This window comes from Arctopsyche grandis, chromosome 7 (assembly GCF_051622035.1).
Source record: "Arctopsyche grandis isolate Sample6627 chromosome 7, ASM5162203v2, whole genome shotgun sequence".
In the NCBI taxonomy this organism is placed as follows: Eukaryota; Metazoa; Arthropoda; class Insecta; order Trichoptera; family Hydropsychidae; genus Arctopsyche; species Arctopsyche grandis.
Window position 1 is genome coordinate 16,479,669 of NC_135361.1, and position 562,575 is coordinate 17,042,243.

The 562,575-nt window shown below is 34.2% G+C and overlaps 28 protein-coding genes and 1 non-coding gene across 35 annotated transcripts; 13 read left to right on the plus strand and 16 right to left on the minus strand.

Annotated features, from left to right (window-relative positions):
* Positions 1-299: 299 nt before the first annotated feature.
* Positions 300-18,325, plus strand: LOC143914073 (ecdysteroid-regulated 16 kDa protein-like). The gene is made up of 5 exons (XM_077434164.1): positions 300-360; positions 11,829-11,958; positions 12,142-12,251; positions 17,309-17,422; positions 17,494-18,325. The coding sequence occupies exons 1-5, from the start codon at positions 300-302 to the stop codon at positions 17,751-17,753; spliced, it is 675 nt and encodes a 224-aa protein (XP_077290290.1). The 3' UTR covers positions 17,754-18,325.
* A 1,679-nt stretch (positions 18,326-20,004) lies between these two features.
* On the plus strand, positions 20,005-21,018 carry LOC143914405 (uncharacterized). The gene is made up of 2 exons (XM_077434618.1): positions 20,005-20,180; positions 20,258-21,018. The coding sequence occupies exons 1-2, from the start codon at positions 20,070-20,072 to the stop codon at positions 20,771-20,773; spliced, it is 627 nt and encodes a 208-aa protein (XP_077290744.1). The 5' UTR covers positions 20,005-20,069; the 3' UTR covers positions 20,774-21,018.
* Positions 21,019-35,403: 14,385 nt separating this feature from the next.
* LOC143914708 (uncharacterized) lies at positions 35,404-36,086 on the minus strand. The gene is made up of 2 exons (XM_077435008.1): positions 35,996-36,086; positions 35,404-35,868 (listed from the first exon to the last, which is right to left on the minus strand). Exons 1-2 carry the CDS (start codon positions 36,047-36,049, stop codon positions 35,404-35,406), a joined length of 519 nt encoding a protein of 172 aa, XP_077291134.1. The 5' UTR covers positions 36,050-36,086.
* A 4,902-nt stretch (positions 36,087-40,988) lies between these two features.
* Positions 40,989-41,732, plus strand: LOC143914406 (uncharacterized). Its single transcript, XM_077434619.1, has 2 exons — positions 40,989-41,069; positions 41,161-41,732. The coding sequence occupies exons 1-2, from the start codon at positions 41,016-41,018 to the stop codon at positions 41,656-41,658; spliced, it is 552 nt and encodes a 183-aa protein (XP_077290745.1). The 5' UTR covers positions 40,989-41,015; the 3' UTR covers positions 41,659-41,732.
* A 2,140-nt stretch (positions 41,733-43,872) lies between these two features.
* LOC143914408 (uncharacterized) lies at positions 43,873-44,607 on the minus strand. Its single transcript, XM_077434621.1, has 2 exons — positions 44,524-44,607; positions 43,873-44,443 (listed from the first exon to the last, which is right to left on the minus strand). The coding sequence occupies exons 1-2, from the start codon at positions 44,575-44,577 to the stop codon at positions 43,946-43,948; spliced, it is 552 nt and encodes a 183-aa protein (XP_077290747.1). The 5' UTR covers positions 44,578-44,607; the 3' UTR covers positions 43,873-43,945.
* A 1,164-nt stretch (positions 44,608-45,771) lies between these two features.
* On the minus strand, positions 45,772-48,338 carry Gnmt (Glycine N-methyltransferase). Its single transcript, XM_077434875.1, has 5 exons — positions 47,233-48,338; positions 47,031-47,158; positions 46,362-46,618; positions 46,140-46,273; positions 45,772-46,025 (listed from the first exon to the last, which is right to left on the minus strand). Exons 1-5 carry the CDS (start codon positions 47,436-47,438, stop codon positions 45,860-45,862), a joined length of 891 nt encoding a protein of 296 aa, XP_077291001.1. The 5' UTR covers positions 47,439-48,338; the 3' UTR covers positions 45,772-45,859.
* A 2,859-nt stretch (positions 48,339-51,197) lies between these two features.
* Positions 51,198-52,994, plus strand: LOC143914601 (uncharacterized). Its single transcript, XM_077434874.1, has 3 exons — positions 51,198-51,384; positions 51,449-51,581; positions 51,667-52,994. Exons 2-3 carry the CDS (start codon positions 51,537-51,539, stop codon positions 52,711-52,713), a joined length of 1,092 nt encoding a protein of 363 aa, XP_077291000.1. The 5' UTR covers positions 51,198-51,384; positions 51,449-51,536; the 3' UTR covers positions 52,714-52,994.
* Positions 52,995-53,052: 58 nt separating this feature from the next.
* LOC143914599 (SUN domain-containing ossification factor) lies at positions 53,053-92,149 on the minus strand. 2 transcript variants are annotated; one of them, XM_077434871.1, is made up of 4 exons: positions 91,900-92,149; positions 91,576-91,821; positions 55,676-57,878; positions 53,053-55,592 (listed from the first exon to the last, which is right to left on the minus strand). In XM_077434871.1, the coding sequence occupies exons 1-4, from the start codon at positions 91,992-91,994 to the stop codon at positions 54,432-54,434; spliced, it is 3,705 nt and encodes a 1,234-aa protein (XP_077290997.1). In that variant the 5' UTR covers positions 91,995-92,149; the 3' UTR covers positions 53,053-54,431. The 2 variants fall into 2 exon arrangements, with proteins under 2 accessions (XP_077290997.1, XP_077290998.1); XM_077434872.1 differs by lacking the exons at positions 91,576-91,821; positions 91,900-92,149 and adding exons at positions 58,418-58,626; positions 86,719-87,027.
* Positions 92,150-95,345: 3,196 nt separating this feature from the next.
* On the plus strand, positions 95,346-98,075 carry LOC143914421 (uncharacterized). Of its 2 annotated transcripts, XM_077434637.1 has the most exons (3): positions 95,366-95,658; positions 95,752-95,921; positions 96,022-98,075. In XM_077434637.1, exons 2-3 carry the CDS (start codon positions 95,919-95,921, stop codon positions 97,858-97,860), a joined length of 1,842 nt encoding a protein of 613 aa, XP_077290763.1. In that variant the 5' UTR covers positions 95,366-95,658; positions 95,752-95,918; the 3' UTR covers positions 97,861-98,075. The 2 variants fall into 2 exon arrangements, with proteins under 2 accessions (XP_077290762.1, XP_077290763.1); XM_077434636.1 differs by lacking the exon at positions 95,752-95,921 and having other exon boundaries at positions 95,346-95,520.
* A 6,210-nt stretch (positions 98,076-104,285) lies between these two features.
* LOC143914423 (oligosaccharyltransferase complex subunit OSTC) lies at positions 104,286-105,802 on the plus strand. The gene is made up of 2 exons (XM_077434639.1): positions 104,286-104,521; positions 105,376-105,802. Exons 1-2 carry the CDS (start codon positions 104,383-104,385, stop codon positions 105,684-105,686), a joined length of 450 nt encoding a protein of 149 aa, XP_077290765.1. The 5' UTR covers positions 104,286-104,382; the 3' UTR covers positions 105,687-105,802.
* Positions 105,803-106,304: 502 nt separating this feature from the next.
* On the minus strand, positions 106,305-107,189 carry LOC143914569 (calcium and integrin-binding protein 1-like). Its single transcript, XM_077434833.1, has 5 exons — positions 107,138-107,189; positions 107,029-107,063; positions 106,706-106,953; positions 106,439-106,640; positions 106,305-106,361 (listed from the first exon to the last, which is right to left on the minus strand). Exons 1-5 carry the CDS (start codon positions 107,186-107,188, stop codon positions 106,340-106,342), a joined length of 558 nt encoding a protein of 185 aa, XP_077290959.1. The 5' UTR covers position 107,189; the 3' UTR covers positions 106,305-106,339.
* Positions 107,190-108,384: 1,195 nt separating this feature from the next.
* On the minus strand, positions 108,385-109,809 carry LOC143914074 (uncharacterized). Its single transcript, XM_077434165.1, has 4 exons — positions 109,804-109,809; positions 109,610-109,724; positions 108,932-109,255; positions 108,385-108,860 (listed from the first exon to the last, which is right to left on the minus strand). Exons 1-4 carry the CDS (start codon positions 109,807-109,809, stop codon positions 108,385-108,387), a joined length of 921 nt encoding a protein of 306 aa, XP_077290291.1.
* Positions 109,810-110,179: 370 nt separating this feature from the next.
* Positions 110,180-111,078, minus strand: LOC143914075 (adenylate kinase isoenzyme 1-like). Its single transcript, XM_077434166.1, has 4 exons — positions 111,052-111,078; positions 110,749-110,970; positions 110,365-110,658; positions 110,180-110,317 (listed from the first exon to the last, which is right to left on the minus strand). The coding sequence occupies exons 1-4, from the start codon at positions 111,076-111,078 to the stop codon at positions 110,180-110,182; spliced, it is 681 nt and encodes a 226-aa protein (XP_077290292.1).
* A 73-nt stretch (positions 111,079-111,151) lies between these two features.
* Positions 111,152-113,784, minus strand: LOC143914422 (adenylate kinase isoenzyme 1-like). The gene is made up of 3 exons (XM_077434638.1): positions 113,619-113,784; positions 112,006-112,530; positions 111,152-111,380 (listed from the first exon to the last, which is right to left on the minus strand). Exons 1-3 carry the CDS (start codon positions 113,619-113,621, stop codon positions 111,309-111,311), a joined length of 600 nt encoding a protein of 199 aa, XP_077290764.1. The 5' UTR covers positions 113,622-113,784; the 3' UTR covers positions 111,152-111,308.
* Positions 113,785-121,869: 8,085 nt separating this feature from the next.
* LOC143914077 (adenylate kinase isoenzyme 5) lies at positions 121,870-158,661 on the minus strand. The gene is made up of 12 exons (XM_077434167.1): positions 158,640-158,661; positions 153,180-153,362; positions 152,983-153,093; positions 149,124-149,266; positions 140,315-140,497; positions 124,527-124,742; positions 124,274-124,452; positions 123,982-124,198; positions 122,620-122,784; positions 122,365-122,544; positions 122,213-122,309; positions 121,870-122,120 (listed from the first exon to the last, which is right to left on the minus strand). Exons 1-12 carry the CDS (start codon positions 158,659-158,661, stop codon positions 121,870-121,872), a joined length of 1,947 nt encoding a protein of 648 aa, XP_077290293.1.
* A 6,215-nt stretch (positions 158,662-164,876) lies between these two features.
* Positions 164,877-170,743, minus strand: Hs2st (Heparan sulfate 2-O-sulfotransferase). Its single transcript, XM_077434884.1, has 5 exons — positions 169,418-170,743; positions 165,973-166,288; positions 165,760-165,898; positions 165,583-165,680; positions 164,877-165,480 (listed from the first exon to the last, which is right to left on the minus strand). The coding sequence occupies exons 1-5, from the start codon at positions 169,746-169,748 to the stop codon at positions 165,108-165,110; spliced, it is 1,257 nt and encodes a 418-aa protein (XP_077291010.1). The 5' UTR covers positions 169,749-170,743; the 3' UTR covers positions 164,877-165,107.
* LOC143914610 (uncharacterized) lies at positions 169,350-172,935 on the plus strand. 3 transcript variants are annotated; one of them, XM_077434885.1, is made up of 2 exons: positions 169,350-169,558; positions 171,788-172,935. In XM_077434885.1, exon 2 carries the CDS (start codon positions 171,844-171,846, stop codon positions 172,846-172,848), a length of 1,005 nt encoding a protein of 334 aa, XP_077291011.1. In that variant the 5' UTR covers positions 169,350-169,558; positions 171,788-171,843; the 3' UTR covers positions 172,849-172,935. The 3 variants fall into 3 exon arrangements, with proteins under 3 accessions (XP_077291011.1, XP_077291013.1, XP_077291012.1); XM_077434887.1 differs by having other exon boundaries at positions 169,369-169,558; positions 171,797-172,934; XM_077434886.1 differs by lacking the exon at positions 169,350-169,558 and adding an exon at positions 169,570-169,993.
* A 6,463-nt stretch (positions 172,936-179,398) lies between these two features.
* LOC143914608 (E3 ubiquitin-protein ligase TRIM45-like) lies at positions 179,399-188,150 on the plus strand. The gene is made up of 8 exons (XM_077434883.1): positions 179,399-179,672; positions 183,372-183,547; positions 183,630-183,809; positions 186,217-186,408; positions 186,490-186,666; positions 186,735-187,161; positions 187,258-187,496; positions 187,570-188,150. The coding sequence occupies exons 1-8, from the start codon at positions 179,399-179,401 to the stop codon at positions 187,822-187,824; spliced, it is 1,920 nt and encodes a 639-aa protein (XP_077291009.1). The 3' UTR covers positions 187,825-188,150.
* Positions 188,151-188,845: 695 nt separating this feature from the next.
* Positions 188,846-201,882, minus strand: MED15 (mediator complex subunit 15). The gene is made up of 11 exons (XM_077434882.1): positions 201,695-201,882; positions 195,106-195,245; positions 194,878-195,030; positions 191,691-192,155; positions 191,168-191,374; positions 190,919-191,093; positions 190,018-190,208; positions 189,757-189,935; positions 189,562-189,686; positions 189,382-189,484; positions 188,846-189,299 (listed from the first exon to the last, which is right to left on the minus strand). The coding sequence occupies exons 1-11, from the start codon at positions 201,778-201,780 to the stop codon at positions 188,961-188,963; spliced, it is 2,163 nt and encodes a 720-aa protein (XP_077291008.1). The 5' UTR covers positions 201,781-201,882; the 3' UTR covers positions 188,846-188,960.
* Positions 201,883-203,472: 1,590 nt separating this feature from the next.
* On the plus strand, positions 203,473-205,388 carry fs(2)ltoPP43 (female sterile (2) ltoPP43). The gene is made up of 5 exons (XM_077434888.1): positions 203,473-203,561; positions 203,636-203,841; positions 203,916-204,247; positions 204,378-204,559; positions 204,692-205,388. Exons 2-5 carry the CDS (start codon positions 203,698-203,700, stop codon positions 205,024-205,026), a joined length of 993 nt encoding a protein of 330 aa, XP_077291014.1. The 5' UTR covers positions 203,473-203,561; positions 203,636-203,697; the 3' UTR covers positions 205,027-205,388.
* Positions 205,389-211,938: 6,550 nt separating this feature from the next.
* On the minus strand, positions 211,939-470,588 carry ush (Zinc finger protein ush). Its single transcript, XM_077434879.1, has 3 exons — positions 470,517-470,588; positions 213,356-215,589; positions 211,939-213,277 (listed from the first exon to the last, which is right to left on the minus strand). Exons 2-3 carry the CDS (start codon positions 215,552-215,554, stop codon positions 212,615-212,617), a joined length of 2,862 nt encoding a protein of 953 aa, XP_077291005.1. The 5' UTR covers positions 215,555-215,589; positions 470,517-470,588; the 3' UTR covers positions 211,939-212,614.
* A 5,270-nt stretch (positions 470,589-475,858) lies between these two features.
* cbt (Kruppel like transcription factor cabut) lies at positions 475,859-477,547 on the plus strand. The gene is made up of 2 exons (XM_077434479.1): positions 475,859-476,087; positions 476,213-477,547. The coding sequence occupies exons 1-2, from the start codon at positions 476,001-476,003 to the stop codon at positions 477,125-477,127; spliced, it is 1,002 nt and encodes a 333-aa protein (XP_077290605.1). The 5' UTR covers positions 475,859-476,000; the 3' UTR covers positions 477,128-477,547.
* Positions 477,548-510,480: 32,933 nt separating this feature from the next.
* TRNAI-AAU (transfer RNA isoleucine (anticodon AAU)) lies at positions 510,481-510,554 on the plus strand. The gene has a single exon. It is a non-coding gene; the product is annotated as a tRNA-Ile (tRNA).
* Positions 510,555-514,635: 4,081 nt separating this feature from the next.
* Positions 514,636-518,841, minus strand: l(2)gd1 (lethal (2) giant discs 1). 2 transcript variants are annotated; one of them, XM_077434881.1, is made up of 14 exons: positions 518,739-518,841; positions 517,769-517,979; positions 517,461-517,689; positions 517,150-517,388; positions 516,857-517,075; positions 516,666-516,775; positions 516,358-516,594; positions 516,109-516,292; positions 515,905-516,043; positions 515,610-515,825; positions 515,358-515,535; positions 515,138-515,289; positions 514,881-514,971; positions 514,636-514,805 (listed from the first exon to the last, which is right to left on the minus strand). In XM_077434881.1, exons 1-14 carry the CDS (start codon positions 518,790-518,792, stop codon positions 514,686-514,688), a joined length of 2,379 nt encoding a protein of 792 aa, XP_077291007.1. In that variant the 5' UTR covers positions 518,793-518,841; the 3' UTR covers positions 514,636-514,685. The 2 variants fall into 2 exon arrangements, with proteins under 2 accessions (XP_077291007.1, XP_077291006.1); XM_077434880.1 differs by having other exon boundaries at positions 514,881-515,013.
* A 1,325-nt stretch (positions 518,842-520,166) lies between these two features.
* Dlic (dynein light intermediate chain) lies at positions 520,167-527,492 on the minus strand. Its single transcript, XM_077435453.1, has 8 exons — positions 527,226-527,492; positions 524,841-525,031; positions 524,353-524,556; positions 524,052-524,269; positions 523,744-523,973; positions 523,495-523,606; positions 523,217-523,423; positions 520,167-522,808 (listed from the first exon to the last, which is right to left on the minus strand). The coding sequence occupies exons 1-8, from the start codon at positions 527,465-527,467 to the stop codon at positions 522,530-522,532; spliced, it is 1,683 nt and encodes a 560-aa protein (XP_077291579.1). The 5' UTR covers positions 527,468-527,492; the 3' UTR covers positions 520,167-522,529.
* A 2,174-nt stretch (positions 527,493-529,666) lies between these two features.
* Positions 529,667-531,912, plus strand: LOC143914233 (eukaryotic translation initiation factor 2-alpha kinase 1-like). The gene is made up of 4 exons (XM_077434366.1): positions 529,667-529,863; positions 529,975-530,093; positions 530,219-531,438; positions 531,510-531,912. The coding sequence occupies exons 2-4, from the start codon at positions 530,042-530,044 to the stop codon at positions 531,840-531,842; spliced, it is 1,605 nt and encodes a 534-aa protein (XP_077290492.1). The 5' UTR covers positions 529,667-529,863; positions 529,975-530,041; the 3' UTR covers positions 531,843-531,912.
* Positions 531,913-533,836: 1,924 nt separating this feature from the next.
* Positions 533,837-543,418, minus strand: Ahcy (adenosylhomocysteinase). Of its 2 annotated transcripts, none has more exons than XM_077434889.1 (4): positions 538,539-538,695; positions 537,860-538,050; positions 535,407-535,559; positions 533,837-535,325 (listed from the first exon to the last, which is right to left on the minus strand). In XM_077434889.1, the coding sequence occupies exons 1-4, from the start codon at positions 538,561-538,563 to the stop codon at positions 534,399-534,401; spliced, it is 1,296 nt and encodes a 431-aa protein (XP_077291015.1). In that variant the 5' UTR covers positions 538,564-538,695; the 3' UTR covers positions 533,837-534,398. The 2 variants fall into 2 exon arrangements, with proteins under 2 accessions (XP_077291015.1, XP_077291017.1); XM_077434891.1 differs by lacking the exon at positions 538,539-538,695 and adding an exon at positions 543,391-543,418 and having other exon boundaries at positions 533,844-535,325.
* Positions 540,095-545,055, plus strand: VhaAC39-1 (V-type proton ATPase subunit VhaAC39-1). Its single transcript, XM_077434892.1, has 4 exons — positions 540,095-540,376; positions 542,178-542,686; positions 543,550-543,804; positions 543,885-545,055. Exons 1-4 carry the CDS (start codon positions 540,256-540,258, stop codon positions 544,044-544,046), a joined length of 1,047 nt encoding a protein of 348 aa, XP_077291018.1. The 5' UTR covers positions 540,095-540,255; the 3' UTR covers positions 544,047-545,055.
* Positions 544,460-546,609, minus strand: THG (tRNA-histidine guanylyltransferase). The gene is made up of 2 exons (XM_077434893.1): positions 545,989-546,609; positions 544,460-545,542 (listed from the first exon to the last, which is right to left on the minus strand). Exons 1-2 carry the CDS (start codon positions 546,568-546,570, stop codon positions 545,195-545,197), a joined length of 930 nt encoding a protein of 309 aa, XP_077291019.1. The 5' UTR covers positions 546,571-546,609; the 3' UTR covers positions 544,460-545,194.
* Between the last annotated feature and the right edge of the window lie 15,966 nt (positions 546,610-562,575).

Consider the following 562,575-nt stretch of genomic DNA (forward strand, 5'->3'; position numbering starts at 1 on the left):
AATACAAGTCGCTGAATTACGAGACACTGAAAAACTCGCAAATTAACGAGACATCTATGAATTGTACATTTATCATACTCAAATAGTGGTGACATAGTAGGTAAGAAGGATTTTTAGTAAATTATAAACAGGAACCGTTTCAACAATGAAATCAGAGAAAATTGGCGAACTCTGATAGGAAACGATTGACCTGGAGTCACAAATATCCAAGTCTGACCAGCAGCACTACAGATGTACTCAGAAAAATTCTTTTCAATCGAGGTCAGCTCATGGGATCGAACCCGGCGCCTCTCGGTGTTATGCATAAACTTAACGACCGAGCTATGCTGCTGGCTAATCATGTGAGAAATATTGTTATGGGTATATAATATTAATAATTAGCTTTTTAATTTGCGGAATTCTTGTGAATTTAATTTTTTCTGTCAGTGAACACTGAACAAACCAGTAATATATTTTTATATTGCTCGTGGATTAGCTTCACATTTTTGGAATGGGATGAAACCCCCCCCCCCCTCCCCTCGTTCTTATATATATTTTTTTATAAATTACATAATCTTTGAAGCTAATTTCAATTTTTTTCAATAACCGATAGTCTTGTTTAAGTACATCGTGAGGCTTATCATTTAACCTTAATTTTTTTTATTAAAATCCAGTAATTTTGTGAAAGAAAAAAAACAACTACTTATTTAATAGTAAGGCTCGCCTTCACATTCAAAAACCAATTATTACGCTTCGCTGCGACAACGCGTTTTGCACTAGCTGTATCATTGCTTCGACGTATTGTTTACAGATGGCGTGGCGTAGTAACGTATAATTTATAAATATATATTTCTACCTTACAGCGGAAACGTAGATATGTATGTTTTGAAGAATAATATCAGAGTGATCGCTTTTATCCAGCTTCATTCGCCAGATAAACTCGGCCGAATATGAATCCATAAAGTCTCGGTTCGTTCCTCGTCTCCCACCTCGAAACCCACATTTGTTCTATTTCTTGGGTTTTTTTTGGGATGCCATTATTATTAAATAAATAAAAATAAGTATTGAGTCGTATGTATGTATGTCGTATGTACGTATGTCGTATGTAATTCCAGGAATGCGAATGAATACTGATTTGAAAACTAGAGACATCAGTTGACATATGTAATTTTTGAGCGTAAAGCGAGCCTCTCCATTAAACATGCACATACCATAAATTAGATAAAGGAAAATGAAACACGTAGTTTGGCCACCCAGCGAAAAGTTTCAAGATTTTCTACACTTTTTAGTCAGTCCAAGAAAATAAATTGTATCAGAACATTGCACTATACCAGTGGTGTCAACCCAATGGTTTCCGGAAACCCGTTGTTAAAAATCAAAAGTTTTCGGAAACCCGTTCTTAGAAATCTAAAACTTCATATAATTTTTGTCAAAAATTATAGAAATCTTTAAATTTTAATGATCTCGTAAATTTCTCAATTTGGATTAACGATTTTTGGGATTATGTCGACGATCGCGATTTATCAATAAATCGATTTCGAAAAGTATCCAAGAAGGTAAGACAATAGATAACTTTTGCTGTGAGCTCTGCAGAAGCTGAAAGGGCATTTAGTTTAATGAATAATATTCCTAACGATCAAAGAAATAGTTTAACTGTAGATAACATATCCCACTCAATGACTATTAAACTTCTTGGAAATCGACTTTCTGAATTCGATGCAAAGCCATTTGTTGAATACTGGTTACATCACACTGCTGATGATACTACATAGAATAAGAAAAAAAACCCACTGTCTGTGCATTAAAATTAGCAACATAAAAAAATCAAATTACACTATTAAATTCAAATTTAACATCTAATGGATTTATACAATCATTTAAAATATGTATTATAACATTCAAGTAATATCATCATTTACAGCCATTCGCCATCCACTGCTGGATGAAGGCCTCTCCAACACGCTTCCACTCGTCTCTGTTTTGCGCAACACTCATCCATCTCATTCCGCACATTTTCCTTATTTCGTTCACCCATCTTCCTTGCGGTCTTCCTTTTACTCTTTTGCCTTCTCTCGGGTACCATTCAAGCACTTCTTTTGTCCACCTTTCGTCCATCCTCCTAGCTACGTGACCCGCCCATTGCCATTTCAATCTCTTCACTCTATCCACTATGTCCACTACCCTTGTCATATTTCTCACCCACGTGTTCCGCTTCCTGTCTTTCCTCGTTATGCCAAGCATACAGCGTTCCATACTTCTTTGAGTGCATTGGATTTTATTTTGCATCTTGGCGTTCAGTGTCCAAGTTTCACATCCATACGTCATCACTGGCAAAACGCATTGATCAAAGATCCTTTTCTTCAGGCAGAGTGGCATTTTTGATTTAAAAACAGCATTCATCCGTCCAAATGCACTCCACCCTAATTTCATACGTCTCTTTATCTCTTCATTTTTACTACCAGACATGTCAATTATTTGACCTAAATATAAATAATTATTTACTACTTCTACTGGTTTATCATCTAAGGGGATGCTATCAGGCATGCAATAACTATTGAACATTAGTTTAGTCTTATCTACGTTAATTTTTAATCCTACTTTTCTACTTTCCCTGTCCAGCTGTGTTAGTCTGATAAGTAGGTCAGCTGAATCACGAGCTACTAAAACTATATCGTCTGCGAACCGAAGGTGACTCAAAAAGCGACCATTGATGCTTACTCCGGCTGTATCCCAATCCAATTTCCTGAAAACTCCCTCAAGCACCGCATTGAATAACTTGGGCGAGATTGTATCTCCTTGTCTTACTCCTTTTCCTATGCTAAATCTATCTGTACCTGAAAAAATTTTAACCGAAGCTGTGGCATTCTTATATATTGCAGCTAACAGTCCCACATAGGGTTCCGGCACTCCCTGTGTTTTTAGAGCGTTAAGTACTGCATTATGACTAACTGTATCGAAGGCTTTCTCATAATCGACGAAACCTAGGCACAATGGCCGTTGATATTCGTTGGCGCGCTCGATTAGTTCGCCAACTACTTGGAGGTGGTCCATTGTGCTGAAATTTGCCCTAAACCCTGCCTGCTCTATAGGTTGGTTCTCGTCGAGGATATTTTTCAGCCTTTCTGTAATAACCTTCGTGAAGAGCTTGTAGACCGCTGAAAGTAGACTAATGGGTCGGTAGTTCTTGATATCGCTTTTGTCGCCTTTTTTGTGTATTAAAATGATAGTTGCGTTATTCCATCCTTCTGGTATAGCTTGGTTCTGGATGCATTTGCTGAAAAGCCTAGCTAAGATATTAATTAGGGGGGGGCCGCCACATTTTAGTAAGTCAATGGGAATATTATCTTCCCTTGGGGTTTTACCGTTCTTTGCAGTTTTTAGCGCGGCCTCTACTTCGCTAGGCAATACTGCAGGAACCCTTTGGCCGTGTGTCGATTCCAGAGCGGGGAATTGGCCGTTGTCGTTCTCGTATAGTTTTGCATAGAACGTGTAAACTCTGTCTATGATTTCTTCTCTATTCCTAATTATTACTCCGCTCTCTGATCTGATTGCGATCATTTGGTTTTTGCCTAAGAAAAGATCCTGTTTGCACTTTTTCAGGCTACGGTTATTCTTAATGGTATTTTCTATTAGCTTGCTGTTAAAATCCCTGACATCCCTGACTATTCTCTTTTTAATTTCCTTATTTACTAGATTGTATTCTTGCTTATTATTATCCCTATCTAAATTCCTTTTATGCTTAATTAGGTTTTTTGTTTCCGCTGAAATTTTGCTTAATTTAATCTGTTTCCTGAATCCACCTAATTTCTTACCTGTTGAGGTTAGAACCGAACTAATTACAGTGTTCAATTCCTCGATGTCTGCTTCTGGGTTTAATTTCCCGTATCGATTTCCAAGTTCGAGTTCGAATTCCTTTTTCCTAGACCTTAGTTGAGCGAAATCTGGAGAGTTACTGCATCCTTTTATTAATTTCCTACGTTCGCAATTTATATTAATGGCCATCTTGGCACGGACTAATCTGTGATCGCTACCTATATCTACTTTACTTAAAACACTAACGTCTTTAACGGAGTGCAGGGCATTTGTTAGGATGAAATCGATCTCGTTTCTGTCTCCTTTAGGACTCTCCCAAGTCCACTTATTGTTGGTGTTTTTCCTGAAAAATGAAGTAGTGATAAAGAGCCTGTTGTGTTCTGCGAATTCTATGAGGCGATCGCCTCTGTCGTTTCTTTGGCCGGTAGCAAAATTGCCTACTGCTCTTTCTGTATTTGCCTTTTGTCCTATTTTTGCGTTAAAGTCGCCCATGATTATTTTAAAGTGGTGACGGCTATTATCGTATGCGTCCTGTATTTTTTCGTAGAAGTCTTCTATTTCCTCGTCTGGGTGGCTAGATGTGGGGGCGTACACTTGGAAGATTTGACAAGTGTACCTGCTCGAGATTCTTAATACTATATAGCATATACGTTCCGATATGTCGCTTATTTCTATAATATTTCTTTCTATTCTCTTATTGATAAGAAACCCTACTCCTCCTATTCTACCATTTGGTAGCCCTCTCCAGTAGAGACAGTTACCACTTTTTAGGATTATTTGGTTTTGCTGTTTTCGTCTTACTTCACTAAGTCCTACTATATCCCATTTGATATTTTCTAATTCATTCTCTAATGCAAGCACACTTCCTTCACTCGATAACGTTCTTACATTGTACGTGGCTAAATACAGGTTTCTATTAGCTAAGCTATCATCCATCGTCACTCTTACCTTGTTGGAGGTTTGGATATTATTTTTCTCGCATTTATCCAAGATGTGTTGAGAAAAAGGCGGTACTTGAGAGAGATTTCCATTCAAGGAGTGAGTTCTTACCGCCATAGACTCTTCTCTGTGGTCAGCTTTGACAGATAGTCATCCTAGGTATCACTTGGATCACTTATGAGTTATTACATGCCATTTAACAGGGTTACTTTGTAAGTGAAAGTAGTTAGTTATGATAATAATAGATTAGCAATTGTTATACTACTTTTTTATAGATCTTTATCGTGAGACGCCTCTTTGGAGACAACGGATTTATATATGTGAGTGCGGTTTGCAATTTAATATTTTAATAATAACTTTAGTAAAGAATATAAAATTACACGAATTACTTTAATATAATTTAAATATGAAAAAGAACTGATAGACAGTTGGGAAACACCGTTTCTGTTTGCTATTATTCTATTAAGTAAAGTTCGTTAAAGATTTTTGGCTGGAAGCAATTATGTGGAAGATTTATTGCTTCTGTGGGACCGACTGAAGGACCCTTTTTTTGTATTCAGGTAAGGAGATGTATCTCGTTCGTATATTCTTTTGCTCAGATTTGACACAAAAATTAGCACAAAATTTTTCGAAATAACTGATATAAAACCGCTTTTTACGACCGATTTGCTGTTTATTTTTACACTTAAATTATACTAGGATGCAATTAGTAAAATAAGTGATTAGATGGTTAAGTTTTTAGATTAAATTTCGTGCAATAGCCGGGTTTAAGCGAGTAATAGCGGGAAGAACGCAGAAGCACGTCTTCCCCGCATGACACGAAAGACCGAACTCCTCAAGTAATATATAAGAAAAAAAATCATCCAAGTCACTATTACGTAAAAATTGAAATTTGTATTTATTTTAATTTAAATTAAAATTTTCAGTGCCTTGGACGAAAAAAAATGTATATACATATTATTATTATTTTTTTTATTATTTTTACATATATACCAGGAAGGCCTTACAGGTAAATCCCAATGCGCCTTCCTGGCCAATTACAAATTACAATTACAATTACAAATGCAGCATTTTTATCACAAGTCGTTGAATTACGAGACACTAAAAAACTCGCAAATTAACGAGACATCTATGAATTGTACATACATTTTATTGTACACCAATCATACTTCAAATAGTGGTGACATAGTAGGTAGGAAGGATTTTTAGCCAATTTTTTTTACCGGGAACCGTTTCAACAATGAAATCAGAGAAAATTGCCAAACTCTGATAGGAAACGATCAATCTGGAGTCACAAATCCAGGTCTGACCAACAGCATACTCTGAAAAATTCATTTTCGTTCGAGGCTCGGGCCCAGGGATCGAACTCGGCGCCTTTCGACGCTAAGCAGAAGCTTAACGACCGAGCTATGCTGCTGGCTACATATATTTAAATTGAAAAAAATTGGAAACCCGATGTTCCAAAATTGGGGTGACACCACTGAGTATACGGATTTTATAATCATTTTAGTACGTTCTGTTAAATTTGTAACATAATTATTGATGACTTTGCACAAAGATGCTATGTATGTCGTATTCCTTACCTTCTATTGTAAATAGTAACAGCCAAATAATTATGAAACACGTCATTATACAATTATTTGAAACACGAATTACCCATGTGGATTTGAGAACTATGGTATCGTTGTAATTTTTAATTTGGTTTTTATTTGAGTTTTGCTATCTACGTTTTTGACCGTGAACTGACTATCGCCAGCTCACAGACCAGGGTTTGATAGCACTGGCTTGGAGAACTACATATTTGCACATATAATAGCATTTTTATTAATTGGAACTCCAAATAATAAATGTAATCGTGAATTATATTTTTATGCGCAATATTTTGTAGGCGATTGAACGTAAGTATGTACGTGATAACGTTGCAATATGAAATTGTATATTTTTAGACACATAAATATGTTTGTATGTATTCGGATATTCCAATTGTTTATTTTTTACAGTACATTTTTTTTAATTTATCGCAAAACAAAATACGCGATTGCAAATTCATTCTAATTACAAATACATTTATAAATACTGCTAGCAAAACTTCAGAAAGAGAAGGTCAAGTACGGTCATTTAAAATTCAGAAATACACGTAACGACATATTTCCTTCATACGATTCCCTTGTTTGTAAATATATATAATGAAATATTTATCTTTTGGATTATTCATTCAGGGCTATGCATAAATGGATAAAAACTGCAAGAAAAAAACCAAATTACATTCTGTAATTTAATTATAATGCAGTAGATTTTCCAGGATGTTAATAAGTGGTTAAGTACATAAATAAAAATATATGGTATTTTTGATTTGATCTTTTAAACATAGTCATTAAAAATCGTTTATAATTTACAATTGTATATCTGTATGAAATCTATATAATAAAAAAATATATAAATATATTTTTACAATTTTTTGAATCGTATGTACATACATATTTTTTATATTAACGATTGTATCTATGAATTGAACAAAAATTTTTACAATTATGGCATAATATCGAAGATATTAGTGAACATTTTCTGGTAAATAGCATTATTTTATACACTGATGAATTAAAAACGCATTATTATAATTATTTTATAACATGTCGGTACTTATACAAATGTATGTATGTACATACATAGTTCAATAGTCAATTAGTTAATTGTTCTCCTTTGTATTTTTTCCTTCGGCTAAAAATTGACACTAATTGATCAATTATCCTATTGATGTACGAATTGGAAGAGTACTATAAGAATTGTAACAAAATTGGTTCCAATAAAACGAAGAAAATGTCATCACGCATACATTATCCACATCAATCAATTTCTTTATAAAAAAACTATGTATATGTCGTTATAGTTATAGTTTTAATTATATTTAATTTCAAAAAATGCTGTATATGGACGTATAAAATACCACAAACATTTCTGCGGTTGTAGATAATTATAAAAGTAATACTACAAAGAGGTGTAAATGACACATTAATTTATTATAACACACAAAGAGATTGAATTTTCATGGCATTACATACTTTGCACTAATAGTGTGTAAATCATAGCGTTTCGTTTAACATTTTTAATGAATTGCATAAATATGTACTACGTACATATATTGTAGAATAATAAAACGATATTACATACATATATGCAGGGCTTTTTTCCCATGTAACGCAGTGGAACGGCGTTCCGGCTCCTTTTTTCTCGGCAGTTTTTATGCTTCAAACGAATATTATAATTTTTTCTTAGAAAAAACTTGACAAGAAGTGAGTTCCGGCAACAAAAAAACTCCTGAATATACATATGTATTACTAGGATATATATATATATATATATATATATATATATATATATATATATATATATATATATATATATATATATATATATATATATATATATATATATATATATAAATATATATATATATATATATATATATATATATATATATATATATATATATATATATATATATATATATATATATATATATATATATATATATATATATATATATATATATATATATATATATATATATATATATATATATATATATATATATATATATATATATATATCCTAGTAATACATATGTATATTCAGGAGTTTTATATACACATATATATATATATATATATATATATATATATATATATATATATGTGTATGTATAAATATGTATGTATGTATGTACTCAGCATCACTTGAGCCAAAATTGCTAGTTGCTAAGGTCAAATAAACAAAATAGTTTTATAAATTACTTATTTTAGATTGGGTGACGCTGGGTATATCTAATAAACAACTATTATATGTATCGGTGGTTGTCACTGCGTCGAAAGTGACTTGAACGAAAGTCGAAAGATCGAAATATTTTCGCGATTTTTTGTGATGATGTGTGAAAAAGTCGTTTATCATGCATACATATATACATATGTATAGTATTGTATACCATGCATACATTCTTTTCGATCTTTCGACTTACGTTCAAGTCACTTTCGATGCAGTGACCCAGACGCCAAAAGCAAATTATGTAAAATTTGATTCAAATTGGTTTGAATAATTTAGAATTATTCTGATTATTGTTGAAAATCTGTTCATTTGTTCCTGATACTAAAATTGTAAAACATAAGGAATATACAGCTTTAGTTACTGTTTATTTAGTTTTATTTTAAAATATATATATAATATATGAAAAACCTCGCTATACAGCGATAAATCGGAAAAAAAGGAAGGAAAATATATTTTTTTGTTGTTTCATACATTTCCTACGCTTTTTTATTAAACCGATTCACCGCCTTATAAGAGGTATGAATATTATATTATACTAGGGTTTTACTAGGTATTTGTAATATAAACCGCTTAAACATGGCCAATATAATAGTAAATATTTTATTAAATTTATTTGAATAGTTGTATTTTATTTTAAATTTATTTAAAAATTCATTTGTTTTTATACGAACCAACAATATTTACAAAGTCTCTTTTGAAATTATATATTAGATATACCTACATATGTATGTGTATTATTTTTACCTATTGACATATAGATATTATTCTGTAATAATTAGCGTTAAAATAAGATAATATTATAAATACTAACAAAAAAAAAATCAATTTGTAAAATAAAAAATGTCTATACCCTTTAAATATAATCACAGAGTATCTATGTTAACATATGTAACTTGCTTTAAATCATCGAACTCAAGAGTATTTAGTTTAAATATTACATTTACATATGTACATATGTATATGTACAAAATGTATTATAAACAATTAAAAAAAAAATATTATATAAATATATGTTTCCTATTATTCTGTAATATTATAATTAGCATTAAAATAAGATAATATTATAAATACTAACAAAAAAAAATCAATTTGTAAAATAAAAAATGTCTATACCCTTTAAATATAATCACAGAGTATCTATGTTATATATATGTAACTTGCTTTAAATCATCGAACTCAAGAGTATTTAGTTTAAATATTACATTTACATATGTATATGTACAAAATGTATTATGAACAATTTAAAAAAATGTAAATAGATGTTTTCCTATTATTCTGTAATAATTAGCATTAAAATAAGATAATATTATAAATACTAACAAAAAAAAAAATCTATTTGTAAAATAAAAAATTCGGGTGTGACCAACCCATGACTTTATCTATGTATTTGAGGAATATAAGAAGGTTACAAAACAAAATATATATAAAAATTGATATTGAACTGAAGACTATGATAGCGATACAAATTGAGCGCAAATGTATGGAAACTTGCATAAAACAAAAGTTCTACTTCCGGTTGTCTGATTGTGTTCAAATTTTTTTTATTACTAAAAATCACTATCAGTATCATACTCATTAAATATCAAGAAAATAAAAATAATTTTAAAGGTCAAAATAAAATATTGAAATATTGTTTTAAAAAAAATACTACTTCCGGTTTACGAATTCTGACCAAAACCCTACCAGCTCTAAGTTAGTACATAAAGGATAGAAATATAAATTTTCAGCTTAATACGTTCAGGGGTGCGGACAGAGTAGTGGGCACAACATTTTTGACCTTTCTACGAGGAAAAAAATCCCGCTTCCGGTTTATAAAATATAATAATATTTTTTTTTTTCATCAAATTGATACAAGAATTATACTTGAATTTTTTTGTGACGAACACACATGTTTAAGGGGTCGAAAAAAATAGTGGAAGAAAAATTGAACAAGAGTAAACTGCTACTTCCGGTTTACGGATGCTAACTAAATTTTATAATTAACTTGGTATTAAACTTAAACTTCTAGATATGAAATTTCAGTTCAATAAACCAAAAGGTTTCTGAAAAAAACATAAAAAACTTCGATTCTCTAGAGTAAAAGTACTACTTCCGGTTCAGATAGAAATATTTAAAAAATATGAGGCTATAAAAATTATTATTTTTATCATATTTAAAAAAAATTCAGTCCGATTCAGTTAGTGGTTTGGGAGATAATTGAATTCAAAAACTTAAAAAAAGAGGACACCTATAAGGCGAGGTACCATTTCCGGTCAACTTAAAAATTTGAAAAAAATTTACGTCGTGTCGATAAGAATTTCAGTAAGCGATACTAAGTTTCAGTTCGATAGGACTAACGGTGCTAAAAATATCCCCAAAATATACACCCACACAGACACACACACACACACACACACATTTTTTCTAGATCATGAAAACGTGATCAGTGATCGATTCTGAGTTCGAATCAGTCAAAATCTCGAGTTCGAATTTTCGCATGATCACAAAACTTCATCTATTGTTACTACGTACATAGATAAAGTAAAAATGATCACTAGATCAGTAACTACCTACACATATAAGAATAGACTTACGTTGTATTGTGAACAAAATTTCTGATTATTAAAAGGGCTGAACACCAGCGCCTTGTCCATACAAACGTATTACACTTCTCCCTTCCTCAATTACGGCAATAGAAAAATTATTTTTTAATAAGCTATGGATATCCACCATTGAGATGCATCTATCGTTTTATTTTTTTGATTAGTTATTTTTTATAGGAGCTAGGAGCCGCCAAACATCTATAAAATCGCCTCTTTTTTACACCCACGAAAAGAGTCCAGCGTGCTTATATAACGGTCGATTTAAAAAAAAAAATACGCGCATAGTTGCACAGAAAATATCTTTCTCATACCGATGATGATTTTTTTTTAAAAATTGGTCCAGTTTCAGAGGAGAAAATTGGAGAATACGAAACCTCGATCTTGTCGATTTAAAATACGTATTATCTGGTCGAAGCAAAACTGTCGCATTCACTCAATATATATATTGATATATATTGTCGCAATCACTCAATATATACATTCAATCAATATATATATATATATATATATATATATATATATATATATATATATATATATATATATATATATATATATCAAAGAAAGGAACGGCAACAAAATTAAGGTTTCGGGTGTACAGCCCTCTTAAAGAGCATTTAAAATAATTAAAAAATATAGATAAAAGTTATGACGGAATTATTCAACGAAAGTTGACCTACGACCGATTTTGATTAGAACTCCAAAACATCCAAAAAGGAGATAAATCAAAATTAGATATCGACCCATTCGTGACAAGTGCTCTGACACAGCAAGATTTTTCCGAGATTTTTCCGAGATTTTCTTTGAGCCGGCAGCAGGCCATTAAGTGAGTCACCGCCCAGTTATTTTATCTGTCTTTTAGCCACTCCGACATGGCATTTTCCTGGCCAATAAACTGTCCCGAGTTGCGTTGTATATAAGCGTGTGAGTGGTGGTTGGCCGCCGTTAGTTTATTGTTGATTTCCGGCGGCGAGTCGTCGTCCCAATACCATTTGCTTTTGTCCACTAGTGTTTTGACGCCGAACTCGACCAGCAGGATGAACTCGACCAGCTCCTGTCTACTCCTGCTACTGGTAGCCTGCATATCATTCGCAACAGCCAGCGTCTGGAGTGATTGTGGCAAGTTTTCCTACCTTCAATTTCATACATGTGCAACGGTGCAAAACGTTTTTTAGAATTTTGTCACCAATTGAAATCATACCTACGTATTTTATCGCTTTGTTTCAATTTGAACTAAAACGGAACTTAGCATTTTCATCAATTTTTTAGACGCAAAAACAAAAGAAGCTATAAGCTACATTTAAAATGAAAATTTTCCAGATTAGAAATACATATAATAATTATTAGAAAAAAATCACAGATTTTGGTTACAGAATGTTTTTTTTGCAATTAATTATATTTTTGATTTTTAAATGCTTTTTAATATTACTAAATTATATTCACAATGCATCTTATATATATTTTAATAGATACTGATCATTTTCTATTTTACAATTTTATTTTATTTTTGCTAGTCATCATTAGAGTCATCATTAGAGGTAGGATAGCCAAGGTGCCGCTCATTGTTCCATTGTTGTAAATCCTTTGTAAAAAAAGTTCGGCAAACCTTTAACAATGCATTTACAACATTTGAAAAATACGCGGCACATTCTGGGTCCAGGCTTTAGTCATCATTGTATTATACTATTCTAATGTTAATGTACAGCATAATAGGAAAAAAATTCAAAAACCTATTTACATTTCTTTAATTATATTTTGATATTAATGTTTTGACACAAAAGCAACTTATTTTTTAACTTACAGTCAAAAATATCAATTGGAATTTCTTACAATTGAATTGCAATCATTGTAAATTATCTATAAATGGAATCATTCAAAGTTCAACATGTTATTTACCTATACAATAAATGTTTGTATGAGTACATATATCGATATATGTATACATTTCTTTCTTCTATTATATATATATAATGTAAATATTTATGAAATTTCAGTTTGGCAGTAGTATTCAATTCTAGTTTAATTTATTATGATAAACGATTTATGTATTTAAAAAAAAATGGAACAGTATTTTCAATATATAAAATTCCGCACTCCATTAATTTTGAATGTTATAAAATATCTACATGTGTATGACATAACGGATGATATCAATTATTTATTAACATCTGCATTGAAAACCAGTCAGATCATTTTCTAAATTACCCATTCGATTGTTGAATTTTCAATGCGAATTTTATTTGCTACATATGTACAAATGGAGTACATTTTCATTAGTTCCAGTCAAATCCAATTATGTACTTGGTTTTGTGTCATCATTTTGATTACTACATATCTTCTAATCAATATACTTCTATGCTTGATACAACATAGTAAAGTAAATATTGTATGTAAGTGCACTTTAATCTATTATATATTTTCGCCAAGCCTATTATAAATACTTTCTTTGTTATAGAATGTTATATTATCTTTGAAAGTTCATTGCTCTAAATTTAGACATATGTTGATATTATGCTTTTTACGTACTAGAATAAACAATATAACATGAAAAATATTTTTGAAATCAATATAACAAATTAAATATATACATACATACATACATACAATACTAAAATTATTCATAAATATGTACTTACACAACTTGAATCTTGTTTTGTCATTTGGTGACTTATAATGAGTCAAAAGTTTCATACGTGTAATTGAGAGTGCTTTAAATGGAAAAAATGTGTTCGCATTAAATGTCATTTGTAATTTTATATCCTACCAAGCATCATCAACTGCGCAAATTTTCCAAGCGCTTGTCAATCTGTAGTATACAATGTGTGTATGTATGATACATGAGTACTGTGAATGCCAACGGCCATGTGGTACAGTGAAGCTTGGTTAATGGTACAGTACCATATTTAATTCGTGTAATAATATTACTAGTCGTTGACTGACGCGTCACGCCACCTCGTGTCCCACACACAATCGTACATATGTATGAACATATGTACATATAGTTTCTCAAATTGTAGTAAATTGAGGTATTTTTCTGAAATAAATACTGATTTTTAGCAATGCTAATTTTAACTAAACGGGGAAAAATTGAGTTACCTAAAAGTTTTTTGAAATTGATATAAAAATGTCGATTTGTTTTATGTACATACGAGTGTATTATATATATATTTTTTAAATGCTTTTTATTATTACGAAATTATGTTCACAATACATCGTATATCTATTTCAATAGCTACTGATCTACTGATCATTTTCTATTTTACAATTTTATTTAATTTGGTTAGTAATCATAGTATTATATTATTCTAATGTTAATCTACAGCATAATAGGAAAAAGAGCTCAAAAACCTATTTACAATCCTAATAAATGCTCATAATACATCTAATACATAATATTAATTAAAGACTCACTAAAGTCGATGACCTAAAGCAGATTGTGTTTAGGTAATCTGTGTGTTATACCTGAAGGGTATAGACATTTTGTTGTAATCACCGAGACTCTTCACAAGTGTGTTAGTATGGTTATTAGTGATTCTGTCATAGAATCTACTGGTTAGTTTGTTAGTAATGCCTGTAACAAACGGGATATAATAATATATGGCATGCAGTTTTTTCAAGTTAGTATATATGGGTGTATTATAAATTATTTTTAGGGATTTATTTTGTATTACTTGCAGCTTGGAAAGGTTAGTATTCGAGGCGTTATTCCATACAGGTGAAGCATAGGTTAATAATGGTAATATGAGCGTGCGATATAATTTTATTTTATTTTGAGTTGATGAAGAACTATGGCGATTAAATATTGAATATATTGAGGATATACCCCGCATCGCCTTGCATTTCGCTCCCTCAATGTGAGGTGCCCATCTCATTCTTTTATCGAACGTTACTCCTAAATATTTTATTACTGACTGCCATTTCAGACTTTTTCCAGAGGGGATTTTCAGATCTGAACTTGGCTTATGCTTTCTAACACTAAAGAGTATGGCGTCTGTTTTGGTTTGATTAATTTGAAGAGTGTATTATATGTATCGTATTGTATATCTTAAAATTTGACAAATTCAAACTAAGTATTGGAAAGAACTTGAAAATTATCATATTTTATAACTAAATTTATAACTATTTCATTCAATGTAAAAAATGAGACATATGTACGTACGTAAGTTAGTTACATGTCTATGTCAATATATGTACAATAATGCAACATATTTTTCATCAATTTATGATATTAACAATATATGACAATGTGTTACATAATATTAACAATATATGTACGACAATGTGTGACTTAATTGGCACTTCTTACGTTAAGATTTCAGATATATGATAGCGGAAAACAATCACCGTCACTACTCAATCACATATGAATAAAACTTGTTTAGTTATATATTAAATTTGAATAAAAATCTAGTGTTTTTCAATATCAGATTGATAAAACTGCTGAGTGGTTAAGTTACCTCAAAAAACAGAAAAAAATATAAAGAAATTTGTAAAGTATGTGGTGTCTGTAACAAATAATCAAAACATTTATTTTTCTTCCTTCATAAAACTTTATGATAATTGTATGAAGATAACATAAATTTTAATTTTTAAAAATAATAGAACTACCATAATAATAAAACTGATTTTTCTTCAGCTGTTAAGACATGCTTATATTTTTATATTATAAGTTTCATTATTTTGATGTTTTTTTATCCTAACTCGCGATCTTTAAGCTTGGGGCTGTATGCCATTGATGCTACATACATATGTATACCATTTTTTAATATATGTACGTATATACTAAATAACAATGCCGATTGTATTGAAATAATTAAAAGCTATTATTTTTTTTCAGGTCAGTTCAGTTTCAATGGAATTGATTTTCCTAAAATTATAAAAATATTTTTCAATTCAAGTTACAGTCCAAGTGTGTTCACTCTGGTTTGTTCACAAACGTACTAGTTTGTTCATACACGAACCATTAGTTTTAATTTAAGTGCTAACAGTCAAAAATTTGCCTCAAATATAGTACTCACCAGAGTTTCCAAACACTCGACTTTATCAACAATTTGAGTATCGAGTAGTAAAAATTGAAAATAACCGAGTATCCGGTTATATTAGACTAATTTTTATTTTTTGAAACTGTAATGAGTAAAATTATAAGTATAAAAAGAATAAAACTATTTCTATTTCAGGACATAACAAATATACAAAAAATTTAATCGTCCTACATTTAAATTTATTTCAATTAAAAAATAATATTTACTAAAAAATAATAATAAAAACGCCATATAATAAAAATTTATTTAAATAGAAAATACGTCGAATACGACGATTCACAATATGACTGTATTATACTGAATATCGGAGTGAAACGACTTTTTTTTGCGGATGAAGAAATGCCAAAGCTGAAAAAAGATATATAAGAAAAGTAACGCGAATTAGAAAAAAGCTGCAAAATACCCAAATTTCAACGTATATTAATTACACCGTGCGGCATAGAAAAGTAAAAACGAAATTATCCCCTATTCGTTCATCCAAGTCGAAGATAATTATAATAAATCTAGGTAAACATCGACTGTACCAGCATCAACATACATATGTAGTTTCGTAAAATAATTTCAAAGTTTGAAATTTTTATATTTTATATTCGAGTATTATCCGAGTGTTTGGCTGAAATATACGGTTATCGAGTAGCCTAAAAAAGGCCGAGTAGGTACTCGAGTACTCAGATATGAGTGTCAAAACTTTTGAGCTGGCTAAACACTAAAGTACCTATTTAAAGAGGAAATCTTATGGAAACCGTATTACAGCGTTGCAATATAATTCCCTTTTCCGTTAATGTTAAAAACTTTGCAATCTAGGGTAAGCTTACATTAGTACGTACATACATAGAGGATAGGACAAACGACTGAGAATATTTAAACTGATGCTTAGTAGTTTGTTATTTTGTGTACACTATAACTGGCTAGACTGGTTCGTTTATGAATAAACTAGTATTTTTATGAACGAAAGAAATGTACACTTGGACTGTAACATGTGTATACAATATGCATATGTATACATAAATATAAATTTAATGTCTCGCTACGCATGACGGTGCCTTTTGTCGTACACGCAAAGGGCCATGACTAGTCGTGTTTCCGTTCAATCCAATTTGATTATTAAACCAAATAATGATCTCGGATTTACAGGTTCCAAATTGGCCAAAATAGACGCTGTTAAAATATCCGGATGCGATGACAGTGCTAAGGAATGCGTCCTGAAAAGGAACACGAACGTATCCATCCACGTTGAATTCACGACAAGTAAGAATTGATCACATTAAAATTTATTATTAGTAGATGCAGATGACATGTAATTGTTTTTTTTTTAACAGACACCGCTGTGTCAAAATTGAACACGGTGGTTCATGGTGTGATGATGGGTATGCCAGTGCCGTTCCCTCTAGCTCATCCAAATGCCTGTGAGGACACTGGATTGGCATGTCCTCTGAAAGGCAACGAGAAGTACAGCTACACAGCAATCATGCCCGTCCTCAAGTCTTATCCAAAGGTCAATGTCGATGTCAAATGGGAGTTGCAGAATCCGAAGACTGAAGATCTTATCTGCCTGTTGATACCGGCCAAAATCCAATAAGAACAGCATTATGTAAATTCAAACGCACGTTTCTATCTCAATGCAAACATAGTTTCCTGAGTGAAGAAAACTGTATTTGATATTTTTGTTCGTAGGAGTAATGTTATCAAAAAGTTTGCATAGTATTTTTTTAATCCGCACATTGTACATAAATGAAATAAGTTTTGTATTTTGTATTACTTAATAAAATAATAATTGTCGTGTGTTTTTATGTGGCACTTTGGGTAAAATGTATACATTACATATATAATATTATAATACAATTGATGAAAAATAAAACAATAAAAATTATTTGAAGCAAAATATCATATTTATTAATATTGAAGAAACCGATTGAAGAAAAAAATGAAATTAACTGAATTCAAATTAAAATAACAAATTTTTGAAATTTAAAAACAATTGAAATAATTTAATATCAATAAGATATGTAAATATCGAACTTACCATGGGACTAGAATATAGGTATAGAATTATTAAGATGCCAGATATATTTGTTTTAATGTAAGTAAGATTGTGATACAAATTCAGCGGTGTCACCCTAATGGTTTCCATGGGTTTCCGGAAACCCATTGTTAAAAAACTAAAAATTCATATAATTTTGTCAAAAATTATACAAATCTTGAAAAACTTCGAAAAGGTCGCAGTCCATTACATTAGCAGGTAAAGAGAAAGACCTTTTCTTATTTCGTTATGCACAAGCAAAATGAACTATGTATTAGCCGTTCAATGTGTCTGCAGTCTGCACTCAGAATCATCCTTCCTAGTAAAAGTCAAAGAGAAGTTTCATAAAAAATAGGTGTAGATTTACACCAAATTGTAATTAATATAATTCACATAATGTACATATTATCTAAATATTTGAAATTAATCAATTCATTAATTAATTAAAAATATTAATATTTTCGAGTATTTTATAGAAGTATGTATATTTGCATGTTTTTATGCTTAATTCATTTTACTTTAGTTTCGAGAATTTAAAATTTTAAGCTCTATGGAAGACTGCGAACACTTACTTGAAGAGTGTCAAAAATTTAAATTAGCAACGTAAAAAAATCAAATTACACTATTGAATTCAAATTTAGCAGCTAGATTTATACAAATAATCATATGAAATAATATATGTATGATTCAAGTAATATATGTATGTATATGTATAAGAAAAAAATTCATCCAAGTCACTATTACGTAAAAATTGATATTTATATTTATTTAAATTTAAATTCGAATTTTCACGTAATAGTGTCTTGGAAGAAAAAATATATATGAGTACAATATATATATATAAATTGAAAAAAAAAAGGGAAACCCGTTGTTAGAAAATTGGGGTGGCACCACTGGATACAATACGTTTCGACACTGGGCTGGAATTTAAGAAGTTTGAACTCATCAACATGAATGGATATACAATTGGTATTTCAACCAATTAATGTCCCGAATGAGGCTGACTGTTTAAATAAGATTCATATTGAGTTGCAGATGAGCAAGATGGTGGTGAAAGGGGTGCAGATCTGCATGCAGGTGGTGGAGGTACAGCACAGCATGGGGCTGGTGCTGAATTGCACGGGGGTGGTGAAGGTATAACATAGCATGGGGCTGGTGCTGGATTGCATTGGGGTGGCGGAGGTGCAGCACAGCACGCGACTGGTGCTGGATTGCATGGGGCTGTTGGAGGTGGAGGTGGGGCACAGCACGGGGTCGGTGATGGATTGCATGAGGGTGGCGGAGGTAGTGCACAGCATACAGTTAGTGTTGGATTGCATGAGGGTAGTGCAGATGGAGCGCAACATAGTTGAAGAGCTGGATTACAAGGAGGTGGAGAAGGTGGAGCACATGATGGTGGTGATGGGTGAGCTGGGCATTCACATGGAACTCCATAAGAATTCTGAAAGTCAAACAATTTCAGATTATAAAAATACTCGTAATGCTATCAAGAGTTAAGTTGCTATGCTACTGTTTTGGTATGTTATACCTGAACAAAACAAAGAGCTATGAATCCGAAAATGAGAGACAATTTGTTTGCCATGGTGGTGGATTTCAAATGCTTTCGATGAAATAAAATTCATTGAATGGTTTTTCAGCGGGCTAATCCTCTTTTATACAAAATTAAGATTTGTGTGCGTGCCACTATTTCCGTATCAGCATAAATCACAATTATCTACATACATACCAAAGAAGCACGTACTACTTCCAAGTACATGGTTAATCTCTCATATTTTTGGGGCATATTAAAAATGAAATTTGACAAATTTGCAGATTTTCACTTGACAAATAGTCACGCACTAACCAAAAACGGTCGTATAAAAAGGTACCAGTTTAATGGGAAATCATTCAATTCATCTGATTCATTCACATCGGTGTTTGGAGCTCAGTAAAATGGCAGCCAAATTGAACTTAGCTTTTGGGTTCCTCGCCCTCCTGTTGGTTCAGGTATACTTTTAGAATAATTTTGCTCTTTTCATATCATTCCATAACTCAATTACATAAATATTGCTTTGAAAATTCAGGCCACCCACGCAGTTCCATGTGGCTGTGCAGCACCACCGCCACCACCACCACGCTCTTGTGGATCACCACCACCACCACCACCCCCATGTGCTCGACCACCACCCCCATCGTGTGCCCCACCTCCACCACCACCGCCACCACCCTCATGTGCTCCACCTCCACCTCCACCATCTCCGTGTAAACCAGCACCACAGCCATGCTGCGCTCCTCCACCACCACCCCCATGTGCTGCACCAGCACCACCATCATGCGCCCCACCTCCACCTCCACCCCCACCTCCACCATCATGTGCTCCACCTCCACCACCCCCATGCAGACCAGCACCATCCCCGTGCTGCGCTTCACCTCCACCACCTCCTCCACCTCCTCCATCCCCTTGCAGATCAGTTCCTCCTCCACCCCCATCCTGCTCGTCTTGTGGCCAATCTTACCAGTCTTATCAATCTTCCCAATCTCACCTAACTAGTCAATCCCAAACTAGTCAAACCCAACCCCAGTCCCATTACGGTCATTGATTTTGAGAAATGTCAGTCTTGACTGAGTGACCATGTGTCTTCTTCCCCTATCATTCCCACCTCCTCAGCAACCCCAGTCCCATCAAAGACGTCGTAGATTTCAAATCGATTTACAAATGTTTGCATGTGTGTAAACCCAGAATTGTCTTCACTTATATTCATCGAAACCCAATTCTTCTCAAAATTAGGAGCTGTGCTTGTAATCCAAATACGACGTGTAAATTTGAATAAAACTTCTTAATACCATTACATTTTTTTTATTTATTCTCAATATGATTTGCATATGTAGAAAACTTCCAAAGAAACTATACATCATAATAAAAATAGCAACATTATTTGGGTATGCTTCGTATAAGGTAATTGTTGTACGAGTACAAGCCTGACTGAGTATGGAGAAAATCTTGACTCTCGCCGACAATTCTTCGAACTTTCCAACCACATGATATTCGGTAGATCAAATTTGCAATCCAACTTTGAAAACTATGGATTTTCATAGCTCAATTCTTGTTCAATGCTTTTTCTTCCAATAGCTCAACGCTTCTTATTTCACATCTAAACTCGAATTGCCCAATATGGTTTTGTGAATGGATGAATTCGAAAAAATTGCCCACCTCCACCATCTCCGTTTAAACCAGCACCACAGCCATGTAGTGCTCCTCCACCAAAACCCCCATGTGCTCCATCAGCACCACCATCTTGTGACGCACCTCCACCACCACCCCCACAACCATCATGTGCTCCACCTCCACCACCTCCACCACCTCCACCACCTCCACCTCCTCCATCCCCTTGCCGATCCGTTCCTCCACCACCCCCATCCTGCTCGTTTTGTGGTCAATCTTCCCAATCCCATTACGGACATTGATTCGAACATTTTAACTATTAAAATGAGATGTATGTAGTTTCTTCATCAATCAAAGAATTACATTTTTAATCATCAATAGGCCTACACTGAACAATTACAATACATAAAAATTTTACTTTTCTTTTTTTTGTGAACTTCGTGTATCAAATTTATTAACATAAATACAGAAAAAATAAATGATATCCGTATACATAAAAATATTATTTAATTTATTGAGTATTATGAACATGTTAGATTTATACATATAACTAGTCACCGGACCCAGAAGGTGCCGCGTATTGTTCAAAGGTTGTAAATGCATTGTTAAAGGTTTGCCGAACCTTTTTTACAAAAGATTTACAACAATGGAACAATGGATAGCACTGTGACTATCTTACCTGTAGAGGTAGATAGTGTACATGTTAGAATATAATAATAATTGTTATTCTTTATATACATAGGATGGGACATAAATTGTTGCCCTTTTGAAATAACCATGAAAAAAATACAGATAGTATTCAAATAAATGTTTATTTATATAAACAAAAATATCTTAAAAATAATTAATTTCTTAAAAATAATAATCTTGCCGCTGGCATTCTTCAAATCTGGCCCTTAGATTTTCGAAAACTCATAGTAAAATAAAATATAATAATACTTCAAATAAAACTGTGAATGTCTTAAATAATTACACTGAGCAACAAAAAATCACGTTTTTGAGTTACCAGGGCGGAGACTAACCAATCTTTACTAACTATGACCCACTGAATTCTAATATCATAATGATTTTTGTTCGTTTACGAGATATGAGCGCTTAAAAATATGCGCGATTTCTACAGATTTTTGGCTTTTGCAATCTTTAACTCAAAATCTAGTATTGTTGTGCTCAAAATGAGTATTGAAATCAATAGTCATATGTTTTTCCTATTGATTGTGATATTTTATTGATTTAAAATACTTATAATTAATTGTCTAGCGAATTTTAAAAGTCAAAAATATATATATTTTTTTATAGATATTTTCTCCGTGCTATTTTACATTTATTTGGCATATTTTTTAATTCAACTCGTTTATAAGGATTAATTTTCTATCTCAATATTTTTTTTTATCTAAACGTACTAACTCGAGCGGTAATTGCAATTTATATGCTTTCGTTGTGTTTACCCACTGCCCACTTAGTAAAGATTAGTTAGTCTCCGCTCTGGTAATTTTTTTTGTTGCTCAGTGTTATTAATATTTATGGACTCTTCAAAAACTACATTGGAAGAAGAAATGAAAATTAATATATTTACCACGTGAATAGAATTAAAATAAAAATGATTATATATTTAACAAAGCAGTCATTATTAACGAGTACTGTTCCGTTTTGTATTTGATCACTTCGACTGATCTATTCGATTTATATATGTGACAGTTAAAATGTTGCCAGTCATTAAATATCGCGATATGATATTTTTTTATGTGGTCACACTTTGGCAATTGGTATTTCTGGCAAAGCGACAAGTAGTTATGTAGTTGGCCTTGAAGCGCGGCTGCCGACGGACGGTTCACACCTCCAACGCACTATGGCTTCTTTGCCTTTAACACGTGTAACATTATTTTCGTAAATAAATGTTCTTGCATCTTAATGCATCTTTTTTATCGACCTAACACAACCTGACCTAACCTGACCAGACTTTACCTAACCTAACCATCACCGGAATCAAAAGTAGTAGTAATCTAACTTAACCTAACCTAACCCAAACATCACCGGAATCAAAGTAATCAGCTATGCAAGACTTACACCTAATCGATTCACAATCACAATAGGTTCTTGCGCGAATACTTTTTCAAGGTTGGAGTTATGTCCCCACTGCTTATTTGAAGATATGTATATGAAGTTCCAGTTGAGTTTTTTAATAAAAATAATATTAAATATAAGTAGTAAAATTTATTTTATTGAATTACAATATCTATAAATCATATATGCACTAAGAAAAAGATGAAAAATGAAAATGAAAAAAAAACTAATGAGACATGAGCTTGTTTGTTATTAGATAAATACGAGTGTAAATACAAGTAAATACTAGTACGAGCTTTTAGCTCGCAATTTTACCGATTTAAAATTCAACACACTTCCAATTAACCCTTTAAAACGAAAAAAAAAATATTGTGGTCAGAGGGATATCTCAATAAAAATGTTTCAATATAAAATAGTATTAACATTGGAATAAATTCCCAAGTGAAAATACGTACTTTTGACTTTTGATTTCAACTGAACGACTATTTAGAGAGATTTAAAAGCTGAAAAGTACTACAAATAAAAGATAAAATAACCGACTATAGAATCCAATATTCATTTTGAACAGGAAATTGACAGATTTTGAGACATCGACCGAACAACACCAAGATATAGAAAAATCGCGCGATATAAAAAACACAAATATCTCCGAATCTCGAGCCAATCAACATTTTTTATTACCAGATTCGTGTTCACTGGGCATATATCTATAAGAAAAGTCATATATCATATTCTCTGAACCAAAAAAAAAGTCATCATTTGTCAAACAGTGTAGTCGTTTATAATCCACGCCTATATCTTGGCATAGTATCCCGAATAATCTCGAGTTTGTAGGGCTTGTCTTGAGATGATGCAACGTTATCATAAGATTATGTTTTAATTTTTTATTTACTTCTTTGTGCACGGACCGGCTACCGCCAGTACACGGACCAGTACTGGGCCGCGGACCATAGTTTGAGTAGCACTGTTCTACATACATATGTATGTACATGTATAAAAAGGTTATTTTGTCACACACACTGATAGTACAACGATTGTTGTCACGCACATTGACAGTTAATGCACATGTGCTGACGTATTGTTTTATTTTATTTTATTTGTTCTTTTGTTTTTGTAATTCTCTTCAAAGTCTTAATATTCGGTTTAATTAATATTCTCTTCAACGTTTTAAGTTTTTCGAGTAAATATGCGAAATAAGAAAAGACAACAGCACAATTGAATTATGAAAATCCATAGCTTTCAAATCTGGACTGCCAAATTTGACATAATTTCTTATTTTACCAAACTTGGTTCGCAGATGAGTTTTGATTTTCCAAATAACATGTGGTTATATAATATAATTTCGAGGAATTGTCGGCGAAGATCAAGATTTTCTCCACAATCAGTGAGGCTTGTACTGTAAATGTATAATTTCTTTGAAAGCTTTCTACATATGCACATCACGTTAAGAATAAATAAAAAAATATGTAATGGGATCAAGAATTTTTATTCAAATTTACACGTCGTATTTGGATTACAAGCACAGCTCCTAATTTTGAGAAGAATTGGGTTTCGATGAGTATAAGTGAAGACAATTATGGGTTTACACATATGGCATACATTTTTAAATCGATTTGAAATCTACGACGTCTTTGACGGGACTGGGGATGGTGAGGAGGTGGGGATGATAGGGATAAAGACACTTGGTCACTCAGTCAAGACTGACATTTCTCAAAATCAATGACCGTAATGGGACTGGGGTTGGGATTGACTAGTTTGGTGAGATTGGGAAGATTGATAAGCCTGGTAAGATTGGCCACAAGACGAGCAGGATGGGGGTGGAGGAGGAACGGATCTGCAAGGGGATGGGGGAGGTGGAGGAGGTGGTGGAGGTGGAGCGCAGCACGGGGATGGTGCTGGTCTGCATGGGGGTGGTGGAGGTGAAGCACACGACGGTGGTGGTGGTGGTGGTGGTGGGGGTGGTGGAGGTGGGGCGCATGATGGTGGAGCTGGTGCAGCACATGGGGGTGGTGGTGGAGGAGCGCAGCATGGCTGTGGTGCTGGTTTACACGGAGATGGTGGAGGTGAAGGTGGAGCACATGAGGGTGGTGGCGGCGGTGGTGGTGGTGGGGCACACGATGGAGGTGGTGGTCGAGCACATGGGGTTGGTGATCCACAAGAGCGTGGTGGTGGTGGCGGTGGTGCTGCACAGCCACATGGAACTGCGTTGGTGGCCTGAATTTTCGAAACAATATTTATGTAATTGGGTTTACAAAGGTTTTATTTCGTTTGGTATGGAAAGAGCTAAATTATTCTAAAAGTATACCTGAACCAACAGGAGGGCGAGGAACCCAAAAGCCAAGTTCAATTTGGCTGCCATTTTACTGAGCTCCAAACACTGATGTGAATGAATTCGATGGATTGAATGATTTCCCAATAAACTGGTATCTTTTTATATGACCGTTTTTAGTTAGTGCGTGACTATAAATCGTTTGAAAATCAGCACATTTTTCGAATCACTTAATGTGCTTTAAAACAGATCAACCTAGTTCTTTCTAGTCGCACGTGATTCTTTAATTGCTGATTTGCGCGATTTATGCTGATACTGAAATACATACATACATATGTATGTTTATAGGTATGTATGTATGTATATTTATTACGATCGTTGAAAATCAATGTCCTTAATGTGATTGGGATTGACTTTGGGTAGTAGAAGCAGATAAGCAGGCAGGGGGTGGTTGAGGTGCAGCATAAGACGGTGCTGGAGGAGCAGAGATGCAGATATGTACTGGTGGTGGCATCAATCAATTTATCTTGGATCGATAATTTTCTCACACTGAGAATGATTTATCACACATAGACGCGGAATTGACACCATCAGAACGGAAAGAATAAAAGATTTCTGTGATTTTGCTAATATTGAATATAAAAATCTACTCTCACATCCAAAAACTAGGTGGGTATAACTATAACCTGCAATAGAACGTACTCTAAAGCTATTTAAAGCATTAAAAGCTTTTTTTCTAGCTGAAGAAAAAGCACAACAAACCTTATTAGATTTTTTTCACTAATCCTCTTAGTCAAGTCTATCTTTGGTTTCTTCATTTTAATTGTAGCACTTTTCATTTACATATATTAAAAATAGAATTGAAAAAAATCAATTATAGATATTCTAAATATTATCACTAGACTGCGGATAGAGACCGTGCTTTTTCCAGGAATCGGTTTTTCAGTTTCGCTCTATTTACAAAGCTAGAGTACAAAAAAAAGGTTGGGCGAAACTTTTACAACAATTGAACAATAGCATTTACAACAATTAAACAATAAACGGCGCGCTGTGAATCCGGCCACTAATTATCACTTCGATTGAAAATATAGCTATAGAAAAGTCAAATATCTGATTTTTGGGGGGGGGGGGAGGTGTCCCAGTTTGACTTGCATGAAATCTGACAACCCCATAAATAGGTCCACCCTGAATAATCACAATACATAAAAAAAATACTTTTCTTTTTTTTGTAAACTACATGTATCAAATATACATAAAAAAATATATATATATATATATATATATTTCTTTAATTTATTGAGTACTAGTTGTTTTAGCCAGCTGCGCTCAGTATTTGTAATATAAACAGCTTTAACATGGCGAATCTAATAGTAAATATTTATTTGTTTTTTTATTAAATTTATTTGAATCGAAAAAAAATATCACATCGTCATAGAAACTTGATTTGTTTTCAATGTTACCTATGAACATACATATTAACTTACTTACAAAGTCTCTTTCGAAATTATATATTAGATTATGAATGGTAAACCATAGATGTATAATACATAGATCCGCCCTCACGGTTTATACTGGTCTCCCCTTTGGCGCATGCAAAATACATGGCGCATGCACACTTTTCTCTCAGTAGGTTAGTAGCTTATAAGTAGGAAAGGTCGATTGCGGAGATCTTTTCATATTTTCGTCACTAACTGAGGGGTGCGGGGGGTTTAACTAGCGGGGGGGGGAAGTGAAAAAAACGCCGACCGCTGCGTCGTAGGGAAAAACCTTTTTTTTTCCAACTTCGTCCCACTAGTTAAACCCCCCGCACCCCTCAGTTAGTGGCGACAAGATTTCCAACGAAATTTGTATGTAATGTCATATCTAGTCTATTCTAGATCTATGCGGTAAACGGATTATTCCGCAAAACACGATCTCACGCTAGTCACTAAAATCTCGAACACGGAACATCTGGCACTCAAGTTCTCGTTAGTATAATATTTCCCGTGGATAGCTTTCGATTGATAGAATTTTTGGGTGCCAGATGTTCCGTGATCGAGATTTTAGTGACTTGCGCGAGATCGCTTCTTGCGGAATAATCAACGAACCATCATGAACATGTTAGATTTATACAAATAATTGAAATAATGGTTATTCTTTATATAAGAAATATAATACTCCAAGAAAAACTATGAAGGTCATAATTAATTGTTGATATTTATGGAATCTATAAAAACTACATTGGAAGAAGATTTTGGATTTTTAATAGATATCATACATGAAATTTCTATACTTATAATAAGACTTAAGTCCAACTGACTATGGAGAAAATCATGATTCTCGCCGAAAATTCTTTGAACTTTGAACTTTCCAACCACATGTTATTCGAAAAGTTAAATTTGCAGTCCAATTTTGAAAACTAAGGATTTTCAAAGCTCAATTCTTCTTCAATGCTTCTTATTTCACGTCTAAATTCGAATTTGAACAAATTTCCTAATATGGTTATGTGAATATATGAATTCGAAGAAATTTCCCACTTTCGCCACCACCCCTATGTGCTTCACTAGCCCCTCCATCTTACGCCACACCTCCACCACCCCCACCGTCGTGTGCTCCATGAATCATATAGTTTATATGTAAATAAACATTCTTAAAATTATAATAAAATCAGTTTAAAATATTTTTTTTATATTTTTATTATAATATTATTAACCAGTAGTAATATATTTAGACCCATGTAGTTATTTCAAATCGGGTTTGCTACAAATGGCTGCATGCTCATTTCGATTGAATTTTAACTGTTTGAATTTCAGCATGTACGAAAGACGAGATGTTCATGGGGTTGCGCAGATGACATTTCGATGTATGTACATTGATGATTGGCAATTCTTAAAATGGAGTTGGATCTTTCTAGCAAGTTTAAAATGGCATGAGCCGAGACAAAAGTATGAAATTAGCATGCAGCGAAATAAGCATGCGCCCGCTTGGTTTGCAATCGTTTGTAGCGCAGGGTTCATATGATATAGTCAATATTTATTTTTATTTTATTTTATTCTAAACAGACCATAGTGGCATAACAGGAATTCCTAAAGGCCACAATGGTCAAAAAATATAACACAAAAAAAAACAAAATAATAATTAAACATAAATTAATACATAACGAAAATTATATACTCATCAATTATACATAAAAAAAATACATTTGAACATAAAAATAAATACATCCATGCATTAACATAAAAAATAGCATTTAATAATAACAGATAAAGTAAAAATATCAAATAAAAAAATATAGCATAAGGAATGCCTTGCACCTACAGCCAGTTTCAATAAATATGTAAGAAACAACTACAAATACAAAACATCCCTGTAAGGCCCAAATGGAAGAGAGTTAATCAAAATTTCACTCATAAATCACAATCGATCATGAAAACAATGATGAGCGCAGACTACTAGATAAATGGGTTAGAGTAATTTCCGACAATTTACGCTCCCTAAGGTGGAAAATATCACATTCAGTCTCGGCAGCAACGATTTCATTAAGAAGTCGAATAGCTCTTGGAATAGGAGCCATTCGAAAAAGAAAAAGAATATGTATGTAAGTATTCACTAACTGAAGATCCGCTACACATATGTCGGTAAAAGTCGGAATTCTCGACAGGGCAGACCCTATAGGCTCGGAAGCGAGGCTCGGTCGACCAGCTCCTTCCTGTCATTGGTTGCTCTTAGCGAGTACTCTAGTATTTCCGTGCCCTGAATTAACTCGACTTTTACCTGATGAAATACTCCGACATATACTGCCTGGTTCGCATATAGTTTCGGACGGTTGGGCAGCGTACGGAAATATCCCGAATACCGGTAAAAATGGTTATAATTTCGTGGATCCAAATGATAGTGAAATACATACATTGCGATTTTTTCGCAATTTTTCTAGGGGTGCTGTAGAACCCGCAGCGCCGCAGGCGCGAGCCGTCACTGTTCTTTGGTGCGTACGTATGTAAGTTAGTGACGCAAAACTTAAAGGTTCCATAGTATGCAAATAAGAGGCTGTAACTTTAGTAAGCTTTAGTAATCTTAGGAAACTAAAGTATCTTATAAACCAAAGACTTCCACTCCAAACTTTTCAGAACGAGTTTCAAATAGGAACTTAAGAAGAGATATTATATTAAGGAAGAATTATTTTGAACTATATTCTACATATATGTAAACATGTATAAAAGGGTTATTTTGTTACAAGCACTGATTGTTGTTACGCACATTGATAGTCAATGCAAATGTGCTGCCGTATTGTTTTATTTTATTTCATTTGTTTTTTTGTTTTTGTAATTTTCTTCAACGTCTTTATATTCGGCAATTTGTTTTTCCAATACGCAGATATGGTTTAATTTTCCGAATAACATTTTATTGCATAAGTTCGAGGCCTAACATCTGCACATCACACTCACAGCCAAACAATGTTGCTATTTTTACTAAGATGTATAATTTTTTTGGAAGCCTTCTACATATGTACATCACATTGAGAATAAATAAAAATATGTAATGGGATTAAGAATTTTTATTCAAATTTACATGTCGTGTTTAGATTACAAGCAAAGCTCCTAATTTTGAAAAGAATTGGGTTTCGATGAGTATAAGTGAAGACAATTATGGGTTTATACATATGGTATACATTTTTAAATCGATTTGAAATCTACGACGTCTTTGACGGGACTGGGGATGGTGAGGAGGTGGGGATGATAGGGAAAGAAGACACTTGGTCACTCAGTCAAGACTGACATTTCTCAAAATCAATGACCGTAATGGGACTGGGGTTGGGATTGACTAGTTTGGTGAGATTGGGAAGATTGATAAGCCTGGTAAGATTGGCCACAAGACGAGCAGGACGGGGTTGGAGGAGGAACGGATCTGCAAGGGGATGGGGGAGGTGGAGGAGGTGGTGGAGGTGAAGCGCAGCACGGGGATGGTGCTGGTCTGCATGGGGGTGGTGGAGGTGGAGCACAGGACGGTGGTGGTGGGGGTGGTGGAGGTGGGGCGCATGATGGTGGTGCTGGTGCCGCACATGGGGGTGGTGGAGGAGCGCAGCATGGCTGTGGTGCTGGTTTACACGGAGATGGTGGAGGTGGAGGTGGAGCACATGAGGGTGGTGGCGGCGGTGGTGGTGGTGGGGCACACGATGGAGGTGGTGGTCGAGCACATGGGGTTGGTGATCCACAAGAGCGTGGTGGTGGTGGCGGTGGTGCTGCACAGCCACATGGAACTGCGTGGGTGGCCTGAATTTTCGAAACAATATTTATGTAATTGGGTTTACAAAGGTTTTATTTCGTTTGGTATGGAAAGAGCTAAATTATTCTAAAAGTATACCTGAACCAACAGGAGGGCGAGGAACCCAAAAGCTAAGTGCAATTTGGCTGCCATTTTACTGAGCTCCAAACGCTGATGTGAATGAATCCGATGGATTGAATGATTTCCCAATAAACTGGTACCTTTTTATATGACCGTTTTTAGTTAGTGCGTGACTATTAATCATTTGAAAATCAGCACATTTTTCGAATCACTTAATGTGCTTTAAAACAGATTAACCGAGTACTTTGTAATCGTACGTGATTCTTTATTTGATAATATGCGCCATTTATGCTGAGACTGAAATACATACATATGTATAATATGTATGTATACATATATGAATGTATGTAGGTGTCACGCACGTAAAATTAAAAATTTGTATAAAAGGAGAATTTATTTTGTGAAACAGCATTCAATCCAATTGATTCAATCAATAGGCATTAGAAATCTAACACCATGGCAATTAAACTGTCTTTCGTTTTTGGATTCCTAGCCCTCTTCTTCGTCCAGGTACTTAAATTACATATGTATATTGAAAGTCTAATTTATTCAATTTAAAATTAAAATTTCGACGTACGCATTGTTAGTAAATTACTTACATACACATTAATAATTTGTATTTTTGCTTCATTTGCAGGATGTTTATGGAGTTCCGTGTGGATGCGCAGCACCACGACCACTCTCACCATCATGTGCTCCACCACCTCCACCTCCTCCACCACCACCATCATGCGCTCCAGCCCCATCGTGTGCCCCACCTCCTCCACCACCACCCCCATGCAAACCAGCACCACAACCTTGCTGCGTTCCACCTCCTCCACCACCACCTCCATGCAAACCAGCTCCACAACCCTGCTGCGCTCCACCCCCACCACCATGCAAACCAGCTCCTCAACCGTGCTGTGCCCCACCTCCTCCACCACCACCTCCATGCAAACCAGCACCACAGCCTTGCTGCGCCCCACCTCCACCACCAGCACCATGCTGCGCCTCTGCTCCTCCAGCACCGTCTTGTGCTGCACCTCAACCACCCCCTGCCTGCTCATCTGCCTCTACTTCCCAAAGTCGATCCCAATCACACGAAGGACATTGATTTTCAACGATCGTAATAAATATAAATATGTATAATTTATGAAAATATGTATTGTTTTATTAACATTTACAATCTTCAAAAGTCATTGAATTTATTTAAATAAATGCTATAAATTTTAATATAATACGAGTGTTTTTAAAAATACATATAGCTTCTACTAAGGTATTGACTTTGTACAATTCAAATAGTTAAAAAATCTAATGACGTCAGCACAAAGGCCTAAGAAATATGTCATATAACGTTTCCTCTAATTTTTTTAAGCAGTAAATCTTCAGATAAACAAGTTGGCACAAAAACAAGTGCTTTGGAATGGACCACTTATTTTTGAAGTGAAACTAATAAAAACCTTATATAAATAATAAAAATAAAACTTACATAAACAATTAAAAAAAATTCGATGTGACAAACCCACGACTTTACCTATGTATTTGAGGAATATAAGAATGATAAAATACAAAATTCGATAATGAAACATAAGGTACATATGTACATACATAAACCACTACACTATTAAACATTCTAAATATCAAGAAGATAGAAAATAAAAAATGCAAATATAAATTTTCTGCTTGATGCGTTCCGGGGTGTCATTAAGTGTCGATTTCGATTAAGAAAATTACATCTCAAAATAAGAGAAGTTTTTTCATTAGCCTCAAATTTTCTTTCAAAAAAATAAGTGAGCATAGCTGATCCCACTATAGACTTTAGACTTGTACATATATGTAAAAATTTATGTACAAGTCTAAATCCATACATGTCGCTATGAATGTATTAATAGCATTCGGGTTTACCTGCTAGGCTTCCGTGTATATTACTGGTAAACGGGTTACATCCCAAATGTGAATCGCTACCAGGATAACCACCCGTACGAAAATCGCTTGCGCGGATTTCCTATCGCACGAAAATTCGTCACACAAATGCTTTTTTATACAAAATTTTTGGCAGTTTTGAGCAATATTTGGGCAGTTTTCTATACGGCAATTTTCCGGTGCAACGAATATTTTTGCGATAGGAGACCGCGCGAGCGATTTTCGTAGGTATGTGTATGTCTATATGCATATATCTATTTTCATTTATGCATATGGATATTTATATTTATATCACTACGTGCTCTATCTACTTCCTTTTTTACAATGTCTTCTAATCGTCTTGTCATTCATTATCAAAATGTCAGAGGTCTCCGAACTAAATCTGACTCTTTTCTTCAAAATGTATTTGTTAATAATTATGATATTATCTGTCTATCAGAAACTTGGTTTAATAACTCATTCAATAATAGTGAGTTTTTTGATGCCAGATATCAGGTGTTTCGACGTGACAGAGATTATTCTCTTCATAATCAAATATTTGGTGGTGGTGTAATCATAGCTGTGAAAAATAATCTACCCTCTGTCATTCAAAATAATTGGTTAACTTCCACAGAAGACCTTTGGATTACTATTACCACTAAATTTTTTAAACTAAATATCTGTACTGTTTATATTCCTCCTGGTAATTCTCACCAAACTCTATTAGTTACCCATTTAAATAAAGTATCTGATCTAATAACCAATTATCCAGAGTATCGATTTATTTTACTCGGTGATTACAATCTTCCCACTATTGATTGGACAAAATACGACTCAAATCTGCATCTATTTCCTTCCAATTGTATTAATTTTTCTTCCCTTTCCTTTACTCAATTCTTATCTTATAATAAACTTTATCAATATAATTATTTATCAAATACTAATAATCGTATTCTTGACCTAGCTATTAGTAGTTTCCCCTTATATATTTCTCGTGCTGACTCTACGCTAATCCATGAAGATTCTCATCATTTATCCTTTTGCACCTCAATAATTTACAACAAATCTTCACCCTTGAATTATAATTATAATAAAACTTTCCTCTTTAGAAAAGCTGACTATGCTACAATTATTCCAATTTTAGGCGATATCAATTGGAATTCACTTTTGTCCAATTTAAATATTGATTTAGCTTGTAAAAAATTTTACGATACCTTACAAAATATTATTGAATGTCACGTCCCTTTCACTCTTAAATCTAAACGTACCAAATATCCCCCTTGGTTTACATCGTCTCTTATTAAAATAATAAAAGAAAAAAACAAATTCCATAAAAAATTTAAAATTTATTCAAATCCCTTAGATTATCAAAGTTTTTCACTATTAAGAGCTCGAATTAAAAAATATTCTTTAATCTGCTTTAGAAATTATATTTCTCTTATTCAAAATAATAATAAAACTAATCCCAAATCATTTTGGTCATATATAAATTCAAAAAAAAATACCTCCTCTTCATATCCTTCCGTAATGTATTATGGAAATAAGTCGGCTTCCCATGGTTCTGAAATCTGTACCATTTTTGCTGACTATTTTGACTCCACTTTCAATAGTAATTCTATCATTAACCTTTCTATCTCTAATGCAGATACTTCTTCATGTAACTTGCCTACTTTTCATTTTGACATATCTACTGTACTCAGTCACATCAACTCTCTCAATGTTAATCTTGGTGCGGGTTGTGATGGTTTGCCTTCTTTTTTCCTTGTTAAATGTGCTGTCCCATTATCTCTTCCCATAACAATCCTTTTCAATCTTTCTATGTCTAACGGTAAATTTCCTGACTATTGGAAATTATCTTACATCACCCCTATTTTTATAAAAAGGTGATAAGAATCTTATTGAGAATTACCGTCCTATTTCCAAACTTTCTGTCATTAGTAAAATCTTTGAAAAAATGATCTATAAGTTCCTTTTCTCCAATTTCAAAAACTACATTATACCTGAACAACATGGTTTTTTAAGGGGAGATCGGTAGAGACTAACCTGCTTAATTTCACTAGTACTCTCACATCTTATATGGACAAACGAATCCAAATAGACGTCGTTTATACGGATTTCTCTAAAGCTTTTTTGGTATCCAATTTTTTTTAATTGTTTATGTAAGTTTTATTTTTATTATTTATATAAGGTTTTTATAAGTTTCACTTCAAAAATAAGTGGTCCATTCCAAAGCACTTGTTTTTGTGCCAACTTGTTTTTCTGAAGATTTACTGCTTAAAAAAATTAGAGGGAACGTTATATGACATATTTCTTAGGCCTTTGTGCTGACGTCATTAGATTTTTTAACTATTTGACTTGTACAAAGTCAATACCTTAGTAGAAGCTATATGTATTTTTAAAAACACTCGTATTATATTAAAATTTATAGCATTTATTTAAATAAATTCAATGACTTTTGAAAATTGTAAATGTTAATAAAACAATACATATTTTCATAAATTATACATATTTATATTTATTACGATCGTTGAAAATCAATGTCCTTCATGTGATTGGGATCGACTTTGGGAAGTAGAGGCAGATGAGCAGGCAGGGGGTGGTTGAGGTGCAGCACAAGACGGTGCTGGAGGAGCAGAGGCGCAGCATGGTGCTGGTGGTGGAGGTGGGGCGCAGCAAGGCTGTGGTGCTGGTTTGCATGGGGGTGGTGGTGGAGGAGGTGGGGCACAGCACGGTTGAGGAGCTGGTTTGCATGGTGGTGGAGGTGGTGGGGGTGGAGCGCAGCAGGGTTGTGGAGCTGGTTTGCATGGAGGTGGTGGTGGAGGAGGTGGAACGCAGCAAGGTTGTGGTGCTGGTTTGCATGGGGGTGGTGGTGGAGGAGGTGGGGCACACGATGGGGCTGGAGCGCATGATGGTGGTGGTGGAGGAGGTGGAGGTGGTGGAGCACATGATGGTGAGAGTGGTCGTGGTGCTGCGCATCCACACGGAACTCCATAAACATCCTGCAAATGAAGCAAAAATACAAATTATTAATGTGTATGTAAGTAATTTACTAACAATGCGTACGTCGAAATTTTAATTTTAAATTGAATAAATTAGACTTTCAATATACATATGTAATTTAAGTACCTGGACGAAGAAGAGGGCTAGGAATCCAAAAACGAAAGACAGTTTAATTGCCATGGTGTTAGATTTCTAATGCCTATTGATTGAATCAATTGGATTGAATGCAGTTTCACAAAATGAATGCTCCTTTTATACAAATTTTTAATTTTACGTGCGTGACACCTACATACATTCATATATGTATACATACATATTATACATATGTATGTATTTCAGTCTCAGCATAAATCGCGCATATTATCAAATAAAGAATCACGTACGATTACAAAGTACTCGGTTGATCTGTTTTAAAGCACATTAAGTGATTCGAAAAATGTGCTGATTTTCAAATGATTAATAGTCACGCACTAACTAAAAACGGTCATATAAAAAGGTACCAGTTTATTGGGAAATCATTCAATCCATCGGATTCATTCACATCAGTGTTTGGAGCTCAGTAAAATGGCAGTCAAATTGAACTTAGCTTTTGGGTTCCTCGCCCTCCTGTTGGTTCAGGTATACTTTTAGAATAATTTAGCTCTTTCCATACCAAACGAAATAAAACCTTTGTAAACCCAATTACATAAATATTGTTTCGAAAATTCAGGCCACCCACGCAGTTCCATGTGGCTGTGCAGCACCACCGCCACCACCACCACGCTCTTGTGGATCACCAACCCCATGTGCTCGACCACCACCTCCATCGTGTGCCCCACCACCACCACCGCCGCCACCACCCTCATGTGCTCCACCTCCACCTCCACCATCTCCGTGTAAACCAGCACCACAGCCATGCTGCGCTCCTCCACCACCCCCATGTGCGGCACCAGCACCACCATCATGCGCCCCACCTCCACCACCCCCACCACCACCGTCCTGTGCTCCACCTCCACCACCCCCATGCAGACCAGCACCATCCCCGTGCTGCGCTTCACCTCCACCACCTCCTCCACCTCCCCCATCCCCTTGCAGATCAGTTCCTCCTCCAACCCCATCCTGCTCGTCTTGTGGCCAATCTTACCAGGCTTATCAATCTTCCCAATCTCACCAAACTAGTCAATCCCAACCCCAGTCCCATTACGGTCATTGATTTTGAGAAATGTCAGTCTTGACTGAGTGATCAAGTGTCTTCTTTCCCTATCATCCCCACCTCCTCACCATCCCCAGTCCCGTCAAAGACATCGTAGATTTCAAATCGATTTAAAAATGTATGCCATATGTGTAAACCCATAATTGTCTTCACTTATACTCATCGAAACCCAATTCTTCTCAAAATTAGGAGCTGTGCTTGTAATCTAAACACGACGTGTAAATTTGAATAAAAATTCTTAATCCCATTACATATTTTTATTTATTCTCAATGTGATGTGCATATGTAGAAGGCTTCCAAAAAATTATACATCTTAGTAAAAATAGCAACATTGTTTGGCTGTGAGTGTGATGTGCATATGTTAGGCCTCGAACTTATGCAATAAAATGTTATTCGGAAAATCAAACTACATCTGCGTATTGGAAAAACAAATTGCCGAATATTAAGACGTTGAAGAAAATTACAAAAACAAAAAAACAAATGAAATAAAATAAAACAATACGGCAGCACATGTGCATTGACTATCAATGTGCGTAACAACAATCAGTGTTTGTAACAAAATAACCCTTTTATACATGTTTACATATATGTAGAATATAGTTCAAAATATTTCTTCCTTAATATAATATATCTTCTATAAGTTCCTATTTGAAACTCGTTCTGAAAAGTTTGGAGTGGAAGTCTTTGGTTTATAAGATACTTTAGTTTCCTAAGATTACTAAAGCTTACTAAAGTTACAGCCTCTTATTTGCATACTATGGAACCTTTAAGTTTTGCGTCACTAACTTACATACGTACGCACCAAAGAACAGTGAAGGCTCGCGCCTGCGGCGCTGCGGGTTCTACAGCATCCCTAGAAAAATTGCGAAAAAATCGCAATGTATGAATTTCACTATCATTTGGATCCACGAAATTATAACCATTTTTACCGGTATTCGGGATATTTCCGTACGCTGCCCAACCGTCCGAAACTATATGCGAACCAGGCAGTATGTGTACTGTGTCGGAGTATTTCATCAGGTAAAAGTCGAGTTAATTCAGGGCACGGAAATACTATAGTAGCACGGAAATACACGGAGTACTCGCTAAGAGCAACCAATGAAAGGAAGGAGCGGGTCGACCGAGCCTATAGGGTCTGCCCTGTAGAGAATTTCGACTTTTACCGACATATGTGTAGCGGATCTTCAGTTAGTGAATACTTACATACATATTGACTATATCATATGAACCCTGCGCTACAAACGATTGCAAACCAAGCAAAAAAAGATCCAACTCCATTTTAAGAATTGCCAATCATCAATGTACATCGAAATGTCATCTGCGCAACCCCATGAACATCTCGTCTTTCGTACATGCTGAAATTCAAACAGTTCAAATTCAATCGAAATGAGCATGCAGCCAATAATTTGTAGCAAACCCGATTTGAAATAACTACATGGGTCAAAATATATTACAACTGGTTAATAATATTATAATAAAAATATAAAAAAAATATTTTAAACTGATTTTATTATAATTTTAAGAATGTTTATTTACATATAAACTATATGATTCATGGAGCACACGACGGTGGGGGTGGTGGAGGTGTGGCGTAAGATGGAGGGGCTAGTGAAGCACATAGGGGTGGTGGCGAAAGTGGGAAATTTCTTCGAATTCATATATTCACATAACCATATTAGGAAATTTGTTCAAATTCGAATTTAGACGTGAAATAAGAAGCATTGAAGAAGAATTGAGCTTTGAAAATCCTTAGTTTTAAAATCTATTAAATCGATATCTATTAAAAATCCAAAATCTTCTTCCAATGTAGTTTTTAAAGATTCCATAAATATCAACATTTAATTATGACCTTCATAGTTTTTCTTGGAGTATTATATTTCTTATATAAAGAATAACCATTATTTCAATTGTTTGTGACATACATATATATCTAACATGTTCATGATGGTTCGTTGATTATTCCGCAAAAAGCGATCTCGCGCAAGTCACTAAAATTTCGATCACGGAACATCTGGCAACCAAAAATTCTATCAATCGAAAGCTATCCACGGGAAATATTATACTAACGAGAACTTGAGTGCCAGATGTACCGTGTTCGAGATTTTAGTGACTAGCGTGAGATCGTGTTTTGCGGAATAATCCGTTTACCGCATAGATCTAGAATAGACTAGATATGACATTACATACAAATTTCGTTGGAAATCTTGTCGCCACTAACTGAGGGGTGCGGGGGGTTTAACTAGCGGGACGAAGTTGGAAAAAAAAAGGTTTTTCCCTACGACTCAGCGGTCGGCGTTTTTTTCACTTCCCCCCCCCCGCTAGTTAAACCCCCCGCACCCCTCAGTTAGTGACGAAAATATGAAAAGATCTCCGCAATCGACCTTTCCTACTTATAAGCTACTAACCTACTGAGAGAAAAGTGTGCATGCGCCATGTATTTTGCATGCGCCAAAAGGGAGACCAGTATAAACCGTGAGGGCGGATCTATGTATTATACATCTATGGTTTACCATTCATAATCTAATATATAATTTCGAAAGAGACTTTGTAAGTAAGTTAATATGTATGTTCATAGGTAACATTGAAAACAAATCAAGTTTCTATGACGATGTGATATTTTTTTTTCGATTCAAATAAATTTAATAAAAAAACAAATGAATATTTACTATTAGATTCGCCATGTTAAAGCTGTTTATATTACAAATACTGAGCGCAGCTGGCTAAAACAACTAGTACTCAATAAATTAAAGAAATATATATATATATATATATATATATATATTTTTTTTTTATTTTTTTTATGTATATTTGATACATGTAGTTTACAAAAAAAAGAAAAGTATTTTTTTTATGTATTGTGATTATTCAGGGTGGACCTATTTATGGGGTTGTCAGATTTCATGCAAGTCAAACTGGGACACCTCCCCCCCCCCCAAAAATCAGATATTTGACTTTTCTATAGCTATATTTTCAATCGAAGTGATAATTAGTGGCCGGATTCACAGCGTGCCGTTTATTGTTTAATTGTTGTAAATGCTATTGTTCAATTGTTGTAAAAGTTTCGCCCAACCTTTTTTTTGTACTCTAGCTTTGTAAATAGAGCGAAACTGAAAAACCGATTCCTGGAAAAATCGGTTTTTCAGTGATAATATTTAGAATATCTATGTATAATTGATTTTTTTCAATTCTATTTTTAATATATGTAAATGAAAAGTGCTACAATTACAATGAAGAAACCAAAGATAGACTTGACTAAGAGGATTAGTGAAAAAAATCTAATAAGGTTTGTTGTGCTTTTTCTTCAGCTAGAAAAAAAGCTTTTAAAGCTTCAAATAGCTTTAGAGTACGTTCTATTGCAGGTTATAGTATTACCCACTTAGTTTTTGGATGTGAGAGCAGATTTTTATATTTAATATTAGCAAAATCACAGAAATCTTTTAGTCTTTCCGTTCTGATGGTGTCAATTCCGCGTCTATGTGTGATAAATCATTCTCAGTGTGAGAAAATTATCGATCCAAGATAAATTGATTGATGCCACCACCAGTACCTATCTGCATTTCTGCTCCCCCAGCACCGTCTTATACTGCACCTCAACCACCCCCTGCCTGCTTTTCTGCTTCTACTACCCAAAGTCAATCCCAATCACATTAAGGACATTGATTTTCAACGATCGTAATAAATATACATACATACATACCTATAAACATACATATGTATGTATGTATTTCAGTATCAGCATAAATCGCGCAAATCAGCAATTAAAGAATCACGTACGACTAGAAAGTACTAGGTTGATCTGTTTTAAAGCACATTAAGTGAATGAAAAATGTGCTGATTTTCAAACGATTTATAGTCACGCACTAACTAAAAACGGTCATATAAAAAGATACCAGCTTATTGGGAAATCATTCAATCCATCGAATTCATTCACATCAGTGTTTGGAGCTCAGTAAAATGGCAGCCAAATTGAACTTGGCTTTTGGGTTCCTCGCCCTCCTGTTGGTTCAGGTATACTTTTAGAATAATTTAGCTCTTTCCATACCAAACGAAATAAAACCTTTGTAAACCCAATTACATAAATATTGTTTCGAAAATTCAGGTCACCCACGCAGTTCCATGTGGCTGTGCAGCACCACCGCCACCACCACCACGCCCTTGTGGATCACCAACCCCATGTGCTCGACCACCACCTCCATCGTGTGCCCCACCACCACCACCGCCACCACCACCCTCATGTGCTCCACCTCCACCTCCACCATCTCCGTGTAAACCAGCACCACAGCCATGCTGCGCTCCTCCACCACCACCCCCATGTGCTGCACCAGCACCACCATCATGCGCCCCACCTCCACCACCCCCACCACCACCACCACCACCACCGTCGTGTGCTCCACCTCCACCACCCCCATGCAGACCAGCACCATCCCCGTGCTGCGCTTCACCTCCACCACCTCCTCCACCTCCCCCATCCCCTTGCAGATCCGTTCCTCCTCCACCCCCATCCTGCTCGTCTTGTGGCCAATCTTACCAGGCATATCAATCTTCCCAATCTCACCAAACTAGTCAATCCCAACCCCAGTCCCATAACGGTCATTGATTTTGAGAAATGTCAGTCTTGACTGAGTGACCAAGTGTCTTCTTTCCCTATCATCCCCACCTCCTCACCATCCCCAGTCCCGTCAAAGACGTCGTAGATTTCAAATCGATTTAAAAATGTATGCCATATGTGTAAACCCATAATTGTCTTCACTTATACTCATCGAAACCCAATTCTTCTCAAAATTAGGAGCTGTGCTTGTAATCCAAATACGACGTGTAAATTTGAATAAAAATTCTTGATCCCATTACATATTTTTTTATTTATTCTCAACGTGATGTGCATATGTAGAAAGCTTTCAAAGAAATTATATAACATAATAAAATTAGCAACATTATTCGGGTATGCTTCGTATAAAGTAATTATTATACGAGTACAAGCCTGACTGATTATGGAGAAAATCTTGACTCTCGCCGACAATTCTCCCAACTTTCCAGCCGCATGATATTCGGAAAATTAAATTTGCAGTCCAACTTTGAAAACTATGGATTTTCATAGCTCAATTCTTCTTCGATTCGACTTTTTCTTTTAATATCTCAATAGTTATTATTTCACATCTAAACTCGAATTGCCCAATATGGTTTTGTGAATGGATGAATTCGAACAAATTGCCCACCTCCACCATCTCCGTGTAAACCAGCACCACAGCCATGTTGTGCTCCTCCGCCACCACCATCTTGCGCCGCACCTCCACCGGCTCCACCACCACCCCCACAACCATCGTGTGCTCCACATCCACCACCCCCACGCAGACCAGAACCATCCCCGTGCTGCGATCCACCTCCTCCATTCCTTTGTAGATCCGTTCCTCCTCCACCACCATCCTGCTTGTCTTGTAGCCATTTTCCCAATTCTATTTCGGACATAGATTCAAACATTTTAACTATGAATTTTCAGTATGCAAACAAATAAAAATTATATGTGTGTAGTTTCTTCATAAATCAAAGAATTGCATTCAAATCATGATTCTAGCCAGCACCCTGAACAATCACACATACAAATTTTACTCTAGCCTCGGTAGCGAGGCTCTGTCGACCCGCTCCTTCCTGTCATTGGTTGATCTTTGCGAGTACTCTAGTATTTCCATGCCCTGAATTAACTCGACTTTTACCTGATGAAATACTCCGACATATACTGCCTGGTTCGCATATAGTTTCGGACGGTTGGGCAGCGTACGGAAATATCCCGAATACCGGTAAAAATGGTTATAATTTGGTGGATCCAAATGATAGTGAAATACATACATTGCGATTTTTTCGCAATTTTTCTAGGGGTGCTGTAGAATCCGCAGCGTCGCAGGCGCGAGCCGTCACAGTTCTTTGGTGTGTACGTATGTATGTAAATTAGTGACGCAAAACTTAAAGGTTCCATAGTATGCAAATAAGAGGCTGTAACTTTAGTAAGCTTTAGTTATCTTAGGAAACTAAAGAATCTTATAAACCAAAAACTTCCACTCCAAACTTTTCAGAACGAGTTACAAATAGGAACTTAAGAAGAGATATTATATAATATTAAGGAAGAAATATTTTGTACTATATTCCACATACAAACATGTATAATAGGGTTATTTTGTCACAAACACTGATTGTTGTTACGCACATTGATAGTCAATGCACATGTACTGCCATATTGTTTTATTTTATTTCATTTGTTTTTTTTTTGTTTTTGTAATTTTCTTCAACGTCTTAATATTCGGCAATTTGTTTTTCCAATTCGAGTTTAGATGTGAAATAAGAAGAAACACCGGCAACAAATGAGTTATGAAAATACAAAGTTTTCATAGTTGGACAAACTTTTTTTTCAAATTTGACATACTTTTTTTATTCTGGACCGCATAAAATGGACCATAACATGGACCGCAGATGTGGTTTGATTTTCCGAATAACATTTTGTTGCATAAGTTCGAGGAATTGTCGCCGAGGATCAAGATTTTCTCCATACTCACAGCCAAACAATGTTGCTATTTTTAGTAAGATTTATAATTTTTTTGGAAGCCTTCTACATATGCACATCACATTGAGAATAAATAAAAATATGTAATGGGATTAAGAATTTTTATTCAAATTTACACGTCGTGTTTAGATTACAAGCAAAGCTCCTAATTTTGAGAAGAATTGGGTTTCGATGAGTATAAGTGAAGACAGTTATGGGTTTACACATATGGCATACATTTTTAAATCTATTTGAAATCTACGACGTCTTTGACGTGACTGGGGATGGTGAGGAGGTGGGGATGATAGGGAAAGAAGACACTTGGTCACTCAGTCAAGACTGACATTTCTCAAAATCAATGACCGTAATGGGACTGGGGTTGGGATTGACTAGTTTGGTGAGATTGGGAAGACTGATAAGCCTGGTAAGATTGGCCACAAGACGAGCAGGATGGGGGTGGAGGAGGAACGGATCTGCAAGGGGATGGGGGAGGTGGAGGAGGTGGTGGAGGTGAAGCGCAGCACGGGGATGGTGCTGGTCTGCATGGGGGTGGTGGAGGTGGAGCACACGACGGTGGTGGTGGTGGTGGTGGTGGGGGTGGTGGAGGTGGGGCGCATGATGGTGGTGCTGGTGCAGCACATGGGGGTGGTGGTGGAGGAGCGCAGCATGGCTGTGGTGCTGGTTTACACGGAGATGGTGGAGGTGGAGGTGGAGCACATGAGGGTGGTGGCGGCGGTGGTGGTGGTGGGGCACACGATGGAGGTGGTGGTCGAGCACATGGGGTTGGTGATCCACAAGAGCGTGGTGGTGGTGGCGGTGGTGCTGCACAGCCACATGGAACTGCGTGGGTGGCCTGAAATTTCGAAACAATATTTATGTAATTGAGTTTATTTCGTTTGGTACGGAAAGAGCTAAATTATTCTAAAAGTATACCTGAACCAACAGGAGGGCGAGGAACCCTAAAGCTAAGTTCAATTTGGCTGCCATTTTACTGAGCTTCCAACACTGATGTAGATGAATCAGATGAATTGAATGATTTCTTTTTAAACAGGTACCTATTTATACGACCGTTTTTAGTTAGTGCGTGAATATTAGTCACGTGCAATCTGCAAATTTTTCAAATTCCATATTTAATATGCCCCAAAAATATAAGAGATTAACCATGTACTTGGAAGTAGTACGTGCTTCTTTAGTTTTTAGATAATTGCGATTTATGCTGATACGGAAATAGCGACACGCACACAAATCTTAATTTTACATAAAAGAGGATTATTTCCTCGAAAAAGCATACAATTAATTTGATTCTATCGAAAGGCATTTGAAATCCAACACCATGGCAAACAAAATGGCTCTCGTCTTCGGATTCATAGCTCTTTGTTTCGTTCAGGTATATTAACACAACAGCAACGCGCCTCAACTCTTGATAGCATAACCAGTATTTCTATAATCTGCAATTGTTTGACTTTCAGATTGCTTATGGAGTTCCATGTGGATGTGCAGCTCCCCCATCACCACTAGCATGTGCTCCACCTTCTCCACCTCCTTGTAAACCAGCTCCTCAACCACGTTGTAGTCCACCTCCACCACCCCCATGTAAACCAGCACTAACTCCATGCTGTGCGCGGCCTCCACCACCTCCGCCACCCCCATGTAAACCAGCCCCAAAACCTTGCTGTGCTCCACCTCCTCCACCACCACCTCCATGCAAACCAGCTCCACAACCTTGCTGCGCTCCACCTCCACCACCATGCAAACCCGCTCCTCAACCATGCTGTGCCCCACCTCCACCCCCACCCTCCCCATGCAATGCAGCACCACCTCCACCTCCACCCCCATCCTGTTCATCAAACTATCAATCCAACAGATACGCTTCGATTAGTCAGCCAAGTGTATCCTACGAAGGACACAATCATTGATTATAACACTACATGTATATAAATGCAAATAGTGATGCATTGACAAGTTATTTTTTCTCCCATTAACTTTTACATCCTCTTACAAATGCTGCATCATCCTAGTTTGAATCTCCATAATCATATGCATATAATAATGCAGATTATTGATTGATATCAAGTTTTAAAAAATGTACATCAAATTTATATTTTAAACGTAATAAATGATTTTTTTGTGTACCCTAATATTCTATTTTATTTTATTTATTATATTATACATATATATTTTGTACTTAATTATTATTATTTTTTAAAGAAATTTTACACATTTGTAGGTTTATAGACTGTTTATTAAATGCTAGCACATATCATATAATTTATTTTGATTTTTCAACAACATGTATATAGAATGCTGGATTTTCTATTTCTTTCAAGTTTTTGAAATCACCATAGATGGTAAATTTTGCATTTTTGCCAAACGCTTGCTGTAACATCATCTTGAAGTCGTCAAACTTATGTGGATAATAAGACAATCGGAATTCACTAAAAAATTTTACGATAAAAAAATAATTAAAGTAATGTACATATATTATTTTACATATTTATACGAGTACATTGTGAATACATTTGTATGTTTTATTAAACGAATGTTCTCACCTAACACTTGACGTGCCGTTTCCTTTTCCACTAGTATCCAAACATGACGTATCAATGACATAATCCAATGTAACCAATTCTGATTTGCCCCTCACCATCAACACTGATGTTTTTATATCAAGTGTATGTTGGCTCTGAAACCAACAGAAATAAATTAAAACAAATCAAAAGAAAATTCCATATAAAATCATACATATTCTAATATTATGTTTGTATACATACATTATAATATATGCAATTTGTTGGCGTTGAGCCGGAGCTCGTGATGAAATCATAGTTTCTGTGATCAATCAACAGAAGACCACCAGGTTTGACGCATTTTTCGAAATTGGACAAAGCCTGTTTTATTTCCCTCTGATCCCCGAAAGAATCCAACAAGTGAGCGAAAGAATTTCCCAAACAGATCACAGCATCGAATCCACCATTGAGCAAATGCTTGCAATCTTCGTACAAAGTCAACCAGTTGGCCTCTTCGATTACTAAAATTTCACGACTTGATGTTATTTCATGAAACCAATATATACAATATTATACGATGAATGTACATATAAGCTAAGAGTTGTATCAAAGATAATTTTATATGAAAAGATTTGAGATATGCTTCAATATATTTTGCTACTTCCTTATTAATTTTCAACTGCAACACATATTCGCTGACATACATTTTAAGTAGGAAATGAAACGGTTTAAGATTTGAACTATGTACATAGTATGATATTTTGTTGCCAACGTCATAGCAACAATCGCGATGTGTTGAAAATTTATTAATAAGCATAATTATGTGCTACAATTGAATGTGGAGACCTGACGACCGCTCGAAAGGTTATCTAAAATAATGTCATTACCCCTGTACTGTATATACATATATAAAAAAGATAAGATTAAACTTACTCCATTTGTCATATTTAGTCTCTTTACGATGATTCCACCTGGACTTTAATGCATATTTCAACATTTTATCAGAAGCATCAACTGACGTCACATCGAATCCTTCTTCCAGTAAAAGCATAGAGTCCACTCTATACATAAAAAGAGAATTTTAATTAAGAAAAATAACTGATTAAAGTGATATATTCTTTAATTAATTACATACCCTGTTCCACAAGCGATATCCAAGATCCTGTGACATCCTCTCTCCTTCAAAAGTCCCACAAGGAAGTTCTTGTAATTTTGTGTTCTCGAGTTTCTGTCGCCAATGAATACTTCCCAAACTTTGGCTGCTTTACCGTCGGCATATTGGTCCTTGACTCCTTCAGCTGAAATGCCGTGAGATCTACTGTGGAATACCGTATCAGCCATGTTCTCTTGTAAAAGTTAAGACGTCGTTTGAAGGTAAAAAGTGGACTGAAAAATAAATGTTATCATTTAGACTTAAATACGTTGCTTTTTAGTTACATCACCCGTTAGGATGAACCCCAATATCACCAAAGACAGAACTATTATTCATTACAAAAGCAGTAACTGAAATGGTAAACGAATTATTCCGCAAAAAGCGAGCTCGAGCAAATCACTACAATCTCGATCACGGAACATCTGGCACTCGAGTTCTCGTTTGTACAATATTTGCGTGATTGATGGAGTTTTTGGGCGCCAGATGTTCCGTGATCGAGATTTTAGTGACTTGTGCGAGATGGCTTTTTGCAAAATAATCACCGAACCAACTGAAATAAATACAAACCATTTCTAAGACGAAGCAATAAAAACAAAAAGGCATAGGAAATAAATTTTAAAGATATTCAACTTATAAAAAGTAGCTTTGGAAGAAGTAAAATGAATTAATTGATACAATGAATTAGAAGATGCAAAGAAAATAGTCTATATATATAAAAATTAACGTCTGTGTGTGTGTCTCGAATAGGCTCCTAAGCCACTGAAGCGATTACGATGGAACTTTCAAGATTTGTTGTATGCATGTCCGGGAAGATTACTGTGAAAAAAAAAACGGGAAAAACGGGAACGGAAACGGGAAAAACGGGAATGAGTGTCATTGCAACGCAATAATTTCAAATGTGTTTTTCCGACAAATGGGAACGGGAACGAGAACGGGAACGGAAACGGGAATTGCATGCGTTATTATGGCATTGCAACGCATGCCGGGGTTCAGCTAGTATATATATAAAAATGAATGTCTCGAATAGGCTTCTAAACCACTGAACCGATTGCGATGGAAATTTCAGGATTTGTTGTATGCATATCCGGGAAGATTACTGTGAAAAAAAACGGGAATGAGTGTCATTGCAACGTTACAATTTCAAATGTTTTCACGTCGCGATCAACGTGTTCGCTGCCTGCATTTCCAACAAATGGGAACGGGAACGAGAATGGGAATGGGAACGGGAACGGGAATTTCATGCGTTATTGTGGCATTGCAACGCATGCCGGGTTCAGCTAGTTGCTTTATATAATACTACTAGTGGTTTTACGAGGCTTCGCTCGGTATTTGTAATATAAACAACTTAAACTTTGCAAAACAATCTAATAGTAAACATTTATTTGTTTTTTTTATTAAATTTATTTTAAACGAAAAAAAAAATAATTAACGATATCGATATCGTCGTCATAGAAACTTTGATTTGTATTCGATTCTCCCACCCAAACCTTTAAGCCTTACATACAAAGTCTCTTTCGAAATTATATATTAGATTATATCAAATCTATTCTGCAGATACTTTCATCTGTGGAACTGAACATCTTTATACTATTTAATTTAAATACTTTTTATTTAAAAAATATAATGGATGTGGGCTTTTAGTGGTTAATAATATGAATAATAGCTATCGTTAAAATGATAAGAAGTGTTTATTAATATATACATACACATGTACGAATAATATATCACATTAAATGTCAGAGACGAGTAATATTTTTCATATGTGAACTTTACTGATACCTTAATATGTAACAGAATGAAAATTTGTACATAATATACATATATTTTACTTTATCTACATATGTATTGTACGTAGTAACAATAGATGAAGTTTTGTGATCATGGGAAAATTCGAACTCGAGTTTTTTACTAATTCCAACTCAGAATTGATCACTAATCATGTTTTCATGGTCTAGAAATAAATGTGTTGTAATGTTAGTATGTGTTACTGTATATTTTGGAGACTTTTTGAACACTGTTGGTCATATCTAACTGAAACTTGGTATCAGTTACTGGAATCCTTATCGGCACAACGTCGTATTTTTTTTAAGTTGACACCTATAAGTGGAACCTCTCCTTATACATTATGTTCTCTGTTTTTAAATTTTTTGAATCCAATTATCGCCCAAGCCGCTTAACGGATCAGAATTAAACTGTTTTACGTGTAATAGGTATAATAAATTGCATAAGCTAGTATTTTTTTACATATTTTTCTTCCAAAGAAGATTTTTTCGATAACTTCACGGATTCTACGAACCAAAACTTACATTTACATATACATACCGGTCTCACGGGCCGGAATGTGAAATTACCGAAAACGCAAATATCGGAAGGCAAAGATCGAAAATCGAAAGATCTTAAGTCGAAAGATAAAAAAAGGGTGCATGGTAAACGGTACATACTCACTTAATTTGAAAAAGCCTGTTCCTCTTGTTCCTGTTGTATCCTGATCGCGCAAATGAAGTGAGTATGTACCGTTTACCATGCACCCTTTTTTTTTTGATCTTTCGACTTAAGATCTTTCGATTTTCGATCATTGCCTTCCGATATTTGTGTTTTCATTATTACATTAAAATTACTTAAATTAATGAAAATGCACATTAGAATACGCATAAAAGCTGTTTACGAATAAGCGATATATTAAAATTTAATGATCATGTAATTATTATTAAAAAAATATATGAACTGTTTTTGTCATAAATACCAATAATATTTTTTATGAATTATATATATATCAATTTGATAAATATTATTCAGATAGTGTTATTAAAAACAACAATTATTTTTCATTGTTAATCAGAAATAAAATGTTGATCTACCACTGTGTACTATAAATTCATACGGTCAACATGATAACATTAACAACGCAGTCGGATAAAATTGTTCCACCGGAATCCTAAAATGAATCTCATACCACATAATCAGTCACTGAATCATTCAATACTTTAATAGGGTCATTACAACACTCATTTATTATTTTACTAAAGTAACAATCTTTTAATTTATTACATTTTTTTATTACCAACTCACAGATGAATATACTTTTTTTATTTTAATATTCAAAAAGATATAATTATATTTTGTTGAGTATTTTAATAGATGATGTTCTTAAATTTTAGCCCTCACAGTATTCTCTCTCACATTTACACTCAGGGCTTTCGAAAAAAGTCCCTACTTCTAGACTTTATTTTAACAGCGCGACAAATATTTTCAGAACTCATAAAAATACCTATATTTATATTGATATTTTCCAATATAATTTATTTACGATATAAAAGAGAAAATTATAAAGCTTAAACTGTTCAATTCCATATTAATTCTGTACTTTTATACTAACGCATTTTTCTTAAATAAATCAACCAAACAGTCACACTCAACCAAAAATTTTTTTTATTTAAAAGTTCAATACTATTGTATAATTTCTTTAGTGTATAAGTTTGTGAAGATATCACAGGCGAATAATTTGTCGCAATAGCGTCAAATTCTTGAGTGAATTTTTAATTTTGAGTTTCAGGAATTTAGCGTCAAACTTTTGAGCAAATTCTTGAGTGAATTTTGAATTTTGAGTTTCAGTAATTTTTCAGTTAAAAGATGACGTATTTTTTAATATATTTTAGGCGTCTTTTACATATTGAATATTATATTTATTCAAAATGCCTTCAAGTATCACGGGCATGGAGTATTTTTCTCCTCACTCCTCCATCTCAACAACCCTGGTTACATTTATTCATATTGGAAAGCAAATAATAAGTACAAGTCATTTTCTGTATACACAATTTGAGACTAAGTGGCACCACGTCGTTTAAAATATGTATCACTAAAATATGTTTTGACTACAGAAAAATAATGCCTTATCATCACTACTATTGCGTCAAGTACATATCTTTCAATAACACATCACTTTGATTACATATGTATATCGAATTGAAAAGAAAACATCAACAATTTGCATAAAGGGTTTAAATAACGATAAATCAATAGATAATTATTAACTTCAACAAATTCATTGTATGTATATAATAATTAATTTGATATGGATGCATAAGAATTTTGAATATTTGCAAATTTGACAAATAACATTTCCTGCATGTGTGGGTATGTATATTTCGATGATAGCAATAGTCACGTTTGATTATAATCAAACGTGCTTTTTTTACAGCAGAAAAGTATCAAAATCATATAAATATTTTAAACTAATGCACCAAGTCAACACATCACATCAAGTGGTACTGTGAAACACATCAATCATGAAGGTATTTTTGGTTGGATTTTTGCTGATAGCAATATTTCAGGTATACCATTTGTTTAAGTATAAAAAAGTGCAAATTTGTTCAGTTTCTTATAGCTGTAATTAATCAAATTTTATTTAATTTTTAGAGCTCTTACTCTTCCTGCGTGGAAGATGATAGCAGTTCTGAATCTGAGAGTTCAGAAGAAGTTTACGAGGTTGAAGGCAGTCATTATGTGCCCGAAGCACCTCATCATGCCCCACAGCCATTAGAGAAAGCATGCTCCTGTTCAAAACCATCTTGTAAAACGCCATGTAACTGTGCACATCCAGTGGCACCAGTAATCCCGCCAGTTTCATCACCTCCTAGGTGCCAGAGTTGTGCTGCACCACCACCTCCTCCTCCACCACCACCTTCATCCTGTCAAAACTCGCAATCAGCTGCTCCAGTAGAATCACACAACAGCGAAGACGCACATCGTTCATCACCTCCGTCTTGCAAAAGCTGTGGTGCATCTTCACCACCTCCTTCCCCACATTCATCCCATCAAAACTCTCGACTCACATCATCTTGTCAAAGCTGTGGATCATCATCACCACCTTCTTCCCCACATGCATCCCATCAAAACTCTCGACCCACATCATCTTGTCAAAGCTGTGGATCATCATCGCCACCTTCTTCCCCACATGCATCCCATCAAAACTCTCGACCCACATCATCTTGTCAAAGCTGTGGATCATCATCATCTGCCCCATCATCATCGTGCAAAAGCTGTTCTTCATCCCAACCATCTTATCCCGGTTCCGGTTCCCGACAAAATTCAGTAGATCGAGTTCCAGCATCACCTTCATGTAGTAGCTGTGCATCATCACATCTGCCAGCACTTCCTCCACCACCACCTCCACCCCCTCCTCCACCACCACCACCCCCACCAAGTTGTTCTTCATCACCATCATACCGAAGCTACGGTTCATATAATTTACCACCGACCCTAAGAAACTATGCTCCATCACAAGTGCAGTATAAAAACCATGTTGCATCATCACCCGGACGCAAAAGTTGTGGCGCATCACCTTCACCTCATAGCTATTATCCATTAGTATCACCGAGCCAAGAGCCAAGCTACGAAGTCCCATACTCACCACCACAGGCTTCGTCCTGCGATCGTTGGGCCCAACGTTATAAATCTAATTAAAATGAATTATTTTTATGGCTGACTTACAAACAATACTTAAACATTTTAACAGAAATTTTCGAAACCATGTAAAAGTCACCGATACCTTGCCTCTGTTTTATGCCACAATAAGTATTAAATACTGCTTTTTTGTGGAATATTCTCATCACATCTCTTTGTAAAGCTTAGTTAAATGAAATGTTTGTAATTTTTTTTCTGAAAAAGGCACTGTACACTCATTTTAAAAAATTTAATTGTAATAAATAATTTGAATTGTGAGTAAATTTTCAGTTTTCAATAGCAAAAAAAAAAAGAAAATATAAATGTTTACAGAAATGGTATTAAAAAAAAAGAATTTTAATTTCATGACTATATTTATACATAAGAATGCAATAATCTACAACTATTGCTATACTACTATGGTCAAGCTTATGATATACATCACAATGTATTTATAAATTGTAGGAACGATAACAATATACACGCAGTTCAAAGCTTATCGATACATTTTGGCATACACCGATTTAATAATACAACCTCTAAATAAAAATGCAATTGTAACTTATACATACATAGTACACAAATATGCTAAAATAAAAATTGATTACAATACGTAAAATAAATTAATGTAAGGCATGAGTCAACGGTAGCTCATAATTGAGATTAAAACGTAACGGGTTCACTGGTGATTAGCGACTAAGGACTTAGAAAAATTTAACGCTAACTATTTACACATGAAAAAATAATACTTAATTTTTATACATTTACAACATGTACACACACATTAACTTGCACGCTTACGTTTAATTAATACATACGCTCGTTTTTAAAAATAACTATATATATACATAATACATAATGCTAAAAAAAATTATTCGACAAATTAAGTAAAATAATCGCTACAGAACTCAATGAAAAATGACTAAAAAATTAATATGAAAATAAGAAAGTCTTTCTTTGGTATGATTCATATTACTTATAAATTACTTCAATACAAATAGGTTACTGGAGCAAATTGTAAAATTTAAGCCACATCACAGCTCAAACTGTAACATTTCTCAAAACTTTCTTTTACTTATCATATATTTTTCCAGTCAAATCTTACAATTTACTTCACTAGCCATCACTGCTTTTATGTTTAAAATATGTTATATTAGATATCCCTATACATTGATATATTATAATAAATTACATTAAAAAATATATTAATTGTTTTTAAATTCTACATGTAATAATTACGTTACAATAAATACAAAATAACATTAGAGTTTATGATATGCAAACAATGAAATTTCAAAACTAATAAAATGATCCTTACAATGATTTGACTGATTCATATTAATTTACATATATACCTATACAATGTATATATTAAATAAGTGAATTTTTTTAACAATTGCGTACGAAATTACAGTATGCATGTATTATATTTCAAAAATATTTTCTCATAGTATATGTATACAAATGCAACACTTAATATAAGATAAGTATATTTTCTAAATTGAAAAAAGTATAAAGTTTTTGTTTACTTAAATCATAAACAGTTCCATTGTTTGCATTTTACATTTTAAAATAATCAAGTCGATTTAAAATCATTGTCTATGAAGTTTCGAATCCTTCATATAATTTTAAATAACTCTATAACAAAATATTTAATTACAAGTCTTTTAATGAATTAAAAATAAAAATATTTAATGAATTTTTCAATATCGAAATCAAACTAACAACGATTTACAATTTTAAAAAACTTTTTTCAACATATTCTTAAAAGATTGTTTTTTCGACTTTTTATTCTTCGTACTAGAATTTGTTGTCGCCGAACTGCTTGCTTGTGACAATTCTCCAGCGCTTGACCACTCGTGCAAACTTGAAGATTGTAAATCAGTCCTTATATCTCGTTCCTCCGACCGAACTTCTCTCGCAACATTAACACTTTTCGGAATGTAAGCATTTTCAGACAAAGAAGACACATCTCTTTCTACTGTAAAGTCATCACTTCGCGAGCTCTGCCTTCCAAGAGCCGATTTCAAAAATGCTGGAGAACTCAATCTTCTGATTTTCACAGGTTTTTTGTTATTTATTGGAGTCTTCAATCCAAAAATCGATCCATTGGTTTTAGGAAATTCTTTTTTTGGCGTTAAATCGGCAAACTTAGGTTTCTGAATTTCACCTATTTTACTGAAGTCTATAGGATCAACTTCTGGAATTATAAATTCCGCCTCTTCAAGGGCAATAGGTGTTTCAATTGCACTCTTATTGAAATCAGATCTCATCCATTCTCTGTCATCGGATGACTTTGCTTGCATATTAGAAAATTCATTTCCCGCAGGAGTTGCAATCGATAAACTCCTTTGAACAGCTGAAGTCTTCTTTTTCTTTTTTCTTTTCTCAGATTTATGAGAACCGTTACTGCTATCATTGAAATTTAGACACGTTATATTCAATGCCTCTTCTGATGGACGTCTTTTGGTGTTCAATGATCGTAACATTAAAATTTCATCAGATTTTCTCCTAGTTTTATCTATTGAACTTCTATGATTCTCATTAACTAAACCAACCGAAGAATTGTTCCTACGGCGACTTCTTCTAAATAAGTAGATTATAATAATTGTAATAATAATTTGAAAAATGAACACTTTCAATAGTGATACATTTCCTAACCAACTTTCCCTTTCGGAAAGTAAAATTGCGACAGAATTAGAAAGATGAGCGATTTGTTGCTGGAGAACAAGCAATTCTTCTGTATTTTTATGATCCCTTTCTTCTGAACGTTTACTTTCTTCGTTAACAGTTAGCAGAGTTTTTTCAAAGGTTTTTTGCATTTCTTCAACCTGCTTTTTATAACGACGGCTCAACTCTTCCAAATATTGTCCAGAGAGTGACATATTTTTCTCCAATGCCTGAAATGAAAACATAAAAATTAAATTAAATTTCACTAATAAAATATAGCATAAAATATCTATGCAACATAAAAATAAATTACCTTAATCCTATTGGAGAGTCTAAGGAATACCGATTCTTTTTGTCCTTGTGGCAATGAAGACAGTGTATTTGGAGGTGGAGCTGGTGTGGAAAGATCATTAGTTCCTTGCTCTAATTCATTTATTAAATGATCCAAAGATAACTGTTCTTGGTTAGAATTACTTTCTTCTACGATACTATCGGACACATTAGATGGTTCGTTGACATTATTTGTATCGGTTCCACTTATAGTTTCAATTTTATCTTTTTCAACAGTAAGATTATTCATAGTAGGAGTATCAGTGTCAATAGAGTTGTTGTCATTGCTTTGTTCAGAACTTTTAAGTGATATTTCATTTGGCGCATTTTTTGATTCACTATTTTCATAACTGTTCTCAACTGTCCTTTCATTTTGGGAAAGGTTTAAATTGTTTTCGGCAGGTACCGTTATAACACTGGGTTCAGTTGCATCATTGTCTTTCTGTAGCGTTTTTGTCGGTTTTATATCTGAAAGTGAACCACTAGCTGCATCAGAAAGTATAGGATTAGCGTCAGTTTTTAAATTCGGTTTGAAGTCATCGCTGATTTCATCTTTACAATATTCATCATCATCGTTACAAGTGAACGGACCTTGTATAAGTTCATTTAATACCCCCTCATTGGATATGGTATGTGTCTTCTTATCGATAGTCAAATTCGACGTGACATTCAAATCTGTTTCATAGCTTGTATTGAGGACAACCTTCTTCTCGACGATCGCAAGCATGTTACACAAAGCAGCCACATAGCTCGGCATCAAAAATGCAGATATATAACTAGCAAACTCAGTCTTATGAGGTGAAGTCTTTTTACTCTTAAAATCTAAGCCAAAGTGCTGGCAAATATCGGTGTTGCATAAAGTATCATAGATAAATGGAGATTCAACGAATGTCTTCAGAAAGTTATTGTGACAACTCATCAGCTCATAAACGTCCGAGAATACAGTATTACTACAGTTGTCACAAACAATGATGTGACTTGGCGTTTGGCAGCGTTTAGATTCGGCTGTGTTGATTTCAAGATGAGTAGATGAACGGTTGGAATTGCTCCCTTTGACCAAAACTTCAGCAGCCTTTTTCATGATCGACATAACAGCATCTCTAGCAGACCCAAATAAATTCCTAGACGCATCACTACCCTTTTCAGGATCAGTTATAACTTCAAGCACATCGTCGTCTTCATCTTCATCTGCAGTTTGTTGGGTGTGAAGAGGTAGATTTTCAGTTTCGAAAACTTCGAATTCAGATGTGCCATATACTCGAAATAAAGAAATAGGACAATAGTGCTCTGATCCATAGTGAGAATGCAGTTCGACTTTGATAAACTTTCCGAACAAATGAGGGTACAGATTGAATGTCTGAATATCTCTTTCGTCTTTTGCAACAAATTGACCAACTCCGGCCCACTCTCGAGTAGGAAATCTATCACTTACTGATACGGAAAAGTTTTTTGGAGTGGATGAAAATAATTCAAAATTGGCTAGTTCCACTTTCTTCGCTTGTATTGCTTCGCAAAGTTCAACTATAAACCAAATACGACTGTTGCACGTATTTAACATGTATTCGTCCCGACTAGGCGATAATATAAAACTGGATGAGCCCGCTTCGGGATTTGCAGCAACGATTTTGGCACCGCAATCTGGTGATGCATAATTTTTCGATCTGACATTAAAATTATTCGACGAGGTGACAGTATTTTGGTTTGAATGCAGCGAATCGTTCACAACAACTTCTTTGTTTTTTTCAGCCTCTTCCAATTGTTTTTGAGCCCATTCTGAAAACGACGGTATTTCTTCCTGCTTTTCTTGAGATTCGGGCTCCTTCACCTCTATTTTAACAGACGGCTCCACTTCTGTCCTATTTTCCACTACGAATTCTGTGGAAATGTTCGAAGAGCTTTCTTCAGTATGACTCAACGTGCCCACCGAGTTGTCTTCTGAATCTTTTTGAGTCGCGTTTTCAACTTGTTCTTTTTCCGGAATGTCTTGTGGTACGTCTTTAGAGTCATTTTTCGCATCGTCGACGGATAGTTTGAGTGCGACATGATTGTACTCAGAGCTTGTGTCTGAAAAATTTGGAGATATTCTCGCAGAGTCGACGGCATCTACATTTCGTGCAGCATTTGCCAACTCAGCAGCAACCGTATCCACTAACGTTACTAAGACTGGCGGTGCAGAGTCTACGATTCTGAAAATGATAATAAAAGAACATTAGTTTCTAAAAGTTGGAATGTATTGAAAAATATAACTATGTATATACAAAACTTAAATTAAAATTAAACCAAACTGTGATACAATTATTATCAGGTGTAAAATTTTTGATACATAGAAAATTTTCATACTAAAATAAAATATGTAGCATTAAAAATAATCGAAAGAAAGGAAGCAGTTTAAATACAAATTGATCAATTTATAATTTTATGTGCTCAGGCTCAATTTAGAAAACATAGATTGCCGGTTGCTACATATATTATTTATTGAGAAATTTATGCATGTTGACACAATACTTGTCACCTTACATATGCTTTAATTTTAGAGGGAAAAGACCGCAGAAATTGACCGAGTTTAGAATACGTAGTTGACTATTTGGATTTAAAAACTTAAAATAGTGGTTTCTTTAGCTATAAAATCCAAACGGTTAACTGTTACATACCAAATAGGTCAATTACATTACTGTCTTAAGCCTCACATACACTTTCGACTAAATCTAAACACTCAAAATCTTACCTATAGTACAAGTCGGTCGAAAGACTTTTCGACGGCGGTTGCATCGTAAGCAAAAAGCACAACAATATTTGAAAAAGCCTTCCCAACATTGTAATGCCGAAATTCGAACACTGACATACTTATAAACATTAAATAGATAATCTTAACAAGTCAACGAACTACCGCTTAAAATTTTCATCCCATAAATTCAACTACCGTCAGCAGATAAACTGAAAATAAAATCAAGAAATAAGTGAAACTGTAAGTATATGATAAAATCAAACAATTTCAATATCAAACGAGCGATTTAGAGCAATCGAGAGCAAAATACGTGCAAGTGAACATCCGGATCGGATAGCGAAATCCAAACACGCCAATTTCGATATCGTCAGTTACACACATGTTTAGCAAGAGACCTTGTACGACTTATACGATTCGTTCGAAGCAAACATTAATTTTAATTTCCACGTGTGATTTGTGGCATTGATCAGTGACGTGGAGGTCACCGATGGCGCCTATGGCAAAGTTCAGAAATGAGCGCAAATAAATTTCTCGATAATAGCCGATTTGTGTTCTACGCAAAAGTGCATACGCATGTATACATAATATCTTAATGTTTTTGAGCAGCGGGGGGACTTATATATCATCGGTCAAAAGGCTATTGCTATATGAATATATGTACATGCACGTGAAAGCAACAGCACGCACTTTATACCATGATAAATGTCATATTAATATTACATCATATTTGATCAATTTGCAAAATACAAAATCAACACATAAATAGTAAACTCAAAGTGAAAAAAAATAGCAGAACTTTGACTTAATATGCAATTATAAAAAATGATAACTCTTAAAGAGAACGTTAGAGAAAGGTACAGTTCAAATGTATTAAAAAATTTTTAAACATTCACTGTCAAATTTTTGACAAGCTATCATATTGTATGTTATGATACTAGTACACGGTGTAAAAACGATACCTAATGTATGAATTGTAAATAGGTTTTTGAGCTTTTTTTCCTATTATGCTGTAAATTAACATTATAATAATATAATACTATGATTACTAACCAAATTAAATTAAATTGTAAAATAGAAAATGATCAGTAGATCGGTAGCTATTAAAATAGATATAAGATGTATTGTGAACATAATTTCGTAATAATAAAAAGCATTTGAAAATCAAAAAAAAAAAAAAAACCTAATGTATGAAAGTGAATTTTTTTAAAGTCAACACAGTTATAATAAAAAAAAAAATTCATGATGAACAAATTGCACATCAAAATTTTCAATATAACCGTTTGAATTCCGACCAACGCCATGGGCCTGAAAAACGCCGATAGGCGTTGTATTTTGAGCATGTACAAAGTAAACAAGAATACTACCCGCTAAGCCTTTTCAGGTAGCATTGAAAAAAAAATGCATTGAATCCGTGTCATTCGTTTGTCAACGATTATAAAGACTGGTTTACACCGGAATTACTGAATTTATAACCATAGCAGAACTTCCCGATGGAAATCCCTTACTGCTGAGTATTTTAGATTGTGGCTTGGCATTTAGATTGTGAGCATTACATTTTAACAACAATGAAGAAGATGGAACTATGCAGTTTTGGAAAAATACATTACACTAGTAGACTTCTTTTGTTTATTTTATATTGTTGCAAGATATATTAGAGAGTCTCAACACACCTGTACAAACCTCGAAATTCTCGGCGGTAGTTATCTAGGGTTTGTTTGGATTAGCTACAATTTTTATAGCTGCTTTTTATTGGATTTCTAAATAATTCTAGTTGGAAATGTTGGCGAAATTTTCGGAGTGGCGGGCTTTCAACAGAAAAGACGTCAGCACTCAGAGGGTTAAGAAAATGTAATTAAAAAATTATTATCAGTAGAGGTAGGATAGTCACAGTGCTATCCATTGTTCGGCAAACCTTTAATAATGCATTTACAACCTTTGAACAATACACGGCCCCCTCAGGCTCCGGTGACTAATTATCAGTCAAAATATTCACAAAAGTTATTGTATGAACAAACAAGTTTATTCATACAAGAACTATTGGTTTTAGTTTGATTGTTAACAGTCAAAATACTAGGTTTCACATAAAACTTTAAGCTGTCAAAGCCTTTGAGATGTCAATACGCAAAGTACATATTTACAAAATCCTATGGAAACCGCATTGCAACATTTGTTATAGTTCCTGTTTCCGCTAATTTTTAGAATATTGCATATGTATGAATGTACATACATAAGAGGATGGCACAAACGACAGAGAACACTTAAACTTATGCTTAATAGTTTGTGCATGAACAAACTACATAGTTCGTTTGCCAATTTGTTATTTTTTGTACACTATAACTGTCCAGATTGGTTCGTATATGAACAAACTAGTACGTTCGTGAGCGAATATAATGTAAACTTGGATTGTAACATATATGTAGTACACATATAAAATGGAAAGGTTTAAAAATGTTTTTACATTAACTTATTCTATTAAATTGTATTGTTTACAAGAAATTTTTAGCCTTAGCAACGTTCATTCATATGAAATCCTCGGTCATATTTTATGATTATTACTAAAAGCAATATAAACACAGTTTATTACTCGAACTAAATGCTTTACAATACCACTTTCAGATTTGATATACTATTATAATAAATATTATCATTAAATGTCTTCAAATAACACTTACAAAATGAAAGACTACCATTAAATTCTGTATGTATTATGGGTTTAATAAATACTAGCGAATAACAATCTGTAATATAAAAGATACTTTTAAACCACAGGTTTTTCAGAAGTGCACGTATAATATTTAAGCATTTAATAAAAAGCGAGGTCTTTACCCAATATGGTAATTCGACTAACGTGGGTATCGAGATATAAATAAATTGAGCGTTGGTGGTTAACAACAGAACATGGTTTCCAACTATAAAAATAGAATGAGTAATAAACGATAATATTTAAGTAGGCTTTATTATATAACAATTGAAAATTGTTTCATGAAATCCACTTTAAAAGTGGAAAAAAATGTTTATCAAGCAAAAATAAAAAGTGCATACTCTTTGTGGGTCTACGTGACGAGACAGAATGTTAAATGACAGAAAACGCAAATATCGGAAGGCAAAGATCGAAAGATCTTAAGTCGAAAGATCAAAAAAAAATGGTGCATGGTAAACGGTACATACTCACGTACATACTCACTTAATTTGCGCGAGCAGGATACAACAGGAACAAGAGGAACATGCTTTTTCTCCCGTATTCTGCGCGCGCACATTAATACGGGAGGAAAAGCCTGTTCCTCTTGTTCCTGTTGTATCCTGCTCGCGCAAATTAAGTGAGTATGTACCGTTTACCATGCACCATTTTTTTTTGATCTTTCGACTTAAGATCTTTCGATTTTCGATCTTTGCCTTCCGATATTTGCGTTTTCTGTCATTTAACATTCTGTCTCGTCACGGAGACCGACTCTTTGTATAGGATATTAAAATGTATTCTACATATAATATGAAAAAAAATAGCTTTCAGCCATAACATATAAAATTTTCACAAGTGGGTTGTTTATGGATCAGTTCTACATAGATGTTTCGCAATACGAATATATCTCATGTCCTTCACAGTCCCGCTTAGCAAACAGTAATTTATTCAAATGTAAATGTTCAACGCCAAAAAGTCAAATGTTTGCAAATGTAATTAACGAAATTCAAAAAAACAACGTCAACTTGGACAAACAGACATTTCACGTCGAAACCGTAACGTTGGACATACGGAAACACGACGATATTTATTTAGCCCGTCGACGAGATACGACAAACCGATGAAGACCATTATCAGATTACGTATTATTAGTTATTAATACAATCTAAATATCCAAACAGGTCGTATCACTGATAAATATAATATACATTATACGACACGCGAACAGGTAATACTTTTTTTATAGCCCACATCCAAAAACGATAATGAAATCCGGTTATTTTTTATTATCAGCTCGTGTTGCATTGCTACGAGCGGCGACAATGTGTGGGACGCGAATGTACAGTTTCATAAACCGGCAGATAACATCTCGTATGTGCATGTGTTAAGCACGAGCGCAACCAGACGAAAACGCATATTTAACCCAGTTGCCCGGTGCATCTGGTGCAGGTTACAAAATCCACGTGAATTTTGCAACGAACGATGAATTATTTAATGCACTTTCAACGAACGTTCATACGGACACATATGTACGTCAATGTGGCACCGTTCCCTAAACTCGTTTTCTCTACATATACCTACTAGTATTCTTATATGCACATATGTATATAAAGTGGCATGATTAAAGAGTCTGACTCCATTTTGTTTGTAGATGCATTCGGTATGTTTAATGTGAGTTAGTAAACCTTTCCAGAGTGCCTTGTAGTAAGAACACACTCAAAAGTGCGGTACGGCACGTCTAAGTAGACTGGAGGTGTGATAGGCGTGTCCTCATGTCATTCTTAATTCGCACGATCTTTACTTCGAAAAGTTTCTTCTACATTTCTTCAAATATGGAAATCACTGTTAAACCTATGTTAATAAAAAAAAAAAATATAAGCGAAAACACTTCAGGGAGTGAATTTTGTAAAACTATCTAAAAAAAAAAAGCGTGCCGAGTATCACTCTGTGTGTCTGCAATTTAAAAGTGTAAATACACTGAACCGTACGGCACAGGCATGTTCTTGGCCTGCTGTGGTGAAAAAGTATATCTCAGACCGCAGGGGTTTACATTTTCGACAAGTTTCTCCTACATTTCTTCAAATATGGAAATCACTGTTAAACCAATGTTAATACAAGGATAAAATATCACCGAAAACACTTAAGGGAGTGGGTTTTGGAAAGGATCGCGACGGTACAGACTAGGCATGCCAACGTTTTGTAGGCATGTGCAAAACTATCTAATAAAAAAAAACGTGTGCCGAATATCACTCTGTGTCTGCAATTTAAAAGTGTAAATACATTGAACCGTACGGCACAGGCACGTTCTTGGCCTGCTGTGGTGAAAAATTATATCTCAGACCGCAGGGGTTTTCATTTTCGACAAGTTTCTCCTAAATTTCTTCAAATTTGGGAATCGCATTTATCGATCAATTTCAAACCTATGTAAATACAAGGATTTATGGTCTAGGTTCCATAGCATAGATCAGGCGTATTAGCGTTTTTTTATTGTGCAAATCTATCTAAAAAAAAACACGTGCCACGTACCTCTCTGTGAGTCTGATGATTCGAATCTAAAATAATTTTTAGTATTATATAAAATAAATTTTTGAATTTATAGTTCATTGCTTTAAAATTGAGAGTGCAGAGAAGGTTTCTCAGATATGCTTATATGACAACATATTCTTGGCTCTAGCCTACTGGGAGTACTATGCACATACATATGTACATAAGTTATAATTCTCCTGGGTCACAATGTATGTAGAACATATCTGGGAAGACATTTCTACAAATTGCTGGTAGGTTTGGTGAGCAATCTCAAATTCTTGCAGAATTGAACTTCAATTTTTCCAGCCACTCGGGTACATTGGATGCCGCAGTTTGTCTCCTCCTGTGCCACGTACCAACTAGATCGTTTGATCACTTGTCGCAAAGGGCTGGGAAGCGGCTCAACCAGATTAAAATCTTAAAATCCTTTTGACGAAAATTATGGGTTAATTCATTCTATCGTAGTGGAAAATTTTTCCAGTTTTATAAATAGACTTTTTAAGTTTGAACAACATTGGGGAAATTGTGAATTAATGACAAATTTACAAAGCAATGAAAAATCGATGCAGGGTTTTCGATATATGTACATATGTACGTATGATACAAGTGAAGAAGGAATTGTCAATTGCATTAGTAATACGACAATTACTGTAATTGACAATTTATTGGAGTAAATCGACCAATTGGAGTAATTCGAATATAATATGCAGTTACCACTTGAGAAAATTCGTATTGATATTAGAAAATCATCAACGAAAAGAATATCAAAAACACCTGTATGTTTATATGTATAAAAGTTTTTTTTTTAAATTAATAATAAGAAATATGAAATATTTTAAAATGAATAGTTAGGATTATTCGCGCTTCCATCTCCATCATTAGCCGGATGATCTTTAACAATTAACATGAAAATACGAAGAATAGATTTGATTATCTAGTGGTTATAATATTATAATCAAATAATTGAGGAAATTCTCTGTGCATTTCATAAATGTACATACATATATGTACATATGTATAGGAGTTTAAAATGCTTGAAATAGTTTTTAGAATTTTATTTCGGGAAATTAGTTAGGTTAAGTTAGGGTTGGTTTTATATATTTAAGATAAGGTTGTTAGGGTTGGCAGTACGTTTTAATTCGAACTATAAATTCACTGACATTAAGAACCGAATTTGTTATATCCGTATTATTCTTATATCCGTACTCACTCTTCGAGTCAGTGACAGTTTCACTGTAACATATACATACATTATAACTGACTAAACATTGACGCTATGTCGTGAATAAATAAACAAAATTTCAGAAGATAAAATTTCGATTTAAAATGTATGTATGAATGTATATAAATTCGCACATTATTACATACATAATTTGCGTGCACGGCAAGGTCAAGTGTGAATATTTTTCGCGTTGAGAAAAGCATACGTCGTCTCGTCAAACGACTTTTTTTTTAACTTTTTGAACTATCGACTACAAAAATAATCGCAGGTAAAAATAAAAATAAAATAAACAACGTCGAAGTGCGAATGCTATAAATAAAGTGAGTCGCCTCGGGGAAAAGTTCAGGAAAAGCTGAGAGCTAAACGTCAAACGAAGCGCTCGACTGTAAATATATATAATACTACGTACATACGTACTATTACCAGATAACGCAATATACATATGCATTTAAAATTTGGAAGATGTTGCGAGGGGAATGTTGCAAGCGATGCTTATTATCAAATGTGCATTTGCGATTTGTGCAATTTCTTAAATACACTTTTGGATGTATGCCGAGTTGCAAGAGGCGACAGTTAGCAACGGCTGCACGTGGAAAATTAATGATTTTTTCGTGCGTAAGCCAAATTTTACGACAAGTCTGTTTACACAGGTACGCCTTATCGTACACAGTAAATATTTAAATACAAAGTAAGACTACGGTGTTTCAGTCAGAAATGAAAAAAAATAGTATTCAATACTGGGAAAAAAGTACAGATCAAACTTTGAAACTTGTTTTTTACTATTTTGTTGGTCTTAATTATTATTATTATTTATTTAAGTTTAAGTTTGGACCAATGTGGCATTACAGGAGTTCCTAAGGGCGGTTTCAGACTAGCGTTTTATACGCGCGTATAATCTCGTTTTTTGAAGTGCATGTAGGCGCGTATAGGCGCGTCGTTTTCCATACGCGCAACTCGTACGAGCGTAGACGCGCTTATAAGCTCGTATTATCCATGTTGATACTAAATCACCACTACCGGTTGGAGCGAACACGCTGGAATAAGCCCGTGTACGCGAGTCCGGTTTTTTGAAGCGCAAAATGTAGCGCGCGTGTATGCCGAAACGTCGATATACGCGCAGAAAAATACGCTAGTCTGAAACCGCCCTAATGCGCCACAATGGTCGAAAAAATCCAGAGAGATGAGAATAATAAAAATATACACATGTACATACATGTTACAGTGAAAGCATATTTCAAGTGAAAATATATTTTCACCAATTCAAGCAGTGAAAATGTATCAAACAATGAATGTATAACGTTTAACTCTATAAATTTAACCCTACCAACCCAATCTTAAATGAATAGGGTCAACCCTTACTTAACCTAACCTATCCTAACCTTAAATAATACCCACCCTAACAATCTAATCTTAAATGAATAAAACCAACCCTGAAGATGTAACTGGTTATGATTTCACTGTGACATATACACAGACAAAAAATACATTTATACATAATCATAAAAAACAATATCATATAAAGTAAAAATATCAAATAATAAAATACAAAGTAGGGAATAAAGAAGATCAAAATTCCATTCATACATCACATTAAATTATGAAAATAATGATGAGCGCAGCCTACCATAAAAATAGGTTAACATAATCTTCGATAACCTACGCTCACTGAGGTGAAAAATATTACATCCAGGCTCAGCAGCAACGATTTCATTGAGAAGTCGGGTAGAATAGGAGCCATTCGTTAAATAACTGGTTGAACTTAAAATCGGGTTGACACAAAGCGAGTAGCTTGGACCAAGTAACTTGGGCTTTGGCCAAACTGGTAAGCGATGTAAACGAAGCTTGAGTGTACTAATACAGATACAATACGTTCAATACAATATAATTTGCAATAAAAATTGCAGTATTTTATAATAGAAATTGGCGAACATCAAGATGTTGAGTAACTTGAGATTTGCAAGAGAGTTGAGCTTAAATCTAGTGTAAAACCAGTAGTACCGAAGGGTACGTTTGTAAAAAAAAAACCGGAAGTATCGGCATTGGAATCTCTAATTTACTATGTATGAATATTCACAATTTACTTTGAAAATTTACGAAGAGATCGAAAAAGTTACGAAGAGATCGATGATAACATATGTATGTACATACATATATGTATACGAAATTTAATATTATAATAATTACATCATTCTATAAATATAAAGTCGACAAAACGTGTTTTAAAAGTCGTGGCTTTCGATAACCTCGGATGTAAACACAATCGTCATCTAAAAAAAAGCGCACATGTTTACTAAGCGTTTGGCTTTAAACTTATCGCCTATCGACAATTGCAATATTACACTTGCTCTATTGAATAATAGAAATTATTGTTTAAATCTTAAAAACAACATTGATAAGATTGTAGTTAAGGTGTGTGTGGCGTGATTATCGCACGGTTGTAATTACATAAAATTACTACTAAAGATCAAAATCAGCAATGCTTTTATCTGAATATGTGTACGTAAACTTAAAAATATGTGGACGGAATTACGATAATTTTATATATTAATACACAATGCTATTTCCGTTGTCCGATTTTTTTATGATGAAATTTTTGCAAAATATACAAATGATTTCGAAATTTGTTCGCAGTTGCAACAGACAACACTGAGCAAGAAAAAAATACCGGAGCGGAGACTGGTCAATCTTTACTAAGCTTGACCCACAGAATTCGAATATGACAATGATTTTTGTTGGCTTGCTCTCGCTTAAGAGATATGAGCGTTTAAAAAAATAAGCATTAAGTCTTTAATTCAAAATCTAGTATAACTGTGCGTTTTGAAATCAATAGTCAGATGTTTTTTTTTATTAATTCTGGTTTTTATTGCTTTGAAATACTTAAATTAATTATCTGGCGAATTTTAAAAGTCAAAGATATAAAGTATAAAAAATATGCCTATTTTTTAAAGGCAAGCCAACAAAAATCATTGTCATATTCAAATTCAGGGGGTGGAACTTGTATAGTGTTATTCACCTACTTATATAAAATGTACCTTTTTACCCGGCTTCGCTCGGTATTTGTGATATAAACCGCTTAAATATGATCAACCTAATAGTAAACATTCTATTAAATTTATTTGAATAGTTTTATTTTATTTAAATTTATTTGAATATTCATTTGTTCGATGACGTCACGGATTTACGAAGCAACAATAGTTACATAAAAAGTCTCTTTCGACTCATATAACATAAATATTTTTCCAATCATTATGATTAAACAATACTTTTTCGTGCAAACTTAATAAGTGATCAACAAAATTTTAAATTCCCACGACTATTTAGTCAAACATTTGAATCAATTGAGCGCAATTTACCATCGTCATTACAAAATTGGTCTGAAATGTCTGAAACCCGACTGGAAAGTTGCTGATCGAGACAGCTTCACACGATTTCTATGCCGAGGAGCAACTTTCGCTTTCAATAGTAGACTTTATCAGTTTTTACCAAAACGGTGAAACACGTGCAGATTAACAAGTGCCTTGCATCGTTAACTTCACATCTAAGCGAGTGTTCGTATTATATTTTGATACAGATCGAACGCACCTCTAGGCCATCATCGGATAGAAAGCGGACTGTCTGGGTGTTAAGGGCCAAATCGACTTTCATCTAAAAGTTAACGGTCAAAAGTGAAATCCATACAGACTCTCATTATTACACGTGTTTGAAAACGTTCACCATAACATCACAATATGCAAAAAAGTGCAATCGAGAAACTGTCGTTAGAAATCGATGAACTAATACGTAGAACGGTGCACGTTAACCGAATTAATTAACGAGCATATACATATGTACATATATATACGAGCATTATTTGTTTTGAATGTTTTCTAAAGAGATGCGTTGAGTTTCTTTATACAGTCGAAGAATGCAAGGAATATGCAACACTGTCTTATATGGAGTATAGCTAAAAATATGTGTACATATGTAGAACTGATAATTTTGAAGATCGTAATACGATACTAACGAGTAACACGAGACTTCGTAGTATAAAAATACATAATAAATTCGAACTTTAAGGTCAAATGTAAAATGATAGCGTTGAAAGTCAGCCATATCAAAATATAATGAAAGATTCGCGGAACATGTAAGATAATATTAGATTGAAAAAAAAATACATACATATATAGAAGTGCGCAAAAAAGTTAAATTTAGAATATAACTTCTTAAATTTCGGACCACTTTTTCATCATTGATCGAATTACTAATGTATTGACGCGAACATTCTATCCATTTTTGGATGTAGTCATATTAGTCTATTTATTATATTAAAGAGAGACATTCAAACTATTATTAGTTACCAAGATGCTGGAAAAACCTTAGATATACATATGTATTGTAATAATAAAATATATGTAAAATTATTCTAAATTTATGTAGGCAATAGACAAACTTTAGATCTCGATTTCTACTGGCTGACGAACTTGAACTTCTATGTAAAGGAGTAAAAACACTGAATCATACGGCATGCACGTGCTCGTGGTTTCCAGCCTGAAAGGGCGTTTCTTCGGGTCATTGTTAATTCGCACGATCTTATTATTTTGTCAAGCCTCTCCTACATTTATTCAAATCTGGGAATCACCGTTATCGATCCCTGTCAAATCTACATGTCATACATGGATAAAATATCACCGAAACACTTCAGGGGGGTGAGTTTTGCGGGAGGATCGCGACAGTATAGATTAGGCGTGCTAGTATTTTTTTTTGCATGTGTAAAACTATCTAAACTGCACTTTTAGTCTGTAAAATTTTAAAAGATTATAAAACTCCAATAGTACCTGGTTCTAGTTAGCAGCACAAAATTATTATATGCTACTGAAAGAATCTGATTATGAAATTGCGAGATTCCAATATACATATGGGTAAGAGAAATTATTAAAGCAGGTACTTCGTTCTCAAAAACAAATCAACTGATAAACAGAAAAAAAGAAAAGGATTGCGACGGTATAGATTAGGGGTGCTAAAATTTTTTGTTGAATGTGCAAAACTATAAATACTATAAAAATACACGTGCTGAGTACGATTGTGTGTTTGCACCTAACGGATAGGTCGCGATCCTTGTCAAAACTCACCCCCTGAAGTGTTTTTAATTGGCGAAACTCAAGACATTGAAAACTTGAGATTAGCAAGAGAGATAGGGAAAGAGATGCCAATTTTTACAGGAACCGTTTCAATGAAAATCAGAAAAATTGACAAACTCTGAAAAGAAACAATCGACCTGGAGTCACAAGCCAATGTCTGGCCAGCAGCGGGAGTCTAGTGGGACTCGAACCCGTGACCACTCGGCTCGAAAGCATAATATGCTCACCACTAGTCCACGCCGCTGGTTAAATATGTTATGCGACAATGTTATGCATAACGTTTAAACATGGTCTAAATTTCGATGAGATGCGACATAAAATGATTGATTTAAATTTGTTCACCTGTTTTCTTAATTGATTTTAATGTTAATAATATTGTTGCGTAGGGGTGGGTGGAGGATCCAAGTAAAAGGTCAACAGTCGTTTCACAGCGTTTATTGATGATTAAGGAGATACACGCACTGGCAGTGCTCAGTCTAGAATTACATGATATAGCCAACGTACCGCCTTATAAAGGGTAGATCTCTCAGGACGTCTAATCTGTTTACCTGTTGTATAGCCACGTATTCGGATATGTATTTCCACGACATTGGGTCTCCCCGTACCGATTCTGAGAAAGGACTAATAACGGTCATTGTTCAGCCTAAATGCACTTAGAGTCCAAATATAATCCTGGAAGTAAGTGCAAGCACTTAGTTAATCCGATAACAGATATCCGTTGGTCTAAGTGCAAGCACTTATTTAATCCGATAACAGATAACCCCTGAACGGTCACATAGTCTCTGGGATTCTATTCGCTTAAGTCTGAGGTTTCAATTCGGTATCCTAGATCTATGTACGTAGATATTAAACGCTTAGAGCACACAGTAGTCACATATGTTAAGTACTAAAATACATTATAATATGAACGAGAACACGTATAGTAAGTAGAATGATATATGTAGAATGATATGATATATGCCCAAATATACATACATATGCTCAAATATTACGATATAACGACGGGACGAGCGAGTGCTACATTTCTCCACGACTTTGAGAAGCACCGATCCCATTTCGGGAGATAAATTTTAGCGTCTAAAAATCCAGAATTATTTATGACACATACTCCCAGTAAGCGAAAGGGTAACGATCGGGTCGCGGGTGAAAAAAAATTCTCAGGACACCGTAGTAGTGTGGAGTTTTCTCGGGTCGATCGGACACTTTGGGTACAGTTTGTGCGAAATTTAAAATAGAGTAGGTACATGGGTACGTGTGCGGCGAATTTGAATTTTTCGCATGCAGAGTAAGTGCGATAAGTGTAAATTACAACAAGATCGTGACCCAAATGCGAAACGGCTCGATATCCGTCTACCGAATTTACCGTGTACTAGTTTTTCTAATGTATGTAGTACATACGTGTAATAGACATTTGAACAATTAGTAATGTTGTACAAATTAAAAACATAATAATTGCATATGTGAATGAATTTAATAATGGAACTAAAGAAAATTTTTTCCCTGCAGGCCTACCTCTATAAACTAGCAAATGGCGAGAATACAAAATAAAACTCTCTCAAAACCAAACATCAATGTACACGTGTATATATTATTGTGTTTATACAACCATTTTATTGGGTACTAACTGAAAGAAGTACCCATAAATTTTCACGCGGCAATTTAACAGAAATTTTACATAAAATTTCGCAACTCCACGACACGATCGACAAGTCGAAGAAATAGTCAATTATTTCCAATGAGTAGCACATTTTATTATAAAAGTACATAATAGCGTGTAGAATTAGTTTGGAGAAATTGAGGCTATTTTATCAGTAGGGGGTATAAGCATACGCTGCGTGTACATATTAAAAAAAAAAATACATAAAGTAAAGAATGACAAGGGTAGTTGATATAATAGAGAGAGTAAAGGCGCAGACACACAGAATCATACGGTACAGCATGCATGGTAGACTCCATCTGTTAATGAGGTTGGTAAATTCGTACCATTTTATTATTTCGACAAGTGTGTCCTACATTTCTTTAAATATAGGAATTGTTATAGATCACTGTTGAAACTACATATGTTAATACAGGGAACATACATCACCCAAAGCAATCCGGGGGGTGAGTTTTGGGATGCATCGCTACGGTACACACTAAAGTTTTGGCTAGATCAGGCGTGATAGCGTTTTTTTTACGTGTGCAAAATTATCTAGTCTGCGCCCTAAGGATCACCAATGAGCGAGTCGGATTGCCAGAAGAACGGACGATAGATGGACGAAGTGCTTAAATGGTACCCGAGGGAATGTAAAAGGTTGCAAAAAGGGCTACAGGGATATGTATGTATATATGTACATATATATTAAATTGTAAAAGCGAAGTCAAGAAAAGCCTTGTAAAAATATATAGGGTGAGAGGATTGAAAGTTGCCAAAAAATATGTGAATGGAAGGAGATGTGGCACATCCAGCAATGACTGTAAATGATGAAAATGATGTTTGTGTGAAAACAGTTTGATTTATGTATTTTAATTTAATTTATGTATCTGTTTGATTTATTCCTGTATATGTTACAGTTCAAGTGTACATTTCGTTCGTTCATTAAAATACTAGTTTGTTCATACACGAACCAATATGACCAGTTATAGTGTTCACAAAAGAATCAACTGACAAACTAACTATCAAGTTCACGCACAAACTATGAGTATTATCAATCGTTTGTCCCATCCTCTATGTACATTTACCATTTCAAATATTTGGCGTATTTACATCTCAAAAGTATTTTTTTCAGCTAGAAGATTCATACAACACCTGGTGGGTATGTCGGAAGATAGCTTTTGATTGTTAGCACTTAAATTAAAGCCAATAGTTCGTGTATGAACAAATAAGATTGAACACTGTAACATATGCATAAACATACGTATCCAATACTTTATTGTTTTCTTCCAATTGTATCGCCCAGGTGAAAATACAAAAGATATCATAAATTTTCTCGAACAAAGACAAAAATAATCAAAATCATTAAACAAAAAAATGGATACTCATCAGGAGCGATAAAAGTTAATTCTATGAATAATTCAAAAGAATAAACAAATTTAAGAAGGCAAATTCTACTCGCGCCATAATTGAACACCTAAGAATACACATAATTTTCATAAATAACATTCAACATGCGTATTGATATTATTCGAGCACAAATTTTGCATATACACTTCAAAAATTGTGCGCAGTAATAACAAGTGGAGCCCCGCATCAAATCAAATTATAAAACGATATTTGTACGCAATTGAAATCGATCATAAAAGCGATAGTAATGGTTGAATATTGTACATATGTAGATAAATTGATAGATTCAAAGTGCATTGCACTCACTTTCAATCTCGTATGCACAATCGGCAAAAACCAACCTAAATAGATTTTGATCGAAATGAAAGTGTCATTACTTTCTCTGGGTACAATTTCAGCAGATTCTTTAAAATTTAGATCGTCACGAAAACAGGTCTAGAACAGCAAGTCTTCTCATCCATTAATTAAGTGTAATAAATGGATTTAGGGTGACGCAACTGCAACAACAGCATTATAACAGGACGCGCTCTGTGGCGCAACTGGTTATCGTTCGACGCATCTGGCTCATGATTAGAAACTGTAGTGTAGACTCTCTCAAAAAGAGCATGCAAGAATTATTAGAAGTATTGTGAAATCAATATCTCAGATGTGGTATCAAAGAGTTAAGATCAACGGCTTGATTGGAAGTAGGGAAATTGAGGAAAAAACATGCTGTAAGAATACAGTTATCGATCATAGACACTGGATGCAATATATTTAATATGCACCAGGAGAATGCATAGAAGTATTCCAATTATGAGGAATCATACATGTGAAAAGTATGACGTAAGCAGCAAACATAATGGAGTAGGCGAAGAGATTGAAATGGCAATGAGCGAGATGTGTGGACGGAAATATTGGTACCCAAGAGAATGTAAGCAAGGATATAAGAGCATTGAACTGACGGAGTAAGAAAATATTTATATGCATAGGCTTTAATTTAATAAGTATGGTATGTACTCAGGGCCGACGAGAGGGGGGGGAGAACCGGGGTAAAGTTTCAGAGCCCTGAATATTCGAAGGGCGCCGTGTCGGAAATCATACCTGTTATATCATACTTTCTTATTCAATTATTAAAAAAAAATAGCAACCAACATATATGGTATATGTTGTAACATAGGTATTTTTCTAAAAGTTCTGATAGATTATTAGCATATTAAAAATATATCTAAATAATTGTTTTAGTTCGTCACAGGGATCCGGGAATTATTTTTCCCAGGACCCGGGATTCCTCTTGGCGGCCCTGTATGTAGTCATAGATATAATAAAAAAGTTAATAAAGTAGAATTAATGATCAATTTTTTTTTAATTTTCGAATATAATAAAGTATTTGAAAAATTCTGGTCGTGTGAACACAGTTTTAATTTTTTAATTGCTATTTTTTTAATATTCTTAATTGAAATTGAAGCCTTACAATTGAATTTTTATTGTGAATATTATTTAAATATGTAAATACAAATGTGCGACAAAATTCGAAACATGCAAGCCCCAATATAATAACTAGGGGGGGAAAAACACGCAAGTGCTATTAATAATTTAATCCAATTGAAGTGGAATAAATAATTCTCGTATTATATGTACATATATGAAATATAGAATATATAAATTTTGGACTTTATAAGTGCATAATTTATCAATTATAGAGGGGAAAAAACCTGAATAAAATTAAAAGACAATTTTCCTTGAAAACAATCAACCGATATTGCAGTAATCAACGATATCTAAATTCTAGATAATTCTAGTATACGAAAAACGCACCATATAATAAATGTCAATTTGAACATACAAATAATTGAGGAATTTGATATCGACATCGTAAATACATTGATAAAATCAAGATCAACATCTCAGTGCATTAGCTTTAGCTAAAATATATATTTATATATATTTTAAACACTACATATGTATGTATATTAATTGAAATATTCTTTGGAATGCTAACAAGGAAGAAAGACATTGTCAAACATTCAAAATGCACAAGGAACATTAGATATATGTACATACATACATACATTCAAGAACCGGAAAGTGGGTGATGATTACATTACACGTAGTGAATATAATGATTGTGCCTACACAATCTGTACGAACGACAATTTAAACCATACCAATTCAATACACTTCGTGAATTAATCCGTGGGAAGACTCCAAATGCAGCGATTCTCAAAATCGAACATACATATACATATATCTTAATTAATTTAAAATTGGCGGTGGCTTGTTTTTAAACCCCAACTCAACTCTCGTATGTGGAATACAAACATTTAAAATGTAATTGAATATGTATAAATTCAATACCATATTGAGATGAAACGAGAAACTTGCACGCGACCCGCATTCGAGCCAACCGAGGGCAAACGATTATAATAAAATAACACTCTACATCTACCTATCTTTGTATAGTAATCATAGCGATTGTCAAACTATAGGTCTAAAAAAATTGTATTATAAATATATAATATATTTTATTTGTCTATGGGGATTCTACATATGTATATAATGCGGATGGCACTAGATGGCTGGAATGATGGAGTTTTCATAGAGGAAAGAAACTCTAACCTAAAGAATATTAATGAGTAATGACATAACCAACAATGCCGAAGAGATGTTTGAACTTCTTCGTGGTCTCGAAATTGAGAGCCAAAGATTGGGCCTTAAATGGAATAAACCGAAGACAAAAGTCATGAATCATGATAGTAGATAGAAGTGATATTTTGAAGTATAACTTATATAAGAAATGAATAACAACTCTACGGACTAATAGGTTTTTGAGCTCTTTTTCCTATTGTGCTGTACATTAACATTTTAATAATATAATACTAAGATTACTAACAATAATAAAATAAAATTGTAAAATAGAAAATGATCAGAAGATCAGCAACTATTAAAAAATATATAAGATGCATTGTAAACATAATTTAGTAATAATAAAAAGCATTTAAAAATAAAAAAAATCTGTATGGACTAGAAGTGGTTAGTGAATTCGTATATTTGAGTTCTCGAATCGACAATTGTGGAGGATGGGATGGAGAAACTAGAAGAAGAATTGGGATGCCCATAACTTATCAAAATATGGAAGGACAGAAGCATTAAAATGCATTTAGAAAGAAGCCTTGTTTACTACATATGCCAAAAAGAAAGCTGGGACAATAAAATCAGCCGAACGTTAGAAAATTGAGGCTATTGAAATAAGGCGCTGGAGACGAATGCTGATGATCTTTTGAACCAATGTTTCAATATTGAAGGAGTTTTAGATCAATGATAGCCTGTCAACCGTATTTTTGGGACGAATTCTCCAAATTTCGGAGTCGAGAAGAGACGACAGCAGCCTAGAAAAGCTTGATGTGGTTGGAGCTGTAGAGGGGAAGAGACGAAGAGGGAGATCTATAAGTCAACTCTTGGCTATTCTGTGGTCGATGCACTTCGAAATGCCAATTCAAAGGAAGATTGGAAAATAATCGTGAGCCACACGCCAGATGTCAATAGTTCATGAAGGTTACAATCCTCAGTATTGAGGGATCAACTGAATAAGAAATAATGTATGTCAAATGTTCATATTCTTGCAATTTGACATTTGATATCTTCGTATATTCGCCATTCAAAGCAATCAGTATTTACTATTTCAAATCTTACTACTATTGCCATTTTACCACATAGCCAGCGGCATAGCTCAGTGGTTGGCGTTTATGTTAAGCACCGAAAGGTTGCCGTGTTTGACCCCGTCTTAATCTTTAATACTGCTGGTCAGATTTGAATATTCGTGACTCCAATTCGATCGTTTCTTATCATAGTTTGCCAACTTATCTGATTTCATTGTTTAAAGGTTCTTCTATCAAATTGACAAAAACCATCCTACCCACTATGTCACCACTATCTGAATTTGATTTACGTACAGTAAAAAATTATGTACAAGTCTAAATCCGTAGATGTCTCCGTAAATGGTTAATTTCGAGTTTTTCAGTACCACGAAAATCAGCGATTTATGTAATAAAAAATGCATTTGAATCTTGTCAAATGAAATGGACGTCTACATATGCACGTCTATTTCGTAATTTCTACAATAGCATACAGAAGCATTTTATTGATATACATATGTCCATATATTTGTAGTACCTATTTGGAACCAATTATACATATAATAGCGTAAATAGAGATATTAAATGTGTCCAGAAATTGTACAAATTAAAATCGATAATTTCATTGGTATCGTTTACGATTGACACGTGTGTTAATAATGAATCAATATTAGCTTACCGACACGAGTACACTACGTTTCAGAAAAATTAAACGACCTTGTGAACCAATAAAGTTTTACAATACATATGTATATGTAGTTGGACGCTCTTCGAATTAATAACACTCCCGACAATTGGATGCTATAAATATTTTTGTTGTTTTAAACAACATTTCGATGTATTCAGTCGGTGTTCAAATCATCTTCAAAATCCAGACACATACATTTTTTAAAACCGATTCTGAGTTTAAGCCAGCAGCATATCTCGGTGGTTGCGTTAATGCTAATCAACGAGAGGTTGCCGGGTTCGATCCCGTGCATTGAACTCGACTGAAAATAATGTATTCCGAGTATTTCCGTAGTGCTGCTGGTCAGACTTATGTAGATATTTGTGACTCCAAGTCGATCGTTTCTGTTCAGATTTTGCCAATTTATCAAATGTTAGGGAAAATTATTCTAGCGACTATGTCATCACTATTTTAATATGATTTAAAAATGTATAAACATGCATATGTACGATCTTTAACCATCCAAGTTTAATACCATCGTTCAGGGGCAACTTGAAAATAGCATCATGGGAAAATATACAATTGTATCCATCGGCTATCCTATGTACCTTTCCCAAGTATTAAATTTTAATTATAAAGAAAAAAAATAGTCAAATTTTCACAAATCACAATACTTCATCTACATATTCACCACTATAAATACATAAATAAAATAAAAATATTTATATTTCGCTTATTATACATACGTATGTGTAGATTATATTTGATTTTTGATATAATAAAAACTATTTCAGTGTATGTTTTATTATTTATTTCCATTAGCTATGTACATATGAGTACGAATGTTGTTTTCATAATATTCCATTCAACAATTCAAAGTTTACAACTACAGAAGTACATATGTAGATATGTATGGAAATGAAAAGTGTTGTTTACACAAGTGTGCACGATTGTTGAAACTTATCGTTTGAAATTACTATTTTAATTATTTACTCTGTCTATGAATAATTTTCAACAGTTTTCAATGTCGAACTATGCATCGTTAAAGTCTTCAAGAAAAAATAAAAAATCGATCCATATTCAATGGCAAAGGCCAGAGTTTGACCGACCCGACCGTACCCAAAATTGAAAGACGCCATTGCGTGCGTCATTCGCTCTACACGAATTAAATATTTCCACAACTTAAAGAAGACGAAAATTACGCCGTACGAACGAATCGCAACCGGTCTTTTCAAATATATAAACACATGTTTTTTTAAGCCTCGAGTAAATAAAGCATTCTTCGCTGACATCGATGTTTCACTATTTTTTTTTATTACATTTTGAATTTTGAACGTAGAATAACTTCGCATTTGCAATGTCAAAGAGATTGGCGCAGTTCCGCGTTTATACGTACGACTTTTCGTTCTGTGTATGTATAGTGAATGACATTTTGTATTTATATTATCCAATTCAATGAAAAAGTGGGCACTTAAAATTTCAAAATGTTTGAAAATTACGCATTGATACTCCAACGTAAATATGTTCATACGTATAATACATATGTAGTAGATGCTTATCGAATGTTTCGTGCGAATTATAAGAGCAAGGTCGATGTGATAAAGTGAAAATGCAATTCCGGATAGTAACTAATGGGAGGCTATCGTTTAATAGTTTGGGCTGGTTTTTAAGAGACTTGACCCCTAATTTCAAGTTGTTGAATTTATATTTCTAAAATTCAAATGCATCTCTTAAGTATCTCTTATATGCACATACATACTATTTTATACATATGCTTAAAGTGGTTATACGAATATAAAAAGTTTTCTTGGAAAATGTTGATTTTTCCGAACATTTAATTTAAATAGATTTTTTTCCAAATGCACAGAGACAGTTATGCATCATAAAAATAATATCATAGTCATCATTTACAGCCATTCACCACCCACTACTGCAGGGCATCGTAACCCGTGCACCGCGGTAATATGTGTTCCCCGAACAGCACTTCGGCCTAATGCGTGCGAGTGAGATCGCGTTTGAGGGAGAAAACCGATGTTAGTTAGTGTTTTGTCCCTATGCATATACGGAATTACTAGCGACTGCCGATGAAGTACATATGTATGTATGTATTTCGTAAACAATGTGTGCCACGAATAACCAGAGGTTACGATGCTCTGCACTACTGGATGTAGTCTTTTCCAACAGGTCTCCACTAGTTTATTTTGCGCAAATCTCATCCATCTCACCCCACACATTTTCCTAATTTCGTCCAACCATCTTCCTTGCGACCTTCCTTTCACTCATTTACACTCCCTTGGGTACCATCTCAGCACTTATTTTGTCCAATTTTCTGACTACGTGATACGCCCATTGCCATTTCAATCAATTCATCTTATTCACTACCCTTCATATCAATCTATTCATCATATCCACTACCCTTGTCATACTTTTCACTTAGCCGAATGAACATTAAGCCGATTGATTTTTGGGCGAACGGACATTCGACTGATTTTGAATCAAAATTACTCAAAACTCGCTGAAAGCATATACATTATTCAGAAATCACCTCGAATTATCGTTAAAATTTGATTTTTGAGCAATTAAAAAACATATACGGCCAAATTTCCGTAGGTGTAGTAACCGTAGGCTTAATATCCGTTCGGCCAAATGTCCGTCGGCCTAATGTCCGTTTGGCCAAGCATCCGTCGGCCAAGTGCCTGTCTTCATTGTGTTCATTCGGTCAATAGTTCGTCAACCTATTCGGTTTCCTATCTCTCCTCATTGTGCCGAGAATACAGCGTTCCATACTTCTTTGAGTGCATTGGATTTATTTGGTGTAACATTCAATGACCAAGTTATATAAAGAATATAGATACATACAAATTATAATTCCTTGGCTGATTATTGAGTTGTTTTTTAACAAACCTCTTTTTTTACAATCAACTAAATTATATAATTATGTGTTTTCTTTGTTTTTAATGGAAATTTATAAAAATATTTGCAATGAATTGGCTGAATCATCTTTATTTTTTTATTCACGGTCAAAACAAAATAAAAATTTTAAATTTTACATACGATTGAACTCGAGTACTTATGTAAATGCGTTTCTTTCAAAAGAAAACTGAAAGGTCACAACAATTACTGAACAAAACACTCCAAAGGCATTAAATTGCACATTAACCGATAAATATAGACATAAATCCGACAATGCACGTGTATCCAATCGATCGAAGTAAATGCTAGACAAAAGAGAAAACTTACAAAGCGTGTGTTGAGGTATTTTAAAGATTCTCTTAAATTTAATTAGCGTTGGTTTCGCGCCAACACAACAAAAATTATCACACACTATTGATGTTTGTATAAAAGCTTAGATGTGGCGACTTTCAAAACGACCTCTTTTTTCATATTGAATTTTTCTAATTTGAAGACGTATTTTTAAGACACTTGCTTGCGTATTATGTGATATTGGCAATAGGATAAGAGATACGTATAATTAACAAATAATTAATAACATGTTGACAGACCTAATTGGGTATGTCAAAAATACTCAATCGTCATATTTTGGCAGCGTACAAGACACGAAGTATTGGATGCAATACAGCCGAATACAAAATAATGCGGAAAACTTAACACACTTACATATGTACACATATTAGATATTATCGTATGTGTATTTAATATAAATAAACAAATATTAGTGTATGCTTTTCTACTTTATATCAGGGCTGATGAGTCGTTACGATAAAACACGACTTATGGTGAGAACATAAAGAACATACAAAAGTGTGGCACGGGACGCGTACATGGACTCCAGCGGCGAGAGGTGTATCTTCACACCGCAGGGGTTGTCCATATCAAATTCGGGTGCATATGAAACCGAGATTGCACGGGAATATGCATTCCGAACAATCTTATTATTTTGACAGGTTTCTCCTACATTTCTTCCACGTATATAAATCACCGTTCGATCGCTATCAAATCTATGTCTTTACAATGATAAAATATCACCGAAAACACCCATACAGCATCCTTTTGTATCCCTCTCGCGCACATTTAAGGCTGTGCTATAGAAACAGAGAAATTTCTGCGGCACGCCAATGATCAAATAGCAGATCTCTCCTCATTCTGTCCTAAACATGAAAAAAGACAAATACGCGTCGCCTCAGATCTGCAGAGGTTATTGATGAATCATTTTTAATTATTTAATAATCTATATATATATATAAAAATGAATGTCTGTGTGAGTGTGTGTGTGTGTGTGTATCTCGAATAGGCTCCTAAGCCACTGAAGCGAATACGATGGAACTTTCAGGATTTGTTGTATGCATGTCCGGGAAGATTACTGTGAAAAAAAAACAGGAACGGAAACGGGAAAAACGGGAATGAGTGTCATTGCAACGCAATAATTTCAAATGTGTTCGCTACCTGCGTTTTTCCGACAAATGGGAATGGGAACGAGAACGGGAACGGAAATGGGAACGGGAACGGGAACGGGAATGGGAACGGGAATTGCATGCGTTATTATGGCATTGCAACGCATGCCGGGGTTCAGCTAGTACTTATATAAATAAACAATTAAGTTAAAAAATAAATGCGATTTAATCGCGAAATCAGAGTCGAAGCCGCTCGAATTTTCGGCGACTCTTGATTCCAGCTAAAAGCTATGACTTAACCTTGCTTTATATGGTAATGTTTAGTACATATACATACATACGGGGCCGAGGAGAAGGGAAAGAGGGAACAAATTCCCGGGGTCCAGCTACTTTTATACCGAGCTGACACGATGCGAGTAACTTAGACGTATGTACATATGTAATTGCGAATAACGTCCAAGTTACCCGACCAAGTTACTTGGTCGAAGCTACTCACACCGTGTCAACCCAGTATTAAGGGCTTGACCCGAAATGGTAAGCGACGTAAGTGAAACCGGCAAATTCCCGTTCACCCAGCGGTGACGAATTCGTCGACAAAAGTCGTTAAGTACTTATATTTTTTTTATGTTAATCGAACATGTACACTAGGCATTACAGATCGTTCCAAAGTGACAAGTGTACTAATAAATACAGATGCAATACATGTACACTAGCCATTACGGGTCGTTCCAAAGTGACAAGTGTACTAATACAGATGCAATACGATCAATACAATTAATACAAGCATTTGTGCAATACAATTAATACAAGCATTTATGCAATGCGAATTCACACAAACATCATCCACAGTGACATCTATGGAGAAACTTTTGCAGCATGTTACTATACTAATTGACGAACCTCAAGACGCTGAATAACTTGAGATTTGTAAGAAAAATTGGAAAGGAGATGCCAATTTACAAGAACCGTTTCAATGAAAATCAGAAAAATTGACAAAAAAAACTCTAATAGGAAACGATCAACCTGGAGTCAAACCAAGGTCTGGCCAGCAGTTAGTGAGAATCGAACCGTGACCACTCTACTAGAAAGCATAATATGCTAACCACAAGTCCACTAGTACTTATAGGTATTAAGAGGGCTGGACAGCAGCGCCTTGTCCGTACAAACGTACTATACTTCTCCCTACCTCAATTATGGCACTAGAGAAATTATTTTTTTATATGCTATGGATATCCACCATTGGGGTGCATCTATCGTTTTATTTTTTTGATTGATTATTTTTTATAGGAGCTAGGAGCCGCCAAGCATCTATAAAATCGCCTCTTTTTTACACCCACGAAAAGAGTCTAGCGTGGTTATTTAACGGTCGATTTAAAAAAAAATACGCCGATAGATGCACAGAAAATATCTTTCTCATACCGATGATGAATTTTTTTTAAAAATTGGTCTAGTTTTGGAGGAGAAAATAGTAGAATACGAAACCTCGATTTTGTCAATTTAAAACGTTTTATCTGGTCGAAGCGCAACTGTCGCATTCACGCAATATATATATTGATATATATTGTCACATTCACTCAATATATACATACACTCAATATATATACCGAAGAAAGGAACGGTAACAAAATTAAGGTTTCGGGTGTACAGCCCTCTTTTGACACACAATTGATTATTTTTATTTTTAATTACTCTTTCTTTTGGTCATTAGATTAAATTTTCCCCTTTATTTTCTTTTCTCTCGCTTGCTCAATGCTGAGCGTCGTGGTCATTGGTGTCATTTTAAATATTTGAATTTTCCCCCAGAGCCATATATTTTGGCGCCTATGCAAATCAACTCAATTTGATCAATTTTATTTTATACAACTAAACAAAACAAGCAACTTTGTGCTACTTATTTTTATACTCGACTGATAGAAAAACTTGTTTTACGTAAGGTACGGTTTTCTGGGGCAATACGTAGATATAGCGTACGAACACTCCGTAAAGATTTTAGCTCCGTGCACATTTCTGGAAGTAAGCCAAGACAAGTATGTTTGACTATTGGGTATTCACGTGTGTTAAATAAGTAAGATAAATGCATTTGTTTACAAGCTCACTCCACGGGAGGCGTAAACGGAATCCAATTGTGCGCAAAACACAAGAACACTTTTAATTGGTGAATGCTTTACATACATATATTGTGTATATTGGACATTAAGACCCTGTCGGTTTGGTTGCTTTAGTTGCAGCTTACTTCAAAGATTGTCTGTTCGATTTTAAAACAGGTTCTATCAATGAATATGTCATACTAAGTATGCAAAGAATCCCCGGGGATATTGTTCCCGTTAAAATAGTCACAGAGTCCACTAAACTTTGAGGAGCATTGAAACAGCTCAACATATGCGTTCCGGTACATCGACCTTCCTCAAATAAACACCGTTGTTTGTTCGGTTTATTTTACACTTCCATACAATGAGATGCATCTGAATGCACACACGATGGACAGACTATGAACCCTCTAAGTCACAGATCAGATTTTCACACGGAAATTAAGATTAGGAAGATTCCAGCGAATTAAATGGCAATTCGTCATCCGAAACGCGATAGACAATATCTGTGTAGAAATCGTAATACATATTACATACATGGAACAATTCAAACAAGATATGCATACTTGAAGAAGTGACTTGATTGCCGGACGAGTTATACGAAAATAGCTTCGGTTTTATCGTTTTTGGTTTAATGATAGGTATTTAAAAAACAATCCACGGAACAAATAGTCCACTTATATATACAGCCAGAGAATGAGAACAATGGGCTAGCTCCCGTACTATTTTCAATTAAATGCGCGGTGAAAGAAGACACGTGGTACAGAGCGTTTCAGAAACGTGACCGACGAAAGGTGAATGCCAGGAAGCCTGCAGTTTATTTTTACCGAATCATTGTTAGAGCTGGGGATTAAGTTCACACGCGATGTTCAATGTTAGTAAGTCACAATAAATAGGGAAATACCATTAGTCACAGACTATTCCCAACTGACGGTGAAAGGGTGAAAAATTCCGGAAAATTATTGAATGTCATCACAACGTTCCTATACTTTTTTGATAATATTACAAATGCACATTGATTCATCATATATATAATAATATAATAAGACTCGTTAACATTTGATGTATTGAGTTCAGAGTCGATATCACGTTCAATGTACGAAGACTGCAGAATTGCACAATCGAATAAGTTTATGCACGTTTTCCAATTCGGAAAAGTCCCCGAATGGATAAACAAACGAAAATTACGTTATCAAATGTACATTAAAATATTCGTATTTAAATAACGAGCGTGTTAAAGTTACCAGTTATCGCTAGCGATCAAGGTTGGAATAATTATTTTTGTATACACATGTATGTAAGTGGTAAAAAATTGGTGCATATGTGTTCGAGTTGATTTTCGAAAATCTGGTATTGTTAATGTGCGAATTTATTCGCATAAAACAGCAGTATACATTTATATTCAAATTATGTGTTTAGTGAGTTTATTCACTTCGATTTAAAAAAAAAATTTGAACAATTTAATAGTAAAGGTTGAATGAACTTGAATTATCAGTTGAATTTTTTTAAAAATTGGAACAAAAATGTTGACAAACTTCATTTTTAAAAATACAATTTTATTTGACTAACGGTTTTTTTTCGTTTGTAATAAAGTTTACCAAATTTCTTGAAAAGGTTATTTCCTCTGTGATCATTAGTAAAGAGCGGACCAAGTTTGTGCCGTTCTTTGTTCATTGTTCGCCGTGCATTGTTCATTTTTATGAAGAACCTTTTTTTTTTGCACCCTAGCTTTGTAGTTTGCCGTTTCCTGGAAAATAGACCCAAAACGCCCTGTTTCCTGGAAAAAGCACGCTTCCGGTCCTACCTCTAATCATTAATGATCATTAGAGGTCAGCCAGTCATGATTGCAATGGTAACAAAAAAGGGGCCAAACTAGGCAACTGCTTTATATTTTTCAGGAAATTATTATAATTTAAAAAATTAAAATTGTATTTTAAACAAGAAAGTGTTGGTTGTAATTATTTTATTGGACTTCTAATCATTAACATTAGCGTTGAATATTTTCTATGAACCGCAAGGACCAAAATTCTCTCTGACTAATTAAAAAAATATATATGCATAAGCCAAACACTTGCTTAGATTGACAGTAGAAGAAAAAAACTTTGATTATTTTATTTCCGCTAGCCTTTAGATGCTATTAAACTTATAAAATGTGTTATCAATTCGGTCCATTAGCAAGTTGCCCCGTCCACAAAGGACATTCAAAAGCTCATCTATAGTATTCATAGTTGAATTTGAAATATTATGACGGAATAAATTAAATAACAATGACGTATCGTAGTGGGTAGGTAGGATATTTCAATAATGGTATTTTTCTATGGATTTAAATATAATATTTAAAAAAAAATCAAATATTATTAAAACCTTTTTTAATTCTACCGATACCAAAACGATTCAATCATAAGGCAAACAAATGAATTTAAATTGATATAATATCCATATTTTATGTTTTTAAACTAATCCAAATTCACCTCTGTTTAGGGCTTCTAAAACCACAGAATGTATGGTTAAAAAATCGCGTGAACTGATACAATATAAAGGTCGTAAAAGTGATCAATATAAAGGTCGATGAAATGGTTTAATTTAAAAAAAAATACGAGGTATACAAATTTATACCAAACTATACTTTAAAGTCACCCTTTTTGTACAATATTTATGCAAATCAGAAGTCAAACAAAATAGACACTTCACTATGGACATATGGTAAAAATATACATGAATATTTTTATATAAAAAGATAGCAAATAAACCAACATTAAACAGGAAAATCGGCGCCAAATTCAAAGATACACATCACGAAATCAAACAAAAAATAAAAACAAGTACATCACGAATGATACGCAAAGGCTGTAACCTTGTTTAGGTCGTCCTGCTATCGCACCCGTCACAAACGTATTTCACAAATCGATTGCTCAATAATTAGTTCTAAATATAAATTACATTAAAAAAAATCGCTCCAAAATATTGAAATTAAAAAAAAATAAATAAAATCAAACCTATACGACTATTCGATAAGTAAATCACAACACTACATAAATTCGTATCCAAGTTTGAATCCCACCAAACGGCGGAGAGAACTGTGTCGCACTTTCAAAACTGTATAAACAGAATCTAGAGAATATCTAGATTATATTACATATGTATATGTACTTTTCACGACACTCGACCAGCTGTCAGTACATTTACTGGCCACGCGACCGAACGCCGCAACGTACTGCGATAGTCTGACGTGTCTCAGCTGTCAAAACGCTCTGCAGATACTACGTGGTCAAATGTAGGGCTGCCACAAGAGACTTATATACACTGAGTTGTTCGACGTGTTTAAAACCTGACTCCAGATGTGTGTGTGTGTGTATGTGGCCTTAAGAGAATCTCTCGAGCTCGTCGTATCTAGGCTGCGAATAGTCGAAAGAATTCAATTCGTTTGGTTTTCAATCTGGGACAGCTGTTCCTATTGTTGATTTTTTTCTTCTGCTCAAAGTGGGGTGCATGAATCAAGGGTTGCTTCTTTATAGTACATATGATCGCGAGTGATGTGAAAAATACATAATAACGAATTCTCATTCCACATTTATGTAAGTATTACACTTCTGTTTTAGCTGTGTAGATAAAAATCATGTAAAAATAAAAGAAAGAGGACACCTATAAGGGGAGGTACCATTTCCGGTCAACTTAAAAATTTGAAAATAATTTACGTCGTGTCGATAAGAATTTCAGTAACCGATACTAAGTTTCGGTTCGATAGGACTAACGGTGTTAAAAAAATACACAAAATACACAGACACACACACACATTTTTTCTAGATCATGAAAAAGTGATCGATTCTGAGTTCGAATCAGTCAAAATCTCGAGTTCGAATTTTCGCATGATCACAAAACTTCATCTATTGTTACTACGTACATAGATAAAGTAAAAAAAATACGGGGTATGTGAAGTTGATAAAAACGACACGACTCCGATTTTAATTTTTTTTTTTTCATTGGGTTGATTTTTTAATATGTCTGTAGTGGTAAACGGATTGTTGCGCAAATTTGCACATTTGAGTTCTCGTTAGTGCAATATTTCACGTGATTGATGGGGTTTTTGGACGCCAGATGTTTCGTGATCGAGATTTTAGTGACGTGCGCGAGATCGCTTTTTGCGTAATAATCACCGAACTATCTGGAGTACTAATACAGGTGGGGCATTTATGTAGTGAGCTGATCCAAACCTTTGACTTTTAATTTATCTTTGAATGTCTTGTATTCAGTGCCGGTTTTAAGGGGGGGCTGGGTCGGGCGGGGCCCGAGGGCACCAAATAAGTTAGGGCGCCGCTCGATGCGCCGAAGGCGCTTTAAAATTTAAAATTAGAGCGCCAAAAGCCATACAACATTTTAGATTAGAGCGCTAAAGACGAATTTTTTTTCTAAGGGTGTTTAGAAAAAATTGCCCGAGGTTGCGCCATTGGGTGTAAGGCCGGCACTGCTTGCATTTTTACGATTTTTTATTTATTATTATTTATGAATACGTGAAACTATGGATGTTAAACTTGGATATTGAACGTCAAGATGTTACACAAAGTCCAATGCACCAATGCACGGCTCCTAACGTGCGTAAACGGTCATCATTTGAGTGATATAATTTTTAAACATAAACATTTCAAAATGGCATACTTTGATCTATATTTTTATGTCAATATTTTTTGATGGAGTACTGTTTCGTTTATAACCATCCGTTTCCTGTCGATCATCTTGTATGACGCTTCTATGATTAAACTGAATTTAACAATTTACACGATGTATGCACAATTAGCATACGCTCGGTCTATGTATTTTACACCATATATGTATTCCATACAGTGGATTGTAGAAGAAGAAATAAAAAGACTTAAGAAATGGGATGAAAAGCATTTGAACGAATGAATGCCGTTTTAAATAAAAAATGCCACTTTCCCTGAAGAAAAAGATCTTCGATCAATGGGTTTTGCCAGTGATCACGAATGGATGTGAAACATGGATAGAAAACGCCTTGATGCTACACAAAGTCCAATGCACTCAAAGAAGTATGGAACGCTGTATGCTCGCCAAACGGGGATAGATAGGAAACGGAATACACGGGAGAGAAGTACGACAAGGATATAGTGGACAGAGTGAAGAGATTGAATTGGAAATGAGCAGGTCACGTAACTAGAAGAATGGAAAAAAGTGGACAAAATAAGTGCTAGAATGGTACCCCGAAAAATATAAAAGGTGAAAAGAAGGCCGCAAGGAAGATGGGTAGAAGAAATTAGGAAAATACGTGTGGTGAGATGGATGAGAGTTGCGCAAAACAGAGACGAATGGAAGCGTATTGGAGAGGCTTCCATACAGCAGTGGATGATGAATGACTGTAAATGATGAAGATGACATGAAACCATAGGCGGATCCAAAAAGTGGTCAAGAAGGGTGCCATTTTGAAATTGAAAATAAAAAAAATAAAAACTTATGTGCTTTAACATTACGATATAAATAATAGTAGATATGATACTTAATTTGTAGTAATTTTTTTAAAGAAAACTATTATGGTGTAAAACCCCATTCAGGAAATATGAAAAATGTACAATATATATTAAATTAAATTCGTCCCCCTTGGGGGACGAATTTAATGGCATGGCACCCCCCTTGGGTCCCCCTATGCATGAAACTAATATGAATTTGGCGTAGCGAATTTGTAAAATATCAGGCCTCTCCTTAATTTGACCTAGACACGAGAAAAAGATAAGCACAGAAACATTGCATTTCAGATCTGTATAAATTGGATGTTGGCGAGTCACTCGTAGTTAGTTAGTGATTACATTCACATTCATATACATTAGTATCCAAAAATCGAAAATCGCGAAATCGGAATCGGATTCGCTCGAATTAAACGACTCTCAATCCACCTAAAATTCCACAACTCTACGACTCCGACTCCACAACCCTGATATTAGGAAGATTGTGGATTAGTTAACAAAACTATAACTTAATTTATTTATTATATTATAATTGACATTGGAACAGGCGTCAAAATTTTATTACAATGGACATTAACCAAATAATTTCGAAAATGGCTGTTTCAAAAGATTTCATTGGTTATTAAAATCTTATGTACAGCGCTGCTATATATTTAGATATTTATGTATGATCCGAAAATTTTATGAGTTTCGATCTTAGCGAGAAGAAAAAGCGTACATACGTATAAAATCGAAGCGAAACCCAACAAGCCCTGAATGATATATTTTTAGCTCAAATGAGTTTCGAATAAATAAATCATTATTCTGCCATTAAAAAGGGGCGTTATATTTAGCCACTGAAATTATATATTTCCGCCTACCATAATTCATGCTGACCCAAAACCAACAATTGTCGATTTTATTGTAAGGATTATCGGTAAATAAGCAGTCATAAAAATTATTGAAAATTACCAAAACTGTATTGTCAGCAAAATGTCATTTGCCAGATTTAAGTTTTTCAAGGTGTCGACGAAAAAAAATTGTTTTCAAATCGAATGCGTTACATTATATAAGTTTTTAAAATACATGAAAGCATTTTATCTTCCTGACGTGACAAAAATAATGAATAGTAAACGACGTTCGCTTATGATGACGTGACGACCCTGACAGTCTGACAGAAATAATTCAAAAATATTTCTATTCTCGTAAAAATTTTATAAATATAATTAATTAAAGAGTTCGACGTGCAGAATGAATGCGAGGACTCGGTTACACTTTTCGATTGATGGTGTCAAATATTGAAATTGCCCATTCAAAGTCCATATTGCAAATTGGTTCAGTTTATTTATGACGCACTTCTGAATTGTGCATATATTTAATAGAAGCCAATAAAAAGAAAAAGGCGTGTCCCATTTCATTTAATACTAGTGCAATAATCACATGTACATTGTTTCATATTATAATATTTATTCGTACTAAAAGTGCCGATATTTAGGTAGGGAAAACCTTACATTTCATTATTTGGTGAAATATTATACCAAGAAACTTGTATATATTTGTAAGGAATATTAATCATATTAGTCAGATCTTTTGGCACAATAATATCCAAATAATATGTATGTGTGAACTTTAAAAAATAGTGACACTTCAAAATGTTAGCAGGCGACAACAGACATGATGTCAAACTGAGTCATTATTAAATACATGCGTATTAAATATATACCTAAGTACATATGTATAATATGTAAATTATCAATAAATATATAAATGTAACTAATAGTGGAAAAGTGGAAAGAAATATATAAACTAACATGTAACTAAGGATTTCTTACAAACGAAAATCATCATAATAAAAGAAAATTATTATAAATCTGACGATGTAAAATACAATGGATGTACACAGTGCAATTTTCTATAATTCTTATTACATTATCTTTATTATAATCGAAGGGTTTAATATGAAATCTACTAAAATAATTAGATTGATTGATATATGCATAGAAAATTTGTTTTTTCATTGAAAGGCACATACATACATACATATGTAAAATATTGATTTACACTTTGACTTCGGTCAGAACAAATAGATGAAAGATTGTCAATTTGATACTTAACTAAAACATTTTTAAAAAAAGGCACACTTAAAGAGATGAGCAATGATTTCAGATAGAGTAATTTTAATTCATTATATCATACCGAGTGAATACGATTCAATGTATTGTATTGTATTTAATGGTTCGTGTTCGATTCATCCCATAAAACTTACCAAGTTTACAGCGCCGATATATAAATAGCCCAAATGGAGTTATACACAAAGCGTACGATTTGAATACAATGGAGACGTGCACATTGAACACAGAGGAAATGGGAAATTTTAATTTGCACAAATCAAATAATACATACCCATTAGAAATTCCGGAGTTCTGTGACAGAGCTTCGGCGAAGACAAACTCCTGTGTTACGGCGACAGGATCCGACTTAACATCCGGCGGTTTAGAATCGACTTGATCTTCGTCAATCCGTTCCACTTGTGCATTTACAGTTTCGTTGTTTGGAAACGGTTCAAATGTGTCGTCCCGTTCGGCGGCCGTTTGGTTGGACTGATCTTCTGGTGAGTTTTCAGCGGTCACCGAAGGCAGGTGAACAGAACTGGAAGTATGTATATAAACAACGGTCATATGAAAGTTGCTTTTGTGTGAAAGAGATGGGAAACATGAATGGGTTTACTTGAGCGTGTAGCAGAAAATGGCTATCAAGGTGAAGAGAGGCAGAAGGGGGCGCGGAGGGCGAAGTCTCGGCGTGCGCCACTTGATCCGCCTCATGTCCCGGCACGGCGTGTCAAACACCCCTCACCACACCGCACCACCACTGACACTACTGACACTACTGACGTGTGACTTACTTGGCCTTAACACTAGCTCGTACCCCCAATCAAATTTCACAAAACCCCTAACCGCAATGTTTATATTAATCGACTGATAACTGGAAACGAATCTGCGTTTGGAATTATCACTTTATGACACACTAGTGGCCTTGATGCATACACTCGTGTACTTGATAAAAAGGTTTTTTTTTTATTTATAAATTGAAAAGATCACTCACTCCAAGCTAATTATCGAACTCAATTATTGATGCTGCCTCTCCTTATTTCATCTCTAAAGACCCGTAAAGGTCTGTTCATACCTATCCAGCACGACCCGTATCCTGAAGGTGTCCTGCAAGTGCGGATAGTATTCTTTGGTAGATTATATGGACGTATTCATACGCATTCATGCGCTTTCATATAGAATGTACTAAAGAATACTGTCCGTACTTGCAGGATTCGGATCGTGCTGGATAGGTATGAAACGCAAACACAAGCACAAAAAATGATCTGCCCAATTTGATGGCATTGAAGAGAATTACATATAGAAAATATCAAATAAAATAATACTTCAGCGCATGTGCAACGACTGTCTGTACAAATAATCATCAAACAATAGTGTGTAACAAAATAAGCATTTTATATATCAAGATTTGAAAAATTGGATTCAAATAATTAGCTGATTTTTTAAAACATTACAGTCTTTAGTCGTTTGAATTAAAAATATGTGCATACATTGATTTTAAAATTAATACATTGATAGCAGTAGTGAATAATTAATCTGTAACAGCTCTACGACATGGTCAAGTTTCAGTCACCATCCTGCAAGTTGGAACCAACTCGGCCATGCTGGTTTGCCGCTACATATTTTACTTCCTTCCTGCCCGGCATAATATATATAAAAACGGACTGTCGCTAAATATATTTGTATATTTGTATATTTGTATGTATATTTGTATATTTGTATGTATATTTGTATATATGTGACGGACGATCAACCGTCAACCAGTACGGGGAACAAAATTTTTTTTTTTTTCATTTTTTTCATTTTTTTCATATTTTTCATATTTTTCATATTTTTCATATTTTTCATATTTTTCAGTTTTTTCATATTTTTCAGTTTTTTTCAGGTTTTTTCAGTTTTTTTAATTTTTTTCATAATTTTCATTTTTTTCATAATTTTCATTTTTTTCATTTTTTCAGTTTTTTAATTTTTTTCATTTTTTCAGTTTTTTCATTTTTTTCATTTTTTCAGTTTTTTCATTTTTTTCATTTTTTTCATTTTTTCAGTTTTTTCATTTTTTTCATTGCCGGGGGCGCTGGCGGCGCCGAAGGCGTTAGCGGCGCTGGGGGCGAAGCCCCCGGGGTGCCGAAGGCATCGGGGCGCTGGGGGCGCCGGAGGCGTCGGCGGCGCTGGGGGCGAAGCCCCCGGGATGCCGAAGGCATCGGGGACGCTGGGGGCGAAGCCCCCGGGGTGCCGAAGGCATCGGGGGGGCTGGGGGCGCCGGAGGCGTCGGCGGCGCTGGGGGCGAAGCCCCCGGGGTGCCGAAGGCATCGGGGGGGCTGGGGGCGCCGGAGGCGTTGGCGGCGCTGGGGGCGAAGCTCCCGGGGTGCCGAAGGCATCAGGGGTGCTGGGGGCGAAGCCCCCGGGGTGCCGAAGGCGTCGGGGGCGCCGGAGGCGTCGGCGGCGCTGGGGCCGAAGGCCCCGGAGCGACGGAGGCATCGGGGGCAAAGGCGGCAGGAGGTCGGCGATGCACAAAACGTAGTTCGTAATTCGTAATCACTTCGTAATTCGTGCATCAATTTCTTTCCGAAACCAGTCGATTCAATATCTTTAACTTTATTTTTATTCGAGTTTCAATTCCTTTTCGAAACCACCCGTTGAAATCAACGGGCCCAACACTAGTACTAAATAGTCGTGTCTTTAATAATTCCGTCGTTTCACTTCGTACGCCCCCCATAGAACCATTGAAGCTATGAAAAGTACTGTCATTTTACAGTGTATATTATGGTTGGTTTTCCTTCATTCCTCAATAAATTTTTGAATGTAACGTAAGTTTTGTTATATACATAAATGTGTTATTGATACTTTTACGTGAGCGTAAAAATATATTGGACAGTCAGTTTCGAATGAATCGACGAAACAATCGGCCGACATTTTATATTCATCTATTGGTCGATTGCAGTAGCGGCTCGTGAGATTTCACAGTGGGGGGGGGGGGGGGGGGGGGCTGCAGAGATTATTCAGGCTGTAGTAGCTCGTTAACCAAACCGTTGATCGAATGAAAACAAAAATAGCTTGAATATGTTCTATACTGAGAGGTCTGCAGCCCCGCAGCCCACGAGGACGACAAAAATAGCATGCATTTGTACTGTATTGGGAGGACACTGCAGCCCCGCAGCCCATATGCATGAGCCGCCACTGGTCGATTGGCCGTGACACTTAATTGGCTGTTGAACACAGCTCGCCCATATTATCTAGAACCCCGATCGTTGATTGGACGATGAGTGCTGCTCACTTATCGATCGACGAGCACTAATCAGCCAAGCTGCACGTTACAATACAAATCATAGTTTTCGCACAAGATTGGGTCTGTTATTGAAGATAAGTATAGAAGGTGATAGTAATTTAATTTAATATAATTTATTATAAATTATTAAGAAATTTAATTTAATATAATTTATTATTTAATATTATATACATATACTACAGTGGTTCAGTGATTACTAGTCAAATGTGAACCGAGCACAGGACAACTGGTCCCTCTAGATCGGTCACACGTGATCACCCGTCACACTAAAACTGGTCACGAGAAAACTGGTCACACCCTAAAATCGGTCAACCAGTTTTCTCGTGACCGATTTTAGGGTGTGACCAGTTTTAGTGTGACGGGTGATCACATGTGACCGATCTAGAGCGACCGGTTGTCCTGTGACTGGTTCACATATGACTAGTAGTCCGTTTACCACTACAGTATCTTTACACATTGGCTACGTCCACACTACCGATATCTACACCCGATATTTTCCATATCCAGTTCCCATATTGCAACCTGTGGTTGCTATTTAGGAACTGGTTATGGAAAAATTCGTAAATATCGGTAGTGTGGACGTAGCCATTGACTATCGCACAGTGTCACAGGGTAGTCACAAAATAATTATAGATATTAATTTTCGGCAATTGGCATCAATGTATTATTTTGATCGAAATAGCCGATGACTTTTGCATGGACAATGATTTTATTGTTTACCGGTTTCCCATTTTCCCGTTTACAAGCAAACAAAAAATATTTTTTTTTATTTTATCAACAGGTGGCAGCAATGTCTGTCATTGTCGCTATGAAGCGTCGGGCGAGAGCAGGTGCTCGGTAGGCATTATCGTCGCGATGGAGTGTAGACTATGTTTGTCTTCCACCCCATCTGTCTCCATTTGGGGCGTTGCAGAGACTTTGGCGACACAGATAAGAAATTGCTGCCACCTCAAGGTTAGTGAGCCAAAAATATCAATCATTTTTATTCTCCGCCTTTATAGCTAAAACTGAAGCGAATATATTGTCTGGATTTCGTACAATCGAGAATTTCATGGCTCCCGGCAAAACCAACAAATGGACTGTAATGTGATGGTAATCAAAATTTAAAATCTTTATGTTCAATTTATTATTATTCTGTGGATTTTACCACTGACTTCAGGTTTATTGCGTAATGCATTGTAACAGAAATGGAAGACACGTGACTTAGGATCCGATAATTCCTTGAATGGCTCCCGAACGTTTGCAAGGGAATCCACTTGTGTACTGGATCGACGAAAATAAGGGAATGTGTTGTGTCCAATGAATGAATGTAGCTCAAAACGGAGACGAATGAAGCCTTCGTCTAGCAATAGATGGTGCATGATTTATGTTTTATATATGTTTTTATTTGATGTATTCAGTTTAGTTTTAAATATTTTAATACCATTTGTAAACACTTGATATATTATTTTACAGCTGGAAAAAAATGATGGGCTGCCTGATAACATATGTTCATTGTGTGAATCACACTTGCGTCTTTTAGTCAAATTTAAAACGACTTCTATTCAAAATGATAGATTATCGAGACAGAGATTAAACAAAAATATCCCGGGTAAAATAGATGAAGATTTGAATTCATCTGATGCCACTCTCAATGCTGATTATACTCTATTGAAAATAGAGACTTCTATTAGCTATCCAAATGTAAGTGAAAGTTCAGAGCAAACTTTATCGAACGAAATTAATCATCTTTCCAATTTACCGAAAACAAATGTATCTTCGATTCATCCACAAGTTAAAGAAAACTTTTCCATTCTCAAGTCAATACTAAAACTAAGTACTGCAAATTTTATCAATGTATGTAACCTTTGCGGAAAGGGATTTTATAGTAAATCTAACTGGGAAGAGCATAAATTGATACATGTCGGAGAAAAATCAACCGACAAAGATTCTGATGCAGACATAAATGTCGGTTGTGAATATAAATGTGACCATTGTGGAAAAGAATTCCCATTTAAACATGATTTACGTAATCATATACTCATACATAATGGAGAAGGATCTTTTAAATGTGATATTTGTTCAAAAACATTTGTCTTCAAAGTGGCCCTTGAGACGCACATGAATGGGCATATTGAAGGATTACAAAATTGTAAAGTTTGCTCTAAAACATTTACTTGCAAAAAGCGTCTATCTAAACATATGCAAAGTCACAGCGGTAAAAGACTGCACAAATGTGAGATCTGCTCGAAAGAGTTTGCGAACAAAGGAAACATGCAGCAGCACCTGAAACTTCACACTGGCGAATGTGAGTTTCAATGCGGCATTTGTTCTAGAAAATTTTCTTTTAAAAGTGTCTTAATCAGACATTTAGAACAACACACTGATGCAAAACAACACAAATGTGACATCTGTTTAAAATCTTTCACTTCTGAATGTGATCAGCAGCAACATATTGCAGCTGTTCATGCACATTCAAATTTACAAATGCACAAACCTCTATTTAAATGTGATCTTTGTGTAAAAACGTTTCCATTTAAAAGCACTCTAGAGAGACACATGAAAGTACACACTAGTGTAAAACCATATAAATGTAACGTCTGCTCTGAAAGGTTTACTGAAAAACCAAGCTTACAACGACATACCCTCACCCACACTAAAGTAAAACCAAATGTATGCAAAATTTGCTCAAAGTCGTTTGTTTTTAAAGTTGACCTTTCGAAGCATTTGATTCTTCACAGTGAAGAAAAGCCATTCAAGTGTGAGATCTGTTTTGAAGTATTCGAATTAAAACACAACTTGAAATGTCACATGAAAATTCACGACACTACAGAATTGCATAAATGTGAAATTTGTTCAGAGATATTTCCATATAAAGCCATCCTAAAAAAACACATTGAAAGCCACAAAATGGTAAAACAATACAAATGTGATATTTGCTTAAAATCATTTATTTTCAAAAGGTATCTTATAGATCATATAGGTATACACGCTAGTGAAAGATCACACCAATCTGCCATTCGCTCAAAGGCATTTACAACAAAAAAAGAGTATAAACCACTTCATATCATGAAAAAATCACACGAATGTCAGATATGTTCGAGAGTGTTCACTTTTAAAAAAAATCTGACTAGGCACATGGAATTTCATATAGTAAAAACACTGTATAAGTGTGAAATATGCCCAAAAACATTTGAAATCAAAGAATATCTAATGGGACATATGAGAGTGCACGTAGGGGTAGAACTACCGGATTGTGGTGCATCTGCTTTACAAGAAACTCAGGATACTACTTTTGAATCTAATTCGAAATGAAATATTATTTATCAATAAATAAAATTTTGCTCATTAGTTAAGTGTAGGCCGTCACACTAATTAACATCAATGTATTAGATGTATAAAAAGTCATGACGAGCATAAAAAATATTTAGTAACAATGTATGTATGTACTACATAGATTTATAGAAAGTCATAATTAGCAAAAAAAAAAAAAGTTAATGTAATTTGATTCAATAAAAGTCTTCATTATTAATTGTCTTTCATTTCCTTGCACATATTTGTCTAATGGACATTATTCTACATACATATATTGTTTTGTGTTTTTGGACTTCGGTGCTATGTTCGTGCCAGTTGCTTTTGCAACCTTTGCAATGGCTCCACATTAGGCAAGTATCCTTTATTCATACCAATTTAGAATTTTAAATACTTGTCACTTACTGCATTCCCAATAAGTTGATAAATGAATAAAAAGAGGGGATACATTTTTTTTCTTCATAATTGCATATTCAATTTTGAGCCACTTATCTACATTACTATATAAATCAAACATTTTTACCGGGGACATCATTTGAACGGGACTACCCACATTATTTAATGTATTATTATGAATTTTAATTAAAATAATAAACCAACAAAAATTGAATATTGAAATTATTTAGAACACTGTCAGCTATAAACACGTCGATTATTCCCAGAAAATAAAAGTTAGCTCGCAAATATATTTTGTTTTGTTGTTTGTCTTGCTTTGAAAGATATTTGTAAAACTTGTTTATCCTTTAAAATTAATTTTATTGATATGGTTAAAAGAAATCGTTAAAATTCATATATACTCATTTTTTTTTTAATATAATATACCCCCCCTCTAGAGAGTCATTCCTTACTGGTCAAAAATTTTGCTCCCCCCCTTGGGAAAAGCTGAGATGACGCCCTTGATTTTTACTATTTATTTTTCTTCTCGCTGTATCGGTGTTCGGATGCTGGCGACTACTACGGGCAGATATTATTCATAATTCTATAAAAATATCATAATTCTCATTAGTAACGGACACATCCGGATTCATGTATTATATGTACGGTGTCCATATTTTTTTACAAACCTTGATTGGAGAAAATAAATAACAAAAAATCGTTTTGTAACTTAAAAAAATAAATTTATTATAAAATGTTAGCATACAAATTTAGAGTTTTAAACAATCATATATACATCCTTGAAATTAATTTTGATATTTTTCACAAGAATTAATAACGCGGGTTCATGCTTTAAAAAATCAACAAAAAAATGTATACAGCCATTTCAAAATTGCATTTGGTATAAATGCATGCTCCTATATAATTTGTCTATTTTGAATTGGGCTTTCTCATTGGTCCACATATTCTCAATTCACTAATGAAAATATTCGTTCAATGGGGGCATTAGATCCAGGGAGACAAGAAAAATTCGGCGATTTTTATAATGAACCCATGTTGGCAGAGCTTGTTACTTTGGTCGTCATTCTTCAATCTTTGACATTTTCTTTTGTCAATCTGACATTTCTACAGCAGAAAACAGAACCGATTTTTAAGGTTCGCCGGTAGGCCGTCCTAGTGTTAGTGAAACAGCGATAGTCGACTTTACAAAGAAAATGAAGGACAAAAGAGACAATTTTAGAAAACAAATAACTCTAAAGGACAGAGCAGTGAACTAAAGGACTGTCTTAAATAATGGACGTATGGTTAACGTAATTATATGTTACAAATAGGGTTTTAAAAACCCGACGGATCCGGGTCCAATATTTTGAAAACCCGACGGGTCCGGGTCCAAAATCAAAATCAAAAACTTTCAGATTTTAAATTATTTATTATGTAAAAGGCGATAAAAACATGTAATAAAGAAATACAAATACAATATGGTATACAAACATATAATAGAAAAAAATACAAATATATAATAAAAAAATACAAATATATAGAAAAAAAATACAAATTCAAATAAAAGTTTCATAGTTTAAAACGAATGAAATTCCAATAATTTAATGTATCATTATCCTAATAGAATTTATGATATGATGATATTTCATTGTTGGGTTCAAGGTAAGTGTATTGTTTAATTTCAAAACACGTGAAACTTAGTAGGATACCCAATATTAATTAATTTTAAGATTTCACCACATCAACATAAAAAATCACAAAATGATTAATTAAAAGAAAACTTATATACATACATTTATTTAATTACTGCACTCTCTAAGATGAATCCAAGGGCGGCCCATGTTATAGATGTGTAGCGGGAAGTCAAGTAGATAAGTTCAATAGTCGCGAATCAATAAAAAAACAGGCCGGATAAATGTAAAATGAAATGAAACAAATAACGGATGAATGTTTTAAACGAAAGTTGAACTAAGACTGAATGTACTTTACCTATTATATCCCGTAAAAAAGGAACCACTATCGCCAAAATGGTTTTTACTAATCCTTTTTGTCTTCCGGTGCATATGTAGATATGAAACTGGACAAAATTGTTATTTTGACATGGGTTTTATCACCAATTGTATTGTTTTTAAGATCATCTATTATATATAACTTACGTTTTATGTTTATTTTTATCACTGTTTATTGATGTATTATGTTTTACGTTTCATAACGATTTCATAATTAAAATTATCAATATGCTTTCGATTTTTAAATTTAAAATAACTTATTGCTACATTATTATTTAACCCGAGGATTTTTTAATCAATGAACCTTGTTTCACATTGTGACCTATTGAAATTAACTTAAAAATATGTACGCCGTATATGAGTGAAACTCTACATTTAGCAAAATTTCAGTACGTATCGTTTTCGGTTGCGCTCCATCATTCGAAGTTTTCTCAGAAGTCACAAGTCGTAAAATCAAGTTCTCGAACAAATAAGGTCATATATACATACTATGTATATGAATCGGGTCTACGTGACTTGACAGAATGTTAAATGACAGAAAACGCAAATATCGGAAGGCAAAGATCGAAAATCGAAAGATCTTAAGTCGAAAGATCAAAAAAAAAATGGTGCATGGTAAACGGTACATACTCACTTAATTTGCGCGAGCAGGATACAAGAGGAACATGCTTTTCCTCCCGTATTCTGCGCGCGCACATTAATACGGGAGGAAAAGCCTGTTCCTCTTGTTCCTGTTGTATCCTGCTCACGCAAATTAAGTGAGTATGTACCGTTTACCATGCACCATTTTTTTTATCTTTCGACTTAAGATCTTTCGATTTTCGATCTTTGCCTTCCGATATTTGTGTTTTCTGTCATTTAACATTCTGTCAAGTCACGGAGACCGATATGAATCATGTACACACAGAATCTATAAAAAACATACTTCTTCTTCTTCTTTTTTATTCCTCCTCGTAGGAGGTTGGATATCATGACATATATCTTCTCTCTATCCATGGTTGCCCTGAAAAGTGTTGTGGAGTCACATTGGTACCATCCACGGAGATTGCCCATCCATGAGATACGTCTTCTACCAACGCTTCTTTTCCCTTGTACTTTCCCCTGCAATATGAGCTGTATGATTTCATACTTCGGATTTCTCATCACATGACCCAGGTATTCGAGTTTTGTGCGCTTCACGACGCTTAATAACTCTCGTTTTCTTTTCATTCGTTTCAATACTTCTTCATTTCGGACTGTGTCCACCCAGGGGATCCTCAACATTCTCCTGGAACACCACATTTCAAATGCTGCCAGCTTTTTCTCTGTAGCTTGAGTCATGGTCCAGGATTCGACCCCATAAAGAAGTACTGATAGAACGTAGCAGTGTAGAATTCTCATCCTTAGGTCAAGATTGAAATCTCTATTGCAGAGGAGATCACGCATCTTGAAGAAAGCGTTTCGCGCCATCTCTATTCTGATTTTAATCTCTCGTGAATGGTCCCATTGGTCGTTCAACTAGCATCCTAAATATTTATATTGATGCACTAGTTCAATGTTTTTGTCATTTATTTTTAGTGGCGTGGGAGGCATTTCCAATTTTTATTTTTGGTAAAAAACACATATTTGGATATTTTCTATGTATCAACTGAAAATCATTTTGAATTTTTACGTTAATACTCGAAATTTTAAATACCCGGACCCGGCGGGTTTTGAAGGCCGGGTCCGGGTCCGCGTTTTAAGACATTATCCGGCTGGGTCGAGTCCAGAAACCCTAGTTACAAAGTGATAATGTCTGTGCACAAAAAGTTGATCTCACGAGCAACTTTTTGTGCACGAAATTTTTATCACAGAATGGAGCCAATATGAAGAGCGGGCATGAAATTCTGAATAGCCAATAGCCCCCTTTACACAGTTGTTCTATCGCGCGTTCTCAGGAGCGTACAGGATTGCGTGCGGGTAAGCCTGTGCGCGATACTGTTTTCGCAGTTGTGAACACTAACGTTCTTTCGCGCGCGATTACTCCTACCACTTTTTGTTAAAACGGAAAGAGCGAACGTGTAAAGGCTAATCGTGCGTGATAGACCGCGCGAAACTGGCGCGTGTTGGAGTGTGTGCGAAACGCACAGTTTTACTGAAATAACGCAGTTTTATAGTAGTGTTGCGGTGAAAAATGGATAGAAGAAATATCATGGCGCAAGTTATGATGTTCGTTGATGTTGATTTAATCAAAAATAAGAAGAAACGATCCATTAAATGAAAATTTTAATAAAATAAAATGAAAAATAAATCAAATACGAATAAAGGTCTGTTCATACCTAGTCAGCACGTAACGACTTCGGCAGGTATCCGGCCGTACGAAAAGTATTCTTTGATACATTTTGTATGGGTATATTCATACCAACCGTCACGTTTACGCGACGGCAGGCTTACAGCAGTACCCGACATTTCCTGTTCATACCTTACAGCAACATCCGTCAACGTATCGTATCCGTTTTTTTGGCCATCGTGGAAATATACACGCGAATTACGAGCCATGAGTCAGCCGCTGTGCCGTTTTGGACCAATTATCGATAGTGACAGTTGACAGCTGTTCAATTGGTTTTGGTGCAAATATTTAAAAAAAAATTAAATTTTTTACGGAAATATTTAAAAAAATTTTGTCCATTATCCACAAGCTCCTTATACAGTGTCCAAAACTCTCCTTCGGTTTTTCTATTTTTTAACATGGGATGCACATCAAAACGCCTCCGTGCTTTTTTATTGCCTTCTTGAGCTTCTTCTTCCAACAACAACGCGATTATACATAATTTTTCGTTCGATAAACGCCGAAACATTTTTGCTGACTTGTATTCTGACGCGTAGCTACGAATGCACGTGTATGCATTCATATTGTAAGTACTTGACAATACGACGTAAGCAATATTGCGCCGTATCGTCATGGCCTGTAATGTATAAGTAAGCAAATTTTGCCTTGCACTCCGCTAAAATGCTGTGAACGTGACGTGACCGCGACGTGTAGGTAGATATGAATAGAAATGTAATAAAATGACATATTTGAAACGGAGTCGTGCAGTGCTGTTAAGTATGAACAGACCTTACTTGACATCACTGATGCAGTGTATGTTCCAAAATCTAAAATCCATTGTATATCATATCTAAAAATAAATTAAATTCAGCACAATTATTATTGTATTATCAGGTGCTATTGTTGCAAATTATCAAAAGATAGATATAAAAAATAAAGCTTTTCTCTTAAGATTTGAAATTTTTTGACAACAAAATCTCGATTAGCATTAGAAAATCCTTTTTCTTTAACGAAGTCAACTATTTTTTTATAAGCTTCCTCTTTCATATTTTTGTTTTTATACTCCTCGGACTTAATTTTCCAGAGTCACGGAAAAGACTGGTACATTAAAAGTAATTCCACAACCAATTCTTTACTCCACGTGCGTAAGTCCGCCATCTTGTAACAAAAGCGTGCCCGAAAGAATTTTCTGTGTAAAGATAACGTCGAGCCACACGACTGCGCGCAGGACTTCTGAGTTTATCGCGCGGTTTATCCCTTCCCGGTTCAAGATCTTTACACGCGCACTCTTTCGCGCACGATAGAACGACTGTGTAAAGGGGGCTATTGACTAGCATGGTAACGACAATTATGTTAATCAATAGAAGACGTTTTTGATTTATGGTAAAGCGATATAAATTTGTTTAATACTAGAAGGGAAGTGAAGATATTTATTTATAAAACACAGCCCATTATGATGTTGAACTGTAAGCCATGTTAAGCGTTTTTTTAAATTACACGCTAAAGCAGAAACTCGAAATTGTGCAAATATCGAAAATCCGGTTCGGTGATTACTCGTCACAAAGTCACTAAAATCTCTATAACGGAACATCTGGCAGCCGAAAAGTCCATCATACTAACGATAACTATCATAGTAACGAGAACTTGAGTGCCAAATATTGTGTATTCGCGATTTTCATGACAAAAATTGTCTTTGTGACCACCCCAATGTGACGAATAGTCCAATTACCGAAAATCCACGCATAGATTATGGTCGTACATTGTGGTGTGTATCGTGACGTGTCGCTGTCAGTTGGCCGGGTCGAGCCGGCATACTTGGCGTGTGTGTAATTTAGTGTCACACGTCGTTCAATAATGGAGTATTTATATTCAGTCCCGTTCCTGCTGCTGGAGGCTCCTCCAATAAAACTGCGGAAGCCGGGCTGGGTGCGAATGCCCTCCGCTATGCTGGTCTTCTCAATGATACTTGCCTCATACTTCTTGGTTACCGGAGGTCAATACCTTATCTCTACCCTACCCTTCCATACAATTATTTAACATATAGCAGTGTTGCAAAGCACACCATCCTATACTTATCAAAGATATTTCAGTAATTGTTGGATACCATATATGTATGTACTTATAAAATGGAAGACCTCTCATTGCTCTGTAGAGATGTTGAGGTCATGAAAATTTGTATATATAACTCGGAATAGTAAAGCGACTTACGAAGCAGTAAAACCTGAGAATGAATCTATGTTTAATATAAATAACACTAAGTTTAACTCGCTTTCTCTAACCATGAGCACGACAAGGAAGTGTCTGGATTCTATTCAGATTCTAACCAGCAGAATAGACTATTGGTTAGCATATAATGCTTTGAACAGAGTGGTCACTGGTTTCTGCTGGTCAGAGCTTGGATTTGTGACTCCAGGTCGATCGTTTCCTATCAGAGTTTGCCAATTTATCTGATTTTCATTGAAAAAATTGGCGACCTTGCCTATTTTCTCGCAAAATCTCGAGTTTTCAGCAATGTTGAATTTCGCTGAATTGTATAAAATACTGCAAATTTACAAATTAGACCATAGATGTCTCTGTGTTTATTAATTGATATGTATTTATGTACTTTGAATAATATTAATAATACTTGTATCAAATGTACAATGTTTCTGACCAGGAATGGGGCACTGGGGTTATTAAAGATAAAATAAAAAAAAAATATTTGTAGAAATCATATTTAAATAGTCGAGAAATTATGTAATTAAATCGCTTTCTCATTCCCAAAGGGGTTGTTTCATACAATTTTGTTATGGAAGCATTACCCAAGTAGTATAGGATATGTATTAAATTTCATTTTCATTTGTTCAGGTATCATATTTGACGTTATTGTGGAGCCGCCAGGTGTTGGATCAACCACGGACGAGCATGGCCATTCGAGACCGGTAGCATTCATGCCCAACCGAGTCAACGGACAGTACATCATGGAGGGTCTCGCATCCAGCTTTCTCTTTTCCATGGGCGGGTTAGGGTTCATCATTTTGGACCAGACGCACAATCCATCTACGCCGAAACTGAACAGAATACTACTAATCTCCGTCGGATTCATATGCATCCTCGTTTCGTTCTTCACCACGTGGATTTTCATGCGTATGAAACTTCCAGGCTATTTACAAGGTTAATATGTATAAGTACAAATTTGAACTGGATTTTAAATGTCACAAAATCAATTCTAAAATGTTAAATGTTTTATATTTAGCATGTGTGTATATTTTAAATAAAGATTTTTTTTAATTCGAATATATTTATTTTATATCGTCATACATGTCTTATTCATAGGTACAAATTAGCTTTATGAACTATTTATCATAATATGGCATCTTTCCATTACAATGGAATAATTTGAGTATTGGAACTTCATAAAGGACTGTCAAGTCCAAAATTATTTGAAATAAATTATTCGTGGAAGATTAAACGGCTTAAACTTATACAATAAAAATAACCAAATCTCAATGATTGTAACTGCTCGAAAATATTTTGCAATTTGTTCTACAAGTCAGACCAAATTAATACATATGTGGTTAACGTTAGCAATATGTCTGTATTCAGACATAACATTTGAGACTCGAATCTAAGTGAGTGATAGTAATGTTAATTCCTATCACACCGAGATTAATTGCTTCAACTCTTCTCCATTTACATAGTTAAATAAAATGAGTATATTTAATATATGTTTATAAATCTAAAATATAATATAAATAAACATTTTAATTAAATAAATAATGTAAAAAATATCGTTTTGTGTGGTACGTAAATCAGTCTTGTGTGTTGAAAATTACAGTCGGATTCTAAAAGCACTGCAAAAAAGAAACAATTATTAAAACTATGCCATTATTATGTATGTATATGTATATAAAAATGTGTTTCAACTAACTGAGAAAAATCTGAGCTTTTATCGATTATATGTTCGAATTCAGCAAAGGATAAAGCTCCGTCGTCGTCCAGATCTGCTTCCATTAGTAAATTTTGTATAAGATGTTGCATTTCGGAATCGGACAGCCTTTGGGCGGTGCCGCAAAGTCTTTCGACGACTTGTCGTAAGTCTGACATACCCAACATGTCATCTCCGTCGAAATCTAAAATGGATCTACATTAGAACAAGCGCACAGTCAACATGTGACAAGAACCAAAAATAACCAACCAAATATGCGAAATGCATGTTCAGCTTTAACTGATTTTGGAGCACTCTCACTAAACACCGACATCATATCTAAGAAGTCTTCAAAAGTACAATCCCCGTCATGACTGGAGCTGAATATTTTGCATATTCTGTCGCCGAACGGATTAACCTTCAGTTCGGGGTATTGCAAAATCTTCGTTATCGGCAATTTGGCATTTTTATTATGTCCCACCTTCTCAGGGGCTAGAGCCTTAAATTTCTGATGGGCACTGCATAGAGAAAATATTTTATATAGAATATTTATTTGCAATTTAACAATGATACAAAATTCAGTTCTCGCTTACAATAATACTTCTTTCTTTGTGAAATAAGTCAGATCCTGAAAAGAGTACATATGTGTCAGGTTCATGAATAGTGTTTGAAATTATAGAAATGTCTAAGTCATTTATATACTTGATAATCCTGCAATTCTTCTTCAGTAAACTGACTGCGACCCTGCCCCATCTTGACGTTACAATACTTTTTATACACATCGCAGACCATAACACGATTTATTATGGCCTAGTATTCATTCTATTCATCGGCCGTTTTTATCGACTTAAGTCGTGAATAGACTTACATGCAAATAGCTACATATGTCCTAAAATAGTGCATCAAGAAAACACATCGTAATTTCTAGAAGTCCATTTTACAAACTCGTTGTTCAAGAGTTGTCAATATTGACGTCGCTCCCCAATGGCGCCGCCCACACACACGATATCTACTACCGATATTTCCATATCCAGTTCCTAAATAGCAGCCACAGGTTGCAATATGGGAACTGGATATGGAAATATCGGTTGTAGATATCGTATGTGTGCACGGCGCCAATGGGGGAGGAAGGGGAGAATATTCTAATATAATATGATTATTTGTAACAAAGGAGATAGAGGCGGCCAAAAAACTAATAGAATAATTCTTTATTTTTTCTAAAAGTTACTGCTTGCTATTACAAATGGGGTGTTGTCAATATGAAATATAATTTAACAGATTTTCTGAAAATAAGTAGGAGGGGGGAAATACTTATTGTCGTGTGACGTAATTTATGGACGACCCCAAGCCGAAAGCATGCAATTAAAGAGACAAAATAAAAAACGGCATCCTCAGGTTATTATAATTAATATCAAGATAGTGATTCTTAACTAGTACTCTACGGAGTTATGGTAAACGGACTACTAGTCATATGTAAACCAGTCACAGGACAACCGGTCGCTCTAGATCGGTCACACGTGATCACCCGTCACACTAAAACTGGTCACATCCTAAAACTGGTCACGATAAAACTGGTCACACCCAAAAATCGGTCACGAGAAAACTGGTTGACCGATTTTAGGGTGTGACCAGTTTTCTCGTGACCAGTTTTAGGGTATGAACAGTTTTCTCGTGACCAGCTTTAGTGTGACGGGTGATCACGTGTGACCGATCTAGAGCGACCGGTTGTCCTGTGACCGGTTCACATTTGACTAGTAATCACCGAACCGGGGTTATAGACTACTGAAGTTATGGACTACTGAAAAAATCAAAACACACATATATGTTCTATTGATTAATGTCAACGATGAAAATTATTTAATTTATTTTAAGAAAAAGTGCCAAATATATAAATTATATAAAAATATTAACTTAAGATTTTTATAATAAAATTTTAAAAAGGAAATTTTCTAATCATAAATAGTAATAAAATCAACGCATTCAAACATTTTATAATCATCATAATAATCATAGTAACCACCTGGAAATATTTCACAAATAAATGGCAATCGTTTATCGCAATCGACGACATGCCACATTTTGTTCCTATCTAAAGCAACGCAATCTTGAGTGGCTCGTCGATTTTTAGGATGTCCGGGAGCCCAAGCTCGATATATAGAACATTTCAATGACTCCCCATTCGATTTTAAAAATTCCCCTTCAATATTCAAATCGTCCATTCCCACGTAGAACATTTTAAATTTACTGCGATTGCCCGACAGTATGGATATATGTTTGGACAATTCCGTGGTCCTAGTTTCGGTCCCAATGTCGGCCAGGTCCGCTCCAAAACTTAAACAAGCTTGGCGGGAAGCAGTATAATTTAATTCCAAAGTGTGATAAACAAATATTCCGACACTGATGACACAAGTTGCATTAATCGGAGCTGAAAATAAGCCGACAAACATTTAAAATTGCCTTGGAAGTGGTATAAAATTAAGCTATTTTATTACTTACGAATCGGATTTGTAAAAATGCTGTAGTAATCATATTTGATATCTAACACGAGGGAAGTTGAGTTTTCAACTTCAGGACAAGACATAATTATGCACGATTTTAGATTCGTTTGATTTTTATCACTTGCGATTTTAAATCGTTCATTTGGACTAAAATTAAAAGCCATCGCTCTTTTTTTTATGGCCAAATTTTTACACTCTTCTAAACTTTTGTAATTATGCGAAGCTAATTCACTAAATTGAGAACGTTGACAAGGAGATATTAAATAGTATTCAGGTGTATTTTTTTCAACAGAATTTATGCAATTATTACCATTAATATTCACTACATTCATTAAAAATACAATTGTTATGGTTTTAAAATAAAACATTTCTTTTATTATTAAAAGTGAAAACTTTGGCAAACAGATTTATATTGGTTTGTAATAGTCAAAATTTCACAAGCAAAAAGGTTAATTTAATATTATATTTATATATTTTCACATATACAACTTTGATTTATAATATATTTGAGAATTTATTACAGAACGTATAGAAATTTAATGAAATGAGCCACTGTAGAAAAGCTAATGGTACAGATACAAAAGTTGTAATGCCGTGCTATTTTTGATATTGATTTGTAGAACTTCAGCCTTAACTATTGTTGTCATTATATCATCATTATCATGTCAATTTTCACTAGCATCCTTTTCATCTGACGAACACTGGCTGTCGTTTTCTTTGTCTACTATTGATTGCGATGCATATTCAATGGACTTGTTCCACTCGACTAAATTAGTACACGAACTGTCCACCTGAAAAAAGATTAATATACGTTTTTTTATTTTATACATGAAGAGTATATTACATTGAAAACTCATAGTAGAGTTGCGCATCCATTCTATTTCTGAATAACGGCACAATTATGCTATAAAATATAGTCGCATTTTAGTACGATTAAGAAATATATAAAATTTTCTGTACAAATTGACGGGCTGAAAACCAGACTGGTACAAGTGACATTTTAAAAAAAAGCTGGTTTAAGTGCTAAAATAATAGCATTTCATATATGCTATTATTTTAGCACTTAAACCAGATCTTTTTAAAAATGTCACTTGTACCAGTCTAGTTTTCAGCCCGCCAATTTATATATGTATATAAATTTGTTCAAGAAGTTCCTCTTTGGATTTGGAAATGTAATCACATCGAGAGTGGAAACTGCCCAGTTGTAAGTATAATGTTCTCTAACCAAGTTACTTATATAACACAATCAGTGGTGTGCCGTGGAACTCTCCCTGTTTTTATCGCACAGCTTCACTTGCGTGTGCGATAAAAAGGATACAAGGGGACTAGGTGACATCACACCGAGTCCCTGCTCGCGCACATGTAAGTAAGTCACGGCACGCCACTGAACAAAATACAATTTTCGAAAATGTGAAAACTTGCCGATATAACAGTATCTTCATCGAAATTCTTTTGAACTCTTTTCATTTCATAACTAGCCGTTTTTACGATCTGTTCGACTTGTTTGATTTCGTTAGCGGTTTTCCCAAGTTCACCAAACTTTTTCTCTAATCTTGATTTAGCCGTATCGTTGTCAACCTGGAGATTTATTACTTTTTCAGGTATTTTAACGAGTTGTTCGAACTTTTTCAAGGATTTCACATTCCGTGGGAAACCGCCTATTATGAAACCCTTGGCGTCTTCGTGCTTCAGCATTTCTTTTTTAATAAGTTCGACGGTTGCTTCCTATAAAATAATATTAGATTTTTTTATGAAAATAAAATTGAAGTAGAGTTGTATAATACATATGTATGATATATAACCACAATTGCCAACCTCTGGTAATATTTTATTTTCTTTCAACGCTTTCGCAACTGTGTCGTCATTTTCAATGTTTGGATCTAAATTTCTTTCCAAATCGCCGGGAAAAATTGATACAAAACCTGTCATAGACGATAGATATTCAGATGCGGTTTTATTTCCAGCACCTGGTACGCCTGATACGAACACTACGGGTACGTCTTTCAAAGTACCTAAATTACTCTTCGTGTATACGTCCTTCAATATTCAATTAATTATAATTTATTCACATTATTCGTATAATGAAATTTCAATTACACAATATATTAAATCACTTACGTATTCTTTTGCAAGTACGCATCCCATTTTTACGAGCGTGCGCAAACTTTTTATTGGGGTATCATTGAAAATTGTATTAAAACAAAGAAAAACAACTGAAGATTTTTCAAACATATAATTTCAAATTTAATTAGAATAAAACAACAATTTACTTAATACTTTTAAACTTATATTTAATCATATTGATAAGAATTAATAAATACACAATGACTTTAGATGAGGTAACAGTAATTTTTTTAATTAAAAATAAACTTAGATTAACTGACGATGGCATTCATCTCACTTTGAACTTGATTGAATATTTCATCCACAGATGCTTCAGCGTTAATCTGAAATTAAAATATAAAGTGTTTTTAGTACACGCAATATTAATAAAGACTATTTTTTACTTTTATTTTCTTTAGTAGGGTTCATATTGAGAAGAATATTAACTGAATAATGAGCAGATAAGCTGATTTGAAGGAATTTATCATTTAGTGGTTGGGATAAATAATTTATTCAAAATTTTGGGGTGGAATCATTTTCACACATAAAACGAAATTTGTGCGTTAACAGATAATAACTTATTTGGAATTATTATATCAGAATCTAAGCTGTTATAATCAATATTTTAATATAATGGGGGCGGAAAGAATGAAATGAAATGTGGTTTGATTCACGACTATTTAATGTGATGGCCGGGAAGGAAGTAAAGCGTTAGCCACCAACATGGTCGACTCAGTCCCAACTCACAGGATAGCGACCTAAACTCGACCACGTTGAAGAGCCCGTACAATATTCATGAGCAGAATTGACCAACTTATCTATTAAAATATCGCGATTTTGAAGATGAATAATGGAATCGAGATATTAAGGGTAACAAAACAGATTAAAATCTTACTGAACTATTTTTTTGTAGATAGGTAAGTTTTGTAGACATATACTATATTATTTTAAAAATTTCAAAATATTTACCCGTTTCAATTTCTCAGGATACAAAGCTAAAACAAGATCATTGTTCTTTAAGAAAGTCTGCAGTCTGAGTTTGATAGTTTCTTCATTATCATCAGCGCGACCTGAGCTCAAAGCTCTTCCCAATAATCTCTTGGTGAGGGTATCCTCCGAAGCGTCAAAGTACAAGATAATGGTACAAGGAAGAATCTCCTTTTCAAAGGCGATTCCTTGGTCCTTCTCTCGTGGGTAGCCATCAATGAGGAAACCTTTGGAAGTGGCTACTTTGGTGAGCATAGCTTCTTTGAGCAAGTCAAGAACCACATCGTTGGGCACCAGCTCCCCCCTTTCCATGATCGCGGTAAGGTTCTTGCCCCTATCGGAACCACTGGCGACTTCAGCTCTGAGCAGATCTCCAGTCGACAGATGAGTGAATCCATATTGAGCTATGATCTTGTCGCATTGAGTGCCTTTTCCCGATCCAGGACCACCCAACACCCACACAACGGGAAGTTTGGCCTCACGCAAAGCATTCAAATCTACAGGAGCCTGAAAGTACAGAATTATATGATGAATCAAATGAACGTGATTGGTCTCGTTTGACCCAATTCAACTGACAGGAAATACGTCACAGACCCATCATGACAGACAATGACTGCGTTATATAAAATGTATGGCGGTTACTACTGTTATTAACAATCAAGCACACTTGTAATTGAACCTACTCTGGAGAAGTTGGTTCGTGTGATGGTATACTGTCTTCTTAAAAATATGAATACTAATTGTTTTATCATTGTGTCTGCAACAAATTTGATCTATATTATAGTTAAGATCATATGATTTGGCATCGATTGATTTCCTATCCCCACTACTGTGACGTATTTGGTATCATTTCAAAATTGCAATGTGCATGTTTAATTTGTCATTAACAACTAAATCATTATAAAACTTGTGCAATATACATATTTAATACTACTATGCATGTGTTCTGTAATTTCTGACGGATATTTGCCATATTACGATACGATTCATGTTTAAGTTTTCAAACTGACCGTGAAAATTGCCCGTACAAAATGAAATGCGAATGCATTGTCACGAAAGCGAACGTTTTGAAATCGATTTTATACAGCAGTTTCACAGAACTATACAATAACTTGTAGTTTTTTAAATATATGTATGTACATACAAACATATGTAGTTTATTTAAAAACGTCATATCATATTGCAGATTCCAAAAATATTCTCATACTTAAAACATCGACGAGGACACTTTAAAAAGAAATGTGTCAAAGCTATTTTATAATAATTAATAATTTAATAAAGAATAGATCAATATACTAATAGAATAATTTAAATTGAAAAATGTTCATATGTTTTAATTTTACGTATAAACAAGTATGTGTTGTTATTATATCGATTTAATGTATGATGTGTATTATAGATAAGTTTGATAAAACTCTTCAGATCCCAATTATTCGAATTTTTTTTTAATAATGATAAAAAAGTTGCTCAACAAGTTATGACAGTGATAATAATGATGAACGCAACACACGTGACTCGATTTAGCATTGAAAATTCGTCGGAATTCTAACAATTTTATTACTATGTACCTATGATTAATTTTAAGGAAAACGTACCATATTTATTACGTAATAGGGGTGACCGAGCTGGACAGCTGTAGAACCCTTAAAGTCGAAGACCGAGTGGTTTCGCAGACCGTCAGGTTCACACTGAGCTATATCAGACAACAGGGAAATTGACCAGTCGTTCTGCAACTGTATTACCCCTACCACATACCGGTCACGACACTGACCCAGACACTGACTGAATTTGGGACTTGATTGACACTGGGAAAATGTTTGCCAGATATATAACTCAAACACACATTAGTGTCAGGGGTCACACACTAAGATTTCACTTTCATTTGAGTAATGAAAAATAATAAATATAGATATATTTTTATGTACCTTTATTATTTGAAGTAATCTGTAAATTTCCTAGAGCTGTATGAGTTTTTGTTTTATACAACGAAGGCGATAAAATTCATACTTTATTATATAATTCAAAATAAATAACTCTGGACTCTTGCATACTATAAATACATATATGTATGTATAATGGGCTCCTTGTCTTGAAACATTGATTTCTCAAAATAAAAATGCAGAGCTTCTGGTGATGTAGACATTTCGAATTCATTTAATTAAGAAAGAAAATTCATTTCATAAGAAAAAAATGATATTTAAATAACACTGTTCGACACGAAAAATGGTTCAGAGACGAGATATGACTTTTCTTAGAGATCTATGTCTATATATATAAATAGTAAACATAATAGTAAACATAATATCTATATATATAAATAGTAAACACGAATTTGGTAACAAGAAATGTTGATTAGCTCGAGATTTGGATATATGTATGTGTTTTTTAAATCGCGCGATTTTTCTATAGCTTGGTGTTGTTCGTTTGATGTCTCAAAATCTGTCGATTTCCTGTTCAAAATGAATATTGGAATCTATATTTGGGTATTTTATCTTTCATTTGAAGTACTTTTCAGCTTTCAAATTTCTCTAAGTAGTCGTCCAGTTCAAATCAAAAGTCAAAAGTACGTATTTTCACTTGGGATTTTTTCCCACTGTTAATACTATTTTATATTGAAACATGTTAATTAGGATAGTGTTCTGGCTACACTATTGTTTTCGTTTAAAAGTGTTAATTGGAAGTGTGCTGAATATTAAATTGGTGAAATTGCGAGCTAAAAACTCGTACTCGTACTGGATATATGTATGTCTGCGACTCCAGGTCAAACTCTTCCTATCAGAGTTTGCTAATTTTTATGATTTCATTGTTAAAACGGTTCCATAAATAGCAACCTATGTAAATATGCTCATTTGTCACCGTTGTTTGAATATGATTTCAAATTAATATTATTTAAGTTTATACTCTAAATATGTAAAAACTTGGACATAGATGTCGCCTTGGGGCAAAGCCCGTAATGGCACCATAGTATATATATATATATATATATATATATATATATATATATATATTTTGAAAAGAAAAACAAAATTAAACTGTAAATATGTAAGATTGATATTAAATATATAAATTGTGCTGGAATTTTAGCTCGATTTAACAATTTCGTCTACACGTGGATTAGGTTGAAACGTTTAGCATTATAAATGATCGATTGACTTACATACATATGTAGATTATTGTATTGCTGGCATATTATACATACATATGTACATATGTAATATAATATTTATTGTGACATTTATTTGACAGCTATTGTCATGGAGATCGATAGTATTAATCCAGGTAATGAAATTATAAAATTAATTTGATTTAAAATTATAAAACTTCAAATTTGATCCGTTTGAATACGTTAGACAAATACATAAAATTTGTATTGCCGTACTACGAGGATTTTATTACATCATAAAATATACGATTAATTTTATTAAAGAAGACAATGTAAACTAATTGAATATTTATAACAGAAGCGTTGACCACGAATTGTGTGACCTACGAAGACCTTGTGCCAATACCGAAATAAATAACCATGATGTGAAGTTCAGTCGAGAAATAGAAGCAAATAATGGCAGACGTTATACCAATTAATACCTGCCAGACATCCGATTGCGTTATTTTCATAAATTCACACATATTTGAGTTAATATGATACGGTTTATTTCCAATTATAATGCGGTGAACATTTCTTTGCGCTCAGTCAACCGTCAAGTGAAAGTTTATTCTCGTGCCAAGTTCAACGTCTTTATATTATGATGTATGCACATAGTTATGCAATATTTACATTATAATATTGATAATATTATATAATGAATATTATTTTAAATTTTTTGATCCTGGAACTACTACAAAAGCCAAATTTTACGCTTTAGATTTAAATATGTCACATTCCAAGTGTTTACTTCGGTTCGTTCATGAACATACCACTGTATTAATACAAGAACTATTTGTTTTAGATTAACCAGATGTCGCATTAAGCTTTTGATATGTTTGTTACAAAACCTTTGAGAGGTAAAACGCTAAGTATTTAAAAGAGAAATGCTATAAAAATCAAATTACAACGTTGCTATAATTCTCGTTTCCACTAATATTTAAAATACTACAACCCAGGGTAAGCATACACATGTATATAGATAATATTAGAAAATTAAACTTATGCCTATAAGTTTGTGCATGTAAAAAATAGTTCGTTTGTTAATTGGTTCTTTTGTGTACGCTGACACTGAACAGATTTCTTCGCGCTTAAACGCACTAGTATGTTCATGAATGAACGAAATATACCCGTGGACTGCAACATGTACAAAATTTAACAATCGATTAACATCGATATAAGCTTTCGATTGACTGAAATACGAATCGTGAATGTAAGAGATGCAAATTAGTAAATTACTAATATTAATGCAAATGTTACAGTAAAAGCGTCAAGTCTCGTAGATGTATACATTGTCTAAAAAGTGCATACACCAGCTTTGATTTTTAGCTAAAGCTTACAACGCTAGATTTCACAGATACTCTTACTAAACAAGATATACTCTGGCTAGCAAATTCATGCACTGTAAATTTTTTGATCAAAGACGGCTTATCAAAGTTTGACAGATAATCTAGTTTTGACGTTACCCTTTTAATGAATTTTATGCTCAAGAATGGAACCGAATGTATTCAAATAACCAGTTTATTTTTGAATTCATACGAAATAGATAGTAATTAACAAGATTCAATCTATTGTAAAAGTTTTAAAAGTATGTACATTCGTATTACCTATGCTTTTAGGTTAGGGTAAATTAAGTAGTTAAAGGTTACGTCTCTCATGTACACTGTTGCTAGATGATTTTGAAGTTGCATACACCTACTAGACAATGTATACATCAGCGGGCTTTATACTCTTACTTTAACACATACACCTATTCGAAAACAAAAATAGTGTAGTAATTATATAATTCTGTATAAAGAAAATATGTTTTTTTTGATGGAAGAATATGTATATTTTTGATCTGAACTCCAAAGCCTCAAGTTTGTATTGTACTATTGAAAGGATAAATCAACAGTTTTGATAAAATTCATTGAATATTTTGAAACATCATTTGTACAAAATAATATATATTAATGCAATACCCCTTGAAGTAAAAACCACTGACTACGATATGTGTTTATTTTTAATCTGAACAAAACAATTTGATAAACAAACCTCATTACGAATAGAAGCTCGCTTCAAGGATGACAGTTTGAAATTTTCGCGGGGTAAAAACGCTACAATGAACGACAAAATCACTAGTGGAAAAATTGAACCGATGCCAACAGATAACGTTTCAGATATTGCAAAATCCGGTCTGCGTTTGTTACGAAGCCTCCACATTAAAGTTTTCCTCGCGAGACACGGTTTTTCCGAGACGACGCGTCTCCAACACTACAGACTTCATCGCGCACTCGAATAAACATAATTTTTCCTATAACTAACTTCACTATAACACTATGGGCGCAAACCTGGAACGCTATTTCTGTCGTTGATTGTAGGTGATTTGATATATTTTCATATGTAAATGTTGTGTTTTGGAACGTCCGAAGCCACAAATGCGTAGGCGTTGACAACATTTGGTAGCCGGCCAATGTGCTATGCCAACGTAACCGTTTTCCTACAGCATGCTCCCTAAATCAGGGTACTTGCCATTCTATTTTAATTATTTAAACGTGTTACATAATATGCTCACCATCGCTTGTTGGAGCGGTGCTCGGGAAACGCCCCGTTGCAGATTTTATGTCTAGTGTTGCGGATTTTCTACCGAGCGTTGCGGAAAATTTATCGACGTATGTGGAAAATCCGGAAAAGTCACCGGTTTAAGGGACACCAAAAAGCTGTGAACTACACGGTGCCTGGTCGGGATCTGGGTGAATGTATTTCACTCTACTACAGGGTTCGTCTTACGCACCCCCCCCTGTTAACCCTGAAATAACCGAAATAAAATGTATCCACTTTGATTCTATATTTGATGGAAAAATACACAATAATCAAAACTTAAATGGCCCGATATGAATTAATGTAAATACAAACAAAGATAGCATTTTCTAAATGTCTTATAATTTTCAGATTTATTTTATAAAAACAGAAACATTAAGTATGTTAATATTTTATATACCTCAACCCCTATGGTCAAACTTTTGTACATAAGTTCCAAATACCACACATAATGATCATAAACAAAACATTAGTTGAAAACACTGTGCGACAACCACTGCCAATCAACTCTTCCACTGCGGAATCTCTTTTCTCAATTCATCGAGGAAAACTAAAGAATTGATTGCAGTATGCCTTAATGTTGTTGCTGTTGCACTCAATTGAACGAGGAAGGCTAACTGTCTTGACATTACTTGATAGTCATGGGCGCCCAATCTTGCAAATAATTCATTGATGACACTCAAACTGTACTCTCCAGTCCTGCTTGCAAAAATTTTGAGATTACTCATGCGAATTAACAATTACGAAAAGCCAAAGATTTTATTCAATCTGTTGAATTAATCTTTTGCTATCACTTATTTAAGTAAGATACTATTAAATTACTTAAAAATAAAAATCTTTCACTTTTTTTTTCATTTTATCTCACTTCTCACCTTAATTACATTCCCAATTATATATTAATACATAAATCTTATGCAAATATGGTGTTGAACAGCCTGCAGTCATTGACAAGTAAGATGCAGATTTTCGCCATTGTTCAACGTGCTGATCTGATCTATGTACTTAATCCAGAAACAATTGAGGAAAATCAGTTTGTTTCCATAGATATATACCAGGAAGGCCTAACAGGTAGACTAAATGCGCCTTCCTTGACAATTAATTACAAACATTGCAGCATTTTTATTACATAAATCGCTGTATTTCGAGAGGCTGAAGAACGCGAAATTAAAAATTAATTCATTAATTAACAATTATTACATTTAAGATATAAAATATGACAATTTTATTCACGTTGGTTACCCAGTATGACTCGGTGGTTGCGTTTATGTTTAGTACCGAGAGATTACCGGGTTCGATCCCGTGCTAATAGAGACATCTACGGATTTAGGCTTGTACATAAATTTTTATATATTTTACATTCAGATATTTGTGATAGTGGGTAGGATGAGTTTTGCCAATTTTATAGAGGAACCGTTTCAACATGGAAATCAGATAAATTGGCAAACTGTGATAAGAAACGATCGACTTGGAGTCACAAATATCCAAGTCTAACCAGCAGTATTAAATATTAGCACGGGATCGAACCCGGTTACCTTTCGGTGCGTAACATAAACGCAACCTCCGAGCCATACTGGCTAACCAACGTAAATAAAATTGTCATATTTTATATCTTAAACGTAATAATCGGTCATGACAGTGTTACAGATATTATGAATCGGGGTTTGCTCTCATTCCAACGACCCTGTGACCCACTTTCGTCCGGAGATGAACTTAACCTATTTCCGGTCGGGAAATTGTACAATTGGCATAGAAAGCATATCGATTATACTACGTATATATCTAAGTGTGAGAAAGCTTTCCATACAATGCAATTTTAACCAACGATTGAGTCATAATATTTTAGCATACCATTTAATGGACGATTGGTGTACAATTCAGAGCAATGTTTTGCAGAAGTAGCGTTGCCCGGGGTGAAAAGGTTTAACCGTGGCCTACATGCGCCTCACGATCGATATTTGAAGGACATGAACTTCCGCAAAAGCTCCCTACAACGACCTTCTCAATACGATTCTAAAAGCTTCCTTTTAGACATGTACCTACTACTTAATCACTACTTTCAAACGACACCCCTTCATTCCCATTCGATACTATTTTAACGTACATACATACATATATACATATATTTTATAATGTGAAATATGTGACTGAACATTTCAGTTTACAGTTTGTCATATTTGTATTTCAGATCAATCTCTTTTACATTCCATAAAGTTTTTCTTTCTATATCCTCCTGTTACTTCCTTCATAGTTCACCTATGCTCTACATTGAATTACAATAACTCACTGGATTCAATCAAATTATATGACATGGTATTTTGTGGCATATGTACATACATATGTATGTATACTATACTTCTATAAGGATATTACAAACACAATATATAATATATAGGTACATACAAAATAATAGAAAATGTTTTCAGTGCTGGTGAGCATTTATTTAACTATATTTTATGCACATAATATATAGATGTATCATAAATTGTATTACATGCATTTAAAAGTTTATATAATAATATGATGTAAAATTAAACCAATCCTATGAAATATGATTAGTACAAATTAAATATGTATTTGAAACAATAACAATTCAACAACATACATAAAACAATGAAACAATTATTACACTTTTTTTTAGTTTTTAATGTATATATTTAAATAGTATTATTTTTTTCTTTAGTGAATGGATAACAACAAAAACTATAAATATTCAAATTGTGAGATTATATTTTTATAACATTCATAATAAACTTTTTCTAAACTATATGTATGTATATGTTTTCGTTTGCAATATTTAATCACTTATTGTTATTGACTATAAATATTTTTTTTTCATTTTATGTTTAACTATACTGTGAAAAATGCAATAAAATTTGTATCGAAAAGTACATAGTATAATATTATTTCATATAATAATAAATACAATGAAAACAGTTGGCCCCGAGACAGATAAATTATCTATTTATTCTGTACTATAATATGTATTACAAACGTGTATCAAAACTATTTCTAATAAAGGTAATTTAATACTACATATTTAATTAAAATATACGATTAGAATTGCAGCTTTAAATTGTCTTAAATAGTACATATAGGGTATGTAATCATTTACAATACTTTGCTTAGTTGGTTATTATAATTTATGACATTTCACATGAAGGTGTAATTTTTATTATTAAATGTGATATGTATAAAACTAATGGTGCTTACAATATTGCCTGAAAATATATACTCCCAAATAATCATAAACATATTTTTTATTTATTTATCTACATACATATGTATGTACGTATATTAAACTTATATTTTTAATAACAGTGTCAATCAATTGAATCTCTTTGTAGTATAAAACTTATAAATTATATTATAGGATTATAATAGTGCTCAATTATTATAAGTTCATCATTTCAATTGGGCCTCATTGAATCCAGATATACATTTAAGAAGCAAATTCTAAACAGGATAGATGGTCTTTCAAGATATTGAAAATTATAAAGTCCAAATAAACAAGTGAATATTATCGAATTGTTCAATTGAAAGAGTGCTAAACGAAAAATTTAAAAGCCTTTGGCATACGTTGCCTTTAGAATTGGGTCCTTCAACCAGCTAAAATGTCTAGTGTTTTATTATTTATATAAATTAGTGCTGACCAATAGTTCTAATCATATACTTTGACACAAACCAGCCTTGCATAGTATTCAATAAGCTACAAATTAAAATTCGTAGCTTATTGAATACTATGCAAACAAACTTTCATCAAAATGAACATCCCGAGCGATCTTAAAGTTTCAATACTTTCAAAGTCAAAAATTTACATACAGTTGGCCAGCACTCAGTATTATAATTAATATATATATATATATATATATATATATATATATATATATATATATATATATATATATATATATATATACAACTAACATGCAAAACTTACCACATAAAACGAACACATTTACATAATATATAATGATATTATGACACAAATAACACACAAAAGGCACTTATTACAGACCGTAACCAGTACGGTCTTAGAATCCAATGTGTTTTTTTCAAAACTCAATTTCATTCAATTAATCTATTCAAATCGATTACAAAAAAATGAAACACGTGTATTATGTCTTTTATATATGAGCGTCGAGATGTTCAATACCACTTTGGTAAAAGTTCCTTGAATTGTTGGTAATATTGGCCTGCAGCGGGGCCACTTTTGAAGCTGCAAGAGCTGTAAATCCATTCACCATCCCTGGGATGGCACCGTTGACATGGCCATTAGCTATACCGTTTCTCATACCACCATTAGCCATCTGTTTCACTCCGTTTATCATGTTTCCGGAGTTTTGCACCTGTTGGCTTATCGTGTTGATTCCACCGCCTGTAAAGTTGTGAAATATAATATCAAATAAGTGTAGCATCAATTAAACGCGTCAAGGATGTTGCATATTTAATCAAAAATCAATACAGTACTTCGTGCAGTGTCGATAAATGGTGTGTCCCATACCACATTCTTTATTTCAATTAGCGTTGAAGCTTTATATAGTGTCACGTTTTTGACTCCACAATGCTACTGCACTTTTAAACACAGATATATTTCATCAAATATGACAGCCTACCTATACCATACCTTGGAAAGCAGAAGGCCGGCTCAAAGATGCCTCTTGGAGTCCAGGAGGTCCGGCTCTTCCAGCCGCTACCGATTGCCCTTCAGTTGATTTCTGCAATTCGGCAGCTTCCATGTGATTCATCATGACTTTGTTAAAGTCATCTTGGACGGGCACAGTATCTGTGTCACCGTCGACCTAAAACATAATCAATTGCTTCAAAAAAGTAACTCACACAATTCTTAGATTTATTTTAATTTGTTTTGATCTTACGATAGTGAGGCGTTGATCTGCATCCAAAGATTTAAGCATCGGAAGTGACAGCTCTCTGAAAAGCTCTAGACGTCGACGGAAAGCTGCAACGCTGTCATCGAGTCTTCCACGTCCGAGTTGTAGTTTAGAACAATCTAACAACACGACGTTGGGCTTTTGTTGGAACTGAAAACAAAAATAAGTTAAGAGCAAGCAAGAGATAGTCTTGTGTGTATACTATTAAAATCCAAATCAATCGTCTTCATACAACTGTTGAGATGATTTCTTGGCATCATCAAATATTCTTTGTTCATAATTTCTTTTAGAGAGGAAAATAAAACATATGTAATACAATCCAAGTGAACAAATTTCGTTTATTCACACACGAACCAATCTGGTATACTCAAAACAGCAAATTGACAAACGAATTAATTATTTTCAATCGTTTGATTTGATGTATGCTTATCCTTGGGTTTCAATATATTTTTTTATATTAGCGTAAACGAGAATCCTAGCAACGTAGTAAAGCGGTTTTCACAGGAATTTCCATTTCAAATACACGGCGTTTAACATCTCAAACGTTTTGACAGCTCAAAAGTTTTGACAGCTAAAAGCTTAATGCGACACCTGGTAGGAGTCTATTATGAAGGGGGACCTGAAAAATCCACTCGAGATAGTTGCACTCTCGAGACATCCAAACTTTCAAAGATGCTCAAGGAGAACTAACGCAATAGAATTCCACAAAAAAGCGTCAAGGTGTATTTTTATGCTATCCGATTTTATGCTAACCTTTTTGTGTGGGATTCTATTGCGTAAATTTTTTTTTGAGTGCCTTTGAAAATTAGGACTTCTCGAAACTGCGCCACTATTCAGTGCATTTGAATCTATTTGAAGATAGCTTTTGACTGTTAGCACCTTAACTAGCGCCAATAGTTCGTGTATAAACAAACTAGTATTTCCATGAACGAACTGAAGTCAACACATAGACTCTGTATATATGTACATATGCTAATGTTTTATAATGTAAATGTATAAATGTACTTATAAACATCGCAAATCCACTTTTGGTGGAAAATAATGTTTTTATGTTTCCTCCTCGAATCAATCCGAATGTATTATATTTTATTCCAAATCCGTATTTAAGTGAAACATTTAAAACCAAAATCAATAAAGCTCGAAAAAACCCTAATTATGGATTTATGACCATTTGCAAATTAGTGTTAATCTAGGAGTGTTACAGGGATTATGCCACGTTATCCAGAAGGAACAAATTATTTTGCTAAATGAAGTGCATCCACGTGGAACCTTCCAAACTTTTTATCAGTATGAACATATCAATTTTACTTTATATATTTGCATACAACAACAATGAGTCATCCTCACCGTAGTTTCGAACGACCGAACTTGCTCCATATCTCTAGGATAACCGTCTATCACGACTCCCTTGGCACCTGTCAACTTGGTCAATTTATCAGCAATGAGACGATTCACTACACTTTGGGGTACCATTTCACCCCCCGCTATAGATTGACGAGCAATCGCAGCATCACTTCCGGGTCTGGTGTCACCTTCAGCGAGTTGTCTTAAACTACGCCCCACACTAAAAAAATAAACAAAATGAAAGTTAGTTAATTGTCTGTCAATTTGGTAACACAATCTCAAAGCTGTATCATACCTGAAATGTGCCCATCCTGGAAGCTGAGTTACAGCTCTTTGACACAAGGCTGCCTTATTACTACCGGGTCCTCCTATGACCCAGAGAGTCGACGGAGGATCATTTTTAACTGGCGAATGATATCCTTGATCCATGTCTTGTGCCCTTACTGTTATCACATCAGCTTGTACTAACTGTTGCTAAAACACATACATACGTAATTAGAAATTAGAACTTGGAAGAATTTTACATGATTTTTAGACGTAATAAATACCTGTGGTTCTACTCTTGGCAATACGATTGGTTGAGTAGGCATCGTAGGCATGGTTGGAGCTGGTTCAACTCCGACGATTTCTCCCGGTATACCATCAGCTCCAGCTCCTGTCACTCCATTGGCAGCCGCTGATAAGTTCTCCTGAGATCCGAGCACTCTTAAAACGGCAGATCTGAAGTCTTTATATACCTCTCCCGGATTTCTTTCTCCATTCACCTGTAAAATATTAAGCGATATATGGAATTAGACATTACATTTTCTAAAATTTACCGATCAAATCGCAAACATATGGCATGTGCTTTTATGAATGCAGCATAACTGGGTATTGTTGTACCTTTCTATCATTTTATCGCGATGGAAATAGATTTAAGAAATACAAAACTGCTCAAATCGATTTTTAGCGTATATGATTCACTCGTACAATAACGAATTCAAAGTTGGAAAAGAAAATGCTCTAAATTTTAGATTACCTATAATTATTTACTGCTATGTACTACTATTACTATTACTCAAAAATTATTTAAACACTTATGTATGTATCTGCCGATACGGAAAATTATACCATTTTCACAAAATTACGTGGGACAATTACCAAGCACTTATATTGTAATTATTTTCCATTTAGTTTAGTTAAAGATAGATATTACCACTATTACTGTATAAGTGTTTACAGACGTACTTTCACATCGACCTTCAAAAACCTACTAGTCCGAAACTAGGGATCTTACACATTTCCCCAGAAAAATGTTATAATAATAAAATTGCACAATGCATTCAAAAACACACAATAAACAAAATGGGATACATTTTATTATTCAATTAACATCGTAGTTTGAAAGTTTTTAAAAGTGTCATGGTGATCGCCTGCATTCTACATAAAATTTCAGGGGTGGCACCAGAGAAATGTAAAAATATTTTTAAATAAATGTAAAAAAATTTCTCTTGGTTGCGCCGAATACTCAGTTATATTAATAACCAATTATTTGAGTTCAATTAATATAAGCATCGTTCATTTTATATTATACATATTTTTGTTGAAACTACATACATATATGTACATTACAGCCAGCAGCATAGCTCGGTCGTTAAGCTTCTGCTTAGCGTCGAGAGGCGCCCGGTTTGATCCCATGAGCTGACCTCGATTGAAAATAATTTATATTAAAAAGTATATCTGCAGTGCTACTAGTCAGACCTAGATATGTGTGACTCCAGGTCGATCGTTTCCTATCAGAGTTTGCCAATTTTCTCTGATTTCATTGTTGAAACGGTTCCCGATTAAAAATTGGCTAAAATCCTCCCTACCTATTATATCCCCACTATTTGAGTATGATTAATATACAATAAAATTTATGTACAATTCATAGATGTCTCGTTAATTTGCGAGTTTTAAGTGTCTCGTAATTCAGCGACTTGTATAATAAAAAAAAGCTGCAATGTTTGTAATTGGCCAGGAAGGCGCATTGGGGCTACCTGTAAGGCCTTCCTGGTATACATGTAAAAAATAAATAAATAAATAAATTACACGTTAATTTAAGAGTTCCCAAGGACAAACAAATACAAAAAAAGTGGATAAAAATCATCCGACAATTGAGAAAAGAAACGGATTAGCTACCAACGCCCAACACCACCATATACTTAAATTGTAAATAAAACTTGTATTTTTTTATTAAATATGTGATGACCCCTGATTATATTTCGTGCGTATGTGTAATTATGGAAACGGTACGCTTATTATTTTGAAACGGGCAATTTATTGGTAAAGGCACTTCTATTATTATAGCATTTCTCTGCATTTCCCTCGCTTTGTAAAGTTAATAATATTAACTACTCCAATTAACCATATATTTCTCAATTTAACCCTTTGTACACCAAAGACTCACACGTGAGTCGCGTATATAACATTCGTTGGGAACTTTGTAAACAAGTCAAAGTTTTCATAACGACATGAAGACGGGGGACATTGAAAATGTGCAACGCGACAAACGACTGGAAATACATATGTCCATAATTAACTGGATTAAACAACTACATGGGTATAAACATATGTACATACATAGGTACACCGAGTGTGTGTTTCCACAGCCCTAATTAATAATACGATACCCATCGTAAAATATCCAGAGCCGGCTATTTGATGACGACAAACCGACGCTGACTTCGTCCATCTTTAAACGACGCGTCGTCGACACCCTATAATTTTCCGCACATTAACTATTCATATTTATCGCTTTTGACCTCATACGAGATCTGAATATTGAATAGCGTTCGTTCTTCGTAAATACATATGTAGGTTAGTCAAGTTGGCGTACCACTTTCACAAATTTGTCTCAAAAAGTTTTGACTATTTGTATTCCAAAAAAATTATCCGAGGAATAATTCATAAGAAATATATTGTAATTAAGGTCATAGTTGACTTTCGGTTGACGGCGCAGTCAATTTAATAATAAGGTAGGATCGTTTAACGGACGACCTGAAATATTAATTCCCGTCTTACTATTTTATCCTCCTAGAGTTCTTATTACGATACTAGTGGTTTTACTCGGCTTCGCTCGGTATTTGTAATATAAACAGCTTAAACAAGGCAAAACAATATAATATTAAACATTCATTTGTTTTTTTATTAAATTTATTTGAATCGAAAAATAAATTTGTTGTTTTCGATGCTAACAACCAAATATGTGTATATTCATAGTTACATACAAAGTCTCTTTCGAAATTATATATTAGATACATATGTATGTAGTGAGATGAGAGTGACAAAAGTAAATATTGTAACTGTTCAACTGTTTAACCTGTGGGTTGCGTAGGGGCGGTAGAAAGTTGAGTTTGAATACCTATCTGTCATTACGTCGGCCTGACTGATTTATTTTGGTGTAATTTTTAATGTTTCCGTTAAAGTTAAATCAAAATCTAACTGTATTTCAAAGTGGAAGTGGTTCAAATTTCGTACGGTTAGGAATTTCTAACCAAGTGAAACTAAAAAAAGTTTGTAAAAAGATCTGTAGAAGCATCGCTGAATTTTTATTGCAAAAAGCATATTTTTGACGCATTCATGAAATGTACAAAGGAATAATCGCGTACAAATTAGTACATAAAAAATCAATGCAACCAATATATAAAATACTAGTTGTTTTACCCGGCTTCACTCAGTATTTATAATATAAACGGCTTAAAAATTTCTTTAAGCCATTTAAACGTCTTGTTTACGAAGTTCCCAACCAATGTTTATTCATAATCCGGCGGCCTTTTTATATTCCTCAAATACATAGATAAAGTCATGGGTTGGTCACGTCCGAATTTTTGTGTTTGAAATAGAGATATTTAGATACGCAAGGAAACTCTCAACAACTACAATAATTTAAAATAAAAAATAGCGCCTTAAGCACAAATACGAATTTAATGAAATATAAATAGGCCAAAAATACATGTTCCATTCATACGACGCAAGTTCTAAAACAGACATCAAACCTTGCATGTACATACTTACATACATAAGTACATATGTATTCTAGTAATTCTACGACGCATGCATATATGTATATTAAAAATTAATGCGTTTACAGTATACTTAAATTTAGATTCAAGGATTTTAGATTTTCAAATATACATAGATACTATTGTACTAAATGTGTGTCAGTTTAAATTTTTTATTATTTCAACAGGTTTAACTTCAATCAAAATAAAATATATATGTAAATATGTACATATTCACACACACACACACACACACACATATATATATATATATATATATATATATATATATATATATATACATATTTACATACATACATACACACATAATCACAAAATTCGTCTATTGTTACTACGTACTATATAAAGTAAAAATATTGGAAAACGCTACATAAGTGTGCTATAAATTCAATTGTATATTCATTTAAATATTCATATGTACATAGATATCATATTTTATATAATGTATGTTCTCTTCAATTTTCTATGAAAAGTCAGTTGATTATAAAGAGTGACCACATTGTCATTTTTAAAAATTTTAATTTTAATTTTAAATGTCAAAATAAAATATTGCTTAGGGCTCGATAGTATAATAGTGAGGATATAACGATAGTATGTATAACATCGTGTGGTCACAACATTTTTCACTTTTCTAAGAGATATTACTTGTTATCACGCTTGAACTTCTAGATATGAGATTTCAATTCAATAAACTGAAAGGTTTCGAAGAAAAACTCAACCTCAACCGCAGCGGTCACCAACCTACGGCACGCGGGCCAGATCCGGCAGGCGAGAGATTTTCATCAGACCCAAGGAAAATATAATATCAGTTATAAAATCCGTGTTTACAAATATTTTCAAATATGCAAAAAAAAAAACCTTTTTTAATAAATGTATGTATGTATGCATGTATATATGGATATATAAAATATGCAAATTTGCTTGAATTGAATTCCAATAAGATTTTTTTTTCAATCCGGCCCTCCATAAATTTTAAAATTCTGAACCGGCCCAAAAAGTTTAGGGACCCCTTCTATAGAGTAAAAGTACTACTTCGGTTAAGGAAATATTAACTTACGTTATTTATTATACCCATTACATATTTCAATCCAATTTTTTGAGTGGTTTAGAACAGTGCTTCCCAAATTGAGGGTCGCGACCCCCTGGGGGGTCGTAGGATTTCTCGCGGGGGCCGAGAAAATATTCAGTAGAAAGTACAAATATTCATTTATGAATATTTTTCCACATTACATATTTAGGGAATGTATATATTTAATTGCAACATTGATAACATAGTAGGTAAATATTCAGTAGAAAGTACAAATATTCATTTATGAATATTTTTCCACATTACATATTTAGGGAATGTATATATTTAATAGCAACATTGATAACATAGTAGGTAAATATGGATTGGGTATTCAAAATGAGAGAGGAGAGAAACTTATAAGTTTCTGCATTGAAAATAAAATGTCCATTATGAATACTTGGTTTCAACATCATCCTAGGCGATTGTACACTTGGATATCTCCTGGGGATCGTCACCGCAACCAAATCGATTATGTATTAATAAATTCTAGATGGAAATCATCGATACATAACGTCAAAACATATCCAGGTGCAGATTGCGGATCGGACCATAACTTACTTGTTGCTAAATTTCGACTGAAATTGAAAATGATTAAAAGACATCAAAATAAAGCAATTAAACTCACCAATGATGATGTAATTAATTTTGGCAATGTAATCAGAGAAAAAGATGCAGAATTCCAAATAAATCCTAATGTAGATGTAGAAGAGTCTTGGAAAATTTTTAAAGATCTCATAATTCGGTATGCCAGAAAACATCAAACACCGCAAAATGAACATCGTAAGTCTTTTATCTCTGATTCAACTTGGGTTAAGATAAAAGAACGTAAAAGACTTAAACAAACTGGCATAACATCGACAGAATATCTTGAAAGGTATGCAATATTACATAAAGATATTCAAAGGAGTTGTAGGCGGGATAAAGCTAAATATATAAATGACATATGTGAGGAGATAGAAAAACACGCATTAAAGAATCAGGCAAGGGATATTTTTCACAAAGTAAAAATCGTCACTCAAAAATTTTCACCCAAAACTTGGACAATAGATGATCAATTTGGAAACACGCTTACAGATATTGATGTGATACTCAACCGATGGAAAGAATACTGTTCGGAATTGTACAGTGGTAGTTCGTCGACCTCAATTGTTTCCCTAATTGATGATGTCAGGGAGCCTGACATCTTGACATCTGAAGTTGTAAATGCCATAAAGAAACTGAAATGTAAAAAGTCTCCTGGCAGCGATGGTATACAAGCTGAACTTCTGAAAGAGCTTGGTGAAACTGCGATAAAGGCGCTATGTAATATGTGCAACAAGATCTGGGTAAACGGAGTATGGCCGAAAGATTGGGTCAATTCAATATTCATTCCCTTACACAAGAAAGGATCTACAAAAAAATGCGAGAATTACAGGACCTTAGCCTTAATATCGCACTCTAGTAAAGTATTGCTGTATATAATTAAAGATCGTTTGAGCAGTTACCTTGGATGGCAAATACCGAACGAACAAGCAGGGTTTGTAAAAGGCAAAGGGACGAGGGAACAAATACTGAATATACGTCAACTCATTGAAAAATGTCGGGAGTTTCAAACTCCAGCCGTTCTTTGTTTTATAGACTATAAAAAAGCTTTTGACTTTGTGAACTGGGACTATCTGTGGAAAGTTCTACTGGACATGGGAGTCCCCATGCATCTTGTAAAGATAATACATAACTTGTATAATGATAACAATGCAGTAGTTCGAATCAATTCGCTAAACTCGACAAATTTTCGAGTACAACGTGGAGTAAGGCAAGGGTGTATATTATCTCCAGACCTATTTAACATATATGGAGAGTATATAATGCGTAGAGCACTGGATGGTTGGAAGGGTGGAGTGTCCATTGGTGGAAAAAAACTATCCAATCTTCGGTATGCGGATGACACAACGCTCATAGCTAATAATCATGAAGAAATGGCCGAACTGATCCGTCGTGTTGAGACAGAGAGTAATGTGCTTGGCCTCCAGATAAACCGCCCCAAAACAAAAATTATGATAATTGACCGTCACCAACAGCTGCAAAACAACAACTCAGCTTTAAACGGTATAGATGTGGTTGATAATTTTGTCTATCTGGGGTCACTCATATCTAACAACGGCGGCAGCGAATTGGAAATACGGCGCCGGATTACATTAGCAAAATCGGCAATGTCACAACTAACGAAGATTTGGAAGAATAGAGCCATTACAACTGCTGTCAAAATCCGTCTCGTGAAGAGTCTCGTTTTTTCTGTCTGCCTTTATGGTGTCGAGACGTGGACCATGAAGGCGGCGGATAGACGGAGAATCGATGCCTTCGAGATGTGGTCCTGGAGACGGCTACTGCGCGTGCCTTGGACCGACAAACGCACGAATGTGTCTATTCTTGAAGAATTGAAAATCAAGGATAGATTGTCAACAATATGCCTGAAACGTATATTGCAGTTCTTCGGCCACATTGCACGAAGAGGTGAGGAGAGCCTGGAGCGGTTGGTTGTGGTTGGTAGCGTCGAAGGCAGAAGAGCCAGAGGCAGATCCCCCGCACGCTGGACTGACCAAGTATCTGCAGCGACGGGCGCTTCCACGGTAGCAAGTCTTCGCCTGGCCGAATTTAGAACTGAATGGAGGCAGCTGGTTGACCGCACATCATAGTCACGATCCTCAGTGATGAGGGAACCGACAGCAATATATATATTTAATTCTGTTAAATAATAACACATTACATGAAAACTTTCCAACAAAAGCTTTCTTTTTGGTCAAAAGGTATTAGTCAAGGATACACGGAGATGTTTTCGTGTTTGAATGATTTTCTCACGAATAATGAAATATCACTGTCGACTTCAGTGAAAAATGTTATACTTGATCACATGGCCGAATGGATACTATTTTTCAAAAAATATTTCCCAAACTGAGGATGAAAGGAACAATTGGATAAGAACACCATTTTCCAAGTCCTTAAAATATGATCATATTACGTGGACAGCCCAAGAAGAGTTGATCGATATCAGATCAGAAAATTTGCTTGAAGTGGAATTTAATGAATAAAGTATTTCAGAATTTTGGTTAAGGCGACAGCAAGAATATCCTGCTATTGGAAAAGAAGACCTGGTAACTCTTATTCCTTTCGCGACTACGTACCTATGCGAAACTTTTCGCATAGGTACATTTTCATTTATAAGCATAGAAGCATTTTCGTCATTACTTATATTAAAAAATAAGCAAAGGTCATGCCTTTCCACGGAGACTTTGAAAGATGATTTGCGATTTAGAATTTCTGACATTGAACCCGATATCGATTTGTTATGTAAAAACATGCGACCTCATCTATCGCATTAAATTGTTTCATGTGTGTATAGTTTTTATTTAAAAAAATATGTTTTTAAGCAAGTTCCTATAATTTTGTGCTGAATATAAATATGTGTATTATAATTGTAATAATTACTGCCAAATAAACCTTTTAACTAGAAAAAAATTTTTTTAGGGGCCGGGAATTAATTCTTTCATATTTACGGGGGTCGTGACATGAAAGTAATTGAGAAGCACTGGTTTAGAAGACAAGCGAATCCACAAACTTAAAAAAGAAGACATCTTCTGGTCAACTTAAAAAAAATTACATCATATCGATAAGCAATTCAGAAAGTGATGCGTTGAAGGCGGTATAAGCTTTACTTTCGCATCAGTAAAATCGTAATTACGAATATTATTATTAAGAGGTTTTTTCACAGTAATCTTTCCAGACATGCATACAACAAATCCTGAAAGTTCCATCGTAATCGGTTCAGTGGTTTAGAAGCCTATTCGAGACACACACACCGACAATCAATTTTATATATGTATATAGATTTGCTACCAACGTTTCCTTATTGGCAGAGAATTCACCGCCATCTATATACATTTTATTTAATTAATTAATTAATTTTTCTATTTGTGTTTTATATTGTGTACATGTAGGTAGGTAGGCAGTTTTTACCTTTTGTTTTTCATATTATATAATAAAATATAAAAGTTAAATTAAATATATTTAAAAGGTATTTGAAAAAAATTCGACCTCGTGTGGATCGAAGTGGCACATTTTTTTTTAATTTAATCTAATCTATAATTTGGAAAGAGACTTTGTATGTATGTAAATATCCTTGGTCGTCTTCGTCGTCTTCGTCGTCGTCTTCGTCGTCGTCCGTAGATCGGTGACGTCATCGAACACGTGATTCGATTTTTTTTTTTTTCGATCCATGGGCGCCGATTTGTTTTTTTCGATTCAATGGATTCACCCCCGCGGGGGCGCAAAGCGAGTAGTTTCATGGGGCCCCGCCAGGGGCGCCACAAGGGGCGCAGCCCCGAAGGGGGCCCGGGGGGCGCAGCCCCGTGGGGCCCCAGCCTCATGGGGCGCAGCCCCATGGGGCTCAAAAGGGGGCGCCACAAGGGGCGCAGCCCCGTGGGGCCCCGAAGGGGGCCCGGGAGGCCCAGCCTCATGGGGCGCAGCCCCATGGGGCTCAAAAGGGGGCGCCACAAGGGGCACAGCCCCGTGGGGCCCCAGCCTCATGGGGCGCAGCCCCATGGGGCTCAAAAGGGGGCGCCAACAGGGGCACAGCCCCGTGGGGCCCCGAAGGGGGCCCGGGGGGCCGAGCCTCATGGGGCGCAGCCCCATGGGGCTCAAAAGGGGGCGCCACAAGGGGCGCAGCCCCGTGGGGCCCCGAAGGGGGCCCGGGGGGCCCAGCCTCATGGGGCGCAGCCCCATGAGGCTCAAAAGGGGGCGCCACAAGGGGCGCAGCCCCGTGGGGCCCCGAAGGGGGCCCGGGGGGCCCAGCCTCATGGGGCGCAGCCCCATGGGGCTCAAAAGGGGGCGCCACAAGGGGCGCAGCCCCGTGGGGCCCCGAAGGGGGCCCGGGGGGCCCAGCCTCATGGGGCGCAACCCCTTATAGGCATTAACTAAGGGGGGCGAAGCCCTAGACGGCAATTAATCATGGGGGCGCGGAGGGGCGAAGCCCTAAAAGGCAACTGATCATGGGGGCGAAGCCTTAGACGGCATTTAATCATGGGGGCGCGGAGGGGCGAAGCCCTTAAAGGCATTAGCTAAGGGGGGCGAAGCCCTAAACGGCAATTAATCTTGGGGGCGCGGGGGGCGAAGCCCTAAAAGGCATTAACTAAGGGGGGCGAAGCCCTAGACGGCATTTAATCATGGGGGCGCGGAGGGGCGAAGCCCTAAAAGGCATTAACTAAGGGGGGCGAAGCCCTAAACGGCAATTAATCTTTGGGGCGCGGGGGGCGAAGCCCTAAAAGGCATTAACTTAGGGGGGCGAAGCCCTAGACGGCTTTTAATCATGGGGGCGCGGAGGGGCGAAGCCCTAAAAGGCAACTGATCATGGGGGCGAAGCCCTAAACGGCAATTGCTCATGGGGCGTGGAGGGGCGAAGCCCTAGAAGGCAAAGGCTCAGGGGGGCGCCGAGGGCGAAGCCCTAGAAGGCAAAAAAAAAATTTGATTTTTTTTTTTGATTTTTTAAAAATTTTTTTTTTAATTTTTTTTTAATTTTTTTTTTATTTTTTTTTTAATTTTTTTTTTTGATTTTTTTTTTATTTTTTTTTTATTTTTTTTTTTAATTTTTAAATTTTTTTTTAATTTTTTTTTTTTTTTAATTAAATTAGCTTAGTCATGTTTAAGCGGTTTATATTATAAACACTGAGCGAAGCCGGGTAATACAGCTAGTATTTAATAACTTAATATGCCAACACCTATGCGATGATATTTCATCAGGTACAACACTAGTACATACATATTTATGTACCTACGTAGAACGTAGATAAGTTGATCAAAGCTTTTCAATTATGATTAAGCTTAGTAAAGCTTTTCAATATTTTAAAATTTTTAACACGTACATATATGTACTTCTTACTTATGTGAAATTTAAGTAATATATAAACTCTATATACAAGTAATACACATATGTATGCACATATATATAAATTGAAAGGTAATATACAATTCAATAAAGAACGTTTTGGAATATTTTAGAACCTAATGCATTAATGATAATCATTATCATCATCAAAAACAACAACAAGTCATATGGGGAGTTATTTTTTATATCGATAAAAATTTTCGTCATAACTCATTATTTATTGAAGACGATCCAATTTGTAATACCGCAAACTCTTCATTAGTCAGAAAATTTCCATAATAGGAGTGTAACTAGTTTTGGTCCAACTTCCACTTTTGTTAGATTCATGAATAAACTATGGGAAAATTGGGTACGCTCCGGGTAATTTTAGATATTTCGTCAAGTATTTATGGTTTCTGACATTGAGCGAATAAGAATCACCCTGAACAATGATAATATATTCAAAAACGACCAAGGTAAGTGATATAATTATAATATATTTACCGAAATTTTCTAGTCGTTTGGAAGTATAATAGAAATATGCACACGGAACTAATCGAATGTCTTGACGATTGACTGAAAAACAGCCTAACTTTAACAATATAATAATGACGATCTGTTGGATCGCAATAATAAATAAATTTTATATAGGAGTTGAGATTTTACAGTTACTGATATCTCTGCCGCAGTTCGAACATACATATGTACGATCGAAAAATTTCGTACAAAAAAATTGCGCTAGAATTGACTTTTTTCTTGATGGATGTACATACATATGTACGTAGAATAGTAGTAGTAGATGAAGTTTTGTGATCATGCGAAGTTTTGTGATCATGCGAACTCGAGATTTTGACTCATTCGAACTCAGAATCGACCACTGATCACGTTTTCATGATCTAGAAAAAATGTGTGTGTGTGTGCCTGTGTATTTTGGGCATATTTTTTAACACCGAAACTGAAACTTAGTATCGGTTACAGAAATTCTTTTCGATACAACGTAATTTTTTTAGTTGACCGGAAATGGTACCTTCCCTTTTCGTAGGTGACCTCTTTTTTTAAGTTTTTGAATTCAATTGTCTCCGAAACCACTAACCAAATCAGACTAAAATATTTTTACATGTAATTTTATTTTTATTTTTACTATACATCATCAATGAATCAAGCACACTCGTCTAACAGATTGCTCCAAAGTAACGAGTGTGCTAAAAAGATTAAGAAAGGATAAAAGGAAAAAAGTACATGAAATTTTACAATTAAAAATACTTAAATAAAGAAAAGATAACTAAATAAAACATGACATAGAAAAAAAGAATTCTTAATAAATTCATAATTAAATAAACTAACTCAACCTTTCTAAATGGTCGCGACTTCCGTAACTTAGGAAGTGGTGAAGAGAATGAAGAGAGATGTGACAAATGTCAATGGCACCATCCAGTGAATTTAAGAAACGGAGGCCACGAGGAATGGGAGAATAACTAAAAGCCACAGCTTTAGCCAGAGGAGTGTGAAAAAGGGGACGATGGCGGGTCCATATCACACTCTCCGGAGCATGAAGGCCCAACTCAGCCAGGATAGACGGACAGGAGATATAGCCTCTACATATGGAAAACAAGAACTTGATCAGGGCAACACTCCTTATGTGGTCAAGAGAAGTGTAGCCGACCATACCCATGACGAATTGTGAAGGAAATAAGTATGTGTAAATCCCATATTGCTACTTATAAAGCAGTCGGAGAAATCGTCTTTGGATAAGTTCAAGATAGAGATTTAGTGTAAGGATTCCAGAGCATAGAGGCGTATTCTAAGATACTCCTAACTAGAGCATTGTACAGCAATCTCAAAACAGCGAGATTATGGTCGTGTCAAGAATTAAGAAAGATAAACCCAAGCATTCGTGAGGCAGAGCAACACACAGAGTCTACATACATATATGATCAGAGAAATTTAGGTCACTCTGGAATGCAACCCCAAGATTAACAGTAGAATCGATCCAGTTCAATAAAGAGTTACCAACAAGATATGGAAAGGTACGATCGGGGGGTAATAATAGATATTATAAATTGTTTACCCTAATATTTTTACATCAACAGAAAGTATGTAGTACTTTTACTCTAGGGAATCAAGGTTTTTAATGTTTTTCACAGAAACCTTTTGGTTTATTGAACTGAAATTTCATATCTAGAAGTTTAAGCTTAATATCTAGTGATATTTAAAATTTGGTAAGCATCCGTAAACCGCAAGTGGCAGTTTACACACGTTCGATTTTTCTTCAACTATTTTTTTCGACATCTTAAACATGTGTGCAACAAACAAGAAAAAATTCAAGTATAATTATTGTATCAGTGTGATGACAACCCTGAACGTATCAAACTGAAAATTTATACATATTTGTATTTTTATGTACTAACTTCAAATTAATTAAATATTTTGATTTTCTAAAAAAACGTTTAGAAATCAAAGTAGAAAATTTATTGATTCAAATTGAAATTATTAAGTATAAAACAAATGAAGTGATTAAAATAACAGTAATTATTATTGAATCATGAAAAAATAGTAATTGTTCTATTAAAGGAGAGCTTCTATTTTGGAAGCTTAAGGTTGATTACGTAACTATTTCTAAAGAAATATAAATCTTAATAGATGGATTTTAAATTTATTACATAAATTCTAGAGTTGATAAGATTTTGGTCATAATTCGTAAGCCGAACTAATGTTTTTTTTTAAACAATATTTCATTATTTTATTTTGACCTTTTTAACTATTTTTATTTTCTTTATATTTAATGCGTATAATAAATACAGTGATTTTAAGTAATAAAAAAAAATTAACTAAATTCAACAGTTGGAAGTAGAACTTTTGTCTTGTGTAAGTTTCCCTACATTTCCGCTCAATTTGTATCGAAAATGCTCTCATAACCGATATGTGTGAACGTATATGTATATATGTACATATGTTTAATTATGGAATTTTGTTTTGTGACCTTATATTCCTCAAGTACATAGATAAAGTCATGGGTTGTCCACATCCGAATTTTTTTCGATACAAATTACATTCTTCGAATTGTTGACGGTCAAACGAAATCAATTGTGCTAACGTCTTAGTGTACATTTTCGAAATGATACGTACGCTGAATATTTGATGGGACATCGATTTTGTCAAGTCGCGGACGCCAGTGCCATTACGAGAAGTATACGGCGTGTTTTGCGGTAGGCGTAAAAACAAAGGTACCTGCTTTTGAATAATTAAAACTCGGCTTTAAAGCATTCCCCCCTCGCACTCGTTTTCAGCGAGAGTGGGTATAATTTTTAAACGGTGACGAGGAAACTTCTAGAAAATTTCAACCGTGTGATGATTGATTACGCGGAAATCGACGGAAAGTCATGTGAAATTATAGCTGCATATGTACATACTTATATCGGATATCTGTCACGATGATGACCACAACCAAATAAATTAGCTATGCATCTTTGAATATGTCTTACTTTTCATTGACGATCATTTTTCTTTGGCCTAAATTAAAAAAATGACCAGTTTAGTATCTCGGTATGGACCGAAAACCACTGTTTTACTCGGAGCCGGCTCGTGGCGTGTGCGAAGTGTTTGGCAAACACAGGCGCCGTAAAAGAAAAGGCGCTTAAAATCGGTCTCCGTGACGAGTCTCTTGTTCCTGTTGTACCCTGCTCGCGCAAATTAAGTGAGTATGTACCGTTTACCATGCACCCTTTTTTTGATCTTTCGACTTACGTCTTAAGATTTTCGATCTTTGCCTTCCGATATTTGTGTTTTCTGTAATTTAACATTCTGGCTCGTCACGTAGACCCATTCAAAATGGGTCTAACCTCACGGGACCGAAAGTGAAACGCCCGAAAACGCAAATATCGGAAGGCAAAGATCGAAAATAGAAAGATCTTAAGTCGAAAGATAAAAAAGGGTCACAAAAATTCTCATTAATCCTCACGTTTTCGCCTTATATGAAAATAGCGATCTTACATATATTAGTCGAATCTTTTTTACCAAAAGCTAAAATTTCAACTTTTTGAATTATTATAATTTTACTAATTCATTCAATTTTAAAATTTTGTTAGTTCTCTATTTCCCTTTGTGTACTCCATTTCTTTTTGTATTTTATTGCGAATTTGAATAATTTTTCTTGGTGCTCAAATCTTTTTAGAGGCCAACGGCACCTTGTTTTTTCGCACAAAGTTCCGGCAGTATATAGAAATATAGCGAAAATAAGGCTTATTACTAAATTTATTTTCAATTCCTCTGCCCTTCCATATTTTGGAAGCTGCTTCATTGCGCTTTCGCAATCCTTCTTCTGATCTCTCCATTGCAACCTCCATAGATTGTCGATTCGAGAACCCAAATACACGAAATCGGTCGAAAAATACTAACCTAACCTAACCTAACCACTTCCAGTTCATTTAAATTATATTTCAAAAACATAATTTCTATATATGTACCTATGTATATTATCATGTATTTAGTCTTCGGTTTATTTAATTTGAGGCCCAATTTTTAGTTCTCGGTTTCGACACGATCAAAGAAGATCAACCTTATGTATGTACATATATCTTCGGTATTGATAGCTACATATAAGCGTCATGTCATCAGCATAAATTAAATTGGACAATTTCTTTCCCCCCATATGTACATAGATAAACCACCATTCTAACCAGTCAGAGCTCTCCCGCAACTATTACTAATTATTTAAAATGAAACATTTATTTAGATCACAAAAATATTGACCATTTATGACATACCACTGACAACTTATTTAATTTACTGACCAAAAACTACAATTATTAACTATTTATTTACATACATAAATACAGGCCTTTTTCATTTACATGAACTCCAAACATAACACTGTACGTTAGGGGTGTATCTACACATCAATGAAGTTATGATGTATTAGATTGTTAACTGATTCGTTTTTACAGAATGTATATACTGAACAAAAAATTTTCCATTTCTTTTAATTTTTCTTTAATTTAATTATGATATCTAATGTGCTTCTTGCCGAAAATATATGTAAAGACAATCCCATAAGATATCACTGTATGCCTAATACTTCCATGCACATGTTTAGGTACATACATACATATGTATATCTTGTTATATTGTGATTTTGATTTTTATATTTCACATCTCTTTATATTGCACCTGTATAATACATTCAAGAAAAAATGGTTTTATAAATTTTTGTTCGGAAAAACTCACAATTTTCATTTCATCAATGCAAACTCGATAGTCTATCGTATATCAGGTCGAAAAGTAACAAACACTTAAAAATACTTTAAATATATAAATTATATTATATGTACTTACCACCATGAGCATATTGGTTTGGTCGAAATAGTCGGCAACTGGCATTACATTCTTGTAAAAATTATTCAATTCCATCTTGGCAAGGCTGAGCACCACGTGTCCCAATCTGGCGCCATACTCGATCTGTCTCTCCAAGACTTTCTGTCTCCAATTCACCAGGATAACGCCGTTGACCACTTGAATCTATATATAGAATAAAAACAAACAGGAACATTAATATTCTACATTTAACAAAATTGCGTACAAACACTCGGGAAAGAAATTCGTAAAGGAAGGACTCGCACGCAACTCGACAATTTACGAACATTAGCCACAATTCTCCGTACACATGTACGTATAATACAACGACATAAAACAAACGGTCAAAATGAGGACTATCAAATAATACTACTTACATATAGACACACACACACACATAATGTCCATGTATCTAGTCAAAGTGTTTAAATTTGAAAACGACACTACATGTGTACATATATGTAGGTACATATGTGCGCACTGTAAGACGATAAACGCTTTCCAAAATTTGTAATGACCACGTGAGATTCGTATTATCGATATAATTTTTACGTACATACCTACATATATAGGAATAGGTATGATGAGATCTAATTCAATCGATGAATTTATTATGATGCTTCCAAGGTTTCCAAAATTATATGTATCACCACGAGCGATGACGACTGTGACAATAGCCTAGTTAAATTAAAATTATGTACATATGTACACGATCGATTTTTATTTTTCCGTAAGACCGCATGAAGAAATATTGTATTATAAAAAAATAAACGTATGTTTATTTATTATTTTATATCTACCATGATGCCATTAAAGATATCCCCAAAGCGAAATTATATTTCAATTAGCCAGTTACATTTACAGGGTTGGTTTTATTCATTTAAGATTAGATTGTTAGGGTTGGTATTATTTAAGAGATAGGCTGAGTAAGGGTTGGCCATATTCATTTAAGATTGGGTTGGTATTTATAGAGTTAAACGTTGTACATAAATTCATTGTTTGATACATTTTCACTGCTTGAATTGGTGAAAATATGTGTTCACTTGAAATATGCTTTCACTGTAACATATACATATGTACTATAGAGGTGACAGATACATGGAGGGTAGATGGCCAATTTGGTGAGGAACCGTTTCACCAATGAAATCAGATAAATTGGCAAACTCTGAGAGTAAACCATCGACCTGGAGTCACATACATATGTACATACATATGTATATGTAACAGTCAAAGTCTATTTTCAGTTGTAGATGTAGATTCAGTTTAAATCGAGATTCTGAATAACTCGAATTTTAGCGTAAATGGGTGGGACAGGGTTGCCTATTTTGTTAAAACCGTTTTAATATATTTTAACTGCCGTTTTATGTCATTCATATTCAAATAATAGCCAGCAGCATAGCTCGGACGTTAAGCTTCTGCTTACCGTCAAGAAGGTGCCGGGTTCTATCCCTGAATGAAAATGAATTTTTCAGAGTATGCTGTTGGTCAGACCTGGATTTGTGACTCCAGGTTGATCGTTTCCTATCAGAGTTTGCCAATTTTCTCTGATTTCATTGTTGAAACGGTTCCCGGAAAAAAAAAATTGGCTAAAAATCCTTCCTACCTACTATGTCACCACTATTTGAAATTTGATGGATGTACAATAAAATTTATGTACAATTCATAGATGTCTCGTTAATTTGCGAGTTTTTTCAGTGTCTCGCAATTCAACGAATTATAATAAAAAAATGCTGCATTTGTATTTGTAATTGGCCAGGAAGGCGCATTGGGATTTACCTGTAAGGCCTTCCTGGTATATGTGTAAAAAAAAATAAAAAAAAAAATAAATAAAATAAAAATACAATTACTCTAGAAGAACATGGTATAGAGATGGAGGAATAGTATTAAGTGACTTATGTTTTTTGATTTTATTACACGTTAACTATTTATTTCATACTTACATTAAGTACAAAAAATTCCAAACATTTTACAGACACAATAATATATTTATAATAATGGAAAAATCAGAGATGCTAAAAACTCAAGAAAAACGAGGGTAGGTTCCCAATTTTTGGTGGCAGCGTTTCATCAATTAAATCAGATAAATTGGAAAACTCCAATACGAAACGACCGACGTGCGTTCGCATATATCCAAAATCTGGCCAGCAACACCGAGCCAAGAATCGAACCCATGATCCCTCAATTGAAAGCTTACACGTTAACCAGTGTGCTATGCTGCTGGTTCATGAGGAAATATGAAGAAGACCTTAATCACTATGAATCCATCAGATTCACTCCTCGAAAGACTGTATTTATGTACATATGTAATGTTTAAAGACTAATAGAGAATTCTCGTGACAAAGATGAATGGCTAAAAATCAAACTTTTGCAATAAACGGAGTTTCAAATATGTATCCTTTCAGAATTTTTCAAATAATTTAGTTGTCAGAAAGATTTAACACAACATTAACTATTACGAACATATAATACTTGTGTTTGACAATGATTATTTTCACAAGGCTTTTCTATGTTTCATTATATCTTTTGCAAGACAAATACATAACATTTTATTTATACAAATTAATATTTAAGCTTTGGGCGGGTCCTTTATTCCAAAAGTACAGTAAACCGATTAATCGAGAAATAATCGAACGTAGCAAACTTAACAAACATCCAAAATAAAATATTGACAGAGCATTGACCGGATTGCCCTGTAAATATTCCACACAAACAAAAACATCAAAGAATAATGTCATATCGTATGAACATGAATATCTTACATATGTACATACATTTAAAATCCTAATTTTATATGCTTTACTTATGTATATATACATACAGTGGCGGACTGGGATTGAAATCAGTGCATGCCAGGAGTTAATGGGAACCCACCCAGGGTAAAAAAAAATTTGTCCCTCCCCCCATATAAGAACATTTTCTTCTTTTCATCACGCTAAAAATCAAGGGTAAAAAATAAATAAAATTTTCAAAAATGGGAATAAACAAATTTAGGTACAAGAAAAATGGCAAAAGCAAAATAGATCCATAAATTACATTGTATATTTCGTTTTAACCCTTGTCCTAGGTAAATAGAATGCATCATAAAAAATGCGGCATAAAAGCGGCTTTTACTTTCAGTAGAAAACAATCAGGGACGTCATTTCAGCTTTTTCTTAGGGGGGGGGGGGGGCAGGCAAAGATTGGTCAATTTGAATTTTTTTTCAAAAAATCTTTTTTATATCGGAATAAAAATGGAAAATATTCTTTGTATACACCTTATTGAGTTATAAAATATGAAAAAAATCGACTTATTTTTGAAAAAATACTATACAAAAAGTGAAAAAAGCGCCACAGACGAAAATTTTTTTCCAAAAATCTTCACATGGTCAACAAAAATCGACCATCAAACCGAGTCACTAAAAAACTATCAATTAACTTAATTTATACTTTTCACTTTGCCTATCCTATATTTCTATATATGTATGTGTCTAGATTAGGAATAGATTTTATATTCTGAAACTGTTTAAATTTGTGTATTTAAATCTTACTATATCGTCGAAGTATAATCAAATGGTATTTTGAAAGTATGAAGTAAATTTAAATCGCTGGTTGATGATGAATCGTCCTATCAAAATTGTTCTAAGCAATTCAGTTTATATTATTCACGGAAATTTGTTTATTCCCATTTTTATTTCAGTAGGAATTGTTACATAGGTATTGGTATATTCATAATATTGAGGTTGGAAATGGGCCCGGCAAAAGGGCCCACGCAAATGTTGAAACTTACATTTCGAGCCTAATAAAAAAAGTTAACCGATCCTTGGGTTGTTAAAGCAGGTATTAGTTGTTTGTGTATATCGTAAGAAATTTCTTTTGTTGAAATACCTAAAGTGCAATATCCTTTAAATTTTTACACACGTGAAATAGTTAAAAAGTTATTTAATTTTACTGAGGGCCCATATTTTCTAATAGATAGTGGGGCCCACATGCCATCGGGCATGTTCGCTTGTATGGCCAGTCCGCCACTGTATACATACATGAAAACGTCTACTTTCAAGCTTCGTGACTCTATCGTCCATAAACACTAATTACTTCACATAATACTTAATTTGAAATAATAATTTATTGCTTCAGAAGATAACGATCAACTTTTAATTGAGTTATAGGCCATGTTTATATTTGAACGAAAAGCAAATAAAAAGCTTCCCACTGTCCTATCGTGCGAAAATTTAAATTCAGCATTGCATTGTGAGGGATGAAAAACACCACGCGATGGCGTGATCGTATTACAGAGTGTGTGGGGGTTGAAAAGTCTACTGTCCGACGTGTTGGTCATCAATGGAAAAACAAAATGGAGTGCGAAATCGATTTCCGCCAAAACATCATGTGTCAACATGGCGGGTGAGCCCTTCGCGTGTCTCAAATGTAATATTTACATTTTATTCCTCATCTGAAGATCAATAATACATATGTACGTGTCTCATTTATTGAAAACTACACCCGTATGATTCACACACAGGTATCTAAACAATGTCACCTTCGATCAACATTTTATATGTACATAAGTAGACAACTATGTATTTTGTCCTACTTATAATATTATATTATATCAAACCATGTATTTCGAACATATGGTAGAATTGCGTTTCATTTAAAATAAATAATTATTGATTCAAATACATATGTAAATGGTCGCTTAAAGAATACTTGCGAAGTAACATGTATGTTTTAAATGCTTTCCATTTAAAAAAAATGTGAAGAATAAAAGTGGTCCGCAATATTCTTTTTTTTTTAAAGATAATTTTGTACATGGAAAAACGCTGGTCTGCCAAATTTGTACCGTCGCGTCCCTTCCCAAACTTCGACCCCTTAAGTGTTTATAGTGATATTTTATACTCGGTTGGAATAACCTAAAGGCGAAAACACACTAAGTGGTATGTGGTACGTGTTTTTTTTTAAAGATACATACTTTTAAAGCACCCCTAGTCCATATACAGTCCCAAAATTCACCGCCTGGAGTGTTTTTGGTGATATTTTATTCTTGTATTTATCCTTGCTTGACAGTGATCGATAACGGTGAATCTCATATTTGAAGAAATGTAGGAGAAACTTTTCGGTCGCATATGGATATGCATACACGTGCGACCTCCCAAACACATACATTCTGCAAGTGCAACTGCACCCGAATTCGGTTTGGGGAACACCCACTGTTTATAAGCCAGGGACGTGACGTCCCATACCACATAGTGTGTTTCCGCCCTTACTTGGAACATTAATATTGCCATAAAAAAGTGACTTTATGAAGATGAGGACACTTGCTGCATGAAAATTTTAGGTTTGCTTGTTGTCGGGATCAAAACTACGAGAATTATTCTGTTCTATTTATCAATTGATCAGTTTTTGAGAACGAGGTAACTTCTCTAATCATTTCTCTTACCCAAAAGTGAGTCAGAATCAGGTTCTTTCAGTAGCATATATTAATTGTGTACTGTTAGCATAAACCAGCTCCTACTTAAGTTCCATCTTTTCATACTCTTTTACAATTTTACAGACTATCGGTGCAGACACAGAGTGGTACGCGGCATGTGTTTTTTTTAAATAGTTTTGCACATGCAAACTAAATGTTGGCATGTTTGATCTATGCTATGGTAATCCAAGCCAATATTAACATTGGTTTGACAGTGATCGATAACGGTGATTCCCATATTGGAAAAAAGTAGAAGTATGTCGAAATAATAATATCGTACGAATTAACAATATCCTGAAGAAACGCCCGTCCCAGCCAGAAACAATGAGCACGTCCTATTCCATATTCTTATGATTTCAAATTTTAAATAGAATTTAAATAGATTTAAATAGAGTATTTTCAAATTTTAAAATAGAATGGAATTGAAAGAAATTAACAATAATTGAGATGTGATACATGGGTTGACCCATCACAACTGGAGTGTACCCAGGCGAGCTGTGCCGTAGGATTCAGAGTATGTACATACATACATAGAGTGGTACACGTGTGTGTTTTAATAAATAGTTTTGTATGTATGTATGTATGCACAAAAAAAACGTTGGCACGCCCAATCTGTACCACTGCAACCCTTCATAAAACTCACCCCACGGAGTGTTTTCGGAGATATTTTATCCTTGTATTGACAATGATCGATAACAGCGATTCCCAGATTTGAAGAAGTGTAGGAGAATCTTACAAATAAAAAAGACACGAAGATAAAAAACAAGAGCACGTCCCATGCTGCCTTTTTGAGTGTGTTCTTACCATAGTAGTATTTTCACATTCCAAATTGAAAGAAGTCAACTACCATAGAAGTTAAATACAATAGGAGTATTTTCATATTCGGAATTGGAAGAAGTTAACAATAATTGAGATGTAATAGATGACTATATATGTATGTATGTAAGTCAAATAAAATTTTATAAGAGACGTTTATTTATGTACATATGTACATATGTATAAGCAAATTTTGCTTCCGTCTTATATTTTGTAAAATTTACCAATAATTTAAACATCAGAACTCTTGAATGTTATTGAAACGCACTAATAATAATGTTAAGGTCTTATTTTGTTTCACAACTATTTTGTTGATGCATCACATGGAAAAAATATGTACGTATTTTCAATAAAAATTTGAACTAGTCATATTGTTTATGTGTATTCGATTTTACCTCGGCATTGATAAAAGCGTCCATAAAAACATTCGTGTTTGCTCAATTTCAAAACACCCATTTCTACGAAAAAAAAAAGTTCTGTTTAATTGATGGAAAAACATTACAACGAATGCGCAGTAGGGTGGCGTCAAAACCGTTGCCTATAATTAATTATGTTTGCCATGTCGTTAGAGCAAATTATAACACTACGCAGATAGATTTATCAAATGAAAGTAGATGTACACGTGTACAAAACAAAAGTGAAAGAAAAAAACTTTATAAGTATATTGAAAAGGCATATATCGCAAGCGAACAACAAATAGATGTAAGAAATGGACTCTTTAGAACGATGAACAAACGATTCGTATTAAAGAATGTGACACTTCATGGACGTTCGACGAATTTTCTTGGCACGATAACAATACGTTTTTCAAATTTGAATTCGCGCAATTTAAAAATGGAGTCGACACAATAAGGGCTCAAGATTGGCTCTCGAACTTTCCCTTTAACAATTTTTAAACGGGAACGCAATTTAGCTAGAATCATTGTGCGCAGTAATGAAGTTTCACTACGGAATTTGTATGCGATTCGATCTAATATCTTATTAGTGAATACGATTTTTTAGGTGAACTAGGGCGAAAAATCGTTTTATCAAAGTCAACCATTGTACAACTTTTGGTACGGGGTGTTACCATTGAATGCGATTTCCTAAAATCGCATATTGTTCAATGGGAAAAAAATTGGACAAGGCTGTCACACCAAAAATCAGTTTTTTCTGTCTTTTATAATATAATACGTGTATTTTTTATTTATTAAATCAATCATGTACACTCGTCTAATAGATTGCTCCAGCGTGACGAGTGTGCTATACAGATTAAGTAGTATCTTTATTTATTATTTAAACTGGTATTTATTATACCCATTTATTAAACACGACATATATATGTATTTATGTACAAATTTTTGCGGCATTTTCTATTAAGCGAAAATCGAGATGTTGAAAAACTTGAATTTTCGCAAAAGGGATTTGAAAGGGAGGCCAATTTGTTGGAACCGTTTCAATAAAATCAAATCAATTGGCAAACTCTAATAGGAAACGATCGACTCTGGAGTCACATATCCATGGTCTGACCAGCGGCATACGGAATAGAACCCGTCACCACACAATTGAAAGCACTAAATGCTAAGCATTGATATATGCTGTTGGTTATATATAGACATATTATTATAATATAGCCAATTGCATGGATCGGTGGTTGCGTTAATGCTAACCAGTAAGAGGTCCTGAGTTGGAGCCCTGATTTTAACTCGAATGAAAATAGTTTATTTTGAGTATTTTTGCAGTGCTGCTGGTCAGACTTGGATATTTATTTTCAGAGTTTTTTTAACGATATGATTTAATTCTTGAAACTGATCCTCACCAAATTGGCACCCATCCTATGTATCTATGATTTGTCAACAAAATTTAAATACAATATCAAATTTATAATCTATATGCTTAAAACCAAAGATGTAGCTTTGAGGGAACCTGTAATGGCACCATGGTAAAAATATAAACAAAAAAAATTATATGTGTAATATTTAGTTATATCGTTAAAGATGTTGGCAACTAAATATGTACCTTATTTTACAGTCGTTATGATATGTATGTATAAGGAAAAATAATGGGTGGAAAAAGTTCAATTGAGCCTTTGAAATATGAGGAATATTTGTGGTTTTAATAAATCTAAAAGCTGTAGTGATAGCATTTAATAAAATATTGACTTTTACTACCACAATTGATCAATCAGAGAAACTAAGTTCAAATTGATATGTGTAATTCTTCATATTAATGTTAGCCTTAGGTCAAAAGAAAAAGTGACATTTCCAGACAATGGAAATTTGAATGAAGCAATCGATCATCAAAAATATCGAAAAAATAATTTCTATTGAAAAGAGTATCGCTTTTATCAGTTGAAATCTCGTGAATGAACTTTCAATATATAAAATTCAATATTAACTTAACCAGCAGGAAAATTCAACGAAAAACGTAAAATTTTCCGCCCATTTTAAACTCCATCAGACGAAGATGTTCCAAAATACCAAATTAAGCTCATTTCTTTCGTACTAACGTATTCGTCGAGTGTACAAAAAATATCATTGATATAAATACCTTATCTGAATACTCAGCAACGTCTCTCATAGACCTGGGATAGCCGGAAACCAGGTAAGTCTTGGCAGCGGGAGCCATCTTCATCTCGAGCATCAAAACTTCGGTCACAGTTTTGCTGGAGAGTGCACCGAAATCTTGCATATCTGTAAGCATGAACCCAGATGAAGCATCGAAAATGCAAATATAGTCCGGCGACAAACGGCCGATATCGATTCGGTTGACATTCGGTTGAAATTGGATGTACATGTGAAATGCATAAAAAATGAGCGATTATGATATTGACATTGGTTGTACGGTGTCCGTGTACCGTGTCGTGTCAACGGCACGACCGTTTGCGTGTCTATGTCCCGAGTCAAGCATCGGCAAACGCGGCCACGACTAGGATGGGTCAGTTTTTGTAACCGCATCAAACGTCACCGATACAATAATGATGTACATATATTAAATCTACATACATTTGTACTTATTTATTCGAACAAAAAAATTGAAAATCAAACTATATCATCATCATCATCGTCGTCATCATCTACAGCCATTCACCATCCACTGCTAGATGAACGTCTCTCCAACACGCTTCCACTCATCTCTGTTTTGTGCAACTCCCATCCATCTCACCCCACACGTTTTCCTAATTTCGTCTACCCATCTTCTCTGCGGTCTTCCTTTTACCTTTTTGCATTCTCTCGGGTACCATTATAGCACTTTTTGTGCCCACCTTTCGTCCATTCTTATAGCCACGTGGCGCGTTCATTGCCATTTCAATCTCCTTTACGTTTCACTTACGATTACAATTCAGGAAAAAGTTTGCCTCTTATCTGATCGTTTTCATACTTTGCCATATTGCTCATTTTGGTCATCAATATAAGTAAATGGATCCTCCGCCATTACGATGGTGCAAAAATATCGTGTAAGACGCGTTTGAAATCTGCCCGGCGAGATAGTCGTTGACGTTTATCCACCGTTTGTTTATTAGTTTTAAACATAGATGGCGGTGGTAAAATAAAATTATTGGTATTTTTATTCAAAATAATTCTATTGATATTGTTTTCTTTTATTGTTAATTTTTATATTATACGATTTATTTTATATGATTTACTTAATATAAACCTGTACAAAGTTTTTACCTGTACAAATAAATAAAAAAAATCCACTATCTTTGTCATACTTCTTACCCACGTATTCCGTTTTCTGTCTTTCCTCGTTATTCAAATTATACAGCATTCAATACTTCTTTAAGTGCATTGGATTTTGCGTAGCATCAGAGCGTTTTCTGTCCATTTCACATCCATACGTGATCACTGGCAAAACACATTGATCGAAGATCTCTTTCTTCGAGGAAAGTGACATTTTTTATTTAAAAACGGCATTAATTCGTCGAAATGTACTCAATTCTAATTTCATACGTCTTTTTCTTGTTTTCTTCTACGATCTACATATGTATTAAATGTATTAAATGGTGTAAAATACGCAAACCGAGCGTATGCTAATTTTGCATACGACGTATAAATTCAGTTTAATCATAGAAGGGTTATACAAGATGGTCCATAGTAAACGAATGGTTATAAATTAAACAGTACTCCGTCAATTTTGTATATATAAAATATTAATTGACATAATAATATAGATCAAAGTATGCCATTTTGAAATGTTTATGTTTAAAAATTATATCACTCAAATGATGACCGTTTTTACGAACACACGTTAGGAGCCGTTTTCGGAAATTTTCCTTCATTCTTCCCATTGTTTCCATTTTTTCATTTTGATGCTTCACAAATATGTAAAAGCCACACTTAAAAGGTCTGGTGAATGGGCAAGTCAGGAGACATCATCAAAGCGTGAAACAACGCTCGAAATGCAGCCAGTGAAGCTCTTGCTGTATGAGCAATAGTCTCGTTTTGCTGGAACTTTTTTTTTGCATTTTCTTTGTTGATTTCTCCTCTTCAAATTTATGTTCATGATTATTGACATAAAAAAATAATGGCATAGAATTAGAAGCCAAACAGTTATCACCACAGATTATTTCTCTCTCAAAACGCCGAGTACTACTAATTACAAAAACATTCGTTTTTTATGGACCGTTCTGTACTTACTATCTGTTAACCGGATTTCGAATTAAATATGCACGATTAACGATTTTTACTTTCGCGACATGACGTTTGGCATTGATTTACTGCAACATGTAATACAAATTTCGAAGTCATTCAGGCTATTTATTCCTGTTCAATTTTGCATAATGAAATGTTCCATATTCGTTTTCCTTTCAATTTATATTTTGAATATAATTCGTATTCAAAATATGTATGTCTTAAAAGGAATTTAGCATTTTTTTTACAATGTTCTTATTAGTTTGCTTTCACAAAAAATTGAGCTAAATTCCTACAGTCTTCAAATTGTTTCGAAACTTTGCCATTTTTTAAGCAAATTGAGAGAGATTGTAGAGATGATCCTTTTGCAATATGATATTGGTGATGGATATAGAAAAACTCCAACATGGGTAAGCAATCAAAGCATTCTTCTTTAATCAACTCACTTTTTATAAGCAACATACATCAGTGGTTAGCATGTAATGCTTTCGATTGTGTAGTCACGGGTTCCATCCCTGGATTTCTTGCTGGCCAGACCTTAGATGCGTGACTCCAAGGTTGATCGCTATTTATCTGATTTTATTGGAAACGGTTCCAACAAATTGGCAATCCTGTCCTATTTCTTCAAAACTTGAGTTTACAGAATCGCATAATTTGTTAATATTTTAAAATGCTACAAAAAATTGATTGTAATGTTTGATGTTTGTAATTGTCCTTGATAATACATCTGTACTATGTTGACAATATGTGTCGTGTTAATAAAAATGGGTGTAACCTATATGAATAAATAAATTTACAGTATCATAAAAGTGCAACGGCAATTTTTGCCATGCAAAATATTTTAACCGATTCTGTAGTTATGGCTACCTAATTTTCGGTAATTTGGTCAACTACATATGTATGTCGGGCTGAAAATTCACACCCATGTGAAAGACTAAGTTAGTAAAAGAGTGATTTTTTATGGAAAATGATATGCAGAGACAGAAACAAGTGAAAGAGGCAAGATGATTGAGCCATAGCGACTTGATGGCCCGTTTTTATTATCTAGCAATGCACATGAAAGCGCCGGCACAGTACTACGCAGAAAAGACTACTACTATGCATACTATACAGCACCGTCCTTTTTCGGCACGTTCATACTTGTGTTAGACGAGTACAAAGCAAAATCGACTTACATATACATACATACAATACAGAGCGCGACGCAATATTGCTTGCGTCGTATCGTTGCGCCAATATTGTCACAATTTGACTTTTCCGAAAATATTCATATGCACATGGCAACACATGCGTTAATATGGAAGCACTCGCCACCACGACGTTATGTCTTGCGTGAATATTCCTATAGCGGCCAAAGAAAGCCGTTTCTGCTTGAGAAATTTCGGTGACATGCACTGCTGTATAATATGAAGAGATCTTGTCGGGTACTGCTGTTACGTATACGTCACATGCAAATATGAATGTGTCCATATAGAATGGACTAAATAATATTTTTTATTATGTTGTTTACGTGCAGTTGAACCTTTATACGGCTATAAAATTTGTAATTATATTATCAATAGTCTAGCAAATAAAAAACCAGCACACAAACATTTTTTTCATCGTTATAACTTCAAACGATCAGAAGATGATAAAATAATAAGTGTTTTATCATTCTAAGTACGCTTATGAATAATTTAGAAGGTTCTAATACACGTGTGGGGCTTTCAACATAAAATTTATTAATTCTTAATCACTTAAATGGTGCACAAATACAATATGTATAAATTACTAACCATTTCCTATAGCGTACTGTTGTAAAAGATCCGTCATATTGATGTGGATGACTCCCCTCTTCTCCTGCATTAAATTGTCACAGTGTGTCACCTTACCGCTGCCAGGACCTCCTGAAAATCCAGAGGACATGAATACGCCGAATTCGGCACCGTCGAAAAATGTATTTATGTACATACGTATGTAGTATGTAGCTTACCGAGTACGAATATGACTGGCACTTTCGGCGTTTCAAACTTAACGTGACTAGTGTTCTGCATTGGAAACTTTCCAGCGGGTGGGGTGGCGGCCACCCTTGGCTCTCCAGCCGCCGTACGCGATCTCTCCCATCCGCTTCCATCCCTATCTTGATCCCTTTCATCCTGGGGGTCATTATGCTGCTCTGAAATAACAAATCAATCGGGTAATTTCGAGCAGTAAAATTGTAGTGGTAGAAAAAATAAATAACAGGGTTTCACATCATATATATAATAGCGCTATTCTGTGTGTCTGTTTAAGATAACGCTCGCCATACTATAACCGGTACACACTCGGCGCTTTCAATTGAGCGCTTTTGAAGTGCGCGCTTCGAGATACTGGCCGAGTGTGTACGCGTTCGGGCGCTTTCATACGAAATCCAGTATCTCGAAGCGCGCACTCCAAAAGCGCTCAATTGAAAGCGCCGAGTGTGTACCGGGGGTAATAGTCGTTTCGATTCAACATACATATAGCCAGCAGTTTGGCTTAGTGATAGCGTATATATTTAGCATCACTGAGGTCATAGGTTCGTGTCCTCGCCACTGCTGGTTAGATTTGGGGGTTTTGTGACTCCAAATCGATCGTTTCTCTATCAGAGTTTGCCAATTTTATCTGATCATTGCTGAAACGGTTCCTGAAAATTGGTATTAAAAAATCTAATCCTGTTGTCACAAAAATCTGCCTGTGTATAATTTGTATTAATTATACACAGTAATCTGAAATCCATAGATGTCACTATGATTATTATTTCTGATTAATTTGTTCTAATTCTATATATTCTGATTGTATATGTATGTATTACAGTATTTCTGATTTCTGATTGTTTATGTATTTCATTAACGTACACCCGTCGCATTGGAGCAAATCTGTAATGGCGAGTGTGTATTGATTTGTGACAATAAAATAAATAAATAAAATATGTACGTCACAGTTAAAACACAGCCAACAAAACGTACAAACATAATAACAGATCAACAAAAAACTTCTATATATATGCTGTTTGTTACCAATGTTTCCTCTAGGGAAATAAGTATCCGAGCATTTAGCGCCATCTATTGAAAATTTATTTAATTAATTATTTTTTCTATTGGTGTTTTATATTGTTTATATGTACATACATATGTACATAGGTAGGTGGATAGTTTTTACTTTTTTTCATATTAAACAATTAAATATAAATATATTTAAAAGGTATTTGAAAAAATATACGACCGCAGGCAAATCGAACACAGCACCGACACATTTATTTTATTTATTTTTATTATTTAATAACTTAATATGCCATAATCCATGCGATGATATTTCATCGGGCACAGCACTAGTATATAATATTCATGGTATGTAAATACAACTTGTTTGTCGTTTAATGTACCTACATATATGTATGTAGAATTCACTATATAAAAATGAGTAAAAATTTTCATGAATTTTGGATATTTAATTTACACAGGTACTCGACATTCAAGCACAAAATTCATCTTATAAGTTAGTTAACCAATGTGCACTATTTGGATCTTATTTTAAGGGTTTCATTTCAGATTTTTCCAGGGGGAGGCAAAAGTTGGCTGGTTCATGTTTGTATGTAAGACCATTTTTTTTTTGAAGAAGAAGCTTCTGATCGACATTTTTAAGCTTGTTGAAACTTCTGTTGCCCTAAACTTTTAGTAGCGAAAAATTGATTGGATTATGATTCATTAAATATAATTTCATTAAATTACATGAATTTTCCTGGCTTTGCCAGATCTGGAGGGGTGCAAATACTCCCCCTTGCTCCAAATGATGTCCCTGGTGTATTTTATATCTAGATTCTCGATTTTTATATGATGAGGCGTATATTCCTTGAAAAAAGTCTCCATAAATGAACTCAATATATAAGATATTTCCAATCATAAGCCAGTAATACGGTTTTAATGTAGGTACATGTATTTGTTTCTTATACATTTAAAACCTACTCAATAGAATTTTTTAAATATACTTTCTTGAGGAGAAAATACGTAATACTAACATATGGATGTGTTCTATTTTAGTATTATCAAGATATTATACAACAGAGATGCAAAGGTAATGAGGAATAATATATATACTAGAATATGAATTAAGCTTAGAAGGATTTTAAAGAAATAATTGGAAAAAATTAACAAAGTGAAAAATCTCATATGATGGAATGCTAGAAGTGGTAACATGTATGTACTTAATTTATGCAATCAAACTGATCATCCTAACATTTGCAAAAAAAACTTCTTTAAGTTTTCATACATATGTATGCACTATGTTATTATTATTATTTTTTCTTTATTATTTTATCTTAAATTTATACCAGGAAGGCCAACAGGTAAACCCAACGCCCATTCCTGGCCAGAAAGATTGTACAGTCGATACAAATATTATTAGTATTATACAAAGTACATAAATACATATCAATTAATATCAACAGAGACATCTACATATGTTCAAATCTGTAAATTTATAAAATTTTAAACATTTCAGCGAAATTTAGTACATCCACAGAGACATTTATGGTCAAATTTTTTAAATTTACAGCATTTTATACAATTCAGTGAAATTCGAAATTGCTGAAAACTCAAGATTTTGCGAGAAAATGGGTAAGGTTGCCAAGTTTTTGGAACCGTTTCAATAAAAATCAGATAAATTGGCAAACTCTCATAGGGAACAATCGAAGGTCTGGAGTCACAAATCCAAGGTCTGGCCAGCAGAAACAGTGGGATTTGAACCCGTGACCACTCTGTTCAAAGCATTATATGCTAACCACTAGTCTATTCTGCTGGTCAGTTTTTTTAAGCATTTAATATTATTTGTTTTATATGATCTCATATATATTTTTCATTTTGCGATCCATAAAATAAGATATTTCTTAGACAGATTAATCAAAAAAGGTTTTGAAATACAAATTTTTTCCAAAAATTGTCCACGTGTTAATTTTTTGACAGTTTCATTCAAGGCTTCTACATCAATGATTGAATAATCAAATCAACCTGAAAGGGTATTACCAAATTGAAATCGAATAGTTTCGTTACCATGCGCAATTATATGGCGATACGACACTTATATACATTGAAAATACGCGTATATTTTCACTAAACACGGACAGTGACGTCAAACATTCGCGTTTTAGTGGTGTTTTTCACCGGTGTTGTCATTTATCCTCGGTCAGTTTTGACGAACATGACCCCCAAAACCGTTAATACGTACTGACAGCACTACCATACGATGCGAGCATATTTTATCAGGTTTTTTGATCTTCGGTAATTATCTACACTTTCGATCACATACATATAGTCGTACTATGCGAACTGTTTACGCGTTCTCGCCTCCTATTTATTAATGATATTAACGAACCCTTCGACAAGGACAGTATGTAAGCGACGTTATTTGTCACAAAATCGATAGCCCTCAAATGTTCGGACCCCAAATAATAATGAATCGACGTATTGCTCATTTCGTACGCTCAGATCGATACCGTATACATATATATAATATGTATGTAGGTGTAATTCTACTAGAAAACAACAATTGATTCTTCGTATCTGCTACCTGTCTGATGTCGTTGGTGACTAATATCCTTTAGGAATTCATCTTTACAATTCAACTGCTGAAAAGTACTTTACAAGTTGTAAATAGTCTTCGTTACGATTAGGTGCTATTTTTTTAAAAATAGAACGATTAAATATTACATTTTTAATTATGATATGATGAAATACTATCTCGATTACTAAGACGAATCAATCCTGTAAAGCTTCAATCATCAATAGTTTTTTTAATTCGCAGTTGAATAAAAGGTTAACAAAAATAATTTTAATTTAAATATGTAGAATAAAACTATTTAAAATTAATACAGATACTTTTTTCATTTTTCAAAGATTCATTGGAGTTTTCAAAACAAATGCTTAATATTTTTCGCTCTGTATTTGTAATATAAACCGCTTAAACATGACCAATTTCTAATAGTAGACATTTTATTAAATTTATTTGAATAGTTTTATTTTATTTAAATTTACTTGAATATTCATTTGTTTTTCTACGAACCAACAATAGCTACATACATAGTTATACCTACATATACATATACAAAGGCTCTTTCGAAATTATATATATTAGATTATCTCTATTTTTTCATATATCGTACAAGATTGAAATGGTTGTTATTCTTAATTCATAACTGTAGTATCCTAGATTTATAACAATTAATCTTAAATATTGTACATCTAAAATTTGGATTCATATTGATGAAATTTAATATATAATTTCGAAAGACACTTTGTATGTATGTAAGTTTTGGTTCGTAGAAGCCGTGACGTTAAATTTAATAAAAAAAGAAATGAATATTCAAATAAATTTAAATAAAATAAAACTATTCATATAAATGTAACAAAATGTATACTATTAAATTATCCATGTTAAGCGCTTTATATTAAAAAATTACTAGTTCAAAATATATTAAAGATTTTTTAGAATATTTCTGAAACATCTACTTGTAGGGGTTGATATATAAATTAATAAAACAAATGAGGAAAAATTTTTATAAAAAAGTAAGAAAAAAAAACAACTATAAAAGCATAATGCTAGACAATATGCAGATATCTGATGTTTACCACAGATTATAGATTACCATATAAAAAATTATAATGTATATGTACATATATGTATATATATATATATATATATATATATATATATATATATATATATATATATATATATATATATATATATATATATATATATATATATATATATATATATATATATGTTGATTGAAATATAATTTAATGCTCATTTTCATGCCATATCATAAAATACATATGTATCTAAGAAAAACATGACTCAAATGAATGATCAAGCAAATACAAAATATTATATTATATAAGCACAAATTTTTAACGTGAAAATCTTAGTCAAAACATAAATAAAGAAGATAGGTGATAGCCTACTGATAAATAAAACACAGTATTATTCATAGTAACAGCTAATACATATGTATATATTTTTGAACAAAATATATACATACATATGTAGTAAAATTAAGTATTCAATAACTTACTAGTAGGGCTTGATTTAAAAATTCTATAATAACAAGATAAATGAATCTTTTTCTATATATATATATATATATATATGTACACACATGCTTTTTATATTTTCAAACGAAATAGAATAGTAAGTTTATCATATTTACCACATTTAAAGAATTTAATTGTCTACTAATAAACGGTTACCTATAGAATAGTTGAATGAAAACAAATATTATTGCTATGCAACGAAAACAAGACAGTATATATCTATGTATTCGAAGTTCCCAATTTGGTTTTGATTAAAATAAACAATTCTGTATAAAATTAACATATTAAAACCAATTTATATAACATTAAAATTAAATTGAAAAATATTTATGATTTTTTTTTACCTGTGTCCAAACAGATGCCCATATTCCATGAAGATCACATATAGCCGTCTTGAACGCTTTGATATGGTCCAAAATTGATGCTGGTGGGAGAGACGATGTTTTAAAGGTCCAAATTTCAAAAAACCTATTTTATATGTAAAGTTCTCATGAAAAAATATCCAAACGTAGCACTTCACATAATTTTAACGGAGTCCCGAAACGCGCGTGCTGTTTTTCCAATGGAAATCAAGAACAATTTTGATTTCCCAATCCCATTCCATAGCGATTTTGTCAATTTGCGTTATTGAATTAGACACACTAGTAAAATTTTCACTGATGAACTTAAAATTTCCCAAAGGGAATAGGATAAATCAGTATTGTAAGTCACTTATTGTCGAAGGAAATGTTTGGAGTTGGAGAAAATTTTCCGATTGTGTTTTCCACGTATCGGAAAACCGCGGACGTACATACGGTGGCACTGATAGCTACACGTCCAATGAACAGCCCTTAAACGTTACAATTGATATACGTTCGGTCAGATGGTCGAACGGTTCGATTCAGGGGCGCAAAACCGATGATCAATAGATAGAAATTTGCTATCGTCAACATTTATTCGTAACAAAATGATATTCTGTTAATGAAATATCGCTAAATTACAGTGATCTTTAGGATAGCCAAACATTTAACTTATTGGTAGTTTGATTCAACTGTTATTTTAAAGCATGTGTACTATTGATTTTTGAGATTTGTCACTACAATTTTAATCTTTGTAAATATATTTAAATAATCTTTCATAGATATACAAAGGTTCCCGAAAAAAAGTCCTAATTTTCGAAGGCGCTCAAATAGAACTTAAGTAATAGAATTCCACAAAAAAAGGTTAGTACCCTCGGATACTCCTCGCAAATACTCCTTGTCGCTTTTTTGTGGAATTCTATTGGGTTAGTTCTAGTTGAGCATCTTTGAAAGTTTGTAGGTCTCGAGAGTGCAACTATCTCGAGTGCATTTTTCCGGTCACCATATTCAAAATCGGTCTCCGTGACGAGACAGAATGTTAAATTACAGAAAACGTAAATATCGGAAGGCAAAGATCGAAAATCGAAAGATCTTAAGTCGAAAGATCTAATGTGCGCGCGCAGAATACGGGAGGAAAAGCATGTTCCTCTTGTTCCTGTTGTATCCTGCTCGCGCAAATTAAGTGAGTATGTACCGTTTACCATGCACCATTTTTTTTTTGATCTTTCGACTTAAGATCTTTCGATTTTCGATCTTTGCCTTCCGATAATTGTGTTTTCTGTAATTTAACATTCTGTCTCGTCACGTAGACCCATTCAAAATGGGTCTAACCTCACGGGACCGAAAGTGAAACGCCCGAAAACGCAAATATCGGAAGGCAAAGATCGAAAATCGAAAGATCTTAAGTCGAAAGATAAAAAAAGGGTCTCTCCCCCCGTCGTACATACTCACTTCATTTGCGCGAGCAGGATACAACAGGAACAAGAGAAACAGGCTTTTCCTCCCGTATTCTGCGCGCGCACATTAAACAAGGCTGTATGACAAAAAGAGAGATAATTTCACCGCATGCCACTCATATATATTATATATACATAGTACCGTTTACCATGCAGCCTTTTTTTTATCTTTCGACTTAAGATCTTTGGTCCTGTGGTCCACTAACAAGAGCTAGATGAATAGAGGCTCTAAGTATAGCTCTGAATATTTTCCATGTCTTTAATTTGATAAAGGTCTGTATGAGAGAGAGGTAAGGACATAAGTGATAGCAATGTAACTTTCTAAAATAGCTTCTGTGGCTTTTGCATGTGCTTCCCGCCTACATATGTGGTGTTCGACAAATATTTAAGAACTTTTGACTTGGATTCCAGATGTGATTTAAGAACTGCCCATCTTTGATTATATACTACAGCTGTTGACCTCTGGATTTTGAGGCGTTATGATTCAACCTAGCTTATATGTAGGTAAATCTGTCCCTGTTTCTCACTATACTATATTTTATTTTATTTTTTACAGGTATATATCAGGAAGGTCTTTAAAGGTAACCCCCAATGCACCTTCCTAGACAATTAATTACAAACATTGCACCATTTTTTATTACCTGTATTTCGAGAGGCTGAAGAACAGGAAATTAACTATTAATTAATTAATTAATCCATTGACATCTATGGATTTAGACTTGTACATAAATTTTTACATATTGTACATAAATCAAATTCAGATATTTGTGACATTGGGTAGGATGGTTTTTGCCAATTTGATGGAGGAACCGTTTTAACAATGAAATCAGATAAATTGGCTAACTCTGATAGGAAACGATCGACTTGGAGTCACAAATATCCAAGTCTGACCAGCAGCAGTAAAGATAGCACGGGATCAAACCCAGTAACCTTTCGGTGCTAAACATAAACGCAACCACCGAGCCATACTGCTGGCTCTGGCTAAGAAAGAAAGAAAATTCAAAGACATTTATTCTGTACGTCGGATGAATTTAATTATACAAATATGATAGCTATAATCAGGGCCGGATTTACATAAAAAGAGGCCCTAAGCTATTCCACTTACGAGGCCCCTCCAACCCCCATTTTCACTTTATTAAAACATATATAACGCTCATTACTTATGACTATACGTGTTAAAACCAATTATAGTTATGAAAATATAATACAAACATACGTACATATTTGTAACATAAATTTTAGAATTTAAAAAATACATAAAGAACTTACCTTTAATTCTTTGAAATGAAGATTTTAGCACAAACTAAAATTTTTAATGTGCACATATTTTTGAGCGAAAGTTTTATTATTAATATCCTGGATTCTGAGACCCTAGGCTGAAACCTAATCAGCCTATAGGGTAAATCCGGCACTGGCTATGATGCTTATGATAATGTTGATTTAAATCTATGAGAGATCCACCTTATCCAATGGGTAAAAATTTAAAAAATATAAATTGATTATTTTTCATGTCTTCATGGTTTAGTAACAAACTTGTCATGCAAACTACATATGAATACACTTTTGTATGTAAAAAAAGCCTTAAGAACATATGTAGATATGAATATGTTTTAATTTATCACATGATTATTCTGAATGAAAAAGATATTTTCTCTATCAGTTGAAATATTAAAACTAATCATGTTTATATGTCAAAAAAATCTTCAAAAAGCACTCATGGAACACATGAAATTTTGAACAAGATTACTTGATATTCAGTTATGTTGGATAAATATACAATTTTTGCCTGTAATATTTACCGAAATAACTATAACTCTCCCTCCCCTCATTTATAACCCAATTGTTTTTATAAAAATTGGAGGTATGTAAATTGGTAAAGTTTATGACTCTAAAGGAGTATGAACATTTTATAAGCTTGGAAAATATTGATCCAACAATATAAGAAAAATTGTTCAAATATATCTATAGTTACATCGATTACCCCGGAACTTTACTCGAATGTAACCTCTTTTTCAAGAAAATTTGTAAGATTAGTTAACTATTAATTTATGTATATATCAAATGGGTCATACTAAACATCATTGACATATAAATTAATTATTAAGTCTGAATACACAATGGAAAAGAATAAAAATTGCTAGTTTTATAATAGCCTGTACGGCTAATGATTAAATATCGAGTGTTTGCATTTAAATAAATTAAACTGAGCAAACGAAGAAAATGGTAATTTGACCTCCACATGCAAATCCCTGAAATTTCTAGCTCAATGCATTGGGGTAAAATTCTCAATTTCAACAAAGATTTCGTCATATCATCATAGCTGAAATTTACTTTGGGTGGGTAAACCATCAATCAATCGTATGCGACATTTTATATAATACGAATTAACAGCCTTGACTTCGATAGCTTTTTAATTCCTCGGCGGTCGGGTTGATTTATTACGACTTACAAGTTTCATTATAAAATCTACTTATACCCAGAATTGATGACTTGCCGACTAAGTACCGCCTGGTTCGTATTGATCGATGTAGCATCGACATATTTCACTATTACCAATTAATCCATCAATAATTTCACAGATCCTAGACTTCTCAAACAGAAAAGAAAAAAAAGGTTGACAATAAAAACATTTATTGGAAGCACATTTATACATTGTCTATCTATTGTATTTTACAATTCAATATGTACACAATATATAATAATGTAATACATACATTATAATATGATTCTTAAAAAATAACTTTTTGATATAATATACACCATTTGACATTTATACATATGTACATATGTACTTGATTATTATAAGAATTTATTATACAAATAATCTCACATTTATATTCAAAGAATTAATTTTGATTGAAAGTAAATATATTCATAAGACTTATTTGTTTTACATAATATAATAAAAAAAATATATCATGTGACTTCGATATTTAAAAAGTGGAGTATTGGAAATGATATCATTGAAACGTTTAAATATGCAAGACATAGTAAGAAACCTCGATGAAATGTAAACGTTTTCTAGAACAAAACTTCAATTAAGGTCTCCAAAAACAAATAGTATTCTATACAGGCAATAATATACACATACATATGTAAATAACAATCAATATTTCTTAATAAAAACTTAATGCGTATTAATATTGTAAAAAAATATTTAATAACCAACACTAGATGGAAATTAGCCATAATAATTAAAATTACTATAATAATAAAATCATTTGTAATGGATTTTTTAAAATACTTATTCCTAAATGATTTACAGATAATATTGCAAATTGTTCGAGATCATATTTTCAAGAAAACATGATTCTTAACCAACAGAAATATTTTAACAGTGTTTATGAATAGATTTTTTTATAAATTGAATGTCCAAATAACACAACACTAGAAATTAATTCATATAAAATGCTTGCAAGCACGAATATAAATTTGTAATGACACAATACTGATATGTTTGATACAATGGATATGTCACTATCAAAAAGCGTTATGTATGTACATACATACGTACATACATACTATATGTTACAGTCCCAATTTTCGTTCGCTCCGGTTCGTTCATGAACAGTTTAAGTGCTAAAGGTCAAAAGCTATCTTCAAATTACTACCTTGTCTTGCATAAGACTTTTAGTTGTCAGAGCACCAAATTTTTAAATTGGGAAATCCTGTGGAAACCACATTAAAACGTTGCTATAATTCCCACTTATGCTGATTTTTAAACCATTTCAACCCAATATACGCATACATAGAAGATATAATGGATAATGGAGCATACGGCGGAAAATACTTATGCCCGATGACATATCATTGCATGGGTGTTGGCATATTAAGTTATTAAATAAAGGAAAATTAAAAGAAATGTGTCGTCGGTCATGTGATCGATCCCCACACGGTCGAATTTTTTTCAAATACCTTTTAAATATATTTAATTTAATATTTATATTTAATTGTTTTATATGAAAAAAATGCTAAAAACTACCTACCTACCTACCTACAATATAAAAAATATAAAAAACTGATAGAAAAATTAATTAATTAAATAAATTTTCAATAGATGGCGGTAAATTCTCAGCCAAGCGGAAAGATTGGCATCGTTTAGTACATATATATACATAGAGATTTTTTTCTTTTGTTATTATATCTTACAGATGTATGTCAAATCGAAACGACTATTAAAGTACGGCGAGCGTTATCTCAGACAGACAGACACACAGATAAAATAGCGATATTATATATATATGATATGATAATTTGTGCATGAACAAACTATTTTGTTTGTCAATTTGTTCTGTACATTATAACTGACCAGATTGATACGAACAAACTAGTATGTTCATGAACAAACGAGATCTACACCTGGACTGTAACATACATATGTATACAATATATATGTACATATGACACACTTCACGAGTAATATTACTATAGAACTGATAACTTATTCAATTTTCGTGATCATTTTTTAAAAAATAATTTTATATATATAAATACACATGTTAAAAATGTTGAGTACCACTTTTCAAAACAATACACACGAAAATATATAATATTATAAATTAATTCGTATAATGTATGACTAAATGAGTAAAAAAATTCACAATTTAAGTAATTTAATAGTAAAATATATAAATTATATAAATTTGTATAAAAAATATTAATTAAAAAAATAGGCGATTTAATGGCTGGAATTGTTTTCACAAATGTACATACATATATGTATGTTTATTCTTACAATAATCTCAATCAACTCATTGGGTTTGACATTATTTATGATTTTTTTTTTAATATTACACCATTCATATATATACATACATACATACATATATTATATATAAGTTAAATACGAAAAAATTTTCATCTTCACTACATTCTCAATATATAATATGTAAATAATTACTTATAACAGCCAAACTTCAGGTTACGCTTTTCAGTCACAAAATATTGCACGTCATATCAATGGAGGACTTCAAAAGTCGATAAAATACCAGTCAACAGTAGTTGTCGTCATCATTCATCATTTTGGCCTTATTTTTTCATACATAACCGTCTGTACAATACTGTTGGGATCCTTGGTTAATAACGTTCTCTTCTTTATAAAGTTGAATTGCTCTAAAGCGAATTCGTACAGCTCATTTTCCATTTTCCAAATAACAGATTTTTGAATTTTATGAACGGTTTTCTCCGATGGGGGAATTTTCGAAGTGGTTTGTCGCAAATGCGATTTATTACTACTTAAGAAATGTTGTGTTGCTCCTCTAAACATCCTCGGCAATGTAATTTCAAGAATCGATATGAAATCCAACATTTCTTCGGTCACGCCAACGACTAAATAATTATTCAAGAGGTTTTTCTTTGCTTGTTCTAAAGCCCATTCGTTTCCAGGTTTCCTAAAATTCATCGTTTAAAAAACATTAATTTAATATAAAAAAAGTAAAAATGTATGTAACCAAAAACGTTTCAGTAATTTTTGCCAACATGTGTTTGCATACCAACAATCTGCAGCATGTCCGCAGAAAAAGGGAATCTGAAGCCACATGTTATTTGGATCACAGTCGGAACGATTTTTTTCTACACATTCATCAAAAGTCTGCAAAACCAAAAAAAAACTTAACATACATATTTGAATAATAAGAGTTTGCAATGAAAAATTGTTAGATTACTCTTACCATTTTATTTCCATGTTTTTTTCTAACTAGATGGGGACGAAAATTGTCACCGTGTCTTAAAAAGTAATAGTATGATACTAATCGGTCCAAAGGTTTACGTATCAAATTAATATAAAGAGGTTTTGATGATATTCCTAATCTGCAAATATAATCAACATGATTAGTAAATGGTTAATGAAAAAATAATTAAATCCTCATTTAAAATGTAAGCACCTATCAAAATTTAAAAATGCCATATGTCCGTGATAAAGAGCTGGTTTTACAGAATTCCAGTTGGTGATGTTTTGAGCGAACCTATATTGATTATTTAATGCCATCACATGCATATTGGCGGTGATGTTAACGTGCAATACTTTGAATGCATTCTTTTTACAGAGATCATATGCCACACCTACAAAACTTGTGGAGCCCGTCTTTGGTACTCTGTTGTAAATCACAACTAAATCGTCACTTTCTACATTAGTGACAGGATGCTGATTCGTTTCTTGATAAGACGAATCTCTCAAATCTCTTCGAGCTTGGATTTTTTCTGAAAACAAAATATTTGTTGCTACAATTGTACTAAAAATTCATACAAAAATAATAATTGAATGTCTAGTTAAGAAAAACTGGATTTGATATTTTTTATTTTTATTTTTTTATTTTTATTTTATTTAAATAGGCACACGAGACAAAAAATAATAATAAACATAAATAAAAATATATTATTCCATTTACAGTGAGCACCATATGGTGATATAAAAAAGTAAAATTACAAAAACATCAAGATTTAAAAAAAAATATGATAGCTACAGAAATAAATATGTTTGGAAACACATGTATAGAGATTTATTGTTAGTATCAAATTTGCAGAATTTTATATAATAAATTTTTTTCTCTAATCGAATATGGCATCTTAAAAGATTTACTAATTTTATAATCTGGGATGTGGAGTTACGCAGTAGTGGTTTTTTGGTCGGGACAGTTTAAATTTCGAGGGATTTTCGACTTCGATTTTGTACATACATATGTATAAATCGCATTTTTTAAATTTATATTAAGGTGACCATCCATACTGGTTCTTTCGGTATCTGTATTTGGTAAGTCGTGAGATAAAACCAGTACACTTTTTTATGTAATAGAATTTTTTTATCTAATAGATGGATATAAATATATAAATTCTTCAGCGAAAATGATGTCTCCTACAAAAATATTGGCAAATTAGTCAAATACTGTTTCCACAGTATCAGGAACAAATGCACCAGCTGAAGGATTTTTTACTTTGATGAACAATATATAGTCCAAATTGAATGTTGAAACTTTAAATTGTTTGCTAATCACTTAATATAATATAAAGGGAATTCAAGACAGTGAAAATGTGCGTCCACGATTATTTAATCTTCGTTATAAATAATTGAAGTATTTAGAAATATGCTTTTTTAAAAATAAAGTCCTGGTTTTGAATTTGGAAAAAATGATCACCTTAGTTTGTTCAAAGTCTCTGAACTTGAATTTGAAAACAATAAATAAAATAAAAGTCTCGGGAATCAGTGGCGTAACTAGGAATTTTGGGCCCGTAAGCAAAAAATCATTAAGGGCACCGCCCCCTCTTGAATTTTTAAATCGAAATACTAAATTTTTGGTTCGCAACGCAGAAATACAGGTACATAATATAATTCTCTTATTATTTGTGCTCAATTGTAAGCAAAGATAATTCATTGAGTCTGGTTTGACCGATCGAATTTATTTTGTAATCTTTTATTATTTTTAATTTATTGAATGTCCTTTCTACACTTGCCACAGTTACCGGAAGAGTAAAAAATAGCATGAATGTGGCATATAATTCTGAAAAACCACTCACCAAACAACTGTACTTGGCAATAAGTAATTCTGAAAATTGCCATATGGTTATTGTTTCAGAAAGATCTTTCTTTATTAATAAAAGTACATGTGTAAATTGAGATTCGAATTAATCTTAGAAAACTTCTGGATATTTTTCTCTGAGATGTACATACAGGTAGTGAAAACCGAAATAGTTTTTCACTACCTGCCCCCTATCTTCGTGGGCCCGTAAGCATTGCTTGGAACCACCACTGTCGGGAATATCAATCCAACATGGGCCCCCCCCCCTGGATTGATTGAAAATAGTCAAATAATGTTACTTTTATTTTAAATCACTTCGTGTTAGCATAAAGAAAGTGTGAAGAGACAGAACGTTAGCCAGCCAAGTTGGTAGCCAAGATTTGATCGATTTGTTACAAAGTTTTATCCGAGTATCAGGTATGCCTTACTAGTTTTGCTAACATTACCAGCAACAACATATACAGTGGAGCGATCGTTCAGCACACTACGTCGTGTAAAAACATGGCTTAGATCTACAATGTCAGATGAACGTCTGTCTGGATTGTGCATGTTAAGCGTACACAGAGACAAAGTGAATTGCAATAAAAAAGACTTTATGGACAAAATTGTAGATCTGTTTAAGTAGCGATAACAGACGACTTCAGTTCTTGTTTAAAGAATAAATTTTATTTTAAATCTATGTTGTAATATATGTATTGTGTTAATAAAAAAATTGTTCCTACAGTATGCCCTTCATTACTACAGTGTCCTGTCCATTCGTTCACCATACAAATCATCATCATCATCATCATTTACAGCCATTCGCCATCCACTGCTGGATGAAGGCCTCTCCAACACGCTTCCACTCGTCTCTGTTTTGCGCAACACTCATCCATCTCATTCCGCACATTTTCCTAATTTCGTTCACCCATCTTCCTTTTACTCTTTTGCCTTCTCTCGGGTACCATTCAAGAACTTCTTTTGTCCACCTTTCGTCCATCCTCCTAGCTACGTGACCCGCCCATTGCCATTTCAATCTCTTCACTCTATCCACTATGTCCACTACCCTTGTCATATTTCTCACCCACGTGTTCCGCTTTCTGTCTTTCCTCGTTATGCCAAGCATACAGCGTTCCATACTTCTTTGAGTGCATTGGATTTTATTTTGCATCTTGGCGTTCAGTGTCCAAGTTTCACATCCATACGTCATCACTGGCAAAACGCATTGATCAAAGATCCTTTTCTTCAGGCAGAGTGGCATTTTTGATTTAAAAACAGCATTCATCCGTCCAAATGCACTCCATCCTAATTTCATACGTCTCTTTATCTCTTCATTTTTACTACCAGACATGTCAATTATTTGACCTAAATATAAATAATTATTTACTACTTCTACTGGTTTATCATCTAAATACGCTACAGTAAATTAAAACTACATTAAAACATTACTAAAAATATTTTGCCCCCCCCCTTTGAAAATTGTCTGCGGCGCCCATGGAATCCAGTATATAATTTCAAAGGTATAGAAATCGATCGGCAATATATGTATGACATCGAAATGACCCTGAAAATAAATGTAAACATAACCAAAGGCATAAACGGCGCGGCGTACCTATACGGAACAACGGATACGGAAATGCCGAAAAACAATCGAACGCAATTAATTTTGAATATAAACATGGGGTCGTAAGAGTAATTTTCACGCGCATACTTCCCGGCGCCAACGTACAGCTGAGCGTCGAACGTAAATAAAGCAAACGTCAAGTGGCAGTAGCGAGGGGAGGGGAGGGGGGAGGAGGGGGGGGGGGGTTGGGTGGAGCAGATTGACAGTCGTCACCGATTTTGTCGAGCTGCCGTTGCTGGTGGGCGAGCTGCGCTTGGAAGAGCAGGGTGAGGAGTGAGAGCAGCAGCAGCAGGGCGCACAGCCAGCTCCAGCGAGAGCAGCAGCCCCTGGCGAGGCCGCACGGCGACCCAACAGGTGAGAGCGGCATCTCGATTTCGATCTCGATCCCGACAGCCGGTCGGCCGGTCCCGCCACCGCTCGGGCTTCTCCTTTCCGCCGCCAGGTCGCGCTTCGATCGCTTGCCTGTTCGGCGCATGCGCGTTGTCTCTTCTTCACCCAATCGTCGCATTCGTCGATCGCGGTTTCGCTCATCCGCGACCGCCATTTTTTCCAATCGCTGTGTTTAACTATCGCGATTGTCTGAAATTACATTGTTGATTTTCTATACATATTGGAATCCTCGTTCACGTTCTATGTTTAGAAATAGCAGATCTGATCAATTCGGCGATGTGCGCAAATTCGCTTTATCGCGGTTCAACATAACCTAAACAGTTGCGTCATGCTGTGACCAAAATAAACCACCCACCGATTCAAACTGAAAGTTTTTGGAAAATATTAACATACCTACAGGTAAATTTATTAATGTTTTATGCTTTTAGAATTTATCATGTCTTTTTGGCTATTGTGAAAGTATCAGTTCGATTGATAAATACATTTTTGGTGATATTTTCCATTTTTCAGAGGTATTTAATTAGGGCTGCCAGATTTATTGATATCCAAACCAGGACATTTTATACAAGAATGATAAAAAACTTTATAGAAAGCGTAAACTTAACAAATTACATTTAAGATCCTTCCTTTTATAAACTAATATTTCCTTTCTATTTTTTACTAGCCTCTTCTTACTACGCTTTCGATTTTTTCGTCTGACGAAATTTGTTCCAGTTTATTTAGTTATTTTGATATTTATTTATTTATTCTAAACAGACCATTGTGGCATAACAGGAATTCCTAAAGCGCCACAATGGTCAAAAATATAACACAAAAAAAAAACAAAATAACAATTAAACATAAACATAAATACATCCATACATAAAAATAAAAAATAGCATTTAATAATAACAGATAAAGTAAAAATATCAAATAAAATATAGCATAAGGAATGCCTTGCACCTACAGCCAGTTTCAATAAATATGTAAGAAACAACTACAAATACAAAACATCCCTGTAAGGCCCAAATGGAAGAGAGTTAATCAAAATTTCACTCATAAATCACAATCAATCATGAAAACAATGATGAGCGCAGACTACCAGATAAATGGGTTAGAGTAATTTCCGATAAATGGGTTAGAGTAATATTAAATGAAATTAATTACATCTTGCCGAAGAAGATTGAAAATAAAAATGATTTTCTGAATCTCGTTTTTCTTGCTTTTTAAACCATGAATGTGGATCTACTGTTTTATTTTTGTATTATTTAGTATTTTTGCAGCTTTATAACTGCAGGGGGTCGGTATTTCTGAACAATAAATGGTCAATAAGCAGCTATCGAAAACCGGGACATTTGGTAGTCCAGAAAGGTCCCTTCGGGACGCTGGGACGAGAGGCTTGAAACCGGGACAAACCCGGAATACCGGGACGCCTGGCAACCCTATATTTAATACGGGTCTACCTCACGGGCCTGAATGTGAAACGCCCGAAAACGCAAATATCGGAAGGCAAAGATCGAAAATCGAAAGATCTTAAGTCGAAAGATAAAAAAAGGGTGCATGGTAAACGGTACATACTCACTTAATTTGCGCGAGCAGGATACAACAGGAACAAGAGGAACAGTTTATTATATTCTGCGCGCGCACATTAATACGGGAGGAAAAGCCTGTTCCTCTTGTTCCTGTTGTATCCTGCTCGCGCAAATTAATTGAATATGTATCGTTTACCATGCACCCTTTTTTTATCTTTCGACTTAAGATCTTTCGATTTTCGATCTTCGTCTTCCGATATTTGCGTTTTCGGGCCTTTCACACTCGGGCCCGTGACGGAGACCAGCTTTGATACATATGTATAATTGCATTTTCACTCGAAATAGTACTCGTGAGAGACACAATTTACAACAAATCAAAATATCTCCATAATGATAAAAATTATCAACAAAAACAGCATAAACAATTCATCACTTGTATCGTATATTCCTTACTTTTTCATTTGTTGACTATTGCGTTTAATGTGTAGGTACATTTCTTTGTAAAGCCTCATTTAAAGACATGAGCCGCAATAAATATATAAATTAAATTACATCACCAACAAAAAAACTATTAAACCGAGCTTAAATTTTTACTGTGATCGTAAAAACTCCGCATATCATAATAAACTTAAATTGAATTGAATAAATTTATCGACTGACGTTAATATTGAACAAATTTTAGTATTTTTAGATTGATGCGAACCAAAAGGGATCCAGCTTGTGTACATATTTCTAAAGATGAACGTTCCTAGCTGCAGTCAAAATAATATGACAGATCACGAATATGTACGCCCTGTAAATATTCACATACGAAAAGATCTCAGAACTTCAAAGAGAGCCAGAAAAGTCATGTCGCTCAGCGAAAAAATGGATATATTGAACGAGCTAAATGGGGGTGTGAGTGTAGCCACCCTCTGCCACTATAGATGTTTGAGCGAATCCACCGTTCGTTATATCAAAAAATCAGAAGATAAGATTAAAGCTAGCATCAAAGCGGGTGCACCCCTCATCAGCAAGGTTACATACATATCCAGAGATCCGCTCATCGAAAAAATGGAAAAATCGCTGACGTTATGGATCGACGAACGAGGAGAGAAGGATGATTGTCCGACCGGTGCCACTAGAATTCGAAACAAAGCTCTTCAGATCTATAATCAGTTAAAAGTGGAGACGAAAGCCAACACCACTTTCTTAGCTAGTAGGGGATGGTTCAGTAGATATCAAAAACGAATAAGACTAGGGAGCGCTGGAATGCTCGACGATAATTTTAAAGAAAGATTTCATGAAGAACTTCAAAAAAAGTTCAAAAATGGTGAATGGAACTCTACACATTCATCCTTGGGAGATCTCGATGAACTCGAATTGGAAGAGACGGAAGAAAAAGAAGATAGCGACGTAGACGGCTGTGGTGAGCTCGCAATTGAAGCAAACAACGAATCAAAAAATTTATCTGACGGAAGTGAGCATGAAATGGAAGAATTAGATGACGATGAAAGTAAAACTTTGCAGTCCAAAAGTGAAGCTTTGATTGAAGTGATTGAGATAGCCAATCTGCTTCAACAAAAAGTAGACGAAGTTGACCATGTCCTTGAAAGACGCGATCTGTTCAAATGTATTTTAAAGTCAGCAATATTGCCCTATGTCAAAATGTACAATGACCTATCAGGAATGAAGCAAAATAATTCTGATTTTGTAGATTCTTCAGATGTGAGTAGCATTCTAATCAAAGAAGAAAATCTGTAAATCTAACTATCAATGGTTTATATTAAATATATAGATATGTTATTGTTGTTTTTATAATAAATAGTTAGTTAAACTAGTCCTTCTAGTACTTTTTATTTTCATTATTTATATACTATATTTTTCATCACGAAAACTTGGTTTCTTTGTTGTGTATATACATATGTTATTAACCCTTTCGGTGCAGACATCTTTTCTGTTGAAAGTCCGCGGCGCGGAAAATTTCACCAACATTTCCAACTAGAATTATTTAGAAATCCAATAGAAAGCAGGTATAGAAATTGTAGCTAATCCAAACAAACCCTAGATAACTACCGCCGAGGATTTCGAGTTTTGTAAAAGTGTGTTTAGACTCTCTAAACAAAAGAAATCTATTAATGAATTTATTTTTCCAAAACTAGTTGTATCTTCTTCATTGTTGTTAAAATGTAATGCTCACAATCTAAATGCCAAGCCACAATCAAAAAAACTCAGCAGTTAGGGATTCCCATAAAGAAATTCTGCTATGGTTATAAATTCAGAAATTATTCAGAATTCCGGTGTAAACCAGTTTTTATAAACATTGACACGGATTACACGACCCATGTTCAATTCATTTTTTTCAATGCTACCTGGAAAGGCTTAGTGGGTAGTATTCTTGTTTATTTTTACATACTCAAAATACAACGCTGATCGGCGTATTTCAGGTTCATGGACTTATTGGCAAAACACCGATCGGCGTTGGTCAGCATTCAAAGGGTTAAGAGGTACCTTGTTACGAATCAAAAATGTATCTGAAACATTAACAAACATTTTCAATCGTGCAGAGATAAGAAAGCTGGAGTTTTTCATGCTATATTTTGTAAAATAATATAGAAAAAAAATCATCGTTGTTGAAACGCGTATCAATTATCATTCTTAATATCATTCGATGAAATCCATTCTCCAGCGCAACTGTCACGTTGACAGCGTCAAGCATTATTGCACAAAAGCGACATCGACCGAGCAGCGAGAGACACCAATTTCAAAAATAACCAAGAAGCGCTAAATTTGCTAACAGGAACTCGCCAGTGTGTCGTGCTTTCCGCGTTGCGTAGCAGCTGATCGCCCTCTAATTGCCATCCTTCCGCGTAAACTTCACCTTCCCCTCCCATCCGCAAGGATTCAGTTAGAGACTCGGCAAATCCCAGAAGTGGTTAAGTGTTCAAGTCTCCACGTTGATGTGTTTTTGTGCGTCGGTGATGTAATCCTGTGTCCTATTTATAGGCGGATATTGTTGACACGTTGCTACCAGACGGGGATGAAACACCCGACGGAAATCGCATGCTGAAGAAATGCCTGCGATGGTAAGTGGAGGGTGAAATTACTAGAAGCCATACTCGTGTGCGATTCAACGGGAACTTTGGCGTCTGGCGTGTATTTACGAGTATCGAGGTTAAAGCGTTCACTTCACTGTGGTCCAACAAATAAATGTTTATTTATATTCGCGTCGCTTTTCCGCCGAGAATCGCTTTTTCCGGTTACTATCTGTTATTTTAGCAAATAATCAATGGGTGTTTTCATAAATTTAGATACATATGTTCATCTGGCGCATGAGAATAGACTACTAGGCATTTGTATCCACGTTAGTCACCCTATAATGTAACTTGTCTAATAAAGCACCAATTCTAAAAGGAATCCAAAGAATGCCTTGTAGAACGCAGTCAAGCTTATTATAGTGATTTGTTTTGAAATTGCATTTTAAATTGCAATCCAAAGATTCTGTGTAGCATACCCAATCAAATTTGTTTAAGGTCTATCCTATTTTGATGACCGATATAGTCGATGATACTTAAACGATTCTATAAATTGCTCTGGAGAGTCTTTAAGCTCTCATTAACGTTTGGAAGTAGAGAGATGCAGCCATTAAAACGTTATAAATCACCGCTCACAAGAAAACTACAAGGACCATGTTTACTCTGAATGAGGATTCGTATGTCATGAAAGCAATGAAAAAACCGCAGAAGCTAATTTCGGAACCTAAACAACTATCAATTATAATGGACTTAAGTTTTATTGACAAAAAGTATATGTATGTATATTGAGTCCAATGAAACCGACTGTAATTGATCTAAAGAAAATGTGTCGAGTGCGTTTCTTATATAGGGGTGTATTTTTAGTAATTTTGAGTAACAATCGATAATAGAACACACGCGTTGTTCTAAATCGAACGAACGATGGAGATTGAACACGTGTGCTTCTGAGATATTGCACGTTCAGCAAAATACCACACTTAATTTACTTTCTGAGGAGAGTCCTTGTGAAGACGTAAATTTTGAATATCTTCTCGTCGTAACGTTTCGCGTCAAGTATCATTTCAGTTTTAACCACTCGCCTGTTTTAATAGCACCAGAAACTCGTGTCTCGATTGCTGAGAGCTACTGAAAATAACGCTCGTCGAAACAACGCGAAGAAAAGTTTATGAATATTTAAGATTATCTACTTTTGACGTCTTCGTCGTGTTGGAAGTTTAGACTAAACGAGCAGACGAGACGTAGCATAATGCTTGTCACGAATGCCAGGCGGCAACCAAAGTCTTAGACTGACTTGCCGAAATTGGGTTAATGTGATTAGATGAGAACTGGTATGGAAGATTCCAGATGTTTGGAATAACCTAACTCAGAACGTGAATGTTGTCATAAAAAAGCGACTTTATGAAGATGAGGACACACTTGCTTCATGATAGTTTAAGAGGTATTCCATTTATTAGATTAGTTCAAGTTTGGTTGTTGTTTTTTCTTGTAATCACACACGACAATTCTTCTTTTCTGTGATCAATTGATCAATTTCTGAGAATGAAGTATCTTCTCTAATCATTCGTCTTACCCAAAAGTAAGTCACAGTCTCACAACTTCATAATCGGGTTCTTACAGTAGGATATATTAATTATGTGCTGCTAACTAGAACCAGCTCCAACTCAAGTTCCGTATTTTCATACTCCTTTATAATTTTATAGACTAAAGGTGCATATACACAGAGTGGTACGCGGCACTTGGTTTTTTTTTAGATAGTTTTGCATATGCAAAAAATGTTGGCACGTCTAATCTGTACCATATCACTCCCTGGAGTGTTTTCGTTGATCTTTTATCCTTGTATTGACTGTGATCTATTGCGGTGATTCAAATATTTGAAGAAATGTAGGAGAAATAATAATATCATACGAATTAATAATTACATGAAGACACGCCTATCACAGCTAGAGACCACGAGCGCATCCCGCGCAGCACTTGTGTGTGTTCTTACCATAACTATCATTTTCTTTCATATTTTTATACCGATTGCATTATACCCACTTACATATTCTTTTCGAATAATCTCTATATTTGTAATTTGGTCTTCATTGAATACTTTTCAGTTATGAATAATAAATCAATGATACTTTTAATTAAAAGCTTTTATTTAGCTTAACTTCCATATTTGGGGCGGATTGGTTCACTTCCGATCGTCAAATCGATCTAAAATTTCGGCTAACTATGTATTCTCTGCTTGATTATTTTTGAAGTTGATATTTTGTAGTTAATTTTACCTACCCATATACATACATATCTAATATATCTACTTTTACACTAAGAAATTATACTTTTCATTAAAAAATTATAATATAATATACTGCTTTAAAGATCAGCAAGTGTTATCTGAAGTTCAAATGTTTTCTAATCATTTTAAAAATATCACAAAATCGCTGAAAATATGTTCAAGAGGTGTCTTTATCCGTATACAATGACGTTAATAAACCCGCAGTGTGTCTGTAGGACTTCCCTTTAATCTCATGCAACAGACCAGAAAGCTATATAACGTAGCTGTTTTGCTTGGCGAACATTTTATAGATTATTTACCAGTCATGGTACATCACAGTAAAATTCAGTTAGTACACATTTAACACTGTTACGCGTAGCCATTAATTGTTTATTACAAAAATAACCAATGATGTCGGTACACGCATTTCAAATGCAATCTCAGATGCATCTGACGTATTTAGACGTATGCCCATATTGAAGACGTTTCTTTCTATTTCTGTCGCTTTTTTTTTTTGCTCTCGAATACTTTCTGTATGCTCTTGTAAGCGACTAATTAAGTTAGGTGAGTGCCGAACGACCCCAAACATGCCTAGCAATTCAAAGGAATGCATATTTTAAAACAAATCTAGCATCCCTCGCATTGAGGGCGTGGTTGAGTGCTACTGAAGATGGATCGTTTGAGTTTCCCTCTTTGAGACGAGAGGGGGACGATAAATAAATACACATTAGACGGTAAAATAATATTTTCTCGGATTTCATTTTGAGCAGTACTACTGTGCATTCGAGATTTATGGCTCGAGTCGAGTGATATATTGCACATTGAATGTTAAATACATGTATGTATGTGGGTACTTTTACATACTTCATTTAGATCAATTTACTTAGTAGTAGGGGAAGGGGAGGGGAGGGTCGTAACCTAAAAATTGAAGATAATTGAGTTTAACGCTTCAATTGGCGTATCAATTGGTCGTGAATCATATTGAGACGTCAAGAAATAAACGCAACCCAATTTATCTTATTAATTGTATGTAGTTGGATAGATCTTTGTGGTTGAAAACCTCACAACATTCAAAGCAATGCTCAATAATCCAAATAATAATTAACGTAATAAATCGACGATTCTGAAATATGTATGTACATATGTACATCTAAAAAATGGGCTTTCTCTTATTATATGACAATTAATATTAAAAAAATGCTGTCCAAATATCTATATTGCAAAAATAATGCTTTATATGCTTTTTTGCTTTGTTAACTAATGAACAGGTCTATTGTTATTTAAAGAGCACCAAGTCAACGCCGAAACCCACTCCTGTCATACCTAATAACGAGTTGACACGATGCGAGTAGCTTGGACCGAGTAAATTTGAACGCGGTCCAACTTACTTGGGTCGGATGTCAGCGTTCAAAAAATGTTGGATCAACTTTCGCCACGCTACTCGAATCATGTCAACCCGGTATAAATTACTTTTATAGCTTAGTATCATCAAACAGAACTATGTATATATTTTCATTTCAAGTCATATCGTAGTTCACTGGTAAGCCATTTTTTACCAGTAGAGAGGTCAAGGGCAAGACTCCAGTAATATTCGGTTTATATACTATATATACGCTGTGGCAAGATCTGAATGGTTATTAAATCCAGATCGACCGTTTCCTGTAGAGTTTGTCATTTTATCTAAATTAACTGAAAAGATCTTCAATCAATGTGTTTTATTAGTGATAACTAATGGATATGAAATTTGGATATTGAACGCCAAGTTTCTACACAAAGTCCAATGCATGCAAATAAGTATAAATCGCTGGCATAACGAGAAAAGACATGAAACGGAATACGAGGGTGAGAATTATGACAAGTATGTATAGTGGTTATAGTATTATATTATTCTAATTTTAATGTAAAGCATAATAGGAAAAAGAGCTCAAAAACCTATTTACAATTCTTATAAATGCTCATAATTAGAGGTAGGACCGGAAGCGTGCCGTTCTTTGTTTATTGTTCGTTGTGCATTGTTCATTTTTATGGTGAACCTTTGTTAAAGGTTCGCCGAACCTTTTTTTTGCACTCTAGCTTTGTGAATAGACCCAAAACGCCGTGATTCCTGGAAACAGCACGCTCTCTATCCGCCCTTTACTCATAATTAGAGGTAGGATAGTCACAGTGCTATCCATTGTTCGGCAAACCTTTAACAATGCATTTACAACCTTTGAACAATACACGGCCCCCTCAGGCTCCGATGACTACTCATAATACATCTAATAATACATAATATTAATTAAAGATTCTCTAAAGTCGACTATCTAAAGCAGATTGTGTTTAGGTCATTTGTGTTTATACCTGAAGGGTATAGTAGACATTTTTGTCGTAATCACCGAGACTCTTCACATGTCTGTTCGAATCGTTATTAGTGATTCTGTTCTAGAATCCACTGTTTACTTTGTTAGTAATGTCTGTGACTAACGGAATATTGTTTAATTTGAAGATTTAAAAGGTTTAATAAGCTATAAAAAGCTCACATTCTTGCAAACGAGCTCTATTTCTCACGCTACTAAAGTAACAATGTTTGAAATCGATGGACATGCATTATATAAATGAAATTGCCTTTTACACAGAAGCTTTAAAAGTGCTAATTGAATAATGCGTCAGCGATGTAAATTGTATAATAGAATGCATACACGTGGAATATAATAATTTGAAAGTAAAATTAAAATCTCTTTGAAACGTTTAATTAATCTAAAACGCGCATGTGTGAGATCGATTGTGTCGGAAACCCTTCAAGAAGTCCTACGAGGGTCTTCAGCACACTCAATGAAAAAGTTTTCAGTGTTTTTAATTAGCCGCTCTCTGATCAGAGGGACCACTGTTCTTCGCCCAGTATGCTGTGGATCGCGTTATGGTACGCACGTGCTGTTTACCATGGGAACGATTCCTTTCAAACGAGAGCTTTACATTCGTACTTCGACATAGCTATGGATGGGGTTGATGTGTTTTGGTTGTTTTGAAATCGTAATCGAAAATGGATGTGGATCATGTGTCGTACATCTTCGGCAGCTTCTCCCGGAGGCGGCAGGGTGAGGAAGGTGGCTCGGTCAAGAGGAAGTCGGTGGGGGCGCCAGGACCTGGAGATCCAGCTGCCGAAGGGCGGCTTCGCTGCGCCCTGTGCAGGCGCCACTTTGTCGAGCCCAGAGTACTGCCCTGTTTGCACACCTTCTGCACGCGCTGCCTTCTCAAGCTGCGACTCCCTGATGATGTCGTCGGAGCACCCTGGAATGTCGAAGATATCTCAGATGGTATGCCGTTTGTAATTTTTACCTCCATTTTCAATTTATTTTAAAACAAAATGGACGACTGTTGCAATTCTTATAGACTATAAGGCATTTACAATAATGGAACAATAGACGGCGCGCTTCCGGTCCTACCTCTACTCATAGTGCTTTTTATCAGCTACTAAGCGTTGCCATATTTGTTTTCATCTATAAACGTACATACATACATACCTGACTATTGCATAAGGGGGGGGGGGGGGTAGGAGATAGCATTTACCCTCCCGCCCCTTTATGTTCAGGTTTATTTGGCCAGTTCATGAATCTTAATCAAATCTATTGTTCGTTACTAAAACTTTGGGCTATCAGATATTGCAACAAGTTCAAACATTTCAATCAACAGCTTCTTCGAAAAAAAGGTTTTTAAAAAACAATCACAAGCTGGCCAACTTTTGCCCCCCCCCCCGTTCCTTGTAAAAGCTGAAATGAACTCTTGTATAATGCCAATATTCAGGAACAAATTTCATTACTAAAACTTGTCTCCTTACCCAGGGACGTATCGTGGGCATAATAAGCAAGTAAGGCAGCGCCTAGAGGCGTCAAACCATAATAATGAAATAATTGTAAATTTAAATTATTATCTTCCGTTTATATTTTACTAGTGGTTTTACCCGGATTCACTCGGTATTTTTAATATAAACCGCTTAAACATGACTAATCTAATAGTAAACATTACTTATATACAAAGTCTCTTTCGAAATTATATACATACATATTAGATTACAAATTAATTTTAATATTACAATAAATGGGTGACCGTGAAAAAGTCGAAAATATTCGTTTATCATGCAGACATATGAAAAACGGTTAGTTATACATATATCAGTGGCGTGCGGTGAAACTCTCTCTCCCCCCCGTCGTACATCCTCACTTAATTTGCGCGAGCAGGATACAAGAGGAACAGGCTTTTCCTCCCGTATTCTGCGCGCGCACATTAAACAAGGCTGTATGACAATAATCTACTGTTAATACGTACATAGTTAGAGTAAATACATAAAGAGAGAGATAATTTCACCGCACACCACTGATATATATATTATATATACATAGTACCGTTTACCATGCACCCTTTTTTTATCTTTCGACTTAAGATCTTTCGATTATCGGTCTTTGCCTTCCGATATTTGCTTTTTCGATCTTTTCACTTTCGGTGCCTTGAGGTAGACCCATAATAAATACATAAAAATGAATAAAGAAAAATAATAACAATAACAAATTAATGACCAATGTGACCTGACAGGTTGCCCCAATACATACGTCACACCAGTCTTACAAAAAAACAAGAACAGTAACAAACTAGCAATCATTCATCTCATTCAAATAATTCGTCATTCAAGAATGGACCACCAATCCTCAAATTGAGATCATATTGATTACTTTCATTTAAACATATGATATATATATTTAATTTAAAATATCTACTTTTAGTAGTATAAATATTATTATTTTTAGAAGAGGTGGCATTTCAAAGTTCGTCTAAGGGCGGCACATAGTCTAAGGACGTCAATGGCCTTACCCTAGGACCCAAAATGTCATATTTTCTGTGAAAATGCTGTGTGCCAAGGATCTGGGATATTTTTTGAGTGCTATCTAAAAATATATTTTTTCATACATACATTCAGCAATTTCACCCCTTCGATTTGAAGACAGAAATTTTTTAATAAATTTTACAGGTTCTAGACAATTTAAATTCATAATAGCTTGTTAAATTCATTTGCTTAAAGAATATAGCCATAAATATGAAAAGTATATATTATATATTGTACTATAGGTTTGAGCCTTCATCATTCATTTTTTCGTATTTCAGAATAATTTGCTTCGCGCGTTTATTTTGCTTTTAAAATATAGTATTAATTTGCTGGTTTAAATATTTATAAATTCCCTCTCGTTTTTCATACTGTCGACTTGGGGTTGCAACTTGCAAGCCATCCTTGACAAGTTTTAGCCAATTTAGACCTAAATAATTAAACTCAATTCGTCGTAAAACCGTTTGACTTCTCGTGTTATATTATACTACTACGGTTTCACTTTCAAAGAAGACTATCAGCTTTCGAGTTGTTTATTTTATGTGATTGTTTCGAGATGAATTTTATTTGCGGCCGGGCTGAAGTATCTTTCAGAAGCTGCTCTTGTATCTTTAAGTGGTTTTTCTCGAGAAAACACAAAATTAAATATCGGACTTAAGTTGAGTGACGTGTAGCGTTTTAACCGTTGAATCATCTACGAATTCTAAAGTCGTGTTTCACATCCGAAATAGACTGATAATAATGTATAATTAAATACGAGAAAAGTTAAGCGGTGGTTTATTCTGCGTTCAGCATCCATCTGAAGATATGTGTAGGAGCGAATAGGATAAATGGATAGTACTTTCTGTCCATCTTTAGCTTTATGTATGATTGACGGTCGTTGTGCGTCTTTCAAGCACTCAATGATTTGTGTTTTCGTTAATGTAGTAGAATTTCTTTCAGTTGTTTTTTCAAACTTATCAACAGCCATTATTCTTTCGAGTTACTTTAATTGTATTTTTTTAGTGGGAAATGGAACTGAGGAGATAGATAAACTTGTGACGAGAGGGTTGGTATAGAAGTTATTTTAAACATTTTAAAACTTGGTTTCAGGCTAAAATTACACATCACAATACATATACGCTTGTTATTAACATCAAAGGTCTGTTTATTTGTTGGGTAGCGCGTACAACATCTCTGCACATTACAAATAGAGACGATCATACATACATTCGTATGAAATTACCTTTAAATATCTATTTATTTGTATTATTCAGCACTGCTCGTCAACAGCTCGGCACAGCACAGCATGGAAAATACTACTTCTATTCATACTATACAGCACCGCCCGTTTTCGGCACACTCGTACTCGCAAGGCAAAATCGGCTTACATATACATTAAAGAGCGCGACGATACGGTGCAATATTGCTTGCAACATATCTTCGAGTCAATATTGTCACAATATGACGTTTCTGAAAATATTTATATATTCACATGCACGCTTTTGTTAGTACGCGTGCACTCGTCACTATGATGACGTCAGGTCATGTGTGAATTTCTACAGTGGCTAAAGAAAACCGGAACCGGTTTCGGTGATATGTACTGCTGTATAATATGAATAGATCGTGTCAATTACTGCTGTTACGGATACGCCACGTACATATTACGGAAGATATTGCTGCTATTTACATGCAGTTGTTGGTCTGTGCTGTGCTACATAGTTTAAATGAAGTTTCTGATGAAAACAAAAGCAATTATCAAGTTCTTTATCCCCAAGTACTCAAATATGCACATTTTAAGGATGATAAAATCTTCTGGTTTAGAGTCGCTGATGGAGAAGTACAGTGACCGTGAACAAACAGTCTGTCTGCTTTTTTATAATGTTCCGAGCATTGAAAGGTGATTGTTTTATTTGTCGGCTCAGGGGGCCATATGGTTCCTTTTTTAGATGCGAGTGTTTTTATCCCTGTTTATTTACAATGTCTGTGGATAAAACAACTTCCTCGGATGCTCCTGCATTTTGATATTTCACAGACGGACGTTTCCACAACTGGTTCGTAAGATTGTGGCAGCAACAACAATGCAACCTGTCTTCATTGGACATTACTTAACTTCGTAACACAGATGAGAGTAATCAAATATGACTTATCGGAATTTCAGTGTCCGTCAACGGAAAGGCTGAAGAGTTGGGCTCTCGTTCAGGATCTGGATCTGCCGGATCGGGTTACGAAAGTGAACCCAGGGAGACTTCATCGGATGGAAGTTGGAACATACAATACCATTCGGCGAAATCGCCGAAGAAAAACCCTCGACAATATGGCATTTATAGTGTTAAAGTTTGTGTTGAATTTGTGGTTGAAAGTGGTTTATATATACATAAGTTGAACAATGACACTGTGAGTATATTAATCCTTTTAGATATCCGGTAAAACGATTCAAATTTTGGTCTGCCCGACGTGTTCGTCAGAGAGCAAATTGCCATCTGGTGGAATATTAGCACTTCCGCCGAATTTCGTACTGCAGCACAGGATGTTTGTGGCTGCCCTCAACAAGGACACGTCGAGGATGCTGTGCGACGTGTGTACTGCTGATACTCCTGTAAGCATAAAATTAATTTACACAGATCATAAACGCAAACGGGTTACCCAAAATACACTTGGAGATTGGGAACTTTGCGGTTTGTCTTTGTAGTAATAATATATGTACATATGTATGTATAAACATATATTATTAATTTAACTTTGTTTATAACTAATTTCCATTTAATAATATTGATTATAGCATTTCATACCTGAAGACATAATATAATTGTATTTTGCTATTAAATTTAGATTCTGCGTCATAAGTTTCTGTTTTTATTATTTTTTGTATCTGCTCGCCAAAAAATAAACAGTGGGGTATTTTTCATTGACTTTTCAATTTGGCAAACGACAAAAGTGATTTTCGAAAAGCGAAAACATGAAAAAAAGCTCACTGCCTCAATTGTTTAGTCAAATTTATGGAACTCAAGCAGATGAACTACCAAATTTTTCGGTAAAATTCTAAAATTAAATGCTACTCAACTAAACGTCATGTGTTGTTTTTTTTTAGATAGTTTTGCACATTAGATTATTAGCTTGTTTTCGAGATCACTCCTGCTACAATTCTTCTGTTCTATTTATCAAGTTCAGTTTTATCAATCAGTTTCTGAGAACGGCATACCTACTGTAATCATTACTCTTACCCAAAAGTAGAACAAGCTTAAGTTTCATATTTTCATTCTCTTAAAATTTTGCAAGACTAAATGCGCAGACACACAGAGTGGTACGTGGCATGTGTTATTTTTTTAGATAGTTTTACACATGTCAAAAACGCTGATCTATGCTATGGTACCCAGGCCAAAATTCACCCCCTGGAGTGTTTTCGGTGATCTCATAGCCTTGTATCGACATGTTTGACAGTGATCGATATCGGTGATTCCCATATATCAAGAAATGTAGGAGAAATTTGTCGAAATAATAAAATCGTACGAATTAACACTAACCTGAATTAGCGCCCTTCCCAGTTGGAAACCACGAGCACGTACGATTCAATGTGTTTGCGCCTTAAATCTGTATTTGTATTCAAACTACATATTCAGATCTATAGATCCACCATTAAATCTATGTAGAAAAACAACAAACAGTGATTCTTAAGATATAATGATAATAATGACAATATATGTACGTATTATAGTTTATTCCTACTTGTATTTTTCTTACAAATATACAATGATATTCTTGGCACACTTCTTATAATTATTTGAAATAATAGGAAATCATAAATAATCAACCACATACATATTTAAGTCTCATATATACATATGTAAATAGTATTTAAAGATTCATGTATAAATTTCAAGTATGTATGTTCTTAGCAGGAAGAGTGAAAAAAGATACTTTTTTAGCATTGTGATCCGACACACGTGTTTTTAAAGAAGTTGAAAAAAAATAGTCCCAGAGGCGCAATAACGGAGTGTTGACGCGTGACTTTAATCGACCGTTAAACTGTTCTTAAAATGCACCTTCTGTCATGCACATTTTTAGGGTTGAAAATGGGCAAAGAGAAAATTTTAATATGATGATGGAAACGGATATGCAGTTGTGTGAAAAGCTGTTTTTAATTTAAGAAATGTACTACCCTTCAAAAAAATATACTGACATATTGACAGATTTAAGTACCATATGACAACAATTTATTAGTAGTATTTTCACTTAACGACGATATACATATTTTAAACACTGCATTCGGTAGATTTTTAATGCATAAGAAACAAATGCATGTATGTACATTGGAACTATATGAGTGATCATTAGTTGTAAATATCTTATGTTTTGTTGTTTCGAGTATTTGTAATTGTTTATATCAAATACGCTATCATGAGATAAAAATAGTGTATACAACACAAATTAAGTAGTCAAATAACCAGCAGTATAGCTCGGAGGTTGCGTTGATGTTAACCATCGAGAGGTTCCCGGGTTGCCTCAAGCCCTAGGTTTGAACTGAATTGAATAACATTTATTCGTAGTATTTCTGCAATGCTGCTGCTCAGACTTAGATATTCGTGACTTCAAGTCGATCGTTTCCTATCAGATTTTGCTAATTTATCTTATTTCATTGTTGAAATGGTTTCTCATCAAATTGGCAAACCATCCTAACTACCATTTGTCACCACTATTTGAATATGATTTCAAATTTATAATCTACTAGCTGAACCCGTCATGCGTTACAATGCCACAATAACGCAAGCAAATCCCGTTCCCGTTTCTCGATGTGTTTCGATAAGTGAATGCTTCAGTTTCAAATTAATACTTAATAATCAAATTAAATTACAGTAATGATAATTTGTCGGAAAAACGCCACCAGCGAACACATTTGAAATTATTGCGTTTCAATACCACTCATTTCATGTGTCGCTCAGGGGTAAAAAACCTGTAGTGACATCATTGTAAAATATAGATTTAAATATCACAATTTTGTATTACAGGCTTCTACAAGATGTAATACATGCTTGATATCATTGTGTGGCGGATGCAAGGATCAGCACGCTGTTCGTCGTCATGCTCTATTACCCCTGGCTGATGCTGCAAGAAAAGGTGCATTAACTCTTCGACGACAACCTCTTTGTCCTAGGCATCCAGAATTAGAATTGAAACTTTTCTGTACCACATGCTCTCAAGTAAAATATACATCATAGTGTAATACTTTAACATGTACATTCATGGATAGTCTTAAATTATGTTTTACTTTATTTATTCAGGTAATATGCAGGGATTGTTGTTTAGTTCAACACAGTGGTCATTCTTTCGATCCAGTATCCAGAGCAGCAGAATCGTACATTAGAAGTATAAGAGAAGCCGTTGAAAGAGTGAAGCCGGTAGCTAGACAGACGACAACTGCTTTAGAAAAATTACAAAGTGCTGGGAAACGCATACAAGTTAGTACACATTCGTTATAATGGAAACAAACAAAGTAAGCGTTGAATTATTTCGTTATTACTTTCAGATAAAGAGTGGTATGGTTCAAGACGAGGTCGAGCAATTTATAGAATCGTACATTAGAGCTGTTGAAGAGCACAGGCAAACTTTGCAATTGCAAGTAATGAAGGCACGTGACGTCAAATTGCAAGCAATTGCGTGCCAGCAATTGGAGTTGGAGAGGCGAGTTGAGAATGTCAATGACGCTGTCCAATTCGCCGAGGATATCTTGGCGGAAGGGACCGACGTTGAGGTGTTGAGCTTTGTAGGGCCATTACTTAAGCGCTTAGAGTGGTGTTCCAATACTGAAGACCTCTACGAAACGAGAACTTCAGAGAATTTGAAACTCCTCAAAGAAGAATTGTCTTTGCGGTGTGGAAGCGGAGATTATCAACTCTACGGTGTGATATCGACTCAATGTATAGAACCACAATTTTGTGTTGTCCACTTAGATGGTAAGTTAAGAATTATAAAATCCTTCCTGCTAATGATGAAGTATGCAAAATATTTTAATTACATATATACATAAAATGATTCATTAATATATGCAGGTTTAAGAGGTGCTCGAATAAACCGAACACAAGAAGTAGTAATAGAAACGCGAGATTCTTCAGATCAACCTCTATGTCGTGGAGGTGAAAGTGTAATTGGATTCTTGAAGAAACCTGGAATGAGACCTCGTCCCGTCTCCGTCCAGGATCAGCGTGATGGAACCTACATGGTAACATTTGTGCCGGAAGCACCTGGCAACGTACAATTAGCGATCCACATCAATGGAAAACCTATCAAGGTTCATCTCATATTCATACATACACACATATTAGTTGTGAAGTCATACTGAATTTGGGTTTCAATGTTTTTAGGGTAGTCCTTTTACGATTCCTGTGCGAAATTTGCGTCCACACACTGGAAAGTGGCACTGTTGCACGTTTTGTTCAAGCGGTGGTAGCAAAGATGCGGAATGCGCTTGCGGAGGGCATATGGTTGGTGGTTATCGTGGTTGCGGTCACGGTCATGATGGTCATCCCGGTACGCGACATTGGTCGTGCTGTGCTAGTACTCAACATAATTCAGACTGTGTTAGAAGCGTTTCGGCGATTTATCAATTCTCGCTCTAAGCTTTTATAATTATTATGCATGAAGTGTGTAAAATTATAGAAAAAATATAAAAGACATTTTACTTTTTTGACCATCAATAATTGGAAAAAATTTATTTTCTTTTTGTAAAAATTTTTAATTTGTACTAGTGAACACTATTATGAATGTAAAGTTAATAATGTCTGTAATGGCCCATTTATATGTTTACATGAATTTGAATTGATGTTTGCTATCGTAATTGGGTCTAAAGTTCCTTGAAAATATTTAATTTTTTTAATATTATTCCAATTTATGATTATGTGTACTAAATATGTATTATTTATTAAATCTTTAATTTGTTAAGTCGTATATTATGATTTCATACTTTAGTTAAGAAAAACCTTGATTAATCCTTTGAATTCTGACCAACGCCGATCGGCGTTTTGCTGATAAGTCCATAGGCTTGCAGAACGCCGATAGGCGTTGTAAATTTTGCATGTTGAAAGTAAACAAGAATACTATCTGCTAAGCCTTTAAAGGTAGTATTGAAAAAAAATGTATTGAACATGGGTCGTGTAATCCGTGTCGTTGATTTGTCAACGTTTATAAAGACTCGCTTACCCCGGGATTTCTGAATTTATAACCATAGTAGAATTACCCGTTGGAAGTCCCTAACTGCTGAGTATTTAAGATTATGACTTGGAATTTAGATTGTGAGCATTACATTTTAACAACAATGAAGAAGATGGAACTAGTTTTGGGAAAAAAACATTCATTAATAGACTTATTTTGTTTATTTTATATTGTTGCAAGATATATCAGAGAGTCTAAACACACCATTACAAAACTCGAAATCCTCGGCGGTAGTTATCTAGGGTTTGTTTGGATTAGCTACAATTTCTATACCTGCTTTCTATTGGATTTCTAAATAATTCTAGTTGGAAATATTGGTGAAATTTTCAATGTGGCGGACTTTCAACAGAAAAGACGTCAATCAGCACTCAAAGGGTTAATGAACTTTGCACAATACTAACAAATATCCAACTACAAATGAAAAAGGTTCGACTTATATTACAATATTTATTTAAGATTAATAATAATGATATCAAAACACATTTCAAGCATTATAAAAAATATAGTATTATAAAAAAAATCATACATAATAAAACAAAATAATTTATAAAGTGGCTATTAGAGTTGAAGTGTTTTCTATGACAGTTTGATGAGGATTGCAAGCTTGACGGACGCTCATTTCCCATGTATCGAGCAATTGGCTCAGTGAGAAACGACGCGGTAGAGCAATCAGACGAGCGTTCAATGCATCACCGACTCGCTTCAGGAAAGGAGTAGCACCGTAATGTCCCGGTGGCATGAAGCAGCAAGGCGGAGACGCTGGATAGTCACGAGGAACTGACAACGAAACTGGTGGGACGCAAGGAAGACGAGAATCTTCCAACTGTGCCACAAGACGAATCGCTCCCGTACTCGTACCAACTTGCAAACCTTCCAAAGACACCTAAAAACGAAATATACTATATACTAAGAACTACATATTGATTAATCTTTCAATACAACTATGTAAAAGCACAAATATAAACCTTGAATCTACTATCAAGCCTAGCGATTTCTCCTTGCAAGACATCTGGTATATCCGGCAACGGTTCTTCAATTCTTTGCTTTTTAAGCGGTGGAGGCATATGTCTGCAAAAATATCACCTTAAGTTATTTCATATCAAGAGTGTGTGTATATTTGATGCATTTATTTTGAATTTACATACCGAATCTCTGGTCCGCAAAGAGCTTCCACACAGGGACCGAATGTCCGCTCAAGTGTGTGGCTTGCTACTGGAGATTGAAGACAATTGTTAACAACCTCTAGCAGAGGACTGAAGATTTGATGCTCCTGCAAATATAATATAAATGAAAAAAACCTCAAAAGTACTATTATAAAATGTGAAAAATCTTATTCATACCTTTATTCCATGGATGTGGAGTGGATTTGATTGAGAGTGAAGAGACATGCGTTCGCTCCACTTGAAATCGAGTTTTTCCAACACAGCTTCACATTTTAACAATGTCTCAAGAGGCATCCGCTTAGATGGATGCGATAAAATATCCAACAATTTTTTCATCTTAGTCAACTTTTCGACGTCTGCAAATAAATTTTCGCAATCATAATCCATAAACATGCAAATAGTTTTATAGTAATACATACATACATATTTAATACTCACTTTCACCGTCATTTACCATACGCTCAATCATTCTACGTAATGGATCTATGTATTTGGAGAGCTGTCGAACTTTCTCACGGTAAGCGTGATCGTCGCCTCCACCTCCACCACCTCCAAGAGGCGATGGAGCAGCTCCAGCACCTAAAGGCGTATTCAAAGATGACGATGGACTCGGCGCCATACCGACCGACCTGAAATATTCCAATTAATACGATATAATTGTGATTAATATCAAATTATCAGGCGGAAAGTAAAATTATGATGGTGGATTGAAATGGTCAAATCATGAGGATGGATGCTTAATCTGATCTTGAAGTTGTGCCTACACGAATTCATTCGTTTCAGATCAAAATTATCAAACGACAGAGAGTGTGATACAGAAATAAAAAGACTGGACATCACCATGTCTACGAAAATTGCAGCTTTATAAGTCCAAGCTTTGGTTTTCCCCGTATTTTTATAAGGAGTGGAGACATGAACAGTGCAAGCTTAAGAAACGCAGAGAATAGACGCTTGAGATTGGTTGACGGATGCTTAAAATCCCTTGGACAGCAAGAAGAACCAATGCCTCCATCCTGCAAGAGCTGATGGTTGCCGATAGGCTATCATCAATTTGTCTTGGCGTATCCTCCAGTTCTTTGGGCACATAGCCAAGCGAGACCATGACAGCCTGGAAAAATTGATCATTCTAGGAAGAAGAAGATCTCCAACAAGACCAGGGCTGCCACTAAGAAAACTGTAGTTGAGTCACTGCAAGCTGGAGAATGTCGAGAAGGCTGGAGGACCATGACGAGTCATATTATGGAAGTCAGAAGAAGGGAAAATCACGACCCTCAGACATGAGGAAAACGATGGTTAAGAAGAAGATGAAATAATATTATTAACAGCATATGAATAAAACCTTGGATGCTGTTGAAGATGTTGTTGCTGTTGATGCTGCTGCTGATTTGGATGATGAGATGATGGAGAGGGGGCTAAAGACGGACTCCCAACACCGCCAATGGGTCCACCACTTCCGACACCTAAACCTCCACTACCCACCGACATAGGAGATGGCATCGGTCCCGCCATAACACCTTTAAATCAATTATATTATATTAAAAGTAAATACATACGACAATACAGTTAAATTATGTATGATTATATATACCTATAGAGGCAGGACTTGGTCCACCCATTGTAGCGGGCGACGGTGCAGACGGAGATGGACTCTGTCGGAGAAATTGTCCCGGAGCACTTCCACGAGCTCCTCCAGCTTGAAACGGTGCCCCAGTTCCCGCCATCATATTAGTCATGCATTCGTTAGGCTTGCGTTGTTGCATGTGAATCATGTTTAGCTGATTTCCTCCGATATTGCCTGCATTGATTTGTTGTAATATAATAAAACCGAACGTGTAATCATATGTAAACAAGAAAAAAATCACTTCGATTCAGCATTAATGATTGATGACACACTTTTGCATATATTTAGCACAGTGTTGTTTACTGATGGGACGAATGTTTAAATACATATATCTTAATCGACTCATGACGGAATGCTACGGAAAATATTCGCACATGAACTTAGGTCATGTATTATCATTCTGAATTATACAACTTTGAATATATATAGTAGTGCTTTTAAGATGAAAATCCTTATATTATAAACGTATTTTGAAAATAATGAAACTCACCCATTTGATTGGGACCGACCATCTGTCCGGGCATGTTGGGATTCATCGAATTCTGAACCATCTGACTTGCCATAGGATTGTTTCCCGGCATCTGATTTCCCATGGGATTCGGACCAGACATATTAGCGTTCGGCATTTGTCCAGGCATATTCGCCCCACTCATTTGATTGACGACCTGCCCTGCCAGTTGGTTCGATCCCATATTGTTTGCACCCATGGGGCCTTGATTCGGCATCATCCCCATGCCGGGACCCATTTTATTCTGCAACTGCTGCTGCATGTTCGCTAACTGAGGCCGCTGATTGAGAGTTTGAAGTAGATTGGTCGCAGTTATCGGCGAATTCTGCTGCGGTGGTCCCTGTTGGTTCATATTGCTCTGAGGCACCATCTGGTTTTGTATACCGCCAACTTGATTAGAAGGAGCGCCCATGTTAGTCTGCGACACCTGCATCTGACCTTGTGGACCTGTTTAATGACATGACTTAGTATGTCTATAGCAGTGGTTTTTAACCAGAATATTAAAGATCATAAGAATATTAATAGATCATAAGAATATTATAACAGAACAAATTATGAATTTTTGCTGTGTTTATTAAATTTTTTGATAAACCTTCTCACACAAGTTTCATTAAACCCCATTTGATGAGCAATATCCCGAAACGCGATTCCCTCCTTCCTGAGATTCAAAATCACCGTTTTTACGTCGACCGACACATGGTACGAAGACGACATATTTGCGATGCGATGTTATTGCCACGAAAGTTTACACGGTACTGAGGGATTAATTGACCAACAGCATTGTTTATCCTCAACCTAACGGTTCATAGAATAGTTTAAAAAAAAAAAGATTGCGATAACTTATTGTTTACGCCAGGTAGAGGTTTGTCGCTCGAAATTTGGGCGAAAGGGGTCTACAGACGCTCCGGAATTCCGAAGACGTCTACCATGAGGCGACCCAGTTAGGAAAACTTACACAAGACAAAAGTTCTACTTCCGGCTTATGAATTCCGACCAAAAACTTATCAACTCTATGTTAGTACAAAAAGAATACAAATATAAATTTTCAGCTAAATATGTTTTCAGGGCGTGGAAAGAATCATTGTCACAACATTTTTGATTTTTCTAAGAGGAAAAAATCCCGCTTCCGGATTATTATATTTAGTGATTTTTTTATTTATTTACATCACATTGACACATCAATTATATTTGAATTTTTACGTGAAGAGCACACATGTTAAAGCGGTCGAAAAAAATAGTGGAAGAAAAAATTGAACAAGAGTAAACTGCCACTTCCGGTTGACGGATGCTTACCAACTTTTATACATAACTTGGTATTAAACTTAAAACTCTAGATATAAAATTTTAGTTCAATAAATTAAAGGATTTCTTAGAAAAACATAAAAAAACCTTGATTCTCTAAATTAAAAGTACTACTTTCGGTTTAGGAAAATATATTTTAAAAATATTGAGGTATAATATTAATAATTTCTATTACAAGTGAGAAATTTCAGTCCGATTTGATTAGTGCTTTGGGAGATAATTTAATTCAAAAACTTATAAAGAAAGAGGACGCCTATAAGGGGAGGTACCATTTCCGGTCGGTCAACTTAAAAATTTGAAAAAAAATTACAGTGTATCGATACAAATTTCAGTTCGATAGGACGAACAGTGTTCAAAAAATCCCCAAAATACACTGATACACAATAAACATACAGACAGACACTCACACAGAAACACAGACAAAATTTTTGTAGATCATGAAAACGTGATCAATGGTCGATTCTGAGTTCGAATCAGTTAAAATATGCTTCAAATATCATTGCGGTTGAGCACAATATCTGCGACACAATACAGGCCGTTCATACCATTTCGTGGAAACGGCAAGCCGGCGTCGAAACGGGTGGCAAACAAATGGACTATGACTGTCATTACTCATCCCAACATTATTCATTATATAATATAATGTTTTTTCCATATTATTTTCCAGAAATTTCTGCCAGCACCGTAATCCCGATATTCAGACTAGTTTCAGGACCGGGATTCACAGTACCAGAAAACACCGGGATCCCAGGATTGGGAGCCTTAATCACTACTGAGAATTGACCTAAAGTCGTACCATCACGTCATACAGGAGAGGCTTACCGGAGCGTGTGTAGCCCCCTACAATTTCAGGTCTACCGCAAGGAATACCTCTCCGGAATTCCGGAGCGTCTGTAGCCTCCTGAAGTCTAAATGCAGCTTTTTTTTGTCGCTCACTGTACATACTTAATTATTCAGTGATTAAAACCCGAATAGGATATATTGATCACACAAACGTAAGAATTTTTCTCGTAAAATTTTGAATAATATATTATTATTATTTTATACATTATTTATATTATTATTTAATTGACCGTTGTAAACCCCGCCATGTCACAAAAACACCAGTGGAAAGACGATTAGGTTGGTTACGGATTCACTTGTACAAGAGAAAAAGATGGTACGCAACGACCTCAATGCATCTCATGTTCCAAGATATTTTCAAACAAATCTTAAACCATCAAAGTTGTTGGAACATTTCAACAATGTGCATGGTGGTGAAGGTGCAGGTCATAGTCTGAACATCTTGAAGTCAAAGAAGGCTCGATTTGATGCCAGTGGTACAATCACAAAAATTATGTGGCGCAACAATTCAAAAGCTCGTGTTAGAAGCGTCTTATCAAGTGGCATATCTGTGCGCTAAGAAAAAACAAAGGCTCACACGATTGCTGAGGAATTAATAAAGTCTTTTGCATTAATAATTGCTAAAACTTTATTAGATTCTAAAAGACAAAAAAAATCATTCATTTTTCGATAATGGAATCAATCAAATCGAACAGCGAATCCAGGATCTTAGTTAAGATAGACATAAAAGTCAGTCCTCTGAAAATAAGCATACAACTGGATGAGTCAACTGACGTGGATAATTGCTACCAGCTCTTGGTATTTGTGCGATATATAAAGGGAAAAGAAATAATAGAAGAATTTCTATTTTGTATGTAATATGTAAATGTACATATGTTTTTTAAATAAACAATATATCTTGCGAATAAATGTATTTTTCTAAATTAAAGATTCCAAAACTAATTGGTGCGGCCCACTGAAAAGGTTAAGAACCACTGGTCTATAGCATATTAGTTTGACAGTAGAACATTTATATTAGTATTACCTTGACCGACGACGTTATTAGCGGCACCAGGTTGATTTCCTCCCGGTACGCTTTGATTAGGATTAGGAGTGCCGACGTTGTTAGCTTGATTTGGACCCGGACCACCTGGTAATCCCGGAGTAGCTACACCTACAACTGCAGTTTTCTTCAAATCTAAAAATAAGTTTAAAATGTAATAAATCATACATGTACAAAAATACATATAACAAATAAAGAACAGAAACTCACTGATATCTCTGAAGTGTAAAATCAATCTTGCTACCATGCTCAAATATTCTTCCTTAGTTTTCGCTTTCTGAAATACATGATTTTCCATCTCAATGCTATTACGAGATGTAGACATTCCAGACTTCTGTATGAACTCGTATCTAAAATAAAAATTAAATTGTAAGAAAAGCAATATTATATCTTGATTGCTCGGTAATTACAGACGGAAGATACACTAGTATGCATTTTTTAAGGTCTGGTACAGAACAGACCGGCAACTGCACGTAGACAGCAGTAACTGACACGATCTATTCATATAAATCAGCAGAATAGACTAGTGTTTAGCATATTATGCTTTGAACGAAATGGTCACGGCTTGAAATCCCACTGGGTTCTACCGGCCAGACCATGGATTTGTGACTCCAGGTCGATCGTTTCCTATTAGAGGTTGCCAATTTATCTAATTTTCATTGAAACGGTTCCAACAAATTGGCAACCTTAACCATTTTCTCGCAAAATCTCGAGTTTTGAGCAATCTCGAATTTCGCTGAATTATATAAAATGCTGCAAATTTACAATTTGACCAAAGATGTCTCTGTGGATGATAATTGATATGTGTTAACTTTGAATAATACTAATAATACTTGTATAAAATGTACAATGTGTCTGGCCAGGAAGGCGCATTGGGGTTACCTGTTAGGCTTCCTGGTATAAATTAAAAAAATAAATAAAAATATTATACAGCAGTACATGTCACCGAAATGTATCAAACAAAACCGGTTTTCTTTGCCCACTATGAAAATATTTACGCATAACGTGACGTCATAGTGGCGAGTGCACACGTACTAACGAAAGTGCGCATGCGCACATGAATATTTTCGGAAGCATCATATTGTGACAATATTGACTCGAAAATACGACGCAAGCAATATTGCGCCGTATTGTTGCGCTCTGTAATGTATATGTAAGCCGATTTTGCCTTGCACTCGGCCAAAACAAGTCTGAACGTGCCGAAACGTGCGCTGCTGTATAGTATGAATAGAAGTGGTATTTTCCGTGTACTGCTGTGCGATACTGTTGCCGTACAGTGCTGGATAATATGAATAGACCTTTAAAAATGAATAAAAACGAAGTTAAACGCAGCTAGAGATCATATCACTGATGACGGTGTATGTAGAACGATACGTCAACAATGTAACTTAATATAACAAATTGCGATTGCAAAATAACAGCATGAAACACGAAGCGAAAGCTTATCTCGTTGATTTTTATTACTATTGAAACTTCAATGCATTTTATAACAGTATATACTTTAGTCAGGATTATATCTCTGCATTATATATGTATAACTTTGTGTATCAAGTATCAAAAAGTAAATTTCTGAATGGAGACTTGTTATGAGAATATATTTATATTCAGGTTCGCCAGACAGAGATTGATTGAAATATTTGGGAAAACAATCTTATTAAGAACAAGGTTTAGTAATTATGTATATAAGTAAAAATTTAAACGCGTGTATATGTTACAGTCCAAGTGCACATTTCGTTCGTTCACGAATATACTAGTTTGTTCATACACAAACCAAAATGGCCAGTTATAGTGTAGACAGAAGAACAAATCTACAAACGAACTAGTTTGTTAGTTCATACACAAACGATTAGGCATAAGTTTGAGTATTCTCAATCGTTTGTTCCATCCTTTATGTACTACATATATATGTTTACCCTTGGCTGTAATATTGTTAAATTAGCAGAAAAGAGAATTATAGAAACGTCGTAAAGTGGCTTCCATAAGATTTCCCTTTTAAATACTTGGTGTTTTGACTGCTAAAAGTTTCATGCGACACTTCCGAGTCTATTTGAAGATAGCTTTTGACTGTTAGCACTAAACTCAAACCAATATTTTGTGTATGAATGAACTAGTATGTTCATTAATGAACACTTGGACTGTAACCTCTTTGAATTATATACATATATATAATTCACCTGGAATTCGACTGGATCTCTTTGAATTATATACATATATTAAATATAATTCAAAGAGGATTTTGTTTCAAGGTGAATATTTTGTTAGTGAATAGCGAATTTGCCAATTAGCGTCAATTGTCGATTCAACTTTGCAATGAGTCAAAGTGGTCCATTAGCACAGATGTATGTATTTACATAAATTTCAAACTTTGGACTCGACTATACATACATATGTATTTAAAATATGGTTGTACTAAACAGACTATGAAAGGATAAAGTTGATATCAAATTGAAATAAGTATAAAAAATATATATATCAAGAAAAGAAATCGGATGATTTGCATTTTACTAATATTAAATACATATAAAACATTTATATGTATTTACTTACTGTATATGAGAATTCGCCCGTCTATTGAGTCGGTCGGTGAAGTTAAGACTTTATTTATGTACCTGGAAATCGTCTTACACATATGAGCAATCGATTGGACATATTTAAAATCAGAGTCTGATTGTGAGAAAAACTTCAGTTCGGAGTCATCGTTATTTAACGACTTCACAGCTCTGTTATTTTCTTTGGAATTTTCCTCATTGCAAATAATTTTGAAGATTTCTAGGCCTAAGACTAGAGCCGTAGCGATGTTTGTGGCGACCTTGACAAATATCAAATATGTCGCCCCTTTATTATTTATTCATTAGATTAAAAGAATTTATTTCATTTAAAATAATACATATTTTTTTTAAATATATTAAACAATTTAGAATAAAATTACAAAAAAAAACAAGATTATTTTTTATATAACAAATGTCCCACATTGACAATTTCGCAATAAATATCAAATTATATAAAAGGAATCAATTCAATTGAACACAATTAAAATTTCGTGGTTTTTATTTTTTTGTCGTTTATTTATCATTAATTTAATTTTTGTTTCAAATAAATTTTTCTTTATATAAAACCATATTTTTTTCTAAAACGGTAACCTATTACATTATTAACAACTTAACTATTAATTATTACAGATAGAAAAAACTGAAGACGAATTTTCCGTCAATTTGGCTGTAGCAAAGTCTGTTATTACATATATTATCAAAATTTATATTACTTGCTAATTCACTTTGTATTGATAATATACATACTTCGAATTGATAATCGCTATTGACTAAAGCCTTTAATCGATGTTAACTAAAGCTCTTATCTGCCGAAGCCACTATTGCAGGCAAGTGATAACTATACGTATCGCTAATTCGATATTGAGATAGGATTCTTGTAAATCCTATCTATCTACATAGTATATTTAAAATATCAATGTGATACATTCTAATTGGGGGTCTAGTTCATTTAGAAATCGATCACAATCTATTTCCAAGTACTTTTGAGAATGTTGTATCCCTTGGTTTTCTAAATTTTGTTCAGTGTAGTCAATAAGCCCTCACTAGTTAAAAATACCATATGTATATATATTACAAATGGATATTTCAAAAACACATCGAATTAACCTCAAATTTATTTTTATTTTATTTTATTTAAATAGGCACACATACAGAATAAAATATAAAAAGAAAGTTGTATAATGAGACAAAAAATAATAATAAACATAAATAAAAATATAATATTCCATTTACAGTGAGCACCACATGGTGATATAAAAAAGTAAAATTACAAAAACATCAAGATTTAAAAAAAAAAGAAAAGAAACAGATAAAGAAAAAGATACAGATAAAGTAAAAAAGAAAAAGAAAGACTATAAGGGTGAAGAAGCAAATCAACCACATATTATTTTCTTCACCTTTGTCCTAAAAATACTAAAAGAGTCTCTAAAGAGGTCAGGACAATCATCTAAGCTATCGTAAATACGGCATATACGAACGATTGCACTATTGAAAGAGGTGTTGCTTTGACAAATAGGTGGATAAAAAAGATTTGTGCATCTGGTGAATCGGGCATTAACGTTAAAATTAATCTCGCTTAAAACAGACGTGTCAAGAATACCATTAGCAATCTTATATAAAATTAACAAATCAGAAACCCTTCTACGCTGAGACAAACTTGCAATATGGAAAAAAGAAAGTCTGTCATTATAAGATGGTAACAGTTTTTTAAGACCAGTCTTATAGGATAAATGGCGCAGAAAACGCTTCTGGATTGTTTCTAAGTGCTCAATGTGAGTTTGGTAATAGGGAGACCATATGATTGAGGCATACTCCATATTACTACGAACTAGACTGTAATAGAGTAGAATCAGAGTATGGGGATTCTTAAAGGGCTTCGCAACTCGGCAAATAAATCCCAATAGTTTATAAGATTTAGTAACAATATGATTAATATGTTCATTAAATGATAGTTTGGAATCTATAAGTATACCTAAGTCTCTGGCACAATTTTTTGCTGTAAGATCTACGTTATTAATATTGTAAGTAAAGTCAATTAGGTTACGATTTCTGGAAAGTGTCATTGAGAAGCATTTAGAAATATTGAGATGCATAAGGTTTACATTACACCATTCAGATATTATATCAATGTCGGATTGTAATTTTAAGCAATCCGACTCACTATTGATAGGATGGAAAACCTTAAGATCATCGGCATAAAGTAAGCATTGACACTTCAGTAGGGGGATTAGGTCATTAATAAAAATAATAAACAGAAGTGGTCCAAGGTGAGAACCTTGAGGAACTCCTGAAAGGATTATTTTAGGGGCAGATGAGAAACCTTTAATTGTAACCAATTGACTTCTCAAATTAAGATAAGAAGTTAACCATCTAAGTAAATTTCCATGAATTCCAAATTTAGATAATTTACGAATTAGCAAACCGTGATTAACCTTGTCAAAAGCCTTTTGAAAGTCTGTATATATAACATCTACTTGTGTACGAGTATTAAGATATTTATAAATTGTGGTAGTGAATTCAATAAGATTAGAAACGGTTGATTTTTTTTTAACAAATCCATGTTGTTCCTGTGCAATTTTAGGCACTACATGAGAATAAATATGATTATAAGTTAAACATTCAAAAATTTTAGCAAAACAGGATAAGATACTTATTGGTCTATAGTTATTACAAAGTGATTTATCGCCAGACTTGAAAATAGGTACAATATTGGCTAGTTTCCATTTAGAAGGGAATACACCAGCAGATAAAGAATTGTTAAAAATTATAAATAAGGGTTCTACAAGTTCCAAATAACAAGTTTTAATAAAGTATGGAGGTATGCCGTCAGGTCCAGCACCCTTATTTACATCTAAATTTAATAGGACATAAGTAATCTCCTTTTTTTCAACATATATTTTATCAAGGCAGTACGAGCAATTGTCAATGTGAGCGTCCACATATGAAAGGGAGCAATCATCATTGTTATGCACAGATGAAAAATATTCAGAAAACAATTCACACATATGTAAGCAGGATGAGGCACAAATGTTATTAAATCTTAAAGTTTCGGGCAAAGAATTACCCTTGCATTTAGACTTGGTGTAAGAGCAAAAGCATTTAGGGTTCGATGAAATGCGGGATTCAATATATGACAAGTAGTCAGTATGGCATTTGGACAACAGTCTCTTGGAGCGAGTTCTTAATAATGCAAAGGTGTCGTAATCTCTGGGATTACCAAAGACTTTGTACCTTTTATGTACTTTGGCTTTTTCCTTGAGACATTTCACCAATGATTTACTGAACCAGATTGGATATCGGCCAGTGTCAGATACAATTTTCTTTGTAGGTGTATTGTTACCAATAATACTGTATAATGTGTTGTAAAATACACTGACCGATTCATCAATGCTCAAATTATTAAAAAGATCAGACCAATCTATTAATGATAAATTAGTTCTGCAATTACCAAAATTACATTTTCTGTAATTCAGTACAATGTTATTACATAAGGGCTTAAAATATTTTATCTTCTTAACAACTAAGAGCACATCGAATGCTGGATGGTGTTTATCCAACTTACTAACTGGACATGCTATAGATAAGCTAGATGGTTCAAAGCTACATAAGAATAAGTCCAAAATACGACCATTAAAATTTTTTATATAATTATATTGACATAAATTACCATAAGCCATAAGATTAAATAACAAGGACGATTTCGGATCAATGGGATTGTTTATTAACATTTTAGTGCTACTAGAGTCTTTTGACCAAACAATGTTAGGTATATTAAAATCACCAACAATAATGAATTCATGGTTGGTATCAGTATTAGAAAAAATTCCATGACATTTTTCATAGAAAGCCTGTAGAAGATTATTATTTAAGTTAGGGGGTAGGTAAACTAAACAAATGTTAATAATAAAATTACAATTTAGATATATCCTAACCCAAAGATCTTCAACAGTGCTTTCCCAAGATAATAGCCTAAATGAGGTAAACTGTTTTTTTATAGCTAGGAGGACACCTCCACCTTCCTTTTTGGAGCTATTCAAAACATCTCTGTCTCTACGGTAAACTATATATCTATTATCAAACAATTCTTCGCTAAATATGGAGTTATCAAATATTTTTGAGGTTACGAAATTTTTTTGACTTCCATAACGATGCTCATATATATGGGTGTTTAAAACCAATATAAATAGGGAAGTAAAGATATGTACGAGTGAAGGACCGAGATGAGAAAAAATGAAGAAATAGACATTTACATTTTAGCGACGACATTCTGCCTGAAAGAAGGAGTTCTCCACGAGGTCTCGTCAGCTCCTGCACTGAAAGGACGCAACTCCTCCATCCTGGAAAACCGTGGAATACAATCGACCGAACTGGTTGAACCAGAGCAAGCTCACGTCAAATGAAACACCGAAACTGATAGCGTTGACACTACTCGCATTGTGTTTCAGCCAGTATACGTTATTTGTAAATGTAGATTGTATCTCCATATTGGTTCGGTGATTACTGGTCACAAATTACTCGTCACAAAGTCACTAAAATCTCTATAACGGAACATCTGGCAGCCGAAAAGTCCATCATACTAACGATAACTATCATAGTAACGAGAACTTGAGTGCCAAATATTGTGTATTCGCGATTTTCGTGGCAAAAAATGTCTTTATGACCAACCCAATGTGACGAATAGTCCAATTACCCTCCATATTATATTCGGTTCGGTGATCACTGGTCACAAATTACTCGTCACAAAGATTAAAAAGTCACTAAAATCTCTATAACGGAACATCTGGCAGCCGAAAAGTCCATCATACTAAAGATAACTATCATAGTAACGAGAACTTGAGAGCCAAATATTGTGTATTCGCGATTTTCATGGCAAAAATTGTCTTTGTGACCACCCTAATGTGACGAATAGTCCAATTACCATTATATTCATTTAATATGTAAATAATTTAAAAGAAACCAGTCCAGTCACAATGTAGGTTTTGGCGCAAAGCTCAAAAATTGCAACCCCTTCAATTTTGTATTACATCATGTATAAAGTTTTAATTATTTAATTACGTAAAATAGTCGTAAGTGACTGATAGCTTGAAATTGTGAGGGTGTTGCAAGTGATTCAGTGATAGTTCCGTAAAAAGCGATCTAGCGCAAGTCACTAATATCTCGATCACGAAACATCTGGCACCCAAACTCCATCAATTGAAAAACTTGTGCGAATTATTGTACTAGATGTTCCGTGATCGAGATTTTAGTGACTCGCTTTTTGCAGAATAATCCGTTTAAGGTCTGACCGCACTTATGCGTCTGCGACACGAACGGCAGCGTGCGGCTAAATATTGTTTGTATGAAATTGTATGAGATATAACGCACTACGTCGCGTGACGCGTAGTGTGTTATATCTCATACAATTTCATACAAACAATATTTGGCCGCACGCTGCCGTTCGTGTCGCAGACGCATAGAGGTATGTTCATACCTATCCAGCACGACCCGAATCCTGCAAGTATCCTGAAAGTACGGACAGTATTCTTTAGTACATTCTATATGGACGCGCATGAATGCGTAAATGCGCATGCGCGAATGGAGTATGAATACGTCCATATAATGTACCAAAGAATACTATCCGCACTTGCAGGACACCTGCAGGATACGGGCCGTGCTGGATATGTATGAACAGACCTTTATTCGGAATACAATAATTTCAAAACGGTATAAAATAAGAAAATTCTCATTTCAAAAATAATTCAGTTTAATTCAATGAAATATCTAATTTTCAAACATTATGACAATAAAATAAATACATTAGTCTCGTCAATTTTTAAAAAATAAATTTGTATAATCAATTTTTAAAATCCCATTGCTTACTTGTAAGTGAAAAAAAGTACTTGACTTACTCAGCTATAAAAAAGTAGAGTTTTTTTATCGTCTAAATAGGCCTCCTAGGGGTTAAGGTCTTAGAATGATCGCACCATCCCATATCAAGGAGAATATGCCACTGAGATAGCTCTTATTTCCTAAGGCCAATTGTATGGACTAGTCATGGACGAATAATCTGGGCGTTGGGTCATATTCCTGTATTTGACGTTTGGTGGCGCGCGCGTTTGGACGTTTACAGTTTTTGCGGTGCATATATTATATTATTGTGATTTTTTTATTCATTGCGTATGTATTACATCACTTATTTATTTGTATTTCAGGCATATTCTATCAAATTTTTGTATTATATTAATTTAAAAGCAAAAATTCGAAATTCGGTGTGATGACTACCGTTCTAAGAGTAAAAAGGCGCCTGGAAGAGAGTCCTGCTGAAGCATTAGTTCTACATTGTAAACGTGCAAGAATCGATGACACCGTAGAACCGATTCCGTCTCTGTTTATGTTCTCAGGCACTGTTAATCAAGAGGTTATTTTCATTTAATTTCACATAGTATTATAATTTTTATATCTTGTAAAATAACTCTTGTTTTATTACTTCAGGATAATGAAAATGGTTGTATCAATCGATTGTTACTCAAAGATAAAAATAGGAATATAATTGATGCAACGAAGGAAGTTTCTAGAATAATAAAACAACTGAAAGATGATAGAAACTCAGCATATCGCAAGAATAGATTAAAAATCGTGAATTACAGTAGAGGACTGTCTATAAATCCCGAGAATAGAAACGCTACAGATATTGAAACGGATTCAAATTTTTCAATACTTGATTTGTATAACCATGAAAGTGAGAAGGAAGAACAAAAATTTGCCTATGATTTATATTTATCGCAATCGGATGATGTGTCAATCGATGTTATTGACATTGAAGGGTCAGTATTTATTTATTTTTCCTATAATGGATTCCTTATATTGCATATATGTGGCCAGTGATGTCTCGAAAATACATATATTGTTGTACTTCAAAAAAAGTAAATGCATAAAATTTTTTGGAATTTGTAGTATACATCCACTAAGCGGAGAACTAGTAAATAGTGCATTTCGTGATGGTAAAGACTCTTCGGATGAAGGTCAAGATGAAGACTCAAATGAGGAAAACAACTGGCGTAATGAATATCCAGACACTGAAGATGATAGCGTTGATGAAGATGATATTATACGTGCCGTACAAAATATGGATTTAGGTGTTCATATGTTAATTTTTATTTTATACATAAAATAATCAATTTTGCCATAGTGACATTTCAGAGTAGTTCCAAGTCGTCACTATGGCTAAATAAACAATATGTAACTTTATGTATTGCTATTTTTTTTAGAGAATGATTTGTCTAGTGAGGATGATGAAGAGGCAATTTATGGCTATGCAAAGAATGATACTGATGCAATTAAAATAAATAAAGATGACGTGGAAAGATATGGACTTGCATATGCCAAATACAAATCCAAAATTTTAAATCGAAACAATGAAGAAGGAGTAGCCTTACCTAAATTGATCGAATATGATGATTCCAAAGCAGTCAAAGATGATTCAGGAACTGTCGATGAAGAAAATGTATTTTTCTATCCCAAAAACGACGATAGTGATGATAATTGTTCGAAGAAATCAAAGGATAGTAACGATTATTCAGATATTGATGAAATTTTTGATTGAAGCTGCAATTTTTTTCCTTAATTGTGTTCACGATATCTTCACTCTCAATCTTACTATAACTCTTAAGATATTAGCATTTTAATTGAGTACTCAGCTTATATTTACATATTTACATACATATTCGTATATAATATTTTATCTTTATAAGTATGTGCTATTCAATTGTCTTATTTAAAAAAAAAACCCCACTCATGATATGAAATGCATTATGTAAATGTATTTATCATTTTTATTCATTTTCACATGAAAATAGCTGTATTTTGTGATTGAATATTATTCAATTATGTTCATGAGCCGATTAACATAGAACTAACAATTTGTAAAACAATTATAGAAAATTAAAGAGAAATACTACAAGTGTAAATATGTAGTTTTATTAATTTTTAAGTACACACATACATATGTAATTCGCTAAAAATTCGTCAAGGTAAATTTTTGATTAAAACTCGTGATTATGAAGTTAACAATAATTTAATTATTTGAACAACCAATACCGAGTTGACACGATACGAGTGCACTCAAACTGAATCTGCAAATTTGGTCACTCGAATGTTCCCACATTTCGAGTAATGCCTGAGTGATAACTCGGTAACAACCTGGTTTAAACAGTGTTTACAAATGGTATACAGTGGTATTAATCAGGGTTTCCCAAATTGAGGGTCGCGACCCCCTGGGGGGCCGTAGGATTTCTCGCGGGGGCCGCGAAAATATTCAATAGAAAGTACAAATATTCATTTATGAATATTTTTCCACATTACATATTTAGGGAATGTATATATTTAAGGAAATATTTATATATGTTATTATTATTATATAAATTATTATATAACTTGAATGAGGATGAAAGGAACAATTGGATAAGAACACCTTTTGCCAAGTCCTTAAAATATGATCATATTACGTGGACAGCCCAAGAAGAGTTGATCGATATCAGATCAGATAATTTGCTTGAAGTGGAATTTAATGAAAAAAGTATTTCAGAATTTTGGTTAAGGTGACAGCAGGAATATCCTGCTATTGGAAAAGAAGCCCTGGTAACTCTTATTCCTTTCACGACTACGTACCAATGCGAAACAGCATTTTCGTAATTACTTATTTAAAAAAATAAGCAAAGGTCATGCCTTTGTTTATTACCCGATATCGATTTGTTATGTAAAAACATGCGACCTCATCTATCGCATTAAATTGTTTCATGTGTGTATAGTTTTTATTTAAAAAAAATATGTTTTTAAGCAAGTTCCTATAATTTTGTGCTGAATATAAATATGTGTATTATTATTGTAATAATTACTGCCAAATAAACCTTTTAACCAGAAAAAAGGTTAAAAGGTTTATTTGGGCATATTTTTTATAGGGGCCGGGAATTAATTCTTTCAGATTTAGAGGGTCGTGACATGAAATTAATTGGAAAGCACTGGTATAAATGGCTCAAACAGTGTTTATAAAACCATCCAAAATTTGTTTCATGGAAGAGGTAACTGTCCACCATTCTTTACGCTTGGTTTTTACATTCGATATAGGCAAGTTTTATATCGTAGATAGGCGCTGCTCAAGATTCTATCCAATCAACAGCTCAACAAAATTTAATCGAACGTGATACTAAATTTAAAATTCAAAATAATGGCATACACTTTCATGTGAACTGCGAAGAATAATGCAGTGATTTACTGGGTAAGCTTGGTTTCAGGATCCCAGTTAGGTATTCTAGACACGTTGCACTCTTTTTACTTAATCCTTTCAAAACCAATTCCCTAAAATATTCCTAGATACAGTGTGTTTATCGTATGCTTAACGGAAAGACGAATGAGGCTGATCTGTTAGGTATTTCCTTAAATCAATTCAGGACTGCCATCAGAAGTCTTGACTGATTGATCCATTTCTATTATATATTCTTTGTACAATTATATTATATAACTATATGTTTAATTATGCATTGTCCTATTTAGTCATATTTTAGTTTTTATTCTTTTCTTTCTCATTTGTTTGTCTATATGTACTGGATATATTATGTATTTTGTAAAAATCTATAATTGGGCTCTGATGCTATTTTGTTATATTTATTCTTTGTTTTTCTGAATTTCTACATATGAGGCCGGTTGATTTTTCAATAAATAAATAACGCGGTGAAGATCAAAGATGAAATTTGTGATCAACCTATGAAATTCAAGGTGCTCACGACTTTGTGTGAAATTTGCAACGTCAGCATTTCCATACATAAGTGAGGTCACCATCGAGAGTATGATTTCTTTCATACCTTGTAAAACTGTTGAAAGAAGTGAAGCAATTTCTGCCGGAGCAAAATTTTGGCACAGTAGTCTTTATGTAAGGATTGTACATATATAAATAAGTATAGTGGACATATTCAATTTTTTATTTATACAGGTAAACCCCAATCCGCCTTCCGGGCCAATTATAAACATCGATAAACAATTTATAGAGTATTTTTTGCAGAGAATTATAGAGACGTAAAGATGGATAGATTTAACAATTTTGAATTTTTGCAGTATTTTTACAAATCAGCGACTTCAAGATGCTGAAAAGCTCGAAATTTGCGAGAAATAGGTCAAGGTTGCAAATTTGTTGGAACCATTTCGATGAAAATCAGATGAAATGGCAAACTCTGAAAGGCAACGATGGCTTTGGAGTCACATATTCAAGTTTTGGCCCATAGCACCGGGCAGGGATTGAACCCGTGACCATTTGGTTCGAAAGCATTACATGCTAACAACTTTAATATACTTATGATCAGTTTATTGGCATCTAACCGCACATTGTTTTTTATCTAAAATATAATGCTTCTATATTTACCATTATATTTTTTGTTTGATATTGATATAATTCGATGACATCTTCACGTTTATTTTATTAACAGTTGCCACCTCTTAGTCTGCCGCAAACCCGGAGATTTTATTTATTTATTTAATGGGAGAGGCGGCATTGCCGATGGACCAAGGGATTTGCCATTTATAACAAGAAGAATAACATGAAAATAAGATAAAAATAAGAGTCAAAATAAAATAAAAACATAAATCAAAATACAACCTAAAATAATAATAATAAAAGAAACAAAAGAAAATACAGTGAGAATTATCAAGTTTATTTTTTAAAGAGGTTTTGGTTAATTCATTTGGTAGATCATTCCAAATTTTAGCTCCTCCATTTGAAAAGAAGTATTCTCTAATTTTTTTTAAGGAAATATAATTTTGCAGTCTGAGAGTATGACCTCTCAGATGATTGTTTTTGTTAAACTTTAGAAGGTCAATCATAAGAAAGTTGTAGTAGTTACATATCATTTTTAAATAAGAAAAGACAAATATCATTTTTATGGTATATTAATTAATTTATACGTAATCGAAAAAATCGCCACGGTATTATTTAGCCCAGAGATTTTTCTTATATAACCGGAACCCGGAGACTTTTGTTAATATTCTTAATAGCCAAAACTTTTGTTAATATTCTTATATAATCCTTACTTTCATTATTGCTGATATATTAAAATGGGTTTACCTGTATTAAATTAATAAATTAATATTAAGATTTCTTGATACTGATAAATTAATTTCTTGATTTCTTGATAAATTAATATTATATTTCTACACTTTTTAATAAGATAAGATGGGTGTGTTGAAAAAGAAACTACATAGCTCTTTTGGGATAGTTTTATATATAGGATGAAATGTTTCCAATACTGCAAAATTTTTGATCGCCGTACTTTTATATAATTTTATTTTATTTTAATTTATTTTCGTTTTTAAGAATTATTTAAGACATATTCGTTGTATGACGATCCATGAGCGGCTACACGACTCATTGCAATTTCTGTATATATACAGCTTTCTGTATTTATACAGCTACTGCGAAATCCGTCGGCTGCAGCTACATATATAGCATCAAATATGAGCCATAATTGGCTTTTATTAGAATTCCTAAGAAATCAGTGTATGTACCTAATGGTAAGAAGGTTAGCTGATTCAGTCAACGTGTGAACTTAGTTTCTCTTTTGGCGCTTCGTTCTTCGGCACTTAGTCATAGAAATTAACAAATATTAATAATTAGGAAAAAATATCACTCCTTGCGACGCCACCAGTGGCGGCTCGTCCATATAGGCTGCGGGCTGCAGTCCTCCTAGTACAGTACAAATTCATGCTATTTTTGTCGTCCACATGGGCTGCGGGCTGCAGCCTCCCAGTATAGTACATATGTATGCTATTTTTATTTTCATTCGACCATCGGTTTGGTTAACGAGCTACTACAGCCTGATTAATCTCTGTAGTCCCCCCACTATGAATTCTCACGAGCCGCTACTGGACGCCACTGATGTGATATTTATATGAAATGAAATGTTTGAAGATTTTTTTAATAAAATATGTAGATCTGTCTCAAGGCATTCATTATATTATATTAATATTTGCCTTCAGTTTAAATCATCACTCACAACAATGTAAATGAATTGTATCATCACAATTACTTTTACCATACATATGTATATACATACGTATGTAGTATGGATGTATATTGATTACTCATTTGACAATTTTGTTTTCTTCTTATATTGTGTGAAAAAATGGTGCACATCCATTTCTATAGTGCATTGGCTCGCATTAAAAATATTGGAAGCTGGTTTCGCACGATAAGGATAAAATAAAGCGGGAAAAAAAAACACCCCAGCGCAGTTTTATCAGCAGAACTGCAAACAAACATTAGCTATCGTCTGAAAAATACACACGCCACCATGTGGGCTTGGCCCCGCTGCGAATTTCATGCAATAAAGGTGCATTATATGCCTTTTTTATCGGACCAAAACGGCACAAAATATTCGTTAGGCGCGCGGATAAATCGTGTTGCATATCTGCCGTAGCGTATTTCAGGAGATACACGCGGAGCCGTGCCAGATCTACAGACATGCCATTTTTTTAAATGTTGTTTTTATTTCAACTTGTTTTTATAATTTACAAATGTTTGTACTTACATATTTATTTTTGTAACCTTTAAATATATTCAAAAAATTTACATACTTGTTTACTAAAAACATACTTTTCAAATGAAAATTGTCGCAAATGTTTATCAAATCAGGATGATGGGACAGGATGATGGGAGGAGGAGTTACGTGATGGTTTTAATTTAAAGATGCATTCATGATTGATAAATAATTTATTGTCTCGGATACTTCTCATAAAATGAATATATATTACATATATTCATCATATATATAAGATATTTAACACAATCACTTAAAAAGAGGCACAAGTCTCTTTATATTTCAATGTTAAAGCCTATTGCTATATGACACTTTCAAAGTGGTTATAATATTTCTATCGGGAGAAAATGTGTATGTGTTTTATTTTTTATTTTTAATTAAATATGTATTTAAATAGTACTGAATGTGAACACAAAGTAATTTGAGATCTCGTGTTTGATAATGTGAATAATTAAGAGAAATGCTATTGTATATGTAATTTTATTTAATTATTATTTTTAAAATCAGTTTTCATGATTATAATAGGGAATTTGAAAAAAAAAAGCTTTTAATACTCACTTTATTGTATTGTATTGCTACGATTTTATTTCGTAATATTTCAAAGCGTAAATTTTGAAATAAACATTACTAGGATTATTCTAGCATAGTATGTAATACTTTGGTATATGATGCATATTATGTATGCATATTATTCTCATTGAAAAAGAATAATTTTCAAAATGTTTAAAGACCATAGGAGAATAAAAATTCAAAGTAGTATACATACATACTGTCAGAAAAGGCCTAGATAAATAATACGGTTTATGTGAGTATATAAAAACTTACAGTATCGAGGAATTATGAAATCTGTTTTTAAGTACTATTTTAATTTTAGAAAATTTATCTTTATGAATTCGAGACCAAACACTTTTTTAGCTCGCAATCAAAGAGCATACTTACTTTTTCTAATTTTGATACAGAGAACAATTATTTCTAATGAAATTCACGTTGATAAATGCATATTATCAGATAACTCTAGCAATGCTTTGGCATAGAGAATATATTATGGTATTTAATTGAATTAATCAATAAAAATGGATAAACAATATTTAAAGTAACTATTAAATTTTACAAATATTTACAATTTCAATGCATTATATCAATGATGGCCACGAAAGCCAATTGTAGATTTTATCTTGTCGTCCGTAGTATAATATATATATATATATATATATATACATATATATATCTATTATAATGTTTTGATGAAATTTCTTTACTAAACTTAATTTTAAAACATGCAAGATTTTCACCAGGATAATGATCATTTATCACAAGCTGCTTCCAATGATTAAAATTTGCTTTCATAACCAGCACTGTAATATATGAAATTTAATATATACACACATATATTGCATATATGTTTTATTTAAACGCCACGTATACAGATTTTCTATAATTACTGAATATTTTGATTATATTATATTCACATTTAAATAATGAAACAGTTTAATAATTGAAATTTACACTTTTATATGTATATATGTTTCAATCACTGGGTGTCTTTATTTGTGATTTATTTTTTTAAATCGTACGTTATTCGACATTGATAATTTTATACCATTTTTTAATGACATTAAGGTTGTATTAAATGCGATCATATATTTATTTTTTTAATATTTATATACATTTGATAAACTAACATATACATAACTTATAATGAAATATCACGAGATAAGAAATGACTTAGAAATTTGTGATATTTTAATATTTTTCCCGTCACTTAAACATACAATGTATACAATTAATATGTGGAGAAAAAGATAAGATTCAATTATAACATTAGAATTAAAACGTAACAATTCATTAATATGTATACTTATCAAGAATACATAATGTACGTATACAATGCCAAGTATTTGTAATATCATGAATATGTATAGGTATAACACGGTTTATTTTTAATAACATACAATAATTACAACTTAAATGCTACATTTATGTGTGTAGTATACATAGTTAATGATAATATAAAGGGAATAACATTTTTAAAACAATATCGGTGTTTAAAGAATCAGGCAGTTCTTGCGTCGAAAGTTCGTCGTTGAAACAAATCTCATAAATGCCTACTGTTTCAGAATAAAGTCAGCATATAATTTCTATTCTAATTTAATTGGATGTGTATATAAATATATTTTAATAAATGTAAGTCCTAAAACTGGCCCGAATTACATAGATTCATTTCAAGAGATTTCTCAGAATTGCAAGGAAGAGCTCAATTTCGTTTGTTCAACAACAAAAATGTTATGTACAATTAATTTTTCAACGATATGATTTTTTTATATATTATAATATACATATATTATATAAGATTAACATTGCACTTGCTATTATATATTATTGAAAATTATTCCTACGAATAAATTTCTATATTGTTCTAAATATATAAATTGGCAATAAGTATCTTACATCTAAACACATCTACATATGTACCTAAATGATTAGAATGCAGAGAGTTAACGTTAATGTAGCGGAGGAAAATGCTTTAGTTTTTCAGATGTGTCAAATTCCAAAACGCGTTTTAACACCGCTGAAAATCCATATTGCAATTTTAAAGCTGAGATGTGAGTTTTACAAGATGGTAGCTTCAGTAGGTCTTGCGGCCAAGTTGTTGTTTCCAGCATTTGCAACATTTTCACCAGCGTGACTGGAACAGTAGAACTTTTTGTGCGCCATAAACGTAGACATGTACTTAAACGGTATATCACAAGACGTGCAGTATTTGGGTCCTACTTTAGCCTCTATCAAATCGGGATCTCCTCCTGTTTCGGGAGTGTCCCTACTCTTGACTTCTTGTTTGATCTCCTTTACTTCAACGAACTCCTTCTTGATCTCATCGTCGGTGTTGGTGACGTCTATTTCACACTCTTGAATTTCTTGCTTGATGATAACGTTGGGTCTTGGCTCGTCGTCGTCGATGGGTGTTGTCGACTTCCTAATGGGCGTTTCATTGCCGTTTAAAACTAAAGATTCCTCTCCCTCGCCGATGAGCGATTGTCCTGGCGATTTTATACCGGAACCACTGTGTACAAGTCTCGTGTGACGAACCACGTTTCCTTTGTAACTCGAACTGTAATTGCAAGCGTCACAGTAGTGTAATCTATCTGGGCGTTGCTCGGGACTTGGAGATGGAACTGGTGGTGGGGCCAAGACTGGGGTCACGGGTGCGACGTTTGGTGCTTCACCGCTTCGCGCTGTCTCATCTTCCAGGATGCAAGTTATGAAGTTCTCCTCCTGTAACAAGAGCAATACAAAAATTAATATTTACATTTCATTGAAATTGCATATGCAGAAGAGGTAGTGATTGTTTACTTGTAAATCGGCAGCTCTTTTCGGGAAGTGCATCCTGATGTGAGTCCTCATGCCTCGTAAAGTATTGCCTTTGTATCTGCAGATGGTGCATCGGAAGGCTTTGACACCACCGTGGGAGTCCATGTGTCTCTGAGCAGCACTCGCTGTGGCGCTGACGACATTGCAGCAGGGACATCTCCAGCCACCACCTTCAGCTCCAACGGCACTTCCGCAAACGTGTCCTGCTTCCAAGACTCCTTTACACTTAGGACACTTTCTGAGGTCAGCTTCGACGTTGTTGACTTGTATTTCAGATCTTTTCAGGCAATAATAGGACTGGTGGGCTGTCAGGTTGTCCAAAGATGTGAATTTGATACCACAAGCGGCGCAAATCAACTGTTGATATTGAGCGACTGGGCTTGTTTTACCGGTGGAATTGTTGTTGGGACTTATCGGTGGACTTCCGGTCGACTTTGATCCGTCTCCATCCTCTGGGTTACCTCTGGCGGAACAGTAGTGCTTTTTATGTGCTAGGTAATTTTCGTATTTGCAGAATACAATGTTGCACTCTTTGCACTTGGACACGCCTTGTTTGACGAGAACTTGGGGTGTAGTTTGTAAGCCCGGAAGTTCTGCCAGCCTCATAGCGATATCTTGAGATAGGATCGATCCTCCCGAACGCAATAGTACGGGATGAATAGCTGCTGAAATAGGAAATGGCATCATCGGATTTCCCATTAGAATTGGAGTTTTGCATTTTGGACTTAGCTGGATGCTCTCGTCCGAATTTGATTTCGGCGTCAGTGTCGTCTGCTTTGGGCTGTTGCTTCGAGATTCTTGATACTTTCTTTTAGGAGATCCATTAGAATTGGGTGAACTACTTTGCTTTGGCGAGGGTGTTAGAGGTGGTGATCCAGGTAATGAAGGTGCACATACAATTTGTTCAGGCGTTATCGATTGCTGTAATCGATTTTCCTTTTCTTGTTCGTCTATTTCATTTGCTAAATTGTTCTTGGTTTCGGGCGTTCTTCGTACGCTCAGATCTAAAGGTGTTGAAGGATCTCTGTTTATTTGAGGCTCACGTGGTTTGTTTGCAGCTTTTAGAACTTCGGATGGAGTATTCGGATGAGACGATCTGGATATTTCGCTAAAAGCTTGTGTCATAGGTTGTATCGTCCCATTGGGCATTAAAAAGCAAGGCGTATCAGGATTGGGAAGTCCCGGCACAGTAGACCCAGCTAAGACACTAGCTCCTCTAAACAAAGAATATGGCACTATCAAAATAGGATTTGTCGGCAATGCTAGAAGTGGTTGAGAGTTGTTCGACACTATGCTAGGTGATGGTGGAGATTTGCAAGTGTCATTCGGAGACGGAGGTGCAGAGCCAGAAGTACAAGAAGAACCACTTTTAGCAGCCGCTGTTGACGTTACAGAAGCAGCAGAGTTGGGAGTTGACTTCATCACTTGCCTCGTATTACAGTAGTGCATTTTGTGCGCTCGGAAGGTTTTAGTTGAGCTGAATCTAATGTCACAGTCGGCACAGTATCTATCTTGGATCAGTTGAATAGGCGGAGAGGATAGATCTGGGTTCGTGTCCCCATTCGAAATCGTAGATCCCGGTAGCGAAGGTGGACTAGGCGATACAGAATGCATTCTCATATGCCTGTTGAGACTGACCTTCTTATCGGCACTGTATGAGCAGTGGGTGCATGTGTATTGTTTACCGGTCCTCTGCACTTTATTTGGATTGTCCGAGCTCGAGTCCTCTTGGTTGTTGGAGTTTGAAGCGTCGGTTGTCGATGTCGATTTTGGATCATCGCCATCTGCAGTCGGCTTGGTGACTCTGTGCGAGCAGTAGTAGGTTTGGTGGGCTTCTAGGGTACTGAGGGATGAGAATCTGATACTGCACGGGGTACACATGTATAATGGCACTGAGAGCTGCCTCTGAGGTACGTCGAGAGGTATGGACGGAGGGCGTGCTACTGCTGGTGGGGTTTGCGACTCGACTGGGAATGGTAAGGGGAATAGTCCGGCGGCAAGGGCTGACTGCAACGCTGCGGGGAGGGTCGCCATGTATTCTGGAGGGGCGACTGGGGTGGTTGGTGGGGGTGTCGGAGTAGGGGCTGCTGATGATGCTGGAGCACGTGCTGGGTCCGTCGCCAAGCTAGTGTTGAGGCGAAGGCGCGGCAACGGTGGACTTCCTGGAACTTCGGTGGCCATTGCTTCCCCCTCATTTACCCATTCCTCATCTTCACCTAGAGACAAACAAAAATAAATATCAATCAAAGCGATAAATACAATCGAACTAAAATCTACATTAAGTACATATGTTTTTGCATTTGCTTCTTTTAGTTAAGTCCCAATTAGTCAATTCGGCGTCTCGGTAATAAATACGCAAATAAATAAGCGATAGCCGATCGACGAATTAGGAATTAATAAGCTCGTAAGGGAGTTTTTCAGTTGTGACCGTCGATAGGGATCTTTAATTAGAGCGGAGAATGCGAGGCCGAGATTAGGATCTCTACTATCATCGTGTGGGTATTATAATATTATACCCTCGATGTACATAAAATAATTAATAAACGTAGTGGTCGGAGACCCCAGATATTTCTCTAGATACCATCTCGGCCCGTGGCACCATGAATCATGTATCTCGCAGCTCGGAATCTCATTACGTTGATAATCTTTACGCTGTTGTGCATTCGATGGCAACAATCGTTACGATTCTTAACACCTTCTGACAATGTTGATTGTTCGTAACAGACGTCTTGTCGTTAATAATACGAGGAAACAGTCAGTGCGACTTTTGCAACTCATGCACGTACAGACTGTATGGAAACTTACAAAGAATTTGTATCAACTTCGGAATATTTTATATGAAACTCGGATTTGCATAGAAACGGGATATTATTTTTTCAAGAGTGAAATATTTGAGTTTGATTTTTTGGTATTTGTATTATCGATCTACATCATTCATGAATTTTTTAATATTGAAAAAACGTTACCAATCTTATCAACTATAATTAAAAGTCTTCCACATTTATATATGTACATATAGTTTTTTCCAATGAATTTAATCCAAATGTGTATAATAATATATGTACATATGTACATACATATATTGCCGAATTACCAAGCGTTGCTCGGGCAGATGAAAGTTGTATGAATTTTGTATGAGGACCTTTTGACGCCATTTAAACCAAGTGTATAAATTAGAATACCACGAGATGGTGTATAAAATTTAGTAGGTTTTAATTGAAAACTGTAGATATGAATAACGGATATATCAAAAATATTCATATTGCTATTTTTTATCATTGAATTGTATAAGTTTTTTGACAGCAATTTAAATGGTCAGTTTTTTTCAATAAATGCTCAGCAACTTTTAAGAAAATTAAGCGATAACTAGACATCAGATGTTATCGTGTCAAACTGATATCAGCGCGTTATAGGAGGTATAAGAAAAAATCATAAAATCATACACGCTACCATTGAGCCATACTGCTGGCTAATATATATAAACATATATAGCATTTGTATTATTATTATATGTCTGGTCACAGTGACGCATTAGAGTATTCTGTGATGTCACTGTGGCAAAAATATGTGAATAAATAATTTAAAATTAAATTATTAGCAAAAATTAAATAAACTTAGTGTTTCTAAGGCAACTTTTCCACCTGCAATAATACATTAAAACTTTGATTTAAATTACATATGTAGGTACATACATGTGTATGCATAGTGCCGATAGCGATAATGAGCTACTGACAAAAACTAAGCGTTGAACACTCTACTTAATGCTTCCATATACAATAAATAGCCAAGCGTAACTTGTCTCTTTGCACACAGCCATATATATAGCAATGTGCAACAAATGAAGATGTAAAAGACTGTAAGTGAACTTTGCATGTTTTGATATCGCACTCAAGCATGCCTCATTCTGCATATCGCAAAGCTCGCGCACCGTGCGACCCCTCTCTTCTCAGCATTCAGACTAAAGCACCAGCTTCACAATCGTAATTTCACCACCGAACAACATATTTTGTCGCATATTGAAATACATTATTAACGTACATATGTACATAATAGCGGCATTAATGTAATAACACACCACCTTTGTGCCAGAAACGGAAAAAAAATCTATTACGGATAAAAATTAGCGCCCATACGACATGCAAATTAATGCGTGTTCGCTGCGTATAATGCTAAGTGTGGCGATTTATGAATTGTGCGTAGCAATTATTTTAATATTAGGCGTATGTAATGCATGTGGGTAAGTGTGGGGAATAATAGTTAGTAGGTGGTGTGTGCATTTGTGATTCGTGCTGTATCTGAGAAGCCCGCATGCACCAGACATGCAAGTTGCGCCACAAAGAAGTCGTCACGTTTGTCATTAAGAGTGCAGCAGCATCCAGATGCAGTTGCCATATTAACACATCTCTTCCCGGGCGGTGTCATCTCGTGCGCATGAGCCTTTTATCGCAATCGTTTGATGTCTTTCTTTTGTTGCATTCGTTCTATTTATGTACGTTAGAGTCAATGCATTATCTGCCGGCTATTGCACTCACTCAATAACGGTAAAATAGTCACATTTTTTTGTTGTTGGTAAATTTTTAACTAAAACTGCTGTCTAGTGTAATCATTTCCAGTTACATATGAATAATTCCACTCAATGAATATGCTATCATTTAATTTGATTGAAATAATTGATTTGAAGATTGTTATATCAAGAAAAAAGCATGCGTGTAAGTTCACGCACGATAGAAGTGAACTTTATGAGTTGAAAATGAAATAGTATTAGATTGGGGGACAAAACTCTACTCTAGAAGACACTTTGGTAAAACGTACATGCTGACCCTTTCACCCCATCGCCACCAATAGCATTTCGCACGTACATATGTACAATGTTCTATTGTCTGGACTACAGCCAAATACAAGTTGACTTGAATGAATTGAAACAAGACGAGAGACGCGGTATTGATTAAAAATGAGTATTAAATCATAAAATACAGAGCTAATGGTCATCTATATATAATAACGGGCAACTTAGTGGGAAACTTGGTGGGAACGTGGGTAAAAATTTTATAATCAAATTGGCGAAACTTGATAACGCTTGGAAGCTGAATAACTTCAGATTAGCAAGAGAGATAGGCAAAGGAGTTACTAATTTTAGAGGAACCGTTTCAATTAAAATTGGAAAAATTAGCAAACTCTGATAAGAAACGATCGACCTGGAGTTACAAACCTAGGTTTGGCCAGCAGCGGGACTTTAGTGGGACTCTAATTCGTGACCACTCTGTTTGAAAGCATAATATGCTAACAACTAGTCCACGTAGCTGGTTTGATGTTTCTTGTAATGTTTGATGATCTATGTTTTTAATTGGCCTTGAATAATACTTACAAATATTGACAATATATGTCGTGTTAGTAAAAATGGGTATATACTTGTATAAAATAAATATATAAAAAAACTATTTCTTTCCAAAACTATTGGGGTTATAAAAAATAAGCTTTTCGTTACTACTTCTGTAACACTTCCATTTCAATAATGAAATGGACTAAATTGAAATGATTCGTTTGCAGATGCATTGAGAAAATGTTTCTCATTTCTGACTCGATTCGATTTCAGAAGTTCCGTAACAATTTATCATTGGCACTCAATCCGAACTAAACATGAACGAATGGCTTTACATGAATAGCATTGCACGCCTATGCTTTCCAATTCCAGATCGAGCTAGAATTTAATTTAATTTATATAGCAATAGACGTATTGCGAAGAAACAAAACGTTGCGTTTCACAATAATTGTACGAAATAATAAAAATGATCGAATCCGACCGCGAGGTGGTGGGGTCCGTTAAACGTGAGATAGATACGCGAGATTTGGCGAGCTCGCGCGCAAAACGAGAAAAGGGATTACCGAATTTCGTAAACAAAAAGCGGAGCGAAGCGAAATAATAAAAAAAGGTCGGTCAAAAAAACGCGTAACCGATCACCATTAAACTGAAAAGTATTTTAATGAAGACGACGACGGAGGCGAAAATAAGAACCGGGAGAGGGGGAAGGAAAAATAAAAAGCCTCCACACCTTTATTCAATGGTAATCTTGTCGATCTGATTTACAGTCTGTCCATTTCCCTGATTTGTAGGTTGAACCTCACCGAGCCCATTGTGAATCAGATGGCATTTCCGATACCGCAGCGCAAATAAAATAGTGTTAAATTCACCATCCAACCGGTGACTGGACCTGGACCTCTCTCGCGCCGCCACGATTCCCCAACATCTCGACAGTCGATATTACGACACACCCCGTATCTGTTATATGTACCTAAGCCATAAATTCGCTCAATTTCATATTAATTTAAAATGTCAGATGCATTTATTGCCCGATTAAATATTAAGCATGGCATACAAGCAAGGCAGCAACAGGTGTTTCTAACGAATACATTGGATTTACCTGAATTGCTGATTATGTTTATCTATTGTTTTTTTTTCAGTTGAAAGCACCACATATACATATATCTATTGGCAACAACGTATATTAGTTGTAGAGGTTATACATAATTCCTATGATTGTTTTTGTTAAATTTATTTTATCTTGATAGTTAGTCTTAAGTTTATATTTTAGTATTAGATCCAGTACTCAGTATAATAATACAGAGCATCCATTCTTAAATTTCATAAAATTTATATTTTCCCATGATGCCATTACGGTTTGCTCCAGAATGACACCTATGGTATTAAACTCGTACATATATATTTTTTTGTTTTGCCGATTTGATGAGGAACCGTTTCAACAACGAAATCAGATAAATCGGCAAACTCTGGAAGAAAATGATCGGCTTGGAGTCACAAATATCCAAGACTACATAAATACTTCTGAATAAATTATCTTCACTCGAGGTCAATCCAGGACTTGAACCCGGGATCCCACGATGGTGAGCATTAATCCAACCACCGAACAATTCACCCAGATTCCACTACGTCATTTTTTACTTTTATCTACATCTGTATATGTACTTGGATACTTTTCGATCCTTAATTTTTCAGAAAACGTAATTTTAATTGTCTGACATTGTGTATCATCGCATTGACTTCAACAATATATAGAAATATTCCTTCTTCTTTTTAACATTATTCAAAATTGAATCACAGATTCAACAGCTTGATTACTTTAAATCAGATGAACTAATGCTATAACTGGAACATGTCCCAAATAAAAAAATCATTTCTGAATGTACATATATAAAGATTAGTCGATTGGTGCTTGTCGACCACTGGTTTACTAGCGCTGATCACCTGATCTCGCTTTCGCGCGAAAAAAGCTGTATACAACAACTAATAAGGTCTCTCGATCCATCGACCAATGATGTATCTGTGTTGAGATTACACGCCGAGTATAAATATTAGGCGGTTTTGTTCCGTGTTTCATTTGGAGCTGGCAGACCGACGGATCAAGGACAATAAACTATCTCTACCACTACTGTTGCATCTTTCACTCCGATCTAGGAAACCGCTCTACACGTCCACGCTTCAATATAAAGTTCATTTAATTTTCCTTACCATCAAAGTGTGATTCCATAAATTATTAACTGCTAATACTGCTGAGTACATTCTTATTAGTAATATTTTCTGAAACATTCTAAGTACATATGTACATACGTGCCCATGTCAGCTTAATTTAGATATCTCAACATTCATTGTTTAAAACGGAGCTTTAAGTTTATCAGACGTACATATATAGATTAGCCCAATTTGTTTTCAGCATCACGTTTAATGTTAGTGCCAATTTTATCTGACATAGGCAAAGTTGTTGATGACTTTGATCTATGTTTCCGTCACACATACAATGTAATTGAAAGGTAAATATTAAACGGGGTGAAGTATGAGAATCGTGGTGCTGAGCATTGTCCAGTCGAGATCGGTCGCATAATGAAAACATTGGCCGGTGTCCGCGCGAAAGGACACGAGCGTCTGCGGCCCCAACGATACCATCAAATTAGTACCAGAAGACAAAATAACAATTGGGAGTGTGAGGCGAGGGGCCGCCGCCCACCTCAGATGAATATCGGGGGCCCCCGACGCGGACGCCGCCCCCGGGACCCGCGTGGGGCCATTGCCATTGTCAACATGGGACACGACACCTCATCCAATAATTCGCATTGATAAATCACATCACCTATTTCTGAACAGGAAACGAACAATTGCTGATTTATCTCCACCATAAAAACTGCCCAAAAAGTTCCTATTGAAAATAAAAAGATAACGTTAAAACGAAAAAGGCATACCGACGACTACATACATATGTTTATTGAAATTTCAAGAATGATTATAATTGAACTTAAAGTCCAAATTTGTACATATATACGAGTATATAAACTCTGATTCGGATAATGCTCTTGTCTGGTCGACCCTTTGATACGCCCCTCACGGCTAAATGACACACACAGTGGTATTCGGCAAATGTATTTTTTATTTATTATTAGATACTATTTGTTTTACCCGGCTTCGCTCAGTATTTGTAATATAAACAGCGTAAACATGGCGAATCTAATAGTAAATATTCATTTGTTTTTTTTTATTAAATTTATTTGAATCAAAAAAAAAATTAACTCGTCGTCATAGAAATTTTGACTTGTTTACGAAATTCCCAACCAAAGATACATACATATATACTTACATATAAAGTCTCTTTCGAAATTATATATTAGATTTTTGCACATTTAAAAACGAAATCAGACGTAAAAATCGAAAGCGAAGTAAGAAGAGGCTAGTAAAAAGCACGCCCAATATATGCCTTGGAGTTTTTTCGGCGATATTTTATTCTTGTATTGATATATGTAGGTTTGGCAGTGGTCAATAACGTTGATTCCCATATTTGTAGAAATGCAGAAAAAACTTGTATCGTACGAATTAAAAATGACATGAGCATACTCCCATCAGAGCTGGAGTTGCCTAGACATATAGGTCTGTTACTGAGAGTTGGTGCGAACAAATGCGCTTGTGTAGTGTCTGTGAATAGGTGTATAGCATGCTGTCATACTGCATTCAATAATAATAAATACGCTATGTCTCTTTCGCGCACATGTGCGTGTGTCTGAGGACGCGCCAACTCTCGGTAACAGACATACCTACCGTACAATTCAGTGTGTTTTCGCCTTAAGTTTTGTGATGTATGAATTTTATTGAGTAAAATCTGGATCAAAAACAAGCTCGTTTCAGACAAGAGTCTGCATATAAGTATTGTTAGAAGAAAGTGATTAATGAATATTCAAGAAGGCGACTGACAAAGATGCTCGACAATGCTCTGGAAGAAGCATAGTACGGCTTGATCAAATCTTTCTAAAAATTTATACCGGAAGAACACATATGTAAGTAAGCAAGACAGATAGGTCAAATGTTTCAAAATAAATATGTATGTTGGTAAAACATGCACGAGATCAACAGCAAAGTTGATGATGATGTTTGTAATTTCAAACTTCAGTCAAAATGTCTAGAATTGAATATAACCTGAATTTATACCCAATCAATCTAATCAACACTTCGATCTACGAAAATATAAATACATATAAATACTTTAAGAATGAATAATGCATTTTGATTACTTAAAGAGAAAGGTATTCGATCAGTGCATTTAATCAACACTGACGTGTGAACTTGCATACCAATACGTTGCAGAATTAGCACGAAATCAAAAATGATCGACACAATGAAAAGAACACACATACTCAGAAACCACAGCGAAGAAGATCATGAAAAAACTTTCATTTCGAAATGAAATACACACACTACAGTAAATATGAATGTAGAAGTGTTTTCAAAAAAAAAACACATTTTAAATACACGAATCTTGAGGATGTATGTCATCTCATTCGCAACGTTAATAGCTTCTCTCAACTTCCACTTGTACGACTCGTTCCAATCATCGTCACGTCTCGTCTCATCCTCGGAACTATCGCACTCTCAAAGCGCACACGTCAGGATTTGAATGTGCATACTGAGGGGATGGATGCATTTTCGTTCGATGCACAATGGACCCGCACGTACTACCACGTCCCCGTTGATTGGCAAACGTGAATGTGGTATCTCCGACTTTATTTTTAAAACCTACATATATGTACGTTTACGTTTTAGTGTTGTCGTCGCAGTCACTTATCGGAAATGCAGAAAGAGATCTCAGTGCCGCTGAGAGGTCGAGGGATTCGCTTATGTTTTATTTCTTAGTTTATTCTCATTAAAATGTTATTCTGAGAATGGGCGCGAGTCGTGACAGATTACGGCATATTGAGAGAGAAACGTTCGCGCCCGATCCAATCGAAAAATCAAATTAAAACTCACCTCTTCTTCCCCTCGCCCTTCCCTACTCTCAGACCAGTCTTCCCTGCGGGAGCACACACGTTATATTGTTGGTTTTGTTTTTTTTTTTGCAGAATTTATCTCTGTGATCTGTTCAACACCAACCAGTTGACCCATTCACTTCGTGAGAGACGATTATTTTTTTATCCATCTTAAAGTTACGATTTTTTTTCATATACATATGTATGTATGCCATTTCAGGTCATCATAATTGCGTATATCCACGTATGTATGTACATCATAAAATTTAGGTGTACAGATATTAATTACAAACCGCAAGCATGTGTAGCAACATGCTAGCAACAATCAATAAATTGTAACTAGGTGAATTCGCGAGAGAAGGAGGGGGGTTCTGATTTTATTGAACCTGTCACAACAATTAAGTCAGATAAATTGGCACTCTACGGTCGATCTGAATTTAATTAACATCCAGATTTTGAGATAGACGTAAAAAACTAGATTTTTCTCACCAATCGACTAAATATCTATGTATGTACGTAGTAACAATATGTAGATGAAGTTTTGTGATCATGCGAAAATTCGAGCTCGAGATTTTTTTTAAATTCTGACTGGGATTTGAGTCCATAACCTTTATACTTGTAAATAATCGATGAGCCAGCTTTACGCTGTGGCTAGCTCATTGATCGGCTTCCTCAAATTTTGTATGAATTGAATCTTCGTTTCTGTGCTTCGCTATGTTACAGTCCAAGTGTTCACTGCAGTTCATTCATGAATATACTAGTTTGTTCATACACAAACTATTGATTTTAGTTGGTTAACAGTGTTAACAGTCAAAGGCTATATTCAAATAGACTCACTAACTGTCGTATGAGGCATTCAACAGTCAAAACTTTGAGCTCTCAAAAGCTTCGAGCTGAGAAAACGCCAAGTATTTAAAAGGAAAGTCATATAGAAACCACATTAAAACGTTGTTATAATTCCTGTTTTCGTTACTTTTTAAAATACTGCAACCTAGGATTATAGAGGACGAGACAAACAATTTAGAATACATTCTTATACATACGAATGCATAATAGTTTCTGCACGAAGAAACTAGTTCGTTTAGCAATTTATTTTTTGTGTACACTGTAACTCACCAGATTGGTTCGTGTATGAACAATCTAGTATGCTCATGAACGAACGAAATGTACACTTGGACTGTAACGGATACAAGCAAAAATGTAATATAATTTCATTTTAAACATTTATACAATGGTTTTACTGATACTGAACATAGAAACAGTAAAATCAAGAGAAAGTTCAGTTATAAAATGAAAATATAAATATGCTGTCAAGTTCAAATAAAAATTTGATTAAAAAGTGTCAAGGGGACAAGATCAGATATGCAAGGATTAGTAGTTGAATTTTTAGCACGCTATCTATCACGTTTAGTACGGAAAATATACGACTGAGGCGAGACAAAAAACGGAAAGGAATCTCGACAGCCTTGAAAAGAGTACCATCTTGATACGATTATGTATATGCACCCTAAAGTGTGGCGGGCATTGATATTTAATTAACAGTTCATTGCGATCGACTGTCAGATATGTGTTAATTACAGTGAGACGCCGTTCGCCAGGACCACACGCACGATTTCAACATTAATCATCGAAAATAATACACACATAAAACACTTTTCGTACGAATTGTCAACGTTGATTTTTATATTAATACGTATTAAATTTAATATTGTACTACGTCGTTTTGATGTACGCGCTGTTTGTATAATAGGGAATGTGTGTAATTAGTGTCGCCACCGGTTACTCGATAAATTTAATACGTCAAATGGCGCCCAAAGTGGTCGGCTTTAATTTTTTTTACTATTACATATTATTATTCACGTTTATTTATTCGATTCGAACGTATCGCTCATTATCGTACGGCGGAGATCGCTATCTGTCGAATTTCAAAAGTTCACCTGTGTGACACGGTAAAGTGTCACGAGTGTGTGATAATTGTGTGCGCAACGATCCGTATATGTATATGTATGAGGTGTGATAAAAAAATATAGTGAATGTAAATATGAATGGATCAAATATAATTTTAGTTAGATTATGTGATATAAATTTAAATTTAAGTTCAGGAAAGACAAAATAAATAGTCTAAGGTATGTATTATAGATATTTTGTATTCAGTCGTGTATTTTGAGATTTGCATATATTAGAAGTTCTAAACAGAATTTTTCAACAAATATGAATGGAGATTTAAGGTTTGCCTACTGCAAAGACTACTGAAATAAATCAATATATGTAAGTATTGGGTAAAAGTATATAGATAGATTCCTGGGTTCAAGCCCTGGGTTGAACTAGAGTGAAAAGAATTTATTCCGAAGTATTTCTGTAGTGCTGCTGGTCAGATTTGGATATTTGTGATTCAAATCAGAGTTTGTCAATTTATATGATTTCATTATTGAAACGGTTTCTTATCAAATTGGCAAAACCATCCTACTTACTATTTGTCACCACTCTTTGAATATGATTTCAAATTTATAATCTATAAATTTACATATGTATGTATATCAAATTAAGTGTCGCACAGGGATAAAACCCGTATTGGCATCATAGTAAAATATTGTAACGTAGAGATTAGGTAATTGGTGCTCATGGGCCGTTGGTTTACCATCACTAATAGCCTGATCGCGCGTTCGCGCCAAAAAGGCCTCGACGTATGAACAAGCTGTATACAGCAGCCAATAAGGTATCGCGACCCATCGATCAATGATCTCTCTGTGTTGAGAGTGCACGGTGGGTATAAATACTAGGCAGTTTTGTTCTGTGCTTCGGAGCTGGCAGGTTGACGGATCAAGAACAATAAATTACGCAACTCGCGGGCTAAACAGTTAAACAATTATGGCAGTTACTTAAACTCGGATAAACTTTGCTTTACAGGTTTTCACAATTTCTTTTGTTCTTTTTTAATTCACTGATTTGTTTTTGCAATATAAAAGTAAACTCATGAAACTGTCAAATAATGAACTGTGCGCTCGCCGTACTTTTTGATCAAATTCGTATACATTCATATACTATTATAAATACGTAAAGAAATATATACACGTTAAAAAAGCACATATAAATATATACATAGTAGGCTCGCGATTAAATTTACATGTAAAAGTACGTAATAACAGGCTCCTGCCCATATGTAAATTTACAGCCGATTTGATTGACAGCTCGACAATGGTTTATTTGGAAAATAGTACGCCAGCAGAGAAGCGATAAGCATCATAATTATATGCTTATCTCCGACAGAGATTGGTGCCGATGTGTGTGTGCCACCGGTTGCGCGTCCATGCTGCCAGAATCGAGAACGAAATATTAAAAATATATATTATATATTTACTATGAACGTATATATGTACATATATGTGTAGATATATGAAATTAACACGTTGCAGACCGTGTGCTTGCTAATGGTCGCTTTCGATATCGATCGTATGATTCGTCTATATAAAATGAAATAAATGTCGCGGGACGGACTATATTTACATAAGTATATTGTATTAAAATATGCAGCGTGTAATTTAATTTCCGTATCGTGAATGCAAATGTTCGATTGACGACTGGTGAATTTGTCGATTTTTATTTTGATATAAGTTCGTGTGCACGTTTGAGATATAAATCAAAAATTTTCGTTCGTAAATGTTAAACGCTCGAAATGGCCGATAGCCCACGAATTCATTTTTATTTTTTAATTGGAAACGAAAATCGTATTGTGTGCATAAATCATAACGCCATATATTTATTAATAAAGCAATACGATAATAATAAACACGTACGTATGCGCATTTTCTTTGTATCAATGTTCGTTGATGTTTTAATTAATTTTATGGGGGTATTAAATTACACGTTGGAAATAATTGAAATTCAACATGTATACTTTTTATTTATTCGTACTGGTTTTTTGATGTTTAGAGTTTTATAAATTTCGTACTTAAATTGGTTCAATGCAATGATATATTGTTTCAATTAAGTTGGCTGAGGTATACTCTATGGACGAAGCTTAAGTTAAGGTTGCAGAAAAAAATACTAGAAATATTTGAGAGAATCAGAGAGGAAAGAAGTTTCAATGGGTTTCAAAAGTTTCAAAAGGAAATTCTTCTGGAGAAGATACATGTATGTATGTAGACGTGAAGATCCATAGAATAATTTGGTGTAGAAATGTGTTAAGATTTTTTGATCAATATATCATAAACGCATTAATTAATATTAACAAGAATGATTCATGATAAATAATAACCAGCAATACAGTGTTTAGCGTATAATGCTAACAACTAAGGGCTCACGGGTTTGAGGCCTGGGCCGTTGTTGTTTGGCAGAACTTAGATATATAATACATATGTACATATACATATATGTACATATGTGACACCAGGTCGATCGCTCCGTGTTTGCCAATTTATTTTTTTGTTGAAACGGTTCATCATAAAATTGTCAAAACCATCCTATCTACTATTTGTCACCACTATTTGAATATGATTTCCAATTTATAATCTATAAATTTATACGTCTATGTACAATTTTAATACCATAGGTGTCACTCAGGGGCAGCCATTAATGGCATAATTGGAAAATATAATTAAAAAAAAATGTTCTATTGAAATATTCGTGACTTTTTATATCCCTTTAATTGATTCAAAATTTTATTTATGAACAAATTCTACCTATTTGAGTCTATAATTTATTTATTTATTTAATTTTAAGTTTAGACCACACGCACCACAATGGAGAATAATATCAAGAATCATTTATATTATAACTGTAGATTACATACTATAATATACATCGTATCTTGTAACAAAATTTATCTTAAAATTTACATCACCATACATTCTTTCACCATCCACTACTATGTAGATGAATGCATTTCAAACACGCTTCCATTCGTCTCTGTTTGGAGCAAATCTCATGCATCTCGTACCATACATTTTTCTTATTTCATTCACCCATCTCCTTTGTGGCCTTCCTTGCACCATTTTGCATTCTCTCGGGTAACACTTGAGCACTTCTTTCATCCATCTTTCGCCCGTTCTTCTAACTACGTGACCCGCCCATTGCCATTTCAGTCTTTTCACTCTCTCCATTTTATTATATATATATATATATATATATATATATATATATATATATATATATATATATATATATATATATATATATATATATGTATATATATATATATATATATATATATATATATATATATATATATATATATTTTTTTTACTTGAGTAAATTACATACAATTATAATTATCTACATATATACACAAATACATTATAATAAAATTGCAAATATATGACATTGGACTGAAAATTCAATAAATCAAATTACAATATACTGTTTGAATGGTTACAATTAATCTGCATCACAATCGTGCACTTTAAGAACAAACACGCCTTGGGCAGTCCTAACGAATACTATCCCAATCTAGATGTATCCGAAACTTGCATCCACACATTAGTATCATAAAGTGCACTTTACTGACACACAAAGCCCACAGCTATCGATTCTAAAGCGTTCGTCGTTCGTCGACCGTGCACAAGTTGGGCTTAAACAGTCCAAGCAGTGCTTATTAAGAGGTTATATGCGCCACCGTATGCATATGTATATACGTATGTACATCTACATACGACTTGCATACGTGCGCTGTATGGAGTGTATTTGTACATGCGGAGAGTTGGATAAATAGACCGGTGTGGAAAAAAAGCTGGCGATAAGCATCTACCGGTGGAATATATATTCGGTGCTGGCCATCATTCTGTCGGCGGAATCTGACACAATCACGCCTTCGGGAGTTGAAGTGTTAGATGCTAATGGACGATAGCTGTCAATCCAAAGGAGCGATGATTGTCCGTTGGAGCTGACCGACTGGTCGAACGATCGATTTGCCCAAAATGGCCGTGTCGGGCAAATATTGGATCAACTAATGGCCACCACGAAGATAAACAGGGGATTACCGGGAAAAATCGAGCCACAACGACCTATTTTTATTTGTTGGAAAAGTTCCAGTTTCTTAATATAATACTGCATTTTGATAAAATTCAAATTTGACTATGCATAGTACATATGAGGTTTGGAAAACATCTACATAGTTGGATCTGAGTATGTATGTATGTACACATGTGTGTATGCAAATCTCTATAATATGCACCAAGCTTAGCTAATCGAAAAAAGTTTTCTTGAAATTTGTATGGAAAACTTCTTAATTAGTTGTTTATACATATGTATTCAGAGTAATATTATTATAACCTCTGCCATCATCGTTGAAAGATATGTACATTGATTAGTGATCCACTTACTTATCAAGACTGGTCCGATTCATTAGAAAAATATTTAAAAATTCTAAAAGAGGGGGAGGGGGGGAAGTGAAATATTCTTTCAGCTTTTTTATTTTATGTACGTAGTAACAACAGATAAAGTTTTGTGATCATGTACAAATTCGACCTCGAGATTTTGACCGATTTTTCTAAATATGTACATATGTATGTATATCGAACATATACACTCGTCTTTACAGATCCCTCAAAACGCTGAATAACTTGAGATTTGCAAGAGAGATTGGAAAGGAGATGCCAGCTTACAGCAACCGTTTCATTGAAAATCAGAAAAATTGCCAACTCTAAAAGGAAACGATCGACCAAGGTCTTGCCAACAGCCACTAGTGGGAATCGAACCTTGATCACTCCGTTAGAAAGCATAATATGCTAACCAATAGTCCACGCTGCTGGTTGGATGTTGGATCTATTAGTATAGAGTTTTGAATTGTAAATAAATATATACATATATACATACATATATAGTATTTATTGCAACTAAAATTAATTAAAATGAACTCAAGCCATAAAATAAAGAAAATTATTATGAATACGTATCCATATATTTTTTTTCTATTATTTTCTTCAGGCAGCATTAAATAAATGTTTCTGAATTTTATTTTATTTCAATCAAAATTTTATAGTGGGTTCGGTATAAAATTAAATACATTTTATTACTTTGAACCAAGTTTTGTACATTAAATGTCTTATAAAAATTTGAAAGCTAAATTTTATTACTCATTTATTAAACTATTCGAATATAAAAAAAATAATACAAATACACATACTTTATAATACTCACGCCTTAGTTCAAAATTTAAATTCGCCCCATATACTCGCACAAAAATTAACTGAACCATAACAATTTTCATCGATACAACGAACCACAATCATCAACATTACATGCAATCGATATATTATTTTTAACACATTAATAATAATTAATAATAATTTTTAACATATTATTTTTAACACATTATTTTTAACATATTATTTTTAAATGCAATCGAACAAGTTGCATTTAAAAATAATAAAAACAAAAACACTTCCGCACAAATTTCAACCCCTAAATTTCAACGGCGTCAAAAAATCGGACATCGCACATTATAATTTCGCGTGTTTGTGCGATAAAATCAAAAACTTTTATTACACTTTACAGTCTACAAATGCGCACTTTTACCGCTAATTTTCGCCACAAAACTCAGGATTAATAAATAATAACAGTATTATGTACCACACGCGACACTTGCTACACCCGAGTTTCCGCGAATCGCAAAATTAAATGAATTCAAACGACTTTACCAACCTACATATCCATACAGTACGTACATATATAAAATAAAATAAAAAATTATCTGCACATCGACTCGACCTTCATAGCATCCGATCAGTGGACAGTTTGACAAGAGTCTGTCGTCTGATTGGCGTTGCTCTAAAACGGTGGTGCGCGTTGCCCTCTACAACTACCCGCCGCCACCCCCTCAGATCCCGTCACGAAATATATATAAAAAGAGGCAGGGGCTGTCAACCTGGCCCCCGAGATATGCAAATGCCCATCCTGATCGTGACGCACGACATCCATCTAACGGCGTGTGTTTAACTCTTTCTCGGCCAGTGCAGCCGGGCCACACCCACGGCGTGTTTGACATACATTTCATTTTTTATCACTCCGTATCATTATTATAATCCACACACGGACGGACATTCATAAAACGGGCATAATTCACTGACAGCGTGTGTGTGTGTGACCGACTATAAAATTACTGGAATATTCTTCACACTTTACATCACTTCCGTTCGACCGATGTGGTTATGTATGGTGGTCGAGTACACATTATTAATGGTAGGTGTGATTTACAATATAATAATTACATTAATGAAAATTATAGTTGTCGAATTAAATATACACATGTATCTATGCAGATATTACATCAAATATGTACATATACGAAGAAATAGATTGTTGCATAAGTTTGTGCCCGTCCACCGTTAAAACAAAGTAAAAAGTTTACCGCCATGTATTTACCGACATTGGGCATTATGTATTCATCCAATATTTACTTACACATTAATTAAATTTGCAAACAATAAAAAAACAATGTAAATTTAACGATCAATAAAAAGAAAGTGATGAATTTAATTTATGTATAACTACGAATGTATTCCATAGTAAATATATATGTATATCAAAATACATTATTTAAAATGGTATATAATAAATTGGCCAGATATTAAAATAAATGGTCAGTAGTTAAATTAAGCGGTCATTATGTACATATATATATGGATGTTAATGAAATGATTAGTTTATTATGATAGGTGGATCTTAGTTAGTCATGGTGAAGTTCTATTGTGCTATTGAGCATAATGGAATGAATTTTTCACCAAAAAAACACACGTGAGTGATTTCCGAATTATATACATACATATAATGGACATTTGATATTAAGAATTGTAGTTTCAATAAGAGAAAAACTACTGATCAAATTAACTGACCTATTTGTATATTAAGAATTGTAGTTACTGGCCATTTCATTTATACCAACTCTATTTAATAATCCTCAGAATTTAAAAACATTCACTGTTTACTGCTGGATGAAGGCTTTTCCTACAAGCTTCTATTCGTGTCATCTCACCACACACATTTTTCTAATTTCGTCTACCCCTCTTACTTGCAGCCTTCCTTCCACAATTTTACATTCTCTCGGGTACCATTCTAGCAATTCTTTTGTCTACCTTTCATCCATTCTTCTAGCTACGTGACCTACCCATTGCCATTTCAATCTCTTCACTATCTCCACTTTATACACTACCCTTGTCATACTTCTCACCTCTGCCTACCATGTTTTTTACCTCTCCTTTTTATGCATACAGTGATCCATACACCTTTGATTGCATTGGATTGTATTCAGCATTCTGGAATTCAATAAGTCATCACTGGTAAAACACATTGATTGAAGATCTTTTTCGTACTTCTTTAATTTATTTTTAAGACTTCTCAACCACGTCTTACGTTTCCTAAAAAAATTTAGTTGCAATTTCAAATCATAGCTAAACAATTGTTTCGTTCTCCAATTGGAAAATCCTTTCAGATCGTATTTGTAGGGAAACGAGAATATATGAAGCCTAAGGTTAAGGTTTAAGGTTTTTTTTAAATGTTCAATGAATCCATTTATTTCCATAAACTATTTCTTAATATTATATATTAAATTATTATTATTTATGTATTTTTTCAACCATTGTGGTGCATTCAGGATTCCTGTAATACCACAATGGTCCAAACTTAAACTTAAATAAAGAAATAACTTAAGTATTACTCATATTGACCACCTTGATATTTGAAGCGAAATAATCTACTAGCATAATTGAATAAATAAGCGCTTAGTACCAATATCGCTTACAATTATGCAGCATAAAAAAATCTCAAATATTCAAGCCCTAATAAAACATAACACATTCCAAAGGAGAAAGCGTCATAATTAAAACATTCTTGAATCCGTGCAATTAGTTAAAAAATCAGGAAATTTTATTACTGCCCGTCATATAACACACAGAATGACCTCGCACGTGACGAAAGTCGCACCCTTTTTTTATTACATTACACATAATTTATATTTCCAAAAAATTTATAGCAGTTTTGATACACAAACCTTATAAGATTTCCAAAAAGATATGAACATACAAAAGAAAAACACAACACGCCCATTAGATTAATACAAACCAATTAAATCACGCCAACTCAAAATCGGCCAATCGCATAATGTTTATTTTAAAAACCCTCCGCATTACAGAGACAAGCGCTCGCGAAAAGCGACCGCGACCCGACCGGATGCGGTCGAACGTAAGGGTGAAATTCGCTCGGCGCTTTTCTCATCCTAATTAAGTCAACAGTCTGCGTATTTATCGAGCACGTGTTGAATTTATATGCAGTCTCGGGACATACTCGGTACGTACACACGTATAATCTATGCAGATTCGAGCCGTGGGGGATGAAGCCGACGATGTGTTGATATCTCGGATAATGCACTCGCGGAGACAAACGTAATAATGCAACGCGATGCACTGCGTGACTTACGCTACCGCCTGTGCTATGCGACGATTTAATATGTATGCGAGTAGGAGGAGAAGGAGCGACTGAAAAGTTACTGCTGAACTAATATTTGGAGAGCGATCTATTCCAGTGCTACTGCTGAGAGCTATTTTGCAATAAGGATCTAACCTGTATGAATAACACAGTGATCGATACAATCTCATGAATATAAAACATTTTGTAGAATGGTAAAAGCTATCGATATTGTTAAAGGTTTCTATTGATACTGTTAAAAGTAGAAAAACGGCTCATAGTGATTAAGTATTTACCATCTTATTGTAGCCGGAAAACGTCATGGGGATTAATCTCTGTTTAATCTTTAATATTCAAAGAAGAATTTAATCACTTTCATATGATATATGATTGAAAATAATGAATCTCTCCACATTGGAGACAAGAATAATGAAAGTCGATCGAATTGAAATTTACAAAATTAAAAAAAAAATCACTACAATTTTTTCCTATGATTAACTTCTAATGTTTAGCAAAACACTCATCTACTCTCAGATACTCTCAACTCCAAAAAGATATTTCTTACAAAAAAATTACAGAATCCTTTTTTTCAAATAGAGTGGTATCAATTTGAAATAGTCTATTAAATGAATTAGTAACTTCAAGTAACCTAAACCTCTTTAATACTGGGTACGAGTAACCCAGGCCGGTAGCACGAACGTTTTTTTTTAATAATATATGTACATATACATATACCAAGAAGGCCTAACAGGTAAACCCCAATGCGCCTTCTTGACTAATTACAAACAATGCAGCATTTTTATTACATAAATCTCTGAATTCAAGATATTGAAAACGAGACATCTATGAACTTTGTGTACATAAATTTTATTGCACATTAATCATTACCCAAATAGTGGTGACATACGAGATAGGAAGGTATTTAGCCAATTTAATCGAGAAACTGTTTCAACAATGAAATCACAAAAATTGGAAAACTTTGAAACGACTACTCGTAAAACACGCTAAAAAATAAACTTAATGATTCCCTAAAAATGAATGGGTTTTTGGAGTTCTTCTTTTTGGTTTAATTCTAATTGTATTTTTATTTCATTTTCTGCAGTTTTAGTTTTTGTTTATATTTTGATTCTTGTTTTTATCTAATTTAATTATATATTTATAATTGTAACACCCTTTCGGACCATCGACTGTGTCACCTCTCCCAAGTGTTTTTGAATTTATATAAATATTATACAATAATGAAAAAAATATTGATAAATAAGACAAAAAAATTCACAATCAAATTTTATCTTATAAACATATGTATGTATGTATGTATGTACTTAAAGCATTTTGTAAATAAGTGTAAATATCCAATTTTAAATATTATAATTATCAATACGGAAAATTCCAAACGTCTATCACACGATGTTACCGCATGTGTTTAAACGAAAAAAAAATAGAATTACAAAATATCAGATTTCACATAGATAGTAGAGTGTGTGTTTGTGTAATTTATTAAAATGTAAAAATATGCATTTTTACACTTACATTTCGACTGGTAATTTATGATTTCGTCCAAAACGGGTAGATCGTCCGAATGATATAATTTATCGTGATTAATTTCTTAGTGTATAAAGAAACAACAACAGCAAGGGGGAGATCCGAACTAAACGTCAACGTCAACCGTCTCAAATAAACATTTTTTTTTAATTAGCGAAGACGTTATTGTGTTAATTTTTACCATTGATAAATTGCGTTTTCGAAAGATTAAAAACTCGGACGCGTTATTAAAAAAAATATTTTTACTTAACAATAGTTAAAATTTAAGGCTTATAAGCGCAAACGGCGAGTTTTCACGGCGTGTATGATATATCATCACGCCATATTTATTACTGTGTGATATGGTCGACACTCGCATTTAATTAGAGAAAATGAGTATGTTATAAAATGCGTGTTTTTTTAACGCACTCCCTGAGTAACATGCGTAAGTTTTTGTTTAAATGAGGAAAAATCCGTTTTTACCGAATAAAAGTAGTGTAAAATTATAGGTACGACAAGGTAAAAAAAAACATTTCCATTCAATAGTGAATAAATGTATATATGTATATAAAAATACACCAAACGTATATATGTATATAGGACCACCAAATTTGATATACTAATTCATGGTACTCTAACTTGGACCGTAGACGAATTGTTAAGTGTTAAATAGTTTGCAGTTCTAGGCAACGCCGGGTAATACCGGGCTGAAATGATAAGAGTGCATTCGGAAAGAGTGCGCTAATTTAGTCACCCAGACGTTACTCGTAACGTGGCATTGTCCGAGTAACGTATGTTAAACGACCGAGTGCACTCGTATCATAACAACCGGTAGAGCATAAGTAAATCGTTACTTTTTTTATTATATACAAAAATACGGGTGATATTAATATTTCATTTCACTTTTCTCTCCAAAATGAAAGGATGCGTTTAGATTAAGATTAAACAAACTTACCAAAGTTATCCAAAATGATTTTTACGAAACACTTGTTTATATACACACATACCTACATATTTTTACGAATTGATGTATTTTTAAATACGAAGTGTCAACGATGATTTCCACTTTAAGTGGATGTAATCAATATTTGATCTTAAAAAAAATGCAGTTATTCCAGTTCCAGATGCAACATGTCAAAAAGCAAATACGACCGAATCGAATAATGAAATAGATCCAATCGAATTTAATCAATTTGAGTCGCCGAAAAAACCACCTTAAAATATTATACGAGCGTTTGAAGAATTTTCGCAACTATTAAGCCTCGATTCCTGGCTTGCACGGGGTGAGTTCGAAGGAGGGGGCAAAAAAACGCGATCCCATCGTAAATCGTATTTTTGCATAGATTTTCCGTACCGATTGCTATGCAAATTTTTCTTTATTTTGCCTTAATACAAGTAGATTAAAACGAAAAAAAAGCACACGATAAGTATTTACCCTTATGGACGGCCGCCATTTTAGCCCCGACGTAAATAATAGCGACGCGCCGCCACTGCACTCGGCGAAATGCGAAAAAATGCAGTCAGCACCCCGCAACGCGCTCGGCTGACTTGCAAAAGCCATTGGCAGCGCGTGTGCATTATGTGTAATAAATATTATTTATTGTCGGCCCGCGCGATAAGCATCGACTTCTGCGTATCGAAAATTTATTTATCAGATTGGCGTGCGCGATAAGGTTTATCTTGTGTTTTTGCAACGATTGCAAAACACACCGGTTATCGTCGAGTTAATATATGCATAACAATCGCGATAATTTCAAAGGGCGCTTTGGTTTAATCGAAATATAAACTATTGCATAAAAAGGGGTCTAATTTCAGATATCGCAATATTATATATGAATAACATTTGCTTGAGTTGTACATATGTACTACATATGTATGTACATAAAAATGTTATATTGAATTAAATTGATTTTTTTATACACATACGAAATATTTCTATAGAAAACATCAAACAATATTTTAATGTATTTTTGCAACACATTTTTTTACAAAGACATAAAATTTTGAATGAATTTTGAGCAGATTTTGATGAGACCAGAGCCGTGCAAATGGGGGCAAAATTAGGCGCCAAAATCGTTAAAATTTAATGCATCGAATTAATTCTAAAGTAATGCAACGAATCCCCAAATTTTTCCGTGAAATAAATGCAAAGAAACAAAATAACAAAAAAAAAATCCGAATTAATTTTTCGTATAATGTACATATACATATTTTACAGTGGTAGTATACATACTTTCACTGGCGTTTTAGGGAATTCATATTCCGAATATTTTAGATTTACTTCTGATTACTACATACTATTAATGATTGTGTCTTCTTCCACCTACAGCAAAAGTGTTTCAATAACTTTTCTAGTGTATACATTGTTTAACTACATCATAAGTCAAATTTGAAGATGTTAGATCAACTTTTGCAGTTTGTCCAATTACAGCTTCGTATGGGGACCGTTTGATTCCAAAATGAAATGCTGTATTTTTAATAAATTAAACAGATCTAACATTCAAGCTTACAGCATTTTTCTAATGTCCTGACTTTTGTGATATGCTTTCACCGAATTAGCTGGCGAAAGTAAACTTCCACTAGTAAAGGTGTAATTTCACCGGAGAATACAGATTCACTGTAACATACATACATAAGCCAGAATAGCTCATGGTTGCGTTAATACTAACCACCGATAGGTTGCCGGGTTTGATCCCATGGGTCGACTTTGATTGAAATTTTATTCCGATTATAATATATATAAATATAGTGCTGCTGGTTAGACTCGGATATTTGTGATTCAGAGTTTACCAATTTATTTGATTTCATTGTTGAAAAGGTTCCTCCATCAAATTTGCAAAAACCATCCTATCCGATATGTCACAAATATCTGAATTTGATTCATGTACAATATGTAAAAAAATATGTACAAGGTTAAATCCATAGATGTCTCTATGGATTAATTCATGAATTAATTGATTGTTAATTGCTTTTCGAAAAACAGCGATTTATGTAATAAAAATGCTGCAATGTCTTTAATTAATTGTCCAGGAAGGCGCGTTGGGGTGTACCTGTTAGGCCTTCCGGGTATATATCTATGTAAAAAATAAAATAAAATAATATCGCAGATCCTAAAGTGATTCACATATTACCATGCATGTGTTGCTCACTGTAAATGGAATATTATATTTTTATTTGTGCTTATTATTATTTTTTGTCTCACTATACAACTTTCTTTTTATATTTTTTTCTGTATGTGTGCCTATTTAAATAAATAAAAATATGCATAGTTGGCCTACAAAGGATTTTAATCAACGCAAATTATGCATGTGAAGTAATCAAGGAAACTTACATACTTCAAAAGCATTTTATAAACGTCAGATACGGATTTTTTTCACAAAGCAGCAATGCACACGTGCGATTATCAAATTATATGAAAGCCGTACACTTACAGCAATTTTTCAGACGCCTTGCATATTCCACACGTGTTATAATGTATGCACAAGTACTAACAAACGTACGTACACAATGGCCAAACACAATTGCTTCATATTGTTATATACATTTCCACGTTGTTTTTCCTTTATAATCGACCTAATCAGAGTCGACTTTTAAAAACGTAAAATTAGAATTACAAAAAGCCGAGCGCTACACGTCGACGTTTAGTGCGCACACGTAAAACGTTGCAAAAATGCATATCAAATGCGCAATTTAACAATTATGCGCCAAAGGAGAGCGAAACATTAACCACCGTATGCAAATGAGGAAGAGTGTGGGTAGCGCCAGATCGGTTAATAATTTTCGCGCGAGAGCGAAAGGGTTGAAAAAGTGGCGATACGGGGCTGTAAATTCGGTTTTTAAAAGACCGAAATGACAAGTTAACAATTTTAAACTGTTAACAATCTTCAAACGTCAATCATCGGGCAACGCATGCGTGCATATTAGCATAATATAAATTTCACGAAAAAAAAAACACAAAAATAAAAATTGTAAGAAAAGATTAAAATAGAAAAATTCACCGTAGATTAGTAATGACGTGTTCGCGGAGAGATTAACATCGAATTTACCATTGTGTCGTGTCATCAAGTTACCGTGTTTGTTATATTATATTATAATATATAATACATAAATGAACGCATTACATTATAAATACACGTACGTATAATATGTACATATGTATGTATGTATAATATGTATATTACATACTTACGTTAGCGTTAATTAAATTATGCAGAGTGAATGCGGAGGTCGCATTCATTAATTAACATCAACACAACAATGTACATAATTCATAATTGTAATGCACATGATTTTACTCTTTTACAATGTTTTCGTTGCATTTTATATTATGCAATCACGACACGCGCTTTCATTCCCGTAAGTGGAAAATATCAAGCTTCAAGTGCGAAATTGAACAAGAAGTGCAAACTAATGTTACTAAATCAATACCTGGAAATAAGCCCACTTCAATAAGACCATTACTGAAAAACATTTATCATATACATACATATATTTTTTGTTTTTGGGTAACTATCATTCATCTCATCTAACAAATTTTTCTAATTTCATCCAACCATCTCACTTATATCCTTGCACTCTTTCATGTAAATACTCTCGGGCATGCGAAATTATATTTTAAGTGAAAATATATTTTCACTGACAATATATTTTCATCATAACCAGTTACATTTTCAGGGTTGGTTTTATTCATTTAGATTGTTAGGGTTAGGCATTAGATTGTTAGGGTTGGTATTATTTAAGGGTTAGGATAGGTTAGGTTAAGTAAGTGTTGGCCCTATTCATTTAAGATTGGTTTATTAGGGTTAAACGTTGTAAATTAATTGTTTGATACATTTTCACTGCTTGAATTGGTGAATATATGTATATTTTCAGTTGAAATATGCTTTCACTGTAACATATACATACAATAAACTTGCGATAGTTAAGGTATATACAACTTAGTGTAGAACAATCGAAAATGGTACACCAGTAATTTTCCAATGCCTTTTGAAAGTATGTATGTAGGTACATATATTCACACAGATTATTTTTAATATAGCCACACATATCTCATGAATTCGTGGATAGCGCATTAACTATTCACCGATTACAAGAAACATTACACACCGAGGAGTATTTTCTCAATCTTTCTTCGAAAGCGATATCTTCTCGAGGGCGAGCATCGAACGACACATGCACATAACACACGAACAAGTTGGAGAGTGCTTGCTTTATTTATTTTTATTTTTTTGAGTTATAAGTCCGATACGAAGGGAGAATTGGGCGTTGGACAAAATACAAACAAGCCGCTGAGGAGGCGGCCATCGCCAACATCACGCAAATTTATAGCGGCCACGACCGGCCGTATCGCCGCAAATCGCAAATAAATATTGCATATCGAAAACGTATCTAAACTTAATAAATAAAAACGTCGACAATTTCCATTGTTTTTTTATTATATATATATATATATATATATATATACATATATGTATATATATATTTTTTTATCGTATGTGTGTGTTCGTTGTTTGTGTCGCTGTTCTCTTTTGTCAGTAGATTTCCTCGCTCGAGCGATGATGATAAGGCGTCTCGAGTAAAGCGTACGATTTGCATGCCGAAAATTATGAAAAAAATAAATAAATAATAAAATCATATATTTATATATATATATATATATATATATATATATATATATATATATATACATATATATATATATATATATATATATATATATATATATATATATATATATATATACATACATGTATGAGAAGATATTTCGCGTCATATCGGGCGCTCTTGCGTAACGCTGATGCGAAAATTTTAGTTTGCTTTCCGTTTGCGAAATGAGTACGTCAATGTTATTTATTAGCGAAGGTCAGTTTGTTAGGAATAACTTCGTCTGTGATAATATCTTACATTTCTTTAGAAGTTTATCAATTTCTCCGAGTAAAGATATGATGACATATACATATATATACATATCAGCAATGCGCAAATTTATTATACATATGTAATATGGCACATATGCATGTTGGATGAATACAAAAATGTATCACGGAAAATTATGATTTTCGACTAAATTCGTTGTAAATTGCATACATACATACATATGATGCATTCTAAATTGAGCGACGAGCGTGTTTATTACAAATTTATTCATTTGTGGGAAATCGTATCCGAATTCCGTGTGAATTATTGCTAAACACGATGCATTCGTCGTAAATCGTCATCGCTCTACATCGAATCTGATATGTGTTGCAAATCAAAATGAACGCCATCATTAATTCGGAATTGTACATAAGAGAATAAATATTTATTATTATTAACTACTTTTTGAAGTTTTCATATTGTATATAATCTGCTTAATGCCTTTAAGACAAAAAATGCGTAGATTAATAATTTTCTAGTGAGAAAATGGGCTGTGATATATAAATAGGAAATACATACATAGCTTGGTAGTTGCGTTAATGCTAACCACCGAGAGGTTGCCGGGCTCGATCCCGTGGGTAGACCTAAATTGAAAAAAATCTATTCCAAGTATTATCTGTAGTGCTGCTGGTCAGACTTAGATATTTGTGACTACAAGTTGATTGTTTCCTACCAGAGTTTGCATTGAAACGGTTCCTCATCAAATTGGAACAAAACCACCTTACCCACTATGTCACCACTATTTGAATATAATTTCAAAATTTATATATGTATGTACATATGTACATATTTAATACCATAGATTTAACTCAGAGGCAACCCAATATCGGCATCTTGAGGATATATTAAATTGGGATTTTCCCAAGAATAAATTTAATATATAATATTGAGAGACTTTGTATGTATGTAAGTTTTTCGTAGAATCCGTGACGTTAAATTTAATAAAAAAACAAATGAATATTCAAATAAATTTAATAAAATGTTTACGATTAGATTAGCCGTGTTTAAGCGGTTTATATTACAAATACCGAGCAAAGCCGGGTGAAACGACTAATAAAGAAATAAAAAAATGCATATTTCGACTTGGATTTTTGAATTATTATTTTCATTCTTACCATAGTGCTATTACAGGTTTCTCCAAGGCGTTAACTATGGCCGAATATGTACAGACATATGTATGTATGTACTGTAGATGTGATGTAGGTGGCCAATTTTGGTGAAGAACCATTTCAACAATGAAATCAGATAATTTGGCAAACTCTGATAGGAAACGATTGAACTGGACTCACATACCTACATAATATGTACATTCATATATGTATACAAGTTCTGAGCAGCAAAACCGCTGGGTTAGGTCTCGAACTCATGACCCCTTAGTTGTAAGCATTATACGCTAATCTTGAGCTTTGTTGCTGGTTATTATTTTATATATTATACTTTGTTAGATTTAAATAGAAAATCTCACAAAGTATATGATAGTACCAAGCTTTAAAAATTGATTCGGATAAAATATGTACAACACTTTGGGGGAAGATCAATCTGAATTGCTTATTGCAATTGCAATTTGAAGCTTATGCAATGATTTTATTTCAATCAGCGTGTATCAATCGCTTACTCAACTACATCGCAATATGTACATACATACATAGTTACATGACTGATACATATTTACATATAGAACTATTTATTTAGCTGAAGTAGTAATTTTCAATATTTATAATGAAAACTTACTAGTGTGTCAACATATAATATACAATGTATAATGTTTGGAAATAAAATCAAACTTATTAATAACTATAATATATTCAAATTATGAAATGAAAAATATTAAACAATAAAATCCATCCTGTCGTTTAAATTGAAAAACAAATTAAAATCTTTATCGGAAGCCTAACCCCCACTTTGTTAATGAAATAAATTCCCTACCGACTTGCCCTATCATAGTGGCTCAGAAATGCAATCCATTACTACGGGCGATAAAATTCAACAAAATATTTCCGTTCGAAATGAAAAATAATCTCACCGTCGTAGATGTACATAATACATACACACGCGGGCAATATGTTGAGATTCGAATTTTGAGACGTCGCATCAGCGATCGCGGTGCAGTAAATCAAGCTGCAGCCCGGTCAGGGGCGCTCAACGGGTGGGCCGCGCGCGATAAATCTCTCCGGTCTGACCTCTTCCGAGATTCTGAAGACCGCACCACACCGGATCGATGAATTGTTGTCGTAAATAACGACGCCATCCGCGTCATCCGGTAAGGTTAAATTATCGACGATAATGTTGATTTATACGCGCCGATAACGAAAAGCTTTGTACCTACGCGTTCGTGAGCGCGGACCGCGGTTTGGGAACGCCTGCGCATCGCGTGAATGCGTCACCGTGAAAATTGAGGTCACACACATACATATGTACATACGTATGTACACATTACCTCTCTGACGGTGAGATGAAATTGTAAATCGAGTCGACTTTCTCGCCTGCAGATTTTATGGGATCGGTTGATTTTTCCGACGGGGAAAATCTTTGATGGTTTTTCCATTCTTCGAAGCGATTGAGTGTATGGGCGGAAAGGGTGTGAGGGAAATGTGTAGCGACAGGCGTCTGTCTGGTGAGAGCGTCGGATGCTCTGATGGCATCCGCTAGCGGCTGTCAAGGCGACGCCCCGGGGCGGCGGACACCTGTTGTTGCCGCTCACGCACCCCATCCCCCAACGGTCCACAATGTCACAGAATTTTACAATCATGTCATCATACCAACGCTAAGATTTAAAATAAACAAACTTCTCATAACGATCAGACGTATAATCCATAATTGTCATACATAATAAAAAAGCACATCACATTTAACTTTTCATTATATATGTATATATTTCCATATACAACGTATTGTAGCGTGGACGTGTAAAAGGATTTCAGAGATTGGTGTGACAGTAGCGAGTAGTGATAGTTTATTTTTGTTCTGTCAACGATCCAGCTCTGAATCAAGCACAGAGCAGATCAATATGTAGTATCAATACGATACATTTTGTCATCGAAAGACTGAATTTTGAAAAAGTGGAACAGCACATAAAGAATATATGTATTGAAGTGCCTTATTATATTATTAACTGCCAGCTGCTTAGTGTAATGAAACGAAAATTTCAATTGCTCAGCAGCAAAATAGTAGTTGTGAATCATGTTCAATGGAAAGCTCATTAATTTCATATATTATATACAATAAAAGTTCACATTTCATCCAAAACAGCTGATAAAATCGGAAAACTTTCAAGATACATAGATGCCGTACAATTTTCCTATAAGCTGACGTTGTAATATTTAAAATGATGGTTTCAAAATATAATCATCATACTGTTAAATGATAATTATTTATTCATATCTCCTCCATGTAAAGGTCAGCAGAAAAAATATGTGCAATGAGAAACAGCAAACATGTGAAGCATAATCACTGAACTGCACACTGTTTAAAATAAGTTATTAAGATGTTGATACTATTACTATTTTTGTATACATGAAATTAGCAGCATTTAGACATATGTATATGTACATATGTATTTATGCATTTATATAATTTCACCTTCATATTTAAAACAATCTTATTTTATATTTCTATTATTTTTAAGTAGATATCAACAATACAAATGATGTATAATGTGCGTCAAAATAAATGGTACAGTATAAATATCATTGAATACGAAGTGTAGACATTTCAAAATATAGATAACTATATAATATAAAGCAAAATCCATTAGTTCAGATAGTTTTAAAATTATGTACAGCAGTAGTGGCTACACGAGTAAAATTTCAAAAGGATCATATCTACCTACTCACCGAATTAAAGTCGCACAATTCAAACGTTAGAACGCTAAACACTATCACACCTCGATCAAAATGACCGTCATTAATATTGGTTTTGCGTTATATTCCAATTCTTAAGTGAAATCGTCCGTAAATACGAAGATCGACCGAAGATAAGCACACCTCACTATGTGGGAAATGCACAGGAGCGCACCGATAACGGAAATGGCAAGGCGAACACCGTAGGCGGCTTCTTAAAAGGAGCGCCAAAATATATAAAACAATTTCATATATTTATATACATACCTACGTACATCCGGAACTTTCATTCGTTTCCTGGAGATCAGCGATCGCAGATAAGCGAGATCGTCCGATACGGGCCCGAATTTGAATAAGATATAATTAAAATATCAGAAAGAAGAGATCGAGGGTGGGAGAGAGAGAGAGGAAGTCCTCCGTGTGAATAATGGTAAATCAATGTCTCGCGGAGTAAAATGGTGTGCGGGGCTGATCGATAGATGGTATCGCTCCAGCCGCTTGCTGCAGGAAGTTATAAATCCACTTGCCACTGCATGCCACCCCCAACACCACACCATCCGACCACCCCCTCAGAAATAACCTCATAAAGTCTCTAAAACCCTCCCCCCCCCCCGACTCCCGGGAACACCGGCGAGAGGAGCCCGTCGCGCTAATGTTATGATTTACAGCCGTATTACCGATATATTTTACAGATATTTTTACACCTACTATTTGTACGAGTTTCTTTCTTGCACACCCTTATTTCAGTGTTGTGATGCTGTGCAACGGCGCGGGGATAATCTCGGATTTCATTTGCGCCAAGAGAGTGTCGTTCGTTCAAAGGATATTACAGTATTGAACAATTTCTCGTTTGAGTTGTTAAAATTGTACGATAGAAATGATCCGAACGTTGTTAGTTCATATCGAGTTGAAAATACATATCTACGGGTATTACATAGAACGATAAAATGTTTATGTGAAAAAATTTATAACTCGAACAGTATTAGTATCGTATTTTAGGACTGATCATTATTCGAGATATTTAAGACAGGCGATTCAATTTTAACGTGCTAGGCTAGAATATGCTCATAAAATACACAATTTGAACTTTTTTAGTGAATATTGACTTTAAATATCTTCATCCTAAGATCAAACCGCAAATTTTATGAGCATATTGCAAAACATGACAATTATGGCACAGCACAGACCGGCAACTGCACGTAAACAGCAGTACAAAAAGTGTTCTTTGGTATATTCTATATGGTCACGTTCATATGTTCCGTAATGTGTACTCGGCGTAGACGTAACAACAGTAGCCGACAAAACCTATTAAAATTATGAAGCAGTACATATCATCGTAACTTGATAAACAAAACCAATTTTCTTTGGCCACTGGAAATATTCACGCACGACATGACATGAGTAGCGAGTGCACGCGAACTTACGAAAGTGCGCATGCGCATATACGATACGACGAAAGCAACATTGCGCCGTATCGTAGTGCTCCGTAATGTATATGTAAGCCGATTTTGCCTTGCACTGGGCCAAAACAATTCGGAACGTGCTGTATAGTATGAATATAAGTAGGTATTTTCAGTAAGTGTTGCAGTGTGATAAATTAGTGTATTTGATATAAACTAGTGTACATATATTCAGTTGTCTATTTTTTTTTAAGTTGTTTCATTTTATAAAGACTATAAGTGGTTATGATTCAGTCGTTAGGACAAATGTTTTGGTAATGAAATCACCAAGACGGGAAACGGATGTATTGAACTGATTTTTTTAGTTAATTTTTTTAGCTTTTATTTTTTTTCAACTTACTAATAGTGACATACATTTTTATATACAAATAAACACACTATACATGCTTTACTGATAAAATTGAAAAAAAAATTACAATTTAGCCGAAATTAGAACTTCTCAATTAGTATAAAAATGTGGATGTACATATTAAGGACTTTACATTTTAAGAAATGAAATAAAAAAGTCAACAAAAAATAATGTTGCAATAATAAATAAACTGCATATTCGCCTATCTTTCTGAACAAATGCCCGTATATTCAATTTGTCTTCTGCAGATGTTGCTACCTAATTGAACACCGGATCACGCGACTCTATTAATGTCGATTGAAATATGACGAATGCAAGTCTAAAGCGGTTGTGAGGTTTGAAAGGAGGCTAGAGCAGGGGGCATCTACCCACATCGTCAGAGGCGGGAAAATGTGAGGGAGATTTTCCACCCCCCCCCCCCCTCTTACCCGTCCTCCTACCACCTCCTTTCAGATATAATGGACCAATTCGGCTGTGGACTATCTGAAATTGATCTGAGGCGCCCGCTTTATGCACCCCCCTCCTGATATTTCATTTCGCTCATTCCGCTCGCTCAAGTGTGGCTTCCTGGATCACCGGCGAACATTAGAATATCAGATACGCCACATAATACGCTATATTGATTCGACACTGGTTTGGAAATTGTTGGCAAACAATCAAGCCAACGGACTATTGAGATTTATTTTTTACACACACACACACACATAAGCCCACGGAACTACTTTAAAACATTGGCGTACAACTCACATACATATGTAGAATATTTTAGTATTATCTGGTATAATTTAAGAACATTTAAAATAACATTTTGTAGTATCAAAACCTACAATATATGAGCCGTCATATTTGAAAGCGGCGGAAGTCCAATTTTTAGTTCCGAAACAACACTATTTCAGTTTTACTTAATTCACAAATTGCTCACTACATACTTTTAATTCGTTTTGTCCAGAATCTCGGCAAGGCAGCATAAAATTATTACAAGCCAATATTGTAAAATGCAAAACATTATATTACTTAGAATGAAATATTTCTCGAAATGAAAAAAAGCGGATTTACAGCAATTTCAAATATAATGACCAATATATATTTTCAACTTACTTCTATATTTAGAATCATTAAATAGTATTTTTTCCAATATGAATTAACCGCTTCAGTACAAAACTCAACTACTATATGTATGTATGTATGACCAAGGTTGTTCATATAATGGAAAGAGTAAAGAGATTCAAACGGAAAAGGACGGAGTAACATAGCTAAACGAACGGACTATGGTTGGACGAAATAAGTTACCCAATAAAATGTAAACGGGTGCAAGAACGGCCACAGGGTAGATAGGTGGATGAAATTATAAAAATGTGTGGGATGAGATGGAAGAGAGTTGCCCAAAAGTTGCTTTCATACAACAGTGGGTGGCGAAAGGCTGTAAATAATGGCATATGTATATATATATATATATATATATATATATATATATATATATATATATATATATATATATATATATAATATGACTTTATAGGTTTATGTATATAGTATGAAAATTTTCTAAATATTATTTTTTAACGTATTTTAACTCCCCTGTATATGTAATTTCGGTTTGTTTATATAAATGCTTTTTTGTTATTGTATTGTTCGGTCCGAGCCGGTTAATACCTGTTAATCGCGACTGGGATCTATCTGAAAGGACGCGATTATTAAAATTCGTAGTGCGCACAGCTAGTTATTATCATAAATATTTAAGAAGGCCTGGATGAAAATCCGTGGCTGGATAGTATCGTCTGTTGTCAGATTAACGTCAGTCAGTTGCAACAGCGGCCAAATGGACATAGTGAAACCGACCAATGAAAACGGCACACACTATCTCAACACGACTGATTTATTTACGTGTAACACTCGCACTTGTCTAACATTTTTCTTAGATTAGAATCGAACGTAGGCATCGTACGAAATTCACATGAGGAAAAAATAAGATGTATCAAAATACGCATACACTTAGACTCATCGAGTTATGACCTTTATAATTCAATACAGGAAAAAATATAATAGAATCGATATGAGATGACGACGATAAGAGTGAGCTTCAACGTGCCAGGAATTATTAACTAGGGGACAATTCTTAGAAATTTTATTTCCATTTAACATCAAATACTTGTATGAATATATGTATGTATGTAGATAAACATTAAGATATTTAAAATAATCAGAAACATATGAAAGTGTTGTAAGGCAGAAAGAAAATCATGGAAAATTTATTTTAAACAATGATTACAAAATTGCCAGCAGTATAGCTCGGTGGTTGCGTTAATGCTAGAATTTATTCATATTTCTACACTGCTGCTGGTCAGACTTGGATATTTATGACTGCAAATCAAGCGTTTCCTATCAGAGTTTGACAATTTATCTGATTTCATTGTACATAGAAACGGTTCCTTATAAAATTGGCAAAACCATCCTACTGTTTGTCACCACTATTTGAATATGATTTCAAATTTATAATATTTACATTTATATATGTACAGGTTTAATACCATGGGTATCGCACAGAGGAAAAGCCTGTAATGGCATCATGGAAAAATATAAATTTATTTATTTTCATTTATAAAATTAATTACACTGTTACCAATTAATTCTGTATATAAACAGATACAGGAAAAATAAATTTTATATCGATATACCTATACATATGTATGTGTATTTGTACGTTTTTGTATTTGGGAAGTGACACTTGTTGCGTTTGAAAGGACTTGAAGTTTCTTTAAGTAACCAAACAAGTAAGAATATCATGAGATTTTCCATAAATCTATATGAAAATGAACCAAAATTTTTTCACAGAAGTCATCGATTTAGATATTATTATATGGACATGTTTATTTATATTAATATAAAAAGTCGCACGTACTTTGAAATCGGTTAAATACAGAAGATAATTTCTGAAGAATATTGATGCTAATTACACTTAGCAACGAAAAAAGTAACGGAGCAGAGTCTATTCAATCTCATACTAAAATAGTTGGACAATCTTCGTATTGTTATAGCCACCCCCCACTTTAATGTATTATATTATATGTATAAATAGAGGGCTACGGTCAGTTAGCTTTAGCTTTGTATTAGCTGTTATTGACCAGTTGCACTGCGCCACACGACCCGGCAGTCCCTTTAAGGAAATAAAGGAAAGTAAATCAAAATGAAAGGAATATTATTAATCATTGCCACTTACACATTTCTCCAATAGTCTTATAATACTAAATTTGACCCACTGAATTCGAATATGACATTGATTATTTTTGCTTTATTCTCGTTTATGAAATATGAGCGTTTAAAAAAATGCCCAATTTTTACAGATTTTTGGCTTTCTGGCCTTTTGACTGTCAGTCTTTAACACAATAGTCTATATATTTAAGTATTGAAATCAATAGTCTATATATTTTTTCAATTGATATATACTGTTTTTTTTTTACACATTTTTCATTAGGTCAAACTTAATAAAGTTAGATTAGTTTGCGCTCCGGTAAGTAAAAAACGTGATATTTTTTTGCTCGGTGCTAATCAAAGAGATGCACACAGATATGTTTCAAATATTCAAATTTTTTTCGCAAAAATTCAACGCGAGAAGTGAATACAATATTGAATTGATTGATGTTAGAAATGTACAGTATTATGTAGTTTGCATCAATCTAAACGAGCACATTGCATACTGGACTATCGTCTCGTGTCGCCTCACTATGCCCTAGTCTTAAGAATCCAAAGTGGAACGAATAATACAAAAAAAAAACCTTTCCAGCATTAATTAATAAAATATAGAATTCAAGCATCAAAAGAACAATCATCGACGAAATCAGTCCATAAGTAAGAACACCAGTCCGATATCTTTTAGGTCTGCGGCACAATTTGTCTGTCAGTGTGTTTTTTGTATGTCACAGTCGCCTCTATGGCCAGTGTCTAGATCCGTTATCGATCTCCCCCACTTGGTATAAATCAATTAACGGTGTTGTTGGACACCATTAGCAGGGACGGCTCTATTTCTTACCGCTCGGATCGTTAATCTTACAGCCGTGTGATAATGCATACAAACCGCCTCCGACCCGAGAACAGCTGTGTTTGATCTACTCGACCATTGTAAACACCCCCCAACTTTGATCTAATTAAATCAACAAAGTAATCTTCATTGCAAGTCGTTCGTACCAGTTGCGTATAACGATGTGCAAGCGAGCGTACCTACACCTAGGGTGCGAATAAACTTTAAAGCACTATCATCATCGTACATATGTACATACATATACTGAATCTTAGAAATTAATCCCCCTCCCATGTTATTTTTTTGTTTTTTCTTATTTAATTTTCAATCGCGTCTAATTCTCATTCGGACGTCTAATAACAGATATGTAAATCGTTCTCGTTGCCAGAATTTCTTTCCGAGTAAAATTCGAACGTTGCGATGACTTCATTCCTAACCGCTTCATTACCATTCGCAATATAATTAATTTTATTAGATTATCAACGCGATATGCAAAAGTGGTCAGTTGCGAAAATTCGAATAAATTAAAACACTACGACGCGGCGCCGACGAAAGTCGTACAAATCGAAAAGTGTTCACATCAGAGGTATTTAACCAGTGATGCGCGAACTTCATGTGGACCATTAGAAAATCACTGATATAAAAATCGTCTTCTGGAACCCGAAATTACTCTGATGAATCGATTTTATACCAATATTAATATTTTATACCATATAAAAAATTCAATTTATTGCTGACGATACGATTATCTTATTTGGCACATGTTTTTGTAGTTAAGACAAAATTTATTGTGAAAATTCGATCTGTGGAATTCATTTATGGTTCTACCAAATGGAAAATACTTTTTCAATTAATAGCAGTAATTTTAATTGCATATTTTAGGCGCAGTATATTATCATTGCGCATTTACTTTATTGATAAAAATTGGTGAGTGAACATTTTTTTTAGTTCTGAATAGAATCAATGCTTTAACCGTTAACAATACTTCAATCAAGTACAAACATGTACAGTAAAACGATCAAAATTTATAATTATGTGTCAAATCTTTTCCTTGTCAATTAATTTTGAATAAAATACAATTGTTCAGAATCATTCAAATATAAATGTATGTATATTTATTATCATAAACTTTCAGATTCCAATCCGAAAACCCTTTTGTAACTTCGCTATCGACCCAGACGATTCAATCAATCTAAAAGCGATGTCTTTCATTAGTTTGAACTGATAGCGGATATATACATATAATACAATATATATATATATATATATATATATGTATATATTTTTCGAGAATATTTTCCCTTGGAAATAATTAATCACCCCCTGTCCCCCCTCGCCTACTTCAGATAAGATGCGTCTATTATCATAATGAAACAGCGGGTCAATTCATCAAGTAGCCGTTGATCTGATAAAAAAATCATTAACTGTTAATCTAGCAGATGCTTTATCCGGCTTCGTTTCGGCCAACAACGTTTCAACCTACCTCTCTCGCCAGTGTGTTTTGTGTAAATATTTTCGTCTGATCGTATCCGATTTTCGACAGCTCTTTTAAATAAGTATTAAAAACGCAGATTTATCTATTTCTATGTGTATGTACATACATACATACATACGTATATAGAACGCTCCGTCTGGATTCTATCGAACGCGTTATGAATTGTTCGAATGATAAATGCGCAAGGTGATCGTTCCAATTCGTGATAGAAAAATCAATACGAATAAATAACAAACAAACATCATGCACGGAGGCTAATCGTACGATTTGCTGAGAAAACGATGAACTTTCACACACTCGTTTCGCTTTTCGACCATCAATCATATTCTATCATAAGTTTAAACATCTATTGGAACAATTTACAGTAGCCGCATTACAATACAAAACAATTTCAGATACAAAAGTAATATAAATCGTTTGTATTCATAACTCATTGGTTACCAGTACTTAATTAAGTTTATCATATCAATCCAATATTTCACTGCACATATGTACGTTGAATACTTTTGATTGATGTAATTAACACCTCTCTGTATTAGTACATTCAACAAAAAAAATGTCAATATTTTGTGTCAAGACGTCAAAAAATACTTTCTATAAAGTAGACTTATTATACCCGTGTCAAATTTGTATAAACAAAATGTTATGACATTGTGTTTAATCTTCTTCTAATAGTGTACAAATGTAATATATTACATATGCCATTAAAGAGGAGTAGTCGTGTGTCATTACTATCAACATATGGGGCTTACGACCTTAATTATAACTCTATTATTTCAATTATAAGATGCTAAAGAGGTAGGGGAGGGGTTGAAACTAGAGCGGAATCCCAAACGATTCAAATTTTCCGAAATTGATACCAAAGTGTCCGATCAGGAGTGGTGCACTCACACCGAGCGCATACATATATTTTAGATATCGAAGCTCAGAAAGTGGTTGATCTTTTCAAGGGCTACAAACACGCAAGAGAGGGACTGTCTGTCTGTATAACACATACACATGTACATACGTACGTACGCGCCTTTTTTCCCTCTCCCATCTGCGCTCTATCTATTTCTTGTGAGAATAAAAGAAAAGAGGCAGATAACGGGGCAGACCGCTGGCACCGGACCCATCTCGGTATCTGCCGCCTCCGTAATTTATTGGAAGTGTCTTAATGTAAATGAATAAATTTAGATAATTAAAATTCAAAAATAAATGAAAGCTTATATTAATGCGAGATCTCCTCCACCTCTCTCTCTCCCTCTCTTCTCCGGCGTCCCCGAGATTTATTGCTTATTTATCCGATAATCGAACACTATTTATGGAAGACGATTCTGAAGTCGTGGGGGTGAAGGGCGAGCGTATAGTTCCTGCCACGGGGAACACGCTCCTATGAACGATAAAATGGTTCGATTTTTCCGTTCAACGACAACGGTTAATATTCATGCGAGTGGAAACGTAGAATGTGTCTAAATTTATCGCTCCTCTATCACTATCAATACTCACGTATGTTAAAATAAGCGATAAGCACGACTAAATATATGTATGTATACTTTGACGATAAACATATAATTTGACTAATCTATGTTGGAAAATGTTGAATAAATAGCTTTCTCTAGACATTTTTTTTTTAAAAAGGACAACTTAAGTTTAAAAAATTCGGTATAAATAACGATATTTGAATCACACAAATATGTACATACATATTTGTACCATAAAACTGGTAAGATTATGGTAAAAAGAACAACGGATATGACTTTTCATAAGTAAAAATTTTAATGAACTCATTGTAAGTACTATTACATATCAACAACAAATTTGGTATCATAGAAAGAATATTTTAAACTTTTTTTGGTGATTTTTTATCAATTTTAAATTTAATCAAAGTTATAGTATTGTAGTAACATGTCTTTGATTCCATTAGCTTCCGCTAGAAAATTCAGATTAATGCAATGATGCTATATGGAAATATCTCCACAGGTAAATGGATATGTAACTTCAAATAGACTCAAGTATTTCAGGAAAAATACTTGAGTCTTTTTAAATACTATGAAAAGGAAGTTTATAAGGTACAAAAATTACTTTTTTAAATCCTCCAAACTTAAATAGATTTAGTTTCAAACTTTCATTTATAGATATCATACCATAATATCATCCAAAATATCGATAAATAAATTTAAAAAAATATAAATATTTCTTGACTTTTTTTGAAAAGGCTTGACTTTTTTTTCCAAGGAATTTATCTATAATAGTGTTAGACCCGTTGATTTCAACGGGTGGTTTCGAAAAGGAATTGAAACTCGAATAAAAATAAAGTTAAAGATATTGAATCGACTGGTTTCGGAAAGAAATTGATGCACGAATTACGAATGACAAATTACGAAGTGATTACGAATTACGAATTACATTCTGTAATTCGCCCCCGGCGCTTCCGTCGCTCCGGGGCCTTCGGCCCCAGCGCCGCCGACGCCTTCGGCGCCCGCAGCGCACCCAGCGCCCCCGATGCCTTCGGCACCCCGGGGGCTTCGCCCCCAGCGCCGCCGATGCCTCCGGCGCCCCCAATGCTTTCGGCACCCCGGGGGCTTTGCCCCCAGCGCCCCCGATGCCTCTGGCACCCCGGGGGCTTCGCCCCCAGCGCCCCCGATGCCTTCTGCACCCCGGGGCCTGAAAAAACTGGGAAACTGAAAAACTGAAAAAATGAAAAAAATGAAAAAACTGAAAAAATGAAAAAACTGAAAAAATGAAAAAACTGAAAAAATGAAAAAACTGAAAAAATGAAAAAACTGAAAAAATGAAAAAAATGAAAAAACTGAAAAAATGAAAAAAATGAAAAAACTGAAAAAATGAAAAAAATGAAAAAACTGAAAAAATGAAAAAAATGAAAAAACTGATAGAATGAAAAAAATGAAAAAACTGAAAAAATGAAAAAAAATGAAAAAACTGAAAAAATGAAAAAAATGAAAAAAACTGAAAAACTGACAAAAATGAAAAAAACTGAAAAAATGAAAAAAATGAAAAAAAATGAAAAATGTGAAAAAAAATTTGTTCCCCATACTGGTTGATTCATCATGTTCGGCGAGAGTTAGGACACACACACACACCCACACACACACACACACAGATTACCGTCTTTATATATATGATATGTATTACTATATAATAATAATATTCAGAAAAGATTACAAATCCTAAAATATCAAAATTCACTGGTTTTTCTCGCGAAGCATATGTATGTACATACATATGAATATACTTCTCACATTTAATTTTTCATTCAAATGATATATGTATAAGATATGGATGTAGATATTGTTTATTACTTGAAAATATATGTGAATGTACATACATAGATATGTATATATGTGTATTTCACCACAGTTTGAGAAATACTGATCGGATAATCCATACAGTCGAAGACAATTGTAAAAAAGCTGTTTTCCAATTTTCAATTTAATTGATAGAATGATTTATGAGTGATGTTTTACAAATCCTATTATTTTATCGTTATATTGCGAAAAATTTAGGCTAGCCACAATGAGTTGATTGAATATCATTTGGCAATATGCGAAACATCACAAACTCAATTAGAATTTTCCATACAAATGTTTCGGAAAGGAACTTTTTTATAAACGTATAAAATCTGTCACGAAATCATGTTCATAATTAAATCAAATAAGTTGTATGGTCATCAAAGTCACTACAATACTTAAGATCACTCATTAAATTTCAGAACAATGTCAAATAAACACTACCATGACCGCAAGTCGGTCTTAATTTTCGGGGCTAGCACGGATTACTCGAGATCTTCGCACCGATTTCCCTTCTGTTAACATTAACTAATAAACTCATAATTGCAAGGGTTGTCAGATGCTGCGATACGAGTACGAATTTTCCGATTTTCGCGCCAAATTAGAGGACTCGTGCGCCACGCCTCGGTGCGCCGCGACGGCAATAAACGACCGCGCCGACTTTATCAAACAAAAATGTTAATTATTGCCGTTATGCTAATGCCAAAAATGTTGTACCGACCCCGCTGATAAGCCGGCATTTTTCTGTCGTTCAAATAAATATAAATAATGTGCGGTGGCAGTGCGCGGGTTAAAATTCAGGGGCGGCACGCGCCACCACGACATATTTTAATCACTCGCCTCGGATAAAGTTACATATATTCACTAACTGCCCGATTGAAATGTACGTATGTACGATTTAAATATTAATTCGCGTCGATTGCGATCTCGAGGTTTTGATTTGGAGCGAATCGCCATCGAAAGCGTTTCGTAACAATCAATTCTCGGATAACGAGTAACGCAATAACGAATTTGTTACGCTCGCTATCGCTCTCTTACCATCTTGTCGAGGCGTTTTATACGCTCCTCTGGTCGCATTTTAATTGAACTATTAAATAAACATGAACGTTTTTCAATATAGGATGCCTTTTATAGTATAAGTGGAATAAACAGGTAGACTCTTCCCAATACATTTTTATAAGCGTTTACTTACAGTCAATCAAATAATAAGATATACTCCTAAACAACTTATCTCAACGAAAAAAATATTATATTCGAATGGAATTTGTCCCGGAGAAAGTGTACAGGTCCCATGTGCCCAAGTGCCCATGTTAGATCTGAATTACAACTACGTATTTTTGTATATGTACGTACACTTTTCTTGGTATACATATATTGATATGCAAATTCGGGTGAATATACATCACGAATACGTCAAACATTAGAAATTTATACGTGTTCCATTGATTGTAAATCGGCTTAAAGTTTGCATATCGCCGGGTTGCGATCGAAGAAAAGCCACGGTTTCATTTCACACAAATATCAAAAATTGCCGCGGCCGAGAAACGAGCACGGAACTTAGCGTGATGATACCGCGACGAATAAATAAGTTTTTTTCAACATTTTACATACACAAATATATATGTATTCGAATATTTTATTTTCGTAACGCTAATGTAAACAGTTGCTAGTTGTAAAGGAGGGGGGGGGGGAGGTTGAAGGCGTTCCCGACATGCAAATAGAGGTACCTTTACAAAGTACGGCGTGAAATCGTATTACGGCACTCCGTCATACTATGCTTTAATGGCTTCAGATTTATTTTCAGACAAAAAGGAAAATTTCACGTACGATAAGACAGCTAGCTCGACTGTGTTTCAATTTGTATTAAATTTTATTATTTTCGGGTCGTGCCGTGCCGCCACTGCACACCGAACTGATCATCAGATTGGCACTACTACATAGTAGGATTCACTTTCGATATACGCTCATATTAATTTAACACTATTATATTTTACACATGCACCATTTGCATATAATTTGTCTATTACATTGAATAATACGACAGTCAGTTATGTACATAATACTGTTCTCATTACGAAACTAAATACGACATGCTATGGAAATGACCACAAAGTAAAAAGGTTTATTCATTAGAAGAAGGAACGATGTGACATGAATGACGAAATTAAATCAAAAGGTCTATTCATGAATTTATATAATACAAAATATTTTCATATATAGATAGAATTTAAAGCGAGCGTGCATACTTTTATATTATAATTTAATTTTTGATATTGAAAAATATTAATATAAAATACAGAAAACGGGTGAAAAATAAAGGCGGGAGGTATTTTATTAATTATAAACGTTGTAAAATTTGTATAATCACTTTGCGTTCGTATCGAAGCTAGAATGTGTGTTATCGTCGCGTGAGAACTACTTAATCTGAATTTTTTTTGTTTGGTTATTTACCTGGAACGAAACTCTTTTTTGTTTCAAAAAATAAATTTTAACCTAAATTAACAAACAACGAGTGTTTTTAAAGAAAATTCCATACAGAACAACATTGAATTAAATTACTACTAGCCCTGATATTGTAATTAAACGCTGATTTACGCAAATTATGCGACATATTCGTGGAAGAATTTCCAACTAAAATTTACCGCACTATCTTCATAAGGCTGGTTTTCAATAGAAAATAAGCAAATTTGAATAGACGAAGCCGATACACACGTAAAATATTAGAGTGAGGCTTTAGCGCGATAGCGTTCGCGTATAATAAATCAAAGGATTTCGCTTGCGCTCACCGAAACCCCTACCAAAACTAATTATGTTACACATATTCTTAAAAGTGTTGAAGAGATAAAATGTTAATGCGAAAGTGAGAGGGAGAGAAAGATAATACATATGTATATGCATATATGTGGGAGACGTTTTCCTATAATCAACGAGATGGGGTCTCTGGAACCCCGCTAATGACTCACTGAAATGTGCACCTTTACTGATAAAAGCATTCACTCCGAACACACAAACCCACACAGTATCAAAGTAAATATATGAATCAACTTAAATTTATATCTTACAATTAGTACATACATATATAGCTATTTCTTTAGATAATCACGCGTCATATTTTAACGTAATTTTTATAACTCAATCGCTGGCAACAAAAGCTGACAGAAAGGTCCCCCCTCGTTAAAATCGACAGTATGTTAAAATGCCGATAAGCATCATTAAAAATGTATGAAATTTTTGAAAGGAAAAAAGTCGATATTGAAATTTTGGACCGGTGTTGATTGACGACAGCGGCGTTATCTCGTCAAAGATGAAATTAAACGACAATATGCGTATGTTTAATGGACTTTGAAAGGGTTAACGGTCGTATGTACGTTAAATTAAAAAATAATGAAAATTAATTTCAACCATTTTAACATATCGATATATTAAAAGTTTGATTGAAATGCCGAGACATAATTTCGATTAATCAATTAAAGATAAAGCCTTGAACAGGCGAAAGCAAAAAAATTAAGCACATCGAAAAAAAAACCTATCGACTAGCTGTCACTTGTTATTATAGCTCTTTGCACGAGCTTTAAAATAAAATTTTAAATATTTCGATAAATAAAATAATAAAATAAAATTTTCACTTTATCTATCAATTATATACACATGCATGTGATACGTAATTGATAGATAATAAACTTGATATTTCAAGTTTCTGTATTATTGTGTAACACAAGACTTGAAAAAATAAATGCAACCGATAAAAGGTAACATCATCACCGAATTCGTTAATGGCAGCAGACAAATTTCAATAGTTTCTATGATATGATAGAATGCAAAGAATGTTACAGAATCACATAGTAACGAAGCGATAACGCTACGAACCGAACACACGTGGGAATGTAAAGTCAAGACGGGTAGTCCTCGTATCGGGCATGTCCACATCAAGATTAAAACGGGGATACCCCTAATGGAGTGGGCCACCGGATGATAACGACGTGGAGCCATTAAAAATAAAGTAAAAATATCATATATATATATATATATATATATATATATATATATATATATATATATATATATATATATATATATATATATATATATATATATATATATATATATATATATATATATATTGTATATATTTATTTATTCAATATTTCCGATCGCTCGGCCGTCTGACCGGCATTTATCTCTAGGACATCGATGGGGCACCGTGAACCAATATTTATTTACAATCTGGGGGTGCTTGTACGACCGACACACATTATATTATACCGAAGTCACTAATGAGAAAAATATGCGTGTATATTAAAATAATAATTCAAAGAAAATGGTGCGTTTCATAGATAGTGCGACGACAGATTAATTAACACGGGAGCTTGTTTCTTGTTTGTACGCGCGCTACTTTGACATTTAATTAACTCGTTCAAAAATTTATTCCCGTATGTACATATATATGTGTTTGTATTAAAGGAGTAAAAAAGTAAACGTTAAAAGTGTACCTAAAGGACGTGTCGATCGATCATCGAAGGATTGTGCCCTTTAAGAGAGGTATGTATGTAGTTAGTTAGTCGCACGCCATTGAGACACCTTTGTAATGCTATTAATGGTGATTACGCCGTTTTATTTTATTGTTATGATTATCTTTAGTCGACTTGAGCCAAACTTTTAGTTAAATATAGATTTAAAATTCAGATGATATCTGTAAATATTAATATTCTAAAGGATATGCCTATTAAATGTATCAATTTAATTGTTTGGAGTGTTGAAAAAATCATGTATTATACACGTATACGTTACAATCCAAATGTATATTTCGTTCGAACATAAACATGCTAGTTTGTTCATACAAAAACCAATCTAGTCAGTAATACATATATATATTGTACGGAAATGAACAAATTGAACTAGTTTTTTCATGCACAAACTATTAGGTATAAGTTCAGGTGTTGTTTATCGTTTGTCCTATCCTCCATTCTGCTTAGTCAGAGTTGCAATATTTAAAAAAAATCAGCGGAAAGAAGAATTATAGTAACATTGCATTTTACATAGGATTTCCCGTTTTAAATACATGGAGTTTTGACAGGAAAAAGTTTTATGCGAGACCTGGTGGAAGTATATTTGAATATTTTGAAGCTTTTGACTGTTAGCACCAAAATTAAGTTTAAAATTAGTTTGTCTATGAAAAAATTAGTATGTTCACGAGTGAACAGGAGTGAACACTATAATATTAGATGATTGCATAAGTTCGTATCGTTTTACTGTTGAATAACCGTCATGTATGAAAATCGGGCACGAACTTATGCAAACATTCAATATTTACTTTGCCGTTAAACAATACAAAGTATAAAATATTACTGTGAATATCGTAAATGTCAATTTAAAAATATATTAAAATATCAGTATTCCAATTATAAAGGAAAAAATTTCAACATAAAAAGTTATCTACATAATTATGTATGTATATGAAAAAAACCTGAGTATTTTGATGTCTTTCGATGAGGAAAAACATGAGTGATAATTCTTGAAAAACCGAGGTTCTTACCTGAAAACAAAAACAAATATTGACGATTAAAATAAATGCATACGAAATTATAAATCAATGTACACACGAATACACATACATACATATATTTAAATATAATTAATAACCAACATTCAAATAGTCATATCCAGATACGTATAATATAATATGTACATATGTATGTACATAGAGGTCAAATCAGCAATTGCATACAATGCCCTTACCGAAAAGTGCACCTGTGAGTGTGTGTATGTGTGGGATTTGTTGGCCGCTACCGGTGCATTCTATCGGAAGGCGATAAGGGGGTGCACTCGGCCGGCATGCATTTCAGAATGCAAATGCGCCGCGTCGTAATCTTCAGACGATCGCCAAGGCGAAAAAATGCGATATGCCCGCATAATTCGAAACCTAATTGCATAATTTGCGTTTCGGCGACGTATCGCCTCTATCGATCTCGACCGAGGGAAAAATGCACCCGCGCAGCGCCAATGCATCCACTTCGGATGCACGCTTTAATGGACACCGATCGCAATCCCGAAACTTAAACCGAAAACCCGACAAAATGTACATACAGGTACTTAAAAAGAGTACTTGTTTTATTTACAGTGGCTGAACTTTTATCCTCTGTAGGCGAACTGAAACTATAATATAAATCAATCATTTCAATCTATAAATATTATATTATATTTTTACATTGATTTATATTCGACAATTTTATATTAAAAACGAACTCAATAAATTTATTGAAATGGAAGCAGACTACCCGTTTTGGATTCAAATAGGGGATTAAACATTATTTAGAATTTTAGAAAGCTCATTGAGAGGATTGATTTCTAAAAACTAGTAATTAAAATAAATAGAAAATAAGTTCAAAAGAGACGAAACATTTACTTTAGCATAATCTGATATGCTAAGCGGAAGTTATTGAACTTTTTCAAACAACCGGAAGGCAGCGCGATAAGCGTTTCGTATTGTACAGGAGTTTCATTCCATGTCGCGACTTAATTCCTTTATGAATTTGCTCTACCAAAAATACAGAAGTTTCCACTTTAAACGTAGATTATAGATTCTAGAGAAAACTCTATAGTGATCTACGTAGACTCTAGAGAAAAGAAGAAGACGTATGAACTTAGGTAGTAAAATTGGGCGAATGAACGCCGATTTTAAATCTAACATCACCTTTGCCTGAAGAAAAAGATCATCGATCAATATGTTTTACCAGTGGCGATGTATGGATGTGGATGTTACACAAAATCCAATGCACCCAAAGAAGTATGGAATGCTGTTTGCTAGGCATAACGAGGAAAGACAAAGGTAGTTGACAACGCGGATAAAATAATTACTAAAAAGTGGGCGAGAAAAGTGTTGGGATGGTACCCGAGAGAACGTAGACGATTTACTGTTTAATTCCTGAGTTAGATTAACAAATAACATACTACAATACGATTTTCTGTTGATTTTAAACCGAGGAAGTTCTACCTTAAACTTTTGAGATTATGATTGAAACTTGATTGCAAATATATAAAAATAAAAACCATACATAAAAAAATATCAATACAATAAAATATAGGTTTTCGAGCTTTAGCGCGAACGAAAAATTCCACACGTATATAAATACATATATATGAATGAAAGATAAGAATGAATCAAAATATAATAAAAATAAATAAATAAAAGAATAAACACTTGAACTTATATATTCTAATATTAATTTTAAGCGTACAATGTTAAACACGTTGAGCTCAACACTTTCGCGCAAAGCTAAAAGACGAAGAAAAAGAGAGTCAAAGACGGAGACGGAGACGGACAAATATACATATGTACATACATCCATATGTATGTAGACCCATGCATACACATAATATAATATATGGTAACGTTATCAATTAGAGCTTCTGTCCGGTCCAAAGTGGTTTTACAAGTAAGCCCTCATTGAAGAGCCAGTCGCCGTCACCGGGTCGCTCCTCTTCTTCGGTGTTGCGGTTGATTGTTATGCAGTCGGTAATATGGCTACCGGACTACGCACCAGTGGCGGCTCGAGTAAATAAAAACAAACCAAAATAAAAATGTATCAAACAAGTTCCTTTTCGTCGGCGCGCGCAACAATAAAATAAAAAGGGGACACGCGAACGAGATTATCTTGGGACCTTTGAGCTGCCAAAAGAAGAGCGTTCTGCGTGAATCGGCTATTTGCCGGCGGTATCGAATCGAGCTCCTTCCTCTCCAAAAACACGAAACAATGTTTGATCAATAATTTCCATAAAAGATCCACCACCATATTTCAATCTGAAATATGCTCTGTTCAATATGCACAGTGTTTATGCGAGCGACGCACGCCTCTATCGATCTGCTTTCACAATTCAATATGCATATAATACACGTAAATAAATAAAAGTGACACTTGAACTATTGGAATATATAAAATACGCCTAAAATAATAATAAAAAAAAAAACAGTTTTTTAGCATGCAGATAAAAATGATTATAATTTCGACCGATGTCGAGATACAGACAATGGCCTAATAAACATCAATCAAAAATCTCATGATCGTATAGAAGCGAAATTGTAATAATTAATGTTAATAATTAGTATAATTAAAACAATACAGTGCAACAAAATGGCTATTATTATAATAAAATTTCTTTCATTATTTCATAATTACATACCATATAATAATTAATCGAAATCACTAACAATGGAATCCCTCCCCTTTCTTTTGTTTTTACTAGCTTATAGTGCCAAGCTCCGCCCAAACGACAAAAAAAATAGATTAAAATTTAAATAGCGCCCAAGGGCATTAAAATTATACCATACTTAAATCTAATTCAAAAATACAATTAATATAACGTAGATACACGCATGATATATGTACATACTTAGATCAAATTACATTCTTACTATTTATACACAAAAATGTGTTTGAAAAGCTATATTATATTACAAAGGCGGGTTTCATATTACAATTTGCATAAGTAAAAGGACGTAATTTCTTCCACGAAAAAGTCAGAATTTATAATATATTTACTGATCACTAATACATACAGATACTGATCAATAATACATACACATATACTGATCACTAATACATACACATCACCAATTCATACAGTTCCAATGTATATAAATTTGTTTGCTATACATTTTAAGCCTACTCAATACACCCTTCATGACATGATAACACAACAACCGAAATATACATACATATTCTTTATTACATCTTCATCTTCAAAGATTAATTATAATCAGCAGTATAGCTCGGTGGTTGCGTTAACGCTAACCACCGAGAGGCTCCCGGGTTCAAGCCCTCGATTGAAAATAATTTATTCGCAAATATTTCAGTAGTGCTTTTGGTCAGAATATTTGTGGCTCAATCGATCAAATCGATCGTTTTCAATCAGACTTTGCCAATTTATCTGATTTCACTGCTGAAACAGTTCCTGATCAAATTGGCAAAATCATCCTACCCACTATGTCACTACCATTTGAATATGATTTCAAATTTTATAATTTATAAATTTATATATGTACAAGTTTAATACCATATGTGCCGCTCGGGGGCAACACATATTGGCATAATGGGATAAATTTTTAAATATATTAATTTTAAAATAAATTTCGATTAAAAAAATTATAAAATTCACACCTTCGAAAGTCTATAAAATTTGGTAAATATAAATTTAGATTTTTTTTTAATACTTTTATGTAATTGCCTCGTTTCTTGTCCTTCAATGCACTTACTTTGCAAGTAATGTCACGGGTGTTGTAAATCGTGTCGCACGTCTGACACAAAAACAACAAAAATATACAAGAGAGAGTTTTAAAAATAATTAAATTTATTACATAAAGATATTTCCTACTTGTATTTTGCTTGCATTATCGATATAATATTTTTCCATCATTTAAAAATACAATTCTTGTTTTTCTCTCATTAAAGTAAAAAACATCAACTCGAACGCGTTTCTGCAGTTGCATTCTTGCATTCCAATACATTGTAAACTAATTTGAAAGGCGCGTTTAAAATGCATGTAATCTTCCAAAAACATCAAATCACCAAATAAACAAACCATCGATTTCATTGGTCGGAATACATAGTACAATAATTTATTTCGTCAACGGTAAACGGCGAACGCGCCATGTTTAAAAGATGACTTTTCCCAACGGGTCCCGAGAGCGTGACGCATTTTTTTGTACCATCGAACAAATTCGAAGATCGGTCTCGGCTCGCCGCGAAGTAGGCAGTGGGTAGTTATATTAAAAAGTGTTGTTTTTAACGACGCACATCGGCCAGATAAAGCGAGTATCGCGAGAGACCAGCATGCGAGCCGGCCGCTATCAGATCGAACATCTTCAGGTGGAGAGGCCTCTCAAGACAGTGGTAAGTTGCTAAACGGTTGCTAATATGGCTTTATGGGGGCCCAGGCCGCGGTGGAACTTAATCGCCGGAGGAATCTGACCACCAGGACCACTACCGATGGGGGTATAATTGGTATTTATGGCGCACGTGGGAATCCTGACCACTTTTTAGTTCGCCACTCTATACGCGTCCCACCCAATAAGTGCCACTGGATTGTGTGCGCTTCAAACCTCTTTTTTTTTAGTTTATTTTTTGACGTACTTTTTCGTTTTCCCTCGGTTTCGTAAATTGTTGTCGACTTTATCGCGGCGATCTTCTCATCTTTGCGTCGAAAAATTTTAATTGAGCGCAAAATCGACGCGAAAAATCTCCATTCATTTGAGCGGGATTTGCTCACGATAAGGGATGCGCTATTCAAGTTGCGGAATTCGTTTTGAATTAACTCATTATGTATTAATTAGATACAAAAATCCTTCTTTTTCCAGAATACGTCGCATTTTAAGACTTCATCAAATTAAAGAAGGAATTGACGTAAATAGTACCTAATATGAATGTACGTGTGTATGTAAATATATTCCATAACAGATATGCATATGTTCTGAGACTTTATCAATCTCAAAAATCAACTATGTACATATCTAGATTGAAAGAATGTCACCTGTCATAACAGTCGATTGACTTGTGAGTTTTCTATTTTAATTTATCAATTATCTTCATTATCTAATTTTTATAGAGCTGAAAAATATATACAACATTTAAAAAACTGCATTATTTAAAATTACAATTTGTTTATTTTATTTTATCGTTTTACCATAGGGCCAAATAGATATTAAAAAGTTACCATAGACAAATAGAAAATTGCACAAAATAGACGTATTTACACATTGTTAGTTTGATCCGGGGATTGTTAAAATTTGATTGTTCTAGGCAATTAAAAACTACCTTACAAAAATAATACACCCAACTAAAAGCTTGAACTGGCTAAAGCCGAGTACAAATAATGAAACAAACAAAGATAAGACGACACCACAAAGGATAAGAATATGCAATAATTTAATTTTAACGAATGCACGATTAAATTTAAAAAAAAAACAGACTTCAACTCGGATTACGATTTTAAATATTAATTTTTTTCTCTCTTTTAGCTATATTTTGAATAATTCTGCTGTACTAATACAAGGTACTGCATATAAAATGAGCCGATAAAAATCATTAAATTTAAATTCAACATTTTTTTTAAATATTTTATTCGTTCATTTATGAACACATGTGTACATACAAGAAAATAAAATAAAATGTACGTATTTAGCGTAGCGGACTTATTTCTCCTCAATTTGACCTAAGCACAAGAAAAAGACAAATAGGTCTCAGATCTGAGTGCATTGGGCGAATCACTTTTAATTAGCAACTAAATATTCATACAATAAATGAGATTGAAAAAAGTAACTTTTACCACTGTTTAATTGAGTTGCAAGGGGATGGTAGAAAGCCGGATATGAATTAGCCAGCTAGTTGTCATCGCTTTGATCTGACACATTCATTCGTATTGGAAACAAAAGCTTACCTCAATGCTAGCTAGCCCCCCCCTTAAGGGCGAAAACACGTTGAGTGGTATGGGACTTCACGTCCCTGGCTTGTAAACAGTGGGTGTTCCGTGACCGTAAACAGTGCGTGTTCCCCAAACCGACTTCGGGTGTACATAGTTGCACGTGCAGAATTCATATGTTTGTGAGGTCGCACGTGTATGCATATCCATATGCAACCGACAAGTTTCTTCTACATTTCTTCAAATATGAGATTCACCGTTATCGATCACTGTCAAGCAAGGATAAAATATCGCTGAAAACACTCTAGGGGGTGATTTTCAGGACTGTGTGCCATGTACATACATATGTACGTATATGTACATGGCACGTACGTTTTTTCGCAAGTTTAAAAGTATCTAAAAAAGAAAAACACGTACCACGCACCACTCATTGTATTTTCTCCCCAAATCGGTAAAATATCAAAGCCACCTGAAGAGTGGAAATGGTTCCAAATAAGATCACAAATATTTGACGAGCAAGTACATACATTCATATGTCGCGGGACTAACACTGTAAAGCTAATAAAAGGCTTGTGAAAATAAATGCGAATTAATCACGAAATCGGAATCCATAGCCATCCGACTCCACAGCCCTGTTGAATTTCGGTCATGCACTTGCATACGCATCGCTCGCGTGTATGTACCCAATATTTCGTTTGGGGGTTAACAGGTGTCGAGTGCAGTGTCGCGCGCGCGCTGAGCGTCCAGGAGAGGCGGCCGCATAAACAAGCCGGTCAGTGGCTGTGGCGGGCGGCAACACCAAACGGTCCAACCAGCAAATGGCCCGACAGCGAGCAAACTCTTACATATTGGCCGCCGTGTTGGATGTCACCGATCAACTACCAGATAAACCGCAAACACAAACCCTGTGGGAACTGCTACCGGAGCCTACCGACAACGACCCATTGTCAAAACACATTTATCTGCATACATACATACATACAAACACGTACCCTTCACTTATTGCGTATTCAAATTGTCTTGCGTCGATCCTTTCACTTCTGGATAATTTTCCGAATGCCTATGTGATTCAAATTAATTAGTTTGATCAATCCATTCAAACATTCAATGTATCATATTTTTTAAAGCTCATATCCGTTTTGATAGATTTTGTATGAAGAGTGAATTTTTCCGACAAAATTGCCGATGGAAACGAAAAGACAAATTTACGACTTCATTCAATGCTTTTCCAGGAAGTTAGAATGCAAATGCATTGTTCCATTGATTTGATCCAAACATCATTTTTTATACACATACAGGATGTAATAAATTTAAATATATAAACTTCAAGGACGGGCACAGAATTTTTGAGGAAAAAATTTACATAAAATACCTTGCGCATCTCGTAGTCTGTTATTTCAATTATGCAACTACATTTTTATTGACAGATTTAACAATAGAATGTCGTGAATTGTCGTTGTCGTTTATTAATTTGGAAAGTATAGACATATTTATCATAGTATTCCATTATTATTATGAGCAGTTGACGTTCGAACTTACGTATGAGCAAAATTGTATATAAATTATGTATGATGAGTATTAATTATTTGACAGCATTGTCAGTATTATCGGCAAAGGAAAATCTTACCAGATATTTGTACAAACATACATACATATTAATGTAATCATAATAACCAGTCAACCCCTCCTATAACGCTACTCAGCAAAAAGGCTTAAGATATTTAAGGAAAGATAAGAAATAAAATAAATAAATTAATTGCAACAGAGCGTTTACCTGTATATCATGTATCACGTTTTCTTACAATTTCATTAGTTTTCTATTCCCATTGTACTTTTTTTTCAATGTTTTTGCGGCACAGAGCAAAAGCGTTTTAAGAGCGTTCCCTGTATATTACATTAAATATATTATACTCGATTGTATTATAGATTGTAGATACATAGAAAGTAACAGAACAAAAACAAGCATACAGAAGAAATGATCATCGAACTGAAAATTACTTTCAGACCCATTGACACGACACCATATTCAAAAACACATACGACTTCAACAAATACTGTGTTAATGTAGATGCAGAAAATCAAATTGTATTTTTACGTAAGAGAGTATGGAAATTGTTTCACTTCACGTCATGTTGATCAATTTGTTAGCGCTATTTCATGGATAGTGCTCCCCACTCCAATTGAACTAATAACGTGTCGATTAAATTACACACTCCATACTCTTGAAAAAAGCTACAAACTACAAACACATATGCAGTAAATACTCGAATGTACATATGTATGTACTCACCAGCAACACACCGAACGATAATTCTCAACGCAAACCTTGAACCAAACATACACATACAGAGGTGTACATATTTTGCACAGCCGTCGAGATCGATATCGATCCTGAGCGTGATTTGTAGTAGATAGTCAGGAGTCTGCCGGGGTAAGAAGAGCCCACGACCCCGGTCCTCGTTATATAGTACACGGCCGGCCGGGGGACAGACGTTTCAATAACGATACGCGGACGTTGTAACATATCAGCGGCGCGCATTGTATGCTAAAACAGCCACTGGAATACGTTAAGGGCCCCACGGACCTTTTAGGGGGGGTCCCCTCGACGACGACATCAGAACAGACAGAGTGAGAGAGAGAGAACGCGCCCTTAGCCCTTAGCGCGTGACGTGTGGACGTCCGTCCCGAAGATCCGATCTCTCGCTCGTCAATCACAATCAGCGCTGCTCAAATGTGGGGGCGCACCCGCCACCGCGTCGGATCGTCCGATCGCATAAATAAATCCGCGACGCGAATAATTCGATTTATGCGGACGCGGATCGGGAGAGGCCGAGCGCCGTGTGTGCGAACGTGTGACTGAATTATGACTGCTGGACGCGAATTTGTACGGTCCAATTAGTATTGTATCGGAACGGAAGGGATGCTGGATGGGATGCGATAATTCAAGTGGAATACGATTTCCATAAACGGAACGGTCGGTTCGAGAAGTGCGTTCGGCTGAAAGGAATTCAAAACTAATCGGGAGAAACAAAAAAAAAAGATAATCAAAGAAAATTTCAGATGTTGGAAATATTTCCATAGCCCATCACATTTGTGAATATTTTTATTGATGTATAATATTTCAATACATATTACAATGTACGTTTAAAAATCCTTATGTTTATTAAACACTCATCTGAGAGGATATATGTATATACATACATACATACATGTGCTCAGACTCCAAAACCTTATCATAATTTTCAAAAATTTTAAAATCCTTACTTCCAAATAGAGTGGTTAATATTTGGAAGAGTCTATCTAATTGAATGGGTAACTTCTAGTAACCTAAACCTTTTTAAAAATATAAGTACTTGATGATTTATTTAAAATAAATGGGGTTTCTTCGATTTCTAATCCTTCCTTTTGAGTTATTTTATTATTTTTTTCATTAACCCTTTAGGTGCATCGACTAATCGACTATGCCACCTTTTGCAGATATTCATAAATAAATAAATAAAAAATATTTCATAATTTTCAATTGTTTTTATAATTTCATCTCGCAATGAGATGGTTATCAATATGGTTCACTTAAAATACAGTTCCAATATGTGCATGTTTAACAACAGCGACAATTATTCAATAAATTAATATATTGGTAGACCTATGATATATATATTTATATATTTTATCATTAATTTGTATTATATGGACTGGAATAAAAAGTTGTTATTATTATATAATAGTGTATAAGAATTATCAGTATGAAATATATCATATAACAAAAATGTACATATGATTTCTTTTAAATATTCATACAATTAAAGTTGTGGGTTTTGAAATAGCATAATTGTGTGACATTGGAAAAATAAAAAAAAACAGGAGACTTTCAAAAATTATCAATCATATTTTCATCAAATTTTAATACCCACACACACATACATATTATATGTCAATTATGTATAATTAGTAAAATGTATGCAAAATCGAAAATTCCCAACCCAAACGAATCCGGTTCGACTTTCCTCACCGAAGTCGATTTCAATAATACCACTTCCCAATCCGTAGCAAATTATCAACCTTGCAATTATTCAGATTGGCATCGCGCTATCACGATCTCGCGTAGAATGCAAAACTGCATAAAATTATCCGCACAAATTACACCGGCTCGTTTAACCGCAACAACAATAATCATCGACGATAACAATTTCATATTTAATTATTCGTCGGTGAGAAAAGCGGCGTGATAAATTACGCGGGAAAATGCACGGCGGGAAATCTTAAATAACGGATACGAGGGCGGGAGGGGTGGGTTTTTCAAAAGAGCTTTTGGAAAAAGCACATCCGCCTCGTGGAAAGTGATATGAGCCCGCGGGGGTGGGTGGATGGGCCAACGAAGGAACGGGGATCACGGGAGGCGCAAAGAGAGGGGGGGGAGGTGTGGAGCCGCCGACAGCCTGCGACCTGTTGCGATTTATGGGGCACTCGCACAACACCTCCCCCCCCATCAACCCCCATACGACCCACCAACAACATTAACTAATGTTAGCCGCGACCTTTTAAGCCCCGAACATACGTGTTGCTCGCTCATTCACGAATTTAGCCACCCATCGACAACCCCCTCAGACCACCCGCCCACCAAACGCAATTGATATGAGCTCGTTTGCATTGAAATCAACGCACAATACTTGAAATGTTTTCATATCGCAATGTCTACAGGGGAATTCATGATATTCATATGTATATGTGTGTATATACATAATACATGTGTTGTGAAGGAAATTTGCTGCATTTCTCTTTATTTTATCCAAATAAATATGTACATATATGTACATATATAAAATTTATTTCCATAATATTTAGTTTTTTCCCAAGATTAAATTTTACATTGAATTTCGTAACATATTGCAAAAACAAAATGTGTAAATTGATCCAAATATAGGATACTCTTAATGTATCTGGAAAATCATTTTTCAGATTAATTAAAATACAGCAATAATGACAATTATATAATAGACATTTAAATATACTGAAAAGTCGTGTACGCATTACATTTTGTAATTTGGATAGTCTAATTAATTAAAAATACGTATTATATTATTTTTTATTTACATTTTTCAGGAATTTTACGATACAACGGTAAAACATGAATTGAGATTGGGAGAAAGATATTCTGAAACTTTTTTGAATCCCGATCTATTAGAAAGATTTTGGATGTCGTCCAAATTTTCATTAAACATATATTTCTTTTATTGCCCAAAAAAATTATGGATAAAGTATCGATGAGTAGGATATTATTCTGTATTTATTTAGTTTTAATAGACTTTTTTACAAAATATATCACGCAACTGTATATAATCTATATATGTAAGTGTGAAATAATCAATCAAGAGAGGAAGAAAAGTTTGTATACATTTAGATATTTGTTAAGGTGTGCCTTATCAGGAAAAAGATCAAAAATTTAAATGTAGATAATTAAAAAATATATTTAAAACAAGTACGCATATCTAATTAGAATAATGCATACGAACAGTTTTGAAAACTTATATACATATATACATATATATTTTTTATATAAATACTTATATAATCTTGAGTAGCGTTTCAGTGTGAATTTCCGAATGACTATGCGAAACCATATTTTAATTTGAACGAGCCACGGGCGGACGAACGACAATCGAACAAGATGTTAAATGGCCATATTAAACTAACTACCTGCAACGTACAAAATGTAAATCGCATTGCGAGGGGTAAGGGTTTTTTTGCATCCCTTCACCTCCTCCTTCCACACCCTCCCCCCCATTTCCTCCCCTCGCGATTTATTCGCAGGGGTGAACATTGCGGGGACGGGGTAGCTATTTAGCGCAATGTATTCATTCATTGAGTTGCATTTGGCGATATTTAAAAATACATTTACCAAAGTGGGGGTGCGGTGGGGTGTGTCCCCTTCCTCATCCCCGCTGCGTCGACCACCCGCTCACATAAATTAGGAAACCCACGTTTTCACCGGTGTAAAGCAGGGCCGAATCGACGCCAACTTCACCCGAACGATAGACGAATTTATCATACTAAAAGAAACTAAAAATACAATCTTTTCAATATGAAAAAAAAAATTAAAACCATGCATACCTCCGATGGGTTTCTAATGGATACATAGTCGAGTGGTCGTTATCGAGCAATATCAATTCGACTCAAGTCGATACAGATGTGAACCTTGTATATGTAAATTGAATGAGTTAATCTTATTCTAGAACTGTGCGTTAAGTGGCGTCACATCTAATAGTAATTGGAAGTAAGTATATTATTATATTGATAAGAAAGGGTATTTATTCCCACAGAAACGATATACATATATTATACATAACACACAGTCAAATAATGAGTAAAAAATTAAACTAATGACATTTTAAAAAATTACATTGACATTTGATTTCTGAAGACGAAGCATCGTATTCATATGCCAGGGCTACTACGTACATACATACATACATATGTTCCGTGGAATGTGTACAAAATGTTCTGTAAAAAAACTATTCAAAATCAATATGCTCCTGAAATAGTTTGAAGCATATATTTTATTATATAAAAACTGAATATCCTATAAAATGACCAAGGTGTTCCGTGAAAATTTTTAGATCATCGAAGGGCTCCGTGAAAGATAAAGTCGGAAAAAATCTGCTTTTTGCAGTAGTGAATTTGAAATTTACAATACAATTTTATATAGATACACTAAAAGCAAATTGAAAGGATATTTAAATAAGTTCTTAACACAAAAAGTTTTTAATATTATATTAAAAACTACAGATAGATAGTTCACATCTAGGCAGGGACGTCCCATGGTCATAGGCAAGTAAATCAACGAACGCCTAAGGGGGCACAATTTGAGGGACGGAAAATTACATAAGATTTTTATGATTTACGAACATATATTAATTTATTATTAAGTTTAATTAGGCCCGTATACCTATGCTATTATAATTGACATATGATATCAAAATTATGAAAATTTTTTTTGATTGTATGTTGAGTATCATTTCTAGAAGGGATGGCATTTCGAACTTTGCCTAAGGGCGGCAAATAGTCTTAGGACGTCACTGCATCTAGGGTAATATTATGTGAGAAAATTAAACTTAATTTTATATGATAAACGAAATTGTAAATGTACAATATATATTTAGATCTATACATCATTTAGATACAAAAAACAACAGAAAAATCCATTAAAAATAAAATTAAATACATGTGAATCTAAGATATGATTCAGTCATATTGTCAAGACATATTTTGCGCATATTATACAGTTTTTTTTAAATTAACGGTAATAATTGTAAATAGATTTTTGAGCTTTTTTTTAGTCAAATTATGCTGTACACTAACATTAAAATGAGATAATATTATAAATACTAACAGAATATTTTTTTAAAATAGAAAATGACCATCAGATCAATAACAATTACCTATATACATAATATACCAAAGATTGTGAACATAATTTTTCTAACAATATAAAGCATATCAAAATCAAAATCAAATAACCGGCATTCCATTATAAGTGAGCAAGTATACATATGTACATACATTAAAAACCCCCGAAATTCGAACTTCCCGAAAAATGTAATAAAATAAATATTCAAAATAATACTGGCGAACAAACCATAGCTTACAAATAATAATGAAATGCACAACAACAACGTCGGTACATTCATACATAGACAGTATCGAAATACAAAATTCGCGAAAATTCGGGGGGGCCTCGGTCCGCTCCTGGTACCGGGCCATACATAACGATCGACGTAACGATTAACGATTGCGGTGGCCGTTAAAAAATGGCTGCCAAACGAATCGGCGGGCAGATAAGGCGCGGAAAAAGCCCGGCAGCAGCCCGGCGCGCCGCGACGCCTTTGTTCGACACACACAGGGAGAGAGAGAGACGCTTATCGCCCGGCTAAAAACCCACCAACCACTAACCCGCTAATGACTAAATAATTTTAATGTTCATATTTCACACGATCATACTCGCATAATTCACCCGGAGCTACACTCGCCGTCCGATAAATAATATTTATTCGAAAATGAGAAAAAAACCAAGACGGGAAAAAAATCCACGCGCGCGCGCGCGTGTAAAGTTGTGCGGAAAACTGCGCCGGAACTATTCATCATATACAGCGCCGGGGGAAAACGTTCGCGAATCAATAGAAATTCCTTTCCGCATAATTTTCCCGCTTACGTAAAGTACACACACACATGTCTACTAACGATATTTACATACTATATTCACACTGTCGCGCGCAATCGTACATACGATCATATGAATAATAAAATATTAAATTAATTCCCCCTACCCCCTTATTTTGAGCACTTGTACAATGCGTTTGAAAGTAATTGAGGATGAGTGATAACACGGTGATTATTAATCATAGAATTAATAGCCCGCAGTGCTTAAATTATATTATATAAACAATGTAATTAAATTAAAATTAAATATATTCACATGGTCTTACGGTTGCAAAGTAGATAAAATAGTTTGGCATCATTACCGTTACCGTTGTTAAAATCGGGAACTTACCTGTAAAGATAAAAAACAAACAACAAATTAGAACGTATTTCAAATTAACACAAAATTCAAACATTTACGGGTGTAATATATTTTATTGAGATAGTTTAATGCTTAATTATTTAATGCTTATAAAAACAAGAGAGGGGAAAATGTAAGAAAATCTGTTGGAATATGAAAGTATGTATAATAATATGTCAAATATTATTATGGATTTATTTGTCGTTCATTAATATAATCAATCAATAATAAATTAATCTTGGCTTTAAAATAATAAATTTATCGACACAATCTAGTGCTTTTCAAGACTTAAAAATATCTACCTCAAATTTTAATTTATAAAGTAACATTTTGAACCACGAAAAATTATCAAACCTATCAACACTCATTTATTATATTTCGTCGCACTTAAGTATATCATTATCAAACTAATTATCTTCATTGTAACATATTAGTATGCAAAATATACTAATTTAGAGGTGAACAGACGTGCACGCATTTATAATGAAGATGCACAAATTAATCTACGCGTGCAGATCTGGCAAACAGTATTAACCGTGTGTTACATATAAAACGTTCAAACCGCTAGATTTAATCATTGATTTAATTGTGAAAAGTCAAATGTTAATTCGTCATTTTTTTTCTCAATAGATAAACCAACGTACATATAATACATTGCAATAAATACGCGCATAATTTTCACACACTTCGTGACTTTAAATGATAAAAGAAATTTGAATAAATAAAAAGCGAGATATCGAAGTAAATACGAATGCATTACATATGCCACAAAAACTTAAAAACACGCAAAAGGCGTAACATATCCGCAAAGTCGACCGAAACGACAACGAGCCTAATAATAATTTGCCTCGACTGCGGCACTATGGCCTTTTTTTCGCGATTTACACAATCTTCGCAAACGGTGGGACGATTAAAAATAGCCACCCCACCACCCCCCTTCCCTCTGGGGAGTTCACAACTCGCAATATGAAGTATCACCGCAGATAAGAGCACCGAAAGAAAATCCCACCTCTCCGTGGCGTATCTGTGCCCGGGGCCCGGCGATAGTGGCCATCGGAGGTGGGGAGAGAGTGATGTGGAATGGGGTGGAATTTACCCCCTCCCCTCACTCGGTCGAAGGATGACATCTCCCCCATCCTCCCTTGGCCCGCAATAACGGTGTCACAAAAAACTAAATCATTGAGCTTAGCGGCCGCTAGCGGCGAGGACTGGAGTAATGTCCGTCATTAGTAAGTGTCCGTGTGTTATGCGATAAAATTATGCCTTAATGCGTGGGCGACTGGTGGGCGTTGGATGGGGGTGGCGGTGGGTGGTAGATGAGCTCAGGGTAGATAGATGCTTGACCGTTATTTTTTACTTTTTTCCACTCGTCTACCCCTCCTCATATGTATGTATGTATGTATAACAAAACCCCGTACGAAAGTTTGATATGAAAAAATGTAGCATAATTATTTATATTTCTAAAACGATTGAGATCTTTTACTATCAAATAAATATTCAAATAAATATTTATTGTGGCATTGCAACGCATGCCGGGTTCAGCTAGTTTGTAATAAAGACGCATACAGCATGCACGCTGCAAATACTTCACGATGCATTTGTTAAACCCAATTAATATCAAATTTACAATCTTAAAAAATTGATCAAAAAATTTTTTATCAATAATAAAAATTCTTGCTATCAATATTAATCTACAAATTTAACTTCTTAAAATAATTAAACTTAATCTAAGAAAATCAGCCCCAAAAATAAAACAAGCACACCGGGCAAAGCATTTGCTGCGCGGCGTAGTATGAAAAATAAATGCTTCCTGAAGCAATTGCAGCGTGCATGCTGCATGCGTCTTTGGTGTGCGGCCTGACTAAAGGTCGAATTCTTTGACCTTTAAAGCGGGTTTTAAATTGTACAGAAGTAATGTAAGTATCATAAAAGGCAAATACAAACATCGATCCATAGAGACATCTATGGACAAATTTGCAGCATTTATACAAATCAGTGAAATTCTGCGTAAAAATGGGTAAAGGTAACCAATTTGTTGGAACGGTTTCAATGAAAATCGGATAGATGGGCAAACTCTGGCCAGCAGCAACCTGTGGGATTGAACCCGTGATCACTTTGTTCGAAAGCAGTATATGCTAAACACTAGTCTATGCTGCTGGTATAAATTAGTATTTTTTATATTTTTGTTCTCCGACAAGAGGGTGTATTTTGTATTTGTAGGAATGTATTCGTTAGGGGGAGGCCTCATGTTGGGGGTTTTAGGTATTGACTTATTTGACACGCAAGTACTCAAACTAATCTTATTTAAAAAGTTCAATTGATACAATTTATATGAACGTCAGAAAAAAAACATGTATTTACATGTCATACTAAGAAACTACATATACATACATATATTATGGTTAGTCCGCAAAACGAGTGGAAACTTATCAAGGTGAAATTGGCTTTGATCGAATAGATGTTTTCGATGTTCTACATTTCGAGAATACCAATTTGTCCCCGAGTTGAAAATACACCATTCACACGAAAACATATGTACATATATAATGTGAGCTAGAACTTAAATTTACAAAATTTTAACATAGCGTGTATCTCAAGCGATCGACCAAAAAACGGTAACGTACTACAGATTGTCGGTATCCTGTTCCTTTGCGATACGCTCGAAATGTGCTCTTCTAATTAGCTGGAGAGCAAAATGGATGGGTGGGGTAAGGAGGATGGGATGCAAAGGGGGCAGTTCAAGTCCCGAAAGACTGATAACGCGCGCCACTCATGGAGAACCGCTATCACTTTGAATTACTGTGCCGTTTAAGTGTGTACACCGACCAAAAAATAATACATTCAATATACGTCTATCTATCGTTTTTTCTAATACTATATGTTAGATGCGAGATGCCCACTAATTGATCGAATTTAGGTCTACATACATATGAGTAAGATTCATGTTGATCAATTGAACATTAAGTAAGCTTGATATTAAAAAATCTTTGCTACCGTTTGTTATAGTATTGGCTACTTTTCATATTCCGTATAATAGTTATGATATACTGGTATGATTTATATTTTTGAATACCTTGTGAGACTTGTTCTATATATTGTACGAGCACAGTTTGTTGATATTTCGGCCATTTTAAAATAACGTTGCAAAGTAACTAATGAAACAAATGAAGTTTGCTTGAAAATTTCGAATAAAAAACAAATGCATTTCTTGAATTGTTTTCGTAAATACGAAGCCACTTAATTTTATTTTAAATATGTATGTAAAAAACGATTAATGAAAATGTCCAAAATACTTTTTAATTTACTTTGGATTGGTATAAATATATTTTATATTGCACATATATATTTTAAATTGCAAAAATATATCGACAGATATTACATAAATACTGTTTAGTTGAAAAAATCTTATATGCAGAGTTTTGTTGTTATTATTTTGTATTACTAAAAAGTGGACCAAAAACTTCATTATAAGCTTGATATTAATGTTATTATCTAACATAAAAAAATCATATCATATGTGCCATAATAGATTGCCCCAAAACGACACGTATGGTAAAATTTTGTTGCACATAAGTACTAACGATTCTAAACATTACAATACATTATATTATTATACAATATGTACAATAAAGTCATCTAAGGATAAATTGGTATAATCAACCATCAATAAATTTGATATACAGCGAGTTCGCAATAGCAAATTTTACAGAGTAAGTATATAGTTTGCATATTTAAAATAATTTCGAGATACTAAAAACTCGAATTTTTAAAAGGGGGAGTTGGATACCGAATTATTATATCCGTCATAAAAATTAATATAATATAATTAAATAATCAGAATTTTAGCAGGACACGGTCGATCTGTGTTTTAATAACCACCGAGATTTCGCCAGCAGCGTATATGTATCAAATTATTACTCGATTCCGGCTAGGACTTGAACCCACGACATTTCTACTGGTATACATTGGCTCTACCAGTGAGATACACTGGCTATGTATATGTATACCAATTGCAATTTTATGTGAATTTAATCTGACATAATCAGTTATTGTTATGCTACAAAGAAATCACATGTTAATTTATCATAATAAGTGATTGCAGAATTTGGCTTCAAACGTGTACAAGAGGGCTCACTAACTGATTGAAATTGACCTTTGAAATGTTTATATAAAAAAGAACAGATAAACATCATATAATGACTACATCATAAATTAAATTATAATATTATATAAGTATGTATGTAGGCAATATAATAATTATATAGTGTGGCGAAAAATCCGTGTATAGCGTTAATTTGGCCTCTCTGTGCCATCCCTCTAATTCATATTTCGAGGTGGGGCTGCGGCGTGCTGATAACAGATCTCTTTACCGACATTATTTTTTTTTTGGGTACAAAAGGGAGTGGAATGATATATACTTTATTATATCGGACATTAATGTAGTCAGGGTCGACTGATGTGGAGTGACGTCAAGATGACAAATGATTGTGTAAACGCGCTGCCCCGCGCTCGTTCGTTACGCTCGAATTTTCCACGTGTTTTTCCAGCGGTTTTCCTCCCCGTTCGTTTTTTACCGTTATTATTTTCGGCGGCTTATTCGCCGAATGGGTCGTATCGCGATCTAGGAGGATAGTAAGCCCCCCTGCTATCGTGGGAATTTTAATGGGCATTCGTATTAATTACCGCGTCACGTGTCATTATCAAAAAGCGGCCACATTAGCGCCGAAATAGAGCGGGCGTATTACGACGAACGTCACTTAAATTGATTAAATTAAAATGGCGACCGAAATTGAAAATTAAATTAAATTATCGATTCACAAAGTCGTCCACACAAACAATCTCACAGATCGAATATATGTACATACACGCAGAGGTAAAATGTAAAGAAACAAACAGTTATTAAAATACGATTCGAAATACTTACTCAAATACATACAATGTACATACATATATACGTATGTATATATTTCATAAAATATATAAACCTGTCAATATTATAATTAATCAGGTGGATTGCATCTTTTTGCTTAAAATTACATTTGTTCATCTTCATTTATGAATGCACATACACCTATGTACATACATACATATGAACATAATATGTAGGTCAAAATATTAAAATAAACAACATATATGATGTATGTGTAGATATATTGATATATATTGGGAACAAAATGTTTTGTAAGATGTTCATATGTAGTAATGACATCTATAAATAAATCAAGATTTGATTTTCAAAAGTTTTTAACTGTTCACAATACATTTTAAGTATTTTGTTATAACTACTGATCTAGTGAACATTGTCTATTTTAAATATTTTTTCTTGTTACTATTTTTAATAGATATACATGATGTTACAGTATTTAGGGCATAATACGAAAACTCAAAAACTTTTTTAAGGGTTACTTAAGATTACTTCAAATAGGACAGTACTTCCCAAAGTTCTTTTGCCTTCCTTTTCAATTGATTTGGATTTTTCTAGTATTGTTTGAAATCTATATTATTAATCTAGAACGAATTAAAAAAAATTCTATTCTTACCAGATTTATTCAAAATTATCGTTTTCTTTTGCCTTACAAACAAGGAAGAAAATTTCTGATTTATGTTTTTTGTTTTAGTTTATATAATTGATAATCCATTTTTATTAAGCAATATCATATTCCAATGGCCAATTAAATCCCTCCACAATTCTTCATTGTTTCACAATAAACCGTGTTCTTCAACTATTTCTGTAATTCCTTTTTATATGTATGTACATTTACATATGTAGATCTTGCTCTTCTCTTAACATTTTTTTTATTAATTTTCTTGCCTTAAATTATATTACTTGTCATTTTTCTTAGCATCAAATATATCCCCTATCAATCGCTATTCAATGATATTCTTCGTTGTTTTTATTTTATTTCATTGTTGTAATTTATTTAAAGATCTTTTTTTGGTATGAATGTTATGTTATTTACGTTGTAGTGCTGCTATTAATAAATAAATTTCAGTTCAAAAACTAGATTCAAATAGTTATGAATCAAATGATAAGATAGCATATGAATAAAATAAGATGAAGAAACAATTTCAAGATGCAGGTAAACTTTTACGTATAGTTAATCAAGTATATACATACGTACATTAATTTAATAGACAACAACTAGTAAAGATTTATACAACACGTATTAATCTATGTACATAGATATTTATTTATTTTTGACATATATACCAGGAAGGCCTTACAGGTAAACCCCAATGCGCCTTCCTGGCCAATTACAAACAATGCAGCATTTTTATTACACAGGTCGTTGAATTACGAGACACTGAAAACTCGCAAATTAACGAGACATATATGAATTGTACATAAATTTGATTGTACATTAATCATACTCAAATAGTGGTGACATAGTAGGTAGGAAGGTTTTTTAGTCAATTTTAATCGGGAACCGTTTCAACAATGAAATCAGAAAAATTGGCAAACTCTGATAGGAAACGATCGACCTGGAGTCACAAATATCCAAGTCTGACCAGCAGCACTACGGATATACTATCAATCGAGGTCAGCTCATGGGATCGAACCCGGTGCCTCTCGGTGATAGGCAGAAGCTTAACGACCGAGCTATGCTGCTGGCTAATATGTATGTACATATAGCATATTACAAACAAGAAAGTTAGTGAACGATAAATCGTTCAAATTAAGGTAATGATGGGTACATTAACCGTGCGTTCAAACCTGTTGCAACTTTCACATTTGAAGATTACCGCTCATATGAACGTTCCACAAATACGATCAAAAATATATTTGGCATAAAGGTCACGATTATATCTAGCAGGTATCCGTTTGAATCGATGATTCAATAGTGAGGTTTGGTCTTGTTTTGAAATCGTCATTTTGTAGATTTGTAACGCATTTATTTTGTGGTCTGGCTCCATCACCGTTATCTTTTCCCTAATGCGCCAGGTCGATTCTGTGTTGAGGAATTCGGGGTTATCGCATTGTGGCGCCCGGCGCCCGCCGATGTCTATCGGACAACACTTTGCTTCCACCCTGTACATACATATTCGGTATGGTGTGGTACAGCGACGTCGGACAACACTTTACGTTTCAATTAAGAGGTTTGATATCGAAACGCGCGTCGCGATCGCCTCGTTATGGCCGCTTTGAAAGGGTTAAAATCGGCCTCAAGACGATTACAAGTCGATGCTTGTGTTACACTTGGAATCGAATCCGAACTACGATACGAGCGGTTCTCTTTCTGAATGTCGCCATGAACTTTTTGCACAATGTTTGTTTAACACGGGTGAAATCTTCTCTGTAAAATTCAAGAGAGGCAACGATTGTTATCTGAAATGTGTGTAGATACAATACAATTCGACGTTTTTAACATTTTAAATAAATAATTTAGATGTGTGATTTTGATTATCGTATACATACATAACAGGCATAGTATAATTTTTTATTTATTTCGTTTTTACAATAGTGCCAACACAGGTTGCTCCAAATCGACACTTCTGGCCAAATTTATACGTATTATATTATATTATATATCATAAAATCAGTCATCATCATTCACCATTCACTGTTGAGTAGATACCTTACCACTACCCTTCCATTCGTCTCTGTTTTGAGCAACTCTCATATATGTATGTCATCCCACACATGTTCTAATTTCATCCACTCATCTCTGTATTGAGCAACTTGCATCCATCTCAGACAACTTATTATTGATTTATGATATGATTTCACCCATCCATCTTCCTTACACTTTTTTACATTCTATCGGGTACAATTCCAGCACTTCTTTTGTCCACCTTTCATCAATTCTTCTAGCTACGTGACCATACAATATCTTTACCATACAATATCGTCTCTCTCTCAACAATATCAACTACTCTTGTAATACTTCTAATTCACGTATTTGTTTTCTATCTCTTATTATGCCAAGCATACTGAGCTTTGAGTGCATTGGACTTTGTGTAGAATCTTGGCCTTTGTGTATTATATATATACATAGTATATGAGTCGTTATATTTGAAAGTGGTGGAAAGCCAATTTTCAGTTCCAAAAACATTTTTTCTGTTCTGTTAATTTACAAATTGATATCAATTATCTTAATTCGACATGACCAGAATCTTGGATAAAAAAATACGTATTACAGACCACCAGTATCTTTTTTAAATATTGTTAAACGCAAAACATTACATTTAATGTTTTGCAAAATATTTCTCGAAATGAAGAAAGGTGGACTTATGCCACTTACAATTATATACTCGTAAATACGTATATTTGAAATTATACTTAAATTAAATATTACGTGTCGAATGAATCATCTTTGTTAAAATTCTTTTTCGATGAAATATCGATATTTCAAAATCCAATATATCAGATTTTGGCACATTATGATAATATTCATAAAAAATAAGTGAAAAAGGATAGAATATCGTGAAATATATACATAATAAAAATAAATTCAAGAGGTAATTCCTATCTTGATATTGAACCTTTTTCTTTGAAAGGTTTTGTAGTGTTTTTTAAAAACTACAAAACCTAAAGTGTTTTTTAAAACCTTTGTAGTGTTTTTTAAAACTACAAGACTAAAGCTTGAATGGAAAAACTGAAGATACCAGGAAATGTAATGCATTAAAATCAGAAATTATGACGAACAGTCACAAGAGCGTAAATTTCACTACGATCGGTCAAGATTGGATCTTTATAAGAGTGTGAATCTATTTTAAAATTAATTGTATTAACATATTAGATTCACATTTTGCACAGTCATTGCCGCACTCTAATACATTACGTATGTATACAACAATGATAGGAAAATTTTCATAATATGGTATTTCGAAATGTAATGTGCACTTGCTATATGTATACTGGTATATAATATAATAAAAGTATGATCGTCGTACAAGATAAAATGGCTACGGTTCACTGTATAGATATACATAGTTGATTCATAATTCAATAAGTCGCGTTCAATCGGTCGAAAAGAAGTCGTCGTGTTCTCGCATTTGAGTAATAATATCAGAGTGGAACATGAGCAAACGGGGTGGGAGACCAGAGGTGGAGAGTTCACGTCGGGGGAGGCTCTTCGCTCATTTGAATATTCCCAAACAGTGGTATGGGGCCACGGGTGGGGCCATTAACACCTCTTAATGTAAATGCGGAGATCGAACCGGGGGCCTCCGTATCGCGGCCATTATCGCAGCCCCCGGCCGCTCTTAAAAAATGTTACTCCAGATAACTTTGTGGCAAGCACCACACAAAAAGAATACATATAATTCAACGGCACCGACTGAATGAAAAAAAATATCCAGAAATATGAGATTCTGCGGTGAAATTGTCCGTTTAAGCGAGGGGATGTGTGTGTATCCGTCTCCGGAGCGAAAGCCGGTAGTGGAAATCTCCAGAGCGTTTGTGGCTTTGGCTGATAAGGGTATAAACTTATAATTTAACTGAACGATAACCGCGAGCTTCAAGTAAAATACAGGCACCCTCTCTCCATCTCCAGAAAGCTCTCTCTCTCTCTCTCTCCATCGATAAAAGCTCGGTCGAAATCTGTGTGCGCGGGCGCGTCAGAGCGGTATCGCGCCCGTCCCGTATTTAGAATTAGATAAATAAGATATTAAAAGCTTTTAGTCCGGGTCTGGCGATGGTCCGTCTCGCAGATAAGGCGCCAGCACCAATTGAATCCCGTAGCCCTGTGTGCGGAGTCGCACTAATGCTACGATATATTCATTAGCTGTGTGACCCCTTTTAATGTCGAAAAAAGTGTGTATTTAAATTTTGTAGACTTTCAAATTTTATTTCATAGGGTTAAATCCAGTATTTTAAATACATACACTGTTGCTGAAATTCGGAAGTAGAACTTTTAAAAATATTTTGTATTAAAATTATATTATGAAATATTAAATGTGGTGCTGGAGGCGGTCGACCGCAGGACGCACGAACCCATCCTCAAAGAGCTTACAGTTTCAGAGAGACTCCGCAACTTATAGATAATGGATTATTTCCTATTTTGGCCATAGCCAGCAGCGTGGACTAATGGTTACCATATTATGCTTTCAAGCGGAGTGGTCACGGTTCGAATCCCACTAGTAGCTGTTGGCCAAACCTTGGTTTGTGACCCCTGATCGATTGTTTCATATCAGAGTTTGGCAATTTTACTGATTTTCATTGAAACGGTTCCTGTAAATTGTCATAATTTTTCCAATCTCTCTTCAAAATCTCAAGTTATTCAGCGTCTTGAGGTTCACCGATTTCTATAATAAATTTCTATAAAAATCTCTCCATAGATGTCACCGTGGATGATGTTTGTATGAATTCGCATTGTATTAATGCTTGTATTAATTGTATTGTTGTAGTGTATCTGTATTAGTACATTCGTCACTATGGAGCGATATGTGAAGGCGATTATACATGTTCGATTGAAATAAAATAAAAATCAAATATTGCCAGAAAGAATGTGGAGAGTCTCAAGAAGCTAATAGTCACCGAAGCAATAGAGGGAAGGTGAGGTCTTCCACAGATGGTCAGATTGAATCAAGTAACTGACGGGATCGTCCCTAAACACTTATTTGGTCCATTGGATCCCAGATGAGAGGAAATGACCACGACGCTCAGCATTGAGTAAAACGAGAGAGAAAAAATAATGGCCGAGTTGATCGGTATAATTTGGGCAGACGGAAGTTGAAAAAAAATGGAACTTTTAGAGAAAATTCTTAAGTTAAACTATCATGAGACTAAGTTTAGTGGTTCTAATTTGAATGGATAAACGATCAAAAATAACAAAAAGAAGAGATATAAGGGAACGTACCACTTAAAAAATTTAAGTGTAACGATGAACATCTCTGCAACTAAAAATTTTCAGTTATATTAAAGTCCGCTTTAAAAGTCAAAGAATTCGACCCTCAAAGCCCTCAACATGAGGCCACCCCCCCCCCCCAACGAATACAGTCTGAGGGACCCTTGCATCGAAGAACGAGACGGTTGTCCAGTTTTATAGTATTGACGGTATTTGGGTTATCTCCAAAATACCCAGACACATATGCATACTAGCAAACACATTATTTAAAAAAAAAAAACATGAAAATTTTACTGATTCTGCCTTCAAATCAGTCAAGATATCAAAATCAAATTTTTATATGAGCACAATGCATTGTTAACTATTGTTATTACGTACATATTTACATATTTTATTTACGTAGATATTTTGTTTTCTTCTCTTGTGACACGCACCAATGCTACAAGGGGCACCAAGCTCTTCAACCAGATTTCTGTTGAATTGGATTTGTTTAATCTAAAATATGCTGATCTGTTTGAGGGATTGTTTAATTTAATCGTAAACATTATTTCGTTAAGCGTTCTACTATTGTATTTGTTTTTGATTTAATTTTTCATATTGATGTTTATTTTGTTTTTTACCTTGTTTATTTTCATTCTTATTATTGTATCCTTTTTGCTTAGTAATGGTGACAACTTTGAAATACTCTGTAATGTCACTATGGGAAAATAATAAAATAAATAAATAGCAAAATTATTAAAAAAAATACAATTTACAGAAATATATGAAAGTAGTGTTGTGCCCGTTAATATTTTAACAGGTGGTTTTTTATAGAAATTTATGCATGATTACATCCGAGGCTATTGTCGCTGGTGGTTTCAGCATGCACAGCCCTTGCCGTCAATTCACATCGCATCCCTTACTCCATCCCCCACACTGCACCTTCATTCTACCTCCGCACGCTCACCCAGCCATCCACGTGAAAATGAAAATCAGCGTGATTTCATACATTCTGTCAAACTACTGATAATTTCAATATTTATATGTTGAAATCTCCATACTGTCCATGCAAAAATCCGTTTTTTGTGTATATTACACACAATGAACCAATAAAGTCAAGATATGAGCCGTTATATTTAAAAGTGGCATTAAGTCCACTTTCCTTCATTTCGAGAAATATCTCGTAAAACATTAACAATATTTAAAAACACTTATTATGCTTTTCCGAGATTCTGGACATATCGAATAAAAATAAGTGATAACGATTTGTGAATTAAGTCAAACAGAAATAGTGTTTTTGGAAATGAAAATTAGATTTCCGCTACTTTCAAATGTATGTATGTAGTAAAACGGCTCATATATGTATGTATTCTCACAGAAGAATTGCTATGTATGTATATAGTACAAATGTATGTTAGAACAACAAAATCAAAATAGCAATTGCAAAATCAAGTGTGTACGAACTTGCAGTATTAAATTTAATGTGATTTTATATATGTATGGATTATATATTAACTTGCACCTAGAGACGTTATTGAAATGTGCACACGTGTCGTCGAATAATAGCAATGGAGTGAATCGCCTCGTTATCAAGCTAGCGTGGGCCGTCGTAACGGCCGTTGCACACAACGGATCTACAATGGAAACGGCGCCGTTAGCGGCCTCCAGAGGTGACAAAACGCAGTCCGCGGTCCACGGTACTGACCGTTCAACATCCTGCGGCGGGTAATCTCTCGATAACGACGCCCGCTAGCGACGCCGTTAACGGCCGCCGTTAACCGACCGAGAGTTGCGCGCGCTCTACAGGTTGCCGTCTCTCTCCGCACGCCACAAAGATCCATTAAACTCCATTCAATACCAGTCGTATAAACGGTGACGCGATCGGGATAATCCCGATTTAAGGGTTGATTTTTTTATTTTCGCGCGATAAGTGGGGTTTGGGTCCGTATAGTGTAACAAAAACCCAATTAGTTTTGCGAGCGAAGACGGCGAGTTAATTAGTGTTTTCTGCGCAATATGTCAGTGTATCGGGAGGGCAACAATAAATAAAGAAGCAACTCGACCGGGGTGTTTTATTCGGGATCCAACCGGGGCCCCGTATCTGATCCCCAACGCTCAACTTCCCACCCCGCAGATTCAACACGCTGATATTGAGAGTCGTGCGTCGACAATAATCGACTCTATTATAATAAATTATTTATTTTTTACTAAAATATCATTTTAAAACCCATATCATAGACATCGATAGAAATTCTTAGTGCGTTAACTTTGGACTAAGTTGATGATAATTCATTATTTTAGACTTTCAACAACGGTTTTGAATAGATGCATAGAGTAGAAGAGAAGACTTAATGTAACTTATTTACATATACATATACTACAAACGAGTCCGAATTTTCGCATGATAACAAAACTTCATCTGTTGTTACTACGTACATATGTAGAAGTAAAAAGTGCAGTTTGTTCAAAACGACGAAGAGCCTACATACATATGTATGAAGGTATGTACATCTGTATATACGAGTTGATTTTTTAAGTAAATATTATAAATACATACATATATACGTGGTGTGTCGTGAAAATATCTATTATATTATAATTTACTATTATAATACTTTACTTTTATCCGAATGGAGATTTGGCCGACGGACACTTGGGCAGATTGTGTATGGAAACTACTCTAAACTCACTGAAAACACATACATTAATAAGAAATCACCTCGATCTCATTTTATATTTTTGATAAATTAAAAATTTCATTTGGCCTAGTTTTCGTTTGGCTAAGTATCCATTTGACCAGTAGTCCGTCAACTGGCAGGATAGAAGGGGATTCGGTATTTATTCTCACACACGTAAGTAAGGCTGTGTAATAATTTATTTATTTATTTTATTCTAAACAGACCATTGTGGCATAACAGGAATTCCTAAGGCGCCACAATGGTCAAAAAATATAGCACAAAAAAACAAAATAACAATTAAACATAAATTAATACATAACGAAAGTAATATACTCATCAATTATACATAAAAAAAATACATTTGAACATAAACATAAATACATCCATACATAAACATAAAAAAATAGCATTTAATAATAACAGATAAAGTAAAAATATCAAATAAAAAATATAGCATAAGGAATGCCTTGCACCTACAGCCAGTTCCAATAAATATGTAAGAAACAACTACAAATACAAAGCATCCCTGTAAGGCCCAAATGGAAGAGAGTTAATCAATATTTCACTCATAAATCACAATCAATCATGAAAAAAATGATGAGCGCAGATTACCAGATAAATGGGTTATAGTAATTTTCGACAATTTACGCTCACTAAGGTGGAAAATATCACATTCAGTCTCGGCAGCAACGATTTCATTAAGAAGTCGAATAGCTCTTGGAATAGGATCCATTCGAAAAAGGACTGTGCGGGCAGGAGGTACAGCCAGCAAATGATGATGTCTACCACGCACATAGTGATTAGGGACATGAAGTCCCAACTGCTCCAGCAACAACGGGCATGACATATTACCACGTAAGAGCAGGAGAATGAAACGAATTAATGAGAAGTTTCTCCGAAGTTGAAGGGAATTATACCCAAGCATGCCCAAAAGGAAAGGAGTGGGGTAGAGATATGGGTAATACCCATATTCTTTCCTATATAGGAAACGAAGAAATACTTTTTGCACTTTCTCAATCATCAGAGAGTAATTTGCTTCATGCGGATTCCACACAATCGCATTATACTCTAGCTTACTTCTCACAAGCGAATTGAAAAGCAAGCGAGAAGACAAAGATAAGAATACAATAATAAGAAGAGGTATGTAAAAACAGGTTTTCACGGCACGCCTCTGATGAATACATATTTTCTTTATTATTTAGGTGACCTTAAATCGATACATATGTACATATATTTGTAAGCTTGAAATTATATTAAATCAGACTGCGGTGACAAATAGAAAGTAGGTAGCCGAATTGAGAGGAACTATTAAATCAAATAAATAACTCTGATAAAAAGCAATCGACTTGGTATCATTAGGATCCAAATCTGACCAGCATGTATGATAACCGGATTCTCATCAGTGCTCTCAGTTTCTTAAGAAAAATTCGGGACTTTTAGTTGCTAGCAACATATGCAAACAACGAGCTATTCTGTTGACTTTTATTCAGATATTTGGTCTAGTTACAGCTCGAAATTCAGCAGAGCCTATTTTTGATAATTTAATACAGACCTACTACTACTATATTTTTTTCGATAATGAAATATTTAAAACCAATAAAAGTAATAATAATAATAGTGTGAAGTTTTTCTATTTATACTGAATTCAGTATGTACATGTATTATTTTATACTTTTAGTAAAAAATAAATGTTACAATATACGTAATGGTATACATAATTACAATTATCATTAGTGCTACGTACATATGTATGTGTGGTGGCGGCGCACGATTCCAGTCGTTCAGATAGCGCTACCAGTACTATCTCCTCTTTTTCCGCTCTTCCTCTTTTTTCTCTCTCAATTGGTTTTGTATCTCTCTGCTATTCCACACTATATACACTGTTTTATTTTGCTATTTTTTTTTCAACCACTGTACAATTCGTTCAGCGATCTGCGTTTTTAGATAGTCGCTTCGCGCCATTGCCCCCATGTCGAACAATTTGAGCTAATAAACCCCATACATACAACATTTAAAAGAGCAAAAAATTTTTTTTTTAAATCACAAAACTGAACAATTGGGGCATTTATTTATTTACAATGTTAGGACGTGTTTTTGTTATGATCCGTTTATTTTGTTGCATTAACGGGTCAGACCACCCCATTAGCCGGTGGCCAGAGGGCGATTTTGATTATGATAAAGCTCAAAATGGAAACGTTGGAGGGGAGGAGAACGGAAGAAAAAAGCTCTGTAAGCTCATAAAAACGATACTGATTACAAACTGGATACTGACCAGATAAAAAAGCCATTGCTGTTTCATCTCGATAAGGACCCCTGCATATCGGTATCGACCCGAAAGTTTCAGCTTGTTTTAAATGCATTGTATTGACATTAGGGCTGCCAATACGGATTTACGACACACGATTATTAGCTATATGATATTTTTTCTTAATCTAAAATAATACTGTTTTGATTATTGTACTATAATATTTAAAAGAACAATACATTCGGTAGGTGCATGCATCAAACAAAGAAATGAACGTCACATTTCACTATTGAGTACAGCTAGGAGTAGACGGAATGCATTTTGCTTATCGCGCTTTCATTTGTCATAAGGTCACAATGGCGAGACTAAGAAGAAAAACCCAAGTGGAGGTTTATTCGAGCTTAAAGTCGCCCCTTGAAAAAAGGATGCGAATGCAAAGCAGCTTCCATATCGCCGAGAGAAAACGATATGAGCGATGGGGCCACACCCTTATCAGCTGAACTTTTAACGTGAACTGAATATTCACCTCGAGTTTAATGCTCGCGTACTTCTCTCTCCTGTTCGCGATAAGCAGATTAAATCTTTCGAGCGCTTCAGATTTTTCCCCGAGTTCTGCCTTATCTAAACTGGAGATTGTGTACGAAACGAATATTGAAGCATTATTGATTCATTTGTCGGACATATGTATGTAATGTTCAATGCATGGACGTCGTGTGGTTTACGGCCCGAACAAGAATCGCATACGAATGCATTTCCTAATCGTAAATTGCATCGGCGCTGTGCAATTCATTAGGCGAACGCGCGCTATATTACTTACTGCTGCAATTAAGGTAGCATTGTTCGACAGATGCGGAATATGCAACTATTACAACTGCTTATATCAAGTCTTTGGCGATAAAGATATAGTATAAGTGCTTGAATTCATGTAAAACAAATCTATAGATTTATCTATGTGAAATTGTATACGTATTAGAACATTTCATAAAAGTAAAAGTACTCGGCTCTTTTTAGACTTATATTAAAATATATACATATATGCACATATGTGTATGTCATCATCATAATTTACAGCCATTCACCATTTACTGCTGGAACAAGTTTCCATTCGTGTCTGTTTTGCGTAACTTTCATCCATCTCACCCCATACATTTTTCTAATTTCGTCCACCCATCTTCCTTGTGGCCTTCCTTTCACCATTTTAAATTATCTCGGGTACCATTCCAGCACTTTCTTTGCCCACCTTTCGTCCATTCTTCCAGCTAAGTGAGCTGCCCATTTCAATTTCAATCACTTCACGCCATCCACTATATCGACTACCCTTGTCGTACATCTCCCCGAACATACATAAAATATATATTTCAATTAATTGGAACCCATTTTCATTTACATTGTTACCCTAGTTTTCACCCTTTTACATTCTCTCAGGTACCTTTTCTGTCTAGATTTCGTCCATTCTTCTACAAAGCTACATGACCCCCCATTGCAGTTTCAATCTATTCACTCTCTGCAAGTTATCCATTATAATATAATACATTCACTGTTCACAGTTGAAATTGAAATTGTAATTAAGATTTCATATACTGAACTGGGAATATTCATTGTGAGATGTTGTACACATTCAAAAACATGTACATAGTTAAAAACTTGCATTCAGAGGGTTTTTAGTTTCCAACCTATGATGTTATTTTCTATGATTTTGATGATAAATTCCTGTTTATTTATAAATATGTATGTATATACATATGTACCTATGAATACTATATGAAATAAGTGCTCCTTTATATAAAAATTAGTATTGAAATGTATCAAATGACTGAAAATTGAGTGTTTGGAAAAATTGGGCTTTTAATTTCGTAGTTACATATCTACACACATAATATATTGAGAAGTAAAATGTTAGAAGCGTTGGGGTAGGGAGAGTTTTGAATATTGGTATGGTCGATTGTGGTAAGAAGTTGAGGCAATAAAGCGAGCTATCTAGCGTCTCCAGAGTGCCCAACGGGGTGAAGTTCCCACCCCCACCCACCCCACATATAAATACGTGTACAGTATCGTAAGCCGATATCGGCAAAACCGAACTTTGTCACGTGAACGTAGAAGCCTCCTAGGAGACGTGCCAGACGTCTTGTACATGTTAATACAGAGCGAGAGTTGATTTCGTAGAGCGTTAACGGTCCATCAGGAGGAGGAGGGTGGGGAGGAGTTGTGACGGTAGCCAGAAGAGAGATGACATCTCTCGATGACAATGGAGCATGACTTACGTGGGCAAAACCGAAGTTTTGTCCGGCATGGGGCAGATGCGATGCTCGGGCTCTGACATTAACATAAACCGGAGGGAGCGCGTTGCGTTGGCTGTGTTCTCGTTCGTTTTTCTCGTTCGTCTCCGATAAAATTTAATTTATACGAAATGAGCGGGCGTCGCTTATTTATTCACCCGGCCGCTATCTGATCGGTGGCCATTGTCGAGATTTTTTGTGGGAACGGACCAGATAACGGCCGCGGAGCGGGTGAGTTATTGACTCAAAGTGCACGCCTCGCGCAGATACCCAGATATGACGATCTCCGAAATTCCACAAGGACCCGCGAGAGACGAAGGTCAACGTCAGATATGCGCCAAAAACCGCGATATCGATTACAGAAATTTAAAATCAAAAGTATCGGAAACGATCGTAAACTGCTATCGACTGCGCATGTATAAAAAACAAATATCAATAGTTCGAACATTCTTATATCGATATCCATATCTATCGTTGGTTGACAATACATTATTGTATACCTACAATATTTTAAATCAAACAGATTTTGATTAATGTATCCTATACATACTTTCGAACATATGTATGATATGTTTTGTGAGGGGTTGGTTTTGGTTTCATCCAAAACTTGGATTAGTATGATAATAAGTAGATGGAGTTAAGTCGCTTTGAAGTAATCCACAGAACCTAGTATTATATATTCCCTCAATTGATAGACAATCTTTCGATTTTAGTTCCACAACCACAATTAAACGAATCATCAGATGTTATCACTTATGTTTAAAGTCAATTTACTAAAAAACCGCCCCAAATGATGGCTTCAATCAAACGCATACGTGCATTCAACTAACTCCAAAAAAATGCAGTAGCATATTAACCACAACGTAGAGCTATTGCATATCAGCAGGTAGGTGGTGGGTTCAAGTTCCAGCCAAATACGCTGCTGGTGAAGCTTTGTGGTTATTAATAAAGCACAGATCGAGCGTCCCCTGTTAGAATTTTCTAAACTTTCTAGCTTGATTGTTGTGACAGATCTAATAAATCGGTATCCTCATTCTCAGATTCTCGCAAATTCAAATTATTAACATGGAATTATTAAGCTTGTTGCGTATCAAAAATTTGTTGATTGTCAGTAGATATCTCTATTTGTATTCTGTGTTCTTTTACATATGTTTGAAAAATTGCTAGTACTTATTTAAAAATATTTATCTATCCGTGTGTTGCCTTGGGGTAATTCCTGGCATTTTACACACATTATGTATGTAAAAATAAGAAAAAATATTAAATACTCCATAATTTCTGAGACAGTTTCAAATCCTAAATAATATATGTACATATATCAAATTGAATTGGTTCGATTTATAAAGCGAATCATTTACAACTATAAAAACGAGTTTATTTTTTACTTCTTTTAAGACACATTTAATTTTATGTTCCTTCTTTTACATTCCATAGATAATAGCAATTGTGCAAGAAAAATTGTCTCCACAAAAAATAATCTACAGTGATAATACGAACTAACGAATATGCAAGATACGGCTTATTTAAGGACATAGCAAGAAATGAGATCAGCCGATTAAATATAAAAATATATAAAGGTAAAAATAATATTTCGAACATAAGGAGGAAAGAGGTATGAAGAATGGAACAAGTAAGCGAGATAAGCCGAAGTAAGCGGGTGTGGGGGGTAGGTACCTAATAACTAAACTAAGAGATAAAAATTCCCAGTTGCTGTGGAGCTTTCGCGAAACTTTGCAGGGGCGCTTTGAACGGCCCGCGGTCTCCTTCCGCTTCCAGGACGCGATACGATTTCATGCATAACAAAACAAAAAAAAACAACTTTCCGATAAAAAAACAACAGATTCGAAGATTGCGATAAACACTTGAAAACAAAACGGCATAATCCCATCACAATTACGATACATGTATACAAACAATTGTAGATAAAAGGTTGCATGCAAATATACATATACATATAGATATACATATATAAGAGTGCATGCATTAAAAAAGTTTTATAAGATTTATTCCTTTGTTGTGCACGTATTGTTTATCTGGAACTGTTCGCAAACTACGTACAAAGATTGCTGCTTACTCGGTGCATGTTTAAGTTGCGCACTTAGTTTTATCACTTTAATTTGCGATGCATTTAAGATTTTCTTCGCCGCGCATTTGAAAACATCTTATACACACGTACGTGCATACCTACCCACCGTGCGGAAAACTCTCTAAATATCGCGACTAATATAAGCATTAATGCGAAAAACTGCATGATTCGTATGCAAGGATGCCTAGTATGCATACAAATGTATATATAGGTACATACATACATACGTACTGGGATACTTTCTTGCACAACTTTATCATCGACTCGCGTATCAAAGCTCCCGCACAGTACGAAAGTTTACAACTTATAAGCTCCCGACGCGGAGCTTTCCGATAAGGCTCTGGGAACTTTTGAAACATTGACAATCCGTGCATTGACCGTTGTATGCAGTTTACATATTGCACTTATAAAATATAGTATCAAATTTGAGAAATTTATAAGTGTTGAGCAATCTTGTTTAGGAATTGCGATTGCTGTACGGAGAGTGTTATATACGTCCATTGCTGTGGTTCGTTATCATTACTAATAGCTTGTTTATTGTTATTGGTAAATACCACCTAGTGACTAGTCTAATGGTAGCTTAAGCGGCTGCTTAAGACTTCAGATAAAGGTGCAAGTTGCCATAGAATGGAATTGTATTATACTCCTAGCTTTTGAGTAGTTGAAAACTCATAGCGATAGTAATAATACATTGTAAGACAAATTGGGCAAAATTATATTCGAAACATAAAAAGCAGATATTCATGTGTATACGTTACAATTAATTCTAAATCCAATTAAAATGATCATATATATTTTAAATTGTCTAAATATAATAGATACATGAGATTTCTAATTGTTTGATGATATTTATAATACGTAGTATGTAATATTTTACATAAATTGTAGTAATCATGATGATAAAAAATTGATAGTTATATTATCTTTTCTTTTAATTTACATTTTACCATGATGCCATTGCGGGTTGCGCTGAGCGACACCTATGGTATTAAAATTTTTAATATATAAATATAAAAATTATGAATTGGAAATCATATCCAAATAGTATTGACAAATAGAAGGTAGTAATGTTGTATGCGAATTTGATGAAGAAACGTTTCAAAAATGATTAGTTTCAATAGTCACAAATATTAGTCTGATAGTAGTACTGTAGAAATACTCGGAATAAATTATTTTTAAATCGGGGTTAACTCAGGGCTCAAACTAGGCAACCTTTAAGTGGTTAGCATTAACGCAACTACCAATCTATACATATGTAATTGCACAGGCTATTTAGATTCTTTTAAAAAAAAAGATTTTTTTGAGCATTAACCGTTAATGAATTTTTCAATTACAGTATAATTTTGTTCTAATCCAGGCAAGATGCTGTATAATATAGGTTTCCCGATGAATAGTATATTTTACAGTTAATTGAAATTATAAATTTGTATTTACATATATTGTGGTGTTTTCTGTTAAATAAATTTCGTTCGAATTGCCTCGACCAATCTTTGGGTTAATTAATCATTATCATTTCTATGATGTTCTATTAGTTTTGTTATATATGTATATGGTTTGTTCATGTTTTATGAATGTGTATATATGTATAATTTGTACATAAATAAATAATACATCGAGTCAATCTAGCGAGATAATAGGCGAGGAGCGCAAAAGTCGTTTTATCTCGGCGAAATATACATAGATTCGAGGCTGTTAAGCGAGCAAACGGGCGTAAGGAGAGCCAATCATCACTCCACTTTCGACAGTTTCCAAATTACGCAGACTGGCTTGCCAGATATGAAGAACGCACTCGGAAAGAATGATCGCCCTTAGCGATTCAATCGCGTGTTATGGTAGATAAGGGGCCGGGTGGGTAGCAATCCAGACAAAGGCTCGCTAGGAACTGGCAAGAGATAGCAGGAAGTCGTTTAGTGGTGATGGCGGTGGTTTGGGGGTGGTGCTGTATGGTGATGAGGAGACGAGGGATTTATTGCCCAGGCTCTAGGGGGTGGCACCCCACACCCACCCACTTGACGATTTTGCGAGTGATTGAGCATTTATCTTTGGCGTGCGCGCTTAGATAATCGGTTCGCTTCTCCACTATTGAACCACACACCATAGTCATATATAAAAAGTGCCGTTTTCCGCCCTTCGTCTTAAACGTAATAAGACGCCTTATTATATTTCGCGTTATAAAAACACTAATACGAACAAAGGAATAAAGTTTAAGTGAATCTCGGCGACAGTGTTTGTGCCAAGTCTCACATTTGATGGGTTCTCGTAAACTGTTGATTGTTCTCGTGTATTTTTTTAATAGTGGTAATATTGATAGTGTTGACGTTGTTAGGAATACCTACGGAGCTTCCTCAGCAGTTACGAGTACTTTCATTGCCGACGTCTTAACATCGAGCTATAATTTTTATGAGGATGAATAGTTTTGCATTTAGCTGAGGCCGTCCGCGTGCTCTATCGTCCCCAGAAGTTTATGTTCCAAGACGGAAAAATTAAATATTTGACGAGAGATTTATGTAAATATGCTGTGGTTTTGATGAGAAAATGGCGCACGCAAGTAAAAATATTGTAAGTTTCAATAAAACTCCAACAGCGGCACACAACAATGAATAGAAGCAATTGGATTAATTTTAGAACGACGCGACTTCTATGTATTTCCCTCGGAGATAAGTATTATATTTTGTTAGACTATCGTCCGTACTGCATATTAAAACTATTCTAGCAATGGGAAATTATATTGTTATTACTGCGACACTGGTGTACCAACGCCTTGCATTCAAATGCATCTAACACTTGCATTGAGAATAATGCTTATGTTTTGTACAATAGATTTGAGTTTTGTGTCGATTCATATCACATTAATTTTTTTTTAAATCACATATAAATAAGTGGATAAAAAATTGACGATTTTCAGCTTATACTAAGGTAAAATATCCTTATCGTGAGTGGCGCACTGGTGGTATTAGAAAACAGCAATTTATAAGGCGTGAGATGGAAAAACGAATGTTGCGGAATGATAAGCGTTGCGAACGCGGAAGATAGGTTTTCACTTTACACCGGGCAGTGGAGAGGGTTAAACACCTACATATATATATATATATATATATATATACATGAGTATATCTGTGGGTGGGTGGTTAGGGATGTGTACGTGTGAGTGTGTGTGGGAGCTGAAAGCTATCTGTTCCGATAAAACTAAGACGGGCTGGTAGGGGGTGGGTGGGTGGTTTGGAGGTGGTGGTGGTTGGCCGTATTTAGATATTCTAATAGCGGGGTGCTGATAAGGGGCGGCGGCGCGGGCTGCTCCACGGAGATAAGGGCGCCGCCGCCGACGAAGGCGCCCCCGTGCGCCCCCAGGGCCCCCATGCCGGCCGCGGGCCGTGCTTCCGCCCCCCTTGCCCGTCGCCCCATTCTCACCCATCCGCATGCGGCTATGGCCGCTGCAGTTTTTCAGCACTAAACTGCACTGTCAACGAGATATCATTTTAATCCTATATCTAGACATACATACATTATGCTATCCTTCCTAGGTTTAACAATATCCAATAAGCAATAGCATTACAAATGTATATACATATATACGTCAAAACATCACTATCCTATCATTCAAAGTTTGTAAATCTACTTTAATTCAAGCTGTTTTAAAATCATAACTGTTTTATGACAGTGATACAGTACAATGGTCCTGAAAAAAAAATTATTCGGGATCGATTTACAGAGGCTTTCAAACATTCAAAGAAAAATATGTGTCTTTTCCAGTGATGATGTTTAGTTGCGAAATTCGGGCATTGCACGCCAAAATACTGCATAAGATCCAGCGCACTCCAAAAAATATGTAACGCTGTATGTTGGGCATAACAGGGAGAGATAGAAAACGGTAATTTTAAATAAAGAGAAAATATTTTTAATGAATTTAAATTCATTGACTATTTCTTCATATTCAATGAATTTAATGAAAAATAATTTAATTTGAAAAAATATTTGCTTAATGAAATACACAGTATATGTACATATATGACCATACATATATAATCTTGACCGATTGATTCATTTCTTCTCCTATTCTATTTTTCCAATATTTTTATACTTTAGTTTAGTTATGTAATGTGCTATTTAATCATATTATAGCTTTTATTATTTTCCTTTTCATTTGTTTATTTTGTATTTACCTTTTTCATTTGTTTTATATTTGTAAATTTCAATTTCTTCTTATATTCTATTTTATAACCTTTTCCCAATATTTTAATACTATAGTTTAATTATGCAATATTCTACATATTTTGTCATGCCTTTATTCTTTACTTTTTAATTTGTTTAATTTATTTATCTTTTTCATTTTTGTAAAAATCTATTATTGGACTCGGATGTTACATATATTATTTATTTACTATTTGTTTTTTTATACATATCTATGAACATCCTGTCTGTTGATTTTTTAATTAATAAAATAAAATAAAATAAAAAAACAAAATATGTATGTATGTGAATATGTGGACGTAGTTTGTAAGACAAGTTCTTCGGAACTATTAGTACTCGATAAGATAAAATAAAATATGGGATAGTTATAGGGCGATGTTGTTCGACACGGTCATTTTTCATCCCCGCAATAACCGTTTAGTATATAATTCCTAGCCAATAGAATTCAACAAAACCTTCGACGTTGTACAACGTACAATAAATACAAACACACAGTACATTGCAATAATATCTGATAGGTTTTTTTACTATAAGAGGTACATTTATTTATGTCTGTACGCATATTTTTTGCAAATTCAAAATCTAACTGAATGATGCGATATATTAAGCGAATTTTCATTGAGCATCTCAATTTAGTATAGGAAGTCATCGTGCGGGAACTACTATGTACATACATACACATATGTACATATATGTACATATGTACGTACGAGAGGATATTCGAAATGAATTGGAACGACCTATTAGTTTTATAGTTTCCTGCTGATACATAAGATACGGTCCGCCGGACAACATCCTGTATACCGATTGAATCGAATCGTTTGATAAGTATTTTAACATTTACAACTCAATTATCTAATCGACTACTGGGTAGGTATGTAGGTTCTCGACTAAATTAACGACACTCCAATAGCCGAATTGACAGATCACTACATTCGATCTTCAAAGTTTTAATAGACGTGAAACTATTATTACATAACAAATACGATGTTTTACTTGTGTTTCGTACTCTGTATAATGCGTAGTTTTACAGAAATGACCCAAACCACACGAGCAATATTTTCACTGCAGCTATTTGATTTTTTTTGTCATGGTAGATAGCAAATTAAAATATAAAATTTAATTAATAAAGGGATTATTTTTTCCATTTATAGGGATTACATCAATTTAAAGATTATTACAATCATATCGATTTATCAAATCAATTCGATTTTTTATATAATTTCCAGGACGGGGTTGAAAACAGAACACTTTCTTAAAAGCTTCTCATGACGATGCGTCGATGCTTTTGTTGGAACTTTTATTAAATAAGTAAATCAAATCACTGTTTTATATAAAACATTCATCTCGAGAAGCACACATGCAAAATCCACATTTAGCGTACGCACACACATCGAGATGTTTTACGATAATCGTCGGACAGATTCGATGATCGATAAACGACCAGTGGGTCAACGTATCGAATGAATATATTGACGGAAACGGGGTAACGATGTGTGTGCGACACGGGCAAGGGTGGTTAGTTGTCCAGGGGCGTACGGAGTATGAGGCAGGGGGCGGCAGTGGCGGCTCGCGGCCCGGTATAAAACACGAGGGCGGCTGATAAGACGCGCGGCTGGCTGGCGGCGATAAGGCGGCCGCCGCGCGGGACACCAACGCCCTCTGCAAACACCGAGGGCGGGATGGGATGGGGTGAGAGCCTCACCACCCACCCGCCCACCCACCCCCAGCCTAATAAATACCGGGGCCGAACGTGCCGCCGGCCGCGGACGCCCTTATCTGCCGACCCGCATGCTTAGGCCGCCACCACCCCTACCGCCCACCCACCCGCCCAAAGCAAAAAATATACCGCCCACGTCACCGACGCCACCTGTCTCTTGCCACCCCCCCCCCCTGAGAAAAATCTCGATTGTAATACAAGCTGATCAATTTTTAACAGGGTCGTAGCTATCTGAAGGATTTTAGGTGGAGCCTACTTGGAGAAGGGGGATAGTATGAGTATTTTTTTAACTTTATTTTGATATTTAACTTCTTGCAGAGACTCTTCATCATTGTCCACCATTTTCCACTTAAGACTCAACAGTTTTAAGGAGGGCATATATGTATGTAGAAATTTATTTATAGGTAGACAAGTCTCTGACTACGACATTAACCGGTAACTAAAGACGCCGAGTTTCTGAAAATCTTTCATATAACAAAAAAATCCTTTTGAAATATGACTTTGGGATTGCATCGAGAAAAAGTTCAACTTATTATTTCATTTTAAGGCTAAATCTATGTAAAAAAAGTTTTTAAAAATTGTAAAGACCAATATAAAAAGAAAATAATTTTGATTATGAAGTACTATCAAGTATGTATGTTGGATTCTTGAATAAGTGATGAAAAAAACTAGGACCACCCGACTGATTATGTTGTGTTGCAAATAAAATATGTATCGGCTTTCAGACAGATTACTGGTTTCTGAGAAAATCGTATTGTAAATTTTTATAGGGAAAGAGTCTGTAGACATCTTTACGTGAATATAATTTTTTTTAGAGTGAGGAAAAATCCAAATTGAGTCTGTTGCAAACTGAATTTCAAATCCACAATTATTTCTACAATAAAGTAACTAACATTATTTCAACATACGTTGTATGTTCTCTTGTTGATTTGCTTTTATAAAAAAATGTATTTAAATAAAGCATTGCTCGAAATATGAAAAAGAAAAGAGAAAAAGATAATGATTTGCTCTTTATAAAATGATCTTTTTTTTTAAACAGAATTGAATAATATTTTATATGTATGTATGTACATATATAATCTTAATCATACGATAACAGATATATTTTACAAAAAAGCTATTATTTATTAGACTAATAAATATTTTTATATGTGTAATATAAATCAAGTCTACGTATAATGATAACCAAGCACATGAGCCGTTATATTTGAAAGTGGCGGGAGTCCAATTTTCAGTTCCAAAAATACTATTTCTGTTTGACTTAATTCACAAATTGTTACTTCTTTTAATACGACATGTGCAAAATCTCGGAAAAGCAGGATAAACGTATTACAGACCACCAATATTTTTAAATATTGTTAAATTCAAAGCATTATATTTAATATTTTAGCAGATATTTTTCGGAATGTAGAAAAGTGGACTTATGCCACTTTCAAATATAACCGCTCATATGTACATAGGTAATGAAACATTTTGTATTGTGTTACGGTAGGGCAGGATTCCGATAAGCGTTTTCACCTTTCTAAATTGTACCTGATATATATTAAAATGGTACACGGTAAGGTACAGCGTGTATGTATCGTTTAACTTTGAAGGCAGGCCCCGCGTGGGAGGGTCGGGTCTCCTCCTCGTACCTACACGTGGAAAATAAAGAGGGAAGAAGTGGTGGTGGAGGAAGAAAAGCGCGTTTTAAAAATACCTTAACAAAATATCCTTTGTTCGGAGTGTGGCGATAGGCATCGCCAAACGTCCAGCCTCCGGTGAGTAACGTGCTTTTAAGAGCTTATCGTTTTCGCGATACTCGTCTTACAATACAAAGCTTAGATTTGCAAAAGCCCACGCCGTCCGCGGGAAGCCGGGTTTCCCGTGGGCTTATCGCCTACCAATCCCGCCATCGAACATTCCGCCATGGAAGCTCGAGTAATGATCCCAGACCACAGAACGACCATCTCACCTCGATTCTCCTACTACGAAACATTCTGACTATTCCTGAAAATATATTCATACGTGTAATGAAAATATCAGCGTATCTACATACATTGTACATTCAACATAAACCTATAATTGATACTGCTAAAGTATCCACTGTGTTTTACGCATTAATATATACTACAATCTAATTTTAGTCGTTTTTAGTATGATCGAATAGAAACTCATAAAGAAACATAATTTATCGGAATCTTAGTTTCTAGAAAAAAACGAAACAAACAGGGATAAAAACCTTATTGAAAGCACAATAGAATATGTATGGAAGAAGTAATACTAATACAGCAACATGACAAGAATGTTCCATCAGTTTTTTGCAAATATTTACATACATATGTTTTTATTACTTTATCTATATACATATGTATCAAAACTATAGATAAAATGGATTAAAATAAACGTGAGAAATTTCGATTTCAATATTTTTCAGATTTTTGATGAATTGAGTTACATATAGTGTTCGTATCTTAAACTATAATTTGATCTGGTTTTAGTGATCAAACAGTCGAATAGTAGGCTATTTTTATGTTACAAATAGTCTTTTGAATAAAAAATGTTGCCACTACAAACGTATTTTTCAATCAATTAATCTCATAGTGACACAAATTTAATACTACGATATCTAATTGTAATAATGTATCATATATTTATTTATTTACTATGCCGCAGTGACATTACAGAGTGATCTTATTCGTTATTGTGGCCAAACATATAAGTTACATTTATTTTACAGGTATACTTATTTTTTACACATATACATATACTTCTTTTTTACATTTATACACAACATCTATGGTCAAATATTTTACAAAGTATTGTAAGTATTATACAAAGCAAATAAAATATCAATTAACATCTACAGAGACATCTATGGTTAAATTTGCAGCATGTTATAGAATTCAGCGAAATTCGAGATGCCGAAATTTGAAAATTGTGAGAAAATGGGCAAGGTTGCCAATGTGTTGGAACCTTTTCAATGAAAATCAGATAAATTGGCAAACTTTGATAGGAAACCATCGACCTGGAGTCACAAATCCATAGTCTGACCAGCAGCAACCGGTGGCATTTGAACCCGTGACAATTTTGTTCGAAAGCATTATACGCTAACCTATGTCTATGCTGCTGGTAATACGGAATACAAAAACACCAGATTTTCAACAGCATCAACCACGAGTTTTAAACAAATAAGGATACGATGAAAAGTAAGTTATAAGATTATTAATTTAAGAAGTAATTAAATACAATACATATATATAATATGTATTTATATATGGAATAAGAGATCCATTTTATCTATTGACGTTATGATGTTATTTTAAATGATTAGTTAGAGTGGTGATGTGATGCAATGAATATGATTTGACTGTGGGCTTGGTCCACTTTTGTTCGCGCATTCGATTAGTCGGGATCCGTGCACGTCGAGATCAAAGTTTATATTCTGAGAAGAGCTGAGGGAACATTGTTACGGTGTGGTTTTTCTCTCGAGTTAGTGTTCGCCGTTGTATCTCGGATGGAATCTCAAGTAGGTACATGACTATTGGTTACTGATACCAGGCCAAACGAAAGATATATTGGTGTACAAAACACTTGAAGTAAACAGTAACATATTGTTGATATAGGTCTCTCGAGAGATCGGCTTATCTGGTTGCCAACTACTTGTGTCGGTCGATTTATGGTCGAACGAGGAGGTCCGCCATTGATTACATTGGACGACGCTAAATGGGAATCGTACACTTATTTATCTCAAGATTTTTGAGTGATGCACTTAAAATTTCATTGAGATCGCTCGGCTTGATATTGCGCGACTACCGATGACTAATTGCGAAAGAAGTACATATTCACCAAACAGAAGTTCTTTGATGTGGTATGAAATTATTCATACATGTTGTAGACATAAATAACATTCAAAATAATCAATTCAATACCGGTGGTGTATTAGGAAATTAATGCTCTGTAAACAGAAGAGAAGGGCTACTTTCGACAATAAACGTGAACTATGTACGTACTACAGAATGTTACAGTCCAAGTTTAATTTCAATTGTAATATATACCAACTGTCGTTTTAGGTAATTTATATTCGAATACAAATTAACCTTTAAATTATAACTCTAAAAACGCAAATACACTGTCAATAATGTGCGCCAGTAGTAATATCATATCTTTGACGATTCTGATGTTTTTACGAATGCTTTAGAATTTCATAATGCGTTAATATTTGCTAGGTATTGCGAATTATGGTAATAAGTATTACGATAACTCTAAGAATGTGTTCAAAACAAAAATGTGATTTTCCAACTCAATTTACTAGTCAAGTGATGTTTTCACGAAAACTTAATCTCTCCATCTAACCTGGTACCAACTACCGTTATATTTGAACTGTATTTTCAACTGTAATATATTTTGACCAGTTGGATTGTAATTCGCCATATGAATTAACCTACGTGGGTTAGACGGAATACATTCCAAATAGTCAAAATATATTAAAACTGAAATTACACTTCAACTATAACGATAGTTGGTACCAGGTTGGATGGAATATATTCCAACTAGTCAAAATATATTACAACTGGAAGATTCATATGGATATTTAATTCTGGATATGTCAAAATGAGAAAAAGAGTAATAAAAATGACTTTTAGACTATTTGAGCTTAAATAATGGTAGTAAAAATGAAATAAATACAATATCAAAACTACATTAAAACATTGCGACATGGTTTTTCTCTTGGATTTAATTTAATTCGCAATATTGAAATTGAGAACACGTGAAAAATAAAATAAAAATAATCTCTCGTGTTGTAATCGCGTCACTTTGATGCGCTGAACACTCTTTTAAACATTCTCATGAAATAATTTAAAATTGTAATTAAAATACAATATTTGGTCGAATTTTCATGCCAATTGAAAAAAAACTCTACGATGAGAGCTTCATAAACGTACGTGGAATATCTCAAAATAAAAACACTAAAATGGATTAAAGCGAATACCTTCAAAAGTATAAATTCCGCCGCGAATCTCTGGCCTCAGTTCAGATCGCTTCTGATCAACTTAAAAAAAATTTCGCGCGCGTGCAATCGCACACGTATGTACTCTCGAGAGTCCCGAGATCTGATGGCTACCCACCCATGTGGGCGAAGAGGAGTCTGTTCGAGCCAAATGATCGGAACTTGATTAAACGGCCAGCGAGCCATTCGTGGCCTGATCGCAAAACTTTGATTTATCGAGGGTTTGTCCATAAGAAAACACGTGTCGAGAGAACGTCAATGCATATCAGATTTTGACACACTGCCAGACACATCGCCGAAACCGATGCGCCATTGTCATCCACCGATAGATAACCCTACATAAATAAACAGAATCATCAAACGCGGAAGCTTCAAACGTTTAATGAATACCCTACCATTCAGTCAGCAAACAATAATAAGTTCAAAACATATAAACACGGAATTTTAGACATACACATTGTTTTAAAATATCCGTCTCAAATTTTGCCCTATTAAGTAATTCGTGATCCAGTTGACTTACTTATGTAACAGAATAACACAGCTGGACAGGCAAAGTAGGAAAGTAGGACTAAAAATTATCGTAGATAAGACCAAACTATTGTTGAATAGTTATTACATGCCTGATAGCATTTCATTGGATGATAAAACAGTGAAATTAGTAAGAAATTTTATATAATTAGGGCAGATAAATAACATGTCCGGTAGCAAAAACAGGAAATAAAGAGACGTGTAAAATTAGGATGAATTGCATTTGGGCCAATGAATGCCGTTTTTAAATCAAAACTGCCACTTTGCCTGAAGAAAAAATTCTTCGATCAATTTGTTTTATCAGTGATAATATATGAATGTGTAACTTGGACATTGAATGCCAAGATGCTACACAAAGTTCAATTTACTCAAAAAAGTACGGAACGCTGCAAGTTCGTCATGACGAGGAGAGATAGGAAACGAAATACGCGGGTGAGAAGTATCACAAGGGTAGTTGATATAGTTGAGAAGGTGAAGATATTAAAATGACAATGGGCAGGTCACGTAGCTAGAAGAATGGAAAAAAGAAGTGCTAGAATGGTACCTGAGAGAATGCAAAAGAGTGATAGAAAGACCACAAGAAAGTGGACGGATGAAACCAGAAAAATGTGTGGAGTGAGATGAATGAGGGTTGCGCAAAACAAAGGCGAATAAAAGCGCGTTTGAGAAGCCTTCATCCAGAAGTGAATGGTGAATGGATGTAAATAATGATGCTGAGGATTTAAGAGCGAATCTATAACGTGTTGTTCTGGTTTTTAAATGTTAACCAATATATTTCGCTGTGTCAGTTAATTTTTAATATACAATAAAACAATTAAAAAAATAAACTAATAATTATAATAATATAATTTTGTATATATGTATGTGTGTAGTTATTGAACTACGCCAAATTAATGCAGAATAAAATTTAAAAAACAGAAAATTAATTATATGAGGAAAATGTCGACATGAATTTTCTTGTAAGGAAAACAAAAATTAGTAGGTAATAATGGTACTACATATACATAAATACAAGTGTCAATCCTCACTCTACTGCATCTATAGGGACATACAAATGTATATTATCGTAGTTTAGTACGTATTTTCACTGAATTTCGATGCGAGCTTTGTGGGACACGACAAAGCAATGGCGGATTCAGATTAATGATGCTGAGGGCGTTGAGTGAGTCCAACCAGTTGGCTGATGATTTAGATCAGTGGCGGCGGCCACGGGCCACCTTATCGCAGCATCGTCGCGCTCGCTTTACCTCACCCTAATGAACATAGATCAAACGATAATTTGACTGGCGAGCGAATCTGATGAGCCGCAGACTACTGGCATGACAAAAGGATTCCCAAAGCGTACCGTAAAAATGACAATTAACACTGCCAGAATATCCGGAAGCAGAGTGCCCGAGTACACAGAACCGCTAATGACTCATTCAATTTCAAAATCTGGCCGTATATTAAACTTGCGATCAATTTAAGCTCTAGGAAAGTTGTTGAAAGGTGTGAAATATTTACATTTAAACACACATCGTCAAAGATGTGCCGTGAAAAATCGTGAATTTAAAAATACATATGACTTTTCAGACGTGTGTATAGAAATTAGATGGAGATGAATGGTTTACATATGCAGTAACAGATTTAATGAGATTCCTTTTAATTGATCAAAAGGAATGCAGAAGAAGCAAAAATATATACATATGTAAGTCGACAGTACCATTGAATGAAAAATCTTGCAGTATCTCACAAATGTGGTTCCATCGATCTGGGACAAACCTGTCGGTTCCGATCCAAACACAACAGAATGGTCAAAAACTGTCGTCGTAAAAGTAAATCGATTCCATAAATCAAATGTATTTAGCAGATGCTATTTTTACCGGTCATCATCATCATCGTTTTATAATACTGAGAAGAATAAAAACATGACAAAATTGCGCATGTTGCATTAACGTTCATTATGACTTAATTTTGCTTCATAACCCTTAACAAGATACGGTGTGGGCAATAATTAAAAATTGTACATAAAGATAATTATTAATTTGGGGCAATTTCGACGAAGTGATGAAATTGGACGAAGGGTGAGCTCGTTATTTTTTTAAAGGTACATAAAGGATATGGTTGATTTTATCACACGTATCGATTTTTATTACTACTATTTGCAATATGCCGCAACATATGCTCCAACTTAATAATATTTTTTTATCTTATTTGAAATCGATTTCCTGTTGCCTTTAAATAATTATTTTTGAAATAAAAATATTAAGGACGAGGTAAAAGTGTATTTTATAATGGTATTGAATTTCTTTTGTATGTAATGTGCAAACATTTGAGGGTTTTAATCGACGCTTTGATCGCCGGTTGGGTCAATACTTTGATATTTTCGATTCACTAGGCAAAACGAAAGTTCCACGCTAATGTCTGTGAAAATAAACAGAAATAATATTATTTGTGTACGTTTTTGTTCTGTGCGAGTTTGTCGCGATTTCTTATCTCTATCGCGATGAGTGCGTGCTTACACGGCGACAGGGATCGTCAACGAAAATATGTATTTTCAAACAAAGACATACATTTGATATATAAAAAAGCAAACGATGTGTACATATCAACAGTAATTTCGAACTTTTCTTATGATTTATTTTTCAGGCTATAAAATTTAAGCAGTGAAATGCACGACTTGGAAATATAGGGTCGATTAAAAGTTACATTGCAAGTTTAAATCAAATGCGTTTCAAGCACGTCTCAGGCGTCACGATGTCTAGGAGAAATGCACGCATATTGTGCACGCGACCGCTCAGTTGACGATCACTGCACAATACGTCAAACGATCATATCTGCTCGAATGTTTCTGCGGCGCAATCGCAAGTCGCAATCGCACCGACCGGGTTTGATTCTAGCCCCCGATTGCGCACTTTAAATCGTGAACTTTTGAACAAAAAAAAAAAATGTTAAAAAATATCGTGTTTTTTCGTTGTCGTCGCACAAGAGTTGCGTTTTCAACAACGCGAAAGCACACAAAGAGAAAAATCATACTTAATTTACACGAAACCGTTCGTTATTTGTGCGAAAAACTCGTATCAATCGAATCGCGTTTACGTGGTGCGCGGTCGAATATCAAAAATCAATTTTTCGAAGGTCCTGCTTGTTTGTTTGTTTGCTTCTTTTTTTGTTTCCTCTCCTACGTGAGATTCGAACTTGGTCCATTATAAAAGTTTTTGTTTGCAAATATGCATTGTCGTGCCGCTAAAATGGTCAGATTGACTGTGACAGATAGCGCCGAAGCTATTATGTCTGAATAGCTTCCCTTGATCCTTTTTTTTAGTATTTCTAAATGGAAACTTTTGTTTATAATTACAGCTACAACATTTATTCAAAATATTTTTTATCAGAATTGTTTCAAATATTGGCATACCTACACAATTCAAATCAATACTGTATTCGACATGTGATTCGTGTGTACATAGGTGTGCATACATACATACATATATACTGGATATTTTTAATTTATTTATTGATGTACATATATACGAAATATCAATAAATAAGATAATCGTGAAAAAAATCGACATTTTGTAGGTGTGTATGCAGACTGATCGCTACGTATACGTATACACAAAGCGATCAGTCAGCCTGTACTTTATAGTCAGCATAATTTTCCATCAAAAGTTAACAAGGCGGACTAAAATTATTTGCAACATTGTAATGATTTTAAACCAAAAAAAAAAATTGACGAATGCAAGGGACGAATAAGGTAAAATGCTTTTGGGGCATTTTAGCTATTGTTAATTTCGTCCTTGTTTTTGATTTTTTTGCTTTCAGCACTGTTAGATCGTATATTGGTATTTGGGATTGCCCTAATGACTATCCATAGTCTAGTCATGAATAAAAGAAATTCTTTTAACATATTTTTTATTTTAAAAGTTTAGACCATTATGGCATTACGGATAATCCTACTGAAATATGTACATATGTATCTACAATGGTAAAAATAAAAAATATATATATGTATACATATATACCAAGAAACTAGAATAAGACGATGTCTGTAGACCTAGGCTCACTATAGTAAAATAATGGACTGCTTTGGAGTAGAAGCCATCCAATAATGCACGATGCATTTAATTACATGGGATATAAAACCACAACCGTTCCATTAATGGCATTGGAGCTGGAAAAAAAATCGAGAGATTTCTCCGATTCAGTATATTATTTTATATTTCACCAAATGAAGGCTACAATCGAGTTTGATTGACCAGTGGATTAACCTCGATTGAAAAGAATATATTCTGAATATTTCTGTAGTGCTGCTGGTCAGACATGGATATTTGTCACTCCAAGTCGATCTTTTTCTATCAGAGTTCGTCAAAATATTTGATTGGAAAAAACCATCCTACCCACCACCAATACTTGAATATGATTTATAGCCCATAAATTTATATATGTATAAGTTTAATATCATAGATGTCGCCTAGGAGTAAAACCCGTAATGCCATCATGGTAAAATATAAATTTAATTTTAAAAAGTACGTTGTCTATTCAGGTAATTTCTATTCGGAATTGTCAACGGTGTCTTCTTATTCCTAATTCAAACATATTAGAAATCTAATTCACAGACCAATACTGTTTTCTTATTTGCATACAGTTCACATTTAATATATAGAAAAACTAATTTGAACAAAATTCTCCTTTGTTTTATCAATCATTTCAAATGTATAATCTATAAATTTTAATATTTAGGTACAAGTTTAATATGTGGTGTCACCTAAGGCTGAATCCTGTAATGAAATCATGTGAAAATATCATTTTTTTAGAAGATTTTAAGAAAAAAATGTACATATAATACATAAATTCATATTTCAAATAAGTCTGTATAGATTATTTGAAATCAAATTCAACAATAGCTTTATGAAAATTTTAGTAGGTACCTAATTTCCAGATAATGAGCTTCCACTGTACACACAATCCAAATCAGATTATTGGATCCATTAAAATTTTTCTCGGCTAAGCCTTTATCAGCCGAGGGGGGTCGAAGGCTTGGCACCAAGATGCCATCCCCTCGCTGCCTCCCATCCCCGCGCGACGTCCCCGAGTTGATAAATAAGTCGGAGGGGTGACGTGCCCTCTAATATTTATTGCAGCTAATCATTCGCGTTAAACTTTTTAAAAACTCGAGCAATATTTCCATCCCCCGCGACGCCGTTATCAGCGCGGCCGGTCGGTCTGCCACTCCCTCGGGCGCCACATGAAAAATATATCCACTTTCTCCATCACAGAACAACTCACCTTTATTATTATTATGCGAACCGCTCTTTTTTTTTTTGTTAAAAATGTGTAGTATATACCGTTTTATAAAATGTGTCTGCATAGTCAGTAAGCGTCTCCCAGAGTTTGTATTATTTAGAATGGTTCGGGGCGATATCGTAAAAACGGGGAACGTTAATCATCCCCGGACGAGGATTATAAGAGCGCACTTTAAAAAAATGTGCAATCACTCTACAGATCTGCAATAAAGATTTTAACTTTAAATTTCAACTTTTTACAACTGTTCCCTATGTACAACTTATATTATGCTACACGATCAACAAACTCTATATATTAACTATAATACCCATGTATGTATGTATATACATACACATATACTCGTAAAAAGTTTTCACTCATTGGTCGTATACATATACATATATTGTATGTGTGTATATATTACAGTGAAATTGTTATTGTCAGTACGATTTCACTGACTTAAGTAGTGAGTACGAACATAACAATAGAATTTCAAATTCACTTCTCAATGTCAGTGAATTTGTAATTCTAACGCTAATACACTATGCGACAGTGCGCCTCGTACTACCAAACTTAACATAACCTAACCTAACCAAATGAACTTGGAAGATAATAGTTTAATCGAACAAGTCAAAGAGGCAAGAAAAATAAATACTTTAATAAATAAGTGTTGGCTGCTTAGACATTATGATTTGTTTGCTTTGCGTGGAAAAGAGCGTTTGGTTTTTACAATGGAAAACTCCCAATTGTTTTTACTAGGATGCTGGATCAACGCTGTAACAATTGGAGTAAAGGTCTAAAACAAGTTCGTAATATCAATTAATTATTGAATCATAAAGCATTTAAAAAAATCTTAAGTTGGTATTGTTCAACTGTCGTAAATTATAATTTCACTAATAGGGGCAAGTGAATATGCAATTTCCGTAGTGAAAATATAGCTATACCCAGTAAATGTGTAATTGGATTTGAATTCACTGAAGTGTCATTATAATTTCACCGCTGTTGTAATTTCGCTGTAACTGACAATATAATTTTCAGAATCCGCTCTCTTCATAGGAAATTATTCTCATGAGAAACGTTTTGACATCCGAATCTTTTACATACAAACATATTTACATATGTTATTACATAAGTACCCATATGATTCCTACTATTGTCTACTTAGTAGATAATATACCTATAGTAGACCATTATACTATATAAAAAATGCTTTTCAAAAATGAACTAATGTGTTAGTATGTCTTGGGCAGAACCTGTGCTTTTTTATTAAACGAAATTGTAAAATTGTATAAAGTAGATAGAAGACTGGGTTTAAAAACTTGGTCAATGATATATCCACAAGTACAGCAATTTTTTTGTTCCGAACGTGATCAATACAATTTCGAAAGGATAAATTATGTTACTAAGTAAGCTGAATGAAATTTTTAACATTTTGACATTTTTACTATCAAATTTCTTTGGTTGATCCGGTATTTATTAAAAAAAACCTTACTATTAATCAGGACGAATCTCATTACTTAAATCTAACTGTATATTATACAAAGATAATTTCAACCGCAATAAACCAGTCAAGGCTGAAATAGTAATACAATCGTTATAATGCAAGTTGTTCGAATCGCCGATTGAAAGTATTAGAAGTTGCTTATCGGTAAACAAATCGATTTGGAAGGCTGTGAGTAGAATGTCTGATCGCCTTAGGGCGCAGATAGGGCGCGTTATTAATGCATTCACTTCGATGATGCAGGAAGATGGGGAGTAAATCACGAGCTGGATGCAACGAATGCATCTTCATAATACAATCTCGAGAGTGACTGCGACCTCGCGATACCCACACCGAAACATTTATCAAAAACTGTATACAAACCGAGACGTTTGTATATTTTATACGTTTGAAATTTAATTTCACTCGAGCACTACTATGTAGGTAGTGGATCCATATTTCTGGGGTAAAGGTAATCCGGCGCAATTAATATCAGAGGTACTTAGACAAGAGCTTCCGGTTCGTCGAGGGGTGGCTGTGGGTGGCGGGTTCTCTCCCGTCGCGAAAAAAATAGATAAAACCGCAAAAAACACGGCTGGGTGGCCGAAGAGGTGGGAGGGGGGTGGTGTGGGTGAGTCCCCCGTAATCTGGCAAGGTAGCAGAGAGCTAATACGTAATCGCACACGGGACCGTCCCGCCAAAGCCACCCAGCTTCCACACAATGATTTATTATTTTTATCAGCACAACAGTTAGAGAAGAAAAAGTAGAGTATGAATAAAAAAGAGAGTCCCCCGTATCCAGAGCGGCGGTGTGTTTCGTCCTACACATACATACATACAACCAAACGGTGGGTCGGTGGTGTGGTGCTGATAATGCGGCTCTACTGTAATGTACAGTTGCGGATGTGAAGTGCAGATTACCTGAGGGCCTAATGATCCACCATTAGGAATGCAAGGTAGGAGAGAGTCCCCCGAAACCCGACTCTCTTCCCCTTCCTACGTCAGAGACAGGACGCGTGCTCCAAAAAATGGGACAAAAGCCTTCCCGTTCGCCATTGTTCCGCGATATCAGCTATAGAGAAGGGCGTTGGTTGGCCGTACATGCTTAGAATATGTTTCAATGAGCAATGTGCATGATACAGTCCAAGTGTCATTTTCCTTCGTTCTCGAAAATAGCAGTTTGTTCATACACGAACCATTTTGACCAGATATAGTGCATATGTTACAGTGAATCTGTAGCAGTAAGTAAACTGTCGTTAACTTAGGCGCTGAAAGCCTATCACACAAATCAGGACAATGAAAACATGCTATCAACTTGAATATTAGATCACAACAACACCGATTGGAAGAAAGATCTGAGGATTGCCCAATTTATGAAAAATAGGGCATTCCAGTCAGTAATCTAACGGTCGCCATATGAAGTTGTAGTTGGAAAAACTGTAAAACATCTTAAAATTTGCCTTCTGATGTAGTAAAACATTTATACACTGGAGATAACATCGAGAAACTTTTGTTGGAGGTTGAAGTAGAGGATCCATCATTAATAAAAGTATCATATGTAAATGTAATGTATTTGGAATATCAATTCCCTAAAACGTAAAAAGTAAGCACTGTAAACCATACAAAAGAAAAAAATATAAACAAATTAGTTTATTCATGCACAAGCTATTCAGCACGAGCTTGAGTATTCTCAATCGTTTGTCTCAACCTCTATATAGATGTATGCATTCCCTGGTTTGCAATATTTCAAAAATTGACGTAAACGGGAATTATATCAATGTTGTATCCATTGAATTTCCCCTTTAAATACTTGGCGTTTTAACAATTAAAAGTTTCATACAACACCTGGCGAGTCTATTTGAATATAACTTTTGACTATTACCACTTAAACTTAACCAATAGTTCGTGTATAAACAAACTAGTATTTTCATGAACGAATCGGAGTAAACACTTGGACTGTAACATACATACTAATATATACACATACATAAGTATGTAAAATATATAAAATATTAAACTTATATTACACCATGTTTGATTGCGGCTCTTAAAACTTTTGGACATATAAAATACAAGTCGCATATTGCAGCCGTCAAAAGTTTCGAAATGGCTCAAATACAAAAAAAAAGTTTACACCCCTGGATAAATCCATTCAGCTTAACGTTTTAAAAATTGTTCACAAATATTATCCCGTTCTCACCGAAACGAACCTTGTGGTGTTGTGGACGTTTTCAAGTGGATTTTGCTACTTGTGTGTGTACACATTTAACGTGACGCAAAACAGACAAGTGTCATAAGCGACCCGAGGAATCTAAAATAAAGACCTATATTTTAAATTTATCTGTCCATCTTTGTTCTACGAAAGCAATTCTTACTGAAAACAATGGCCGTACTCACGATTGTGAACCATTCTGGACCGGAACCGGTGGTGAATTTTAAAATATTTCGCTTACCTGAAACAAAAGTAAAAAGCATACATTAATACGCTATCAATTGACATAAAAACACAATCTTCTCATCATGCATTATCTGACGTGTGATTTCGACACGTGTTCGTGAATCACGAACTCAATAAAACGAAGAGTGCTGCAGCAGTAAGACTAAAACGTTATATCCAAATATTTATTTTGTTCCGTTTTATTTTACCATTATTTATTTACGACCAGATCTTTGAATTGTGATTTCGAATACCGCAGACGAATTTTATATTAAACCATTTTGTGTGCGATAGAATTTTTCATACAACATTCGAATGAAATGTGAGACGTCTATAGTAAAACTTCATTTCTTATTATCTGAAGCTTCTCTATCTACAGTCTAGCCTTTTCAATGAATCATTTTTATTAAAACCGATTGTGATCACACTTTATGGCCCGGCCTCAGTTTCATGCTATTGTGACCGTTGCTCAATGGAGGATCGGTAGAGGTACGAAACAAGCACTCTCCAACTATTTTTATATTTTCCTTAACATATAATATCGTCACTAAGAAAAGGCACTACAGAAATGTTCAACTAAACAAATCCAATTAGATTTTCGGAAAATCAATTTTCTTCCACCTCATTTCACTACATACATAGTATCTACATATGAGCCGTTATATTCGAAATTGGCGTAAATCTGCTTTTCTCCATTTCGAGAAATATCTCACAAAACATTAAATATAATGTTTCGTGTTTTACAATATTTAAAAAATCTGGTGGCCTGTAATAAGTTTATTCTGTTTTTCTCAGATTCTGGACATATCGAATTAAAAGTAGTGATAGCAATTTGCGAATTAAATCAAACTGAAATAGAGTTTGTGGAACTGAAAATAAGACTTCTGCCTGGACATATGTACATATGTACATGCTTTATTTTGGAGAAATAAAGATCTACATATGGAATCGTCTGAAGATATGTATTAAAAACGTTGGAATTCCAAAAGCCATATGTAAGTTGCTCATAATAGTTGCCTTTCAGCTTTAAGGATAAGAAATATTAACTTCCGGCATTTGCTTTTTTCAAGATGGTGGATCTATACAATAACTCCCTATTAATTATGAGAGAAAATCAAAGAAATTCAAGATTTCCAAAGTATGGGAAAACCATACAGTTTGGGAAGTAGTGAAGAGTTATAGCTATTAAAAAATATTTTGTTGGTAGTTGTATAACAATGGAAGACCACCAGCCGCGAGCGCGTGGCACCTCCCACACCAACAGCCACTCACGATGACCCGGCATCAACCTACACGGCCCGCGACCCACCGATTGTTACCACTGATCGTCGCGATGATCACACCGTGATCGCATTATCATACATATATATTTATATATCGAACAACAATGCGATCTCCACTTATTGAAATCACTGTCACGTCGATCGATAGGGAACGACGAGAACCTTTGATCAGATACAGATTATGCAAATCATTTCAATATTTTCATTGCAAATATTTAGTCGGGTATTGAAGAGACGTGGCAGTCTTGTCGCCGAACTTTTCCGACTTGCATTCATTCATCATCTTGCGGTAATGATGCAACTTGCAGACAACAAGATGCACACGGGAAGAAGCCGAGGCGGATGCTACAAGAAGGACAAGAGACTCGGAACAGATGCTGATAAACAAGCAACTCCAACGTAAAGTAAGTATGACAGGAGACAACGAGAGAAACTGCGATACACACATCAGATTGAAAGTTACGCTGAAAAAAAAAATCGGACGTGACCAACCCATAACTTTCATACGACAATAATAATAAAATTAATTCATAGCTAGGGGTGTGCGAGCAAAAATTTATTATTTACTTGAATATGATATTTTTTCGGGTATAATATATTCTATTCAAAAAGTCTAATAGATCCAATCCAAATAAATTATAAAAGGACTATTATAAAATCATAATTCATTTTATATGGACATTTATTTACAAAGCTTTCGAACGAACCAATTTTTCAAACAAACAGCCATATCGAAATTGCCATCGAAAAAATTTCTATTTTTAATCATTTATTGATAAAAAAAAACCAGAAACATACAGTATTATATTATTTCAAAAAATTGACTCCGAAAAAGTTTCTACTTATAGTATATGTTTTTATTTATTTATCCATTATATATTAACTCCGATCATAGGTATCACTACAGATTGCCCAAGGCGACACATAAGCAAACTTTTGCACATAAGTACCAAATACTATCGTTACATATAATGATTATTCACAAAATATTAGTTGAAAGCACTGTGCGAAAACCCCTACCACTCAACTCTTCCATTATACATAGAAGCCTCTATAACAGCTCCGTCAACACTAGAGGGAAGGCGAGGGAGAAGGCGGTCGCCCATAAGATGGCCAGATCAAATTAAAGAACTGACGGGATCATCCTTAAAAACGCCGATTTTAAATTGGATCAAGACTGGGAGGAGTGGAGCCGGATCTTCTACCGAATTCTAGATGAAAGAAATGATTTGGCATTGGGCAAACGAAAAAGAAGAGATATTTACATATGTAATATATATGTATATAAAATGTCAAAAGCTTATAGTAAACTAAACTAAAGTATATTGCTAGGATTTCTTAACACGTAGTGTGGCGGTAAAAAAATTAATTGATCAAAAGACAATCTTGGGTACATCTAAATACAAAAATCTATCGGTAGATCCCACGAGAAAAAAGAGTAGATATAACTGACTATAAAGCAGATACACCACATACGCCATTGTTACGCCTTCATCATTCAATCCAATCAAATAGCAAAAAAAAAGTGTAGAAATTTGAAAAGTTGAGTAATCATTCAGTTATGATTTATCGCCTATCAGTCGCGAGCAATATCTTAAAATCTGAACTACAGCTGTCGCTTTTAACATCACAAGAGTAGTTGTTTAAGTGGCGTAACAACTCGCTCGATGGCGGAGGGTCCTCACTCCCTCACGTGTACAAATGATGCATACATACATACATATGTAGGTACATATAATGGGCATATAATATGTACAGAACAGAATAAACATTTACATTGGCGATAAAGCGATATAGCGCCGTTACTTAACCGCGTGTGAGGAAATTCGACAGTCGATGTATAATTTGTGCGTGTTGAATTTAAATTGCGGACGATCGTGCTTGTGGCAGTTGAACCCGGCTACTTATCGCTCGAGACATCGCATCCCGCCGCGGCATCAACAAGTCTCTAAGTGCTTATCTTCGTGTTCGACTCTCTCTTCTCGTGTCCTCTCTTTAAAAACGAAAGACAGCCTACCAAGCAATGCATGAATTCAGGACTTTTTTTAACCCCAGTTGCGTGTGAGTACTCAAATCACGAGACGTTTATTTGTCGGTCAACTTCGATCGAAGTACATTAGTAGTAAGTAGGTTTGGATATACTTCTTGAGCTAAGTCTCACATTTATAAATCAAATTAATTCGTGAACTATTTCTATAGGTAAATAGCTGACTAAGACAGAGAAATTAGGACTAAAAATTTACTTAAAATAAATATTGCATGCCGATAGTATTACATTAGACAATAGAGCAGTAAAATTAGTTAAAACTTTGCTATATATACATACATATATCTAGGTCATATTATTGGAATATCTGCTAATAAAGAAGAGGAAATCAGGGAACACTATGCCTTAAAAAAAATGTTCGATCGTAGTGATGACGTATGGATACGAAATTTGGGCATTGAACGCCAGAATTATGCATACGGTCCATTGCACTCAAAGAAGTGTGGAAGGCTGTATGCTCACCATAACGAGCAGAGATACAAAACGGAATACGAAGGTTAAAAGTATGATATGGATAGTAAATATAGTGGAAAGAATGAGTAGATAGAAATACCAATGGGTGGGTCAGGCAGCTATAAGAACGGACGAAAGATGGACAAAAGACGAACTTAATTGGTACCTAAGATGATATAAAAGAGTGCAAGGAAGTTCACATGGAAGATGGGTGTGATGGGATGGGATGGGTCTCGAATATTTCAGGAGTGGTTAAACTATATGTATTGGTATTTAAAAGACCGGAAGAAACATTATAACAAAAAGATGCTTTACTTTGAAATAAAAACAATGAATTTTCCCGAGTAAAAAACTACTTAACATTTTGCAACTATTTTAAAGAGTCTTCAGATTTAAGAAAAATAGTTGATAGCATTTTAAGAAAGTTTTAATCTAACTGTAGGCGTTTGATAAATTGATGAATCAATAGTGACGATATATAATACATATTTAAAGGAATTTGTCATTTTAGAAAGCGTGTGTATTTCCATTTTAAGAAAATGTTTTATTTATTAAAATTTAATTGCGAAATAAATTTATGAAAGTTGCATCGACTGCCTTAAAATTTGTTAAGATATTTATTTGTAATGTAAGCAATTATAATCAATCGATTATTTTAATACTAGGGGACACTTGAAAATACCTGTAAGACATAATGTGTTTAACTGGCATAACATACGCCAATCAAACGATCTGATTCTCGATAAGGTAATACAAGTCCACGATTATAAATGAGCTTAATATAACTAACAGTTGCATAAATAGTAGTCCGTATCGGCAATCGATTCACAAGTAATCTCTTTTCTCCTTTTTGAGCACTGGCTCTTACGTTACGTGCTTCCACATGACAGATCAATCTTACATTAAGGAGAAATTTAATTTTAAATTGAATCAATACTGAAACTGCGTACGTATCGGGGTGAGAACACTTCACAGTCTGCCCCCAGCACGGACAGTAAAGATGTTAACTAGGTCGGTTTACATGATTTGAGCAGATACTTTGGCGGCCGTAAAGGCAGTGTAGTCAGTTTTATAGTTGGTCCTGTTTTTATGTGTAGAGGCGTCGCCGTATCAAGATCAGGAGGAGCGCCGAGCCGGAAATTTCGACTCTTCAGGCCATTCTGGCACCGAGCAGGATATATCGAGCATATCCCCTTCCTACCCCCCATCATCCCCACGTCTCAGCTAGGGGAAACATCCGTCAAGCCTTACGTATACGTATTATACATACATACGTAGACAGGTAGCGTACTTTAGCCCGCACGAAATCAAGGTGAAGAAGTGAAGAAAAAAAGAGTTGTAAAGACCTTTTATTGAGTCGATAAAAAAAGTTGCGAAATACCTATCGAGGCGAGAGCAGAACAAAACAACATCAACGGCAACAACCGGGTAGCGCCGTTTAACAAGGGTTCGATAGGGCGCCGAAAAGGAAAATCACTTCGCGTAGGTACGTGTCCGTTTGAGTCGAATCGACTACTAACGCGAATTCGCTCGTAAAATTCGAAATCAAATAGCCAACGGAAAAAAGAGCGTAGGTTGAATCAGTGTGTAGGTATGTGTGTGTGTGTACACAATATAGAATATTTATAAATGGATATAAAAAGTAAACTGTTCGGTGGGGCGTACCGATAAGATTATCGCGATCGAATCGGCCTTATCTGGACGATGCAATCGAGGCCAGGCGAACAACGATTTTTATTCCATAAAAGAAGCCATAAACCCAATCACCGTGTCGAAACGTCCGACGATTATTTGGTCCAAGTAGCAACTATTGTACAAGCGGAACAAGACCGGCTACAAGCCGCCACGCACTCGACCCTGCGACCTTAGTGCCTCTCTTCGTGTTTGTTTTACAAATTTATGGGTATATCTTTCCAAACGCCTTCCCAAAACACGGATTCCGATATGGTAGCATTTAACTAAATATATGTACAATCTACTAAACAATCAAAAGAAAAAAGTTGATAATTAAATGTTTCTGATAGAAAATGTGTACCTATACTTACACTGATACAATAATGTGCGATCTCATTTGCATAGTACTGCAATATGTGCTATATTAAAATTAAAGATAATATAATCAAGCGTAGAATACCTAATTTGATCAAAATAGAGGTGCTCATATTTGATTGACAGAAATGTCCATTCTACATATAAATGTCCATTCTACGTTAGAAAATCACTTGCGTGTTTTCTGCTTCAAAGAATCATTCCATTATGTGTACATTCCATTATGTGTATAATAGCACAATGGAACTTCATATGTCAGAGAATCAACTGTCAAAATAAATTAACCATCTGATTAAATTACTCAGCGCTAAATATGAAACACTGACCAATCAATATATAATTAAAAGTGACATAAGTCCACTTTTCTTCATTTCGAGAAATATCTCGCAAAACATTAAATAAAATGTTTTATGTTTAGAAATATTTAAAAACAGCGGTGTCCTGTAATACGCTTGTTCTGCCTTTCCGAGATTCTGGACACATCGAATTAAAATAAGTGATAACAATTTGTGAATTAAATCAAACAGAAATGGTGTTTTTGGAACTGACAATTGGACTTCCGCCACTTTCAAATATAACGGCTCATATGTACATATAACTGACAATTTATTATAATTACTGACCATCTCACTCGAATGTACTGATCAGTTATTTTATTTATAAAAGTTATTAACCATTTAACTGATCAAAATCATTTAAAGTAAATATAAATATAGGACTCCGTTAATTCACACTTAAAATTGTCAATAAGTGCAAGTTTTACTAAAATTAAATATCTATCAATGAAAATTATTGAAAAATGTTATAAAGTGTAGAAAAGTCACTTCATTTTTAGAAAAAAGACCATCACTGTTTTGAGCAACTCTCATCTATCTCATCCCACAGATTTTTTTCTGATTTCATCCACCCATCTACCGTGTGACCCTTCTTGCACCCTTTTACATCCTCTCAAGTAGCATTCAAGTACTTATTACCATCTACATATCTTCCACTCTTCTAGCTATCTGACACGCCCATTGGCATTTCAATTCATCCATTTTTTCGACTATATTCACTACCCTTGTCATACTTCTCATCCAAGTATTCCGATTTTTATATCTCCTCATTTTGCTGAGCATAAAGCGTTCTATACTTGTAAAACAATATTGAATGGCAAAAAAGGTTCATATTTTTTTTCTCAAATTAAAAACAAACAAATAACTAAATAAAAAAGAGTATACTCCAATTAATGACGAAATAAAAAAAGTAGCAGATCACACCATACAATCGTTGAGCTTACATACAACGTAGAAATATACACATAAAGGAACTGATACTGAAAAGTGATTATTCAAGTGACGAAGTCATAACTAGAGCCCGGAATCTGAAGGGCCTGTTTATTGTTCAAATATTGTAAATGCATTGTTAAAGGTTTGCCGAACCTTTTTTACAAAGCATTTACAACAATTGAACAATAGGCGGCACGATTCCGGCCCCTTCAGATTCCGGACTCTATTCATAACTAAAGCCCGGACCCAGAGGGTGCCGCGTATTGTTCAAATGTTGTAAATGCATTGTTAAAAGTTTGCCGAACCTTTTTTACAAAGGATTTACAACAATGGAACAATGAGCGGCACCTTGGCTATCCTACCTCTAGTCATAACATCGAACGCAACACATTGCTGTTTAATAGAATCAACTGTGGCAAAACGAAAACGACGAGAGGGGGGCATCCGAAACGTCTCGATAAAACATCGCAAACAAAACACACAAGAAATGGAACGACAACGACTGAACGTGTCATCGCCGGACACGAAGATGCAGACAACCCTAAAACTACCACAATCGAAATTCACGAGACGAAATCGTCCCACCCGCACCCCGGCCCTCGGTCAGATCGAAGATATGTATGTCGACGTTTGCACAACGTTGTCTTGTACACAGTAAATTGTAAACAAGGGTGTAAATTGCCGACGTCGTCATCAATGATATAGTAGGGGGTTTTGCAAAGTTATACGTACACTACTAGTGTTGTGCCCATTGAAATATCATCGCATGGGTGTTGGTATATTAAGTTATTAAATAAAAAAAAATTAAAAGAAATGTGTCGGGGCTCTTGTTTTTTTTTTCATTCACTTACGATTTTCAGAATATGTACCCGATATAATTGAACTATTAAATTTTAATTCATTTTTTCGACGCTATTTACATATATTGTAAATGTATACGAAAATCGTAAATGAATGAAAGAAATTGTTGACGCAAAAATAATTTGAAACCTACCTCCCACGCATCGCGGCCAGTGTGACGTGACGAAAAGAAATGTGTAGGTGCTGTGTTCGATCTGCACGCGGACGAATTTTTTTCAAATCCCTTTTAAATATATGTATATTTAATATGAAAAAAAAGGTAAGCACTACCTACCTACATATAAACAATAGAAAAATAAATAAATTTTCAATAGATGGCGCTAAATGCTCAAAGACTAGAGGAAACATTGGTAGTAAACAGTATATATATGTAGAAGTTTTTTTCTTCGATATAGATGTCGTTTTTTAACTAAATTTGTATTAAATAAATCTTATAAATGTAATAAAAGGGATGTATACGATGCAACTGTTTGCACTTGAAGAGTCAGCTTAGTACTCGTCCAATCTAAACACAAAGTATTAGGCCTAGTGTGCTAGTTACTCCTAGCACAAAAAGCACTACACTCGTTGACGTACTTGACACGTCTGAACAGGCGTCCGAGCGTCAATTGGCGAGTTAGTAGTCAACCTTGGAATGTCAGGAAATAACTGACTCGCTAAAAATCACCAAACGAATGTAGACGCCTACTCAGTCAATATTGAAGCATGGACGAATACTCGTCAAGTGTAAACAGGGCTTTAGATAACAAATCCGATATATAGTGGTAACATTTCTGACTTTCAGTATTAAAAGAGTGAACTAAAAGGTTAGGTTAGTACGTAGATATAGTCTTAATCCTATTCTGAATGGTGTGTCATCGTGACGGCATTAAATTGTATAGTTTTTGTATATGCATGTAGTGGATTAGTTAGATATATTAGATAAGTTATATAGCTTCTTCAAAAGTGATTTATTTGAATCTGAAACAATTATAACGATAAATGATGATAATCCGCATTGAACCATACGTATGAACCATGAGTATGATATAATCAACTAAATATTTTAAATCGTAATAAGTAAACTACCCAAGCTGAACGTTTTAACGGTTATTGAGTGGTGGAGGATATTGGTTTGTTTATATGACGAAATTGAAAATTGAAAGACTAAAATCAAAAATTCACCCCAATTGCCAAATATGGTAACTACGCTATTGGCGACGTGGTCATTGAAGTGTTGACAAACCGGGGCGCATTGTTCGTGCGCAATCTGCCCCCGGCCATCAGTGCCGTTTCGCCTTAACTTCTGAGAAATCAAAACTACAGAGCCGTCCTTCCAGGTGGGGCCGAAGGGGCACATTTGCCTAAAACGCTAATTAAAGCTCGATTAATTAAAAAGCCGCTCTCGTGCGCGAAAAAATCTATATAAAAATAAAAATAAATGGAATTAAACGAGGATTGCATGCGCCGCGCCGTCATACAGAAGCAATTATAAGTCGGTAAGACGAAGTCGCTGATTACTTTTTACCAAAAAAAAGCTCTTTTTTTTTAATGTGTCATTTCTTTTACGGTGGCAGGCTTAACACGTTGCGGACAGGTCACGAAGACCTCATCGTCTCCGGTGATGACTTATGAATTTTTCATTACTTAACCGAGACGGTACCGCGAGATTATCCAAACTTTCTTCAAGCGTGCAACTCTACTATGCAAGTCTCGAATTATTCAAAGACAGTTAAAAATCTGCTACAAGTACTATAAATTTCAAAACACACGAGCAGAACATTAATTGAATTTTTTAAAACAGGATTAGTCAACCTTCATGAACCTAAAAGCCGGCTTTTGGTTCAACAACTTTTGAACAGTGTTCCCCAAAATTTTTTGAACATATGATATTTAGTCCTTATATTTGGAGTCATACATATTATATGTATATGTATGTACATTATGTATGATGATACATAAGATAAAAATTCCTCAAAATATCGCATATTTCAATTTAAAGGAAAAATATTGTAAATACTATTTTTTAACTAATTTACATAAATTGCAACTGTTTTTCAGTGATTATGGAAAATTACAGTAAACATTTCTTGTTTGATAAAATTTAATATTCTTAGTGAAATTTTTTAAGACACTTTTTTTTAAAAACGTGCTTATAAAATACATATATATGTATGTATGTATGTTCATATATGTATATGACAGACAGTGATTTGATTGACGTATAGAATAAATAAAAAAAATATATGAGATAGTGTGAAAAAATTAATTGTAATAACTGTTAAAGTAGGGGTGGCAAGAAGGCGCATTTGATTGCCAGCTGTCATCACTAGAGGTAGGATAGCCAAGGTGCTGCTCATTGTTCCATTGTTGTAAATCCTTTGTAAAAAAGGTTCGGCAAACCTTTAACAATGCATTTACAACATTTGAACAATACGCGGCACCCTCTGGGTCCGGGCTTTAGTCATCATGTTGATCTAACAGAAGATTCCGATGTAATTTTTAATGATTTTGTTAATGATAACATTCCTCTAGCTTCACGTTGGAGACATTTTCTTCCTTTAAGAAAACTACAAGAGAGTTAACCACCGTATTTCGTTAAAATATCGAAGCGATCGTAAGAGGAAAGTGGTTCAAAAATCAGCTAACAAATTAATCAAATAAAACTAATAAAAGTCTTATAAAAAAGAAAATATGTAGAAAATAAAGTAAAATTTGTACGTTTCATTAATTATGATATCAATGTACATATCTCCATAATACTCCATAATTTATAACTATGTATGTATATAATTAAAGAAATATTAAAATAATAATAATCAACATACAAACGGACTGCATGCGTATTTTAACCAACCTTGTAATATAATCTAATCACTATTAAACATTTTCATCAAAATATTACACAAATTATAACATTATATATTTAAAAATAAAATTAATATGCAAGTTTCAGCCTGGTGCGTTTATTAGCTTCAGAAAAAAAATCCCCACGCATACGCGTACGTACTGCGAGCGATAATAATTTAATAAACGAGATATTTGAATAAATATAAAATTAATTTATTTCCGTAGGCAGACCCCCCACCCTTTGTAAACATGTAATGCGCTGCAGTGTCGTCGCGATAAAATCGACGTCAAATTTAACTTTGTCGACAGTTGCATGCTCGAAACGATCATTTTAAAATTTTATGCAGATTTTCAAAACAGGTTTTCCTATTATATTTATATCGTACTTTTTTTGCCTTCTGTTGAGTTCTGATAATGGACAGTGATGAGCGCGCCGAAACGCTAGACTTAACTCTGACATCACGGCAGATATATTTTACGGGCAAATATCACTCGAATCTATTCCGATTGTATCGCATTTCCTCGGTTTAATTGTTATTAAAAGTTTTACAGTTGCGAAATATGCAAATCGGTCCGAATTTCATACGTGAAAGATTAATGGGTTCAAATTTTGAATTGTGCGCGCATTTGTATACATCAGATATTTTTAAGTCGACCATTCATTACGACACGCATACGTTAATTATGCAATGTGTGTGTGAAAATCAGCACTATCAGTCCGAGTGTTAACAAGTAATTTCAAACGCGTCCAAAGAATCTGCCCGTTGAAAAAAATATACGTTTCAAAATTTCAATAATAACATTCAATCAACGTCGAAAAGTATTTGAAGTTGGCTACTGAAGTTTAATTTGATGTCATTCTATTTTGCGCATTTGCCGATTTGACGATTCAATTTTGCTTTCGGAAAGTTTCCCCCCCGAAAGAAAATAAAATAAAATAATAAAAAGATGCAAAATCTCATTAATAAAAATCACATTTCAATTTGAAAATGTCACATTTATTGAACTTAGGTGGAGGATGACGCAAAGAGATGAAAACTGTTTCAGAGGTGCTGCGAAAACAACTATGACCGGAAAGTATGTCCGTTATCCACACGATAATAATAATAAAATGAACGAAAAAACTTGTACAGTTATTACGCTTGTTGTTCAATACAAGCATGAAGAAATCATATCTAATTACATATAATACGAGGATGAGACAAATATTGACGCATTATATTACAAGATACAATATTTCTTGATTAATGATACAAACTAACAATAATAATAACTATCCATTTATCATTCTTCGAATAATATTCTATTCGTATACAAACATACATTCATATACAATTAATAAAAAAATATTCAAAATGTATAGTTCTTTTAAGGTTTAACATATTATCGTAGCTAAAACGAATGCACGAAATTTGGAAAACATAACTTGATAGAATGTAATAGAATGCAATAAAGGCCACAATGAAGATGGGAGGATGAAATTAGAAAAATAATATGAATAGTTGATAAAATATTAACATTAAAATAAGAAGATAAAAATTATTTAGTAATTATCAATATTTAAGACAGATTTTAAACGTCTGGTATCAAAGAAAAGGAAATATAGAGACGTTTAATATTCGGATGGAGTGCATTTGGACAAATGAGCACCGTTTTAAATAAAAAAAATCTCGAGTTCGAATTTTCGCATGATCACAAAACTTCATCTATTGTTACTACGTACATAGATTAAGTAAAAATATCACTTTACTTGAAGAAAAAAATCTTCAATCAATGTGTTTTATCGGTGATGACGTATCGATGTGAAACGTGGATACTGAATGCCAAGATGCTACACAAAGTTCAATTTACTCAAAGAAGTGCGGAACGCTGCATGTTCGGCATAACGAGGAGAGATTGGAAACGAAATACGTGGGTGAAAAGTATGACAAGGGTAGTAGAGTTTCACATATTATTAAACTTTAAAGTATATGTATATTCCAAAGTATCAAAAATCCTGACATTTAATTATCAAAAAAAACTTTTTTTCCAATAATTCGCTATTGAATTGTGTTGGATAACGTAATAATGGCGCAAAAGTGTCCCAGAGGCGGTCGGTCGAGATGCATGAGTGACATATCAGCCCGCACCAGGCGGCTGCTGCCTGCTCCTCCCCATCACTATTCCCGCCAACCACCCGCCCACCCACCCACTCACCCACCACCCACAGCCACACACGTCAAACATACACGTACACGAAAGAATGTTTCAAAATTATAAAAACAAAAATAAGTTAAAAAAATAGTTCGCATCGAAATCGAATCATTTCCAATATAATGAATTAGATTAAGCGACGGCCGTCAAACTTATTAGCGAAACGTGCCGATTCGTGCATTCGACTTGAGTTGCATTCGAGTTGCACTTTATCGAGCGTCTTCGTGACTTCTTCATTGCGCCCGCTCACGAATCACACGAACGGTTCACGCGGAAGTGCACATTAACTATTTAAATAATACAATATTTCTATATATTTAAGCATACTTCATTAGTCGATATTTATTGCCTTCGTGAATCTCCCTATTGAGTGTCCTGTACTTTTGATATTTCACTTCCAAAAGCGAAGTACCTATGTACTTAACGAACCTCACCATTTCACTTCCATATGTATGTACATACACACACATGTACATATCTGAACGAATGGATTGAAAAAGCTTCTAAATAGTATCTTATTGTCTTCTGAAAGATACAGCAAATATTTTTAATTAAAAGTTTACACAGTAAGTAGTAAGTAAGTTATATACATTTGTAACTGTCTCAATAGTTTTCTTATTTAATAGTAACTTTATACAATATTAATACCAATAGTTCAGAAATTTAACAAGATGGCAATTATTTCTGGACCTTACAATGTTCCTACAATGTCATATTGTCACTTGACACATATTTAGTCATGTACCTAGCATATATATTTATTTATTAAAAAAAAACAGAAACAAATAGCATTATAACGTATATAACATTAACACTAGAAATATTTAAAGCAATAAAAAGAACAACAAAAAACATAAATTTAAGGGGAATATTATTAAAAGAAGAGCAAGATCAATATAAAATGGAATTACAGGAATAATTGATATAACTGGGATTAATGTGAAATAATGAAAAGTTACGGAGGGATCTGATTGGACATTGGAATATGATCTTACTTAATAAATAAGAACTGTCAATTACATAATCAAAAAGCTTAAACAAAAAATATAAATCATTATTTTTCCTGTATGTACATACATATGTACATATATCTCAGTTATTTTATATTGCATAATCTAGACATTTCTAACACTAAAAATATGATAAATTTGAAGTTTTTTTATGTAGTTTTAATTCGTCAAATTTTAACGAAAATTAAGTCAATTTCAGCAAAAATGTAGTGATTTTTTTGTACGTGTCCCATCGAAATACCTTTGCTATTTTTTCAAATCTGCTTATATGTATTCATCCTTCAATTTACAAAAAGTAATCTATGTTTTAAAATGATAATTCATTGTATTCCCGTGCAGTTTGAGATTTCAATTAAATAGTTCGCGACATCTACTCTTCTATTCATGAACAGTCGAAGAAAATCTATGAGAACTTTAACAATGTACATATGTATTTGAAAATCTATCGACGACTTTGATTATTAATTGCTAGAATGCTATTTTATCTCCAGAATTCGTGGAATGTACATATGTATGTATACTTCAATTTTGATTTTCAGAGCAAATGAGACCAGTCTCATACATTCCGCGTCCTATACATCAACGAGGTGATAACAGCGCCGGATTTTTTCCATATTTTGCGTGGAATGTTCATTAAGAATAATCGAATTCGACAATCGAGTTTGAAACCTTTCTCGTTCACAGTCGAGCGAGCGAATGTCCGCAGGCCGGCGGTGCGGAACGGCGATAGCTTCTCATTCCGCTTTTTATTTTTCACCAACCGACCGGCACTCGGTGGCTTCGATTGAAAAGAGAGACGAATCGGGACAGACGATTTGGGCCTGCTCGTTGCTTGTCCCGGCAGGCCAACAACCACTTCGATAAGTAATCCCGGGACCGACGCCCGTGACAAACTGGTTGTACTTAGTCGCGTTTAACTCCCGGGCGATTTGTCATAATATTTCATATCTCCGTGATAAATACCGCCAGCCAGGAGCGTTGCCCGCCGTTGATAACGCCAACCGCCAATATAAGTCCGTCTGAGGCGCTGCTACTGCTGGGGGTGGTTGGGTGGGATGGGGTGGTAGGGTTGGGTGTCGCCAAACGACGCTTTTTTCAGCCCCCTACTCCTTTAATGCTGAAAAGCTCCTGTACTGCCTTACACACCCCTATAATATATGCGTTGACACTCTGCTTAATTGTCTACGAATTTCAACAGGGACGTTATACCCTTTTAATATGGATGGTTAAGCCCGCGAAATATTACATATCAGGACTTCCTTTAATAGAGTGGAAGTAAGACAACACCGGTTAACTTTGGTGATTAATCTTTGATGGGTTTTGATAAGAAAATTTCAGTGAAAAGATACGCCATGTCATACGTGTCTGTATTAAGTAAATAAAACCTAATACTGGGTCAAATCGTAGAACTATTGTACATATGTACATACATATGTTACATATATTAATTTGATATACATATAATATGTATATCAAATTAATTTTAATTGAGATGTGTTTTACTAATTATCTTATCAACGTTATTATCCATTCATTACTGGATCAAAAAATATAGTGCACTTTCTTGATAATTTTGAATATCTAAATACAGTCCAAGTGTATATTTCGTTCATTCATTAACATACTAGTTTTTTTATACACGAACAGATTAGACCAGCTATAGTGTACACAAAAGAACAAATTGGCAACCGAACTAGTTCATGCACAAACTATTAGGCATAAGTTTAAGTATTCTCAATCGTTTGTCCCGTCATCTAAATATGTATGCGTGCTTACCCTGGATTGCAATATTTTAAAAATCAGCGCATTCATGTATGTACATAATGTGGTTCCCTTAGGATTTCTCTTTTTAATACTTGGCGTTTTGTCATTTCAAAGATTATGAAAGGTCAAAAGTTTTATGCAACACCTGGTGAGTCTATTTAAAGGTAAGCTTTTTGCCTATTCTCATTTAAAGTAAAACTAATAGTTCGTGTATAACAAACTAATATATATGTGAATGAACAAGCCGGAATGTACACGTACTTTAACATATTATATACATATGTATGTACATATGTAATGGATACATATCCAGAAAACATTGTGATGTTCTCATAGAATATTCCTTGTTTATCAGAAGTTCAAATTATTCAAATAAAAATCATCAAATAGATATACATAATATAACATCACATTTTATTCACTTCCTATATTGGTTTTTAATCGTCTACACAACAGCAAGCAACCACTGGAAAAAACCCTTCTCAGAACATTGTTTTTGACTCAATCCATTTATATTTTCTGCAAAAGACAACATCTATGTTGTTTGATGATCGTAAAATATTTTCTGTAGTTCTAACTACAGAAAATATTTTACGATCATCAAATCATCAAATTTCAGTATTGAATCTTTATGAAAAGACTTTTCCAAGTATTTGCTGGATGGCGTAGAAAGAAATGAATGAAAATTAAACAATTGGATGGATATGATTTTAAATTTTGCACATAGCCAAGTTGTATAGTATACACATATGAAATAAAATTAAAATGACCACACGACGAGATATTGAAAATGTTAAAATTCCGCGAAGAGATCGCCGTTGCGGTGGGAGGAGGAGGAGGGCTCATTCTGATTTATCGGATTACGAGAGGAAATTAAAGGTGAAAGGTATCGAAGACAATGGAGGATTCGGGACGAGCGGGTGCAGGAAGGCACAAAACCGACTCTATCTCGGATCAAATTGAATTGCGAGACTGTGGAGAGGCCACTTCGGCGATCATTTGCCTTTTCGGCGGACGACCGCCCGATCACCCACAGTGAAAAAGACGATGAAGACGAAGAATACCGTGAAAGACTCGAACTAACACAGACCGTAGTAGACGATACGGCTGCGGCTCGAATCCAGAATGGCGAACAAGAAGTGGAGATAATAATGGCCATTGTGATCGGCAGGCGTCGCTTTGTTTCAATTTGTAATCTGCGCCAACAGCCGCGTCCGGACCCATTGTGCCCCACCCGCCCATCTCGTCCACCACACTTGTAAATAATTTAATTAAATAATGTATTTACGAACAACCCAGAGTGTGCTATTATTAAAGCGGTGGGGATCGGACCGGTATCGACAGATGCCGTAAAATATTTGTGTTTATACAGATTGTTCCATCAATAGGCTGGGCCATTTTTAGATAAGACGAATATATCTATGTGCCTACATAATATAATAGTCTAAGATATCTATTCTGATGATGTCATGAGTAACGAGCGTATGTATGTATGTAATGTTTTTTGAATTAACACCTAACGTAGATACAATCGGTTTTGATTACGTGAGAATGCATATATATGTATGTTTAGAATAAATCCGGTGTTCTTAGGCAAAGTAATTGACGGTCTTCGGATGTTATTAATCATTACAATAAAATTATTATAAAATACAATAACGTCACATATGGACAAATTGGTACTAAATAGTCATTTTAATGCGAATACGTCTGGATTATATCATCCTCAAGTCCTTCAGATTGTAAAAGTTCGGGGTAGTGTCTTCGTGTTGTTGAAAGCCTCATGCATAAAAGGCGATCGCTTTTGTTATATATTTTCAAGTTTAAAATTAATTCTACTTTAAACTTTTATAAGTAGTAGTTGCATAATTATTGCCGAAGTGCTGCTAAAAATTTATTTAATTTATAGATAAGCCTTCTCTATAAAAATATTCCTTTAGTAATATTACGGGGTGAGAAACAGCTGTAAAAATTGGGTCACGAAGCTCTTTTCCAGTTCCTTGACGTTTATATAAAAATAAACGTACTGTGAATCGTATATAAAATAGCCTGTATGTAAGTGTGTATTATAGAGATGCAAAGTTGCGATTGAAAGTTGCTAAATTCGATATTTCGAGTAACTCTCGAATCGGCGCAAGGGGTGAAACAAGCGCACAATGAAAAATGGAAGTGGTCGTAAAAGATGTCTGCGCCGCTATCACTCTCGCGAAATTGTGTGAGCAGAGGAAGAGGAAGGCAATGAAAAGAGCAAGACAAAAGCGGTACTAATCGTGGCATCTCAACAGCCTCATTCACGGCACCCGACCCTCCACTGATCTATTGAAAATGTTGTCGTTCCAATATGCGAGGGGGGTGTTTTCCACTCCACCCAACCTTGACTCCTCCCTGATCCCCATTTTCCTCCCACATTGCGGTTGTATAATTTTTCACACGAGGAAAATGCAATGCGAATGTGTCAGATTACACGTTTCGATTGGTATACGTCGACGAGTGCACTTCTGATGAGACACACAATCGGCCGAAGGGTCGAATAGTCGACGGAATGAGATTCAAGTCCTGAATATGCAATATAGCACTTCTGCCAGTTAACTGTATGAAAGAAAGCGTACATTTTAATAAGATCAATATAGGAAGCAATTCTAGTGCCAAATTTTAATACAATATATTTATATGTATACAGTAAAATGCCAACCTTTGCCAAATGTTATCAAAGAAAGAGGATGGGAGTATTCAGTATGCTTAAACTCGGACCACACAATAGCTACAATATGGTCAAACACATCGAAATACGATCAATAGAAAGCAACACCTGTATCATATATGTATGTAAATATGTACCAGGATATCATTCAAGATTTTTTTTTTTTTTTCGCCACAGTGACATTACGGAGTAGTTCCAAGTCCATCAAAAAAATAAATAAAAAAGGGATACAATAATAAGAATGAAAAGCAAACATGTTAAAAAAGCAAATACAATAATGAAACACGTTTACGATCTCAAATCAAACAATCCCTCAACCTGATCGGCATATTTTAGATTAAGCATAACAGAAATCAGGTTGGGAGCTTGATGCCTTTTGCAACAGGCGACAAAGCTATCAAATTGGTACGTGCCACTGGAGAAGAGAACAAACTACGGCACCTAATGTACCTAAATGGGAACATTGAAGCTCAATTCTGCAAGGATTTGAAAATAATATGAAATATTGCACGCTAATTATTCATATTATATTTTTATTTATAAATTTTAAAGACCATGATGCCATTACAGGTTGCTCCTGAGCGACATCTGTGGTATTAAACTTGTACATACACAAATTTATAGATTATAAGTTTTTGAAATCATATTCAAATACTGCTGACATAGTGGGTAGGATGGTTTTACCAATTGGATAAGGAACCAAATCAGAAATTAAATAGAAAAAATTGCCAAACTCTGATAAGAAGCGATCGACTTGGAGTCACAAATCTGACGAGCAGTACTACAGAAATAGCGAATAACTTCTTTTAAATTGAGTTCAACCCAGAACTCGAGCCCGGGAACTTCTCAGTAGTTATCATTAACGCATAGACTATTTCTGACTTTAAATTATATTATATAAATTTAATTAAATTATATAAATTAAACAAATCAGAAATAATATTCTAAATTTTTACATCCGATATGTAATGAATAAACGATCATTTATTTGCCTATGGATTATTTTGTACAAAGCCTTTGCCATACTTTTGAATAAAAATTAATCAAAATCCCTTTATTACATAAAAGTTGATTCACCATCGGTGGTGCGAGAATTAATTAAAATCGCGACGAAGTTGCGGTTCGAGCGAAATCCGTGGCTAATTCCTCGTTGACAACCGACACAGAAGCGAGGCGAAAGATTCATCTGCAGAGAGGGAGATAGAGGGGACGAGGATGAGAGGCTTCATTTCCTGTCAGCCGTTTGTGTAGCTGCCTTCTCAATAATAATCTACTTCTTTTATTGGCCGGAGTTGCAACAACGGCAGAAATTAGATTGAATTAACAGATTCGCGTCTTTGTATAAAAGACCAGCCTGCAGCGTCATCATTTTGAATATTAACGACCGCGTGAAAATTATGATTTATTATTGTGTAAAATTAGAAGTATCATACAAATGTACATACAATATATAGAATCTCAAATGCACTTCTGATACTTTGCATACAATTTCATGAATTGGTATTTGGAATTGCTAGTGTGAATTTACGTTACTGACGTAATCGATTGTTTTTCAAAAATAGTGCGTTTTATTGCAAACTGGCATAATAGCACTGGTGGTTATGGTATGCGTTTGATGCAGTTTTGAAATGTGCTAGATTTTTGTAGCTTGGCGTGTTTGACTGGGGTTTATCGAGTCTTCCAGTCTGCGGCGTGCAGAAATGAATTTGTTTCGCGATTGAGTGCACTGCACGAGACAACTTTCTTCACCGGGTGACAATATCGCAAATAGCCGCATTATGTGCACCCGTTTTCGTGCACTTTCGGTGTGTGTTTATGTGCACTTTTGGTGCAACGTCGTTTTCCCACCGTCAAAGCGCAACGGCGGCTGCGACAGCCCCATTAGCTCGCGACATGTTCGAATACTAATTAAATGTCTGAATCACGACTGATTTGACATTCTGAACATTCAAAGTATATATTGCATGTTTAAAGGATATTTAACGCGAACGTATGTATTTCCTTTTGAGTACGTACAAGAATTTTAACCCCACAATGTTCGACAGTATGTAAATACATATATTGAATCGTGAAAAATGTCACAATTTTATGTCAATTTAAAACACATTACGGAAATATAAACATATTCAAAGTAACACATAACCACATATATGTATGTATTTATTGTGTGCAATAAAAAATAGTAAAAAAAATCTTTATAAACACTTGAACAAAGGATTGACTAAATATTATATAAGAGATTATACTATCCAGAACTACACATCAGCAGCTCGTTACAATACTACACGGAAAAGACGACTTCTATTCATACTATCCGAAAATATTCATATGCACATGGGCAGCACTTTCATTAATACGGATGAACATTTCTACACTGGCCAAAGAAAAAAGGTTCTGTTTGATATGTTTCGGTGACATGTACTGTTGTATAGTATAAATAGATCATGTCATGTTCAGATCATGTTACTGGTGTTTCAGATACGCTACGGGAAATATGAACGTGTCCATATAGAATGTATTAAAGAATATTTTTTGTACTGCTGTTTACGTGCATTTGCCGGCTCGAGCTGTTCTGGTATAAACGAATCGTTAATTGACAATGTGAATGCGATATGCGAAAAAAATATACAAAACATTTCCACATTACTATGAAAATCAGTTTTTGTATTTTGTAAAAGATAATACTATTTTGTAAGAAAATATAAAAGTTGAAAATTCAACTTTCAATACTATTCAACTGTCTTTCCAACGCAATGTCTTAGAATTTAAATAAATACTCACAATTTTGGAGATGTGTAGGTTGGAAATGTGAATCAAATCGACAAAAGAACTTACCTGAAACAAATAAAAATACAATTAATTATCATAAAATAAATATAATATTGATTAGCTTAAAATCGTTTACCACTCGAATTAGTACGTTCAGAAAAAATCATGAGATTGAAAACCAACCCTTATGAATATGGCAAAGTGAAAAATTAGCTATTGATATTACGGGAAAAAAATGTGTAAGACAAAATTATACATACATACATATATTTCCAAGTTTTAAAATTTACTAGATAATTAAAAATACGTATTTTAAAGCAACAAAAATCAATAGAAAAACATTAAACTATTAATTCCAATATTCACCTTTGGCACAGCAATACTAGATTTTGAATTAACGACTGCAAAAGCCAAAAATCTGCATAAATTACAAATTTTTTAAAACACTCATATCTTTTAAACGAGAGCAAGCTTATAGAAATTATCGTCCTATTCGAATTTAGTAGGTCAAACTTACTAAAGATTGATTAGTCTCCGCTCCGATAAGTTAAAAACGTGATTTTTTGTTGCTCAGTGTAATTATAACTAACATTACCACAAAATATTGTCGAAAATTATTTACGATTTCGTATTTCAAGTATAATATTTATATACAAATACCGAAATTCAATATTACATCATGTATGTATGTATGTACGTATGTATGTATATAAATCCATAAATAGACAGATTGTCGAAAAACTCAATTTTCACCATCACACATACTATGTACATCACATAATATTACCCGGGCGATAAACGATGCAGCAGTCAACGTTGCGGCTGAAAAGGAAATAGTTTTGTAGGCGAGCCTGTCACCGGCTGAAATCGCTGATGCTGCTTCAGCGCGGCTTTGACGAAGGGATACGTCCCCGGGGACACATCTGAAGGCTCGTGAGTCGATAGGCATCGCCGTATCGGCATCTGGTTCAATTTCCTGGGACCATCCGCAACCAGACAGCTACCACTCGTAGCTCACGCCGAGCGAAAAATAACCGACTTTGAATACCTCTACGTATCCCACATGTCTACGCGTTTTCTATCGTCCGGTGATTAGCTCAAATCGGCCGTCGAAAGTTGCCGATGCTGGCTACCGGTTGGCACAGCTGCTGAATGCGAAACGCGTACTATCTCTGGGATCCGATGACGGCGGCCGCCATCACAAATCGACTCGATATGCAAATAATTGGCAATTCGAAGGCGTCTGTCGCTTCGGCTCGGTCTCAAAGTGAAATGGTCCTTCGTATTCCGTGCGTGGTGACGGTGTCGCGTATGACGGAGTCGGGACGGCCCGTTGAATGGCTAATGAAATATGGACACAATTTCGAAGAAAAAACACTACTAATGGATGTGTTTATGTTTTGCATATTGAATTTAATGCCCAAATACGACGAGGCTTCTACGAAAAACTCTGTGCTTTTTACTTAGGATCTGTTGCTTATTATGCGTACGATGCTACCGAATCTTGAGTGAGTGATTTATGAACAAGCATGGAATTTGATTGAACAAATAGATTGCAAACGAATTTCTTCAACGAATTTAGATATCAACAAGCATGTACCTTAATTTTTTTTTAATATTATTTTCAACAATCATTCTTAAATTACATGATGTAAATTCAAACTATCATTGTATTTAAATGCAAACAATCCTTCCCTTCTCACGTGAGATATACGGAATTACATACATTGAACGTCATTGAATCATAGTATATGTATATTGGGAAATATAAAATACATTTAAGTATGTAGGTATATAAAAAAATGATTTTTAATCCATCCACTGTAGGAAGACACTTAGGTAAAACGTACATGCGATTTCTTTCAGCGCCTCTCGCCCAATAGCATTTCGTATTGTCAATAGAACATTGTACGTACGAATTGCTATTGGTCGAGATTGGGTGAAAAGGACAGCATATGCTTTTTACCTAAGTGTCTACCTACAGCGGATGGATTATAACTGTCTATTAAAAAATTATATACCTACGTAGATTAAACTATATATTCGATATTATTATAATTTCAATACAATCGTCTAACACAGATTATTTAAGCATTGACTTTTAGCATTGACTTTTAAGAACTATTAGTTTACATCTTCATCGTCATCATCACTAACTATCCATTTCTGGATGAAGGCTTCTCCAACACGCTTGCATTCGTCTCTGTTTTGCGCAACTCCCATCCATGTGACCGCACTCATTTTCTGAATTTTGTGTACCCATTTTCATTTAGTCGCAAAAATAGAACACATAGGCTTAAGTACGACCTTACATGCGATAAAAAATTGCAGCTACTAAAAAATGCAACTGGCCTCTACGAGCAACGTGATTGTCACTAAATAAAATGCGTCATATGAACCCGCGTGCATTTGTTGCAGCTTAGTCGCACTTCAGTACGTGACGAAGAGTGTCAAACCATTGATTTGATAAATTTCTTGGGATGAAATCGAAATTCGAAAAAAGAAAATTATCACTAAACCAACAACTATTATATGTAATATACATACATATGTAACTAAGATTCATTGTGACAATTTCAAATAAAAAAATCTTATAACAATTGTCTATATTGATTTTATATACACATATGTATGTACATGAAACCTTCACCTATTCAAAGTTTCTTTATATATTTTTTATAAAAAAAATATGAAAGTATACATTAATTTGAATGTACTTACTACATACATACTACTACAGACAAGAAAAGATTTTCATATATATGTATTTATGTACATACATATGTACATATGTATGTATGTACATATATCTAAAAATACTAGCAGCACTAAAAATCAATCCATTTTATAAATACGTACAATAAAACATTCTAAATTACACACGAACATAATGAAAACATCCCTTAATTAACATTCCAATGATAAAATTCAACTTTCCAACACCAACCTTAGCATTGACATTGCACTCCATACATACATACATTTATTATTATGATTGATTGGTTGCACGTACAACGGCAATTTAAAATTTAAAATCAATAAAGTACAATTTAATTATACTGTACAATGATTTTAACAGCGTAAAATTGCACACCAACCAACTTAAAATAATTAACCAAGCGTGAAAAAAAATGTTCTATTATGTCAATCACGCTTCAGACCTCTATAGAATAATACATGATATAAGACAGTAAGCGACAATTACCGCAACGTGTACGTGGACAATTAAATTGACTTGACAACCGACATTAAAAATAATAACTTTGCAAATATTAAATTTACATAATCATAAAATTTGACTATATATATATATAATACGTATAGTCGCAGGTGGAAAATGTAAGTTTTTCCGGTTGTCTTTCCGGGATTTGTTCGATGGTGTGGATTCTTAAAAAGGTTCGGGTCCGCTTGACAGACGTTCCACGGATTGATGGTATCTAAAGCGGATATCTGCGGGAGGAGAGGGGCCCAGACGTCCGTTAACCCTCGCCGTTATCCGCCGGCCCTGATCGGCTTGGCCGCATTGTGCAGCGCGACGTGCAACACAACGTGCAACGCGCGTGCAAGCGCGCAATGCACTCTCGCGCTCGCACGATGCACCATAAAATATATGCACATTCCCTTTCACATTTTTCAATACTAATTACTATCTAGATGTTTTTCATCTGCGAATGCCCGCCCAATAAATATATTTTTTCATATTATCTAATATATAATTTCGACTTTGTAACTATGTATGTAGTATGTAAGTTTCTATGACGATGATATTGACATCGTTGAATATATATTTTTTTCGATTCAAATAAATTTAATAAAAAACAAATGAATGTTTACTCTTAGATTGTTTTTCCATGTTTAAGCTGTTTATATTACAAATACCGAGCGAAACTGGGTAAAAACACTAGTACATATAAAACCTGAATATTATACATATATTTACAGTGTAAAAGTTTTATATTATTTAAACTCGTATACATATATGCATAATATTATGTATGTATAACTGCTATGTCATTATCACTCAATATTATAATAAAATTGGATGAAATGTTTACATACAATCTATGAAATGCTAGTTTTCTGCAAAATTTCTGGTTAGTAGAAAATTTTGACCGTCTTTTTAGAAACATGCGTATGTAAACCAATAGAAAACAATACTTGAATATAAATAAATTATTTCTCTTAAAATATGAACTCAAAAGTTTGAAAACTTTTTCCCGAAATATGTATATATGTACATAACTATAAAAACGTGATTCGGAAACGATACTTGATGCATATCAGTAATAATCTGGAGGTGGAATTTTCTCACGAAAACAATACTATAGATACTTTATACCGTACATAAATGTGTATATCGTGTATATATGTATGTACTACAGATGAAAAAATAATAAGAACTAAATTAATTCAATTACTCGATCATACACTTTATGTTATAAATTTTCAATATGATTTTTTCAAACAAAACTTTTCAATACGATATTTTCAATATGTATGTATGTACAAAAAATTATTTCAATTGAATTTACATGCCAAAAAAATTCACAATATAATTATGTATTATATCATGCAACCGACATCATAAAGTGTATGCAAATACGCTCTACGATCACAAAGCTATTCGATTTAATATTCAACTACACACCTATTAAATTTAAAACTGGATATTGTAGTGTCAATATTAAATTCTGACCTTCCACATAAATATTTATGTACACCGGCATGAATTATGTACAATAAAAAATACACGTTTTATTTCAGCTATGAAATATAGCCCGTTCACAACAAACACGTGTATCAACAATAAGAAACACGTCACAATAATATTCATTCATCTATTTTAACCGGCGATAACTCGGATGGCGTCCGCTACAACAATCTGATCGTATCTCACTCAAGACGAGCATACATATAAGGTGAGAAAACTTGTTCTATTAGATCACAATTATTGTGATCGTACAGACTTATAAATATTCATACTGACTACCTAGCACATACGGTTAAGGCTTAGAAATACCTAATACATGAATACAAATCTAGAAGAATCCCCTGGCGCTAATCACCTGTATTGCATCAAACGAAACGTTTTATAGAAACAGTTCGATCTATTGAAAAAAAAATCATAGATCATATTTGTACCATCGTTATTATATACTTTACGATATTTTGAGCTTTTAATCATGTTTTAAACACAATTGAATGGTGTAAGGGACATGAAAGAAAGAGTACAATACTTTTTATGATTGTGGAAGGTCTAGATTTAGGATTCATAGTTATCATCCAAACACAGGAACCATTAGCTTTTTAAATATATGAACCAATCCGAATCTCCATTGATGCAGTGTTTAAAATCTGGGCGCTGCTGAAAAATGCAACTCGTCCTTTCATACGGCCGACACCGTGAAACATGACACGAGACAACGCAACTTCCACACCCATACGGTGAACTTTTATCCGAGCATTTAACACCTCGAAATCGAGCATGTAAGCTGACGTTGGGGCAGTGTTTTAGCGTGTGGGTGCGAATTATAAGCTCGCCGGTGCTAAGTGGTGCCTGGGCGTGGCCGGGCGCTTCTTTATGAACACAGGGCGTGCCGGGGCTAAGCCCCCGGGGCTATAATTGCCTGATGGACGATGTATTACGTTTGCGTATTAAGACGCCAACACCCCTTGATCAACTGTTGAATGTGGAGGAGGCCCGAGGCCCCCCCGAGCCTCCGTCGAAATCGCAGCGAAAAGTGCTCGTAAATAACGCCTAAATGCGCTTATCAATTAACCATTAGTTTAAATAAAAATAGTATCGATCCAATAAATGTGTATGAATAAACGTGTTTAACATTCCACGACGTTTTTATACGTACGTGACGTATCTCAACATCGCGCGCGGGCCCCGATAAAATATTTCTACGATAGGATTTATATTTATCTGATTGAACGTGCTCGTACGTATTTTAGGTGGGTACGATAAAATGTTTGAATTCTGAATTCACAAGAATTTTTTTGTAAGAAGTGAATATTATCGAATTGAACGAGTTGAAATCGGCGATGAGTTTTTGACCTGAAAGTCCGTAGTATTTGTATTTGATGTAAAATAATGAAGAAACCTTTCATATACTCGTATTTCTGTAAAACTTATTTTGGGTACAAAAGATCATATATTCCTATTTTAAATATCTAAACCTCCATTTATGTATACATACATATATAACGTATATCACTGATTAATTAATAGAAAATTAATAAATTAGTATTTAGGAAATTCGAATTGATTATGAACGGAAAATTTGTGGATGAGGATATTGATTACAAGAAGCTGAAATTTACAGTCATGATGATTGAATTTAAAGAGAAACCAGCAATATACATACATATGTACATATGTATATACATATACGCTCAGTGGAACGGTTCCTCCAAAATTGGCCACCTAACCTTATTTGTCAACATTATTTGAATTTAATCTCGGTGGGTCTGGTTTCATCAATTCTCGAAATGAACTTTCCGTTTCTATACTTTAATATAGTTTGTCATTAATATTGAATAAGATTAATAATTTAGTGCTTATTACAACTACATACATATGTACATATGTATTTAATTAATTTCAATTAATTAAACATTTTTCATATACTCATGGTACTAAGACAGTATAAAAACTCAAAATTTCTATATGATAAATATGTACAAAGTTGGCCATAGATGTCGTCTTCAGGCAATTCCGTAATGACTTGGTAAATATAAAAAAAAATGGGAGCAAATGAATAGATAGATACATATGTATATACATTTTCGAACATTTTACAGATATACATACATATGTATATGTATGTATGTATGTAGTATGTATGTGGTACCTACTGAGTTTTGTTGCTTCGTAAGATTAAAAATTAAGTTTATGTTAATTTATTTAAATAATACATGTGAATCAAAATTAGCTGTACAATTTAACATAGCATAATCCAACCTATGTAGCTTGATATTAAGAAAAAGATAAAGTTAAGTCAGTATTCCCAACAAAACTTTTCAGTAATAGGACATGCAATTTACTAACTTCGTGTTAACGTAATAATGTTCACATTTAACTCACTTTTTCTTTTATTAAGCTGATTAGTTTAATTATATAATTTCAAGGCAATACTTCAGTTCCAAAACTATATATGTACTGCTTTCTCAAAATATTCCATACTTATGCCAAATTCCACCAATAATTGGCCAATCTGATATTGTACGTGATATATCTAAACACCTTATGTGTAATGCTTGATTCTTAAAATTTCAAAAGCCAATGCAGTTTACATATAACGAAGGGCTGTTTGAACCGAATAGTAAAACTTTCCAGGCATTCATCGTATATTAAAGGCATTGCAGGAGAGGGTTAAAGTAAGTAGACGGCGATAGACTCGCTGACCCCAGTTGTCGCAGCTGGAGGTCACCTCGCGGAGAAGATAATGAAACGGCAGTTGTCTTGGCGAGCAAGAGACGTATTAATTTGTTAGCAGTTGTGTTGTTTTAGCGTTTTTAACGAGGTGCGGCCATTGTTGGGCCGTCTTTAGCTTATCTCCGGGCCGCATCGCATGGGGGGGTTCACATGCGCGCCACTCACTCATCTCCACTCACATATCTAGCAGACACATCTCTGGATAACACTATAAAAATAACACTCAGCATTTACAAACACACGTTCAACGTTTACTTGTTTGTATCCACACATGCGTTTGTCCACATATACACACAGATAGTCAGTAGAGAATCGAGCTGCTAAGTGAGATCTTCAATAATGATTGTAAAGCTAATTCCAATGATTTTAGTAATCGAACATACATATGTAGTTTTGCAAAAAAAAATTGATTTGTTATAGATACTACATGTACACTAGTGTTATGTAATATGTAAGGAATTTATACACGAATTAAATTAAACTTATATGTTATATATAAATATAATGTAAGCTAATTATAGCCCCCCCCCCCCCCCGCCCGCACGTATTAACCGTAAAAAATTGTAATTACACGCTCGCCGATCCAAACCGTTCACCCGTTCGAAATGATCAGTGAACTTTGTGTGTCTTCGTGGATGTGTGTATGTGTGTACGGTCCCGCGCAGCGCATCTGACTCTGACGCCTCCCGTTCCTACTCGCTCAATATCAGGAGCACATTTCAGACGCTCCACACCCCTTCATTTCCCCGCTACCCCACTACCCCGCGTGTCCTCAACACGATCGATCGTCATTCCACACTCCTATGCATAACGTATACTCCTGGTATTCTTAATTTTTTTTTTTAAATCTCCATTCTAGTCCACTTTTCCGACACATACATAGATACCCACATACATGGCGTCCGGTTTTATATATATTATATACACATACTGCATCCAATTATATAATATAGTGGGATAAACTTTTCAACAGGAAAACTAAGTCCATGCATTGTGTGTATAGTACTCGCAATTTATCTGATGTATATAAGTTCTCGGTGCAATATTGAGTAACGCGATCTCGACTCGGTTACATAAATTACGACGAAAGCCACAAGGTGAGGATAGCCAGAGGAGTTCCCATGGACGACACCCCGCTCCGTTGTTGCGAACAGCTGGAGAGTTGGTGCCGGAGATGTTGGAGCTGATGCTGGAGCCGGAGCCGGTGTGGTGTCGGCCTTTGTTATCAGGTATCGCCAAGTCCCGCTCCGTATGCCAATTTGTCGATGTGCCGGATTTATTGGACAAGATGCACCCGACCAAGAACGTTTGTTACCGCGTTTGCTTTTGCATCTTTTTGTTGTTTTGGCGATCGACACTGTCAGATGCACGCGAATTTGCAATAAGGTAAATTAGCCAGATGGATACTGCGAATATGTGAAATTCCGATCCAATAATCATTACGTTTGTATTTGACTATTATTTGCATTTACGTATATCATTGCATATACATACATATGTACGTAAGTGTGGAATTATGATCCGAACGATGATGTTAAATATTACCGACATTCTTGAAATGATATAAATGATTAAGATGTATGAAAATACACAATAGATTTTATCGTGGGATTGGAATTCGAGGAAAATTCATCAAATAAAGCAAAACCCCTCTCATCGGTTTTGCTGATTACTATCAAGATGAGTCCTCAAAATAGAAAGTATTTTAAAACAGTTATATATACATATGTACACATACAATATCAGTTGTCCATACGTATTACATATGTATGAACTGATATTTCGGAATTTCTATTGTAATGTACAAATATTCATTATTGTAGTTAAAATAAATATAATAATTTCTTCCGTTTACATTTAAATTTTCCTCACTTAAATATTTTGACTTATTTTTTTATTTATAAAAGATTTTGAAAAATACTTTTTACTAAATTTAAAAATACTGAATTTTTCATCAAAAGTAATATCAAATAAATAGCTGACATGTGTATCATATATATGTATAAAGACGGTAATCTGTGTGTGTGTGGGTGTGGGTGTGTGTGTGTGTATGTGTCCTAACGCTTGCCGAACATAATGAACGAATCGATAAAAATCGATAAATTCATTTTTCGACGAGACGACTTTGTCGCGACTCGAACCGATCACCCCTCACCAGTGGCGTAGCCAGGATTTTGACAAGGGGGGGGTTTTGACAGGAAAAAAGGCAAGATAATTTATATAATTTATATTTAATTAATATAAAATCACAACGTATAAATAAAGTAAAGCTAACTGCTAACTGAAGTGTATGATGCAATGGACCGATCAATTGCGACAGGAGTGGGATATTTTGCCGCCAACTGCTCTCCGCCAAGGGGGGGGTCCAGACCCCCGGACCCCCCCCTTCGCTACGCCACTGCCCCTCACTCAAATACCCTCTTATAGGTGTATTCAAGGTTGGGAGTTAACCAATTACGCCACGATCCAATTTGAAATTCTCATTTTTTTTTTAAACATTAATTGAAAATTTTCGCTATCGCCATATAAAAATACGTAATAAAATTATTTTATTTAGCGAGGTTTTGAACCATTTTTTTTATATATTTATTTTTAATTTAATTGAAATTTATATTTTAACGATATTCGAGAAAAAAATTGATTTCATTCACCGCGGGCGTCGGGAATCGAACCTCGGACCCTCCGATTGAGCGATGTGCTCACGAGCCCGCGCCGCATGCCATATCCTCGCCCAGGATACGGGTTGTAAATACACATCATATGAATATGCACTTAATTTGTGTTGTGTAATAATAATATTCAACGTTACGAGGTCAATGACCGTTTGTGTATAATCGGAAAATTTTACGTTTTGTTAACTTTAATTAACATTTTGTTAATGTTAACTTTAAGAATTGAAAATTATTACAAATAAAGAATTGAAAACTATCTATGAGAGTCCGGTTCCGGTTCCGGATTTTTTTTTAGGTTTATACGAGTATATAATAATTTTATACCCATGCGATGATGTTTCATCGGGCTATTCACTAGTGTATGTATATTTAAGATAGCAAATTACACATATAAAAAGAATATTATATAAAAAGCTATGAAACACTCGTTTGAAAAAAATAAGAAAAGTACAGAGGGGGAGAAGTTTTATAAGAAAAAATATTAGAAAATATACAAGTATAATAGAAGTAGAAAAAAAATTTGCTACCTCTATACAACTATTATATGTACATGGAATTTTTTTTAAAATATATGTATCTCACATGTCATATATTTTTTAAAGAGTTATTCAAGTTGTTCAAATCGTCAAGATATTTAATAATGTGATAATTAGATAGTTTGGAATCCAAAATCAATCAATTGAAACGATTTAATAAAAATAAAAAAAATATTTCAATACATAAAAATAAGCTTTCTATCAAACAAGTATGACATAAAAAATTTTTGTCGTTTAAAATAATGAAGTACATACATATATATTTATGTAGATTAAAATTAACATCGATTTACAATAGAGCGTAAGTGTACAATTTACATAGACATAAAGTCATCTTTAGATCGTTTATAATACAAATAGCAAAAGTTTCAGTGCACGAATCGAATGAACACAGATACATCGTATAGATAAGACTATGGACACAACGATCTTTAACAGAAGATAAGGGCGTTTGAGACGTTTAAATTGTAGGAACAACGCAATTTCATGAAGACGTAATAACTTTACATACACACACGACTTCAATTTATGTGTCAAACATAATGTATTGCCCTCGTGAAAATTTCATTACTAATTTATCGACGTAATTTTCCGTAGCATACCAACAACTTTCATTAAAAAACTACTATGTTTCAACGCGGCTCGTATGTACTTGCCTATCGTGCTTACTTGCGATAACGATCAAATTGTTAGATAAAATCCCAAACGGCTAAAATAGAATCAAAATGAAATTTTTCCGTATGGATGTATGTAGGTATGTATGTATGTATGTATAATATTAACTTAACCGCGATTGCGATAAAGAAACGAAACGCTATTGTATTTATCGGAATGAAAATTCAAAAGCGATCGCAGAGCAGATTAGATTATTGTTGTTGAATTTGACCCGCAGCGAAACATTTGCATGATTGCTTTTCGCGTTAATTATTAAATTTTAATAAATGCATAATTGCCGGCTGAATTATAATGCCGAAATTTCGCCGCAATTACGCTAATTGCAACGGAACACGTGAAACTGACATAAATCTTTTCGCTCATTTCGTAACTAATCAAATGTTTGACAATGCATGAATGTATAATGTGTATTTTGATGAGAAATTTTCACAATTCCCATAAAATTCTTATAGGTATAAGAATTAGATCCACAAATCGTGAATAGGTCCGTGTATTTTAAAAACGAAAATTTATTCAACTTTTAACTTTTAACATATTCACATACGTATTATAAATGAGCACTAAATCATTGTATAATAATTAACCATTACGACTAAAAAAATTACAAACAGTGTAAATAAACATGTCCATTACCCAAGTGGGTCACAGGTGACCCCATATATGGCGACACTAGAGCCAGCGATTTTAAGACACCCTTCGCCCACATCTTAAGAGGGCTGTACACCCGAAACCTTAATTTTGTTACCGTTCCTTTCTTCGATATATATATTGAGTGTATGTATATATTGAGTGAATGCGACAATATATATCAATATATATATTGAGTGAATGCGACAGTTGCGCTTCGACCAGATAAAACGTATTTTAAATTGACAAAATCGAGGTTTCGTATTCTACTATTTTCTCCTCCAAAACTGGACCAATTTTTAAAAAAATTTGATCATCGGTATGAGAAAAATACTTTCTGTGCATCTATCGGCGTATTTTTTTTAAAATCGACCGTTAAATAAGCACGCTGGACTCGTTACGTGGGTGTAAAAAAGAGGCGATTTTATAGATTTTTGGCGGCTCCTAGCTCATATAAAAAATAATTAATCAAAAAAAATAAAACGATAGATGCACCCCAATGGTGGATATCCATAGCATATTAAAAAATAATTTCTCTAGTGCCATCATTGAGGAAGGGAGAAGTATAGTACGTTTGTATGGACAAGGCGCTGCTGTCCAGCCCTCTTAAAAGCACGGATGCAAAAAAAATCTGAACTACTTTTATGTAGTGTTTTTCAATTCACGAAGCGGAATATCAAAAATATTTTTGGTAAGTTTTTAGATCTTATATGAAACATTTAAAATGTATAAGTGATTTTTGATTTTTAAATGCTTTTTATTATTACGAAATTATGTTCACAATACATCTTATATCTATTTTAATAGCTACTGATCTACTGATCATTTTCTATTTTACAATTTTAATTTAATTTGGTTAGTAATTACAGTATTATATTATTCTAATGTTAATCTAAAGCATAATAGGAAAAAGAGCTCAAAAACCTATTTACAATCCTTATAAATGTTCATAATACATCTAATACATAATATTAATTAAAGACTATCTAAAGTCGATGACCTAAAGCAGATTGTGTTTAGGTAATCTGTGTTTATACCTGAAGGGTATAGACATTTTGTTGTAATCACCGAGACTCTTCACAAGTGTGTTAGTATGGTTATTAGTGATTCTTTCATAGAATCTACTGGTTAGTTTGTTAGTAATGTCTGTAACAAACGGAATATTATATATAGCATGCAGTTTTTTCAGGTTAGTATATATGGGTGTATTATAAATTATTTTAAGCGATTTATTTTGTATTACTTGGAGCTTGGAAAGGTTAGTATTCGAGGCGTTATTCCATACAGGTGAAGCATAGGTTAATAATGGTAATATGAGCGCGCGATATAATTTTATTTTATTTAGCGTTGATAAAGAACTATGGCGATTAAATATTGGATATATTGAGGATATACCCCGCATCGCCTTGCATTTCGCTGCCTCAATGTGAGGTGTCCATCTCATTCTTCTATCAAACGTTACTCCTAAATATTTTATTACTGACTGCCATTTCAGACTTTCTCCAGAGGGGATTTTCAGATCTGAACTTGGCTTATGTTTTCTAACACTATAGAATATGGCGTCTGTTTTGGTTTGATTAATTTGAATTTTCCACTTAGTGAAGTGTTCAGTCATTGTTTTAATTGCAAATTCAAGATTTTTAAGAATAGTGTCTGGTTTTTTGCTACTTGTGAAGCAAGCTGTATCATCTGCATATAGGGCTATGTGACAGTTTTTTGGAATAGGTATGTCATTTATATAATTGGAGAACAAGAGTGGGCCAAGCAAGCTCCCCTGCGGAACGCCAGCTGCGATTATTTTTGGAGACGATAATTCATTATTTACGCTAACCACTAGCTTTCTACGAGTTAAGTACGATTTGATGATGAGAATTAGGTAGTTTGGTATTTTGTTAATAAGGAGCTTATGAATGAGTCCATCGTGCCAAACCGTGTCGAAGGCCTTTTCTATGTCGAGACATACCATTCCGGTACTTCTCTTCATATTAAAGTTCTTCGTCACGTGTTCAGTTAGTCTTGTTAGTTGTTGGGTCGTGGAATGTCCAGTGCGAAATCCAAATTGTTCATTTATTAATTTCTTATTTACGACTTTAAGTAAACGTGTGTAGATTATTTTTTCCAGAATTTTTGAAAGCGTGCAAAGTAAGCTAATGGGTCGATAATTGGCCGGGTTTTTTGAGCTTTTATCGGGCTTAAGTATGGGAATTACGTTGGCTGTTTTCCAGTATTCTGGGAAATACCCGGTGAGTAAACATGCGTTGAATATTTTAGATAGTGAGACTAAAGCTTTAAATGGAAGTTGTTTGATTGTGATGTTATCTATTGAATCTCGCCCAGGTGCCTTTTTATTTTTTAAATTACGTATTATATTTTGGATTTCACACGGATGCACCAATTTTATATTTTTAGTACTGTTAGTGGGAGTTTTTGTGATGATTTTAATGGACCGGTTGACTTTATTATGCGTTGGTATGTGATTGTAATGTTGTGTGAGTGTGTGATGTTTTTGGAAGGATTTTGATAATAGTTCTGCTTTGTCGCAATCACGCGTCACTGAGATTCCTGCATCATCTAATGGAGGAATCGAGTTTTTTGTCCTGCGAATCGCTTTAGCTAATTTCCATAGAGAGCCATCAACTGAGCTCAATTTTTCTAATTTTTTAGACCAAGCTTCATTTTTGATTTCTTTGATTCTAATTTTAATTTGATATGTGAGCTTATTAATTAATGTTTTCAATGCTGGATTTTTTGATGTTTGCCAAATTTTACGGAGTTTATTTTTACTTTTAATTAGATTTGCAACAAAGTCAGTTATCTCTAATTTGTGTTCAATGTATTGTGTCTTAGGTATGTGAAGGTGTTTGGATCGAGTTATTGATTCCGTTAGGTGTATTATGGAGCTGTCGATTTCGGTTTTGTTTGTGAGTGTGGTAGAAGTTAGAATGGTTTGGTCATTTATGTACGACTTGAACTCTCGCCAGTTAGCTCTCCCGTAATCCCAACTATGCTTGATGATTTCCTCGGGTTTCCCGTCGATTGAGAAGATTATCGGGAGATGATCAGACGACAGGGTTTGAAGGGCATTTGGTGTCGATATTTTTGGGCAGTTCTTGACGAGGACAAGATCTAGTGTGGATGGTTGTGAGTTATTTGTGGGATAGTGTGTGTATGTATCCGGATGAAGTAAGATTGTATCTGTTAGTTGAATGTATTTAAAAAGAGTTGTGCCTTGTTGGTCAGTGTTTACGCAACTCCATAACGGATGTTTGGCATTAAAGTCACCAGCTACTACTACCGAACTACCAATGTTAAATATTTTGTTAAGATCGGATGCCAATAATCGTTTTTGGGGAGGATTGTAAGCGGATGCTACTATGTGACGGGTGTTGTTAATTGTTAGTTCGATGGCGGTTAGTTCTAAATTTTTTAGTGGCGGAGTTATTACGCGACAATGTTTAATTGACGATTTTATAAAAATGGCAACTCCCCCTCCATGCTGTTCTCGGTCTTCGCGATAGCAGTTAAAGTTAGATAGGTTAATACGGATATGAGGTTTTAAGAAGGTCTCGGAGATTAAAACTATGTCAACACAGTACTCACCGATCGCCGACTCTAGTTCGTCAATCTTATTCTTAAGTCCACGAGCATTCCAAGCTAGAATGTTCAGGCGCCTCCCGTTAATCAAAGACATCGAGATATTCGACAAGCATGAGTGCCAGCTCTAGTTTGTCGGTGCAACCGCTGGCCTTGGCACGAATCTCCTGGAGGATCTTCAACATCTTCGTCATAGACGCCATGGAAGTTAGGTCTGTTGTTGGTTGAATGTTGGGATTGGTTGGTTGGTGGGGTTTTTTAGGGATATTTGGGATATTTGGTGAAGGAGTTTTAATGGTCGGTAGCTTTGGGAAGTTATGATCGTTAACGACCGGGATATTTTGTGGCTGCGCCACTGGGAGTTTCCAAGGGTTGGCTTTGACAATTGATGCTCGATTCTTCCTCGATTCCAGCATTTTCAGATAGCTCTGTCTTTTTGGACAGTCTTTGAAGTTAGCGGGGTGAGATCCTGAACAGCCTGAGCAGACAGCAGGGGTAACTATTCCTTGATTGCATTGTGCGGTGAGGTGAGTGCCGGCACATTTGACGCACTTGGCCTGCCGATTGCAGTTTTTCGCAGCGTGTCCATATTCTTGGCATCTAAAACATTGAGTAATATTTTGTGATTTACTAGTATATTTAACGACACTGACCTTTGTGTAACAGATGTACCGGATTTCTTTAATCTTCTTTGCCGATACCGATGGCTCGAAGAACACCAAGTATAGCTCGGTGGCGTTGCTCCTAGGCTCCTTCGTCTTCATCTGTATGACTTTGGTTACAGGGAATCCCTGTCTGATGATGTCATCTTTAATATCAGCTTCCGGCAATTTCGGCAAGCCACGTACGACACTTTTTATTTCCTTTTCCTCCTTCCTGGAAAAGGTATGGAATTGTCGGTCTGGTGTCAATCCATCCCGAAGTTTTTTAAAGTCTTCAAGACTTTTACATTGTATCTTGACATTATTTTGACCAATGTAAGTCATTGTGAAGTCTTTTATAAACTTCTTGATCGACTCGATCATGCTGCCGTGAGTGCCAGTAGCTGTCATGATGATGGGCGGGATTCTTCCACCGCTTCTGGGGACATCGGAAACTTCCAAGAGCCCTTCAAATTTGTTTTTCTCCTGAATTTTAAATTCAGGAGCAACATCTTTCACGTTCTTTGCCGTATGTTTTGGAAACTGCCACTCGGTCTCCATCTGAGCGGTCTGAGAGAAGCCTGGTTGAGGAGCTTCGGTTGTAGTTATCAGTGTCTTCTTAATTCGCTTTTTCAGGTTGGATCCTCGCATGGTGCCAACATGTGTTCGTTTGGTGTTCGTTTTGTGGGGGGTGTTTGTTTTGTATGTTAAAAGGTGTGGGTTTTTTGACGGTATGGCGTATCGCTGTATTATGAGCGCTCGCACAGAGAGTACGTCTTCGGCACGTCCGTTCTCACGGAGCGTCGAGTGACGAGTGATGTATAAGTGACGATGAATTGTTAACATCTTATATTAGCCGTAATAACAAATTAAAATATATTGAGTAAATCTATGAAGACTTTTTTCTAAGTAAAGATGAAATGCCCTTTTACTAGCATGAATCGTAATATAGAGTACGCTTTCATGAGATGAAAACAGTGCACATCGTCATTTAAATAAAAAAAAAAAAAAAAAATCATTCTAATTAGATTTACAAAAATACTAATCTGTCACAAATCATTTTTACTACTTTCACTACAAAATAAAATGTCGATATGTTTGTTTCAATGCAACTAAGGAAGCATAAACTAAGCTCATGCGCTAAAACTATTTAAGTGCTAGAAAGTGCTAGAAAGTGTACCAAAATTATTTTTTTAACATCATTTTTACCATAATGCAATGACAGGTAGCCCCAAATAGACCCTTTTGGCCAAAATCGTATGTATACGTACATACATATGTACATATGTACCGGTTCTTGGATTTTTCCATATATGTAAGACGTTTCCGGACACGAACTTTTAAAAGTAGACAGATTTTTCCGTACATGATGTTTGCGGAAACTGATTATTCCATTAATAGCTAATAAACTTGGAGGTTGAACCATCCAAACGATTACTTTCTTTTGTTAATATAATATTTTTGTATGTAATATACATATGTCTACCGAAATAATGTACATATGTAGTTGGACACAAAATTGTTATTTTACTATACAGGTACAAAGCTAAATTCACTACACTTCATATATATAAAACCCTCTTTAGAAAATCAACACATCGTACAAAATGAAAGCAACGCAAATTGAAAAAACGTACCCACACAAAACAATGAATAGCCCAACGCTAAAAAGGTTAACTTCAAACCAACAAAAAGTACTCGCATACAAAATAAAAAATTACTGATCGAAACAAAAGTGTCGACTCAAAGTTTCCAATCGTCGACGCCGCACATCGCCGAATGCATCCACGGGGAGCGGCGGTTTGGGGGGGGGGGGGTGAATTTATTTATGAAAAAGCAAAAAAATGAATAAAATCGATCCGTCCCTGTCAAACGCCTTTCACGTCCCCCTCTCCCCGTGGGCCGCCGCCGCCGCCGCCGCTGGTGTTATCTCTCGTTGGAGATCGGTCGGGGTAGAGATCGAAAACGTTTTTCGTGCGATAAGGGCGGGCCGCCCCCGCCCGGCTGTGGCGCGGGGCCTTATCGCGCCCCTCGCGCTGCAGCCAGACGTTGTTTATCAGCGGCGGGGCCTGATTGATGAGGAACGATAACGCCGCCCCCGCCTTGAGACTGCCACCAACAACCACCCGCCTACCCCCTGCACTCAGATAAAAGAGTGTAAGGGGCCACACCGCCCACCCCTCCCCCTCCCCACTCCCACATGCGAACACCCCTTTCGCCACCCGTCCACCTCCGTTGAGATAACGGCAACGCCGACGCCCCAAAAGATGAATCAACATTGGGCGGTTATGACGCCTGCACCGCTAAAACTATCATTGTAACTCAAATGAACATATTTCATATTTAAAACTAAATTAAGACATTTTAAATCGGGCGCACATAGTACTAAATAAACACCAATGTAGACATATACACATACAAATATCAAGCAAAAAAGACTCGAACAACGCGAATAGTTTATCATTTGATCATTTATAAGTTTACTTTTGAATAGTACAAAAAATGTATGAATGAGTTGCTTTGGTTAAATATTATATTACTCATGTGATATTAATCAAACCCTAGAAGCTATCATTGTATTCAAGTCGGGCCCGCAGGCCGTTGACGACTTACTTCTTATATGTTTTTGTGCATTTTTTGATGAATTCATTCACGCATATTAATTAAAGTAAATTAGACATGAAGTCATCATCATCATCATCTACAGCCACTAACCACTGCTGGATGAAGGCCTTTCCAACACGCTTCCTCCAGTCGTCTTTTTTTTGCGCAACTCTCATCCATCCCACTCCACACATTTTCCTAATTTCGTCTATCCATCTTCCCTGCGGTCTTCCTTTTACCCTGTTACATTCTCTGGGTACCATTCTAGCACTTATTTTGTCCACCTTTCGTCCATTCTTCTATCCATTCAATACAAATTAGCCAGCAGTAAAGCTTGGTGGTTGCGTTAATGCTAAACACCGAGAATTTTTCGGTTGGTCCTGGGTTGAAGTCCTGGGTTGACCTGGATCGAAAAATAAATTTATTTCTGTAGTACTATTAGTCAGACTTGGATATTTGTGACTCCAAGTCGATGGATTCCTATCAGAGTTTTCCAATTTATCTGTTTTCATTGTTGAAACGATTCCTCATCACGGTACCACCAATATTTGAATACGATTCCAAAAATTTATAATCTTTAAATTTATATACATGTACATAAATTAAATACCATAAGTGTCGCTCAGGGGCAACGCGTAATGGCATCATGGGAAAATATAAATACAAAAAATCTCAATCTAAGCTACATTTGACGCTTTTTACACCACATTTATGCCATATATGTATATACTTATTGATTTAATTAGACAGTAAAATAATAGCCCCTAACCTAACCTAATCAAACCACACTAGCACTAATTCGATTCAAGACTTAAAACTAAAAAAGCAAATCGAATTGAATAAGTAACCCACTGGATAAACATAAGGTATTCTTCAAATATTCATAAAACCTTACACGTGTCAAAAGTAGACACACATCAAATCTGCTATGAATTACAAACAATATGCAGATATACATATATAAATATAAACAATATATATAAACAATATACATACCTAAATAGAATATGCCTATTTTGAATAAAAATTCGAATTCAAACTCGAAGACTTATCAACCGCCAATATCTACAAGAGGCGACAATATGTCAAACGTTGAGGAATTGACGGCTCAAAATAAACAAACAAAAAGTTCCGTATTTGTAGAGGGATCAGCCGCCACCCCTCGCAGTTCGGGTGGCGGAGAGTTGGCGATACAAACCGGCAAACACGAACCCAATTTAAATGTTTTTAAACATGATCGTTGCCTCCCCGGTATACGGCGGCGATAAAAAATCGTACCGGCCCCCGAGCCATATAAATCTGCCAGATCCAATCAAATATTGGTACAACAAAGACACGAAAACGCTGATCTGTTAACCCACGGCGTAAATCAAAAAAACGCAGAGAGAGAGAGAGAGAGAGATTATTATGACCGCGGAGCCGGGGCGTATTTATTTTCATAATAGATATCGGTCGGCATTTATCACGCCAATGCTTGTACACATAAGCAAATAATCGATACATTGTGTGTATGTACATAAATATATACGTACATATGTCTAGATACATTTAGATGCACAGATAGATAGATGCGTGTGTGAATTTGTTCGATCGACCTGGACCGAAGAAGTAACCTGAAATCAATTATCTGAGCGAACGTGACTTACCATACCTCGAAAGTCATAAATTGAAAACGAAACAAGCCAAATGAAAAAAAAATGTATCGTAACGTCACCGGGTCAACATAATCTTCGAGCTTCTAGAGCAGGGATTTTATACTTCTTTTGAAAGAACGATTTAAGTACCAAAATTAAACCGAAAATCTAATACAAACTTACTTAGATGCATCAAATAAAACTAACATGTCTGCACTATCGTGTTTAAAATGTATGTATGATTATGTAGATTTTTTTCGTACTTTTTACAATCTTTTGGAGTTATAACTCTTAAAATATTAAAAAGTTTCGAATGTTCACGGACCCCGCGTTTGACGTGTCTGGTTAAAAGGTTAAATACTACACCTTGCTCTGCAGATCAAATGATGGATTAAAGAAGAGTGTGTACGGCAATGGGAATATCGACTTCGGTCGCCAATTAGGCAGTCGCAGTGGGCGCAAGTTGGTGGACACGACCATGATGATGATGATGACGACGATGCCGATGGTGGATGTAGATGCGAGTCGAAGATACAGAGTGTGGATGCGCGTGTGGAGATCCTCGGGCGAAGATAGGAGCCACGGGCACCTCGCCGTGGGCGGGACACTTTCAAATTTTAAATTTGATTCCGTATCTCTCACCTTTTATAAGCAAGGGAAGGAAAAACGAACAGAAGAGAGAAAAATCGTATCTATTCGTACATCCATACATATTTATTTTCGATCCTGATTAACTCTTTTGAAGGATAAAGAACTAACGAGACGACTCACGAATTGGTAAAGAGCAGATTCAGATCGTAATTTATTGGACGGACACGAACATTCCGAACGACGATAAGGCCAAATTAAAAATCAAAAAAATATACACGAATGTTCCATGCGATTTATTAAAATTTTATTATTATTTAAATAGCGCAATGTTTATAGGCAATGTTTGTAGGCACATTTTTTTCGAAAATCAAATGCATAATTCTGTATAACCAGATTCAATCCATTTAAAATTTTCTTTGAAAATTTTGATCCCCAATTAGTGTATAACATAATTTTAAACACACATATGTACATAGTTTCAAGCCTGCAAAATGTGCCTGAAAATGTCGAAACTGTACACTTAGAAACCGAACATATTTTAGCCGATGGAACGTTGACGTGTCGGTCAACGATCGCTTATCCACCATTGCGGTCCCGATCTTATCAACAGGGCTGGACTACCGAGATGAGGTCGCGATAACTCACACCAATAAAACCATCCTTCAACGTGACGTCACCCATAATTCCATCCCTTCCAAGACCGATCATTCTACAACACATGTACCTACATACAAGTCAAAACTAAATAATTAATACAAATGCGAACAATCCGTTTCGAATAAATCGAAGGATCGTATTTCCATACGGCACATATGTACGTGGTAGTATGCAGACGTTCGCTCAGATAACCTTCGGATAAATGCGATATTTAAAACAATTAAGTCCGCATTTTTTCCGCAGTTCTCGCATGCTAAAAAGACACGAGCAAAAAATGCTGTTTTCGTAGGTGATAAATGTGTGCGAGATATTTAATTGTGTCTATGAAGCGCGCAGGCACTCTGTATTGATCAAATTTTGCTCAGTTGACATACCAACAATAAACAGTTAGATTCATATCGGGCAACAGAGATTATTAATGCTGATAATGAACCAACAGTAAAACAATAGTGTAGTCATATCGCCATATACATCAATTTCCAACTTGTATAACAACCGAACACGCAGACTAACACGTTTAAAAACATCATACTACACCACATCTACTATGTGCATATGTATGTGCATACAATATAGCACACATTGATAGTTATAAATATTTAAATACACTTAAAAATCAATTCCAAATAAAAATACTTTACATACGCAAAATTTTAAAAATAAAAAAAATCATTTCATTCATTTAAAATTATTATTAAATCTCTACATCATTTTAAAATGACAGAAATTTGCATGTTTCAAATATGAAAAGATAATATGTAGAAGAGATAATAAGGACGAGATAAAAATATCAACCTATTGATCAGGTAAGTGTCTCAATTGAAATTATCAAGTGATAATAATGGAGTTCCAACTTTTCACAGATTGAACTTATCTGCATCTTTTGACTCATTTTTTTAGAATGAATACTATTTTTAAATAAAATATTTCTGTACGTGATTAATGAAACACATTGATCAATGGTTTTGAAATTTGAACGCAGAAATTTAACATAAAATCAGCTATGAAAAGAAATTGTGCTTGAAATCATGAGAAAAAGATTAACCAATACATACATACATGGTAGATAAAGCGAAGAGAATAGATACGGAAATGAATAGATATGTAACTAGAGGAATGGATATCAAATTGAAAAAAAAGTTCTCGAATAGCAATCTAAAGAATGCTAATACAAAAGAGGAAGGCCAAGATGACGTTGATTCACACAATTGAATGTTGCACAAAAATAGATTTACCAATACGAGTATCATATATAATTATCTCAAAAACAATCACACTTACATATGTATGTACATATCTTCTATAATTAATTCAATACAAACTTACACAAAATGCAGTCAAATTTCTTCTGTGATAAGACGTCGTCTATCCACGGAGTGCGGTATCTTTTCAATCTTTCTTCAGGTGGCACAATCGACTCGGACAAAACACTTGGACACAACATTCGCACATAATATCACGACACTACTAACAACACGGGGCGGTTCAAAAAGTATCGTACACTATGTACGTACATACATAGCTACACAGACCACAGCAAAGACGGCGGGGAAGGCTTGCCGGTTTACAAGTGGCGGTGTTCGCGTTCACAGTACCGACACCCAGCGGGTATAACAAAAGAGTAAGAGATCTGAAACGTTGGCTATCGCCCGATCTAATATTATTCTGAGAATGGCCTTAATAAGTCAGTACAGAATGTTATCTATTTCGTTTTATCGCCAGCGTACTGCGCGATAAAAATCAGAATCCAATTAGCGATGGCGAGGCGCACGAGGCAAGCACTCGCGGGAGAGGCGCGTCGACGCCTGGGTGTGCTCTGTCCAACTTCTCACTGTGCACTGTTTATTAATTTTGTGTGAGTTTATGTGTCTATTTACACGATTCACCGTTTATGTGTGTACATACATACACATTTCTACTACACTTTACAAACGAAAGAAACCGCAAAGTGTGGAAAAATGTCGGCAACGAGTCGTCATCTCCGGCCGATGACAATCGAGGACTAAAATAAGTCGTGCTGGTGTAATCAGCCGATGTGTCATTATCGCTCGATTATCATTTTTGTAATTATAACGATTCTCACTATCTTTTCATTTAACCCGCAAATTGCGGTACATTTTATTATTTTCAAATTATTTTGTTGTTTTTTATACAACACAAATTATGACGTGTTTATATAAACATATGTACTCTCTAGTATATGTAAAAAACCAACAAAAAAAAGATTTAATACAAGAGTTAATGTATTTGTAATAAGAAATCGACGTGTATTTTCAGTTGTAATATATTTTGACTAGTTGGAATATATTCCGGCTAGCCCACGTAAGTTGATTTATATGACGTGAGTTATTGTAATGCAAAACTCTTTCATCCATCTTTCCATCAAAAACCATCTTTCATAATATTTAACAAAATAACAAATTTAACGCATTATTATAACTTAATTGTTATATTACTACTGGCGCACATTGTTGAAAGTATATTTGCGCTTGTAGCGCTATAATTTACTAATTGTATTCGAAAACGAATGACCTAAACGCCAGTTGGAATGTATTAAAACTGAAAATACACTTCGACTTTAACATACATATATACTACATATTCAGAATTCACAAATCTCCACAACAACTGGTAAATTTGTTCCTTTAAACGTTCAATATAAGAAAATCGGTAGAACATGTCTCATATTGAAACTACGAGTTCTTTAGAACTGATTCCTTTTCGTTGAAATGTTTAAATTGGAAATCAAAAACAAGATAGCTGGGGCTTAAAATATTCTAAAAAGGATCGAAAGAAAGCTGTTTATTTTTTTTTTGTTATAAATCAAAATGAAGAAAATACTACAACAGGATTTGGTAGAATTAATTAAAGAAACTATCTAAAGGAAAATCTGGATATCTGGATAAATCTGGATAACCATGTTCTACAGGAGAAGAATGGTGGATACAATTGAACTCCGACCTGATTAGGACAAAAGAAAGTCATTTTCATTGAAATTTAAAGAAAACTCCATAAAAAGAAATTTTTTATGGTAAACCATTTAAGATTAAACAAAAACCATGCGAGTTCTGCACGGGTTTTCAATAGTCATTAAAATCGATATTTATAGGCACATTCCGTCAATTATAGCTTCACGCTATTTAGCATAAAGCGTTTATGGTTTATTCACAAAATAACTGACGTGTGTATAATCTGACATATTTATATGTGTGTTTGAACTTCAGTTATATTATACGAGTATTATGCAGTATCAAATTACTCATTTTAATTTTTTTGTCAACTCTACTTATGGCTTAAGCCTCTATTGACAAATTCGACCAAATTAGAACGGATTGATAAAACGGCTTTGACTCGTATTCGAATGGACGTTTAATGTTCGAAATTTATCGGTCATTCCACGAGATCAGATCTAATCAGATAAAACGCTCGTAATCGCTTGTAAAATATCTTAAAAATTTCTGGTCTGCGTGTCAATCAATACGAACTGGAAGAGAGAATATGTATAAATAAAATAAAATACGAATTCCCGAATATAATAACTACTTATAAATTCAAAAATAAACATTAACAGTTTGGCCTGCGTTGTTTTAGACTTCACGAAACTTTGTCTGGAAATTTTAGGGGAAGCGCGCGAGACTTTCGACGAAAATTCGATATCGCTAAACAATCGTTTCAGCATTATCTTCTTGTAGATTTCGCTATTGCTATGGAATAGGAGGAGGAGTAGGAGGCAAAACACACATCTACCAGAGATTATCGCGCAAATTTATGATAGCAATTTGTCAACAAAACCGTTTAAGTGCGCGATGGCAAAACGGCCACACCGCACATCTCAGATTGTATCAAGCGCTTTCGACCGAGGCATGATTTAAAATAACTTTTGTCAATAAAAATTATGGAAATGCACGGTTTTGTGCGCCATATTGGTATGAAAATGAGTAAAGATACACAATAAAGATAATGTTATTTGTGTTTCACCGAAAATTGCTCGCGCTTCGCGATCGCGATGAATAAAACTCGTCGGGGGTTGGAAGAGGATATAAAACTTAACCGAAATCGTCGAACAGATATTACTCGTATATGTGGTTTTATTTTCCATAAAATGTAATTTACAAATAAACATTATTTTCATTTTTATCATTTGAATGACCGACTTAATAAACCATTAAAATGCTGCAACTATCCTATTGTATAAACTGAAAGTACTTTGAAATTAACCGCAAATTTTGTATGTGAAGTGCGTGTTTCTATTGCATACCACATATACGAGTACCCAACTTTTTCCATTGAGATACTGGTACTAAGAAATTTTGTAAATGTATTATGAAAAATCTTAGATATGTATATCTTCATATCTAAGATTTTATGACTATATATGTTTAGACATACTTCGTGTTATACCGATTAGTGATTCCAACTACGATTTTGAAATAAATAATTAAATGTCATAATTACTCTTAACTTTTCACATTAATATTCGATCATTGTAAAGTAATACTACAACAACTTTCCACTATCTTCTGGACTAGGTAGAAATAATGATCTTATAATCTCTAAGAGTATACTAAATTAATTCAAATACTAGAAAATGTTTGAACATAACGTCTCCAATATTTTCCGATCGCGTTTTCGACCACATCCTCAATATATGTATGTATGTACGTCAACTTTGAGAAAACGTACTCGCTCGCGAGCACTAGGTATGTGCGTGTGTACGAATGTGTGTGAACGTCTGCTGAGTGTGTGTATTTTGAGTTTACACAAACGTTGCATTAAGGAACGAAAGATATACAGAGATAAATAGAGAGATAGGCGCTGGTGGAGGAGCACAGAGATGGTTTAAAAGAGATATCATAGATTGGCAGAGTGATAAGCAGCCGTGGCGTGCGGCTCGCATACCAGCTCAACAGCAGCACCATAACACTTTTATAACGAATTTTAAACACTATTAAAGTTTTTTAAATGGGATGGCTTACTTTAATGGGATATTTTTAAATTTCAATTAAGCAAATTTTTATGCAAAATACCTAACAAAGCCTGAGGCTATTAACAATATACATATGTACATACATACATGAGCACCTTGAATTCCGAAGATATTTCGCACCTTTATGAAACATAAATATTTAAAAATTATATATACATATGTATATCAAAAATAAACGTTAATTCGTTTAAATTCAAAATTATTGTGAGCATTGAATTTTAAATAAAAAAATAAACAAACATCCACTAATATATTTTCTAAAAACATTTAAAACATAATCAGGGATCGAAACTGGATACACAAGTCAACATTTCTCACGAACGTATCTAATTATTTATCTATCGATACTTCGTAGAAAGATAAATTTTAAAGAACCGGATGAGTATTTTATATTATAAAAAAAATTTACACCCCTCTTAAGAACCATTAATCTGAACTACAAATAAAGAACTTTAAACGAAAAACATCGAGTACATATCAAAGCATGTATAATTTATCAATTGAAATGTCCTTGGTGTGTATCATAAATTCAGCGGTGATAATTTAGTGCTTCTGAGGAAATTAAACAAATGGGAAACTCCCGGTTGACTAGTCCGCCATCCCAATCCATTTGTAACTATCCTTGCGCAGGGGAAGTTATCACCGGATGAAGAACAGAACAGATAAGCAATCTCCAATGGGAATCCATTTTAACGACTTATCTCGTCCGCGCGCTCCAAAAACTGTATCTCTTCAAAAATAGTCACCGTCGAAATATGTTACGTCTAACTTATGTATGTATGTATGTATGTACGTAGGTACGAAATATAATATTAGGCCAACTGACGTTTGTTTTAAAACTTTACACACCTTTTTCGCCCCCTCTGCACCGCTCTGCCAAAAATGAGATAGGGTCGGAAGATAACCATTTTTAACGTGAGGAACTCGAGAGCGATCCATCTTGCGATATGGCAAATTTAAAACTCTCGCTATTCCGAATATATACCTATATTTGACACACTGCTGATAAAGCGACTTATTGCCTTTTTTCCTCCGACACTCGAATACCACAGGTGTTCTCAAATTGTCGAAAATATTCAGTTGACAATGAAGGATGAGAATGTATCGCATCGATGAAATGTGTGAATTATTTTAAGGGGGTATTCTAGTCTAGAGGGACTTTTTGGGCGTTTTTTAAAATTTAATAAAACAAAAACTAAAACCATTTTTGGAATGCATTTTTTTATTATATGTTTATTAATATTTCAATAATACATAACAAATATGAAAAAAAAAACATTAAAAATTGAAAAAATTACAGGCTGGTAAAGTGGGGGAGGTAAAAAAAAGGATGACTCCATCTTGACACGATTCCAACCCTTCTAGTCATCCGAAAAAAAAAAAAAGATTCTTAATTAATAATAGTGTCGCTATGGTCCGTACCACGGAAAAAAATAAAAAAAAATTTTTCGCGAAATGGCAACTTTTTGAAAAAAAAAAGTCATTTTTTGGCCTTTTTTTTCAAAGTTTTGAATTTTTTTAAAATATTAAAAAACAAAATTTTTACATAATTTTGGTACGGACCATAGAGGGATATATAAAAAAGACCCACACCAAATTTTAAGTTCATTGGTCCATTAGAACTTGAGATATCATGTCAAACGTGTTGGAAAAAGTAGTTTCGAGAAAAACGCGTATAAAGTTTCGGGTAACGTTACACGCCGGTTGGATGCCACGTCACTTAAACAGCTATATCTCCGAAAATAATTTGAATTTTGAAAAATCCTCTTAAGGACATGTTTTTAAAGGTTTAAAATATGAAACGAAAAAAATCGATATTTTCAAATTTCCAGACTAGAATACCCCCTTAAGATTTATTTCATTGCCAGGTGGATAGCATTTAGATTGAAATGGACTCCTAATTTATATTTAAGTTGCCGGATTACTACTACATGTAACAAAATGTTATAAAAAATATAGGACGGTTGATAATCATAGTTTGTAATGATCATTCGAACAAATAATTTAAAAAAAATGTTATCATGAAGATTATGTGTACAAATATTGTTCAGTATTATAACATACTGAAAATGTAATAATATTATTTATTTAGAAATTAATATTATCTCAAAGGAATTACTGAATTTGTAATCTATGATGATAATTGATAAGCACGTGACACGTTACATTTAGTCAACCGATAACATCATCGATTACATGTGATGATTATTTAGACACTTATAAGATTGTCCAAAATTCCGATTGAATCTAACTTTAAATAGATTTTAATTATGACGAAAAGCGATAGATAAATCTACATTTATAGACACGCACGATCCAAGTGTACATCGGACCATAATTCTGTGATCGAATTTTTTTTTAATACAGCCCAGGAGAAATACGCATAACTGTCCACGATATACATATACATATGTACCTACGTATAATAAGGAGGGAAATGGAGGCTGGCAACGTGGATTTATAAGGTGATATTCGAGTTTGGTGATTCGAACCGCGACCTGCGGTTACCGAAAGTAATATTTCCACATTTATAGTCTATCTGAGAGTTCTTATCGTCGCCGTTTAAGCGGCACACATGGACACATCTATCTACAAGTCCTCGTACAAATGTATGTCCGCGTCTGAAATTCCATTTCCCGTTAACCTAAAACCCTAACCGCCCCAAGATCGGGCCGATGTATCGAAGGGGACGAAGGGGTATGGTGAAATGAACCGCCTTTATATGGGGGTGTGACCTCCCACGGACACCCACCCCCCACTTGCGGACTTAGAGCCGCAAGATATAGCGTTTATGGGTCGGAATTTCAATTTATGTCCTCGAGTATATGCGAATGTGAATCTGCGAAACCTAGCGACTTATCGCCAATCATTTTTATATTGCTCTCCGACGATAAACGTCCGCGTTTCTACGACGAGATTTTTCATTGCGAAATAGTGTGTGTGTGTGTGTGTGTGTGTTATCGACATGCTCTCTCGGTCGCACTATATCTCTCGATTCGATCGTGCTACATGTAGGATAATGTAATGCGTAAACGGAAACTGCATTATAAATATATACACTTTGAGGCGGTCGTATGTGTTTATAATGTAAACAAATTGAGAAATTTTAGTTTGACTTATGCCGACGTATGAAATCGTTATCGGATGACGCAATTCTAATACAGTAAAATTGGTCAGTTTTCGCTGATCAATAAATTTACTTCAAATATGTACATACATATGTACATGTACATATGTATATAAATACATAAAATTTTACATCTTGTGTATTAGGATTATGCTGCATGTTAGATATGTATGTATGTATGTATGTACATTGCATGAATGTACATATGTACATACATAGATACATTCACCATATGAAATTTCAATGGATGTTGTTTGTTACAATTATATAATACATATGTAAAATATTAGAAAAAAATGAGAAATGTAAAAAAATCCGATGCTTTCCACCAAATTTACAATCTGTTTTTGTAATTAATCGTTTTATAGCATAACATGAAATCACTAAATTATCAATTTACTGTTTGTTTTTAATATATGTACATAGGTACATACATAGCTAAAACACATTTAATTTATATGTAAACTACATAGCGAAATTAGGTACAGTAAGGACAATATGTAATTAGTTAGTAGTAAAATTAATCAACAATTAAAGTAACAAAAATGATGATATTCCAAAAATATTTTTTTTATCAAGAAGCACTTTTTGATACATGCTCCTTCGAAAGTAGTCGGTTTATTTTAGACTTTGAATTTTAATTAATTAAAACTACGTACATACAATTTGTGAGTCTTCGAATTGTACAAAAATATCAAAAAATCGCGTCTGTGACCACCGACGATAGAACCACTGCACTGGCCTAGGGGCCAAACGGTCCATTTTTCACGGACAAAATCTCACGTCACTCATCTGTAAAAGGCGAGTGTCCCGGGCGGCGCTCGGTAATTATTTACTCCGTATCTGTGGCACGCCCCTGTCAATTATCTGATGACTAATGTTGGTCATAATGGACGTTTGTTTTACACACACTCCGGAACAATCGAATCGGATGCAAAACGCTCGAACGGCATCCGAATAAGGGACACACCTGCACTTGCACCTACATATAAAATACATAACACTAAACTCAAGAGTCATAAAGACTATCACTTGGTTATAAGTATATGTACATATATTCCTGAATATAATCAAAAACTATGGAAAATTTTAAACATACTTCGCGACTAGGTACTATCAAAACTTGAACCCGGGTACTACAGGAAATCTTCAACAAAACGCTCTACCGACGTACTATGTAACTGTGTGACTTTTCCAGGGGGTTCTAAAACCATTGATTTGATGTGGTGCCGGTCTCCGATATCGCTGACGACACTGTCGGGGTTATTTCGGAGTCCGTGTGGCAATAGTGACAACACGTTCGCCGCAAGATTGATCAGGCGACTTGACACGATCTGCGATAGTATCGAATATTACCAGTTCCGAACATACCTTGCGTGAATTAATAGTGCGGTAACACTTTTCGGATTGGTCGCGTTATTAATTGTCGTCGTCTGGCGACGGCCTATTGTGCCCCGGAGCAGATAACAGCTCCGACAGCTTTTTGTCGCTGTACGGACACCACCGGTCATGAGTTATGTCGCCTAGCCGATGTTGATCTTCAATCTATTGTGCTAGTGGTAAATTGAACGATTGTCGCGCACGCTGAGTGCTATGTGTATTATTCAAATGCTACACATACACCCATTTCAATATTGTAAATATTGTACAATTTATACACTAATATTTAATCCATATAAGTACATACACGGAATTGGTAGTCTTCTCATTCTGGCTAAGATATACTACCCATCATAGAAAAGAACATCAGTAATATGCACTGTAACATGAAGACACTCCCCCACCTCAACTTAGTAACAAAAATAGGCTACTTTAAATCTATACATACGCTGACCATATGACCTTTATTTCACTGCTCTGTCCTTTAGATTTATTTATATTCGAAAGTTGCCCTTTTGTCCTTTATTTTGTAATATGGCTAAAAGTATTATCGCCGAAATATTTAAAGATGCAATTCATAAATTTTAACAAAATTTTGTGTGCTAATATTTTATAAGTATAAGAACGTTTTATATATTTAAAAAACGTCAAAGGCTTACCATTAGCAATATCAGCACATACTAAGGAACAGAAGGAACTATTTAAAATACGTTGATTGCAAAATCTACTTCAAGGAAGATGCTATCGAACATACTATGCATAGTAATCAAAGGACAGGTTCTAGACACCAATAAAAAAATGAATTTGGATTGGAATGTAATCCCCTTTCAAAGTTTTTGTACATACATGCATACACATATGTATATAAACAATATGTAGAATAGAACTATTGTCCAAACCAATCTTTATAAGGCTATCGTCATACACTAATGTAAGAACATTCAGAAGGAACGAGCGCACACATAACAGATCTTGATACGCACGCAGCTCGACTATACATCATCATACGTACGGGAGAAGCTGTTTAGAAGATAGCATTTGTCACGCCAATCAGTCAACTTAATTAACAATCAAGCAAACGAAAGAATAAAATAAATAATTAGACGAATCGGAAACAAAAACAAATCGTACATCTTGTAATTATAATGCACTCGGCGCGTAATCAATCATGTGAACACATTAAACGCCCCGATAGCGGTTCGAATATAATTTTTCAATATTAATATAGTATTATATGAATATATATGTACATATGTATGTATATGGGGACGTACTCTGGTGAAATTTGATTTATTTTGGTGGAGTGACGCGTACGTCTTCTAAACGGGCGGTGGAACAAGTATTTCCACAGAAGTGAATTAAGTGTTTTGGTATTCAGGGCGCGCGTCTCACACGTCATTTCCCCGAGTTAGAGTAACTCCTGAAGGAGAAGGGTGGTTCGATAGGAGGGAGAAAATCCTCTTGAATCCAAGAGGGAGAGCTGGTGACATCCAACTGAGCATACAGTGGTAGAAAAACAGCTACATGTCTATCTAATTGCATTTATAGGTACAAATGTATATTCTGAAAACACAAATTTTCCTCTAAGCAATATGTATGTACGTATGTATATATATATATATATATATATATATATATATATATATATATATATATATAAATATATATATATATATATATATATATATATATATATATATATATATATATAAATATATATACATATATTTAAATACGAATTTGGCTATCAACATTTCACTTTACATTTTTACCGAACAAAAGATAATATGTAACATTGCGACAGTTAAGCTGTGGTTTTGTGGTGAAATAAATAAAATTATTAATAAAAGATTGGATCAAAGTTTGAAAGACGCCTCGGTACGATTTAGATCGCGGCAGCAGTACACAGTAGACAAATTGACAAATTACATAAACGAGACAAGCTCCAAACACGTATGTATAACATTTATTTATTTGCATGTCATAAATATGTATCGCAGTCGGTCGAAGCTGGAATACGAATGTGAAGTTCGAAAATAAGCCGTTCCACAATGTGACGATTATAAACGTCGATAATCTCAGTCGAGGTGAAAAAAATATACATATACATATGTACATTGTACCCATAGACTTAAAATAAATAAATAAAAATCAAAAAATGAATAAAAGTCACACACACACTACGAACGCGGGGAGACAAAACGAGGTGAGAGTGTAGTATACAAAAGTTGGATGCTGTTAGACCAGGTGTAAAACAAACAAAAATTACAAACGAACCAACGACACGGGTTAAACAGCACAAATAAGAGAATCGCTCGGATCAAATCTTTCAATTAGGCTTACAACGCTCACCGGTGATCGGTCATGGTCCACCCACGCGATACAAACAAACACACGGTGTTCACAAAACACACCCCTAATAATAACGTTCAAACGTTTTAACCCTCACATGAACACCCAAAAAGCGCACTTGTTGCATTCATTTATTTTAGTAGGCAAAAATACAGAATGAATAGATTTTTTTTAAAAGAATCTTCTGTCGCATAATTGTAATAATTCCCTTACCTGATTTTTTAAATATATTTATAGAGTAAACGAGCTAATCTTGTATACATACACACATATATGCATAATATTTATTCTTCAATTATTTCTTAAAAACTAGACTGACAATTTTGCCGAAACTCTATTTCTTTAAAAAAAATAATAACATATAAAAAATTTCCTCTATTTTTGTCCTTTAATTTATAATAGAAGTCTCAATTGCCTTTTTCACTTAAGACAATTCTATTTTTTGTATATATTTACATATTTAAGTGCAGAATGCAAGATGTGCAAATTAAGGTAAAGACACACACAGCGGTACGCGGCCCAGGCTTTTTTTTTCAGATAGTTTAGCACATGCAAAAAAAGCGCTAGTGTACTACGGTACGTCAAATCTAAACCTTTGTGTCCCTTCGCTAGCTTCACCCCATGTAGTGTGATATTTTATCATTGCATTGATTGACATAGGTTTGACAATGATCGATAGCAGTGATTCCCATATTTTAAAAATATGTGAGAGAAACTTGTCTAAATACTACGATTGAACGAATTAATGAAATTAAAATGAATCCATGAAAATGCGCCTCTCGCCACTGGAGCCCACGTACGCGTCGAGTGCCGCACTTTTGAATGTATTTTTAGCATTACTGATTTATGTGCAAACAAGATGCAGAATGCAAGCTACGCCCACGTTTATAAAAAATGCGACAATTCCAAGGCTACGAAATTCAACCATAGAACTTTATTTCATAAATAAATCATCCTCTCTTTGCCGAGCGAAACTCAGTCTTCCCGATATTAATTTATAATATTAACAAAAAAAATAGTTATGTAAATAATAACAATCGCTGCAGATCAAAATTTTTCATATGAAACTATTGTAAAGATTATTTTTTTTGATAATTTATTAAATGGAATGCACGGTAATAGTATTCAAGTGTATGTTCCTATGTATGTATACATATGTCACAGTCGAAGATTATTTTCACTTGTAAAATTTTCCAACTAGCGTTTTAGGTCATTCATATTCGAATACAATTCAACTATTAAATTGTATCTCTACAAGCGCAAATACATTTTCAACATTGTGCGCCAGTTGAGTTTTAAAATTTTGATATTTAAACGAATGCTTTAGAACAAATACGTTAATATTTCTAAAGCTTTGCTGTATTGCGATAACTCTAAGAATGTGTTCAAAACAAAAATGTGACTTTCTAACCCAAGTTACTAGTCGAATGACGTTTTCATGAAAACCTAATCTCTCCATCTAACCTGGTACCAACTTATTGTACTTATTATACAGTTGTCATATATTGTAGCCAATTGGAATGTAATTCGCTATATGAATGAACTTACGCGGGGTAGACGGAATATATTCCAATTAGTCAAAATAAATTACAATTAGAAGATACACTTCAACTGTTACACATATGTATGTATATACATAAAGCATAAACAAAATAAAATAAGTAGTATAAAATAGTTTAATACCGTAACCTTTTTTATGCCGATCGAGTACACATACGTATATAATAAAAAAAAAGCAGTGTAAACGCAGCTTTATCTCGCATGCAAATTACACCTGAGTTTTTATGCAGATTCGTTAATTGTACAAGACATAAACAACATAATTCAACATAACCGTCGATTAACCATTCCGCGCGGCTTAAACCATGAAATCGCTCGTAAACAATTTTTAATCGAAAATAATAAAACGTTTCGTACGACTATGATGTGGACTGGGACAATAATTTTTCCGCATTCGAATTCCAAGCCGCCACTTTAGATATTCATAATTTCGCGGCAATAAAACGAATTTACCGAGAAAAAATCAAGGTGTACATACAAGTATGCGACCGTGGACGACGCTGATTGATTATGTATACGTCCGTCCGTCCACGTCTTTTCACAATCATTTACAATTCAAATACGCGCTATCGAATAAAATCGGCAATACCCGCTACGTACAACCGACCATGCTCAATACACATCGATATAAAATATTCTGAAAGTAAACATCGTTGCTATCGACGACCATTCCAGAAGTGTTAGAATCTCGCATACATACAATCGCCTTCCAGGATATCGTCTCGTCAGAGAAGACAATGTGAAACGATCGTCTATTTTGAATACGACCATGAATTCGTAAGCATCCTGTGAATGTGCTTCGCGTTGCGTTGGTGTGAAGATGTTGTGAAGAAGGTGGGTCGAAGTCGATGACGATAACGATGACGATCGTGGTGACCGGTAGTCGGGTATGCGAGGATTCTGATCCTACGCGCGTCGTGACGATCCATCGCCAGATCAATCTATCTACACGGCAAACATTCAATTGAATGACAATACACGGTGCTCTTTCTATCTCGGGTGAACGGTAGAGATTTGAGTGAACATTGATTTTAGGGATGCGTGGGAGAGTTTTCATACGAATTAACCGTTCAACAATGAGCATGAAGATAACAAGCGCTCGTGTTCGTTTAATTAAGATAATTATCGTTTATATCAAAATAGCGTGTAAGCAAATGAGTAAAATCAGAATGCGTTGCACTCTCCAGTGCATTGTCGGGATCAAGTTACCTTTAATAGTGAACAAGGTCGGTTAATAGATAGCAGAACGCTTTCATGTGTAGTGTAGTTAATGCAAAATTGGATATGATGTCATTTTTAGTATTCAAAACATTAATTAAAACAAAAGAAAATTAACAATTCAGTAGAATTTTGAAATCTTAACCTGGCAACAAGTTTTGTATTATTTCAAAATGGCGTTCAATTCGCATCTTCAATAAGAAAAGCTATAAAATATTGGTGTCTATAATATATTACACACAGATGTTCAAATACAAAAAGCTTACATCGACAATTCACAAATCAAACAGTATAATCATATATACCTACATATGTATAATAAAATGGAAAATACAATATGTACTTATATTCACCTTCATCCTCTATTGGAATGATCAATGCACCAGCATCATCGGAAATCACTCGAGAAGAAAAGCGCCTTGAAGTATTATAGCGAAATACACACACGACCCGTTACAATATTACAGTTTCCGTTGCGCGATTTTCAACAAACTGAAACATTCGAATATATTAATAAAATATACAATGACGTTCAATTGTTCTCTGTGCTATTTTTTTTCAAATTTAAAAACGATACTTTAATTTATTAAATATTTAATCGATGAATTCCCGATTTTGGCAAACGGAACAAATCAATTACGATGAACAATGCATTGATCATTATATGTACATACATATGTGTGCCAAATGTGTCTTCTTCTTCTTCTTATGGTGGGCCGGATCATTCATCAGCCTCTTCCTAATTTAGGACAATTTCTTTGAATTTTTCTCAACTTCTTGTGGCGCGGAATATCTTGTACACAAAGGTTACTCAAATGCAGTTTTCGATGTTCCGCAAGTAGGACAGGCATTTACAATCCACTCTGCGACGTCCCTCAAATTTTCCCTCCATAATTGTCAGCAATAGGCGGAACATTGAGCTCATTGTAAAATATGAGGGTTTTCTATGTTTAATTATTTTCAATAAAACTCTTTCTGTATTGAACTTTCGTAAGACAGTGTTGTTTGCCACACGTCCTGTCCAAGATATGCGGAGCATTCTTCAATAGCACCAAAACTCAAATGCTTCAAAACTTCTTATGATTATCACTTCAAGGTCCAAGATTCACCTCTTTGTAAAATAACCGACCAAGCATAACATTTCAAGAATTTATTGAAATTTTATATTGATATATGCGAAGCGTCTCTAATTGTAAATTAGTCATCACAACATTTAGTGATCTCTATGGAAAACGATTACTCCAATTCATTATACCTAATTTAGTAAGCAATCTTCCAATCAAACTAAGAAACAAAATAAACTCAAAACACTTTTTTTTGATAGGTTTAAAACGTCTAAAAGCTTACTTTTCCTTATATTTACTATTGTGTATGTTGTGTGTTATATATGTATGTATTACTGTATTACGTAATGCACGTGTACTTACATACATACATACACATTTAATATTGTATATTTGTTACAGTGGAAGTGTATTTTCAGTCGTAATATACATATTTCAACTGGGGTTTTGTATCATTCATATTCAAATACAAATCAGCTAGTAAATTATCACTCTAAAAACGCAAATACACTTTCAACAATGTGCGCCATTTGTAATATACATACATACATAATACCTTTAACGGTTTAATTTCGACAATTTTGATGTTTTTACGAATACTTTAGAATTCAATGAGTTAATATTTGCTAGATATTACGAATTATGATAATAAGTAGCATATTACGATAGCTCTAAGAATATGTTCAAAATAAAAATATGACTTTTAACTCAATTTACCAATTGACTGACGTTTTCACGAAAACTTAAGCTTTCTGACCTGGTACCGAATTATAGTTAAAATGCATTCAGATGTAATATATTTTGACCAGTCTCAATTTAATTTTCCATATGAATCAACTTACGTGGGTAAGACGGAATATATTCCAACTAGTCAAAATATGTCAAAACTTGAAAATACAATATAACTATAACGGTAGGTGGTACTAGATTAAATGAAATATATTCCAAATAGTCAAAATATATTACAACTGGAAAATACAATTCAACTGTAACATATGTATATATCAAGGAACATACATATATACATATGTATATGTGTGATATAGCTTTTTGATATCGATAACCCAACGGTGTATGGATAAACCAAAAATGTTTTTGTATACCTTTTTCTTTCTACTACAAATTGTAAGGAATAAATTTTTTATAAAAGAGAATGAATGAATAAATAAAAAAATATGAGTCGATCTTTCTAAGTTGTTGTCGTTATGTATTAAAAAATTTAACAGTCAGCTCAACAGCCATCCCATACAACCTATAAGTGAAAATTGCAACAAAGTAAGAATGCACGTGCATAATATGCTGGATGCTTATTGCGATGCAGGCATCGTAGCAGTGTCGCTATTATCAAAGGCCCGCGAGCAATCGGTTGCCAAATCGTCATAGTAGTCGTCGAGGCTCCTTCCGGCGTGTATCAACAGCCATAATCTGCCCATTGTGTGTTTGTTTGGTAATGGGGTGCCCACCTGAGCCGGCCATGGCTTATCGCCGGACGTTCCGAATCGCTTGGCAGGAGGACCTCGATCCACAGAGATAAACGCGCCGCGGTTTTTACGACGCTCTTCCGCGAAACCCGACGCTCTCTAGCAAGGTGAAGGAGAACCGATCGTATCGTGGCCCCGAATAATAACTATTAGTGAGGACCGTGAAAATTTTAACACAATGTCACTTAGTACATATAGCGAGAAATTTCGGAAAATTTCGAAAGTAACTTTGTACAATTATTTCTAGGTACATAGTCCAAGTGTATATCTCGTTGGTTCATTAACCTACTAGTTTGTTCATACAATAACTAATTTGGTCAGTTATACTCTACACAAAAAAAAAAAACAAATTGACAAATCAACTATTTTGTTCATGCACAAACTATTAAGCATAAGTTCGCAATCGTTTATAAATATCAATCGTTTGTTCCATCCTCTATGTATGTACATATGCTTACCCTGGGTTGAAATATTTTAAAAATCAGCGTAAATAGAAATTGTAGCACCGATTTTTATGCGACATTTGGTGGGAATCTTTTGACTTTTAGCACTTAAACTAAAACCTATCTATATACTTCGTGTATGCTCATGAACGAACTGAAGTGAATTTATATTGTACTGTAGCATATATATGTACATACATATATTATTAACAAAATAATAACTTGAAGAAATACACATGTACATACATATCTGTATTATAATACAACCAATAATTAATATAATAGCCTTTTCCATTTATTATAAGTCACAATTGACTACAAATATGTATTTGTCACTATATTTATGTATGTGTCTGTGTATTTTGTGGATTTTTTGAACACCGCTCGTACTATCGAACTGAAACTTGGTATCGGTTACTGAAATTCTTATCGATACGAAAAACTAAATATATGCCATAATAAAGTCTTGAATTGAACGCAGCCAATAAATTGCAATGGTGATTCACAGAAGACGAATTGAATACTGAAGAATGTAAAAAAAATGAATTTCTGACCAAAAGCGTATAACAAATACATAATAGGTATGAAACAAAAATAAATGAATGAAATTTTATTCCACTTTTCCAAAATTGAATATGACATCTTCAGAACATTTCTACATATGATGAATATACGTACATAAACTAATCAAAATAATTTTCTAATGTTCACGTTAACCTTATATGGAAATCCGCCTAGAACTAAGCTGAAATGTTATGTTTTAAGTACACATAACTTAGACAACGCCTAGTCTTACTGAAAGTACAAGATCTTACAACGAACACATTTGTGCTACTTTCGTGAATTATTATTCGTAGTGTATTGCAATTGTGCACTATGTCATTTATCCATTGTAATGGCGACTTCCTTCTTAGCAAAAACACAACATGCAATTGTCCTTGTTATTATACAAATAATACTAAGTACGTACTATGATGAAAAAAAAACAACAACATAATAATGCGTTCACAATAAAAGACGCGCCTGGGGCCGCGACCATGATTACTTTGTTTCGAACAATACGCGCATACAGATCTCGTCACCAGATAACGAACCCCTTAATTTGCGCCTCGTTTTAAGAAACACATTCGACAAAAAAAGCGGTTTGTCTATAACAAAACGAAAATTGAATATAATTAATTCTAAACACGCTATTGCTGATACTGAATAAAACCGCGAAAGACGCCACTCGTATTCCTGTTGGGTATTATACGTACCTACCGATACTTCCGAGCAATACGTTCATATTGTAATGAAGTGTTGAATATATGTATAATTTCCCTATTTGTTCAGTGCGATATCTCCTGTTCTGTTGTTTACCGCTTCGATGCTTGTCTCCAGTCTAGACACAATCGGGGGGCATCTCGTGGAAAAAATAACACATAAAAGGTCACCTCGTTGTGAACGACAAGATGCATCTCGCTGTGTTGCAGCCAGGGGCGTCAACGAACCTGATGCACTCTTATCGACGTAATTGTCACAGTTCAATATCAAAACCGCACTTACATATCTTTCTCGTTAATTGTTATTGCAAAGAAAACATTCCAACGACACTTCCTCAAAATATTGCATTTTAATCAGTTTATTTAATGAACCAAACAAATAAATAAAGCAAAATAAAAAACTCTTGCAGATAATTGGTACATTTTCTGATAATCACTCATTTACATATTATTATTGTTGAGCTACGTGAAAACACTTCAAAGTTTATAGCCTTCTCTTAAATACATATCATTATAATCGAATAGTATAAGCAGAGAATATACACAAATACAGTTTGATACGATTATGAATAGCCAAAACTTGAAATAAATAGTAACCATAATCTATTGCCCTACATATTTTCATCCAAAAATTTTTTAACTAAATATTTTTCATGTACATTTATAGGGAAATGTATATTTATATTTGTATTTTTTCTAAAATCGCGAAAGTTTACATTTTAAGTAGAACCTAACTGATATTCTTTAGCAGATAAAAAGGAGTGTTGCATTGTTTCAAAAAAATAAAAACTAAGCTCCATTAACTTTGTAATTATATACATTTGTTTCAATAAATCTGTAAAGTATTGTACTTTCGTCAGCTCAGTCGGTGAAAGAATATCACACAAATCAGGACATTGAAGACACATTGTCAACTTGGATGCTAGATCATAGCAGCACCGATTGAAAGAAAGGTCTGAGGACTGTCCAGTTTATGAAAAATAGAGCATCCCATTCAGAAATTAAACGGTCTCCATATGAAACTGTTTGTACAAATTGCAAAAGTTGGTCAAACGTCATCAAATTTGGCTTCCAATGTAATTAAACACCTATACACTGAAGAAGACATCGAATATTTTTGTTGGAAGTAGAAGAAGAAGACAACATGAAATAAGTATGTATATACATGTGAAGTATTCGGAATTTGAATTCCCTAAAACGCCAGTGAAACTACGTACTTCCACTGCTTGTATGAAATCACTGCAACATTGACCAAATTACGTATGTACAATATGTAATACACAGCGAGGTGATTCAAAACTCCAATACATTATTAGAACGAAGTTTTATACGGTTTCAGGCTCGTTCTAATGCCGGCGCGTAAGCCAAGGGGTTTTTCGTTTTAATTTAGATTCGGCGATTCGGATGCAGTAAAAATGCAACGGCGGCTAATAAATACGGGATCGCTTTAAGGCCGCCACTTCGAGATTTATTCTGCGCCATTATTCCTGCGCCAAAACGCTTTGTCGTATTGCAGTTAGGGCGAGCGTTTTGCATAAGTGCACCCTGACCCCTCTTCACCCTCTAACCTGCCCACTCACACCCACTGACAACCTCCAAGTCCCCTGGACTATATCGAGTCGTACTGAAGACGCATGGTATACTATAATTTATTTAAAAACTAATTAAATCAATGCTCATACGATAGATTGAACTATTGGTGAGGTAATTTGAACACAGACGAACATAAACGTAAATGGCTACAAAAAATTAACAGAACAAAAATAATTCTTTATAAATTATAACAGAGATCCCAAAAGTAATTTTATATGGCCCGAGAAGAGTTGTGCAGATATCGAAAAAATATGTAAATAGATTTTTACAAAATGTATAAGCGATTCACACCACTAGATGTAGCTGTTGAAAATATTGATGTAAATATGCGATTAGATTGATTGGATTTACAGGCAAACGATACATTGACGTTATTTATGTATCGTTTCGATGTATTGATTTCACTGTATCAATAATTTTATTACATAAGTATGAAAACATAACTAACTGATATGCCGGAAACTAGCTATAAAAATATTAAGAATTTTACTCTTACTATAATTTCAATTTTGGAAGTGGCGTACGGTGGTGTTGATGTTGTGTGTGCTGTGTATAAAAAAAGGAAAAAAGTGATATGTTCTAAAACGAATTTAATTATTATTTATACATTAATTCGATTCTTCACTCTTTAGACGTGAATTTTTCAGTTACGCTTTCGTAAAATTGATTTTTCATACACAGCAAACCCAACATCAATACCCACCGTACGCCACTGCATTATTTGTACATACAAAAAAGCATCCTCCAGAATGAAACATACATATGAAATCAAAGACTCGCTCACGAACTACAGATTTTCATTCAAATGATTAATTTAACTAATACAGTGCCAAACATCGACCAAAGAGTTGCAACCAAAAAAACTTGATATTTACTTTTAATTAAATTTTCTAGAATAGTTAAATTTTATTGTTTGTGTGTATGTACGTATATATTGAAATTTTTGTAATAAAATATAATAATATGTATACATATTTTCTTATTTTGGCCCGAACTGGCCCTCAAACTACTTGGCATATTTATATTTGCCCCTCGGCCTAAAAAATTTTTCCGAGACCACAGCTTCATGACAACAAAAATTAGTTTACCTTATGACTAGTCAATAGTATTGCGGCAAAGATATGCGAAAAATTTATGATATGTAATATGAAGTCCCGTAAATAACCATAATAAACGAATATAATATTGATTCTGATAATGTTCACAGAGCAAATTTACATACAATAGAATGGTGACAACGATAAAATGAATGAACTCTGGTATATTCATTTCGACGAAAAATTATAAGCTAGACCCATTTTGACCCGGGTATTTTTATAAACAATGGAAATAAGTTTATAATGTTATCATGAAGAGGTGTGATTTTTAGAATTTTAAAGCAAAACGCGTCGGTCGTCGTGAGGAGGGGTCACGGGCGTCCTCCGGAGAGTGTGCGATGCGTTTAGTGTTGTCATGACAGAGTGTCCCGTAGATAAGGGAGATATTTGTGAGGCTTTTAGCGATATCTCTGGCCGGTTATTACGCAGATAATGGTAATGTTTTTGGACATCACGCGCCCGATAACGGGGAGTGCCGATACGCGAGTCCGGGGATCACACACCCAACTGGACGATAATGGATGGATGGGTCATTACGGTTGACGGGGTCCATCGGACCCCAGTATCGTGATCTCGGTCGCGATGCCACATCTAACAGCGTCATTTTTTTATATTACATACCTACACACATATTTATGCATGTATATCTTACCATATTGTTTTCACGTAAGCCACACATCATTTAACACTGTTGAAAACAAACACTGTACTTGTTGAAACTTTTAGAAATCTAATATATAATTTCGAAAGAGACTTTGTATGTTTGTTTGATTCGTAGAAAAAAACAAATGAATATTCAAATAAAATAAAACTATTCAAATAAATTACATAAAATGTTTACTATTAGATTGGCAATGTTTAAGTTTATATTAAAAATACCGAGCGAAGCCGGGTAAAAACACTAGTTTAAAATATAAACACATATGAGCCGCTATATTTGGAAGTAGCATACGTAAGTCGACTTTTCTTCATTTCGAGAAATATTTCGCAAAACATTTAATATAATGTTTTGCATATAACAATATTTAAAAATACTGGTGACTTGTAATACGTATATTCTGCTTTTCCGAGATATATCGAATTAAAATAAGTGATAACAATTTATGAATTAAGTCAAACAGATATATGTAGTGTTTTTGGAACTGAAAATTGGACTTCTGCCACTTTCAAATATAACATCTCATACATATTATACATATATAAAGCAGATTTTACTAGGTTTTTATTTTCATTCTATATTATTTCAAATTAAAAGATAATTTAGCCTAATGTAACTGCTCATATTGTATTACACGATGTATTATAAAAGGAAAGACAACTAAATTCAATGATATTAAATACCAGTATATTTTATATAAGTATGTAGTTGATATAATGGAGAGAAAAAGGAGATTTCAATGGCAATGGGCAGGTTTCGTAGTTAGAAGACGGTAGATGGATGAAATAAGTGTTCAAAAATGTAAAAAGGTGTAAAAAAGGCCACGGGAAAGATGGCGGGATGAAATTAGAAATACATGTATACATATACTATGTAGGATGAGTTATATGAAAGTTGTCCAAAACAGAAACGAATGGAAGCCTTTATCCAGCAGATGGCAAGTGGCTGTAAAATGATGTTGATTATATTTATATCCAATATATTATATTTTAATCCAATATATAGATTTATTCATGAATATACTAGTTTGCGCATACACGAATTATTGGTTTTAGTTTAAGTTCTAGCATTCAAAAGCTATTTTAAAATAGACTCTTTAATTTAATTAATTTTTGAGCTGTCAAAATCTTGGAGATGTCAAAACGCAAAGTATTTTAAAGGGAAATCCCATGATTTATATGTAAATTGGTAGGTAGTTTTTACTTATAATACACCCGATGAAATTTTCATTGGGTCTATCACTAGTATTCCATAATAATTAAAGAAATATTACATACATATATGTATGTATGTAATTAAACTCTATTCAGAAATATTGCCGTATCTTTTGTACTACAGTAAGCGATTATATATAGTTTATCTGTCGACATTTTTAATTAACAGACAATTAAAATAATCAAATTCCGTTAAAATTACACCGTAATCACTTTTGGGTGGGTTGAGTTCGATTTAATTTAAATCTCCACTATGGCGCAATAACATAATTATATGTACATATATTATAATTGAGTAGATGATCATCGCTATTTCGGCGACTCTGTCATCGGCCGCGGAAAATCGAGAACATTTCGAAAATTCGATATCGTAAATTACCATAAAAATTACATTATCTGCACGAATGTGTACAGAGATATCGGACAACATGTGTACAAAAATATCACTCAGATAACCATAGAGAACTTTTGACCTTATGCCCCAGCGTGTAACACAAGACAGATTGGAGATCTTTGAACACGATATACAGATATGTACAGCCGAAAACTAAAATTTGAACCCCACCACCACAGAAAAGAAACGATTCATCGCTGTTGTGAAACGGAAAAATTTACAAAACGAATGTAATTTATCGCTTCAAAAACCGCAAGTGACAACGGTTTATTTTTTAAAGATAATTCTATTAAGAAAAGTTGCTTTCTATGGAAGTTAGCCAGATAAGAAAATGAATTAAAAAATAACCGCACCTATGTATGTATGTTCAATTGTATGAACATATGTACATTTATCTGAATATAATAATTTAAAATGTAAAATAAAACATAAATTAAATTCTTGATTATATTTATAAATCATCAAATAAATCAAAAATCAAGGTCACAAGATAAATATGTAGATATTTGCACTGTACAAAATATCTACATGTACATATTTGCGAAGATAACACGGAACAAAACATTAATCAGAACTTTGTATATGCGTCAAAATTAGATTACACAATACATTATCGTTTATATCATTGTAAATAGTTATAAAGATATATTTTCAATTTGAGATGAATTTCGAATTAGTACTTAAATTGAGAAAAATTGAAACATTGTGACTATAGTGTACTACATATAATTGAAAAATAATAAGCGGGTTTCAATAATTCTCGATCGCATTCTTGAATGCCACCAAGTGTAGAAGTGCAAAATAAAAAAAAAGCAATTTACATATATAAAAGCCTACAAGATTCATATTCCAAATCCAATAACTGTCCCATATCGCATTTTACGTCAGTGCATAAATGCATTTCGAAACGTTTCTTGGTCGCACACTATTACGATAACGGACGCGACCGTTGCAACATGCACTCGATATTGTTTTGCATCGTTATCTTAATTGGCAGCCGATAGGAGGATGGGATATTTTATCTATCTATGAATTATTTCTACGACTATTAGCCTTACGCGAATGACTGAATATAGTAAACAACGAGCACGATACTACGGTATTAGATGAAGATCACGGCCATACTTGATACAACACGGGTAATACATAGTAGATGTACACACTTGTCATTTATTTTTTATACTGTCGGAAAATGTTTGACTAAATGTCTAGCCATCTTGTATTCGTCTGTTTATTTTATAACATCAAAAAAATTAGAACAATTTATCATTTATCGCGTACACAACAACAAATGTTTTTTTATTATATCGCTATCACGTCCTCTTATCAATTGAAATTGGATACACGTTCTATAAACGGTTCTACATGTAATTAAAATAAATTCTTTTTGACGACAGTTGAATATATAATATTACAAATAAATAATTTTCAACGCTTTTCATATAATATCCATAATGCATCGGTGAAAACTCACCGATTGATTGCTCTTTGATAAATTCGGAATTGACTGTAGTAAATGTACTCACCTGAAACAAAACAGAAAAATATTATTAAACAGATTGAATTTTCATACAATTTTATCACAACACAGCACGCAAATTTGTGATACTGCTAAAATAATTTCAGTAAACACCAGATAATTTCAATAATTTAAAATTATAAATAAACAGTGACGAATAAAAATATTCATACTATAAATATAATCTGACGATGAAATCATTCCGCTTTATCTATCTTTTGAAAATGGGTACATTGATGATAATGTGGTAATCTTGTAACTTTTTGTCAGTATTCAACCGGAAGTTCCATACACACTTAAAGAGAAATTATCGACGTCAACATTTTTATTTTCCTCATATTCTTATTGCGAAACACCAGATAAGAACAGATAAATAACCGGTTAAAAGAGCGATACGAACCAGTAGCTAGATGACAGATAAGTACGAATTCGTGTTGAACGCATAACACTTGAATTTTTAGATACGCGGAATAACCCATTTGAATGTTTATCGAAAAATTTAAATATATTCAGAATAGCTGAAAATGCATCGACAGATAATAAAATAACTAAACCTATGCTAATTTCAATCATTCCCATAGAAATAAATATGCTTTTGTAAATATTTTTTCTCTGAATAAAATTTTATTCCTTATATAACTATTCTAATGAAATCAGACGGATAAATAAAAACAATTTTGATAAAAAATAAATTTTTGAATTTTATACCTACCTATAAAATCGTAAATATTTTTGTATTATAATAATTTGATATCTAATAAACATGATTACAAAATAAATATTTTTATCAACAGAATTTGTGATAGTAAAGGTCAACTTTTATAAATTAAATCAACTTCGAAATATGTCAAATTTCATATAATATAAGACTCTTAACAACACGATACGATTTTATTTGTTATGTAATAAAAAAACTCAAATCTACGATAAATTTGATTAGCTTTTAATGATGGAAAATTTACAAAATATAACATCATATTATGTAATACATAATACATATACTACACTGTTTTATGACTTATGACTTATCGACCTTATTTACCAGAAAATGGATTTGGAATTGATTTATTTATACTTTTTTATAACTATAAAGATATAAATACATACATATGTATGTGTAATATACTATTATATTTAAGATATAACCAATTAAAGCGACGACAACATTTTGAACACGATGTTGACACATTACACAAAAATATATTTTGGATACATTTTAATATAATAATTAAATAACAGACAATGACATCAGGACTTTTTTCAATCGACAAGTGTAATAGACGATGCACCAGCGATGTTTCTCAAATGGCGATTTGCTGTCGGTTATTCGGCTAATTAGTTCCGCTATTGAGCGTGAACTGGCGCTACAAGTGCACGAATTAATTCCATTTAGGTGAAGGGAGGATGGGGTATCGCGAGAGGCAAACTGTGTAGGAAAACGTAGGCTATGGAGGTAGGGTGGGTTTGGCAACGGTATCGCCAGGTATCAATCTAATGAGCTGGGGTCGCGGAGACCCCACCGCCACTTCTTGTCGACCTGATATGCATAAGCGGTCACGCACCACCCCTGATACCCATTTACACCTGTTCGCCACGCCAGTTTACTTTGTCTTCTGGTAAATTAATTTGGAAAAGTCGGCGAGCTCGCACCCCCTCCCGGCTCAGCCACCCCGTGCGGAAAAACAGAGTTTTCCGCCAAGATTACTTGAATACTTCCGCTCTAACTCATTAACGACTCATACAGTTCATAGGAGAGTTTGCAAATACAATTTTTGACACATTACTTCATCATAAACTACTTTCGAATATCTTGTTACAAAACAGTAATACGTAACTTACTCAGCCGACTTGCATCTCTATTGCTCGGCTGATCAAAGCCACAAAGTTGACAAACTTATGTGATGAATCAAATATGTAAATTCTGTTACAATATTATAATATTTAGCCAACAATATAGCTCGGTGGTTGCGCTAATGCTAACCACCGAGAATTTCCCAGGTTCAACCCGGGTTGACCTCGATTGAAGATAATTTATTGGGAGTATTTCTGCAGTACTGCTGGTCTAACTAAGATATTTTTGACTCAAGTCGATCGTTTCCTATCAGAGTTTACCAATTTATCTGATTTCATTTTTGAAAAGGTTCCTCGTCAAATTGGCAAAAACCATCCTAACTACTAGTTGAATATGATTTCAAATTTATAATCTATAAATTTATATATGTAAAAGTTTTATACGATAGGTGTCAATCAGTGGCAACCCCTTATAGCATCATGGTAAAATATATGGAAATAAAAAATAAATAAAAGTAAAATCATTTGGCTTGTTCCATTGGTGTGAATGTACATATATATGTATGTAATAATATAAAGTTTGAATGCTAAAATGAAACTTTTGTTATGGTTTAGCACGTTTGTATTAATTCTTGTAGTGGTATGAAGAAGTTGGCAGGATAATTCCGGCGACAGGATAAAGTTGTCGTCCGTCCGTCCGTCCCCGTTGGATTTGTACTTTTTGCTCATTTGGCTTTAAAAACTTCCCGACGTAATAATGAAAGCGGGGAAAACGCGCGAACCGGAAGTGATGCTTCTAGGCAGCCTGGGCCGAACTTTATATAATAATAAACGCGAAAGCTGTGGTGATATCGGACTGCGTTCCGGTCTGCCACCTCTGCTCTCTTCAGATACAGGAAAAACCGACACTGCATTATATATGTTAAGCGTGACAGTGGTGGCTCGCCAGTCAACAAATAAATAGCATTTCGATCATGAAAAGAAAGCGCATTGAAAACATTTCATTTGAATCCACATTGGAAAGACAACAAGAACTCCGACATTTCAACTCACATACATACTAGCACTTAGTTAAATACGACTATTTGCATTATACCTATTGTATACACCATATGTGTATATAAATTTAAAAATATAGCTAAAACCCAAAATAAATGTCCGTTTATATTATCCAGCACGGTGCTCGTCAAGATCTCGGCACAGAACTGTACAGAAAATACAACTTCTATTCATACTATACAGCAACGCTTGTTTTCGGCACATTCATAATTGCTTTAGATGAGTGCAGGAAAAAAAAAAAAATATATATATATATATATATATATATATATATATATATATATATTGATGACGTGTACTGCTGCATAATATTAATTTATCGTGTCGGTTACTGCCTTGACGTCTACGCCACGTACATATTACGAAAGATATGAATGTATCCATATATAATGTGCTAGAGAATATTTTTCGTACTGCTGTTTACGTGCAGTTGCCGGCTTGAGCTGTACTAGTATAAACGAGTACTAAAACGTAAAAAAATTACATTTGAAAATATGTCAGTGGTAATTATTTCGATGAATATCGAACCATTAAAAACCAGCATTGGCAGTAATTTTTTCGAAAATTCCTTTTCCGATAAGGCGAGAGACTGATTTAATATTATCGCGCAGCCACTAATGTGTCAATTAACAAAGATGACTAGCGATTATTGTGCGTTCGTATGTTGTATTTTATCTGGGGGAAAACTCGTTTGCGACAACTGCGCGCCGCCACTGGACACCAGCTAGCCGATCCATCGCATATCCATATAATATTTATATTCACACGACCAGAATTGATTTCTTATAATAGAGTCAGCCAGGGGCGGTCAAAGTTGGAAAGGGAACGAGGGGGTAGACCGAGCAGACGAAACGTGATCCAATAGCCGCTGAAGGGTTATATCGGAAATTTATTCAATCGATAGGATGATAATACGCCGAAGCAAACATATAAATATAATGATAGTCGAAAATTTATTGAAGATATTTCTTTTAAGCCAGCGTGTGGGATCCGGGGTGTCAAAAGGGGTGGTTGTGTGGGGATGCGGAAGGCCAACGGGCGATGTATGGGGGTGGGCGAAAGGGGTTAAAGGGGTTGAAGGCGTCGCTTATCGCTCACTCGCAGATTGAATATATTTCATATATGTTTTCACAAAACAGGGGCGTCGGCCACACAGAATCGTTGCAATTCCACAACCCGTCTCCATACACCCTCTTGACACTGCGAAAAACAACAACTGTCACTTTTAAAAGCCACTCGTAATTTTGAAACAGAATGTCTGCTTTTTATCTATTTTATGCATACTAGAATACAATGAAACAATTTTTCTGAAGATTTTTACCACTCGTTCACCATATAGGGGAGAAATCACAATGACGCATGATCTTTAGTGAATATGTACATACATATGTATATGTTACAGTTCAAGTGTCCATCTCGTTCGTTCATGAACATCCCAGTGTGTTCATACACGAAACAATCTGGCCAGTTATATTGTAGTCAATAGAATAAATTGACAAACGACGTAATTTTTTCATGCACAAACTATTAGCCATAAGTTTAAATATTCTCAATTATTTGTCCCACGTTTGTACAAATATATGCTTACCAAGGGTTGCTATATTTTAAAAACTAGCAAAATGGGATTAATCATAACGTTTTAAAGTGGTTTACATAGGATTTCCCATTAAAATACTTTGTGTTTTGACATCCATCTGAAAAGGTTTGACAGCTAAAAGTTTTGACACCTGGTGGGTCTATTTGGAGATTTTTACTTTTAGCACTTTAACTAAAGCCATTAAACTAGTATGTGGATGAATAATCTGGAGTGAATATTTGGATTGTAACATACACACATATGTACATATAAATATAAGTATTTAGACACTTAGATGTAAAACAGACTGTCTCCATGCTGCTAGACCGACCAGCACTTCATAAACTCACTGAATTTTAAGCTGGAAAATTATTATCGCCTTTCACATTCTTTCAGTCAAATGAGTCAAATTATTTATATTTGGATATAGTGTACAATAAAGCAATAACTAAGAGACAAAAAATAATATATGTATGTATATATTTTGGTATATATATTTACTATCTAAAAGATTAGGCAAATTATATCCAAATTTGAGTCAAAGTTGAATTTAATTTTAAAAAATCTGTAAAATTTACTGACGAAATTCTCTATATAAATCAAAACGACTTCCAATCTATTATACATTTCAATGTATAATGCCTTATAAAAGTTACATATGTATCTCATATTTAAACTATGCTACAAAGAATGCGCTGACTTAGATTTACATCAAAATGCTGATAGTATTTCTTCACATTCTTACATGAACTGCAATAATAATATATTTCAGCAGAACGCAGCAAAATTAGAAGATGCAGATAATGCAAGGCGAAATAATAACCCTGACCTACATTCGTCAAAAGATATGTTTTGCACAAAATAGTTACGCAAAAAGGTTAAAATTCAATATCAACACATTTTGCGAACTTACGTAAATATCAAATGATCGTATATACATACATATAATATTATGACGTAAAATTAGATGGTATATGTACGTCTCGGGTACGATATTGTGGGGGGTGGTAAAGCGGTATCAGTGTCAAGATAGCATCAGTGGGCTTATCACCGAGAACCAAGAGGCTCTGTTCCACCCCTTCCTAGCCACCCCTTATAGCCCGTTCTACCAGTTGATTTTGTTTTATTTCAATAAACCTACACCCTCATTCCCATCCTCTTCTCGCGTTTCGTGGCACATCCCACCCTCTCTCCTCTAGCAGCTGAACCCCGTTGACGCCCGTCAACCCCCTGACACCCCTTTCAGAACCAACCCCCTCGTCGTCCACCCACATTGAAATGGGGTGCAGCCGCGTAAATGCAAAAGTCACGATCGCTCCCCACGATTCGACAGCCTCTACCGAAAGGTGTTTATTATGAAGTATCGACCATTCTTTCTACATTAAATTAATTTGAATTTATTTCGAACCAAACATTTTTAGTTACAGTATTTATATGTACATACATACATACATAGTTATTAAAATAAGTAGATTTTTATGAAAAAAAGTAGTATAACAGTTTAAATAAAAACAAATGTAGTTAAAATTAAGATAAAAAAAACAAATACAACAATGTAATTGTGTATGTAAATGTGGTGACTTTTTGTGGTTTTTTTATAGTATAGATATAATCTAATATCAGTTGAAGGAATGAGTCCCATATACCACATTAATATCTTACCAAAAGATAGCCCCATACAAAATCTACGCCATCGTTTGCTTCTATGCACATACATATGTATAATATATGCTTTACATATTTGGAACTAAATCCTAATTTCACATGTATCTCATGAAATTATGATAAAAGATCTTCGATCAATGTTTTTTCTCAGTGATGACGAATTGATGTGAAACTTGGACATTGAACGCCAAGATGCTACACAAAGTCCAATGCACTCAAAGAAATATGGACCGCTGAATGATTGGCAATAAATACAAAAAATACATGCCGGTGAATATATTGGATAGAGTGAAAAATTGAAATGGTAATGGCTACGTAAAGAATGGACATAATGTTGACAAACGAAGTGCTAGAATGGACCTAAGAGAATGCAAAAGGATAAAAGGAAGACTGCAATTAAGTTGGGTATACGAAGTTCGTAAAATGTGTAAGGTGAGAAAAATGAGAGTTGTGCGAACCAAAGTTGAGTGGAAGTGTTTTAGATAGATATTCATCCAACAGTATGGTGAATGGCTGTATATATATGATGATGATGATGATGATTTGAAACTTGAAGAGCGCCTTTTTGATATACATATACATTAATACTTATATAAGGAATCATCTAATATTTTAAATATATGTAAGTATATGTATATGAAACAGAAAGATAGTCTTGAGTTACTTAACGACGTAGAGGGTAGTACAAAAAAAAAGATAAACAAACATTCTGGATTTAAAATATATATTCTAATATTATGATAATTAAAATTAAAAAATTAAGTCCAGAAAGAAAGAGACGATTATAACGATCCAGGATCCGTACTAAGCTCAAAACTTTACGTCTCAAATTAAACCGCAAACTAAAATCATTTAAGATATGTACTTACTGTTGTGTAAAAAAATGATGATAAAAGAAAATAGTTTGATGAAAAAAGACGATGATCTCAATCCCATATGAAAACTAGGACGTGCATAGAAACTTCGCCCAAAAATTCGGTATTCTAAATTCAATTTTATCGTATGTTATTGATCCGGTGACGGATGAAGGCCTCTCCAATTCAATAGGGTGGGTTTTTACCCCGAACTATCACGCCTATGAGCGTCCGTAATCTCGACTTGCTCGGCGGCCCATTGAGAATTTGCCCTTTTGTGTGTGGTCAACCTTCTTCTGAACGATATCACTAGCCTATTGCCATTTTAATAGTCACATACACACACGTATATATCTACACTAGACCTTGTATAATATGTATACATATAGCGAGCGAGTAGGTATATTCGATGTTTGCCCGCTTTAATGGTATTCAAAAAAGGTTGCCACTCACGCAATATGAATAAGCGGGGGCCGATATCATTTTTAAAAGGTCCCAAAATCTACATCTTTCGCAGGGCGTGCCCCCTCCCGCTCACCCCCACGACCCTCCCAACAGCCACCTCGAACACTATATTATAAATGATGTACACAGACATGGGCTGCAACGTTATCTGTTTTTGCCACGATATGAAGGAGGATCTCCAACCCTCGCCTTTGCTCTCCTATCTCGCAGCGCCACAGAATAAACAGAATAACCGGAGGGAGGGGGTGGCGATGGAGATGGGGTGGGTGGCGGCCCCGTGGGGCAACCGCCCCTGCGGCCCACTCGCGTGCACCGCTCTGGAATCTCACCGCTGCACTCACACAACGTACACATACACTAACATCCCCTATGCAAATCGTATTTACAAACAATGATAATTGGAAATTTCTATTCAAATGTAATCCAATTCGGAAAAAATAGTATATGTATTATTCTAACCGGAGTAACTACATATGTACATATTCAGCCAGCAGTTTGGCTTAATGGTAGCGTATATATTTTTTAGCACCACTGAGATCGAAGGTTCAAGTCCTCGTCAAACTGCTGGTTAGGTTTGGGGGTTTTGTGACTCCAAATCGATCGTTTCTCTATCCGAGTTTGCCAATTTTATCTGATCATTGTTGAAACGGTTCCTGAAAATTGGCATTAGATCATTTCCTGCTGTCAAAAAAAACTGTGTGTATAATTTGTAAAAATTATGCACAGTAATCTGAAATCTATAGATATCTCTATAGACATCTCTATAATTTCGTGTTTATTATATGTATAAAAATTGTAATAATAATTGTACACAAAAATCTAAAAATAATCCATAGATGTCTCTATGATTATTATTTCTGTACTGATTAATTGTTATATGCTATGTATTCTGATTGTATATGTATTATTGTATTTCTGACCGTTATCGTACACTCGTCGCATTGGAGCGATCTGTAATGACGAGTGTATATTGATTTTAACAATAAAAAATAAAATAAAATATGTATATGTATGTACCAATAAATACTAGATAATATAAAAAAATATGTGTCGATCACCTTTTTTTATATTATCTAAAAACAAATATGCATTCATATGTACATATGTATGAACACATCATACCTATAATATATATTAAAAAAATATATAAAATAATATCATTTGATTATTTTTATTTGAATTTTTTGTACTGAAGCATCCAGAAAACCATCCATACATATTTATATGAATTATTGAAGTAAAAAGTTATATGATAAAGTGTGTAAGCTTGTAATATTTAGTTTATATGAGATAACGTGAAATCATACGACATAGTTTGAAAAAATTAACTTTTATGACTGCTCAAGTATGAAACGATTGAACAAGTGGGTGGCGAAAAAGCTTTCGCGATTCAACAGCTGTCATCACGTCGATCTGACCGATTCTGATGAAATTTTAATGATTTCATTGATTATTTAATGCCCCTAGCGTCATGTCCGAGACATATGCTTACTTTAATGAGAGCTAACCCCCGTATGTTGGTAAAATATCTATAAAATATATGGTTTGAAATCAGCTCATAAATTTGAAACTAAAAAAAGCTTGTAAAAATCTAAGATTACTTTTAGAAGATTTAAATCAAAATTAAATTTTATTAACTACAAAAGTTTGGATTTCTTTATCATATTTTATCCTCCTTTAGTTTTAAAAAATATGACTGATTAATTCTGAAACTATGCTACATACAGTATTTATTAAAAATAAAGTATTGAAACAAGATTAGAATTCTATAACTTTCTCTGTAGGTTAGGACTGAAAAGCAATGATAGTACATAAATTATATGTCATTGAAACAAACTTGTGACAAGTTAAGCTTTATAGAAGAACAAGACTAAACTAAGATTCATCCTTTCCAAGAACGTAGAGGAGATCTATTTTCATTGGTTGGACACATAAAGCTCAGTATCAAGAGAAGTGCCTGTCAGCAAGAGATCTCTATGAAAGAACTAGTATAAGAACTATCCTTCACCAATTAATTAAAATTGAAAATGACTTCAGTACTATCGTTATTATCATATCTGATGTTACAATTTGTCAATTGGAGTAGATATGCGGTGTGGAGTTGTCTGGTATGGTCCCTGGTCCCCTTTTCCTTAGGCGAGTGGCAGACCCCCATGATTTCCTCATCCTCCTCCTGCTGTCCCACCTCTCCCGAGAGAGGGTCGGCAGGGACACATGGACCCTGTTATCTTTCTACAACACCAAACATTTTGATCGCGATTTGAGCGACCGCGCGGTGAGAGGGCCACCTTCCAATATTCAAAAGTTCGGCCACTCACCGGCGCCGCCCATTTCATCCCGAACACCAAACAATCGTTTCAATTTCAATAAATGAAATAAATGATAAACGCTATTTAGCACAAATTCAACTGATAAGTGTATGTATGTATGTATACATTCACCCATCCAACTACTGTGCAAACTGATTCGTATTCAATTTTACGATTTCATATTCCAATATCTAAGAAATTAAACGTTTCAACATATTTCACTCAAAACATCCGTGTTAGGTTAGTTTGAAACATCGTAATTAAAATATTTAACTATATCGTTAATCATTTCTTCCATCTACTAACCACTTAAAGTTGCCATAAAAAATATGTAATAAATTAAATAAAGCATTCCATAAAACAAACTACCTACCAAACGTAACCTTATCCATATATAAAATACTTTTGTCGATAAGTATAAGTTAAGAGCTTTTACAATACTTTATCGCCGGTACGTATGCAGATAAAATAAAAAGTTTTATATTTATGATATCACCATATCTGCGAATAAAAACTTTTGTCCATATCAAAAGCTTACATATCTTCGCAAGATCTTAACATTCCATGGCGGTAGACACCCGAGTCAGGCTATTCTCCGAATTCGGCGAGTGAGTTTTTCCGACCAACCAATGTCTGATTTATATTTACAATCAACAAAAATAAACAAATTACTTAATTTATGTATGTAAAAATCAATATCTATATTTCATATTTACAAAGTAGTTTAGTACCATTTTTATTTGATAACTACATCAGAAAAATACATAGGAGAACTGAATTTTCCGCCAAGGTTGCAAAGGGGTGTACTTTTTATCGGCCCGGCAAAGTAGCCCTATTTCCAGACAAATTAGGTATTTATCAGAACATAATATGCAAATGACCATCTCTAAAACATTTCGCCCTGCAATTAAAAAGAGTGGCCCTCTCTAAGATAGCTCGCACGACCCAATCGGGGTCCGCCCAGAAAATCAAATGTCAAATGAAATTATTGTAAAAAATAAACAATTACAATTTATTAGTTGTAAATTGATGCGATGCGATTAGAATAAAAAGCGATGCGAAATTTCATCAAACTGTAAAACGCACCATAACCTACAATGTCAAAATCGTTCTCAGAAATAACTTTTAATCACATTTTATATATTCTTTTAATATATATAATTTGCTAATTTTAATATAATATAGCAATTTACATTTAAAATATTATATTTAATGTTAAGTTTTTTTAATAAGTTCACTGTCAAATTTTATTTTTGATACTGGCAACCCATTTGACGTTTGATTTGCCGGGCGAACCCCGATTGGGTCGTGCGAGCTATTTTAGAGATGTTAATTTAACATTAAATGTCGTTTTGACATATGTGGTGTAATTTACTTTACAGCCGTGCAAAAAATATTATCCCGTTGTAAAGTGGACATATCGGTGTTTGGAAATGTGTAGATCGAAAAGCTGACTTGTCAAAAAAAAAAACTATAAACGTATTGAGTCAGAGGTGCGCATGTAATGTTCGTCTCGATTAGGAGGGGGGTAACTGTAGCTGGACTGGCAGGGGTAGGCAACCGCTGTGTTCGCGAGCGCCGTTATCTTTTTTCCACGGGCGCCATTAGGTTTCGACAATGGGCGTTGGGCTCGCGCGCTCTCGCCCGCCACACACATAAACGGTCCGTTATCCGTTATCCGTTATCCGCACGCCAGCGCCGCCGAGCCGTTATCAGACAACCGCCACCCAACCAACCACCCCTTTCCACCCATCCCTTTCTGAGCCACCCTCTCGGCTAACGGCCGTTATGACACACTAAGTGATATCTGCCGGCCGTCGAGAGAGCTCCCACCTCGCCTTTGTCAATCTCTAGCCGCACCGCTTGCTTTATTGTGGACACCTAGACAATTTTTTCGCCCTACAGAGATTACAGCCTCTGCGTTGGGCGGAATGGGTGGGTGGTGAAGTTCTCGTCCCAGTTTTGGAACATCGCATGCTAAAAGTGTGTCTTGCTTAATAAGGTATGGAAGTATATATAAAATATTTTTAAAAATTCAACCGCAACGATTTTTGTCTGTATTTTTTTTGGATTTTTGACGAGTATTTTCTGGATATTTGTCTGGATTTTTGACGAGTATTGAACACATTATTGGTAAAATTGATCGAAATTCAATCGAGTAAGTTCGTTTCGAGTAAGTAGTAAGTTTCGTTCATTAAAAACAAAAATTAGATTTTTCCGAAATATTTCTTTTTTAATGTTTATAAAAATTATATTCCTAATATTAATTTATTAATAAAAATTTAATATTTTCTTTCTATTAGTATCAAAAAAAATTCTATCGAGATGAAAGAGTTGCAACCAGTGCTTATGTATTAGATGTACTATGAGCATTTATAAAAATTGTAAATAGGTTTTTGAGCTCTTTTTCCTATTATGCTGTACATAAACATTAGAATAATATAATACTATGATTACTAACAAAATAAATTAAAATTGTAAAATAGAAAATGATCAGAGGATCAGTAGCTATTAAAATAGATATAAGATGTATTATGAACATAATTTAGTAGTAATAAAAAGCATTTAAAAATCAAAATTTATATATTTATTTATTCAGATATGCAACCATTTTTAGTAACATATGTAAGTATTATTCAAGGCCAATTACATATATCGATCATCAAACATTACAATCATCTTGGAGATATCTATGGGCAAATTTTCGCTGAATTTTTAAATATCAACAAACTATGAGATACTGTAAACTAAAAACGGTGCTGAGAAAAATAGCACAGGATTGCCAATTTGTTGGATCCGTTTCCAATGAAATCAAATAATAATTTGGCAAGCTTTGAAAGGTTTTGACCTCAGAGTCACATATCCAAAGTCTGGGCAGCAGCTAAGCAATGAATAGAACCCGTTACAAAACAATCGAAAGCATTATATATATGCTAACCACTGATCTATATTGCTGGTTATATGCAATGAACAAAAAAAATTTTTTTTTTTTTAGTTGTGTTGGTGATACATACGTATATAAAAATACATATATTTTTAAGAAAAAATACATGTAATCTGAAATAATGTTTTATTCAGATTTGACAAGCTATTAAGAAATTATTGAACATAATATACATATATGAATGTATGTAAACTATGATGAAATAAATAGATAAAAAAAACAATAGTAAATACTAATTAATTTTAACATTTCTAAATGATTTCTAAAGGTCAATTAGAAGTATAATAAATTCTCAAAACATCTTAATGATCCGTTTGTTGATAATTATCATTCAAAGGCGGGGACAGATCTTTGCATTTATTATCTCACTGAATATTTGGGAATTTGTCGCATTCTATTTTGAAGATTTTTACGCCCATGGTTGCAGTCCCCTTCATCATATTCCCTTCGTGTGGCTCTGATCGGCATAATAAAAAATAAATAAATAACGAATCAAAATCTCGAGATCAAATTTTCTTATGACCACGATCTATTGATACATCAATTGTATATACAATAAATAAAAAATGTACAAATTTCATAGGACATCTTCACATATCCAAGATAAAACTTTTTCTAAGACGATTATCAAAATTTAAAAGTTCAATATTGGTATATTTTTCGATTTGTGTATTTAAACTTCAATCCACATGAATCTAATACGGGTAAAGATTTTACGATTGCGATTCAAAATAATCGTGTCAGTTCAGATTTAATTTTAATCGTGCCATTAAGTTCGAATAGTCAATGAAAATGTATGTAGGTATAAATCAACTTCGTAGATACGATTATGCATACTGTTATTGAAAAATATGCCAAAGCGAAAGAGAACGAGATACAGAGGGAGAGGAGAAAGCTGGCCGGGATAATCTGTAGGTGGTTGGGCGATATCGCCATCAGAAATAATAAACTCGTCCAGTCAATAGTATCAGCGGTGGAACAGCATCGGCGAGATATTAGCAGAAGAGGCCCGGCTCCATTCCACCCGGCTGGATCTGTGCGGGTTGGAGATTGTAATTCCCGACGGGGTCGCCGCCACCCACACCACCCACCCACCCAACACCGACTCACCCCACACCTCCATATCCGAAGCGCCACCCCTACGTGCCGCCTACACCCCTCCCGCGACGGGGCGCAGGTAATGGCCTGCGAATAAGAGATAAATGAATACTCGTCTGCGTCTCTTTCGCGCCACCATTCTGTCGCCGGTAAGTAATCCTTATCTGTCAGTCAATAAATATTGTTTTGTGAACCAGATCTGTCATGTGTCACAGCTCCACCTCCACCCCTTTATTTGTATATTCCGCCGTAAATCTTTCATGATCAAATAGTTTTCCATAATGGGGACGCGGGGTGGTGCGCGCGGCGTCTATTTTCCCCGAGCGCGCGAGCCTTCTGGGGAGTTTTCCTCAGACAAGCGACTCTCTCGTGCATTAATCTCGTCCACGATAAGATCTAGACTTCGTTTTTCACACAAATTCTTATTCGGCATAGTTGTGGCATCGTTGACATTCGACCACTATTCATACCTAAACAACAACTGCCATAATATCGTACATCTTCACATAAACGGAATTTCAACGCGAACTAATCCAGTATAAATATTTTATAACAATTCACCTAAACTTCATTACATGTAGTTGTAGAGACTAGACATTTCAAATTTGAATCAATTGTGTATAAGTACATAGCAAAATGGAGTTTTAAATGGGGTTTAAAAATTCAAATTTTAGACTGTATTTCATTGATCAATTCATTTAAATCAATGTTTCCCAAACTTTTTTGTGCCACACCCCACTTAAATGCCTCAAAAATCTTCATGTCGCCATCCTTCGCTATTATAATGATATAGCTCACCAAATACTAAAGATGAATAAAGTTCATAAGGTATTAATAAATCTATCAATACAGCTAGACTATATTTTATAATTGATTGATCCAGCTGTATTGAGAATTTTCTTGCTTCAATAACTTATATTTCTACATCCATAACTATCTCATTCGATACATATACTTCATTACTAAAATTATTATATCTCAGTAACATTTCTTTGACATTTTTGTCATCTATTTATATAACTAAAAACTGCCATAACTTGTTTAAACTAATCCTCCGCTTATATGTACATATAATAGTATGATTTTTTTAGCTAAGAAAAAGAAATATCATAACTAGCTTCAAAAGTACGGCTTTTGCTAGGATTTAGTGCAGAGAACAATGAAATTATAATTGATTTTTTTTCAATTTTCTCAATTACAGCATCAAAAAATAATTCCGGAAAAAGAAATTCTTACAAAAATTTGTATTAAATGATTTGCTCATTGCCCTTCCAAAACATTAAAATTGAAACAAACAAACACCGATTTAAAGCAATGATATTAGAATTTAAAGAACATGTATTAAAGCATATAACATATGTATGTTCATACAACAAAGTTGAAATCTATATATGTACAAAATGAATCATCAAACATATTCTGATATCCTCCCCAGCTCTGAACTGTTTGTTTTTATTATATGATATGCTAAATTTTCCATCATTCGGTGTCACAACAAACTTGCGCAAAGATCGTAGTGATCATGTCACTTAGCGACTAGATACGACTCGGTTAAATCAAACGAACCACCATTACTATCAAATAGAATGTGACATTATACGACTAATGCATGTCTGATATATTTTATATTGAATAAAATTACCATTTAAATCGTACACCCGCAGCGAAAGCGATATTTGAGGTAGATAGAGGTTAAAATTGAATCAATTTGCTAGTTTCGCAAACTTTTGGCAGTGATACTAAAAGCACGAGATACAAGGAGCCAGTGGCGTCGTTGGGGTGAATAGGGGTGCAAAAGGCGGAAGTTGTGAGGGGGTGGGTGGGGGTGGAGTCGGGTGGGTGTTCCGGCGGCCGGCAGCCATTCCGGCCGATGTATGGCCAAGATACCCACCCAAACACACCATAAACCTCTTACAGTTTTGATTGAATACACATGAACCCACCATATCTGGTTGCACTCGGACGACTAGACCCGCCGGACAAAAGACCGCGCACCAATCCGAAGGATACGGCCGTTCACTCGCGATATCGAATTTTCCCATATTATATTATAATATAATACACACACACACATATAGGTATACAAAGTGTGATCGGAAAATACAATACAAGACTATTGAAATAAAAATGCGTTTCTTATATGTTATATGTAGTAGTCTCAAACTCAAAATAAATTATTTAAGATGAGGCTTATATATTTGGGTTTTTTTTCTAGTTTTATTTTTAATATCAAAAAATAGGTTTGTGGTGTATGATATCAGGGGCGGTCGCTCGCACGCGATAACGGGCGCAGAGTGTGGACATCAAAAATGCATTCGCAAACGGTGATGGCGATAAATGCAGTTTATTGCACTCCGAGGCGAGATAAAGGTACACGGGCAGGGGGGCGCAATATCTCGCCAAGATCTCGGACAACAGGACAGACCGAGGAAAAGGATTTGGCGATGCGCATTTAACCGAGTTTTACAAGGGGACACGTCCTTAAGTTTACGGACTCTGTATGGCGAAATCGTACCGCCGAGTCAGTATAAAACTTTTTTTAAAAACAAAATGGAACATCTAACTTTTTTTCAAATCAGTTAAGGTGTAAATAATATTTCATTCTTGTGATTTTATCTATTCTATCGCTCTATCACAACCAAATCATTCAGGATTATACTTACATCTAATATATAATTTCGAAAGAGACTTTGTAACTACATGTGTAAGGTTTGGGTGGGAGCATTGAAAACAAATCAAAGTTTCTATGACGATGATATCGATATCGTTAAATATCTTTTTTTTTCGATTCAAATAAATTTAATTAAAAAAATAAATGAATGTTTTCTATTAGATTAGCCATATTTAAGCTGTTGACCATTACAAATACCGACCGAAGCTGAGTAAAACCACTAGTATGTAATAAACCCATAACATTGTATTTGGGCAACCTATAGTAGCACCTATGATCGTGATTAATGTATTTAAGTATACTGTATAAGTATAATAGATCTGAAATATGACTAATTGAAATTTTTGAGAACACAATAGAATATAGAAATGAATGGTTTTAGAATTTATGACTAAGGTTATATACATACATACACATAGTAATTGCATCGGAAAAAATAAATCGTACACATATGTATATATGCACTTATATTTGAAAGCAGAAACAAAATAATTAAAGAGTAAATAATATTGAGAGTTGCTCTTTTATCATATAAAAATCCACATACAACTCCGGAGCCACCAGTATCTGACCACTGATTTTATCGGTATTTTATCAAACGATCAACTTATTTACAATAAAAGTCAATTTGACTCTGCAGCCATAGCTACAATATGTGCATACCTGAATATGAAACTCTGAAAGTTTCGAACGTAAATTAATCTTCAAATTCAATCTACTATAAATAATCACAGCTTTTTATTTACTATATGAAGTACCATTTCAACATATTCAATATATATCGTACAGCTCAAAAATAATGAAATTAATTAAAACGTCAGGTACTTGAAACAAACCAGTTCAATCCGAACAAAATATCGATAGGCAGTACCTTCTTTGTTCGATTTTAAAATTAAGCGTAAAAATAGCGCAATTACCAATTCAACTGACAACGACGATAAGCAAAAATATATTACAAAAAGCATTTTTTTTAGGTTATCGCTCAAAATTAAAATTATACGGGCGGGATATCGCTCGGGCCACGGTCGCGATTCGTAGATGTGATAAATATTAAAATTGCAACAGAACCACATGCGAACATACATAAAAGATCACACCCAGTGGTATAACTTACGCTAAAGGGTTAAGCGTCGTGTGAACGGACGTCTGGGTGGGAGGAAGAAGAAGCAGAAAGGGGTTAAGGTGGGTGCGACGGGAGTGATGGGGTTGAGCCGTGCCAGCAGTTACCCGGTAATGGGGCAATTGTGTTAAGATAATGGCAATAATGGCGATGTCGAGCGACAATGGCCCCATCGATTGTGACTTCCTGCCGGCGATGCGTATCGGCCGACTCCTCAGGTGGCTATTCACGTGTCAGGTGTGCGTCTTCCGCACCGGAAGTGGACGTTGTCGTCACCGGCCAGCGGTCATCTCACGCATCCTATGCGTAACATCGACGTCTTTCGCGACCGACGATGATTTATGTGTGTATTCGTATGATGGCGACTCAAATGGTGTAAGAATCTATGTACTAGGACGCAATGGATTTGCATACAATACTGATACTGTTCGTCATATCCTTTTTACATATGTACGAGACTAATCAACCTCACGTTTTAATGAAATTATTTGTTCATACACACATACATCGTTGCACAATACTTGTGTTATGTAAATATACGACAATCAAAGTTTACGAGGTGAAAATTATGTATGTGTTTTTTTTTAATCGTATAAACAAACAACGTAATAAGGCAATGATCAAAAACTGTTTTATTTTTCTTATCCATAAATAGTGTCATTCATTATTTGAAAGTCGACCAATGACGGGAAGCGATTTCTCCTCCATACTCTCTTTTACTATCCGGAAAATAAAAATTATAAAAAGTAAGCGAATTGATGCAAATGTCGATAAAGTTGAATAATTGCATCTCAACTACCGTTGGAGCTCACTCTTTATATTGGATTATCCCGTTTAATACTATCAAAATTAGTTTCTCAAATAAAATATTTCGAAAATAAATATGGTCCGGATGAAGTCTTAAAAATTTAAATATAATAAGCGATTGTCAAATATTGATTACTAGTTGTTTTACCCGGCTTCGCTCAGTATTTTTAATATAAATAGCTTAAACATGTCGAATTTAATAGTAAATATTCATTTGTTTTTTTATTAAATTTATTTGAATCGAAAAAAATATATATCGAATCGAAACCATGTCGAATCGTCGTTATAGAAACTTTCATTTGTTTTCGATGTTACCAACCAACATTACATACTTAGAAAGTCTCTTTCGAAATTATATATTAGATAATACTTAAATTTCGTCTTTATCTTAATCAATAAAAACACATTTCAATATGAAACAAACAAAATGTAAAACTAGAACTAGTTCGGTGACTATTTTTCACACGGCGATCTCGCACAAGTCACTAGTATCTCGATCACGAAATATGTGGCACTCAAAAATTCCTCCCAACAAAAGCCATGTACGCGAACTATCACATAAACGAGAATTCTATTGCCGGATATTCTGTATTTGCGATTTTCGTTATAACGATTTTTGTATGCGAAATAGTCCGTTTACCATTTCAAATACGTCATTTAGAGAAACCTGTCTTATATGTATAAAAATAAATATGAAAAAACTACATCAAGCAGCGTAGATTTTTACAGTGGGTCATCAAATTATATGTAATATATCCATTTTGTATGATATATGTATGTAAAATGTACAAAATTTCCTCATTTGATATGTTCTATGTAAATATCCATACTTGGGAGCATATGTAACTACTTATCACGAAAGCTCTGCTGCACTGTTGTGTTATAATATAGACGAATAATAAGACGGAGAATACACTTCTACTGGGCACATACTGCATACATATTATACATACATATGTATGTACATATTTACATTTAAATAAACCGTTTGATAATCGTCGCGACAATACTGCTTAACGACGGCTATTACGCTTGCGGCGGCAACTGTCTCAAAGGTTCAAAGCCACACAATGTTTGCACGCCGCAAACGTTTTAACCGCGATTGTTATTAGAAGACACTGGGGGGAGGGCTGGGATCGAGGAGGAGGGTTAGATGAGGGGGTGTGTATGTGCATCGTGCAACCGATTGTGGGTAAGGGCAGATAAGGCACATCTCAGCGCCCGAAAAACGCGGGTATCGCGCGTTTGGCCGCCAGGTGTCGCAGCTATCGCGCCAAAGTGACTGCCAGACGCTTTTCCGAAACGCTTTTTTTATTGCAAATTAAACGCGCGTAAGCCGCGATTGATCAACGACAGATATGCCATTTTCGACGAAGCCAAAATTACACGGTTGCGCCGTTATCTGTATAATTTTATTTATTAATTTTTCCGCAATTAACGCCTCACACACCGGTAAAACCAACACATTCTAAGCGGTCTATCAATGTTAAATTTGCCAATGGATGAAGTTTTGTGTAAGTGACCATAAAAGTAGTTTTTTTTTTTTACACTTTTGCAACTCGACGAATTTCTTTTGTGCAAATATAAAATATGATATATTGCTTATGATGTTGACTATTTTTATTGCCGATATATGAATCATTATATTTAAAAATGGTGGAAGTCCAATTTTCAGTTTCAAAACCATTATTTGTTTTATTTTAATTTATTCACCAATTGTTATCACTTCTTTTATGTAATTCGATATGTCTAGAAGCACGGAAAAACACAACAAAAGTATAACAGGCCACCCGTGTTTTTAAAATTTGTTAAACTCAAAACATTATATTTAATGTTTTGCGAAATATTTCTCAAAATGATGAAAAATAGACTTAACCCATTTTCAAATATAGCGGCTCATATGTTACGAAAAAAGTATTATCAGTTATAGTTTTATCTGGCGTTTTAGATAATTCATATTCTAATACAAATTAACTATTAGATATGTAAAAGTTTCTAAAGGCGAAAATACAGTTACACAATCCTTTAGGATTCAACAATACGTTAATATTACTTACTATCACGAACTATGGAAAAGAGTTTCATATAACGATAACCCTAAGAATGTGTTCAAAACAAAAATGTGACTTCAACTCAAATTAATAGTGATCAAATGAACAAAATCATTAAAAAAGTAGTGTACATCAAAAATCAGGTAGCACTGAAAGACTACGTGCTGTGAATCATATTGAAAAAGTGTATGAAAGAAACAGAATACAATGAAAATCGGAATACATATTGACTGATTCTGACCAGTCGGATTGTAAATTGTGCGATACGAAATAATTACGTGGGATAGATGAAATATATTTTAACTAGTTAAAAGATATATCACAACTGTAACATACATACAAATTGTACGATACATATGTATATTACAAAATCAATAAGTCAAATTCAAGATCGAAAATAAATGTACCGACTATAAATCTAGATTAATTTGGTCCCAAGCAGTCAATGGCTGTAAAAAAAGTTTTTCATAATTTTTTGTGCGATATTTGACCAGCTAATCGCATCCTACTTTTTTCAAATCAAAGATTGAATTATGTACCTATATATACAAGTGAAGGTATTTCCTATACATATTTACAATTCGTTTTATTAAAATGGCGTTTGTAATGCTTGGCCTACTTTGGATCGAAATGACCGCATAATAAATCCGATTGAAAATTTTCAATAATAATATTATTAATAAGCGGGTACGATTTCACGATTAAACGGTAGACATGCACGATTTTAATAATAAATCGGAATTTATTAGCACGCATTAGTTTGAAAATATTTTATAGAATTTTCACGTGTCGCTATCGATAAGTAACAAAAAAGAACAAAAACTAAATCGAAATTAAATAAATATAAAAATTTTAATAGAACAATTTTGTGCTTCCACTATCGCACAGCAAATTATGAAATTTAACGATTGCCTATATCTCAAAATACGACCGTTCAAACCGCCCTGGAAAAAGAAAGAAAATGTACGCATGAAAATTAAACGAGGAAAAATTACAGCTTTCACTCACAGCGCAAAAGGAAAAATCATTATTTTTAATAGCGGCATAATCAAAATCTCGACATGGCCGCAGACATCACAATCGCCCGATAAATTTCAAACACAAAAAGAAAACATATAACAATAAAAAAGTATTTTTTATTACACAAGTCCATGCGAGTTGTGTATATAGATTAATTGTTTGAACAGTTACGCATTCCAAACTCGAAGAATTCCAAGCATGAAAATAAGACGGAATACTTAAGGGGAAATTTGTCGCAAGTTTCGAGGGAACATTAGTGGAAATGCTTTCCATCACGAAATAATTTCTAGGGGTGAAATTTCATGGTATGTGATTCACGATACGCCACATTAAATTATTTTTAAAGTATACATGATATTAAATAGAGTGCGTGCCATTCAATTTAATTCCGCGCTATCGTCCAATTCCAACCAATTCAAAATTTGCTCTGTGTAGGCAGAGAAATATGCGCCGGGTAGATACGGTTTTTTTTAATATGAAAGACAATAGGTCTGTCGACAGTTCATTGAAGGGCTAGTGAAGGCTTATCGCAGGCCAACAGGTCCGCTGATTCGGCCGGTTGCGGAATGCACCCGATCCCTAAATTTTATCTCGACGCGTTACGACCGACGGTCAAGGTTTATATCGCAAACCCTTCCAAATTATCATCACTGGCGAGGCGAGCATTATAATATTTATATGCAAGGTTGGACGATTACAACATAGTATATAGGTATGCATATTGTATGTATAAAATGCCAAAATACACAGAATTCAACAATTAAAATACATTCACTAATTAGATCACCTTCCACCATACATACAATCTTTATTATTATTCTTTTATTTTTTTACAAAGCAAATCAAAAGCATAATCAATAACACTAAATGATTCAAAAATATTTACTGATATGGACTGCCCGATTATAAAGAATTACAATATTAAGATTTCCCAAACCTAATTTAAGAATATTTAAAATTGAGCGTTTTCCAGCTATTGGTTTGTTTTTTTTTTATTACAAGGCTCTTCTATATTTCACTTCGCTCATTGGTCTGACAACATATCCTACATTCTTCCGATCGTTTTGAAACTTTGCTATTTTTAAAAATCTAATACATATTTAGTAATAAGAAAGTGTGAAAGCAAAGTGAAAATTATTGCATTTCAATATATATTATGTAAATCCATAAAATGTTTATAACGAATAAGTTGGAAGTCAATAGCAAATATTTTTACTTTAAATAAATATGAGAAAAAACAATTCTCAATCCAAAGTTTTCGAGCGTTAAAATGGCAAAAAAAAACGAAAACCAGTGATAAGTTCATATGACAATTTTTCAAGGCAGGATTATAGCTCAACAGGACTAATGAATAGTTATCGCTGATTCATTTAACACGGGGTTATTATATTTCAATTTATATTTATTCGGAGTCGTGGAGTCATAACATTTCATGGGGAGTCGCAACCGTCAAAAATCAACCAACTCCTTTTTAATTACTCCTAAATCAATAGTTTTATGGTATATGTCAATTAGTCTCCAATTTTATTGAAATAAATCCACTAATAAATTGAAATATAATAATTTATTTATAAATTTAAGTTGTAAATAAAATCGTTGAATTACACATATTTTGATGTGTTGTAGCCAAAAACCAATTATTTTCTAAGTTTCATACTTTTTTATTAAATTGATTTGTTTGTCATTGAAATTCATATACACACATACTTCGAATGTGCCTATTTTAAATTTACCAAAATTTTCCAATACAATGAAGTACAATGGATAAAAATTATATTCCTCAAACACGTATCGTTGGTTCCTATCTTTAAATCCTTTGCATTAAAATTATACAAAAAAATCAAGAAGCTGCAAACATTACTCTGAGAGGCTGTGTATATAATACACTTATATATAATATTCCCACACTTGCCACTAATACGATACCAACCGAACCTATCCTAACCGCTAGCAAAAAAACATCAATTCTAAAAGTAAATTTCCCAACCTATCACACCATTCACTATACACACAAACATAGGTCAATTCTACTATGTTACATAAGGTCCGAGCCGACCTTTCCGCGTCGATTTATGGAGTTTCGCGCTAAAAGCCCCGGCGCGGCGCGGGGCGATGTCGTCCAAAGGGTCCCCTCCCCCCTCCACAAATTGAAATATGCCCGTAAATTTGGCGATAATTTGTATCGGGCAATGGGTTGTGCGCCAGTGGGTCGATTAGCCGACAGCCATGTGCCGAAATCGCTTCATCAATTGGTACTCTGGGGCCCGGCCGTTATCTGGCGGGGTGTCCCGCGTTAATTGTGTCTGTAAAAGGACGCGCGTCCACTCCGTGCTCGATGCTATCTCGCTGATTTATGCGCCACTTATTACCTGATTATCGCACATCCTAAGCCGAATCCAGGCTCGATCCTACTTCGAACCCGACATCGTGACGTAGACTCGTCCACACACCTGGACATTATGAACGAGTTTAATTCTGATGACCTACGCCAAAAATGGCATCCGTGTGTGAGCAAACACCTTTTTGGAGTCGACAACGTGGCAAATTATTTGCGTAATCTTTTGATAATTAATAGCTATAATTGTACTCACGATTTCATATGAACTTTGAAATACATATGTATGTACGTACATAAGTAGTAGTAGTAGATGTGATCTTTGACTTACCTAAAACAAGCAAAAAATATATTAATATAATGTCATTAATTAGCTTATATAATAATATGCAAAATCGTGTATCATTTACTCATATGTAACACGTGACTTTGCATTGAATCAAGGTCGTCAAAATATGTTAGATTAGAAATCAAATGTGCCGGTAATAACATGTAACTAATCTTAGGCGGTCGATGGATGCCTTTCAAATAACAATATAGACCGCTCTGAAGTGTTCAAAGCAAGAGAGCAAAATAAGAAGCATGATTTATCTAAGAAAATAACAATAGTGAACAATTTTTCGTGCGAAAAGCGTCCATCGAACGCCGATCTTTGCATATAAGTCACTTCTACATACATATGTAATCAAAAAGTTTTTATCTACATAGGTATTCAGAATGTAACTTCATAGCCTTCAAATACGAAAATCTATGTTTATAGATCACACTTTTCCACAATTGCACGCATGGTACACAGTGCATTCCCATCGTCAACGAAACAGACAATCGTGTCTTGCCCTAATTGTGTCAATGTTGAAAATAAAAGCTGATTCATTTATAGGGGACTCTCGTATCGGAAACAGACACGCACACTCCGACGAACGATAATAATCGTCTGCACTACTTATTACCTACATATATTATAATAAAATAAAACGGGAAAAAGTAAACAATAAAGAGCGTATAGTATTGTGTCGATAAGCGATAAGAGGGAAACATTATTCCAGCGTTTCTCATACGATCCGCATATATTTATTAGAGAGATCCTAGACGCGATCAATCAAATCCCCACAAAACGGGCACGTCAGCGATGCTGGGCCGAGGCCTGGTTATCTCTGGCGTTCACTTTATGGCGAAACCCCTTCGGTAGTAGTGGTGGTACGGTAAGATTTCCAAGTTTTATTGTTACACACTGGCAATATGAATGGTATAGTGGTGTAGTTGCGCTATCTGCCAACCGACTATTTGGACTCACAGATACAGCTGTTATCACTAACGTCCATTTCCGCCCCTGGCATGTTTGGCCCGCCGATAAGACAACAGATAAATTATGTATAATTTATTATGGTTCGAGAGCGCGAGATAGCGACTCGGCAGCCAGATGCGAGAAGGCGCACAGCCTCCTTTCCTTGTGGAATAGGTGGGGGTGTGGGGCACCCCGAGACACTGAGAGTCGTGCTCTATCAAAGGACCGATAGTGACTGGCGATGTGGGCCATCGTCTTATCGGACTAAGGCTTCTTCGTCTTACGTAAAAGAAATGTGTGTATATCTCTTGCCTCTACTACCGCTCTGCCAACATCGAAAAGTTATTTTATCGCATCCTCCGTATACCAACGATGAATGCGCTTCTCTAATAAAAATATACCAAATCGAAAAGTTGAAAGATTACTACGTAAGTTCCCACACAGAACATTTGTATATTATTTCTATCTACGAGTATTTAGATGATTTTATCTTATTTTTATCAATTCGGAAATGACTTCGTGTCAACACATATTTTAAATACATACCAAATATGTATGTATAAACTATGTCAAACGTTGAGATTCCAAATTTGTATCTACTCCAAGATATGCTCGTAGATAAAACGTCAATATATTTGACTACACGGCATATGTATATATATAAATTAATAGATATTATACCTATATAAACTTTGATTTGGATATCAGACAGCACAATCTACTCGTAATATTACTATAGATAAGAAGTATATGTGACTTTACATATGTATATGTGATTTTCAGGCGTCTTAGAAAATATATTATAGAATTTCAATACTAAATTTTATATTGCATTTTGCCATTATACGGATTTTACCTATGGTATTAAACTTGTACCTACATATGTATATAAATTTACATACCATAAATTTTAAATCGTATTCAAATAGTAGTGAGGAATAGTAGGTAGAACGATTTTGTCAATTTGATGAGGAACCATTTCAACAATGAAATTAGATAAATTGGCAAACTCTGATAGGAAACTTGAGTCACAAAGCAGCATTGCAGAAATACTCCGAATAAATTCTCTTCAATCGAGATCAACCCAGGGCTTGAACCCGGGAACCTCTCGATGGTTAGCACCAACGCTACCACCGAGCTATACTGTTGGCTGATTAGATTTTTAAAAAAAGATAGAATCAACTTAATTCAACTCATCTTCATAAGAATCACATGTACCTACATACATATATACAATCACATATAATACAATTGATTGAAATCTTATATACATACACATATACTACATACATATGTACATTATATTTTTTTATTTTACATACATATATGTATACATACCAGGAAGACCTAACAGGTAAACCCCAATGCGCCTTCCTGGCCAATTACAAACAATGCAGCATTTTTATTACACAAATCGCTAAATTACGAGACTCGAAATTAACGAGACATCTATGAATTTTGTACACAAATTTTATTGTATATAAATCATACTCAAATATTGGTGACATCGTGGGTAGAATGGTTTTTAGCCATTTTTTTATATAAATATTCAAGTAAAAATTTTCCAATGTGGCAGTTCTGAGAACAGACTGATGATCATTGCCAGTCTATAGCTTTTATTCCTTAACTGCATATTTATGTATGTACATATGTATATTACAAAGAGATGTGAATAGACAAACTTTCAACCCTTAATCTTAAACCTTAAACTGGGTACAAAATAGATACCCATTCGTACGAATACATTATTACTGTGTTATTTCAACTACTGCGTAAGTCGTTCGAATTTGTTCTGGACCACTTTGCAGCAGTTGAGGGTTAGTTTGGTAAGGGTTGCGCCACACACACATGAATTGAGCGCAGGGGCGCAATAGCGTATGCCTAATTGATAAAGCCCAACCGGGGAGCCGGCCCCGAGTTATCTATTAGTTGCCTAGCCACAAAGGTGGGTTTTCTGGCCGCGCCATTATGCTCACTCATTGTATGGCGTCGGCGTACTATATAGATAACGCCAGCTATCTCAACCAACTGAAACTTACCGATCGGGGAGACGAGACACAGCCTGAGAACCCAGAGGAGGATCTAACCTACCCGCAACCCCCGCTTTCCCCGCGTATATGAAAATCGAAAACATCGCCAATAAAGATATGTAGATATATAATATTCGGATTTCTGTTATGATTAAAATTTTCGTTATAATATGGTTGTGGGGAAGAATGTGGAAGGAGGTGTATGTGTAGATTTTAGTCGTGGGTCGCTGTATCTCTCGCCGGACAATCGGAACGAGTAAGAATATTTTAGGAAAACTATGATTGATGGTGTAGTGTTGGTGAGATAACGTTGCCGAACATTTATCACGGCTTGTTTATTATTCTTTGAGCTGTTTGGCGATGCTAAATATTAACATAATTTATGGGGCGATAACGGACGCCCCCCCGCTTGTATTAATTATTCGGAAAAAGTAAACGAGAAAGCGGTTTAAAAAATAACCATTATTTTATAACTTGTCGCAAAATAATGTGGCTTAATAGATAGTGGGGTTTATCAAATGTAATTTATTTTAAATATAAACCGAGAGGAAATTACTAATTTTCTTTTATCAAACGGATGCATTCGTAGATTTTCAGTAGTGTGAAATTACATATAAAGCACTCGTAAATATTATACATAAACATTAAATCATACTTAATGTCAGCTTGATATTTTCATAGCGTTACATCGCAAACAAAACCATATAAACAATGCGCTTTAAAATTTTATAATTAATTCAACTTTTAATGTGTAATTATATCACATTATCTAAGCAATATTTAGATGTAAATTTTGCTAATTTCAAATACAATTAAAAAAAAGGTGTATGCAAATTATATTACATGTAAATACAGCTCATTTTTGCAAGATTTTGACGTTAAAATTTTATAAGGCATAATTTTTACAAAACAAACCTGATTCTCATTCTCACAATGCCATTAAAAATAAATTTTAATTGAAAAAAACTAAGTTCATAAAATTTTGACCTTCCGTTCAGATTTTATTTTTTTTCTATTTAAAATCAACTACTTTCAGCTAAATACCTGACATCAGATATACACCTTCTTAATAAATCTATCAATACATTGTAAATGGTATGTAAAAAAATCAGCTCAATTTAATACAAAAAAATCAATCGACAAACAAACAATCAGTAAGTACAGTCGGTGTTTTATCACCCATATAAAAAACGTCATTATTCAAAAATATACCACGGATTCCGAGCAATTGTTGATTTTTAACACACGCGATAAGAGAAACGCAGATAAAGAGGAGGAAAGTTTTGCGTTGCAAATGGCTATTGTTGTCGATTGCTTTCTCGATTTATTTATAGAGTCGAATCGATCAGAGGTCATAAAAATCGATAGAGGGTATCGCCGTTTCCAATACCACGATATTAAAATACAATATTATTGTCTTTGATGTCGACATTCGCTATCGCTCCTGAGGACATAGTCTGAGCAATGACAGTGCGAGGACAATATCGTAGTCGGTGTCGATCGCCGACTGGCTATCGCATTCCAGTGTCACAGTTCGGACACGGATAAACTGTACTTTTGCACACACATATGTGTAGTATGCGTAAGATGTGCATTCGTGTGCATAATGACCTGTAGATAATGAGAAAAAATGCACCGCGAACAATAACACCTATGATATTGACACAATCACTATGGCAACTTTGCACTACGATGTATCTCGACAAGGGTGATAACCGAAATTGCATCAGAATTGTGATTATTTTTTCACTGTTTTTTCGCCGATGACTTTTATACTGTGATATGTGACAGATCAAATATACACAACCTCAAACATTTCATCAAAACTCTGTTCACATTATTTACAAATAATAGCGACTATATGTATTATTAAACGTACACATTGCCTCCAATATACATATATATGTATATTATTTCATTATTTTAACCTTCTTCTTTTCTATATTTTAGTTCATAAAAAAGTAGAAATTTTAAAATTGTTTCAATGTAAATCCGGTGACATAAACCAAACTAAATATCTATACGTCTACATGTATGTATGTATAATATATATGTACCTGTTTTTTTTTTTTAACGAGAGCGTAATTCGTAATTCACTAGTCATACTAGTTAAATAAAAGGCACATTTTCTTCCCTCGAAAGAGGTGTACTCAATATGTGATGAAATATTTGTAATTTTAGTCACAACTTTAAAGTGGATAGTTTGTTTAATCACAGGAAAAAATATGATCTTACACTGTTTTGATAAACTTCAATGTTAAGATCAGAAATACTAGATCTACTTATTTGTTTTTTCTACCAATCTTTGAAAACTGAAATTTGAAAATGTATCCTATAATAACACAATTGTCTAAATTTGTCGCCTTATTCGAGTATTCAAGAGTACCCTGATCCTATATATTCCATCTATGTACTTTCAGGGCTAAATTGAAGATGCAGATGGTTTTCATAATTAAAAGTTTAAAAATGTTTTGATTTTAGATTTCTGACATGTAAAACTTCTTTCGAATGATTTTTTTTTATTATTCTCTATTACATGTTTTTGTTTATGCCTATATATTTAAGATGTGGTATAATACATATGTACTATATTTGGAAGACAAGCAATCATGTTTTCAATTTATGTTTATTATATTTTATTTATTTGTTGTGTCTATATATTACTTAAATAAATAAATTCCAATCAACACGTACATATGTATATAAAACAACCCATTGATAATTTGAGACTTGGGAGAAGATTTCTAATAAAAATTACATCACACCTACTACATATTGAAATATATAAACAAATATGTAATTAAATTACTATGCTTGAAATCTAGAATTCTTTTACATACAAACTTGATAAGAATAATTAAAATAAAAATGCAAAAATTCGATTTTCATTCAAATTTTACGTCTGACATGTTACTAGCTTGAGAACATGTCGGAACATCTATTTTGTTTCAAATTTTGAAGGGGAAAAAAAGAAAAGATCGAGAAGGAAAATGAAAACCACGCACATCGGCACACATTTACGGAAATTTGTTCGCGGGCAAAAACTATTGGTTGGCGATAAGGCGGGCCTGAAGGTGGGCGATAAAGTATAGGCGGCCGTGGCGGTACCAGCATGGGCGGATAAGGGTGGATAAGGAACTGGAGGCACACGAGCCTTATCAATACACTTCCGGCGAACGAAGGGCAAATACCCCAGGTGTAACGCACCAGAAAAACGCACAATTAGCACACGGACGAACCAAAATCCTCACAATCACCCAAGCGACATTCGAATTATACGTACGTACATACATATAATATATGTATGTACATACGTAGTCAAAATGTTTAGCGCAACTGTCTCATGGAGCCGGACTTCGGTTGTAATCTACAACCTTACATTATCGTATCTATTTTAAAAGCGACTATAATGGTTGCCTCGCGATATGGTAAATAGTCCATTGTTTATGGCACAAAAACAAAAGTGATTTCATCATGGCGATAAGCGGTCACAAGTCGATGATGGTGCACAACTCAGTGACGAGGTCGCAAATTAAAATCCATATCGTGACTTTTCTTCGATATACTATATATCGTTCTTATTCAATATTTAAGAAACTGAAAGGGTTAATATCCTAATTTAATAACGACATTGTATGAAAGATCAAAGCAGTATTGTTACGCTAGAAATTGTACATTGGTAAAAACAATTGGAATATGCATCTACTTAAATAAATATCAGAATTGAATTTGAAACATTGTAGTACGACTATTATGAAAATTTGTACTTTAATTCATCTACAGGTTGATATTGAATGTCATACTTACAAGTATTATCAAAATTTTATATAAAAGTTATATGTGAAGCCGGAAGGACTTGAGGGTTGGTTGGGAGTGGTGGCACGTGTGGCTCTGGTACTATGCGCACGTGGTACCCACGTAAGATATAAAGCGACGGGGCTCCTCAGATAACGGCAAACTCCCATTGTTTTCAATTTCCATAACACCCTCGCACCGATGGAGTGGGTATAGGATGAGAATGGGGGTGGCCATGGTGCATACGTCACCCCGAGAACGGGGGGCCCAAGATCACTGAAGCAAACGCGAGATAGCGACTGAAACGCGCAACGAAAAAAACGACATTTGCGCAAACATTTTTCAGATACTATCGGCTATTCGAAAATATCGCACCGAACCAAACGGGAATTTTGCCGCGTTCTTAATTGTATTTTTCTCTCTTAAATATAGTACATATATATTCCATTCAAAAAACTACCTTTTTCCACAATGTATTTATTATTCTAATTTCTTTTAAAATTTTTGAAACTAAGACTTTAAAAATTAGTAAACTTGATTGGACTCACATATTTCAGAATAAATATTTGAGCCATTATATTTTAAAATGGCATAAGTCCACTTTTCTTCATTTCAAGATATATCTCGCAGAACATTAAATATAATGTCACGCAAAATATTAAATATAAGGCCACCACATTAAAAATAGTAGTGGCCTGTAATACGTTTATTCTGCTTTTCTGAGATTCTGGAAATATCGAATTAAAATAAGTGACAACAATTTATGAATTAAGCCAAACAGAAATAGTGCTTTTGGGACTGAAAATTGGACTTCCGCCACTTTCAAATATAACGGCTCATTTAATGTCTCGGAGTAATTTTAAATAGTTCAAAGCCATCCCAAAAAACTTTAACGCGTTGAAATAATTACACAATTAGACAAACGATATCGGTTACATATTAAATACATATATCCACATAGAAATTAGTTAATAGTTGGCAAATAGTATACAGGGCTAATTGATCAAATATGTATTTTATTAGAAAATAAAAATTGTATTTAGGTTTGTAATTTTAAATTGAAATTACCTTAATAAATTACTATTAATAAAGAAAATTATAATTAAGTAAAAATTCAGGTTGATAAAATATAATGGCATTTTGGGCATGCTTGGGTATAATTCCCTTGAACTTCGGAGAAACTTCTCGTTAATTCGTTTCGTTCTCCAGCTACTGCGTAGTAATACGTCATGCCCGTTGTTGCTGGAACAGTTGGGACTTTATGTCCCTAATAATTATGTGCGCGGTAGACATCATCATTTGATGGTTGTACCTCCTGCTCGCACAGTTCTTTTTCGAATGGCTCCTATACCAAGAGCTTTTCGACTTCGCAATGAAATCGTTGCTGCCGTCCCTGAATGTGACATTTTCCACCTTGGTGAGCGTGGATTATCGGATATTATTTTAACATATTTATCTGGTAGCCTGCGCTCATCATTATTTTCTTAATTTGAATGTGATGTATAAGTGGAATCTTGATCTACTCTCTTCCATTTGGGCCTCGCTATGATTTTATTTTTATTTATATATTGTTTTATTTTATATTACTTTTTCTTTTTATTTCTCCTTATGTACTACTAGTGTAGGGCCCGTTGATTTCAACGGGTGGTTTCGAAAAGAAATTGAAACTTGAATAAAAATAAAGTTAAAGATATGTAATCGACTGGTTTCGGAAAGACAAAGGCACAAAAAAATGAAAATTATGAAAAAAATGAAAAATATGAAAATAATGAAAAAAAATGAAAAAAATGGAAATAATGAAAAAGATGAAAAATTTTAAAAAAATGAAAAAAAATGAAAAAAACAAAAAAACTGAAAAAACTGAACAAAATGAAAAATGAAAATTTTTTTTTTCGATTGTCGACGAAAGCCGAAGTCGATTGTCGATTGTCGACGAAAGCCGAAGATACGCGAATGATTGGTTCCCCATACTTCTAAAGGGTAATCGAATATTAAGTAATTTTAGAGCGTTCTTTCTGTCGAGGCCGTAGTCTAATGGCTAGCGTACCTGTTCTGGGCGTGGGGGCCTTAGTTCGATTCCGTGATTTGGAATTAATTTTATTTTTCAAATATCGCTAAAATATAAATTAATTTCAATAATTTCAATTAAAAATATATATTTAATTGTTTATATGAAAAGAAAAAAAAATGGTTCAAAACTGGTGATTTTTATCGATTCATTCATTATGTTCGGCCAGAGTTACGACACACACACACACACACACACACACACACACAGATTACCGTCTTTATATATATGATATTTCTTTTGTTAATATGAAACTAAGAATGCGATTTTTGGATTTCATTTTTGATTTTTACACTCTTGTACACTTATTCTTTTTCTTATGTATTATTTTTCGTTTTTTCTGCTTTTGCATTTTTGCTTTTTATTTTATGTATTTTATTATTTATTTTTCTGTTTTTCTTAATTAAATGTAGGCCATTGTGGTGCATTAGGTTCTTTCTGTAAAGCCACAATGGTCCAAAACTACTATAAATAAATAATCAAAACATTTATAGACAATGAAAACCTCAATTTTTAATCTCTTGACAATAAATTCAACAGAATTTTATCATTTAAATAACAATTAAATGTGGGTTGTATTGCACTAAACTGTAGTGCGTTAAGATTTAATAATATAATGTTTTATAACCTAACACAATTATACGATCGATGATCCGTTCTTGCATGTAAATAATATGATACAATTCATCTTGAGATAACCGTGTTTTAAATATATAATAGATAGCACCGGAGAATCAAATTGATCTGTCAGAATAAATATCCAAAGAACAAATACTAGAGACCAATGAGCGCTATAACCGATAACGATGATGACATTTTCTCCTGACATATTATCAAAAGACTCACTCACTTTACTCGGTAACGATAATGTATATCATTACCGAGAATTATGTATGATTCGTATGAATAACGTTCTCAATAATGCGTCAAGAAGATACAACATACAAATCAATTCGAAAGGTTAATCTTTCATACCTGTTATATAATATAAAAAATGTATGAGAGTGGTGTGCTTGGGAGAGGACGGGTGTGAGGATGGGAGTGTGCGGTGGATGAGGGGGTGGATAAAGTGACCGGCAGGAAATGAATCCTGGCCACCCTTCGGACCGCGACGCGAATACGTTAACACGACGGGGTCTTTCTCACCCCAGAGCCGAATATTAGTGACTCAGTTAGTCTTTCCGAAAGGGGAAACATATGTATCATGCAGGGGGAATACGTATTATCTCATCACGCGAATATAAATTTCAACGAATGTATTGTTTTGTTTTCGAAAAGTTTCGCGAACGTGTTGTTCGTGAATGGGAATGCAAATGCGGACGAAATACACAGACGCGACGTGGACGATACAACAAATATAATGAGCAAAATTTACATTTCAAACACGAGTAAAATTCATATACATTTGTTCTATTGCTGAAAAGTATATAATAAAAGTCATATTTTTAGATTTTAAAATTCATAAAACGGCAGGGAACTTTTTTTAATAACAATATGCGCAGTTTCAAAAGGAAACGCGACGTGTCATAGTGTTGCATATATCGATCGTATCAAAATAAATTGTTTTTCAATAATAAACATAAACATAAAAATTTTATGCAATAAATTAAATATATTTTAAATATACATTTTAAGATATTTCCAGAACGATAAAATGAAAATCGAATGCAAACAATACGACAAAAAGCAAGAGAGTCGAACGAACGGTCAAGCGACAAACTTTGAATACCGTTGCAAAATTTGATTTATTCTTTTTTAATTCTAAAATTTTAAATGTATAAATTTGAAAACAATAAAAATATTTTTCTTTCGTAAAATAACATATATTTTGATTAAAGTTATGCACATATGTGAATTGAAATTAAAAATATATCGATAATTTAAACGATATTATCGATAGAAGATATCTGAAATATTTAAAAAAAAAGTTCAACGACTGGTGAATTGATGGAATTCAGATAGAATAAAAAAATATATGAAAAAAGAATGGAAGAAGGATTTTAAAAACAAATCATGTCAATGACAATAAACTTAAAAGCATTTATGGATGTCTGTACATACATACATATGTACATACAATGTATTTCCGATCAAATGAAGCAATCTAAAACAAGATCATGTTAAAAAGAAAATTTTCATGTCTATTTAATGAATTTAATTCGAAGTTGTACTACGTGTAAATAAAATAGGAAATATTGTCCGTCATAAAACGTACGTTATTTTGTGCATTGTTTGCATCCGTGGGGATGAGATGCATTTGTTTCGAAATAATATCGCCCAGCTTTTCAACGTCGTTCTTTGAAAGCTTTCGAATAAACAGATTACTTAGTACGTAGCAGCTTTAAGCTTCCTGTGTTCGCTGAAAATATCGTCGAAGTTAGGAACGAGTACGGCAGCAGAGATGAACACGGTCCCGTACAATATCAGGAAATGAAACAGCAGACGTCGTATGAATATAAATTGTCCTCTCATAAACACAAGTTTAATGCATTACGATCACGAGGACGGCATGATATAACCCACCCCCACCCCCGGCTCGGAAGGCGGTGAAGGGTTGAAGCTGGGGATAGGGATGGGTGGGGGTGGATAGGAGGGCTGACCCGCCTGAATTTCGACGACGATGAAAGTGCGCGATAATGGCAATTTACAAATTCGCAATTTTACGTATTATGCTAATAATTATGTATAAATTTCTGCACCGGGAGCAGCCTAATAGAGCTTTGTATAATTCCGAAAGGCTATATAGAAAGTAAATAAGATGATCTCTGAAAGACTGACACCCCCTTCGGCTCATTTGTGACAGGCGTAGGCAACCAATGAATAATGATTTTCGTTGAAGCTTTCATAAAAGTTAATTTTGTTTATCGAGCCGATTTTCACACAGCGGTAGACAAACACGTTTTCATTTATAATACAATATAATATTTTCTCAATCTTAATGGAGCGTACTTAATTTTGAGCATTCTGAAAAATATATAAATACTTAAAAATTGATATAATACTAATATTTGATGGGTAATAAGACTTTGGGGAACCATTTACTAATCTAACTACAAAATGCAGACAGGAAGCGGATCACCTGATATTATATTAATAGACTTTTCCAATCTTGGAATACATAGGTCTATTATACTTTACTCGACTACTTATGAACTTGTTATATAGGTAAATACAAAAAAAGATATTAGTCGAATTATTTTAAATAATATAATCCTTAATATCATTATATCAGAGATCTAATATATAATTTCGAAATAGACTTTGTATGTATGTACATATGTATGTATGTACATATGTATGTTATGCCACAATGGTCTGTTTAAAATAAATAAATAAATGTATATATGTATGTATGTATGTAAGTTTTGGTTCATAGAATCCGTGACGTTAAACTTAATAAAAAAAACAAATCAATATTCAAATAAATTTAAATTAAATAAAACTATTCAAAAAAATTTAAATTAAATAAAACTATTCAAAAAAATTAACAAAATGATTACTATTGGGTTAGCCATGTTTAAGCGGTTTATATTACAAATACCAATCGAAGGCGGGTAAAACCATTATTAGATAAATAAGTACGAAAATCACAAGCGAAATCTATAATAGAGTATTGTAGAAACGTTTTGGTTTTACCCCCATCTAGAAATATAAGTTAATAGCTGTCTTTATACACTTTCTCTTTTATGCTAAATCGGCACTGGAAATAAATCACATCGTGAAAAATTTGAAAACGCAATACAAAGTTTGCGAAAACCCATCGGATTTTCCGACGTCTAGTTGACGTCCCCTGTCGGTGCTCGGGCGTAGGTGCCCCCGAAAGAGTTGACTGTAGCGAGCAGACATAATGGAGGAGATGAAAAATTGCGTCGCATAATCTCTAATTTATATTCCGCCGGCATGTCGGCATCGCTTTATCAAACATCACAAAGTGTTGACAGTGGGGCGGCAGGGGCGGAGGGCTAGGAGGAGCGGAGCGCTGACATCTGCGCGCTGCTAATGTGGCACCGGGGGCGCGGGGCCTCCGCCCCGGGACCCCCAAGATGATGGATTCGCCTTTCTTTGTTTAATAAACATAACACGACGGTGGGGCCCCCGGTTCAGATCGGCCGCAGATACCCCAGTTGACCTAACCACTCTTTTCGCGCGGGAAATCTCACCCGCTCCACCCTTTTCCAGATACGTGACGTCAATCGTCCCGCGGAAACCGGAAACGGATGAAAGCTCCCAAACGTGCCCGAATCGCACTCACAGACAGTCCTCTAATTTGCATATCTTAAAGGAATCTGAGGATGTCATCCGTTCGCAGCATCACACGTCGCTGGCGAGCCGCACGCATTATGGTAGGTACACAAATGCCGATACTTCATCTTACTGCCTCTTTGCCTTCAAAATTCGTGAATAATAAGATTTTTGATTAATGCTGTATTCAAATTAAAATCTTTAAATGTTTCGACATGTGTATGGTACAAACGATATTTTACATGCAATATTTCACATCTCAATTCCTTAAACGAAAAAATTAAGCCGACAACATAATCATTAGCATTGTTTAATTAAAATTTACGTTAAAAACAACATTAAAATTGATATATAATAGATTTTCTTTTTAAAAAATGAACAAAAAAATAAATAAAGCTCATTAAGGTATAATAAGAAATTGACCCATTAACCGAAGAGCTAGCTAATTTCCTTTCGCGTCACACAGGAAGCGGAACACTTTTTTTCGCCCGAGAAAATACACATAAAAACAAAGGAAATAAAGAATCGTCCCTCTCGTGAAAAAATAAGGCTTTTTCACAATCATGTCTCGAGGAGGCGGAAAGCCAAAACGATATTATGAGACCATTTATTGCCGCTACGACGGAAATTGCCCGAACACTCGACCAGAAAAAAATGGCAATTAAGAGCGAAATATTGCGAACGAGGAGTACGTAGGTACGCGAAACGAACGAGGGGAATAAGGGTGCTTAAGCCATCCAACGATTCATTACACTTTTAACATTTATAAATCACGTATAAATTTTATACTTCCGTGTATATATCCAAACGGCGAGCTTCGCCATTAGCTCATGAGTCCGATGATTTTTATATCGAACATGTCCACACTGTACAGTATAAATTGTTTATTGCGATAATAAATGAGGAGCGGCAATCGATACGAGTGTGGCTATCCATCGAGTGGGTGGACACTTACGCGTGTATTAGAACACCATAATCCTCCAAAGATGACAGCGAAATTATTGGAAGAGGAATCTTTATTGCCGTCGCGTGGGTGACAACAACGCGAAAGAATTACACATGCGAGTCAAAATGTGTATGCACGCACTAGAAGTATGAACATATGTACGTAAGTACATATGTACGTGCCAGAAATCATTTCATAACAGAAATAAGAAAATACAGCGTACAAATATCGACATTAATTAAACGGGAAATTCCAGCAATGAAGATTTTCGAACATACATTTCTAAAGATACACAATCTCGATGAATATTATTATTGGATATACCTACCTCTATCTGATTTCTGAGAATTTTTAAGATTTGACGACTCGTGAGAGAAATATGATACTTCAGAAAATAAGGTTTACCGCTCATTAATTGGACATTAAAATAAAAATGCCGCAAGCGTCATTAATAATCACTGTCGTTTATGATGGCCATGAGATCGAATCAATACGAGAAAATGATATTTGAATCTTATAAGAATTTTTAATTGTATATAAAACGAAAGTGAGGAATTTTATTACATTATTATCATACGGAATTTGTATCACCAGCTCAGATAAAATATGTCAACAAATTACTAAACTAAAACATGGTCAGTTTGAAATAAAATCAAAATAAAAGTGATCATTAAAAAATAAAATTTTGTTTTGTGAGACACTGAATTATCTGATTATGGTACATACATATATCGGTTTGATCCAAACAGCACTGTTCTACTTGACCAAGACTATTTTTGATATTTCTGTACATGTTTTTTTCTGTCAAATTAACAGGTATTTATTTTTTTGCTGAACTCCTTTTCTAACAATATTTTTTACATGAATTTTCAAACATATTTATGTACAGTGATTTGATTTCTGTTTTCAAGTTTTCCGATTATCTTAAAGGCACATCATAGAACTGTTCATATGAATGTCCTTCTATTGAATTACTGACTATTTCATTTAAATACTAACCCTTTTGTATAAATAATTGATTATTTAAATTAATTACGTAGCATTAAATACGCGAAACAGACCACAAACATACTGAGCAACGAAAACAGACCATACAAAATTATTTCTTCCCAAAGTAGAAGACTTGTTCGTCATGAATTTTAACTCTCACCAAAAGTGTTCTTTTAAAATTTACCAATTTAATTTAATTTACAATTTTTTGAACCATCACCGAAGTCAACGTTATCCACTTAATACCCGAGAATTATTTATGTTACAATACGATTCGATTTCATTGTGGTTCGAGTGGCAATGGGAACGCACGCGTGTGACAAAATAAATGATAGCGCGTTCGCGAATAAATGGTGCGCGCGTTCGCGAAACGAAATTATCTGTTCTCGTTGTAGTTTCCATTAAGCCGCGACGATTCAGCGATAATTTATGAAACAGGTTTGTCTCCCCTGGCCGAGCAATATAAATTACGGGACAGCCGCTTATCTTGATTTACAACTTAACGCCGAAACGTCTTCGTCACGGGCCCGTCGTCCAACGGGTCAAACCTGATGAAACGAGAGATGACCGACGATTTCTATCGATGTGTCCTTTTTTTAAATTAATATCATTGTGCAATCATCGGCGCATGCACTACATATGTAAATATAATGAACATACGCATTGGCGTATTTGTATATTTTCGGAAAAATTTAAATTTATCTAACCGCATGGGTGATTATTATGTGCGACGATTATCAGAATGTGCTAGCAACAAAGGAAAAAAAAATGCGATAACGTTATTCACCATAGATAGCGAACGCAGACAAAATGGTGACACACACGTACTGTCTTTAGAAAGCAACAAAGGATGTCTAAGCAGACATGTTTCAATAATACAAAAATGTTGACCACATAAATAAATAGAAGCCTAACTTTTTTTTTAGTCAAATATGTATACTAAACAGGTTTTTTTATTTAAAAAAAAAAACACTTGTTTGTATTATTTAGAAGATATTCAATTCTACATTTCTACAATGCTAACAATATCTTTCCATAATACATAATACCGAAACATAAATTCGAAAGTAAATAAACGTCGATACAATCTTATAAATTTAATCATTGTAAGCTGGAAATAAAATTATAAAATCGACACAACTGGAAATGAAACATTATCGTTATTTATTGTACGCAGATAATATTTGACTGGTTTTATAAATCGATTTTTCAATATTAAATTAAACACACACACACACACACTAAATGCGATCGTGACTTTGATTATATTCATAGGTGAACTCGTGGGTAATTAATTTGGAATTAGCTGGTTTCCAAGACTCACATATTATATATGCGGACAATATTTATAATTTTGCCGCTTATCTATAAGCTATCTCTACCTATTTTGTATGCTTACTTGCGTATAAGCGGATTGTGATTGTTTCTGTCGTTTCTTTCTGTGTGTTTTTCGTGTCGGCAGGTACGGATTGAAAGGTCAAAACAATAAATTTTAACAAATATTATATAGCAGTCAGCGCCCACGATTATCGCGATATTAAGCTCAGCGACTCTCAAGCACCAAAGTTACAATTAATTTCGAAAAATTATTATGTTCACACCTCATAATGCAAATACAAAAACTTTCCGCAAGACCCAAACATTTTTCTTTGAATAAAATATAATCGCTGCGAAGTGTCATAAACATCAGATGGAATGGTTTCAGTTGACAAAAGCGATTTGTAGAGTTCAAAGTTTGAACTGCACTGGCCGAGGTGTTGATTGTCCCAGGCGGAGAACACGACTCGTAAAGGTGTTCTTTGGTTTGAAAACGAGATAAAAGCCTTGGGTCGGTTCCGTTGAAAAATAAATCCGCTACGACATCCCCAAGTTTGCACAAATATAACAAACATCGTAGGAAACAAATTACTGAACATTTCTAAAGTAGATTACCAACGAGTGATACCCGCCCGAGCTATCATCGTCCGCAAATTCGTGACCGCAACGGACGCCGAGTGTGGATTCGCAATAAACAATTTATATTGAGATTATTCTCGAATTCTGCGCAAAAATGTAATAATCAATCAATAAATAATGCGGATAATATTTCGCATAGTTTCTTTGTTATATTGAAAATAAATAATTTTGACGGGTGTAAATTTTATTAGCGGCGGGTCAAAACGGTTGGCCGAGGTCACTGATTATTCAACAGACAAAGTATACTTAATCATTCACTGAAACTTAAGAACCAATAAATAAACTACCTATGTATATAAACCTACATACATAAGCTTCTACACCGTTGTCTTTTAGCGATAGTTCTTTGATGAATTACAATATCAATTCCGACAAGGTTCATTACAAACCCACGATTCTCAAATAAGGAATGTATTCTGACTTTTTTTAAAAGAAATACATATATATATGCATTTTACATGTTGACTGCATTGAAAATTTACTATCATATGAAATTTTTAATCATAAAAATCTATTTAAATACAAAATAGTTCGATTTTTCTTTTACATCCTCTACAATTGAAATAATATTTGTCAAAAATGCATTATAACTACTGGAATAGGCAAGAAAAACTCTGCTCGTTACAATTAATATGAAAACTACAGACGCTTCATATGTTTGTATTCGAATATTTTGATATAACATATGTACATAGCTAATATATAAAATGCAATAACAAAATCTACATATAGGTATGTAATTATCATCATTATCTACAGCCATTTACCATTTACTGCTGGATGAAGGCCTCTTCAACACGCATCCATTCGCTTCCATGTTTTTCTCCATCCATCTCACCCTACACATTTTCATAATTTCGTCCACGCATCTTTCCTGCGATCTTCCTTTTACCCTTTTGCATTCTCTCGGGTACCATTCTAGCACTTTTTTGTCCACCTTTCGCCCATTATTCTATCCACGTGGCCCACCCATTTCAATCTCTTCGCTCTATCCACTATATCCACTACCCTTATCATCCTTCTCACCCACGTATTCCGCTTCCCGTCTTTCCTCGTTATGCCAAGCATACAGCATTTCATATTTATTTGAGTGCATTGGACTTTGTGAAGCATCTTGGCGTTCAATGTCCAAGTCTCATATCTATTCATCATCACTGAATCCTAATTTCATACGTCTTTTTATTTCTTCTTCTTTATGTAGGTATTAAATAAAACATTACAAAACATACAAGGTACATGACCTTTTTATGGTGCATCTCTATATATAACAAAATCTCCTAAATTTTGTTTTGACAGATTTAGACAATGAATATAAATAATTCGTACAACTGCAAAATTCACTTCCAATAGATATAGCGAAAATGGGGATGCTACAATTTTTTTACTCCATCAATCTTGAATCCCATTGCAAAGAACACAGAGAATTTCCAATACATTTAGCCACTCACATCTAAATCATTCAATTAATTTAAAAAAAACTAAAAATATATCAGCGTTTCTTTTAACGGAATGATTCAACCGTACATACATATAATATGTACCGAAGAATAGGCCGAGTCCGGTCACGGGAAGGCAATATCGAAGAATGATTGTCACACGTTTCGTGGTCACATCTGGTGGTGTTGGAGCACCATCACGACCCGCAACACCAAATAAATATCCCCAGGTGACAGGCAAACTGTTGGCGAGGAGTTGTCGCGCCAACGGAACAAGTGCACCGGTCGCGCTACACGGGCGGCAATTAATTCGCAACCATGCACACACTAATAAATATAAAACATAAGGGATGCACATATACACGCATACATATACGTGTACAGTGTGTGCTAGAAAAATGGCAATCGATAGCGAACGAGCGCGAGGACGAGAACGGGCAAAAATCTGCAACGTATTGTTGCCGAGACAAAGCACGCGGGGTCGGTCGGTCTACAAACTGGTCTGCTATATAAATTTCAATTGTTTCGTATGACGTTTATTGTGTGTTCGTTCAATTTGCACAATGATTTATAGATCTCATTCTGCTTGTTAAAGTGTAAAACTTGTAAGGGGGTCCGATAAAGACGTAGCCGTGCAACGCGTATACAATGTGTAAGTATTCGAGTATGGTAACTCTTGTAAAGATGACGGCGGATATCTCGTTATAAAGGATTCGAACATACATTTTGTAATTATTCTTTACTATTTCGAGTTCAATAACATGATAAAATTGAAAATTTTTTCAACAAAAGAAATCTGAAATTTCTGACCGAAAATTCAACCTTCAGACCCAAAGTCAAATGATCAAATCAAATAATAATAATTGTACTAACAGTCTAATTATCATCATAATCATTAACCTTTCCACCATCCATAACCAGGTGAAGACCTTTCCAATCTATTCCTTTCAATCTCAAATGCATTCCACGATTTAAACCTATACATGTGCAGCTTATTATAAAAATAATTAATGACAATTAAACTTGATTGAGTTGACACACCAATCGATTAGATTTTACGTCCAAAAGTATACGTATAAAATGTAATATGAACAACTATAAGAACTGTAACTATGCTGCATACACTATATTAACCCATTGAATGCTGACCAACCCCGATCAGCGTTTTGTCAACAAGTACATGGGTCTGAAATACGCCGATAGGCATATTTTGCAAGTTGTATTTTGAGCATGTACCAAATAAACAAGAATACTACCCGTTAAGCCTTTCCAGGTAGCATTAAAAAAATGCATTGAACATGGGTCGTGTAATCCATGTCAATGTTTATAAAGACTGGTTGACACCGGAATTTCTGAATTTATAACCATAACAGAATTTCTCGATGAAAATGCCTAACTGCTGAGAATTTTAAATTGTGTCTTGGCATTTACATTGTGAGCATTATATTTTAACAACAATGAAGAAAATGGAAGTGGATTTGGAAAAATACATTCATTAATAAGACTACTTTTGTTTATTTTATATTGTTGCTAGATATATTAGAGAGTCTAAAAACACATTTACAAAACTTGAAATCCTCAGCGGTAGTTATTTAGGGTAGTGATTTAGGGTTTGTTTGGATTAGCTAAATAATCACTGAATCAGTAGCTCTTATCTAGAATATAACTTATATGTATTATGAACAATAAAAAGCATAAAAAACGTCCTTAAGCAGTGATATGATCGAAAAATTGTAAAACACTTTAATTTAAATAAAAATATATAAAATTTTGATTCTGATTTAGCCGAAAAAAATCTTTCATTTTCTAATAAGGAAGCTGCAAAAAGAGTACTTAAAATATTATTTTTTAACTTCTGTCTCCACTTAATAAAATGGAAAATACTGCCATCATCAGTTTGAAAAACTACAATACCAACAATTTTATGAATAAGGAATAAAAATTTAAACCCAACTAAATTCAATTTGAATACAAAAAAAGTAAGGTAAAAGTCGGAATTCTCGACAGGGTGGGGACCGCTAGGTCGGAAGGGAGGCTCGGTCGACCCGCTCCTTCCTGTGATTGGCTACTCTTCGCGATGCCAATAGTATTGCCGTGCCTTGAATTAACTCGACTTTTACCTGATGAAATACTCCGACATATACTGCCTGGTTCGCATATAATTTCAGACCGTTGGGCAGCGTACGGAAATATTCCGATTTCCGATAAAAGTGGTTCACCAGGATAATTTCGTGGATCCAAATGATAGTGAAATACATATGTACATAGGCAAAATATGTGGATGCGTGTGAAAAGAAAGATGAAGCGTCAATTTGGCACAACGCGCGCCTGTTTTGATTCATATTTAGATGCATTTGTATTGAACCACAAATGAATGCGTGTATATTCCATTCGCAATATGTGGAATATTTCCGTACGCTGCCCAACCGTCCAAAATTATATGCGAACCACGCAAAGTACATGTCGGAGTATTTCATCAGGTAAAAGTCGAGTTGATTCAAGGCACGGTAATACTATTGGCATCGCAAAGAGTAGCCAACCACTGGAAGGAGCGAGTCGACCGAGCCTCCCTTCCGACCTAGCGGTCTCCGCCCTGTCGAGAGTTCCGACTTTTACCAAAGTAAACTATGTAGTCATCTTAGTTTTCCATCCCAACACCTGTCTTTTTTTCCAAGCAAACTAATAGTACCTATCAAAAATATATAGAATTTTCCATGAAAAAAAATCCAAGAAAATTGTAGATTCTCATTGGAATTTGGGAAAAGTGAAATGTCAAAAGCAGCGATAGCCCAATTGTCCATAACGTGAGTAGAAGTGTGCGAATGGCTAGATACGTACATAGAGAGATAGGAATTCGGTGTGCAACATTTGGCGAATTGTTGTTGCGTCGTGTTGTGTTGCAGTTGGAAGCTGCGGGATTGGTGTGGGGGCGGGGTGGACCCCCTCCCCACAACGAACGGGGCACGCCCACCGGCCGCACACACTCAATGGCGGGCCGCCGCCCACCTGTGCAACTTGTGCCCACAACACACTAACGCAAACTCAACACACCATCGTACTGGTACCATCACATCACATCACACTTGGAAAATTAATCGAAATTTTCATTCAATTTACTCAACTTTTGCTCAAGTTTTGATTGGGTTAAATCCATATCGAAAATCATGGCACAAATAAATCAATCCTTGGACGAAAAATTTATTTTCGACTGATTTCGGTCAAACTTTGGACAAATTTTTAACCTGTATATGTATATTTAAATCAATAAATCTCAAATGCTGGTTTTAATTAAAATTTTACAATATTCTCAGATACACAAAAAACAACAAGAAAAAATTTAATACCAGTGTTAAAAACCCGGCTTCGATCGGTATTTGTAATATAAATCGCTTTAACATGGCTGATCTAATAGTAAACATTTTATTAAATTTATTTAAATAGTTTTATTTTATTTAAATTTATTTGAATAAAACCAAAAAAATATAAAAAAGTCTCTTTCGAAATTATATATTAATAAGATGATAAGATGAATCACAATGCACACATTTCAATTTACGCAAAATGTTAAAGAAAAAATTGCCTATTGAAGAATAAACAATACCTATAATATTATTGGGCCGATTTTATAATCAATTTTGGACTTTTTCTCTAGTTTTTGGGAATCCTATGTATAAGTTGCATACAAAGATTAACGCCATTAAATATTCTTCTTAATCTCCGAAAAGATGAACAAATTTGGAAAATTTAATGGAAAATTAAAAAAAAATGTAGACATGTTCCTAAAATATCTCAAACTTTCAAAATCACCATCTACATACTGTTGGAAGAAGGCCTTTCATGTACGCTTCCATTCGTCTCTGTTATGTGGAATTCTCATCCACCTCACCCTATAGATTTTCGTCTACCCATCTTCCTTGCGACCTTTCTTTCAGTCTGTGAAATTCTCTCAACGACCATTCTAGCACTGTATACATAGTTATAAAAATACAAATATTATTTTTATTTAAAAAAAACTTTATCGTTCAAAATAGACTTAAAATTCTACGTCAATTCGTAAGAGAAAAGTCACTAAATTGTAAAATTGCATCATAAATCTGTTTGTTACTACTGCGTCAATTAAAATATAAGATGACAATGTCTCAACATCATTCCTAAGACACGTGCAGTAAAAATGCAATAAAAATTGATATACGTATCTACCTCTCGGACATAAATGATTGGACTACCATCAAAATGAAATCGCCAATGATAGAAATATACCCTTATATAATACGTATCTTTGTACGTTAAGGTTAATAAAACTGGAGTGTATTATTTAGAAATTCGATATATCGAGATTGATGAACCGGCCAATTTATGGCATAGTGCCATAATAAAACTGATACACAGCATACATATAACTATAGCAGTATTAAAATCTCCCCCCCCCCCCCTTCCATCATCTTATGACGAATGTGTTATCCGTTTAGGGTAGATTGATATCCGGAACAAATGAAATGGTCACAAACCGAATGCGCCCTTCCACCGAAGTCGTAACCTTTTACCGTGCCCTTATATGAGCCCATAATAATTTTAATACGGCATTCCCAGATTACATACCTTTTTAGATGTATCGATACGTGCCAACGAACGCGAGACAGGGACAAAGAGAAGTAGAGAGGAGGGTGGTACAGTGGGGGGGGAGTGGACCTTTAAAAAACAATGTCCAATAAAAAGTATACGTCATAATAAATGTTTTGTGTGTATCTCGACGAAATCTTGGCCGAGTAATCACGAAACGAGAGTAGGTACGTACGCTGCTGAAGCACCCTGCCCGGCCCAAACGTATTTACAGCGAGATAAAACGATGTTTATTTTCGTTTTATTACGAAATTGCAGATTAAAGATTATGGCCCGTGCTTCACCGGACTGTGCCGGGTTCCGAGTACGAGAGCTTCGTAATCAGGACTCGCGGTCAGGACGTGGACGATAGTAAAAAAAAATTAAAATAAAAGACTTCAGTCGTGGCTATTGCGAAAATCGCAACGATATTCCAAATTAGTACGATATAAATTTTCATTTACAATTAGATATATCGATAAAAATTTTCATGAATATAAAATTTACATACGAAATTTCATGTCAAAAGACTGATATACATACGTACATAAATGCATATTGTATTGCGAAACACAAATTCAACCAAAAATATGTAGAAAATTACAGATAGACCAAATAACATCATTTCAACATCATCGCTCGATTTACGCAATTTTTTTTTAAAGTTTTGTAAAGTGAATAGTTTAGTTCATCTCATATATCTACTTACGATAGAGCATATGATGAATAAAAGTTATTTCATGATCAATTCGAGATGAAATAACAAAGGACGATAGTTTGGAACCTCAAAATTCAAAGAAAAACACAGTTTTTCACGGAACGTATTTACCGCATAAATCAAAGGATGAATTCTAAGCTTCAAAATCAAACCAAATCATGCATGTATTATGTCTTCAAATTAGTAAAAGTTTTGATTTCACCTTTTTGTAAAGAATTGAAAATTGTTTTGATTTTCATTCCAATACATCATACATTCTATATATGTACATATGTATATAAAATTGAATGTCTGTCTGTCTCGTATATGCTCCTAAACACTCATCCGATTACGATGGAACTTTCAAGATTTGTTGTATGCATGTCCGGGAAGCTAACTGTGAAAAAAAACTGGAAAAAACCTCTTAATAATAATATTCGTAATAATGATTTTACCGACGCGAAAGTTTGAATCGCCATTGTGTAGTCAAGGAAATGTGTTCGTTGGTAACCACGCTACCAGTTGGTTTATAACGACACGGCGTTGAAGAGACGTTAGTTGAGCCCCAACCATCACTTGAAACGGGAACGAGAATTGCATGCCTTATTCTGGCATTGCAACGCACGCCGAGTTCAACTAGTACTTTATAATATTTACCATCCTGATATAATAATAAAAGAGAGTGACTCATTTTCTTGTACTCTAAAGACGCAACGTGACTAAGTAAATTGATCAAACACAAAATAAATAATGGGCACTATTCGAACTAATATAAATCTAAGCACACGAACGTTAATCGCGCGATTGCAACGATTCCGAGCGCTGCTGTTGAAAAAATATAATTAAAATGGCACCGAATGATATATGGACGATGAGGTCGCACGGAGTAAGCTACGATCTCGTTCAGCAAATATCTTTCAGAACTGTTAGGCGTTTTGTATTGGAGGTGTATCGGTCCCGCCCCGCACGCACGATTTGCCTTTCAACCGCTTTTCAACAGATTTCTCGCTCGCGCGCCAACAGAACCCGACGCGATCAAAACAAAACCACACTTCAAAACTTCAACGGGGAAACGGAGCCGTAACGACCGCCGTGAGATATGTATAAATCAGCACTTCTCCAACTGTTTCGGCAAGAAAGCGGACGTGACGAGCGTGACAATTGACCGTTTCTGTACACCCCCTATGTACATACATATGTACATACATACAAATGTATGTAAAATTATGAGGCGAGTAAATGTGTGCGCGAAAAAACCTCACAATTCAAAATTTACGGTATTAAATTTTATTAGGTAGTTCCGATACTCAAGTTCCCTAAATGTATCGGACAAACAAAAAAACTTGAAGCAGTGAAAAAAAATCGTTAAAAGACATAAATAAATGTCGTCTTCTTCCCCAAATACAGTTAATATACTAAATTAATGTTAGTATTACGAATTTTTCTATGTGGGATAATATATAGCCAGCAGTATGGCTCGGTGGTTGCGTTTATGTTTAGAACCGCGAGGCTACCGGGTTCGATGCCATGCTAATCTTCAATGCTGCTGATCAGACTTGGATATTTATGAATCCAAGTCGATCATGTCCTATCAGAATTTGCCAATATTTCTGATTTCATTTTTGAAACAGTTGCTCCATCAAATTGGCAAAATTTCATCCTACCCGCTATATCACAAATATCTGAATTATTTGAATTAAGAATTTATGTACAAGTCTGAATCCATAGATATCTCTATGGATTAATTCATTGATTAATTAATTGTTCATTTCGTGTTCTTCGGCCTCTCGAAATACAGCGATTTATGTAATAAAAAAATGCTGCAATGTTTTTTAATTAATTGTCTAGGAAAGCGCATTGGAGTTTGCCTGTTAAGCCTTCCTGGTATATATCTATGTAAAATAGATATATACCAGATCAAAGTATGTAGGTATACCAGGAAGCCCATTTTATAATTTATATATTCCTATTTTAATTAATAGATACACGAAACTAATACAGTATGATATAGCCCAAGTGTACATTTCGTTTGTTCGTGAACATACTAGTTGGTTTCTATACGAACCAATCTGGCAAGTTATTGTTCATGCACAAACTATTAAGCATTCTCAACCGTTTGGCCCAACCTCTATTTGTGTATATGCTTACCCTGGATTTTCAATATTTTTAAATATTAGTGGAAACGGTAAGTCATAGAAAAATTGTAATGCGGTTTCTATGAGATTTCACATTACAAATTATACTTGGCGTTTTGACATCTCAAGGGTTTTTGACAGCTAAAAGTTTCAAGCAAAACTTGATGAGTATTTTTAAAGATAGCTTTTGATCCAGATCTGGATATCTGCAAATAATCGACGAGGAGGTCGCCAACATCCGGATGCGGACAAGGAAAAATTAGGAAGAAGAAGAAGTTAATACTTTAACACTTTAACGAAAACCAATAGTTTGTGTATTAACAAACTAGTATATTTATGAATGAACTGAAGTGAACACTTAAACAAATATTAAAAACAAGGAAAATCAATTGCAATCAATAGGTCGTTAAAAAAATTGACTGCCAAATTTTAAAACAATACTCAATTAAAATTCTTATTTACTTTAAGTTGTCAATAGATTTTTTGAAAAAATATCAAGGATACATCTATAATATATTATAATTTATTTGTATTTCCAATAAGCGATGAATTTGATGATGGATACATTAATTTAATAGTTAGCTATCGTATTATTTTATGATTTATTGCTGAGGACTAGTGATTAAAATCAAATAAACGGATTTTTAGCTTGAGGTTTCTTTGAATGCACAATTTTATATAAAGGGCATAAGATTTAAGATTGTGTTTTCTCCAATGAGCATAATTGCCATTTCAATCTACCGAAAAGAATGTACATACATACATATGTATATTTCATATCATTTTATGAAATTCATACATCGAAGTAAGACTAAAAAAATGTATAGATAATAAAAAGGAGTTGAACTTCAAGATAAACTAGCCCCAAAGTTAATTCCTCATGTTAATTTACACAATTTAATAAAATCATAAAATCTGTGATTTTCCTCTCCAAATAGACTGAGCTTATTAAAATTTAAAGCGCAACATACATATTACATTAACATTGAATGAATAGGCACATACAAATCCACTCTATTCGAGTCGAAATAATAGCCCTTCAACAAGTTGAGCAATGTAGCACTTTCTAAGATACGAACCATCCGATCCTATGGCACTGGTTGAAATTTATACATTGAACGTGTTTCGTTTAGGATTTGAGTCTCTCGGCTGGCGAGATGGACTCACCGGCTCACCCGGCAGACTCTTGGGTTCGATCCCCAACGTCGATAATGCAAAACGACCGACCGATGAGAGAACGCCAATTGCACACGGGCGTGCAATATGCGCTCGCATCGCGATCCGACACTGCAACGCGCCGCTGCAACAACAAGTGCGTCCGATCGGATGGACCCGATACGGAAACGAGAGGGGTTACACGAAGACTTTGGTATTTTACCCGTATTTTTTATATTCTTATTATATTTCACAATGTGGCGCAAGACAAATCCGCAGAAACTGCCATGATTCCCATCGTCAATATTTGGCGCTCGTTTTCGAAGGAGCTCGGGGCGGTCCACGCATCCGCACGACACTCTTTTTTTTACGGTTTTTTTTTTCTTTTTTATGTGTGAAAGATCGCTCTTATCTGAGTGAATATAAGCGATATAATATATATATGCGATACGTGTTTTGGTCGCTCGTGTAATTTATTGCGACTTAAATCTGTCAAATCGCACCAATAAACTGTTGTTCGGCGGCTCGTAATAAATCGTACGTCGTTCACAATCGAATCACTTGTCAAATTTCCACATGAATGTTGTATTGTTTCAAATCAATTACCCACAAACTCGATTTGAAATATTTCGTCACAAAATTGAATTAAACGAGAAAGCTTTTTACTATTTCGAAACACTTATCATGTCACGTTCATAAAAAAAATAACTAACTACATAAATATGTATGTACTTATAATTTTAATGACAACAAACACTTTTTTCTACAAATATTTAAACCTTCTTTATAATTTTAACTACCATGCAGTGAAAAGTATAAAAATAAGTACTCGCTAGTTTCCTATTGCTTGTTAAAAGCTTTATCAACAATAAATTGATATACCAGATTGCCCAAAATTTTTCAAAAAACTAGATATAGATGCGTCAAATGTGTGTGTACGAATAAGTAAAATAATAACTTGTATTTACAACAGCATGAACATGGAAAAGTGAGATAAAAAAAACACGTACATTTTACATAACAGTATCACACAAAGAAATAATCAATTACAACACTGCACAGCGCAACAAGCTCAAATCATTTAAATTGCAAAATTACAACGTAATGTTGAAACGCATACAATACACAGTTCATCACATACACTACTCAACCACGTCGTTTAAAACGCATAGATTTAATCTGCAGGATTAAATACAAAGAAATTCTCCCACACACAACACAAACACTATATATGTACACATTTACATGAAATAATACAAATTCTAAATCGGAACTTAGTGCAGTGATAGCAGTGCTGGTGGTACATTGGGGGCGAACAATTCGAGCGTATCTGTTCGAAAATCATAAATCACGGCCGGTTAATGTCATCGCGTTATCGGCGCCACTGGCCGCTATCGACACTGTCATGGCCGCACACCGGAAACGGTTATGGTTTTACGTAGTCATCATCATCATCATCAGCTTCGTTGTAGTGTCAATTTATCGACGACCGTTGTAACACCGGCGGGTCCTTCGCAGGACCTGCGTTGCACAATCAACGTTCGAACGTAGCGATCGTAATTTGATTGTAATCAACAGATATGTACATTTGTAGATAATCAATGTATCATATGTATATACATATGTACATAATAATTTGATTTCTAAATCGAAGCATATGTATATATACATATATATCATGTAGTATGTAATTAATTATATATCTATGTAGGTAAAAACCGATAGGAAAACGTTCACTTTAATTTTTTTTACGAATAATAGACACATCTGTCCAAAATGTACTATCCCTGATCAACTAGTTAGTCTAGAGACATCTTTGGAAAAAACTCAATTACGCTATTGAGATTGTTAAATCAAAACAATCCAAAATACAGGTGATGGTTTCAGACGTCTTGAGAGGACAGAAGACGTCACGAAGGAAGAATCAAATGATCTAATACTTCATGTATTCATTTTAAAAAATATATTTTATCTCGACTTTCACTCAAATAACATACATATATTTTATTTATATTACCTCAAATAGGCTAAAAAAAATATTACTTTTATATATAATGTATTAATTGTAGACACTGTTAATATATCTACATTTCTAGCGACACATTCCCGATTTTTCGAACGGCAAACAAAATAAATCTGTCGAGAGCGGTATAGGTGGCCAACAAATTGAATACAAATTTACAATTTCGCTCGAGAGAGCGCGCGCGGTCATCTCAGTCGATGTTATCGTCGCTTTTATTAACATTTTTTCAATGGATCAACCTCTCTCTCTCTCTCCCCGACAATCTAGCAAGACTTTTCCATACCAAATTCACGAAGAATGTGACTCGTTCGGATCGGGAAGAAGCGCACGAGCGAGTGGGCGTTCGCAATGCGATGTCGATAAAGTCAACAAAAAAATCAAATAAATTGATAAAAATGCACACGTACGCGAAGACAAGTAACAAATAAATAAAAAAAATTCACGTCTGAAACAATATCTACTTAGCGAAGAAGTAGATCGAAGATTAAGATGGAAGAAGTCCGAGCTCTCGAGAGAGGAGAGGCCGAGCCTCCCACGCGGAGAAATCAATGAGAACCTAAATATCATTAAAAATGACCAGGAAAAAAACAAACATAATGCCGCGGCAATAAGTAACACACACCTTCGGCGAAACAATACACGGGACGAAGAGGTGAAAAGTTTCCAACGAGCCAAGCGAATAAGACCGATCCGACAGATAGGCCGTAGTGCGATAGTCGCGTGGCTCGCAACGACGCAACCTCGGACAAACCGTTTAAAATGTTAAGAGATTTAGACGGCTCGTTGTGTACATATGTACGTATCTACAGACACATATCTATCCATATACGTACGTGTGTGTGCATCGCGAGAAGAACACAATGGGTCAAAACAAGATCCCTCGCCGAGATTGGGGGGCCCCGCTGATACAATAGGAGGGCCCCGGGCCACCGCGACCGATATTGCCCAGGTGATGTTTGCATTGCGGCCACAACTTTTCGAATCGACGATGAGGTGCTCAACGACGTCGGTAATTTATTCTGAGAGAAAATTAGCGATCAAGACATCTAATAAATAAAATACCATGTGGTTGTTTATTAAGAGTAAGTTACGTGAAAATTCGAAGCAGAGGCGTGCCGAAGATAGGGCTTTAGAAAAAAAAATAATTTAAAATTTTACCAATTCTTAGCATTCGTCTCAACTGATACATATGTACATATATTCCTCTAAAAACCATATCTTTAAAAATGGTTGAAAAAAAGTAAATAGAAGTACAAGAAGTCCCATCTCATACAAAAATAATAAAAAGATAACATCTCATTGAAATAAAATCTCTTTATCTTAATTTTTGGCATAAATTTTAAAGTATATAACAATGTTAAACACTAAGTAGCATCCTTGATGTGAAATAATAAAATTGTAATCATACTATATTTACATTTACATAGGAAGATACTAGGATCCCCTAAATTTCATAAGAAATAAAAAAAGATGTGTTACATATAAATTTATTCAAAAAAATATTAGTTGATCATAAAAACTGACAATGCATATAAATTTTATTTCACGCATATTTACCATACTTTTTTCGAAACAAGATATGAAATAAAAAATGCAATTCAAATTTACATTTAAATAAGCAATTCGCCAATTCGACTTCGAATAAAGTTTTTAGCTAAAAATTATCCTATAAACTGCTCAACTCAAGTTTTTACTTTATTTACAGTGTACGATACTTCAATCAAAAGCATGAATCACTAAATTCAAATCGAAAGATTTCCCAACATTTAATCAAAAGATCGCCTTCTGAAGTAGTGAGAATCATCCACATCGACATACATATGTACATACATACATCCTACATACATATGTATGTAGATACAACTTGACCTCCACTAATCACACGTCACATCGATTTATTCATACACCTTCAATGAAAAACTATATCAAACAATACATCTGAAATAATTTTCCATATCAAATTAAGCATTAACTAGTTCGAACGCTAAAATATTCCGATATTTATCCAAAGTTTTATCCAATCATTAAATTTTACACACATGGCCGATGGCAAAATGCGATAAAATCGAAAAAACACGTGCCCAAGATACACTATCGGTACGATCAAATATTCAAATATTCACTCAAATAACTATTAACCTTCAATATAATATACGCTCTATACACCGATTTTATCTGTATGTATATTGAGTGTTTCAAGACCTTATCAATGTATCAAATCACTCCTCAAAATTAAAATGGTCATAATAGAAAACAACACTAAAAATGTTTCAAATATTTGATAAAAAAAAACACGAAATAATTCCAACTTCTATAATTGTCAATTTATGTATACTTGAAGTAAAAGCATACTGCAATATATTCAAACACAGACTTTATCAACGTTTGAATAAATTGTTTTTCTAGTAAACGAGCGAACGAAAAATGGGGGGAATAAATGTCTTTACCAAGGCAATTAAGTCACTGACGATAGTATAATAATTATTTTTATTTCTATGTACGATAGCTCCTTAGCCTTGTTTACATGGTCGCAATTACATATCCTATTCATTATCTATACACATAAATACAAATCCACAATAGAATCAGATGACACATCACATATGTAAGGATTTATGCATATAAGTTTACTGTGACCTCTTTCAAGCAAAAAAATCATATAAGATTTTTTTAGTAGTACGAAAAATATTTAGCAGATCGTTCGTAAGATAAACCGTACTTCAGAAGAAAAAAGATTGTTTCGAATATGTGAAAATTCAATGGCGAAGTTCGCGCTCGCTCTGGGCATATTGACCGCGCGGATAATACGGGATATGTTATAATTTTCTAATCAAATATTTACCGGATTAACCGTAAATCATCGTGTCGAACAAATAGATGGTGAGATAGCCGGGTCGTCGATCATTTTTTAGAGACCACCCATGCAATAGATCAACAATAATTTTTTTTTACATATATGAGCGAGTCCATAGCGCCATAAACCGACTTTTAGAGATGTTTACATAAATTAGCCGTATCGATTTTAGTCATCGGTCCACGCCTACGAAACACTAAACTATTATAGGTATTTATATATGGAGAAGAGGGAGAGCTCTACAGATTCCACTCGCAAATATTTCAACGTCTAGTCGACACGATAATGCTCGACATGTTTGAAAGCCCTGGATGCAGTTTCGCGGAGGGAATTCGACGCATCCGTCGATGTGACGATCTGAACGGCAGTCAATCAGGGCTCTGCTATGTATAAAGGTTATTGTCGACACTTGTCAGTCGCATCTGGCTGCAATCCATTCGTCGTTGACTAGATTGCATCTGTTTCAAAATGCAATCCGGCTCATTGGTCGCGGAACACAACGAAACGGTGGGAAACTTGAGCATCAGACATTAGTCTCGATCGGTATGTATCGAGATGCACAATTTTCCATTCGAAATAGCAACGGTCGTATTATGCTCTTAACGGGTGGAAAATTCGAGTCCAATAACGAAACGACCTAAAGTGTTTGGCAGTGTTTTCAATGGAAGTAAATAATTCAATGAAGTACATTTTTGTTTACTTATAATAACATATAAAAAATGATTTACTTCATTATTAAGTTATAAATACTATTATATCATTAATTATTTATATTTATATTTAGAGCAAATGATAGATATGTCCAATAATAAAGAAGAGGAAATAAATAAACGTCAGCAATTAGGATGGAGTGCATATTAGCGAACGTTCTTAAATCAAAAATGCTTTTTTTTGGCCAGCTTTTTTTTTTAAACATATGGGTGTGAAATTTGAATATTGTATAGCATATTCACTAAAATAAGTATGGAACACTGTATGTCAGGCATAACGAGGAGAGATATGAAACGGAATGCGCGGGCGAGAAGTATGACAAGAGTAGTTATTATAGCAGGGAGAGTGAAGAGATTGAAATGGCAATAGGCGGATTACGTAGCTAGAAGTATAGATGAAAGGTGAACAAAATAAATGGTGGAATAGTACCCGAGAGAATGTAAAAGGGTGAAAGGAAGACCACAAGGAAGTTGTTGGGACGAAATTAAAAAAAAGGTGTGGGGTCAGGTGGAAAGGCTCCGCAAAACAAAGACGAATGGAAGTGTGTTGGAGAGGCCTTCATCCAGTAGTAGATGGTAAATGTCTGTAAATGATGATAATAATAATAACATACAATGTTCTTACTGATGTGTGTATATGTATGTACATACATATGTGCGTTCGCAATACAGACTAAAAAGCTTAGTATTAAAAAAACATACCTTCCGATGAAAAATATCACGGTAGAAAATAAAAGGCATTTTACAATTTAACTCACCTGAAACAAAATAGAAAGTAAAACATTAATTTTATATATTTACTCTTGCAGTTACATATTATATAACAAACTAACAATAATAATAATAATAACAATAATAATAATAACAATAATAATAATAACAATAATAATAATAACAATAATAACATACATCATATATGTATACAATATATGTACATACATCATATATGTATACAATATATGTACATATATGCAGATAAGGTTCTAAATACCAGTTTACCAGTTCATCAGTATTCAAATAAAAAAATTACCTCACAAGAATTGAATTTGCATTCATGATTAAGTACATACTTTTTTTAAATTAATTCAACATTTCAATACCCAACAATTAAATGAAAAATGATTAATAATTTATACTTCATGAACCTACAAAATCATCCCACACAACTACATATGAACATACTTATACATATAATAAGTACAGTATTGCTTCAACTCACACATGAATCACAGAACAACAATTTCCTACAATCGGTCACTATAGAGGACCTGCTCTCGACTGTTGAACAATTCAACTCCAACGGCCGATCAATAGCGACCTCACAGTCCAACACGTACAAATATTTACAAACAATTTGTAGAACAACGTTTTGTAGAACAATTTGTAGACCGGAGATCCAAAACCAGATATACCCATTAAAGCAGAGACAACTCAGAAAACTCGCACACACAATGCGACGTAACCTACGTACACACACAATGATGACGATGATCAGTCCCGACGATGATTACGATTCACCATGGGGCTATCGCGCTCGCGTAAATTGAATTTTAATAAGCCGCTTAGCCAGCGAGAGCGTTATCTGGTCGCGCTCGATCTGGCGGCCAGCACCTGTCCAACCAAACCGAACCGAAACCCCCCTGGGGTAGGAGTGAGAGAGTAAGGGGGGGGGGGGGCACCGACGATAAAATATTTGAACGGACCTGGTGAATGGTGATCTACGACTGTCTATCTATGAAAAATCGCTAACATTTAATTGCAGTGTAGAAGCGGATAATTAGCGCTCGCTCATGAGTCAAATATTATTGCCAATGAATAGTTATCTACGACTAGCATTACATGGCGGTAAATTTAACGCTCGATAGTTAGGTGTCTTTGACCATGCAAAAATTTCATGGTACAGTTTATTTTATTTTTTTACTATTAATAGCAGAGTCTATAAATATCTCTATATTTATAGACTCTGTATATATATAGTTTTATAATCAGGAGTCATTAGTGGTGTCACCCTAACAGTTTCCATGGGTTTCGCGAAATCCGTTGTTAAAAATCAAAAATTTCCGGAAACCCGTTATTTAATTTAAATATTCATATAATTTTTGTCAAAACTTGAAAATTTAATAAATTTTCATGTAATATTGCCTTAGACGTAAAAAAATTTATATTGTATACGTACATATATATTTTTTTTAAATAAATGTTTTGAAAAATTTTGGAAACCCGTTGTTCCAAACTTGGGGTGACACCACTGGGAGTCGTCATATGTATAATTTTTGTTTTAATGAACTTCTTATATATTATATGTACGTATATAAATAAACAATCAAAATAAGCTTAAATTTTAGTAATAATAATGATTTATTAATTTTTTGATTTATTAATTACTTTAATAACAATTTCAAAATAAGCTTAAATTTAACTTTTTTTTAATAAAATTTATCAAATTCTTCTAATACACTTGAAAATCTGAAATTCAAAATGCATCGCTGGTAAAAAAACGATTGATAAAACTTTGGTAGTTTATGGAAAAAATAAACTAAGGAATTTATCAGTCATAGAGAACCATTCTGATCAATTTTAGAGAAAAATTTTACTGCGTAAACTGATTTTAAGAATGTAAATAGTACCTGTTAGATTAACATTCATATACAAGAATCTTAAATAAGTTATCTCGAATAAAGAAATTAACAAAGCTGAAAATTTTCAGTCCCAAGATATGTATGTGTAATTACTTACACGATAAACATTTTATAACAATCTGTCAGTAACCCGTAACATTTTAAAAACATAACGTAGCTGACAGATTGTAAAGCGAAATCTACAATACATACATACATACTATTTTCCGTAAAAGATTTACATATGTAGTTAGTCATGGCATAATCTCCAGTTTTATCACATTATATAGAAATTCAGATCACAAATCTTGTGCGTATATAGCTTTCAGCCAGCTAATATCTATTATACATATGTATATCAAACGCTATACAAACACATATGAACAATGTACGTACAAGTATTTCAATGTACGTACAAACATTACGCACCAAACAATCATAAGACAGCTGATACTAATTTTAAAGCAATAAATCCTAAAACACTGTTGTTGTTTTTTTTAAACACAGAAATAACCGTTTCAGTACTATGTAAGTTTCAGCACCGATTGAAACATTGTATCCCCGAGCTGCGTATGAAGACGCAAACGTTGGCTTATCGCCTACCATCGACTGGACCATTATTCACTGATAACGACAGGTCACCCCTGCGCGTGTATTAATTGTTTAAAACAAAACAGAAAAAAACCGATACATACGACGATAGTACACAATCGTTTCGTCGGACTACGACGAACAAAATTCAACACGTCCGCTATAAATCCACCTGGCAATAAATAAACGCTCAAATTTACCTGGAAAAAATTACACCTGACAAATCAGCATTTCACAATGCAAACACATCGGGAGAAAAGTCGACGTATAATTATCCAATAAAAATAGAGATTCGTATCGCAAACGGTTCGCGTGCCTTGATCGTACGCCCACCCGACATTCGGCCGTACGAAAACGTTGACAAGCGCTAGGAATATTATTATTTACGCGTATCTGAGCATCTATCTGTACATATCTGTGTACCAATCAGTCCATCGGCATTCGGTACCTCACCTATAATATATGTATATCGGTATTATAATTCGCAAGCAGATTGAATCGAGAAGCGCAGGTAGAGATAGGTATGTAGGTATTCAGGACAATAATAATAGTAAACGTGTACGAGCACCTCATGTCTCACATGTTTATAGACAAGAATAGAATTCTAAAACGATTATTTAAATTGCGGTGTTAACAGGGAGCTTTACATGGCATAAAATTAACATTGGTAAATTATACGATATGTAGAATCAATTTGCACTGTGCAATCTCGCGCTGATGCGCTCGGTAGGTATTTGAATTTTTTTTTATTAAAAAAAATCTCCGAACGATAATTATAAATAATTTGCAAGGAATTTTATTACCTCAAGATAAAATTTTATTTCATAATTAACTTCAAGCAAATCATTAGACTAGTTTTTTTCTGGGGAGGATGGAAACTGTTTTATCAACCTTTATAATGTATCAATTTCATCTCACTTTTTAAACTTTATTTTTACAGTTTTCTTAAAAAAACACGATTAGGACAGGACAATGATTTTAAATTTAAAACAAAAATCCCAATTTTTCCCATTGAATTTTTTTTAATACCTCTGAGATTTGAGTATCTCTGAATACAGTGCGGCATATATTTATAGTGAGTTTTTTTTCTTTTTTTCTTTCAACATTTTATATTTTACCTAACTAAGAAACTAAGGTTTTTATTAGTTTCATTAGCTGTCAGTCCGCACCAAAAATGTTGTGAGCTGATTTGAAACCACTTCCACTCTTTCAATCTCTTAGATATTATACTGACAAGTGAGGGTTAGCTCTCATTAAAGTAAGCAAATGTCTACGACATGACGCCATATGAATTCAACATTGACGAAATTATCAAAATTTCATCACAATAGCTGTCAGATCGACGTGATGACAGCAAAAACATGCATGCCACCCATTCGCAACTTAAAATTTTGCGTGGTTGAATAGTCATAACAGTTTCTTTATGTATAAATGAAATAGTGTGACTTCACTTTCTTCACACTATCTCATTTACATGTGTAAATATACGAAACTAGCAAAATTTTCAAATATAGCTATATTAATGGATTGTTCAAACACCGGACCTCGCCTCAATTTGACCTAAACATGAGAATAAGACAAACATAGAAACACTGTATAAGATCTGCATACATTAGGTATAGATGAGTCACTATTTGTTAGAAATTCAATATGCATATATTTATGTATTTATTAAAAAAAGAGTCGGATTCGGAGCTCCTCAAGCTTTTAACGACTCCAGGTAAAAGCCACAAGTCCACGACTCCATAGCCCAAAATTTTACACAGAGATGAATTTTGAATAATTCTTAAAGATACATAACATTAAGCATTGTTTTTGACCAAAATTAAATTTACAAGGTTTAAAAGTTAGGAAAACGTCATGTTTTTTTACACAAAAAAATCAATGATGTGTATTTTTAAGCAGCTTCAAAAATAATCTAAATCATTTTAATAATCGATAATTATACAGAAATGTCTAAAATCCGCAACAGATTAAAGATCCTACAAAAATACACGACTTACATACATACATATAATTACGCTTATCGAAAAGTATATTAAAAACTGTTAGTACCTATATTATTAGTATATTAAGAATTCATAAAAATTAATGTTTTATGAAAATCAAAACTGATTATAATTTTTAATATCCAGCCTCCTTCATCCCAAAAGTTTGAAAACTGGATTTTCAACACAACGCCCAAGTATACGTACAAGACTAGAATTAAATTTTAGGAAATTCGAGGGCAGAGCACGCGTGCGCCGGCAAGTGCAAAAGTGTTGATTGTATTTTATAGTTAATAAAAAATATAAAACGCTCATATTAACGCTATTAACAACCGCTCAACGTTAATTTAATTGAGATGGACGCGAACCGCGACCGGTTTATGGGGGCGCGCGCGACAATACCGAGACCGGTAGATACAATATTATTATACACAACACACATTGTATGCCCGTCGATCGAACACGTTAGCCGCCGACGACGATTATGCTAAATTAATTTCAACGAAATGCGGCAGTTAACATGTTAATTCGACCGACGGAATGTCACTGCGGTGCGTCGAATTCGCCGCGGATCACAATAAATTGCGCGATCTTTATTTGACACACATACATATCTAGATATGGGCAAGCTCGTTTCCTAGACGGAATTCGAATCAATTAAAGATACGTATATTTGTAACATTTTTGTCGCACATTTATACGTCGCGTTAATTGCTGTCCTTTAGAGGAAATTATACATTCTTTTAGAAGCAATTTTTATCGACATACCGAATGAATGGAAATTTATTCGAGATAATATGCATTAACCGTATTTATCACAGTAGATCAGTAGCTCTCAACTTGTAGTCCACCAACGGACCCCCTGATGTGAATTGTGACATATTGACGAATTATAAATTCAAAAATATTTAACACCCAATATGAAAAAAACGTAAATGCATACATAATCACATTAAATATGCAAATCTGGGTGAAAAGCGAAAATTGTCACCTAAATGTATTCCTTCAAAGCATTATTTATACTATAATAAATATTATTTATGTCTTTATGTGTGTCCGCAATTCACGGCCACAGTTTTCGACTTGGAATCACCAAAATTGGTATACTATCTCTACCCAAACTAAAAACTTACTGGATTTTGTATAGGCTTGAAGCTTTAAAGCGAAAGGCTTCCACGCAAAAGTGCCCGGACATGTGTGTTTGACCGTTATATTTACATTGCATGTATGTATATACATAGAACAACCAAATTTGGTATAATTTCTCAGAGAACTCTAGCTTAGACCATAGCCGGTTTTTAAAAAAGATGAAACCTGTGGTTAAGATATCCCTCTCCCCCCCCCCCCCCCTAAACAAACTTTTACCCTTGCACTATGGTTAATATATTTTTAATTTTCAATTTCAGTTGCAAATCCTATATCTAATATATAATTTCGAAAGAGACTTTGTATGTATGTATGTAAAGTTTGTTGGTAGTCGAAAAATAAATCAAAGTTTCTATGACGACGATTCGATATGGTTGAATTTGAATTTTATTCTTTCGATTCAAATAAATTTAATAAAAAAACAAATGAATATTTACTATTAGATTCACCATGTTTAAGATGTTTATATTATAAATACTGAGCGAAGCCTGGTAAAACAACTAGTACCCAATAAATGGGTACCTGTAGATGAATCCATTATAAAATAGCTGTATTTTAAAAGCGAAATTACTTTTACAACAACAAGAAAAACGATTATAAAACTAATGTCATCTTACCGATCTGCTTATATATTTGTATTTTAATATTATAACAAAAACACACAAAAGCATAATTTCCTCGACTTGTATCGCTCAGCGAGATAAACAAAATGCAACATTGTCGATAAACTCCTATTAACGACACACTTTACCATACAAAATATGCATCGAAAATTTCTTAACTAATTACATTTTAAACCGTATCTACACTCCTATTATAACGATTATTATTAAATATTCATATACCGACTACGATTATTCAAATAATTTATTTACTATCAGCCACATACATAAGTGAAACGTGTTGCTATCACCACTAACGATAACAATACACTATTATGGCGACGTCGTACGTGCATTTTGAAATTTTTGTCGTATAGATAATGCGGTGCGATATGTGGAAAATGCGCTCGAGATGGCTACGCCGGAAAATTCTGTAGCGGGAGCCGAACCCTACGCTGGCTCTGCTACGATAGTGCGTTATCTTGGAACATAATTAGGCACAATAACCGATATCGGTCCGCACGGGACCACAGCATCGAGATAATCCCACCCCCTCGCCTCCCAGCAGATACTGTTCCAATAAATCATGGTCGACCGAACGATAAGCCCTCATATCCCTATGAATCGCGATTGACAGGACAACGTTTCAACGTTCCACATCATCTCAACGCTAGACACAAACTTAAATTACCAACCTACATATCAGTTTCGTTATATTCATAGTAGTCATGTTTTTATCAAGAAAATTACATATTTAAGTCATTATTTAATACTTGTGTACTTGAAAAAGTAGAATGTTTAACCGACCCAAATGCTTATCAACACCAAATACTATCTACATTTAATACTTAAAAAATAAGTATACCATTTCATTACCTAAATAATACTAATCAATGTATACACAATCACTTCCTATAATCCTATGATTTTATCGATATTAATTTGAAAAAAACTTACATTTCTTACTTACATATCTAATGAATTTTCCGCCATTTTTTTAGAAATTTGACATTCTTTGGCCATCTTTTGCTTACTTTTTCTTGCTCATCAAAAAAAATTGATGTCGAATCGATCGGTGCTATTAAGTACCAATGTACAATGTACATATACATATGTGCTTACGTACGTATATTGCGAGTTAACGTAGATGCGACAAAGATTTAAAGATACGAGAAAAGTAAAAGGAATTCATAATTTAAATTACGAAAAAAATAGTCTTCAATATAACCATTTTAATTACATAACATATGTATTATGTATATTAAACATTTAAATATTCATTGGAAGCTCGATTTTATTTTCTCTTCTAGATCAAACTACATATGCATGTATGAACATACAAAAAAAATTCCAAGCAATTAGTCATCTTAATCTAATTACCGATCCAGACCTAATCCAAGAAACAGATCGACTAAACAAAATACTCGAGATTTCGATCCACGCAAAGCGAGCATAAAAATTCTTTATATACGCAAAAGTATTCAAACGTCGCGTCAATTAATTAAATAAATCGATTTCTATTCGACGCGCGATTAGCATAAAACACGCAAAATGAAATTTCCAAACTACACACACGTCTCTATTTACTTTCAAAATCGATCTCGACGAGAAAAAATCAATCTATAATTCCAAGACACACACACACACACGAATCGATTCGAGTCGCATAGAAATAAATCTTGAGATTCGCCGATCGATGACCGATTGCGAAGACGTCCGATTTTTCGATCGCGGCCAACTGGTATTTTTCGGACGCGAGACATATCAATAAATATGTCGTACCTACGGTGGTAATATGTCCACCACACCTGCCAGTATTTTATCATGTGCATACTATACTACCTGTACGAGTCTGCCATTAGTGTGTGTGTGTGTGAACGGATGGGTATCTCGATCGGATATTATCTATCTTACCATCTATGGTGCGGTTGTTCTCAGCGGGATTGTTAACATATTTGTGTTTTGTAAACGCACCACGGCTTATTTTTACGATCCATTATTATTCGGTTAATTATTTATTAGTATTTGCGTGCTCGGCGCCAATGTTTCACGCGAGATATATTTCAGTAAAAACTCTCAAAGAAAACTTTTATTGAAACGTATCTATGTACATTGTATATGTACATAGGTACACACATATGTACATGTATGAATGTTGAATCATCATATGAGATTTGCATTCATATGTATGTAGATACTTGATTTTAAGCGTTGATTGCTACATCACCATGACTAACACTTTATCGTGTATCGCATAATGATGTGTCTCGAGAAGTGTGCTTCAACATTTTCCCGTTGTTTTCTAAAAGGAAATAAAGAAGCGACGGTAACTTCTCGGAAATTAAGAACATAAATGATCGAAGTGGAATTTTGAATCAAATTTTAATAGTATCATTAGTACAAAATGCAAAACATAATTATAAGTTTAGGAAATAAAATAGAAATCACATCCTGGTCTTTTACTGTTTTGGATTATTTGTAGTATAAGACATGGTTAGACAATGGTTAGCGTGTAATGCTTTCAAGGTAGTGGTCAAGGGTTCATTCCCTGGCCCGGTGTTCCTGACCAGACCTAGAATATATATGACTCCAGGTCGATCGTCTCTTAGTTTACCGATTTACCGATTCTCAAAAATTTTAGCTTAGAACATCTCGAATTTTCTGATATTTTAAATATGTAAACTCTGTAAAGTTTATTTATTTCTCAAAATATTAATACTATCGAATTTGTCTATAGATGTCTCTATGATACTGTATAAACATAATTGTTTATCGATGTTTTATATTGGCCAGGAAAGTGCAATGGAATCATTACCTGTTAGGTCTTCATGGTATATATCTAATATATAATTTCGAAAAAGATTTTGTAACAGTGGCGTTTCGGTTCGTATTTCGTTAATTTAATATAATTTGTTCTGTATTTTTATGACGACGATATCGATTTCAGTTCCGATTACCGATATTACAAATACCGAGCGAAGCCGGGTAAAACCACTAATATACATATCTATATGTAAAATTGAATGTCTGTTTGTCTGTCTCTTATAGGCTCCTAAACCACTAAACTGATTACGATGGAACTTTCAGGGTTTGTTGTGTGCATGTCCGGGAAGCTTATTGTGAAAAAAAACCTCTTAATAATAAAATTCGTAATTACGATTTTGCCGACGCGAAGTTTGAAGCCCCATTGTGTAGGCGAGGAAATGTGTTCGTTGGTAACTACGTCATCAGTTGGTTTATGACGATACGGCTTTGAAGAGACACGAGTTGAGCTCCAACCAACACTTGAAACGGGAACGGGAACGGGAATTGCATGCGTTATTGTGGCATCTACATAGGTTCAGCTAGTTTCCAATACAATATTATATTAATGTGCTATCTTTGAAATTCAATGTAGTGGCCGATTACTATTATCGGACTATCAACGTAGATTTGATTTAACTTACAACCACTTAGCACTGTGTATTATATTACATAATAAAATGAAAAAATAAAGGCAATACCAGATATTCAAGACCACCTCGACGTTTTATTTCGGCGATGCGACTTCTCCGCCAAAAGTGCAGACGTATATCTCGTTCGCCTACGATCGAAGAACCCGATTAAGAAAAAATAATAATAAAACAAAAACGAATCGATAGATTAACTCAGATAGTATGAGAATTTATCATCGGTGTGTGCGATAAAAAGCCAACACGGTAACGGTTCGACCGCGCGCCGAGATCCTGTTAATGTCATGTAAACGAGCCTCTTATAAGAAGAGGAGGAGGAGGACCATTCGAAGATGGTCGTGTAGACAAAATGGTCGATCGGTATGTATGTATACGCTCACTAATCGCATCCTTATCGTCGTCGACCAAGAATAAAACCCATTAATACGTATTTTTAATAGAATTTTAATCCTCCGATTCCATTAGGCGATTGGAAAAAGCCCAGCGGTTGTTTGCGCGATCGATAATTCTTACTATCTGAGATCGATCCGTTATCTCATCGAAATAGCTCGCCAGATAAACATCTGAAGTAATATGAGCGAAAGAAAAACACTGATCAATAATAAAACAGTGACTGCGATAAGGGATCGTTCCTAGTCCGCAGATGTTATCTAACACAGCAGGTAAAACAGACTCTCGTATCGCGAAAAATCGCTCACTACATCAAATTCACAACATATTAATATTAATATCTTACCAAAGAAACAAAAATCTTATCCATATAAAATGTCTGTACGATAGATCCGTAAATGTGGTTCATAATAATCGATTGATAGTGATTTATTTATTTATTTAAGTTTGGACAATTGTGGCATTACAGGAATCCCTAATGCGCCACAATGGTCGAAATTATAATAGAAGAGAAAAAAATGATACTGACAAAATACATTAATAAAACAATAGCATTAATAATAGTAGATACAATAAAAATATCAATTAAACAGAATACATATTATGGAGTGTCTTGCATTTACAGCCAGCACCAATATATAAGAACCAGCCGTAAATACATAACATCCCTGCGAAGTCCAAATGGAAGGGAAAAGATCAAAATTGCTCAGCAGTAACAATTTCATTGAGAAGTCGGGTAGCTCCTAGAATAGGAGCCATTCGATAAAGAGCTGTGCGAGCAGGAGATACAACCATCAAATTATGATGTCTACCACGCACATAATTATTAGGGATATAAAGTCCCAACTGTTCCAGCAACAACGGGCATGACGTATCACTACGTAGAAGCTGGAGAACAAACCGAACTAATGATAAGTTTCTCCGAAATTCAAGGGAATTCTAACCCAGCATGCCCAAGAGGAAAGGAGTAGGGTAGAGATATGGGTAATACCCATACTCTTTCCTATATAGGAAATGAAGAAATGTTTTTTGCCCTTGCTCAATCATAAATAAAAAATAGACATATTCAAGATTTATTCGAATTTATGAATATATAGTTAAAATTTTACTATCAGACTTTCTTACCGCTTCTACGACGAGGATTTGAACTAGAGATCATATTGACTTAACTCGGGCGTCATATCGAACGTTCATCTCACATAAATCGACCGAATGAAGGGTGGGAGAAGCGAGACGAAGGCGGGAGAGGTGGTATACGATCCTCACTTTTATTGTTGATTTTAATTTTAGATCGGCTATCGCCATCGAATTATCTTTATTGCCCCCAAACCTGAGAGAATAAGCACACACACACACACATACATACAATGTAATACCTACGTATCCATAACGAATTTCGCCCTTGACTTACGACGTCTCGACGCGCAACAATGACTACCAGCAACCGTGTAATGTCAAAAGTGCATAGAGCATTAAATAATGAAGTACGAGCCAATCGGAACGTTGAGATTTAATACAAAAATAACGACAAAATCGTGAGTCGAAGGCGGGCCATGGGCGGAGGTGAGATTTCAACTACGATTAGCGCAAATAATAAGTTCGACCAACATAATGCGGTTCGCGTTACCGACCATCATCCACATTATTATACACTTTTCAAAGTATGTATGTGTATGATTTATTTAAAAAAAATCATACACACATACATATGTTGTTTAATGAGGCGGCCTTAAGCACACCCCCGATAATTCGTGAATGTTGCACGAAGAGACGAATCGTCGTCCGTAAGTACATTTGTTTATGTGTGCATCGAAAAATATTGCTTTATTCTGGATAATTTAGTGTTTTACTACTACAATTTATGGCTCTATTAATTACGAGAAAATAAAATTAGTAATTGGTACTGCTTTGGAAAATTATTACCGCAATGCATGCCAACTTTAAATTAATATTTACAAATTTATAATGCCGAATTCGTTAATTCATTATGAGAAATAATAAAAAAGCAACACGCTCATTAACTATTTCATTGCCGTTTTTAATATGGACGAAAGGAAAATCGGATGTGTTTTAAATTTCGATCTAAGATAAAGCGCGCAGCGGTCTACTTTTGCGAAGTAATTTAAGTAGTATTTTCAACAAATTAAGTTTTTCCAAATAATTAAAGAAACGCAATAAAATTTAAATGAAATATGAAACCGTATTTATTAATTTGTACGAAAATTCTACGTGATACTTCAAATATTGAAAATAATTACAATTTATTCAAGAAAAACGACGGGAATAATACACGCATACTGATATACAAATATACATACATGTTAAATTAGTTTTTCCCGACATAAATAACCCATATTAATAGTATTTTCAAAATAAATTAATGAGTTGGTCAAAATAAATATAGCTTAAAACATGGTTACTGTATGTATGTAAGTAGTAAATGCATATGCAATATCATTATCATCGTCATTTACATCCATTCACCATCCACTGCTCGGTGTAAGCCTCTCCAACGTGCTTCCTTTCGCCTCTTTTTTGCATAACTCTCATCTACCTCACCCCACAGATTTTTCTGATTCCTTCCATCCACCTTCCTTGTGGCCTTCCTTTCACCATCTTAGATTATCTCAGATACCATTCCAGCACTTCCTTTGTCCACCTTTCGTCCATTCTTCTAACTACGTGAGCTGCCCATTGCCATTTCACTCTGTCCACTATATCCAATCCCTTGTCATACATCTCTTCCAAAATATGTACATAAAATATATATTTCAATTAATCTGAACCCAGTTCCATTTACATTATTATAATAATTTTATCTTCCATAACAAAAATGATGTGTAGATATTTCGAACATTTGATAATTATGAACCCAATTTCAGCCACTACTCAAAAGAATATACATACATACACCAATCAATTAATATCACAAAGCAATGCTGAGTCAATCGAATATAATTTTTTAAAAATTAAAACATTTACAGTAACGACAAACTATGTATTTAGATTTCATAATACATAGACAATATATGTAATATATTTTTTTACAAATCGCAAATATTCAAATATGTACAAACGAAAACATGCAATATCTTATTTACTTATCGTGCGATCAAATAAACATACAAGTGAACAAACACGACTTCGAGTGTCCCTCGATAATGTGGCTCGTCCTCCTAATGTGTGTGTGAGCCCTACCTGAAGCCACTTTATCTCACGATCGTGTTTATCAAACACTCCAGACAGCCAGACGTACACAACGGCGAACAAGAGCAACAAGACAACAACAAACGAAGGCAACAATAAAATAAAAACAAAAAAAACACACCGGGAGGAAGTTGGGCCGACGCTGTCAGAACGGGCGAGGACCTAATTAACAAAGCGATCACTCCAGTTTGTCGAAACGGCTCAACATTTATCCCCAAATCTGTGTATGTGTTTACTTTTCACGTTGGATTTTCGATATGTACGATTTGAAGTGTTCGTTGATTGTCGATTTAGTGCGATTTTTCGGCTCGCGCGCGGGCCATTGCAGTGGCGTCCCGTGTCGGCGGCTACCGCGTGTTAATAAAATGTAAAGTGGGTGTATCTTAGCGTGGCGATGGCTCGATAACCTGACAAAAACACCACAATCTCGAGACGTCCGCGGGGAAAAAATAAATTACCTGCTGCTGGCAGGGCAGGGGCGCGCGCACCCAAAACACTAAATCTCCCGTACTCAATCTGAACGTCAAGATTCAACGATGGGGTCGACAAAAGGCGGCACGCGAGCTTCGATCATCCAATGAACTCTCTATTAATCCCGACTACACAGAAGCAACGCAAGTCGAAAAAAAATCAACATCAAGACGAATCCATCCATATATACTTAAAAATACAATTAATTATTCAAATGGATAGAAATTATATATATATATTTATATATAAATAATTAATTGTTGCATCTAAATAGCACAGCTAAGATAGCTAGTTATGCATGTATGTATGTGCATATGTCTTCTAAAAAATAAAAAGGTTCCAAATCGCTGCATCTTCGATCAATTCCAAACATTTCTAACCATTATCCAGATGGTAACATTATACATTTTTATTCACTCCTACGCACATTTATATACACATGTAAAATTCAATTTTAATGGAAACAAAAAAATGTCGATGGTCAATCAAACGCGCATATCCATTAGGAATCTTCTATTTGTGTTCACATTCTTACACATACATATGTATGTACATACACGCCCACAAAAAAAACACACAAATAAAAAAAATACCTTACCGAGAATACTTCTTATTTTCGAATACGGATATCTAATTTAATTTTGAAAATATCTATGCACTAGACACATGTGTATGTACATATCTGGATTTGTAATCAGCAAGTAGTCGATTGGCTTCGAGTACGAGCACTCGACAAATCGAGTTTTTCGTACATCACAGGTGTACATCTATGTACCATTATTTATTGCAAACGCAGATAAGATGACGATTACAATCTACGAGATAAGCCTGTATGTAAATCACCACTATCTTATCTTATTATTTTACAGCCCAAAATAAAACACGCGACGTCTAAAATCGTCCGATTGATTTCGTAAATCATGCGTATATACATATACATATATAGACACCGAAGGCCGGAGCGAAAAACGCGAATTTTGAATTTTCATCGATGGATCAAGTGGAAAACTTTTGTCGTATCAAGGGTGTTCCTTTGATACAACAAAATAACAAATTTCATTGATTTTAAACAATTTCCTATGCCTCCAACCAATCGATTTATCAAAAAAAATAAATTAGTAGGCTTTTTACGTATGTATCCCTTCCCTTAATAGGACGAAAGTTTTCCATTAGGTCCATTGATGATAATCCAAAATTCGCATTTTTCCTCCGGCCTAATGTATGTGCATATGTACGTACATATATATATATATATATATATATATATATATATATATATATATATATATATATATATATATATATATATATATATATATATATATATATATATATATATATATATATATATATATATATATATATATATATATATATATTTATATATATATATATATATATATATATATATATATGTATATATATATATATATATATATATATATATATATATATATATATATATATATATATATATATATATATATATTAATATGTATGATTCAGTCCAAGTGTTCACTTTGGATCGTTCATGAACATAATAGTTGTTCATACACAGTTCAAACTATTGGTTTTAATTCACAGTGCTTACAGTCTGTCTGTATTACTTACAGTCCAAATGTTCACTCTGGTTTGTTCATGAACATACTAGTTTTTTCATACACGAACTACATATGTATTGGTTTTAGTTTAAGTGCTAACAATCAAAAGCTATCTTTAAATGAACTCACCAGGTGTCGCATGAAACTTTTATCTGTCAAAACCTTTGAGATGTCAAAACGCCAAGTATTTAAAATGAAAATCTTATGAAAACCACATAACAATCTTGCTATAATTCTCGTTTACGCCAATTTTTTAAGTATTTCAACCCATATTATATATATGCACATGCATAGAGGATGGGACAAATGATTGAGAATACTTAAAAAACTACTTATTTTGCCAACTTGTAATTTTGTGTACACTAAAAGTGGTCAGATTAGTTCTTATGCGATCAAACTAGTATTTTCATGAATGAACTAAATGTGAAGTTAGACTGTGACCTATACACCTGTACATACATACATACATACATAATATTTCAAACTAAACAGCTTCAGTAGTCGAGTGAATTATTAGTCTTTTTATGTATATAATTCCGATTCGCGAATGAGAAAGCGAAGGGCGCACTATGGGCTCATTATCATACAGACGCTTTGATGGCAGATAAAATCTTATACGGGATTGGGGGCTGCCATGCGACTCGAACGTATTATGAATCACGAATGCAGGGCCACACACGCCGCCAAAACGCATCAATAGCACTCGTGGGGTGAGTGCACTTGAAAAATGCACGAGAATCGAATATGACACTCTGGCGCATGAGATACCATTATGTGTGCCCCTTTCTCCCACCGCCATTTGTTCCTCCTTCACATATGGTGAAGTACATACGAAGGTTCTGTATCGGTTTCCTGGCGGCGAGACGCCACTGTCTAATAACAATCGGGATGTTACGCCGCTTCGATGCAACTGCTGTATGCAGATACGATCGCGTGTCAATTGATTGCTACAAAGTGATGCTGCATAGCCGAGTGTATGTAACTGCACCATAAGTGACACTATACATCCTCTATTACAGAAATAGCCATTATAGTATTTTACTCAACTAAAATTATCAACCTAATGAATACAGAGAAGATTCATTGATTTTGAACACAAGTTTTGTTTAATGGGACCAACACACGTAATTTTTTTTTGATATCTGATGTCTCTCGTCAAACTAATAAAAGTAAAAGATTGTGAATATCAATATATTATTGCCAAATTAAATTAATTTCCTCGATAACTAACCATTAACCAAATGATATAGAACAAATCCCTAAAAATAATTTATAGCACCACCCACGTATGTATATATGTATATACTACGTACATACATATATACAAACGGTGGGTAAATGCGGCTATTCATTGAGATAAGTGTGGCTCCCATTGAAAATTGAAATTTTCCATTTTTTTCATGAAAATTGTAAATTTGTAAAATATTAGGTTTTAGGTTGAATCGGTTTACGTTGGAGGGGGTAGTAGGAGTTAGTTTTGAAGATAAAATTTCCGGATTTTTGTATACAATCTTAAGAACAAAATCATTTTCTACGAGTAAAAGCAAATATAATTAATATCAAAGAAGGAAAGTTAGATGAATATGAAGAAAAATTTGAAGAACAGCAGAAGCTTTGAAGATTTGAAAAGTTTGAAATCTACATTTGCTTATTTTGTGAACCCTTTTATTTGTGATATTATTTATGATGGATTTACAATTTCTGAAATAATAATTGTTGAAAAAGCGGCTGGGCAATTGGAGTTATTAGAGATGAAAGAGAATCAGGAATTACACATACAGTTCAAATCTACTTGTACATATAATTAAATTTTGGAAACTCGTGTCAGAATCAAAATATCCGTAATTAAAGAAAGCTGCTTGCCGTTTATTTTCTATTTTTGGTGCAACATATAAATATCTGTGAATCTTTAAATCTCCACAATGAGGTTCGTTAATTCGAAATATCGTTCACAGTCGGCTAATAAACAACTCACAAAATTGCTCACAGATTTCACCAAAGATCTTCGTAAAAAAGCAAAATTTCCAAGCATCAGCTTTCATAAAAAGATACATCTTATCTGCATATGTATGTATAATCGAGACAGAAAAAAGCAATAAAGTAATATTAAAAGTTTATACATACGTATGTATGTATATTATCATATCAACTATGCAATTTTTATTACACTCTTATCGTACTCCATATTATAAATTTTACATATCTAAAAAATAATCGATAAAGGACTCGTATGTATATAATAAAGAACATTTCGAATACACCTACTGTACATATAGATATAACCGGTCTCCGTGACGGGCCGGAATGTGAAATTACCGAAAACGCAAATATCGGAAGGCAAAGATCGAAAATCGAAAGATCAAAAAAAAGGGTGCATGGTAAACGGTACATACTCACTTAATTTGCACGAGCAGAATACAACAGGAACAAGAGGAACAGGTTTTTCCTTCCGTATTAATGTGCGCGCGCAGAATACGGGAGGAAAAGCCTGTTCCTCTTGTTCCTGTTGTATCCTGCTCGCCCAAATTAAGTGAGTATGTACCGTTTACCATGCACCCTTTTTTATCTTTCGACTTAAGATCTTTCGATTTTCGATCTTTGCCTTCCGATATTTGCGTTTTCGGTAATTTCACATTCCGGCCCGTGAGGTAGACCCAGATATAACCATGGTTATTTCATCACACAATTTTTATATTGTGAAATCTCAAATCATACACATGTCCATTACCAATGTAATATTCAAATGATTACCAACCCGCGTAAACGCAACATGCACCTAAAAAACAAAAATAGTAGCTAGAAACTACATATGAACATACATACAAATGTACCTATCAATAATAAACCACAAAAAATTAATTAAAATCACTCAACCGGAAATACCAGTTAATTTTCGAGCGAACTCAGATACTACACAAACATCTACTGAAATATGTATTAAAATATATCGGCCGACCGGAAGTATTATTTTAATTTTATTACTTAGAAAATAGTTACCGAGTAGATTATACCCATTACGATATGTTATTATTTAAAGAATGATGAGCGCGCCACGAATAAACTACACACGATTATTAAATACGTACATACATACACAAAAAACACATAAATTTCAAAACAATTAAACTCTTTAAAATAAGGTTTGCTCAAAAGATTGACGATTTCAATTAAAATTTGGATTATTTGTATCCAAAAATGATCTTACACATTCTCGCAAGTGATTTAATACTGCAAAAATCAATCGTATCACCCTTCGAAAACATGTTTCATTGCATGGACATACATACATACATATAATACTAGAGGGATTAAAGGGATATATCCCGACCTTTTAATTCGGTGACACGACAACGTGTTGCCGATGAAAGCGACCCCGTTCACGAGCGAGCGGACAATTTGTGACGTAGCGGATGACACGTGTCGTCACACGTGCATTTCCAGTTTAACCCTCAAACGACGAAACCGGTTCGCATGCGACACACCCCTCGTCCGCTTCACACATGAACGTGAAGAGGGTGCATATTGGCATTTCTAGATCTGATACGGAGGTCAAAACGATATCGATCAACTTTCAAAGGGGGGAGAGAGGACGCGGATCGTAAATTATATATTAAATATATGTATTATTTTACATAAAACTGAACCCACCCGGTTTGCCTAGAATTTTTCTCTAAGCGTGCAATTAGCGGGGTATCGCGGCCGGATCGGTAGACGAATTTCAGAAAACATCACAAATTTTATGATTGATGATTTTGATAAGTGGCAAACGATGTGGCCTTATCGATCGGGAGAGATCTTATCGCGCGATGCTATGTAGAAATTAGGTATGAAAATTTTATAATGAACGCGTTCGCTGGTCTGTTTTCAAAATCAATGAGAACGTTTTAAAAATTCTCGTGGATGATAAGGTATTGTAATACATACATATATGTACGTATGTATGTATGTATGTATATGTATATATTGTACTTGGGATAGTCGCAATGAAATCAAATATGTAACCCCGAAAATTCCTGTATATTTTTGAAAACTTCGTTTGATTTGGTCAGTTAAGAATATTAACGGTCACTGACTGCTTGATTATTTTTTGTTTGCAAAAAAATACTTAAAACAATAAACAGCTTACTCGCCGTTCATTTTTATCTATATAGTATACTAACAATATAAAAGTTTATTGAAAAAAAATTACCATATAATTTGTTGCCTTTCAAAAACCTACGATTCCAGATGGAAAACCGCGTTTTTCTTTTATATATTATAATCTTTCGATTAATTTTACCCAATAGCACTATTATATAAAACTTCTATTCAAATAATATTTGATTTAAACACATTTAAACAAACGAATTGTTTTAAATAAAAACAATTCTTTCTACCAAATACGCAATAACAACACTAAACCGTTTTATTAATTTATTTAAACACATGTGTTGATCATTTTAATTTTTTATTGTCATTTTAATATGAATACTTTCCATATTATGTATTATATATATATATATATATATATATATATATATATATATATATATATATATATATATATATATACATACATATTTACCTTACAAATCCATATTATAAATATAATTTAATATTATAAATATAATATAATATTATAAATATATATTACAAATCCATATTATATATGTATATACATAGTAAACCTTATATGTATATCATTCAAAAGATTGAAGCAAATTTTTTTATTAAAATAATATTATTTTATCAAAAAAAGCAATTTTTTTGATGAAATAATATTTATAATTATAACCATAATAAAAATCTACTGTTAAAGGATTCCACAATTTAACATGAATCAAATCGACAAAAACGATTAACCACCCGAAGAGCCTAAAACTTTCACCACATCGCGATAGCATAAATGCGTCGCACAAAAATCAAACATGACTAATCATTTACATGGATTCACCTACTAATAAATACCAACACGTTTCTTAAACGTCGTCAGCCGTCGGATGAATTGCTCGAGAAGCAGACTCGCTCCGGAACCTCCAGCCTCGGCAGGATATCTCCGGCGATCGGCCGCGAAGGTCCCGGCGTTTTTCTTCGCGCAGAATACGGGGGTCCTTTATCGGTCGGCGACGGGGCCCCGGCCGCCATATTATATATGCATATAAAAATATATCAGAATTTATTTGGCTTTATCGGCGCCGGCACTGCCAGGAATAATGGCGGCCCGTGGACAGAATAATTTATCGGTTATTGTATGAGGCCGCGGCGCGGATAACGCATAATGGCCGCAGAAGGAGAGAGAGAGGGAGAGTGGTGTATGGCATATGTGTGTGTGTATGTTTGCCCCTCTGTTCTCCTTGCCCTCTTGTCCCTCCCTTCGAAACCCTTCGAAAGTTTCGTTGAATAAGCGAGCCGATAGCGAGGTGACAGCTGAATGACCCGCACTTGGATGGGTGAGCGGACGCCCACGGTGGTAGTGCAAAGCCTCCGAAGAAGGTCTCCTCGGTGATCTCGCCCGTTGTGAAACCGCCAACTTTTCATCGGCTTATTATGTATTATATATCAAGCTTGTGTGTGTGTGTGTGTGTGCTATTATTATTGTTGAGGCTTAAAGAAATATAATAAATAAGCGGCGATCCGATTCAATGCCGATTGATATTAAGCGCCGTGCGCTTTTCACTTGGGTAAAGTATCGCCCGCTAAATAATAACGAGTGCTTGAAGAAAACTTGAATGTATGTATTCTGAAATGAATAAATATATGTATTTTCCGAATAGAGAGTATCGGTTAGGTCATGATGAATCGCAAAGGCGACTACATATGTACTACATATAATAAAATCAAACATATACATACATATATATACGAGAAACTTCTAATATCTTATTTGTAAAAGTGCATATTTTTTTAAAATATAAATTCAAGTAATAAAACTGAATAAAATTCTCTTTGGTAGGTCGGAAAACGATATCTATGAATGTAAAAATAGCATTTAGATAAGATGCAAATTTAAAAAATATGTTTCCTGTTATATGTAAATATGCAAGTATAATAAATATGTATTTTTTACAAATTTTCCTAATGAGGTCTATAAATATAATTTTTATACATATAATATTGACATTTGTACATTTGTACATATGTACCTACCTATGTATATTAAGTAAATCTAAAATGATTACATTTGAAATTAAAATATGACTAATTATATTACCTAGCTCTTTCATCGTTCATTAACAATAGTTATTTTTGTCTCAAAGATAATTATTCGTATGTTTATGTCTAATTAACTTATTACAACATGAAATAAAAATATTCCATCGCATCTTTAAATAAATATACAAATATATTATAAGATAACATCAAAAATTGACTGTTTAATTTGTATTGATTCTTTGTTGCACAATCATTTTTTTTTAATTAGTTGAAATTTATTAATTAAATGATCCGTCTTTTGTAACTTAAATATGTATCTCAGTAGTACAGATTTTCGTAATTTAATTCACGATCATACTAAAAATGTTTTAAATTATGAACAATTTATAGTAATAATTCAAATGAAAGATTAAGCTTTTTCTAAATGCATCTTATATGTAATTTGGTTCCCGGAAAGATGCACTAAATTGCACTGAATAGTTGCGCAGTTTCAAGAAGTCATAATTTTCAAAGGCACTCAAAAAGAACTTACGCAATAGAATTCCATAAAAAAAGGTTAGCACTCTCGCATCACAAATAAATACCCCTTGACGCTTTGTTGAGGAATTCTATTGCGTTAGTTCTCCTTGAGCATCTTTGTAAGTTTGGATGTCTTGAGAGTGCAACTACATCGAGTGCATTTTTCCAGTCACCAGATAATTTACATTTTTCAAATATATTTCCACTATAACTAACCGATGGCTATAAAATTTATCACAAATAGAGTAACCAACAAAAATATAATAAACTACACAATCAATTAGCAAATCAAACAAATAAATTCTTAAAATAAAACGTCTACTCAATACCGACATTGTACAACAAGACAAAGATACATTTATCATTAAATCGATCGACCTTACAAAAATTCATATTACCAGACCTTAATATCACGTACGAGCACATATATCACGCTAAGACAACAGCAATTCATACAAGGAACAAAATGTGTATAATTTGGCAACTGAAAAATGTCACAAACAATTGCGGTAGGACATGGAAAAAGTCCGTGCACACACAACAACATAATGAAACGGGGGAAATGGGAGTAAAAAAACTCACGTTTTAGAGGTTTGGGGTTGCTCTGCTTCCTTCGGGACATGTCCGGGGCGCGGGCGCGGGGGGGGTGGGGGCGGCCCACGTGCGCCCTCCGGCCCCCGCACCTCTCCAGCTACCGGCAAAACAAAAACAACAAAAACACAAAACGCAATGATAATGACAATAACGACGAATCGATTCGATGCGACGATCGGCAACAACACTCGATACTTCAAAGCACTGGTTCGCGGAAAAAAAACTCAAAACTCGAAAAAACAAACGCGGATACAGTCAGCAGCGGTGCGAGGAAACGCTTCGACGTCGAACGTGAAGAGTGTGAAAAGGAGTGTGATGAATACGAAAAGTTTCGTATGCGCGGAAAACTTTCACGGAGTCTTTTTTTTTTGTTGTTTAATTAATTTATTAATTTGATATAGTTTCGAACGCACTGATCGTTTACTTTCGGTGAGTATATAGTATAATAATAACGAGGATTATTATAGTCGGTGTGGTTGTATGTCGGTGTGGGAATGTCCGAGGCGATGGGTGAGGTGGGCGGCTGTCATGTGTCGGCACGTGAAGTTCGCGCAACGACAGATGGCAAGAGAGCGAGCGGACAACAACGTAAACACGCACTCACCGGCCGGCGAACCGCCAGCGACTGAGCTCTCCCACTCGACGGGGTGGCGGGGAGAGGCGGCAGGGGGAGGGTGGTCACTCTGCAACGGGGGAGGGGAGTGCGTTTGAATCTCGCGCGCTTTTCTCTCATTGGTCCGTCGGGTGCATTGTGAAAATTGCAACTACACTTTTCCTCGACAGCATATTACATACATAAATATACATATGTACATACATGCGTCTTGGGAGAATGGAAAGTGTGAATTGTAAAAAATAAATGTATTTAGCAAAATAGCAGGGCTGTGGAGTCAGATCAAAATTTACTGACTCCAAACTCCGACTCAAAATTGAACGATTTTAGTAAGATGAACTTGTATGGTCAACTTATAAAATTATTAGTAATTAAAATTGTACCGATTTTTAATATATGTATATAAAATTATAAGAATTCAAAAAATCACGAAAAATTGACATCTAATCAAATAAAAAAAGAGGACACCTATAAGGCGAGGTACCATTTCCGGTCAACTTAAAAATTTGAAAAAAATTTACGTCGTGTCGATAAGAATTTCAGTAACCGATACTAAGTTTCAGTTCGATTGGACTAACGGTGTTAAAAATATCTCCAAAATACACACCCACACAGACACACACAGCCACACACACACACACACACACACACACACACACATTTTTTCTAGATCATGAAAACGTGATCAGTGATCGATTCTGAGTTCGAATCAGTCAAAATCTCGAGTTCGAATTTTCGCATGATCACAAAACTTCATCTATTGTTACTACGTACATAGATAAAGTAAAAAATTTAAAAATTTACGTGTGTAGTTTTATTGTGAAAACGTAATTATTCTTTGCACTTTTTTAAAGCCGTTCAATTATTTACTTAATCAAATGATGGTTAATATTTCATTTCATTTAAATTGTATCGAAACGTTTTTACAAAGTGAAAAACTAAGAATGAGAAAAAAAATTGCAGATACCTAACTTCTTCCGAAAGAGTTTGCTTTTAAAATTGTCAAAACAAAAATATATGAATTTACATATCATTTATCTGTTAAGAAATTCACATAATTTAAATTAAAATAGTTTTTTTTTTTTTTCAGAAAGAATATTTATTGAAGTCATGCAAATCAAGTGACTTTAAATAATAAATCTAGTGACAATAAATTTAATATTGTTGCATGTAATAATATACAAATAATTTCCAATGCTCTTTATGCCAGTGCTACTCAAACTATGGTCCGCTGCCCATTACTGGTCCGTGGACCACCGGTAGCCGGTCCGCGGAGAAAGACGTAATTAAAAAAAATAAAACAATAGCTTATGTCAGAACTATTTCAAAATATAGACTGGATAACCAAGCTAGCTTATTTGACATTTTGATATTTTTTGCATTTTGAATTACCTTAACTTATCCATGCAAGGAAGAATGTCATCTTATTTCACAACGGCAGACAATACAGATGGGATTAAACGAAAACTAAAAACATGGAAGATTCGTGTTTCAAAATATTGCTATGACATGTTTCACAATTTGGCTGATATTATTTACGAAGGAGGAGAGGAGGTTACTATGACGTCTTTGCGCGATATAATCAGTTGTCATTTGACAAATTTATCACAGCGATTCGATTTCTATTTTCCACCAGATGACGATCCACGAATTTTACTACTTAGATTTTATTTTATTTTTATTTGTTTACAAGTTTTCAACCATATACATATATAACGTTTTTATTTTAAAATATGATCCTGGTCCGTGAGAATTACTGAAAAAAAAATACTGGTCCGCCAGCTGAAAAAGTTTGAATAGCACTGCTTTATGCTGATTAAATTAATTATATTTGTCTACTAAAGAAATTTTTATTTTGAAAACGTATGATACGTATGATATATGAGCATGATTTTAATATTTATTTAAAAATTATATTTTATATAAATATTATACATAGTAAAGAATAAAATAACTTTCATCAATTGTGACAAAATATAAATGTGTCGTTTTTAATCTATTTACTCACTAATCATTAATGCTTACATATATTTAAATATAACTCGAAAAAAGTGACCCCACAGTATGTAATTAGTCACAAATAAGTCGAGTCTGAGACCTAAAATAAATACCAAACCTCACCGTATGGACGAGTTTTCCGATAATTTTCCGAAATCTTCTCGTTTCATCTATTTTTGTAGAATCTAGAAATCATTATTTAAAATATAAATACAATGATAAACATGCATGAATGTAATTTCTAGCGATCATAAGATTTTATCATAAATTTATTATTAATTGATTTTTTTACAATAGTATCTATGTACATATTTATGTACATACATAAAGTGTGGACGTGTAGTATTGTAGACGTGTATTTTATCAAGTCCATATTAGATGTTTTTAAAATATATTTTATCATATTAACAAAACGTGATTACATTATTTTGTACAGCATAAAAGTATTCAAAAATGCTTACTTATTCAGTACTAGTGGTTTTACCCCGCTTCGATCGGTATTTGTAATATAAACCGCTTAAGCACCGCTAATATAATAGTAAACATTTGATTAAATTTATTTAAATAGTTTTATTTTATTTGAATTTATTTAAATATTCATTTGTGTTTTTATTAAATTGAACGTCACGGATTATACGAACCAAACAACCGTACATACAAAGTCTCTTTCGAAATTATATATTAGATATAACTGTTCGTTTTCCCCTTTTCTAATATGTATATGTATGTACGTACATACACGATAATAAATAACAATGATGTAATTAAAATCGTCTTAAAAGTTTTCTTGTAGTTCTAGATTTTTGCAACACGAATGATTAAATCGAAATCTTATCAAGCCATAATATCGGTTCCGTTAGCATGTATTATATTATAATTACGGCTGACATAAAACGTATTATAAATACACCCGAACGTCCTAATCTTGCAATTTAACATATAATAAATAAATCAATAGAATCTAAATTGATGATCATGACCGTTCTTAATTTTTATCACCCATTGTAAACGGCAAGAAACTCATAATTAGCACAAACAAAACTGAACCTTCTCACGTGTTCAGAATGCTTTTTAAAAATTAAGATCGAAATATGAATACCTAGGTAAGTATTGTGTTTTTTTGGATCTTAATTATCTTTCATATTAATTATGAAACTAGTTTGAATGCACATATTTATGTATGTATGTACATACATATTTATGTATGTAGTTATATCGCGCATTGTTAAATATTTTCCCATTTATTGCTTCGAAAGGATCAAATTTCATTTGATTCAATGTGAAGATTTACATAAGTCAAATTCAAATGAAGACAAAATTTTTGTATCATGTTATAACAACTGACACGATAAATTCAGTTGAAAAAATTGGTGATAAAATTTATCTTACACATGTACATTTATTTCATAGAAATATGTATGTGTTCCAATATCGTGAACTCCAAATGTTGATCTTTTTATGAAAACAAATATTCTTCAAAAATCATTCAACAAAAATAAAGTACTGACATAATGTATTATGCCTGCAAATTTAAATCGTTTCACATATTTATGCTTGGATATATTACGGGAAAAATTTAAAAAAATCATATTTATTCCATCAGGAAACATTATCAGAAATCTACCAATTAGGTCTAACAAAAAAAATTTCATTAGTAAGGAAACCTTAGAATATATGTACATAAATACGTATGTTTTTATTCCATATAACATTTTTCAATTTCATTGTTAAACTTAGACAGTCAACAACTGCTAAAATATATTATTTTAGTAATATTTCATATTTTCAATTATTTATTTTAAATAAAATAATAATACAAAATATGTAGAAAGACCGAATAACATTACACTCAATATAAATCATTGCGTAACTTAATAAAATGTACGCCTATGAACTATGAACCATGAACCTTATTTTGTCATTGCATTTTCCGAATAGCATTTCCCAAGCTAGTTAGTATACGTCAGCTATTGGTGGAATAATTTATGCTTGTTCCAAAACGAATCAGTTAAGATTTGAAATCAACTTTCAATTCATTAATTTAACGTAAAATAAATCTTCATATAACATACAAATCCTTCGGAAGCTTTAATCAATCGAAAATATATTTTGTCATGAAATTTTCTCAATACACAGAATGTATGTATGTAAAAATGATTATAGACACCTATTGACAAAAAGCAACACTAACTCATTTTAAAACTAAAATTGTTATCCAAGCTACACACCACTAATAATAATTACTTATACAAATAAGTTTTTATAAAAAAATCATAGATGTCGTTAAAACGAAATTTAATAACATAAGATGCCTTAAATTCTAAAATAAATACAAAATCGAAATAAAAAAAACTTTTACGTAATAAAAAAATTGAAATTCCGTTTCATGATAATTTAAATATAAACCGAAATTTTAATGCGTACTTAAAGTTACATTAAAATATTAATGTAATTATATTACTAGGTTTTCAAAAATTCTAAACAATTATTTCTATTATATATATGTATATGAACATTTATTATGGAATTTAATTTTTTTTTTCAAATCGCTTTAATTCCATACAAAATGCTACAAAACACGTAATTACAACATTACAAACAACATGCAACCGGTCGTGAATCACTGCGAATACATTATTCACGAGTCCTTGAATAAAAAAAATATGTGCGTTGTTTACAAAATTCAAAACAAAATACATACAGAAGAATATTCAATTGATAAACAACATTTGCAGTGCAATTTTCCGGTTTTCCATCGATAAGTTCTCAATTCAATAACCGCTTATACATACATAAGAGCTTTACCTATCTGTATCAGCAAATTTCCCACAAGCTTAAATTTGCGACAGATTAACGATCCGGTTATCATGTATACAATAATACGAGCGATAGAATCGATTGACAAAATTAATAATAACTATACGTGTATATGAATTTAAAAATTATTCATTTGTTTTTAAAATATTCTTTGAAATACATTGTACGTTCGTAACGGTTTTGTTATATTGGGAAAATCTACAAATATTTAACTTGTAAAATACGATACATGTTTATATTTTGTATTATTTGATTCTGTGACATACCATTGGACTTGCATCATCACCATCGCCCGTTGAGGAGGCTCGCCATTCTTAGGTCACCGATCCACTTCCACTGGCACAGGTATTAAAAACCCACACCTTCAAACAATGCACAGGTGTATTTTATCACAAAACACTCACAAAAACACTTTAGAAACACAAACACGACTATTCAATGTTTATTATAATGTAAATTGCAATACATTGCAAGCAAATGAAAATCCGTGAAACGTATCTACGTATAGTAGAGCGAAAACAAAAGAATACGATAATTTAATTTTAATATTCTTTTTTTTTTGTTTTTGTGGTTAATTTTGAAAAATTCTGAAAAATATGTGAATAATCAATCACGTGCGTTTTCAATGGCAGTCGGTTCACAGTGCACTCTCTGCACTCCGATGACCCATCGCTAATTTGTTAGATATTACGTGATTCATTTTGCAGTGGCGTAATTCGCATTGCTAATTGCATTGATGAGTACACACACTTAATGTGTAATTTATTATTTTTTCCGCTTTATCTAATCTGTCTAGGACGCTCCCGTTCAAAACAAATGCAGACATGCAAAAACAAATGTTAGCACAGCGCGATTAAAAATAAATACAACACAGCGTACTCGTCTTATCTCCTTGACGTCACATTAATAATCACGATCACGTGAAGCGTTTAGGCCCACGCGTGTTCGACACTGTGGGGAAAGTCGGTGAAAATTCTGGAAAATGTACGGCCAGCGCACTTTTCCACTGATAGCAGTTGGAATGTATCATCGTTGATCTGTGTGGTCGTTATTCATTGGAATCATTAGTGTCCACTATTTCCTGTAGTGATCGATTTATCAATGAATGTGTTTACAAGAACATACATGCATTGATAAAGATTCTGCTCTGCATTTGAATGAATTGTTTCTCATTGTTCATTTTGATGTGTGGATTCTCAAAGAACTGAAAATTTTCAAATCGATTCAAATGTGTCATAATTCGACTAAAATGTGAGAAGGATCGATATTTACACATTTTTTAGAGCATTTTATAATTTGTCTAAAGCTAATTTTCGATTAATGTTCATTTAAATTGATATTTTTTGGTGCTATTATACGATACTTTTGGGCCATTTATAATTCACCATTTTGAAATTGATTTTCATTGTATCATTTTTCAATTTTTTTGACCCAAAAGCATGCTAAAATGACAAAATATACACATCCTTATACGCCATTCAAAACGTATATATACATATAATTTTGAAGGAGACTTTGTATCTATTTATGTATGTATGTAAATTTTGGTTCGTAGAATCCGTGACATTAAATTTAATAAAAAATTAAACGAATATTCATATATATTTAATAAAATGTTTACTATTAGATTAGCCATGTTTAAGCGGTTTATATTACAAACTAGCTGTATTACCCGGCTTCGCTCAGTGTTTATAATATAAACCGCTTAAACATGACTAAGCTAATTTAATTAAAAAAAAAAAAAATTAAAAAAAAATCAAAAAAAAAAAAATAAAAAAAAAATAAAAAAAAAATAAAAAAAAAATTAAAAAAAAAATTTTAAAAAATCAAAAAAAAAAATCAAAATTTTTTTTGCCTTCTAGGGCTTCGCCCTCGGCGCCCCCCTGAGCCTTTGCCTTCTAGGGCTTCGCCCCTCCACGCCCCATGATCAATTGCCGTTTAGGGCTTCGCCCCCCTTAGTTAATGCCTTTTAGGGCTTCGCCCCTCCGCACCCCCATGATTAAATGCCGTCTAGGGCTTCGCCCCCCTTAGTTAATGCCTTTTAGGGCTTCGCCCCCCGCGCCCCCAAGATTAATTGCCGTTTAGGGCTTCGCCCCCCTTAGTTAATGCCTTTTAGGGCTTCGCCCCTCCGCGCCCCCATGATTAAATGCCGTCCAAGGCTTCGCCCCCCTTAGTTAATGCCTTTTAGGGCTTCGCCCCTCCGCGCCCCCATGATTAAATGCCGTCCAAGGCTTCGCCCCCATGATCAGCTGCCTTTTAGGGCTTCGCCCCCCGCGCCCCCAAGATTAATTGCCGTTTAGGGCTTCGCCCCCCTTAGTTAATGCCTTTTAGGGCTTCGCCCCTCCGCGCCCCCATGATTAAATGCCGTCTAAGGCTTCGCCCCCATGATCAGTTGCCTTTTAGGGCTTCGCCCCTCCGCGCTCCCATGATTAAATGCCGTCCAAGGCTTCGCCCCCATGATCAGTTGCCTTTTAGGGCTTCGCCCCCCGCGCCCCCAAGATTAATTGCCGTTTAGGGCTTCGCCCCCCTTAGTTAATGCCTTTTAGGGCTTCGCCCCTCCGCGCCCCCATGATTAAATGCCGTCCAAGGCTTCGCCCCCCTTAGTTAATGCCTTTTAGGGCTTCGCCCCTCCGCGCCCCCATGATTAAATGCCGTCCAAGGCTTCGCCCCCATGATCAGTTGCCTTTTAGGGCTTCGCCCCCCGCGCCCCCAAGATTAATTGCCGTTTAGGGCTTCGCCCCCCTTAGTTAATGCCTTTTAGGGCTTCGCCCCTCCGCGCCCCCATGATTAAATGCCGTCCAAGGCTTCGCCTCCATGATCAGTTGCCTTTTAGGGCTTCGCCCCTCCGCGCCCCCATGATTAATTGCCGTCTAGGGCTTCGCCCCCCTTAGTTAATGCCTATTAGGGCTTGCGCCCCATGCGGCTGGGCCCCCCGGGCCCCCTTCGGGGCCCCACGGGGCTGCGCCCCTTGTGGCGCCCCCTTTTGAGCCTCATGTGGCTGCGCCCCATGAGGCTGGGCCCCCCGGGCCCCTTTCGGGGCCCCACGGGGCTGTGCCCCTTGTGGCGCCCCCTTTTGAGCCCCATGGGGCTGTGCCCCATGAGGCTGGGCCCCCCGGGCCCCCTTCGGGGCCCCACGGGGCTGTGCCCCTTGTGGCGCCCCCTTTTGAGCCCCATGGGGCTGCGCCCCATGAGGCTGGGCCCCCCGGGCCCCCTTCGGGGCCCCACGGGGCTGTGCCCCTTGTGGCGCCCCCTTTTGAGCCCCATGGGGCTGCGCCCCATGAGGCTGGGCCCCCCGGGCCCCCTTCGGGGCTGCGCCCCTTGTGGCGCCCCTGGCGGGGCCCCATGAGGCTACTCGCCTTGCGCCCCCGCGGGGGTGAATCCATTGAATCGAAAAAAACAAATCGGCGCCCATGGATCGAAAAAAAAAAAAAATCGAATCACGTGTTCGATGACGTCACCGATCTACGGACGACGACGACGACCAAGGATACATACATACATACAAAGTCTCTTTCCAAATTATAGATTAGATATCGATCGAAGCCGGGTAAAACCACTAGTATAAAATAATCAGAAAAATAATAATAAATATTTTTAACTAAAAATTACCAAAATAAATACGCACTGAAATCGATATCTTATCTTTCAACGACATAGTTTAATAGCTTGACAAATATCCTCTTCTAAATTACTTGGAAAAAACTAACATTTAACCAGAAATAAAAATGCATTGGAGGCTTTCGTTCATAAAGTGCAATTGAAAATATATAAAATACATATTTAAACGTTTTCATCCCAATATTCATTACATCGATGGAAAAACCAGTGACGGTTGGCAAATGAACTAAAGCAGGAAAGGAAATGGCAAATGAACTAAAGCAATATTTCGAAATGCGACATTGCACGAGATTAATGTTATAAATGGAAGGAGATTTGTTATATCCATACATATATTTAAATATATGTATATTGTGCATATACATTATTTATTATACATATATGTATATTGTACAGCCTAATTTGTGAAATCGCCCATTACGCGAATTCATGAAAAATGTAAGCCCGTTGCTTAATTCGTAAATTAGGCAAATTTTCTTCCGAATGCGTGCATTCCATTATCTTTACGCAAATAAAATAAAGCTTATAAAATCATAAGTAATTTTTTGTTAAATCGGTATTTCCACCAAGTTTTAAATACATATAAAATAAAATAACTTGACCTATCTTTTTTATTTAGTATTTTTAAAGTTATTATAATTGGTTGATACTCAAATAAACTGTTTTTTCATCACTGAACAATGCTCTTGTGCAATTACCAGCCAAAGGCGGTCGATAGTTGCTTTTTGGACAAAAAATGGTTCACTATTGTCAATTTCTTAAAAAAACCATGCTTTTTTTCTCTTGCTTTGAACACCAATGGAGCGGCATATTGTTATTTGAAAAGCATCCTTCCAACGCCGATCTTTGGTAATACCATATGTATATTTTATGTGATTTCAGTCCCTCAAATATTTTAAGTATGTATGTACATATGTACATAGACACAGTCTATAGCAGGAAGTCATTTACCGATTTCTTCATTTTCCGAGGTAGCAATTTTTAATTTTTAGTAAAACATCATAAATTATCACTAAGAACCGGCGGACAAGATGCTAGACGCCTCAAAAAAATGGTTCACATGGGATAGTCCTTTCAAAACGATACATTCGACCTACATATGTCGTTGAAATTGTGTGGTTAGTATTTATCCTTGCTTGACAGGTATCTATACCAAAACGACCCTTTGGATCATTTTCGGTAAAATTGTATCTTTGCTTGACAGTAATCGATGACGAATATGGGATACACCGTTATCGATCACTGTCAATCAAGGAGACAATTTTAACGAAAATGGTCCAAAGCGTCGTTTTGGTATAGATCACTGTCAAGCAAGGATAAATACTACCATACAATTTCAACGACATAAGTCGAATGTACATAACGTTTCGAAAGGACTATCCCATCGAATGTACACGTCCCATGAACTCCACATTTTGTCATGTTTAAAACTATCTAAAAAAAAACCTGTCTGATTTCGCCCAAAACCAGGCTTTAAATCCATCTCACTCAATTCTCAATTTCAATATTTATCAAATAACCAGGACAAACGGCATCCCGGAACCATACCTTAAAACCTAAGCTTACGCTAAGCCTATAAGTAGCAGGCACCCGTCTCAATATATTCAAGTCGCTTTTTTATAAATACAATCCTAGATAGCACTTACATTTCACCTAGCAAAACAAATCATAACATCAACAAATTTGTAAACAAAGTTCGCAAAGGAGCGGCAGTGAGAAAAGAGGGTGCGGTGGGAGGGTGTAGGAGTGGGGGAGGTGGTGAGGGGGTGTGCGGTGTAGGCGAGCCTCCGGGTGAGGGGGGGGTGGGAGCGGCGTGACGCGCGCCCCACTTTACTAAGTGACGTCACGCGGCCACGACCGTCAGCCGGTGTGCACGTGAACAGCACGCTGTGATCACGCGTCGGCCCTCGCTCCGATTGGTCGAGGCCGACGAGCCCCCGTCTCCGATTGGTGGAGCCGTTCGCATCACGCAGCCCTCGCCGACACAACACGCTTTTCGCTCGACTCGCCTGCAACACTCGTCCGCCGGATCGCACGCCGAGTGGACGCAGATAGAGCGCGCTCCGCACCCTGCGCCTATCATTGTTTACAACGCTACATGTCCCACTGACTCACTCCACTCAAACACCAAGATGGTATTCACCGAGATAGACATTTCGAGGATGGGAATGGACGCCCCGTTGTCTCCACCCTCGACGCCCCCATTGAAAGAATCCAAAGTGAGTATTTTTCATTGAAAATCTTGATTGTTTACGCAACGCCAGTACTGTGCGACTGTCGAGCACGCGTCCGCCTTGTGATCACTCATTCGTTACTCACCACTCTTTTTTTTTCTCTTCCTCAGGTTAATTTCCATTGTGTTGAATCTTTCCTGCCCAGCACTGGATTGCTGACACCCCAGCCCTCAGATTCTGAGGGTGAAGATTGCGATTATAGAATTATATCCCCGATTCTTCAACGGCCTTCCGTCATCATGAGGGCTCACTCTGATGGAACCTGCACCAGAGGAGACCTACCCCCGCCTGCAAAGCGACCCAGGGTAGAGCCGGAAAACATACTGAAAACGCTCAAATTCAAAATCAGAAAAGAAAGCTCATACAACCGGTTCGCTGGCACAGAATCGAAAGCACCCACGGAAATGATACCGAAACCGGTAGCAGAAATAGCCCCCATCCCTCAACAGCCGGAGATTTTAAAAAGAAAGATTCCAGAGATTAGAGTAAACGACCGCTTAGTTAATTTAACGGAAGAACAATGTCACAAAAGCTCATTTTTATTAGAAGATAGAAGATCTATTAGGCACAGTAGTTACGAAGTTCCGAAGCTCGCTGCTTTGGCGCCTAGACCAGCCCCCGGTACCAGAGCTTTGCTGGTACACGGTAGTGCACTTTTAGTGGTAGCTGCTCCGCCTGCAGCTACTGCAGCACCTGCTTCCCCACCTAGAAGGAGATCGTACGAATGCGACCATCCAAACTGCGGCAAAAACTACTTCAAATCTTCACATCTGAAAGCTCACCTCAGGACGCACACAGGTGAGAAGCCGTTCATGTGCGCCTGGGCAGATTGTGGCCGTCGTTTCAGTCGCTCCGACGAATTGTCGAGGCATAAAAGGACACACACCGGAGAAAAAAAGTTCGGATGTCAAGTTTGTGCTAGGAAGTTCATGCGTTCGGACCATTTAGCTAAACACGTTAAGAGACATGCTCGTCCTGCCGCCCGCCCTCAACCCCAAACCGTTCCCATGGTTGCCATCTATTGAGGGGTGACCTCCTCCCCGTGGGGTTAATGGGGGTTAAAGCCGACTGTCGTGGACCGGGACTGAGTTACCGAATACAGTTGTGACCCGCGACTTAGGCTGAAACCTCCTTGTGCCCCTCGTTGTGGAGGAGAATTCGCCCCCATACCATTCCATGTAGTTCAAGTCCCAGCGCCTAGATTGGGACTAATTATATCGAAACGCTTTAATATTTTCACGGCCAGTAAGAGGGCTAGTGGTATCTGTGATTATTGATTCTTACGATGTAAGAATGTTTTTAGTAAGAAAATATTTATTTTCAAATCGTATGTATGTATAATTGTAACGTCTAATCGATTTTTTTTTCAATTATGTTAATCTTAGTTTTAAGGAATCAAAAGAAAATATATCACATATATAAATTAAAAAATATGAATAATTTATAATGATTCGTTTTATTTGAACACTCAACCACACGATATTATCTTGAAAAGAAACATTGCACACTACATATTTGCAGAAGACCACTCCCATCCGTTTCAAATATTGTTTTAAAAACATTCACACACTCGGAATTTAGTTCCAAAAATTGATCTTTCTAACAGGAAATCAGCTCAAGTGGAAACGGATGTTAAAAACATTAATAGTTTCCGATGTCGCTGAACGAAAGGGAAATCATGAGGCGGCTACTCATAGTCATGTTACAAGTCGGAACTTCGATAAACATGCAGTGATGCGACAAACACTACACTTATTCTATGACTATGATTGCCACAAAAAAAGGGTGTGGCACATTTAATACATTTACTCATTTTTCGTTAATGAAACCTTGTCTTACCACTATCATTATTGTTTCAAGTAAATATCAGAAACTTATTAAGACTTTAATGTATCAACTTTATAGAATACGTAACAAATAGGTCGTTATAGCTAAAAATAGAACAATATCAATCTACACGTGGATTTCACACAGATAACATAATTATCAAAAAATAAAATTAAAACGAAATACTTTCAACAATTATAATGTGTATACGATAACATACTGATAAGCATGCACTAAAAATTTTTACAAATATTTATTACCCACAAAAACAAAGTCCGTCCATCGATAATTCAAGTAGAAAATTGTAAGGCTTATAAATAGCATTTCCGCATTTAAGCACATTGCAAAATTAGCACACAGATGATAACTTGAATCTTGTTTGCTCACGCTGTAAGATATCTGCACATGAGGAAAATGCAATAAAAGTCATACGATAGCATGGGTTTTTAATTAGATTCATACTCTGCCTTTCTTTGAACTCGTGTATAAATGCGAGGACGCGAAAAAGGAGCGTGAATGAAAGTCGTAGGCGTAACTACTGGAGCAGTAGCCTTTGATCAACACCATGTCAGTGCTAAAACTTTAATTCTGAATAGAATTATTCACAATGTTGTTTTTAATTAAAAATTAAAAGTAAAAAATAACTTTCAATCTTCATCTCCTAGCGTTAGATAGCAGTTGTAGCCAAGCCAGATTTGGCACTGTTCTAGAGAGTTGGTGGAAGTAAGAGTGTCCAGATTTAGATGTGACTGTCATTCCCTTTCGCCAAAGTTAATCTGGCTCCTGAATGAGGCAATCAAAGGTCATATGTGTTCAAAACTTGTAAAAGTGGGCCGAGAGTGGGTACGAAGGGCGGTAGAACGCTCACCCCGAGATAAGCGGTCTAGGAATAGCATGTTGAGCGGAACACGCACCAACCGCGTGGTTCTCGATAATAGCGTCCCAAGCGATCCAGTTTGTGGTTTTCAGAGATATCTGCAAACGCTGCTACTACTGGATTGACTTGTGACTTTTTGATCTCCAAACGAGACATCGTTAATGGTATTTTGGTGAGAAGATTATGAAAAAATACGACTTGGAGATAGCGACGAGGTCGTCCTGAAAATACATATTTGCAGCATCGCATCGCTGACCTCAAACTTTTCCACGCAATCATAAAACTTCTCGGAAGTGTTTCATAAAAGTCTCGCATCTGGTTTTAAACAATGCATATTTCATTAAAAGACGTGTTATTGTATACAAAGCTTCCTGTCTTTTATGTCAACTTTATTTTATTGACCTTAATTTTAGTCAATTTTAAAGTCAAATTCACATTTTTTTCATATTCAAGGGCACACCTTGGACTATCCACTGTCAAAGACAAATATAGTTCCGAGCTAAAATTAAATTAATACTACAATTTTTTTAACCTGGATTAATTCACTTGACCTATGTTAATTGTAGCCTTATGCGCCAACATACTCGTTTAAAACAAAGACTACAAATTAATAATCAACTTGCACTTAACAATATTAATGTACATTTGTGTGCTTTGTCATAATATTGACAACGCATGTATAATATATGTATAGCTACGATCTTTGTTAAAGAAGTTGTGGCACAACTGATGTATAGAAAATATTACGTTATATGATGATAAAATCTTATTTTTTTCTACTGTCTAGAAGTACGGACATATGTATAAGTATTTCATAATATTATACTAACACTTAATATTTTTAATGATTGCACTTTTTGACGGTTCAATCAATAGTACTCATACATATCTATGTATGTATAAATACATGAAATTTGCCTCAATAAGCTACGCATGAAGTCAGTCTTACAAAATTAAAAACTTAGTTTTTCGTTGATGAAAGATGAGATTTATAAGATTTTCCAATAATCAATACTTTCCTTCATAAGAAAATCATAACAGAATACAAATCTGAAATCTACATATATACATATATATATATATATGTAGGTATGCAGCTACTTATTTTAGCATGAGTCTATGCATTATCGAACTTGCACACAGTTACAAATTATTATAATAAACAACGTAAATTATTTACAGTTGCAGGAGTTCTTCGTTACACACAATTCGTATCGTATTTCGAATATGACAGATCAATTTTAATACGAATTTCCTCAACAAATACGGATATTATCTAAAATGTCAGATTTCATCTCAACTCCGCTTTAAAAAAATATAACCTAATACACTAAATTCCGTCAATTTCGTAACAATTGAAAGCAGTTTTAACAATCTGTGGAATGTATTTGCTCAATCTACTGTGATTGAGATATGTATCTTCCTCCTGTTCTCTCCACCACAAAAAGTCGTTAGTAATTTTCCGCACTATTATATACCTATACAAAGAATTAGAGAATTCATTTTACATAGCTATAGATTATACAGTATGTACCTCATAAAGTCCTACATTTACAAAAATAGCTGTCGGTGGGAAAGTCTCATAATTAGACTTGGGCGTTGGCTTGGTATTTTTAAAATAACAACAGACCTCTCCATTGTCATACATTTATAAGATAAGAGAGCAAAAAACTTGGTTGACAATAGTGAACCATTTTTTGTGCAAAGAGCACCGTCCCAACGCCGATCTTTGCTCTTAATCAGAAAAACCATGCTTTTTTGCTCTCTTACTTTGAACACGAATGGAGCGGTCTATGTTATTTGAAAAGCATTCTTTCAACGCCGATTTTTGCTCATAAAACAAGACCTGTAGAGTATAGCTACGACAGTTCGGTGATTATTCCGCAAAAAGCGATCTCGCGGACGTCACTAAAATCTCGATCACCCAACATCTGGCACCCAAAAGCTCCATCAATCCCACGTAAAATATTGTACCAACGAGAACTCGAGTGCCAGATATTCCGTATTCGCTATTTTTGTGGCAACGATTGTCCACGTCCGTTTACCAGCTACCAGGCGTAGCTGACAAAAAACCAAACACTCTTAATTTTATATTATGTCTATCTTAAACACATATTTGTAAAGTGTATTATCATTATCCGGTCAGTTATTTTGATCTATACATATATATATATATATATATATATATATATATATATATATATATATATATATATATATATATATATATATAAATATATATATATATATATATATATATATATATATATATATATATATAATAATTAATGTCTGTGTGTGTGTGTGTCTCGAATAGGCTCCTAAACCACTCAGCCGATTACGATGGAACTTTCAGGATTTGTTGTATGCATGTCCGGGAAGATTACTGTGAAAAAAAAACGGGAAAAAACGGGAATGAGTGTCATTCGCTATAATTTCAAATGTTTTCGCGTCGCGACCAGGGTGTTCGCTGCCTGCGTTTTTCCGACAAATGGGAACGGGAACGAGAACGGGAAAGGGAACGGGAACGGGAACGAGAACGGGAACGGGAATTGCATGCGTTATTGTGGCATTGCAACGCAAGCAGGGTTCAACTAGTATTATAATATTTTATAGCCAGCAGTATTGCCAGCAGTATAGCCAGCAGTATAGCCAGCAGAATAGCCCAGTTTGCATAAACATTTCGTTTATGTTTAGCACCAAGAAATTATTGGGTTCGATCCCGGGATAATCTTTAATATACTGCTGGTTAGACTTGGATGTCTCAATTGATTAATTAATTAATTGTTAATTTCGTGTTCTTCAGCTTCTCGAAACACAGTTATTTTTGTAATAAAAGTGCTGCATTGTTTCTAATTAATTGTCCAGGAAGGCGCATTAGGGTCTTCCTGTCAAGCCTTCCTCGTATGTAAAAAATAAACAAATAAATTTTGAGACCCAAAAGGCAGCGATGATCATAATTAGGATCATAATACAGATTGTATTGTGGTATTCAATTAATAGATATTATCTCTGAGAAACTGCTAAAGCACACACATCGACATGCCCACCTGTCAGCACATGTCAAAAGAGTCTAATCTATCTCCGCCCTATATCGAGTGACGAGGTACTACACCCTCTACGCCTGAAAATCGTCACGCAACACTTCCCACCGGTGAAAATAAATTGACGTGCACGAATTGTTTGCAGAGTGCAAGTGCAAAACAAACACACAGCACAGACCACAAAGAGTGGTGTCATCGAAAATAACAGAGCGGTGCTGTGGAACAGAGAGCAGTTGCCACACCTCCTACAAAACAAGTGTGTGGGTGCACACGTGAACACCGCGTGCTGCTCGAGTGTTCAGCCAGTTTCGACGAGGTCAAACTCCGGTCGCCGGGTGCTGCGCCCCCCCAACCGGTGGGCCCCCCTCTACCCTGGGCCCCCACCGCGCCCCCGATCTCTACGTGACGCCACCGGGTGACGTGGCCCCCCGACACACCTCCGACATGTGCATCACGCCGTGGCCGCGTGCTCTCGAAGGCCGGCTGGCAAATTGGGAACGGGTGAACACTTTCGCAGCTAGACACACACACACACACACACCTTGGATTCAGATCGGTGGTTCCCAAGAAAATTCTAGGTCTTTACTTTTGACGAGGACGAATAACGGAAAATTTTCCGTGTTGTGTTGGGATGTTGTGATGTTTCCATATTGCTTGGGATGTTGTGATTGATCAAAGATGCCAGATTGTCGTGGTTTGCTACTACGCGTCTGAAGTAATGTAAACGATTAGGTTTTGTATTGAGGAAAACAAACGAAACAACCACTCTGTCTAGGGCAGTGGCTCTTAACCTTGTTGGAGGTACTGAACCCCACCAGTTTCATATGCACATTCACCGAACCCTTCTTAATTGGAAAAATAAAGTATGATTTTTTTCAAATTCAAAACATAGGTATATATTTTACTGGTGCACAAAATGAATCGTGCATCAACATCAATGTGTTCAAAGAACAAAACCATTAAAACATGATTATTACACAAAAACAAAAACATAATAATGAATATTTACTGCAAATCGGTGTGACTTCTGCTACTGCCTTTCAGAGATCAGTTCAGAAACGCGCGGCTTTACCTTGGCAAGTGCCATTCTCATGTTATTTTCGCAACAAAGGCTGTTCCTTTTCTTCGTTTTTATGTCCAGCATCCTCGAAAAGGAGTGCTCGCAAAGATATGTTGTAACAAACGGTATGAAAATCTCCAGAGCTTTCTTAGCAATAACAGGGTACGTTACCATTTGTTGACACCAAAACGTTGAGAGCGTTGTTGTTCTGAAGAGTTGCTGTTGAACCTGGCTCTGCTGAATTTCCGCCGAACCCCTGAGATTGACTCACCGAACCCCTGGGATTCGATCGAACCCAGGTTAAGAACCACTGGTCTAGGGACTGGTTATTGGCGTAGATAAGGCAAATATCAACAAATATTTTGAAGCAGCGCAAACTTTTTTAGGCACTGCCTCAAAATATTTGTTTGCAACGATACTACATACTTCCTTGATTTGAAGTGATTTTTTTTTTTCTTAAATTTTACAGATTCCGGAAAACTCGACGACCGTTTGAATTCATAATATTTCATTAAATGGAGAATGAATTATCATCATTATCATCTACAGCCATTCACCATACACTGCTTGATAAAGGCCTCTCCAACACACTTCTACTTGTCTCTGTTTTGCGCAACTCTCATCCATCCCACCCCACACATTTTCCTAATTTCGTTTGCCTATCTTCCCTACCATCTTCTTTTTACACTTTTTCATTCTCTTGGGTACCATTTCAGCGCTTCTTTTTTCCACCTTTCGTCCATTCTTCTAGCCACATGGCCCGCCCGTTGCCATTTCAATCTCTCCACGATATCCACTTCCCGTGTCATACATCTCACCCACGTATTTCGTTTCCTATCCAGAAAGAATATACATCCATAAATATATGGTATACATATGTATATACATAATAAGTATATTCTAATGGCTCACTATGTATGTGCATCATAAGTCTATGTTAATGGCTCACTATGTATATGTTACAGTCCAATTGTACTTTTCGTTCGTTTATAAATATACTAGTTTGTTCATACACGAACCAATTTGACCATTTATGTTGATTAAAAATAAAAAAAATTGACAAACGATTTCGTTTGTTCTTGCACAAACTACATATTAGACATAAGTTCAAGTACACATTCTCGATCTTTTGCTCTATCCTCAATTCCCTGTCTTCTATGTATGCGTACCCTGGGTTAAAATGTTTTGAAAATCAGCGGAAATAGGAATTATAGTAACGTTGTAATGCAGTTTCTACATAATTTTCCATTTTAAATACTTAATGTTCCGACAGCTTATTATTTTGACGGATAAAAGTTTCGTGCCTGGTAGGAATCTATTTGAAGGTAGCTTTTCACATTTAACACTTAAACTAAAACCTATATATAGTTCGTGTATGAACACTTGGACTGTAATATATACATGAAAAAAAATTAAAAACCTAATTACAATAACCTAAGACACAAATTAAGTTCAGGTAATCTGTGTTTACATATGTATACCTGGAGAGTCTATATAGATAAGTAATTGTAATCACCGAAACTCTTCACAAGTGTATTTATATGGTTTTAAACATGAATATAAAAAGTACGTATAATTTGTATAATATGTATGTACATACATAAATATTAAAAACGATAGGTATTATTAAACTCAACATTTTTCTGATGTTGTACCACAAATTATGTCAATTTGACAGTATGCTAGTTTGAATATACTTTTTACTTTTTTTAAATGCATGTTTGACTTGTATATTATACATCTCAAGTTGTATAATTTTAAATAATGTTTTTATTATAAATTCTCCAGTAATTTCTTTTTAAATAGTAAAACATGGAAAATAATGAGAGAATAAACTTTAATAGTGCCAATTTTTACATACATCATTTCAACAACTTTCACATAAAAATTGGAAAATTAAGATGGAACCTGACTCAGAGTCGGATTCCGAATCATGCCAACAACTATAATAATACTTGAACCTCAGACTAAAGAATTTGGTTTATTAAATGATCTAATGCATCCTTCCCACACAAAAAAAGTCTAAATCTAAATAGTGCGAGCTGTATTCATACATATATGTAAATACATACATACAATACAATTAATGTATCAATATTACTATATTGACATCTAGAATACTCCTGTTATTTTATTTATTAATACATTTAACCTGTTTATGAATTCAATGCAATGACCACATACTTTTTTCAAGTCACCAATTTATATTATGATATCATATTATACCGAATGCGAATTCAAAAGGTCGCACTTTCTTCACAATACTTCAAGTCATTTTGCGTAATAATAGTAAACAGACGAAACTTAAATAAACTTGGATATAATTTGTGAATATTAAATTCGATTTGAGTCTTTTGTGTCGTGTGGTTTTTTCCATTTCCTTTATTAAAAACCGTAAATGAGTCAACTGTTTATTCTCCATTGTCTACATCTATTTTAAATTTATATAAATTACAATATGCATATTAATTAAAAATCAAACGATGTTTTCCTTCAAACGATATGGGTAAATATGAATCAATTAAGAATGTATTTTCCTATTGGTATGGAAATTTTTGACGTCGAAACAACTATTTTAGGCATTTCCTGGATAATTTCAACGCAAATACTATCCTCCTATTGGGCAACCAATTCGCAACAGTTCCATTTCGCACCTACATATGTATTTTTAGCTCAAATAGACTCGAATAATATATGTAAATCAAAGTCCAAAATTTAGATCGACCTTTGTCGCGTCCGTTATTTTGAAATTTTACGTTTCACACACAGTTTCGTTCACCTCTCGAATAGAATCCCAAATAAAACACGATGTGGTACATAACCACACATGTCACAAGCTGAGGTCGAATTATTCTTAAAATATCATAAATGCGTACGTATTTACGTACAGGTTCATATTCTCGAGATAAACGTATCGCTCTTTATCCGGTTGCGATTTTAGCTCGAACCGGTGCAAATAGGCCGGGTCATTTGGAAGAAATGTCAAGTGCGAATCTCTAGATGAATTGAACATGAGTAAACAGCATGATGCCGAGTGGGTAAACAAGTTTTATTTTTAACTGCCTGCAATGAGATTACGGGAAGAGAAACTCGTGGACGTCGCACGTAATTGAGAACCACGCCTTTGTGCTAAACTTTGTGAGCGAGTTGCCAAAAAAAAATTGAACCAACGACAGACGGCAGCTTTCGCGGATTTCGAATTTAATTTTGGTCCAAATTTCAAGAACAAAGCGGTTTTCAGCAGGGACGGATTGGTGAGTTGAAATGATTCGGGAAAATGTTGAAGCTGAATAATACGTTGAACAAAGCATATTTTCTTTCAATCATTCATCCTGTTATATGTAGAGCATATGCGGACTGAAAATATACCGCCTACGAGGACTTTCTCTTCATTTGTTCTTGTATCACTCTATAGGTAGTATTACTATGATACAGTAAGTATAAAAATATCCTTGTAAGGTGTATTATATTATATATGTAGGTAATTCCATGTGATGCGATCCAACACACCGGAACAAAGTTTTTCTTAAATAAAATACCTATAAATAATACACACTTTATAAGTGAACATCGGAAATCTTTTTTTTATATAAAACTAGTTGTTTTACCCGGCTTCGCTCAGTATTTGTAATATAAACAGCGTAAACATGGCGAATCTAATAGTAAATAATTATTTATTTTTTTAATAAATTTATTTGAATCGAAAAAATTATAATATTCAACCAATTGAATTGTCGTCATAGAAACTTTGTTTTGTTTACGAAGCTCCCAAACAAATATACTTATATACTTATATACATACAAAGTCTCTTTCGAAATTATATATTAGATTTTAATTTATGGCAATTATCTTTGACAAAAATCTCGAGTTCGAACTTTTGTTCTACGTAAATAGAAGAAGTAAAAATGTCATTCATATGGTCACCAAGACATCGTTTACAATCATCCAAAGATCAAAATTTTCGGTAACTTTTCGTAATAAGATAATTAGCAGAACATTGGAATCTATGGATGACAACTCGAATGTTGTCTTTAAGAGTGAAAGCACAGAGAGTCATGCGGCACGTGACTTTTTTAAGATAGTTTTGCACATGTAAAAAAAACGCAAGCACGCATTACCATTCCTGAGGCACGCAGTCCCAAAAATCGCCCCCTTGAGTGTTTTCGGTCATATATTATCCTTGTATTAACATAGGCTTGACAGTGATAGATAACGGTGATTCCCATATTTGAAGAAATGCAGGTGAAACTTGTCGAAATAATAAGGTCGTACGAATTAATAATTAATTGGGAACGCCCTTCCATTACTGCAAGCCACGAAGACGTGCCGTGCCGTTCCCTTCAGTGTATTTTTGCCTTAAGGTGCTGAAGTTATTGTTGGTATACATATACATATGTATGTTAAAATAAAGTGTTCACTCCGATTCTTTCATGAACATATTAGTTTGTTCATGCACGAACCATTGGTTTTAGTTGAAGTGCTAACAGTCAAAGGCTATCTTCAATTAGATTCATCAGGTTTCGCACGAAACTATTAGCTGTCAAAACATTTGAGCTGTCAAGACCTTTGAGATGTCAAAACGCCAAGTTTTTAAAAGGAAAATTCTATGGAAACCACATTACAACGTAGCTATAATTCCCGTTTCCGCTAATATTAAAAACATTGCCAGTGCAACCCAAGCAAAGCACACATATATATGTATGTTCATAGAAGATGGGACAAACGATTGAGAATACTTAAACTTATGCCTTGTTTGTGCATGAACAAACTAGTTCGTTTGTCAAGTTGTTATTTTGTGTACACTATAATGGACGAACAAACTAGCATGTTCATGAACGAACGAAATGTAAACTTGGATTGTAACATCTATTTACATATGAAGGTATGTACTTATAGATATTCCTAGTATCCAACCCTGGGGATTTTCAGAAATCTAAGTTTAAAACAAAGCTAAGTAAATCTAAATGGTGCAATGCTCTCTATTCAAATATCATTATATTATAATATAAAATTTCGGATATGTTTATCTAACGTGTTCTACATATGTACATTGGTGTGAGGAAAAATGCTCATCATCATTTTACTGGCAAAGTTCATCGTGCCTACGTGACACAGTGTTAAAAATAATCTAAAAATCATCATCAGTTCAAATGTGAACTGGTTCCGATGCGCATCCAAACTAGATCGCATTTCGCAATCACGTGAATTTAGAATGAATCTATGTGGTTTCTAATTGTCACACGCGTGCACCCACGATAACAATAACGTATCACAATCATTCAAATTCAGAATTGAATGGTACGAACGTTGCAATCGTCTTGCTGGTAACCTTTGCTCGCTTTGTTTCCTAGTCTGTATCTGTTCTACGCAGATATAAATTTGTATGCTAAATTTAACACATTATTAAAAATTCGTCGTAGGCGTTGAAAGATGTTTCGATTTCACTAATAGCAGGTGTTTTTCTATGTAAAAATCTATTTTAATAAAAGCGTACACAAGTGTAGTTTTCCACTAAAGAAAATTCGTACTTTGTACCCGAATCATGATCGGTTCGAGTGATACACTTTTTTTAAACTAGATCGTCGAGAATGTTACGATAAAAAATCTGAATTTGTAGATAAGTATAACAGCATTTTTAATCTACATTATGTTTTTTTTATCTAAATATAATGTATTAATCTCGTGAGAAATATGGCAAATAAATGGCGATAAGGTAATCTTCATTGCGTGTAAATTATTTGATTTTGATTTCAAGGTAAGAGTTATTTATCTATAATATGACGTTGTGCTATAATTAAATTTATTTATTATTGATTTATTTTAATTTTCAAAACATTTTTGTGTAATTCAAAATACATTTTATCATTTTACTTCATTGAAAATCATTCAGTTGCATTTATTAATTACTCAGTTTACTCAGTTTGTGGAATGTCATCAGTTTATTATGCCATGCCTTCTTGTTTATTCGATCACGTATTAACAACGTGTAAAAGTTGCATATTTCGTTAAATTTGAATGAAGTTTTGAAGTACGTATTATTATCTCTAGATGATTGTTATCTAGATTTTTGGAGACGCATTCACAAATTAATGAAGTGATATCAAAATTATCATGACTAGACATCGAGAGAAAAAATCTAGTCTTCATCTTTGAATATATGTAATTAAAAAGTTTTCCAACTTTTTTGTTATTATCTACGGATTTTACCGATATCATCTTCGATTTAAGGAAATCGCGTTTTAAAAATTACACCAAAATATCGGGCATACATATTTTGAACTGTGGTATTATTGGAAATCCTTGGTGGGAGGGTCATTTCTATGTTTACATACTATAAACGATATTATAATAGTAAAATGTGAGCGTTGGACTTTGTAATTTGGTGAAACTTAAATAGATTGGAACGTAGTTTTCCCATCTATTTTTGCTGCGGTTTAAACTTTATCTGTGTAGTGGATATCAAATTAAAGAATGATTTTTTTCCCTTTATTTAATTTTATTTGGTGAACAGCATGCCCTTAAGAACGAATGGCCCTTATTAATAGCCATTCGTTTACAATTATGAAATGCTGTTTTTGTTATGCAAAAAATACTTGTATATAAAAAATTAAACAAAAAAATCGATTGTTTGTCAAGTTCTCATTTACTGCATATATTAATATTTTATAATAATAAATAAAAAATAGATTAAGATGTGTTTATTTGCGGAGAATAAGAGAAAAAAGTACATATACTTAATCATAATTAAAAATGGTAATAATAATACAATGTAAATATGTAGTATTAAGTATATTCGTATCATTCACCTAATGAATACTTAATTCTTATGTCAAAATTTGGATTATTATTATTTTGTATTATTGATATTATACGTAATATTATTAATATTATGCGGGTTTGTATTATTGATATTATACGTAGTATTTCATAAAAATGTAACATTAATGCGTATTATTTTAATCGGAAATCCTGAAATGAATATACTAATTTCCTCAACAGGTTTTCCTAACGTTTTTTCCAAAATCCAATTATTCCCATTTCCTTAAGTGAAAGAACAATATCTTTCTTTATTAACCTCATTCATCGTGTATGTATTTTGTCACACCATGTGTATGTATGTATGTACATATTTCAAATAAAATTATACCGACCTTTACAAATAAAAAATGATTCTCAATGATAAGCATTTTTTTGTATAATTAATTCAATGTACATAATATAATATTTAATTCTGGGCCAATTTTTTACAAATTAATTAACATATAGGTAAATGACTTTTTTTCAAAGGGCATAATATAAACATTCATATCCATTTTGAATAATTTAAGCTAAGCAGTTTTATTCCGAAAATATTTGAATGTAAAGTACATACATATGTATAGGTACATACATGTATTGGCTCTTTGATGCAATGTATACACGAGATATACATATGTATATAATAGGTACATATTAATATTTTACATAGATTATTATAAATTATATATTAATATAATATGTATATATATATATATATATATATATATATATATATATATATATATATATATGTATAAATATATATATATATATATATATATATATATATATATATATATATATACATATATAGGTGAAATCATCTACATTCATATGTACATATGTACATTCATATGTCATTTCAACAAAACTTAGTAACGCAATTGTTACAAAATATAATAATGATAAAATAAAGATATATAATATATGTATGTTTTAAAGGGATTTTTTTAATGGATTGATAAAATAAAGATAAAATTCAACAAATATAGCTATATTTAAAAAAAACTGTGGCATAATCAAACAATGCATTTCGTTCGTGGCACGTTCTTACAGCGTGCGCTTTTAACTTCTATGCGTACCTAATATCAAAACAAGATCGAAAAATCGGTCGCTGATAGGTCGGGAAAGCGTTTTTAATTACATGCATACATTGAAACGTTACGAAATGTACATAAATTGAATGTTAAAGTAATTATTTCTTCTTACAATTACATAATAATATGTGTACGTAATACGAGTATAATATGAAAATTATAAAAAGATTTCCCAACACACAACATCTATGTACTTCCAACAATCGAAAATATATATTTCTGGGTAAATGTTTCGAAACTCTGTCTTAAAATTCAGAATGAACGATAAAATTACGATATATATGTAAATATACACATACATATACTTTATGTGTTTTGGTAGTCAAAGTCTGCTATTTTTCCACATCTGAACTATCGTGGCAACAGTCAAGATTACGTTGTGCAAACATGGCCATAATTCGAGGGGTCCGTATTGTCTTTGCATAAATTCTACAAGTGTTTGTATTTGTACAACACAATTTAAGACTTTTTTTTCTGAAAATAAACGCTATTAAATACATAACTAATTCAAACGAAACAAATGAATTATTTCTAAAAAATTTTTTGAATAAAAATCTTGGTATACATTTAAGTCAGTCAATTAAAAAAACTACTCGATTAATAGGTAATTTTTTTCTTATTATATGTGCATAGTTTGACGATACCTGGACACAGATTAATGCAATCAATTTTTGGTCCACCTAAACTGAGCCAATTTTCTCAAAATTTTGCTTTCAAAATTTCAATTGACAACCTTCCAAAAAGCTTTTTAACCAAGTCATTGAATCAAAAAATGTAAAAGGGTATCTTTTTGGTAACCATGTAAATTAATCAACACTCTATGTATATGTATATCGCGTATTTTAGTAGAATGATCATTTAAATCCATATCAAATGTCACAAGTGTTTTAATTTACGACATTATTTCATTCAAAATCCATTTTTTGTGTTATCTCATTTCTTTAAAAGTATTATATCTGTAAAGGTATTTGTATTAGTCAATTTGAAAGTACATGCATATGTACATAGATATTGTTTATTATCATTGAATTATGACACGATCTAAAGGTCAATTATTTTTTTATATATAAAGAATCAATTATTCACTGGAAAATTTTGTCTTTAATTGCTACTATTTCATACTGTCATAAATCTTAATCGATATACAATAGGTCTCAATTTTAGAATATAACTACATACAAAAGTGTTTTCAAGCCTGCTTGCATCGAATACATTCATCCCATCAATACATCATATATGTATATGATTAATATTAAGAATGCGTTAAATAATGGTCCAAATTCATATAGTTAACAGCTGCACTTTTTAACTACATAAACTATAATGAATACTAATCGAAGTATCCTAGCCCTAAAAAAATTTCCCTTACTCTATTAAATACTTTACAAATGTACCGAACCACGATCATATTTAAAAACGTTATCGTATATTATAAAAAACGAGAGTGAATGTTTTCCTTGATACCCAAGAAGTAATCTTTTCCTTGAAAAGATTCCTAAAACATTATCCAAACGATACTCATCTTGGAGAAGTGCCATTTCATATGGGCCAAAATCGAAAATTTGACAAGGTTGTGATCATTTTATATTTATAATTAACATGTAATTTCCAATATTTATACATTTCGAACCAGCTGGTAAAACATTAGATTATACAAAACACATTTTCAATATGTAATGCGAGTCAATAAATATATACATATTTTTACCCATTTGTTTAATGTCGTTCTGCATAATACGAGTTCCAATTAAAAGACCTTCAATTTATTGCCGTTTTTTGATATTTGGTATTTTATCATTATGTACATACATACATGTGGTTTTTTCACACTTAATTTGAGCTAAAATTTGTTTATTATGCGTGTGATGAAGTATGTACTGAGAAATTCTTACACGCAATTTATAGTATATACCTGGTCATCTACAGTATTTTGTGATTTCAATCATTCTACTTGATCGTGAATATAACTTTAAATTATGTTTTACTTATTATGCATACATATATGAGAATGTGTGAATTTAACGTAATTTCCAATAGTAAGCCACCTTTAATACGGTTTTCCATCAAACATCAATCATTCGCCTAGCTTTTTAACATTAGAAATTTTACTATGAAGAAAATTTGGGCTCAAATTTCACAACATAAATTTCATTTGAAATGTGTTATATTATAGATTTAAAAAAAATGATGTTAAAATATGTTGTATATGTATATACATATTTACAAAAATGAGCTCTGAATGCTCGAAAATGAAATATGTACATATGTATATCATTCTAGAAAGACTACATAGTAAGTGAATAGGACTACTTCACCAGATTTTGGCTTTCGACTTCCAAAAGTTTAAGCAATAATATATGTACATACATTTCACATAGCTTTCTCGGGATGAAACAACGGAGTTCGATATGATCTTAAATGTGAGTGTCCTTATTAACTACTACAAGAGTAGCAATTTCATTGTTGCTATGTCAATGTTTTTCGTTGGTTTTTGACTGTGGGATCAAAAATACCAAAGCCTCATACATGTCTGCGACTGAGTAAATATGCCCAAAAGACAACAGAGTCATTGATAAGGAATTTTCATTTTGAATCATGCAGTCGGCGGCTGATACAGTCCATGAAGGTGATCGACCTTATCATGGTTATCAACTGTTATTGTTATCACACACGTATTTGTACATCTATATGTACATACATACATTGGTAATCGTGTCTACCTTAACGTCTGGCAAATTGGAGCTACGCTGTCTGGATTATCAATTTTTGACGTGTGTATTCATATTTGACAGCAATTAAGATAAACGTCACAGTTCTATGTTATGAAATGATTTATTTTGCAAATTTTCTCTAAAATACATATGTATATATTATTGCATAATGTCTATTAAGATACTGTCGATAAATTTATTCCGATATGCTCAACCGAATATGTTAAGAACTGGTAAAAGCTTATTGTAATAACGTCGTTGTAGCTTTGAAATGCTGTATATCTTCTGGATCTGGATTACATTCGCCAAATACGGGATTATTTAAAAACAACAAAATTTAAAAACGTACGAAATTAAGATGGAATGCATTTCGGCAAATGAAAGTCGTTTTAAATCAAAAAATCACTTTGCCTGAAGAAAAAGATCTTTGATCGCCAGAAATTACGTATGGATGCGGAACTTTGATATTAAACGCCGAGATGCTACACAAAGTTCAATGCACTCATAGAAGTATGGAACACTGTGTGTTCGGCATAACGAAGAAAGATAAGAAACGGAATACGTGATTGTGGATATAGTGGAGAGAATGAAGAGATCGAAATGGCAATGGGTGACCCGCATAACTAGAAGGACAAAATATAGACTAAATAAGTGCTAGAATGGTAGTCGAGAAAATGTGAAAGGGTGAAAGAAAATTTGTAAGGAAGATGGGTAGACGAAATTTGGAAAATGTGTGGAGTGAGTTGGATGAGAGTTGCGCAAAACAGAGACGAATGTTAGCGTATTGGAGAGGACGTCATCCAGCAATTAATGGTGAGTGACTGATGTTAATGATGATGATATGCATAATAAGTATAGCTTACGCAATAATATATTGTACATGAATTCATTTGTCAGTATCGGCAAAGGAACTTAATTATTAACAATGAGTTTTGCGGTATTACCACGTGTCGAAGTCTAGAACTGTTTAAATCAAATCATATTATTATTATTTTATCATATTGAAAATATGATTAAATAATAATAATTATATTATCATATTGCTTATCATAATAATAATTATATTATCATATAGCTTCTGGATATATGCATGTACGAGTATATGCATAAATACACATGTATAGGAATATTGACTATCTGGAAAAAATCTAAACAATCATTACAAACAATTCTATTTGGCAGATTTTAATTATACATATAGGATGCAAATATAAATGTACATGCGTGTACATTAGAACTGTATTCTTTCTTTCCCGTCGCTTTCCTCGTGTCTGAGAGTCGTGACTTTCCCGTCTTCTGACTTCCATTATGCGACTTTTCGTGGTCCTTCAGCTAGTTTCCCAGACTCAACTACAGTTTTCCCAGTGGCAGTCCTGACCTGGTTACTACATCTTGTTGTGGATCTTCCTCTTCCTTTGCCTCCCTCAACGCTTCCCTGAATGATCAATTTTTCCAGACTGGCCTGGTCTCACCTGGTAATGCGCCCAAAGCCTAAGACAGATGGACGATAGACTATCGCCAACCCTCAGCTCTTGCAGGATGGAGGCGTTGATTTTTCTCGCTGTCCAGGGGATTCTAAGTATCCATCTCCAGGACCAAATCTCAATAGCGTCTATTCTCTGATTTTCTTAAGCTCGCACGTCCATGTCTCCACGCCGTATAAAAATACGGGGAAGACCATAAATTGGACCAGTGGTGTCACCTGGTGCGGAAAGTCAGGGTATCACCTCTCCCCCTCCCCCTTTACCCAAAGTCATAAATTTACAAAGGAAAAAATATAAATAATATTCTTTGGTGGCCGATATGACTAAGACTGAAACACGGCTGCTACTTTATTAATGGTTCTTGATCTGATCTGGACTCTAGAATGAAAACGATCATTGCATTAAACATCGCCCTGTTGTTTCCTTCTTGTAAATTAAGTTCAGCATCCCTTGTTTGCATCCCTGTCAACCACTTTTTAACTTAAGATGTTGTCTCTATTGCAGTTTCATGATCATCTAATTTTAATAGCACCTGTTCAACTGCATGCTCCACTATGCTCCACTTCTAGCCATGATAATAATAGCACTTTGCCAATGCCCTTTCATTATTTATTTTTTAGCACTATGTTGGAGATATTTCTACAAAATTCAGGTAAACAAACTTATCCACAGACGAACGAATCGTTTTGGCTATGAAGAATTTTGTAGTATTGTTATTGGTCCGGTGACCGTCACCGCATCGAAAGGTCGAAAAATCGAAAATGTTCGTTTACCATGAATACATATGAAAAGCGGGTAGTATATACGTCAGTGGCGTGCGGTAAAACTCTCTCTCCCCCCGTCGTACAGTCTCACTTAATTTGCGCGAACAGGAGGAACAGGCTTTTCCTCCCATATCCTGCCTGCGCACATTAAGCAAAGGCTGTACGACAAAAAGAGAGATAATTTCACCGCATGCCACTGATATATATATATATATATATATATATATATATATATATATATATATATATATATATATATATATATATATATATATATATATATATATATATATTTGCTTGTCGTGATTGGTTTCGGTCAGTCCGGATGACAAATTTTGAAACTCTATCTGGTGAGGACTTATGGGTGAGAGTTGATTTTATATTTTTGAGAATGTTTATATGTGTGGTTTACATTCCGCCTGCTGCGAAAGAGGACGTATACGAGCTATTGTTTGTGAATATGATGAATGTGCGTGATTTTATGAATGAACGTGATATATTGTTAATAATGGGTGATTTTAATCTACCTAGTGCTAATATTCATGTCCGCAATAAATTTAATTTTGTGATTTCCTATTGCGACATAATACAGATTGGTTCACCCATTAATCCAAGTATGCTTGATATTATGTTAGTGAATGAATGTAATGTGTCAGCAACGATGATCCAATGCCCAAAAGGAACTGCGATCATCCCTGAGGACCTATATCATGATGCATTACATATTGAGCTTTTGTTTATTTCTTCTGTGAGAGCTGCTTCAGCTTGTTCATCGGTTGGGGTTTCCTCACTGCGATGGAATTTTGCTCGTGTTGATTCTGAATTGGTTTATAATGAGGTTCGTTCAATTGACTGGCGCCAAATGTACCTCATGAATACTGGTGATGCTGTTGAATATTTGTATTATACACTTTATAATATTTTTGACAGTCATGTTCCTCGGTTCATCAGTTATCCTAATTCGGAACAACATCGGCGGGTATTTCCGCCGTGGTTTGGGTGCAAACTTATAGCTGATGTTCGTGCAAAATGGTTGTCTCATAGAAGATGGAAACGTAGCCAATCATTTTGTGACTATGAGAAATTCCGGACTCTTAGGAAGATCGTGAAACGTGGTGTGAGTGAGCGATATACTGTCTATCTTAATGAGATGGAGAGTGCTATTGCGGTTAATCCTAACCACTTTTTCAGATTTATTAAGAGTAAGCATATTTCACATGGTCTTGAGCATTCATTCTCATTTGGTAATAAAAGTTTTGACGGTCCTGAGATCGCCAATGCTTTTGCTTCATTTTTTAGCTCTGTCTTTGACCAGAGAAAACCATCCCTTAATGCTAGTTTGGCTTCACAAATTGGTACTGAGGGTGTCGGTATAGACATTCCGCGGGTATCGCTGGGAGATGTTAGGATGGCTATTATGAAGCTGAAGGGGTCTGTTGGGCCTGACAGTGTGCCCCCTGACGTATTAAAGGTATGCTGTAATTCGCTTTTAGAGCCTCTTCAGTTTATTTTTAACCTTATTCTTGCTTCTGGTAATTATCCTGAAAAATGGAAATTATCTAGAGTCATTCCTATTCATAAGAGTGGCTCTAAAAATGAGGTTGAAAATTATAGACCTATTGCTATTATCTCGGCTATTCCCAAAATTTTTGACATCATCCTTCACCGTTTGATTCTTGCGCAGTTTAAAAGATTATTGTGTGATGAGCAACATGGTTTTACACCCTGTCGTTCCACTACCACTAATCTCGCCTGCTTCACACATTTGATCATGTCTAAAGTTGACGTTGGTCAGCAAGTTGATGTAGCCTACTTTGACTTTCGTAAAGCCTTTGATCAAGTCAATAATGATGCTCTTTTGATCAGGTTAGCTGAAGTGGGTTTTTCAACGCGTCTTCTTAAACTCTTTGCTTCTTATCTTAGTGATAGGAAGCAATTTGTTAGATATGGTCTTTATGAATCTCCTTCATTTTTTACTCGATCTGGTGTTACTCAGGGGTCCACTTTAGGCCCATTACTATTTACAATTCTTATTAATAACCTCCCTAGAGTTTTATGTAATGCATCATGTCTCTTGTTTGCTGACGACGTTAAATTATTTTTTGCTGTCAAGGATGAGAGGCAAGCCTCTCTCCTTCAAGCTGATATTAACGCTGTCTTGGAGTTCAGTTCTAGTTTAGGCCTTGAACTTAATTTAAACAAATGTGCAATTATGAGCTATGGACGTGCACATTCACTCTATTGTCACGGATATTCCATTAGATCCGTCTTGTTGAAGCGTGTGGAATCTATTGTCGATTTGGGTATCACTTTTGATCCTCAGCTCACCTTTCACAACCATATCAAAAAAGTCGCTGACGTTTCCTTTCGTCGACTTGGATTTGTTTTGAGATATGCAAGATTATTCTCCAATCCTTTGTCTTCTCGCTTGCTTTTCAATTCGCTTGTGAGAAGTAAGCTAGAGTATAATGCGATTGTGTGGAATCCGCATGAAGCAAATTACTCTCTGATGATTGAGAAAGTGCAAAAAGCATTTCTTCGTTTCCTATATAGGAAAGAATATGGGTATTACCCATATCTCTACCCCACTCCTTTCCTTTTGGGCATGCTTGGGTATAATTCCCTTGAACTTCGGAGAAACTTCTCATTAATTCGTTTCGTTCTCCTGCTCTTACGTGGTAATACGTCATGCCCGTTGTTGCTGGAGCAGTTGGGGCTTTATGTCCCTAATCACTATGTGCGTGGTAGACATCATCATTTGCTGGCTGTACCTCCTGCCCGCACAGTCCTTTTTCGAATGGCTCCTATTCCAAGAGCTATCCGACTTCTTAATGAAATCGTTGCTGCCGAGACTGAATGTGATATTTTCCACCTTAGTGAGCGTAAATTGTCGGAAATTACTCTAACCCATTTATCTGGTAGTCTGCGCTCATCATTGTTTTCATGATTGATTGTGATTTATGAGTGAAATTTTGATTAACTCTCTTCCATTTGGGCCTTACAGGGATGTTTTGTATTTGTAGTTGTTTCTTACATATTTATTGAAACTGGCTGTAGGTGCAAGGCATTCCTTATGCTATATTTTATTTGATATTTTTACTTTATCTGTAATTATTAAATGCTATTTTTTATGTATGTATGGATGTATTTATGTTTATGTTTAATTGTTATTTTGTTTTTTTTCTTTTTTGTGTTATATTTTTTGACCATTGTGGCGCTTTAGGAATTCCTGTTATGCCACAATGGTCTGTTTAAAATAAATAAATAAATTATATATACATAGTACCGTTTACCATGCATACATTATTTTTGATCTCTCGATTTTCGATATTTACTTTCCGATATTTGCTTTTTCGATCTTTCGACCTTTCGATGCCGTGATGTAGACCCTTATTAGTCATATGTGTTTTTTATTTGGTGTCACCCCCTGGATGGTGACACCCTGTGCGCTCCGCACCCCCCGCACCTGCCTTGTGACGCCACTGACTTGGACCAGACGCATTTTTGTAGAAACAATGATGCCCTGGTCTTTCCAAACTTTGCTCAGTTTTGACATGCCAATCTGCATTTTTATTTCAGTACCACAACCTCCATCATCCGAGATAAATGAACTCGCGTGCAACTTCAAGATTAGATAAAGCATCCATCCTCATGAGTTCATCATGTGGATCCACCATCATAATCTTAGTTTTCGCTCTGTTCATCTCGAGGCTGAGTATTCTGCTTTCATGTTGCAGACGACGGAGTATGCAAATCTGCAAATTCGTCTTCGGAGTTGGCTTTGAAAGTGGTATCATCGGCGTATCTGAGATTGGATAATATGCTTTTATTCGCTTTAGTACTACTACTGTATAGTTATTGTATTGTATTAGCAGAAAATACGCCACTTTTTCCACTGCTAAAATACGCTGTTGATGTATAAAAACTGTACAATATTAAAAAAACTGAATATGTGTATATACATATGTATGTATGAATGTACTTTAGATATGCCTATAGATTTTAAGAAAATGTGATTCTGATCCGTGTGCGATTGGCGTATATGTACATACACCGAGTTAACACTAGAATAGATGCTTGTTTAACAAAACATGCATATGCTAATTCCAATAGTAATATTTGTCCAATATTTAACCTTGAACTAGCATCCGCTTTCCTTTAATTTAAACATACACAAACACAAAATAACTAAATAGTACTATTATCGTTGAATAGTGGCCAATTAGTCATAGACGATAAGTTATACAAGAATGTACTAGTGCATTAAAACTCGTAGTTTTCCTGACCATAATATGATAGTGTTTTACGCACATTGTGGTTTAAGAATAATTAAATTGATTCAAAAAATAACACGACCATAAAAAGCTTTCAAATAGTCTAATATGTCTTATGATTAAGTATAGTAAAAAATATTTCTTTTGATTCATAGATCGGCACACATCCGCGATGTATTCGCCGATCAAACAACGGAAAACAAATCATACTTACGTGACTAACCAAAGTAAATTTTATTTTTGCATATAAGTATATATATATATATATATATATATATATATATATATATATATATATATATATATATATATATATTTATTCATTTCTTATTAACACATAAACATTCTGCAGTGTTTATAAACTCGCCGAGAAAAGTTGGGTAAACAATGGCGAGGTCGGGCCGAGGTAAAGGCATCGATTCTTTCGCGGAAAATAGTGAACATTTTCAAGAAAAATCCAACTAGTAACGTTAAGGTTACATGTTTTCTGAAAATCGTATTTCGATCATTGGAAATGAAGTGACGATTATTCGGTCACCGTTTCGCCAGGGGAAGACCTCGATACTTGGAGGCTGTTTGCATGTTGATCGTCACGTAGCTTCTTCGATGGCGTATTTTTATTATGCTGATGTATGTATGTATATACATATGTATGTATACATAATATCTTGTTTACGTATACAGGGCCGTGCAAGGTAAATTATACCAACAGAGCGATGGCCTCGGATATTCCGCTGATGAAAACATGTAATTACATATGTATTTCGCGTTTAGAATTCGCGACATATTTTTACACGTCTTTTATTTTTTTTAGCTTATAAATTCAGTATGCATAAATGTATTGCATATCTGTATATGTACAATACGCATGATGGAATTTAATGATGTTTTTGTTGATAAAATGTTGTACTACCAACTATTCCTGTAATTCCTTTTTATATTGATATTGCTCTTCTTTTAATAATATTCCCCATCATATTGATCCACTTTGGTGTTCCGTTTATTGCTTTAAATTTCTATTGCTTGATTATTTTTCTCAGTAATACGTATGAGCCGTTATAATTGAAAGTGGTATAAGTCCACTTTTCTTCATTTCGAGAAATATCTCGCAAAACATTAAATAAATTTTTCGTTTAAAAATATTTAAAAAAAATGCTGGCCTGTAATACGTTTATTCTGCTTTTCCGAGATTCTGGACATATCGAATTAAAATAAGTGATAACAATTTGTAAATTAAGTCAAACAGATTTTGTCTTTTTGGAGCTGAAAATTGGACTTCCGCCACTTTCAAATACATATATCCCATTTCTAGCATTATTCAAGGCTTTTCTTCTTTGTTTTTATTCTATTTTTTTCATTGTTGTTATTAATCTTTAGAAACTTTTTTAGGGTCAATGTTATATGTATAGATATGTGAGTTGTAATGCTCTTTGTTTCAGTTTTTTTAAATAAAAAAAAGATTGTATAAAAAAGCATATATGTGTGTATGTACATACATATGTACAGTGGCATAACTAGAAAATTATTTCCTAACTATTTTTATTTACAAAAATGAACATACAAATTTTTAATCATCAAAAATTAACATAAAAAATTCTGCTATCACATCTTTTGAAGACAATTTCTGAGCTTCTTCATGTTCAATAGTTAATATTGCAAGTTCACTTGTGTCTGGATTGACCGATTGAATTTCTTCGACCAATGACCAAATTAGTCGAAGTCTCACAGCGTTCCTTTCAAATTTTGGGATATAAACAAAATATAAATATAATATATAATGAGTTCTTAAGAACCGTAACTACTTATGAGAATATTATTGTACTGTTTTCAGTCTTTATAATAAATGTATTATTATTTGGAGATCCTCCTGGAAGCCCCCAATGGACACGCATGCACCGCATACCCCCTCATAATATTTAGTAGTTACACCACTGCCTATACATATATGTATGTTTATAAAAAAAATCCATGTCTGAAGTTAATTTCAACTTCACAAATGGATTAATTTTTAAATAAAATTTATTTGAATGGAAAATATTACTTTGTACTTTAATGTACAAGAAAAATAAAATTTGTACTTAATTGTACATACATGGAACGATTAAAAAATACAACCGCAATGACGGGTTGTTGGGAAATCGTAAATTGGAAAAACCTACAAGTTTTCTATTTATATTTCCACCGTATTATAATACAAATATATGTATATATATATATACATATATTGCATTGTATGTACATATATGTATAAATTTATTTTTAGTCGAAGTATACACATGTACATATGTTTCCTACAGCATGAGTGTTACATTTAATTATATTCGTGGGCTTGCTATCTCGTATTATTTTCCTTTTATGAAAAGACGTAACGCTGCAAATTATCTTTGTTGACTAAAAATAGACTATTTTACGTCTGCTGTGACAAAAGTTTCTCACAAACACTTTCACATTGCATAATAAAAGTAAACGAAAATTAATCAAGTTAACTTGAAGAAACTATAAGGGAAAATAGTATATATGAAAGTGTATTTTATTTTAAACATAATTTTAAAATGTTCATTTGTTAGGTGCAATAGTATATGAAAATTAATAAGTATACACCTTTAAAATGAATTATGATATCGTTATTCGAACATTCATTTCAACGTAGATTCAATTGAGCAAGCTATGTAGACATTATCTCATTGCACTTTGTCATTGAATTATACTGTAAGAAAAATAATTGCAAGTTGACGACAAAAAGTGTTTTTCGAACGTGCCAAAAACACATTTGAAAATAAACATTTTTTTTTGTTGTACATATGTGTATATAATATTATACATGTCAAAGATGCAAGTGACTGTTGCTATGTACAATTTACCTTTAATGCGAAATTACTCGACTCTATGAAAATTTTATTAGATTTATATTGGCCGAGTTAGCTCTTCATCCATTTATATTACATATGTATCATCGTTTAAAATCGGACGATTATTGGTCATATATGTATGTATATGAAGAGGTCCGGGATGATGTTGACAATGCAATCAGACGCACACACACACACACACTGACCTTAATCCAAGTCACATCTGAACCAGGATCCATCCCACGAATTTTACGTCTCGTCTACACAAACATATTTTGTACATATTGATTCGAGTCGATTTTTTTTCGCGTACAATATTGCGGTTGACAATTTTCTTCGGAAAATTAGTAGTGGTCCGTTTGGGTGCGCGTGGGAGAATCCAATATTGAACATTTCCAAATCAATCTTCACACTGTTGAGATAATTGCTTGAGAGCAAATACGCTCATTACATAACTTTTCACGGTCAGGCGAACTTTTTATCTTTGTTTTATTTTACATAAAAAAATATTAACTGGTGAAAATAGTGGCATTTGACCCCCCATAAATGCGTATTAATCGTGCGATAGTGTGTGACGCAGATTCAATTAAAATACATTTTAATGATTTTTAGGTTTTAACCACACAACCGCAATAGTCAAATCATCGTTTTCCATGGCGATATATTATGAACGTTTCATAAATATTTAAATTAATTAAATCACTCATGTTTATGTACTGGTTGGTTTGGTGTGCAATCTTCAATTTCTTGCAGAATTGAGCTTTAATGTTCCCAGCCAACTCAGAATCAACTTGCAACTTTGATGGCTTCGTCACCTGTTGCAAGGGGCATCAAGGTCCTCAATCAGACTCCTTTTAACTTGGATTTGATTCATACAAAATATCCCTATTTGGTTGAGGGATCGTTTAATTTGAGATAGTAAACGGGTTCTAATATTATACATATTTGTTTTTATAAATTGATTTATTTTTGTTTATCTTTATCTTTATTTTTTACCATATTTTGTTTTTGCATCCATATTTATTCTTGTATCCTTTTTTATTTATTGTAAATGTCATAATGGCAAAATTGTAAAAAAATAAAATAAAAAATATATTTCAAAAAACCAATTTGTATAATCTGTTTGCTTTTACATTATATTAAATTTGCTAAATACCTATTAATGTGGTATATAGTATACCTTTTCGAATTTAAACATTATTACTAATTGTAAAAAATTTATTGACGATGTTATTATGAAATCACTGGTATAATACCGGAAACAATTACTAATCTCCAACTTTGAGTGATAATTTTACAATTATTATCAACCTCTTCGATTTTATGACTAATTTAACTCATAATTCTGATGCAAAAAATTACAATTTTCTTGAAATTTTATTAATAAAAAACTGCTTCATCCTCATATCACATTTTATCTTCCTAAGAAGTTAGTAATCATTCTCACGACCAAGCAATCATTGTCAATCTACAATAAGGACGTATTAATTATGTTTTTCTTCTAAACATCTATGTACATATGAAAATATATGTATACGTGCATATGTATGTATGTATGTCAATTTTAAATAAACAATTCAAGTTTCCAAGTTGTAATTATTATACAAGTATATATGCCCCAGGTATTCTTATTTTAATACTTGAACTTCCACTTAATTATGAACATTAATTACATACTTACTATACGGATATATGTATATGTAAGATACGTAGACTTGACATACCGAGAATATGGGTCAAACCCTATGTAATGGCAAAGTTCCGACGAGATATCATTTCTACAGAACTGTCATTACACTTATTCATAATGCACATAATCCGCTAACATGTGTACATATGTTTATTAGGTAACTCCCCACATTCAGACGAATCAATTTTCCGAAAATCAACCGGAAACCTGTCCGTAGTTTGTTGACGGAAAATATTCCGTTTTAGATTTGTTTTCATTTGTGTCAATTCCTAAGAAGCGATTGAGTGAAAAAAAAGAGGAATCCTAAAAACCAATTGAAAACATGTTCAACGTCGAAACGTCATAAGTCGCCCGGTGAGTCGACTGGGTGTGACGCGCATTCACGCAGTAAAATGACGTCACTCGCGTCATCGACCCACTGAGTGACGTCAGCTAGTCAAGAAAGCGCCGGTCGCAACTCGCATTAAATCATTTTACTATGAAATTCAGATCAAACAATTCGAACGTACGATAAGCTCAAATATTTTAACATCTAAAGAGGCTTTGTAGAGTCTGATAGAAACAACTAATTGCAGGAAAATGTAAGAACATCAAACAATTGACCTCATTTTTACCCCATTTAATCAAACAATAAACGTAGATATTGTCTCGTCCTTTTGATATTTCACAATATAAAGAGCACCAAAAATCTGAGCGTTGAAAGATTGTTGAAGAAGCGTTGAAGAGATATGAGCATCTAAAAAAATGCACAATTTTTACAGATTTTTGACTTTTGCGGTCTTTAACTCAAAATGTAGTATTACTGTACTAAAAGTGAGTATTGGAATCAATATTCAAGTGTTTTTCCTATTGATTATGATTTTTTACTGGTTTAAAATACCTATAATTAATTATCTAGCCAATTACAAAAGCCAAAAATCTGTAGAAATTGTGCATTTTTATACACGCTTATCTAATATATAATTTCGAAAGAGACTTTGTAAGTATGTATATAAGAAAATATGTAATGTGGGTTCGTAAATCCGTGACGTCATCGAACAAATGAATATTCCAATAAATTAAAAAAAAAATCTATTCAAATAAATGTTATAAAATGTTTACTATCAGACTGGTCATTTTTAAGCGGTTTATATTGCAAATACCGAGCGAAGCCGGGTAAAAACACTAGTATCTTATAAACGAAAGCAAACCAACAATAATCGTTGCCCAATTTGAATTTAGTGGTTCAAACTTTGTAGAGATTGGTTAGATAAGTTAAAAATGTGATTTTTTTGCATCTCAATAGTAAGCAATTTTGACTGAAAATTAATTTCAAATTTAACTTTGCTTACAAGTCTTACGAATCGTATCGTACAGTTCATTACATATGTACATATGTAGATATATTATTCCGTTATGTTAAAACGGTCACTATCCAAAATCACTGTCGTAAAAATGATAGGTCTCATCCAACAATGATACCGAAGACTTTCTAAAGGTTTCTTCGACAATATAAATTTACCCAGGCAACAACGATCGTATACGTAAAAGTCGATTATCGATTAGTCGTCGTTGAGTAGTTGTTAGATAATAATAATACTCGTAATCTCAAATCACATTTGCGTCATTTTTTTCAACGAGTTTTACAACAAAGATAACACAGTGCAATAAATCAAAATCGATTGCGTCACTGAAATGTTCCGGAACACGCGATGGTGAATAATTTTTGCGGGGAAGGCATCTCACCTGGCCAAATTAGCAACATCCGCGTTAATGCAGTGACGTCAGCGATGCTCGTAACCTGCCCACTGCATACATATGAACACAAAGGAATCGTCACTTACGTGACGTGTACTAGTGAGCTAATATACGAGAATCTTCCGAGAAATTAATAATGATAGTTGATTCAAAAGAATTCAATAAATATGTATGTAGTCAATAAGTTCATTTTAAAGTTAATGCAAGTTAGTCATAAGTATTGACAATCAGTTATAGCATGCCATGGACGTATTTTATTAAAATTCCCGCTACTATGATAAAAATTATTTGAATTGGTCTCATTTGTATTCATAAATTTAAATAAGTTCTATTCAAATTCAACGTAATTTACATACGTAATATTGTTATTTTCGTGCCAAAAATAAAGGAAAGTTTTCAACGGAATTCATACACACACCATACGCAAGGGCAATGACCGATTATGGCCAACAATGAAATAGTCCTCACCGATGAAATTATTCATAGAAATTAATATCCTTTCAAACCAGTGGCGTGCCGTGAATTTTAAAACAGGGGATTCGGTAGGGACAAAAATATTATTTTAATTTTTAAATCATAATTATTTGTTTTTAACTAGCCTTCCTTTCTTAATAACGGTAAACGGGTTACATCACAAATGAGAATCGCTACCAGGATAACCGCCGCTACGAAAATCGCTCGCGCAGATCTCCTGTTGCACGAAAATTCGTCGCACAGGAAAATTACCGTACAGAAAACTGCTCAAATATTGCTCAGCAAATGCTTTTTTTGCGATATTTGGGCAGTTTTGAGCAATATTTGGGCATATTTAATACGGCAATTTTCTTGTGCGACGAATTTTCGTGCGACAGAGATCCGCGCGAGCGATTTTCGTAACGGCGGTTATCCTGTTAGCCATTTACATTTGGAATGTAATCACCGAACCCTTAATATCTTATTTGACTTCAAAAGTTTATCTTCTGAATGATTTGTCGAACAATCGATCGAGTATGCAACATTCCAAGGCCTCGTTATTTGTTCCTTATTGATTTGTCTCACTGAGGGAATCGTTTCGCGACCCGAGTCCCTTACTGTATTTGTACTCAAAAAGTTCTGTGTAAATGTGCTATTTTAATTTAAAAAAAAAATTCAGAATGTTGTTTGATAGACACAAATCAGAATATTCTTAGTGAAAATTCCAAAAATGCTTGAAGAGAGGAGTAAATTAAAAAATGTTTTGTCTTCGACGGAACGCCTATACACTAAAAATACGCCTGTACCGCGAAGGGAATAGAATTGAGACGGTGAGTACGAGCAAGCGGAAGACCACCACTACCTCAGGTAAGGCTGATTCCAGTTTCTGAGATTTGCTAATTCGAGTGAAATACATATTTCAATATGGACCAATTATAGCGGACATTTAGGCCAATGGAACCAATTATAGTGGACATTTTTTATTTTTTAAAGATTTTTTTATTTTTTTAAAGAAAAAGAGAAAGCTCACTCCATTTAGTAGACATCACAAAATTTAAAAGGCATAAGTTACATAGTGACTATTCATGATTCAACACTTGACAAAAGATCTATATTTAATGGAAATCATGGAATAGAATGTTTAAGCTCATAACGCTTTCAGTATTTGAAAATACAAAAAAAATCAATAAAATAACTACGATGTCCATACATACATATGTATATTCCATCATCAAACTACTTCTGATTCATGAAAACATACAAGTTTTTTCTTTAAACTGTAAACAGAACTATACAATAATTATATAGAATTTTACTTTCCATATAAAATTTTGATAGTTTGTTAAAATATACATACATATATATTTTACAGAAGTGCTTGTACAGTCGAGACGTTTCTTTACACAAAAGATACAATTCGTAGAAAGAACTGTTGAATGTTTTGTTTGAACAAGTGAGTGGATATTTGAAATTTTAACTACATAAATAATAACACAAAAAAATTAAACAAAGTTGTTTACGTGCGTTTTTCTTTTGTTTATACGTTTTCAAATTTCATATTGTCCCCACATACGACATATCTATATGTAATTAAAAATATATTTAATCCGTAACTTTATTTTTAGCTTTCATTCCTGAATTAACATTTAAATAAATACGATATTGCCGGGGAACCTCAAATCGATTAGTTATCGCGGGGATTATTCCAGTTTTGTCACTTTTAGGATACTAGGGCGGTTCCGTGACGTCAATTGCAGTTGCGATTCGCGTTTGGGTCGATAGCGACCTTCACCAAGCTGTTGCAGGGGGTGGTAGGGGCATCACCGACCCCTCGCCAAAGCCAGATGTAGGTTATGACGTAGACTGAATCGATCGATATTGCAAATACCGACACGCCCGTATCATGATGCCAAAAATCTCCAATCAAAACACCCAAAAATCCGTAACGTGATACAATCATCTGTTGCTATTATTCAATACAAAATTTTAGTTCCTTTGACTTAATTTTTATAATAAATAACTAGCGCAATTCCTTCTTTGCTATTAGACAAACGCTATAATATATGTATGGTATTTATGGTACATTATGAATGTATACTTGGTTCGGTGATTACTAGTCAAATGTGAACCAGTCACAGGACAACCGGTCGCTCGAGATCGGTCACACGTGATCACCCGTCACACTAAAACTGGTCACGAGAAAACTGGTCACACCCTAAAATCGGTCAACCAGTTTTCTCGTGACCGATTTTAGGGTGTGACCAGTTTTAGTGTGACGGATGATCACGTGTGACCGGTTGTCCTGTGACTGGTTCACATATGACTAGTAGTCCTTTTACCGTACACTTATTGTCTACATATATGTATGTATATGAATGAACAGTTATTGTCTACATGTATATGAATGTACACGTATTGTCTACATGTATATGAATGTATACTTATTGTCTACGTGTATATGAATGTACATACACTTATTGTCTACTTCAATTTTAAAATAATATTAAGAAAACTATTACTTCAATAACATTTCTTTTTTGAACTTCCTTTTATGTCCCCAACGCTGTTTATAACTAAAGCCCGGACCCAGAAGGTGCCGCGTATTGTTCAAAGGTTGTAAATGCATTGTTAAAGGTTTGCCGAACCTTTTTTACAAAGGATTTACAACAATGGAACAATGGATAGCACTGTGACTATCCTACCTCTACTTATAACTAAAGCCCGGACCCAGAAGGTTGTCGCGTATTGTTTAAATGCTGTAAATGTATTGTTAAAGGTTTGCCGAACCTTTTTTACAAAGGATTTACAACAATGGAACAATGAGCGGCCCCTTGGCTATCCTACCTCTACTTATAACTGATAGCAATATAATTTATTTATTTAAGAATACTTAGGAAAGGTGGCATAGAGTATAGACGATGGGCCCAAAGGGTTTTCTAATCATAAAGTTGTACAAAAATAAAAAAAAATCAAGATAAAAAACAAAAAAAAAAAGAGAAGAAATATAAATAACTCAAAATAGAAGAAAATAAATATCGGCTAGAAATCCGTACACATTTACACTATTACTTTTACTATTTAGAATAGTCATATTTATTTCGGTAACTTTCTAAATATATTTTGTAAACACTGCATTTATTTTAGTTTAAATGGTCAATAGCTATAAATTAACGTTTCCTTTACGAAAATCCGACAGAAAACACTAGTATATTCTGGTCTTTATAATGCACGTGGAAATTTTGTGTAAACTACATACCTATAAATACATATGTACATGCATATGTAAACTATCAGACACATTGTAACACTAAATGGCAGACTATTTGCGAGACATTTTAAATGCAATTAGTATCTGATGGAACGCAGGCTTCTAGACACCAAATTCTTCCCGTTGTACGTCAATGAATGATCTATGTAATTCCATGGTACAATTCTCGAATCATCCATTCTACTGAATGATTCGGTGTATGTTAATCATCAATAAGAAGGAGCTAGTAAAAAAAGTCGACATTGCTCCATCCTCGTATTTGAAAATATTACCGCAGATCGTTTATACTTTTAAATCATGACTTGACAATTGACAATGGTACCCCCTGTTTGACTGGCACCAGAAGATAACCGCGACCTAATTTTCATCATGTAAGTTCGGAAAACACAACTTGAAAGTTGGTACTCTTATTCAGGTACGACCAGTAGACGACTCCGTGCATCTGGCCCATTAGCTCAGTTGGTTAGAGCGTCGTGCTAATAACGCGAAGGTCGTGGGTTCGATCCCCCCATGGGCCAATGATTTTTTTTCCAATCCAACAGCATTTTTAATGCACTCATCCAACACGTGAACACACTTTGAACTTTCACGTGTATCGTACGCGTCAGCGCGATTAAGATCAGTGACTGAAAATAGCGTCAGCGTCTGACGTCAATGAAGTACATAAATACCAAAATTGATATTAATTATATATTTCTATGTAGTTTGCTTATGCGATATAATATTGTGTAAGGGAATGAGTGCTTATACATACGTCATTCCATTTTTTTCACTGGTAAACGGACTACTAGTCATATGTGAACCAGTCACAGGACAACCGGTCGCTCTAGATCGGTCACACGTGACCACCCGTCACACTAAAACTGGTCACGAGAAAACTGGTCACACCCTAAAATCGGTCACGAGAAAACTGGTTGACCGATTTTAGGGTGTGACCAGTTTTCTCGTGACCAGGTTGAGTGTGACGGGTGATCACGTGTGACCGATCTAGAACGACCGGTTCACATTTGACTAGTAATCACCGAACCGTTTTACAATACGTGGACTTTGACAGCGATTCTTAGACGTTTCTATTTAGTGTACTACTACGATTTGCCTTCTTTCTGCAAACACTGAGAATAATCTACACATTTTCATGACTAGTCGCAAATTTATTGAATAACAAGAAATTTTCAAATATCAAGTACGAGGAATACAGGCAATCACCGAGCCGAGCCCCCTCCAAATATGTGGATTATTTTACGATCACAGATTTATCTCCACGTTTTCTCGATCTTTCAGCTTCCGATTTGTTTCTATAAGGATTCGTTTCGAAATTCAAACGTCAGGGCTTCAAATATTAGCTAACGTTATGAAAAATGCAGTCGAAAGAGTATTGCTTTGAGAGGTGGCAACAGGAAATTGACCTTATTTAAAATATTTCATCTTTTATACCTAGTGTACATGTTACAGGCCAAGGACATACGAACTAGTTTGTTCATGCACAAACTATTAGGCATAAGTTAAGTATTCTCAATCGTTTGTCGCACCGTCTATGTACATACATACATACATACGAGTATGTGTGCTTACACGAGGTTGCAAGATTTTTAATATTAGCAAATAAGAGAATTATAGCAACGTTATAATGGGTTTCCATAGGATTTCCCTTTAAAATACTTGACGTTTTGATACCTCAAAGATTTTGACTGCTAAAAGTTTCATGCGACGCCTGGTGAGTACATTTAACGATATTGTTAGCACTTAAACTAAAACCAATACGTATGTAGTTCGTGTATGAAAAAACTAGTACGTTCATGAAGAAACCAGAATGAACATTCCGACTGTAAATAATACAGATATCAATGAAATTAGTTTATGATTTAAAAAAAATATATTTACTCTACTATGACAATTTGCCCATCGTGTACATATGTATGTAAATAGGGTTAGGTGATTATTGGTCACAAAGCGCTCGCCCAAAAGTCACTAAAATCTCTATAATGGAACATCTGGCAGCCGAAAAGTCCATAATGCTAACGAGAACTATCATACTAACGAGAAACCCCGCGATTTTCATGGCAAAAATTGTCTTTTAGGCGATCGTGATGTGACTAATAATCCAATTATCGTAAATAAATATAAATTTTGTAATTTATATTTCCAAAATATCGCCCCGCCTTGAAAAATTTCTGGATCCGTCGCTGATCAAAGGCCAAAGCCGTGTAGGGATTTTAATAAAAAGGTTTTAAAGCGAATCTGAGAAATTACCAATCAATCAAAGGCTTGAATTTTCTCATTTCGTAATACGAATACAGTGGTTTTAGGCGTTATATTTTTGCCAAGTGACGATTGTCCACAGACAATCCTAAATAATTTTAGCATCAGTCGTATTTGATGCTTGGTGGTCGACGTATGTCCGATCAAATCTTCTCTGGGCAAGGGCAATGGACGATTCCATCGTTAAAAATTGCACGATGCATTAAAAAACACACAATAAACAACATGGGATACATTTCTATAAGTAAATTGATCATTTAAGTAATATATTATTCAATTAACATCGTATATGAAAGTTTTCATGAAAGCGTCGGCATTCGGCACTAGCATACGCGTACAATATTGCGTAGTTATGGAAACGGTACGCGTGTTATTGAAACAAGAAATATATTCAAAAGGGCTCTTCTATTGTTATAACAATTCTCTGCATACATACATATGTATGATCGATCAAAATGTCTGCTTCTAAAAATTCTAGTTTCCCAGTGCATCAGCTCTACTTCAACGAAAATTATGATGAAAACGCGTATGTTAAGAGTCATTGCACTATATGTATATGCATATAACTATTCTGGCACAATTTCCATCTCAGTTTTCCCTCCTCATTGTTTCGTATCATTTCGGAGAAGCGAGTGGGCGTATTTGACCAATCAACCGCATACATAAAATATTATACATACTATCCGGATAAAAATGAAATGTTACGAATTCGATTATTATTGGGTCAAGGTGCGCCATGTTTTAAGATTTGAAATTGAACGTGTGGCCATGATGTCTCTCGGTCATTCGCTTTGAAACAAACCGATTGTCTCACTTTCGAACATTATAAATGTAAAAACGAATAATATGGACAAAATTTTCCGATTAGGTCAACGTTTAAGTGGGAAAAATCGTAGGGGCGAACCTTGACCTACTCTGCACATGGAAATGAAGTTTCATTGTATATTAGTCAAAAACACTTGACCTTAACAAATGAAAATTCAATAGTAAACATGAACAATAATACCTTCAAACATTATAAGGGTCAAACTCAAGTACGTTAGGAAATGTAAACAAGCTCTGTCACTAGGCAACGTAAACACTTGTGTAATATGATTCAAATGTAATCAAATCGTTATAAATAAACCAATGTACAATTTTATATATGTATAATCTCAAATTTAAATAAATAAACAATATTAATAAATGCGTTGAATTTCCCACCTTAGGGCAATCAACATTAATAAATATTCAATTGAATTATATCATCGCTCGTACGACGAGCCGGTTATAACCGGTGGATGGAATCTAATTTTGCATCATTTCAATTAACGTCTATTTACGATGCCTGCCCTCAAAAGTCATGTTGACAATTCTGATTCACACACTCCGATGATCAACACTGCAGACATATTGGAAAAAATATGCAAGGCGATGGGGGATTTTTTTCAATGGAAATCTCCACCGACATATCAAAACAAAGAATTTCTAACCATTCTACAAAAACTGTTTACGTTTTTTCTCATATATCATATTTGCCGACATTTCATCGTCGATTTTCCTTAAACAGTTTTATTTATTCGTATTATTTAACGAAAAAAATATCACGTCGGACAAGTTCCTGTTTATGAGTGTCAATTGGAGTTCAAACGACGACCCGGATTATATTTTGTTTGATCCGTGTTTGATTTTCGTCCAAATATTTGTCAACTACCGTAAGAAGAAAAATCGTCTCATTGACATAATGATTTCATACGGAAAATATACATAAATTACACATAATGATAGAAACGAATTATTTGATGTATATTTATATGATAAATAGACTAATTTTTAACTCATTCAACATTCAACTATACAAAATTGTAATATTTAAAAAAAAAACAAAAGTTATCAACTAGCCAATTCCAATATGTCTTAAGTAAACAAAAATACACAATTATAATAATAATTTATTGTATCTAAATTAAGCTTTTTATATATAATTGAGGCACTTAAGATATTTACAAAATTAAATACATACATTGTGGTTAAGATAATTCACAAATACATAAATCTATTGTGATTAATTTTGCTATTATAAATATATACGTTAACATTTTTTTTTTTTTTGTATCTCATGTAATATAATATATTTAATTTAAAAAATCATACTTAAAAATACATATATTATATGTATGTTATTCAAAAAAAAAGTTTAGATGAGAACAAAACTGGGGTACGCTCCTTGTAGCTAATTATTTGAAAATTTACATATTATTTTCAATATATTAAAATTCAAAATATGTATGTATAAAAATAAAAAATAGCCTGTTCGACTTACATAATAACCAAAAAAACCAAATGAAGCTTGGATGCATGTATATACATATATAATTAAAATAGATATTCAAAAGCAATAATAAAATTACTCAATGATCGATCACCAGCCATTTTTGCGTTGTTTGTTCTACTTGCTTTGCAAGCATCGGATGACGAACCCTGACTTTAACTTCAAGCTTTCCACCGACAGTTCTTCTCCCGTCCATCAGCTGCAAACACACAATGGTAATTTGTATTCAAGATAAAAATCGCAATCAACAAACCGTCAAGTGTCTTTCACTTACATCGTAAGATTCGTGCAACACCGTCTGCGTCTCCAACGGTTGCAGTTTCACCATCACGGTGCCGATCACGGAGTCTCTCGTAAACAGACCACTGAAACATGACAATGGGCAACTGCAGGGGCGTCCGCAACACCTAACGAACACACACACAACATGCTATCTTTCAACACAAACCATCATCTTCATTCACAATCGTTAAAATAAATAAATAATGGAAAATCTACACAGAATGAGTGACAGAATATCACGTAACTCACCCACGAGAATACACTTCCAATTTGATAGCGTGCCTTTTAAATATCCTTAAGCAAGGACGCGCTGTCCTATTAATTGCAAGCGTGTAAGCAGCGTTATACTCCGGACTATTAGTATCTTTAACTAAAACTGTCTTATCTCGTATAGGTTCCTCCTGTAAATTACACAAAATATGAAACACTGCAAAATTCCAATTCAAAAAATCTTACAGTTATTAATTACTTGTGGATACGGGAATTCAAATTTGACATATGTATCAATGTCTTTAGGGTTTGCTACTGTGTAGCTAATGCCCCGCACTATTGTAAGCTCTAAATCATTATCTCCCAAATCAGTGCAACATTGAACGATAGAAAATTGTTTAGTTTCATAATGAAATTTAGGAGGAGAGCTTCCTGTTCTGAAATATAAAAAACATACTCATTAATTTTTAAAATGTATGATTTTATATTTTAGCAAGTGAAAAATGAATACCTTTTGCACATTTTAACTATGTCTAAATCTTGTTTAACGTTAAGCGCTAAATGTTCAAATCGATTCGTTCCAGCAACATCCCCTAAAGCTTTGTGATGATCGCGTGTTGTAAGGCATAATTTAAGTTGAGTGGTGAGTTGTTCTTCCAATCGTGAAATAATATCTCCCAAGCCATCATCGTTTGGATCGCAATCATCAGTATTAATAACATCAAAGCTTAAATAACAACATATCAAATTCATTTAATAAACCTATTCTTACTTAAATATTCATACTAGTTAAAGAAAAAACATACCTATCTTCTAATTCTTGTTTTGCTTGTGGAGGTAAAGGAACTGTTGAAAAATCAACAGGCAATCCGCATTTAGACGCTTCAATCAATGGATCAAGTCCTTTTGCACATCTCAAATACTCTTTAGCTTCTTGTATCTCACCTGAAACGTGTTGAACATATTATATGCTCACATAATAAGTTAAAAATCAACTTATTTGTAATTACCATTCTTTTTCGAATTCAACGCAGCTTCTTTGAATTCCTTCTGCCTTTGTAAAAGTACGGTAAGTTGTCGATCGGCATGTCCAGTTCCAATTTGATTGCCCATCTTGCGAACTGAATTACTCCTACCCGTATTCGCAAGTTTTCCAGGTCTATCTTCATTGTTATTGGATGGAGACTGAGCAGGCTACATCACATAACGTTAAAAACGCAATGATATTTATAAAGTACCTTTTTTTAAACTGAAATAACCTGTGGCTTTGGAGGCGCAGCTGGTGCTGAAGTCGGTTCAGGAGGTGGAGCACTTTCAGGTACAGGTTGGGGCGCTCCAGGAATCGGTGCATAGCCAGGAGGTGTAGGCAATTCATCAAAAGGAATAGGTTTTCCGGCTGAATTTAATTTAATCGCTTGTTGGTATTGTTTAACGATACGTCCCATACGACGCGCTTTAGAGCTATTGCCAGCTTCATTTGCAGCAGCTTCTTGTTGCTAAATCGATGTGAAAACACAATTCAAAATACAACGTTATAAAAGTAAATACAAAAATATGCAATACATACTTTATAAAGTTCTAATCTTTGCTGCAAGGCTTCTGCTGCAGAGTTTGCTGCTATCAACGAAACCGGGACATCTTCCGATTCCATATTGTAACTTTCTGCAGGAGGGTCGTCTAAAATATTAAATAATTAGAATTCTAGCAAAGTTTTTGGATAATAATTTCGATTTTCCATGTTTGTAAATATATTTCTACCTGCCGATTGTTGTGTGTGTTCTTCTTCTCTTTGTGGTAAATGCACATTATTACTATCCGGTGGACCAGGCATATTGCTCAAATCAAAAGGTTGCCCACTTTTGACTGCTTCAATAACCCGTTCAAACTGTTTCACCATTTTTACATGATTCATAGCCGTAACATTATCACCCGACTTTTTGGCTAATAATGCTGCCGCCTTATATTCGTTTCTTCGATCTGTAATTTACAATAAACATTACTAATAAAAATAATTACAAGACGTGTAAAAAAATTCCATTCAGCACTTGTACCTGTCAAAACATTCAAAATGGACATCGTTTCGTCAGATAAATTTAGTGGGGCAGGTTCTGGTTCCAATACAGGTACTGGTTCAGGTTCTGGAGAAATATTTACAGAAGCAGGTACGGGGTTTTCAGCTGGGTTATGTTTGGAAGTGCTTACTATCGGTGGTATATCCTCTTCATTGACTGGTTTTCCAGCTTTAGCTTGTTTTAATTGATCTTTCAAAGTTTTTAAGCCACGATTAAATCTAAAAATATACAATGCAATTCATAAATAATGAACTATAAAAAAAAATCTGATAGGTAGTTTCTTGAAATACCTCCTAGCTCGACTGCTATCTCCAATATCTTTCGCATTCTGTTCTGCTATCGTATACATTTCAACTCTTTCTTGCAAAAGAGAAACAAGATCTACGGAATTAGCTGTCTGTGGCGCAGGAGGTGCAGGTCTACTAGCTTTCATGGGTTCACTAACTGGCTCCGGGGCTTCTTCATCTCCTATCGTTAATTCTGACAATTCGTTCAAAAGATCTGGATCATCTTCTCCATCTGTCAAAAAAATTTTTGATAAAAAAATAAAAATATTAAGCGGCATTTAAATAAAAAATAGATAAAAACATTTAAAAACCTGAAACTTCTTCGTCAGTGGGTATATCTCTCATACTGTCAGCAATTAAATTATCTAAATCAGCAGTGGGTATGAGTTTGGGTTTAGGTTTGGATTTTTGTTTAGGTTTACCGCCACCAGCTATAGCAGCTAGCTCGGCTTCCAAATCACTATCTCCACCATCGTCATTACCAAAGTCGTCAATATTGTCAGGCATATCAAATAGTCCATACTGTGAAAATAAAATATTATATATACCTAAAGTGACCATACGTCCCGTTTTGAACGGGACCGTCCCGTTTTTAGGTAGCCTGTCCCGTTGTCCCCAAGGACAGGTTCGGGACGTCTAAATGTCCCGTTTTCAAAAACCCAAAAAGACTATAGATTTTTATATTTATATTTATATTGTTCATTCCTGTTCTTTTCTTTTCTTCATCAACATTCCTATTCTTTTTATTAATAAATAAAAACTATGAAAAAATACGCGTTTTCTTGAATACACATACTATTACGTAAAAATTGATAGATGTACCGTTTGGAGGACAAAAGTAAATGGTCACATTATATATACCACGAAAATTGTCAAGTAAGCATTTCAAATTTTGTAAAAAGCATTATAAAGATAAACATAATAGATAAAAGCGACGAATACTCGATAAGACATTTTGCAAAATTTACTAGAAAACTTTAATTGCGAATTTTAAATAATAAGAACAATAAAATACAGCCTACAGCGATATAAAATTATCTATACATTTCAAATAGAAAGTAAGATTTCCCAAAAGTATACGAGAAGTGTAATATATTTATTAAATAAATCAATATACGAGATGAAGTTGAAAAATAGATCTATAAATAGTATATTACGGAAGTGCGACATGGGACAATGAACTTTATTAGTCATGACTCATGAATAATGTAAAAAATTATATTAAAATACATAAATTTAAAACGAATACGGGGTAAAAGTATTAATTTAGAAAGAAATTACTTGAGAAAGGCCCGCCCCGCGCTGACGGAGTGGGGGACGGGGACGACGCGCCATTTCGCTGTCACACTGACAGTTCAACTGACAACTGATGTGTTTTGGCCTAAAGCGCTCAAATACATGCTCTACGGTCTTCGCTATACGGTTCGGTGATTACTGGTCACAAAGTCACTAAAATCTCTATAACGGAACATCTGGCAGCCGAAAAGTCCATCATACTAACGATAATTATCGTAGTAACTAGAACTTGAGTGCCAAATATTGTGTTTTCGCGATTTTCATGGCAAAAATTGTCTTTGTGACCACCCCAATGTGACGAATAGTCCAATTACCTCGCTATACATACTGTAATTTTCCCCACTCAATTTATTTTAAACTTTGACTATCAATATTATTAACAGTTTCACGCGTATCAATATCGGTATTGATAGTGTAATAGGTTAGTATCGTGATAATCAGTAGTGTATCCGGGCTGTTTTAAAATCACGATCCGTATTTACTGTGTCGCATGAAGAATATCATTATCAAATCAGGGACATCATTTAAACTTTTTCTATGTGGGAGGGAGCAAAAGTTGACTTTTCGGAAGAAGTTTATTATCGACATGTTTAAACTTGTTGTAGTCTACGCTGGCCTAAACTTTTAGTAACGATTTGATTTGATTAAGATTCATAATATTTCTAATGATCTATATGTTCCCGGCCAGGCTAGAACCAAGATGGGGGGTGGGCAAATTCCCTTGTCAAAACCTCTAAATTGTACATTTCAGCCTTTGTGTTTTCATAATGGCTAAAAATGAGAATAGGTTGAGAGGTAAATACCTAATAATTTTTTATATATTATACATATTTGAAAACAAAAGCTGTTAAAACATGTTTGTGGAAATCTGGCTAATCGAGAAAGAAATTCTTCACATAATTCCGAACTACATCTACATATATTATAGTTGGTCTGCTGTGGGAAGAGACTTAGGATAAATATACATGTTGTCAATTACACCGCTTCTCTTAATTTCGTGCAAACAATAGAACATTGTACGTGCGAAATGTTATTGGTCGAGATGAAGTATAAGGGACAGCATGGCCATTTTACATAAGTGTGTTCCAATAGCGGATTGATCATCCCTATTTTAAATTTAGATATTTCGGTGTCTATTTTCATCCCAGTATTTAAAACTTATTTTAAATTTGTAAGGGAATATATTTAAAGCTTCAGGTAATTATTTTAAATGTTGTTTTGTATATAAGTTTAGTGGGTAACATTCTAATAGACGTAGAAATTGTTATTAAAACATACGATTTTCTAGTTTTCTTTGGAAATGCTCATGTTTTTTTTTTATTTACCTTTTTTTCTTTGAACACAGAATTGAGCTAAACTAATGATAAAATACAATGGTTTAAAAAATAGAAAAATGAAAGAATAATTTGCTTTATGAAAATTTAATAAAAAAAATTAGCCAATAATTACATTTTAGCTGAGTTTACATACTTTTAATTAAGACTTTGAAACAATAAATATACATATATATGTATATCATAGTATTATGGTACATTGAAATGACGATTTCAAATTTTGAAACATTAGATAAAATAACTTTCGACACTACACAATTAAAATACGCATGTATAAATCACTATATAAACTATTCGTATATCAAATACAATTCATTCAAAAATTTAATCTAAAACTAATTTAATTTAAAACTCGAATATAGTCATTGCGATGTACCACTTTCAACAGGTTTGTTTATTGGAGAAAAATAAAATATTTTAACCAAATTGAAAAGTAGAAATTATTTTTTTATTTTAAACTTCAAGTACAATAAATTCAATTTTTATATATATATATTCTTTATCTTTTTTGAGCTCGAAACTGGGGCACCTAAAAATTTTTGTTATGTTTTACATACAAGTCTAAATAAGCACTGCTCCATTGTTGAAATGTGCTAAGTCTATTGAAACTTGTTAGTGTGATGTAGCGTTTACTAGCTGACTTAAAAAATGCAAAGCAACAAAAAAAAGAAAACCATTGAAATATTAAACACATTGATGTATTTAAAAGTATAAGACATATTGAGACAATGATTAACAGACATTTCGTAACGACAAATAAGATCATACGAGTAATGAATTATCATGACACACAAATTAAATACGATATACCTTGACAACCCCTAAAAGCCTTTTTGAATGATAGAATTAGGTAAATAATTTATAGTAATAATTCTAAGCCACCAGTTAAAGCTAATCACAAAGCCTTATCATTAATTTTTGAATTAAAGTTTTACCCATGGCAACGCAAGATAGCTGGTTTTGGATTATTTCATATTTAATTTTAAAGACAGAGTTTCTTCATCATCATTAATTCATAATTAACAATAAATAATCTATAGTATGTCTATAATAATCAAGATTTCTTTATTTAGAGATTAAATCAGTTTCAAAAAAATCAACACAAATTTAAAATGTTTTAAAAATTGAGAGAATTTTTTTGTTACTCTTTGAACAATTTGATATCAATATTTTACCATTACAATAAACATTATCGAGTCTAATAAATCAAAACTTATTGATGTAACTGAATTATGACCAATTTGGGGATTATTGAAAAACTATGGGATGTAAAATTGATATGACGCAAAATATAACATACAGAAAGTATTTTACACATGATATTTTCAGAAAAATTACGTATGTAAGAATATAAAACTATCAATAAAATAAATATTATATAAAGGTGAAATTACCTAAACACCACTATTATTTTTTTCGATTATTCAATAATGACGCAATTTAAAAATTGTAAATATAAATATTAAATGAATAGCTGCTTTTCAACGCAAAAAGCTCTTATTACAAACGTCTTTGTCGAACATTTTACAAGAGTATAGAAATGACATACTCTGCAAATGATTTTTCAGTAAATCTCAATAAATTAATACAATTAATATACAACTAAATATATCGAAATGCGCAATTTAATAGCTTTAATATGTTTTGATTAAGTATAACAAAAAATTAAAACCGACAATTGCTTTCAGCATATTGAGTTAATATTGAAATAAGCTTACGCATGACAAGATTATATTTTACAAATATTATTACCCTACGCACATTATCATTTTTTTTTATCATATTAAGTTCTCTTTTGTACAAATAGTGACTTTATTGTGCATCAACTTTTTCTTGTTTGGGGATGCATTGCACAGTTTCTCATGTCTTCACGGAAGATCACTTATAGAACCCCCAACACAAGAGAATCTCATTGGTTGGTCGTGCCATAAAAAAGGGTATCGTATCCAGTTGGTTCCACCAATCGATATTATTGTGCAAATGCGACTCCAAATATGAATACAAATTCTTCACTACAGAATATTCTTATTAATGATTGATTATTTCCTTTAATATATATTTATCACAAATATGTATCATTGAATTTTTTTAAGTGTACGAACTAATATGGTCAATAACTTGACAATCCACAAAACATTGAAACAGAAATTGTTATTTGACATGAAAAATGTATGAGTTGTTACAAATTTAGTGATATGCGGAGTGAAATATAGTCTGAGAACACTATGTTTATTTTTAGCAAATGAAAATATTTTTTATTCGAAGTTTATATTAGTAATAATAAAGTATACGATAACAAAAACAAAAAATAAACATCTGAATTGTATCGACAAATGGACCATATATGTACGTAACATAAATTTTGGTACACTTGTTCAATTTTACAATATGTAATTAAAATAGCTATATATCAAATAAAACTCTGAAGCTTAAGAAATTGAATCAACAATCGGATGCATTTAAGTCGATACTCGGGAGTTTTTTAGCCCTAGTTAGCCGATCAAGCTCAGCAGCAGCATCTGATCTGACAGCAGCCTTATCCGCAGGAGGAGTGGGAGATAATGGTGCATCAGGAGCAGCTGGAGATCTTGGAGAACCGGGTCCCATAGTTCCACCTGGTGAACCCGTTTTTTTATACAACAGTGAGTTGAAAAAATTTGCCAGAACCCCTTCACCCCCCAACGTACTAGATGATCCTACTGACATTTTTGTTCCATCCAACTGTGAAAAAAAATGTAAGCATTTTTTAAATTTATATTTTACCATAGTGCCATTACGGGTTTTGCCCCAAGTCGAAACCTATGTCAAATTTGTACCAATTTACTTTATATAAATTTATAACATTATTACTATAAATTTTGAAATTGTATTTAAATAATGGGCACACATGGGTACGTTGCCAATTTGTTTGGAACCGTTTCAACAACGAAATCAGATAAATTGACAAACTGATAAGAAACGATCGACCTGAAGTCACATATATCCAAGGTCTGGCATTCAACACCAACCAAGGAATTGAAGCCATGTTTTGAAGCCAAGAAGCCCCTCAGTTGTTAGCATTATACGCTAACTACTAAGCTATGTTGCTGGTTAAATATACCATACAAAGTGAATTGATTATTATAATACCTTTTTTGGCGAGCTTTGAGAATTAATTTGTCCGGGCTGTCTAGAAGACGAACGCAGAGGTGATTCTCCTCTTGGAGCATGCGGAGAACCACCACCTGCTGGTCCACCAGGAGCTAAACCACCACTACCTTGTAGTGCTCCAAGTTGACGCTGTAGGAATGTTTGTTCATCTTCCGCGTGAACTTCTGCTTCCCGACTAGAGCCACTCTAAAATATAATTATGTGGAATAAAATCACATATGGAATGAGATGAAAAGAAAATTTTAGAAAATACTAACTTTTCTTGTGGCCGGAGGTGCAACGACATCTCGATAATAATCATCAGGTTTACATGTATTCATATTTTCATATAGAATGCTAACTTTTTTAAGGGTATCCCAACCAGCAGGACTGTAAAGTAAATATAATTAAGCATTTGCTCTGCTTTAAAAAATATATCAAATTAAATAGACATGAAACCTATGAAAACATGTCAGTAATGGTTTTAAATAAGTATCCATATGTGTAAATTATTGTAATATACTAACATAAGAACAGCATCTTTCTCTACTACTAACGCAGGCGTCCTAAAAGGCAATCCGTAAATTTTGTGGGTAAGATATTTATATAAAAGATCACAATTTTTATCCTCCTTTGCACTTGTATAAAATAAAGCAGCACCATGTTGAAGACAGAAACGCCTTATCCATTGTTGCATAAAATCAAAGTGTTCATCACGATAGTCATGTTCCTTTTCTAATGTTGTCATATAATCGGTCTATAAAAAAAATTATAAATCAAATTGATTAAAAACAATAAAATAAACACACATTAAATATTTAAAAACAATTTTTACCTTAGTTACTACGACCACTATGTCTAAACCTAAATTTGTAGTTAAAACAGACTCCGGTAAAGGCATTCCATCATCTCCATCACCGTTCAATTCTATTTCGTCGTTCAAATTTCTCGATGATCTCTTCATAGGAGAACCAGCCTGTTCCATTTCATCTCCAGGCTCGGTATATTGTTGCCAAGACCTGATACACCTGTGTCTTGCCTCTTGCCTTTGATCTAAAAAATATAGCACGATTTAATTTAACTCTCAAATATTATCACATCTGATAAATATCTATAGAATAATGAATTCGCCTCACCATTACTGATGGGTAATTTATCTAAATGGTCTCCAAGAATTGAGGCCCAACTTTGTAACTGATCCAAAAGGCCCCACGGAGTTGTCATAGCCACGGTAAGTATAACAAGTGTATGGGGGAATGTTTTTTCGCTTAAAGCAAATTTCAACAAATTAGTGTGTCCTGGATCGCCGTCCAAAACCCAAACACTCAACCGTGTATGATCTAAAAAAAATCGAAAAGAAAATTATGCCAACACATTCCAATTACAAATGTATTAACAAATACGTGCAATGATGTATTGAATGATTCAAGAAATAAATAAAATGTATTGATCTATTATGATTACAGGTAAGCTTGCATCTAGGTCATTGCGATCCATATAAAGGATCGATTGTATAGACTCCTTATAATTTGAGTACAGTACAAACACAAGTGTGTCTAACTGTAGTTGGCAATATTAAAAACATTTAAAATAAAAATACCAATATAATAAAAGGTATACTAACCATCACGGTATTCATCTCTTACATCTATATATGCATATTCTAAACCGGAACCCTTTTTCGGATCTTCGACACCTTGCAATTTTGCAATAAGCGTAGTTTTGCCAGATTCATTGTCTCCCAATACCAAAATGTTTTTACACGATGAAAGTTTGGTATTTCCCTGATTTTGAACTTCTTCCAATATGGAAGACCTGTAAAACATACATAAATGAGTACCAATGATAAAAAATGTAAACTAATTCGCGTTTCAAAAGTTCAAAATGAATTATCACGTAAAAAAAACTACATATACATTCCCAGTTCATATCTATACACATTTAAAATAATCTTTTGATTTATTCCCAAAGAGTTTCAAGTTGAATATTTAAGATATTGCGATTACTCTCAAACATATGCTAATGAGTACCCTCACAAAAACAATAGCGTTTATATTTCCCACGCACTCTTTATAAAAATGACGAAGCCTATAATCACATAAATACAATCAATATTATTTAAAATGCATATTAAGTAGGCAACACAGTTAATGTAAAAACATCGTTATAGGACCACCACATATGATAATGCATACATTATGTAACAATACAGGTGAAGCAAGTGCAATCATTTTCATAATTTTAAGATAAGAAAGTGATACATGGTGGTTTACATACAAAATCATTTATGAGATTTTAATTTAATTTCTTGTACACGAAATGTTATGAAATTAATATGTATTATATTTATATATGTATATTTTTTGTTGTTACTTGTATAATTTAATGTAAAGCACAAGTTTAACACAATTATAATTCTGAGATTGACATTTTTACAAGTCTCGTCTCATTTGAATCGTATTCTAAATTTCTCCGCTACCTATTCCCAGGGCTGATGAGAGGGGGGTAGCTGGGGTAAAGTTCCAGGGCTTGGACTACTTGAGGGGCCCCATGTCGGACCACCCAGTTGACCAATATTGATATTTTATATTATTCTACATACAAATACATGTGTTTATTTATTGCTAAATGTTTGTTATTTTTCGATACTTTGACTTAGTGTCCATGTGAAATCGTACCTGTTATATCATACTTTCTCATTCAATTATTTAAAAAAAAATAGCACCCAACGTAAAGATATTTTTTTTCTAATAGTTCTGATAAATTTTTCGCATATTTAAAATATATGTGATTTTTTTAGGTTTGTCATAGGGCCTGTAATTATTTTTTCCAAGGCCTGGGATTCTTCTTGACGGCCCTGTCTATTCCTACATTTTATTTTTATTTTTTTATACCCTGAAAAAAATGACTATAAATTGAAACACTGAATTATATTTTTGTTTTTATGTGAAATTAAAATTGAATAACATGAAATAAAGATATTCTAAGGATGTATTGTGAATAGTTATTCAATTGTGTTAGCTATTTTTTAAAATTATGGAAAAATAATATAATATTATTCAGACACATCGAAAGTTTCATTCCATAATCGCTTGCTAATCTAACTTGACAATGATGAATATTATAACCATATACAATTGAAACGTGATTTGGGATCAATATTAACTACAAATCAGTCAATTTTTCCTATTTCAATACTTCATATTTAGAAAAACGTACAAATGAAACTCGATTATGAACAAAAAATAAATTTTTATTTAAATTTATTTGATTTCCAAATAGGAATATTTCAGGTTATCAATAGTTCTAACTGACATTGTTGACTACAAACGTTGTGCAATACTTGAAAAATAAATATATTGCATAATAACATAACGAATCATATAAACATAAAAAAAATTAATAATACAAATTATAAGGTTATTATAGAAAGGTTTTGATTTTTTTTGCGCAACTATCAAAAATGCATATTGTGTTACATATGTTTAAAAATTCAAGTAACCCTAAAAGCAAATAGCTCACAATTAAATTAATATATATAGTATATTATTGAATTATAACCTTCGACCCTTGATAATATCAATAGTATTGCCAGCATATAAAATACATTTTTGACATTGTTCACAATTTGTATCTTGGCAATGTTGGCATTGTCATCGACTGGAATTCCACTAATGTCATGCATTGACAATCTTTGAAGGGAAGCACACGAAATGATCGTAGATGACTGAGATGATTCAAATCATATGATAATTGAGAAGGAAAGGGAAGTACGAAAATGCAGGTGACGTAGCGGGGATTGGCGATTGGCGATCGGCGATGCGACCGCGTTTGGTTAGCGGTGAGTCATATGCGAGAAGCGAAAATCGCGACCAACTTGGCCAACCTCAGTCGAAGTGCTGACTGCGAGTCGGAGTCTGAGGATGAGTCGTGATGATGGAGTGGAGTGGAGTGGAGTGGAGTGAAGTGAAGTGGAGGAGAGAAGAGCGAAAGGGGAGCGGAGTCTCACCAGAGGTTGTCGGCGGGGGCGGGGGCGGCGGATGGGCCGTTGGTGGCGGCGGAGCCACTTCCGGTGTGCATCCCGAGGCGGAAGTGGGGCCCGGAAGCCCGCAAGTCGGGACACCGGGACACCAGCGCACCAGCACCACCACACCAACTCACCGAACAGCGCGGTGCGTGGGCGCTGCCCGCTCTGACAACACCAATACGTTCACACTCACCACACACACGTGCGCGATCGCACTCACACATGTACGCTCACCCGATTCTGCTGTCTGCAGACTAAACACAATGTTTCGTGTCCATGTCGCACAATATGCTATTGTACAACTATTTTAGTTGACGAACTTTTAAGGTCTGTTCATACCTAGTCAGCACGTACCGACTTCAGCAGGTATCCGGCCGTACGAAAAGTATTCTTTGGTACATTTTGTATGGGTATATTCATACCAACCGTCACGTTTACGTCATGGCAGGCTTACAGCAGTACCCGACATTTCCTGTTCATACCTTACAGCAACATCCGTCAACGTATCGTATCCGTTTTTTTGGCTATCGTGGAAATATACACGCGAATAAAAAAAAAATAATTTTAAAGTTTAGTATTTTAAAAAAATATATGATAATTTAATAGAAAAATAGTAAGTAAAATAAAAATTAAAAAAAAATAATTATTGAAATTATAAAAAAAATTTGAATATATGAAAATATGAATGCATACACGTGCATTCGTAGCTACGCGTCAGAATACAAGTCAGCAAAAATGTTTCGACGTTTATCGAACGAAAAATGATGTATAATCGCGCTGTTGTTGGAAGAAGAAGCTCAAGAAGGCAATAAAAAAGCACGGAGGCGTTTTGATGTGCATCTCATGTTAAAAAATAGAAAAACCGAAGAAGAGTTTTGGACACTGTATAAGGAGCTTGTGGATGATGGACAAAATTTTTTTAAATATTTCCGTAAAAAATTTAAATATTTTTTAAATATTTGCGCCAAAACCATGTCGAAAGATTGAACAGCTGTCAACTGTCACTATCGATAATTGGTCCAAAACAGCAAAGCGGCAGACTCATGGCACGTAATTCGCGTGTATATTTCCACGATGGCCAAAAAAACGGATACGATACGTTGACGGATGTTGCTGTAAGGTATGAACAGGAAATGTTGGGTACTGCTGTAAGCCTGCCGTGGCGTAAACGTGACGGTTGGACAAAATGTACCAAAGAATACTTTTCGTACGGCCGGATACCTGCTGAAGTCGGTACGTGCTGACTAGGTATGAACAGACCTTAATGCTTTTTCTTCACGTTGGATCATCTCCGTGACAAAAACTTTCTGCATAAAAAGATGTTACTGAACAAAAGCAGGCAGGGACGTAATTTTAACTTTTTTCTGTAAAAACGGAGGTAAAAGTTGATTTTTTCGAAAAATTGACATGTTGCAGTTTCTGTTGGCCTAAACTTTGAGTAACGAATAACCAATTAGATTAAGATTCACAATATTTTAAATAACAAGCATGTTCTTAACCTGACCAAATCTAGGGGAAGGGGGAAAATGCCCCCCAAATAACGACCCTGAGAGCACGATGCTCACCCTTTATATACAAAAGATAGCGATGAAGGACGAGCGAAGGTGTGCGTAGATCACCTTTATAACTCCTTTGTGTCAATAATTCTATGATCACTTTACTTCCTTCCCACCCGTCAAGTTAAATAGCGTGTCTACAACACTGTCGTTTCACTCCTACTGCCCCCGCTTTCCATAATACTTCTGTAAATAAATTTTATCGATGAGATGAGAATTACATTGAGAATTTATAATTTTATTAATATTTGTAATGAACGGTATTACGCGCGTCTTTATGCAGAGGGCGTGATATATCGTTATTCTTCCAAAGAGTCAAGTTAGGTGGAAACGTGGACTAACCTTGGGATAGTTATATAAATGTATATAGTCGGGGAGGTTCCTGACTGCAAGTCGTCTTTGGTGATAACAGCTCCTCCGGAAGCTGGCCCTGTGGTATCGTCACAGCAGCGGGAGGGGGAGGCAGGAGACAAACTCCGTACTGCCTCGTGTGGACACAAGATGGCGATCTCTGGGCGTCTCTGAAGACGCTCGGCGGAGATGCTGGAGGGAGGTCCGTCCCGTTCGGTGGCTGGCAATAGGGAGACCGCGTCTCGACCCTTCTCGAGACGGGTAGGGTGTTTGGCGCGGTAGAGTAACTGGTGCCAACCTAAAGGTTACTACCGCTACCAACTGAAGGGACACTTGGGAGAACGTCGCGTTACATATTGAAATTTGTTTCATTATTATTAAAATAGAGATCTTTCATTTTTAAAATTGATTTAAATCACTAAATCGGAGATAAGGCTGAATACTGTATAGTTTTATTTCTAAAACAATAAAAATGTGACGACAATCAATTCAAATTCGAATGCAAGTAGGCCAACTATTTTGGGAATTAGGTCCAAAGGTGAAGTTTCTCGAAGGATTTGACAGCTGTCACTTTCATTATGGTAGTCGCCTTGTCCATCCGTGCCAATCGAGAATGAAAACCTGTTCAAATTGAAATTTCGGCTATATATACCAGTTCAGTTTACGTCGGATGGCCTCATGTTTAATGGCAAAACGAAGGTCAACTAAACAAGGTTTGACATTCAAGCATTTTTGACAATTATGTTTCGTTAAAATCAATATTTTATTTGGAATGCAGTGAATTTTCATTTTACAATATGTATTAGGACTTTATTATTTTTCAGATTTTAAAAAAGTAAAATTATAAGACCACCAGATACATTTCAAACATTAATCAAAAAACTGGAAAAAATGGATACCTCTCAATGGGATAAACTCGCCACCATTACAGCTTTCGACACAGGTTTTATTTATTTTCATTTAAATGTAGATTTTTAAAATGGTTAGTCTCAATCTTTATAAATCTGTAAATTGACCTATTTTAATTTTATTTATTTATTTTATTTTATATTGAAACGTATGTTTTAGGCACACCTGATGTATCGCAAGATAATGAATTTGATTATAATAAGCAGCTTATTAAACATAATCCTCATATCACTACCCCCGTTAGTCTCTTAATTCAATCTTTGGTTCATCAACTTTGTATTATGTTGGAAAAAGATCGTGATAAAGCCACAAACTTATACAGAAATATATGCGATAAATTATATGAAATGAAATTATTGGATGAAGATTACGGTAAAGGAGAATTTGAAATAATGAGATCTCAATACCAGAGAGCTCTTTGCCAATTGATAGAAGTTACCAATAATCCTGAATTATCTATTGATATTCATTCTTCATGGCCTATATCACCTATCGCATTACCACGTTGGTCACGCTACTTTAGTGACTTTCATGAAGAATCTTTCATTGCCAAGGGAGGTTTTGGTTCTGTTTTTAAAGCGAAAAATCATGTAGATGGAATGGATTACGCCATTAAAAAAATTGAAATTCATTTTAAAAACATAAATTCTATTTCAAACCACTTATCTGAAGTTAAAACACTAGCTAGTTTGTCTCATCCAAATATTGTATCATACAAATCTGCTTGGATAGAACCTCTCATTAAATACCAATCAAATATGAAATTTTCAAAAGAATCAAACACCAGATCTTCCACTAGTTGCTTTGAAGAAACTAGCGAATATTTGGAAAAAGACAGTGAAAATTCTAATTTTGAAATATATTTTGAAAAGTCCAATAAAAGCAAGAAAAATGAAAACAACAATGAAATTATTAATATTTCAAACGCTGTTGAATCAGTTGAAAATTGTAAAGTTATTTGTAAGTTAAGTAGTATTGGTAATAATAAATTACTAGAAAACGCTCAAGTTAATCTTAATTGGGCGACATTATATATACAAATGTCGCTCTGTAATAAGACTTTGAAGACATGGCTAGAGGAAAGAAATTGTCAGACTTTGAATCGCAATTTCTTCGAATTGGATTCTCCACATATTCAAGAAGTTGTTAATATATTTACTCAATTAACGAATGGCTTGAATTATATTCACAACCGGCAAATAATACACCACGATATCAAACCCAGCAACATATTCATCGAAGAAGGTTGCGGTTCCAGCACTGTTCAGCTTGGAGATTTTGGTCTAGCATGCCCTCAACAACGAGCTCATAATGTGGGAGCATTTGGCACATGCCTTTATGCTGCTCCTGAACAATTAGACGGAGTCTGCCACATAAAGGTAATGGATATCTATTATTTATTAGATATTTTGCATTATATTTTTATTCTAATAAGACAATTATTTTTCAGAATGACATTTATAGTGTAGGACTCGTTTTGTGTGAATTAATTCAGCTATTTGGTACAGATATGGAAAAAGTGGAATCCTTTAAAAAATTACGAGAAGGACACATTCCTGTAAATATAACTGCCAATTGTCCTAAACTGGCACAGATGATTAAAAAATCATTAGAACGTGACGTTGATGAACGTATTGACACTGCCCAATTACTTTCCATGCTACGAAGCTTGAAGGAGAGTAAAGATGAAAAAATTCGAATTTTACAAGAAGAAAATTTGGCAAAAGATGAGGAGATTGCTAAACTTAAACAATTATTATCTATGAATAAAATAATTTATTAAAATTATCTCCTATTTTTTATTTATTTCAACCTTTTATAGCTGCTATAAAATATATTTAAAATTGTATATTTATTTGGTTTGGTTTTTTATTTATTTATATGAATGCTAAAAATCAATCAACTGTTGCTGGGTATTTCTCAAAACACTGAAAAACACTACTAGGTACTAGTATATTGGTAAATTTATCAAATTAAATTGGTTTAATATTTAGGGTTGCCACCCCTACGGTTTCGACCCGTAGTCTCCAGGTTTCAGTTAGTCGTAACCGGGCTCCAGGTTTGGGTGTTATTTCTTCAGGTGTTTAGTAAATCCCTCACGAAATTATAAAAGTAAATAAAATTGAATATTAGAAATTCACAACGTGTATAAACAACTAAAGAGGTCTGTGGTGCATATCTCGTGCACGAAATGTTGGGCAATATCTCGAGTACAAAAAATTATTAAGAGGGCTGTACACCCGAAACCTTAATTTTGTTTCCGTTCCTTTCTTCGATATATATATTGAGTGAATGCGACAATATATATCAATATATATATATATATTGAGTGAATGCGACAGTTGCGCTTCGACCAGATAAAACGTATTTTAAATTGACAAAATCGAGGTTTCGTATTCTCCTATTTTCTCCTCCGAAACTGGACCAATTTTTAAAAATTTTCATCGGTATGAGAAAGATATTTTCTGTGCAACTATGCGCGTATTTTTTTTAAATCGACCGTTAAATAAGCACGCTGGACTCTTTTCGTGGGTGTAAAAAAGAGGCCATTTTATTGATGTTTGGCGGCTCCTAGCTCCTATAAAAAATAGCTAATCAAAAAAATAAAACGATAGATGCAACCCAATGGTGGATATCCATAGCATATTAAAAAATAATTTCTCTAGTGCCATAATTGAGGAAGGGAGAAGTCTAATACGTTTGTATGGACAAGGCGCTGGTGCCCAGCCCTCTTAATGAAGTGAAGAAAGTATACATAAAAGCTATTGATACTTGCCTTTATGATACTGAAAAATACGTATCTAGTATATGTACGTAAATCTAGATTTAGATACCAATAAATTGTATGATGATATCGGTGTTCTTGAAAATATCATACCTTCCATCAAACCGCCCAATTTTCCTACAAATAAAATATTTTCACTGAATATTATAATTTCAAAATGTTAATAATTCATATGAAAATATTTTTTTATCATAATCTCCAGGTATTAATTAGGTGGCAATCCTACTAATAATATAGGGCCCACTTCAATTTTACCGCCCAGGGCCCCCAAGCAACTGAATCCTCCACTGTTTCCAAGAAATCTTTAGCATTCTCCGGTAACACCATATTTCAAATGACGCTGAAAATTTCCAACTAGAATTATTTAGAAATCCAATAAAAAGCAGGCATAAAAAAATTGTAGCTAATCCAAACAAACCCTAGATAACTACCACTGAGGATTTCGACTCTAATATATTCTGGAACAATCTAATATATAATTTCGAAAGAGACTTTGTATATATGTATGTTTGTTTGGGTCAATTTAATAAAAAAACAAATAAAATTATTACATTGGCCATGTTTAAGCGGTTTATATTATAAATACCGAGCATAGTCGGGTAAAAAAACTAGTATAAAGAAGTCTACTAATGAATGTATTTTTCCAAAACTAGTTCCATCTTCTTCATTGTTGTTAAAATGTAATGCACACAATCTAAAATACTCAGCAATTAGGGATTTCCATTGGCTACTTCTGCTATCCTTATAAATTCAGAAATTCCGGTGTAAACGAATCTTTATAAACGTTGACAAATGAATGACACAGATTATACGACCAATGTTCAATGCATTTTTTTTTTAATGCTACCTGGAAAGGCTTAGCAGGTAGCATTCTTGTTTACTTTGTACATGCTCAAAATTAAACGCCGATCGCCGTTTTTCAGTCTCATGGACTTGTTGGCAAAACGCCGATCAGCGTTGGTCAGCATTCAAAGGGTTAAGAAAAAAATAGTTGTAAATAGGAATTCGCTTTATTTGAAAATAAAGTCAAATGTTGATTGATTTCCGAAAATCTAGTTTTGTAGTCTAGGTAGAAATGTGTATTATTATGCCTAGATCAAGTGGTTTTGATGTGTACAGAAATACCTTAAAAAAGTATTACTACCATCGATATATAATGAATAGATGCGCCTCCACTCGCCAAAAACGCTACTTCAAAAGAAGCAAAAAAAAATGTTTGGTTCCAATACTCCCTATACTCTCAACCCCAGGCCATATGGCACGTCTTAGGTCGTCAAATTTCTAAGGAAGGGCCTATCTATACATTCTATATCGATTATTATTACATTTAAAGGTTGAAAATCTTTGACATAGACTTTCAAAATATAGGAACTCATTAACCAAACAGCTAATAAGCGTGAGAGGTGAAATTAATATTTGAACAATTTAATATTCATTCAACCATTTTATTTATTATGCAGTAAAATCATTTTATTTATTATGCAGTAAAATCATTTTATTTATTATTCACTTATTCACACTAGGTTGCAATGTTATTTTTGATGTATTGAATCATTAATACCGATAATAATCAGGTTTGTAGGGCCCTTCAACAGGTAAATTTAGATATTTTGCTTGTTTGGGTGTTAGCTTGGTGAGTTTTACACCTAGATGATCTAAATGTAAAGCAGCAACTTCCTCGTCCAACTTCTTGGGTAGAATGTGTACACCAACAGGGTATTCATCGGGCTTCGTCCATAATTCTATCTGTGCAAGAACTTGGTTGGTGAATGAGTTCGACATTACGAACGATGAATGACCTGTGGCACAGCCAAGGTTGACCAGACGACCCTCAGCTAATATAATGATGTGATTACCATTCTTCAATTTGAAACGGTCAACTTGTGGTTTGACATTAACTTTGGTTGCATTTTTCTCGAGCCATGCCACGTCTATTTCACAATCGAAATGACCAATATTACATACTACACTGTCGTTTCGCATGACGAGGAAATGTTCTCCAGTTATAATATCTTCACATCCAGTGGCGGTAACAAAAATCTGAGCTTCCTTTGCTGCTTCTTCCATTGTGGTGACTTCAAAACCTTCCATGGCAGCTTGTAAAGCATTAATGGGATCGATTTCTGTGACTAAAACTCTTCCGCCGAAATTTCTGAGAGAATGGGCACACCCTTTGCCAACATCACCATATCCAGCCACGACACAGACCTTACCAGCGATCATGACATCAGTTGCACGCTTAATTCCATCGACCAATGATTCTCGGCATCCATACAGATTATCAAATTTACTCTTCGTTACAGAATCGTTTACATTGATAGCAGGGAGTTGTAAGGTGCCCTCTTTGAACATTTTGTACAGATTGTGGACTCCTGTTGTTGTTTCTTCAGTGATTCCACGAATACCGGCGACAAATTGAGGAAACTTCGAGTGAATCAGATTTGTCAGATCACCACCATCATCCAGAATCATATTAAGAGGCTAAAAAAATTAAATCCATTTGTGAAATTGCAATTTAATACACATTTATACATTATTTATACAAATTATTTTAGAACTTACTTGGTCATTGGGAAACACTAAAGTTTGTTCAATACACCAAAGATATTCTTCTTCAGTTTCTCCTTTCCAGGCATATACAGGAATTCCCGCAGCTGCAATTGCAGCCGCTGCTTGATCTTGGGTGCTGAAGATATTACAACTTGACCATTGTACCTGAAAATTTAATTTAATTAGAGTTAAAAGTAATTATAATTAAAAAATAAATTTTAATATAAAGATGAATAAATATAGACGTATTTACATATGTAGGTATCAAAGATAAAGCAACAACAATAACAATCAACCATACAAATAAACATATCTACATAAATGGAAAATAGGAAATTATACAACAGATTCTGACATAGAAATAAACAGAAAAACATATTTTTGGGATCAAATCGTTGACCCACACATGACGCAAAATGTAACAAAGAATACTTTATCTGTCTTTTTTTTGTGAATAATTTAAAGTTAACACTGATGACCTGTGATGATTAAACAAGTTGAATAACAGCAGAATCCTAATTTTATATAACATAAGCACAATTGCGACATTCGTATATGAAGGTTAATTTTAAAAGTAAAATAAAAATTAAACAATTTTAATATTCAACTTCCTCTACTTTAATGACAATAAGTATTTTATATGTACATATTCCATTAATATCATTACTAAACAAAAAAAAATATTTAAGTTTGGTAACAAAATGATGAAAAAAATTGCCTTTATCGAAGTCAAATTTCTTTTCATATATCTATTTTTTTCTTCTAAATTTGGTTATAAAAATAAATCAACCAGGATTAAATGTGGACTATAATAGTAAATAAATAATTTTTGGTAGCCTGTATAATATTTTGGTAAAATATGGACGCAATTTTTTTTAAATCTATGAAAGATTTCCGAAACCCATCTTTCACTGACTTTTGCAATGTCAAATTTTTAAATATTTCACCTGATATCAGTAGTATGCCATATTTTTTTGATTATAAACTTGCTTTTTCCTATATTAACCATAGATATAGAGAATACATTATTCTACATCTGATATTAACTCATTATGGACTGCCCGAATATTCCCAAAATTCTCTGAGTGCGTATTTTTCGCAAATGGTAAATTAGTAGGTAAATTAAACATAAATCTCAATCGATTAAATAAAAAATTGGAATAGAGCATCTTTACAGTTGTTTTCAACAGTAAAAATTATCAAATTGATCAAACTACGGTGACTGCTATTTTCAATTTTGTACAAAGTTTATACATTTCAATAATTTTCACGTAATAAACGATATCTATTTTATAGATCATTTTATTTAAAAAGTATGCTACGCGAGTATTGTAAATAGGTTTTTGAGCTCTTTTTCCTATTATGCTGTAGATTAACATTAGAATAATATAATACTATGATTACTAACCAAATTAAATTAAATTGTAAAATTGAAAATGATCAGTAGATCAGTAGCTATTAAAATAGATATAAGATGTATTGTGAACATAATTTCGTAATAATAAAAAGCATTTAAAAATCAAAAAAAATGCTACGCGAGAAAAAATCAGTAAATTTCGATATTTGGACATTTGCAATATTATTTTGGAATATTATCGTTAAATTTATTGAAAAAAAAGTCAAGATTTAAACAATAGAAATATGTATATTTATGATTTATTTATCTTTATTTGGGATAAAGATATGCTGGTACGAATCTATAAATGGAAGTTTGAAACTAAATCTTTTAAATTAAATTTGGAGGATGTAAAAACACGGTGTGTAGACGGTCTTTGAATGAAATTTTATTAAAAACACAGTGTACATATGTTAACGGCCCATAGTAAGTTTTAATGCATAACATACTTATAAAACATTTAACAGTTATTATCATTCCAAAGCGAGTCTTAAAATTCGGTTTTTGAGTTTCATTACAATTTTTATAATCCTTTAGATCGAGACTTAACGCACACTTCCACTCAGTACAACTTTTCATGACTTTTCGTGATCAAATCTAGAGTATGTTCAGACAATAAGCCACAAACTGATTTGTTCCCACATTACATCCCTTCAAATTCCGCTAACTTTTTAACTGCCTCTTGTAAGTTACTATATGTTAGTACCAAATATAAAAAAATAGATATCTAAAAATATATATATAGATATGTAAAATGCTTTATTTTATACACGTAAGTGCGAAAAAATAAAACATGCCTATAACCCGATAACAAAGAACCCGTCAGATACATTGATTTATTACAATATAAAACATGTCAGTACTGTTTTTATTACGTTTTTCTTGCAATTTTACCGCATAGATCAGTTTATAATATAATAAATAATTAATTTAAAATCCAGTCTAAAACTATAATATATGCATGGTAAATACTATAATATATGAAAAACTATAATAAATGTATGCTATATTAGAACATAGCATTAAAAACAATTCAATGAAAAGATGTGTAAAATATTTCTGTATTTACCTCAGCACCAAGTTCTTTAAGGGTTTCAATAAGAACTGCTGTCTGGATGGTCATATGAAGGCACCCTGCGATGCGAGCTCCCTTGAGAATTTGCATCGGACCATATTTTCTCCTGCATGCCATTAAGCCGGGCATTTCGTTCTCGGCCATGATGATTTCCTTGCGTCCCCATTCGGCCAAGGAAAAATCAGCTACAAAATGAAAAACCCGAAGGTTAATTTTTGAGAATTATAAAAAAAAAGCTTCCGACATTTAAAGTAAATCGTAATATTACAGTTCGGATAATTTGTTTAATTAAATGGAATTCTAATATAAAACGACGTATTTGATGTATTGGTAAAAAAAAAATTGTGTTGAAATATTCAATACATTTCAAATGCATGTGGTGAAGGAAAATCTAATAAAAACGTGGTTTTTTTATGTGGACGAAAATTTGGAAGGTTAATTTAATTGACATGTTTGTAAAAAAAAAATTACATGGAAATATACATAAGACTATTGCCTAATGATAGAAACATGTAAAACGGTACAAGATTGTATTTTTTGTCTATGAACCGTCGAAGATTGTTTTTTTTAGCTATGAAGTTAAAAATAAAACAGCAGTGTAGAAACTATATAAAAAGCGCCGAATAAGAAAATCAATTTATCAAATAATATATAAAGAATATTTTGAACTCACCAACTTTGTAAGTGGGCTTCGACATTATTTAGCTTTTGAGAATTATTGTTAGCCAAATACAAGTCAGCACACTACCACGACCCGGCTTAAAGTGACGCACGTGTTCAAGCTGAGTCGCTTCTACCAGCGATCATTGCTGACAACACACAGATCAGACGCTATTCTTCATTTTTTTTTTCAAATTATCATTTCAACTAATAAGATAATTGTCTACGTAAATACCCAAAAGGGTATATGTTATCTAGGTTAGTAAGTAATTGTCTAGTTGTTTAATTTAAAATCGTAATTTTATGTATTATCATTAATTAAATAGGTATGGACATTCGAGAAATTTAATTTTATCTAATTATGTAACTTTTTTAGTTTATACAAGTCTATATAATGTATAACGAAAGATAATTAAGTTTTACAGGTTTTTTCTTCCATGAAATTCTTTGTAAAATTGTCAATTATTTTTTATTTTTATATTTCTTATTAATTTTTTTTTCTTAGAGGTGAATCGTTAAGATGTAGTCGTACGTGCCATGTGTTTTTTAAAAAATCTGGCATGCTTAATCTGTGTCATCGTGATCTTCATAAAACACACCCCTAGAGTTTTTTTGGTGATATTTTATCCTTGGTTTAGCAACGGTCGGTAACGATGATTCCCATATTTGGAGAAATATAGGAGAAATTTGTCGAAATAATAAGATCGTATGAATTAAAATTGACCTGAAAAACGCCCTTCTCAACATACGATTCAGTTTGTTTGCGTCATTTACATTTTCTCCGTGTCAAATAAGCTAGCTTATAATATTGTGCTTTTTTTCATTTGCATAATTGGCGGTTTATTACTTGTTCATGGAATTATTGTATTCCCTGGTAGGATTTTGATAGTAAAAGAAAAATGATTTCTTAACAATTTTTCATAAGCTTGGAAATTCATATATTTGCAATAATCACTAGTTTCTCCAAATGTTGCTACTAAAATAGCAATTATCATTCGAGTTCACATGGCAAGTGATGATTTTTTTTCTCTTTTGCCTGATGGAATTTTTTGTTATCCCAAGATTTTGATACTGTGTAATAAGAATTGAGTCATTTTTTTTATCGAAGAATCTTATTTTTTGAATCTAGGATCTCTGGCTTCCTGGATATTGCTTTTTTTCTATTGATATTTTTCTAAAAATTTTATACCGCCTGGCCAAATACAACATAACAATAAAACGAAATACCATTGGTCGCCGTAAAGATTTTGCGGGACAAGAGGGAATAAAATACAAGAGCAATGCAGCATTTAAGCTTTCTCTACTTTTATTATTAAACATACCGATTATAAAGTTATATTGGTAGTAAACATGAGCTGCAATGAAGGAATAAATGAAAAAATATTAATATCATAAAATTGTTATTTTTTGACTTTGTGACCCAAGTGGCCGACGACTGCAATTTTTCCTCTAATATATAATTAAAAAAGATATTTTGAAATACATGAACTCCTTTTTTTCGTAGTATTTTAAAAGTGAATACGAAAAATCAATATGACAGAAGCAGAAACTTGACGAGGGCCTGCGGTTGTGTTGGCAGGTCCGAGTCATATGACTGCGACTGTCAGGTGAGTAGCAGAGTAGCAGAGTAGCACCAGTCACCAGTCACCAGTCAGCTGCAGTTCTATCGAATCGCGAACGCCTCGCGAGACATCGACATCCGCTGGTTTCCGAAGTCTCCGGCCGTCAAGATGATTGGTTGTTTGTTCAACATCGATGGAGGCTACCTGGAGGGTCTTTGCCGTGGATTCAAGTGCGGCGTTCTCAAACAGGCCGATTACCTCAATCTGGTGCAATGCGAAACGCTCGAAGGTATTCACTCATCACTATACCCACATTTTATGCTTTTATATAGGCGATCCATACTCATTATGAGATGCTATATACCTGGTATATCTCCTTTCTGCAATATGTATGTACATTTGTATGTATTAGGATTATATTAATATAATAAAAATCAATTCCTTATCTTGGAACCTTCACAGTAGAATTGTGTACGAAGAAAATTTTCAAAGCAATTCCAAAATAAAAAAAAAGTTGAACGAATGTTGATAGATTTTAAATATACTAGTATCCAAGGTTATTCTGTCCCAGATATTGAATTCTAAATTTATTATTATAATTTTTTTTTTGACTAGCATTGAAATTTTAACTTTGACATTGAAACTCACCCCGATATGTCGCTACATATAGCCTGAGAAGCACAAACTACAAATTTAAATCATAAAGTTGAACAGATTTTAAAAATACTTAGTATGATTTTCAATGACTTTATAATTGGCAATAAAGATATAAATTGCCAACACATTGAGAAAATCAATAAAAGTAGACAAAGGCGACTTTATCCAAAAATACGATTTACCATGATTTTAAGGTAAGGTGACCATTGGTACTGTTTTTACGAGTACAGTACTGGTTTTTTGAGTATCTGTCCTGGTAAGTCATGAGATAAAACCAGTACACTTTTATCTTATAGATGAATTTAAATATACAAAGCCTTCAGTGAAAATGTCTCCTACAAAAATATTGGAAAATTAGTTAAATATTGTCTTTTTTAACCAGGAACATATGCTTCTGCCGAAGGAACTTTTTCTTCAACAATATGTGGTTCAGTGATGAAACGCAATATTGAATGTTAAAACTTTAAACTGTTTGCTAATCGACAAGAATAATTTTAACCAGTTCTGTGTAGAATTTTATAAGAGCATTAAAGTATTTAGAAAAAAAATTTTTTTTTTGTTAAAATGAGCTGGTTTTTAATTTGAAAATAATGGTCACCTTATTTTATGGGATTTTATGAGAAATCGGTGTATGTAAGAAAAAAAGGTTCAAGTGTAAAATTAATACAAGGGTCTTATTTTAGGAGAAAGACTGTATATATGTATAAATATATTGGCTCTCGGTCTTATAAAGTTACGGAAAAATTATTAAGGAGCTTAAACCTCTACTACGTTGAGGAATTCAAAACGTAATCTTCTCTAGAATAGAAGGATTTATGATCTCCAAATTTTTATAGCATTTTAGTTTAATAGCTAGAGATTATGTTTTATGAAATTGTGAAGTATTTGATATATGTATTTCGGATTATTTCTGTTAACTGTGTGTCAATATGGGATTGCATTGTGACTTATTTTTTGGTTGTTTGTTTCATGATATATGAAAGATATAGACACATTTCATGTGTTAAGCTTTCACTTGTTGCATCACAATGTATATGTTACAGTTCAAGTTTCCACTCCAGTTCATTCATGAACATACTAGTTTGTTCATACACGAACTATTGGCTTTATTTTAAGTGCTAACAGTCAAAATCTTTCTTCAAATAATACTTTTGAGCAGTCAGAACGCCAAATATTCAATAGGGAAATTCTATGGTTTGTCAATTTGTGTAAAATATAACCGGTCAGATTGGTTCTTGTCTGAACAAACTAGTATGTTCATGAACGAACGAAATGCACACTTGGACTGTAACATATATAATCTATTAATATAGCAATTTAAAGTTTTCATTCACACTAATGTAAAATTTTAAGTATAAGTTTTTATTGAATTTAATTTCATTTATACTTATGTATAATTGAAGTCTTATCTTATTGATAATTTTCATTTACAGATCTAAAGCTTCACTTGCAAGGTACCGACTATGGTACGTTTCTCGCCAACGAACCGAGTCCATTGTCCGTTTCAACGATCGACGACAAGCTACGTGAAAAACTTGTGATTGAATTCCAACACATGCGCAACCACGCTGTCGAACCACTATCGACCTTTTTGGACTTCATTACTTACAGTTACATGATTGACAATATCATCCTGCTGATTACTGGAACGTTGCATCAGAGACCTATCTCTGAATTGATTCCCAAGTGTCATCCGTTGGGATCTTTCGAACAGATGGAGGCTATTCACGTAGCCGCCACGCCCGCAGAGCTGTACAATGCAGTACTCGTTGACACACCGCTGGCTCCGTTCTTCGTAGACTGCATTAGCGAACAGGATCTTGACGAAATGAATATTGAGATTATTCGTAATACTCTGTATAAAGCGTACTTGGAAGCTTTCCACGCATTCTGCAAAGAAATCGGAGGAACAACTGCCGATTCCATGTGCGAAATTCTAGCGGTACGTATTTGTTTTAATTTGTTATCTATGTGTATTTGCAGATTAAATTATAAATTTCGGTTCCCACAGTTTCACACTTACATATATACTTGTAGAGCTACTAAAATGTTGGCTTTCATACTGTGTGTTTACTAAACCTTTTCCGGAATGCTTTAGCGCTTCGAATCTTATGTAATATGCTAGTACGAAATATTCTGCCATAATATGGAGACCTAGTGTTAAGAGTCCATTGCTTGAGAGCTGTGAGAGTGCAGAGGAGGTTTCTGAGATTTATTTATTTATTTTTTACATATATATCAGGAAAGGTTTCTATAAACCCGAATTAGTTTCCAATTTTGATCAAGATCTGGCCAGAAACACTGGGCCAGGGAATGAACCCATAACATTACACCCCATTGAAAGCATTACACGCCAACCACTGAGCTATGTTACTGGTTGCAGATATACTTATATGCTAGTTTATGGTCGATAACACATAAGTATATTTGGGAAAACATTTCTACAAATTACTGGTAGACTTGGTGAGCAATCCTCAAATTCTTGCGAAATTGAGTTTCAACCCAACCAACTCAATTACATTAAATGCCACAATTTGTTCTCTTCTCCTGTGGCACGTACCAATTTGATGGCTTCGTCACCGCAAGGGGCATTGAAATCCTCAACCAGATTTCTGTTAGCTTCGATTTGTTCAATCTAAAATATACCAATCTGGAATAAATGTGTAAAAAACATACAATCTTTAAATTTATGATATACTTTTTCCTATTCTTATAAACAAGGTTGATTGTGTTTACATATATGCCTTTTATCAATTGATTGTGTTTGCTGTATGATTAATGCATCATTTTTTTTTTGTTTACTAGTTTGAAGCAGATCGACGTGCGATTATTATCACGATAAATTCGTTTGGAACTGAACTTTCAAAAGAAGATCGTGCTAAATTGTATCCTCGTTGTGGAAAATTACATCCAGATGGCTTAGCAGCCTTGGCACGAGCCGATGATTACGAGCAAGTAAAAGCTGTCGCTGAATACTATGCAGAATATTCAGCGCTATTCGAAGGAGCTGGTAACAATGCCGGGGATAAAACGTTGGAAGACAAATTTTTCGAACACGAGGTAATGGTCTCAAATTATATATTTTTATTTCATAATTTTATTTAATATTCATAATCTGCAAAATTTGTATTTTTTTTTAGGTTCGACTAAACGTACATGCGTTTTTGCAACAATTCCACTTCGGCGTCTTCTATTCGTACTTGAAACTGAAAGAACAGGAGTGCCGTAACATTGTATGGATTAGTGAATGCGTTGCACAGAAACACCGAGCAAAAATTGATAATTATATTCCCATATTCTAAAACTAAACGTTGATGAAATTATTTGATTGTGTCTTTATATTTATTTAGTTGAATAACAAACGATAAAAGATTATATTGGTTTATTTTTTTGAATAAAGCTCAGATTTTGTTTTCCAGTTTACAATTTACTCTTCAGACACAATCGAGATATTTCAATTGTTTGCATGTTGTTTGTGAATGTGAATATTCAAATATATATGTATATTATTTAAAATTTTAAATATTGTCGATAGTATAATATGTATATGTATATAACAATGCCGTTCAAATATAATAATCTAAAATATGCATAATTATAGAGCACCCGTTTTGATGAGACGCTTTTAATGTTGTTTCTCCAAAAATTGCATTATGGATTCCAAATCTGAAGTTGATTTTAGTTTTAAAATAAAAACAGTATTAAACACAATTTAATGGAAAAGTAAATCCTTTTAATTTTTATGCCATGACGTTGGTTATATCAAAATAAATTGTTTAACGTCATTTATACATCAAACATACATATGTTTAGGCATTGCTCATTTATTAGCTGTAAAATATATAATATATTTAAAAGTTGAAAATTTTGTGGATGTTATTGAACAAAAAAATATTGTAAATACATTTAATTTACATTCCTTTTACATAAAAAATTACATCTACATACATTACCTTTTAATTCATGTTAATTTCTTTTGTGTAATTATATTACAAAATATCTTGAAAAATATGTTAATAAAAAAAGTAGACACTTAAAAATGATTTTCCTCAACCTATTTATTGATGAAAGTGGAAATATGTACATATATGTATAATATAAAAAATGTAGAAATAGAGATTCATCTCAATCGGTCGGAATTAGAAACAGATTTAGCACCAAAAATGTCTTCTACAAATGTATTTTATTTTTCGTTCTAAAAAATGAACTGATTAATTTGTAAATCCATAACCTTCTAATAAAGTAAATAAGGTATTATATGAGATTTCATGTTCATTAAATAAAAACCTTGCATTATGAGCTGTCTAGTTCAAGAATAGTTTTATTACATTAATTGTCGAACAATTTTCAACCATATCTATTCCAAGAAATCAACATGGGATTAAATTTATTCATAGCAAGAATTTATAATACTATAAAAGATTTCAACAGCATGAATAATTTTTTAAAGTCATAATTGATCTTTTTTATCCTGTTCTGCCGCATTTTTTCTGTTTCTTCGTTTATTTAATTGTTCTAAAATTAAACTATGAATTTCTTGGGGCAATTCGTACATTTGTGGTGCTTTATTTTCTAATAATTCCGAATGGGTTTTCCAAAACTTCTCTTGAATCATGTCTTCATGTATATTAACAATCAAACTTGATTTATTATCATTAAGTGGATCTATAACTTTTTTACGAAGTAGAATAGTTCCTTTCTTGAACATCACAGGTTCGTTGTTATAATTTATATTAAACTTACTAAACAGTATCTCATTTTTATCAGCAGCAACAGTACCACACAAAAAGGTTTCAGCCTAAAAATAATTAAAAAATATATAAACACCAATTTTATAGAGTGAGTAATTAAATATGGGTGACCGTCACCGCACCGAATGTTAAAAAATCGAAAATGTTCGTTTACCATGCATACATATGAAAAACGATTAGTATATATATCAGTGGCGTGCGGTAAAACTCCCTCTCCCCCGTCGTACATCCTCACTTAATCTGTGCGAGCAAGATACAATAGGAACAAGAGGAACAGGCTTTTCCTCCCGTATCCTGCGCGCGCACATTAAACAAGGCTTTATGACAAAAAGTGGGATAATTTCACTGCATGACACTGATATATATTATATATACATATATAGTACCGTTTACCATACACCCTTTTTTTTTATCTTTGTCTTCCGATATTTGCTTTTTCGATCTTTTGACTTTCGGTGCCGTGAGGTAGACCCATTAAATATATATATAATACCTCAGCTGGAGTCATTTTTGATCTTTGTACCAAATTCCAAAAGGCAGTATTGTATAAGTTGTTTATGTGCAAATCTGCCTGTCTCCAACTAAGATAGTCGACTAGATCTTTATCTGAAGGATATAACACATATCGTCCGTCGAAACTGGGAGCATACTTCAACTTAACATCATCGAAATGTTTACTCCAGTGAAATACGTACAGGGAGGTGAACAGACTAGTTACTGTAGACATTATTTTACTACCTCGTCGATTGTAGATGGATGTGTCCTTTTTAAATACGAAAGAATATTCATCGCTTTGTCCGTAGCTTAGTATCACTTCGTGATATTGTTCCATAACGCCGAGAGCGGCCCGATTCATCAGGTCGAGACTCCTCGCGTCATTGGGTTTTGAGAAGTTGTGAACGTCGGCAAATTTATGGAAACTTTTGCCGTCAACCCTGATGACGACCCAACAGTTTGGCAACAGATTGTCATCTTGCTCGTACTTTTTCACATATTCGAATTTACTATTTGCCATATTTCTGGTAAATATATGTTGTAAACATCGAAAGACTGACTTACGAAACGTCAACGCCATGTGTCTTTAGCATTGTTTGGTCCAAAGCCAACTATGTATGGCCATGCGTCATTGGAAATGTCAACAAACTAAATGGACATTTAATTAATTTTTGGTAAGTATATAAATCAGTTTTAGGCCAGTATTTTATTAAAAATATGTTCAGTATTATATTATTAAATATCAGTATAAAAAACAGACGAATACTATAAAATACAGCCATTAGAAATATTTCTTAAATCGACTTTTAAGATAATGAATAAATAATTAAATAATATCATTGATTATCATACATATTCATGTAAAAAACATTGGTTTTATAGTAAAAATTAAGCTTACATTGAACTAGGGGGCTTTTTCTAAAATAAAAAATGAATTTCAATTGCAATTCCAAACTGAAAGCTCTTTACAAGGAAAAACTATTTTATAATGAAATTTTTTTTAAATAAAAACAATTCGAATGACTTTTAATGCTTAATGTATAAATAAACTCAATTTAATTCAAGTTTCACGCTATTGAAGCCCGAAATTTAAATTTAATTTATCAAAACAAAAACTCAAATGAACGCTTTCTTATTTTTTTTTTATTATTATAAAACTAAATAAATAATGAAGAAAAAATAATAGTTCAATTAGGTATATTACAATACATACGTGTGACTGGCGGATGTCCTGGATTTGAAAATTTAAAAACTAAAAACAATATAAAAGTGTATATATGTACATATGTTTTTAAAATTGTATTCAAATAATGTAGGCGTTTTCTTTTGTTATTTTTTACCTGAAAATTTTATTGATGTAGGTAAGCATTAAAGTATTTCTCCTATTATACATACAATTATGTACTAGGAACCATATGTATTATGATCATCAAAATAGAAGGTTCTGCATTAAAAGAAAAGACCGATAAAAACATTTCTAGTCCGTTAATTTGTTTCATTTTGATTTCAGTTCCGTGCAATAATACTTTTGTAATAAGAAAACATGAAAAGTATTTCAACATTCGATTTTCACCACTACAAAAAAGGAACAATACCTACAACTAGTAAGTTGCTTCAAGTTTAAAAAAATGGATAAAACATATTTATATTTGCGGTGGGCCTGGTTTCACCAATTCTCGTTAAATGAAGTCTTCATTTCTATCTTCTTCTTCTTCTAATGCCGAATCCGTATTCGGACGTAGACGACTACCATGGGCAGACATCATTTATGGCCCGTGCGAATTCTTCCCTATCATGGGCAAGCCGAAATAACTTTTCGAGACCGAGTCCCATCCATGACCTGATATTCCGGAGCCAAGAGAGCTTCTTTCTCCCAAGCCACCGTTTGCTTTATATTTTCCCTTCTATGATTGTTTGTAGAAGGCGATATTTGGGGCCGCGAATAATATGGCCAAAGTATTCCATCTTACGACGCTTCACCGTGTCCAGAAGCTCTCTCTTTTTATGAAGAAGCTGAAGGACTGTTTCGTTTCTTACATGCCCTTCCACGAGATCTTTAGCATCCTCCGGTAACATCAAATTTCAAAGGACTCTATCATGTTCATGGATGCCACTAACAGCGTCCACGTTTCGCATCCGTACAGCAGCACCGACCAAACATAGGAGTGCAGGACTCTTAAGCGCAATTTCATAGACAACCTTCGATAACCCAAAACATTTTTCATGCTGCCGAAGGCATTTCTTGCTATTTCGATCCTTCTTCTTATCTCCATTTCGGAACTGATGTCCGCATTGATCATTGCTCCTAGGTATTTGTATTGTTCGACCTGTTCAATCATTTGTCCGCGCACACTCAGGTTTAATGGATCCGTTTTTTTTCTTTACATATGACCATTGATTTTGTCTTGTTAATATTAATAGACAGACCCCATTTTTGACATGAATGATCAATTGCGATCAATAACGATTGCAGGTCTTCGGCACTCTCAGTCAATATTGCCGTATCATCAGCGAAACGGATATTATTTATAATTTCGCCGCCTATTTTTACTCCTATTCGACTATCGACTACCTGGTTGAACACCATTTCCGAATACAGATAGAAGAGCATGGGCGACAATACACATCCCTGCCGTATCCCTCGACTAATTTCTATTATTTCAGTTTCCAAGTCTTCAACCTTCACGACAGCAGATTGGTTCCAATATAGGTTCTTCAAAAGGGCGATATTAATTTGTCATGTTCCACTCTATCAAATGCCTTTTCAAAGTCGATGAAACAGACGTATATCCTCTTTTTGAAATCCCTACACTTTTGTAGGAGTACGTTCATGCAGAACAACGCTTTTTTTGTTCCCAATCCTCCTCTGAATCCAAATTGCGAATCGCTTATCATACTTTCGCACTTACGCCTTATTCTCTCTTGGATGATTTTGAGAAGTATTTTAAGGGTGTGGCTCATTAAACTTATCAATCTATAGTCATTTCAGCTGGTTGGCTTATTTTTTTATGGTAAGGGAATAAATGTTGACTGCAACCATTCATGCGGGATTTTACCAGTTTCATATATAATATTTGATTGAAAAGTTTCTTCAGTATTCGAATGCCTTCTTCATCCAATAATTTTAATAATTCTACAGGAATAGAATAATTTCCTGGAGCTTTTTTATTTTTGTCCTTTTTGATTGCATTTTCAACCTCAGATTGTAATATACTCGGACTTGATGTTTGAAATGCTTCCCTTATTTCTTGTTCAGTACGTTGTGTTTGAAAATTTTCTTCTATATATTCCTTCCAAATGTTACATTTTTCAGCCGTATTGCTTGCAAATTTTCCATCTTTGTTTTTCAAATACATTGATTTGTTACTGTTTTTATTAATGACACCACTAACACTCTTTATTTTTTTGTGCATGATTAAAATGATCATGTATTTTTTCCATTGTCTCTATTTCATGGAATTTTTCTTCCAAGTGCTTCTCTTTCGCTTCTTTTAACTTTTTGCGAATCAAGCGGTGGATATCTTTATATCGAGCGCCGTCTGTATTTTTAAATGTTCTTCGGCGGTCCATTAAGTCTAGAATTTCTTCCGTCATCCATTCATGTTTTTTTGTTAAATTGGTATCTTTGACTAATATTTCCTTACTAGGTTCATCGATAGCCTTTTTAATTTTATACAAATTGTCATCTACTGTGTCTTCTGTCATTGTATTGTAGTCTACGTTTTTCATTCCGTTGTTAATATTACGAGCAAGGTTTTTTGACGTCTCTGGCATATTAAGTAGTTCAAGATTTAATCGCTTATTGGATTCCTTTTTTTATGTATATTTTTTAGGCGCCACTTTAATTTTGCTCCCAATAAGCAATGATCTTAATTAGCATCCGCTCCAGGGTATGTTTTCACCGCATGTATAGCGTTGCGAAACCTTTTATTTATAATAATATAATCAATTTGGTTACGAATTATCCTGTCATTGTAACCGTCTTGTGGTGACTCCCACGTATATAATCTCCGTTTAGGAAGATCGAACCACGTGTTCGTTACGATAAGATTGTTTTCTTGGCAAAATGCTATTAAACGGTCTCCTCTTTCATTCCTTTCACCCAAGCCAAATTTCCCAGTGACATCTGTTTGGATATTTCCTACCTTCGCATTGCATCGCATTCATTTCTATACTTGAATATAATTTGTCATCAATTTTGAATAAGATTAATAATCTTATGTTTATTACAGCTGGTAAACGGATTATTTAGCAAAAATCTCAAATCTCACTCGAGTGTCTCGTTCGTACAATATTTCGCGATGGCGTTTTTGGGTGCCAGGTGTTCCGTGATCGAGATTTTAGTGACTTGCGCGAGATCGATTTTTGCGGAATAATCACCGAACCATTACAGCTACATGCATATGTATGTAATAAAACCAAAACCCTTTAAATTGAAAATTCTAGGATAATAATTTTATTTAAAATAATTAATTAGCATTTAATTAAAAGTTGAGATAAGTCGTAACAGAGTAGAGATATTGGAAAATGTTTCTGGAATGATTACTATGATGATCCTAGTACCAAACCAACGAGACAAGTATAGAAACCGAGAGTTAATTTCACGAGAATTGATGTTTCGCATGGGACCTCAATAATTGCACATCCCCTCAATAGTATTTTCGATCTGTAGTCTATTTAATATTTTTTCTGATGGAACAAGATGTTATGGTAATTCGTAGTTTTATTTTATCACGCACACGGGTAACATTAGCACCTAGTTATGGTCGACCCCCCCGGGGTTCTAAATTTGCACGAAATATGCGAGTGCGGTTTTAGCGTGATAGTTCATAACACGTTTCGCCGACCCCTTCCCTATAATCGTTTCTCTAATATTAGATTTTAGAGGTCTTAAAGGATCTTTTGATGTTTTTTCATTTTTCTTTGACGCGTAAAAGAGCCAATATAAATGTATGTCCGAAAAGGGTTGAACGCGCGCATCAGTTGCAATTATCAAATTTTCGCACAATTCGCTTATGATTAATGCATTCGAAATATGAATTTTAATTTTATTATTTCGATACACGCATCGTTTAAGTACGTATTAATATTTATAGCGAATGCATGCTTACAGTATGTACCTGTTTTAACTATACATATGCAGTAGATGCGTTGAAATCGTGCAGAGAATACAATTTTTTTATTTTCAAAGCTAAAATTTCCTTTATATCTACTTGTATATAATTGAGATTTTAAAAAAAGAACGCAAAACACAATCGCCGATACATGCATATATAATAATATGTATGTACATATGTACATACCAACCCAAATTTGGCAATATGTATTTAAATTAATTTATTATGTATGTGTTGTAATTATCATCATTCATCATCATTTAAAGCCGTTTACCATCCACTGCTGGATGAAGACCTCTCCAACTCACTTTCACTCATCTCAGTTTTGCGCAACTCTCATCTATTTTACCCCACACATTTTTCTAAAATTGTCTACCCATCTGCTTTGCGACCTTCCTATCACACTTTTACAGTCTCTCGGGTGCCAATCCAGCACTTCCTTTGTCCACCTTTCGTTCATTCTTTTAACTACGTGACCCGCCCATTGCTATTTCAATCTCCACGCTCTTCACTATATCCACTACCATTGTCATACTTCTCACCCACGTATTCCGTTTCTTATCTCTTCTCACCATGTCGAGAATACAGCGTTCCATACTTTTATGACGTCCACCAGTTCTTTATATGTATTTCACGCTTGAACATTTATTTTTCAAATTATTAAATAAATGTCTTATTTATTTCCAATAATTACGAAATACGAATACAAAATTTAATGATACTTTGAAATCAAAGTTAAATTGCAAATGGACTTTCTTTGGGTATCACATATCTTGATTATTCATACATATAAATGCCAAATTATTTTTTTACAAAATAAAATGGCATGTTTACATCTTCAGCTAATTTGTTAAATCGTGATACGTTTTGAATAATTATGGACAGTGAAATATTTGGGAGTTCACAGACATTTTTGAAAATTGAGAAAATCTTTATTGAAGGTTACTAGTGCCTGCGGTCAAGCATGAATTTGCAGCGATTATTTTTGGATTTATTATCCCCATCCTTATGATTCTAAAATAAAATTAGAAAATAAGTTGGATTTTAAGTCTTTAACTTAGATAAATGTTCACACGTTAATTTGTTGAATTTTAATGCGAATATTTAATCGCTTACCCATTAATTATTGATTTTTTGTTCAATTTTTATATTGCAAATATAATATCGACTAAGATTAGAAATTATATAAGAAATTAATCTTTCTAAAACTAAAAATACACGACTGAAACAACAATTTGTACAAACATTGAGATAATTGAGAGACGATGACACAAGGTATTAAAAAAAATTATATTGAAATCGGAGATGATTACTTTAAAGTGTTTTAAGGATATGATTTGACTATCGAGTCTTTAAGATAGTCTTACATTTTCATAATCATAAGTACAGCGAAGAGTGATTAGGGCAATATTGTTTTTTGGCGTTATGGCTATTGTTGACTGCGTAGAAAACCTTTAATTTTGATCACCTGGCTTTAGCACTGTTGGAACGTGTATTGTATTTTGGGATTGTCCATTGACCATCCGCCTTATAATCATAAGTGCTTGTATTACCAAAGAAAGTCATCTAGTAAGCAGTTTAGCTCGGTCTATGTAACCACCGAGAGCTTCCCGGGTTCAAACCCTGAGTTGACCTCGATTGAAAATAATTTATTCAGAAGTATTTCTGCAGTACTGCTGGTCAGACTTGGATATTTGACTCCAAGTCCGTCTTTTCCTATCAGAAATTGCCAATTTATCTGATTTAATTTTTGAAACGATTTTAATACATATGTAGGTGTAGCTCAGTGGCGACCCGCAAAATAGCATCATGGGAAAAATATAAATTATTAATTGAAATTCGAAAGAAGGTATAGATACCAGCTTATTAGACGACTGTAAAAATTATACATCAACATTCGAACCTCTGACGAATGCCGGTTTGTATAAGTATAGTCTCGTAGAAGCGTCTCGATATTGCTGCACCAAGAAGGGCTAAAAGGTGGTCGCATAACAAGCGTCCATCGTTCGATTATTATTATTGGTGTCATAAATGTGCATTAGGTGTGCAATTCGCGAAGCACCCGCGGCCCTAATATGAGGGCGAGCAGGATACCGTCTGATAATGGTGCCCCGACAAACAATCAATTTAATGCAACAGCTGGCTGCAAGTCGAGTGCATCGAAAGCGCATCCGAGAAACGACGCGCCGACGACAGAAATTGGGTGAATTAATGAAAATCTCTAACCGACTATAATTAGCATTAAACCCTTTCAACTAAACTGTGTTACATTGTACATATATTTACATATGAACATACATATATACCTATACATAGGGTCGATTGCAATCGGCCATTGGCACGCAGAAGCCTTTCGAGCTAACCCCTGCCCGCTGAATGATTTCGTGCGCGATCATTGGTGGAGAGCAGCGGAAGCCGCAAAACCGTCCATCCACTCGGAAAAGGGCTGAAAACCCGGAAAATCCCTAATGAGATTTCCACGTCGGATGCACACTGCGAATCCTGGTAACGCCAACGGCCCGATGGAAGCCAACAAAGTCGACAAATACAGTATCGCGATCATTGTAACGCAACCTAACGAAACACTGACCCAACGTATGTACATATGTATGTATGTACGTATGTCGTTTTATCGTTTCTTGAAAAAATATTTAAATTTTGCATAATGATCGCAATCGGTGCAAGTGCGGGTGCGTGTGTGTGTGTGTGTTTCTTTTTTGTTTTCGAAGAATGATCATTTTATTTGCAAGCTCATGCTGTTCGGAACCAGCTCGCGAATAAATACATACACTCGGTAATTCGTAATATCACATAATATGTACATCGCTTTTGGCACCTGCGCTTCTCTCTCGACAAACGGCAAAAATGAAAGGTTTTATCTTGAATGCCGAATGAAGAATCACTTTTTATCGGTTCGCTTTGGAATTTATACCTATTTATTTTATATATAAATATTCGAAGCTTTTGTTTGGTACCGTGTACATACATATGTATGTATAAACACAGGGCCGCGTCTACCATATGTACTAATGTGTGCAACGCACACAGGCGGCTGAAATAAATAAGAGTTGAAAAATTTATGTTCTTTAAAAATACGAAACAAGACATCGTACTTTTTAAAATGCATTAAGGTTGTCTTGTTGATTGCTGTTGCAAGTCAATGCACCCGAACGGGGTGTGTTGATTCGGGGAAATAACGGGACAGCAGGTATAGCTTCGGTCCGCATAGAGCAAGGACTTTTATGTTCAATTATCTTTGCGACTGCCGGATGTATTTCTTCAAGGATGTTGAGTATTGGTTGGTCATCGAAATAGCAATGTCTTAAATGTGGAATTGGGGGTAAAAACACTATATTTTCATGAATTAACTTGAAAACGTTCAGTCTCTCTTGTCGTCTAGTACTGTTCAGAACTAAACGTTTTTGGTTTTCTGTGTTTTTCTGGTTAATTTTTATTCCACTTTAATACTATACCCTTAATCAATATACATAATTTATACAAATGCTGATAAATTAAAGAGAGGCCGATTTAAATTTGCACACAGGCGGCTGAACTCCTAGGCGTGGCCCGTAAAAACTATTATTGGATTTTACGCACTTTTGTACGTACATATGTATGTACGTATAACGCAAATTATTCCCGAGTGAACAAAATTAAAATCATATCTTACTACTTATAAGTTCGAGCTTATTAAATTTCTCCCCGACGATGATAATGTCATTAAAGGCTGTATATATGTGTAAGCTTTATTACGGCGACCTCAAATATTTCTGAAATTTAAATGTCCGCTAATGGAAGTCATTTTGCGGTTTTGCCATTGATTTTCGAATATCGCGTTCCTGTTGCGGTCGCGAGCATTGGGAAGTTGGAAAGTATTGAATTGCTATTATCAGCAACGGCGAAATGAAAAGGCCATTCTTTCGCAAATGAGTTTCTGAATTTAAAAACCGAACGCGATAATAATTATGTATTTACTTAAAGTACTCGTGCGAATGTAAGTATCACTTGTACGTGATTTGAATGCGTTTCGCATTTTAATTTTTTCAATTTTTTTTAACCGAATTGAGGGTAGGTGTCATTTTTTAACACACATTTATTTTTATATCGTCCTTCAGTGATTGCTAAATGCGCAAGATGTGATCTTAAGCAAACTGTTAATTTTTTACAACGTCGATGGCAGCGCAGCACCTTGCGGCGGCTGCCACGCGCCTGAGCTTTTACGCGTGTAAGCAGAGATACGTGCTTTTTTTTCTACTTGTCGGTAAAATATAATGTGCTCGATCACAGGCAAAAGTAAATTTATTGTATTATAATGAAATTTCGGCAGTTAATATATTATATTTTCGGTTCCTATATGTAATTTTTTTTTTGATCAGGAATGTGAATAGTTTTCTTGTAATCCATTTTGCAATCATTTGATCAAATTGCGTAAATATTAACTAATTTTTACCAACAAAAAAGAGAAGTGAATTTAAGAATCGATAAGACTCAATTAACGATTGTATTTTCGTGACAGTTATTTCTGCTGCTTAGAACAGAGGGAATTGGGTAGGAATCTTAAAGGTCTGTTCATACCTATCCAGCACGACCCGAATCCTGCAAGTATCCTGCAAGTACGGACAGTATTCTTTAGTACATTCTATATGGACGCGCATGAATGCGTAAATGCGCATGCGCGAATGGAGTATGAATACCTTAATATAATGTACCAAAGAATACTATCCGCACTTGCAGGACACCTGCAGGATACGGGTCGTGCTGGATAGGTATGAACAGACCTTAATAAGTTTTTTATAAATTACAAAACTTAGTTATGATGGGATGGATGTTCGAAAATGAATTGAAATATGGGACATACATATACACATATGTATATAATAATATTTGACAACTTCATTTATGTAGAAATTTTAGAGATTCCCTTCGGGACTTCAAAGCTCTCCTCCCTTTCTCTTCCGAAGGGAATTCAAATTTTTTTTCGATAAAAATTGAAATGTTAAAATTTAATATTTTTATTCCAATTTAAAAAAAAAATAATAGATTATTTTAAGACATAATTTACAGCCAATTACCATCCACTGCTAGATGAATGCCTTTTCAACACGCTTTCATTCGTCTGTTTTGCGCAACTCTCATCTCTCACCCCACACATTTTCATAATTTCGTCTACCCATCTTCCTTGCGGCCTTCTTTTCATTCTTTAACATTATCTCGGGTACTGTACCAGCACTTCTTTTGTCGACCCTTCATTCATTATTGACATGACCCGACCTACATGACCCGCCCAATGCCATTTCGATATCTTCACTCTCTCCACTATATCAACCACCCTTGTCATACTTTTCATCCACATATTCCATTTCCTCTCTTCTCATAATGCGGAACATTCAGTTTCACATTCATACGTCATTACTGACAAAACACATATATTGAAGATCTTTATTTCTTCAAGCAAAGTGGCATTTTTTATTTAAAATCCATTCTATCTTTAGGCCACATCTATATTTATATATTTGTGAGTATCTATGATTAAGTAGTTATTAAGTAAGTAGTAGCATTTTAGTATGAAAAAAAAGATAAAAACTACCTACATACCTACATATAAACAATATAAAACACCAAAAGATGAAATAAATTAATAAATTATTTAATTAAATAAATTTTCAAAAGATGGCGCTAAATGCTCAGACTCAGATTGGTAGCAAACAATATATATATATATATATATATATATATATATATATATATATATATATATATATATATATATATATATATATATATATCTATATATATATATATATAATATAATATTATAATAAAATATTATTATCATTATAAGGAGAAAGATATCTTAATTCAGCAGCAATATTAGAAGTAGAAATAATTATTTATGATGTTTATTGAATAGTTTTTTTAGTTTAATAAGTTTTTTTCTTCCGTTATTATATTCATACGTTTTATTCACAGTGTTTTAGCTGTGACGTGCTGTTTATTCGTATGTCGAATCGAAACGACTATTATAGTACGGCGAGTGTTATCTCGGATACAAAGACAGAATAGCGATAATATATATATATATATATATATATATATATATATATATAAATATTCCTTCTCCTCAAAAATGTCCATACTACTATTTTTGTTTTTTTTTTTTTAAAGAACCCTGACCTAATGCAAAGATGAATGAGAGGCGTCACCTTGACATTGCTCATATTCACGAACTGTTCAATCGAACGTGCATTGTGCATCCAAATTAACGGAAAATCTCCGGGCAAAAAGTCTCGGAAGACGGAGTAGCGTGCGGGACCATCCGAGGCGGTTCGTCTTCGGCATGCGAGATTTGGCTAACGTTCACCTGTTGAATGGCAGTGTTTCTCAGGTGGTGCGTGTCGCACTGTGGTGGTTGTGCTGGTTTTTTTTCTTAAAGCATTTTTATTATTTTATTTTGTTTTTTGTGTGTGTACGGGGACGCGCGCACCTGTCTGTTCGGCCGCGGGCTGAGCCACCCGCTAACGTGATTGCGCAACTCTGCGCGTGCTCTACACGAGTGTGTATCACATATGTACATACATAGATATACATATATAATACACATTTCGCCAAAAATTAACGACAACATGCCAAATAATATAATCGTGCCATGCGCTACGGCCCAGTGTAATTTATGATCGCCGAAAACCGAATTTGCATACCTACGTACTCGTCCGACGGGGTGTTCTCTTTGGGTCACTGGTGCTCGACCCAGATATGACGTTTACCACCCCGATCGCTGTCGAAGTGATGCTGTTTATCTGCTGTAATGGTGATTTCAATCAGTTGTTAAAGGTGCAATATTTTTTATTCAATGGGTTTTGGAATCGTATCGTTTCGTAGTGTCTAATTATGTCATTTTTCATTCTACTGTTTCGGAATGTTCGAAGGTTTTGATCAATTAACAGTCGTAGATAACGGTATTGTAAAATTGGGTCTGAATTAGATCGAAAAAAAATATAGAATAGATAGAAAAGAGAAATATGTACATGGAAGAGTGGTGAGTGTTCGAACTTAAAGCATAGTTGAAGAATAGGCAAAAGAGGTGATGATGGTATCAGTACATACATAGTTTATTAAGAAAGATGTGTCAATTGATTCAATCTGTCAAATGTGAGTTGTAATTTCTTGTCTGATAATAACCTGCTAAAGATGAGAGCTAACAGATAAATTAGTAAACAACAAGAAAAAAGCGTAGGAAATAATTTAAATAATTATTTCGATTTTTCTTAGCAACCAGCAGCATAGATCAATGGCCAAGAAGTAATGCTTTCAATTGTTTGGTCATGGGTTCTATCCCAGTGTGTGCTGCCGGCCGGGCCTTGGATATGTGACTCCAAGGTCGATCGTTTCCGATCAGAGTTTGCCAATTTATCCGATTTCATTGAAACGGTTCCAACAAATTGGTAACCCTGATCTATCTCTTTCGTAAAAATTTCAGCTATTCAGCATCTCGATTTTCACTGATTTGTATAATTCTCCATATATGTATGTATGTACGTCTCTGTGGATGTTAATCGATGTTTGTATTTGCCTTTTATAATACTTATAATACTTCTGTACAATTTTTGACCATATATGTCGTGTTTAAGGTGTTTTACCTGTGTATATTATTAATAATAAATATTAGGTATACCAAAAAGTTCTGTCTCACTTGGTAAGTGCGATTCATTCGCATAAACATGTCTGTCGATGAAGTTCATTTACAGCATTGCGTTCTGTATGAATTCCAACAAGGCAGAAATGCTGTAGAGGCGTATATAAATTTGATGAACATTTTTGGTGAACATACTGTTTCCGACAGAACGTGCAGGGGATGATTCGATAAATTTAAATCTGGAAATAAATAAGTCATCGATCAGACCATCATTGATATTGTTAGGAACATTATACAGCAAATCCTTTTTTGAAAAAATTGGTGAATGTGGAAAAACTCGAGAATATTCGGAATTTTAATAAATATATATTGAAAATGTATTATTTCCTTTTAGACCCAATTTGATATTATGATTGGATACTGCTGTTCATAAGCACGAGCTTTCGCTGAGGGTCAGGGTCGTTTTCAGGGGCGTATCAGAAGGCCAAGCAAATTGCCGATTTTTTCATCAACCGATGATTAAAAGTCAATTATATCAAATAAATTTACCAATGCCTTATAACCAAAACAAACTTCTGTCCGTAAGCGTTTCGATAATGTATGCGGAGCTCGTAAAAAATGTATGTATGTATGTATATTATATAGACGGCGCCAAAACTACTGATTTTTATTTATTTATACGTCTATGTGTATAATAATCGATTACGTAATAATTTATGCGCATAATATTCACATATTAGGTTTAAAAAAAGGATAGTTTATATAAACTATTAAAGGAAAAGTCGTTGCGAAATGGCGTTCACGAGGAAGATTAGTTTTGTAGTTTTATTTCGAGCGAGCGCCGACCCCATGTATGTAATTTTAATAAATGTTAAAAAAATATATAAAAAGGTCTACGTTTTTTTTTCTTCTTTTTTTAGTCAAGTCTATTCAAGTGGCAACAGGGTGCACCTGACTCGATAACTTTCCTAGCTCTGCAGAAGTTCCCCCTTCTGAATAACCAGCATGGCAGTTAAATAGTTGATGAGTTCTATCCTCAAATATGTCTAACGGATGATATTTTTCATTAGAAAGTTGTAGGCTCATTATTATTTATTGAAAGATCATTGAAGATGACCTATAAAACCCTCAACATGAGTCTAACCCCCTCCTAACTACATAGTCTGAAATACCTTTCCATCTACTCGTCTACGTTGTAGATTTTTAAACTTTGACGTGATTAATTAGCCCATCTTTCATAATTATTTTTAGTATTTATAGCATGAAATGAATTATTAACTTGAAACACTAACAGTCAATGTAACAATAGATTGCCGTTGGAATGGAAATGTTATGTGTGTATAGTATATTTCTTTTAATAGAGCTATGATACATATAAATCGGTCTGTTTGTATGAACGTATCTGTAGAAATATTTTGTTATACAAAAATACTCCACATACTAATTGGATTTTGTGCAAAGTCTTGATTTTTCAAGCGGCAATTATGTTAAATCGATATTACTTACTTAGTGCTACTTAAGTTGTATAATTTAGTACCGAAGTTTTACTGTACAATTTTAGCTTTTTTATTGTATCTTTCAATCTGTCGGGTTCATGTGAGGACGATTGCGAGTTATCGTGTGACGTGCCACATTTGAGGATTGTGCTCGTCGGCTAATGGTCATAAAAGGAACACCTTGTGACCGTATACACATATATTGCCGAGAACTGCTTCCCCATCGAGATTGTTTCTTTTTTTACCAACACAATTTGGTGGAATCCTTTGAGAAATTATTATCGGGGAGCGTGCTCAACACCTGCCGCTCTGATTTACGAATCGAACGACACCCACCCTGAGGCACCGATGTCAAATATATGAAAGTAGATATTCCCTTTTGCTCATGTTATGCAACTCGGTGGTATGTGCATGTCATCACGCCGTGTACCGTTCGGCTAATAACTCTTTTATGTGGTCGGTTTTCATTATGCTGCTTGTCGCATCTGTACCTGGATAATATGGTGGAGCTGGGGCGTACGAATAAATCGGTCCGACACAACAATCGCGACCTGCCGGCCAATTTTATTGCGTCCGATGAAATTTGTCAAGTGGCCTGGAGTTTGCATTCGCTTATGCAAAACTCGGCAAGACCACCCCAGTCCATTTCGGTGGGTCCGGAGGCTGCTGGATTTGCTTACAAACAAGGCACCGCACAGGGCGCCATCGCCGTATGAAGCTATCAATCGAACAGCGCTCCTCTTACGGCGAATGCTGCTATATATTTTTTTGTTTTGTTTCCCCCTTAAGTTGTTAATAAATTCGAGATTGGATTGTCGTACCGTGGTTTATTTTTTTGGATTTATTTGAAATCGGTAATGTAATGATGTCTATAAGTACATACGAATGTGGGTATGTGATTCTCTTGCAGTGTTGTTACTAGCAGGTATATCTGACATTCAGAGAGTGTCTACATAATAACATGTATGTATGTTCCTAAGGTTCTGATAAGATTCTGTGTAAATTATTAAATTGTGGCGTTTATCAAATAATACTCGTAATTATGGTTTCGAATATGTTTCTGTTTGAAACCTTATAAATAACTAAGACGAATGTCATAAATTAGTGCATACATAAATATGTATGTATATATGTACATATTATATATTATTTTGATTTTGGTTTTGAAATGAAATGTTTTTTATTGTTTATAAATTATGTTCACATCATAGACTAGTGGTTAGCATATCTCGCTATGGACAGTGTGGTTACGAGTTATGAGTCATACTGGTTTGCTGCTGGCCAGACCTTGGTTTGTGACCAGGTCGGTCGTTTCCTATCAGTTTGCCAATTTTTCTGATTTCCATTGAAACGATTTCTGCAAAATTGGCTTTCCCTACCCATTTCTCTCGTAAAATTTCGAGTTATTATGTATATAATATCTCAAGGCTTTCTCTCTATATATGTCTCAGTGGATGTTTTGTGTTATAAAAAAATCTTATTGTTATATAAATGTTTATTGATCATATAGTATACGATGTTTGCAATGCACTTTGCTATGTTTGACCATATGTAGATGTCATTTATAATTTTGAATTATGTAATAATTTGTATTAATATATAATTTGGTGTGTTTATTGATCTGTATAGTACATATACTCGTCGCATTGGAGCGATCTGTAATGACGAGTGTACATAGATTGATTGAATAAAATAAAATCTTAGATCTGTTATAATAGTTAATGATCTACTTATCATTTTCTATTGTACTTGTTAGTAATTTTAGTTTTTTTTTTTTGTTAGTATTTATAGTAATAACGTATTTGAATGGTAGTGTATAACATAATTGGAAAAAATTGAAACACCTTTTTGCAATTCTTGTAAATTTTCAAAAACTAAAGACTCTTTAAAGTCGACGATCTATATATTATTATATAGTGTCCTTGATTAATAAAGTAATATTATATTATTAGTTGTAATAAATTGCCATAGTTCATTGATTAAGGAGTTACAATACCGGTACTATAGAGTTCTACGGTTTTGAATAGAATTCTACCTCCGGTATTACCGGTTATACAAAACAAACTACCGGTACTACCAACATATAATAGTTTCAATTGTATGTTAGTTGAATTGTTTTGAATTTAGAAAAAAAAACAGGGGAAGTATATATGTATATATGTATGTATGTATCGGCCAGTTTGTGTAGATTAGTCGAAGATTGGCTCAACACTCCATATGATATACTTCAGCTCCTTTTTGACCTGCTATTCAAAGCAGCTGCAAAGTATATCATAAATTTAAAATCAATGACAAAGTCTACCGAAAATGTCGTATTTATTTCCGAATACTCATCAATA

Excerpts from the sequence above, each read along its gene's own strand:
- LOC143914073 (XM_077434164.1), top strand. The coding sequence starts at position 300 with ATGCATAAACTTAACGACCGAGCTATGCTGCTGGCTAATCATGTGAGA. Across the intron at positions 361-11,828 it reads TGTGAGAAATATTGTTATGG|AACTCCAAAACATCCAAAAA; the intron begins GTATATAATATT and ends GATTTTGATTAG. Across the intron at positions 12,252-17,308 it reads CAGCGTCTGGAGTGATTGTG|GTTCCAAATTGGCCAAAATA; the intron begins GCAAGTTTTCCT and ends TCGGATTTACAG.
- LOC143914405 (XM_077434618.1), top strand. The coding sequence starts at position 20,070 with ATGGGAAATCATTCAATTCATCTGATTCATTCACATCGGTGTTTGGAG. Across the intron at positions 20,181-20,257 it reads TCGCCCTCCTGTTGGTTCAG|GCCACCCACGCAGTTCCATG; the intron begins GTATACTTTTAG and ends TTGAAAATTCAG.
- LOC143914708 (XM_077435008.1), bottom strand. The coding sequence starts at position 36,049 with ATGGCAATTAAACTGTCTTTCGTTTTTGGATTCCTAGCCCTCTTCTTC. Across the intron at positions 35,869-35,995 it reads TAGCCCTCTTCTTCGTCCAG|GATGTTTATGGAGTTCCGTG; the intron begins GTACTTAAATTA and ends CTTCATTTGCAG.
- LOC143914406 (XM_077434619.1), top strand. The coding sequence starts at position 41,016 with ATGGCAGCCAAATTGAACTTGGCTTTTGGGTTCCTCGCCCTCCTGTTG. Across the intron at positions 41,070-41,160 it reads TCGCCCTCCTGTTGGTTCAG|GTCACCCACGCAGTTCCATG; the intron begins GTATACTTTTAG and ends TCGAAAATTCAG.
- LOC143914408 (XM_077434621.1), bottom strand. The coding sequence starts at position 44,577 with ATGGCAGCCAAATTGAACTTAGCTTTAGGGTTCCTCGCCCTCCTGTTG. Across the intron at positions 44,444-44,523 it reads TCGCCCTCCTGTTGGTTCAG|GCCACCCACGCAGTTCCATG; the intron begins GTATACTTTTAG and ends TCGAAATTTCAG.
- Gnmt (XM_077434875.1), bottom strand. The coding sequence starts at position 47,438 with ATGGCTGATACGGTATTCCACAGTAGATCTCACGGCATTTCAGCTGAA. Across the intron at positions 46,619-47,030 it reads GACTAAATATGACAAATGGA|TAATCGAAGAGGCCAACTGG; the intron begins GTAAGTTTAATC and ends GTGAAATTTTAG. Across the intron at positions 46,026-46,139 it reads AACGGCACGTCAAGTGTTAG|TGAATTCCGATTGTCTTATT; the intron begins GTGAGAACATTC and ends AAAATTTTTTAG.
- LOC143914601 (XM_077434874.1), top strand. The coding sequence starts at position 51,537 with ATGAAGGTATTTTTGGTTGGATTTTTGCTGATAGCAATATTTCAG. Across the intron at positions 51,582-51,666 it reads TGCTGATAGCAATATTTCAG|AGCTCTTACTCTTCCTGCGT; the intron begins GTATACCATTTG and ends TTTAATTTTTAG.
- LOC143914599 (XM_077434871.1), bottom strand. The coding sequence starts at position 91,994 with ATGAGGCGGATCAAGTGGCGCACGCCGAGACTTCGCCCTCCGCGCCCC. Across the intron at positions 91,822-91,899 it reads ATTTTCTGCTACACGCTCAA|TTCTGTTCACCTGCCTTCGG; the intron begins GTAAACCCATTC and ends ACATACTTCCAG. Across the intron at positions 57,879-91,575 it reads AACTCCGGAATTTCTAATGG|AATCGTAGACTCTGCACCGC; the intron begins GTATGTATTATT and ends TATCATTTTCAG.
- LOC143914421 (XM_077434636.1), top strand. The coding sequence starts at position 95,422 with ATGGAGTGTAGACTATGTTTGTCTTCCACCCCATCTGTCTCCATTTGG. Across the intron at positions 95,521-96,021 it reads GAAATTGCTGCCACCTCAAG|CTGGAAAAAAATGATGGGCT; the intron begins GTTAGTGAGCCA and ends ATTATTTTACAG.
- LOC143914423 (XM_077434639.1), top strand. The coding sequence starts at position 104,383 with ATGGAGTATTTATATTCAGTCCCGTTCCTGCTGCTGGAGGCTCCTCCA. Across the intron at positions 104,522-105,375 it reads ATACTTCTTGGTTACCGGAG|GTATCATATTTGACGTTATT; the intron begins GTCAATACCTTA and ends TCATTTGTTCAG.
- LOC143914569 (XM_077434833.1), bottom strand. The coding sequence starts at position 107,188 with ATGGGGCAGGGTCGCAGTCAGTTTACTGAAGAAGAATTGCAGGATTAT. Across the intron at positions 106,954-107,028 it reads ACAAAGAAAGAAGTATTATT|TGCCCATCAGAAATTTAAGG; the intron begins GTAAGCGAGAAC and ends TTCTCTATGCAG. Across the intron at positions 106,641-106,705 it reads ACATGCATTTCGCATATTTG|ATTTCGACGGAGATGACATG; the intron begins GTTGGTTATTTT and ends GATCCATTTTAG.
- LOC143914074 (XM_077434165.1), bottom strand. Across the intron at positions 109,256-109,609 it reads GTCAGATGAAAAGGATGCTA|TGAATATTAATGGTAATAAT; the intron begins GTGAAAATTGAC and ends TAATGAATGTAG. Across the intron at positions 108,861-108,931 it reads CATTTTTACAAATCCGATTC|CTCCGATTAATGCAACTTGT; the intron begins GTAAGTAATAAA and ends GCTTATTTTCAG.
- LOC143914075 (XM_077434166.1), bottom strand. The coding sequence starts at position 111,078 with ATGGGATGCGTACTTGCAAAAGAATAC. Across the intron at positions 110,659-110,748 it reads AAAATAAAATATTACCAGAG|GAAGCAACCGTCGAACTTAT; the intron begins GTTGGCAATTGT and ends ATTATTTTATAG. Across the intron at positions 110,318-110,364 it reads AGAATTTCGATGAAGATACT|TGGCGTGCCGTGACTTACTT; the intron begins GTTATATCGGCA and ends TATTTTGTTCAG.
- LOC143914422 (XM_077434638.1), bottom strand. Across the intron at positions 111,381-112,005 it reads ATCCTGAGAAATTGAAACGG|ATTAACGCTGAAGCATCTGT; the intron begins GTAAATATTTTG and ends TTTTAATTTCAG.
- LOC143914077 (XM_077434167.1), bottom strand. The coding sequence starts at position 158,661 with ATGGGCATCTGTTTGGACACAG. Across the intron at positions 149,267-152,982 it reads ACAGTACGCTATAGGAAATG|ATATGCAAGATTTCGGTGCA; the intron begins GTTAGTAATTTA and ends TCATGCTTACAG. Across the intron at positions 122,785-123,981 it reads TTCGGTCGTTCGAAACTACG|TTCCAACAAAAGCCCAACGT; the intron begins GTGAGGATGACT and ends TTTTGTTTTCAG.
- Hs2st (XM_077434884.1), bottom strand. The coding sequence starts at position 169,748 with ATGGCGGTCGCGGATGAGCGAAACCGCGATCGACGAATGCGACGATTG. Across the intron at positions 165,899-165,972 it reads GCATTTTTAAATTTTGATAG|ATTAGGAATATCATCAAAAC; the intron begins GTGCTTACATTT and ends TTATATTTGCAG. Across the intron at positions 165,481-165,582 it reads GGACATGCTGCAGATTGTTG|GAAACCTGGAAACGAATGGG; the intron begins GTATGCAAACAC and ends GATGAATTTTAG.
- LOC143914610 (XM_077434885.1), top strand. The coding sequence starts at position 171,844 with ATGAACGTTCCTAGCTGCAGTCAAAATAATATGACAGATCACGAATAT.
- LOC143914608 (XM_077434883.1), top strand. The coding sequence starts at position 179,399 with ATGGATGTGGATCATGTGTCGTACATCTTCGGCAGCTTCTCCCGGAGG. Across the intron at positions 187,162-187,257 it reads TTGTGTTGTCCACTTAGATG|GTTTAAGAGGTGCTCGAATA; the intron begins GTAAGTTAAGAA and ends TAATATATGCAG. Across the intron at positions 187,497-187,569 it reads TCAATGGAAAACCTATCAAG|GGTAGTCCTTTTACGATTCC; the intron begins GTTCATCTCATA and ends CAATGTTTTTAG.
- MED15 (XM_077434882.1), bottom strand. The coding sequence starts at position 201,780 with ATGGAGGAGTTGCGTCCTTTCAGTGCAGGAGCTGACGAGACCTCGTGG. Across the intron at positions 190,209-190,918 it reads CATCTTCAACAGCATCCAAG|GTCGGTCGGTATGGCGCCGA; the intron begins GTTTTATTCATA and ends GGAATATTTCAG. Across the intron at positions 189,936-190,017 it reads TATGGTAAATGACGGTGAAA|ACGTCGAAAAGTTGACTAAG; the intron begins GTGAGTATTAAA and ends ATTTATTTGCAG.
- ush (XM_077434879.1), bottom strand. The coding sequence starts at position 215,554 with ATGGCCACCGAAGTTCCAGGAAGTCCACCGTTGCCGCGCCTTCGCCTC. Across the intron at positions 213,278-213,355 it reads AAAGAGCTGCCGATTTACAA|GAGGAGAACTTCATAACTTG; the intron begins GTAAACAATCAC and ends CTCTTGTTACAG.
- cbt (XM_077434479.1), top strand. The coding sequence starts at position 476,001 with ATGGTATTCACCGAGATAGACATTTCGAGGATGGGAATGGACGCCCCG. Across the intron at positions 476,088-476,212 it reads CCCCATTGAAAGAATCCAAA|GTTAATTTCCATTGTGTTGA; the intron begins GTGAGTATTTTT and ends TCTCTTCCTCAG.
- Dlic (XM_077435453.1), bottom strand. The coding sequence starts at position 527,467 with ATGTGTGAGTGCGATCGCGCACGTGTGTGTGGTGAGTGTGAACGTATT. Across the intron at positions 524,557-524,840 it reads AAGAGATGAATACCGTGATG|ATCATACACGGTTGAGTGTT; the intron begins GTTAGTATACCT and ends GATTTTTTTTAG. Across the intron at positions 523,974-524,051 it reads TAGTGGTCGTAGTAACTAAG|ACCGATTATATGACAACATT; the intron begins GTAAAAATTGTT and ends TTTTTTTTATAG.
- LOC143914233 (XM_077434366.1), top strand. The coding sequence starts at position 530,042 with ATGGATACCTCTCAATGGGATAAACTCGCCACCATTACAGCTTTCGAC. Across the intron at positions 530,094-530,218 it reads CATTACAGCTTTCGACACAG|GCACACCTGATGTATCGCAA; the intron begins GTTTTATTTATT and ends CGTATGTTTTAG. Across the intron at positions 531,439-531,509 it reads ACGGAGTCTGCCACATAAAG|AATGACATTTATAGTGTAGG; the intron begins GTAATGGATATC and ends ATTATTTTTCAG.
- VhaAC39-1 (XM_077434892.1), top strand. The coding sequence starts at position 540,256 with ATGATTGGTTGTTTGTTCAACATCGATGGAGGCTACCTGGAGGGTCTT. Across the intron at positions 540,377-542,177 it reads GCAATGCGAAACGCTCGAAG|ATCTAAAGCTTCACTTGCAA; the intron begins GTATTCACTCAT and ends TTTCATTTACAG. Across the intron at positions 543,805-543,884 it reads ACAAATTTTTCGAACACGAG|GTTCGACTAAACGTACATGC; the intron begins GTAATGGTCTCA and ends ATTTTTTTTTAG.
- Ahcy (XM_077434891.1), bottom strand. The coding sequence starts at position 543,418 with ATGTTTTTTACACATTTATTCCAGATTG. Across the intron at positions 538,051-543,390 it reads TACACATTTATTCCAGATTG|CTGATTTTTCCTTGGCCGAA; the intron begins GTATATTTTAGA and ends TTCATTTTGTAG. Across the intron at positions 535,326-535,406 it reads TAGTGTTTCCCAATGACCAA|CCTCTTAATATGATTCTGGA; the intron begins GTAAGTTCTAAA and ends TAATTTTTTTAG.
- THG (XM_077434893.1), bottom strand. The coding sequence starts at position 546,570 with ATGGCGTTGACGTTTCGTAAGTCAGTCTTTCGATGTTTACAACATATA. Across the intron at positions 545,543-545,988 it reads CAAAAATGACTCCAGCTGAG|GCTGAAACCTTTTTGTGTGG; the intron begins GTATTATATATA and ends AATTATTTTTAG.